At 40.4% G+C, this 510,911-nt stretch overlaps 249 non-coding genes across 249 annotated transcripts; all 249 read left to right on the top strand.

The window, feature by feature from the left end:
- Positions 1-1,771: 1,771 nt before the first annotated feature.
- TRNAL-UAA (transfer RNA leucine (anticodon UAA)) lies at positions 1,772-1,854 on the top strand. Its single transcript has one exon. It is a non-coding gene; the product is annotated as a tRNA-Leu (tRNA).
- A 574-nt stretch (positions 1,855-2,428) lies between these two features.
- Positions 2,429-2,511, top strand: TRNAL-UAA (transfer RNA leucine (anticodon UAA)). Its single transcript has one exon. It is a non-coding gene; the product is annotated as a tRNA-Leu (tRNA).
- A 299-nt stretch (positions 2,512-2,810) lies between these two features.
- TRNAL-UAA (transfer RNA leucine (anticodon UAA)) lies at positions 2,811-2,893 on the top strand. The gene has a single exon. It is a non-coding gene; the product is annotated as a tRNA-Leu (tRNA).
- Positions 2,894-5,020: 2,127 nt separating this feature from the next.
- TRNAL-UAA (transfer RNA leucine (anticodon UAA)) lies at positions 5,021-5,101 on the top strand. Its single transcript has one exon. It is a non-coding gene; the product is annotated as a tRNA-Leu (tRNA).
- Positions 5,102-6,845: 1,744 nt separating this feature from the next.
- On the top strand, positions 6,846-6,928 carry TRNAL-UAA (transfer RNA leucine (anticodon UAA)). The gene has a single exon. It is a non-coding gene; the product is annotated as a tRNA-Leu (tRNA).
- Positions 6,929-7,227: 299 nt separating this feature from the next.
- TRNAL-UAA (transfer RNA leucine (anticodon UAA)) lies at positions 7,228-7,310 on the top strand. Its single transcript has one exon. It is a non-coding gene; the product is annotated as a tRNA-Leu (tRNA).
- Positions 7,311-9,044: 1,734 nt separating this feature from the next.
- On the top strand, positions 9,045-9,127 carry TRNAL-UAA (transfer RNA leucine (anticodon UAA)). The gene has a single exon. It is a non-coding gene; the product is annotated as a tRNA-Leu (tRNA).
- A 299-nt stretch (positions 9,128-9,426) lies between these two features.
- TRNAL-UAA (transfer RNA leucine (anticodon UAA)) lies at positions 9,427-9,507 on the top strand. The gene has a single exon. It is a non-coding gene; the product is annotated as a tRNA-Leu (tRNA).
- A 1,733-nt stretch (positions 9,508-11,240) lies between these two features.
- On the top strand, positions 11,241-11,323 carry TRNAL-UAA (transfer RNA leucine (anticodon UAA)). Its single transcript has one exon. It is a non-coding gene; the product is annotated as a tRNA-Leu (tRNA).
- A 299-nt stretch (positions 11,324-11,622) lies between these two features.
- TRNAL-UAA (transfer RNA leucine (anticodon UAA)) lies at positions 11,623-11,705 on the top strand. Its single transcript has one exon. It is a non-coding gene; the product is annotated as a tRNA-Leu (tRNA).
- Positions 11,706-13,439: 1,734 nt separating this feature from the next.
- On the top strand, positions 13,440-13,522 carry TRNAL-UAA (transfer RNA leucine (anticodon UAA)). The gene has a single exon. It is a non-coding gene; the product is annotated as a tRNA-Leu (tRNA).
- A 299-nt stretch (positions 13,523-13,821) lies between these two features.
- On the top strand, positions 13,822-13,902 carry TRNAL-UAA (transfer RNA leucine (anticodon UAA)). Its single transcript has one exon. It is a non-coding gene; the product is annotated as a tRNA-Leu (tRNA).
- A 1,733-nt stretch (positions 13,903-15,635) lies between these two features.
- TRNAL-UAA (transfer RNA leucine (anticodon UAA)) lies at positions 15,636-15,718 on the top strand. Its single transcript has one exon. It is a non-coding gene; the product is annotated as a tRNA-Leu (tRNA).
- Positions 15,719-16,017: 299 nt separating this feature from the next.
- Positions 16,018-16,100, top strand: TRNAL-UAA (transfer RNA leucine (anticodon UAA)). The gene has a single exon. It is a non-coding gene; the product is annotated as a tRNA-Leu (tRNA).
- Positions 16,101-17,833: 1,733 nt separating this feature from the next.
- Positions 17,834-17,916, top strand: TRNAL-UAA (transfer RNA leucine (anticodon UAA)). Its single transcript has one exon. It is a non-coding gene; the product is annotated as a tRNA-Leu (tRNA).
- Positions 17,917-18,215: 299 nt separating this feature from the next.
- On the top strand, positions 18,216-18,298 carry TRNAL-UAA (transfer RNA leucine (anticodon UAA)). The gene has a single exon. It is a non-coding gene; the product is annotated as a tRNA-Leu (tRNA).
- A 1,732-nt stretch (positions 18,299-20,030) lies between these two features.
- TRNAL-UAA (transfer RNA leucine (anticodon UAA)) lies at positions 20,031-20,113 on the top strand. The gene has a single exon. It is a non-coding gene; the product is annotated as a tRNA-Leu (tRNA).
- A 299-nt stretch (positions 20,114-20,412) lies between these two features.
- On the top strand, positions 20,413-20,495 carry TRNAL-UAA (transfer RNA leucine (anticodon UAA)). Its single transcript has one exon. It is a non-coding gene; the product is annotated as a tRNA-Leu (tRNA).
- Positions 20,496-22,239: 1,744 nt separating this feature from the next.
- On the top strand, positions 22,240-22,322 carry TRNAL-CAA (transfer RNA leucine (anticodon CAA)). The gene has a single exon. It is a non-coding gene; the product is annotated as a tRNA-Leu (tRNA).
- A 299-nt stretch (positions 22,323-22,621) lies between these two features.
- On the top strand, positions 22,622-22,704 carry TRNAL-UAA (transfer RNA leucine (anticodon UAA)). The gene has a single exon. It is a non-coding gene; the product is annotated as a tRNA-Leu (tRNA).
- A 1,744-nt stretch (positions 22,705-24,448) lies between these two features.
- Positions 24,449-24,531, top strand: TRNAL-UAA (transfer RNA leucine (anticodon UAA)). The gene has a single exon. It is a non-coding gene; the product is annotated as a tRNA-Leu (tRNA).
- Positions 24,532-24,829: 298 nt separating this feature from the next.
- TRNAL-UAA (transfer RNA leucine (anticodon UAA)) lies at positions 24,830-24,912 on the top strand. The gene has a single exon. It is a non-coding gene; the product is annotated as a tRNA-Leu (tRNA).
- A 1,717-nt stretch (positions 24,913-26,629) lies between these two features.
- On the top strand, positions 26,630-26,712 carry TRNAL-UAA (transfer RNA leucine (anticodon UAA)). The gene has a single exon. It is a non-coding gene; the product is annotated as a tRNA-Leu (tRNA).
- A 299-nt stretch (positions 26,713-27,011) lies between these two features.
- TRNAL-UAA (transfer RNA leucine (anticodon UAA)) lies at positions 27,012-27,094 on the top strand. Its single transcript has one exon. It is a non-coding gene; the product is annotated as a tRNA-Leu (tRNA).
- A 20,063-nt stretch (positions 27,095-47,157) lies between these two features.
- TRNAL-UAA (transfer RNA leucine (anticodon UAA)) lies at positions 47,158-47,240 on the top strand. The gene has a single exon. It is a non-coding gene; the product is annotated as a tRNA-Leu (tRNA).
- A 297-nt stretch (positions 47,241-47,537) lies between these two features.
- TRNAL-UAA (transfer RNA leucine (anticodon UAA)) lies at positions 47,538-47,620 on the top strand. The gene has a single exon. It is a non-coding gene; the product is annotated as a tRNA-Leu (tRNA).
- A 3,893-nt stretch (positions 47,621-51,513) lies between these two features.
- Positions 51,514-51,596, top strand: TRNAL-UAA (transfer RNA leucine (anticodon UAA)). The gene has a single exon. It is a non-coding gene; the product is annotated as a tRNA-Leu (tRNA).
- A 299-nt stretch (positions 51,597-51,895) lies between these two features.
- Positions 51,896-51,980, top strand: TRNAL-UAA (transfer RNA leucine (anticodon UAA)). Its single transcript has one exon. It is a non-coding gene; the product is annotated as a tRNA-Leu (tRNA).
- A 1,709-nt stretch (positions 51,981-53,689) lies between these two features.
- TRNAL-UAA (transfer RNA leucine (anticodon UAA)) lies at positions 53,690-53,772 on the top strand. Its single transcript has one exon. It is a non-coding gene; the product is annotated as a tRNA-Leu (tRNA).
- Positions 53,773-55,883: 2,111 nt separating this feature from the next.
- Positions 55,884-55,966, top strand: TRNAL-UAA (transfer RNA leucine (anticodon UAA)). The gene has a single exon. It is a non-coding gene; the product is annotated as a tRNA-Leu (tRNA).
- An 11,833-nt stretch (positions 55,967-67,799) lies between these two features.
- TRNAL-UAA (transfer RNA leucine (anticodon UAA)) lies at positions 67,800-67,882 on the top strand. Its single transcript has one exon. It is a non-coding gene; the product is annotated as a tRNA-Leu (tRNA).
- A 283-nt stretch (positions 67,883-68,165) lies between these two features.
- On the top strand, positions 68,166-68,248 carry TRNAL-UAA (transfer RNA leucine (anticodon UAA)). Its single transcript has one exon. It is a non-coding gene; the product is annotated as a tRNA-Leu (tRNA).
- Positions 68,249-69,960: 1,712 nt separating this feature from the next.
- TRNAL-UAA (transfer RNA leucine (anticodon UAA)) lies at positions 69,961-70,043 on the top strand. Its single transcript has one exon. It is a non-coding gene; the product is annotated as a tRNA-Leu (tRNA).
- Positions 70,044-70,342: 299 nt separating this feature from the next.
- TRNAL-UAA (transfer RNA leucine (anticodon UAA)) lies at positions 70,343-70,425 on the top strand. The gene has a single exon. It is a non-coding gene; the product is annotated as a tRNA-Leu (tRNA).
- A 1,744-nt stretch (positions 70,426-72,169) lies between these two features.
- TRNAL-UAA (transfer RNA leucine (anticodon UAA)) lies at positions 72,170-72,252 on the top strand. The gene has a single exon. It is a non-coding gene; the product is annotated as a tRNA-Leu (tRNA).
- Positions 72,253-72,551: 299 nt separating this feature from the next.
- On the top strand, positions 72,552-72,634 carry TRNAL-UAA (transfer RNA leucine (anticodon UAA)). The gene has a single exon. It is a non-coding gene; the product is annotated as a tRNA-Leu (tRNA).
- Positions 72,635-74,364: 1,730 nt separating this feature from the next.
- On the top strand, positions 74,365-74,447 carry TRNAL-UAA (transfer RNA leucine (anticodon UAA)). The gene has a single exon. It is a non-coding gene; the product is annotated as a tRNA-Leu (tRNA).
- A 299-nt stretch (positions 74,448-74,746) lies between these two features.
- On the top strand, positions 74,747-74,829 carry TRNAL-UAA (transfer RNA leucine (anticodon UAA)). Its single transcript has one exon. It is a non-coding gene; the product is annotated as a tRNA-Leu (tRNA).
- A 1,182-nt stretch (positions 74,830-76,011) lies between these two features.
- On the top strand, positions 76,012-76,094 carry TRNAL-UAA (transfer RNA leucine (anticodon UAA)). The gene has a single exon. It is a non-coding gene; the product is annotated as a tRNA-Leu (tRNA).
- Positions 76,095-77,836: 1,742 nt separating this feature from the next.
- TRNAL-UAA (transfer RNA leucine (anticodon UAA)) lies at positions 77,837-77,919 on the top strand. The gene has a single exon. It is a non-coding gene; the product is annotated as a tRNA-Leu (tRNA).
- A 299-nt stretch (positions 77,920-78,218) lies between these two features.
- TRNAL-UAG (transfer RNA leucine (anticodon UAG)) lies at positions 78,219-78,301 on the top strand. The gene has a single exon. It is a non-coding gene; the product is annotated as a tRNA-Leu (tRNA).
- Positions 78,302-80,044: 1,743 nt separating this feature from the next.
- TRNAL-UAA (transfer RNA leucine (anticodon UAA)) lies at positions 80,045-80,127 on the top strand. The gene has a single exon. It is a non-coding gene; the product is annotated as a tRNA-Leu (tRNA).
- Positions 80,128-80,426: 299 nt separating this feature from the next.
- On the top strand, positions 80,427-80,509 carry TRNAL-UAA (transfer RNA leucine (anticodon UAA)). The gene has a single exon. It is a non-coding gene; the product is annotated as a tRNA-Leu (tRNA).
- A 1,183-nt stretch (positions 80,510-81,692) lies between these two features.
- Positions 81,693-81,775, top strand: TRNAL-UAA (transfer RNA leucine (anticodon UAA)). The gene has a single exon. It is a non-coding gene; the product is annotated as a tRNA-Leu (tRNA).
- A 1,744-nt stretch (positions 81,776-83,519) lies between these two features.
- On the top strand, positions 83,520-83,602 carry TRNAL-UAA (transfer RNA leucine (anticodon UAA)). Its single transcript has one exon. It is a non-coding gene; the product is annotated as a tRNA-Leu (tRNA).
- A 299-nt stretch (positions 83,603-83,901) lies between these two features.
- Positions 83,902-83,984, top strand: TRNAL-UAA (transfer RNA leucine (anticodon UAA)). The gene has a single exon. It is a non-coding gene; the product is annotated as a tRNA-Leu (tRNA).
- A 1,183-nt stretch (positions 83,985-85,167) lies between these two features.
- Positions 85,168-85,250, top strand: TRNAL-UAA (transfer RNA leucine (anticodon UAA)). The gene has a single exon. It is a non-coding gene; the product is annotated as a tRNA-Leu (tRNA).
- Positions 85,251-89,477: 4,227 nt separating this feature from the next.
- On the top strand, positions 89,478-89,560 carry TRNAL-UAA (transfer RNA leucine (anticodon UAA)). The gene has a single exon. It is a non-coding gene; the product is annotated as a tRNA-Leu (tRNA).
- Positions 89,561-89,859: 299 nt separating this feature from the next.
- TRNAL-UAA (transfer RNA leucine (anticodon UAA)) lies at positions 89,860-89,942 on the top strand. Its single transcript has one exon. It is a non-coding gene; the product is annotated as a tRNA-Leu (tRNA).
- A 3,005-nt stretch (positions 89,943-92,947) lies between these two features.
- On the top strand, positions 92,948-93,030 carry TRNAL-UAA (transfer RNA leucine (anticodon UAA)). Its single transcript has one exon. It is a non-coding gene; the product is annotated as a tRNA-Leu (tRNA).
- A 299-nt stretch (positions 93,031-93,329) lies between these two features.
- On the top strand, positions 93,330-93,412 carry TRNAL-UAA (transfer RNA leucine (anticodon UAA)). The gene has a single exon. It is a non-coding gene; the product is annotated as a tRNA-Leu (tRNA).
- Positions 93,413-95,125: 1,713 nt separating this feature from the next.
- Positions 95,126-95,208, top strand: TRNAL-UAA (transfer RNA leucine (anticodon UAA)). The gene has a single exon. It is a non-coding gene; the product is annotated as a tRNA-Leu (tRNA).
- A 299-nt stretch (positions 95,209-95,507) lies between these two features.
- Positions 95,508-95,590, top strand: TRNAL-UAA (transfer RNA leucine (anticodon UAA)). The gene has a single exon. It is a non-coding gene; the product is annotated as a tRNA-Leu (tRNA).
- A 3,264-nt stretch (positions 95,591-98,854) lies between these two features.
- TRNAL-UAA (transfer RNA leucine (anticodon UAA)) lies at positions 98,855-98,937 on the top strand. Its single transcript has one exon. It is a non-coding gene; the product is annotated as a tRNA-Leu (tRNA).
- A 299-nt stretch (positions 98,938-99,236) lies between these two features.
- On the top strand, positions 99,237-99,319 carry TRNAL-UAA (transfer RNA leucine (anticodon UAA)). The gene has a single exon. It is a non-coding gene; the product is annotated as a tRNA-Leu (tRNA).
- Positions 99,320-100,499: 1,180 nt separating this feature from the next.
- TRNAL-UAA (transfer RNA leucine (anticodon UAA)) lies at positions 100,500-100,582 on the top strand. Its single transcript has one exon. It is a non-coding gene; the product is annotated as a tRNA-Leu (tRNA).
- A 3,242-nt stretch (positions 100,583-103,824) lies between these two features.
- TRNAL-UAA (transfer RNA leucine (anticodon UAA)) lies at positions 103,825-103,907 on the top strand. Its single transcript has one exon. It is a non-coding gene; the product is annotated as a tRNA-Leu (tRNA).
- A 298-nt stretch (positions 103,908-104,205) lies between these two features.
- TRNAL-UAA (transfer RNA leucine (anticodon UAA)) lies at positions 104,206-104,288 on the top strand. The gene has a single exon. It is a non-coding gene; the product is annotated as a tRNA-Leu (tRNA).
- Positions 104,289-107,293: 3,005 nt separating this feature from the next.
- TRNAL-UAA (transfer RNA leucine (anticodon UAA)) lies at positions 107,294-107,376 on the top strand. The gene has a single exon. It is a non-coding gene; the product is annotated as a tRNA-Leu (tRNA).
- Positions 107,377-107,668: 292 nt separating this feature from the next.
- TRNAL-UAA (transfer RNA leucine (anticodon UAA)) lies at positions 107,669-107,751 on the top strand. The gene has a single exon. It is a non-coding gene; the product is annotated as a tRNA-Leu (tRNA).
- A 1,181-nt stretch (positions 107,752-108,932) lies between these two features.
- TRNAL-UAA (transfer RNA leucine (anticodon UAA)) lies at positions 108,933-109,015 on the top strand. Its single transcript has one exon. It is a non-coding gene; the product is annotated as a tRNA-Leu (tRNA).
- Positions 109,016-110,728: 1,713 nt separating this feature from the next.
- Positions 110,729-110,811, top strand: TRNAL-UAA (transfer RNA leucine (anticodon UAA)). Its single transcript has one exon. It is a non-coding gene; the product is annotated as a tRNA-Leu (tRNA).
- Positions 110,812-111,109: 298 nt separating this feature from the next.
- TRNAL-UAA (transfer RNA leucine (anticodon UAA)) lies at positions 111,110-111,192 on the top strand. Its single transcript has one exon. It is a non-coding gene; the product is annotated as a tRNA-Leu (tRNA).
- Positions 111,193-112,374: 1,182 nt separating this feature from the next.
- Positions 112,375-112,457, top strand: TRNAL-UAA (transfer RNA leucine (anticodon UAA)). Its single transcript has one exon. It is a non-coding gene; the product is annotated as a tRNA-Leu (tRNA).
- Positions 112,458-115,699: 3,242 nt separating this feature from the next.
- TRNAL-UAA (transfer RNA leucine (anticodon UAA)) lies at positions 115,700-115,782 on the top strand. Its single transcript has one exon. It is a non-coding gene; the product is annotated as a tRNA-Leu (tRNA).
- A 298-nt stretch (positions 115,783-116,080) lies between these two features.
- Positions 116,081-116,163, top strand: TRNAL-UAA (transfer RNA leucine (anticodon UAA)). Its single transcript has one exon. It is a non-coding gene; the product is annotated as a tRNA-Leu (tRNA).
- A 3,005-nt stretch (positions 116,164-119,168) lies between these two features.
- TRNAL-UAA (transfer RNA leucine (anticodon UAA)) lies at positions 119,169-119,251 on the top strand. Its single transcript has one exon. It is a non-coding gene; the product is annotated as a tRNA-Leu (tRNA).
- Positions 119,252-119,550: 299 nt separating this feature from the next.
- Positions 119,551-119,633, top strand: TRNAL-UAA (transfer RNA leucine (anticodon UAA)). The gene has a single exon. It is a non-coding gene; the product is annotated as a tRNA-Leu (tRNA).
- Positions 119,634-120,814: 1,181 nt separating this feature from the next.
- On the top strand, positions 120,815-120,897 carry TRNAL-UAA (transfer RNA leucine (anticodon UAA)). The gene has a single exon. It is a non-coding gene; the product is annotated as a tRNA-Leu (tRNA).
- Positions 120,898-122,610: 1,713 nt separating this feature from the next.
- TRNAL-UAA (transfer RNA leucine (anticodon UAA)) lies at positions 122,611-122,693 on the top strand. Its single transcript has one exon. It is a non-coding gene; the product is annotated as a tRNA-Leu (tRNA).
- A 298-nt stretch (positions 122,694-122,991) lies between these two features.
- Positions 122,992-123,074, top strand: TRNAL-UAA (transfer RNA leucine (anticodon UAA)). Its single transcript has one exon. It is a non-coding gene; the product is annotated as a tRNA-Leu (tRNA).
- A 2,980-nt stretch (positions 123,075-126,054) lies between these two features.
- Positions 126,055-126,137, top strand: TRNAL-UAA (transfer RNA leucine (anticodon UAA)). Its single transcript has one exon. It is a non-coding gene; the product is annotated as a tRNA-Leu (tRNA).
- Positions 126,138-126,436: 299 nt separating this feature from the next.
- TRNAL-UAA (transfer RNA leucine (anticodon UAA)) lies at positions 126,437-126,519 on the top strand. Its single transcript has one exon. It is a non-coding gene; the product is annotated as a tRNA-Leu (tRNA).
- A 1,181-nt stretch (positions 126,520-127,700) lies between these two features.
- Positions 127,701-127,783, top strand: TRNAL-UAA (transfer RNA leucine (anticodon UAA)). Its single transcript has one exon. It is a non-coding gene; the product is annotated as a tRNA-Leu (tRNA).
- A 2,963-nt stretch (positions 127,784-130,746) lies between these two features.
- Positions 130,747-130,829, top strand: TRNAL-UAA (transfer RNA leucine (anticodon UAA)). Its single transcript has one exon. It is a non-coding gene; the product is annotated as a tRNA-Leu (tRNA).
- A 299-nt stretch (positions 130,830-131,128) lies between these two features.
- On the top strand, positions 131,129-131,211 carry TRNAL-UAA (transfer RNA leucine (anticodon UAA)). The gene has a single exon. It is a non-coding gene; the product is annotated as a tRNA-Leu (tRNA).
- A 1,181-nt stretch (positions 131,212-132,392) lies between these two features.
- TRNAL-UAA (transfer RNA leucine (anticodon UAA)) lies at positions 132,393-132,475 on the top strand. Its single transcript has one exon. It is a non-coding gene; the product is annotated as a tRNA-Leu (tRNA).
- Positions 132,476-135,438: 2,963 nt separating this feature from the next.
- Positions 135,439-135,521, top strand: TRNAL-UAA (transfer RNA leucine (anticodon UAA)). Its single transcript has one exon. It is a non-coding gene; the product is annotated as a tRNA-Leu (tRNA).
- Positions 135,522-135,820: 299 nt separating this feature from the next.
- TRNAL-UAA (transfer RNA leucine (anticodon UAA)) lies at positions 135,821-135,903 on the top strand. The gene has a single exon. It is a non-coding gene; the product is annotated as a tRNA-Leu (tRNA).
- Positions 135,904-137,084: 1,181 nt separating this feature from the next.
- TRNAL-UAA (transfer RNA leucine (anticodon UAA)) lies at positions 137,085-137,167 on the top strand. The gene has a single exon. It is a non-coding gene; the product is annotated as a tRNA-Leu (tRNA).
- A 2,963-nt stretch (positions 137,168-140,130) lies between these two features.
- TRNAL-UAA (transfer RNA leucine (anticodon UAA)) lies at positions 140,131-140,213 on the top strand. The gene has a single exon. It is a non-coding gene; the product is annotated as a tRNA-Leu (tRNA).
- A 299-nt stretch (positions 140,214-140,512) lies between these two features.
- Positions 140,513-140,595, top strand: TRNAL-UAA (transfer RNA leucine (anticodon UAA)). Its single transcript has one exon. It is a non-coding gene; the product is annotated as a tRNA-Leu (tRNA).
- Positions 140,596-141,776: 1,181 nt separating this feature from the next.
- TRNAL-UAA (transfer RNA leucine (anticodon UAA)) lies at positions 141,777-141,859 on the top strand. The gene has a single exon. It is a non-coding gene; the product is annotated as a tRNA-Leu (tRNA).
- Positions 141,860-143,601: 1,742 nt separating this feature from the next.
- TRNAL-UAA (transfer RNA leucine (anticodon UAA)) lies at positions 143,602-143,684 on the top strand. The gene has a single exon. It is a non-coding gene; the product is annotated as a tRNA-Leu (tRNA).
- A 299-nt stretch (positions 143,685-143,983) lies between these two features.
- On the top strand, positions 143,984-144,066 carry TRNAL-UAA (transfer RNA leucine (anticodon UAA)). The gene has a single exon. It is a non-coding gene; the product is annotated as a tRNA-Leu (tRNA).
- A 1,714-nt stretch (positions 144,067-145,780) lies between these two features.
- On the top strand, positions 145,781-145,863 carry TRNAL-UAA (transfer RNA leucine (anticodon UAA)). The gene has a single exon. It is a non-coding gene; the product is annotated as a tRNA-Leu (tRNA).
- A 299-nt stretch (positions 145,864-146,162) lies between these two features.
- On the top strand, positions 146,163-146,245 carry TRNAL-UAA (transfer RNA leucine (anticodon UAA)). The gene has a single exon. It is a non-coding gene; the product is annotated as a tRNA-Leu (tRNA).
- Positions 146,246-147,427: 1,182 nt separating this feature from the next.
- On the top strand, positions 147,428-147,510 carry TRNAL-UAA (transfer RNA leucine (anticodon UAA)). The gene has a single exon. It is a non-coding gene; the product is annotated as a tRNA-Leu (tRNA).
- A 9,288-nt stretch (positions 147,511-156,798) lies between these two features.
- On the top strand, positions 156,799-156,881 carry TRNAL-UAA (transfer RNA leucine (anticodon UAA)). The gene has a single exon. It is a non-coding gene; the product is annotated as a tRNA-Leu (tRNA).
- Positions 156,882-157,180: 299 nt separating this feature from the next.
- Positions 157,181-157,263, top strand: TRNAL-UAA (transfer RNA leucine (anticodon UAA)). The gene has a single exon. It is a non-coding gene; the product is annotated as a tRNA-Leu (tRNA).
- Positions 157,264-158,445: 1,182 nt separating this feature from the next.
- Positions 158,446-158,528, top strand: TRNAL-UAA (transfer RNA leucine (anticodon UAA)). The gene has a single exon. It is a non-coding gene; the product is annotated as a tRNA-Leu (tRNA).
- Positions 158,529-161,820: 3,292 nt separating this feature from the next.
- On the top strand, positions 161,821-161,903 carry TRNAL-UAA (transfer RNA leucine (anticodon UAA)). Its single transcript has one exon. It is a non-coding gene; the product is annotated as a tRNA-Leu (tRNA).
- Positions 161,904-162,202: 299 nt separating this feature from the next.
- On the top strand, positions 162,203-162,285 carry TRNAL-UAA (transfer RNA leucine (anticodon UAA)). The gene has a single exon. It is a non-coding gene; the product is annotated as a tRNA-Leu (tRNA).
- A 1,182-nt stretch (positions 162,286-163,467) lies between these two features.
- TRNAL-UAA (transfer RNA leucine (anticodon UAA)) lies at positions 163,468-163,550 on the top strand. Its single transcript has one exon. It is a non-coding gene; the product is annotated as a tRNA-Leu (tRNA).
- Positions 163,551-165,292: 1,742 nt separating this feature from the next.
- On the top strand, positions 165,293-165,375 carry TRNAL-UAA (transfer RNA leucine (anticodon UAA)). Its single transcript has one exon. It is a non-coding gene; the product is annotated as a tRNA-Leu (tRNA).
- A 299-nt stretch (positions 165,376-165,674) lies between these two features.
- TRNAL-UAA (transfer RNA leucine (anticodon UAA)) lies at positions 165,675-165,757 on the top strand. The gene has a single exon. It is a non-coding gene; the product is annotated as a tRNA-Leu (tRNA).
- A 1,182-nt stretch (positions 165,758-166,939) lies between these two features.
- TRNAL-UAA (transfer RNA leucine (anticodon UAA)) lies at positions 166,940-167,022 on the top strand. The gene has a single exon. It is a non-coding gene; the product is annotated as a tRNA-Leu (tRNA).
- A 1,741-nt stretch (positions 167,023-168,763) lies between these two features.
- Positions 168,764-168,846, top strand: TRNAL-UAA (transfer RNA leucine (anticodon UAA)). Its single transcript has one exon. It is a non-coding gene; the product is annotated as a tRNA-Leu (tRNA).
- Positions 168,847-169,145: 299 nt separating this feature from the next.
- On the top strand, positions 169,146-169,228 carry TRNAL-UAA (transfer RNA leucine (anticodon UAA)). The gene has a single exon. It is a non-coding gene; the product is annotated as a tRNA-Leu (tRNA).
- A 1,182-nt stretch (positions 169,229-170,410) lies between these two features.
- TRNAL-UAA (transfer RNA leucine (anticodon UAA)) lies at positions 170,411-170,493 on the top strand. The gene has a single exon. It is a non-coding gene; the product is annotated as a tRNA-Leu (tRNA).
- A 1,726-nt stretch (positions 170,494-172,219) lies between these two features.
- Positions 172,220-172,302, top strand: TRNAL-UAA (transfer RNA leucine (anticodon UAA)). The gene has a single exon. It is a non-coding gene; the product is annotated as a tRNA-Leu (tRNA).
- A 299-nt stretch (positions 172,303-172,601) lies between these two features.
- Positions 172,602-172,684, top strand: TRNAL-UAA (transfer RNA leucine (anticodon UAA)). Its single transcript has one exon. It is a non-coding gene; the product is annotated as a tRNA-Leu (tRNA).
- A 1,182-nt stretch (positions 172,685-173,866) lies between these two features.
- On the top strand, positions 173,867-173,949 carry TRNAL-UAA (transfer RNA leucine (anticodon UAA)). The gene has a single exon. It is a non-coding gene; the product is annotated as a tRNA-Leu (tRNA).
- Positions 173,950-175,690: 1,741 nt separating this feature from the next.
- TRNAL-UAA (transfer RNA leucine (anticodon UAA)) lies at positions 175,691-175,773 on the top strand. The gene has a single exon. It is a non-coding gene; the product is annotated as a tRNA-Leu (tRNA).
- A 299-nt stretch (positions 175,774-176,072) lies between these two features.
- Positions 176,073-176,155, top strand: TRNAL-UAA (transfer RNA leucine (anticodon UAA)). Its single transcript has one exon. It is a non-coding gene; the product is annotated as a tRNA-Leu (tRNA).
- Positions 176,156-177,337: 1,182 nt separating this feature from the next.
- TRNAL-UAA (transfer RNA leucine (anticodon UAA)) lies at positions 177,338-177,420 on the top strand. Its single transcript has one exon. It is a non-coding gene; the product is annotated as a tRNA-Leu (tRNA).
- Positions 177,421-179,161: 1,741 nt separating this feature from the next.
- Positions 179,162-179,244, top strand: TRNAL-UAA (transfer RNA leucine (anticodon UAA)). The gene has a single exon. It is a non-coding gene; the product is annotated as a tRNA-Leu (tRNA).
- A 299-nt stretch (positions 179,245-179,543) lies between these two features.
- Positions 179,544-179,626, top strand: TRNAL-UAA (transfer RNA leucine (anticodon UAA)). Its single transcript has one exon. It is a non-coding gene; the product is annotated as a tRNA-Leu (tRNA).
- A 1,742-nt stretch (positions 179,627-181,368) lies between these two features.
- TRNAL-UAA (transfer RNA leucine (anticodon UAA)) lies at positions 181,369-181,451 on the top strand. Its single transcript has one exon. It is a non-coding gene; the product is annotated as a tRNA-Leu (tRNA).
- A 299-nt stretch (positions 181,452-181,750) lies between these two features.
- On the top strand, positions 181,751-181,833 carry TRNAL-UAA (transfer RNA leucine (anticodon UAA)). Its single transcript has one exon. It is a non-coding gene; the product is annotated as a tRNA-Leu (tRNA).
- Positions 181,834-183,015: 1,182 nt separating this feature from the next.
- On the top strand, positions 183,016-183,098 carry TRNAL-UAA (transfer RNA leucine (anticodon UAA)). The gene has a single exon. It is a non-coding gene; the product is annotated as a tRNA-Leu (tRNA).
- A 1,742-nt stretch (positions 183,099-184,840) lies between these two features.
- Positions 184,841-184,923, top strand: TRNAL-UAA (transfer RNA leucine (anticodon UAA)). The gene has a single exon. It is a non-coding gene; the product is annotated as a tRNA-Leu (tRNA).
- Positions 184,924-185,222: 299 nt separating this feature from the next.
- Positions 185,223-185,305, top strand: TRNAL-UAA (transfer RNA leucine (anticodon UAA)). Its single transcript has one exon. It is a non-coding gene; the product is annotated as a tRNA-Leu (tRNA).
- Positions 185,306-186,487: 1,182 nt separating this feature from the next.
- TRNAL-UAA (transfer RNA leucine (anticodon UAA)) lies at positions 186,488-186,570 on the top strand. Its single transcript has one exon. It is a non-coding gene; the product is annotated as a tRNA-Leu (tRNA).
- A 1,741-nt stretch (positions 186,571-188,311) lies between these two features.
- On the top strand, positions 188,312-188,394 carry TRNAL-UAA (transfer RNA leucine (anticodon UAA)). The gene has a single exon. It is a non-coding gene; the product is annotated as a tRNA-Leu (tRNA).
- A 297-nt stretch (positions 188,395-188,691) lies between these two features.
- On the top strand, positions 188,692-188,775 carry TRNAL-UAA (transfer RNA leucine (anticodon UAA)). Its single transcript has one exon. It is a non-coding gene; the product is annotated as a tRNA-Leu (tRNA).
- Positions 188,776-190,518: 1,743 nt separating this feature from the next.
- TRNAL-UAA (transfer RNA leucine (anticodon UAA)) lies at positions 190,519-190,601 on the top strand. Its single transcript has one exon. It is a non-coding gene; the product is annotated as a tRNA-Leu (tRNA).
- A 298-nt stretch (positions 190,602-190,899) lies between these two features.
- TRNAL-UAA (transfer RNA leucine (anticodon UAA)) lies at positions 190,900-190,982 on the top strand. The gene has a single exon. It is a non-coding gene; the product is annotated as a tRNA-Leu (tRNA).
- Positions 190,983-192,163: 1,181 nt separating this feature from the next.
- Positions 192,164-192,246, top strand: TRNAL-UAA (transfer RNA leucine (anticodon UAA)). Its single transcript has one exon. It is a non-coding gene; the product is annotated as a tRNA-Leu (tRNA).
- A 1,742-nt stretch (positions 192,247-193,988) lies between these two features.
- On the top strand, positions 193,989-194,071 carry TRNAL-UAA (transfer RNA leucine (anticodon UAA)). The gene has a single exon. It is a non-coding gene; the product is annotated as a tRNA-Leu (tRNA).
- Positions 194,072-194,370: 299 nt separating this feature from the next.
- On the top strand, positions 194,371-194,453 carry TRNAL-UAA (transfer RNA leucine (anticodon UAA)). The gene has a single exon. It is a non-coding gene; the product is annotated as a tRNA-Leu (tRNA).
- A 1,182-nt stretch (positions 194,454-195,635) lies between these two features.
- TRNAL-UAA (transfer RNA leucine (anticodon UAA)) lies at positions 195,636-195,718 on the top strand. The gene has a single exon. It is a non-coding gene; the product is annotated as a tRNA-Leu (tRNA).
- A 1,742-nt stretch (positions 195,719-197,460) lies between these two features.
- TRNAL-UAA (transfer RNA leucine (anticodon UAA)) lies at positions 197,461-197,543 on the top strand. The gene has a single exon. It is a non-coding gene; the product is annotated as a tRNA-Leu (tRNA).
- A 458-nt stretch (positions 197,544-198,001) lies between these two features.
- Positions 198,002-198,084, top strand: TRNAL-UAA (transfer RNA leucine (anticodon UAA)). The gene has a single exon. It is a non-coding gene; the product is annotated as a tRNA-Leu (tRNA).
- A 1,182-nt stretch (positions 198,085-199,266) lies between these two features.
- On the top strand, positions 199,267-199,349 carry TRNAL-UAA (transfer RNA leucine (anticodon UAA)). Its single transcript has one exon. It is a non-coding gene; the product is annotated as a tRNA-Leu (tRNA).
- Positions 199,350-201,091: 1,742 nt separating this feature from the next.
- On the top strand, positions 201,092-201,174 carry TRNAL-UAA (transfer RNA leucine (anticodon UAA)). Its single transcript has one exon. It is a non-coding gene; the product is annotated as a tRNA-Leu (tRNA).
- A 299-nt stretch (positions 201,175-201,473) lies between these two features.
- On the top strand, positions 201,474-201,561 carry TRNAL-UAA (transfer RNA leucine (anticodon UAA)). Its single transcript is given in 2 exon segments — positions 201,474-201,510; positions 201,516-201,561. It is a non-coding gene; the product is annotated as a tRNA-Leu (tRNA).
- Positions 201,562-202,743: 1,182 nt separating this feature from the next.
- Positions 202,744-202,826, top strand: TRNAL-UAA (transfer RNA leucine (anticodon UAA)). The gene has a single exon. It is a non-coding gene; the product is annotated as a tRNA-Leu (tRNA).
- Positions 202,827-204,568: 1,742 nt separating this feature from the next.
- Positions 204,569-204,651, top strand: TRNAL-UAA (transfer RNA leucine (anticodon UAA)). Its single transcript has one exon. It is a non-coding gene; the product is annotated as a tRNA-Leu (tRNA).
- A 458-nt stretch (positions 204,652-205,109) lies between these two features.
- Positions 205,110-205,197, top strand: TRNAL-UAA (transfer RNA leucine (anticodon UAA)). The gene is given in 2 exon segments: positions 205,110-205,146; positions 205,152-205,197. It is a non-coding gene; the product is annotated as a tRNA-Leu (tRNA).
- A 1,182-nt stretch (positions 205,198-206,379) lies between these two features.
- Positions 206,380-206,462, top strand: TRNAL-UAA (transfer RNA leucine (anticodon UAA)). The gene has a single exon. It is a non-coding gene; the product is annotated as a tRNA-Leu (tRNA).
- Positions 206,463-208,204: 1,742 nt separating this feature from the next.
- Positions 208,205-208,287, top strand: TRNAL-UAA (transfer RNA leucine (anticodon UAA)). The gene has a single exon. It is a non-coding gene; the product is annotated as a tRNA-Leu (tRNA).
- A 448-nt stretch (positions 208,288-208,735) lies between these two features.
- Positions 208,736-208,823, top strand: TRNAL-UAA (transfer RNA leucine (anticodon UAA)). Its single transcript is given in 2 exon segments — positions 208,736-208,772; positions 208,778-208,823. It is a non-coding gene; the product is annotated as a tRNA-Leu (tRNA).
- A 4,125-nt stretch (positions 208,824-212,948) lies between these two features.
- On the top strand, positions 212,949-213,031 carry TRNAL-UAA (transfer RNA leucine (anticodon UAA)). The gene has a single exon. It is a non-coding gene; the product is annotated as a tRNA-Leu (tRNA).
- A 458-nt stretch (positions 213,032-213,489) lies between these two features.
- TRNAL-UAA (transfer RNA leucine (anticodon UAA)) lies at positions 213,490-213,577 on the top strand. The gene is given in 2 exon segments: positions 213,490-213,526; positions 213,532-213,577. It is a non-coding gene; the product is annotated as a tRNA-Leu (tRNA).
- Positions 213,578-214,759: 1,182 nt separating this feature from the next.
- Positions 214,760-214,842, top strand: TRNAL-UAA (transfer RNA leucine (anticodon UAA)). Its single transcript has one exon. It is a non-coding gene; the product is annotated as a tRNA-Leu (tRNA).
- A 1,742-nt stretch (positions 214,843-216,584) lies between these two features.
- Positions 216,585-216,667, top strand: TRNAL-UAA (transfer RNA leucine (anticodon UAA)). The gene has a single exon. It is a non-coding gene; the product is annotated as a tRNA-Leu (tRNA).
- Positions 216,668-216,966: 299 nt separating this feature from the next.
- On the top strand, positions 216,967-217,054 carry TRNAL-UAA (transfer RNA leucine (anticodon UAA)). Its single transcript is given in 2 exon segments — positions 216,967-217,003; positions 217,009-217,054. It is a non-coding gene; the product is annotated as a tRNA-Leu (tRNA).
- Positions 217,055-218,236: 1,182 nt separating this feature from the next.
- On the top strand, positions 218,237-218,319 carry TRNAL-UAA (transfer RNA leucine (anticodon UAA)). The gene has a single exon. It is a non-coding gene; the product is annotated as a tRNA-Leu (tRNA).
- Positions 218,320-220,060: 1,741 nt separating this feature from the next.
- On the top strand, positions 220,061-220,143 carry TRNAL-UAA (transfer RNA leucine (anticodon UAA)). The gene has a single exon. It is a non-coding gene; the product is annotated as a tRNA-Leu (tRNA).
- Positions 220,144-220,442: 299 nt separating this feature from the next.
- On the top strand, positions 220,443-220,525 carry TRNAL-UAA (transfer RNA leucine (anticodon UAA)). The gene has a single exon. It is a non-coding gene; the product is annotated as a tRNA-Leu (tRNA).
- A 1,097-nt stretch (positions 220,526-221,622) lies between these two features.
- Positions 221,623-221,705, top strand: TRNAL-UAA (transfer RNA leucine (anticodon UAA)). The gene has a single exon. It is a non-coding gene; the product is annotated as a tRNA-Leu (tRNA).
- Positions 221,706-222,915: 1,210 nt separating this feature from the next.
- On the top strand, positions 222,916-222,998 carry TRNAL-UAA (transfer RNA leucine (anticodon UAA)). The gene has a single exon. It is a non-coding gene; the product is annotated as a tRNA-Leu (tRNA).
- A 1,744-nt stretch (positions 222,999-224,742) lies between these two features.
- TRNAL-UAA (transfer RNA leucine (anticodon UAA)) lies at positions 224,743-224,825 on the top strand. Its single transcript has one exon. It is a non-coding gene; the product is annotated as a tRNA-Leu (tRNA).
- Positions 224,826-225,123: 298 nt separating this feature from the next.
- On the top strand, positions 225,124-225,211 carry TRNAL-UAA (transfer RNA leucine (anticodon UAA)). The gene is given in 2 exon segments: positions 225,124-225,160; positions 225,166-225,211. It is a non-coding gene; the product is annotated as a tRNA-Leu (tRNA).
- Positions 225,212-226,393: 1,182 nt separating this feature from the next.
- TRNAL-UAA (transfer RNA leucine (anticodon UAA)) lies at positions 226,394-226,476 on the top strand. The gene has a single exon. It is a non-coding gene; the product is annotated as a tRNA-Leu (tRNA).
- Positions 226,477-228,218: 1,742 nt separating this feature from the next.
- On the top strand, positions 228,219-228,301 carry TRNAL-UAA (transfer RNA leucine (anticodon UAA)). Its single transcript has one exon. It is a non-coding gene; the product is annotated as a tRNA-Leu (tRNA).
- A 299-nt stretch (positions 228,302-228,600) lies between these two features.
- On the top strand, positions 228,601-228,683 carry TRNAL-UAA (transfer RNA leucine (anticodon UAA)). The gene has a single exon. It is a non-coding gene; the product is annotated as a tRNA-Leu (tRNA).
- A 1,097-nt stretch (positions 228,684-229,780) lies between these two features.
- On the top strand, positions 229,781-229,863 carry TRNAL-UAA (transfer RNA leucine (anticodon UAA)). Its single transcript has one exon. It is a non-coding gene; the product is annotated as a tRNA-Leu (tRNA).
- Positions 229,864-231,073: 1,210 nt separating this feature from the next.
- On the top strand, positions 231,074-231,156 carry TRNAL-UAA (transfer RNA leucine (anticodon UAA)). The gene has a single exon. It is a non-coding gene; the product is annotated as a tRNA-Leu (tRNA).
- Positions 231,157-232,253: 1,097 nt separating this feature from the next.
- On the top strand, positions 232,254-232,336 carry TRNAL-UAA (transfer RNA leucine (anticodon UAA)). Its single transcript has one exon. It is a non-coding gene; the product is annotated as a tRNA-Leu (tRNA).
- Positions 232,337-233,546: 1,210 nt separating this feature from the next.
- TRNAL-UAA (transfer RNA leucine (anticodon UAA)) lies at positions 233,547-233,629 on the top strand. Its single transcript has one exon. It is a non-coding gene; the product is annotated as a tRNA-Leu (tRNA).
- A 1,744-nt stretch (positions 233,630-235,373) lies between these two features.
- Positions 235,374-235,456, top strand: TRNAL-UAA (transfer RNA leucine (anticodon UAA)). Its single transcript has one exon. It is a non-coding gene; the product is annotated as a tRNA-Leu (tRNA).
- A 298-nt stretch (positions 235,457-235,754) lies between these two features.
- TRNAL-UAA (transfer RNA leucine (anticodon UAA)) lies at positions 235,755-235,842 on the top strand. Its single transcript is given in 2 exon segments — positions 235,755-235,791; positions 235,797-235,842. It is a non-coding gene; the product is annotated as a tRNA-Leu (tRNA).
- A 1,182-nt stretch (positions 235,843-237,024) lies between these two features.
- TRNAL-UAA (transfer RNA leucine (anticodon UAA)) lies at positions 237,025-237,107 on the top strand. The gene has a single exon. It is a non-coding gene; the product is annotated as a tRNA-Leu (tRNA).
- Positions 237,108-238,849: 1,742 nt separating this feature from the next.
- On the top strand, positions 238,850-238,932 carry TRNAL-UAA (transfer RNA leucine (anticodon UAA)). Its single transcript has one exon. It is a non-coding gene; the product is annotated as a tRNA-Leu (tRNA).
- A 299-nt stretch (positions 238,933-239,231) lies between these two features.
- On the top strand, positions 239,232-239,314 carry TRNAL-UAA (transfer RNA leucine (anticodon UAA)). The gene has a single exon. It is a non-coding gene; the product is annotated as a tRNA-Leu (tRNA).
- Positions 239,315-240,411: 1,097 nt separating this feature from the next.
- On the top strand, positions 240,412-240,494 carry TRNAL-UAA (transfer RNA leucine (anticodon UAA)). Its single transcript has one exon. It is a non-coding gene; the product is annotated as a tRNA-Leu (tRNA).
- A 1,210-nt stretch (positions 240,495-241,704) lies between these two features.
- On the top strand, positions 241,705-241,787 carry TRNAL-UAA (transfer RNA leucine (anticodon UAA)). The gene has a single exon. It is a non-coding gene; the product is annotated as a tRNA-Leu (tRNA).
- Positions 241,788-243,531: 1,744 nt separating this feature from the next.
- On the top strand, positions 243,532-243,614 carry TRNAL-UAA (transfer RNA leucine (anticodon UAA)). Its single transcript has one exon. It is a non-coding gene; the product is annotated as a tRNA-Leu (tRNA).
- Positions 243,615-243,913: 299 nt separating this feature from the next.
- TRNAL-UAA (transfer RNA leucine (anticodon UAA)) lies at positions 243,914-243,996 on the top strand. Its single transcript has one exon. It is a non-coding gene; the product is annotated as a tRNA-Leu (tRNA).
- Positions 243,997-245,093: 1,097 nt separating this feature from the next.
- Positions 245,094-245,176, top strand: TRNAL-UAA (transfer RNA leucine (anticodon UAA)). Its single transcript has one exon. It is a non-coding gene; the product is annotated as a tRNA-Leu (tRNA).
- A 1,210-nt stretch (positions 245,177-246,386) lies between these two features.
- TRNAL-UAA (transfer RNA leucine (anticodon UAA)) lies at positions 246,387-246,469 on the top strand. The gene has a single exon. It is a non-coding gene; the product is annotated as a tRNA-Leu (tRNA).
- Positions 246,470-248,213: 1,744 nt separating this feature from the next.
- Positions 248,214-248,296, top strand: TRNAL-UAA (transfer RNA leucine (anticodon UAA)). The gene has a single exon. It is a non-coding gene; the product is annotated as a tRNA-Leu (tRNA).
- A 299-nt stretch (positions 248,297-248,595) lies between these two features.
- TRNAL-UAA (transfer RNA leucine (anticodon UAA)) lies at positions 248,596-248,683 on the top strand. Its single transcript is given in 2 exon segments — positions 248,596-248,632; positions 248,638-248,683. It is a non-coding gene; the product is annotated as a tRNA-Leu (tRNA).
- An 8,058-nt stretch (positions 248,684-256,741) lies between these two features.
- TRNAL-UAA (transfer RNA leucine (anticodon UAA)) lies at positions 256,742-256,824 on the top strand. The gene has a single exon. It is a non-coding gene; the product is annotated as a tRNA-Leu (tRNA).
- A 1,742-nt stretch (positions 256,825-258,566) lies between these two features.
- TRNAL-UAA (transfer RNA leucine (anticodon UAA)) lies at positions 258,567-258,649 on the top strand. Its single transcript has one exon. It is a non-coding gene; the product is annotated as a tRNA-Leu (tRNA).
- A 297-nt stretch (positions 258,650-258,946) lies between these two features.
- TRNAL-UAA (transfer RNA leucine (anticodon UAA)) lies at positions 258,947-259,029 on the top strand. The gene has a single exon. It is a non-coding gene; the product is annotated as a tRNA-Leu (tRNA).
- Positions 259,030-260,155: 1,126 nt separating this feature from the next.
- On the top strand, positions 260,156-260,238 carry TRNAL-UAA (transfer RNA leucine (anticodon UAA)). The gene has a single exon. It is a non-coding gene; the product is annotated as a tRNA-Leu (tRNA).
- Positions 260,239-261,952: 1,714 nt separating this feature from the next.
- Positions 261,953-262,035, top strand: TRNAL-UAA (transfer RNA leucine (anticodon UAA)). Its single transcript has one exon. It is a non-coding gene; the product is annotated as a tRNA-Leu (tRNA).
- Positions 262,036-262,334: 299 nt separating this feature from the next.
- TRNAL-UAA (transfer RNA leucine (anticodon UAA)) lies at positions 262,335-262,417 on the top strand. Its single transcript has one exon. It is a non-coding gene; the product is annotated as a tRNA-Leu (tRNA).
- Positions 262,418-265,338: 2,921 nt separating this feature from the next.
- TRNAL-UAA (transfer RNA leucine (anticodon UAA)) lies at positions 265,339-265,421 on the top strand. Its single transcript has one exon. It is a non-coding gene; the product is annotated as a tRNA-Leu (tRNA).
- A 299-nt stretch (positions 265,422-265,720) lies between these two features.
- On the top strand, positions 265,721-265,803 carry TRNAL-UAA (transfer RNA leucine (anticodon UAA)). The gene has a single exon. It is a non-coding gene; the product is annotated as a tRNA-Leu (tRNA).
- A 1,741-nt stretch (positions 265,804-267,544) lies between these two features.
- TRNAL-UAA (transfer RNA leucine (anticodon UAA)) lies at positions 267,545-267,627 on the top strand. Its single transcript has one exon. It is a non-coding gene; the product is annotated as a tRNA-Leu (tRNA).
- A 299-nt stretch (positions 267,628-267,926) lies between these two features.
- Positions 267,927-268,009, top strand: TRNAL-UAA (transfer RNA leucine (anticodon UAA)). Its single transcript has one exon. It is a non-coding gene; the product is annotated as a tRNA-Leu (tRNA).
- Positions 268,010-269,188: 1,179 nt separating this feature from the next.
- TRNAL-UAA (transfer RNA leucine (anticodon UAA)) lies at positions 269,189-269,271 on the top strand. The gene has a single exon. It is a non-coding gene; the product is annotated as a tRNA-Leu (tRNA).
- Positions 269,272-272,280: 3,009 nt separating this feature from the next.
- Positions 272,281-272,363, top strand: TRNAL-UAA (transfer RNA leucine (anticodon UAA)). Its single transcript has one exon. It is a non-coding gene; the product is annotated as a tRNA-Leu (tRNA).
- Positions 272,364-272,662: 299 nt separating this feature from the next.
- TRNAL-UAA (transfer RNA leucine (anticodon UAA)) lies at positions 272,663-272,745 on the top strand. Its single transcript has one exon. It is a non-coding gene; the product is annotated as a tRNA-Leu (tRNA).
- Positions 272,746-274,485: 1,740 nt separating this feature from the next.
- Positions 274,486-274,568, top strand: TRNAL-UAA (transfer RNA leucine (anticodon UAA)). The gene has a single exon. It is a non-coding gene; the product is annotated as a tRNA-Leu (tRNA).
- A 299-nt stretch (positions 274,569-274,867) lies between these two features.
- On the top strand, positions 274,868-274,950 carry TRNAL-UAA (transfer RNA leucine (anticodon UAA)). Its single transcript has one exon. It is a non-coding gene; the product is annotated as a tRNA-Leu (tRNA).
- Positions 274,951-276,664: 1,714 nt separating this feature from the next.
- TRNAL-UAA (transfer RNA leucine (anticodon UAA)) lies at positions 276,665-276,747 on the top strand. Its single transcript has one exon. It is a non-coding gene; the product is annotated as a tRNA-Leu (tRNA).
- Positions 276,748-277,046: 299 nt separating this feature from the next.
- TRNAL-UAA (transfer RNA leucine (anticodon UAA)) lies at positions 277,047-277,129 on the top strand. Its single transcript has one exon. It is a non-coding gene; the product is annotated as a tRNA-Leu (tRNA).
- A 1,740-nt stretch (positions 277,130-278,869) lies between these two features.
- Positions 278,870-278,952, top strand: TRNAL-UAA (transfer RNA leucine (anticodon UAA)). The gene has a single exon. It is a non-coding gene; the product is annotated as a tRNA-Leu (tRNA).
- Positions 278,953-279,251: 299 nt separating this feature from the next.
- TRNAL-UAA (transfer RNA leucine (anticodon UAA)) lies at positions 279,252-279,334 on the top strand. The gene has a single exon. It is a non-coding gene; the product is annotated as a tRNA-Leu (tRNA).
- A 1,714-nt stretch (positions 279,335-281,048) lies between these two features.
- Positions 281,049-281,131, top strand: TRNAL-UAA (transfer RNA leucine (anticodon UAA)). The gene has a single exon. It is a non-coding gene; the product is annotated as a tRNA-Leu (tRNA).
- Positions 281,132-281,430: 299 nt separating this feature from the next.
- TRNAL-UAA (transfer RNA leucine (anticodon UAA)) lies at positions 281,431-281,513 on the top strand. The gene has a single exon. It is a non-coding gene; the product is annotated as a tRNA-Leu (tRNA).
- A 1,742-nt stretch (positions 281,514-283,255) lies between these two features.
- TRNAL-UAA (transfer RNA leucine (anticodon UAA)) lies at positions 283,256-283,338 on the top strand. The gene has a single exon. It is a non-coding gene; the product is annotated as a tRNA-Leu (tRNA).
- Positions 283,339-283,637: 299 nt separating this feature from the next.
- TRNAL-UAA (transfer RNA leucine (anticodon UAA)) lies at positions 283,638-283,720 on the top strand. Its single transcript has one exon. It is a non-coding gene; the product is annotated as a tRNA-Leu (tRNA).
- A 1,181-nt stretch (positions 283,721-284,901) lies between these two features.
- TRNAL-UAA (transfer RNA leucine (anticodon UAA)) lies at positions 284,902-284,984 on the top strand. Its single transcript has one exon. It is a non-coding gene; the product is annotated as a tRNA-Leu (tRNA).
- A 1,742-nt stretch (positions 284,985-286,726) lies between these two features.
- Positions 286,727-286,809, top strand: TRNAL-UAA (transfer RNA leucine (anticodon UAA)). Its single transcript has one exon. It is a non-coding gene; the product is annotated as a tRNA-Leu (tRNA).
- Positions 286,810-287,108: 299 nt separating this feature from the next.
- On the top strand, positions 287,109-287,191 carry TRNAL-UAA (transfer RNA leucine (anticodon UAA)). Its single transcript has one exon. It is a non-coding gene; the product is annotated as a tRNA-Leu (tRNA).
- A 3,009-nt stretch (positions 287,192-290,200) lies between these two features.
- On the top strand, positions 290,201-290,283 carry TRNAL-UAA (transfer RNA leucine (anticodon UAA)). Its single transcript has one exon. It is a non-coding gene; the product is annotated as a tRNA-Leu (tRNA).
- A 299-nt stretch (positions 290,284-290,582) lies between these two features.
- Positions 290,583-290,665, top strand: TRNAL-UAA (transfer RNA leucine (anticodon UAA)). Its single transcript has one exon. It is a non-coding gene; the product is annotated as a tRNA-Leu (tRNA).
- Positions 290,666-293,672: 3,007 nt separating this feature from the next.
- Positions 293,673-293,755, top strand: TRNAL-UAA (transfer RNA leucine (anticodon UAA)). The gene has a single exon. It is a non-coding gene; the product is annotated as a tRNA-Leu (tRNA).
- Positions 293,756-294,054: 299 nt separating this feature from the next.
- On the top strand, positions 294,055-294,137 carry TRNAL-UAA (transfer RNA leucine (anticodon UAA)). The gene has a single exon. It is a non-coding gene; the product is annotated as a tRNA-Leu (tRNA).
- A 3,007-nt stretch (positions 294,138-297,144) lies between these two features.
- Positions 297,145-297,227, top strand: TRNAL-UAA (transfer RNA leucine (anticodon UAA)). The gene has a single exon. It is a non-coding gene; the product is annotated as a tRNA-Leu (tRNA).
- Positions 297,228-297,526: 299 nt separating this feature from the next.
- TRNAL-UAA (transfer RNA leucine (anticodon UAA)) lies at positions 297,527-297,609 on the top strand. The gene has a single exon. It is a non-coding gene; the product is annotated as a tRNA-Leu (tRNA).
- Positions 297,610-300,616: 3,007 nt separating this feature from the next.
- TRNAL-UAA (transfer RNA leucine (anticodon UAA)) lies at positions 300,617-300,699 on the top strand. Its single transcript has one exon. It is a non-coding gene; the product is annotated as a tRNA-Leu (tRNA).
- A 299-nt stretch (positions 300,700-300,998) lies between these two features.
- Positions 300,999-301,081, top strand: TRNAL-UAA (transfer RNA leucine (anticodon UAA)). Its single transcript has one exon. It is a non-coding gene; the product is annotated as a tRNA-Leu (tRNA).
- A 3,007-nt stretch (positions 301,082-304,088) lies between these two features.
- TRNAL-UAA (transfer RNA leucine (anticodon UAA)) lies at positions 304,089-304,171 on the top strand. Its single transcript has one exon. It is a non-coding gene; the product is annotated as a tRNA-Leu (tRNA).
- Positions 304,172-306,294: 2,123 nt separating this feature from the next.
- TRNAL-UAA (transfer RNA leucine (anticodon UAA)) lies at positions 306,295-306,377 on the top strand. Its single transcript has one exon. It is a non-coding gene; the product is annotated as a tRNA-Leu (tRNA).
- A 299-nt stretch (positions 306,378-306,676) lies between these two features.
- Positions 306,677-306,759, top strand: TRNAL-UAA (transfer RNA leucine (anticodon UAA)). Its single transcript has one exon. It is a non-coding gene; the product is annotated as a tRNA-Leu (tRNA).
- Positions 306,760-307,941: 1,182 nt separating this feature from the next.
- Positions 307,942-308,024, top strand: TRNAL-UAA (transfer RNA leucine (anticodon UAA)). The gene has a single exon. It is a non-coding gene; the product is annotated as a tRNA-Leu (tRNA).
- Positions 308,025-309,765: 1,741 nt separating this feature from the next.
- Positions 309,766-309,848, top strand: TRNAL-UAA (transfer RNA leucine (anticodon UAA)). Its single transcript has one exon. It is a non-coding gene; the product is annotated as a tRNA-Leu (tRNA).
- A 299-nt stretch (positions 309,849-310,147) lies between these two features.
- TRNAL-UAA (transfer RNA leucine (anticodon UAA)) lies at positions 310,148-310,230 on the top strand. Its single transcript has one exon. It is a non-coding gene; the product is annotated as a tRNA-Leu (tRNA).
- A 3,008-nt stretch (positions 310,231-313,238) lies between these two features.
- Positions 313,239-313,321, top strand: TRNAL-UAA (transfer RNA leucine (anticodon UAA)). The gene has a single exon. It is a non-coding gene; the product is annotated as a tRNA-Leu (tRNA).
- Positions 313,322-313,620: 299 nt separating this feature from the next.
- On the top strand, positions 313,621-313,703 carry TRNAL-UAA (transfer RNA leucine (anticodon UAA)). The gene has a single exon. It is a non-coding gene; the product is annotated as a tRNA-Leu (tRNA).
- Positions 313,704-314,885: 1,182 nt separating this feature from the next.
- Positions 314,886-314,968, top strand: TRNAL-UAA (transfer RNA leucine (anticodon UAA)). Its single transcript has one exon. It is a non-coding gene; the product is annotated as a tRNA-Leu (tRNA).
- Positions 314,969-316,709: 1,741 nt separating this feature from the next.
- TRNAL-UAA (transfer RNA leucine (anticodon UAA)) lies at positions 316,710-316,792 on the top strand. The gene has a single exon. It is a non-coding gene; the product is annotated as a tRNA-Leu (tRNA).
- A 299-nt stretch (positions 316,793-317,091) lies between these two features.
- On the top strand, positions 317,092-317,174 carry TRNAL-UAA (transfer RNA leucine (anticodon UAA)). The gene has a single exon. It is a non-coding gene; the product is annotated as a tRNA-Leu (tRNA).
- A 3,008-nt stretch (positions 317,175-320,182) lies between these two features.
- On the top strand, positions 320,183-320,265 carry TRNAL-UAA (transfer RNA leucine (anticodon UAA)). The gene has a single exon. It is a non-coding gene; the product is annotated as a tRNA-Leu (tRNA).
- Positions 320,266-320,564: 299 nt separating this feature from the next.
- Positions 320,565-320,647, top strand: TRNAL-UAA (transfer RNA leucine (anticodon UAA)). The gene has a single exon. It is a non-coding gene; the product is annotated as a tRNA-Leu (tRNA).
- Positions 320,648-323,652: 3,005 nt separating this feature from the next.
- TRNAL-UAA (transfer RNA leucine (anticodon UAA)) lies at positions 323,653-323,735 on the top strand. Its single transcript has one exon. It is a non-coding gene; the product is annotated as a tRNA-Leu (tRNA).
- Positions 323,736-324,034: 299 nt separating this feature from the next.
- On the top strand, positions 324,035-324,117 carry TRNAL-UAA (transfer RNA leucine (anticodon UAA)). Its single transcript has one exon. It is a non-coding gene; the product is annotated as a tRNA-Leu (tRNA).
- Positions 324,118-325,831: 1,714 nt separating this feature from the next.
- Positions 325,832-325,914, top strand: TRNAL-UAA (transfer RNA leucine (anticodon UAA)). Its single transcript has one exon. It is a non-coding gene; the product is annotated as a tRNA-Leu (tRNA).
- A 299-nt stretch (positions 325,915-326,213) lies between these two features.
- Positions 326,214-326,296, top strand: TRNAL-UAA (transfer RNA leucine (anticodon UAA)). The gene has a single exon. It is a non-coding gene; the product is annotated as a tRNA-Leu (tRNA).
- An 8,619-nt stretch (positions 326,297-334,915) lies between these two features.
- TRNAL-UAA (transfer RNA leucine (anticodon UAA)) lies at positions 334,916-334,998 on the top strand. The gene has a single exon. It is a non-coding gene; the product is annotated as a tRNA-Leu (tRNA).
- Positions 334,999-335,291: 293 nt separating this feature from the next.
- On the top strand, positions 335,292-335,374 carry TRNAL-UAA (transfer RNA leucine (anticodon UAA)). The gene has a single exon. It is a non-coding gene; the product is annotated as a tRNA-Leu (tRNA).
- Positions 335,375-338,194: 2,820 nt separating this feature from the next.
- TRNAL-UAA (transfer RNA leucine (anticodon UAA)) lies at positions 338,195-338,277 on the top strand. The gene has a single exon. It is a non-coding gene; the product is annotated as a tRNA-Leu (tRNA).
- A 1,209-nt stretch (positions 338,278-339,486) lies between these two features.
- On the top strand, positions 339,487-339,569 carry TRNAL-UAA (transfer RNA leucine (anticodon UAA)). Its single transcript has one exon. It is a non-coding gene; the product is annotated as a tRNA-Leu (tRNA).
- Positions 339,570-341,311: 1,742 nt separating this feature from the next.
- TRNAL-UAA (transfer RNA leucine (anticodon UAA)) lies at positions 341,312-341,394 on the top strand. The gene has a single exon. It is a non-coding gene; the product is annotated as a tRNA-Leu (tRNA).
- Positions 341,395-341,693: 299 nt separating this feature from the next.
- Positions 341,694-341,776, top strand: TRNAL-UAA (transfer RNA leucine (anticodon UAA)). Its single transcript has one exon. It is a non-coding gene; the product is annotated as a tRNA-Leu (tRNA).
- Positions 341,777-342,951: 1,175 nt separating this feature from the next.
- On the top strand, positions 342,952-343,034 carry TRNAL-UAA (transfer RNA leucine (anticodon UAA)). The gene has a single exon. It is a non-coding gene; the product is annotated as a tRNA-Leu (tRNA).
- Positions 343,035-344,776: 1,742 nt separating this feature from the next.
- On the top strand, positions 344,777-344,859 carry TRNAL-UAA (transfer RNA leucine (anticodon UAA)). The gene has a single exon. It is a non-coding gene; the product is annotated as a tRNA-Leu (tRNA).
- Positions 344,860-345,158: 299 nt separating this feature from the next.
- TRNAL-UAA (transfer RNA leucine (anticodon UAA)) lies at positions 345,159-345,241 on the top strand. Its single transcript has one exon. It is a non-coding gene; the product is annotated as a tRNA-Leu (tRNA).
- Positions 345,242-347,313: 2,072 nt separating this feature from the next.
- TRNAL-UAA (transfer RNA leucine (anticodon UAA)) lies at positions 347,314-347,396 on the top strand. Its single transcript has one exon. It is a non-coding gene; the product is annotated as a tRNA-Leu (tRNA).
- Positions 347,397-348,605: 1,209 nt separating this feature from the next.
- TRNAL-UAA (transfer RNA leucine (anticodon UAA)) lies at positions 348,606-348,688 on the top strand. The gene has a single exon. It is a non-coding gene; the product is annotated as a tRNA-Leu (tRNA).
- A 1,745-nt stretch (positions 348,689-350,433) lies between these two features.
- On the top strand, positions 350,434-350,516 carry TRNAL-UAA (transfer RNA leucine (anticodon UAA)). Its single transcript has one exon. It is a non-coding gene; the product is annotated as a tRNA-Leu (tRNA).
- Positions 350,517-350,815: 299 nt separating this feature from the next.
- On the top strand, positions 350,816-350,898 carry TRNAL-UAA (transfer RNA leucine (anticodon UAA)). The gene has a single exon. It is a non-coding gene; the product is annotated as a tRNA-Leu (tRNA).
- A 1,177-nt stretch (positions 350,899-352,075) lies between these two features.
- On the top strand, positions 352,076-352,158 carry TRNAL-UAA (transfer RNA leucine (anticodon UAA)). Its single transcript has one exon. It is a non-coding gene; the product is annotated as a tRNA-Leu (tRNA).
- Positions 352,159-354,279: 2,121 nt separating this feature from the next.
- TRNAL-UAA (transfer RNA leucine (anticodon UAA)) lies at positions 354,280-354,362 on the top strand. The gene has a single exon. It is a non-coding gene; the product is annotated as a tRNA-Leu (tRNA).
- Positions 354,363-356,075: 1,713 nt separating this feature from the next.
- On the top strand, positions 356,076-356,158 carry TRNAL-UAA (transfer RNA leucine (anticodon UAA)). The gene has a single exon. It is a non-coding gene; the product is annotated as a tRNA-Leu (tRNA).
- Positions 356,159-356,457: 299 nt separating this feature from the next.
- On the top strand, positions 356,458-356,540 carry TRNAL-UAA (transfer RNA leucine (anticodon UAA)). Its single transcript has one exon. It is a non-coding gene; the product is annotated as a tRNA-Leu (tRNA).
- Positions 356,541-359,546: 3,006 nt separating this feature from the next.
- On the top strand, positions 359,547-359,629 carry TRNAL-UAA (transfer RNA leucine (anticodon UAA)). Its single transcript has one exon. It is a non-coding gene; the product is annotated as a tRNA-Leu (tRNA).
- A 299-nt stretch (positions 359,630-359,928) lies between these two features.
- TRNAL-UAA (transfer RNA leucine (anticodon UAA)) lies at positions 359,929-360,011 on the top strand. The gene has a single exon. It is a non-coding gene; the product is annotated as a tRNA-Leu (tRNA).
- A 2,995-nt stretch (positions 360,012-363,006) lies between these two features.
- On the top strand, positions 363,007-363,089 carry TRNAL-UAA (transfer RNA leucine (anticodon UAA)). The gene has a single exon. It is a non-coding gene; the product is annotated as a tRNA-Leu (tRNA).
- A 299-nt stretch (positions 363,090-363,388) lies between these two features.
- On the top strand, positions 363,389-363,471 carry TRNAL-UAA (transfer RNA leucine (anticodon UAA)). Its single transcript has one exon. It is a non-coding gene; the product is annotated as a tRNA-Leu (tRNA).
- Positions 363,472-364,653: 1,182 nt separating this feature from the next.
- TRNAL-UAA (transfer RNA leucine (anticodon UAA)) lies at positions 364,654-364,736 on the top strand. The gene has a single exon. It is a non-coding gene; the product is annotated as a tRNA-Leu (tRNA).
- A 5,168-nt stretch (positions 364,737-369,904) lies between these two features.
- On the top strand, positions 369,905-369,987 carry TRNAL-UAA (transfer RNA leucine (anticodon UAA)). The gene has a single exon. It is a non-coding gene; the product is annotated as a tRNA-Leu (tRNA).
- A 4,333-nt stretch (positions 369,988-374,320) lies between these two features.
- Positions 374,321-374,403, top strand: TRNAL-UAA (transfer RNA leucine (anticodon UAA)). The gene has a single exon. It is a non-coding gene; the product is annotated as a tRNA-Leu (tRNA).
- Positions 374,404-374,701: 298 nt separating this feature from the next.
- On the top strand, positions 374,702-374,784 carry TRNAL-UAA (transfer RNA leucine (anticodon UAA)). The gene has a single exon. It is a non-coding gene; the product is annotated as a tRNA-Leu (tRNA).
- Positions 374,785-376,522: 1,738 nt separating this feature from the next.
- Positions 376,523-376,605, top strand: TRNAL-UAA (transfer RNA leucine (anticodon UAA)). The gene has a single exon. It is a non-coding gene; the product is annotated as a tRNA-Leu (tRNA).
- Positions 376,606-376,903: 298 nt separating this feature from the next.
- TRNAL-UAA (transfer RNA leucine (anticodon UAA)) lies at positions 376,904-376,986 on the top strand. Its single transcript has one exon. It is a non-coding gene; the product is annotated as a tRNA-Leu (tRNA).
- Positions 376,987-378,196: 1,210 nt separating this feature from the next.
- Positions 378,197-378,279, top strand: TRNAL-UAA (transfer RNA leucine (anticodon UAA)). The gene has a single exon. It is a non-coding gene; the product is annotated as a tRNA-Leu (tRNA).
- Positions 378,280-380,020: 1,741 nt separating this feature from the next.
- Positions 380,021-380,103, top strand: TRNAL-UAA (transfer RNA leucine (anticodon UAA)). The gene has a single exon. It is a non-coding gene; the product is annotated as a tRNA-Leu (tRNA).
- A 2,473-nt stretch (positions 380,104-382,576) lies between these two features.
- TRNAL-UAA (transfer RNA leucine (anticodon UAA)) lies at positions 382,577-382,659 on the top strand. Its single transcript has one exon. It is a non-coding gene; the product is annotated as a tRNA-Leu (tRNA).
- Positions 382,660-384,784: 2,125 nt separating this feature from the next.
- On the top strand, positions 384,785-384,867 carry TRNAL-UAA (transfer RNA leucine (anticodon UAA)). The gene has a single exon. It is a non-coding gene; the product is annotated as a tRNA-Leu (tRNA).
- A 7,582-nt stretch (positions 384,868-392,449) lies between these two features.
- Positions 392,450-392,534, top strand: TRNAL-UAA (transfer RNA leucine (anticodon UAA)). The gene has a single exon. It is a non-coding gene; the product is annotated as a tRNA-Leu (tRNA).
- Positions 392,535-398,355: 5,821 nt separating this feature from the next.
- On the top strand, positions 398,356-398,440 carry TRNAL-UAA (transfer RNA leucine (anticodon UAA)). Its single transcript has one exon. It is a non-coding gene; the product is annotated as a tRNA-Leu (tRNA).
- The last annotated feature ends 112,471 nt before the right edge of the window (positions 398,441-510,911 follow it).

The raw sequence follows: 510,911 nt of genomic DNA, 5'->3' as shown, positions 1-510,911 counted from the left end.
GGATATATCCGTGTGGGTTCGAACCCGACTTCTGGTATGTGTTTTAATTTCGGATTCCTAAATATGTACAAGGAACAATATAATCGAATAGGGAAATGTACAAGAGTCATTTTGTTTACATTTGTAAACTACCATACATGTTCCACAAAAGCATTGAAATGTGACAGTGCAAATAAACTTATGTTATAATTTAGACTCCAAACAGTACAAAGTTTGCATAAAAGTTGACCATGCACATTAACATATACATATGCAATGGGGTTCAGAATGTAATCCTGATGGACTGGATGCCTATGGTCAGAATACCGACATCAGCAACCTGACCATTAAAATCCTGACAGCCCTGCAGTTAATACCATAACCCTTCCATGTTCCCTGCCCTAACCCTAATCCTCCCTTTTGGGTGTCTAACCCTTACACCCTCTCCTTGGGTGCCTAAACCTTACCCTCCCCGGGATGCCTAACACTAACCCTCCATTCCCCAATGCCTAAAGCTAATGCTCCCTGCTTGGTGTCTAACACTAACCTCCTCTTCTAAGTGACTAAACCAAACCCTCCCTCCCTGGTACCTAACTCTAACCTACCTGTCCCTACACCGTAACCCCCCTTCTAATGCCTAATCCTAACCTCCCCCCTCCCCGTGGCAGGACAAGATTACATCCTGCTGAGAGGACATTCAGAATTCTAGGTGTCAGTATTTTCATGCTATTAATCCTACCTCTGTTGGCATTTTGGTGCCGTTATTATGGCTCATGGGTACGATTGTGGTGTCAGTATTATGATAGTCAGGATCCCGCACGGAAGCCTTTTAACTGGGTCCCATGCTTTGCAAAAGTATTTGCCATGAAAATGTCAAACGCCTCACATCAGGATGGCCGAGTGGTTAAGGTGTTGGACTTAAGATTCAATGGATTTACATCTGCATGGGATAGATCCCCACTTCTGGTTTGTATTTCAATTTCAGCTAACCAAATGAGGAAGAATTTGTCAGTTAGGGAAAACTTTCAAACTATGGTGAAAGTCAATAACTTAAGCTACAGTACTTTGATCAAAAAATATTTTCTCCAAAGAAACTGATTTTTTTTATAAAGAAAGTAAACAATGATATCCTAATATCCATTAAAATACCCAGTTATGTAATATTTTAAACTCCAAACAGTACAAAGTTAACCATGCACATCATAATTAACATGAATAGTGCATTAGTATTTGCCATGAAAAGCTCTTGGGCACCACACCAGGATGGCTGCATGGTCAAGGCATTTGACTTAAGATCCAATGGATATATATATATGCATGGGATCGAACCCCAATTCTGGTAAGCATGTTAATTTCAGATTCCTAAATATGTACAAGGAATAACTTTATTAATTAAGGACATGTACAAAAGTTGATGTTGCTTGCATTTGTAAACCACCATACTTGTTCCACAAAATCCTTGACATGTGACAGGGCAAAAAAGAATGATAGCAACTATCTACAAATGTTGCTTGTAATCATTCAAAAGAAAGGACAGTCTTGATAGATGAGCAGTTCGAAATGTGGTGAAAATTAATGTCTTTAAACAAATATGGAATTATTATAAAACTTTTTATTCATAAGAGCCTTACTTGTGAAGAATAGAAATATAAGTATCATACTTTGAAAAAAACAACAATTACCAGACTTATGTAATAAGTAACAGTCAAAGCAGTATAAAGTTTGCTGAATAATTGCCCATGCACATTAAAAGATATATATGCTTTGCAATAGTATTTGTCATGACAATCACACCAGGATGGCCGAGTGGTTAAGGCGTTTGGCTTAAAATCCAATGGATACATATCCGCGTGGGTTTGATCCCCACTTCTGGTATGCATTTTAGTATTTGCCATGAAAGGCTCCTGGGCACCACACCAGGATGGCTGCATGGTTAAGGAATTTGACCTAAGATCCAATGGATATATATCTGCATGGGATCAAACCACAATTCTGGTATGCATGTTAATTTCAGATTCCTAAATATGTAGAAGGAATAACTTTATTAATTAAGGACATGTACAAAAGTTGATGTTGCTTGCATTTGTAAACCACCATACTTGTTCCACAAAATCCTTGAAATGTGACAGGGCAAAAAAGAATGATAGCAACTATCTACAAATGTTGCTTGTAATCATTCAAAAGAAAGGACAGTCTTGATAGATGAGCAGTTCGAAATGTGGTGAAAATTAATGTCTTTAAACAAATATGGAATTATTATAACACTTTTTATTCATAAGAGCCTTACTTGTGAAGAATAGAAATATAAGTATCATACTTTGAGAAAAAAAAACAATTACCAGACTTATGTAATAAGTAACAGTCAAAGCAGTATAAAGTTTGCTGAATAATTGCACATGCACATTAAAAGATACATATGCTTTGCAATAGTATTTGTCACGACAATCACACCAGGATGGCCGAGTAGTTAAGGCGTTGGACTTAATATCCAATGGATACATATCTGGGTGGGTTCGATCCCCACTTCTGGTATGCATTTTAATTTCAGCTAACTAAATATTTACGATGAAGATTTCGGCAATTAGGGAAAACTCTCAAAATTCTGTGAAAATCATTAACTTAAATTACATTGCTAAAAAAATATTTTCAATCCATTTTTTCAAAGAACCTGGCTTTCTATGAAGAAAAGAAACAATGATATCATAATATCCATTAAAATACCAAAAGTTATGTAATATTTTAAACTCCAAGCGGTTCAAAGTTAACAATGCACAGGAAAATAAACATGAATAGTGTAATAGTATTTGCCATGAAAATACCCAAGGCAACATACCAGGATGGCCGAGTGGTTAAGGCGTTGGACTTAAGATCCAATGGATATATATCCGCGTGGGTTCGGACCCCACTTCTGGTATGTATTTTAATTTCGAATTCCTAAATATGTACAAAGAACAATATAATCGAATAGGGAAATGTACAAGAGTCATTTTGTTTACATTTGTAAACTACCATGCATGTTCTACAAAAGCATTGAAATGTGACAGTGCAAATAAACTTATGTAATAATTTAGACTCCAAACAGTACAAAGTTTGCATAAAAGTTGACAATGCACATTAACATATACATATGCAATGGGGTTCAGAATGTAATCCTGATGGACTGGATGCCTATGGTCAGAATACCGACATCAGCATCCTGACCATTAAAATCCTGACAGCCCTGCAGTTAATACCATAACCCTACCATGTTCCCTGCCCTAACCCTAATCCTCCCTTTTGGGTGTCTAACCCTTACACCCTCTCCTTGGGTGCCTAAACCTTACCCTCCCCGGGATGCCTAACACTAACCCTCCATTCCCCAATGCCTAAAGCTAATGCTCCCTGCTTGGTGTCTAACACTAACCTCTTCTTCTAAGTGACTAAACCAAACCTTCCCTCCCTGGTACCTAACTCTAACCTACCTGTCCCTACACCGTAAACCCCCTTCTAATGCCTAATCCTAACCTCCCCCCTCCCCGTGGCAGGACAAGATTACATCCTGCTGAGAGGACATTCAGAATTCTAGGTGTCAGTATTTTCATGCTGTTAATCCAACCTCTGTTGGCATTTTGGTGATGTTATTATGGCTGGTGGGTACGATTATGGTGTCAGTATTATGATAGCCAGGATCCCGCACGGAAGCCTTTTAACTGGGTCCCATGCTTTGCAAAAGTATATGCCATGAAATTGTCAAAAGCCTCACATCAGGATGGCCGAGTGGTTAAGGTGTTGGACTTAAGATTCACTGGATTTACATCTGCATGGGATAGATCCCCACTTCTGGTTTGTATTTCAATTTCAGCTAACCAAATGAGGAAGAATTTGTCAATTAGGGAAAACTTTCAAACTATGGTGAAAGTCAATCACTTAAGCTACAGTACTTTGATCAAAAAATATTTTCAATCCATTTTCTCCAAAGAAACTGATTTTTTATAAAGAAAGTAAACCATGATATCCTAATATCCATTAAAATACCCAGTTATGTAATATTTTAAACTCCAAACAGTACAAAGTTAACCATGCACATCATAATTAAAATGAATAGTGCATTAGTATTTGCCATGAAAAGCTCTTGGGCACCACACCAGGATGGCTGCATGGTTAAGGCATTTGACTTAAGATCCAATGGATATATATCCGCATGGGATCGAACCCCAATTCTGGTATGCATGTTAATTTCAGATTCCTAAATATGTACAAGGAATAACATTATTAATTAATGACATGTACAAAAGTTGATGTTGCTTGCATTTGTAACCCACCATACTTGTTCCACAAAATCCTTGACATGTGACAGGGCAAAAAAAGAATGATAGCAACTATCTACAAATGTTGCTTGTAATCATTCAAAAGAAAGGACAGTCTTGATAGATGAGCAGTTCGAAATGTGGTGAAAATTAATGTCTTTAAACAAATATGGAATTATTATGAAACTTTTGATTCATAAGAGCCTTACTTGTTCTGAAGAATAGAAATATAAGTATCATACTTTTAAAAAAACAACAATTACCAGACTTATGTAATAAGTAACAGTCAAAGCAGTATAAAGTTTGCTGAATAATTGCCCATGCACATTAAAAGATACATATGCTTTCCAATAGTATTTGGCATGACAATCACACCAGGATGGCCGAGTGGTTAAGGAGTTAGACTTAAGATCCAATGGATACATATCTGAGTGTGTTGGATCCCCACTTCTGGTATGCATTTTAATTTCAGCTAACGAAATATTTACGATGAAGATTTCGGCAATTAGGGAAAACTCTCAAAATTCTGTGAAAATCATTAACTTAAATTACATTGCTAAAAATATATTTTCAATCCATTTTTTCAAAGAACCTGGCTTTCTATGAAGAAAAGAAACAATGATATCATAATATCCATTAAAATACCAAAAGTTATGTAATATTTTAAACTCCAAGCCGTTCAAAGTTAACAATGCACAGGAAAATAAACATGAATAGTGCATTAGTATTTGCCATGAAAATAACCAGGGAAACATACCAGGATGGCCGAGTGGTGAAGGTGTTGGACTTAAGATCCAATGGATATATCCGCGTGTGTTCGAACCCCACTTCTGGTAGGTGTTTTAATTTCGGATTCCTAAATATGTACAAGGAACAATATAATCGAATAGGGAAATGTACAAGAGTCATTTTGTTTACATTTGTAAACTACCATACATGTTCCACAAAAGCATTGAAATGTGACAGTGCAAATAAACTTATGTAATAATTTAGACTCCAAACAGTACAAAGTTTGCATAAAAGTTGACAATGCACATTAACATATACATATGCAATGGGGTTCAGAATGTAATCCTGATGGACTGGATGCCTATGGTCAGAATACCGACATCAGCAACCTGTCCATTAAAATCCTGACAGCCCTGCAGTTAATACCATAACCCTACCATGTTCCCTGCCCTAACCCTAATCCTCCTTTTTGGGTGTCTAACCCTTACACCCTCTCCTTGGGTGCCTAAACCTTACCCTCCCCGGGATGCCTAACACTAACCCTCCATTCCCCAATGCCTAAAGCTAATGCTCCCTGCTTGGTGTCTAACACTAACCTCTTCTTCTAAGTGACTAAACCAAACCTTCCCTCCCTGGTACCTAACTCTAACCTACCTGTCCCTACACCGTAAACCCCCTTCTAATGCCTAATCCTAACCTCCCCCCTCCCCGTGGCAGGACAAGATTACATCCTGCTGAGAGGACATTCAGAATTCTAGGTGTCAGTATTTTCATGCTGTTAATCCAACCTCTGTTGGCATTTTGGTGATGTTATTATGGCTGGTGGGTACGATTATGGTGTCAGTATTATGATAGCCAGGATCCCGCACGGAAGCCTTTTAACTGGGTCCCATGCTTTGCAAAAGTATATGCCATGAAATTGTCAAAAGCCTCACATCAGGATGGCCGAGTGGTTAAGGTGTTGGACTTAAGATTCACTGGATTTACATCTGCATGGGATAGATCCCCACTTCTGGTTTGTATTTCAATTTCAGCTAACCAAATGAGGAAGAATTTGTCAATTAGGGAAAACTTTCAAACTATGGTGAAAGTCAATCACTTAAGCTACAGTACTTTGATCAAAAAATATTTTCAATCCATTTTCTCCAAAGAAACTGATTTTTTATAAAGAAAGTAAACAATGATATCCTAATATCCATTAAAATACCCAGTTATGTAATATTTTAAACTCCAAACAGTACAAAGTTAACCATGCACATCATAATTAACATGAATAGTGCATTAGTATTTGCCATGAAAAGCTCTTGGGCACCACACCAGGATGGCTGCATGGTTAAGGCATTTGACTTAAGATCCAATGGATATATATCTGCATGGGATCGAACCCCAATTCTGGTATGCATGTTAATTTCAGATTCCTAAATATGTACAAGGAATAACTTTATTAATTAAGGACATGTACAAAAGTTGATGCTGCTTGCATTTGTAAACCACCATACTTGTTCCACAAAATCCTTGACATGTGACAGGGCAAAAAAGAATGATAGCAACTATCTACAAATGTTGCTTGTAATCATTCAAAAGAAAGGACAGTCTTGATAGCTGAGCAGTTCGAAATGTGGAGAAAATTAATGTCTTTAAACAAATATGGAATTATTATAAAACTTTTTATTCATAAGAGCCTTACTTGTTGTGAAGAATAGAAATATAAGTATCATACTTTGAAAAAAACAACAATTACCAGACTTATGTAATAAGTAACAGTCAAAGCAGTATAAAGTTTGCTGAATAATTGCCCATGCACATTAAAAGATATATATGCTTTGCAATAGTATTTGTCATGACAATCACACCAGGATGGCCGAGTGGTTAAGGCGTTTGGCTTAAAATCCAATGGATACATATCCGTGTGGGTTTGATCCCCACTTCTGGTATGCATTTTAATTTCAGCTAACTAAATATTTACGATGAAGATTTAGGCAATTAGGGAAAACTCTCAAAATTCTGTGAAAATCATAAACTTAAATTACATTGCTAAAAAAATATTTTCAATCCATTTTTTCAAAGAACCTGGCTTTCTATGAAGAAAAGAAACAATGATATCATAATATCCATTAAAATACCAAAAGTTATGTAATATTTTAAACACCAAGCGGTTCAAAGTTAACAATGCACAGGAAAATAAATATGAATAGTGCAATAGTATTTGCCATGAAAATACCCAGGGCAACATACCAGGATGGCCGAGTGGTTATGGCATTGAACTTAAGATCAAATGGATATATATCCGCGTGGGTTAGAACCCCACTTCTGGTAGGTATTTTAATTTCAGATTCCTAAATATGTACAAGGAACAATATAATCGAATAGGGAAATGTACAAGAGTCATTTTGTTTACATTTGTAAACTACCATACATGTTCCACAAAAGCATTGAAATGTGACAGTGCAAATAAACTTATGTAATAATTTAGACTCCAAACAGTACAAAGTTTGCATAAAAGTTGACCATGCACATTAACATATTTATATGCAATGGGGTTCAGAATGTAATCCTGATGGACTGGATGCCTATGGTCAGAATACCGACATCAGCAACCTGACCATTAAAATCCTGACAGCCCTGCAGTTAATACCATAACCCTTCCATGTTCCCTGCCCTAACCCTAATCCTCCCTTTTGGGTGTCTAACCCTTACACCCTCTCCTTGGGTGCCTAAACCTTACCCTCCACGGGATGCCTAACACTAACCCTCCATTCCCCAATGCCTAAAGCTAATGCTCCCTGCTTGGTGTCTAACACTAACCTCCTCTTCTAAGTGACTAAACCAAACCCTCCCTCCCTGGTACCTAACTCTAACCTACCTGTCCCTACACCGTAACCCCCCTTCTAATGCCTAATCCTAACCTCCCCCCTCCCCGTGGCAGGACAAGATTACATCCTGCTGAGAGGACATTCAGAATTCTAGGTGTCAGTATTTTCATGCTATTAATCCTACCTCTGTTGGCATTTTGGTGCCGTTATTATGGCTCGTGGGTACGATTGTGGTGTCAGTATTATGATAGCCAGGATCCCACACGGAAGCCTTTTAACTGGGTCCCATGCTTTGCAAAAGTATTTGCCATGAAAATGTCAAAAGCCTCACATCAGGATGGCCGAGTGGTTAAGGTGTTGACCTTAAGATTCAATGGATTTACATCTGCATGGGATAGATCCCCACTTCTGGTTTGTATTTCAATTTCAGCTAACCAAATGAGGAAGAATTTGTCAGTTAGGGAAAACTTTCAAACTATGGTGAAAGTCAATAACTTAAGCTACAGTACTTTGATCAAAAAATATTTTCTCCAAAGAAACTGATTTTTTATAAAGAAAGTAAACAATGATATCCTAATATCCATTAAAATACCCAGTTATGTAATATTTTAAACTCCAAACAGTACAAAGTTAACCATGCACATCATAATTAAAATGAATAGTGCATTAGTATTTGCCATGAAAAGCTCTTGGGCACCACACCAGGATGGTTGCATGGTTAAGGCATTTGACTTAAGATCCAATGGATATATATCCGCATGGGATCGAACCCCAATTCTGGTATGCATGTTAATTTCAGATTCCTAAATATGTACAAGGAATAACATTATTAATTAATGACATGTACAAAAGTTGATGTTGCTTGCATTTGTAACCCACCATACTTGTTCCACAAAATCCTTGACATGTGACAGGGCAAAAAAAGAATGATAGCAACTATCTACAAATGTTGCTTGTAATCATTCAAAAGAAAGGACAGTCTTGGTAGATGAGCAGTTCGAAATGTGGTGAAAATTAATGTCTTTAAACAAATATGGAATTATTATGAAACTTTTTATTCATAAGAGCCTTACTTGTTCTGAAGAATAGAAATATAAGTATCATACTTTTAAAAAAACAACAATTACCAGACTTATGTAATAAGTAACAGTCAAAGCAGTATAAAGTTTGCTGAATAATTGCCCATGCACATTAAAAGATACATATGCTTTCCAATAGTATTTGACATGACAATCACACCAGGATGGCCGAGTGGTTAAGGCGTTGGACTTAAGATCCAATGGATACATATCTGGGTGGGTTCGATCCCCACTTCTGGTATGCATTTTAATTTCAGCTAACTAAATATTTACGATGAAGATTTCAGCAATTAGGGAAAACTCTCAAAATTCTGTGAAAATCATTAACTTAAATTACATTGCTTAAAAAATATTTTCAATCCATTTTTTCAAAGAACCTGGCTTTCTATGAAGAAAAGAAACAATGATATCATAATATCCATTAAAATACCAAAAGTTATGTAATATTTTAAACTCCAAGCGGTTCAAAGTTAACAATGCACAGAAAAATAAACATGAAAAGTGCAATAGTATTTGCCATGAAAATAACCAGTGAAACATACCAGGATGGCCGAGTGGTTAAGGCGTTGGACTTAAGATCCAATGGATATATCCGCGTGGGTTCGAACCCCACTTCTGGTATGTGTTTTAATTTCGGATTCCTAAATATGTACAAGGAACAATATAATCGAATAGGGAAATGTACAAGAGTCATTTTGTTTACATTTGTAAACTACCATACATGTTCCACAAAAGCATTGAAATGTGACAGTGCAAATAAACTTATGTAATAATTTAGACTCCAAACAGTACAAAGTTTGCATAAAAGTTGACCATGCACATTAACATATACATATGCAATGGGGTTCAGAATGTAATCCTGATGGACTGGATGCCTATGGTCAGAATACCGACATCAGCAACCTGACCATTAAAATCCTGACAGCCCTGCAGTTAATACCATAACCCTTCCATGTTCCCTGCCCTAACCCTAATCCTCCCTTTTGGGTGTCTAACCCTTACACCCTCTCCTTGGGTGCCTAAACCTTACCCTCCACGGGATGCCTAACACTAACCCTCCATTCCCCAATGCCTAAAGCTAATGCTCCCTGCTTGGTGTCTAACACTAACCTCCTCTTCTAAGTGACTAAACCAAACCCTCCCTCCCTGGTACCTAACTCTAACCTACCTGTCCCTACACCGTAACCCCCCTTCTAATGCCTAATCCTAACCTTCCCCCTCCCCGTGGCAGGACAAGATTACATCCTGCTGAGAGGACATTCAGAATTCTAGGTGTCAGTATTTTCATGCTATTAATCCTACCTCTGTTGGCATTTTGGTGCCGTTATTATGGCTCGTGGGTACGATTGTGGTGTCAGTATTATGATAGCAGGATCCCACACGGAAGCCTTTTAACTGGGTCCCATGCTTTGCAAAAGTATTTGCCATGAAAATGTCAAAAGCCTCACATCAGGATGGCCGAGTGGTTAAGGTGTTGACCTTAAGATTCAATGGATTTACATCTGCATGGGATAGATCCCCACTTCTGGTTTGTATTTCAATTTCAGCTAACCAAATGAGGAAGAATTTGTCAGTTATGGAAAACTTTCAAACTATGGTGAAAGTCAATAACTTAAGCTACAGTACTTTGATCAAAAAATATTTTCTCCAAAGAAACTGATTTTTTATAAAGAAAGTAAACAATGATATCCTAATATCCATTAAAATACCCAGTTATGTAATATTTTAAACTCCAAACAGTACAAAGTTAACCATGTACATCATAATTAGCATGAATAGTGCATTAGTATTTGCCATGAAAAGCTCTTGGGCACCACCCCAGGATGGCTGCATGGTTAAGGCATTTGACTTAAGATCCAATGGATATATATCTGCCTGGGATCGAACCCCAATTCTGGTATGCATGTTAATTTCAGATTCCTAAATATGTACAAGGAATAACTTTATTAATTAAGGAAAATGTACAAAAGTTGATGCTGCTTGCATTTGTAAACCACCATACTTGTTCCACAAAATCCTTGACATGTGACACGGCAAAAAAGAATGATAGCAACTATCTACAAATGTTGCTTGTAATCATTCAAAAGAAAGGACAGTCTTGATAGCTGAGCAGTTCGAAATGTGGAGAAAATTAATGTCTTTAAACAAATATGGAATTATTATAAAACTTTTTATTCATAAGAGCCTTACTTGTTGTGAAGAATAGAAATATAAGTATCATACTTTGAAAAAAACAACAATTACCAGACTTATGTAATAAGTAACAGTCAAAGCAGTATAAAGTTTGCTGAATAATTGCCCATGCACATTAAAAGATATATATGCTTTGCAATAGTATTTGTCATGACAATCACACCAGGATGGCCGAGTGGTTAAGGCGTTTGGCTTAAAATCCAATGGATACATATCCGTGTGGGTTTGATCCCCACTTCTGGTATGCATTTTAATTTCAGCTAACTAAATATTTACGATGAAGATTTAGGCAATTAGGGAAAACTCTCAAAATTCTGTGAAAATCATAAACTTAAATTACATTGCTAAAAAAATATTTTCAATCCATTTTTTCAAAGAACCTGGCTTTCTATGAAGAAAAGAAACAATGATATCATAATATCCATTAAAATACCAAAAGTTATGTAATATTTTAAACACCAAGCGGTTCAAAGTTAACAATGCACAGGAAAATAAATATGAATAGTGCAATAGTATTTGCCATGAAAATACCCAGGGCAACATACCAGGATGGCCGAGTGGTTATGGCATTGAACTTAAGATCAAATGGATATATATCCGCGTGGGTTAGAACCCCACTTCTGGTAGGTATTTTAATTTCAGATTCCTAAATATGTACAAGGAACAATATAATCGAATAGGGAAATGTACAAGAGTCATTTTGTTTACATTTGTAAACTACCATACATGTTCCACAAAAGCATTGAAATGTGACAGTGCAAATAAACTTATGTAATAATTTAGACTCCAAACAGTACAAAGTTTGCATAAAAGTTGACCATGCACATTAACATATTTATATGCAATGGGGTTCAGAATGTAATCCTGATGGACTGGATGCCTATGGTCAGAATACCGACATCAGCAACCTGACCATTAAAATCCTGACAGCCCTGCAGTTAATACCATAACCCTTCCATGTTCCCTGCCCTAACCCTAATCCTCCCTTTTGGGTGTCTAACCCTTACACCCTCTCCTTGGGTGCCTAAACCTTACCCTCCACGGGATGCCTAACACTAACCCTCCATTCCCCAATGCCTAAAGCTAATGCTCCCTGCTTGGTGTCTAACACTAACCTCCTCTTCTAAGTGACTAAACCAAACCCTCCCTCCCTGGTACCTAACTCTAACCTACCTGTCCCTACACCGTAACCCCCCTTCTAATGCCTAATCCTAACCTCCCCCCTCCCCGTGGCAGGACAAGATTACATCCTGCTGAGAGGACATTCAGAATTCTAGGTGTCAGTATTTTCATGCTATTAATCCTACCTCTGTTGGCATTTTGGTGCCGTTATTATGGCTCGTGGGTACGATTGTGGTGTCAGTATTATGATAGCCAGGATCCCACACGGAAGCCTTTTAACTGGGTCCCATGCTTTGCAAAAGTATTTGCCATGAAAATGTCAAAAGCCTCACATCAGGATGGCCGAGTGGTTAAGGTGTTGACCTTAAGATTCAATGGATTTACATCTGCATGGGATAGATCCCCACTTCTGGTTTGTATTTCAATTTCAGCTAACCAAATGAGGAAGAATTTGTCAGTTAGGGAAAACTTTCAAACTATGGTGAAAGTCAATAACTTAAGCTACAGTACTTTGATCAAAAAATATTTTCTCCAAAGAAACTGATTTTTTATAAAGAAAGTAAACAATGATATCCTAATATCCATTAAAATACCCAGTTATGTAATATTTTAAACTCCAAACAGTACAAAGTTAACCATGCACATCATAATTAAAATGAATAGTGCATTAGTATTTGCCATGAAAAGCTCTTGGGCACCACACCAGGATGGTTGCATGGTTAAGGCATTTGACTTAAGATCCAATGGATATATATCCGCATGGGATCGAACCCCAATTCTGGTATGCATGTTAATTTCAGATTCCTAAATATGTACAAGGAATAACATTATTAATTAATGACATGTACAAAAGTTGATGTTGCTTGCATTTGTAACCCACCATACTTGTTCCACAAAATCCTTGACATGTGACAGGGCAAAAAAAGAATGATAGCAACTATCTACAAATGTTGCTTGTAATCATTCAAAAGAAAGGACAGTCTTGGTAGATGAGCAGTTCGAAATGTGGTGAAAATTAATGTCTTTAAACAAATATGGAATTATTATGAAACTTTTTATTCATAAGAGCCTTACTTGTTCTGAAGAATAGAAATATAAGTATCATACTTTTAAAAAAACAACAATTACCAGACTTATGTAATAAGTAACAGTCAAAGCAGTATAAAGTTTGCTGAATAATTGCCCATGCACATTAAAAGATACATATGCTTTCCAATAGTATTTGACATGACAATCACACCAGGATGGCCGAGTGGTTAAGGCGTTGGACTTAAGATCCAATGGATACATATCTGGGTGGGTTCGATCCCCACTTCTGGTATGCATTTTAATTTCAGCTAACTAAATATTTACGATGAAGATTTCAGCAATTAGGGAAAACTCTCAAAATTCTGTGAAAATCATTAACTTAAATTACATTGCTTAAAAAATATTTTCAATCCATTTTTTCAAAGAACCTGGCTTTCTATGAAGAAAAGAAACAATGATATCATAATATCCATTAAAATACCAAAAGTTATGTAATATTTTAAACTCCAAGCGGTTCAAAGTTAACAATGCACAGAAAAATAAACATGAAAAGTGCAATAGTATTTGCCATGAAAATAACCAGTGAAACATACCAGGATGGCCGAGTGGTTAAGGCGTTGGACTTAAGATCCAATGGATATATCCGCGTGGGTTCGAACCCCACTTCTGGTATGTGTTTTAATTTCGGATTCCTAAATATGTACAAGGAACAATATAATCGAATAGGGAAATGTACAAGAGTCATTTTGTTTACATTTGTAAACTACCATACATGTTCCACAAAAGCATTGAAATGTGACAGTGCAAATAAACTTATGTAATAATTTAGACTCCAAACAGTACAAAGTTTGCATAAAAGTTGACCATGCACATTAACATATACATATGCAATGGGGTTCAGAATGTAATCCTGATGGACTGGATGCCTATGGTCAGAATACCGACATCAGCAACCTGACCATTAAAATCCTGACAGCCCTGCAGTTAATACCATAACCCTTCCATGTTCCCTGCCCTAACCCTAATCCTCCCTTTTGGGTGTCTAACCCTTACACCCTCTCCTTGGGTGCCTAAACCTTACCCTCCACGGGATGCCTGACACTAACCCTCCATTCCCCAATGCCTAAAGCTAATGCTCCCTGCTTGGTGTCTAACACTAACCTCCTCTTCTAAGTGACTAAACCAAACCCTCCCTCCCTGGTACCTAACTCTAACCTACCTGTCCCTACACCGTAACCCCCCTTCTAATGCCTAATCCTAACCTTCCCCCTCCCCGTGGCAGGACAAGATTACATCCTGCTGAGAGGACATTCAGAATTCTAGGTGTCAGTATTTTCATGCTATTAATCCTACCTCTGTTGGCATTTTGGTGCCGTTATTATGGCTCGTGGGTACGATTGTGGTGTCAGTATTATGATAGCAGGATCCCACACGGAAGCCTTTTAACTGGGTCCCATGCTTTGCAAAAGTATTTGCCATGAAAATGTCAAAAGCCTCACATCAGGATGGCCGAGTGGTTAAGGTGTTGACCTTAAGATTCAATGGATTTACATCTGCATGGGATAGATCCCCACTTCTGGTTTGTATTTCAATTTCAGCTAACCAAATGAGGAAGAATTTGTCAGTTATGGAAAACTTTCAAACTATGGTGAAAGTCAATAACTTAAGCTACAGTACTTTGATCAAAAAATATTTTCTCCAAAGAAACTGATTTTTTATAAAGAAAGTAAACAATGATATCCTAATATCCATTAAAATACCCAGTTATGTAATATTTTAAACTCCAAACAGTACAAAGTTAACCATGTACATCATAATTAGCATGAATAGTGCATTAGTATTTGCCATGAAAAGCTCTTGGGCACCACCCCAGGATGGCTGCATGGTTAAGGCATTTGACTTAAGATCCAATGGATATATATCTGCCTGGGATCGAACCCCAATTCTGGTATGCATGTTAATTTCAGATTCCTAAATATGTACAAGGAATAACTTTATTAATTAAGGAAAATGTACAAAAGTTGATGCTGCTTGCATTTGTAAACCACCATACTTGTTCCACAAAATCCTTGACATGTGACACGGCAAAAAAGAATGATAGCAACTATCTACAAATGTTGCTTGTAATCATTCAAAAGAAAGGACAGTCTTGATAGATGAGCAGTACGAAATGTGGTGAAAATTAATGTCTTTAAACAAATATGGAATTATTATAAAACTTTTTATTCATAAGAGCCTTACTTGTTGTGAAGAATAGAAATATAAGTATCATACTTTGAAAAAAACAACAATTACCAGACTTATGTAATAAGTAACAGTCAAAGCAGTATAAAGTTTGCTGAATAATTGCCCATGCACATTAAAAGATATATATGCTTTGCAATAGTATTTGTCATGACAATCACACCAGGATGGCCGAGTGGTTAAGGCGTTTGGCTTAAAATCCAATGGATACATATCCGCATGGGTTTGATCCCCACTTCTGGTATGCATTTTAATTTCAGCTAACTAAATATTTACGATGAAGATTTCGTCAATTAGGGAAAACTCTCAAAATTCTGTGAAAATCATTAACTTAAATTACATTGCTAAAACAATATTTTCAATCCATTTTTTCAAAGAACCTGGCTTTCTATGAAGAAAAGAAACAATGATATCATAATATCCATTAAAATACCAAAAGTTATGTAATATTTCAAACTCCAAGCGGTTCAAAGTTAACAATGCACAGGAAAATAAATATGAATAGTGCAATAGTATTTGCCATGAAAATACCCAGGGCAACATACCAGGATGGCCGAGTGGTTAAAGCATTGGACTTAAGATCCAATGGATATATATCCGCGTGGGTTCGAACCCCACTTCTGGTATGTATTTTAATTTGGTATTCCTAAATATGTACAAGGAACAATATAATCGAATAGGGAAATGTACAAGAGTCATTTTGTTTACATTTGTAAACTACCATACATGTTCCACAAAAGCATTGAAATGTAACAGTGCAAATAAACTTATGTAATAATTTAGACTCCAAACAGTACAAAGTTTGCATAAAAGTTGACCATGCACATTAACATATACATATGCAATGGGGTTCAGAATGTAATCCTGATGGACTGGATGCCTATGGTCAGAATACCGACATCAGCAACCTGACCATTAAAATCCTGACAGCCCTGCAGTTAATACCATAACCCTTCCATGTTCCCTGCCCTAACCCTAATCCTCCCTTTTGGGTGTCTAACCCTTACACCCTCTCCTTGGGTGCCTAAACCTTACCCTCCCCGGGATGCCTAACACTAATCCTCCATTCCCCAATGCCTAAAGCTAATGCTCCCTGCTTGGTGTCTAACACTAACCTCCTCTTCTAAGTGACTAAACCAAACCCTCCCTCCCTGGTACCTAACGCTAACCTACCTGTCCCTACACCGTAACCCCCCTTCTAATGCCTAATCTTAACCTTCCCCCTCCCCGTGGCAGGACAAGATTACATCCTGCTGAGAGGACATTCAGAATTCTAGGTGTCAGTATTTTCATGCTATTAATCCTACCTCTGTTGGCATTTTGGTGCCGTTATTATGGCTCGTGGGTACGATTGTGGTGTCAGTATTATGATAGCAGGATCCCACACGGAAGCCTTTTAACTGGGTCCCATGCTTTGCAAAAGTATTTGCCATGAAAATGTCAAAAGCCTCACATCAGGATGGCCGAGTGGTTAAGGTGTTGACCTTAAGATTCAATGGATTTACATCTGCATGGGATAGATCCCCACTTCTGGTTTGTATTTCAATTTCAGCTAACCAAATGAGGAAGAATTTGTCAGTTATGGAAAACTTTCAAACTATGGTGAAAGTCAATAACTTAAACTACAGTACTTTGATCAAAAAATATTTTCTCCAAAGAAACTGATTTTTTATAAAGAAAGTAAACAATGATATCCTAATATCCATTAAAATACCCAGTTATGTAATATTTTAAACTCCAAACAGTACAAAGTTAACCATGTACATCATAATTAGCATGAATAGTGCATTAGTATTTGCCATGAAAAGCTCTTGGGCACCACCCCAGGATGGCTGCATGGTTAAGGCATTTGACTTAAGATCCAATGGATATATATCTGCATGGGATCGAACCCCAATTCTGGTATGCATGTTAATTTCAGATTCCTAAATATGTACAAGGAATAACTTTATTAATTAAGGAAAATGTACAAAAGTTGATGCTGCTTGCATTTGTAAACCACCATACTTGTTCCACAAAATCCTTGACATGTGACACGGCAAAAAAGAATGATAGCAACTATCTACAAATGTTGCTTGTAATCATTCAAAAGAAAGGACAGTCTTGATAGATGAGCAGTACGAAATGTGGTGAAAATTAATGTCTTTAAACAAATATGGAATTATTATAAAACTTTTTATTCATAAGAGCCTTACTTGTTGTGAAGAATAGAAATATAAGTATCATACTTTGAAAAAAACAACAATTACCAGACTTATGTAATAAGTAACAGTCAAAGCAGTATAAAGTTTGCTGAATAATTGCCCATGCACATTAAAAGATATATATGCTTTGCAATAGTATTTGTCATGACAATGACACCAGGATGGCCGAGTGGTTAAGGCGTTTGGCTTAAAATCCAATGGATACATATCCGCATGGGTTTGATCCCCACTTCTGGTATGCATTTTAATTTCAGCTAACTAAATATTTACGATGAAGATTTCGTCAATTAGGGAAAACTCTCAAAATTCTGTGAAAATCATTAACTTAAATTACATTGCTAAAACAATATTTTCAATCCATTTTTTCAAAGAACCTGGCTTTCTATGAAGAAAAGAAACAATGATATCATAATATCCATTAAAATACCAAAAGTTATGTAATATTTCAAACTCCAAGCGGTTCAAAGTTAACAATGCACAGGAAAATAAATATGAATAGTGCAATAGTATTTGCCATGAAAATACCCAGGGCAACATACCAGGATGGCCGAGTGGTTAAAGCATTGGATTTAAGATCCAATGGATATATATCCGCGTGGGTTCGAACCCCACTTCTGGTATGTATTTTAATTTGGTATTCCTAAATATGTACAAGGAACAATATAATCGAATAGGGAAATGTACAAGAGTCATTTTGTTTACATTTGTAAACTACCATACATGTTCCACAAAAGCATTGAAATGTAACAGTGCAAATAAACTTATGTAATAATTTAGACTCCAAACAGTACAAAGTTTGCATAAAAGTTGACCATGCACATTAACATATACATATGCAATGGGGTTCAGAATGTAATCCTGATGGACTGGATGCCTATGGTCAGAATACCGACATCAGCAACCTGACCATTAAAATCCTGACAGCCCTGCAGTTAATACCATAACCCTTCCATGTTCCCTGCCCTAACCCTAATCCTCCCTTTTGGGTGTCTAACCCTTACACCCTCTCCTTGGGTGCCTAAACCTTACCCTCCCCGGGATGCCTAACACTAATCCTCCATTCCCCAATGCCTAAAGCTAATGCTCCCTGCTTGGTGTCTAACACTAACCTCCTCTTCTAAGTGACTAAACCAAACCCTCCCGCCCTGGTACCTAACGCTAACCTACCTGTCCCTACACCGTAACCCCCCTTCTAATGCCTAATCTTAACCTTCCCCCTCCCCGTGGCAGGACAAGATTACATCCTGCTGAGAGGACATTCAGAATTCTAGGTGTCAGTATTTTCATGCTATTAATCCTACCTCTGTTGGCATTTTGGTGCCGTTATTATGGCTCGTGGGTACGATTGTGGTGTCAGTATTATGATAGCAGGATCCCACACGGAAGCCTTTTAACTGGGTCCCATGCTTTGCAAAAGTATTTGCCATGAAAATGTCAAAAGCCTCACATCAGGATGGCCGAGTGGTTAAGGTGTTGACCTTAAGATTCAATGGATTTACATCTGCATGGGATAGATCCCCACTTCTGGTTTGTATTTCAATTTCAGCTAACCAAATGAGGAAGAATTTGTCAGTTATGGAAAACTTTCAAACTATGGTGAAAGTCAATAACTTAAGCTACAGTACTTTGATCAAAAAATATTTTCTCCAAAGAAACTGATTTTTATAAAGAAAGTAAACAATGATATCCTAATATCCATTAAAATACCCAGTTATGTAATATTTTAAACTCCAAACAGTACAAAGTTAACCATGTACATCATAATTAACATGAATAGTGCATTAGTATTTGCCATGAAAAGCTCTTGGGCACCACCCCAGGATGGCTGCATGGTTAAGGCATTTGACTTAAGATCAAATGGATATATATCTGCATGGGATCGAACCCCAATTCTGGTATGCATGTTAATTTCAGATTCCTAAATATGTACAAGGAATAACTTTATTAATTAAGGAAAATGTACAAAAGTTGATGCTGCTTGCATTTGTAAACCACCATACTTGTTCCACAAAATCCTTGACATGTGACACGGCAAAAAAGAATGATAGCAACTATCTACAAATGTTGCTTGTAATCATTCAAAAGAAAGGACAGTCTTGATAGATGAGCAGTACGAAATGTGGTGAAAATTAATGTCTTTAAACAAATATGGAATTATTATAAAACTTTTTATTCATAAGAGCCTTACTTGTTGTGAAGAATAGAAATATAAGTATCATACTTTGAAAAAAACAACAATTACCAGACTTATGTAATAAGTAACAGTCAAAGCAGTATAAAGTTTGCTGAATAATTGCCCATGCACATTAAAAGATATATATGCTTTGCAATAGTATTTGTCATGACAATCACACCAGGATGGCCGAGTGGTTAAGGCGTTTGGCTTAAAATCCAATGGATACATATCCGCATGGGTTTGATCCCCACTTCTGGTATGCATTTTAATTTCAGCTAACTAAATATTTACGATGAAGATTTCGTCAATTAGGGAAAACTCTCAAAATTCTGTGAAAATCATTAACTTAAATTACATTGCTAAAAAAATATTTTCAATCCATTTTTTCAAAGAACCTGGCTTTCTATGAAGAAAAGAAACAATGATATCATAATATCCATTAAAATACCAAAAGTTATGTAATATTTTAAACTCCAAGCGGTTCAAAGTTAACAATGCACAGGAAAATACATATGAATAGTGCAATAGTATTTGCCATGAAAATACCCAGGGCAACATACCAGGATGGCCGAGTGGTTAAAGCATTGGACTTAAGATCCAATGGATATATATCCGCGTGGGTTCGAACCCCACTTCTGGTATGTATTTTAATTTGGTATTCCTAAATATGTACAAGGAACAATATAATCAAATAGGGAAATGTACAAGAGTCATTTTGTTTACATTTGTAAACTACCATACATGTTCCACAAAAGCATTGAAATGTAACAGTGCAAATAAACTTATGTAATAATTTAGACTCCAAACAGTACAAAGTTTGCATAAAAGTTGACCATGCACATTAACATATACATATGCAATGGGGTTCAGAATGTAATCCTGATGGACTGGATGCCTATGGTCAGAATACCGACATCAGCAACCTGACCATTAAAATCCTGACGGCCCTGCAGTTAATACCATAACCCTTCCATGTTCCCTGCCCTAACCCTAATCCTCCCTTTTGGGTGTCTAACCCTTACACCCTCTCCTTGGGTGCCTAAACCTTACCCTCCCCGGGATGCCTAACACTAATCCTCCATTCCCCAATGCCTAAAGCTAATGCTCCCTGCTTGGTGTCTAACACTAACCTCCTCTTCTAAGTGACTAAACCAAACCCTCCCTCCCTGGTACCTAACGCTAACCTACCTGTCCCTACACCGTAACCCCCCTTCTAATGCCTAAACCTAACCCCCCCCCTCCCCGTGGCAGGATAAGATTACATCCTGCTGAGAGGACATTCAGAATTCTAGGTGTCAGTATTTTCATGCTATTAATCCCACCTCTGTTAGCATTTTGGTGCCGTTATTATAGCTAGTGGGTACGATTATGGTGTCAGTATTATGATAGCCAGGATCCCGCACGGAAGCCTTTTAACTGGGTCCCATGCTTTGCAAAAGTATTTGCCATGAAAATGTCAAAAGCCTCACATCAGGATGGCCGAGTGGTTAAGGTGTTGACCTTAAGATTCAATGGATTTACATCTGCATGGGATAGATCCCCACTTCTGGTTTGTATTTCAATTTCAGCTAACCAAATGAGGAAGAATTTGTCAGTTAGGGAAAACTTTCAAACTATTGTGAAAGTCAATAACTTAAGCTACAGTACTTTGATCGAAAAATATTTTCAATCCATTTTCTCCAAAGAAACTGATTTTTGATAAAGAAAGTAAACAATGATATCCTAATATCCATTAAAATACCCAGTTATGTAATATTTTAAACTCCAAACAGTACAAAGTTAACCATGCACATCATAATTAACATGAATAGTGCATTAGTATTTGCCATGAAAAGCTCTTGGGCACCACACCAGGGTGGCTGCATGGTTAAGGCATTTGACTTAAGATCCAATGGATATATATCTGCATGGGATCGAACCCCAATTCTGGTATGCATGTTAATTTCAGATTCCTAAATATGTACAAGGAATAACTTTATTAATTAAGGACATGTACAAAAGTTGATGCTGCTTGCATTTGTAAACCACCATACTTGTTCCACAAAATCCTTGACATGTGACAGGGCAAAAAAGAATGATAGCAACTATCTACAAATGTTGCTTGTAATCATTCAAAAGAAAGGACAGTCTTGATAGATGAGCAGTTCGAAATGTGGTGAAAATTAATGTCTTTAAACAAATATGGAATTATTATAAAACTTTTTATTCATAAGAGCCTTACTTGTTGTGAAGAATAGAAATATAAGTATCATACTTTGAAAAAAACAACAATTACCAGACTTATGTAATAAGTAACAGACAAAGCAGTATAAAGTTTGCTGAATAATTGCCCATGCACATTAAAAGATATATATGCTTTGCAATAGTATTTGTCATGACAATCACACCAGGATGGCCGAGTGGTTAAGGCGTTGGACTCAAGATCCAATGGATACATATCCGTGTGGTTTCGATCCCCACTTCTGGTATACATTTTGATTTCAGCTAACTAAATATTTACGATGAAGATTTCGGCAATTAGGGAAAACTCTCAAAATTTTGTGAAAATCATTAACTTAAAATACATTGCTAAAAAAATATTTTCAATCCATTTTTTCAAAGAACCTGGCTTTCTATGAAGAAAAGAAACAATGATATCATAATATCCATTAAAATACCAAAAGTTATGTAATATTTTAAACTCCAAGCGGTTCAAAGTTAACAATGCACAGGAAAATAAACATGAATAGTGCAATAGTATTTGCCATGAAAACACCCAGAGCAACATACCAGGATGGCCGAGTGGTTAAGGGGTTGGACTTAAGATCCAATGGATATATATCCGCGTGGGTTCGAACCCCACTTCTGGTATGTATTTTAATTTCGGATTCCTAAATATGTACAAGGAACAATATAATCGAATAGGGAAATGTACAAGAGTCATTTTGTTTACATTTGTAAACTACCATACATGTTCCACAAAAGCATTGAAATGTGACAGTGCAAATAAACTTATGTAATAATTTAGACTCCAAACAGTACAAAGTTTGCATAAAAGTTGACCATGCACATTAACATATACATATGCAATGGGGTTCAGAAAGTAATCCTGATGGACTGGATGCCTATGGTCAGAATACCGACATCAGCAACCTGACCATTAAAATCCTGACAGCCCTGCAGTTAATACCATAACCCTTCCATGTTCCCTGCCCTAACCCTAATCCTCCCTTTTGGGTGTCTAACCCTTACACCCTCTCATTGGGTGCCTAAACCTTACCCTCCCCGTGATGCCTAACACTAACCCTCCATTCCCCAATGCCTAAAGCTAATGCTCCCTGCTTGGTGTCTAACACTAACCTCCTCTTCTTAGTGACTAAACCAAACCCTCCCTCACTGGTACCTAACTCTAACCTACCTGTCCCTACACCGTAACCCCCCTTCTAATGCCTAAACCTAACCTCCCCCCTCCCCGTGGCAGGACAAGATTACATCCTGCTGAGAGGACATTCAGAATTCTAGGTGTCAGTATTTTCATGCTGTTAATCCCACCTCTGTTGGCATTTTGGTGCCGTTATTATGGCTGGTGGGTACGATTATGGTGTCAGTATTATGATAGCCAGGATCCCACACGGAAGCCTTTTAACTGGGTCCCATGCTTTGCAAAAGTATTTGCCATGAAAATGTCAAAAGCTTCACATCAGGATGGCCGAGTGGTTAAGATGTTGGACTTAAGATTCAATGGATTTACATCTGCATGGGATAGATCCCCACTTCTGGTTTGTATTTCAATTTCAGCTAACCAAATGAGGAAGAATTTGTCAATTAGGGAAAACTTTCAAACTATGGTGAAAGTCAATAAATTAAGCTACAGTAGTATGATCAAAAATATTTTCTATCCATTTTCTCCAAAGAAAATGATTTTTTATAAAGAAAGTAAACAATGATATCCTAATATCCATTAAAATATCCAGTTATGTAATATTTTAAACTCCAAACAGTACAAAGTTAACCATGCACATCATAATTAACATGAATAGTGCATTAGTATTTGCCATGAAAAGCTCTTGGGCACCACACCAGGATTGCTGCATGGTTAAGGCATTTGACTTAAGATAAAAGGGATATATATCTTCATGGGATCGAACCACAATTCTGGTATGCATGTTAATTTCAGATTCCTAAATATGTACAAGGAATGACATTATTAATTAAGGACATGTACAAAAGTTGATGTTGCTTGCATTTGTAACCCACCATACTTGTTCCACAAAATCCTTGACATGTGACAGGGCAAAAAAAAGAATGATAGCAACTATCTACAAATGTTGCTTGTAATCATTCAAAAGAAAGGACAGTCTTGATAGATGAGCAGTTCAAAATGTGGTGAAAATTAATGTCTTTAAACAAATATGGAATTATTATGAAACTTTTTATTCATAAGAGCCTTACTTGTTGTGAAGAATAGAAATATAAGTATCATACTTTTAAAAAAAAACAATTACCAGACTTATGTAATAAGTAACAATCAAAGCAGTATAAAGTTTGCTGAATAATTGCCCAGGCACATTAAAAGATACATATGCTTTGCAATAGTGATTGACATGACAATCACACCAGGATGGCCGAGTGGTTAAGGCGTTGGACTTAAGATCCAATGGATAAATATCTGGGTGGGTTCGATCCCCACTTCTGGTATGCATTTTAATTTCAGCTAACTAAATATTTACGATGAATATTTCGGAATTAGGGAAAACTCTCAAAATTCTGTGAAAATCATTAACTTAAATTACATTGCTAAAAAAATATTTTTAATCCATTTTTTCAAAGAACCTGGCTTTCTATGAAGAAAAGAAACAATGATATCATAATATCCATTAAAATACCAAAAGTTATGTAATATTTTAAACTCCAAGCGGTTCAAAGTTAACAATGCACAGGAAAATCAACATGAATAGTGCAATAGTATTTGCCATGAAAACACCCAGGCCAACATACCAGGATGGCCGAGTGGTTAAGGCGTTGGACTTAAGATCCAATGGATATATATCCGCGTGGGTTTGAACCCCACTTCTGGTATGTATTTTAATTTCGGATTCCTAAATATGTACAAGGAACAATATAATCGAATAGGGAAATGTACAAGAGTCATTTTGTTTACATTTGTAAACTACCATACATGTTCCACAAAAGCATTGAAATGTGACAGTGAAAATAAACTTATGTAATAATTTAGACTCCAAACAGTACAAAGTTTGCATAAAAGATGACCATGCACATTAACATATACATATGCAATGGGGTTCAGAATGTAATCCTGATGGACTGGATGCCTATGGTCAGAATACCGACATCAGCAACCTGACCATTAAAATCCTGACAGCCCTGCAGTTAATACCATAACCTTTCCATGTTCCCTGCCCTAACCCTAATCCTCCCTTTTGGGTGCCTAAACCTTACCCTCCCCGGGATGCCTGACACTAACCCTCCATTCCCCAATGCCTAAAGCTAATGCTCCCTGCTTGGTGTTTAACACTAACCTCCTCTTCTAAGTGACTAAACCAAAGCCTCCCTCCCTGGTACCTAACTCTAACCTACCTGTCCCTACACCGTAACCCCCCTTCTAATGCCTAAACCTAACCTCCCCCCTCCCCGTGGCAGGACAAGATTACATCCTGCTGAGAGGACATTCAGAATTCTAGGTGTCAGTATTTTCATGCTGTTAATCCCACCTCTGTTGGCATTTTGGTGCCGTTATTATGGCTGGTGGGTACGATTATGGTTTCAGTATTATGATAGCCAAGATCCCGCACGGAAGCCTTTTAACTGGGTCCCATGCTTTGCAAATGTATTTGCCATGAAAATGTCAAAAGCCTCACATCAGGATGGCCGAGTGGTTAAGGTGTTGGACTTAAGATTCAATGGATTTACATCTGCATGGGATAGATCCCCACTTCTGGTTTGTATTTCAATTTCAGCTAACCAAATGAGGAAGAATTTGTCATTTAGGGAAAACTTTCAAACTATGGTGAAAGTCAATAACTTAAGCTACAGTACTTTGATCAAAAAATATTTTCAATCTATTTTCTCCAAAGAAACTGATTTTTTATAAAGAAAGTAAACAATAATATCCTAATATCCATTAAAATACCCAGTTATGTAATATTTTAAACTCCAAACAGTACAAAGTTAACCATGCACATCATAATTAACATGAATAGTGCATTAGTGTTTGCCATGAAAAGCTCTTGGGCACCACACCAGGATGGCTGCATGGTTAAGGCATTTGACTTAAGATCCAATGGATATATATCTGCATGGGATCGAACCCCAATTCTGGTATGCATGTTAATTTCAGATTCCTAAATATGTACAAGGAATAACATTATTAATTAAGGACATGTACAAAAGTTGATGTTGCTTGCATTTGTAGCCCACCATACTTGTTCCACAAAATCCTTGACATGTGACAGGGCAAAAAAAGAATGATAGCAACTATCTACAAATGTTGCTTGTAATCATTCAAAAGAAAGGACAGTCTTGAAAGATGAGCAGTTCGAAATGTGGTGAAAATTAATGTCTTTAAACAAATATGGAATTATTATGAAACTTTTTATTCATAAGAGCCTTACTTGTTGTGAAGAATAGAAATATAAGTATCATACTTTTAAAAAAACAACAATTACCAGACTTATGTAATAAGTAACAGTCAAAGCAGTATAAAGTTTGCTAAATAATTGCCCATGCACATTAAAAGATACATATGCTTTGCAATAGTATTTGACATGACAATCACACCAGGATGGCCGAGTGGTTAAGGCGTTGGACTTAAAATCCAATGGATACATATCCGCGTGGGTTGGATCCCCACTTCTGGTATACATTTTAATTTCAGCTAACTAAATATTTACGATGAAGATTTCGGCAATTAGGAAAAACTCTCAAAATTCTGTGAAAAACATTAACTTAAAATACATTGCTAAAAAAATATTTTCAATCCATTTTTTCAAAGAACCTGGCTTTTTATGAAGAAAAGAAACAATGATATCATAATATCCATTAAAATATCAAAAGTTATGTAATATTTTAAACTCCAAGCGGTTCAAAGTTAACAATGCACAGGAAAATTAACATGAATAGTGCAATAGTATTTGCCATGAAAATACCTAGGGCAACATACCAGGATGGCCGAGTGGTTAAGGCGTTGGAATTAAGATCTAATGGATATATATCCGCGTGGGTTCAAACCCGACTTCTGGTATGTATTTTAATTTCGGATTCCTAAATATTTACAAGGAACAATATAATCGAATAGGGAAATGTACAAGAGTCATTTTGTTTACATTTGTAAACTACCATACATGTTCCACAAAAGCATTGAAATGTGACAGTGCAAATAAACTTATGTAATAATTTAGACTCCAAACAGTACAAAGTTTGCATAAAAGTTGGCCATGCACATTAACACATACATATGCAATGGGGTTCAGAATGTAATCCTGATGGACTGGATGCCTATGGTCAGAATACCGACATCTGCAACCTGACCATTAAAATCCTGACAGCCCTGCAGTTAATACCATAACCCTTCCATGTTCCCTGCCCTAACCCTAATCCTCCCTTTTGTGTGCCTAAACCTTACCCTCCCCGGGATGCCTAACACTAACCCTCCATTCCCCAATGCCTAAAGCTAATGCTCCCTGCTTGGTGTCTAACACTAACCTCCTCTTCTAAGTGACTAAACCAAACCTTCCCTCCCTGGTACCTAACTCTAACCTACCTGTCCCTACACTGTAACCCCCCTTCTAATGCCTAAACCTAACCTCCCCCCTCCCCGTGGCAGGACAAGATTACATCCTGCTGAGAGGACATTCAGAATTCTAGGTGTCAGTATTTTCATGCTGTTAATCCCACCTCTGTTGGCATTTTGGTGCCGTTATTATGGCTGGTGGGTACGATTATGGTGTCAGTATTATGATAGCCAGGATCCCGCACTTAAGCCTTTTAACTGGGTCCCTTGCTTTGCAAAAGTATTTGCCATGAAAATGTCAAAAGCCTCCCATCAGGATGGCCGAGTGGTTAAGGTGTTGGACTTAAGATTCAATGGATTTACATCTGCATGGGATAGATCCCCACTTCTGGTTTGTATTTCAATTTCAGCTAACCAAATGAGGAAGAATTTGTCAATTAGGGAAAACTTTCAAACTATGGTGAAAGTCAATAACTTAAGCTACAGTACTTTGATCAAAAAATATTTTCTATCCATTTTCTCCAAAGAAACTGATTTTCTATAAAGTAAGTTAACAATGATATCCTAATATCCATTAAAATACCCAGTTATGTAATATTTTAAACTCCAAACAGTACAAAGTTAACCATGCACATCATAATTAACATGTCTAGTGCATTAGTATTTGCCATGAAAAGCTCCTGGGCACCACACCAGGATGGCTGCATGGTTAAGGCATTTGACTTAAGATCCAATGGATATATAGCTGCATGGGATCAAAGCCCAATTCTGGTATGCATGTTAATTTCAGATTCCTAAATATGTACAAGGAATAACTTTATTAATTAAGGATATGTACAAAAGTTGATGTTGCTTGCATTTGTAAACCACCATACTTGTTCCACAAAATCCTTGACATGTGACAGGGCAAAAAAGAATGATAGCAACTACAGATGTATCCTCATACACCGTTGCTCATAGCGCGCTATTTAGGGTCCTGAATCGCGAGTTTTAATAACGTTTTGGCGTGCGTTGTGTCCCATGCCATGTAATACACATTTTCACCGCTAGGTGGCGGATGCTCCATGTTAAGCACGGTGCCGCGCGTTCACTAAGAGTAGAACACATCATAACAAATCATATATTTACCTGGAGTGCCGAGTCATATTGTGGTAAGCAGTGGCATAGTGGTTACAGTGTCTGCTTGCAGTCCGTGTGTCTTGTGTTCAAATCCTGTTGACACCAGAGTTTTTTTTGGGGGGGTGAATTTATTTTTATATGTTTTTTTTTTAAAGAAATACACTTGTTTGGTCTGTTTATTATTTCCAGCTGGGCTCCATTATGTTTTGTACACAGACACCGGATAAAATCCGTTATGGGTACAACACAATGCAGGCGGTGGGGAAGCAAATTCAGTTTGCACGCATTGTGGGCTACAGATTCAATCCTTGGTTTGCAGACTGCATCCGGCATCAGGCAAAAATGGCAGGGAGACGCTACTTCAGGGGGGAGCTTCTGATCCTGCTTAGGTGGCGGGAATGGCCATTTGCTACGAACTTCTTTTCCGGTTCATTTGCTTCAAATAGCCCTAAATATGTAATGCACAATGCCACTGGATCACTATGTCATTAATGTGACATCTTGGTGACCATCCATTATGGTTTGTACACAGACACCGGACAAAATCCGTTAATAGTACAACACATCACATCACATCACATCATATATTTACCTGGAGTGCCAACACAGAACATGGTCAGCAGTGGCACCACAGAACATGGTAAGCAGTGGCATAGTGGTTACAGTGTCCGCTCGCAATCCGTGTGTCCTGTGTTCGAATCCTGTTGACACCAGAGGTTTTTTAGGGTGAATTTATTTTTATATGTTTTTTTTTAAAGAAATACACTTGTTTGGTCTGTTTATTATTTCCAGCTGGGCTCCATTATGTTTTGTACACAGACACCGGATAAAATCCGTTGTGGGTACAACACATTGCAGGCGGTGGGGAAGCAAATTCAGTTTGCACGCATTGTTGGCTACAGATTCAATCCTTGGTTTGCGGACTGCATCCGGCATCAGGCAAAAATGGCAGGGAGACGCTACTTCAGGGGGGAGCTTCTGATCCTGCTTAGGTGGCGGGACCGGCCATTTGCTACGAACTTCTTTTCCGCTTCATTTGCTTCAAATAGCCCTAAATATGTAATGCACAATGCCACTGGATCACTATGTCATTAATGTGACATCTTGGTGACCATCCATTATGGTTTGTACACAGACACCGGACAAAATCCGTTAATAGTACAACACATTACATCACATCATATATTTACCTGGAGTGCCAACACAGAACATGGTCAGCAGTGGCATAGTGGTTACAGTGTCCGCTCACAATCCGTGCATTCTGTGTTCGAATCCTGTTGACACCAGAGTTTTTTTTTTTTGGGTGAATTTATTTTTATATGTTTTTTTTTAAAGAAATACACTTGTTTGGTCTGTTTATTATTTCCAGCTGGGCTCCATTATGTTTTGTACACAGACACCGGATAAAATCCGTTATGGGTACAACACATTGCAGGCGGTGGGGAAGCAAATTCAGTTTGCACGCATTGTGGGCTACAGATTCAATCCTTGGTTTGCGGACTGCATCCGGCATCAGGCAAAAATGGCAGGGAGACGCTACTTCAGGGGGGAGCTTCTGATCCTGCTTAGGTGGCGGGACCGGCCATTTGCTACGAACTCGGAGAAGCGGCGGGCTTACAATAAAGCCCGTTGTGAGATCCGTGTAAAATATGGCCAGTCCCGCAGCCTCAGGTCACTCCAGAGGAAGTGGAGTGATCTGGTCACCAGGGAGCCCAGGAAACTGGAATTACTGCGGCTGTCCCTGAGGAGTAGTACAGTCCAGTACTGCACATTTTTACTCATGTACAGTATTTAAGTAATGTACATTTCTCTAATGTCCTAGAGGATGCTGGGGTCCATTTAGTACCATGGGGTATAGACAGGTCTGTAGGAGCAATCGGCACTAAATGACTTTAAACGTGTGGGCTGGCCCCTCCCTCTATGCCCCTCCTCCAGACGTCAGTTTAGAAATTGTGCCCAAAGGAATCTGTTTGGATGGGCGACCATGTTAAGGTCGACAGTCATTAGGTCTACCACTATTGGTCGACAGTGACATGGTCGACATGGACTCATAATTGACACATGAAAATGGTCAACCTTAACATGGTCGACCATTCATAACGGAACCATGCCCAGACGCCACACACCATACCGCAATGCTCGTTATACCCTATGCCACACACCGCAATGCCCCTTATACATTATGCCACACACTGCAATCCCCTGAAACATTATACCACATACTACAATGCCCATGATATACAGTAGGTGTGGATCATAGAATCGACAGTAACTAGGTCAACAATGTTTAGGTCGACCATTATTGGTCGACAGTACCTAGGTCGACAGGGTTGGAAGGTCGACATGAGTTTTGTTTTTTTGTTTTTGGTGTTGTTTTGTTCGGAAAGTGACGGGGAACCCCAATTAGTGCACCGTGTCCCCTCGCAGTAGAGGGCTCAGACTCTACTGCGCATGCACAGATCTCCGGGAAAATGGCGCGGCGGCCATTTTCACAGAGATTTCTCTACTGCGCATGCGCAGAACTCTGTGAAAATGAGTTTTAACAGCACCTGTGACGTTGCACCCATTATAGAAACACCAGTGCCTGTGACACATTATGACACACCGCAATGCTCATGATACATTATGCCACACACCACAATGCCCATTAAACATTAAGTCCTACAGTAAGGCTTCTAATTAGTGGTCGACCGTGTACCTAAGCACCTCCTCAGCCATTATTTACTGTTACAGCATTCAGTATGTGCAGTAATGTACTGTATCTAAGGGCACTGTACGTTCCCTTTTGTACCCAGGGCGTCAGCAGCGGATAAGATTGTGAAGGGCCCAGCAGCAGAGAAGGTGGCGAAGGGCCCGGCGCCACTCGTTCTCTGCCATAGCGGGGACCAGCGCCACAAGCAGTAAGTCTTGTACTCTCTTTATTGGGTACTCTTTATACCAGTGGTTCCCAAACGTTTTTGAGTCACGGCACCCCTAGGCCAAAAGTTTCTTATTGAGAAATTTAGAAACAAATAAATAAACAAAAGTAAAATGTGCTTGTACAGTACTGTACTGTATGTCATCCTTAGGTTCAATTACTGTATGTGGTGAGGGACAAGATTCACTTCTGATTGCCCAAATACTGTACTGTAATTTATGATTGGAAGAACCCAGCACTGATTTTGCCTATTACAGTGACAATAAATATTTGAATTGTTTCTTGATCACCCCTGCAAGCGTCTTTTTTTATTTTTGAGATTTACCAGTGTCTGTGAAACTGATCATACAGTAGATGTGCTACATTTAGCATTCCGAGTTGTTCGCTCGTTGCCGATTTTCGCAACGGAGCGATTAAGGCAAAAATGCGCATGCGCATGGTTCGCAGTGCGCATGCGCTAAGTATTTTAGCACAAAACTTAGCAGATTTACTCACGTCCGAACGAAGAATTTTCATCGTTTAAGTGATATGTAGTGTGATTGACAGGAAGTGGGTGTTTCTGGGCGGAAACTGACCGTTTTCTGGTAGTGCGTGGGAAAAATCCCTTTTGTATTTCTTAAAACGCAGGAGTGTCTGGAGAAATGGGGGAGTGGCTGGCCGAACGCAGGGCGTGTTTGTGACGTCAAACCAGGAACGAAACGGGCTGAGCTGATCACAGTGTAGGAGTAAGTCTCGAGCTACTCAGAAACTGCTAAGAATTATTTATTTGCACTTCTGCTAATCTTTCATTCGCAATTCTGCTAAGCGAAGATACACTCCCAGAGCCAGAGGGCGGCGGCCTAGCGTGTGCAATGCTGCTAAAATATGCTAGCGAGCGAACAACTCGGAATGACCCCCACTGTGTGAGGTAAAGTGCATGGCACACTGTGTGAAGTAAAGTGCATTGCAGATGGCATACTGTGAGGTAACGTACATACAGCACTCTGAATTTCAAAGGTTTTATGTAAAATGGATACTGTATAAGCAAATTCATTTGAGCTGTCTCCATCGTCTATAGAAGCTTCCATGTTATACATTCCTGAGTTGAAGTGCTGAAGCATATTGGTAGTTGGTTTAAAATCCTTGCAACAAATACCCAAGCGTCTTAAACCATATCTGACATAAAGAATACCACATACAGTAAAGTGGTCCTGAATTGCTTCACTGTTGTGTGTCTGGTCAGTGTCTTTGTTGTTGCCATTGTTAAAAACAAATTAGCCCTACTGAATACACACATCCGGCAGCCACAATAGATGTTACCTAAAGTAACCTTACTTAATCTGATTGTGTGGCCTGGAATCCATTGTGTAGGGAAGAATGAGGGGGTTGTATGGCCTGACATCTGATACTGGCTGTATCTACCCAACAGCTAATGCCCTCCTAATGCTGGCTCCATCTATGCCTCTCTGAACTGCAATAAATAGTGGAAAACTGCTCTAATCAAGCTGGTAACAATCCCCAGGTGCTGCGGGAGGGGGTTACTCTAGACAAGAAATACAAAAGGGATTTTTCCCACGCACTCTGCTGGCTGTTAGTAAGAAGAGCTATATACTATGTAATAATAGGAAATTTAGAGCTCTTCGTTACATATGTTTTGCAAAAGATATGATAAGCCTCCAGGCCACTTCACGGCTGCTCTATTACTGGAGGTCCCTATCTAAGCATAGGTCCAGGGCTTGGACCCCACAAAGTCGGCTCAGGCCCGACCACCCCAGGGCAGCACACCATTGAAATACTAAAGTGTTAATATGTGTTAAGAAAGAAGCAATTGTATGACCCATTGTGGATGTTATTATTATTATGCTGTGCATGGGTTTGGGGAGTGGTACCCCCCGGGTCTGGTGGGGCTGGGCCACCTTGGGGTAGCATGCCATATTATTTATTTAGCACTTATGTAACACTCCTATTTTTTCACTAACATTACTCTTTTGAGTATTTTATTAACACCCTTATTTTTGTAGCACTTTCTAACCCATAGCTTCTGCTTCTTTCTTAACACATATTAACACTTTAGTATTTCAATGGTGTGCTGCCCTGGGGTGGTCGGGCCTGAGCCGACTTTGTGGGGTCCAAGCCCTGGACCTATGCTTAGATAGGGACCTCCAGTAATAGAGCAGCCGTGAAGTGGCCTGGAGGCTTATCATATCTTTTGCAAAACATATGTAACGAAGAGCTCTAAATTTCCTATTATTACATAGTATATAGCTCTTCTTACTAACAGCCAGCAGAGTGCGTGGGAAAAATCCCTTTTGTATTTCTTGTCTAGAGTAACCCCCTCCCGCAGCACCTGGGGATTGTTACCAGCTTGATTAGAGCAGTTTTCCACTATTTATTGCAGTTCAGAGAGGCATAGATGGAGCCAGCATTAGGAGGGCATGCTGGGTCCTGTGGTGCCATTTGGAGGATACAGGGGTGCCTCCAGGTAAACTAGCTCTCAATCTGGATATGTTCTGTATGTGCCATTATCATGTGGCCATACATTAAGCAATTGTATGACCCATAGTGGATGTTATTATTATTATGCTGTGTATGGGTTTGGGGAGTGGTACCCCCCGGGTCTGGTGGGGCTGGGCCACCTTGGGGTAGCATGCCATATTATTTATTTAGCACTTATGTAACACTCCTATTTTTTCACTAACATTACTCTTTTGAGTATTTTATTAACACCCTTATTTTTGTAGCACTTTCTAACCCATAGCTTCTGCTTCTTTCTTAACACATATTAACACTTTAGTATTTCAATGGTGTGCTGCCCTGGGGTGGTCGGGCCTGAGCCGACTTTGTGGGGTCCAAGCCCTGGACCTATGCTTAGATAGGGACCTCCAGTAATAGAGCAGCCGTGAAGTGGCCTGGAGGCTTATCATATCTTTTGCAAAACATATGTAACGAAGAGCTCTAAATTTCCTATTATTACATAGTATATAGCTCTTCTTACTAACAGCCAGCAGAGTGCGTGGGAAAAATCCCTTTTGTATTTCTTGTCTAGAGTAACCCCCTCCCGCAGCACCTGGGGATTGTTACCAGCTTGATTAGAGCAGTTTTCCACTATTTATTGCAGTTCAGAGAGGCATAGATGGAGCCAGCATTAGGAGGGCATGCTGGGTCCTGTGGTGCCATTTGGAGGATACAGGGGTGCCTCCAGGTAAACTAGCTCTCAATCTGGATATGTTCTGTATGTGCCATTATCATGTGGCCATACATTAAGCAATTGTATGACCCATAGTGGATGTTATTATTATTATGCTGTGTATGGGTTTGGGGAGTGGTACCCCCCGGGTCTGGTGGGGCTGGGCCACCTTGGGGTAGCATGCCATATTATTTATTTAGCACTTATGTAACACTCCTATTTTTTCACTAACATTACTCTTTTGAGTATTTTATTAACACCCTTATTTTTGTAGCACTTTCTAACCCATAGCTTCTGCTTCTTTCTTAACACATATTAACACTTTAGTATTTCAATGGTGTGCTGCCCTGGGGTGGTCGGGCCTGAGCCGACTTTGTGGGGTCCAAGCCCTGGACCTATGCTTAGATAGGGACCTCCAGTAATAGAGCAGCCGTGAAGTGGCCTGGAGGCTTATCATATCTTTTGCAAAACATATGTAACGAAGAGCTCTAAATTTCCTATTATTACATAGTATATAGCTCTTCTTACTAACAGCCAGCAGAGTGCGTGGGAAAAATCCCTTTTGTATTTCTTGTCTAGAGTAACCCCCTCCCGCAGCACCTGGGGATTGTTACCAGCTTGATTAGAGCAGTTTTCCACTATTTATTGCAGTTCAGAGAGGCATAGATGGAGCCAGCATTAGGAGGGCATGCTGGGTCCTGTGGTGCCATTTGGAGGATACAGGGGTGCCTCCAGGTAAACTAGCTCTCAATCTGGATATGTTCTGTATGTGCCATTATCATGTGGCCATACATTAAGCAATTGTATGACCCATAGTGGATGTTATTATTATTATGCTGTGTATGGGTTTGGGGAGTGGTACCCCCCGGGTCTGGTGGGGCTGGGCCACCTTGGGGTAGCATGCCATATTATTTATTTAGCACTTATGTAACACTCCTATTTTTTCACTAACATTACTCTTTTGAGTATTTTATTAACACCCTTATTTTTGTAGCACTTTCTAACCCATAGCTTCTGCTTCTTTCTTAACACATATTAACACTTTAGTATTTCAATGGTGTGCTGCCCTGGGGTGGTCGGGCCTGAGCCGACTTTGTGGGGTCCAAGCCCTGGACCTATGCTTAGATAGGGACCTCCAGTAATAGAGCAGCCGTGAAGTGGCCTGGAGGCTTATCATATCTTTTGCAAAACATATGTAACGAAGAGCTCTAAATTTCCTATTATTACATAGTATATAGCTCTTCTTACTAACAGCCAGCAGAGTGCGTGGGAAAAATCCCTTTTGTATTTCTTGTCTAGAGTAACCCCCTCCCGCAGCACCTGGGGATTGTTACCAGCTTGATTAGAGCAGTTTTCCACTATTTATTGCAGTTCAGAGAGGCATAGATGGAGCCAGCATTAGGAGGGCATGCTGGGTCCTGTGGTGCCATTTGGAGGATACAGGGGTGCCTCCAGGTAAACTAGCTCTCAATCTGGATATGTTCTGTATGTGCCATTATCATGTGGCCATACATTAAGCAATTGTATGACCCATAGTGGATGTTATTATTATTATGCTGTGTATGGGTTTGGGGAGTGGTACCCCCCGGGTCTGGTGGGGCTGGGCCACCTTGGGGTAGCATGCCATATTATTTATTTAGCACTTATGTAACACTCCTATTTTTTCACTAACATTACTCTTTTGAGTATTTTATTAACACCCTTATTTTTGTAGCACTTTCTAACCCATAGCTTCTGCTTCTTTCTTAACACATATTAACACTTTAGTATTTCAATGGTGTGCTGCCCTGGGGTGGTCGGGCCTGAGCCGACTTTGTGGGGTCCAAGCCCTGGACCTATGCTTAGATAGGGACCTCCAGTAATAGAGCAGCCGTGAAGTGGCCTGGAGGCTTATCATATCTTTTGCAAAACATATGTAACGAAGAGCTCTAAATTTCCTATTATTACATAGTATATAGCTCTTCTTACTAACAGCCAGCAGAGTGCGTGGGAAAAATCCCTTTTGTATTTCTTGTCTAGAGTAACCCCCTCCCGCAGCACCTGGGGATTGTTACCAGCTTGATTAGAGCAGTTTTCCACTATTTATTGCAGTTCAGAGAGGCATAGATGGAGCCAGCATTAGGAGGGCATGCTGGGTCCTGTGGTGCCATTTGGAGGATACAGGGGTGCCTCCAGGTAAACTAGCTCTCAATCTGGATATGTTCTGTATGTGCCATTATCATGTGGCCATACATTAAGCAATTGTATGACCCATAGTGGATGTTATTATTATTATGCTGTGTATGGGTTTGGGGAGTGGTACCCCCCGGGTCTGGTGGGGCTGGGCCACCTTGGGGTAGCATGCCATATTATTTATTTAGCACTTATGTAACACTCCTATTTTTTCACTAACATTACTCTTTTGAGTATTTTATTAACACCCTTATTTTTGTAGCACTTTCTAACCCATAGCTTCTGCTTCTTTCTTAACACATATTAACACTTTAGTATTTCAATGGTGTGCTGCCCTGGGGTGGTCGGGCCTGAGCCGACTTTGTGGGGTCCAAGCCCTGGACCTATGCTTAGATAGGGACCTCCAGTAATAGAGCAGCCGTGAAGTGGCCTGGAGGCTTATCATATCTTTTGCAAAACATATGTAACGAAGAGCTCTAAATTTCCTATTATTACATAGTATATAGCTCTTCTTACTAACAGCCAGCAGAGTGCGTGGGAAAAATCCCTTTTGTATTTCTTGTCTAGAGTAACCCCCTCCCGCAGCACCTGGGGATTGTTACCAGCTTGATTAGAGCAGTTTTCCACTATTTATTGCAGTTCAGAGAGGCATAGATGGAGCCAGCATTAGGAGGGCATGCTGGGTCCTGTGGTGCCATTTGGAGGATACAGGGGTGCCTCCAGGTAAACTAGCTCTCAATCTGGATATGTTCTGTATGTGCCATTATCATGTGGCCATACATTAAGCAATTGTATGACCCATAGTGGATGTTATTATTATTATGCTGTGTATGGGTTTGGGGAGTGGTACCCCCCGGGTCTGGTGGGGCTGGGCCACCTTGGGGTAGCATGCCATATTATTTATTTAGCACTTATGTAACACTCCTATTTTTTCACTAACATTACTCTTTTGAGTATTTTATTAACACCCTTATTTTTGTAGCACTTTCTAACCCATAGCTTCTGCTTCTTTCTTAACACATATTAACACTTTAGTATTTCAATGGTGTGCTGCCCTGGGGTGGTCGGGCCTGAGCCGACTTTGTGGGGTCCAAGCCCTGGACCTATGCTTAGATAGGGACCTCCAGTAATAGAGCAGCCGTGAAGTGGCCTGGAGGCTTATCATATCTTTTGCAAAACATATGTAACGAAGAGCTCTAAATTTCCTATTATTACATAGTATATAGCTCTTCTTACTAACAGCCAGCAGAGTGCGTGGGAAAAATCCCTTTTGTATTTCTTGTCTAGAGTAACCCCCTCCCGCAGCACCTGGGGATTGTTACCAGCTTGATTAGAGCAGTTTTCCACTATTTATTGCAGTTCAGAGAGGCATAGATGGAGCCAGCATTAGGAGGGCATGCTGGGTCCTGTGGTGCCATTTGGAGGATACAGGGGTGCCTCCAGGTAAACTAGCTCTCAATCTGGATATGTTCTGTATGTGCCATTATCATGTGGCCATACATTAAGCAATTGTATGACCCATAGTGGATGTTATTATTATTATGCTGTGTATGGGTTTGGGGAGTGGTACCCCCCGGGTCTGGTGGGGCTGGGCCACCTTGGGGTAGCATGCCATATTATTTATTTAGCACTTATGTAACACTCCTATTTTTTCACTAACATTACTCTTTTGAGTATTTTATTAACACCCTTATTTTTGTAGCACTTTCTAACCCATAGCTTCTGCTTCTTTCTTAACACATATTAACACTTTAGTATTTCAATGGTGTGCTGCCCTGGGGTGGTCGGGCCTGAGCCGACTTTGTGGGGTCCAAGCCCTGGACCTATGCTTAGATAGGGACCTCCAGTAATAGAGCAGCCGTGAAGTGGCCTGGAGGCTTATCATATCTTTTGCAAAACATATGTAACGAAGAGCTCTAAATTTCCTATTATTACACAGTATATAGCTCTTCTTACTAACAGCCAGCAGAGTGCGTGGGAAAAATCCCTTTTGTATTTCTTGTCTAGAGTAACCCCCTCCCGCAGCACCTGGGGATTGTTACCAGCTTGATTAGAGCAGTTTTCCACTATTTATTGCAGTTCAGAGAGGCATAGATGGAGCCAGCATTAGGAGGGCATGCTGGGTCCTGTGGTGCCATTTGGAGGATACAGGGGTGCCTCCAGGTAAACTAGCTCTCAATCTGGATATGTTCTGTATGTGCCATTATCATGTGGCCATACATTAAGCAATTGTATGACCCATAGTGGATGTTATTATTATTATGCTGTGTATGGGTTTGGGGAGTGGTACCCCCCGGGTCTGGTGGGGCTGGGCCACCTTGGGGTAGCATGCCATATTATTTATTTAGCACTTATGTAACACTCCTATTTTTTCACTAACATTACTCTTTTGAGTATTTTATTAACACCCTTATTTTTGCAGCACTTTCTAACCCATAGCTTCTGCTTCTTTCTTAACACATATTAACACTTTAGTATTTCAATGGTGTGCTGCCCTGGGGTGGTCGGGCCTGAGCCGACTTTGTGGGGTCCAAGCCCTGGACCTATGCTTAGATAGGGACCTCCAGTAATAGAGCAGCCGTGAAGTGGCCTGGAGGCTTATCATATCTTTTGCAAAACATATGTAACGAAGAGCTCTAAATTTCCTATTATTACATAGTATATAGCTCTTCTTACTAACAGCCAGCAGAGTGCGTGGGAAAAATCCCTTTTGTATTTCTTGTCTAGAGTAACCCCCTCCCGCAGCACCTGGGGATTGTTACCAGCTTGATTAGAGCAGTTTTCCACTATTTATTGCAGTTCAGAGAGGCATAGATGGAGCCAGCATTAGGAGGGCATGCTGGGTCCTGTGGTGCCATTTGGAGGATACAGGGGTGCCTCCAGGTAAACTAGCTCTCAATCTGGATATGTTCTGTATGTGCCATTATCATGTGGCCATACATTAAGCAATTGTATGACCCATAGTGGATGTTATTATTATTATGCTGTGTATGGGTTTGGGGAGTGGTACCCCCCGGGTCTGGTGGGGCTGGGCCACCTTGGGGTAGCATGCCATATTATTTATTTAGCACTTATGTAACACTCCTATTTTTTCACTAACATTACTCTTTTGAGTATTTTATTAACACCCTTATTTTTGTAGCACTTTCTAACCCATAGCTTCTGCTTCTTTCTTAACACATATTAACACTTTAGTATTTCAATGGTGTGCTGCCCTGGGGTGGTCGGGCCTGAGCCGACTTTGTGGGGTCCAAGCCCTGGACCTATGCTTAGATAGGGACCTCCAGTAATAGAGCAGCCGTGAAGTGGCCTGGAGGCTTATCATATCTTTTGCAAAACATATGTAACGAAGAGCTCTAAATTTCCTATTATTACATAGTATATAGCTCTTCTTACTAACAGCCAGCAGAGTGCGTGGGAAAAATCCCTTTTGTATTTCTTGTCTAGAGTAACCCCCTCCCGCAGCACCTGGGGATTGTTACCAGCTTGATTAGAGCAGTTTTCCACTATTTATTGCAGTTCAGAGAGGCATAGATGGAGCCAGCATTAGGAGGGCATGCTGGGTCCTGTGGTGCCATTTGGAGGATACAGGGGTGCCTCCAGGTAAACTAGCTCTCAATCTGGATATGTTCTGTATGTGCCATTATCATGTGGCCATACATTAAGCAATTGTATGACCCATAGTGGATGTTATTATTATTATGCTGTGTATGGGTTTGGGGAGTGGTACCCCCCGGGTCTGGTGGGGCTGGGCCACCTTGGGGTAGCATGCCATATTATTTATTTAGCACTTATGTAACACTCCTATTTTTTCACTAACATTACTCTTTTGAGTATTTTATTAACACCCTTATTTTTGTAGCACTTTCTAACCCATAGCTTCTGCTTCTTTCTTAACACATATTAACACTTTAGTATTTCAATGGTGTGCTGCCCTGGGGTGGTCGGGCCTGAGCCGACTTTGTGGGGTCCAAGCCCTGGACCTATGCTTAGATAGGGACCTCCAGTAATAGAGCAGCCGTGAAGTGGCCTGGAGGCTTATCATATCTTTTGCAAAACATATGTAACGAAGAGCTCTAAATTTCCTATTATTACATAGTATATAGCTCTTCTTACTAACAGCCAGCAGAGTGCGTGGGAAAAATCCCTTTTGTATTTCTTGTCTAGAGTAACCCCCTCCCGCAGCACCTGGGGATTGTTACCAGCTTGATTAGAGCAGTTTTCCACTATTTATTGCAGTTCAGAGAGGCATAGATGGAGCCAGCATTAGGAGGGCATGCTGGGTCCTGTGGTGCCATTTGGAGGATACAGGGGTGCCTCCAGGTAAACTAGCTCTCAATCTGGATATGTTCTGTATGTGCCATTATCATGTGGCCATACATTAAGCAATTGTATGACCCATAGTGGATGTTATTATTATTATGCTGTGTATGGGTTTGGGGAGTGGCACCCCCCGGGTCTGGTGGGGCTGGGCCACCTTGGGGTAGCATGCCATATTATTTATTTAGCACTTATGTAACACTCCTATTTTTTCACTAACATTACTCTTTTGAGTATTTTATTAACACCCTTATTTTTGTAGCACTTTCTAACCCATAGCTTCTGCTTCTTTCTTAACACATATTAACACTTTAGTATTTCAATGGTGTGCTGCCCTGGGGTGGTCGGGCCTGAGCCGACTTTGTGGGGTCCAAGCCCTGGACCTATGCTTAGATAGGGACCTCCAGTAATAGAGCAGCCGTGAAGTGGCCTGGAGGCTTATCATATCTTTTGCAAAACATATGTAACGAAGAGCTCTAAATTTCCTATTATTACATAGTATATAGCTCTTCTTACTAACAGCCAGCAGAGTGCGTGGGAAAAATCCCTTTTGTATTTCTTGTCTAGAGTAACCCCCTCCCGCAGCACCTGGGGATTGTTACCAGCTTGATTAGAGCAGTTTTCCACTATTTATTGCAGTTCAGAGAGGCATAGATGGAGCCAGCATTAGGAGGGCATGCTGGGTCCTGTGGTGCCATTTGGAGGATACAGGGGTGCCTCCAGGTAAACTAGCTCTCAATCTGGATATGTTCTGTATGTGCCATTATCATGTGGCCATACATTAAGCAATTGTATGACCCATAGTGGATGTTATTATTATTATTATGCTGTGTATGGGTTTGGGGAGTGGTACCCCCCGGGTCTGGTGGGGCTGGGCCACCTTGGGGTAGCATGCCATATTATTTATTTAGCACTTATGTAACACTCCTATTTTTTCACTAACATTACTCTTTTGAGTATTTTATTAACACCCTTATTTTTGTAGCACTTTCTAACCCATAGCTTCTGCTTCTTTCTTAACACATATTAACACTTTAGTATTTCAATGGTGTGCTGCCCTGGGGTGGTCGGGCCTGAGCCGACTTTGTGGGGTCCAAGCCCTGGACCTATGCTTAGATAGGGACCTCCAGTAATAGAGCAGCCGTGAAGTGGCCTGGAGGCTTATCATATCTTTTGCAAAACATATGTAACGAAGAGCTCTAAATTTCCTATTATTACATAGTATATAGCTCTTCTTACTAACAGCCAGCAGAGTGCGTGGGAAAAATCCCTTTTGTATTTCTTGTCTAGAGTAACCCCCTCCCGCAGCACCTGGGGATTGTTACCAGCTTGATTAGAGCAGTTTTCCACTATTTATTGCAGTTCAGAGAGGCATAGATGGAGCCGGCATTAGGAGGGCATGCTGGGTCCTGTGGTGCCATTTGGAGGATACAGGGGTGCCTCCAGGTAAACTAGCTCTCAATCTGGATATGTTCTGTATGTGCCATTATCATGTGGCCATACATTAAGCAATTGTATGACCCATAGTGGATGTTATTATTATTATGCTGTGTATGGGTTTGGGGAGTGGTACCCCCCGGGTCTGGTGGGGCTGGGCCACCTTGGGGTAGCATGCCATATTATTTATTTAGCACTTATGTAACACTCCTATTTTTTCACTAACATTACTCTTTTGAGTATTTTATTAACACCCTTATTTTTGTAGCACTTTCTAACCCATAGCTTCTGCTTCTTTCTTAACACATATTAACACTTTAGTATTTCAATGGTGTGCTGCCCTGGGGTGGTCGGGCCTGAGCCGACTTTGTGGGGTCCAAGCCCTGGACCTATGCTTAGATAGGGACCTCCAGTAATAGAGCAGCCGTGAAGTGGCCTGGAGGCTTATCATATCTTTTGCAAAACATATGTAACGAAGAGCTCTAAATTTCCTATTATTACATAGTATATAGCTCTTCTTACTAACAGCCAGCAGAGTGCGTGGGAAAAATCCCTTTTGTATTTCTTGTCTAGAGTAACCCCCTCCCGCAGCACCTGGGGATTGTTACCAGCTTGATTAGAGCAGTTTTCCACTATTTATTGCACTCCTGCGTTTTATCCTGGCACGCCTGCGTTTTCCCGCACACTACCAGAAAACGGTCAGTTTCCGCCCAGAAACACCCACTTCCTGTCAATCACACTACATATCACTTAAACGATGAAAATTCTTTGTTCGGACGTGAGTAAATCTACTAAGTTTTGTGCTAAAATACTTAGCGCATGCGCACTGCGAACCATGCGCATGCGCATTTTTGCCTTAATCGCTCCGTTGCGAAAATCGGCAACGAGCGAACAACTCGGAATGCTAAATGTAGCACATCTACTGTATGATCAGTTTCACAGACACTGGTAAATCTCAAAAATAAAAAAAGACGCTTGCAGGGGTGATCAAGAAACAATTCAAATATTTATTGTCACTGTAATAGGCAAAATCAGTGCTGGGTTCTTCCAATCATAAATTACAGTACAGTATTTGGGCAATCAGAAGTGAATCTTGTCCCTCACCACATACAGTAATTGAACCTAAGGATGACATACAGTACAGTACTGTACAAGCACATTTTACTTTTGTTTATTTATTTGTTTCTAAATTTCTCAATAAGAAACTTTTGGCCTAGGGGTGCCGTGACTCAAAAACGTTTGGGAACCACTGGTATAAAGAGTACCCAATAAAGAGAGTACAAGACTTACTGCTTGTGGCGCTGGTCCCCGCTATGGCAGAGAACGAGTGGCGCCAGGCCCTTCGCCACCTTCTCTGCTGCTGGGCCCTTCGCAATCTTATCCGCTGCTGACGCCCTGGGTACAAAAAGGAACGTACAGTGCCCTTAGATACAGTACATTACTGCACATACTGAATGCTGTAACAGTAAATAATGGCTGAGGAGGTGCTTAGGTACACGTCGACCACTAATTAGAAGCCTTACTGTAGGACTTAATGTTTAATGGGCATTGTGGTGTGTGGCATAATGTATCACGAACATTGCGGTGTGTCATAATGTGTCACAGGCACTGGTGTTTCTATAATGGGTGCAACGTCACAGGTGCTGTTAAAACTCATTTTCACAGAGTTCTGCGCATGCGCAGTAGAGAAATCTCTGTGAAAATGGCCGCCGCGCCATTTTCCGGAGATCTGTGCATGCGCAGTAGAGTCTGAACCCTCTACTGCGAGGGGACACGGTGCACTAATTGGGGTTCCCCGTCACTTTCCGAACAAAACAACACCAAAAACAAAAAAACAAAACTCATGTCGACCTTCCAACCCTGTCGACCTAGGTACTGTCGACCAATAATGGTCGATCTAAACATTGTTGACCTAGTTACTGTCGATTCTATGATCCACACCTACTGTATATCATGGGCATTGTAGTATGTGGTATAATGTTTCAGGGGATTGCAGTGTGTGGCATAATGTATAAGGGGCATTGCGGTGTGTGGCATAGGGTATAACGAGCATTGCGGTATGGTGTGTGGCGTCCGGGCATGGTTCCGTTATGAATGGTCGACCATGTTAAGGTTGACCATTTTCATGTGTCAATTATGAGTCCATGTCGACCATGTCACTGTCGACCAATAGTGGTAGACCTAATGACTGTCGACCTTAACATGGTCGCCCATCCAAACAGATTCCTTCAGGCACAATTTCTAAACTGACGTCTGGAGGAGGGGCATAGAGGGAGGGGCCAGCCCACACGTTTAAAGTCATTTAGTGCCGATTGCTCCTACAGACCTGTCTATACCCCATGGTACTAAATGGACCCCAGCATCCTCTAGGACATTAGAGAAATGTACATTACTTAAATACTGTACATGAGTAATAATGTGCAGTACTGGACTGTACTTACTCCTCAGGGACAGCCGCAGTAATTCCAGTTTACTGGGCTCCCTGGTGACCAGATCACTCCACTTCCTCAGGAGTGACCTGAGGCTGCGGGACTGGCCATATTTTACACGGATCTCACGACGGGCTTTATTGTAAGCCCGCCGCTTCTCCGAGTTCGTAGTAAATGGCCGGTCCCGCCACCTAAGCAGGATCAGAAGCTCCCCCCTGAAGTAGCGTCTCCCTGCCATTTTTGCCTGATGCCGGATGCAGTCCGAAAACCAAGGATTGAATCTGTAGCCCACAATGCGTGCAAACTGAATTTGCTTCCCCACCGCCTGCAATGTGTTGTACCCATAACGGATTTTATCCGGTGTCTGTGTACAAAACATAATGGAGCCCAGCTGGAAATAATAAACAGACCAAACAAGTGTATTTCTTTAAAAAAAAACATATAAAAATAAATTCACCAAAAAAAAAAAAAAAACTCTGGTGTCAACAGTATTCAAACACAGGACGCACGGATTGCGAGCGGACACTGTAACTACTATGCCACTGTTGACCATGTTCTGTGTTGGCACTCCAGGTAAATATATGATGTGATGTGATGTGTTGTACTATTAACGGATTTTGTCCGGTGTCTGTGTACAAACCATAATGGATGGTCACCAAGATGTCACATTAATGACATAGTGATCCAGTGGCATTGTGCATTACATATTTAGGGCTATTTGAAGCAAATGAACCGGAAAAGAAGTTCGTAGCAAATGGCCGGTCCCGCCACCTAAGCAGGATCAGAAGCTCCCCCCTGAAGTAGCGTCTCCCTGCCATTTTTGCCTGATGCCGGATGCAGTCCGCAAACCAAGGATTGAATCTGTAGCCCACAATGCGTGCAAACTGAATTTGCTTCCCCACCGCCTGCAATGTGTTGTACCCATAACGGATTTTATCCGGTGTCTGTGTACAAAACATAATGGAGCCCAGCTGGAAATAATAAACAGACCAAACAAGTGTATTTCTATAAAAAAAAACATATAAAAATAAATTCACCCCCCAAAAAAAAACCTCTGATGTAAACAGGATTTGAACACAGGACGCACAGATTGCGAGCGGACACTGTAACCACTATGCCACTGCTGACCACGTTCTGTGTTGGCACTCCAGGTAAATATATGATGTGATGTGATGTGTTGTACTATTAACGGATTTTGTCCGGTGTCTGTGTACAAACCATAATGGATGGTCACCAAGATGTCACATTAATGACATAGTGATCCAGTGGCATTGTGCATTACATATTTAGGGCTATTTGAAGCAAATGAAACGGAAATGATGTCCGAAATGTTTTGGCTTCACAATAACAGATATTTTCCCCAATGTAACGACAATATTGATAGTGAACGGGTTAGTGCTTTGTTACAATGAGCTCAGCTGGAAATAATAAACAGAAAGAATCCACAAAAAAAATAATTCTGGTCCCGCTAGTATTCGAACCCATCAGCCAATCAGCAGGTAGCGCTATGAAGGGTCCATTGGCTATTTGAGGCAGTCGCCATAGAGTTTAGGAAAAACGACATCTGGTGGACAGAAAGTAGAATGCATGTTACAATTATAACGTGACGTCACATTTACAACGCAACTTATAATGGGAGTTATAGCGCAAGGAGCTGGCGCGAGTTGCATGGCGCCCGCTATGCGGTACGCAGCAACGTTATAGCAGGACATATCTGTATCTACAAATGTTGCTTGTAATCATTCAAAAGAAAGGACAGTCTTGATAGATGAGCAGTTCGAAATGTGGTGAAAATTAATGTCTTTAAACAAATATGGAATTATTATAAAACTTTTTATTCATAAGAGTCTTACTTGTGAAGAACAGAAATATAAGTATCATACTTTGAAAAAAACAACAATTACCAGACTTATGTAATAAGTAACAGTCAAAGCAGTATAAATTTTGCTGAATAATTGCCCATGCACATTAAAAGATACATATGCTTTGCAATAGTATTTGACATGACAATCACACCAGGATAGCTGAGTGGTTGAGGCGTTGGACTTAATATCCAATGGATACATATCTGCGTGGGTTTAATCCCCACTTCTGGTATGCATTTTAATTTCAGCTAACTAAATATTTACGATGAAGATTTCGGCAATTAGGGAAAACTCAAAATTCTGTGAAAATCATGAACTTAAAATACATTGCTAAAAAAATATTTTCAATCCATTTTTTCAAAGAACCTGGCTTTCTATGAAGAAAAGAAACAATGATATCATAATATCAATTAAAATACCAAAAGTTATGTAATATTTTAAACTCCAAGCGGTTCAAAGTTAACAATGCACAGGAAAATCAACATGAATAGTGCAATAGTATTTGCCATGATAATAGCCAGAGCAACATACCAGGATGGCCGAGTGGTTAAGGCGTTGGACTTAAGATCCAATGGATATATATCCACATGGGTTCGAACCCCACTTCTGGTATGTATTTTAATTTCGGATTCCTAAATATGTACAAGGAACAATATAATCGAATAGGGAAATGTACAAGAGTCATTTTTTTTACATTTGTAAACTACCATACATGTTCCACAAAAGCATTGAAATGTGACAGTGCAAATAAACTTATGTAATAATTTAGACTCCAAACAGTACAAAGTTTGCATAAAAGTTGACAACGCACATTAACATATACATATGCAATGGGGTTCAGAATGTAATCCTGATGGACTGGATGCCTATGGTCAAAATACCGACATCAGCAACCTGACCATTAAAATCCTGACAGCCCTGCAGTTAATACCATAACCCTTCCATGTTCCCTGCCCTAACCCTAATCCTCCCTTTTGGGTGTCTGACCCTTACACCCTCTCCTTGGGTGCCTAAACCTTACCCTCCCCGGGATGCCTAACACTAACCCTCCATTCCCCAATGCCTAAAGCTAATGCTCCCTGCTTGGTGTCTAACACTAACCTCCTCTTCTAAGTGACTAAACCAAACCCTCCCTCCTTGGTACCTAACTCTAACCTACCTGTCCCTACACCGTAACCCCCCTTCTAATGCCTAAACCTAACCTCCCCCCTCCCCGTTGCAGGACAAGATTACATCCTGCTGAGAGGACATTCAGAATTCTAGGTGTCAGTATTTTCATGCTGTTAATCCCACCTCTGTTGGCATTTTGGTGCCGTTATTATGGCTGGTGGGTACGATTATGGTGTCAGTATTATGATAGCCAGGATCCCGCACGGAAGCCTTTTAACTGGGTACCATGCTTTGCAAAAGTATTTGCCATGAAAATGTCAAAAGCCTCACATCAGGATGGCCGAGTGGTTAAGGTGTTGGACTTAAGATTCAATGGATTTACATCTGCATGGGATAGATCCCCACTTCTGGTTTGTATTTCAATTTCAGCTAACCAAATGAGGAAGAATTTGTCAATTAGGGAAAACTTTCAAACTATGGTGAAAGTCAATAACTTAAGCTACAGTACTTTGATAAAAAAAATATTTTCAATCCATTTTCTCCAAAGAAAACAATGATATCCTAATATCCATTAAAATACCCATATGTAATATTTTAAACTCCAAACAGTACAAAGTTAACCATGCACATCATAATTAACATGAATAGTGCATTAGTATTTGCCATGAAAAGCTCCTGGGCACCACACCAGGATGGCTGCATGATTAAGGCATTTGACTTAAGATCCAATGGATATATAGCTGCATGGGATCAAACCCCAATTCTGGTAAGCATGTTAATTTCAGATTCCTAAATATGTACAAGGAATAACTTTATTAATTAAGGACATGTACAAAAGTTGATGTTGCTTGCATTTGTAAACCACCATACTTGTTCCACAAAATCCTTGACATGTGACAGGGCAAAAAAGAATGATAGCAACTATCTACAAATGTTGCTTGTAATCATTCAAAAGAAAGGACAGTCTTGATAGATGAGCAGTTCGAAATGTGGTGAAAATTAATGTCTTTAAACAATTATGGAATTATTATGAAACTTTTTATTCATAAGAGCCTTACTTGTTGTGAAGAATAGAAATATAAGTATCATACTTTGAAAAAAATTACCAGACTTATGTAATAAGTAACAGTCAAAGCAGTATAAAGTTTGCTGAATAATTGCCCATGCACATTAAAAGATACATATGCTTTGCAATAGTATTGGACATGACAATCACACCAGGATGGCCGAGTGGTTGAGGGGTTGGACTTAAGATAAAATGGATACATATCTGCGTTGGGTTCGATCCCCGCTTCTGGTATACATTTTAATTTCAGCTAACTAAATATTTACAATGAAGAATTCGGCAATTAGGAAAAACTCTCAAAATTCTGTGAAAATCATTAACTTAAAATACATTGCTAAAAAAATATTTTCAATCCATTTTTTCAAAGAATCTGGCTTTCTATGAAGAAAAGTAACAATGATATCATAATATCCATTAAAATACCAAAAGTTATGTAATATTTTAAACTCCAAGCGGTTCAAAGTTAACAATGCACAGGAAAATAAACATGAATAGTGCAATAGTATTTGCCATGAAAATACCCAGGGCAACATACCAGGATGGCCGAGTGGTTAAGGCGTTGGACTTAAGATCCAAATGATAAATATCTGCATGGGTTAGAACTCTACTTCTGGTATGTATTTTAATTTTGGATTCCTAAATATGTACAAGGAACAATATAATCGAATAGGGAAATGTACAAGAGTCATTTTGTTTACATTTGTAAACTACCATACATGTTCCACAAAAGCATTGAAATGTGACAGTGCAAATAAACTTATGTAATAATTTAGACTCCAAACAGTACAAAGTTTGCATAAAAGTTGACCATGCACATTAACATATACATATGCAATGGGGTTCAGAATGTAATCCTGATGGACTGGATGCCTATGGTCAGAATACCGACATCAGCAACCTGACCATTAAAATCCTGACAGCCCTGCAGTTAATACCATAACCCTTCCATGTTCCCTGCCCTAACCCTAATCCTCCCTTTTGGGTGCCTAAACCTTACCCTCCCCGGGATGCCTAACACTAACCCTCCATTCCCCAATGCCTAAAGCTAATGCTCCCTGCTTTGTGTCTAACACTAACCTCCTCTTCTAAGTGACTAAACCAAACCCTCCCTCCCTGGTACCTAACTCTAAAATACATGTCCCTACACCGTAACCCCCCTTCTAATGCCTAAACCTAACCTCCCCCCTCCCCATGGCAGGACAAGATTACATCCTGCTGAGAGGACATTCAGAATTCTAGGTGTCAGTATTTTCATGCTGTTAATCCCACCTCTGTTGGCATTTTGGTGCCGTTATTATGGCTGGTGGGTATGATTATGGTGTCAGTATTATGATAGCCAGGATCCCGCATGGAAGCCTTTTAACTGGGTCCCATGCTTTGCAAAAGTATTTGCCATGAAAATGTCAAAAGCCTCACATCAGGATGGCCGAGTGGTTAAGGTGTTGGATTTAAGATTCAATGGATTTACATCTGCATGGGATAGATCCCCACTTCTGGGTTGTATTTCAATTTCAGCTAACCAAATGAGGAAGAATTTGTCAATTAGGGAAAACTTTCAAACTATGGTGAAAGTCAATAACTTAAGCTACAGTACTTTGATAAAAAAATATTTTCAATCCATTTTCTCCAAAGAAACTGATTTTCTATAAAGTAAGTTAACAATGATATCCTAATATCCATTAAAATACCCAGTTATGTAATATTTTAAACTCCAAACAGTACAAAGTTAAACATGCACATCATAATTAACATGAATAGTGCATTAGTATTTGCCATGAAAAGCTCCTGGGCACCACACCAGGATGGCTGCATGGTTAAGGCATTTGACTTAAGATCCATTGGATATATATCTGCATGGGATCAAACCCCAATTCTGGTATGCATGTTAATTTCAGATTCCTAAATATGTACAAGGAATAACTTTATTAATTCAGGACATGTACAAAAGTTGATGTTGCTTGCATTTGTAAACCACCATACTTGTTCCACAAAATCCTTGACATGTGACAGGGCAAAAAAAGAATGATAGCAACTATCTACAAATGTTGCTTGTAATTATTCAAAAGAAAGGACAGTCTTGATAGATGAGCAGTTCAAAATGTGGTGAAAATTAATGTCTTTAAACAAATATGGAATTATTATAAAACTTTTTATTCATAAGAGCCTTACTTGTGAAGAATAGAAATATAAGTATCATACTTTGAAAAAACAACAATTACCAGACTTATGTAATAAGTAACAGTCAAAGCAGTATAAAGTTTGCTGAATAATTGCCTATGCACATTAAAAGATATATATGCTTTGCAATAGTATTTGACATGACAATCACACCAGGATGGCCGAGTGATTAAGGCGTTGGACTTAAGATCCAATGGATACATATCTGCGTGGGTTCGATCCCCACTTCTGGTATGCATTTTAATTTCAGCTAACTAAATATTTACGATGAAGATTTCGGCAATTAGGGAAAACTCTCAAAATTCTGTGAAAATCATTAACTTAAATTACATTGCTAAAAAAATATTTTCAATCCATTTTTTCAAAGAACCTGGCTTTTTATGAAGAAAAGAAACAAAGATATCATAACATCCATTAAAATACCAAAAGTTATGTAATATTTTAAACTCCAAGCGGTTCAAAGTTAACAATGCACAGGAAAATAAACATGAATAGTGCAATAGTATTTGCCATGAAAATACCCAGAGCAACATACCAGAATGGCCGAGTGGTTAAGGCGTTGGACTTAAGATCCGATGGATATATATCCACGTGGGTTCGAACCCCACTTCTGCTGTGTATTTTAATTTCGGATTCCTAAATATGTACAAGGAACAATATAATCGAATAGGGAAATGTACAAAAGTCATTTTGTTTACATTTGTAAACTACCATACATGTTCCACAAAAGCATTGAAATGTGACAGTGCAAATAAACTTATGTAATAATTTAGACTCCAAACAGTACAAAGTTTGCATAAAAGTTGACCATGCAAATTAACATATACATATGCAATGGGGTTCAGAATGTAATCCTGATGGACTGGATGCCTATGGTCAGAATATTGACATCAGGAACCTGACCATTAAAATCCTGACAGCCCTGCAGTTAATACCATAACCCTTCCATGTTCCCTGCCCTAAACCTAATCCTCCCTTTTGGGTGTCTAACCCTTACACCCTCTCCTTGGGTGCCTAAACCTTACCCTCCCCGGGATGCCTAACACTAACCCTCCATTCCCCAATGCCTAAAGCTAATGCTCCCTGCTTGGTGTCTAACACTAACCTCCTCTTCTAAGTGACTAAACCAAACCCTCCCTCCCTGGTACCTAACTCTAACCTACCTGTCCCTACAACGTAACCCCCCTTCTAATGCCTAAACCTAACCTCCCCATGGCAGGATAAGATTACATCCTGCTGAGAGGACATTCAGAATATTAGGTGTCAGTATTTTCATGCTGTTAATCCCACCTCTGTTGGCATTTTGGTGCCGTTATTATGGCTGGTGGGTACGATTATGGTGTCAGTATTATGATAGCCAGGATCCCGCATGGAAGCCTTTTAACTGGGTCCCATGCTTTGCAAAAGTATTTGCCATGAAAATGTCAAAAGCCTCACATCAGGATGGCCGAGTGGTTAAGGTGTTGGACTTAAGATTTAATGGATTTACATCTGCATGGGATAGATCCCCACTTCTGGTTTGTATTTCAATTTCAGCTAACCAAATGAGGAAGAATTTGTCAATTAGGGAAAACTTTCAAACTATGGTGAAAGTCTATAACTTAAGCTACAGTACTTTGATAAAAAAATACTTTCAATCCATTTTCTCCAAAGAAAACAATGATATCCTAATATCCATTAAAATACCCAGTTATGTAATATTTTAAACTCCAAACAGTACAAAGTTAACCATGCACATCATAATTAACATGAATAGTGCATTAGTATTTGCCATGAAAAGCACCTGGGCACCACACCAGGATGGCTGCATGGTTAAGGCATTTGACTTAAGACCCAATGGATATATATCTGCATGGGATCAAACCCCAATTCTGGTATGCATGTTAATTTCAGATTCCTAAATATGTACAAGGAATAACTTTATTAAATAAGGACATGTACAAAAGTTGATGTTGCTTGCATTTGTAAACCACCATACTTGTTCCACAAAATCCTTGACATGTGACAGGGCAAAAAAGAATGATAGCAACTATCTACAAATGTTGCTTGTAATCATTCAAAAGAAAGGACAGTCTTGATAGATGAGCAGTTCGAAATGTGGTGAAAATTAATGTCTTTAAACAAATATGGAATTATTATGAAACTTTTTATTCATAAGAGCCTTACTTGTGAAGAATAGAAATATAAGTATCATACTTTGAAAAAAACAACAATTACCAGACTTATGTAATAAGTAACAGTCAAAGCAGTATAAAGTTTGCTGAATAATTGCCCATGCACATTAAAAGATACATATGCTTTGCAATAGTATTTGACATGACAATAACACCAGGATGGCCGAGTGGTTAAGGCGTTGGACTTAAGATCCAATGGATACATATCCGCGTGGGTTCAATCCCCACTTCTGGTATGCATTTTAATTTCAGCTAACTAAATATTTACGATGAAGATTTCGGCAATTAGGGAAAACTCTCAAAATTCTGTGAAAATCATTAACTTAAATTACATTGCTAAAAAAATATTTTCAATCAATTTTTTCAAAGAACCTGGCTTTCTATGAAGAAAAGAAACAATTATATCATAATATCCATTAAAATATCAAAAGTTATGTAATATTTTAAACTCCAAGCGGTTCAAAGTTAACAATGCACAGGAAAATAAACATGAATAGTGCAATAGTATTTGCCATGAAAAGACCCAGGGTAACATACCAGGATGGCCGAGTGGTTAAGGCGTTGGACTTAGGATCCAATGGATATATATCCTCGTTGGTTCGAACCACGCTACTGGTATGTATTTTAATTTCGGATTCCTAAATATGTACAAGGAACAATATAATTGAATAGGGAAATGTACAAGAGTCATTTTGTTTACATTTGTAAACTACCATACATGTTCCACAAAAGCATTGAAATGTGACAGTGCAAATAAACTTATGTAATAATTTAGACTCCAAACAGTACAAAGTTTGCATAAAAGTTGACCATGCACATTAACATATACATATGCAATGGGGTTCAGAATGTAATCCTGATGGACTGGATGCCTATGGTCAGAATACCGACATCAGCAACCTGACCATTAAAATCCTGACAGCCCTGCAGTTAATACCATAACCCTTCCATGTTCTCTGCCCTAACCCTAATCCTCCCTTTTGGGTGCCTAAACCTTACCCTCCCCGGGATGCCTAACACTAACCCTCCATTCCCCAATGCCTAAAGCTAATGCTCCCTGCTTGGTGTCTAACACTAACCTCCTCTTCTAAGTGACTAAACCAAACCCTCCCTCCCTGGTACCTAACTCTAACCTACCTGTCCCTACACCGTAACCCCCCTTCTAATGCCTAAACCTAACCTCTCTCCTCCCCGTGGCAGGACAAGATTACATCCTGCTGAGAGGACATTCAGAATTCTAGGTGTCAGTATTTTCATGCTGTTAATCCCACCTCTGTTGGCATTTTGGTGCCGTTATTATGGCTGGTGGGTACGATTATGGTGTCAGTATTATGATAGCCAAAATCCCGCACGGAAGCCTTTTAACTGGGTCCCATGCTTTGCAAAAGTATTTGCCATGAAAATGTCAAAAGCCTCACATCAGGATGGCCGAGTGGTTAAGGTGTTGGACTTAAGATTCAATGGATTTACATCTGCATGGGATAGATCCCCACTTCTGGTTTGTATTTCAATTTCAGCTAACCAAATGAGGAAGAATTTGTCAATTAGGGAAAACTTTCAAACTATGGTGAAAGTGAATAACTTAAGCTACAGTACTTTGATCAAAAAATATTTTCAATCCATTTTCTCCAAAGAAACTGATTTTTTATAAAGAAAGTAAACAATGATATCCTAATATCCATTAAAATACCCAGTTATGTAATATTTTAAACTCCAAACAGTACAAAGTTAACCATGCACATCATAATTAACATGAATAGTGCTATATATATATATATAGTATTTGCCATGAAAAGCTCTTGGGCACCACACCAGGATGGCTGCATGGTTAAGGCATTTGACTTAAGATCCAATGGATATATATCTGCATCGGATCGAGCCCCAATTCTGGTATGCATGTTAATTTCAGATTCCTAAATATGTACAAGGAATAACATTATTAATTAAGGACATGTACAAAAGTTGATGTTGCTTGCATTTGTAGCCCATCATACTTGTTCCACAAAATCCTTGACATGTGACAGGCCAAAAAAAGAATAATAGCAACTATCTACAAATGTTGCTTGTAATCATTCAAAAGAAAGGACAGTCTTGATAGATGAGCAGTTTGAAATGTGGTGAAAATTAATGTCTTTAAACAAATATGGAATTATTATGAAACTTTTTATTCATAAGAGCCTTACTTGTTGTGAAGAATAGAAATATAAGTATCATACTTTTAAAAAAACAACAATTACCAGACTTATGTAATAAGTAACAGTCAAAGCAGTATAAAGTTTGCTGAATAATTGCCCATGCACATTAAAAGATACATATGCTTTGCAATAGTATTTGACATGACAATCACACCAGGATGGCCGAGTGGTTAAGACGTGGGACTTAAGATCCAATGGATACATATCTGCGTGGGTTCGATCCCCACTTCTGGTATACATTTTAATTTCAGCTAACTAAATATTTACGATGAAGATTTCGGCAATTAGGAAAAACTCTCAAAATTCTGTGAAAATCATTAACTTAAAATACATTGCTAAAAAAATATTTTCAATACATTTTTTCAAAGAACCTGGCTTTCTATGAAGAAAAGAAACAATGATATCATAATATCCATTAAAATACCAAAAGTTATGTAATATTTTAAACTCCAAGCGGTTCAAAGTTAACAATGCACAGGAAAATAAACATGAATAGTGCAATAGTATTTGAAAATGACAAAAGCCTCACATCAGGATGGCCGAGTGGTTAAGGTGTTGGACTTAAGATTCAATGGATTTACAGCTGCATGGGATAGATCCCCACTTCTGGTTTGTATTTCAATTTCAGCTAACCAAATGAGGAAGAATTTGTCAATTAGGGAAAACTTTCAAACTATGGTGAAAGTCAATAACTTAAGCTACAGTACTTTGATCAAAAAATATTTTCAATACATTTTCTCCAAAGAAACTGATTTTCTATAAAGTAAGTTAACAATGATATCATAATATCCATTAAAATTAGTGATCTGCACCGGACATTTTTCGGGTTTTGTGTTTTGGTTTTGGGTTCGGTTCCGCGGCCGTGTTTTGGGTTCGAAGGCGTTTTGGCAAAACCTCACCGAATGTTTTTTGTCGGATTCGGGTGTGTTTTGGATTCGGGTGTTTTTTTAAAAAAACCCTAAAAAACAGCTTAAATCATAGAATTTGGGGGTCATTTTGATCCCATAGTATTATTAACCTCAATAACCATAATTTCTACTCATTTTCAGAATCAGAATCAGAATCAGCTTTATTGGCCAGGTATACTTACGTATACTAGGAATTTGTCTTCGGTTTGCTATACAACAGCCAAGTAGGTAACAGGTAAGCAGGTCTGTGTGTGTGTGTGGGGGGGGGGGGGGGCAAGTAAAGTTACACAGATAGGTATACCGTAGGGACACAAGTTAGGTACATGTACGTCTAGTCAGTCAATGTTCAGGAGTTCATCAGGCGGACAGCTTGGGGAAAGAAACTTTTGAGGCTTCTGGTGGATCTGGCGGGGACAGCCCTGTAACGCCTGCCTGAAGGAAGCAAGTTAAACATGCTGTGGCTGGGGTGTAGCTGGTCTTTTACTATCTTCATTGCCCGCTTTTTAGCTCTGGACAAGTATAGGTCCTGGACTGAGGGAAGGTCGGCCCCGATGATCTTCTCTGCGGTTCTGACCACCTTTTGGACCCTGCATCTGTCCCTCGCGCTGGCGGAGCTGTACCATACGAGTATCGAGGAGCACAGTACCGACTCCACAATCGCAGAGTAGAAGAGGAGCAGAAGCTTCTGTGGGATGTTGAACTTCCTTAGTTGCCTGAGGAAGAACAACCTCTGCTGCGCTTTCCCAACAGTGGCGTCAGCGTTGGACCCCCATTTAAGGTCCCTGGAGATTGTAATCCCTATAAACTTCAAGGAATCCACTAGCGATACCACACTGTCAGCAATCGTTAGCGGAGGTGCACTAGATGACTTCTTCCTGAAGTCCACTATCATCTCGACAGTTTTGAGGGGGTTGAGGTCAAGGTTGTTGTGGATGCACCACTGGGCTAGCCGGTCTACTTCCCGTCTATAGGCCGATTCGTCCCCATCCTTGATGAGGCCGATGACGGTGGTGTCATCGGCGAATTTGATGATCCTTACTGATTGCGCCTCTGAGGTACAGTCATTTGTGTACAGGGAGAAGAGCAGGGGTGAGAGGACACAGCCCTGAGGGGCCCCTGTACTAATGGACCGCGCTTGAGAGGTGAATTCCCCCGCTTTCACCACCTGTGTCCTATCTGTCAGGAAGTCTATTATCCAGGAACAGGTAGCTTCTGGGACCCCTAGGCGAAGTAATTTGGGGTGGAGGATGCTGGGGACGATTGTATTGAAGGCCGAGCTGAAATCGACAAACAGGACCCTCGCATAGGTACCGGGAATGTCTAGGTGCTGTAGAATGTAGTGCAGGCCCAGGTTGACTGCATCCTCGACACACCGATTCGAGCGATAGGCGAACTGCAGGGGGTCCAGTTGGGGGCCAGTTACAGTTTTCAGGTGATTCAAAACCAGACGCTCAAACGTTTTCATGACCACAGACGTCAGTGCTATCAGCCTGTAGTCGTTCAGGTTCGTGATAGTGGGTTTCTTGGGGACCGGGACTATAGTAGACCTTTTGAGGCAGGAAGGGACTTTCTGTAGCTCCAGCGATTTATTGAAGATCTTGGTGAATATGGGGGCGAGCTGACCCGCACATGCTCTTGGGGCAGATGGTGACACTCCGTCAGGACCCGGAGCTTTCCTGGTTTTGGTCCTTTTGAACAATGCCTCCACCTCTTCTTGGGTGACTTGCAGTGCCTGGGGTTGGCCGTCGGTGTTCGGGGCATCGTAGAGGTGATTGTTTGGGTTGCAGGGGACTTCTTTTGCGAACCTGCAATACAAGTGGTTCAGTTCATCTGCAAGGTCTTGGTGCATGGCGGTGGACTTTGATGTTTTCCTATATTTTGGTTATGGACTGCATTCCTTTCCATACAGATACGGGGTCATTGGTGGAGAGATCGTTTGTCAGCTATGTTTTGCTAGCCTGATTCCTTTAGTCAGAGAGTTCCTAGTACGGTTGTATAGTGCTCTGTCACCGCTGCTATAGGCCTCCTCTTTGGCTCGACGAAGTTGCCTGAGCTGGGCATTGAACCAGGGCTTGTTGTTGTTGTAAATGCGGTAAGTCTTGGTAGGTACACACATGTCCTCACAGTAGCTGATGTAGGATGTGACAGTGTCTGTCAAGTCATTCTGGTCGGTTGCCGAGGCTTCAAATACCCCCCATTCCGTGCAGTCAAAGCAGGCCTGGAGCTTCATCTTGCACGACCCTGTTCAGCGCCTAAAAACCTTTTTTCTGGAGCTTCATCTTGGCCTCATTGGTCCATTTCTTCACAGTCTTAACGACAGGCTTAACTGCTCTCAGCTTCTGTGTATAGGTAGGGAGTAGGTGGACGAGGCAGTGGTCAGATAGGCCGAGTGCAGCACGCGGGATAGACCGGAAGGCAGACTTGAGGGTAGTGTAGCAGTGATCAAGGGTGCGCCCTTCCCTAGTGGGACACGTGACTTGTTGTTTGTACTTAGGTAGCTCCTTGCTCAGGTTAGTTCTGTTGAAGTCACCCAGTACTATAAGCAGAGAGTCTGGGTGTTTTTGTTCTATGTCGGATATACATATGGCCAGGTGGTGCAGGGCTTCGTTCGCGCAGGCGATAGGGGGGATGTACACTCCCACAAGGACAATTGAGGCAAATTCCCGGGGGGAATAGAAGGGGTTGCAGTTGATACTCAGCATCTCCAGGGGAGGGCTGCATGATTTGCCTATGATCGTGACATTGGTGCACCATCCGTCGTTGATGTAGAAGCAGATGCCACCACCCTTCGTTTTTCCTGAGAGAACCTTGGAGCGATCGGCCCTGAAGAGACTGAAGACCGGCAGAGACATCGGGTTGTCCGCAATATGGTCGTCCAGCCACGTCTCCGTAAAGCAGAGGACGGATGACCCTGTAATGCCTGACCCTGCGCTGCCCAGAAGGAGGGACAATTCGTCGAACTTGTTTGCCAGTGAGCGCACATTCGAAAGCAGGATCGCGGGTAGTGCAGACAGGTGCCCTCGCCGCTGACACTTCACTAGGGCGCATGCGCGACAGCCTATCCTCTGAGTCCAGGTCCTTCTACTAGGGCCGACATGAGGGCCTCCGTCATTCTCTTTCAGTCTATTCTGAACACCTCACACCTCACAATATTATTTTTAGTCCTAAAATTTGCACCGAGGTCGCTGGATGGCTAAGCTAAGCGACACAAGTGGCCGACACAAACACCTGGCCCATCTAGGAGTGGCACTGCAGTGTCAGACAGGATGGCCCTTCAAAAAAATACTCCCCAAACAGCACATGACGCAAAGAAAAAAAGAGGCGCAAAGAGGTAGCTGTGTGACTAAGCTAAGCGACCCTAGTGGCCGACACAAACACCTGGCCCATCTAGGAGTGGCACTGCAGTGTCACGCAGGATGGCCCTTCAAAAAAATACTCCCCAAACAGCACATGACGCAAAGAAAAAAAGAGGTGCAATAAGGTAGCTGTGTGACTAAGCTCAGCAACCCTAGTGGCCGACACAAACACCTGGCCCATCTAGGAGTGGCACTGCAGTGTCAGACAGGATGGCCCTTCAAAAAAATACTCCCTAAACAGCACATGACGCAAAGAAAAAAAGAGGCGCAATGAGGTAGCTGTGTGACTAAGCTAAGCGACCCTAGTGGCCGACACAAACACCTGGCCCATCTAGGAGTGGCACTGCAGTGTCACGCAGGATGGCCCTTCAAAAAAATACTCCCCAAACAGCACATGACGCAAAGAAAAAAAGAGGCGCAATGAGGTAGCTGTGTGACTAAGCTCAGCGACCCTAGTGGCCGACACAAACACCTGGCCCATCTAGGAGTGGCACTGCAGTGTCACGCAGGATGGCCCTTCAAAAAAATACTCCCCAAACAGCACATGACCCTTCAAAAAAATACTCCCCAAACAGCACATGACGCAAAGAAAAATGAAAGAAAAAAGAGGTGCAAGATGGAATTGTCCTTGGGCCCTCCCACCCACCCTTATGTTGTATAAACAGGACATGCACACTTTAACAAACCCATCATTTCAGCGACAGGGTTTGCCACACGACTGTGACTGAAATGACTGGTTGGTTTGGGCCACCACCAAAAAAGAAGCAATCAATATCTCCTTGCACAAACTGGCTCTACAGAGGCAAGATGTCCACCTCATCATCATCGTCCGATTCATCACCCCTTTCACTGTGTACAGCCCCCTCCTCACAGATTATTAATTCGTCCCCACTGGAATCCACCATCTCAGGTCCCCGTGTACTTTCTGGAGGCAATTGCTGCTGGTGAATGTCTCCACGGAGGAATTGATTATAATTCATTTTAATGAACATCATCTTCTCCACATTTTCTGGAAGTAACCTCGTACGCCGATTGCTGACAAGGTGAGCGGCGGCACTAAACACTCTTTCGGAGTACACACTGGAGGGAGGGCAACTTAGGTAGAATAAAGCCAGTTTGTGCAAGGGCCTCCAAATTGCCTCTTTTTCCTTCCAGTACACGTACGGACTGTCTGACGTGCCTACTTGGATGCGGTCACTCATATAATCCTCCACCATTCTTTCAATGGTGAGAGAATCATATGCAGTGACAGTAGACGACATGTCAGTAATCGTTGGCAGGTCCTTCAGTCCGGACCAGATGTCAGCACTCGCTCCAGACTGCCCTGCATCACCGCCAGTGGGTGGGCTCGGAATTCGTAGCCTTTTCCTCGCACCCCCAGTTGCGGGAGAATGTGAAGGAGGAGCTGTTGACGGGTCACGTTCCGCTTGACTTGACAATTTTCTCACCAGCAGGTCTTTGAACCCCTGCAGACTTGTGTCTGCCGGAAAGAGAGATCCAACGTAGGTTTTAAATCTAGGATCGAGCACGGTGGCCAAAATGTAGTGCTCTGATTTCAACAGATTGACCACCCGTGAATACTGGTTAAGCGAATTAAGGGCTCCATCCACAAGTCCCACATGCCTAGCGGAATCGCTCTGTTTTAGCTCCTCCTTCAATGTCTCCAGCTTCTTCTGCAAAAGCCTGATGAGGGGAATGACCTGACTCAGGCTGGCAGTGTCTGAACTGACTTCACGTGTGGCAAGTTCAAAAGGTTGCAGAACCTTGCACAACGTTGAAATCATTCTCCACTGCGCTTGAGACAGGTGCATTCCACCTCCTTTGCCTATATCATGGGCAGATGTATAGGCTTGAATGGCCTTTTGCTGCTCCTCCATCCTCTGAAGCATATAGAGGGTTGAATTCCACCTCGTTACCACCTCTTGCTTCAGATGATGGTAGGGCAGGTTCAGGCGTTTTTGGTGGTGCTCCAGTCTTCTGTACGCGGTGCCTGTACGCCGAAAGTGGCCCGCAATTCTTCTGGCCACCGACAGCATCTCTTGCACGCCCCTGTCGTTTTTTAAATAATTCTACACCACCAAATTCAAGGCATGTGCAAAACATGGGACGTGCTGGAATTTGCCCAGATGTAATGCACGCACAATATTGCTGGCGTTGTCCGATGCCACAAATCCCCCGGAGAGTCCAATTGGGGTAAGATATTCTGCGATGATCTTCCTCAGTTGCCGTAAGAGGTTTTCAGCTGTGTGCGTATTCTGGAAAGCGGTGATACAAAGCGTAGCCTGCCTAGGAACGAGTTGGCGTTTGCGAGATGCTGCTACTGGTGCCGCCGCTGCTGTTCTTGCAGCGGGAGGCAATACATCTACCCAGTGGGCTGTCACAGTCATGTAGTCCTGAGTCTGCCCTGCTCCACTTGTCCACGTGTCCGTGGTTAAGTGGACATTGGGTACAACTACATTTTTTAGGACACTGGTGACTCTTTTTCTGAGGTCTGTGTACATTTTCGGTATCGCCTGCCTAGAGAAATGGAACCTAGATGGTATTTGGTACTGGGGACACAGTACCTCAATCAAGTCTATAGTTGGCTCTGAAGTAACGATGGATACCGGAACCACGTTTCTCACCGCCCAGGCTGCCAAGGCCTCAGTTATCCGCTTTGCAGCAGGATGACTGCTGTGATATTTCATCTTCCTCGCAAAGGACTGTTGGACAGTCAATTGCTTACTGGAAGTAGTACAAGTGGTCTTCCGACTTCCCCTCTGGGATGACGATCGACTCCCAGCAGCAACAACAGCAGTGCAAGCAGCAGTAGGCGTTACACTCAAGGATGCATCGGAGGAATCCCAGGCAGGAGAGGACTCGTCAGACTTGCCAGTGACATGGCCTGCAGGACTATTGGCATTCCTGGGTAAGGAGGAAATTGACACTGAGGAAGTTGGTGGTGTGGTTTGCGGGAACTTGGTTACAAGAGGAAGGGATTTACTGGTCAGTGGACTGCTTCCGCTGTCGCCCAAAGTTTTTGAACTTGTCACTGACTTATGATGAATGCGCTGCAGGTGACGTATAAGGGAGGATGTTCCGAGGTGGTTAACGTCCTTACCCCTACTTATTACAGCTTGACAAAGGCAACACACGGCTTGACACCTGTTATCCGCATTTGTGTTGAAATAATTCCACACCGAAGAGCTGATTTTTTTTGTATTTTGACCAGGCATGTCAATGGCCATATTCATCCCACGGACAACAGGTGTCTCCCCGGGTGCCTGACTTAAACAAACCACCTCACCATCAGAATCCTCCTTGTCAATTTCCTCCCCAGCGCCAGCAACACCCATATCCTCATCCTGGTGTACTTCAACACTGACATCTTCAATTTGACTATCAGGAACTGGACTGCGGGTGCTCCTTCCAGCACTTGTAGGGGTCGTGCAAATGGTGGAAGGCGCAAGCTCTTCCCGTCCAGTGTTGGGAAGGTCAGGCATCGCAACCGACACAATTGGACTCTTCTTGGGGATTTGTGATTTCGAAGAACGCGCAGTTCTTTGCTGTGCTTTTGCCACCTTAAGTCTTTTCTTTTTTCTAGCGAGAGGATGAGTGCTTCCATCCTCATGTGAAGCTGAACCACTAGCCATGAACATAGGCCAGGGCCTCTGCCGTTCCTTGCCACTCCGTGACGTAAATGGCATATTGGCAAGTTCACGCTTCTCCTCAGACGCTTTTAATTTAGATTTTTGGGTCATCTTTTTACTGATCTTTTGTGTTTTGGATTTTACATGCTCTGTACTATGACATTGAGCATCGGCCTTGGCAGACGACGTTGATGGCATTTCATCGTCTCAGCCATGACTAGTGGCAGCAGCTTCAGCACGAGGTGGAAGTGGATCTTGATCTTTCCCTATTTTTTTAACCTCCACATTTTTGTTCTCCATATTTTAATGCGCACAACTAAAAGCCACCACAGGTATACAATGTAGATGGATGGATAGTATAGTATTATATTACTTATGGAGGACGACTGACGACACAGAGGTAGGTACAGCCGTGGCCTACCGTACTGCTATATATATATATATATAATATACTGTATAATAATAACGGACCTGGTGGACACTGTCAGCAGACTGCTAAACTAGTATGAAGGAAAAAAAAGCCACCACAGGTATACAATGTAGATGGATGGATAGTATAGTATTATATTACTTATGGACGACGAGTGACTGACGACACAGAGGTAGGTACAGCCGTGGCCTACCGTACTGCTATATATATATATATTATACTGTATAATATAATAACGGACCTGGTGGACACTGTCAGCAGACTGCTAAAATAGTATGAAGAAAACAAAAGCCACCACAGGTATACAATGTAGATGGATGGATAGTATAGTATTATATTACTTATGGACGACGACTGACGACACAGAGGTAGGTACAGCCGTGGCCTACCGTACTGCTATATATATATATAATATACTGTATAATAATAACGGACCTGGTGGACACTGTCAGCAGACTGCTAAACTAGTATGAAGAAAAAAAAAGCCACCACAGGTATACAATGTAGATGGATGGATAGTATAGTATTATATTACTTATGGACGACGAGTGACTGACAACACAGAGGTAGGTACAGCCGTGGCCTACCTTACTGCTATATATATATTATACTGTATAATATAATAACGGACCTGGTGGACACTGTAAGCAGACTGCTAAACTAGTATGAAGAAAAAAAAAGCCACCACAGGTATACAATGTAGATGGATGGATAGTATAGTATTATATTACTTATGGACGACGACTGACGACACAGAGGTAGGTACAGCTGTGGCCTACCATACTGCTATATATATATATATAATATACTGTATAATAATAACGGACCTGGTGGACACTGTCAGCAGACTGCTAAACTAGTATGAAGAAGAAAAAAGCCACCACAGGTATACAATGTAGATGGATGGATAGTATAGTATTATATTACTTATGGACGACGACTGACGACACAGAGGTAGGTACAGCCGTGGCCTACCATACTGCTATATATATATATAATATACTGTATAATAATAACGGACCTGGTGGACACTGTCAGCAGACTGCTAAACTAGTATGGAAAAAAAAAAGCCACCACAGGTATACAATGTAGATGGATGGATAGTATAGTATTATATTACTTATGGACGACGAGTGACTGACGACACAGAGGTAGGTACAGCCGTGGCCTACCGTACTGCTATATATATATATATATTATACTGTATAATATAATAACGGACCTGGTGGACACTGTCAGCAGACTGCTAAACTAGTATGAAGAAAAAAAAGCCACCACAAGTATACAATGTAGATGGATGGATAGTATAGTATTATATTACATATGGACGACGACTGACGACACAGAGGTAGGTACAGCCGTGGCCTACCGTACTGCTATATATATATAATATACTGTATAATAATAACGGACCTGGTGGACACTGTCAGCAGACTGCTAAACTAGTATGAAGAAAAAAAAATCCACCACAGGTATACAGTGTAGATGGATGGATACTATAGTATTATATTACTTATGGACGACGACTGACGACACAGAGGTAGGTACAGCCGTGGCCTACCGTACTGCTATATATATATAATATACTGTATAATAATAACGGACCTGGTGGAAACTGTCAGCAGACTGCTAAACTAGTATGAAGAAGAAAAAAGCCACCACAGGTATACAATGTAGATGGATGGATAGTATAGTATTATATTACTTATGGACGACGACTGACGACACAGAGGTAGGTACAGCCGTGGCCTACCATACTGCTATATATATATATAATATACTGTATAATAATAACGGACCTGGTGGACACTGTCAGCAGACTGCTAAACTAGTATGAAGGAAAACAAAGCCACCACAGGTATACAGTGTAGATGGATGGATAGTATAGTATTATATTACTTATGGACGACGAGTGACTGACGACACAGAGGTAGGTACAGCCGTGGCCTACCGTACTGCTATATATATATATATTATACTGTATAATATAATAACGGACCTGGTGGACACTGTCAGCAGACTGCTAAACTAGTATGAAGAAAATAAAAAGCCACCACAGGTATACAATGTAGATGGATGGATAGTATAGTATTATATTACTTATGGACGACGACTGACGACACAGAGGTAGGTACAGCCGTGGCCTACCGTACTGCTATATATATATATAATATACTGTATAATAATAACGGACCTGGTGGACACTGTCAGCAGACTGCTAAACTAGTATGAAGAAAAAAAAATCCACCACAGGTATACAATGTAGATGGATGGATAGTATAGTATTATATTACTTATGGACGACGACTGACGACACAGAGGTAGGTACAGCCGTGGCCTACCGTACTGCTATATATATATAATATACTGTATAATAATAACGGACCTGGTGGACACTGTCTGCAGACTGCTAAACTAGTATGAAGAAAAAAAAAGCCACCACAGGTATACAATGTAGATGGATGGATAGTATAGTATTATATTACTTATGGACGACGACTGACGACACAGAGGTAGGTAAAAAGCCACCACAGGAGTGTTTTTCAGGCAGACAAACGTATTCTGGATGGTGGTCACTGTCAGCAAAACTGTGCACTGTACTCCTGCTATAACTGCTCCCCAGTCCCCACAATTAGGCAGTGTGAGCAGCAGTGCACTCAGCACAGATATATCATGCAGCAGTGCAGCACACTGAGCACAGATATGGTGGAGCATTTTTTTCAGGCAGAGAAACAACAGATTAAACTCACTGATGGTATTATAATCAAAACCCTGCACTGTACTCCCTAACAGCTGCTCCCCGTCCCCAATCCTCCCCACAATTATAACTAAGTCACTCTTTTCTACTATAACGGAGAGGACGCCAGCCACGTCCTCTCCCTATCAATCTCAATGCACGTGTGAAAATGGCGACGACGCGCGGCTGCTTATATAGAATCCGAGTCTCGCGAGAATCCGACAGCGGGATGATGACGTTCCGGCGCGCTCGGTTTACCCGAGCCACACGGGAGAATCCGAGCACGGCTCGGACCCGTGTAAAAAGGCTGAAGTTCGGGGGGGTTCGGTTTCCGAGAAACCGAACCCGCTCATCACTAATTAAAATACCCAGTTATGTAATATTTTGAACTCCAAACAGTACAAAGTTAACCATGCACATCATAATTAACATGAATAGTGCATAAGTATTTTCCATGAAAAGCTTCTGGGCACCACACCAGGATGGCTGCATGGTTAAGGCATTTGACTTAAGATCCAATGGATATATAGCTGCATGGGATCAAACCCCAATTCTGGTATGCATGTTAATTTCAGATTCCTAAATATGTACAAGGAATAACTTTATTAAATAAGGACATGTACAAAAGTTGATGTTGCTTGCATTTGTAAACCACCATACTTGTTCCACAAAATCCTTGACATGTGACAGGGCAAAAAAGAATGATAGCAACTATCTACAAATGTTGCTTGTAATCATTCAAAAGAAAGGACAGTCTTGATAGATGAGCAGTTCGAAATGTGGTGAAAATGAATGTCTTTAAACAAATATGGAATTATTATAAAACTTTTTATTCATAAGAGCCTTACTTGTGAAGAATAGAAATATAAGTATCATACTTTGAAAAAAAAACAATTACCAGACTTATGTAGTAAGTAACAGTCAAAGCAGTATAAAGTTTGCTGAATAATTGCCCATGCACATTAAAAGATACATATGCTTTGCAATAGTATTTGTCATGACAATCACACCAGGATTGCCGAGTGGTTAAGGCGTTGGATTTAAGATCCAATGGATACATATCTGCGTGGGTTCGATCCCCACTTCTGGTAGGCATTTTAATTTCAGCTATCTAAATATTTACGATGAAGATTTCGGCAATTAGGGAAAACTCTCAAAATTCTGTGAAAATCATTAACTTAAAATATTTTCAATCCATTTTTTCAAAGAACCTGGCTTTCTATGAAGAAAAGAAACAATGATATCATAATATCCATTAAAATACCAAAAGTTATGTAATATTTTAAACTCCAAGCGGATCAAAGTTAACAATGCACAGGAAAATAAACATGAATAGTGCAATAGTATTTGCCATGAAAACACTCAGGGCAACATACCAGGATGGCCGAGTGGTTAAGGCGTTGGACTTAAGATCCAATGGATATATATCCGCGTGGGTTCGAACCCCACTTCTGGTATGTATTTTAATTTCGGATTCCTAAATATGTACAAGGAACAATATAATCGAATAGGGAAATGTACAAGTCATTTTATTTACATTTGTAAACTACCATACATGTTCCACAAAAACATTGAAATGTGACAGTGCAAATAAACTTAAGTAATAATTTAGACTCCAAACAGTACAAAGTTTGCATAAAAGTTGACCATGCACATTAACATATACATATGCAATGGGGTTCAGAATGTAATCCTGATGGACTGGATGCCTATGGTCAGAATACCGACATCAGCAACCTGACCATTAAAATCCTGACAGCCCTGCAGTTAATACCATAACCCTTCCATGTTCCCTGCCCTAACCCTAATCCTCCCTTTTGGGTGCCTAACCCTTACCCTCCCCGGGATGCCTAACACTAACCCTCCATTCCCCAATGCCTAAAGCTAATGCTCCCTGCTTGGTGTCTAACACTAACCTCCTCTTCTAAGTGACTAAACCAAACCCTCCCTCCCTGGTACCTAACTCTAACCTACCTGTCCCTACACCGTAACCCCCCTTCTAATGCCTAAACCTAACCTCCCCCTCCCCATGGCAGGACAAGATTACATCCTGCTGAGAGGACATTCAGAATTCTAGGTGTCAGTATTTTCATGCTGTTAATCCCACCTCTGTTGGCATTTTGGTGCCGTTATTATGGCTGGTGGGTACGATTATGGTGTCAGTATTATGATAGCCAAAATCCCGCACGGAAGCCTTTTAACTGGGTCCCATGCTTTGCAAAAGTATTTGCCATGAAAATGTCAAAAGCCTCACATCAGGATGGCCGAGTGGTTAAGGTGTTGGACTTAAGATTCAATGGATTTACATCTGCATGGGATAGATCCCCACTTCTGGTTTGTATTTCAATTTCAGCTAACCAAATGAGGAAGAATTTGTCAATTAGGGAAAACTTTCAAACTATGGTGAAAGTGAATAACTTAAGCTACAGTACTCTGATCAAAAAATATTTTCAATCCATTTTCTCCAAAGAAACTGATTTTTTATAAAGAAAGTAAACAATGATATCCTAATATCCATTAAAATACCCAGTTATGTAATATTTTAAACTCCAAACAGTACAAAGTTAACCATGCACATCATAATTAACATGAATAGTGCATTAGTATTTGCCATGAAAAGCTCTTGGGCACCACACCAGGATGGCTGCATGGTTAAGGCATTTGACTTAAGATCCAATGGATATATATCTGCATCGGATCGAGCCCCAATTCTGGTATGCATGTTAATTTCAGATTCCTAAATATGTACAAGGAATAACATTATTAATTAAGGACATGTACAAAAGTTGATGTTGCTTGCATTTGTAGCCCATCATACTTGTTCCACAAAATCCTTGACATGTGACAGGCCAAAAAAAGAATAATAGCAACTATCTACAAATGTTGCTTGTAATCATTCAAAAGAAAGGACAGTCTTGATAGATGAGCAGTTTGAAATGTGGTGAAAATTAATGTCTTTAAACAAATATGGAATTATTATGAAACTTTTTATTCATAAGAGCCTTACTTGTTGTGAAGAATAGAAATATAAGTACATACTTTTAAAAAACAACAATTACCAGACTTATGTAATGAGTAACAGTCAAAGCAGTATAAAGTTTGCTGAATAATTGCCCATGCACATTAAAAGATACATATGCTTTGCAATAGTATTTGACATGACAATCACACCAGGATGGCAGAGTGGTTAAGGCATTGGACTTAAGATCCAAAGGATACATATCCGCGTGGGTTGGATCCCCACTTCTGGTATACATTTTAATTTCAGCTAACTAAATATTTACGATGAAGATTTCGGCAATTAGGAAAAACTCTAAAAATTCTGTGAAAAACATTAACTTAAATTACATTGCTAAAAAAATATTTTCAATCCATTTTTTCAAAGAACCTGGCTTTCTATGAAGAAAAGAAACAGTGATATCATAATATCCATTAAAATACCAAAAGTTATGTAATATTTTAAACTCCAAGCGGTTCAAAGTTAACAATGCACAGGAAAATAAACATGAATAGTGCAATAGTATTTGCCATGAAAATACCCAAGGCAACATACCAGGATGGCCGAGTGGTTAAGGCGTTGGACTTAAGATCCAATGGATACATATCCACGTTGGTTCGAACCACACTTCTGGTATGTATTTTAATTTCGGATTCCTACATATGTACAAGGAACAATATAATCAAATAGGGAAATGTACAAGAGTCATTTTGTTTACATTTGTAATCTACCATACATGTTCCACAAAAACATTGAAATGTGAAAGTGCAAATAAACTTATGTAATAATTTAGACTCCAAACAGTACAAAGTTTGCATAAAAGTTGACCACGCACATTAACATATACATATGCAATGGGGTTCAGAATGTAAGTCTGATGGACTGGATGCCTATGGTCAGAATACCGACATCAGCAACCTGACCATTAAAATCCTGACAGCCCTGCAGTTAATACCATAACCCTTCCATGTTCCCTGCCCTAACCCTAATCCTCCCTTTTGGGTGTCTAACCCTTACACCCTCTCCTTGGATGCCTAAACCTTACCCTCCCCGGGATGCCTAACACTAACCCTCCATTCCCCAATGCCTAAAGCTAATGCTCCCTGCTTGGTGTCTAACACTAACCTCCTCTTCTAAGTGACTAAACCAAACCCTCCCTCCCTGGTACCTAACTCTAACCTACCTGTCCCTACACCGTAACCCCCCTTCTAATGCCTAAACCTAACCTCCACCCTCCCCATGGCAGGACAAGATTACATCCTGCTGAGAGGACATTCAGAATTCTAGGTGTCAGTATTTTCATGCTGTTAATCCCACCTCTGTTGGCATTTTGGTGCCGTTATTATGGCTGGTGGGTACGATTATGGTGTCAGTATTATGATAGCCAAAATCCCGCACGGAAGCCTTTTAACTGGGTCCCATGCTTTGCAAAAGTATTTGCCATGAAAATGTCAAAAGCCTCACATCAGGATGGCCGAGTGGTTAAGGTGTTGGACTTAAGATTCAATGGATTTACATCTGCATGGGATAGATCCCCACTTCTGGTTTGTATTTCAATTTCAGCTAACCAAATGAGGAAGAATTTGTCAATTAGGGAAAACTTTCAAACTATGGTGAAAGTGAATAACTTAAGCTACAGTACTTTGATCAAAAAATATTTTCAATCCATTTTCTCCAAAGAAACTGATTTTTTATAAAGAAAGTAAACAATGATATCCTAATATCCATTAAAATACCCAGTTATGTAATATTTTAAACTCTAAACAGTACAAAGTTAACCATGCACATCATAATTAACATGAATAGTGCATTAGTATTTGCCATGAAAAGCTCTTGGGCACCACACCAGGATGGCTGCATGGTTAAGGCATTTGACTTAAGATCCAATAGATATATATCTGCATCGGATCGAGCCCCAATTCTGGTATGCATGTTAATTTCAGATTCCTAAATATGTACAAGGAATAACATTATTAATTAAGGACATGTACAAAAGTTGATGTTGCTTGCATTTGTAGCCCATCATACTTGTTCCACAAAATCCTTGACATGTGACAGGCCAAAAAAAGAATAATAGCAACTATCTACAAATGTTGCTTGTAATCATTCAAAAGAAAGGACAGTCTTGATAGATGAGCAGTTTGAAATGTGGTGAAAATTAATGTCTTTAAACAAATATGGAATTATTATGAAACTTTTTATTCATAAGAGCCTTACTTGTTGTGAAGAATAGAAATATAAGTATCATACTTTTAAAAAACAACAATTACCAGACTTATGTAATGAGTAACAGTCAAAGCAGTATAAAGTTTGCTGAATAATTGCCCATGCACATTAAAAGATACATATGCTTTGCAATAGTATTTGACATGACAATCACACCAGGATGGCAGAGTGGTTAAGGCGTTGGACTTAAGATCCAATGGATACATATCCGCGTGGGTTGGATCCTCACTTCTGGTATACATTTTAATTTCAGCTAACTAAATATTTACGATGAAGATTTCGGCAATTAGGAAAAACTCTCAAAATTCTGTGAAAAACATTAACTTAAAATACATTGCTAAAAAAATATTTTCAATCCATTTTTTCAAAGAACCTGGCTTTCTATGAAGAAAAGAAACAATGATATCATAATATCCATTAAAATATCAAAAGTTATGTAATATTTTAAACTCCAAGCGGTTCAAAGTTAACAATGCACAGGAAAATAAACATGAATAGTGCAATAGTATTTGCCATGAAAACACCCAGGTCAACATACCAGGATGGCCGAGTGGTTAAGGCGTTGGACTTAAGATCCAATGGATATATATCCGCTTGGGTTCAAACCCCACTTCTGGTATGTATTTTAATTTCGGATTCCTAAATATGTACAAGGAACAATATAATCGAATAGGGAAATGTACAAGTCATTTTGTTTACATTTGTAAACTACCATACATGTTCCACAAAAGCATTGAAATGTGACAGTGCAAATAAACTTATGTAATAATTTAGACTCCAAACAGTACAAAGTTTGCATAAAAGTTGACCATGCACATTAACACATACATATGCAATGGGGTTCAGAATGTAATCCTGATGGACTGGATGCCTATGGTCAGAATACCGACATCTGCAACCTGACCATTAAAATCCTGACAGCCCTGCAGTTAATACCATAACCCTTCCATGTTCCCTGCCCTAACCCTAATCCTCCCTTTTGGGTGCCTAAACCTTACCCCCCCAGGGATGCCTAACACTAACCCTCCATTCCCCAATACCTAAAGGTGTCTAACACTAACTAGGTGTCTAACTGCTAGGTGTCTAACACTAACCTCCTCTTCTAAGTGACTAAACCAAACCCTCCCTCCCTGGTACCTAACTCTAACCTACCTGTTCCTACACTGTAACCCCCCTTCTAATGCCTAAACCTAACCTCCCCCCTCCCCGTGGCAGGACAAGATTACATACTGCTGAGAGGACATTCAGAATTCTAGGTGTCAGTATTTTCATGCTGTTAATCCCACCTCTGTTGGCATTTTGGTGCCGTTATTATGGCTGGTGGGTACGATTATGGTGTCAGTATTATGATAACCAGGATCCCGCACTTAAGCCTTTTAACTGGGTCCCATGCTTTGCAAAAGTATTTGCCATGAAAATGTCAAAAGCCTCACATCAGGATGGCCGAGTGGTTAAGGTGTTGGACTTAAGATTCAATGGATTTACATCTGCATGGGATAGATCCCCACTTCTGGTTTGTATTTCAATTTCAGCTAACCAAATGAGGAAGAATTTGTCAGTTAGGGAAAACTTTCAAACTATGGTGAAAGTCAATAACTTAAGCTACAGTACTTTGATAAAAAAATATTTTCAATCCATTTTCTCCAAAGAAACTGATTTTCTATAAAGTAAGTTAACAATGATATCCTAATATCCATTAAAATACCCAGTTATGTAATATTTAAACTCCAAACAGTACAAAGTTAACCATGCACATCATAATTAACATGAATAGTGCATTAGTATTTGCCATGAAAAGCTCCTGGGCACCACACCAGGATGGCTGCATGGTTAAGGCATTTGACTTAAGATCCAATGAATATATATCCGCATGGGATCGAGCCCCAATTCTGGTATGCATGTTAATTTCAGATTCCTAAATATGTACAAGGAATAACATTATTAATTAAGGACATGTACAAAAGTTGATGTTGCTTGCATTTGTAACCCACCATACTTGTTCCACAAAATCCTTGACATGTGACAGGGCAAAAAAAGAATGATAGCAACTATCTACAAATGTTGCTTGTAATCATTTAAAAGAAAGGACAGTCTTGATAGATGAGCAGTTCAAAATGTGGTGAAAATTAATGTCTTTAAACAAATATGGAATTAATATGAATCTTTTTATTCATAAGAGCCTTACTTGTTGTGAAGAATAGAAATATAAGTATCATACTTTTAAAAACACAACAATTACCAGACTTATGTAATAAGTAACAGTCAAAGCAGTATAAAGTTTGCTGAATAATTGCCCATGCACATTAAAAGATACATATGCTTTGCAATAGTATTTGACGTGACAATCACACCAGGATGGCCGAGTGGTTAAGGCGTTGGACTTAAGATCCAATGGATACATATCCGCGTGGGTTCGATCTTCTCTTCTGGTATGCATTTTAATTTCAGCTAACTAAATATTTACGATGAAGATTTCGTCAATTAGGGAATACTCTCAAAATTCTGTGAAAATCATTAACTTAAATTACATTGCTAAAAAAATATTTTCAATCCATTTTTTCAAAGAACCTGGCTTTCTATGAAGAAAAGAAACATTGATATCATAATATCCATTAAAATACCAAAAGTTATGTAATATTTTAAACTCCAAGCGGTTCAAAGTTAACAATGCACAGGAAAATGAACATGAATAGTGCAATAGTATTTGCATTGAAAATACCCAGGGTAACATACCAGGATGGCCGAGTGGTTAAGGCGTTGGACTTAAGATCCAATGGATATATATCCGCGTGGGTTCGAACCCCACTTCTGGTATGTATTTTAATTTCGGATTCCTAAATATGTACAAGGAACAATATAATCGAATAGGTAAATGTACAAGAGTCATTTTGTTTACATTTGTAAACTACCATACATGTTCCACAAAAGCATTGAAATGTGACAGTGCAAATAAACTTATGTAAAAATTTAGACTCCAAACAGTACAAAGTTTGCATAAAAGTTGACCATGCACATTAACATATACATATGCAATGGGGTTCAGAATGTAATCCTGATGGACTGGATGCCTATGGTCAGAATACCGACATCAGCAACCTGACCATTAAAATCCTGACAGCCCTGCAGTTAATACCATAACCCTTCCATGTTCCCTGCCCTAACCCTAATCCTCCCTTTTGGGTGCCTAAACCTTACCCTCCCCGGGATGCCTGACACTAACCCTCCATTCCCCAATGCCTAAAGCTAATGCTCCCTGCTTGGTGTCTGACACTAACCTCCTCTTCTAAGTGACTAAACCAAACCCTCCCTCCCTGGTACCTAACTCTAAAATACATGTCCCTACACCGTAACCCCCCTTCTAATGCCTAAACCTAACCTCCCCCCTCCCCGTGGCAGGACAAGATTACATCCTGCTGAGAGGACATTCAGAATTCTAGGTGTCAGTATTTTCATGCTGTTAATCCCACCTCTGTTGGCATTTTGGTGCTGTTATTATGGCTGGTGGGTATGATTATGGTGTCAGTATTATGATAGCCAGGATCCCGCACGGAAGCCTTTTAACTGGGTACCATGCTTTGCAAAAGTATTTGCCATGAAAATGTCAAAAGCCTCACATCAGGATGGCCGAGTGGTTAAGGTGTTGGACTTAAGATTCAATGGATTTACATCTGCATGGGATAGATCCCCACTTCTGGTTTGTATTTCAATTTCAGCTAACCAAATGAGGAAGAATTTGTCAATTAGGGAAAACTTTCAAACTATGGTGAAAGTCAATAACTTAAGCTACAGTACTTTAATAAAAAAAATATTTTCAATCCATTTTTTCAAAGAACCTGGCTTTCTATGAAGAAAAGAAACAATGATACCATAATATCCATTAAAATACCAAAAGTTATGTAATATTTTAAAATCCAAGCGGTTCAAAGTTAACAATGCACAGGAAAATGAACATGAATAGTGCAATAGTATTTGCATTGAAAATACCCAGGGCAACATACCAGGATGGCCGAGTGGTTAAGGCGTTGGACTTAAGATCCAATCGATATATATCCGCGTTGGTTTGAACCACACTTCTGGTATGTATTTTAATTTCGGATTCCTAAATATGTACAAGGAACAATATAATCGAATAGGGAAATGTACAAGAGTCATTTTGTTTACATTTGTAAACTACCATACATGTTCCACAAAAGCATTGAAATGTGACAGTGCAAATAAACTTATGTAATAATTTAGACTCCAAACAGAACAAAGTTTGCATAAAAGTTGACCATGCACATTAACATATACATATGCAATGGGGTTCAGAATGTAATCCTGATGGACTGGATGCCTATGGTCAGAATACCGACATCAGCAACCTGACCATTAAAATCCTGACAGCCCTGCAGTTAATACCATAACCCTTCCATGTTCCCTGCCCTAACCCTAATCCTCCCTTTTGGGTGTCTAAACCTTACACCCTCTCCTTGGGTGCCTAAACCTTACCCTCCCCGGGCTGCCTAACAATAACCCTCCATTCCCCAATGCCTAAAGCTAATGCTCCCTGCTTGGTGTCTAACAATAACCTCCTCTTCTTAGTGACTAAACCAAACCCTCCCTCCCTGGTACCTAACTCTAACCTACCTGTCCCTACACCGTAACCCCCCTTCTAATGCCTAAACCTAACCTCTCCCCTCCCCGTGGCAGGACAAGATTACATCCTGCTGAGAGGACATTCAGAATTCTAGGTGTCAGTATTTTCATGCTGTTAATCCCACCTCTGTTGGCATTTTGGTGCCGTTATTATGGCTGGTGGGCATGATTATGGTGTCAGTATTATGATAGCCAGGATCCCGCATGGAAGCCTTTTAACTGGGTCCCATGCTTTGCAAAAGTATTTGCCATGAAAATGTCAAAAGCCTCACATCAGGATGGCTGAGTGGTTAAGGTGTTGGACTTAAGATTCAATGGATTTACATCTGCATGGGATAGATCCCCACTTCTGGTTTGTATTTCAATTTCAGCTAACCAAATGAGGAAGAATTTGTCAATTAGGGAAAACTTTCAAACTATGGTAAAAGTCAATAACTTAAGCTACAGTACTTTGATAAAAAAAATATTTTCAATCCATTTTCTCCTAAGAAACTGATTTTATATAACGTAAGTTAACAATGACATCCTAATATCCATTAAAATACCCAGTTATGTAATATTTTAAACTCCAAACAGTACAAAGTTAACCATGCACATCATAATTAACATGAATAGTGCATTAGTATTTGCCATGAAAAGCTCCTGGGCACCACACCAGGATGGCTGCATTGTTAAGGCATTTGACTTAAGATCCAATGGATATATATCTGCATGGGATCAAACCCCAATTCTGGTATGCATGTTAATTTCAGATTCCTAAATATGTACAAGGTATAACTTTATTTTTTAATGACATGTACAAAAGTTGATGTTGCTTGCATTTGTAAACCACCATACTTGTTCCACAAAATCCTTGACATGTGACAGGGCAAAAAAGAATGATAGCGACTATCTACAAATGTTGCTTGTAATCATTCAAAAGAAAGGACAGTCTTGATAGATGAGCAGTTCAAAATGTGGTGAAAATTAATGTCTTTAAACAAATATGGAATTAATATAAAACTTTTTATTCATAAGAGCCTTACTTGTGAAGAATAGAAATATAAGTATCATACTTTAAAAAAAAAAACAATTACCAGACTTATGTAATAAGTAACAGTCAAAGCAGTATAAAGTTTGCTGAATAATTGCCCATGCACATTAAAAGATACATATGCTTTGCAATAGTATTTGACATGTAAATCAAACCAGGATGGCTGAGTGGTTAAGGTGTTGGACTTAAGATCCAATGGATACATATCCGTGTGGGTTCGATCCCCACTTATGGTATGCATTTTAATTTCAGCTAACTAAATATTTATGATGAAGATTTCAGCAATTAGGGAAAACTCTCAAAATTCTGTGAAAATCATTAACTTAAATTACATTGCTAAAAAAATATTTTCAATCCATTTTTTCAAAGAACCTGGCTTTCTATGAAGAAAAGAAACAGTGATATCATAATATCCATTAAAATACCAAAAGTTATGTAATATTTTAAACTCCAAGCGGTTCAAAGTTAACAATGCACAGGAAAATAAACATGAATACTGCAATAGTATTTGCATTGAAAATACCCAGGGCAACATATCAGGATGGCCGAGTGGTTAAGGCGTTGGACTTAGGATCCAATGGATATATATCCGCGTGGGTTCGAACCCCACTTCTGGTATGTATTTTAATTTCGGATTCCTAAATATGTACAAGGAACAATATAATCGAATAGGGAAATGTACAAGAGTCATTTTGTTTACATTTGTAAACTACCATACATGTTCCACAAAAGCATTGAAATGTGACAGTGCAAATAAACTTATGTAATAATTTAGACTCCAAACAGTACAAAGTTTGCATAAAAGTTGACCATGCACATTAACATATACATATGCAATGGGGTTCAGAATGTAATTCTGATGGACTGGATGCCTATGGTCAGAATACCGACATCAGCAACCTAACCATTAAAATCCTGACAGCCCTGCAGTTAATACCATAACCCTTCCATGTTCCCTGCCCTAACTCTAATCCTCCCTTTTGGGTGTCTAAACCTTACACCCTCACCTTGGGTGCCTGAACCTTACCCTCCCCGGGATGCCTAACACTAACCCTCCATTCCCCAATGCCTAAAGCTAATGCTCCCTGCTTGGTGTCTAACAATAACCTCCTCTTCTTAGTGACTAAACCAAACCCTCCCTCCCTGGTACCTAACTCTAACCTACCTGTCCCTACACCGTAACCCCCCTTCTAATGCCTAAACCTAACCTCTCCCCTCCCCGTGGCAGGACAAGATTACATCCTGCTGAGAGGACATTCAGAATTCTAGGTGTCAGTATTTTCATGCTGTTAATCCCACCTCTGTTGGCATTTTGGTACCGTTATTATGGCTGGTGGGTACGATTATGGTGTCAGTATTATGATAGCCAGGATCCCGCATGGAAGCCTTTTAACTGGGTCCCATGCTTTGCAAAAGTATTTGCCATGAAAATGTCAAAAGCCTCACATCAGGATGGCTGAGTGGTTAAGGTGTTGGACTTAAGATTCAATGGATTTACATCTGCATGGGATAGATCCCCACTTCTGGTTTGTATTTCAATTTCAGCTAACCAAATGAGGAAGAATTTGTCAATTAGGGAAAACTTTCAAACTATGGTGAAAGTCAATAACTTAAGCTACAGTACTTTGATAAAAAAAATATTTTCAATCCATTTTCTCCTAAGAAACTGATTTTATATAACGTAAGTTAACAATGACATCCTAATATCCATTAAAATACCCAGTTATGTAATATTTTAAACTCCAAACAGTACAAAGTTAACCATGCACATCATAATTAACATGAATAGTGCATTAGTATTTGCCATGAAAAGCTCCTGGGCACCACACCAGGATGGCTGCATTGTTAAGGCATTTGACTTAAGATCCAATGGATATATATCTGCATGGGATCAAACCCCAATTCTGGTATGCATGTTAATTTCAGATTCCTAAATATGTACAAGGTATAACTTTATTTTTTAAGGACATGTACAAAAGTTGATGTTGCTTGCATTTGTAAACCACCATACTTGTTCCACAAAATCCTTGACATGTGACAGGGCAAAAAAGAATGATAGCGACTATCTACAAATGTTGCTTGTAATCATTCAAAAGAAAGGACAGTCTTGATAGATGAGCAGTTCAAAATGTGGTGAAAATTAATGTCTTTAAACAAATATGGAATTATTATAAAACTTTTTATTCATAAGAGCCTTACTTGTGAAGAATAGAAATATAAGTATCATACTTTAAAAAAAAAAAACAATTACCAGACTTATGTAATAAGTAACAGTCAAAGCAGTATAAAGTTTGCTGAATAATTGCCCATGCACATTAAAAGATACATATGCTTTGCAATAGTATTTGACATGTAAATCAAACCAGGATGGCCGAGTGGTTAAGGCGTTGGACTTAAGATCCAATGGATACATATCCGTGTGGGTTCGATCCCCACTTATGGTATGCAATTTAATTTCAGCTAACTAAATATTTATGATGAAGATTTCGGCAATTAGGGAAAACTCTCAAAATTCTGTGAAAATCATTAACTTAAATTACATTGCTAAAAAAGTATTTTCAATCCATTTTTTCAAAGAACCTGGCTTTCTATGAAGAAAAGAAACAATGATATCATAATATCCATTAAAATACCAAAAGTTATGTAATATTTTAAACTCCAAGCGGTTCAAAGTTAACAATGCACAGGAAAATAAACATGAATAGTGCAATAGTATTTGCATTGAAAATACCCAGGGCAACATACCAGGATGGCCGAGTGGTTAAGGCGTTGGACTTAAGATCCAATGGATATATATCCACGTGGGTTCGAATCCCACTTCTGGCATGTATTTTAATTTCGGATTCCAAAATATGTACAAGGAACAATATAATCGAATAGGGAAATGTACAAGAGTCATTTTGTTTACATTTGTAAACTACCATACATGTTCCACAAAAGCATTGAAATGTGACAGTGCAAATAAACTTATGTAATAATTTAGACTGCAAACAGTACAAAGTTTGCATAAAAGTTGACCATGCACATTAACATATACATATGCAATGGGGTTCAGAATGTAATTCTGATGGACTGGATGCCTATGGTCAGAATACCGACATTAGCAACCTGACCATTAAAATCCTGACAGCCCTGCAGTTAATACCATAACCCTTCCATGTTCCCTGCCCTAACCCTAATCCTCCCTTTTGGGTGCCTAAACCTTACCCTCCCCGGGATGCCTGACACTAACCCTCCATTCCCCAATGCCTAAAGCTAATGCTCCCTGCTTGGTGTCTAACACTAACCTCCTCTTCTAAGTGACTAAACCAAAGCCTCCCTCCCTGGTACCTAACTCTAACCTACCTGTCCCTACACCGCAACCCCCCTTTTAATGCCTAAACCTAACCTCCCCCCTCCCCGTGGCAGGACAAGATTACATCCTGCTGAGAGGACATTCAGAATTCTAGGTGTCAGTATTTTCATGCTGTTAATCCCACCTCTGTTAGCATTTTGGTGCTGTTATTATGGCTGGTGGGTACGATTATGGTGTCAGTATTATGATAGCCAGGATCCCGCACGGAAGCCTTTTAACTGGGTCCCATGCTTTGCAAAAGTATTTGCCATGAAAATGTCAAAAGCCTCACATCAGGATGGCCGAGTGGTTAAGGTGTTGGACTTAAGATTCAATGGATTTACATCTGCATGGGATAGATCCCCACTTCTGGTTTGTATTTCAATTTCAGCTAACCAAATGAGGAAGAATTTGTCAATTAGGGAAAACTTTCAAACTATGGTGAAAGTCAATAACTTAAGCTACAGTACTTTAATAATAAAAAATATTTTCAATCCATTTTTTCAAAGAACCTGGCTTTCTATGAAGAAAAGAAACAATGATATCATAATATCCATTAAAATACCAAAAGTTATGTAATATTTTAAAATCCAAGCGGTTCAAAGTTAACAATGCACAGGAAAATGAACATGAATAGTGCAATAGTATTTGCATTGAAAATACCCAAGGCAACATACCAGGATGGCCGAGTGGTTAAGGCGTTGGACTTAAGATCCAATGGATATATATCCGCGTTGGTTTGAACCACACTTCTGGTATGTATTTTAATTTCGGATTCCTAAATATGTACAAGGAACAATATAATCGAATAGGTAAATGTACAAGAGTCATTTTGTTTACATTTGTAAACTACCATACATGTTCCACAAAAGCATTGAAATGTGACAGTGCAAATAAACTTATGTAATAATTTAGACTCCAAACAGTACAAAGTTTGCATAAAAGTTGACCATGCACATTAACATATACATATGCAATGGGGTTCAGAATGTAATTCTGATGGACTGGATGCCTATGGTCAGAATACCGACATCAGCAACCTAACCATTAAAATCCTGACAGCCCTGCAGTTAATACCATAACCCTTCCATGTTCCCTGCCCTAACTCTAATCCTCCTTTTTGGGTGTCTAAACCTTACACCCTCTCCTTGGGTGCCTGAACCTTACCCTCCCCGGGATGCCTAACACTAACCCTCCATTCCCCAATGCCTAAAGCTAATGCTCCCTGCTTGGTGTCTAACAATAACCTCCTCTTCTTAGTGACTAAACCAAACCCTCCCTCCCTGGTACCTAACTCTAACCTACCTGTCCCTACACCGTAACCCCCCTTCTAATGCCTAAACCTAACCTCTCCCCTCCCCGTGGCAGGACAAGATTACATCCTGCTGAGAGGACATTCAGAATTCTAGGTGTCAGTATTTTCATGCTGTTAATCCCACCTCTGTTGGCATTTTGGTACCGTTATTATGGCTGGTGGGTACGATTATGGTGTCAGTATTATGATAGCCAGGATCCCGCATGGAAGCCTTTTAACTGGGTCCCATGCTTTGCAAAAGTATTTGCCATGAAAATGTCAAAAGCCTCACATCAGGATGGCTGAGTGGTTAAGGTGTTGGACTTAAGATTCAATGGATTTACATCTGCATGGGATAGATCCCCACTTCTTGTTTGTATTTCAATTTCAGCTAACCAAATGAGGAAGAATTTGTCAATTAGGGAAAACTTTCAAACTATGGTGAAAGTCAATAACTTAAGCTACAGTACTTTGATAAAAAAAATATTTTCAATCCATTTTCTCCTAAGAAACTGATTTTATATAACGTAAGTTAACAATGACATCCTAATATCCATTAAAATACCCAGTTATGTAATATTTTAAACTCCAAACAGTACAAAGTTAACCATGCACATCATAATTAACATGAATAGTGCATTAGTATTTGCCATGAAAAGCTCCTGGGCACCACACCAGGATGGCTGCATTGTTAAGGCATTTGACTTAAGATCCAATGGATATATATCTGCATGGGATCAAACCCCAATTCTGGTATGCACGTTAATTTCAGATTCCTAAATATGTACAAGGTATAACTTTATTTTTTAAGGACATGTACAAAAGTTGATGTTGCTTGCATTTGTAAACCACCATACTTGTTCCACAAAATCCTTGACATGTGACAGGACAAAAAAGAATGATAGCGACTATCTACAAATGTTGCTTGTAATCACTCAAAAGAAAGGACAGTCTTGATAGATGAGCAGTTCAAAATGTGGTGAAAATTAATGTCTTTAAACAAATATGGAATTATTATAAAACTTTTTATTCATAAGAGCCTTACTTGTGAAGAATAGAAATATAAGTATCATACTTTAAAAAAAAAAAAACAATTACCAGACTTATGTAATAAGTAACAGTCAAAGCAGTATAAAGTTTGCTGAATAATTGCCCATGCACATTAAAAGATACATATGCTTTGCAATAGTATTTGACATGTAAATCAAACCAGGATGGCCGAGTGGTTAAGGCGTTGGACTTAAGATCCAATGGATACATATCCGCGTGGGTTCGATCCCCACTTATGGTATGCAATTTAATTTCAGCTAACTAAATATTTATGATGAAGATTTCGGCAATTAGGGAAAACTCTCAAAATTCTGTGAAAATCATTAACTTAAATTACATTGCTAAAAAAGTATTTTCAATCCATTTTTTCAAAGAACCTGGCTTTCTATGAAGAAAAGAAACAATGATATCATAATATCCATTAAAATACCAAAAGTTATGTAATATTTTAAACTCCAAGCGGTTCAAAGTTAACAATGCACAGGAAAATAAACATGAATAGTGCAATAGTATTTGCATTGAAAATACCCAGGGCAACATACCAGGATGGCCGAGTGGTTAAGGCGTTGGACTTAAGATCCAATGGATATATATCCACGTGGGTTCGAATCCCACTTCTGGCATGTATTTTAATTTCGGATTCCAAAATATGTACAAGGAACAATATAATCGAATAGGGAAATGTACAAGAGTCATTTTGTTTACATTTGTAAACTACCATACATGTTCCACAAAAGCATTGAAATGTGACAGTGCAAATAAACTTATGTAATAATTTAGACTGCAAACAGTACAAAGTTTGCATAAAAGTTGACCATGCACATTAACATATACATATGCAATGGGGTTCAGAATGTAATTCTGATGGACTGGATGCCTATGGTCAGAATACCGACATTAGCAACCTGACCATTAAAATCCTGACAGCCCTGCAGTTAATACCATAACCCTTCCATGTTCCCTGCCCTAACCCTAATCCTCCCTTTTGGGTGCCTAAACCTTACCCTCCCCGGGATGCCTGACACTAACCCTCCATTCCCCAATGCCTAAAGCTAATGCTCCCTGCTTGGTGTCTAACACTAACCTCCTCTTCTAAGTGACTAAACCAAAGCCTCCCTCCCTGGTACCTAACTCTAACCTACCTGTCCCTACACCGCAACCCCCCTTCTAATGCCTAAACCTAACCTCCCCCCTCCCCGTGGCAGGACAAGATTACATCCTGCTGAGAGGACATTCAGAATTCTAGGTGTCAGTATTTTCATGCTGTTAATCCCACCTCTGTTGGCATTTTGGTGCTGTTATTATGGCTGGTGGGTACGATTATGGTGTCAGTATTATGATAGCCAGGATCCCGCACGGAAGCCTTTTAACTGGGTCCCATGCTTTGCAAAAGTATTTGCCATGAAAATGTCAAAAGCCTCACATCAGGATGGCCGAGTGGTTAAGGTGTTGGACTTAAGATTCAATGGATTTACATCTGCATGGGATAGATCCCCACTTCTGGTTTGTATTTCAATTTCAGCTAACCAAATGAGGAAGAATTTGTCAATTAGGGAAAACTTTCAAACTATGGTGAAAGTCAATAACTTAAGCTACAGTACTTTAATAATAAAAAATATTTTCAATCCATTTTTTCAAAGAACCTGGCTTTCTATGAAGAAAAGAAACAATGATATCATAATATCCATTAAAATACCAAAAGTTATGTAATATTTTAAAATCCAAGCGGTTCAAAGTTAACAATGCACAGGAAAATGAACATGAATAGTGCAATAGTATTTGCATTGAAAATACCCAAGGCAACATACCAGGATGGCCGAGTGGTTAAGGCGTTGGACTTAAGATCCAATGGATATATATCCGCGTTGGTTTGAACCACACTTCTGGTATGTATTTTAATTTCGGATTCCTAAATATGTACAAGGAACAATATAATCGAATAGGTAAATGTACAAGAGTCATTTTGTTTACATTTGTAAACTACCATACATGTTCCACAAAAGCATTGAAATGTGACAGTGCAAATAAACTTATGTAATAATTTAGACTCCAAACAGAACAAAGTTTGCATAAAAGTTGACCATGCACATTAACATATACATATGCAATGGGGTTCAGAATGTAATCCTGATGGACTGGATGCCTATGGTCAGAATACCGACATCAGCAACCTGACCAATAAAATCCTGTCAGCCCTGCAGTTAATACCATAACCCTTCCATGTTCCCTGCCCTAACCCTAATCCTCCCTTTTGGGTGTCTAAACCTTACACCCTCTCCTTGGGTGCCTAAACCTTACCCTCCCTGGGCTGCCTAACACTAACCCTCCATTCCCCAATGCCTAAAGCTAATGCTCCCTGCTTGGTGTCTAACAATAACCTCCTCTTCTTAGTGACTAAACCAAACCCTCCCTCCCTGGTACCTAACTCTAACCTACCTGTCCCTACACCGTAACCCCCCTTCTAATGCCTAAACCTAACCTCTCCCCTCCCCGTGGCAGGACAAGATTACATCCTGCTGAGAGGACATTCAGAATTCTAGGTGTCAGTATGTTCATGCTGTTAATCCCACCTCTGTTGGCATTTTGGTGCCGTTATTATGGCTGGTGGGTACGATTATGGTGTCAGTATTATGATAGCCAGGATCCCGCATGGAAGCCTTTTAACTGGGTCCCATGCTTTGCAAAAGTATTTGCCATGAAAATGTCAAAAGCCTCACATCAGGATGGCTGAGTGGTTAAGGTGTTGGACTTAAGATTCAATGGATTTACATCTGCATGGGATAGATCCCCACTTCTGGTTTGTATTTCAATTTCAGCTAACCAAATGAGGAAGAATTTGTCAATTAGGGAAAACTTTCAAACTATGGTGAAAGTCAATAACTTAAGCTACAGTACTTTGATAAAAAAAATATTTTCAATCCATTTTCTCCTAAGAAACTGATTTTATATAACGTAAGTTAACAATGACATCCTAATATCCATTAAAATACCCAATTATGTAATATTTTAAACTCCAAACAGTACAAGGTTAACCATGCACATCATAATTAACATGAATAGTTCATTTGTATTTGCCATGAAAAGCTCCTGGGCACCACACCAGGATGGCTGCATTGTTAAGGCATTTGACTTAAATATGTACAAGGAACAATATAATCGAATAGGGAAATGTACAAGAGTCATTTTGTTTACATTTGTAAACTACCATACATGTTCCACAAAAGCATTGAAATGTGACAGTGCAAATAAACTTATGTAATAATTTAGACTCCAAACAGTACAAAGTTTGCATAAAAGTTGACCATGCACATTAACATATACATATGCAATGGGTTTCAGAATGTAATCCTGATGGACTGGATGCCTATGGTCAGAATACCGACATCAGCAACCTGACCATTAAAATCCTGACAGCCCTGCAGTTAATACCGTAACCCTTCCATGTTCCCTACCCTAACCCTAATCCTCCCTTTTGGGTGCCTAAACCTTACCCTCCCCGGGATGCCTGACACTAACCCTCCATTCCCCAATGCCTAAAGCTAATGCTCCCTGCTTGGTGTCTAACACTAACCTCCTCTTCTAAGTGACTAAACCAAAGCCTCCCTCCCTGGTACCTAACTCTAACCTACCTGTCCCTACACCGCAACCCCCCTTCTAATGCCTAAACCTAACCTCCCCCCTCCCCGTGGCAGGACAAGATTACATCCTGCTGAGAGGACATTCAGAATTCTAGGTGTCAGTATTTTCATGCTGTTAATCCCACCTCTGTTAGCATTTTGGTGCTGTTATTATGGCTGGTGGGTACGATTATGGTGTCAGTATTATGATAGCCAGGATCCCGCATGGAAGCCTTTTAACTGGGTACCATGCTTTGCAAAAGTATTTGCCATGAAAATGTCAAAAGCCTCACATCAGGATGGCCGAGTGGTTAAGGTGTTGCACTTAAGATTCAATGGATTTACATCTGCATGGGATAGATCCCCACTTCTGGTTTGTATTTCAATTTCAGCTAACCAAATGAGGAAGAATTTGTCAATTAGGGAAAACTTTCAAACTATGGTGAAAGTCAATAACTTAAGCTACAGTACTTTAATAAAAAAAATATTTTCAATCCATTTTTTCAAAGAACCTGGCTTTCTATGAAGAAAAGAAACAATGATATCATAATATCCATTAAAATACCAAAAGTTATGTAATATTTTAAAATCCAAGCGGTTCAAAGTTAACAATGCACAGGAAAATGAACATGAATAGTGCAATAGTATTTGCATTGAAAATACCCAGGGCAACATACCAGGATGGCCGAATGGTTAAGGCGTTGGACTTAAGATCCAATCGATATATATCCGCGTTTGTTTGAACCACACTTCTGGTATGTATTTTAATTTCGGATTCCTAAATATGTACAAGGAACAATATAATCGAATAGGGAAATGTACAAGAGTCATTTTGTTTACATTTGTAAACTACCATACATGTTCCACAAAAGCATTGAAATGTGACAGTGCAAATAAACTTATGTAATAATTTAGACTCCAAACAGAACATAGTTTGCATAAAAGTTGACCATGCACATTAACATATACATATGCAATGGGGTTCAGAATGTAATCCTGATGGACTAGATGCCTATGGTCAGAATACCGACATCAGCAACCTGACCATTAAAATCCTGACAGCCCTGCAGTTAATACCATAACCCTTCCATGTTCCCTGCCCTAACCCTAATCCTCCCTTTTGGGTGTCTAAACCTTACACCCTCTCCTTGGGTGCCTAAACCTTACCCTTCCCGGGATGCCTAACACTAACCCTCCATTCCCCAATGCCTAAAGCTAATGCTCCCTGCTTGGTGTCTAACAATAACCTCCTCTTCTTAGTGACTAAACCAAACCCTCCCTCCCTGGTACCTAACTCTAACCTACCTGTCCCTACACCGTAACCCCCCTTCTAATGCCTAAACCTAACCTCTCCCCTCCCCGTGGCAGGACAAGATTACATCCTGCTGAGAGGACATTCAGAATTCTAGGTGTCAGTATTTTCATGCTGTTAATCCCACCTCTGTTGGCATTTTGGTGCCGTTATTATGGCTGGTGGGTACGATTATGGTGTCAGTATTATGATAGCCAGGATCCCGCATGGAAGCCTTTTAACTGGGTCCCATGCTTTGCAAAAGTATTTGCCATGAAAATGTCAAAAGCCTCACATCAGGATGGCTGAGTGGTTAAGGTGTTGGACTTAAGATTCAATGGATTTACATCTGCATGGGATAGATCCCCACTTTTGGTTTGTATTTCAATTTCAGCTAACCAAATGAGGAAGAATTTGTCAATTAGGGAAAACTTTCAAACTATGGTGAAAGTCAATAACTTAAGCTACAGTACTTTGATAAAAAAAATATTTTCAATCCATTTTCTTCTAAGAAACTGATTTTATATAACGTAAGTTAACAATGACATCCTAATATCCATTAAAATACCCAGTTATGTAATATTTTAAACTCCAAACAGTACAAAGTTAACCATGCACATCATAATTAACATGAATAGTGCATTAGTATTTGCCATGAAAAGCTCCTGGGCACCACACCAGGATGGCTGCATTCTTAAGGCATTTGACTTAAGATCCAATGGATATATATCTGCATGGGATCAAACCCCAATTCTGGTATGCATGTTAATTTCAGATTCCTAAATATGTACAAGGTATAACTTTATTTTTTAAGGACATGTACAAAAGTTGATGTTGCTTGCATTTGTAAACCACCATACTTGTTCCACAAAATCCTTGACATGTGACAGGGCAAAAAAGAATGATAGCGACTATCTACAAATGTTGCTTGTAATCATTCAAAAGAAAGGACAGTCTTGATAGATGAGCAGTTCGAAATGTGGTGAAAATTAATGTCTTTAAACAAATATGGAATTATTATAAAACTTTTTATTCATAAGAGCCTTACTTGTGAAGAATAGAAATATAAGTATCATACTTTAAAAAAAAAACAATTACCAGACTTATGTAATAAGTAACAGTCAAAGCAGTATAAAGTTTGCTGAATAATTGCCCATGCACATTAAAAGATACATATGCTTTGCAATAGTATTTGACATGTAAATCAAACCAGGATGGCCAAGTGGTTAAGGCGTTGGACTTAAGATCCAATGGATACATATCTGCGTGGGTTCGATCCCCACTTCTTGTATGCATTTTAATTTCAGCTAACTAAATATTTATGATGAAGATTTCGGCAATTAGGGAAAACTCTCAAAATTCTGTGAAAATCATTAACTTAAATTACATTGCTAAAAAAATATTTTCAATCCATTTTTTCAAAGAACCTGGCTTTCTATGAAGAAAAGAAACAATGATATCATAATATCCATTAAAATACCAAAAGTTATGTAATATTTTAAACTCCAAGCGGTTCAAAGTTAACAATGCACAGGAAAATAAACATGAATAGTGCATTAGTATTTGCATTGAAAATACCCAGGGCAAGATACCAGGATGGCCGAGTGGTTAAGGCGTTGGACTTAAGATCCAATGGATATATATCCGCGTGGATTCGAACCCCACTTCTGGTATGTGTTTTAATTTCGAATTCCTAAATATGTACAAGGAACAATATAATCGAATAGGGATGTACAAGAGTCATTTTGTTTACATTTGTAAACTACCATACATGTTCCACAAAAGCATTGAAATGTGACAGTGCAAATAAACTTATGTAATAATTTAGACTCCAAACAGTACAAAGTTTGCATAAAAGTTGACCATGCACATTAACATATACATATGCAATGGGGTTCAGAATGTAATCCTGATGGACTGGATGCCTATGGTCAGAATACCGACATCAGCAACCTGACCATTAAAATCCTGACAGCCCTGCAGTTAATACCATAACTCTTCCATGTTCCCTGCCCTAACCCTAATCCTCCCTTTTGGGTGCCTAAACCTTACCCTCCCCGGGATGCCTGACACTAACCCTCCATTCCCCAATGCCTAAAGCTAATGCTCCCTGCTTGGTGTCTAACACTAACCTCCTCTTCTAAGTGACTAAACCAAAGCCTCCCTCCCTGGTACCTAACTCTAACCTACCTGTCCCTACACCGCAACCCCCCTTCTAATGCCTAAACCTAACCTCCCCCCTCCCCGTGGCAGGACAAGATTACATCCTGCTGAGAGGACATTCAGAATTCTAGGTGTCAGTATGTTCATGCTGTTAATCCCACCTCTGTTGGCATTTTGGTGCCGTTATTATGGCTGGTGGGTACGATTATGGTGTCAGTATTATGATAGCCAGGATCCCGCACGGAAGCCTTTTAACTGGGTACCATGCTTTGCAAAAGTATTTGCCATGAAAATGTCAAAAGCCTCACATCAGGATGGCTGAGTGGTTAAGGTGTTGGACTTAAGATTCAATGGATTTACATCTGCATGGGATAGATCCCCACTTCTGGTTTGTATTTCAATTTCAGCTAACCAAATGAGGAAGAATTTGTCAATTAGGGAAAACTTTCAAACTTTAGTGAAAGTCAATAACTTAAGCTACAGTACTTTAATAAAAAAAATATTTTCAATCCATTTTTTCAAAAAACCTGGCTTTCTATGAAGAAAAGAAACAATGATATCATAATATCCATTAAAATACCAAAAGTTATGTAATATTTTAAAATCCAAGCGGTTCAAAGTTAACAATGCACAGGAAAATGAACATGAATAGTGCAATAGTATTTGCATTGAAAATACCCAGGGCAACATACCAGGATGGCCGAGTGGTTAAGGCGTTGGACTTAAGATACAATCGATATATATCCACGTTGGTTTGAACCACACTTCTGGTATGTATTTTAATTTCGGATTCCTAAATATGTACAAGGAACAATATAATCGAATAGGGAAATGTACAAGAGTCATTTTGTTTACATTTGTAAACTACCATACATGTTCCACAAAAGCATTGAAATGTGACAGTGCAAATAAACTTATGTAATAATTTAGACTCCAAACAGAACAAAGTTTGCATAAAAGTTGACCATGCACATTAACATATACATATGCAATGGGGTTCAGAATGTAATCCTGATGGACTGGATGCCTATGGTCAGAATACCGACATCAGCAACCTGACCATTAAAATCCTGACAGCCCTGCAGTTAATACCAAAACCCTTCCATGTTCCCTGCCCTAACCCTAATCCTCCCTTTTGGGTGTCTAAACCTTACACCCTCTCCTTGGGTGCCTAAACCTTACCCTCCCCGGGATGCCTAACACTAACCCTCCATTCCCCAATGCCTAAAGCTAATGCTCCCTGCTTGGTGTCTAACAATAACCTCCTCTTCTAAGTGACTAAACCAAACCCTCCCTCCCTGGTACCTAACTCTAACCTACCTGTCCCTACACCGTAACCCCCCTTCTAATGCCTAAACCTAACCTCTCCCCTCCCCGTGGCAGGACAAGATTACATCCTGCTGAGAGGACATTCAGAATTCTAGGTGTCAGTATTTTCATGCTGTTAATCCCACCTCTGTTGGCATTTTGGTGCCATTATTATGGCTGGTGGGTACGATTATGGTGTCAGTATTATGATAGCCAGAATCCCGCATGGAAGCCTTTTAACTGGGTCCCATGCTTTGCAGAAGTATTTGCCATGAAAATGTCAAAAGCCTCACATCAGGATGGCTGAGTGGTTAAGGTGTTGGACTTAAGATTCAATGGATTTACATCTGTATGGGATAGATCCCCACTTCTGGTTTGTATTTCAATTTCAGCTAACCAAATGAGGAAGAATTTGTCAATTAGGGAAAACTTTCAAACTATGGTGAAAGTCAATAACTTAAGCTACAGTACTTTGATAAAAAAAATATTTTCAATCCATTTTCTCCAAAGAAACTGATTTTATATAACGTAAGTTAACAATGACATCCTAATATCCATTAAAATACCCAGTTATGTAATATTTTAAACTCCAAACAGTACAAAGTTAACCATGCACATCATAATTAACATGAATAGTGCATTAGTATTTGCCATGAAAAGCTCCTGGGCACCACACCAGGATGGCTGCATTGTTAAGGCATTTGACTTAAGATCCAATGGATATATATCTGCATGGGATCAAACCCCAATTCTGGTATGCATGTTAATTTCAGATTCCTAAATATGTACAAGGTATAACTTTATTTTTTAAGGACATGTACAAAAGTTGATGTTGCTTGCATTTGTAAACCACCATACTTGTTCCACAAAATCCTTGACATGTGACAGGGCAAAAAAGAATGATAGCGACTATCTACAAATGTTGCTTGTAATCATTCAAAAGAAAGGACAGTCTTGATAGATGAGCAGTTCGAAATGTGGTGAAAATTAATGTCTTTAAACAAATATGGAATTATTATAAAACTTTTTATTCATAAGAGCCTTACTTGTGAGGAATAGAAATATAAGTATCATACTTTAAAAAAAAAAACAATTACCAGACTTATGTAATAAGTAACAGTCAAAGCAGTATAAAGTTTGCTGAATAATTGCCCATGCACATTAAAAGATACATATGCTTTGCAATAGTATTAGACATGTAAATCAAACCAGGATGGCCGAGTGGTTAAGGTGTTGGACTTAAGATCCAATGGATACATATCTGCGTGGGTTCGATCCCCACTTCTGGTATGCATTTTAATTTCAGCTAACTAAATGTTTATGATGAAGATTTCGGCAATTAGGGAAAACTCTCAAAATTCTGTGAAAATCATTAACTTAAATTACATTGCTAAAAAAATATTTTCAATCCATTTTTTCAAAGAACCTGGCTTTCTATGAAGAAAAGAAACAATGATATCATAATATCCATTAAAATACCAAAAGTTATGTAATATTTTAAACTCCAAGCGGTTCAAAGTTAACAATGCACAGGAAAATAAACATGAATAGTGCAATAGTATTTGCATTGAAAACACACAAGGCAACATACCAGGATGGCCGAGTTGTTAAGGCGTTGGACTTAAGATCCAATGGATATATATCCGCGTGGGTTCGAACCCCACTTCTGGCATGTATTTTAATTTCGGATTCCTAAATATGTACAAGGAACAATATAATCGAAAAGGGAAATGTACAAGAGTCATTTTGTTTACATTTGTAAACTACCATAAATGTTCTACAAAAGCATTGAAATGTGACAGTGCAAATAGACTTATGTAATAATTTAGACTCCAAACAGTACAAAGTTTGCATAAAAGTTGACCATGCACATTAACATATACATATGCAATGGGGTTCAGAATGTAATCCTGATGGACTGGATGCCTATAGTCAGAATACCGACATCAGCAACCTGACCATTAAAATCCTGACAGCCCTGCAGTTAATACCATAACCCTTCCATGTTCCCTGCCCTAACCCTAATCCTCCCTTTTGGGTGCCTAAACCTTACCCTCCCCGGGATGCCTGACACTAACCCTCCATTCCCCAATGCCTAAAGCTAATGCTCCCTGCTTGGTGTCTAACAATAACCTCCTCTTCTTAGTGACTAAACCAAACCCTCCCTCCCTGGTACCTAACTCTAACCTACCTGTCCCTACACCGTAACCCCCCTTCTAATGCCTAAACCTAACCTCTCCCCTCCCCGTGGCAGGACAAGATTACATCCTGCTGAGAGGACATTCAGAATTCTAGGTGTCAGTATTTTCATGCTGTTAATCCCACCTCTTTTGGCATTTTGGTGCCGTTATTATGGCTGGTGGGTACGATTATGGTGTCAGTATTATGATAGCCAGGATCCCGCATGGAAGCCTTTTAACTGGGTCCCATGCTTTGCAAAAGTATTTGCCATGAAAATGTCAAAAGCCTCACATCAGGATGGCTGAGTGGTTAAGGTGTTGGACTTAAGATTCAATGGATTTACATCTGCATGGGATAGATCCCCACTTCTGGTTTGTATTTCAATTTCAGCTAACCAAATGAGGAAGAATTTGTCAATTAGGGAAAACTTTCAAACTATGGTGAAAGTCAATAACTTAAGCTACAGTACTTTGATAAAAAAAATATTTTCAATCCATTTTCTCCAAAGAAACTGATTTTATATAACGTAAGTTAACAATGACATCCTAATATCCATTAAAATACCCAGTTATGTAATATTTTAAACTCCAAACAGTACAAAGTTAACCATGCACATCATAATTAACATGAATAGTGCATTAGTATTTGCCATGAAAAGCTCCTGGGCACCACACCAGGATGGCTGCATTGTTAAGGCATTTGACTTAAGATCCAATGGATATATATCTGCATGGGATCAAACCCCAATTCTGGTATGCATGTTAATTTCAGATTCCTAAATATGTACAAGGTATAACTTTATTTTTTAAGGACATGTACAAAAGTTGATGTTGCTTGCATTTGTAAACCACCATACTTGTTCCACAAAATCCTTGACATGTGACAGGGCAAAAAAGAATGATAGCGACTATCTACAAATGTTGCTTGTAATCATTCAAAAGAAAGGACAGTCTTGATAGATGAGCAGTTCGAAATGTGGTGAAAATTAATGTCTTTAAACAAATATGGAATTATTATAAAACTTTTTATTCATAAGAGCCTTACTTGTGAGGAATAGAAATATAAGTATCATACTTTAAAAAAAAAACAATTACCAGACTTATGTAATAAGTAACAGTCAAAGCAGTATAAAGTTTGCTGAATAATTGCCCATGCACATTAAAAGATACATATGCTTTGCAATAGTATCAGACATGTAAATCAAACCAGGATGGCCGAGTGGTTAAGGCGTTGGACTTAAGATCCAATGGATACATATCTGCGTGGGTTCGATCCCCACTTCTGGTATGCATTTTAATTTCAGCTAACTAAATGTTTATGATGAAGATTTCGGCAATTAGGGAAAACTCTCAAAATTCTGTGAAAATCATTAACTTAAATTACATTGCTAAAAAAATATTTTCAATCCATTTTTTCAAAGAACCTGGCTTTCTATGAAGAAAAGAAACAATGATATCATAATATCCATTAAAATACCAAAAGTTATGTAATATTTTAAACTCCAAGCGGTTCAAAGTTAACAATGCACAGGAAAATAAACATGAATAGTGCAATAGTATTTGCATTGAAAACACACAGGGCAACATACCAGGATGGCCGAGTTGTTAAGGCGTTGGACTTAAGATCCAATGGATATATATCCGCGTGGGTTCGAACCCCACTTCTGGCATGTATTTTAATTTCGGATTCCTAAATATGTACAAGGAACAATATAATCGAATAGGGAAATGTACAAGAGTCATTTTGTTTACATTTGTAAACTACCATAAATGTTCTACAAAAGCATTGAAATGTGACAGTGCAAATAGACTTATGTAATAATTTAGACTCCAAACAGTACAAAGTTTGCATAAAAGTTGACCATGCACATTAACATATACATATGCAATGGGGTTCAGAATGTAATCCTGATGGACTGGATGCCTATAGTCAGAATACCGACATCAGCAACCTGACCATTAAAATCCTGACAGCCCTGCAGTTAATACCATAACCCTTCCATGTTTCCTGCCCTAACCCTAATCCTCCCTTTTGGGTGCCTAAACCTTACCCTCCCCGGGATGCCTGACACTAACCCTCCATTCCCCAATGCCTAAAGCTAATGCTCCCTGCTTGGTGTCTAACAATAACCTCCTCTTCTTAGTGACTAAACCAAACCCTCCCTCCCTGGTACCTAACTCTAACCTACCTGTCCCTACACCGTAACCCCCCTTCTAATGCCTAAACCTAACCTCTCCCCTCCCCGTGGCAGGACAAGATTACATCCTGCTGAGAGGACATTCAGAATTCTAGGTGTCAGTATTTTCATGCTGTTAATCCCACCTCTGTTGGCATTTTGGTGCCGTTATTATGGCTGGTGGGTACGATTATGGTGTCAGTATTATGATAGCCAGGATCCCGCATGGAAGCCTTTTAACTGGGTCCCATGCTTTGCAAAAGTATTTGCCATGAAAATGTCAAAAGTCTCACATCAGGATGGCTGAGTGGTTAAGGTGTTGGACTTAAGATTCAATGGATTTACATCTGCATGGGATAGATCCCCACTTCTGGTTTGTATTTCAATTTCAGCTAACCAAATGAGGAAGAATTTGTCAATTAGGGAAAACTTTCAAACTATGGTGAAAGTCAATAACTTAAGCTACAGTACTTTGATAAAAAAAATATTTTCAATCCATTTTCTCCTAAGAAACTGATTTTATATAACGTAAGTTAACAATGACATCCTAATATCCAGTGCTTAAAGTGGTCCTAGAGAGGTGGTGGAACTCACCCATCTTCCCACGGTGGCAATTCAACAAAGGTATTGCGCGCGCCGTAGGCGTGTGCTGCAAAAAGGGGCGTGGTCTCAAAAAAGGGGCGTGTTACACAATAGTAATAACGCCCACAGTAGTAGCACCCCATAATACACATAATGCCTACAGCAGTAGCGCCTCTTGTACAATGCCCACAGTGGTAGCGCCCCTTATATAGAGCCCATAGTAGTGGTGCCCCTTATACAATGCTCGCAATAGCAGTGCCCCTTATGACCCCAGGAGTGATGCCCCTTATGAAGTGCCCCCTTTACAATGCCCTCATTAGTAGTGCCCCCAGTATTAATGCCCTTAATGGTAATGCCCCCAGTCGTTTAGCCCCTGTAGTTATGCCCCCTTGTAGTTTAGCCCCCAGTAGTAATGCCTCCAAGTAGTAATGCCCCCAGTAGTTTAACCCCTGTAGTTACGCCCCCAGTAGTAATGCCACTGTAGTTATGCCCCCAGTAGTAATGCCCTCCTGTAGTTTGCCCCCTGTAGTTTGCACCCAGTAGTAATGTCTCCCAGTAGTAATGCCCCCAGTAGTAATGCCCCCAGTAGATGCCCCTCTGTAGTTTGCCCCCCAGTAGTAATGCCCCCCCAGTAGTAATACCCTCCTGTAGTAATGTCTCCCAGTAGTAATGCCCCCCAGTAGTAATGTCCCCCAGTAAATGCCCCCCAGTAGATGCCCCTCAGTAGTAATGCCCTCCTGTAGTTTGCCCCCTTTTAGTAATGTCCCCCAGTAGTACTGCCCCTCAGTAGTCTGTCCCCCAGTAGTAATGCCCTTCTGTAGTAATGTCCCCCAGTAGTAATGCCCCCCAGTAAATGCCCCCCAGTAGATGCCCCTTAGTAGCTTGCCCCCCAGTAGTAATGCCCTCATGTAGTTTGCCCCCTTGTAGTATTGTCCCCCAGTAGTACTGCCCCTCAGTAGTCTGTCCCCCAGTAGTAATGCCCTTCTGTAGTTTGCCCCCTTGTAGTTTGCCCCCAGTAGTAATGTCCCCCAGTAAATGCCCCCCAGTAGTAATGACCCCAGTAGATGCCCCTCAGTAGTTTGCCCCCCCAGTAATAATGCCCCCGTAGTAATGACCTCTCAGTAGTTTGCCCCCCACCTGCTACACAAATAAAAAAAATAAAAAAACACAGCACACGCCATACTTACCAAGCCCCGCTCCTTGTCCGGCCGCTGCAGTCCTCTCGTCGCCCGCTCCTCTGCACTATGAGAGAGACGTCATGACGTCTCTCGCATAGCGCGCACTGACTGAGCCGGAAGGCTGAGCTCAGTACTGAGCTCCTGCCTCCGGCTGCCGCTGTGCGGGAAGACAGGCGCCCGCTGGTAACACACTCTCAGCGGGCGCCCGTCATCTCCCTGCAGCGACGGGGGACACATCACCGGGTTAGGTGAGCCAGAGGAGGCGGAACTGCGTTCCGTCTCCAAGTGGAACTGACGGAACGCAGTTCCGCCCCGTTCCGGCTCACTTTAACCCCTGCTAATATCCATTAAAATACCCAGTTATGTAATATTTTAAACTCCAAACAGTACAAAGTTAACCATGCACATCATAATTAACATGAATAGTGCATTAGTATTTGCCATGAAAAGCTCCTGGGCACCACACCAGGATGGCTGCATTGTTAAGGCATTTGACTTAAGATCCAATGGATATATATCTGCATGGGATCAAACCCCAATTCTGGTATGCATGTTAATTTCAGATTCCTAAATATGTACAAGGTATAACTTTATTTTTTAAGGACATGTACAAAAGTTGATGTTGCTTGCATTTGTAAACCACCATACTTGTTCCACAAAATCCTTGACATGTGATAGGGCAAAAAAGAATGATAGCGACTATCTACAAATGTTGCTTGTAATCATTCAAAAGAAAGGACAGTCTTGATAGATGAGCAGTTCGAAATGTGGTGAAAATTAATGTCTTTAAACAAATATGGAATTATTATAAAACTTTTTATTCATAAGAGCCTTACTTGTGAAGAATAGAAATATAAGTATCATACTTTAAAAAAAAAAACAATTACCAGACTTATGTAATAAGTAACAGTCAAAGCAGTATAAAGTTTGCTGAATAATTGCCCATGCACATTAAAAGATACATATGCTTTGCAATAGTATTTGCCATGTAAATCAAACCAGGATGGCCGAGTGGTTAAGGCGTTGGACTTAAGATCCAATGGATACATATCTGCGTGGGTTCGATCCCCACTTCTGGTATGCATTTTAATTTCAGCTAACTAAATATTTATGATGAAGATTTCGGCAATTAGGGAAAACTCTCAAAATTCTGTGAAAATCATTAACTTAAATTACATTGCTAAAAAAATATTTTCAATCCATTTTTTCAAAGAACCTGGCTTTCTATGAAGAAAAGAAACAATGATATCATAATATCCATTAAAATACCAAAAGTTATGTAATATTTTAAACTCCAAGCGGTTCAAAGTTAACAATGCACAGGAAAATAAACATGAATAGTGCAATAGTATTTGCATTGAAAACACACAGGGCAACATACCAGGATGGCCGAGTGGTTAAGGCGTTGGACTTAAGATCCAATGGATATATATCCGCGTGGGTTCGAACCCCACTTCAGGTATGTATTTTAATTTCGGATTCCTAAATATGTACAAGGAACAATATAATCGAATAGGGATGTACAAGAGTCATTTTGTTTACATTTGTAAACTACCATACATGTTCCACAAAAGCATTGAAATGTGACAGTGCAAATAAACTTATGTAATAATTTAGACTCCAAACAGTACAAAGTTTGCATAAAAGTTGACCATGCACATTAACATATACATATGCAATGGGGTTCAGAATGTAATCCTGATGGACTGGATGCCTATGGTCAGAATACCGACATCAGCAACCTGACCATTAAAATCCTGACAGCCCTGCAGTTAATACCATAACCCTTCCATGTTCTCTGCCCTAACCCTAATCCTCCCTTTTGGGTGCCTATACCTTACCCTCCCCGGAATGCCTGACACTAACCCTCCATTCCCCAATGCCTAAAGCTAATGCTCCCTGCTTGGTGTCTAACACTAACCTCCTCTTCTAAGTGACTAAACCAAAGCCTCCCTCCCTGGTACCTAACTCTAACCTACCTGTCCCTACACCGCAACCCCCCTTCTAATGCCTAAACCTAACCTCCCCCCTCCCCGTGGCAGGACAAGATTACATCCTGCTGAGAGGACATTCAGAATTCTAGGTGTCAGTATTTTCATGCTGTTAATCCCACTTCTGTTGGCATTTTGGTGCTGTTATTATGGCTGGTGGGTACGATTATGGTGTCAGTATTATGATAGCCAGGATCCCGCACGGAAGCCTTTTAACTGGGTACCATGCTTTGCAAAAGTATTTGCCATGAAAATGTCAAAAGCCTCACATCAGGATGGCTGAGTGGTTAAGGTGTTGGACTTAAGATTCAATGGATTTACATCTGCATGGGATAGATCCCCACTTCTGGTTTGTATTTCAATTTCAGCTAACCAAATGAGGAAGAATTTGTCAATTAGGGAAAACTTTCAAACTATGGTGAAAGTCAATAACTTAAGCTACAGTACTTTAATAAAAAAAATATTTTCAATCCATTTTTTCAAAGAACCTGGCTTTCTATGAAGAAAAGAAACAATGATATCATAATATCCATTAAAATACCAAAAGTTATGTAATATTTTAAAATCCAAGCGGTTCAAAGTTAACAATGCACAGGAAAATGAACATGAATAGTGCAATAGTATTTGCATTGAAAATACCCAGGGCAACATACCAGGATGGCCGAGTGGTTAAGGCGTTGGACTTAAGATCCAATGGATATATATCCGCGTTGGTTTGAACCACACTTCTGGTATGTATTTTAATTTCGGATTCCTAAATATGTACAAGGAACAATATAATCGAATAGGGAAATGTACAAGAGTCATTTTGTTTACATTTGTAAACTACCATACATGTTCCACAAAAGCATTGAAATGTGACAGTGCAAATAAACTTATGTAATAATTTAGACTCCAAACAGAACAAAGTTTGCATAAAAGTTGACCATGCACATTAACATATACATATGCAATGGGGTTCAGAATGTAATCCTGATGGACTGGATGCCTATGGTCAGAATACCGACATCAGCAACCTGACCCTTAAAATCCTGACAGCCCTGCAGTTAATACCATAACCCTTCCATGTTCCCTGCCCTAACCCTAATCCTCCCTTTTGGGTGTCTAAACCTTACACCCTCTCCTTGGGTGCCTAAACCTTACCCTCCCCGGGATGCCTAACACTAACCCTCCATTCCCCAATGCCTAAAGCTAATGCTCCCTGCTTTGTGTCTAACAATAACCTCCTCTTCTTAGTGACTAAACCAAACCCTCCCTCCCTGGTACCTAACTCTAACCTACCTGTCCCTACACCGTAACCCCCCTTCTAATGCCTAAACCTAACCTCTCCCCTCCCCGTGGCAGGACAAGATTACATCCTGCTGAGAGGACATTCAGAATTCTAGGTGTCAGTATTTTCATGCTGTTAATCCCACCTCTGTTGGCATTTTGGTGCTGTTATTATGGCTGGTGGGTACGATTATGGTGTCAGTATTATGATAGCCAAAATCCCGCACGGAAGCCTTTTAACTGGGTCCCATGCTTTGCAAAAGTATTTGCCATGAAAATGTCAAAAGCCTCACATCAGGATGGCTGAGTGGTTAAGGTGTTGGACTTAAGATTCAATGGATTTACATCTGCATGGGATAGATCCCCACTTCTGGTTTGTATTTCAATTTCAGCTAACCAAATGAGGAAGAATTTGTCAATTAGGGAAAACTTTCAAACTATGGTGAAAGTCAATAACTTAAGCTACAGTACTTTGATAAAAAAAATATTTTCAATCCATTTTCTCCTAAGAAACTGATTTTATATAACGTAAGTTAACAATGACATCCTAATATCCAGTGCTTAAAGTGGTCCTAGAGAGGTGGTGGAACTCACCCATCTTCCCACGGTGGCAATTCAACAAAGGTATTGCGCGCGCCGTAGGCGTGTGCTGCAAAAAGGGGCGTGGTCTCAAAAAAGGGGCGTGTTACACAATAGTAATAACGCCCACAGTAGTAGCACCCCATAATACACATAATGCCTACAGCAGTAGCGCCTCTTGTACAATGCCCACAGTGGTAGCGCCCCTTATATAGAGCCCATAGTAGTGGTGCCCCTTATACAATGCTCGCAATAGCAGTGCCCCTTATGACCCCAGGAGTGATGCCCCTTATGAAGTGCCCCCTTTACAATGCCCTCATTAGTAGTGCCCCCAGTATTAATGCCCTTAATGGTAATGCCCCCAGTCGTTTAGCCCCTGTAGTTATGCCCCCTTGTAGTTTAGCCCCCAGTAGTAATGCCTCCAAGTAGTAATGCCCCCAGTAGTTTAACCCCTGTAGTTATGCCCCCAGTAGTAATGCCACTGCAGTTATGCCCCCAGTAGTAATGCCCTCCTGTAGTTTGCCCCCTGTAGTCTGCACCCAGTAGTAATGTCTCCCAGTAGTAATGCCCCCAGTAGTAATGCAACCAGTAGATGCCCCTCTGTAGTTTGCCCCCCAGTAGTAATGCCCCTCAGTAGTAATGTCCCCCAGTAAATGCCCCCCAGTAGATGCCCCTCAGTAGTAATGCCCTCCTGTAGTTTGCCCCCTTTTAGTAATGTCCCCCAGTAGTACTGCCCCTCAGTAGTCTGTCCCACAGTAGTAATGCCATTCTGTAGTAATGTCCCCCAGTAGTAATGCCCCCCAGTAAATGCCCCCCAGTAGATGCCCCTTAGTAGCTTGCCCCCCAGTAGTAATGCCCTCCTGTAGTTTGCCCCCCTTGTAGTATTGTCCCCCAGTAGTACTGCCCCTCAGTAGTCTGTCCCCCAGTAGTAATGCCCTTCTGTAGTTTGCCCCCTTGTAGTTTGCCCCCAGTAGTAATGTCCCCCAGTAAATGCCCCCCAGTAGTAATGACCCCAGTAGATGCCCCTCAGTAGTTTGCCCCCCCAGTAATAATGCCCCCGTAGTAATGACCTCTCAGTAGTTTGCCCCCCAGCTGCTACACAAATAAAAAAAATTAAAAAACACAGCACACGCCATACTTACCAAGCCCCGCTCCTTGTCCGGCCGCTGCAGTCCTCTCGTCGCCCGCTCCTCTGCACTATGAGAGAGACGTCATGACGTCTCCCCCATAGCGCGCACTGACTGAGCCGGAAGGCGGAGCTCAGTACTGAGCTCCTGCCTCCGGCTGCCGCTGTGCGGGAAGACGGGCGCCCGCTGGTAACACACTCTCAGCGGGCGCCCGTCATCTCCCTGCAGCGACGGGGGACACATCGCCGGGTTAGGTGAGCCAGAGGAGGTGGAACTGCGTTCCGTCTCCAAGTGGAACTGACGGAACGCAGTTCCGCCCCGTTCCGGCTCACTTTAACCCCTGCTAATATCCATTAAAATACCCAGTTATGTAATATTTTAAACTCCAAACAGTACAAAGTTAACCATGCACATCATAATTAACATGAATAGTGCATTAGTATTTGCCATGAAAAGCTATTGGGCACCACACCAGGATGGCTGCATTGTTAAGGCATTTGACTTAAGATCCAATGGATATATATCTGCATGGGATCAAACCCCAATTCTGGTATGCATGTTAATTTCAGATTCCTAAATATGTACAAGGTATAACTTTATTTTTTAAGGACATGTACAAAAGTTGATGTTGCTTGCATTTGTAAACCACCATACTTGTTCCACAAAATCCTTGACATGTAACAGGGCAAAAAAGAATGATAGCGACTATCTACAAATGTTGCTTGTAATCATTCAAAAGAAAGGACAGTCTTGATAGATGAGCAGTTCGAAATGTGGTGAAAATTAATGTCTTTAAACAAATATGGAAATACTATAAAACTTTTTATTCATAAGAGCCTTACTTGTGAGGAATAGACATATAAGTATCATACTTTAAAAAAAAACAATTACCAGACTTATGTAATAAGTAACAGTCAAAGCAGTATAAAGTTTGCTGAATAAGTGCCCATGCACATTAAAAGATACATATGCTTTGCAATAGTATATGACATGTAAATCAAACCAGGATGGCCGAGTGGTTAAGGCGTTGGACTTAAGATCCAATGGATACATATCCGCGTGGGTTCGATCCCCACTTCTGGTATGCATTTTAATTTCAGCTAACTAAATATTTATGATGAAGATTTCGGCAATTAGGGAAAACTCTCAAAATTCTGTGAAAATCATTAACTTAAATTACATTGCTAAAAAATATTTTCAATCCATTTTTTCAAAGAACCTGGCTTTCTATGAAGAAAAGAAACAATGATATCATAATATCCATTAAAATACCAAAAGTTATGTAATATTTTAAACTCCAAGCGGTTCAAAGTTAACAATGCACAGGAAAATAAACATGAATAGTGCAATAGTATTTGCATTGAAAATACCCAGGGCAACATACCAGGATGGCCGAGTGGTTAAGGCATTGGACTTAAGATCCAATGGATATATATCCTCGTGGGTTCGAGCCCCAATTCTGGTATGTATTTTAATTTCGGATTCCTAAATATGTACAAGGAACAATATAATCGAATAGGGAAATGTACAAGAGTCATTTTGTTTACATTTGTAAACTACCATACATGTTCCACAAAAGCATTGAAATTTGACAATGCAAATAAACTTATGTAATAATTTAGACTCCAAACAGTACAAAGTTTGCATAAAAGTTGACCATGCACATTAACATATACATATGCAATGGGGTTCAGAATGTAATCCTGATGGACTGGATGCCTATGGTCAGAATACCGACATCAGCAACCTGACCATTAAAATCCTGACAGCCCTGCAGTTAATACCATAACCCTTCCATGTTCCCAACCCTAACCCTAATCCTCCCTTTTGGGTGCCTAAACCTTACCCTCCCCGGGATGCCTGACACTAACCCTCCATTCCCCAATGCCTAAAGCTAATGCTCCCTGCTTGGTGTCTAACACTAACCTCCTCTTCTAAGTGACTAAACCAAACCCTCCCTCCCTGGTACCTAACTCTAACCTACCTGTCCCTACACCGTAACCCCCCTTCTAATGCCTAAACCTAACCTCTCCCCTCCCCGTGGCAGGACAAGATTACATCCTGCTGAGAGGACATTCAGAATTCTAGGTGTCAGTATTTTCATGCTGTTAATCCCACCTCTGTTGGCATTTTGGTACCGTTATTATGGCTGGTGGGTACGATTATGGTGTCAGTATTATGATAGCCAGGATCCCGCACGGAAGCCTTTTAACTGGGTACCATGCTTTGCAAAAGTATTTGCCATGAAAATGTCAAAAGCCTCACATCAGGATGGCCGAGTGGTTAAGGTGCTGGACTTAAGATTCAATGGATTTACATCTGCATGGGATAGATCCCCACTTCTGGTTTGTATTTCAATTTCAGCTAACCAAATGAGGAAGAATTTGTCAATTAGGGAAAACTTTCAAACTATGGTGAAAGTCAATAACTTAAGCTACAGTACTTTAATAAAAAAATATTTTCAATCCATTTTTTCAAAGAACCTCGCTTTCTATGAAAAAAAGAAACAATGATATCATAATATCCATTAAAATACCAAAAGCTATGTAATATTTTAAAATCAAAGCAGTTCAAAGTTAACAATGCACAGGAAAATGAACATGAATAGTGCAATAGTATTTGCATTGAAAATACCCAGGGCAACATACCAGGATGGCAGAGTGGTTAAGGTGTTGGACTTAAGATCCAATGGATATATATCCGCGTTGGTTTGAACCACACTTCTGGTATGTATTTTAATTTCGGATTCCTAAATATGTACAAGGAACAATATAATCGAATAGGGAAATGTACAAGAGTCATTTTGTTTACATTTGTAAACTACCATACATGTTCCACAAAAGCATTGAAATGTGACAGTGCAAATAAACTTATGTAATAATTTAGACTCCAAACAGAACAAAGTTTGCATAAAAGTTGACCGTGCACATTAACATATACATATGCAATGGGGTTCAGAATGTAATCCTGATGGACTGGATGCCTATGGTCAGAATACCGACATCAGCAACCTGACCATTAAAATCCTGACAGCCCTGCAGTAAATACCATAACCCTTCCATGTTCCCTGCCCTAACCCTAATCCTCCCTTTTGGGTGTCTAAACCTTACACCCTCTCCTTGGGTGCCTAAACCTTACCCTCCCTGGGATGACTAACACTAACCCTCCATTCCCCAATGCCTAAAGCTAATGCTCCCTGCTTGGTGTCTAACAATAACCTCCTCTTCTAAGTGACTAAACCAAACCCTCCCTCCCTGGTACCTAACTCTAATCTACCTGTCCCTACACCGTAACCCCCCTTCTAATGCCTAAACCTAACCTCTCCCCTCCCCGTGGCAGGACAAGATTACATCCTGCTGAGAGTACATTCAGAATTCTAGGTGTCAGTATTTTCATGCTGTTAATCCCACCTCTGTTGGCATTTTGGTGCCATTATTATGGCTGGTGGGTACGATTATGGTGTCAGTATTATGATAGCCAGAATCCCGCATGGAAGCCTTTTAACTGGGTCCCATGCTTTGCATAAGTATTTGCCATGAAAATGTCAAAAGCCTCACATCAGGATGGCCGAGTGGTTAAGGTGTTGGACTTAAGATTCAATGGATTTACATCTGCATGGGATAGATCCCCACTTCTGGTTTGTATTTCAATTTCAGCTAACCAAATGAGGAAGAATTTGTCAATTAGGGAAAACTTTCAAACTATGGTGAAAGTCAATAACTTAAGCTACAGTACTTTGATAAAAAAAATATTTTCAATCCATTTTCTCCAAAGAAACTGATTTTATATAACGTAAGTTAACAATGACATCCTAATATCCATTAAAATACCCAGTTATGTAATATTTTAAACTCCAAACAGTACAAAGTTAACCATGCACATCATAATTAACATGAATAGTGCATTAGTATTTGCCATGAAAAGCTCCTGGGCACCACACCAGGATGGCTGCATTGTTAAGGCATTTGACTTAAGATCCAATGGATATATATCTGCATGGGATCAAACCCCAATTCTGGTATGCATGTTAATTTCAGATTCCTAAATATGTACAAGGTATAACTTTATTTTTTAAGGACATGTACAAAAGTTGATGTTGCTTGCATTTGTAAACCACCATACTTGTTCCACAAAATTCTTGACATGTGACAGGGCAAAAAAGAATGATAGCGACTATCTACAAATGTTGCTTGTAATCATTCAAAAGAAAGGACTTCTTGATAGATGAGCAGTTCGAAATGTGGTGAAAATTAATGTCTTTAAACAAATATGGAATTATTATAAAACTTTTTATTCATAAGAGCCTTACTTGTGAGGAATAGAAATATAAGTATCATACTTTAAAAAAAAAAACAATTACCAGACTTATGTAATAAGTAACAGTAAAAGCAGTATAAAGTTTGCTGAATAATTGCCCATGCACATTAAAAGATACATATGCTTTGCAATAGTATTTGACATGTAAATCAAACCAGGATGGCCGAGTGGTTAAGGCGTTGGACTTAAGATGCAATGGATACATATCCGCGTGGGTTCGATCCCCACTTCTGGTATGCATTTTAATTTTAGCTAACTAAATATTTATGATGAAGATTTCGGCATAAACTCTCAAAATTCTGTGAAAATCATTAACTTAAATTACATTGCTAAAAGAATATTTTCAATCCATTTTTTCAAAGAACCTGGCTTTCTATGAAGAAAAGAAACAATGATATCATAATATCCATTAAAATACCAAAAGTTATGTAATATTTTAAACTCCAAGCGGTTCAAAGTTAACAATGCACAGGAAAATAAATATGAATAGTGCAATAGTATTTGCATTGAAAATACCCAGAGCAACATACCAGGATGGCCGAGTGGTTAAGGTGTTGGACTTAAGATCCAATGGATATATATCCGCGTGGGTTCGAACCCCACTTCTGGTATGCATTTTAATTTCGGATTCCTAAATATGTACAAGGAACAATATAATCGAATAGGGAAATGTACAAGAGTCATTTTGTTTACATTTGTAAACTACCATAAATGTTCCACAAAAGCATTGAAATGTGACAGTGCAAATAAACTTATGTAATAATTTAGACTCCAAACAGTACAAAGTTTGCATAAAAGTTGACCATGCACATTAACATATACATATGCAATGGGGTTCAGAATGTAATCCTGATGGACTGGATGCCTATGGTCAGAATACCGACATCAGCAACCTGACCATTAAAATCCTGACAGCCCTGCAGTTAATACCATAACCCTTCCATGTTCCCTGCCCTAACCCTAATCCTCCCTTTGGGTGCCTAAACCTTACCCTCCCCGGAATGCCTGACACTAACCCTCCATTCCCCAATGCCTAAAGCTAATGCTCCCTGCTTGGTGTCTAACAATAACCTCCTCTTCTAAGTGACTAAACCAAAGCCTCCCTCCCTGGTACCTAACTCTAACCTACCTGTCCCTACACCGCAACCCCCCTTCTAATGCCTAAACCTTACCTCCCCCCTCCCCGTGGCAGGACAAGATTACATCCTGCTGAGAGGACATTCAGAATTCTAGGTGTCAGTATTTTCATGCTGTTAATCCCACCTCTGTTGGCATTTTGGTGCTGTTATTATGGCTGGTGGGTACGATTATGGTGTCAGTATTATGATAGCCAGGATCCCGCACGGAAGCCTTTTAACTGGGTACCATGCTTTGCAAAAGTATTTGCCATGAAAATGTCAAAAGCCTCACATCAGGATGGCCGAGTGGTTAAGGTGTTGGACTTAAGATTCAATGGATTTACATCTGCATGGGATAGATCCCCACTTCTGGTTTGTATTTCAATTTCAGCTAACCAAATGAGGAAGAATTTGTCAATTAGGGAAAACTTTCAAACTATGGTGAAAGTCAATAACTTAAGCTACAGTACTTTAATAAAAAAAATATTTTCAATCCATTTTTTCAAAGAACCTCGCTTTCTATGAAGAAAAGAAACAATGATATCATAATATCCATTAAAATACCAAAAGTTATGTAATATTTTAAAATCCAAGCGGTTCAAAGTTAACAATGCACAGGAAAATGAACATGAATAGTGCAATAGTACTTGCATTGAAAATACCCAGGGCAACATACCAGGATGGCCGAGTGGTTAAGGTGTTGGACTTAAGATCCAATGGATATATATCCGCGTTGGTTTGAACCACACTTCTGGTATGTATTTTAATTTCGGATTCCTAAATATGTACAAGGAACAATATAATCGAATAGGGAAATGTACAAGAGTCATTTTGTTTACATTTGTAAACTACCATACATGTTCCACAAAAGCATTGAAATGTGACAGTGCAAATAAACTTATGTAATAATTTAGACTCCAAACAGAACAAAGTTTGCATAAAAGTTGACCATGCACATTAACATATACATATGCAATGGGGTTCAGAATGTAATCCTGATGGACTGGATGCCTATGGTCAGAATACCGACATCAGCAACCTGACCATTAAAATCCTGACAGCCCTGCAGTTAATACCATAACCCTTCCATGTTCCCTGCCCTAACCCTAATCCTCCCTTTTGGGTGCCTAAACCTTACCCTCCCCGGGATGCCTGACACTAACCCTCCATTCCCCAATGCCTAAAGCTAATGCTCCCTGCTTGGTGTCTAACACTAACCTCCTCTTCTAAGTGACTAAACCAAAGCCTCCCTCCCTGGTACCTAACTCTAACCTACCTGTCCCTACACCGCAACCCCCCTTCTAATACCTAAACCTAACCTCCCCCCTCCCCGTGGCAGGACAAGATTACATCCTGCTGAGAGGACATTCAGAATTCTAGGTGTCAGTATTTTCATGCTGTTAATCCCACCTCTGTTGGCATTTTGGTGCTGTTATTATGGCTGGTGGGTACAATTATGGTGTCAGTATTATGATAGCCAGGATCCCGCACGGAAGCCTTTTAACTGGGTACCATGCTTTGCAAAAGTATTTGCCATGAAAATGTCAAAAGCCTCACATCAGGATGGCCGAGTGGTTAAGGTGTTGGACTTAAGATTCAATGGATTTTCATCTGCATGGGATAGATCCCCACTTCTGGTTTGTATTTCAATTTCAGCTAACCAAATGAGGAAGAATTTGTCAATTAGGGAAAACTTTCAAACTATGGTGAAAGTCAATAACTTAAGCTACAGTACTTTGATAAAAAAAAATATTTTCAATCCATTTTCTCCAAAGAAACTGATTTTATATAACGTAAGTTAACAATGACATCCTAATATCCATTAAAATACCCAGTTATGTAATATTTTAAACTCCAAACAGTACAAAGTTAACCATGCACATCATAATTAACATGAATAGTGCATTAGTATTTGCCATGAAAAGCTCCTGGGCACCACACCAGGATGGCTGCATTGTTAAGGCATTTGACTTAAGATCCAATGGATATATATCTGCATGGGATCAAACCCCAATTCTGGTATGCATGTTAATTTCAGATTCCTAAATATGTACAAGGTATAACTTTATTTTTTAAGGACATGTACAAAAGTTGATGTTGCTTGCATTTGTAAACCACCATACTTGTTCCACAAAATCCTTGACATGTAACAGGGCAAAAAAGAATGATAGCGACTATCTACAAATGTTGCTTGTAATCATTCAAAAGAAAGGACAGTCTTGATAGATGAGCAGTTCGAAATGTGGTGAAAATTAATGTCTTTAAACAAATATGGAAATACTATAAAACTTTTTATTCATAAGAGCCTTACTTGTGAGGAATAGACATATAAGTATCATACTTTTAAAAAAAACAATTACCAGACTTATGTAATAAGTAACAGTCAAAGCAGTATAAAGTTTGCTGAATAAGTGCCCATGCACATTAAAAGATACATATGCTTTGCAATAGTATATGACATGTAAATCAAACCAGGATGGCCGAGTGGTTAAGGCGTTGGACTTAAGATCCAATGGATACATATCCGCGTGGGTTCGATCCCCACTTCTGGTATGCATTTTAATTTCAGCTAACTAAATATTTATGATGAAGATTTCGGCAATTAGGGAAAACTCTCAAAATTCTGTGAAAATCATTAACTTAAATTACATTGCTAAAAAATATTTTCAATCCATTTTTTCAAAGAACCTGGCTTTCTATGAAGAAAAGAAACAATGATATCATAATATCCATTAAAATACCAAAAGTTATGTAATATTTTAAACTCCAAGCGGTTCAAAGTTAACAATGCACAGGAAAATAAACATGAATAGTGCAATAGTATTTGCATTGAAAATACCCAGGGCAACATACCAGGATGGCCGAGTGGTTAAGGCGTTGGACTTAAGATCCAATGGATATATATCCTCGTGGGTTCGAACCCCACTTCTGGTATGCATTTTAATTTCGGATTCCTAAATATGTACAAGGAACAATATAATCGAATAGGGAAATGTACAAGAGTCATTTTGTTTACATTTGTAAACTACCATACATGTTCCACAAAAGCATTGAAATGTGACAGTGCAAATAAACTTATGTAATAATTTAGACTCCAAACAGTACAAAGTTTGCATAAAAGTTGACCATGCACATTAACATATACATATGCAATGGGGTTCAGAATGTAATTCTGATGGACTGGATGCATATGGTCAGAATACCGACATCAGCAACCTGACCATTAAAATCCTGACAGCCCTGCAGTTAATACCATAACCCTTCCATGTTCCCTGCCCTAACCCTAATCCTCCCTTTTGGGTGCCTAAACCTTACCCTCCCCGGGATGCCTGACACTAACCCTCCATTCCCCAATGCCTAAAGCTAATGCTCCCTGCTTGGTGTCTGACACTAACCTCCTCTTCTAAGTGACTAAACCAAACCCTCCCTCCCTGGTACCTAACTCTAAAATACATGTCCCTACACCGTAACCCCCCTTCTAATGCCTAAACCTAACCTCCCCACTCCCCGTGGCAGGACAAGATTACATCCTGCTGAGAGGACATTCAGAATTCTAGGTGTCAGTATTTTCATGCTGTTAATCCCACCTCTGTTGGCATTTTGGTGCTGTTATTATGGCTGGTGGGTACGATTATGGTGTCAGTATTATGATAGCCAGGATCCCGCACGGAAGCCTTTTAACTGGGTACCATGCTTTGCAAAAGTATTTGCCATGGAAATGTCAAAAGCCTCACATCAGGATGGCTGAGTGGTTAAGGTGTTGGACTTAAGATTCAATGGATTTACATCTGCATGTGATAGATCCCCACTTCTGGTTTGTATTTCAATTTCAGCTAACCAAATGAGGAAGAATTTGTCAATTAGGGAAAACTTTCAAACTATGGTGAAAGTCAATAACTTAAGCTACAGTACTTTAATAAAAAAAATATTTTCAATCCATTTTTTCAAAGAACCTGGCTTTCTATGAAGAAAAGAAACAATGATATCATAATATCCATTAAAATACCAAAAGTTATGTAATATTTTAAAATCCAAGCGGTTCAAAGTTAACAATGCACAGGAAAATGAACATGAATAGTGCAATAGTATTTGCATTGAAAATACCCAGGGCAACATACCAGGATGGCCGAGTGGTTAAGGCGTTGGACTTAAGATCCAATGGATATATATCCGCGTTGGTTTGAACCACACTTCTGGTATGTATTTTAATTTCGGATTCCTAAATATGTACAAGGAACAATATAATCGAATAGGGAAATGTACAAGAGTCATTTTGTTTACATTTGTAAACTACCATACATGTTCCACAAAAGCATTGAAATGTGACAGTGCAAATAAACTTATGTAATAATTTAGACTCCAAACAGAACAAAGTTTGCATAAAAGTTGACCATGCACATTAACATATACATATGCAATGGGGTTCAGAATGTAATCCTGATGGACTGGATGCCTATGGTCAGAATACCGACATCAGCAACCTGACCCTTAAAATCCTGACAGCCCTGCAGTTAATACCATAACCCTTCCATGTTCCCTGCCCTAACCCTAATCCTCCCTTTTGGGTGTCTAAACCTTACACCCTCTCCTTGGGTGCCTAAACCTTACCCTCCCCGGGATGCCTAACACTAACCCTCCATTCCCCAATGCCTAAAGCTAATGCTCCCTGCTTTGTGTCTAACAATAACCTCCTCTTCTTAGTGACTAAACCAAACCCTCCCTCCCTGGTACCTAACTCTAACCTACCTGTCCCTACACCGTAACCCCCCTTCTAATGCCTAAACCTAACCTCTCCCCTCCCCGTGGCAGGACAAGATTACATCCTGCTGAGAGGACATTCAGAATTCTAGGTGTCAGTATTTTCATGCTGTTAATCCCACCTCTGTTGGCATTTTGGTGCTGTTATTATGGCAGGTGGGTACGATTATGGTGTCAGTATTATGATAGCCAAAATCCCGCACGGAAGCCTTTTAACTGGGTCCCATGCTTTGCAAAAGTATTTGCCATGAAAATGTCAAAAGCCTCACATCAGGATGGCTGAGTGGTTAAGGTGTTGGACTTAAGATTCAATGGATTTACATCTGCATGGGATAGATCCCCACTTCTGGTTTGTATTTCAATTTCAGCTAACCAAATGAGGAAGAATTTGTCAATTAGGGAAAACTTTCAAACTATGGTGAAAGTCAATAACTTAAGCTACAGTACTTTGATAAAAAAAATATTTTCAATCCATTTTCTCCTAAGAAACTGATTTTATATAACGTAAGTTAACAATGACATCCTAATATCCAGTGCTTAAAGTGGTCCTAGAGAGGTGGTGGAACTCACCCATCTTCCCACGGTGGCAATTCAACAAAGGTATTGCGCGCGCCGTAGGCGTGTGCTGCAAAAAGGGGCGTGGTCTCAAAAAAGGGGCGTGTTACACAATAGTAATAACGCCCACAGTAGTAGCACCCCATAATACACATAATGCCTACAGCAGTAGCGCCTCTTGTACAATGCCCACAGTGGTAGCGCCCCTTATATAGAGCCCATAGTAGTGGTGCCCCTTATACAATGCTCGCAATAGCAGTGCCCCTTATGACCCCAGGAGTGATGCCCCTTATGAAGTGCCCCCTTTACAATGCCCTCATTAGTAGTGCCCCCAGTATTAATGCCCTTAATGGTAATGCCCCCAGTCGTTTAGCCCCTGTAGTTATGCCCCCTTGTAGTTTAGCCCCCAGTAGTAATGCCTCCAAGTAGTAATGCCCCCAGTAGTTTAACCCCTGTAGTTATGCCCCCAGTAGTAATGCCACTGCAGTTATGCCCCCAGTAGTAATGCCCTCCTGTAGTTTGCCCCCTGTAGTCTGCACCCAGTAGTAATGTCTCCCAGTAGTAATGCCCCCAGTAGTAATGCAACCAGTAGATGCCCCTCTGTAGTTTGCCCCCCAGTAGTAATGCCCCTCAGTAGTAATGTCCCCCAGTAAATGCCCCCCAGTAGATGCCCCTCAGTAGTAATGCCCTCCTGTAGTTTGCCCCCTTTTAGTAATGTCCCCCAGTAGTACTGCCCCTCAGTAGTCTGTCCCACAGTAGTAATGCCATTCTGTAGTAATGTCCCCCAGTAGTAATGCCCCCCAGTAAATGCCCCCCAGTAGATGCCCCTTAGTAGCTTGCCCCCCAGTAGTAATGCCCTCCTGTAGTTTGCCCCCCTTGTAGTATTGTCCCCCAGTAGTACTGCCCCTCAGTAGTCTGTCCCCCAGTAGTAATGCCCTTCTGTAGTTTGCCCCCTTGTAGTTTGCCCCCAGTAGTAATGTCCCCCAGTAAATGCCCCCCAGTAGTAATGACCCCAGTAGATGCCCCTCAGTAGTTTGCCCCCCCAGTAATAATGCCCCCGTAGTAATGACCTCTCAGTAGTTTGCCCCCCAGCTGCTACACAAATAAAAAAAATTAAAAAACACAGCACACGCCATACTTACCAAGCCCCGCTCCTTGTCCGGCCGCTGCAGTCCTCTCGTCGCCCGCTCCTCTGCACTATGAGAGAGACGTCATGACGTCTCCCCCATAGCGCGCACTGACTGAGCCGGAAGGCGGAGCTCAGTACTGAGCTCCTGCCTCCGGCTGCCGCTGTGCGGGAAGACGGGCGCCCGCTGGTAACACACTCTCAGCGGGCGCCCGTCATCTCCCTGCAGCGACGGGGGACACATCGCCGGGTTAGGTGAGCCAGAGGAGGTGGAACTGCGTTCCGTCTCCAAGTGGAACTGACGGAACGCAGTTCCGCCCCGTTCCGGCTCACTTTAACCCCTGCTAATATCCATTAAAATACCCAGTTATGTAATATTTTAAACTCCAAACAGTACAAAGTTAACCATGCACATCATAATTAACATGAATAGTGCATTAGTATTTGCCATGAAAAGCTATTGGGCACCACACCAGGATGGCTGCATTGTTAAGGCATTTGACTTAAGATCCAATGGATATATATCTGCATGGGATCAAACCCCAATTCTGGTATGCATGTTAATTTCAGATTCCTAAATATGTACAAGGTATAACTTTATTTTTTAAGGACATGTACAAAAGTTGATGTTGCTTGCATTTGTAAACCACCATACTTGTTCCACAAAATCCTTGACATGTAACAGGGCAAAAAAGAATGATAGCGACTATCTACAAATGTTGCTTGTAATCATTCAAAAGAAAGGACAGTCTTGATAGATGAGCAGTTCGAAATGTGGTGAAAATTAATGTCTTTAAACAAATATGGAAATACTATAAAACTTTTTATTCATAAGAGCCTTACTTGTGAGGAATAGACATATAAGTATCATACTTTTAAAAAAAACAATTACCAGACTTATGTAATAAGTAACAGTCAAAGCAGTATAAAGTTTGCTGAATAAGTGCCCATGCACATTAAAAGATACATATGCTTTGCAATAGTATATGACATGTAAATCAAACCAGGATGGCCGAGTGGTTAAGGCGTTGGACTTAAGATCCAATGGATACATATCCGCGTGGGTTCGATCCCCACTTCTGGTATGCATTTTAATTTCAGCTAACTAAATATTTATGATGAAGATTTCGGCAATTAGGGAAAACTCTCAAAATTCTGTGAAAATCATTAACTTAAATTACATTGCTAAAAAATATTTTCAATCCATTTTTTCAAAGAACCTGGCTTTCTATGAAGAAAAGAAACAATGATATCATAATATCCATTAAAATACCAAAAGTTATGTAATATTTTAAACTCCAAGCGGTTCAAAGTTAACAATGCACAGGAAAATAAACATGAATAGTGCAATAGTATTTGCATTGAAAATACCCAGGGCAACATACCAGGATGGCCGAGTGGTTAAGGCATTGGACTTAAGATCCAATGGATATATATCCTCGTGGGTTCGAGCCCCAATTCTGGTATGTATTTTAATTTCGGATTCCTAAATATGTACAAGGAACAATATAATCGAATAGGGAAATGTACAAGAGTCATTTTGTTTACATTTGTAAACTACCATACATGTTCCACAAAAGCATTGAAATTTGACAATGCAAATAAACTTATGTAATAATTTAGACTCCAAACAGTACAAAGTTTGCATAAAAGTTGACCATGCACATTAACATATACATATGCAATGGGGTTCAGAATGTAATCCTGATGGACTGGATGCCTATGGTCAGAATACCGACATCAGCAACCTGACCATTAAAATCCTGACAGCCCTGCAGTTAATACCATAACCCTTCCATGTTCCCAACCCTAACCCTAATCCTCCCTTTTGGGTGCCTAAACCTTACCCTCCCCGGGATGCCTGACACTAACCCTCCATTCCCCAATGCCTAAAGCTAATGCTCCCTGCTTGGTGTCTAACACTAACCTCCTCTTCTAAGTGACTAAACCAAACCCTCCCTCCCTGGTACCTAACTCTAACCTACCTGTCCCTACACCGTAACCCCCCTTCTAATGCCTAAACCTAACCTCTCCCCTCCCCGTGGCAGGACAAGATTACATCCTGCTGAGAGGACATTCAGAATTCTAGGTGTCAGTATTTTCATGCTGTTAATCCCACCTCTGTTGGCATTTTGGTACCGTTATTATGGCTGGTGGGTACGATTATGGTGTCAGTATTATGATAGCCAGGATCCCGCACGGAAGCCTTTTAACTGGGTACCATGCTTTGCAAAAGTATTTGCCATGAAAATGTCAAAAGCCTCACATCAGGATGGCCGAGTGGTTAAGGTGCTGGACTTAAGATTCAATGGATTTACATCTGCATGGGATAGATCCCCACTTCTGGTTTGTATTTCAATTTCAGCTAACCAAATGAGGAAGAATTTGTCAATTAGGGAAAACTTTCAAACTATGGTGAAAGTCAATAACTTAAGCTACAGTACTTTAATAAAAAAATATTTTCAATCCATTTTTTCAAAGAACCTCGCTTTCTATGAAAAAAAGAAACAATGATATCATAATATCCATTAAAATACCAAAAGCTATGTAATATTTTAAAATCAAAGCAGTTCAAAGTTAACAATGCACAGGAAAATGAACATGAATAGTGCAATAGTATTTGCATTGAAAATACCCAGGGCAACATACCAGGATGGCAGAGTGGTTAAGGTGTTGGACTTAAGATCCAATGGATATATATCCGCGTTGGTTTGAACCACACTTCTGGTATGTATTTTAATTTCGGATTCCTAAATATGTACAAGGAACAATATAATCGAATAGGGAAATGTACAAGAGTCATTTTGTTTACATTTGTAAACTACCATACATGTTCCACAAAAGCATTGAAATGTGACAGTGCAAATAAACTTATGTAATAATTTAGACTCCAAACAGAACAAAGTTTGCATAAAAGTTGACCGTGCACATTAACATATACATATGCAATGGGGTTCAGAATGTAATCCTGATGGACTGGATGCCTATGGTCAGAATACCGACATCAGCAACCTGACCATTAAAATCCTGACAGCCCTGCAGTAAATACCATAACCCTTCCATGTTCCCTGCCCTAACCCTAATCCTCCCTTTTGGGTGTCTAAACCTTACACCCTCTCCTTGGGTGCCTAAACCTTACCCTCCCTGGGATGACTAACACTAACCCTCCATTCCCCAATGCCTAAAGCTAATGCTCCCTGCTTGGTGTCTAACAATAACCTCCTCTTCTAAGTGACTAAACCAAACCCTCCCTCCCTGGTACCTAACTCTAATCTACCTGTCCCTACACCGTAACCCCCCTTCTAATGCCTAAACCTAACCTCTCCCCTCCCCGTGGCAGGACAAGATTACATCCTGCTGAGAGTACATTCAGAATTCTAGGTGTCAGTATTTTCATGCTGTTAATCCCACCTCTGTTGGCATTTTGGTGCCATTATTATGGCTGGTGGGTACGATTATGGTGTCAGTATTATGATAGCCAGAATCCCGCATGGAAGCCTTTTAACTGGGTCCCATGCTTTGCAAAAGTATTTGCCATGAAAATGTAAAAAGCCTCACATCAGGATGGCCGAGTGGTTAAGGTGTTGGACTTAAGATTCAATGGATTTACATCTGCATGGGATAGATCCCCACTTCTGGTTTGTATTTCAATTTCAGCTAACCAAATGAGGAAGAATTTGTCAATTAGGGAAAACTTTCAAACTATGGTGAAAGTCAATAACTTAAGCTACAGTACTTTGATAAAAAAAATATTTTCAATCCATTTTCTCCAAAGAAACTGATTTTATATAACGTAAGTTAACAATGACATCCTAATATCCATTAAAATACCCAGTTATGTAATATTTTAAACTCCAAACAGTACAAAGTTAACCATGCACATCATAATTAACATGAATAGTGCATTAGTATTTGCCATGAAAAGCTCCTGGGCACCACACCAGGATGGCTGCATTGTTAAGGCATTTGACTTAAGATCCAATGGATATATATCTGCATGGGATCAAACCCCAATTCTGGTATGCATGTTAATTTCAGATTCCTAAATATGTACAAGGTATAACTTTATTTTTTAAGGACATGTACAAAAGTTGATGTTGCTTGCATTTGTAAACCACCATACTTGTTCCACAAAATTCTTGACATGTGACAGGGCAAAAAAGAATGATAGCGACTATCTACAAATGTTGCTTGTAATCATTCAAAAGAAAGGACTTCTTGATAGATGAGCAGTTCGAAATGTGGTGAAAATTAATGTCTTTAAACAAATATGGAATTATTATAAAACTTTTTATTCATAAGAGCCTTACTTGTGAGGAATAGAAATATAAGTATCATACTTTAAAAAAAAAAACAATTACCAGACTTATGTAATAAGTAACAGTAAAAGCAGTATAAAGTTTGCTGAATAATTGCCCATGCACATTTAAAGATACATATGCTTTGCAATAGTATTTGACATGTAAATCAAACAAGGATGGCCGAGTGGTTAAGGCGTTGGACTTAAGATGCAATGGATACATATCCGCGTGGGTTCGATCCCCACTTCTGGTATGCATTTTAATTTTAGCTAACTAAATATTTATGATGAAGATTTCGGCAATTAGGGAAAACTCTCAAAATTCTGTGAAAATCATTAACTTAAATTACATTGCTAAAAGAATATTTTCAATCCATTTTTTCAAAGAACCTGGCTTTCTATGAAGAAAAGAAACAATGATATCATAATATCCATTAAAATACCAAAAGTTATGTAATATTTTAAACTCCAAGCGGTTCAAAGTTAACAATGCACAGGAAAATAAATATGAATAGTGCAATAGTATTTGCATTGAAAATACCCAGAGCAACATACCAGGATGGCCGAGTGGTTAAGGTGTTGGACTTAAGATCCAATGGATATATATCCGCGTGGGTTCGAACCCCACTTCTGGTATGCATTTTAATTTCGGATTCCTAAATATGTACAAGGAACAATATAATCGAATAGGGAAATGTACAAGAGTCATTTTGTTTACATTTGTAAACTACCATAAATGTTCCACAAAAGCATTGAAATGTGACAGTGCAAATAAACTTATGTAATAATTTAGACTCCAAACAGTACAAAGTTTGCATAAAAGTTGACCATGCACATTAACATATACATATGCAATGGGGTTCAGAATGTAATCCTGATGGACTGGATGCCTATGGTCAGAATACCGACATCAGCAACCTGACCATTAAAATCCTGACAGCCCTGCAGTTAATACCATAACCCTTCCATGTTCCCTGCCCTAACCCTAATCCTCCCTTTGGGTGCCTAAACCTTACCCTCCCCGGAATGCCTGACACTAACCCTCCATTCCCCAATGCCTAAAGCTAATGCTCCCTGCTTGGTGTCTAACAATAACCTCCTCTTCTAAGTGACTAAACCAAAGCCTCCCTCCCTGGTACCTAACTCTAACCTACCTGTCCCTACACCGCAACCCCCCTTCTAATGCCTAAACCTTACCTCCCCCCTCCCCGTGGCAGGACAAGATTACATCCTGCTGAGAGGACATTCAGAATTCTAGGTGTCAGTATTTTCATGCTGTTAATCCCACCTCTGTTGGCATTTTGGTGCTGTTATTATGGCTGGTGGGTACGATTATGGTGTCAGTATTATGATAGCCAGGATCCCGCACGGAAGCCTTTTAACTGGGTACCATGCTTTGCAAAAGTATTTGCCATGAAAATGTCAAAAGCCTCACATCAGGATGGCCGAGTGGTTAAGGTGTTGGACTTAAGATTCAATGGATTTACATCTGCATGGGATAGATCCCCACTTCTGGTTTGTATTTCAATTTCAGCTAACCAAATGAGGAAGAATTTGTCAATTAGGGAAAACTTTCAAACTATGGTGAAAGTCAATAACTTAAGCTACAGTACTTTAATAAAAAAAATATTTTCAATCCATTTTTTCAAAGAACCTCGCTTTCTATGAAGAAAAGAAACAATGATATCATAATATCCATTAAAATACCAAAAGTTATGTAATATTTTAAAATCCAAGCGGTTCAAAGTTAACAATGCACAGGAAAATGAACATGAATAGTGCAATAGTACTTGCATTGAAAATACCCAGGGCAACATACCAGGATGGCCGAGTGGTTAAGGTGTTGGACTTAAGATCCAATGGATATATATCCGCGTTGGTTTGAACCACACTTCTGGTATGTATTTTAATTTCGGATTCCTAAATATGTACAAGGAACAATATAATCGAATAGGGAAATGTACAAGAGTCATTTTGTTTACATTTGTAAACTACCATACATGTTCCACAAAAGCATTGAAATGTGACAGTGCAAATAAACTTATGTAATAATTTAGACTCCAAACAGAACAAAGTTTGCATAAAAGTTGACCATGCACATTAACATATACATATGCAATGGGGTTCAGAATGTAATCCTGATGGACTGGATGCCTATGGTCAGAATACCGACATCAGCAACCTGACCATTAAAATCCTGACAGCCCTGCAGTTAATACCATAACCCTTCCATGTTCCCTGCCCTAACCCTAATCCTCCCTTTTGGGTGCCTAAACCTTACCCTCCCCGGGATGCCTGACACTAACCCTCCATTCCCCAATGCCTAAAGCTAATGCTCCCTGCTTGGTGTCTAACACTAACCTCCTCTTCTAAGTGACTAAACCAAAGCCTCCCTCCCTGGTACCTAACTCTAACCTACCTGTCCCTACACCGCAACCCCCCTTCTAATACCTAAACCTAACCTCCCCCCTCCCCGTGGCAGGACAAGATTACATCCTGCTGAGAGGACATTCAGAATTCTAGGTGTCAGTATTTTTATGCTGTTAATCCCACCTCTGTTGGCATTTTGGTGCTGTTATTATGGCTGGTGGGTACAATTATGGTGTCAGTATTATGATAGCCAGGATCCCGCACGGAAGCCTTTTAACTGGGTACCATGCTTTGCAAAAGTATTTGCCATGAAAATGTCAAAAGCCTCACATCAGGATGGCCGAGTGGTTAAGGTGTTGGACTTAAGATTCAATGGATTTTCATCTGCATGGGATAGATCCCCACTTCTGGTTTGTATTTCAATTTCAGCTAACCAAATGAGGAAGAATTTGTCAATTAGGGAAAACTTTCAAACTATGGTGAAAGTCAATAACTTAAGCTACAGTACTTTGATAAAAAAAAATATTTTCAATCCATTTTCTCCAAAGAAACTGATTTTATATAACGTAAGTTAACAATGACATCCTAATATCCATTAAAATACCCAGTTATGTAATATTTTAAACTCCAAACAGTACAAAGTTAACCATGCACATCATAATTAACATGAATAGTGCATTAGTATTTGCCATGAAAAGCTCCTGGGCACCACACCAGGATGGCTGCATTGTTAAGGCATTTGACTTAAGATCCAATGGATATATATCTGCATGGGATCAAACCCCAATTCTGGTATGCATGTTAATTTCAGATTCCTAAATATGTACAAGGTATAACTTTATTTTTTAAGGACATGTACAAAAGTTGATGTTGCTTGCATTTGTAAACCACCATACTTGTTCCACAAAATCCTTGACATGTAACAGGGCAAAAAAGAATGATAGCGACTATCTACAAATGTTGCTTGTAATCATTCAAAAGAAAGGACAGTCTTGATAGATGAGCAGTTCGAAATGTGGTGAAAATTAATGTCTTTAAACAAATATGGAAATACTATAAAACTTTTTATTCATAAGAGCCTTACTTGTGAGGAATAGACATATAAGTATCATACTTTTAAAAAAAACAATTACCAGACTTATGTAATAAGTAACAGTCAAAGCAGTATAAAGTTTGCTGAATAAGTGCCCATGCACATTAAAAGATACATATGCTTTGCAATAGTATATGACATGTAAATCAAACCAGGATGGCCGAGTGGTTAAGGCGTTGGACTTAAGATCCAATGGATACATATCCGCGTGGGTTCGATCCCCACTTCTGGTATGCATTTTAATTTCAGCTAACTAAATATTTATGATGAAGATTTCGGCAATTAGGGAAAACTCTCAAAATTCTGTGAAAATCATTAACTTAAATTACATTGCTAAAAAATATTTTCAATCCATTTTTTCAAAGAACCTGGCTTTCTATGAAGAAAAGAAACAATGATATCATAATATCCATTAAAATACCAAAAGTTATGTAATATTTTAAACTCCAAGCGGTTCAAAGTTAACAATGCACAGGAAAATAAACATGAATAGTGCAATAGTATTTGCATTGAAAATACCCAGGGCAACATACCAGGATGGCCGAGTGGTTAAGGCGTTGGACTTAAGATCCAATGGATATATATCCTCGTGGGTTCGAACCCCACTTCTGGTATGCATTTTAATTTCGGATTCCTAAATATGTACAAGGAACAATATAATCGAATAGGGAAATGTACAAGAGTCATTTTGTTTACATTTGTAAACTACCATACATGTTCCACAAAAGCATTGAAATGTGACAGTGCAAATAAACTTATGTAATAATTTAGACTCCAAACAGTACAAAGTTTGCATAAAAGTTGACCATGCACATTAACATATACATATGCAATGGGGTTCAGAATGTAATTCTGATGGACTGGATGCATATGGTCAGAATACCGACATCAGCAACCTGACCATTAAAATCCTGACAGCCCTGCAGTTAATACCATAACCCTTCCATGTTCCCTGCCCTAACCCTAATCCTCCCTTTTGGGTGCCTAAACCTTACCCTCCCCGGGATGCCTGACACTAACCCTCCATTCCCCAATGCCTAAAGCTAATGCTCCCTGCTTGGTGTCTGACACTAACCTCCTCTTCTAAGTGACTAAACCAAACCCTCCCTCCCTGGTACCTAACTCTAAAATACATGTCCCTACACCGTAACCCCCCTTCTAATGCCTAAACCTAACCTCCCCACTCCCCGTGGCAGGACAAGATTACATCCTGCTGAGAGGACATTCAGAATTCTAGGTGTCAGTATTTTCATGCTGTTAATCCCACCTCTGTTGGCATTTTGGTGCTGTTATTATGGCTGGTGGGTACGATTATGGTGTCAGTATTATGATAGCCAGGATCCCGCACGGAAGCCTTTTAACTGGGTACCATGCTTTGCAAAAGTATTTGCCATGGAAATGTCAAAAGCCTCACATCAGGATGGCTGAGTGGTTAAGGTGTTGGACTTAAGATTCAATGGATTTACATCTGCATGTGATAGATCCCCACTTCTGGTTTGTATTTCAATTTCAGCTAACCAAATGAGGAAGAATTTGTCAATTAGGGAAAACTTTCAAACTATGGTGAAAGTCAATAACTTAAGCTACAGTACTTTAATAAAAAAAAATATTTTCAATCCATTTTTTCAAAGAACCTGGCTTTCTATGAAGAAAAGAAACAATGATATCATAATATCCATTAAAATACCAAAAGTTATGTAATATTTTAAAATCCAAGTGGTTCAAAGTTAACAATGCACAGGAAAATGAACATGAATAGTGCAATAGTATTTGCATTGAAAATACCCAGGGCAACATACCATGATGGCCTAGTGGTTAAGGCGTTGGACTTAAGATCCAATGAATATATATCCGCGTTGGTTTGAACCACACTTCTGGTATGTATTTTAATTTTGGATTCCTAAATATGTACAAGGAACAATATAATCGAATAGGGAAATGTACAAGAGTCATTTTGTTTACATTTGTAAACTACCATACATGTTCCACAAAAGCATTGAAATGTGACAGTGCAAATAAACTTATGTAATAATTTAGACTCCAAACAGAACAAAGTTTGCATAAAAGTTGACCATGCACATTAACATATACATATGCAATGGGGTTCAGAATGTAATCCTGATGGACTGGATGCCTATGGTCAGAACACCGACATCAGCAACCTGACCATTAAAATCCTGACAGCCCTGCAGTTAATACCATAACCCTTCCATGTTCCCTGCCCTAACCCTAATCCTCCCTTTTGGGTGCCTAAACCTTACCCTCCCCGGGATGCCTGACACTAACCCTCCATTCCCCAATGCCTAAAGCTAATGCTCCCTGCTTGGTGTCTAACACTAACCTCCTCTTCTAAGTGACTAAACCAAAGCCTCCCTCTCTGGTACCTAACTCTAACCTACCTGTCCCTACACCGCAACCCCCCTTCTAATGCCTAAACCTAACCTCCCCCCTCCCCGTGGCAGGACAAGATTACATCCTGCTGAGAGGACATTCAGAATTCTAGGTGTCAGTATTTTCATGCTGTTAATCCCACCTCTGTTGGCATTTTGGTGCTGTTATTATGGCTGGTGGGTACAATTATGGTGTCAGTATTATGATAGCCAGGATCCCGCACGGAAGCCTTTTAACTGGGTACCATGCTTTGCAAAAGTATTTGCCATGAAAATGTCAAAAGCCTCACATCAGGATGGCTGAGTGGTTAAGGTGTTGGACTTAAGATTCAATGGATTTTCATCTGCATGGGATAGATCCCCACTTCTGGTTTGTATTTCAATTTCAGCTAACCAAATGAGGAAGAATTTGTCAATTAGGGAAAACTTTCAAACTATGGTGAAAGTAAGTAACTTAAGCTACAGTACTTTAATAAAAAAAATATTTTCAATCCATTTTCTCCAAAGAAACTGATTTTATATAACGTAAGTTAACAATGACATCCTAATATCCATTAAAATACCCAGTTATGTAATATTTTATACTCCAAACAGTACAAAGTTAACCATGCACATCATAATTAACATGAATAGTGCATTAGTATTTGCCATGAAAAGCTCTTGGGCACCACACCAGGATGGCTGCATTGTTAAGGCATTTGACTTAAGATCCAATGGATATATATCTGCATGGGATCAAACCCCAATTCTGGTATGCATGTTAATTTCAGATTCCTAAATATGTACAAGGTATAACTTTATTTTTTAAGGACATGTACAAAAGTTGATGTTACTTGCATTTGTAAACCACCATACTTGTTCCACAAAATCCTTGACATGTGACAGGGCAAAAAAGAATGATAGCGACTATCTACAAATGTTGCTTGTAATCATTCAAAAGAAAGGACAGTCTTGATAGATGAGCAGTTCAAAATGTGGTGAAAATGAATGTCTTTAAACAAATATGGAATTATTATAAAACTTTTTATTCATAAGAGCCTTACTTGTAAAGAATAGAAATATAAGTATCATACTTTAAAAAAAAAAACAATTACCAGACTTATGTAATAAGTAACAGTCAAAGCAGTATAAAGTTTGCTGAATAATTGCCCATGCACATTAAAAGATACATATGCTTTGCAATAGTATTTGACATGTAAATCAAACCAGGATGGCTGAGTGGTTAAGGCGTTGGACTTAAGATCCAATGGATACATATCCACGTGTGTTTGATCCCCACTTATGGTATGCATTTTAATTTCAGCTAACTAAATATTTATGATGAAGATTTCGGCAATTAGGGAAAACTCTCAAAATTCTGTGAAAATCATTAACTTAAATTACATTGCTAAAAAAGTATTTTCAATCCATTTTTTCAAAGAACCTGGCTTTCTATGAAGAAAAGAAACAATGATATCATAATATCCATTAAAATACCAAAAGTTATGTAATATTTTAAACTCCAAGCGGTTCAAAGTTAACAATGCACAGGAAAATAAACATGAATAGTGCAATAGTATTTGCATTGAAAATACCCAGGGCAACATACCAGGATGGCCGAGTGGTTAAGGCGTTGGACTTAAGATCCAATGGATATATATCCGCGTGGGTTCGAACCCCACTTCTGGTATGTATTTTAATTTCGGATTCCTAAATATGTACAAGGAACAATATAATCGAATAGGGAAATGTACAAGAGTCATTTTGTTTACATTTGTAAACTACCATACATGTTCCACAAAAGCATTGAAATGTGACAGTGCAAATAAACTTATGTAATAATTTAGACTCCAAACAGTACAAAGTTTGCATAAAAGTTGACCATGCACATTAACATATACATATGCAATGGGGTTCAGAATGTAATTCTGATGGACTGAATGCCTATGGTCAGAATACCGACATCAGCAACCTGACCATTAAAATCCTGACAGCCCTGCAGTTAATACCATAACCCTTCCATGTTCCCTGCCCTAACCCTAATCCTCCCTTTTAAGTGCCTAAACCTTACCCTCCCCAAGATGCCTGACACTAACCCTCCATTCCCCAATGCCTAAAGCTAATGCTCCCTGCTTGGTGTCTAACACTAACCTCCTCTTCTAAGTGACTAAACCAAAGCCTCCCTCCCTGGTACCTAACTCTAACCTACCTGTCCCTACACCGCAACCCCCCTTCTAATGCCTAAACCTAACCTCCCCCCTCCCGTGGCAGGACAAGATTACATCCTGCTGAGAGGACATTCAGAATTCTAGGTGTCAGTATTTTCATGCTGTTAATCCCACCTCTGTTGGAATTTTGGTGCTGTTATTATGGCTGGTGGGTACTATTATGGTGTCAGTATTATGATAGCCAGGATCCCGCACGGAAGCCTTTTAACTGGGTCCCATGCTTTGCAAAAGTATTTGCCATGAAAATGTCAAAAGCCTCACATCAGGATGGCCGAGTGGTTAAGGTGTTGGACTTAAGATTCAATGGATTTACATCTGCATGGGATAGATCCCCACTTCTGGTTTGTATTTCAATTTCAGCTAACCAAATGAGGAAGAATTTGTCAATTAGGGAAAACTTTCAAACTATGGTGAAAGTCAATAACTTAAGCTACAGTACTTTAATAAAAAAAATATTTTCAATCCATTTTTTCAAAGAACCTGGCTTTCTATGAAGAAAAGAAACAATGATATCATAATATCCATTAAAATACCAAAAGTTATGTAATATTTTAAAATCCAAGCGGTTCAAAGTTGACAATGCACAGGAAAATGAACATGAATAGTGCAATAGTATTTGCATTGAAAATACCCAGGGCAACATACCAGGATGGCCGAGTGGTTAAGGCGTTGGATTTAAGATCCAATGGATATAAATCCGCGTTGGTTTGAACCACACTTCTGGTATGTATTTTAATTTCGGATTCCTAAATATGTACAAGGAACAATATAATCGAATAGGGAAATGTACAAGAGTCATTTTGTTTACATTTGTAAACTACCATACATGTTCCACAAAAGCATTGAAATGTGACAGTGCAAATAAACTTATGTAATAATTTAGACTCCAAACAGAACAAAGTTTGCATAAAAGTTGACCATGCACATTAACATATACATATGCAATGGGGTTCAGAATGTAATCCTGATGGACTGGATGCCTATGGTCAGATTACCGACATCAGCAACCTGACCATTAAAATCCTGACAGCCCTGCAGTTAATACCATAACCCTTCCATGTTCCCTGCCCTAACCCTAATCCTCCCTTTTGGGTGTCTAAACCTTACACCCTCTCCTTGGGTGCCTAAACCTTACCCTCCCCGGGCTGCCTATCACTAACCCTCCATTCCCCAATGCCTAAAGCTAATGCTCCCTGCTTGGTGTCTAACAATAACCTCCTCTTCTTAGTGACTAAACCAAACCCTCCCTCCCTGGTACCTAACTCTAACCTACCTGTCCCTACACCGTAACCCCCCTTCTAATGCCTAAACCTAACCTCTCCCCTCCCCGTGGCAGGACAAGATTACATCCTGCTGAGAGGACATTCAGAATTCTAGGTGTCAGTATTTTCATGCTGTTAATCCCACCTCTGTTGGCATTTTGGTGCCGTTATTATGGCTGGTGGGTACGATTATGGTGTCAGTATTATGATAGCCAGGATCCCGCATGGAAGCCTTTTAACTGGGTCCCATGCTTTGCAAAAGTATTTGCCATGAAAATGTCAAAAGCCTCACATCAGGATGGCTGAGTGGTTAAGGTGTTGGACTTAAGATTAAATGGATTTACATCTGCATGGGATAGATCCCCACTTCTGGTTTGTATTTCAATTTCAGCTAACCAAATGAGGAAGAATTTGTCAATTAGGGAAAACTTTCAAACTATGGTGAAAGTCAATAACTTAAGCTACAGTACTTTAATAAAAAAAATATTTTCAATCCATTTTTTCAAAGAACCTGGCTTTCTATGAAGAAAAGAAACAATGATATCATAATATCCATTAAAATACCAAAAGTTATGTAATATTTTAAAATCCAAGCGGTTCAAAGTTAACAATGCACAGGAAAATGAACATGAATAGTGCAATAGTATTTGCATTGAAAATACCCAGGGCAACATACCAGGATGGCCGAGTGGTTAAGGCGTTGGACTTAAGATCCAATTGATATATATCCGCGTTGGTTTGAACCACACTTCTGGTATGTATTTTAATTTCGGATTCCTAAATATGTACAAGGAACAATATAATCGAAAAGGGAAATGTACAAGAGTCATTTTGTTTACATTTGTAAACTACCATACATGTTCCACAAAAGCATTGAAATGTGACAGTGCAAATAAACTTATGTAATAATTTAGACTCCAAACAGAACAAAGTTTGCATAAAAGTTGACCATGCACATTAACATATACATATGCAATGGGGTTCAGAATGTAATCCTGATGGACTGGATGCCTATGGTCAGAATACCGACATCAGCAACCTGACCATTAAAATCCTGACAGCCCTGCAGTTAATACCATAACCCTTCCATGTTCCCTGCCCTAACCCTAATCCTCCCTTTTGGGTGCCTAAAACTTACCCTCCCCGGGATGCCTGACACTAACCCTCCATTCCCCAATGCCTAAAGCTAATGCTCCCTGCTTGGTGTCTAACAATAACCTCCTCTTCTAAGTGACTAAACCAAACCCTCCCTCCCTGGTACCTAACTCTAACCTACCTGTCCCTACACCGTAACCCCCCTTCTAATGCCTAAACCTAACCTCTCCCCTCCCCGTGGCAGGACAAGATTACATCCTGCTGAGAGGACATTCAGAATTCTAGGTGTCAGTATTTTCATGCTGTTAATCCCACCTCTGTTGGCATTTTGGTGCCGTTATTATGGCTGGTGGGTACGATTATGGTGTCAGTATTATGATAGCCAGGATCCCGCATGGAAGCCTTTTAACTGGGTCCCATGCTTTGCAAAAGTATTTGCCATGAAAATGTCAAAAGCCTCACATCAGGATGGCTGAGTGGTTAAGGTGTTGGACTTAAGATTCAATGGATTTTCATCTGCATGGGATAGATCCCCACTTCTGGTTTGTATTTCAATTTCAGCTAACCAAATGAGGAAGAATTTGTCAATTAGGGAAAACTTTCAAACTATGGTGAAAGTATATAACTTAAGCTACAGTACTTTGATAAAAAAATATTTTCAATCCATGACATCCTAATATCCATTAAAATACCCAGTTATGTAATATTTTAAACTCCAAACAGTACAAAGTTAACCATGCACATCATAATTAACATGAATAGTGCATTAGTATTTGCCATGAAAAGCTCCTGGGCACCACACCAGGATGGCTGCATTGTTAAGGCATTTGACTTAAGATCCAATGGATATATATCTGCATGGGATCAAACCCCAATTCTGGTATGCATGTTAATTTCAGATTCCTAAATATGTACAAGGTATAACTTTATTTTTTAAGGACATGTACAAAAGTTGATGTTGCTTGCATTTGTAAACCACCATACTTGTTCCACAAAATCCTTGACATGTGACAGGGCAAAAAAGAATGATAGCGATTATCTACAAATGTTGCTTGTAATCATTCAAAAGAAAGGACAGTCTTGATAGATGAGCAGTTCAAAATGTGGTGAAAATGAATGTCTTTAAACAAATATGGAATTATTATAAAACTTTTTATTCATAAGAGCCTTACTTGTGAAGAATAGAAATATAAGTATCATACTTTAAAAAAAAAACAATTACCAGACTTATGTAATAAGTAACAGTCAAAGCAGTATAAAGTTTGCTGAATAATTGCCCATGCACATTAAAAGATACATATGCTTTGCAATAGTATTTGACATGTAAATCAAACCAGGATGGCCGAGTGGTTAAGGCGTTGGACTTAAGATCCAATGGATACATATCCGCGTGGGTTCGATCCCCACTTATGGTATGCATTTTAATTTCAGCTAACTAAATATTTATGATGAAGATTTCGGCAATTAGGGAAAACTCTCAAAATTCTGTGAAAATCATTAACTAAAATTACATTGCTAAAAAAGTATTTTCAATCCATTTTTTCAAAGAACCTGGCTTTCTATGAAGAAAAGAAACAATGATATCATAATATCCATTAAAATACCAAAAGTTATGTAATATTTTAAACTCCAAGCGGTTCAAAGTTAACAATGCACAGGAAAATAAACATGAATAGTGCAATAGTATTTGCATTGAAAATACCCAGGGCAACATACCAGGATGGCCGAGTGGTTAAGGCGTTGGACTTAAGATCCAATGGATATATATCTGCGTGGGTTCGAACCCCACTTCTGGTATGTATTTTAATTTCAGATTCCTAAATATGTACAAGGAACAATATAATCGAATAGGGAAATGTACAAGAGTCATTTTGTTTACATTTGTAAACTACCATACATGTTCCACAAAAGCATTGAAATGTGACAGTGCAAATAAACTTATGTAATAATTTAGACTCCAAACAGTACAAAGTTTGCATAAAAGTTGACCATGCACATTAACATATACATATGCAATGGGGTTCAGAATGTAATTCTGATGGACTGGATGCCTATGGTCAGAATACCGACATCAGCAACCTGACCATTAAAATCCTGACAGCCCTGCAGTTAATACCATAACCCTTCCATGTTCCCTGCCCTAACCCTAATCCTCCCTTTTGGGTGCCTAAACCTTACCCTCCCCGGGATGCCTGACACTAACCCTCCATTCCCCAATGCCTAAAGCTAATGCTCCCTGCTTGGTGTCTAACACTAACCTCCTCTTCTAAGTGACTAAACCAAAGCCTCCCTCCCTGGTATCTAACTCTAACCTACCTGTCCCTACACCGCAACCCCCCTTCTAATGCCTAAACCTAACCTCCCCCCTCCCGTGGCAGGACAAGATTACATCCTGCTGAGAGGACATTCAGAATTCTAGGTGTCAGTATTTTCATGCTGTTAATCCCACCTCTGTTGGAATTTTGGTGCTGTTATTATGGCTGGTGGGTACTATTATGGTGTCAGTATTATGATAGCCAGGATCCCGCACGGAAGCCTTTTAACTGGGTCCCATGCTTTGCAAAAGTATTTGCCATGAAAATGTCAAAAGCCTCACATCAGGATGGCCGAGTGGTTAAGGTGTTGGACTTAAGATTCAATGGATTTACATCTGCATGGGATAGATCCCCACTTCTGGTTTGTATTTCAATTTCAGCTAACCAAATGAGGAAGAATTTGTCAATTAGGGAAAACTTTCAAACTATGGTGAAAGTCAATAACTTAAGCTACAGTACTTTAATAAAAAAAATATTTTCAATCCATTTTTTCAAAGAACCTGGCTTTCTATGAAGAAAAGAAACAATGATATCATAATATCCATTAAAATACCAAAAGTTATGTAATATTTTAAAATCCAAGCGGTTCAAAGTTGACAATGCACAGGAAAATGAACATGAATAGTGCAATAGTATTTGCATTGAAAATACTCAGGGCAACATACCAGGATGGCCGAGTGGTTAAGGCGTTGGATTTAAGATCCAATGGATATAAATCCGCGTTGGTTTGAACCACACTTCTGGTATGTATTTTAATTTCGGATTCCTAAATATGTACAAGGAACAATATAATCGAATAGGGAAATGTACAAGAGTCATTTTGTTTACATTTGTAAACTACCATACATGTTCCACAAAAGCATTGAAATGTGACAGTGCAAATAAACTTATGTAATAATTTAGACTCCAAACAGAACAAAGTTTGCATAAAAGTTGACCATGCACATTAACATATACATATGCAATGGGGTTCAGAATGTAATCCTGATGGACTGGATGCCTATGGTCAGAATACCGACATCAGCAACCTGACCATTAAAATCCTGACAGCCCTGCAGTTAATACCATAACCCTTCCATGTTCCCTGCCCTAACCCTAATCCTCCCTTTTGGGTGTCTAAACCTTACACCCTCTCCTTGGGTGCCTAAACCTTACCCTCCCCGGGCTGCCTATCACTAACCCTCCATTCCCCAATGCCTAAAGCTAATGCTCCCTGCTTGGTGTCTAACAATAACCTCCTCTTCTTAGTGACTAAACCAAACCCTCCCTCCCTGGTACCTAACTCTAACCTACCTGTCCCTACACCTTAACCCCCCTTCTAATGCCTAAACCTAACCTCTCCCCTCCCCGTGGCAGGACAAGATTACATCCTGCTGAGAGGACATTCAGAATTCTAGGTGTCAGTATTTTCATGCTGTTAATCCCACCTCTGTTGGCATTTTGGTGCCGTTATTATGGCTGGTGGGTACGATTATGGTGTCAGTATTATGATAGCCAGGATCCCGCATGGAAGCCTTTTAACTGGGTCCCATGCTTTGCAAAAGTATTTGCCATGAAAATGTCAAAAGCCTCACATCAGGATGGCTGAGTGGTTAAGGTGTTGGACTTAAGATTAAATGGATTTACATCTGCATGGGATAGATCCCCACTTCTGGTTTGTATTTCAATTTCAGCTAACCAAATGAGGAAGAATTTGTCAATTAGGGAAAACTTTCAAACTATGGTGAAAGTCAATAACTTAAGCTACAGTACTTTAATAAAAAAAATATTTTCAATCCATTTTTTCAAAGAACCTGGCTTTCTATGAAGAAAAGAAACAATGATATCATAATATCCATTAAAATACCAAAAGTTATGTAATATTTTAAAATCCAAGCGGTTCAAAGTTAACAATGCACAGGAAAATGAACATGAATAGTGCAATAGTATTTGCATTGAAAATACCCAGGGCAACATACCAGGATGGCCGAGTGGTTAAGGCGTTGGACTTAAGATCCAATTGATATATATCCGCGTTGGTTTGAACCACACTTCTGGTATGTATTTTAATTTCGGATTCCTAAATATGTACAAGGAACAATATAATCGAATAGGGAAATGTACAAGAGTCATTTTGTTTACATTTGTAAACTACCATACATGTTCCACAAAAGCATTGAAATGTGACAGTGCAAATAAACTTATGTAATAATTTAGACTCCAAACAGAACAAAGTTTGCATAAAAGTTGACCATGCACATTAACATATACATATGCAATGGGGTTCAGAATGTAATCCTGATGGACTGGATGCCTATGGTCAGAATACCGACATCAGCAACCTGACCATTAAAATCCTGACAGCCCTGCAGTTAATACCATAACCCTTCCATGTTCCCTGCCCTAACCCTAATCCTCCCTTTTGGGTGCCTAAAACTTACCCTCCCCGGGATGCCTGACACTAACCCTCCATTCCCCAATGCCTAAAGCTAATGCTCCCTGCTTGGTGTCTAACAATAACCTCCTCTTCTAAGTGACTAAACCAAACCCTCCCTCCCTGGTACCTAACTCTAACCTACCTGTCCCTACACCGTAACCCCCCTTCTAATGCCTAAACCTAACCTCTCCCCTCCCCGTGGCAGGACAAGATTACATCCTGCTGAGAGGACATTCAGAATTCTAGGTGTCAGTATTTTCATGCTGTTAATCCCACCTCTGTTGGCATTTTGGTGCCGTTATTATGGCTGGTGGGTACGATTATGGTGTCAGTATTATGATAGCCAGGATCCCGCATGGAAGCCTTTTAACTGGGTCCCATGCTTTGCAAAAGTATTTGCCATGAAAATGTCAAAAGCCTCACATCAGGATGGCTGAGTGGTTAAGGTGTTGGACTTAAGATTCAATGGATTTTCATCTGCATGGGATAGATCCCCACTTCTGGTTTGTATTTCAATTTCAGCTAACCAAATGAGGAAGAATTTGTCAATTAGGGAAAACTTTCAAACTATGGTGAAAGTATATAACTTAAGCTACAGTACTTTGATAAAAAAATATTTTCAATCCATGACATCCTAATATCCATTAAAATACCCAGTTATGTAATATTTTAAACTCCAAACAGTACAAAGTTAACCATGCACATCATAATTAACATGAATAGTGCATTAGTATTTGCCATGAAAAGCTCCTGGGCACCACACCAGGATGGCTGCATTGTTAAGGCATTTGACTTAAGATCCAATGGATATATATCTGCATGGGATCAAACCCCAATTCTGGTATGCATGTTAATTTCAGATTCCTAAATATGTACAAGGTATAACTTTATTTTTTAAGGACATGTACAAAAGTTGATGTTGCTTGCATTTGTAAACCACCATACTTGTTCCACAAAATCCTTGACATGTGACAGGGCAAAAAAGAATGATAGCGATTATCTACAAATGTTGCTTGTAATCATTCAAAAGAAAGGACAGTCTTGATAGATGAGCAGTTCAAAATGTGGTGAAAATGAATGTCTTTAAACAAATATGGAATTATTATAAAACTTTTTATTCATAAGAGCCTTACTTGTGAAGAATAGAAATATAAGTATCATACTTTAAAAAAAAAACAATTACCAGACTTATGTAATAAGTAACAGTCAAAGCAGTATAAAGTTTGCTGAATAATTGCCCATGCACATTAAAAGATACATATGCTTTGCAATAGTATTTGACATGTAAATCAAACCAGGATGGCCGAGTGGTTAAGGCGTTGGACTTAAGATCCAATGGATACATATCCGCGTGGGTTCGATCCCCACTTATGGTATGCATTTTAATTTCAGCTAACTAAATATTTATGATGAAGATTTCGGCAATTAGGGAAAACTCTCAAAATTCTGTGAAAATCATTAACTAAAATTACATTGCTAAAAAAGTATTTTCAATCCATTTTTTCAAAGAACCTGGCTTTCTATGAAGAAAAGAAACAATGATATCATAATATCCATTAAAATACCAAAAGTTATGTAATATTTTAAACTCCAAGCGGTTCAAAGTTAACAATGCACAGGAAAATAAACATGAATAGTGCAATAGTATTTGCATTGAAAATACCCAGGGCAACATACCAGGATGGCCGAGTGGTTAAGGCGTTGGACTTAAGATCCAATGGATATATATCTGCGTGGGTTCGAACCCCACTTCTGGTATGTATTTTAATTTCAGATTCCTAAATATGTACAAGGAACAATATAATCGAATAGGGAAATGTACAAGAGTCATTTTGTTTACATTTGTAAACTACCATACATGTTCCACAAAAGCATTGAAATGTGACAGTGCAAATAAACTTATGTAATAATTTAGACTCCAAACAGTACAAAGTTTGCATAAAAGTTGACCATGCACATTAACATATACATATGTAATGGGGTTCAGAATGTAATTCTGATGGACTGGATGCCTATGGTCAGAATACCGACATCAGCAACCTGACCATTAAAATCCTGACAGCCCTGCAGTTAATACCATAACCCTTCCATGTTCCCTGCCCTAACCCTAATCCTCCCTTTTGGGTGCCTAAACCTTACCCTCCCCGGGATGCCTGACACTAACCCTCCATTCCCCAATGCCTAAAGCTAATGCTCCCTGCTTGGTGTCTAACACTAACCTCCTCTTCTAAGTGACTAAACCAAAGCCTCCCTCCCTGGTATCTAACTCTAACCTACCTGTCCCTACACCGCAACCCCCCTTCTAATGCCTAAACCTAACCTCCCCCCTCCCGTGGCAGGACAAGATTACATCCTGCTGAGAGGACATTCAGAATTCTAGGTGTCAGTATTTTCATGCTGTTAATCCCACCTCTGTTGGAATTTTGGTGCTGTTATTATGGCTGGTGGGTACTATTATGGTGTCAGTATTATGATAGCCAGGATCCCGCACGGAAGCCTTTTAACTGGGTCCCATGCTTTGCAAAAGTATTTGCCATGAAAATGTCAAAAGCCTCACATCAGGATGGCCGAGTGGTTAAGGTGTTGGACTTAAGATTCAATGGATTTACATCTGCATGGGATAGATCCCCACTTCTGGTTTGTATTTCAATTTCAGCTAACCAAATGAGGAAGAATTTGTCAATTAGGGAAAACTTTCAAACTATGGTGAAAGTCAATAACTTAAGCTACAGTACTTTAATAAAAAAAATATTTTCAATCCATTTTTTCAAAGAACCTGGCTTTCTATGAAGAAAAGAAACAATGATATCATAATATCCATTAAAATACCAAAAGTTATGTAATATTTTAAAATCCAAGCGGTTCAAAGTTGACAATGCACAGGAAAATGAACATGAATAGTGCAATAGTATTTGCATTGAAAATACCCAGGGCAACATACCAGGATGGCCGAGTGGTTAAGGCGTTGGATTTAAGATCCAATGGATATAAATCCGCGTTGGTTTGAACCACACTTCTGGTATGTATTTTAATTTCGGATTCCTAAATATGTACAAGGAACAATATAATCGAATAGGGAAATGTACAAGAGTCATTTTGTTTACATTTGTAAACTACCATACATGTTCCACAAAAGCATTGAAATGTGACAGTGCAAATAAACTTATGTAATAATTTAGACTCCAAACAGAACAAAGTTTGCATAAAAGTTGACCATGCACATTAACATATACATATGCAATGGGGTTCAGAATGTAATCCTGATGGACTGGATGCCTATGGTCAGAATACCGACATCAGCAACCTGACCATTAAAATCCTGACAGCCCTGCAGTTAATACCATAACCCTTCCATGTTCCCTGCCCTAACCCTAATCCTCCCTTTTGGGTGTCTAAACCTTACACCCTCTCCTTGGGTGCCTAAACCTTACCCTCCCCGGGCTGCCTATCACTAACCCTCCATTCCCCAATGCCTAAAGCTAATGCTCCCTGCTTGGTGTCTAACAATAACCTCCTCTTCTTAGTGACTAAACCAAACCCTCCCTCCCTGGTACCTAACTCTAACCTACCTGTCCCTACACCGTAACCCCCCTTCTAATGCCTAAACCTAACCTCTCCCCTCCCCGTGGCAGGACAAGATTACATCCTGCTGAGAGGACATTCAGAATTCTAGGTGTCAGTATTTTCATGCTGTTAATCCCACCTCTGTTGGCATTTTGGTGCCGTTATTATGGCTGGTGGGTACGATTATGGTGTCAGTATTATGATAGCCAGGATCCCGCATGGAAGCCTTTTAACTGGGTCCCATGCTTTGCAAAAGTATTTGCCATGAAAATGTCAAAAGCCTCACATCAGGATGGCTGAGTGGTTAAGGTGTTGGACTTAAGATTAAATGGATTTACATCTGCATGGGATAGATCCCCACTTCTGGTTTGTATTTCAATTTCAGCTAACCAAATGAGGAAGAATTTGTCAATTAGGGAAAACTTTCAAACTATGGTGAAAGTCAATAACTTAAGCTACAGTACTTTAATAAAAAAAATATTTTCAATCCATTTTTTCAAAGAACCTGGCTTTCTATGAAGAAAAGAAACAATGATATCATAATATCCATTAAAATACCAAAAGTTATGTAATATTTTAAAATCCAAGCGGTTCAAAGTTAACAATGCACAGGAAAATGAACATGAATAGTGCAATAGTATTTGCATTGAAAATACCCAGGGCAACATACCAGGATGGCCGAGTGGTTAAGGCGTTGGACTTAAGATCCAATTGATATATATCCGCGTTGGTTTGAACCACACTTCTGGTATGTATTTTAATTTCGGATTCCTAAATATGTACAAGGAACAATATAATCGAATAGGGAAATGTACAAGAGTCATTTTGTTTACATTTGTAAACTACCATACATGTTCCACAAAAGCATTGAAATGTGACAGTGCAAATAAACTTATGTAATAATTTAGACTCCAAACAGAACAAAGTTTGCATAAAAGTTGACCATGCACATTAACATATACATATGCAATGGGGTTCAGAATGTAATCCTGATGGACTGGATGCCTATGGTCAGAATACCGACATCAGCAACCTGACCATTAAAATCCTGACAGCCCTGCAGTTAATACCATAACCCTTCCATGTTCCCTGCCCTAACCCTAATCCTCCCTTTTGGGTGCCTAAAACTTACCCTCCCCGGGATGCCTGACACTAACCCTCCATTCCCCAATGCCTAAAGCTAATGCTCCCTGCTTGGTGTCTAACAATAACCTCCTCTTCTAAGTGACTAAACCAAACCCTCCCTCCCTGGTACCTAACTCTAACCTACCTGTCCCTACACCGTAACCCCCCTTCTAATGCCTAAACCTAACCTCTCCCCTCCCCGTGGCAGGACAAGATTACATCCTGCTGAGAGGACATTCAGAATTCTAGGTGTCAGTATTTTCATGCTGTTAATCCCACCTCTGTTGGCATTTTGGTGCCGTTATTATGGCTGGTGGGTACGATTATGGTGTCAGTATTATGATAGCCAGGATCCCGCATGGAAGCCTTTTAACTGGGTCCCATGCTTTGCAAAAGTATTTGCCATGAAAATGTCAAAAGCCTCACATCAGGATGGCTGAGTGGTTAAGGTGTTGGACTTAAGATTCAATGGATTTTCATCTGCATGGGATAGATCCCCACTTCTGGTTTGTATTTCAATTTCAGCTAACCAAATGAGGAAGAATTTGTCAATTAGGGAAAACTTTCAAACTATGGTGAAAGTATATAACTTAAGCTACAGTACTTTGATAAAAAAATATTTTCAATCCATGACATCCTAATATCCATTAAAATACCCAGTTATGTAATATTTTAAACTCCAAACAGTACAAAGTTAACCATGCACATCATAATTAACATGAATAGTGCATTAGTATTTGCCATGAAAAGCTCCTGGGCACCACACCAGGATGGCTGCATTGTTAAGGCATTTGACTTAAGATCCAATGGATATATATCTGCATGGGATCAAACCCCAATTCTGGTATGCATGTTAATTTCAGATTCCTAAATATGTACAAGGTATAACTTTATTTTTTAAGGACATGTACAAAAGTTGATGTTGCTTGCATTTGTAAACCACCATACTTGTTCCACAAAATCCTTGACATGTGACAGGGCAAAAAAGAATGATAGCGATTATCTACAAATGTTGCTTGTAATCATTCAAAAGAAAGGACAGTCTTGATAGATGAGCAGTTCAAAATGTGGTGAAAATGAATGTCTTTAAACAAATATGGAATTATTATAAAACTTTTTATTCATAAGAGCCTTACTTGTGAAGAATAGAAATATAAGTATCGTACTTTAAAAAAAAAACAATTACCAGACTTATGTAATAAGTAACAGTCAAAGCAGTATAAAGTTTGCTGAATAATTGCCCATGCACATTAAAAGATACATATGCTTTGCAATAGTATTTGACATGTAAATCAAACCAGGATGGCCGAGTGGTTAAGGCGTTGGACTTAAGATCCAATGGATACATATCCGCGTGGGTTCGATCCCCACTTATGGTATGCATTTTAATTTCAGCTAACTAAATATTTATGATGAAGATTTCGGCAATTAGGGAAAACTCTCAAAATTCTGTGAAAATCATTAACTAAAATTTCATTGCTAAAAAAGTATTTTCAATCCATTTTTTCAAAGAACCTGGCTTTCTATGAAGAAAAGAAACAATGATATCATAATATCCATTAAAATACCAAAAGTTATGTAATATTTTAAACTCCAAGCGGTTCAAAGTTAACAATGCACAGGAAAATAAACATGAATAGTGCAATAGTATTTGCATTGAAAATACCCAGAGCAACATACCAGGATGGCCGAGTGGTTAAGGCGTTGGACTTAAGATCCAATGGATATATATCTGCGTGGGTTCGAACCCCACTTCTGGTATGTATTTTAATTTCAGATTCCTAAATATGTACAAGGAACAATATAATCGAATAGGGAAATGTACAAGAGTCATTTTGTTTACATTTGTAAACTACCATACATGTTCCACAAAAGCATTGAAATGTGACAGTGCAAATAAACTTATGTAATAATTTAGACTCCAAACAGTACAAAGTTTGCATAAAAGTTGACCATGCACATTAACATATACATATGCAATGGGGTTCAGAATGTAATTCTGATGGACTGGATGCCTATGGTCAGAATACCGACATCAGCAACCTGACCATTAAAATCCTGACAGCCCTGCAGTTAATACCATAACCCTTCCATGTTCCCTGCCCTAACCCTAATCCTCCCTTTTGGGTGCCTAAACCTTACCCTCCCCGGGATGCCTGACACTAACCCTCCATTCCCCAATGCCTAAAGCTAATGCTCCCTGCTTGGTGTCTAACACTAACCTCCTCTTCTAAGTGACTAAACCAAAGCCTCCCTCCCTGGTATCTAACTCTAACCTACCTGTCCCTACACCGCAACCCCCCTTCTAATGCCTAAACCTAACCTCCCCCCTCCCCGTGGCAGGACAAGATTACATCCTGCTGAGAGGACATTCAAAATTCTAGGTGTCAGTATTTTCATGCTGTTAATCCCACCTCTGTTGGCATTTTGGTGCTGTTATTATGGATGGTGGGTACGATTATGGTGTCAGTATTATGATAGCCAGGATCCCGCACGGAAGCCTTTTAACTTGGTCCCATGCTTTGCAAAAGTATTTGCCATGAAAATGTCAAAAGCCTCACATCAGGATGGCCGAGTGGTTAAGGTGTTGGACTTAAGATTCAATGGATTTACATCTGCATGGGATAGATCCCCACTTCTGGTTTGTATTTCAATTTCAGCTAACCAAATGAGGAAGAATTTGTCAATTAGGGAAAACTTTCAAACTATGGTGAAAGTCAATAACTTAAGCTACAGTACTTTAATAAAAAAATATTTTCAATCCATTTTTTTCAAAGAACCTGGCTTTCTATGAAGAAAAGAAACAATGATATCATAATATCCATTAAAATACCAAAAGTTATGTAATATTAAAAATCCAAGCGGTTCAAAGTTAACAATGCACAGGAAAATGAACATGAATAGTGCAATAGTATTTGCATTGAAAATACCCAGGGCAACATACCAGGATGGCCGAGTGGTTAAGGCGTTGGACTTAAGATCCAATCGATATATATCCGCGTTGGTTTGAACCACACTTCTGGTATGTATTTTAATTTCGGATTCCTAAATATGTACAAGGAACAATATAATCGAATAGGGAAATGTACAAGAGTCATTTTGTTTACATTTGTAAACTACCATACATGTTCCACAAAAGCATTGAAATGTGACAGTGCAAATAAACTTATGTAATAATTTAGACTCCAAACAGAACAAAGTTTGCATAAAAGTTGACCATGCACATTAACATATACATATGCAATGGGGTTCAGAATGTAATCCTGATGGACTGGATGCCTATGGTCAGAATACCGACATCAGCAACCTGACCATTAAAATCCTGAGAGCCCTGCAGTTAATACCATAACCCTTCCATGTTCCCTGCCCTAACCCTAATCCTCCCTTTTGGGTGTCTAAACCTTACACCCTCTCCTTGGGTGCCTAAACCTTACCCTCCCCGGGCTGCCTAACACTAACCCTCCATTCCCCAATGCCTAAAGCTAATGCTCCCTGCTTGGTGTCTAACAATAACCTCCTCTTCTTAGTGACTAAACCAAACCCTCCCTCCCTGGTACCTAACTCTAACCTACCTGTCCCTACACCGTAACCCCCCTTCTAATGCCTAAACCTAACCTCTCCCCTCCCCGTGGCAGGACAAGATTACATCCTGCTGAGAGGACATTCAGAATTCTAGGTGTCAGTATTTTCATGCTGTTAATCCCACCTCTGTTGGCATTTTGGTGCCGTTATTATGGCTGGTGGGTACGATTATGGTGTCAGTATTATGATAGCCAGGATCCCGCATGGAAGCCTTTTAACTGGGTCCCATGCTTTGCAAAAGTATTTGCCATGAAAATGTCAAAAGCCTCACATCAGGATGGCTGAGTGGTTAAGGTGTTGGACTTAAGATTCAATGGATTTACATCTGCATGGGATAGATCCCCACTTCTGGTTTGTATTTCAATTTCAGCTAACCAAATGAGGAAGAATTTGTCAATTAGGGAAAACTTTCAAACTATGGTGAAAGTCAATAACTTAAGCTACAGTACTTTGATAAAAAAAATATTTTCAATCCATTTTCTCCTAAGAAACTGATTTTATATAACGTAAGTTAACAATGACATCCTAATATCCATTAAAATACCCAGTTATGTAATATTTTAAACTCCAAACAGTACAAGGTTAACCATGCACATCATAATTAACATGAATAGTGCATTAGTATTTGCCATGAAAAGATCCTGGGCACCACACCAGGATGGCTGCATTGTTAAGGCATTTGACTTAAGATCCAATGGATATATATCTGCATGGGATCAAACCCCAATTCTGGTATGCATGTTAATTTCAGATTCCTAAATATGTACAAGGTATAACTTTATTTTTTAAGGACATGTACAAAAGTAGATGTTGCTTGCATTTGTAAACCACCATACTTGTTCCACAAAATCCTTGACATGTGAGAGGGCAAAAAAGAATGATAGCGACTATCTACAAATGTTGCTTGTAATCATTCAAAAGAAAGGACAGTCTTGATAGATGAGCAGTTCGAAATGTGGTGAAAATTAATGTCTTTAAACAAATATGGAATTATTATAAAACTTTTTATTCATAAGAGCCTTACTTGTGAAGAATAGAAATATAAGTATCATACTTTTAAAAAAAAAACAATTACCAGACTTATATAATAAGTAACAGTCAAAGCAGTATAAAGTTTGCTGAATAATTGCCCATGCACATTAAAAGATACATATGCTTTGCAATAGTATTTGACATGTAAATCAAACCAGGATGGCCGAGTGGTTAAGGCGTTGGACTTAAGATCCATTGGATACATATCCGCGTGGGTTCGATCCCTACTTCTGGTATGCATTTTAATTTCAGCTAACTAAATATTTATGATGAAGATTTCAGCAATTATGGAAAACTCTCAAAATTCTGTGAAAATCATTAACTTAAATTACATTGCTAAAAAAATATTTTCAATCCATTTTTTCAAATAACCTGGCTTTCTATGAAGAAAAGAAACAATGATATCATAATATCCATTAAAATACCAAAAGTTATGTAATATTTTAAACTCCAAGCGGTTCAAAGTTAACAATGCACAGGAAAATAAACATGAATAGTGCAATAGTATTTGCATTGAAAATACCCAGGGCAACATACCAGGATGGCCGAGTGGTTAAGGCATTGGACTTAAGATCCAATGGATATATATCCTCGTGGGTTCGAGCCCCAATTCTGGTATGTATTTTAATTTCGGATTCCTAAATATGTACAAGGAACAATATAATCGAATAGGGAAATGTACAAGAGTCATTTTGTTTACATTTGTAAACTACCATACATGTTCCACAAAAGCATTGAAATTTGACAATGCAAATAAACTTATGTAATAATTTAGACTCCAAACAGTACAAAGTTTGCATAAAAGTTGACCATGCACATTAACATATACATATGCAATGGGGTTCAGAATGTAATCCTGATGGACTGTATGCCTATGGTCAGAATACCGACATCAGCAACCTGACCATTAAAATCCTGACAGCCCTGCAGTTAATACCATAACCCTTCCATGTTCCCAACCCTAACCCTAATCCTCCCTTTTGGGTGCCTAAACCTTACCCTCCCCGGGATGCCTGACACTAACCCTCCATTCCCCAATGCCTAAAGCTAATGCTCCCTGCTTGGTGTCTAACACTAACCTCCTCTTCTAAGTGACTAAACCAAACCCTCCCTCCCTGGTACCTAACTCTAACCTACCTGTCCCTACACCGTAACCCCCCTTCTAATGCCTAAACCTAACCTCTCCCCTCCCCGTGGCAGGACAAGATTACATCCTGCTGAGAGGACATTCAGAATTCTAGGTGTCAGTATTTTCATGCTGTTAATCCCACCTCTGTTGGCATTTTGGTACCGTTATTATGGCTGGTGGGTACGATTATGGTGTCAGTATTATGATAGCCAGGATCCCGCATGGAAGCCTTTTAACTGGGTCCCATGCTTTGCAAAAGTATTTGCCATGAAAATGTCAAAAGCCTCACATCAGGATGGCTGAGTGGTTAAGGTGTTGGACTTAAGATTCAATGGATTTACATCTGCATGGGATAGATCCCCACTTCTGGTTTGTATTTCAATTTCAGCTAACCAAATGAGGAAGAATTTGTCAATTAGGGAAAACTTTCAAACTATGGTGAAAGTCAATAACTTAAGCTACAGTACTTTGATAAAAAAAATATTTTCAATCCATTTTCTCCTAAGAAACTGATATTATATAACGTAAGTTAACAATGACATCCTGATATCCATTAAAATACCCAGTTATGTAATATTTTAAACTCCAAACAGTACAAAGTTAACCATGCACATCATAATTAACATGAATAGTGCATTAGTATTTGCCATGAAAAGCTCCTGGGCACCACACCAGGATGGCTGCATTGTTAAGGCATTTGACTTAAGATCCAATAGATATATATCTGCATGGGATCAAACCCCAATTCTGGTATGCATGTTAATTTCAGATTCCTAAATATGTACAAGGTATAACTTTATTTTTTAAGGACATGTACAAAAGTTGATGTTGCATGCATTTGTAAACCACCATACTTGTTCCACAAAATCCTTGACATGTGACAGGGCAAAAAAGAATGATAGCGACTATCTACAAATGTTGCTTGTAATCATTCAAAAGAAAGGACAGTCTTGATAGATGAGCAGTTCAAAATGTGGTGAAAATTAATGTCTTTAAACAAATATGGAATTATTATAAAACTTTTTATTCATAAGAGCCTTACTTGTGAAGAATAGAAATATAAGTATCATACTTTAAAAAAAAAAACAATTACCAGACTTATGTAATAAGTAACAGTCAAAGCAGTATAAAGTTTGCTGAATAATTGCCCATGCACATTAAAAGATACATATGCTTTGCAATAGTATTGGACATGTAAATCAAACCAGGATGGCCGAGTGGTTAAGGCGTTCGACTTAAGATCCAATGGATACATATCCGCGTGGGTTTGATCCCCACTTATGGTATGCATTTTAATTTCAGCTAACTAAATATTTATGATGAAGATTTCGGCAATTAGGGAAAACTCTCAAAATTCTGTGAAAATCATTAACTTAAATTACATTGCTAAAAAAGTATTTTCAATCCATTTTTTCAAAGAACCTGGCTTTCTATGAAGAAAAGAAACAATGATATCATAATATCCATTAAAATACCAAAAGTTATGTAATATTTTAAACTCCAAGCGGTTCAAAGTTAACAATGCACAGGAAAATAAACATGAATAGTGCAATAGTATTTGCATTGAAAATACCCAGGGCAACATACCAGGATGGCCGAGTGGTTAAGGCATTGGACTTAAGATCCAATGGATATATATCCGCGTGGGTTCGAACCCCACTTCTGGTATGTATTTTAATTTCGGATTCCTAAATATGTACAAGGAACAATATAATCGAATAGGGAAATGTACAAGAGTCATTTTGTTTACATTTGTAAACTACCATACATGTTCCACAAAAGCATTGAAATGTGACAGTGCAAATAAACTTATGGAATAATTTAGACTCCAAACAGTACAAAGTTTGCATAAAAGTTGACCATGCACATTAACATATACATATGCAATGGGGTTCAGAATGTAATTCTGATGGACTGGATACCTATGGTCAGAATACCGACATCAGCAACCTGACCATTAAAATCCTGACAGCCCTGCAGTTAATACCATAACCCTTCCATGTTCCCTGCCCTAACCCTAATCCTCCCTTTTGGGTGCCTAAACCTTACCCTCCCCGGGATGCCTGACACTAACCCTCCATTCCCCAATGCCTAAAGCTAATGCTCCCTGCTTGGTGTCTAACACTAACCTCCTCTTCTAAGTGACTAAACCAAAGCCTCCCTCCCTGGTACCTAACTCTAACCTACCTGTCCCTACACCGCAACCCCCCTTCTAATGCCTAAACCTAACCTCCCCCCTCCCCGTGGCAGGACAAGATTACATCCTGCTGAGAGGACATTCAGAATTCTAGGTGTCAGTATTTTCATGCTGTTAATCCCACCTCTGTTGGCATTTTGGTGCTGTTATTATGGCTGGTGGGTACGATTATGGTGTCAGTATTATGATAGCCAGGATCCCGCACGGAAGCCTTTTAACTGGGTCCCATGCTCTGCAAAAGTATTTGCCATGAAAATGTCAAAAGCCTCACATCAGGATGGCCGAGTGGTTAAGGTGTTGGACTTAAGATTCAATGGATTTACATCTGCATGGGATAGATCCCCACTTCTGGTTTGTATTTCAATTTCAGCTAACCAAATGAGGAAGAATTTGTCAATTAGGGAAAACTTTCAAACTATGGTGAAAGTCAATAACTTAAGCTACAGTACTTTAATAAAAAAAATATTTTCAATCCATTTTTTCAAAGAACCTGGCTTTCTATGAAGAAAAGAAACAATGATATCATAATATCCATTAAAATACCAAAAGTTATGTAATATTTTAAAATCCAAGCGGTTCAAAGTTAACAATGCACAGGAAAATGAACATGAATAGTGCAATAGTATTTGCATTGAAAATACCCAGAGCAACATACCAGGATGGCCGAGTGGTTAAGGCGTTGGACTTAAGATCCAATCGATATATATCCGCGTTGGTTTGAACCACACTTCTGGTATGTATTTTAATTTCGGATTCCTAAATATGTACAAGGAACAATATAATCGAATAGGGAAATGTACAAGAGTCATTTTGTTTACATTTGTAAACTACCATACATGTTCCACAAAAGCATTGAAATGTGACAGTGCAAATAAACTTATGTAATAATTTAGACTCCAAACAGAACAAAGTTTGCATAAAAGTTGACCATGCACATTAACATATACATATGCAATGGGGTTCAGAATGTAATCCTGATGGACTGGATGCCTATGGTCAGAATACCGACATCAGCAACCTGACCATTAAAATCCTGACAGCCCTGCAGTTAATACCATAACCCTTCCATGTTCCCTGCCCTAACCCTAATCCTCCCTTTTGGGTGTCTAAACCTTACACCCTCTTCTTGGGTGCCTAAACCTTACCCTCCCCGGGCTGCCTAACACTAACCCTCCATTCCCCAATGCCTAAAAGCTAATGCTCCCTGCTTGGTGTCTAACAGTAACCTCCTCTTCTTAGTGACTAAACCAAACCCTCCCTCCCTGGTACCTAACTCTAACCTACCTGTCCCTACACCGTAACCCCCCTTCTAATGCCTAAACCTAACCTCTCCCCTCCCCGTGGCAGGACAAGATTACATCCTGCTGAGAGGACATTCAGAATTCTAGGTGTCAGTATTTTCATGCTGTTAATCCCACCTCTGTTGGCATTTTGGTGCCGTTATTATGGCTGGTGGGTACGATTATGGTGTCAGTATTATGATAGCCAGGATCCCGCATGGAAGCCTTTTAACTGGGTCCCATGCTTTGCAAAAGTATTTGCCATGAAAATGTCAAAAGCCTCACATCAGGATGGCTGAGTGGTTAAGGTGTTGGACTTAAGATTTAATGGATTTACATCTGCATGGGATAGATCCCCACTTCTGGTTTGTATTTCAATTTCAGCTAACCAAATAAGGAAGAATTTGTCAATTAGGGAAAACTTTCAAACTATGGTGAAAGTCAATAACTTAAGCTACAGTACTTTGCTAAAAAAAATATTTTCAATCCATTTTCTCCTAAGAAACTGATTTTATATAACGTAAGTTAACAATGACATCCTAATATCCATTAAAATACCCAGTTATGTAATATTTTAAACTCCAAACAGTACAAGGTTAACCATGCACATCATAATTAACATGAATAGTGCATTAGTATTTGCCATGAAAAGCTCCTGGGCACCACACCAGGATGGCTGCATTGTTAAGGCATTTGACTTAAGATCCAATGGGATCAAACCCCAATTCTGGTATGCATGTTAATTTCAGATTCCTAAATATGTACAAGGTATAACTTTATTTTTTAAGGACATGTACAAAAGTAGATGTTGCTTGCATTTGTAAACCACCATAATTGTTCCACAAAATCCTTGACATGTGACAGGGCAAAAAAGAATGATAGCGACTATCTACAAATGTTGCTTGTAATCATTCAAAAGAAAGGACAGTCTTGATAGATGAGCAGTTCGAAATGTGGTGAAAATTAATGTCTTTAAACAAATATGGAATTATTATAAAACTTTTTATTCATAAGAGCCTTACTTGTGAAGAATAGAAATATAAGTATCATACTTTAAAAAAAAAACAATTACCAGACTTATGTAATAAGTAACAGTCAAAGCAGTATAAAGTTTGCTGAATAATTGCCCATGCACATTAAAAGATACATATGCTGGGGGTGTGGCCTGGCTGGTGAGCTGAGGAGAGGTGATACATGTGAGCTCCTGCAGCCCCACTCATATACATCAGTATTACAGAGCTTTACTGAACCCCACAGGCACACAGACAAAGACACCTGCTCCCTTTGTCACCTGGGACGAGGGGTTTCGGTCGCGGAGCCGGGGAGCCCTTTTAAGGGTTCCCGCAGGTTGTGGCCTTCCCCTCCATCAGAAGCCGGGAGCTGGAGTACGGTTCCTCCCCCCCCCCCCCCACCCTCTGTGCGGACCTGCTGGCGGCGAGACACGGAGACCGCGCTTACCACATCACGGGAGGACTGCAGGCAGGAAAGAGGCGTCATCCCCCGATCTGGAGCCCACCGGGACCTCCACGACAGTCGTCGGAACTGAGAGCGGCTGACGAGCGGCGGGTGAGTCACACGCTGGCGCTTCCCAGCGCCTCATCAAAGAACTCTTTCTCCCGGCTGCCCCGTCCCTCGCAGTCACACATACGAGAGCAGCTCCGGCGGCCTGTCAGCTGACTTCGGACCGGGGCCTCAGTCATTCCACCGGCCCGACGGGTCCCGCGATTACCGCGACCAAATCCTCCGGCCTCTCTCACCCCTGACAGCCGACGCAGAAGTGGTGCTCCCCCGTGGGGGCCTCCCCGCTGGCCCTGCTTACCTCCCCGGCTGGGGAATAAATCAATCACCGACCCGCTAGACGGGACGACGGGACGCACGGCGGCCATCTTGGCGTGGGCCCCGCTCGGCTCTAGATCCCCTGTGAAATCCCCAGCCCTCTAAAACCCCCTCCTGGATCCCGGAGCATACGCGTACAACATAGCCCTGCACTACAGCAAAGGGTAGAGCTCACAGCCCTGTGACTGGGAGAGTGCTTACTCCCTCATCTACTCCTCCCCAGATTTGATGTGCCACGCTTGAACTGTGCTCCCACAGAACTGGGCCAGCTGGTCCAAGCACACCTCATAGGCACTATTCCCCCGACTGGCTGCACGGCCTTGTGCAGCAAGCTGACGGGGCACCTCAATGTACAGTTGCTGGGGAAATTCACTACCCAGCACATGCTCTCCCCCCCCTAATTATCCACCGCTGTAAGTGACGCAGCTCCCCCCAAGTACATGCAAACAGGGTTCTGGTAAATAACCGTGGGCCTGTGAACACCGGTGCCACCCGGGGCACCCTCAAGGCGCCTCCTCTTACGCCCACACACCCAACGGCTGCGATCTATTAGGTGACCCTATCGGTAGCCTCAGAAGATCCTAAACTGGTTGGGGGTTTAAAGGTGTACCTTCCCACTTCAGCGCACTCGACCGGGCTCTCCGGGCCATCCCTCTGTGAACCGCCTACCATGTGATCTCTTCGTGAAATGCACCCGATCCCGTGTGTGATTCTAATGCTATAGGAGCTCCCCCATACCTACCCAGGTGTTGACTACCAATCTCCACCACCTCTCACCACCACGATGCCTAAAGGGGGGAAAAAGACGAATGCCCATAACCTGGTGGGCTACTTCAAGAATTCTACCCCATCCTCCACTCGGAAAACCTCCTCACCTCCTCCCACCTCAGACCGGGACTCAGACGATGACTCTTCCTCTACACCCGCCACAAAAGCAGACGTCGCCCTTCTCCTGTCCGAAATGCGCAACATTAAAAAATCAATTCGCGCGGAGGTGCAAGAGGCTATATCGGGTTTGAAAACTGATGTGGACGGCCTGGGCTCCAGAGTTGATGCCATCGAAAGAAAACAAGAGGAGCTCATAGCCTTCCAACAAGAATCAGAACAGGAGATAACTCAAATGCGCACCGATGTAATGCTGTTGGCCGAAAAACAAGAAGATTTGGACAACAGGGGCCGTCGGAACAATCTTCGAATCCGTAACGTGCCCGAGACGGTGGAACAAACCCAACTCATGGATTACCTGCTCCGCCTCTTCCGCACACTTGCCCCCTCCGTCCCGGATGACATGCTACTCCTAGATAGGGCTCACAGAGCTCTGCGCCCTAGATCTCAAGATGCTAAAACACCGAGAGATGTGATTCTACGTTTTCACTACTTTGCTGTCAAAGACCAAGTTTTTGCCAAAGCCCGGAGGTCTCCGATCACCTCTTTCGAGGGCTCCGATCTTTCGATCTTCCAGGACCTGTCACCGATTACGCTGAATAGAAGACGGGAACTAAAGGACATAACCAAAGCCCTGAGAGACAACAACATCAGATATAGATGGGGCTTTCCCTTTGCCCTCCAGGTCAGGGCAGACGGCAAATTTCTCTCTGCCAGATCTCCCGATGAGGCCCTACAACTGCTCCGTCAACTGAACATCTCCGGCCCCCCGGCCACCTCTCAGCGACCTCTCCCAGTCAACACCTCCCCTCCCCTCACGGCCCCTTCTCCAGTTTGGAACACAGTTGGACCGGCACCAAGCGCCTCTCCGGATACATGAGCCGACATAGGTTGATGGCCTCGTAGGGATTGGACGCCCACACGGACTCTTAGCGAACCTAAGGGGCTCTAGCTGCGCTCTGCGGGGGTTCCCGTGGGGTGCAGGGCCCTCTATATAACTAATGTTTACTGTTTATTGCCCTGTTGCATGTTAGGTGGGCAGGCCTTCCCGGGCCCCTGGGACAGGGGCTCCTCGCGGTTGGCCGCGGGGGCTCCTGCCCCGGGTGACGCGAATGGTCCGCGGCCTCTTTTTGTTTCTCCTTTTTTTTTTTCCTTTCTTTATATTAGTCCTAGTGTTACTATTGCGACCCTATGATCGCCATACCAGGTCTACCCTGGGTTCCTTTATGTCTGCCTTTCTCCCTCCCCCCCCCCCCCCTCCTTTCCCTGTTAGCTCCTTTTGCCTACTATTTGCAATATATACACTTAAATTGATTCTGATCACACACGGGACCCGGCCTCCTCTCCGATCGGCTGGGTTCATTCACCCCCCATTCGACCTCCGAGGTCGACGTCGGACGAACTGGACCTGCAGGTCTATTTCTTCCTTGGGTCCGACTAGTGAGAATGGATTTTTTCTGTCTACTAGATACTGATACTTATGTCAGCCTGTTCTACCTCTGTTCTCCTACTCTCTCTCCTCTTCTTTCTCTGGTCTCCTTCCCTGTCCCTTCCCCTCTCACTCCTGGGGTCCCGCTGGTGCGCTCCCACATGAATAGAGCTCCGCTTTCATACCATGGTACTTAGAATAGTCACTCTGAACACGAAAGGTCTGAATAGCCCACGTAAACGTTCTCTCTTATTCCAGACCCTTAAGCAACTCAGAGGTGACATCGTATTTTTACAGGAGACCCACTTCTCGGGTAAGTTACATCCAGAACTTAGATCAAAATCCTTCCCACACACTTTCCATGCTTGCGACCCCATACGCAAGAAAAAGGGGGTTTCTATACTATTTGCTAGCCACCTAGATTTCACCCCCTCTGAAACATGGAAGGACCCTGAAGGTAGATACCTGATGCTAGTAGGGTTATTAAACGGATCCCCCTACACATTCCTGAATATATACGCTCCAAACCAGCTCCAGGCCCCTTTCTTCCACTCCCTAAATAGTCTATTAGCCCTGCACAGACGCGGAAACGTGGTTTTAGGAGGAGACTTTAATGTGACTCTGGATAGTGCCCTGGACAGATCTAAACCTCTACCCAGATCTCTGCGTTCCTCACACTCGCGCAATGCAGCTGCTTTAAATCTCTTGCTATCACGACACCTTCTCTTCGATTCGTGGAGAGTGAAAGAGGCGAATGCTAAGGATTACACATACTACTCCCCCATATATGACGTTTACACAAGACTGGACATGATATTTCTAAGCTCGGAACCTGCTCAATGTATCCTTGACACCTCCATCCACCCTAGCACGTGGTCAGACCACGGTCCGGTTACTGTGGACGTCTCGGGTCCACGCCCTCCCGATCGCCACCCTGTGTGGAGGATGAATGACAGACTCCTTCTCAATCCCCAAACGAAAACTCACATAGCTGCGGAACTCTCCCACTACTTTGAGACAAACACATCCCCGTCTGTCTCGCCTATGTTATTATGGGACGCCCATAAGGCAGTAATCCGTGGTTGCTTGATCAGCGCCTCCACCTATAATAAGAAGACCAGATCCAAACGCATCCGGGAGCTCTCGGACTTAGTCGCCTCCCTCTCACGGAAACACAAAACAACTGGCTCCGAAGCAGATCTCTCATCCTTGTCCACGGCCAGGGGGGAGCTGACCATGCTCCTGACGGCAAAAGTAGAATCCAGCCTGAAATGGCTCAATCAGTCCTTTTATGAAAAAGGGGATAAAGCTGATCGCCTACTAGCCACTAGGCTTCGGGCTAAACTTGCAAGAAACAACGTTTTATCTATCCAGTATTCCCCTGGCAAGAAAACAGCTGATCCCAAACGTATAACTGAAACTTTTTCGCGCTTTTACGAAAAGTTGTACAATGCCCATAGGTCCACTCAATCGAACCCGGACTTTGTTGGGGCCATCCGTACCTTCCTATCCCATTGCCACCTTCCTTGCCTGAGCCCATCGGTCGCTGCAGAACTAAACTCAAAGATCTCCGACGAAGAAATTGCCGCCGTGGTCAAAGCCCTAAAACTCACCAAGGCGCCTGGCCCAGACGGCTTTACCGCCGCCTATTACAAGGCTTTTCTCCCCCAGCTTATGCCCCATCTTTCATCCCTCTTCAACGCTATCTTACAGGGAGCTTCTTTCTCCAAATCGGCCCTGGAGGCTAAGATAATAGTTATTCCTAAAGACGGTAAAGACGCATCCAATTGCGCTAACTATAGACCCATTTCGCTACTAAACTCGGATGTTAAGATATACGCAAAAATTCTAGCCCTCCGACTGAATAGCGTATTACCCCACCTGATCCATAATGACCAGGTGGGATTTATCCCCGGCCGCCAAGCCCGAGACAACACGAGGCGTGTTGTTAGTCTTGCTCACCACATCAACCTTACACGCACTCCTGCTCTTCTGCTTTCTCTAGACGCGGAGAAAGCGTTTGACAGGATAGGTTGGCCCTTTTTGTTTGAAACTCTTGCTCACTTTGGCTTCCAGGGAGAATTCCTCACGGGGATCCAGGCCTTGTACTCGAATCCTTCCGCCAGAGTATCTGTAAATGGGGTACAGTCGGACCCTCTGGACATATCCAACGGTACTAGACAGGGATGCCCACTCTCACCTCTGATTTTTGCCTTAGTAATTGAGCCGTTAGCAGCTCGCATACGAGCCTCGCCCGACATTGGTGGGTTGGAGGTGGGGGGCTTTGACTACAAGATCTCTCTGTTCGCAGATGATGTCCTCCTATCGCTTTCCTCACCGCACACCTCTCTGCCGAATCTTTTTGACCTCCTATCTGATTATGGCCATGTTTCGGGTTACAAAGTCAACTGGTCCAAAACGGAAGCTCTTCCCTTCCACATCCCCCCTCCTCGACTGTCCCACATGCAGAACGACTTCAGATTCTCCTGGTGCGCTTCTAAGATTCGTTACTTAGGGATCTTTATTACGCGCCAATACGGAGACTTATATAAAGAAAACTTCACGCCATTGCTTAGAAACCTTAAAGCCGACCTCCAGAAATGGAAATCACTGATTATCTCCTGGCTGGGTCGTATCATAGCTCTGAAAATGAACATTGTCCCCCGCCTACTTTATTTGTTCCAGACGCTGCCAGTAAAAGTCCCGGACTATGTATTGGCTCAGGTCCACTCCTGGTTGCTCCGCTTTGTGTGGAGAGGTAAGGTCCCTAGGATAGGCTTCTCTACTCTGCGCAAACCGGTGCAGGATGGAGGTAGAGGTTTTCCGGATATCCGTCTCTACTACTTGGCCACCCATCTCAGCCAGGCGGTGACCTGGTTTGCTCCTCCGCAGTCTGTACGCTGGCTCCAATTGGAGACAGCGCTTAGCCGCATTCCATCGTTGTCGTCCCTACTAATATCCCCTCCTAGAACTAGATCTCCTCATCTACTAATGCACCCTGTGTTGGATTTCACTTGCCAGATCTGGGACTATTGCGCGCGTCATTTTCACCTGTTATCATCTCCCTCGGCACTCACTCCCTTATGGGACAACCCTTCATTCACTCCGGGACAATCTCTGACCCGCTCGCGTCCATGGTTGGAACGGAATATCCGCTTTGTCATGGACGTGCTCACCGAGGGTTCATGTGCGCCTTTACCGGATATCATGACGAAATTTGACTTCCCGGAGGCGAACCCTTTCACCTATTTCCAGATTAGACATTTTGTCACATCTTTAACGAGCTCGTCCCCGTTCCAACCTCTCACCACTCTGGAGTCCTACTGCTATCAGAAACCGCTCGCACGCGGAATCATTTCCCTACTGTATTCCCTTCTCCAGACAGGGGACCAGACGACGACCCCGGCTTTCATACTCCAGTGGGAACGGGACCTCGGTCCGGTGCCAGATGACTATGTTTGGTCGGACATCTTCGCTGCAGCCGCGAAGTCCTCTATCTCAACCCTAGTAAAGGAGAACGCATACAAAATCCTATACAGGTGGTATTTTGTCCCCTCTAGACTCCACAAAATGTTTCCCTCCTCATCACCCATGTGCTGGAGAGGATGCAGCGGCCACGGCTCTTTCCTCCACATTTGGTGGACGTGCCCTAAAATTATACTATATTGGGACGCAGTTGCACGCCTGTTGAGCACAGTACTCCAGACCCAGGTTAAAAAAGATCCTTGGTCCTTCCTACTAGGTCTCCCCATTGCCAACGCACCTCCAAACTCCAGTAAACTACTGACGCAGATCCTAAATGCGGCCAGGTGCTCAATTGCCCGCCAATGGAAACAGAGGGAGGCCCCCCCTATCAAACAAGTCATCAACAAAGTATGGTACCTCGCAAGCATGGAAAAAATCACAGCATACCTTCATAACAGGTCCTTCCAGTTTCTCCTGAGTTGGGAATTATGGTTTGATTCTCAGACTCCCGCAGGGGGACTACGATTCCCCGAGGGCCCGACGGCTCTCCTACTATGATGTCAGTAACCTCCTCACCCGACAAGTGGATATAGGTTTATCTTTAATATATCCTCTTCGTGTTCCTCAAGTAGCACCTTCCCTTTTGGTTCTAACGCCCTGTACTAGCTCAGCGGTACACGGGGGCGCACTGGCGGTGCCTCCACCCATGTCCCTTCTCCCCCCCCACTCTATTCCCTCCCCGTCTTTGCCCGTCTCCCCTTCTTTCTCTTCACGCTCTCTCTCTCTTTAGTAATATCCTTTATGTTGCTATAGTTATGAATCTAATCCCCGGTTCTCACCCGTCTGAATAGCCCTCACTCACTCCGTGACATAAATCACCGCTGTTTATCGTTCTAACAAATGTTTGGTTAATGGCTCTTATTTTGATTATCTCTCCACATGTTGGGAACCGCTTGTTCTTTGTATTAAGATTACATTTCTGCCTTGGATAGTATATTGTAACAAGTAGCAGCTCACCCCACGTGTGGTGGGGAGCTGTTGTGACATTTATAACCTGAAAATTAAAATAAACAATTTAAAAAAAAAAAAGATACATATGCTTTGCAATAGTATTTGACATGTAAATCAAACCAGGATGGCCGAGTGGTTAAGGCGTTGGACTTAAGATCCAATGGATACATATCCGCATTGGTTCGATCCCCACTTCTGGTATGCATTTTAATTTCAGCTAACTAAATATTTATGATGAAGATTTCGGCAATTAGGGAAAACTCTCAAAATTCTGTGAAAATCATTAACTTAAATTACATTGCTAAAAAAGTATTTTCAATCCATTTTTTCAAATAACCTGGCTTTCTATGAAGAAAAGAAACAATGATATCATAATATCCATTAAAATACCAAAAGTTATGTAATATTTTAAACTCCAAGCGGTTCAAAGTTAACAATGCACAGGAAAATAAACATGAATAGTGCAATAGTATTTGCATTGAAAATACCCAGGGTAACATACCAGGATGGCCGAGTGGTTAAGGCATTGGACTTAAGATCCAATGGATATATATCCGCGTGGGTTCGAATCCCAATTCTGGTATGTATTTTAATTTCGGATTCCTAAATATGTACAAGGAACAATATAATCGAATAGGGAAATGTACAAGAGTCATTTTGTTTACATTTGTAAACTACCATACATGTTCCACAAAAGCATTGAAATGTGACAGTGCAAATAAACTTATGTAATAATTTAGACTCCAAACAGTACAAAGTTTGCATAAAAGTTGACCATGCACATTAACATATACATATGCAATGGGGTTCAGAATGTAATCCTGATGGACTGGATGCCTATGGTCAGAATACCGACATCAGCAACCTGACCATTAAAATCCTGACAGCCCTGCAGTTAATACCATAACCCTTCCATGTTCCCTGCCCTAACCCTAATCCTCCCTTTTGGGTGCCTAAACCTTACCCTCCCCGGGATGCCTAACACTAACCCTCCATTCCCCAATGCCTAAAGCTAATGCTCCCTGCTTGGTGTCTAACACTAACCTCCTCTTCTAAGTGACTAAACCAAAGCCTCCCTCCCTGGTACCTAACTCTAACCTACCTGTCCCTACACCGCAACCCCCCTTCTAATGCCTAAACCTAACCTCCCCCCTCCCCGTGGCAGGACAAGATTACATCCTACTGAGAGGACATTCAGAATTCTAGGTGTCAGTATTTTCATGCTGTTAATCCCACCTCTGTTAGCATTTTGGTGCTGTTATTATGGCTGGTGGGTACGATTATGGTGTCAGTATTATGATAGCCAGGATCCCGCATGGAAGCCTTTTAACTGGGTACCATGCTTTGCAAAAGTATTTGCCATGAAAATGTCAAAAGCCTCACATCAGGATGGCCGAGAGGTTAAGGTGTTGGACTTAAGATTCAATGGATTTACATCTGCATGGGATAGATCCCCACTTCTGGTTTGTATTTCAATTTCAGCTAACCAAATGAGGAAGAATTTGTCAATTAGGGAAAACTTTCAAACTATGGTGAAAGTCAATAACTTAAGCTACAGTACTTTAATAAAAAAAATATTTTCAATCCATTTTTTCAAAGAACCTGGCTTTCTATGAAGAAAAGAAACAAAGATATCATAATATCCATTAAAATACCAAAAGTTATGTAATATTTTAAAATCCAAGCGGTTCAAAGTTAACAATGCAAAGGAAAATGAACATGAATAGTGCAATAGTATTTGCATTGAAAATACCCAGGGCAACATACCAGGATGGCCGAGTGGTTAAGGCGTTGGACTTAAGATCCAATCGATATATATCCGCGTTGGTTTGAACCACACTTCTGGTATGTATTTTAATTTCGGATTCCTAAATATGTACAAGGAACAATATAATCGAATAGGGAAATGTACAAGAGTCATTTTGTTTACATTTGTAAACTACCATACATGTTCCACAAAAGCATTGAAATGTGACAGTGCAAATAAACTTATGTAATATTTTAGACTCCAAACAGAACAAAGTTTGCATAAAAGTTGACCATGCACATTAACATATACATATGCAATGGGGTTCAGAATGTAATCCTGATGGACTAGATGCCTATGGTCAGAATACCGACATCAGCAACCTGACCATTAAAATCCTGACAGCCCTGCAGTTAATACCATAACCCTTCCATGTTCCCTGCCCTAACCCTAATCCTCCCTTTTGGGTGTCTAAACCTTACACCCTCTCCTTGGGTGCCTAAACCTTACCCTCCCCGGGATGTTTAACACTAACCCTCCATTCCCCAATGCCTAAAGCTAATGCTCCCTGCTTGGTGTCTAACAATAACCTCCTCTTCTTAGTGACTAAACCAAACCCTCCCTCCCTGGTACCTAACTCTAACCTACCTGTCCCTACACCGTAACCCCCCTTCTAATGCCTAAACCTAACCTCTCCCCTCCCCGTGGCAGGACAAGATTACATCCTGCTGAGAGGACATTCAGAATTCTAGGTGTCAGTATTTTCATGCTGTTAATCCCACCTCTGCTGGCATTTTGGTGCCGTTATTATGGCTGGTGGGTACGATTATGGTGTCAGTATTATGATAGCCAGGATCCCGCATGGAAGCCTTTTAACTGGGTCCCATGCTTTGCAAAAGTATTTGCCATGAAAATGTCAAAAGCCTCACATCAGGATGGCTGAGTGGTTAAGGTGTTGGACTTAAGATTCAATGGATTTACATCTGCATGGGATAGATCCCCACTTCTGGTTTGTATTTCAATTTCAGCTAACCAAATGAGGAAGAATTTGTCAATTAGGGAAAACTTTCAAACTATGGTGAAAGTCAATAACTTAAGCTACAGTACTTTGATAAAAAAAATATTTTCAATCCATTTTCTCCTAAGAAACTGATTTTATATAACGTAAGTTAACAATGACATCCTAATATCCAGTGCTTAAAGTGGTCCTAGAGAGGTGGTGGAACTCACCCATCTTCCCACGGTGGCAATTCAACAAAGGTATTGCGCGCGCCGTAGGCGTGCGCTGCAAAAAGGGTCGTGGTCTCAAAAAAGGGGCGTGTTACACAATAGTAATAACGCCCACAGTAGTAGCACCCCATAATACACATAATGCCTACAGCAGTAGCGCCTCTTATACAATGCCCACAGTGGTAGCGCCCCTTATATAGAGCCCATAGTAGTGGTGCCCCTTATGCAATGCTCGCAATAGCAGTGCCCCTTATGACCCCAGGAGTGATGCCCCTTATGAAGTGCCCCCTTTACAATGCCCTCATTAGTAGTGCCCCCAGTAGTAATGCCCTTAATGGTAATGCCCCCAGTCGTTTAGCCCCTGTAGTTATGCCCCCTTGTAGTTTAGCCCCCAGTAGTAATGCCTCCAAGTAGTAATGCCCCCAGTAGTTTAACCCCTGTAGTTACGCCCCCAGTAGTAATGCCACTGTAGTTATGCCCCCAGTAGTAATGCCCTCCTGTAGTTTGCCCCCTGTAGTTTGCACCCAGTAGTAATGTCTCCCAGTAGTAATGCCCCCAGTAGTAATGCCCCAAGTAGATGCCCCTCTGTAGTTTGCCCCCCAGTAGTAATGCCCCCCCAGTAGTAATACCCTCCTGTAGTAATGTCCCCCAGTAGTAATGCCCCCCAGTAGTAATGTCCCCCAGTAAATGCCCCCCAGTAGATGCCCCTCAGTAGTAATGCCCTCCTGTAGTTTGCCCCCTTGTAGTAATGTCCCCCAGTAGTACTGCCCCTCAGTAGTCTGTCCCCCAGTAGTAATGCCCTTCTGTAGTAATGTCCCCCAGTAGTAATGCCCCCCAGTAAATGCCCCCCAGTAGATGCCCCTTAGTAGCTTGCCCCCCAGTAGTAATGCCCTCCTGTAGTTTGCCCCCTTGTAGTATTGTCCCCCAGTAGTACTGCCCCTCAGTAGTCTGTCCCCCAGTAGTAATGCCCTTCTGTAGTTTGCCCCCTTGTAGTTTGCCCCCAGTAGTAATGTCCCCCAGTAAATGCCCCCCAGTAGTAATGACCCCAGTAGATGCCCCTCAGTAGTTTGCCCCCCCAGTAATAATGCCCCCGTAGTAATGACCTCTCAGTAGTTTGCCCCCCAGCTGCTACACAAATAAAAAAAATAAAAAAACACAGCACATGCCATACTTACCAAGCCCCGCTCCTTGTCCGGCCGCTGCAGTCCTCTCGTCGCCCGCTCCTCTGCACTATGAGAGAGACGTCATGACGTCTCTCCCATAGCGCGCACTGACTGAGCCGGAAGGCGAAGCTCAGTACTGAGCTCCTGCCTCCGGCTGCCGCTGTGCGGGAAGACGGGCGCCCGCTGGTAACACACTCTCAGCGGGCGCCCGTCATCTCCCTGCAGCGACGGGGGACACATCGCCGGGTTAGGTGAGCCAGAGGAGGCGGAACTGCGTTCCGTCTCCAAGTGGAACTGACGGAACGCAGTTCCGCTCCATTCCGGCTCACTTTAACCCCTGCTAATATCCATTAAAATACCCAGTTATGTAATATTTTAAACTCCAAACAGTACAAAGTTAACCATGCACATCATAATTAACATGAATAGTGCATTAGTATTTGCCATGAAAAGCTCCTGGGCACTACACCAGGATGGCTGCATTGTTAAGGCATTTGACTTAAGATCCAATGGATATATATCTGCATGGGATCAAACCCCAATTCTGGTATGCATGTTAATTTCAGATTCCTAAATATGTACAAGGTATAACTTTATTTTTTAAGGACATGTACAAAAGTTGATGTTGCTTGCATTTGTAAACCACCATACTTGTTCCACAAAATCCTTGACATGTGACAGGGCAAAAAAGAATGATAGCGACTATCTACAAATGTTGCTTGTAATCATTCAAAAGAAAGGACAGTCTTGATAGATGAGCAGTTCGAAATGTGGTGAAAATTAATGTCTTTAAACAAATATGGAATTATTATAAAACTTTTTATTCATAAGAGCCTTACTTGTGAGGAATAGAAATATAAGTATCATACTTTAAAAAAAAAAAAAACTACCAGACTTATGTAATAAGTAACAGTCAAAGCAGTATAAAGTTTGCTGAATAATTGCCCATGCACATTAAAAGATACATATGCTTTGCAATAGTATGTGACATGTAAATCAAACCAGGATGGCCGAGTGGTTAAGGAGTTGGACTTAAGATCCAATGGATACATATCCGCGTGGGTTAGATCCCCACTTCTGGTATGCATTTTAATTTCAGCTAACTAAATATTTATGATGAAGATTTCGGCAATTAAGGAAAACTCTCAAAATTCTGTGAAAATCATTAACTTAAATTACATTGCTAAAAAAATATTTTCAATCCATTTTTTCAAAGAACCTGGCTTTCTATGAAGAAAAGAAACAATGATATCATAATATCCATTAAAATACCAAAAGTTATGTAATATTTTAAACTCCAAGCGGTTCAAAGTTAACAATGCACAGGAAAATAAACATGAATAGTGCAATAGTATTTGCATTGAAAACACACAGGGCAACATACCAGGATGGCCGAGTTGTTAAGGCGTTGGACTTAAGATCCAATGGATATATATCCGCGTGGGTTTGAACCCCACTTCTGGTATGTATTTTAATTTCGGATTCCTAAATATGTACAAGGAACAATATAATCGAATAGGGAAATGTACAAGAGTCATTTTGTTTACATTTGTAAACTACCATAAATGTTCCACAAAAGCATTGAAATGTGACAGTGCAAATAAACTTATGTAATAATTTAGACTCCAAACAGTACAAAGTTTGCATAAAAGTTGACCATGCACATTAACATATACATATGCAATGGGGTTCAGAATGTAATCCTGATGGACTGGATGCCTATGGTCAGAATACCGACATCAGCAACCTGACCATTAAAATCCTGACAGCCCTGCAGTTAATACCATAACCCTTCCATGTTCCCTGCCCTAACCCTAATCCTCCCTTTTGGGTGCCTAAACCTTACCCTCCCCGGAATGCCTGACACTAACCCTCCATTCCCCAATGCCTAAAGCTAATGCTCCCTGCTTGGTGTCTAACAATAACCTCCTCTTCTAAGTGACTAAACCAAAGCCTCCCTCCCTGGTACCTAACTCTAACCTACCTGTCCCTACACCGCAACCCCCCTTCTAATGTCTAAACCTAACCTCCCCCCTCCCCGTGGCAGGACAAGATTACATCCTGCTGAGAGGACATTCAGAATTCTAGGTGTCAGTATTTTCATGCTGTTAATCCCACCTCTGTTGGCATTTTGGTGCTGTTATTATGGCTGGTGGGTACGATTATGGTGTCAGTATTATGATAGCCAGGATCCCGCACGGAAGCCTTTTAACTGGGTACCATGCTTTGCAAAAGTATTTGCCATGAAAATGTCAATAGCCTCACATCAGGATGGCCGAGTGGTTAAGGTGTTGGACTTAAGATTCAATGGATTTACATCTGCATGGGATAGATCCCCACTTCTGGTTTGTATTTCAATTTCAGCTAACCAAATGAGGAAGAATTTGTCAATTAGGGAAAACTTTCAAACTATGGTGAAAGTCAATAACTTAAGCTACAGTACTTTAATAAAAAAAATATTTTCAATCCATTTTTTCAAAGAACCTGGCTTTCTATGAAGAAAAGAAACAATGATATCATAATATCCATTAAAATACCAAAAGTTATGTAATATTTTAAAATCCAAGCGGTTCAAAGTTAACAATGCACAGGAAAATGAACATGAATAGTGCAATAGTATTTGCATTGAAAATAGCCAGGGCAACATACCAGGATGGCCGAGTGGTTAAGGCGTTGGACTTAAGATCCAATGGATATATATCCGCGTTGGTTTGAACCACACTTCTGGTATGTATTTTAATTTCGGATTCCTAAATATGTACAAGGAACAATATAATCGAATAGGGAAATGTACAAGAGTCATTTTGTTTACATTTGTAAACTACCATACATGTTCCACAAAAGCATTGAAATGTGACAGTGCAAATAAACTTATGGAATAATTTAGACTCCAAACAGAACAAAGTTTGCATAAAAGTTGACCATGCACATTAACATATACATATGCAATGGGGTTCAGAATGTAATCCTGATGGACTGGATGCCTATGGTCAGATTACCGACATCAGCAACCTGACCATTAAAATCCTGACAGCCCTGCAGTTAATACCATAACCCTTCCATGTTCCCTGCCCTAACCCTAATCCTCCCTTTTGGGTGTCTAAACCTTACACCCTCTCCTTGGGTGCCTAAACCTTACCCTCCCCGGGATGCCTAACACTAACCCTCCATTCCCCAATGCCTAAAGCTAATGCTCCCTGCTTGGTGTCTAACAATAACCTCCTCTTCTAAGTGACTAAACCAAACCCTCCCTCCCTGGTATCTAACTCTAACCTACCTGTCCCTACACCGTAACCCCCCTTCTAATGCCTAAACCTAACCTCTCCCCTCCCCGTGGCAGGACAAGATTACATCCTGCTGAGAGGACATTCAGAATTCTAGGTGTCAGTATTTTCATGCTGTTAATCCCACCTCTGTTGGCATTTTGGTGCCCTTATTATGGCTGGTGGGTACGATTATGGTGTCAGTATTATGATAGCCAGAATCCCGCATGTAAGCCTTTTAACTGGGTCCCATGCTTTGCAAAAGTATTTGCCATGAAAATGTCAAAAGCCTCACATCAGGATGGCTGAGTGGCTAAGGTGTTGGACTTAAGATTCAATGGATTTTCACCTGCATGGGATAGATCCCCACTTCTGGTTTGTATTTCAATTTCAGCTAACCGAATGAGGAAGAATTTGTCAATTAGGGAAAACTTTCAAACTATGGTGAAAGTCAATAACTTAAGCTACAGTACTTTGATAAAAAAAATATTTTCAATCCATTTTCTCCAAAGAAACTGATTTTATATAACGTAAGTTAACAATGATATCCTAATATCCATTAAAATACCCAGTTATGTAATATTTTAAACTCCAAACAGTACAAAGTTAACCATGCACATCATAATTAACATGAATAGTGCATTAGTATTTGCCATGAAAAGCTCCTGGGCACTACACCAGGATGGCTGCATTGTTAAGGCATTTGACTTAAGATCCAATGGATATATATCTGCATGGGATCAAACCCCAATTCTGGTATGCATGTTAATTTCAGATTCCTAAATATGTACAAGGTATAACTTTATTTTTTAAGGACATGTACAAAAGTTGATGTTGCTTGCATTTGTAAACCACCATACTTGTTCCACAAAATCCTTGACATGTGACAGGGCAAAAAAGAATGATAGCGACTATCTACAAATGTTGCTTGTAATCATTCAAAAGAAAGGACAGTCTTGATAGATGAGCAGTTCGAAATGTGGTGAAAATTAATGTCTTTAAACAAATATGGAATTATTATAAAACTTTTTATTCATAAGAGCCTTACTTGTGAGGAATAGAAATATAAGTATCATACTTTAAAAAAAAAAACAATTACCAGACTTATGTAATAAGTAACAGTCAAAGCAGTATAAAGTTTGCTGAATAATTGCCCATGCACATTAAAAGATACATATGCTTTGCAATAGTATGTGACATGTAAATCAAACCAGGATGGCCGAGTGGTTAAGGCGTTGGACTTAAGATCCAATGGATATATATCCGCGTGGGTTAGATCCCCACTTCTGGTATGCATTTTAATTTCAGCTAACTAAATATTTATGATGAAGATTTCAGCAATTAGGGAAAACTCTCAATATTCTGTGAAAATCATTAACTTATATTGCATTGCTAAAAAAGTATTTTCAATCCATTTTTTCAAAGAACCTGGCTTTCTATGAAGAAAAGAAACAATGATATCATAATATCCATTAAAATACCAAAAGTTATGTAATATTTTAAACTCCAAGCGGTTCAAAGTTAACAATGCACAGGAAAATAAACATGAATAGTGCAATAGTATTTGCATTGAAAATACCCAGGGCAACACACCAGGATGGCCGAGTGGTTAAGGCGTTGGACTTAAGATCCAATGGATATATATCCGCGTGGGTTCGAACCCCACTTCTGGTATGTATTTTAATTTCGGATTCCTAAATATGTACAAGGAACAATATAATCGAATAGGGAAATGTACAAGAGTCATTATGTTTACATTTGTAAACTACCATACATGTTCCACAAAAGCATTGAAATGTGACAGTGCAAATAAACTTATGTAATAATTTAGACTCCAAACAGTACAAAGTTTGCATAAAAGTTGACCATGCACATTAACATATACATATGCAATGGGGTTCAGAATGTAATCCTGATGGACTGGATGCCTATGGTCAGAATACCGACATCAGCAACCTGACCATTAAAATCCTGACAGCCCTGCAGTTAATACCATAACCCTTCCATGTTCCCTGCCCTAACCCTAATCCTCCCTTTTGGGTGCCTAAACCTTACCCTCCCCGGGATGCCTGACACTAACCCTCCATTCCCCAATGCCTAAAGCTAATGCTCCCTGCTTGGTGTCTAACACTAACCTCCTCTTCTACGTGACTAAACCAAAGCCTCCCTCCCTGGTACCTAACTCTAACCTACCTGTCCCTACACCGCAACCCCCCTTCTAATGCCTAAACCTAACCTCCCCCCTCCCCGTGGCAGGACAAGATTACATCCTGCTGAGAGGACATTCAGAATTCTAGGTGTCAGTATTTTCATGCTGTTAATCACACCTCTGTTGGCATTTTGGTGCTGTTATTATGGCTGGTGGGTACGATTATGGTGTCAGTATTATGATAGCCAGGATCCCGCACGGAAGCCTTTTAACTGGGTACCATGCTTTGCAAAAGTATTTGCCATGAAAATGTCAAAAGCCTCACATCAGGATGGCCGAGTGGTTAAGGTGTTGGACTTAAGATTCAATGGATTTACATCTGCATGGGATAGATCCCCACTTCTGGTTTGTATTTCAATTTCAGCTAACCAAATGAGGAAGAATTTGTCAATTAGGGAAAACTTTCAAACTATGGTGAAAGTCAATAACTTAAGCTACAGTACTTTAATAAAAAAAATATTTTCAATCCATTTTTTCAAAGAACCTGGCTTTCTATGAAGAAAAGAAACAATGATATCATAATATCCATTAAAATACCAAAAGTTATGTAATATTTTAAAATCCAAGCGGTTCAAAGTTAACAATGCACAGGAAAATGAACATGAATAGTGCAATAGTATTTGCATTGAAAATACCCAGGGCAACATACCAGGATGGCCGAGTGGTTAAGGCGTTGGATTTAAGATCCAATGGATATATATCCGCGTTGGTTTGAACCACACTTCTGGTATGTATTTTAATTTCGGATTCCTAAATATGTACAAGGAACAATATAATCGAATAGGGAAATGTACAAGAGTCATTTTGTTTACATTTGTAAACTACCATACATGTTCCACAAAAGCATTGAAATGTGACAGTGCAAATTAACTTATGGAATAATTTAGACTCCAAACAGAACAAAGTTTGCATAAAAGTTGACCATGCACATTAACATATACATATGCAATGGGGTTCAGAATGTAATCCTGATGGACTGGATGCCTATGGTCAGATTACCGACATCAGCAACCTGACCATTAAAATCCTGACAGCCCTGCAGTTAATACCATAACCCTTCCATGTTCCCTGCCCTAACCCTAATCCTCCCTTTTGGGTGTCTAAACCTTACACCCTCTCCTTGGGTGCCTAAACCTTACCCTCCCCGGGATGCCTAACACTAACCCTCCATTCCCCAATGCCTAAAGCTAATGCTCCCTGCTTGGTGTCTAACAATAACCTCCTCTTCTAAGTGACTAAACCAAACCCTCCCTCCCTGGTACCTAACTCTAACCTACCTGTCCCTACACCGTAACCCCCCTTCTAATGCCTAAACCTAACCTCTCCCCTCCCCGTGGCAGGACAAGATTACATCCTGCTGAGAGGACATTCAGAATTCTAGGTGTCAGTATTTTCATGCTGTTAATCCCACCTCTGTTGGCATTTTGGTGCCCTTATTATGGCTGGTGGGTACGATTATGGTGTCAGTATTATGATAGCCAGAATCCCGCATGGAAGCCTTTTAACTGGGTCCCATGCTTTGCAAAAGTATTTGCCATGAAAATGTCAAAAGCCTCACATCAGGATGGCTGAGTGGTTAAGGTGTTGGACTTAAGATTCAATGGATTTTCACCTGCATGGGATAGATCCCCACTTCTGGTTTGTATTTCAATTTCAGCTAACCGAATGAGGAAGAATTTGTCAATTAGGGAAAACTTTCAAACTATGGTGAAAGTCAATAACTTAAGCTACAGTACTTTGATAAAAAAAATATTTTCAATCCATTTTCTCCAAAGAAACTGATTTTATATAACGTAAGTTAACAATGACATCCTAATATCCATTAAAATACCCAGTTATGTAATATTTTAAACTCCAAACAGTACAAAGTTAACCATGCACATCATAATTGACATGAATAGTGCATTAGTATTTGCCATGAAAAGCTCCTGGGCACTACACCAGGATGGCTGCATTGTTAAGGCATTTGACTTAAGATCCAATGGATATATATCTGCATGGGATCAAACCCCAATTCTGGTATGCATGTTAATTTCAGATTCCTAAATATGTACAAGGTATAACTTTATTTTTTAAGGACATGTACAAAAGTAGATGTTGCTTGCATTTGTAAACCACCATACTTGTTCCACAAAATCCTTGACATGTGACAGGGCAAAAAAGAATGATAGCGACTATCTACAAATGTTGCTTGTAATCATTCAAAAGAAAGGACAGTCTTGATAGATGAGCAGTTCGAAATGTGGTGAAAATTAATGTCTTTAAACAAATATGGAATTATTATAAAACTTTTTATTCATAAGAGCCTTACTTGTGAGGAATAGAAATATAAGTATCATACTTTAAAAAAAAAACAATTACCAGACTTATGTAATAAGTAACAGTCAAAGCAGTATAAAGTTTGCTGAATAATTGCCCATGCACATTAAAAGATACATATGCTTTGCAATAGTATGTGACATGTAAATCAAACCAGGATGGCCGAATGGTTAAGGCGTTGGACTTAAGATCCAATGGATACATATCCGCGTGGGTTCGATCCCCACTTCTGGTATGTATTTTAATTTCAGCTAACTAAATATTTATGATGAAGATTTCGGCAATTAGGGAAAACTCTCAAAATTCTGTGAAAATCATTAACTTAAATTACATTGCTAAAAAAGTATTTTCAATCCATTTTTTCAAAGAACCTGGCTTTCTATGAAGAAAAGAAACAATGATATCATAATATCCATTAAAATACCAAAAGTTATGTAATATTTTAAACTCCAAGCGGTTCAAAGTTAACAATGCACAGGAAAATAAACATGAATAGTGCAATAGTATTTGCATTGAAAATACCCAGGGCAACACACCAGGATGGCCGAGTGGTTAAGGCGTTGGACTTAAGATCCAATGGATATATATCCGCGTGGGTTCGAACCCCACTTCTGGTATGTATTTTAATTTCGGATTCCTAAATATGTACAAGGAACAATATAATCGAATAGGGAAATGTACAAGAGTCATTATGGTTACATTTGTAAACTACCATACATGTTCCACAAAAGCATTGAAATGTGACAGTGCAAATAAACTTATGTAATAATTTAGACTCCAAATAGTACAAAGTTTGCATAAAAGTTGACCATGCACATTAACATATACATATGCAATGGGGTTCAGAATGTAATTCTGATGGACTGGATGCCTATGGTCAGAATACCGACATCAGCAACCTGACCATTAAAATCCTGACAGCCCTGCAGTTAATACCATAACCCTTCCATGTTCCCTGCCCTAACCCTAATCCTCCCTTTTGGGTGCCTAAACCTTACCCTCCCCGGGATGCCTGACACTAACCCTCCATTCCCCAATGCCTAAAGCTAATGCTCCCTGCTTGGTGTCTAACACTAACCTCCTCTTCTAAGTGACTAAACCAAAGCCTCCCTCCCTGGTACCTAACTCTAACCTACCTGTCCCTACACCGCAACCCCCCTTCTAATGCCTAAACCTAACCTCCCCCCTCCCCGTGGCAGGACAAGATTACATCCTGCTGAGAGGACATTCAGAATTCTAGGTGTCAGTATTTTCATGCTGTTAATCCCACCTCTGTTGGCATTTTGGTGCTGTTACTATGGCTGGTGGGTACGATTATGGTGTCAGTATTATGATAGCCAGGATCCCGCACGGAAGCCTTTTAACTGGGTCCCATGCTTTGCAAAAGTATTTGCCATGAAAATGTCAAAAGCCTCACATCAGGATGGCCGAGTGGTTAAGGTGTTGGACTTAAGATTCAATGGATTTACATCTGCATGGGATAGATCCCCACTTCTGGTTTGTATTTCAATTTCAGCTAACCAAATGAGGAAGAATTTGTCAATTAGGGAAAACTTTCAAACTATGGTGAAAGTCAATAACTTAAGCTACAGTACTTTAATAAAAAAAATATTTTCAATCCATTTTTTCAAAGAACCTGGCTTTCTATGAAGAAAAGAAACAATGATATCATAATATCCATTAAAATACCAAAAGTTATGTAATATTTTAAAATCCAAGCGGTTCAAAGTTAACAATGCACAGGAAAATGAACATGAATAGTGCAATAGTATTTGCATTGAAAATACCCAGGGCAACATACCAGGATGGCCGAGTGGTTAAGGCGTTGGACTTAAGATCCAATGGATATATATCCGCGTTGGTTTGAACCACACTTCTGGTATGTATTTTAATTTCGGATTCCTAAATATGTACAAGGAACAATATAATCGAATAGGGAAATGTACAAGAGTCATTTTGTTTACATTTGTAAACTACCATACATGTTCCACAAAAGCATTGAAATGTGACAGTGCAAATAAACTTATGTAATAATTTAGACTCCAAACAGAACAAAGTTTGCATAAAAGTTGACCATGCACATTAACATATACATATGCAATGGGGTTCAGAATGTAATCCTGATGGACTGGATGCCTATGGTCAGAATACCGACATCAGCAACCTGACCATTAAAATCCTGACAGCCCTGCAGTTAATACCATAACCCTTCCATGTTCCCTGCCCTAACCCTAATCCTCCCTTTTGGGTGTCTAAACCTTACACCCTCTTCTTGGGTGCCTAAATCTTACCCTCCCCGGGCTGCCTAACACTATCCCTCCATTCCCCAATGCCTAAAGCTAATGCTCCCTGCTTGGTGTCTAACAATAACCTCCTCTTCTTAGTGACTAAACCAAACCCTCCCTCCCTGGTACCTAACTCTAACCTACCTGTCCCTACACCGTAACCCCCCTTCTAATGCCTAAACCTAACCTCTCCCCTCCCCGTGGCAGGACAAGATTACATCCTGCTGAGAGGACATTCAGAATTCTAGGTGTCAGTATTTTCATGCTGTTAATCCCACCTCTGTTGGCATTTTGGTGCCGTTATTATGGCTGGTGGGTACGATTATGGTGTCAGTATTATGATAGCCAGGATCCCGCATGGAAGCCTTTTAACTGGGTCCCATGCTTTGCAAAAGTATTTGCCATGAAAATGTCAAAAGCCTCACATCAGGATGGCTGAGTGGTTAAGGTGTTGGACTTAAGATTTAATGGATTTACATCTGCATGGGATAGATCCCCACTTCTGGTTTGTATTTCAATTTCAGCTAACCAAATAAGGAAGAATTTGTCAATTAGGGAAAACTTTCAAACTATGGTGAAAGTCAATAACTTAAGCTACAGTACTTTGATAAAAAAAATATTTTCAATCCATTTTCTCCTAAGAAACTGATTTTATATAACGTAAGTTAACAATGACATCCTAATATCCATTAAAATACCCAGTTATGTAATATTTTAAACTCCAAACAGTACAAGGTTAACCATGCACATCATAATTAACATGAATAGTGCATTAGTATTTGCCATGAAAAGCTCCTGGGCACCACACCAGGATGGCTGCATTGTTAAGGCATTTGACTTAAGATCCAATGGGATCAAACCCCAATTCTGGTATGCATGTTAATTTCAGATTCCTAAATATGTACAAGGTATAACTTTATTTTTTAAGGACATGTACAAAAGTAGATGTTGCTTGCATTTGTAAACCACCATAATTGTTCCACAAAATCCTTGACATGTGACAGGGCAAAAAAGAATGATAGCGACTATCTACAAATGTTGCTTGTAATCATTCAAAAGAAAGGACAGTCTTGATAGATGAGCAGTTCGAAATGTGGTGAAAATTAATGTCTTTAAACAAATATGGAATTATTATAAAACTTTTTATTCATAAGAGCCTTACTTGTGAAGAATAGAAATATAAGTATCATACTTTAAAAAAAAAAACAATTACCAGACTTATGTAATAAGTAACAATCAAAGCAGTATAAAGTTTGCTGAATAATTGCCCATGCACATTAAAAGATACATATGCTTTGCAATAGTATATGACATGTAAATCAAACCAGGATGGCCGAGTGGTTAAGGCGTTGGACTTAAGATCCAATGGATACATATCCGCGTGGGTTCGATCCCCACTTCTCGTATGCATTTTAATTTCAGCTAACTAAATATTTATGATGAAGATTTCGGCAATTAGGGAAAACTCTCAAAATTCTGTGAAAATCATTAACTTAAATTACATTGCTTAAAAAATATTTTCAATCCATTTTTTCAAATAAACTGGCTTTCTATGAAGAAAAGAAACAATGATATCATAATATCCATTAAAATACCAAAAGTTATGTAATATTTTAAACTCCAAGCGGTTCAAAGTTTACAATGCACAGGAAAATAAACATGAATAGTGCAATAGTATTTGCATTGAAAATACCCAGGGCAACATACCAGGATGGCCGAGTGGTTAAGGCATTGGACTTAAGATCCAATGGATATATATCCGCGTGGGTTCGAACCCCACTTCTGGTATGTATTTTAATTTCGGATTCCTAAATATGTACAAGGAACAATATAATCGAATAGGGAAATGTACAAGAGTCATTATGTTTACATTTGTAAACTACCATACATGTTCCACAAAAGCATTGAAATGTGACAGTGCAAATAAACTTATGTAATAATTTAGACTCCAAACAGTACAAAGTTTGCATAAAAGTTGACCATGCACATTAACATATACATATGCAATGGGGTTCAGAATGTAATTCTGATGGACTGGATGCCTATGGTCAGAATACCGACATCAGCAACCTGACCATTAAAATCCTGACAGCCCTGCAGTTAATACCATAACCCTTCCATGTTCCCTGCCCTAACCCTAATCCTCCCTTTTGGGTGCCTAAACCTTACCCTCCCCGGGATGCCTGACACTAACCCTCCATTCCCCAATGCCTAAAGCTAATGCTCCCTGCTTGGTGTCTAACACTAACCTCCTCTTCTAAGTGACTAAACCAAAGCCTCCCTCCCTGGTACCTAACTCTAACCTACCTGTCCCTACACCGCAACCCCCCTTCTAATGCCTAAACCTAACCTCCCCCCTCCCCGTGGCAGGACAAGATTACATCCTGCTGAGAGGACATTCAGAATTCTAGGTGTCAGTATTTTCATGCTGTTAATCCCACCTCTGTTGGCATTTTGGTGCTGTTATTATGGCTGGTGGGTACGATTATGGTGTCAGTATTATGATAGCCAGGATCCCGCACGGAAGCCTTTTAACTGGGTACCATGCTTTGCAAAAGTATTTGCCATGAAAATGTCAAAAGCCTCACATCAGGATGGCCGAGTGGTTAAGGTGTTGGACTTAAGATTCAATGGATTTACATCTGCATGGGATAGATCCCCACTTCTGGTTTGTATTTCAATTTCAGCTAACCAAATGAGGAAGAATTTGTCAATTAGGGAAAACTTTCAAACTATGGTGAAAGTCAATAACTTAAGCTACAGTACTTTAATATAAAAAATATTTTCAATCCATTTTTTCAAAGAACCTGGCTTTCTATGAAGAAAAGAAACAATGATATCATAATATCCATTAAAATACCAAAAGTTATGTAATATTTTAAAATCCAAGCGGTTCAAAGTTAACAATGCACAAGAAAATGAACATGAATAGTGCAATAGTATTTGCATTGAAAATACCCAGGGCAACATACCAGGATGGCCAAGTGGTTAAGGCGTTGGACTTAAGATCCAATGGATATATATCCGCGTTGGTTTGAACCACACTTCTGGTATGTATTTTAATTTCGGATTCCTAAATATGTACAAGGAACAATATAATCGAATAGGGAAATGTACAAGAGTCATTTTGTTTACATTTGTAAACTACCATACATGTTCCACAAAAGCATTGAAATGTGACAGTGCAAATAAATTTATGGAATAATTTAGACTCCAAACAGAACAAAGTTTGCATAAAAGTTGACCATGCACATTAACATATACATATGCAATGGGGTTCAGAATGTAATCCTGATGGACTGGATGCCTATGGTCAGATTACCGACATCAGCAACCTGACCATTAAAATCCTGACAGCCCTGCAGTTAATACCATAACCCTTCCATGTTCCCTGCCCTAACCCTAATCCTCCCTTTTGGGTGTCTAAACCTTACACCCTCTCCTTGGGTGCCTAAACCTTACCCTCCCCGGGATGCCTAACACTAACCCTCCATTCCCCAATGCCTAAAGCTAATGCTCCCTGCTTGGTGTCTAACAATAACCTCCTCTTCTTAGTGACTAAACCAAACCCTCCCTCCCTGGTACCTAACTCTAACCTACCTGTCCCTACACCGTAACCCCCCTTCTAATGCCTAAACCTAACCTCTCCCCTCCCCGTGGCAGGACAAGATTACATCCTGCTGAGAGGACATTCAGAATTCTAGGTGTCAGTATTTTCATGCTGTTAATCCCACCTCTGTTGGCATTTTGGTGCCCTTATTATGGCTGGTGGGTACGATTATGGTGTCAGTATTATGATAGCCAGAATCCCGCATGGAAGCCTTTTAACTGGGTCCCATGCTTTGCAAAAGTATTTGCCATGAAAATGTCAAAAGCCTCACATCAGGATGGCTGAGTGGTTAAGGTGTTGGACTTAAGATTCAATGGATTTTCACCTGCATGGGATAGATCCCCACTTCTGGTTTGTATTTCAATTTCAGCTAACCAAATGAGGAAGAATTTGTCAATTAGGGAAAACTTTCAAACTATGGTGAAAGTCAATAACTTAAGCTACAGTACTTTGATAAAAAAAATATTTTCAATCCATTTTCTCCAAAGAAACTGATTTTATATAACGTAAGTTAACAATGACATCCTAATATCCATTAAAATACCCAGTTATGTAATATTTTAAACTCCAAACAGAACAAAGTTAACCATGCACATCATAATTAACATGAATAGTGCATTAGTATTTGCCATGAAAAGCTCCTGGGCACTACACCAGGATGGCTGCATTGTTAAGGCATTTGACTTAAGATCCAATGGATATATATCTGCATGGGACCAAACCCCAATTCTGGTATGCTTGTTAATTTCAGATTCCTAAATATGTACAAGGTATAACTTTATTTTTTAAGGACATGTACAAAAGTTGATGTTGCTTGCATTTGTAAACCACCATACTTGTTCCACAAAATCCTTGACATGTGACAGGGCAAAAAAGAATGATAGCGACTATCTACAAATGTTGCTTGTAATCATTCAAAAGAAAGGACAGTCTTGATAGATGAGCAGTTCGAAATGTGGTGAAAATTAATGTCTTTAAACAAATATGGAATTATTATAAAACTTTTTATTCATAAGAGCCTTACTTGTGAGGAATAGAAATATAAGTATCATACTTTAAAAAAAAAACAATTACCAGACTTATGTAATAAGTAACAGTCAAAGCAGTATAAAGTTTGCTGAATAATTGCCCATGCACATTAAAAGATACATATGCTTTGCAATAGTATTTGACATGTAAATCAAACCAGGATGGCCGAGTGGTTAAGGCGTTGGACTTAAGATCCAATGGATACATATCCGCGTGGGTTCGATTCCCACTTCTGGTATGCATTTTAATTTCAGATAACTAAATATTTATGATGAAGATTTCGGCAATTAGGGAAAACTCTCAAAATTCTGTGAAAATCATTAACTTAAATTACATTGCTTAAAAAATATTTTCAATCCATTTTTTCAAATAAACTGGCTTTCTATGAAGAAAAGAAACAATGATATCATAATATCCATTAAAATACCAAAAGTTATGTAATATTTTAAACTCCAAGCGGTTCAAAGTTTACAATGCACAGGAAAATAAACATGAATAGTGCAATAGTATTTGCATTGAAAATACCCAGGGCAACATACCAGGATGGCCGAGTGGTTAAGGCATTGGACTTAAGATCCAATGGATATATATCCGCGTGGGTTCGAACCCCACTTCTGGTATGTATTTTAATTTCGGATTCCTAAATATGTACAAGGAACAATATAATCGAATAGGGAAATGTACAAGAGTCATTATGTTTACATTTGTAAACTACCATACATGTTCCACAAAAGCATTGAAATGTGACAGTGCAAATAAACTTATGTAATAATTTAGACTCCAAACAGTACAAAGTTTGCATAAAAGTTGACCATGCACATTAACATATACATATGCAATGGGGTTCAGAATGTAATTCTGATGGACTGGATGCCTATGGTCAGAATACCGACATCAGCAACCTGACCATTAAAATCCTGACAGCCCTGCAGTTAATACCATAACCCTTCCATGTTCCCTGCCCTAACCCTAATCCTCCCTTTTGGGTGCCTAAACCTTACCCTCCCCGGGATGCCTGACACTAACCCTCCATTCCCCAATGCCTAAAGCTAATGCTCCCTGCTTGGTGTCTAACACTAACCTCCTCTTCTAAGTGACTAAACCAAAGCCTCCCTCCCTGGTACCTAACTCTAACCTACCTGTCCCTACACCGCAACCCCCCTTCTAATGCCTAAACCTAACCTCCCCCCTCCCCGTGGCAGGACAAGATTACATCCTGCTGAGAGGACATTCAGAATTCTAGGTGTCAGTATTTTCATGCTGTTAATCCCACCTCTGTTGGCATTTTGGTGCTGTTATTATGGCTGGTGGGTACGATTATGGTGTCAGTATTATGATAGCCAGGATCCCGCACGGAAGCCTTTTAACTGGGTACCATGCTTTGCAAAAGTATTTGCCATGAAAATGTCAAAAGCCTCACATCAGGATGGCCGAGTGGTTAAGGTGTTGGACTTAAGATTCAATGGATTTACATCTGCATGGGATAGATCCCCACTTCTGGTTTGTATTTCAATTTCAGCTAACCAAATGAGGAAGAATTTGTCAATTAGGGAAAACTTTCAAACTATGGTGAAAGTCAATAACTTAAGCTACAGTACTTTAATATAAAAAATATTTTCAATCCATTTTTTCAAAGAACCTGGCTTTCTATGAAGAAAAGAAACAATGATATCATAATATCCATTAAAATACCAAAAGTTATGTAATATTTTAAAATCCAAGCGGTTCAAAGTTAACAATGCACAAGAAAATGAACATGAATAGTGCAATAGTATTTGCATTGAAAATACCCAGGGCAACATACCAGGATGGCCAAGTGGTTAAGGCGTTGGACTTAAGATCCAATGGATATATATCCGCGTTGGTTTGAACCACACTTCTGGTATGTATTTTAATTTCGGATTCCTAAATATGTACAAGGAACAATATAATCGAATAGGGAAATGTACAAGAGTCATTTTGTTTACATTTGTAAACTACCATACATGTTCCACAAAAGCATTGAAATGTGACAGTGCAAATAAATTTATGGAATAATTTAGACTCCAAACAGAACAAAGTTTGCATAAAAGTTGACCATGCACATTAACATATACATATGCAATGGGGTTCAGAATGTAATCCTGATGGACTGGATGCCTATGGTCAGATTACCGACATCAGCAACCTGACCATTAAAATCCTGACAGCCCTGCAGTTAATACCATAACCCTTCCATGTTCCCTGCCCTAACCCTAATCCTCCCTTTTGGGTGTCTAAACCTTACACCCTCTCCTTGGGTGCCTAAACCTTACCCTCCCCGGGATGCCTAACACTAACCCTCCATTCCCCAATGCCTAAAGCTAATGCTCCCTGCTTGGTGTCTAACAATAACCTCCTCTTCTTAGTGACTAAACCAAACCCTCCCTCCCTGGTACCTAACTCTAACCTACCTGTCCCTACACCGTAACCCCCCTTCTAATGCCTAAACCTAACCTCTCCCCTCCCCGTGGCAGGACAAGATTACATCCTGCTGAGAGGACATTCAGAATTCTAGGTGTCAGTATTTTCATGCTGTTAATCCCACCTCTGTTGGCATTTTGGTGCCCTTATTATGGCTGGTGGGTACGATTATGGTGTCAGTATTATGATAGCCAGAATCCCGCATGGAAGCCTTTTAACTGGGTCCCATGCTTTGCAAAAGTATTTGCCATGAAAATGTCAAAAGCCTCACATCAGGATGGCTGAGTGGTTAAGGTGTTGGACTTAAGATTCAATGGATTTTCACCTGCATGGGATAGATCCCCACTTCTGGTTTGTATTTCAATTTCAGCTAACCAAATGAGGAAGAATTTGTCAATTAGGGAAAACTTTCAAACTATGGTGAAAGTCAATAACTTAAGCTACAGTACTTTGATAAAAAAAATATTTTCAATCCATTTTCTCCAAAGAAACTGATTTTATATAACGTAAGTTAACAATGACATCCTAATATCCATTAAAATACCCAGTTATGTAATATTTTAAACTCCAAACAGAACAAAGTTAACCATGCACATCATAATTAACATGAATAGTGCATTAGTATTTGCCATGAAAAGCTCCTGGGCACTACACCAGGATGGCTGCATTGTTAAGGCATTTGACTTAAGATCCAATGGATATATATCTGCATGGGACCAAACCCCAATTCTGGTATGCTTGTTAATTTCAGATTCCTAAATATGTACAAGGTATAACTTTATTTTTTAAGGACATGTACAAAAGTTGATGTTGCTTGCATTTGTAAACCACCATACTTGTTCCACAAAATCCTTGACATGTGACAGGGCAAAAAAGAATGATAGCGACTATCTACAAATGTTGCTTGTAATCATTCAAAAGAAAGGACAGTCTTGATAGATGAGCAGTTCGAAATGTGGTGAAAATTAATGTCTTTAAACAAATATGGAATTATTATAAAACTTTTTATTCATAAGAGCCTTACTTGTGAGGAATAGAAATATAAGTATCATACTTTAAAAAAAAAACAATTACCAGACTTATGTAATAAGTAACAGTCAAAGCAGTATAAAGTTTGCTGAATAATTGCCCATGCACATTAAAAGATACATATGCTTTGCAATAGTATTTGACATGTAAATCAAACCAGGATGGCCGAGTGGTTAAGGCGTTGGACTTAAGATCCAATGGATACATATCCGCGTGGGTTCGATTCCCACTTCTGGTATGCATTTTAATTTCAGATAACTAAATATTTATGATGAAGATTTCGGCAATTAGGGAAAACTCTCAAAATTCTGTGAAAATCATTAACTTAAATTACATTGCTAAAAAAGTATTTTCAATCCATTTTTTCAAAGAACCTGGCTTTCTATGAAGAAAAGAAACAATGATATCATAATATCCATTAAAATACCAAAAGTTATGTAATATTTTAAAATCCAAGCAGTTCAAAGTTAACAATGCACAGGAAAATGAACATGAATAGTGCAATAGTATTTGCATTGAAAATACCCAGGGCAACATACCAGGATGGCCGAGTGGTTAAGGCGTTGGACTTAAGATCCAATGGATATATATCCGCGTTGGTTTGAACCACACTTCTGGTATGTATTTTAATTTCGGATTCCTAAATATGTACAAGGAACAATATAATCGAATAGGGAAATGTACAAGAGTCATTTTGTTTACATTTGTAAACTACCATACATGTTCCACAAAAGCATTGAAATGTGACAGTGCAAATAAATTTATGTAATAATTTAGACTCCAAACAGAACAAAGTTTGCATAAAAGTTGACCATGCACATTAACATATACATATGCAATGGGGTTCAGAATGTAATCCTGATGGACTGGATGCCTATGGTCAGAATACCGACATCAGCAACCTGACCATTAAAATCCTGACAACCCTGCAGTTAATACCATAACCCTTCCATGTTCCCTGCCCTAACCCTAATCCTCCCTTTTGGGTGTCTAAACCTTACACCCTCTCCTTGGGTGCCTAAACCTTACCCTCCCCGGGATGCCAAACACTAACCCTCCATTCCCCAATGCCTAAAGCTAATGCTCCCTGCTTGGTGTCTAACAATAACCTCCTCTTCTAAGTGACTAAACCAAACCCTCCCTCCCTGGTACCTAACTCTAACCTACCTGTCCCTACACCGTAACCCCCCTTCTAATGCCTAAACCTAACCTCTCCCCTCCCCGTGGCAGGACAAGATTACATCCTGCTGAGAGGACATTCAGAATTCTAGGTGTCAGTATTTTCATGCTGTTAATCCCACCTCTGTTGGCATTTTGGTGCCATTATTATGGCTGGTGGGTACGATTATGGTGTCAGTATTATGATAGCCAGAATCCCGCATGGAAGCCTTTTAACTGGGTCCCATGCTTTGCAAAAGTATTTGCCATGAAAATGTCAAAAGCCTCACATCAGGATGGCTGAGTGGTTAAGGTGTTGGACTTAAGATTCAATGGATTTTCATCTGCATGGGATAGATCCCCACTTCTGGTTTGTATTTCAATTTCAGCTAACCAAATGAGGAAGAATTTGTCAATTAGGGAAAACTTTCAAACTATGGTGAAAGTCAATAACTTAAGCTACAGTACTTTGATAAAAAAAATATTTTCAATCCATTTTCTCCAAAGAAACTGATTTTATATAACGTAAGTTAACAATGACATCCTAATATCCATTAAAATACCCAGTTATGTAATATTTTAAACTCCAAACAGTACAAAGTTAACCATGCACATCATAATAAACATGAATAGTGCATTAGTATTTGCCATGAAAAGCTACTGGGCACTACACCAGGATGGCTGCATTGTTAAGGCATTTGACTTAAGATCCAATGGATATATATCTGCATGGGATCAAACCCCAATTCTGGTATGCATGTTAATTTCAGATTCCTAAATATGTACAAGGTATAACTTTATTTTTTAAGGACATGTACAAAAGTTGATGTTGCTTGCATTTGTAAACCACCATACTTGTTCCACAAAATCCTTGACATGTGACAGGGCAAAAAAGAATGATAGCGACTATCTACAAATGTTGCTTGTAATCATTCAAAAGAAAGGACAGTCTTGATAGATGAGCAGTTCGAAATGTGGTGAAAATTAATGTCTTTAAACAAATATGGAATTATTATAAAACTTTTTATTCATAAGAGCCTTACTTGTGAGGAATAGAAATATAAGTATCATACTTTAAAAAAAAAAACAATTACCAGACTTATGTAATAAGTAACAGTAAAAGCAGTATAAAGTTTGCTGAATAATTGCCCATGCAAATTAAAAGATACATATGCTTTGCAATAGTATTTGACATGTAAATCAAACCAGGATGGCCGAGTGGTTAAGGCGTTGGACTTAAGATCCAATGGATACATATCCGCGTGGGTTCGATCCCCACTTCTGGTATGCATTTTAATTTCAGCTAACTAAATATTTATGATGAAGATTTCGGCAATTAGGGAAAACTCTCAAAATTCTGTGAAAATCATTAACTTAAATTACATTGCTAAAAAAATATTTTCAATCCATTTTTTCAAAGAACCTGGCTTTCTATGAAGAAAAGAAACAATGATATCATAATATCCATTAAAATACCAAAAGTTATGTAATATTTTAAACTCCAAGCGGTTCAAAGTTAACAATGCACAGGAAAATAAACATGAATAGTGCAATAGTATTTGCATTGAAAATACCCAGGACAACATACCAGGATGGCCGAGTGGTTAAGGCATTGGACTTAAGATCCAATGGATATATATCCGCGTGGGTTCGAACCCCAATTCTGGTATGTATTTTAATTTCGGATTCCTAAATATGTACAAGGAACAATATAATCGAATAGGGAAATGTACAAGAGTCATTTTGTTTACATTTGTAAACTACCATACATGTTCCACAAAAGCATTGAAATGTGACAGTGCAAATAAACTTATGTAATAATTTAGACTCCAAACAGTACAAAGTTTGCATAAAAGTTGACCATGCACATTAACATATACATATGCAATGGGGTTCAGAATGTAATCCTGATGGACTGGATGCCTATGGTCAGAATACCGACATCAGCAACCTGACCATTAAAATCCTGACAGCCCTGCAGTTAATACCATAACCCTTCCATGTTCCCTGCCCTAACCCTAATCCTCCCTTTTGGGTGCCTAAACCTTACCCTCCCCGGGATGCCTGACACTAACCCTCCATTCCCCAATGCCTAAAGCTAATGCTCCCTGCTTGGTGTCTAACACTAACCTCCTCTTCTAAGTGACTAAACCAAAGCCTCCCTCCCTGGTACCTAACTCTAACCTACCTGTCCCTACACCGCAACACCCCTTCTAATGCCTAAACCTAACTTCCCCCCTCCCCGTGGCAGGACAAGATTACATCCTGCTGAGAGGACATTCAGAATTCTAGGTGTCAGTATTTCCATGCTGTTAATTCCACCTCTGTTGGCATTTTGGTGCTGTTATTATGGCTGGTGGGTACGATTATGGTGTCAGTATTATGATAGCCAGGATCCCGCACGGAAGCCTTTTAACTGGGTACCATGCTTTGCAAAAGTATTTGCCATGAAAATGTCAAAAGCCTCAAATCAGGATGGCCGAGTGGTTAAGGTGTTGGACTTAAGATTCAATGGATTTACATCTGCATGGGATAGATCCCCACTTCTGGTTTGTATTTCAATTTCAGCTAACCAAATGAGGAAGAATTTGTCAATTAGGGAAAACTTTCAAACTATGGTGAAAGTCAATAACTTAAGCTACAGTACTTTAATAAAAAAAATATTTTCAATCCATTTTTTCAAAGAACCTGGCTTTCTATGAAGAAAAGAAACAATGATATCATAATATCCATTAAAATACCAAAAGTTATGTAATATTTTAAAATCCAAGCGGTTCAAAGTTAACAATGCACAGGAAAATGAACATGAATAGTGCAATAGTATTTGCATTGAAAATACCCAGGGCAACATACCAGGATGGCAGAGTGGTTAAGGCGTTGGACTTAAGATCCAATGGATATATATCCGCGTTGGTTTGAACCACACTTCTGGTATGTATTTTAATTTCGGATTCCTAAATATGTACAAGGAACAATATAATCGAATAGGGAAATGTACAAGAGTCATTTTGTTTACATTTGTAAACTACCATACATGTTCCACAAAAGCATTGAAATGTGACAGTGCAAATAAACTTATGTAATAATTTAGACTCCAAACAGAACAAAGTTTGCATAAAAGTTGACCATGCACATTAACATATACATATGCAATGGGGTTCAGAATGTAATCCTGATGGACTGGATGCCTATGGTCAGAATACCGACATCAGCAACCTGACCATTAAAATCCTGACAACCCTGCAGTTAATACCATAACCCTTCCATGTTCCCTGCCCTAACCCTAATCCTCCCTTTTGGGTGTCTAAACCTTACACCCTCTCCTTGGGTGCCTAAACCTTACCCTCCCCGGGATGCCAAACACTAACCCTCCATTCCCCAATGCCTAAAGCTAATGCTCCCTGCTTGGTGTCTAACAATAACCTCCTCTTCTAAGTGACTAAACCAAACCCTCCCTCCCTGGTACCTAACTCTAACCTACCTGTCCCTACACCGTAACCCCCCTTCTAATGCCTAAACCTAACCTCTCCCCTCCCCGTGGCAGGACAAGATTACATCCTGCTGAGAGGACATTCAGAATTCTAGGTGTCAGTATTTTCATGCTGTTAATCCCACCTCTGTTGGCATTTTGGTGCCATTATTATGGCTGGTGGGTACGATTATGGTGTCAGTATTATGATAGCCAGAATCCCGCATGGAAGCCTTTTAACTGGGTCCCATGCTTTGCAAAAGTATTTGCCATGAAAATGTCAAAAGCCTCACATCAGGATGGCTGAGTGGTTAAGGTGTTGGACTTAAGATTCAATGGATTTTCATCTGCATGGGATAGATCCCCACTTCTGGTTTGTATTTCAATTTCAGCTAACCAAATGAGGAAGAATTTGTCAATTAGGGAAAACTTTCAAACTATGGTGAAAGTCAATAACTTAAGCTACAGTACTTTGATAAAAAAAATATTTTCAATCCATTTTCTCCAAAGAAACTGATTTTATATAACGTAAGTTAACAATGACATCCTAATATCCATTAAAATACCCAGTTATGTAATATTTTAAACTCCAAACAGTACAAAGTTAACCATGCACATCATAATAAACATGAATAGTGCATTAGTATTTGCCATGAAAAGCTACTGGGCACTACACCAGGATGGCTGCATTGTTAAGGCATTTGACTTAAGATCCAATGGATATATATCTGCATGGGATCAAACCCCAATTCTGGTATGCATGTTAATTTCAGATTCCTAAATATGTACAAGGTATAACTTTATTTTTTAAGGACATGTACAAAAGTTGATGTTGCTTGCATTTGTAAACCACCATACTTGTTCCACAAAATCCTTGACATGTGACAGGGCAAAAAAGAATGATAGCGACTATCTACAAATGTTGCTTGTAATCATTCAAAAGAAAGGACAGTCTTGATAGATGAGCAGTTCGAAATGTGGTGAAAATTAATGTCTTTAAACAAATATGGAATTATTATAAAACTTTTTATTCATAAGAGCCTTACTTGTGAGGAATAGAAATATAAGTATCATACTTTAAAAAAAAAAACAATTACCAGACTTATGTAATAAGTAACAGTAAAAGCAGTATAAAGTTTGCTGAATAATTGCCCATGCAAATTAAAAGATACATATGCTTTGCAATAGTATTTGACATGTAAATCAAACCAGGATGGCCGAGTGGTTAAGGCGTTGGACTTAAGATCCAATGGATACATATCCGCGTGGGTTCGATCCCCACTTCTGGTATGCATTTTAATTTCAGCTAACTAAATATTTATGATGAAGATTTCGGCAATTAGGGAAAACTCTCAAAATTCTGTGAAAATCATTAACTTAAATTACATTGCTAAAAAAATATTTTCAATCCATTTTTTCAAAGAACCTGGCTTTCTATGAAGAAAAGAAACAATGATATCATAATATCCATTAAAATACCAAAAGTTATGTAATATTTTAAACTCCAAGCGGTTCAAAGTTAACAATGCACAGGAAAATAAACATGAATAGTGCAATAGTATTTGCATTGAAAATACCCAGGACAACATACCAGGATGGCCGAGTGGTTAAGGCATTGGACTTAAGATCCAATGGATATATATCCGCGTGGGTTCGAACCCCAATTCTGGTATGTATTTTAATTTCGGATTCCTAAATATGTACAAGGAACAATATAATCGAATAGGGAAATGTACAAGAGTCATTTTGTTTACATTTGTAAACTACCATACATGTTCCACAAAAGCATTGAAATGTGACAGTGCAAATAAACTTATGTAATAATTTAGACTCCAAACAGTACAAAGTTTGCATAAAAGTTGACCATGCACATTAACATATACATATGCAATGGGGTTCAGAATGTAATCCTGATGGACTGGATGCCTATGGTCAGAATACCGACATCAGCAACCTGACCATTAAAATCCTGACAGCCCTGCAGTTAATACCATAACCCTTCCATGTTCCCTGCCCTAACCCTAATCCTCCCTTTTGGGTGCCTAAACCTTACCCTCCCCGGGATGCCTGACACTAACCCTCCATTCCCCAATGCCTAAAGCTAATGCTCCCTGCTTGGTGTCTAACACTAACCTCCTCTTCTAAGTGACTAAACCAAAGCCTCCCTCCCTGGTACCTAACTCTAACCTACCTGTCCCTACACCGCAACACCCCTTCTAATGCCTAAACCTAACTTCCCCCCTCCCCGTGGCAGGACAAGATTACATCCTGCTGAGAGGACATTCAGAATTCTAGGTGTCAGTATTTCCATGCTGTTAATTCCACCTCTGTTGGCATTTTGGTGCTGTTATTATGGCTGGTGGGTACGATTATGGTGTCAGTATTATGATAGCCAGGATCCCGCACGGAAGCCTTTTAACTGGGTACCATGCTTTGCAAAAGTATTTGCCATGAAAATGTCAAAAGCCTCAAATCAGGATGGCCGAGTGGTTAAGGTGTTGGACTTAAGATTCAATGGATTTACATCTGCATGGGATAGATCCCCACTTCTGGTTTGTATTTCAATTTCAGCTAACCAAATGAGGAAGAATTTGTCAATTAGGGAAAACTTTCAAACTATGGTGAAAGTCAATAACTTAAGCTACAGTACTTTAATAAAAAAAATATTTTCAATCCATTTTTTCAAAGAACCTGGCTTTCTATGAAGAAAAGAAACAATGATATCATAATATCCATTAAAATACCAAAAGTTATGTAATATTTTAAAATCCAAGCGGTTCAAAGTTAACAATGCACAGGAAAATGAACATGAATAGTGCAATAGTATTTGCATTGAAAATACCCAGGGCAACATACCAGGATGGCAGAGTGGTTAAGGCGTTGGACTTAAGATCCAATGGATATATATCCGCGTTGGTTTGAACCACACTTCTGGTATGTATTTTAATTTCGGATTCCTAAATATGTACAAGGAACAATATAATCGAATAGGGAAATGTACAAGAGTCATTTTGTTTACATTTGTAAACTACCATACATGTTCCACAAAAGCATTGAAATGTGACAGTGCAAATAAACTTATGTAATAATTTAGACTCCAAACAGAACAAAGTTTGCATAAAAGTTGACCATGCACATTAACATATACATATGCAATGGGGTTCAGAATGTAATCCTGATGGACTGGATGCCTATGGTCAGAATACCGACATCAGCAACCTGACCATTAAAATCCTGACAGCCCTGCAGTTAATACCATAACCCTTCCATGTTCCCTGCCCTAACCCTAATCCTCCCTTTTGGGTGTCTAAACCTTACACCCTCTCCTTGGGTGCCTAAACCTTACCCTCCCCGGGATGCCTAACACTAACCCTCCATTCCCCAATGCCTAAAGCTAATGCTCCCTGCTTGGTGTCTAACAATAACCTCCTCTTCTAAGTGACTAAACCAAACCCTCCCTCCCTGGTACCTAACTCTAACCTACCTGTCCCTACACCGTAACCCCCCTTCTAATGCCTAAACCTAACCTCTCCCCTCCCCGTGGCAGGACAAGATTACATCCTGCTGAGAGGACATTCAGAATTCTAGGTGTCAGTATTTTCATGCTGTTAATCCCACCTCTGTTGGCATTTTGGTGCCATTATTATGGCTGGTGGGTACGATTATGGTGTCAGTATTATGATAGCCAGAATCCCGCATGGAAGCCTTTTAACTGGGTCCCATGCTTTGCAGAAGTATTTGCCATGAAAATGTCAAAAGCCTCACATCAGGAAGGCTGAGTGGTTAAGGTGTTGGACTTAAGATTCAATGGATTTTCATCTGCATGGGATAGATCCCCACTTCTGGTTTGTATTTCAATTTCAGCTAACCAAATGATGAAGAATTTGTCAATTAGGGAAAACTTTCAAACTATGGTGAAAGTCAATAACTTAAGCTACAGTACTTTGATAAAAAAAATATTTTCAATCCATTTTCTCCAAAGAAACTGATTTTATATAACGTAAGTTAACAATGACATCCTAATATCCATTAAAATACCCAGTTATGTAATATTTTAAACTCCAAACAGTACAAAGTTAACCATGCACATCATAATTAACATGAATAGTGCATTAGTATTTGCCATGAAAAGCTCCTGGGCACTACACCAGGATGGCTGCATTGTTAAGGCATTTGACTTAAGATCCAATGGATATATATCTGCATGGGATCAAACCCCAATTCTGGTATGCATGTTAATTTCAGATTCCTAAATATGTACAAGGTATAACTTTATTTTTTAAGGACATGTACAAAAGTTGATGTTGCTTGCATTTGTAAACCACCATACTTGTTCCACAAAATCCTTGACATGTGACAGGGCAAAAAAGAATGATAGCGACTATCTACAAATGTTGCTTGTAATCATTCAAAAGAAAGGACAGTCTTGATAGATGAGCAGTTCGAAATGTGGTGAAAATTAATGTCTTTAAACAAATATGGAATTATTATAAAACTTTTTATTCATAAGAGCCTTACTTGTGAGGAATAGAAATATAAGTATCATACTTTAAAAAAAAAACAATTACCAGACTTATGTAATAAGTAACAGTCAAAGCAGTATAAAGTTTGCTGAATAATTGCCCATGCACATTAAAAGATACATATGCTTTGCAATAGTATTTGACATGCAAATCAAACCAGGATGGCCGAGTGGTTAAGGCGTTGGACTTAAGATCCAATGGATACATATCCGCGTGGGTTCGATCCCCACTTCTGGTATGCATTTTAATTTCAGCTAACTAAATATTTATGATGAAGATTTCGGCAATTAGGGAAAACTCTCAAAATTCTGTGAAAATCATTAACTTAAATTACATTGCTAAAAAAGTATTTTCAATCTATTTTTTCAAAGAACCTGGCTTTCTATGAAGAAAAGAAACAATGATATCATAATATCCATTGAAATACCAAAAGTTATGTAATATTTTAAACTCCAAGCAGTTCAAAGTTAACAATGCACAGGAAAATAAACATGAATAGTGCAATAGTATTTGCATTGAAAATACCCAGGGCAACACACAGGATGGCCGAGTGGTTAAGGCGTTGGACTTAAGATCCAATGGATATATATCCGCGTGGGTTCGAACCCCACTTCTGGTATGTATTTTAATTTCGGATTCCTAAATATGTACAAGGAACAATATAATCGAATAGGGAAATGTATAAGAGTCATTTTGTTTACATTTGTAAACTACCATACATGTTCCACAAAAGCATTGAAATGTGACAGTGCAAATAAACTTATGTAATAATTTAGACTCCAAACAGAACAAAGTTTGCATAAAAGTTGACCATGCACATTAACATATACATATGCAATGGGGTTCAGAATGTAATCCTGATGGACTGGATGCCTATGGTCAGAATACCGACATCAGCAACCTGACCATTAAAATCCTGACAGCCCTGCAGTTAATACCAAAACCCTTCCATGTTCCCTGCCCTAACCCTAATCCTCCCTTTTGGGTGTCTAAACCTTACACCCTCTCCTTGGGTGCCTAAACCTTACCCTCCCCGGGATGCCTAACACTAACCCTCCATTCCCCAATGCCTAAAGCTAATGCTCCCTGCTTGGTGTCTAACAATAACCTCCTCTTCTAAGTGACTAAACCAAACCCTCCCTCCCTGGTACCTAACTCTAACCTACCTGTCCCTACACCGTAACCCCCCTTCTAATGCCTAAACCTAACCTCTCCCCTCCCCGTGGCAGGACAAGATTACATCCTGCTGAGAGGACATTCAGAATTCTAGGTGTCAGTATTTTCATGCTGTTAATCCCACCTCTGTTGGCATTTTGGTGCCATTATTATGGCTGGTAGGTACGATTATGGTGTCAGTATTATGATAGCCAGAATCCCGCATGGAAGCCTTTTAACTGGGTCCCATGCTTTGCAGAAGTATTTGCCATGAAAATGTCAAAAGCCTCACATCAGGATGGCTGAGTGGTTAAGGTGTTGGACTTAAGATTCAATGGATTTACATCTGCATGGGATAGATCCCCACTTCTGGTTTGGATTTCAATTTCAGCTAACCAAATGAGGAAGAATTTGTCAATTAGGGAAAACTTTCAAACTATGGTGAAAGTCAATAACTTAAGCTACAGTACTTTGATAAAAAAAATATTTTCAATCCATTTTCTCCAAAGAAACTGATTTTATATAACGTAAGTTAACAATGACATCCTAATATCCATTAAAATACCCAGTTATGTAATATTTTAAACTACAAACAGTACAAAGTTAACCATGCACATCATAATTAACATGAATAGTGCATTAGTATTTGCCATGAAAAGCTCCTGGGCACCACACCAGGATGGCTGCATTGTTAAGGCATTTGACTTAAGATCCAATGGATATATATCTGCATGGGATCAAACCCCAATTCTGGTATGCATGTTAATTTCAGATTCCTAAATATGTACAAGGTATAACTTTATTTTTTAAGGACATGTACAAAAGTTGATGTTGCTTGCATTTGTAAACCACCATACTTGTTCCACAAAATCCTTGACATGTGACAGGGCAAAAAAGAATGATAGCGACTATCTACAAATGTTGCTTGTAATAATTCAAAAGAAAGGACAGTCTTGATAGATGAGCAGTTCGAAATGTGGTGAAAATTAATGTCTTTAAACAAATATGGAATTATTATAAAACTTTTTATTCATAAGAGCCTTACTTGTGAGGAATAGAAATATAAGTATCATACTTTAAAAAAAAAAAACAACTACCAGACTTATGTAATAAGTAACAGTCAAAGCAGTATAAAGTTTGCTGAATAATTGCCCATGCACATTAAAAGATACATATGCTTTGCAATAGTATGTGACATGTAAATCAAACCAGGATGGCCGAGTGGTTAAGGCGTTGGACTTAAGATCCAATGGATACATATCCGCGTGGGTTCGATCCCCACTTCTGGTATGCATTTTAATTTCAGCTAACTAAATATTTATGATGAATATTTCGGCAATTAGGGAAAACTCTCAAAATTCTGTGAAAATCATTAATTAAATTACATTGCTAAAAAAATATTTTCAATTCATTTTTTCAAAGAACCTGGCTTTCTATGAAGAAAAGAAACAATGATATCATAATATCCATTAAAATACCAAAAGTTATGTAATATTTTAAACTCCAAGCGGTTCAAAGTTAACAATGCACAGGAAAATAAACATGAATAGTGCAATAGTATTTGCATTGAAAACACACAGGGCAACATACCAGGATGGCCGAGTTTTTAAGGCGTTGGACTTAAGATCCAATGGATATATATCCGCGTGGGTTTGAACCCCACTTCTGGTATGTATTTTAATTTCGGATTCCTAAATATGTACAAGGAACAATATAATCGAATAGGGAAATGTACAAGATCATTTTGTTTACATTTGTAAACTACCATAAATGTTCCACAAAAGCATTGAAATGTGACAGTGCAAATAAACTTATGTAATAATTTAGACTCCAAACAGTACAAAGTTTGCATAAAAGTTGACCATGCACATTAACATATACATATGCAATGGGGTTCAGAATGTAATCCTGATGGACTGGATGCCTATGGTCAGAATACCGACATCAGCAACCTGACCATTAAAATCCTGACAGCCCTGCACTTAATACCATAACCCTTCCATGTTCCCTGCCCTAACCCTAATCCTCCCTTTTGGGTGCCTAAACCTTACCCTCCCCGGAATGCCTGACACTAACCCTCCATTCCCCAATGCCTAAAGCTAATGCTCCCTGCTTGGTGTCTAACAATAACCTCCTCTTCTAAGTGACTAAACCAAAGCCTCCCTCCCTGGTACCTAACTCTAACCTACCTGTCCCTACACCGCAACCCCCCTTCTAATGCCTAAACCTAACCTCCCCCCTCCCCGTGGCAGGACAAGATTACATCCTGCTGAGAGGACATTCAGAATTCTAGGTGTCAGTATTTTCATGCTGTTAATCCCACCTCTGTTGGCATTTTGGTGCTGTTATTATGGCTGGTGGGTACGATTATGGTGTCAGAATTATGATAGCCAGGATCCCGCACGGAAGCCTTTTAACTGGGTACCATGCTTTGCAAAAGTATTTGCCATGAAAATGTCAAAAGCCTCACATCAGGATGGCCGAGTGGTTAAGGTGTTGGACTTAAGATTCAATGGATTTACATCTGCATGGGATAGATCCCCACTTCTGGTTTGTATTTCAATTTCAGCTAACCAAATGAGGAAGAATTTGTCAATTAGGGAAAACTTTCAAACTATGGTGAAAGTCAATAACTTAAGCTACAGTACTTTAATAAAAAAAATATTTTCAGTCCATTTTTTCAAAGAACCTGGCTTTCTATGAAGAAAAGAAACAATGATATCATAATATCCATTAAAATACCAAAAGTTATGTAATATTTTAAAATCCAAGCAGTTCAAAGTTAACAATGCACAGGAAAATGAACATGAATAGTGCAATAGTATTTGCATTGAAAATACCCAGGGCAACATACCAGGATGGCCGAGTGGTTAAGGCGTTGGACTTAAGATCCAATGGATATATATCCGCGTTGGTTTGAACCACACTTCTGGTATGTATTTTAATTTCGGATTCCTAAATATGTACAAGGAACAATATAATCGAATAGGGAAATGTACAAGAGTCATTTTGTTTACATTTGTAAACTACCATACATGTTCCACAAAAGCATTGAAATGTGACAGTGCAAATAAACTTATGTAATAATTTAGACTCCAAACAGAACAAAGTTTGCATAAAAGTTGACCATGCACATTAACATATACATATGCAATGGGGTTCAGAATGTAATCCTGATGGACTGGATGCCTATGGTCAGAATACCGACATCAGCAACCTGACCATTAAAATCCTGACAGCCCTGCAGTTAATACCATAACCCTTCCATGTTCCCTGCCCTAACCCTAATCCTCCCTTTTGGGTGTCTAAACCTTACACCCTCTCCTTGGGTGCCTAAACCTTACCCTCCCCGGGATGCCAAACACTAACCCTCCATTCCCCAATGCCTAAAGCTAATGCTCCCTGCTTGGTGTCTAACAATAACCTCCTCTTCTAAGTGACTAAACCAAACCCTCCCTCCCTGGTACCTAACTCTAACCTACCTGTCCCTACACCGTAACCCCCCTTCTAATGCCTAAACCTAACCTCTCCCCTCCCCGTGGCAGGACAAGATTACATCCTGCTGAGAGGACATTCAGAATTCTAGGTGTCAGTATTTTCATGCTGTTAATCCCACCTCTGTTGGTATTTTGGTGCCATTATTATGGCTGGTGGGTACGATTATGGTGTCAGTATTATGATAGCCAGAATCCCGCATGGAAGCCTTTTAACTGGGTCCCATGCTTTGCAGAAGTATTTGCCATGAAAATGTCAAAAGCCTCACATCAGGATGGCTGAGTGGTTAAGGTGTTGGACTTAAGATTCAATGGATTTACATCTGCATGGGATAGATCCCCACTTCTGGTTTGGATTTCAATTTCAGCTAACCAAATGAGGAAGAATTTGTCAATTAGGGAAAACTTTCAAACTATGGTGAAAGTCAATAACTTAAGCTACAGTACTTTGATAAAAAAAATATTTTCAATCCATTTTCTCCAAAGAAACTGATTTTATATAACGTAAGTTAACAATGACATCCTAATATCCATTAAAATACCCAGTTATGTAATATTTTAAACTACAAACAGTACAAAGTTAACCATGCACATCATAATTAACATGAATAGTGCATTAGTATTTGCCATGAAAAGCTCCTGGGCACCACACCAGGATGGCTGCATTGTTAAGGCATTTGACTTAAGATCCAATGGATATATATCTGCATGGGATCAAACCCCAATTCTGGTATGCATGTTAATTTCAGATTCCTAAATATGTACAAGGTATAACTTTATTTTTTAAGGACATGTACAAAAGTTGATGTTGCTTGCATTTGTAAACCACCATACTTGTTCCACAAAATCCTTGACATGTGACAGGGCAAAAAAGAATGATAGCGACTATCTACAAATGTTGCTTGTAATCATTCAAAAGAAAGGACAGTCTTGATAGATGAGCAGTTCGAAATGTGGTGAAAATTAATGTCTTTAAACAAATATGGAATTATTATAAAACTTTTTATTCATAAGAGCCTTACTTGTAAGGAATAGAAATATAAGTATCATACTTAAAAAAAAAAAACAACTACCAGACTTATGTAATAAGTAACAGTCAAAGCAGTATAAAGTTTGCTGAATAATTGCCCATGCACATTAAAAGATACATATGCTTTGCAATAGTATGTGACATGTAAATCAAACCAGGATGGCCGAGTGGTTAAGGCGTTGGACTTAAGATCCAATGGATACATATCCGCCTGGGTTCGATCCCCACTTCTGGTATGCATTTTAATTTCAGCTAACTAAATATTTATGATGAAGATTTCGGCAATTAGGGAAAACTCTCAAAATTCTGTGAAAATCATTAACTTAAATGACATTGCTAAAAAAATATTTTCAATCCATTTTTTCAAAGAACCTGGCTTTCTATGAAGAAAAGAAACAATGATATCATAATATCCATTAAAATACCAAAAGTTATGTAATATTTTAAACTCCAAGCGGTTCAAAGTTAACAATGCACAGGAAAATAAACATGAATAGTGCAATAGTATTTGCTTTGAAAATGCCTAGGACAACATACCAGGATGGCCGAGTGGTTAAGGCATTGGACTTAAGATCCAATGGATATATATCCGCGTGGGTTTGAACCCCAATTCTGGTATGTATTTTAATTTCGGATTCCTAAATATGTACAAGGAACAATATAATCGAATAGGGAAATGTACAAGAGTCATTTTGTTTACATTTGTAAACTACCATACATGTTCCACAAAAGCATTGAAATGTGACAGTGCAAATAAACTTATGTAATAATTTAGACTCCAAACAGTACAAAGTTTGCATAAAAGTTGACCATGCACATTAACATATACATATGCAATGGGGTTCAGAATGTAATCCTGATGGACTGGATGCCTATGGTCAGAATACCGACATCAGCAACCTGACCATTAAAATCCTGACAGCCCTGCAGTTAATACCATAACCCTTCCATGTTCCCTGCCCTAACCCTAATCCTCCCTTTTGGGTGCCTAAACCTTACCCTCCCCGGGATGCCTGACACTAACCCTCCATTCCCCAATGCCTAAAGCTAATGCTCCCTGCTTGGTGTCTAACACTAACCTCCTCTTCTAAGTGACTAAACCAAAGCCTCCCTCCCTGGTACCTAACTCTAACCTACCTGTCCCTACACCGCAACACCCCTTCTAATGCCTAAACCTAACCTCCCCCCTCCCCGTGGCAGGACAAGATTACATCCTGCTGAGAGGACATTCAGAATTCTAGGTGTCAGTATTTTCATGCTGTTAATTCCACCTCTGTTGGCATTTTGGTGCTGTTATTATGGCTGGTGGGTACGATTATGGTGTCAGTATTATGATAGCCAGGATCCCGCACGGAAGCCTTTTAACTGGGTACCATGCTTTGCAAAAGTATTTGCCATGAAAATGTCAAAAGCCTCAAATCAGGATGGCCGAGTGGTTAAGGTGTTGGACTTAAGATTCAATGGATTTACATCTGCATGGGATAGATCCCCACTTCTGGTTTGTATTTCAATTTCAGCTAACCAAATGAGGAAGAATTTGTCAATTAGGGAAAACTTTCAAACTATGGTGAAAGTCAATAACTTAAGCTACAGTACTTTAATAAAAAAAATATTTTCAATCCATTTTTTCAAAGAACCTGGCTTTCTATGAAGAAAAGAAACAATGATATCATAATAGCCATTAAAATACCAAAAGTTATGTAATATTTTAAAATCCAAGCGGTTCAAAGTTAACAATGCACAGGAAAATGAACATGAATAGTGCAATAGTATTTGCATTGAAAATACCCAGGGCAACATACCAGGATGGCCGAGTGGTTAAGGCGTTGGACTTAAGATCCAATGGATATATATCCACGTTGGTTTGAACCACACTTCTGGTATGTATTTTAATTTCGGATTCCTAAATATGTACAAGGAACAATATAATCGAATAGGGAAATGTACAAGAGTCATTTTGTTTACATTTGTAAACTACCATACATGTTCCACAAAAGCATTGAAATGTGACAGTGCAAATAAACTTATGTAATAATTTAGACTCCAAACAGAACAAAGTTTGCATAAAAGTTGACCATGCACATTAACATATACATATGCAATGGGGTTCAGAATGTAATCCTGATGGACTGGATGCCTATGGTCAGAATACCGACATCAGCAACCTGACCATTAAAATCCTGACAGCCCTGCAGTTAATACCATAACCCTTCCATGTTCCCTGCCCTAACCCTAATCCTCCCTTTTGGGTGTCTAAACCTTACACCCTCTCCTTGGGTGCCTAAACCTTACCCTCCCCGGGATGCCTAACACTAACCCTCCATTCCCCAATGCCTAAAGCTAATGCTCCCTGCTTGGTGTCTAACAATAACCTCCTCTTCTAAGTGACTAAACCAAACCCTCCCTCCCTGGTACCTAACTCTAACCTACCTGTCCCTACACCGTAACCCCCCTTCTAATGCCTAAACCTAACCTCTCCCCTCCCCGTGGCAGGACAAGATTACATCCTGCTGAGAGGACATTCAGAATTCTAGGTGTCAGTATTTTCATGCTGTTAATCCCACCTCTGTTGGCATTTTGGTGCCATTATTATGGCTGGTGGGTACGATTATGGTGTCAGTATTATGATAGCCAGAATCCCGCTTGGAAGCCTTTTAACTGGGTCCCATGCTTTGCAAAAGTATTTGCCATGAAAATGTCAAAAGCCTCACATCAGGATGGCTGAGTGGTTAAGGTGTTGGACTTAAGATTCAATGGATTTTCATCTGCATGGGATAGATCCCCACTTCTGGTTTGTATTTCAATTTCAGCTAACCAAATGATGAAGAATTTGTCAATTAGGGAAAACTTTCAAACTATGGTGAAAGTCAATAACTTAAGCTACAGTACTTTGATAAAAAAAATATTTTCAATCCATTTTCTCCAAAGAAACTGATTTTATATAACGTAAGTTAACAATGACATCCTAATATCCATTAAAATACCCAGTTATGTAATATTTTAAACTCCAAACAGTACAAAGTTAACCATGCACATCATAATTAACATGAATAGTGCATTAGTATTTGCCATGAAAAGCTCCTGGGCACTACACCAGGATGGCTGCATTGTTAAGGCATTTGACTTAAAATCCAATGGATATATATCTGCATGGGATCAAACCCCAATTCTGGTATGCATGTTAATTTCAGATTCCTAAATATGTACAAGGTATAACTTTATTTTTTAAGGACATGTACAAAAGTTGATGTTGCTTGCATTTGTAAACCACCATACTTGTTCCACAAAATCCTTGACATGTGACAGGGCAAAAAAGAATGATAGCGACTATCTACAAATGTTGCTTGTAATCATTCAAAAGAAAGGACAGTCTTGATAGATGAGCAGTTCGAAATGTGGTGAAAATTAATGTCTTTAAACAAATATGGAATTATTATAAAACTTTTTATTCATAAGAGCCTTACTTGTGAGGAATAGAAATATAAGTATCATACTTTAAAAAAAAAAACAATTACCAGACTTATGTAATAAGTAACAGTCAAAGCAGTATAAAGTTTGCTGAATAATTGCCCATGCAAATTAAAAGATACATATGCTTTGCAATAGTATTTGACATGTAAATCAAACCAGGATGGCCGAGTGGTTAAGGCGTTGGACTTAAGATCCAATGGATACATATCCGCGTGGGTTCGATCCCTACTTCTGGTATGCATTTTAATTTCAGCTAACTAAATATTAGAGATGAGCGGATTCGGTTTTACTCGGTTTTACTCGGTTCTCAAAACCGAATCTTATTGGCTATCCAAAACACGTGACATCCGTGAACCAATAAGATTCGGTTTTGAGAACCGAGTAAAACCGAGTAAAACCGAATCCGCTCATCTCTACTAAATATTTATGATGAAGATTTCGGCAATTAGGGAAAACTCTCAAAATTCTGTGAAAATCATTAACTTAAATTACATTGCTAAAAAAATATTTTCAATCCATTTTTTCAAAGAACCTGGCTTTCTATGAAGAAAAGAAACAATGATATCATAATATCCATTAAAATACCAAAAGTTATGTAATATTTTAAACTCCAAGCGGTTCAAAGTTAACAATGCACAGGAAAATAAACATGAATAGTGCAATAGTATTTGCATTGAAAATACCCAGGACAACATACCAGGATGGCCGAGTGGTTAAGGCATTGGACTTAAGATCCAATGGATATATATCCGTGTGGGTTCGAACCCCAATTCTGGTATGTATTTTAATTTCGGATTCCTAAATATGTACAAGGAACAATATAATCGAATAGGGAAATGTACAAGAGTCATTTTGTTTACATTTGTAAACTACCATACATGTTCCACAAAAGCATTGAAATGTGACAGTGCAAATAAACTTATGTAATAATTTAGACTCCAAACAGTACAAAGTTTGCATAAAAGTTGACCATGCACATTAACATATACATATGCAATGGGGTTCAGAATGTAATCCTGATGGACTGGATGCCTATGGTCAGAATACCGACATCAGCAACCTGACCATTAAAATCCTGACAGCCCTGCAGTTAATACCATAACCCTTCCATGTTCCCTGCCCTAACCCTAATCCTCCCTTTTGGGTGCCTAAACCTTACCCTCCCCGGGATGCCTGACACTAACCCTCCATTCCCCAATGCCTAAAGCTAATGCTCCCTGCTTGGTGTCTAACACTAACCTCCTCTTCTAAGTGACTAAACCAAAGCCTCCCTCCCTGGTACCTAACTCTAACCTACCTGTCCCTACACCGCAACACCCCTTCTAATGCCTAAATCTAACCTCCCCCCTCCCCGTGGCAGGACAAGATTACATCCTGCTGAGAGGACATTCAGAATTCTAGGTGTCAGTATTTTCATGCTGTTAATTCCACCTCTGTTGGCATTTTGGTGCTGTTATTATGGCTGGTGGGTACGATTATGGTGTCAGTATTATGATAGCCAGGATCCCGCACGGAAGCCTTTTAACTGGGTACCATGCTTTGCAAAAGTATTTGCCATGAAAATGTCAAAAGCCTCAAATCAGGATGGCCGAGTGGTTAAGGTGTTGGACTTAAGATTCAATGGATTTACATCTGCATGGGATAGATCCCCACTTCTGGTTTGTATTTCAATTTCAGCTAACCAAATGAGGAAGAATTTGTCAATTAGGGAAAACTTTCAAACTATGGTGAAAGTCAATAACTTAAGCTACAGTACTTTAATAAAAAAAATATTTTCAATCCATTTTTTCAAAGAACCTGGCTTTCTATGAAGAAAAGAAACAATGATATCATAATATCCATTAAAATACCAAAAGTTATGTAATATTTTAAAATCCAAGCGGTTCAAAGTTAACAATGCACAGGAAAATGAACATGAATAGTGCAATAGTATTTGCATTGAAAATACCCAGGGCAACATACCAGGATGGCCGAGTGGTTAAGGCGTTGGACTTAAGATCCAATGGATATATATCCGCGTTGGTTTGAACCACACTTCTGGTATGTATTTTAATTTCGGATTCCTAAATATGTACAAGAAACAATATAATCGAATAGGGAAATGTACAAGAGTCATTTTGTTTACATTTGTAAACTACCATACATGTTCCACAAAAGCATTGAAATGTGACAGTGCAAATAAACTTATGTAATAATTTAGACTCCAAACAGAACAAAGTTTGCATAAAAGTTGACCATGCACATTAACATATACATATGCAATGGGGTTCAGAATGTAATCCTGATGGACTGGATGCCTATGGTCAGAATACCGACATCAGCAACCTGACCATTAAAATCCTGACAGCCCTGCAGTTAATACCATAACCCTTCCATGTTCCCTGCCCTAACCCTAATCCTCCCTTTTGGGTGTCTAAACCTTACACCCTCTCCTTGGGTGCCTAAACCTTACCCTCCCCGGGATGCCTAACACTAACCCTCCATTCCCCAATGCCTAAAGCTAATGCTCCCTGCTTGGTGTCTAACAATAACCTCCTCTTCTAAGTGACTAAACCAAACCCTCCCTCCCTGGTACCTAACTCTAACCTACCTGTCCCTACACCGTAACCCCCCTTCTAATGCCTAAACCTAACCTCTCCCCTCCCCGTGGCAGGACAAGATTACATCCTGCTGAGAGGACATTCAGAATTCTAGGTGTCAGTATTTTCATGCTGTTAATCCCACCTCTGTTGGCATTTTGGTACCATTATTATGGCTGGTGGGTACGATTATGGTGTCAGTATTATGATAGCCAGAATCCCGCTTGGAAGCCTTTTAACTGGGTCCCATGCTTTGCAAAAGTATTTGCCATGAAAATGTCAAAAGCCTCACATCAGGATGGCTGAGTGGTTAAGGTGTTGGACTTAAGATTCAATGGATTTTCATCTGCATGGGATAGATCCCCACTTCTGGTTTGTATTTCAATTTCAGCTAACCAAATGATGAAGAATTTGTCAATTAGGGAAAACTTTCAAACTATGGTGAAAGTCAATAACTTAAGCTACAGTACTTTGATAAAAAAAATATTTTCAATCCATTTTCTCCAAAGAAACTGATTTTATATAACGTAAGTTAACAATGACATCCTAATATCCATTAAAATACCCAGTTATGTAATATTTTAAACTCCAAACAGTACAAAGTTAACCATGCACATCATAATTAACATGAATAGTGCATTAGTATTTGCCATGAAAAGCTCCTGGGCACTACACCAGGATGGCTGCATTGTTAAGGCATTTGACTTAAGATCCAATGGATATATATCTGCATGGGATCAAACCCCAATTCTGGTATGCATGTTAATTTCAGATTCCTAAATATGTACAAGGTATAACTTTATTTTTTAAGGACATGTACAAAAGTTGATGTTGCTTGCATTTGTAAACCACCATACTTGTTCCACAAAATCCTTGACATGTGACAGGGCAAAAAAGAATGATAGCGACTATCTACAAATGTTGCTTGTAATCATTCAAAAGAAAGGACAGTCTTGATAGATGAGCAGTTCGAAATGTGGTGAAAATTAATGTCTTTAAACAAATATGGAATTATTATAAAACTTTTTATTCATAAGAGCCTTACTTGTGAGGAATAGAAATATAAGTATCATACTTTAAAAAAAAAAACAATTACCAGACTTATGTAATAAGTAACAGTCAAAGCAGTATAAAGTTTGCTGAATAATTGCCCATGCAAATTAAAAGATACATATGCTTTGCAATAGTATTTGACATGTAAATCAAACCAGGATGGCCGAGTGGTTAAGGCGTTGGACTTAAGATCCAATGGATACATATCCGCGTGGGTTCGATCCCTACTTCTGGTATGCATTTTAATTTCAGCTAACTAAATATTTATGATGAAGATTTCGGCAATTAGGGAAAACTCTCAAAATTCTGTGAAAATCATTAACTTAAATTACATTGCTAAAAAAATATTTTCAATCCATTTTTTCAAAGAACCTGGCTTTCTATGAAGAAAAGAAACAATGATATCATAATATCCATTAAAATATTAAAAGTTATGTAATATTTTAAACTCCAAGCGGTTCAAAGTTAACAATGCACAGGAAAATAAACATGAATAGTGCAATAGTATTTGCATTGAAAATACCCAGGACAACATACCAGGATGGCCGAGTGGTTAAGGCATTGGACTTAAGATAAGATCCAATGGATATATATCCGCGTGGGTTCGAACCCCAATTCTGGTATGTATTTTAATTTCGGATTCCTAAATATGTACAAGGAACAATATAATCGAATAGGGAAATGTACAAGAGTCATTTTGTTTACATTTGTAAACTACCATACATGTTCCACAAAAGCATTGAAATGTGACAGTGCAAATAAACTTATGTAATAATTTAGACTCCAAACAGTACAAAGTTTGCATAAAAGTTGACCATGCACATTAACATATACATATGCAATGGGGTTCAGAATGTAATCCTGATGGACTGGATGCCTATGGTCAGAATACCGACATCAGCAACCTGACCATTAAAATCCTGACAGCCCTGCAGTTAATACCATAACCCTTCCATGTTCCCTGCCCTAACCCTAATCCTCCCTTTTGGGTGCCTAAACCTTACCCTCCCCGGGATGCCTGACACTAACCCTCCATTCCCCAATGCCTAAAGCTAATGCTCCCTGCTTGGTGTCTAACACTAACCTCCTCTTCTAAGTGACTAAACCAAAGCCTCCCTCCCTGGTACCTAACTCTAACCTACCTGTCCCTACACCGCAACACCCCTTCTAATGCCTAAACCTAACCTCCCCCCTCCCCGTGGCAGGACAAGATTACATCCTGCTGAGAGGACATTCAGAATTCTAGGTGTCAGTATTTTCATGCTGTTAATTCCACCTCTGTTGGCATTTTGGTGCTGTTATTATGGCTGGTGGGTACGATTATGGTGTCAGTATTATGATAGCCAGGATCCCGCACGGAAGCCTTTTAACTGGGTACCATGCTTTGCAAAAGTATTTGCCATGAAAATGTCAAAAGCCTCAAATCAGGATGGCCGAGTGGTTAAGGTGTTGGACTTAAGATTCAATGGATTTACATCTGCATGGGATAGATCCCCACTTCTGGTTTGTATTTCAATTTCAGCTAACCAAATGAGGAAGAATTTGTCAATTAGGGAAAACTTTCAAACTATGGTGAAAGTCAATAACTTAAGCTACAGTACTTTAATAAAAAAAATATTTTCAATCCATTTTTTCAAAGAACCTGGCTTTCTATGAAGAAAAGAAACAATGATATCATAATATCCATTAAAATACCAAAAGTTATGTAATATTTTAAAATCCAAGCGGTTCAAAGTTAACAATGCACAGGAAAATGAACATGAATAGTGCAATAGTATTTGCATTGAAAATACCCAGGGCAACATACCAGGATGGCCGAGTGGTTAAGGCGTTGGACTTAAGATCCAATGGATATATATCCGCGTTGGTTTGAACCACACTTCTGGTATGTATTTTAATTTCGGATTCCTAAATATGTACAAGGAACAATATAATCGAATAGGGAAATGTACAAGAGTCATTTTGTTTACATTTGTAAACTACCATACATGTTCCACAAAAGCATTGAAATGTGACAGTGCAAATAAACTTATGTAATAATTTAGACTCCAAACAGAACAAAGTTTGCATAAAAGTTGACCATGCACATTAACATATACATATGCAATGGGGTTCAGAATGTAATCCTGATGGACTGGATGCCTATGGTCAGAATACCGACATCAGCAACCTGACCATTAAAATCCTGACAGCCCTGCAGTTAATACCATAACCCTTCCATGTTCCCTGCCCTAACCCTAATCCTCCCTTTTGGGTGTCTAAACCTTACACCCTCTCCTTGGGTGCCTAAACCTTACCCTCCCCGGGATGCCTAACACTAACCCTCCATTCCCCAATGCCTAAAGCTAATGCTCCCTGCTTGGTGTCTAACAATAACCTCCTCTTCTAAGTGACTAAACCAAACCCTCCCTCCCTGGTACCTAACTCTAACCTACCTGTCCCTACACCGTAACCCCCCTTCTAATGCCTAAACCTAACCTCTCCCCTCCCCGTGGCAGGACAAGATTACATCCTGCTGAGAGGACATTCAGAATTCTAGGTGTCAGTATTTTCATGCTGTTAATCCCACCTCTGTTGGCATTTTGGTGCCATTATTATGGCTGGTGGGTACGATTATGGTGTCAGTATTATGATAGCCAGAATCCCGCTTGGAAGCCTTTTAACTGGGTCCCATGCTTTGCAAAAGTATTTGCCATGAAAATGTCAAAAGCCTCACATCAGGATGGCTGAGTGGTTAAGGTGTTGGACTTAAGATTCAATGGATTTTCATCTGCATGGGATAGATCCCCACTTCTGGTTTGTATTTCAATTTCAGCTAACCAAATGATGAAGAATTTGTCAATTAGGGAAAACTTTCAAACTATGGTGAAAGTCAATAACTTAAGCTACAGTACTTTGATAAAAAAAATATTTTCAATCCATTTTCTCCAAAGAAACTGATTTTATATAACGTAAGTTAACAATGACATCCTAATATCCATTAAAATACCCAGTTATGTAATATTTTAAACTCCAAACAGTACAAAGTTAACCATGCACATCATAATTAACATGAATAGTGCATTAGTATTTGCCATGAAAAGCTCCTGGGCACTACACCAGGATGGCTGCATTGTTAAGGCATTTGACTTAAGATCCAATGGATATATATCTGCATGGGATCAAACCCCAATTCTGGTATGCATGTTAATTTCAGATTCCTAAATATGTACAAGGTATAACTTTATTTTTTAAGGACATGTACAAAAGTTGATGTTGCTTGCATTTGTAAACCACCATACTTGTTCCACAAAATCCTTGACATGTGACAGGGCAAAAAAGAATGATAGCGACTATCTACAAATGTTGCTTGTAATCATTCAAAAGAAAGGACAGTCTTGATAGATGAGCAGTTCGAAATGTGGTGAAAATTAATGTCTTTAAACAAATATGGAATTATTATAAAACTTTTTATTCATAAGAGCCTTACTTGTGAGGAATAGAAATATAAGTATCATACTTTAAAAAAAAAAACAATTACCAGACTTATGTAATAAGTAACAGTCAAAGCAGTATAAAGTTTGCTGAATAATTGCCCATGCAAATTAAAAGATACATATGCTTTGCAATAGTGTTTGACATGTAAATCAAACCAGGATGGCCGAGTGGTTAAGGCGTTGGACTTAAGATCCAATGGATACATATCCGCGTGGGTTCGATCCCCACTTCTGGTATGCATTTTAATTTCAGCTAACTAAATATTAGAGATGAGCGGATTCGGTTTTACTCGGTTTTACTCGGTTCTCAAAACCGAATCTTATTGGCTATCCAAAACACGTGACATCCGTGAACCAATAAGATTCGGTTTTGAGAACCGAGTAAAACCGAGTAAAACCGAATCCGCTCATCTCTACTAAATATTTATGATGAAGATTTCGGCAATTAGGGAAAACTCTCAAAATTCTGTGAAAATCATTAACTTAAATTACATTGCTAAAAAAATATTTTCAATCCATTTTTTCAAAGAACCTGGCTTTCTATGAAGAAAAGAAACAATGATATCATAATATCCATTAAAATATTAAAAGTTATGTAATATTTTAAACTCCAAGCGGTTCAAAGTTAACAATGCACAGGAAAATAAACATGAATAGTGCAATAGTATTTGCATTGAAAATACCCAGGACAACATACCAGGATGGCCGAGTGGTTAAGGCATTGGACTTAAGATAAGATCCAATGGATATATATCCGCGTGGGTTCGAACCCCAATTCTGGTATGTATTTTAATTTCGGATTCCTAAATATGTACAAGGAACAATATAATCGAATAGGGAAATGTACAAGAGTCATTTTGTTTACATTTGTAAACTACCATACATGTTCCACAAAAGCATTGAAATGTGACAGTGCAAATAAACTTATGTAATAATTTAGACTCCAAACAGTACAAAGTTTGCATAAAAGTTGACCATGCACATTAACATATACATATGCAATGGGGTTCAGAATGTAATCCTGATGGACTGAATGCCTATGGTCAGAATACCGACATCAGCAACCTGACCATTAAAATCCTGACAGCCCTGCAGTTAATACCATAACCCTTCCATGTTCCCTGCCCTAACCCTAATCCTCCCTTTTGGGTGCCTAAACCTTACCCTCCCCGGGATGCCTGACACTAACCCTCCATTCCCCAATGCCTAAAGCTAATGCTCCCTGCTTGGTGTCTAACACTAACCTCCTCTTCTAAGTGACTAAACCAAAGCCTCCCTCCCTGGTACCTAACTCTAACCTACCTGTCCCTACACCGCAACACCCCTTCTAATGCCTAAACCTAACCTCCCCCCTCCCCGTGGCAGGACAAGATTACATCCTGCTGAGAGGACATTCAGAATTCTAGGTGTCAGTATTTTCATGCTGTTAATTCCACCTCTGTTGGCATTTTGGTGCTGTTATTATGGCTGGTGGGTACGATTATGGTGTCAGTATTATGATAGCCAGGATCCCGCACGGAAGCCTTTTAACTGCGTACCATGCTTTGCAAAAGTATTTGCCATGAAAATGTCAAAAGCCTCACATCAGGATGGCCGAGAGGTTAAGGTGTTGGACTTAAGATTCAATGGATTTACATCTGCATGGGATAGATCCCCACTTCTGGTTTGTATTTCAATTTCAGCTAACCAAATGAGGAAGAATTTGTCAATTAGGGAAAACTTTCAAACTATGGTGAAAGTCAATAACTTAAGCTACAGTACTTTAATAAAAAAAATATTTTCAATCCATTTTTTCAAAGAACCTGGCTTTCTATGAAGAAAAGAAACAATGATATCATAATATCCATTAAAATACCAAAAGTTATGTAATATTTTAAAATCCAAGCGGTTCAAAGTTAACAATGCACAGGAAAATGAACATGAATAGTGCAATAGTATTTGCATTGAAAATACCCAGGGCAACATACCAGGATGGCCGAGTGGTTAAGGCGTTGGACTTAAGATCCAATGGATATATATCCGCGTTGGTTTGAACCACACTTCTGGTATGTATTTTAATTTCGGATTCCTAAATATGTACAAGGAACAATATAATCGAATAGGGAAATGTACAAGAGTCATTTTGTTTACATTTGTAAACTACCATACATGTTCCACAAAAGCATTGAAATGTGACAGTGCAAATAAACTTATGTAATAATTTAGACTCCAAACAGAACAAAGTTTGCATAAAAGTTGACCATGCACATTAACATATACATATGCAATGGGGTTCAGAATGTAATCCTGATGGACTGGATGCCTATGGTCAGAATACCGACATCAGCAACCTGACCATTAAAATCCTGACAGCCCTGCAGTTAATACCATAACCCTTCCATGTTCCCTGCCCTAACCCTAATCCTCCCTTTTGGGTGTCTAAACCTTACACCCTCTCCTTGGGTGCCTAAACCTTACCCTCCCCGGGATGCCTAACACTAACCCTCCATTCCCCAATGCCTAAAGCTAATGCTCCCTGCTTGGTGTCTAACAATAACCTCCTCTTCTAAGTGACTAAACCAAACCCTCCCTCCCTGGTACCTAACTCTAACCTACCTGTCCCTACACCGTAACCCCCCTTCTAATGCCTAAACCTAACCTCTCCCCTCCCCGTGGCAGGACAAGATTACATCCTGCTGAGAGGACATTCAGAATTCTAGGTGTCAGTATTTTCATGCTGTTAATCCCACCTCTGTTGGCATTTTGGTGCCATTATTATGGCTGGTGGGTACGATTATGGTGTCAGTATTATGATAGCCAGAATCCCGCTTGGAAGCCTTTTAACTGGGTCCCATGCTTTGCAAAAGTATTTGCCATGAAAATGTCAAAAGCCTCACATCAGGATGGCTGAGTGGTTAAGGTGTTGGACTTAAGATTCAATGGATTTTCATCTGCATGGGATAGATCCCCACTTCTGGTTTGTATTTCAATTTCAGCTAACCAAATGATGAAGAATTTGTCAATTAGGGAAAACTTTCAAACTATGGTGAAAGTCAATAACTTAAGCTACAGTACTTTGATAAAAAAAATATTTTCAATCCATTTTCTCCAAAGAAACTGATTTTATATAACGTAAGTTAACAATGACATCCTAATATCCATTAAAATACCCAGTTATGTAATATTTTAAACTCCAAACAGTACAAAGTTAACCATGCACATCATAATTAACATGAATAGTGCATTAGTATTTGCCATGAAAAGCTCCTGGGCACTACACCAGGATGGCTGCATTGTTAAGGCATTTGACTTAAGATCCAATGGATATATATCTGCATGGGATCAAACCCCAATTCTGGTATGCATGTTAATTTCAGATTCCTAAATATGTACAAGGTATAACTTTATTTTTTAAGGACATGTACAAAAGTTGATGTTGCTTGCATTTGTAAACCACCATACTTGTTCCACAAAATCCTTGACATGTGACAGGGCAAAAAAGAATGATAGCGACTATCTACAAATGTTGCTTGTAATCATTCAAAAGAAAGGACAGTCTTGATAGATGAGCAGTTCGAAATGTGGTGAAAATTAATGTCTTTAAACAAATATGGAATTATTATAAAACTTTTTATTCATAAGAGCCTTACTTGTGAGGAATAGAAATATAAGTATCATACTTTAAAAAAAAAAACAATTACCAGACTTATGTAATAAGTAACAGTCAAAGCAGTATAAAGTTTGCTGAATAATTGCCCATGCAAATTAAAAGATACATATGCTTTGCAATAGTATTTGACATGTAAATCAAACCAGGATGGCCGAGTGGTTAAGGCGTTGGACTTAAGATCCAATGGATACATATCCGCGTGGGTTCGATCCCCACTTCTGGTATGCATTTTAATTTCAGCTAACTAAATATTAGAGATGAGCGGATTCGGTTTTACTCGGTTCTCAAAACCGAATCTTATTGGCTATCCAAAACACGTGACATCCGTGAACCAATAAGATTCGGTTTTGAGAACCGAGTAAAACCGAGTAAAACCGTATCCGCTCATCTCTACTAAATATTTATGATGAAGATTTCGGCAATTAGGGAAAACTCTCAAAATTCTGTGAAAATCATTAACTTAAATTACATTGCTAAAAAAATATTTTCAATCCATTTTTTCAAAGAACCTGGCTTTCTATGAAGAAAAGAAACAATGATATCATAATATCCATTAAAATATTAAAAGTTATGTAATATTTTAAACTCCAAGCGGTTCAAAGTTAACAATGCACAGGAAAATAAACATGAATAGTGCAATAGTATTTGCATTGAAAATACCCAGGACAACATACCAGGATGGCCGAGTGGTTAAGGCATTGGACTTAAGATAAGATCCAATGGATATATATCCGCGTGGGTTCGAACCCCAATTCTGGTATGTATTTTAATTTCGGATTCCTAAATATGTACAAGGAACAATATAATCGAATAGGGAAATGTACAAGAGTCATTTTGTTTACATTTGTAAACTACCATACATGTTCCACAAAAGCATTGAAATGTGACAGTGCAAATAAACTTATGTAATAATTTAGACTCCAAACAGTACAAAGTTTGCATAAAAGTTGACCATGCACATTAACATATACATATGCAATGGGGTTCAGAATGTAATCCTGATGGACTGAATGCCTATGGTCAGAATACCGACATCAGCAACCTGACCATTAAAATCCTGACAGCCCTGCAGTTAATACCATAACCCTTCCATGTTCCCTGCCCTAACCCTAATCCTCCCTTTTGGGTGCCTAAACCTTACCCTCCCCGGGATGCCTGACACTAACCCTCCATTCCCCAATGCCTAAAGCTAATGCTCCCTGCTTGGTGTCTAACACTAACCTCCTCTTCTAAGTGACTAAACCAAAGCCTCCCTCCCTGGTACCTAACTCTAACCTACCTGTCCCTACACCGCAACACCCCTTCTAATGCCTAAACCTAACCTCCCCCCTCCCCGTGGCAGGACAAGATTACATCCTGCTGAGAGGACATTCAGAATTCTAGGTGTCAGTATTTTCATGCTGTTAATTCCACCTCTGTTGGCATTTTGGTGCTGTTATTATGGCTGGTGGGTACGATTATGGTGTCAGTATTATGATAGCCAGGATCCCGCACGGAAGCCTTTTAACTGCGTACCATGCTTTGCAAAAGTATTTGCCATGAAAATGTCAAAAGCCTCACATCAGGATGGCCGAGAGGTTAAGGTGTTGGACTTAAGATTCAATGGATTTACATCTGCATGGGATAGATCCCCACTTCTGGTTTGTATTTCAATTTCAGCTAACCAAATGAGGAAGAATTTGTCAATTAGGGAAAACTTTCAAACTATGGTGAAAGTCAATAACTTAAGCTACAGTACTTTAATAAAAAAAATATTTTCAATCCATTTTTTCAAAGAACCTGGCTTTCTATGAAGAAAAGAAACAATGATATCATAATATCCATTAAAATACCAAAAGTTATGTAATATTTTAAAATCCAAGCGGTTCAAAGTTAACAATGCACAGGAAAATAAATATGCAATGGATGCCTATGGTCAGAATACCGACATCAGCAACCTGACCATTAAAATCCTGACAGCCCTGCAGTTAATACCATAACCCTTCCATGTTCCCTGCCCTAACCCTAATCCTCCCTTTTGGGTGTCTAAACCTTACACCCTCTCCTTGGGTGCCTAAACCTTACCCTCCCCGGGATGCCTAACACTAACCCTCCATTCCCCAATGCCTAAAGCTAATGCTCCCTGCTTGGTGTCTAACAATAACCTCCTCTTCTAAGTGACTAAACCAAACCCTCCCTCCCTGGTACCTAACTCTAACCTACCTGTCCCTACACCGTAACCCCCCTTCCAGTCATTAGCTATAGGAGAAATTCCAGGGGACTGGAAAAGAGCAAACGTAGTCCCACTGCACAAAAGTGGAAGCAAGGAAGAGGCAAACAACTACAGACCAGTGAGTCTTACATCAGTAGTAGGGAAATTGATGGAAACACTCTTAAAAGAAAGAGTTGTAGATCATCTCAAATCCGGCAATTTACTGGATCCCAAACAGCATGGATTCACTGGGGGAAGATCATGTCAAACAAATCTTATTGACTTTTTTGATTGTGTGACTAAAGTGATGGATAAAGGTGGAGCCATGGATATAGCTTATCTTGACTTTAGTAAGGCTTTTGACACAGTTCCACATCGCAGACTGCTAAATAAACTTGAAAGTTTGGGATTGGATATTAGGATTATTGAATGGATAAGATCTTGGTTGAAGGATAGAAAACAGAGAGTTGTGGTAAATGGAGTGCATTCACAGGAGGGAAATGTTACCAGTGGAGTACCCCAGGGATCTGTACTTGGACCAGTGCTTTTCAATATCTTTATTGGTGACATTGCAAATGGGATTAAAGGGAAAGTATGCCTTTTTGCAGATGACACAAAGGTATGCAACAGGGTAGACACACCAGGTGGGGTAAAACAAATGATTGAGGATCTAGGTAGACTAGAGGAATGGTCAAGAGTCTGGCAATTACAGTTTAATGCCAAAAAATGCAAAATCATGCACTTGGGTCTCAAAAATCCTAAAGCTAAATACAGTATTAATGGCACTATACTGGAAACTACTGAGGAGGAAAGGGATCTAGGAGTCACTATTTCAGATGACTTAAAGGCAGGTAAGCAATGTAACAAGGCAATGAGGAAGGCTAGTCAGATGCTTGGCTGCATTGGGAGAGGAATCAGCAGCAGAAAGAAAGAAGTAATAATGCCACTGTATAGGTCATTGGTACGGCCTCATCTAGAATACTGTATTCAGTTCTGGAGGCCATATCTTCAAAAGGATATTAATACATTAGAAACTGTACAAAGGAGGGCAACTAAAATGGTGCATGGCCTACATCACAAAACATACCCAGAAAGACTAAGAAATCTCAATATGTATAGTTTGGAGCAGAGAAGAGAAAGGGGGGACATGATAGAAACTTTCAAATATATGAAGGGTTTTAACAAAGTCCAGGAGGGAAACATTCTCCAAATGAAGAGAAGCAATAGGACACGAGGACATGCACTGAGACTGGAGGGGGGGAGGTTCAGGGGAAATTTGCGGAAAAATTATTTCACAGAAAGGGTAGTGGACAAGTGGAATAGCCTCCCATCAGAGGTGGTAGAGGCTAAGACAGTAGAGCAATTTAAACATGCATGGGATAGACATAAGGATATCCTTACAAAGAAATAAGGAACAAATAAGGTTAGTGATAAAAAAAAAAATAATATATAAAAAAAAAAAAGGGGCAGACTAGATGGGCCAAGTGGTTCTTATCTGCCGACAAATTCTATGTTTCTATGTTTCTAATGCCTAAACCTAACCTCTCCCCTCCCCGTGGCAGGACAAGATTACATCCTGCTGAGAGGACATTCAGAATTCTAGGTGTCAGTATTTTCATGCTGTTAATCCCACCTCTGTTGGCATTTTGGTGCCATTATTATGGCTGGTGGGTACGATTATGGTGTCAGTATTATGATAGCCAGGATCCCGCTTGGAAGCCTTTTAACTGGGTCCCATGCTTTGCAAAAGTATTTGCCATGAAAATGTCAAAAGCCTCACATCAGGATGGCTGAGTGGTTAAGGTGTTGGACTTAAGATTCAATGGATTTTCATCTGCATGGGATAGATCCCCACTTCTGGTTTGTATTTCAATTTCAGCTAACCAAATGATGAAGAATTTGTCAATTAGGGAAAACTTTCAAACTATGGTGAAAGTCAATAACTTAAGCTACAGTACTTTGATAAAAAAAATATTTTCAATCCATTTTCTCCAAAGAAACTGATTTTATATAACGTAAGTTAACAATGACATCCTAATATCCATTAAAATACCCAGTTATGTAATATTTTAAACTCCAAACAGTACAAAGTTAACCATGCACATCATAATTAACATGAATAGTGCATTAGTATTTGCCATGAAAAGCTCCTGGGCACTACACCAGGATGGCTGCATTGTTAAGGCATTTGACTTAAGATCCAATGGATATATATCTGCATGGGATCAAACCCCAATTCTGGTATGCATGTTAATTTCAGATTCCTAAATATGTACAAGGTATAACTTTATTTTTTAAGGACATGTACAAAAGTTGATGTTGCTTGCATTTGTAAACCACCATACTTGTTCCACAAAATCCTTGACATGTGACAGGGCAAAAAAGAATGATAGCGACTATCTACAAATGTTGCTTGTAATCATTCAAAAGAAAGGACAGTCTTGATAGATGAGCAGTTCGAAATGTGGTGAAAATTAATGTCTTTAAACAAATATGGAATTATTATAAAACTTTTTATTCATAAGAGCCTTACTTGTGAGGAATAGAAATATAAGTATCATACTTAAAAAAAAAAAACAATTACCAGACTTATGTAATAAGTAACAGTCAAAGCAGTATAAAGTTTGCTGAATAATTGCCCATGCAAATTAAAAGATACATATGCTTTGCAATAGTATTTGACATGTAAATCAAACCAGGATGGCCGAGTGGTTAAGGCGTTGGACTTAAGATCCAATGGATACATATCCGCGTGGGTTCGATCCCCACTTCTGGTATGCATTTTAATTTCAGCTAACTAAATATTAGAGATGAGCGGATTCGGTTTTACTCGGTTTTACTCGGTTCTCAAAACCGAATCTTATTGGCTATCCAAAACACGTGACATCCGTGAACCAATAAGATTCGGTTTTGAGAACCGAGTAAAACCGAGTAAAACCGAATCCGCTCATCTCTACTAAATATTTATGATGAAGATTTCGGCAATTAGGGAAAACTCTCAAAATTCTGTGAAAATCATTAACTTAAATTACATTGCTAAAAAAATATTTTCAATCCATTTTTTCAAAGAACCTGGCTTTCTATGAAGAAAAGAAACAATGATATCATAATATCCATTAAAATATTAAAAGTTATGTAATATTTTAAACTCCAAGCGGTTCAAAGTTAACAATGCACAGGAAAATAAACATGAATAGTGCAATAGTATTTGCATTGAAAATACCCAGGACAACATACCAGGATGGCCGAGTGGTTAAGGCATTGGACTTAAGATAAGATCCAATGGATATATATCCGCGTGGGTTCGAACCCCAATTCTGGTATGTATTTTAATTTCGGATTCCTAAATATGTACAAGGAACAATATAATCGAATAGGGAAATGTACAAGAGTCATTTTGTTTACATTTGTAAACTACCATACATGTTCCACAAAAGCATTGAAATGTGACAGTGCAAATAAACTTATGTAATAATTTAGACTCCAAACAGTACAAAGTTTGCATAAAAGTTGACCATGCACATTAACATATACATATGCAATGGGGTTCAGAATGTAATCCTGATGGACTGGATGCCTATGGTCAGAATACCGACATCAGCAACCTGACCATTAAAATCCTGACAGCCCTGCAGTTAATACCATAACCCTTCCATGTTCCCTGCCCTAACCCTAATCCTCCCTTTTGGGTGCCTAAACCTTACCCTCCCCGGGATGCCTGACACTAACCCTCCATTCCCCAATGCCTAAAGCTAATGCTCCCTGCTTGGTGTCTAACACTAACCTCCTCTTCTAAGTGACTAAACCAAAGCCTCCCTCCCTGGTACCTAACTCTAACCTACCTGTCCCTACACCGCAACACCCCTTCTAATGCCTAAACCTAACCTCCCCCCTCCCCGTGGCAGGACAAGATTACATCCTGCTGAGAGGACATTCAGAATTCTAGGTGTCAGTATTTTCATGCTGTTAATTCCACCTCTGTTGGCATTTTGGTGCTGTTATTATGGCTGGTGGGTACGATTATGGTGTCAGTATTATGATAGCCAGGATCCCGCACGGAAGCCTTTTAACTGCGTACCATGCTTTGCAAAAGTATTTGCCATGAAAATGTCAAAAGCCTCACATCAGGATGGCCGAGAGGTTAAGGTGTTGGACTTAAGATTCAATGGATTTACATCTGCATGGGATAGATCCCCACTTCTGGTTTGTATTTCAATTTCAGCTAACCAAATGAGGAAGAATTTGTCAATTAGGGAAAACTTTCAAACTATGGTGAAAGTCAATAACTTAAGCTACAGTACTTTAATAAAAAAAATATTTTCAATCCATTTTTTCAAAGAACCTGGCTTTCTATGAAGAAAAGAAACAATGATATCATAATATCCATTAAAATACCAAAAGTTATGTAATATTTTAAAATCCAAGCGGTTCAAAGTTAACAATGCACAGGAAAATGAACATGAATAGTGCAATAGTATTTGCATTGAAAATACCCAGGGCAACATACCAGGATGGCCGAGTGGTTAAGGCGTTGGACTTAAGATCCAATGGATATATATCCGCGTTGGTTTGAACCATACTTCTGGTATGTATTTTAATTTCGGATTCCTAAATATGTACAAGGAACAATATAATCGAATAGGGAAATGTACAAGAGTCATTTTGTTTACATTTGTAAACTACCATACATGTTCCACAAAAGCATTGAAATGTGACAGTGCAAATAAACTTATGTAATAATTTAGACTCCAAACAGAACAAAGTTTGCATAAAAGTTGACCATGCACATTAACATATACATATGCAATGGGGTTCAGAATGTAATCCTGATGGACTGGATGCCTATGGTCAGAATACCGACATCAGCAACCTGACCATTAAAATCCTGACAGCCCTGCAGTTAATACCATAACCCTTCCATGTTCCCTGCCCTAACCCTAATCCTCCCTTTTGGGTGTCTAAACCTTACACCCTCTCCTTCGGTGCCTAAACCTTACCCTCCCCGGGATGCCTAACACTAACCCTCCATTCCCCAATGCCTAAAGCTAATGCTCCCTGCTTGGTGTCTAACAATAACCTCCTCTTCTAAGTGACTAAACCAAACCCTCCCTCCCTGGTACCTAACTCTAACCTACCTGTCCCTACACCGTAACCCCCCTTCTAATGCCTAAACCTAACCTCTCCCCTCCCCGTGGCAGGACAAGATTACATCCTGCTGAGAGGACATTCAGAATTCTAGGTGTCAGTATTTTCATGCTGTTAATCCCACCTCTGTTGGCATTTTGGTGCCATTATTATGGCTGGTGGGTACGATTATGGTGTCAGTATTATGATAGCCAGAATCCCGCATGGAAGCCTTTTAACTGGGTCCCATGCTTTGCAAAAGTATTTGCCATGAAAATGTCAAAAGCCTCACATCAGGATGGCTGAGTGGTTAAGGTGTTGGACTTAAGATTCAATGGATTTACATCTGCATGGGATAGATCCCCACTTCTGGTTTGGATTTCAATTTCAGCTAACCAAATGAGGAAGAATTTGTCAATTAGGGAAAACTTTCAAACTATGGTGAAAGTCAATAACTTAAGCTACAGTACTTTGATAAAAAAAATATTTTCAATCCATTTTCTCCAAAGAAACTGATTTTATATAACGTAAGTTAACAATGACATCCTAATATCCATTAAAATATCCAGTTATGTAATATTTTAAACTCCAAACAGTACAAAGTTAACCATGCACATCATAATTAACATGAATAGTGCATTAGTATTTGCCATGAAAAGCTCCTGGGCACCACACCAGGATGGCTGCATTGTTAAGGCATTTGACTTAAAATCCAATGGATATATATCTGCATGGGATCAAACCCCAATTCTGGTATGCATGTTAATTTCAGATTCCTAAATATGTACAAGGTATAACTTTATTTTTTAAGGACATGTACAAAAGTTGATGTTGCTTGCATTTGTAAACCACCATACTTGTTCCACAAAATCCTTGACATGTGACAGGGCAAAAAAGAATGATAGCGACTATCTACAAATGTTGCTTGTAATCATTCAAAAGAAAGGACAGTCTTGATAGATGAGCAGTTAGAAATGTGGTGAAAATTAATGTCTTTAAACAAATATGGAATTATTATAAAACTTTTTATTCATAAGAGCCTTACTTGTGAGGAATAGAAATATAAGTATCATACTTTAAAAAAAAAAACAATTACCAGACTTATGTAATAAGTAACAGTCAAAGCAGTATAAAGTTTGCTGAATAATTACCCATGCACATTAAAAGATACATATGCTTTGCAATAGTATTTGACATGTAAATCAAACCAGGATGGCCGAGTGGTTAAGGCGTTGGCCTTAAGATCCAATGGATACATATCCGCGTGGGTTCGATCCCCACTTCTGGTATGCATTTTAATTTCAGCTAACTAAATATTTATGATGAAGATTTCGGCAATTAGGGAAAACTCTCAAAATTCTGTGAAAATCATTAACTTAAATTACATTGCTAAAAAAATATTTTCAATCCATTTTTTCAAAGAACCTGGCTTTCTATGAAGAAAAGAATCAATGATATCATAATATCCATTAAAATATTAAAAGTTATGTAATATTTCAAACTCCAAGCGGTTCAAAGTTAACAATGCACAGGAAAATAAACATGAATAGTGCAATAGTATTTGCATTGAAAATACCCAGGGCAACATACCAGGATGGCCGAGTGGTTAAGGCATTGGACTTAAGATAAGATCCAATGGATATATATCCGCGTGGGTTCGAACCCCAATTCTGGTATGTATTTTAATTTCGGATTCCTAAATATGTACAAGGAACAATATAATCGAATAGGGAAATGTACAAGAGTCATTTTGTTTAGATTTGTAAATTACCATACATGTTCCACAAAAGCATTGAAATGTGACAGTGCAAATAAACTTATGTAATAATTTAGACTCCAAACAGTACAAAGTTTGCATAAAAGTTGACCATGCACATTAACATATACATATGCAATGGGGTTCAGAATGTAATCCTGATGGACTGGATGCCTATGGTCAGAATACCGACATCAGCAACCTGACCATTAAAATCCTGACAGCCCTGCAGTTAATACCATAACCCTTCCATGTTCCCTGCCCTAACCCTAATCCTCCCTTTTGGGTGCCTAAACCTTACCCTCCCCGGGATGCCTGACACTAACCCTCCATTCCCCAATGCCTAAAGCTAATGCTCCCTGCTTGGTGTCTAACACTAACCTCCTCTTCTAAGTGACTAAACCAAAGCCTCCCTCCCTGGTACCTAACTCTAACCTACCTGTCCCTACACCGCAACACCCCTTCTAATGCCTAAACCTAACCTCCCCCCTCCCCGTGGCAGGACAAGATTACATCCTGCTGAGAGGACATTCAGAATTCTAGGTGTCAGTATTTTCATGCTGTTAATTCCACCTCTGTTGGCATTTTGGTGCTGTTATTATGGCTGGTGGGTACGATTATGGTGTCAGTATTATGATAGCCAGGATCCCGCACGGAAGCCTTTTAACTGGGTACCATGCTTTGCAAAAGTATTTGCCATGAAAATGTCAAAAGCCTCACATCAGGATGGCCGAGTGGTTAAGGTGTTGGACTTAAGATTCAATGGATTTACATCTGCATGGGATAGATCCCCACTTCTGGTTTGTATTTCAATTTCAGCTAACCAAATGAGGAAGAATTTGTCAATTAGGGAAAACTTTCAAACTATGGTGAAAGTCAATAACTTAAGCTACAGTACTTTAATAAAAAAAATATTTTCAATCCATTTTTTCAAAGAACCTGGCTTTCTATGAAGAAAAGAAACAATGATATCATAATATCCATTAAAATACCAAAAGTTATGTAATATTTTAAAATCCAAGCGGTTCAAAGTTAACAATGCACAGGAAAATGAACATGAATAGTGCAATAGTATTTGCATTGAAAATACCCAGGGCAACATACCAGGATGGCCGAGTGGTTAAGGCGTTGGACTTAAGATCCAATGGATATATATCCGCGTTGGTTTGAACCACACTTCTAGTATGTATTTTAATTTCGGATTCCTAAATATGTACAAGGAACAATATAATCGAATAGGGAAATGTACAAGAGTCATTTTGTTTACATTTGTAAACTACCATACATGTTCCACAAAAGCATTGAAATGTGACAGTGCAAATAAACTTATGTAATAATTTAGACTCCAAACAGAACAAAGTTTGCATAAAAGTTGACCATGCACATTAACATATACATATGCAATGGGGTTCAGAATGTAATCCTGATGGACTGGATGCCTATGGTCAGAATACCGACATCAGCAACCTGACCATTAAAATCCTGACAGCCCTGCAGTTAATACCATAACCCTTCCATGTTCCCTGCCCTAACCCTAATCCTTCCTTTTGGGTGTCTAAACCTTACACCCTCTCCTTGGGTGCCTAAACCTTACCCTCCCCGGGATGCCTAACACTAACCCTCCATTCCCCAATGCCTAAAGCTAATGCTCCCTGCTTGGTGTCTAACAATAACCTCCTCTTCTAAGTGACTAAACCAAACCCTCCCTCCCTGGTACCTAACTCTAACCTACCTGTCCCTACACCGTAACCCCCCTTCTAATGCCTAAACCTAACCTCTCCCCTCCCCGTGGCAGGACAAGATTACATCCTGCTGAGAGGACATTCAGAATTCTAGGTGTCAGTATTTTCATGCTGTTAATCCCACCTCTGTTGCCATTTTGGTGCCATTATTATGGCTGGTGGGTACGATTATGGTGTCAGTATTATGATAGCCAGAATCCCGCATGGAAGCCTTTTAACTGGGTCCCATGCTTTGCAAAAGTATTTGCCATGAAAATGTCAAAAGCCTCACATCAGGATGGCTGAGTGGTTAAGGTGTTGGACTTAAGATTCAATGGATTTACATCTGCATGGGATAGATCCCCACTTCTGGTTTGGATTTCAATTTCAGCTAACCAAATGAGGAAGAATTTGTCAATTAGGTAAAACTTTCAAACTATGGTGAAAGTCAATAACATAAGCTACAGTACTTTGATAAAAAAAATATTTTCAATCCATTTTCTCCAAAGAAACTGATTTTATATAACGTAAGTTAACAATGACATCCTAATATCCATTAAAATATCCAGTTATGTAATATTTTAAACTCCAAACAGTACAAAGTTAACCATGCACATCATAATTAACATGAATAGTGCATTAGTATATGCCATGAAAAGCTCCTGGGCACCACACCAGGATGGCTGCATTGTTAAGGCATTTGACTTAAAATCCAATGGATATATATCTGCATGGGATCAAACCCCAATTCTGGTATGCATGTTAATTTCAGATTCCTAAATATGTACAAGGTATAACTTTATTTTTTAAGGACATGTACAAAAGTTGATGTTGCTTGCATTTGTAAACCACCATACTTGTTCCACAAAATCCGTGACATGTGACAGGGCAAAAAAGAATGATAGCGACTATCTACAAATGTTGCTTGTAATCATTCAAAAGAAAGGACAGTCTTGATAGATGAGCAGTTAGAAATGTGGTGAAAATTAATGTCTTTAAACAAATATGGAATTATTATAAAACTTTTTATTCATAAGAGCCTTACTTGTGAGGAATAGAAATATAAGTATCATACTTTAAAAAAAAAACAATTACCAGACTTATGTAATAAGTAACAGTCAAAGCAGTATAAAGTTTGCTGAATAATTGCCCATGCACATTAAAAGATACATATGCTTTGCAATAGTATTTGACATGTAAATCAAACCAGGATGGCCGAGTGGTTAAGGCGTTGGACTTAAGATCCAATGGATACATATCCGCGTGGGTTCGATCCCCACTTCTGGTATGCATTTTAATTTCAGTTAACTAAATATTTATGATGAAGATTTCGACAATTAGGGAAAACTCTCAAAATTCTGTGAAAATCATTAACTTAAATTACATTGCTAAAAAAATATTTTCAATCCATTTTTTCAAAGAACCTGGCTTTCTATGAAGAAAAGAAACAATGATATCATAATATCCATTAAAATACCAAAAGTTATGTAATATTTTAAACTCCAAGCGGTTCAAAGTTAACAATGCACAGGAAAATAAACATGAATAGTGCAATAGTATTTGCATTGAAAACACACAGGGCAACATACCAGGATAGCCGAGTGGTTAAGGCGTTGGACTTAAGATCCAATGAATATATATCCACGTGGGTTTGAACCCCACTTCTGGTATGTATTTTAATTTCGGATTCCTAAATATGTACAAGGAACAATATAATCGAATAGGGAAATGTACAAGAGTCATTTTGTTTACATTTGTAAACTACCATACATGTTCCACAAAAGCATTGAAATGTGACAGTGCAAATAAACTTATGTAATAATTTAGACTCCAAACAGTACAAAGTTTGCATAAAAGTTGACCATGCACATTAACATATACATATGCAATGGGGTTCAGAATATAATCCTGATGGACTGGATGCCTATGGTCAGAATACCGACATCAGCAACCTGACCATTAAAATCCTGACAGCCCTGCAGTTAATACCATAACCCTTCCATGTTCCCTGCCCTAACCCTAATCCTCCCTTTTGGGTGCCTAAACCTTACCCTCCCCGGGATGCCTGACACTAACCCTCCATTCCCCAATGCCTAAAGCTAATGCTCCCTGCTTGGTGTCTAACACTAACCTCCTCTTCTAAGTGACTAAACCAAAGCCTCCCTCCCTGGTACCTAACTCTAACCTTCCTGTCCCTACACCACAACCCCCCTTCTAATGCCTAAACCTAACCTCCCCCCTCCCCGTGGCAGGACAAGATTACATCCTGCTGAGAGGACATTCAGAATTCTAGGTGTCAGTATTTTCATGCTGTTAATCCCACCTCTGTTGGCATTTTGGTGCTGTTATTATGGCTGGTGGGTACGATTGTGGTGTCAGTATTATGATAGCCAGGATCCCGCACGGAAGCCTTTTAACTGGGTACCATGCTTTGCAAAAGTATTTGCCATGAAAATGTCAAAAGCCTCACATCAGGATGGCCGAGTGGTTAAGGTGTTGGACTTAAGATTCAATGGATTTACATCTGCATGGGATAGATCCCCACTTCTGGTTTGTATTTCAGTTTCAGCTAACCAAATGAGGAAGAATTTGTCAATTAGAGAAACTTTCAAACTATGGTGAAAGTCAATAACTTAAGCTACAGTACTTTAATAAAAAAAATATTTTCAATCCATTTTTTCAAAGAACCTGGCTTTCTATGAAGAAAAGAAACAATGATATCATAATATCCATCAAGTATTTGCATTGAAAATACCCAGGGCAACATACCAGGATGGCCGAGTGGTTAAGGCGTTGGACTTAAGATCCAATGGATATATATCCGCGTTGGTTTGAACCACACTTCTGGTATGTATTTTAATTTCGGATTCCTAAATATGTACAAGGAACAATATAATCGAATAGGGAAATGTACAAGAGTCATTTTGTTTACATTTGTAAACTACCATACATGTTCCACAAAAGCATTGAAATGTGACAGTGCAAATAAACTTATGTAATAATTTAGACTCCAAACAGAACAAAGTTTGCATAAAAGTTGACCATGCACATTAACATATACATATGCAATGGGGTTCAGAATGTAATCCTGATGGACTGGATGCCTATGGTCAGAATACCGACATCAGCAACCTGACCATTAAAATCCTGACAGCCCTGCAGTTAATACCATAACCCTTCCATGTTCCCTGCCCTAACCCTAATAATCCCTTTTGGGTGTCTAAACCTTACACCCTCTCCTTGGGTGCCTAAACCTTACCCTCCCCGGGATGCCTAACACTAACCCTCCATTCCCCAATGCCTAAAGCTAATGCTCCCTGCTTGGTGTCTAACAATAACCTCCTCTTCTAAGTGACTAAACCAAACCCTCCCTCCCTGGTACCTAACTCTAACCTACCTGTCCCTACACCGTAACCCCCCTTCTAATGCCTAAACCTAACCTCTCCCCTCCCCGTGGCAGGACAAGATTACATCCTGCTGAGAGGACATTCAGAATTCTAGGTGTCAGTATTTTCATGCTGTTAATCCCACCTCTGTTGGCATTTTGGTGCCATTATTATGGCTGGTGGGTACGATTATGGTGTCAGTATTATGATAGCCAGGATCCCGCACGGAAGCCTTTTAACTGCGTACCATGCTTTGCAAAAGTATTTGCCATGAAAATGTCAAAAGCCTCACATCAGGATGGCCGAGTGGTTAAGGTGTTGGACTTAAGATTCAATGGATTTACATCTGCATGGGATAGATCCCCACTTCTTGTTTGTATTTCAATTTCAGCTAACCAAATGAGGAAGAATTTGTCAATTAGGGAAAACTTTCAAACTATGGTGAAAGTCAATAACTTAAGCTACAGTACTTTAATAAAAAAAATATTTTCAATCCATTTTTTCAAAGAACCTGGCTTTCTATGAAGAAAAGAAACAATGATATCATAATATCCATTAAAATACCAAAAGTTATGTAATATTTTAAAATCCAAGCGGTTCAAAGTTAACAATGCACAGGAAAATGAACATGAATAGTGCAATAGTATTTGCATTGAAAATACCCAGGGCAACATACCAGGATGGCCGAGTGGTTAAGGCGTTGGACTTAAGATCCAATGGATATATATCTGCGTTGGTTTGAACCACACTTCTGGTATGTATTTTAATTTCGGATTCCTAAATATGTACAAGGAACAATATAATCGAATAGGGAAATGTTCAAGAGTCATTTTGTTTACATTTGTAAACTACCATACATGTTCCACAAAAGCATTGAAATGTGACAGTGCAAATAAACTTATGTAATAATTTAGACTCCAAACAGAACAAAGTTTGCATAAAAGTTGACCATGCACATTAACATATACATATGCAATGGGGTTCAGAATGTAATCCTGATGGACTGGATGCCTATGGTCAGAATACCGACATCAGCAACCTGACCATTAAAATCCTGACAGCCCTGCAGTTAATACCATAACCCTTCCATGTTCCCTGCCCTAACCCTAATCCTCCCTTTTGGGTGTCTAAACCTTACACCCTCTCCTTCGGTGCCTAAACCTTACCCTCCCCGGGATGCCTAACACTAACCCTCCATTCCCCAATGCCTAAAGCTAATGCTCCCTGCTTGGTGTCTAACAATAACCTCCTCTTCTAAGTGACTAAACCAAACCCTCCCTCCCTGGTACCTAACTCTAACCTACCTGTCCCTACACCGTAACCCCCCTTCTAATGCCTAAACCTAACCTCTCCCCTCCCCGTGGCAGGACAAGATTACATCCTGCTGAGAGGACATTCAGAATTCTAGGTGTCAGTATTTTCATGCTGTTAATCCCACCTCTGTTGGCATTTTGGTGCCATTATTATGGCTGGTGGGTACGATTATGGTGTCAGTATTATGATAGCCAGAATCCCGCATGGAAGCCTTTTAACTGGGTCCCATGCTTTGCAAAAGTATTTGCCATGAAAATATCAAAAGCCTCACATCAGGATGGCTGAGTGGTTAAGGTGTTGGACTTAAGATTCAATGGATTTACATCTGCATGGGATAGATCCCCTCTTCTGGTTTCGATTTCAATTTCAGCTAACCAAATGAGGAAGAATTTGTCAATTAGGGAAAACTTTCAAACTATGGTGAAAGTCAATAACTTAAGCTACAGTACTTTGATAAAAAAAATATTTTCAATCCATTTTCTCCAAAGAAACTGATTTTATATAACGTAAGTTAACAATGACATCCTAATATCCATTAAAATATCCAGTTATGTAATATTTTAAACTCCAAACAGTACAAAGTTAACCATGCACATCATAATTAACATGAATAGTGCATTAGTATTTGCCATGAAAAGCTCCTGGGCACCACACCAGGATGGCTGCATTGTTAAGGCATTTGACTTAAAATCCAATGGATATATATCTGCATGGGATCAAACCCCAATTCTGGTATGCATGTTAATTTCAGATTCCTAAATATGTACAAGGTATAACTTTATTTTTTAAGGACATGTACAAAAGTTGATGTTGCTTGCATTTGTAAACCACCATACTTGTTCCACAAAATCCTTGACATGTGACAGGGCAAAAAAGAATGATAGCGACTATCTACAAATGTTGCTTGTAATCATTCAAAAGAAAGGACAGTCTTGATAGATGAGCAGTTCGAAATGTGGTGAAAATTAATGTCTTTAAACAAATATGGAATTATTATAAAACTTTTTATTCATAAGAGCCTTACTTGTGAGGAATAGAAATATAAGTATCATACTTTAAAAAAAAAAAAACAATTACCAGACTTATGTAATAAGTAACAGTCAAAGCAGTATAAAGTTTGCTGAATAATTGCCCATGCACATTAAAAGATACATATGCTTTGCAATAGTACTTGACATGTAAATCAAACCAGGATGGCCGAGTGGTTAAGGCGTTGGACTTAAGATCCAATGGATACATATCCGCGTGGGTTCGATCCCCACTTCTGGTATGCATTTTAATTTCAGCTAACTAAATATTTATGATGAAGATTTCGGCAATTAGGGAAAACTCTCAAAATTCTGTGAAAATCATTAACTTAATTACATTGCTAAAAAAATATTTTCAATCCATTTTTTCAAAGAACCTGGCTTTCTATGAAGAAAAGAATCAATGATATCATAATATCCATTAAAATACCAAAAGTTATGTAATATTTTAAACTCCAAGCGGTTCAAAGTTAACAATGCACAGGAAAATAAACATGAATAGTGCAATAGTATTTGCATTGAAAATACCCAGGGCAACATACCAGGATGGCCGAGTGGTTAAGGCATTGGACTTAAGATAAGATCCAATGGATATATATCCGCATGGGTTCGAACCCCAATTCTGGTATGTATTTTAATTTCGGATTCCTAAATATGTACAAGGAACAATATAATCGAATAGGGAAATGTACAAGAGTCATTTTGTTTACATTTGTAAACTACCATACATGTTCCACAAAAGCATTGAAATGTGACAGTGCAAATAAACTTATGTAATAATTTAGACTCCAAACAGTACAAAGTTTGCATAAAAGTTGACCATGCACATTAACATATACATATGCAATGGGGTTCAGAATGTAATCCTGATGGACTGGATGCCTATGGTCAGAATACCGACATCAGCAACCTGACCATTAAAATCCTGACAGCCCTGCAGTTAATACCATAACCCTTCCATGTTCCCTGCCCTAACCCTAATCCTCCCTTTTGGGTGCCTAAACCTTACCCTCCCCGGGATGCCTGACACTAACCCTCCATTCCCCAATGCCTAAAGCTAATGCTCCCTGCTTGGTGTCTAACACTAACCTCCTCTTCTAAGTGACTAAACCAAAGCCTCCCTCCCTGGTACCTAACTCTAACCTACCTGTCCCTACACCGCAACACCCCTTCTAATGCCTAAACCTAACCTCCCCCCTCCCCGTGGCAGGACAAGATTACATCCTGCTGAGAGGACATTCAGAATTCTAGGTGTCAGTATTTTCATGCTGTTAATTCCACCTCTGTTGGCATTTTGGTGCTGTTATTATGGCTGGTGGGTACGATTATGGTGTCAGTATTATGATAGCCAGGATCCCGCACGGAAGCCTTTTAACTGGGTACCATGCTTTGCAAAAGTATTTGCCATGAAAATGTCAAAAGCCTCACATCAGGATGGCCGAGTGGTTAAGGTGTTGGACTTAAGATTCAATGGATTTACATCTGCATGGGATAGATCCCCACTTCTGGTTTGTATTTCAATTTCAGCTAACCAAATGAGGAAGAATTTGTCAATTAGGGAAAACTTTCAAACTATGGTGAAAGTCAATAACTTAAGCTACAGTACTTTAATAAAAAAAATATTTTCAATCCATTTTTTCAAAGAACCTGGCTTTCTATGAAGAAAAGAAACAATGATATCATAATATCCATTAAAATACCAAAAGTTATGTAATATTTTAAAATCCAAGCGGTTCAAAGTTAACAATGCACAGGAAAATGAACATGAATAGTGCAATAGTATTTCCATTGAAAATACCCAGGGCAACATACCAGGATGGCCGAGTGGTTAAGGCGTTGGACTTAAGATCCAATGGATATATATCCGCGTTGGTTTGAACCACACTTCTAGTATGTATTTTAATTTCGGATTCCTAAATATGTACAAGGAACAATATAATCGAATAGGGAAATGTACAAGAGTCATTTTGTTTACATTTGTAAACTACCATACATGTTCCACAAAAGCATTGAAATGTGACAGTGCAAATAAACTTATGTAATAATTTAGACTCCAAACAGAACAAAGTTTGCATAAAAGTTGACCATGCACATTAACATATACATATGCAATGGGGTTCAGAATGTAATCCTGATGGCCTGGATGCCTATGGTCAGAATACCGACATCAGCAACCTGACCATTAAAATCCTGACAGTCCTGCAGTTAATACCATAACCCTTCCATGTTCCCTGCCCTAACCCTAATCCTTCCTTTTGGGTGTCTAAACCTTACACCCTCTCCTTGGGTGCCTAAACCTTACCCTCCCCGGGATGCCTAACACTAACCCTCCATTCCCCAATGCCTAAAGCTAATGCTCCCTGCTTGGTGTCTAACAATAACCTCCTCTTCTAAGTGACTAAACCAAACCCTCCCTCCCTGGTACCTAACTCTAACCTACCTGTCCCTACACCGTAACCCCCCTTCTAATGCCTAAACCTAACCTCTCCCCTCCCCGTGGCAGGACAAGATTACATCCTGCTGAGAGGACATTCAGAATTCTAGGTGTCAGTATTTTCATGCTGTTAATCCCACCTCTGTTGGCATTTTGGTGCCATTATTATGGCTGGTGGGTACGATTATGGTGTCAGTATTATGATAGCCAGAATCCCGCATGGAAGCCTTTTAACTGGGTCCCATGCTTTGCAAAAGTATTTGCCATGAAAATGTCAAAAGCCTCACATCAGGATGGCTGAGTGGTTAAGGTGTTGGACTTAAGATTCAATGGATTTACATCTGCATGGGATAGATCCCCACTTCTGGTTTGGATTTCAATTTCAGCTAACCAAATGAGGAAGAATTTGTCAATTAGGTAAATCTTTCAAACTATGGTGAAAGTCAATAACATAAGCTACAGTACTTTGATAAAAAAAAATATTTTCAATCCATTTTCTCCAAAGAAACTGATTTTATATAACGTAAGTTAACAATGACATCCTAATATCCATTAAAATATCCAGTTATGTAATATTTTAAACTCCAAACAGTACAAAGTTAACCATGCACATCATAATTAACATGAATAGTGCATTAGTATATGCCATGAAAAGCTCCTGGGCACCACACCAGGATGGCTGCATTGTTAAGGCATTTGACTTAAAATCCAATGGATATATATCTGCATGGGATCAAACCCCAATTCTGGTATGCATGTTAATTTCAGATTCCTAAATATGTACAAGGTATAACTTTATTTTTTAAGGACATGTACAAAAGTTGATGTTGCTTGCATTTGTAAACCACCATACTTGTTCCACAAAATCCGTGACATGTGACAGGGCAAAAAAGAATGATAGCGACTATCTACAAATGTTGCTTGTAATCATTCAAAAGAAAGGACAGTCTTGATAGATGAGCAGTTAGAAATGTGGTGAAAATTAATGTCTTTAAACAAATATGGAATTATTATAAAACTTTTTATTCATAAGAGCCTTACTTGTGAGGAATAGAAATATAAGTATCATACTTTAAAAAAAAAACAATTACCAGACTTATGTAATAAGTAACAGTCAAAGCAGTATAAAGTTTGCTGAATAATTGCCCATGCACATTAAAAGATACATATGCTTTGCAATAGTATTTAACATGTAAATCAAACCAGGATGGCCGAGTGATTAAGGCGTTGGACTTAAGATCCAATGGATACATATCCGCGTGGGTTCGATCCCCACTTCTAGTATGCATTTTAATTTCAGCTAACTAAATATTTATGATGAAGATTTCGACAATTAGGGAAAACTCTCAAAATTCTGTGAAAATCATTAACTTAAATTACATTGCTAAAAAAATATTTTCAATCCATTTTTTCAAAGAACCTGGCTTTCTATGAAGAAAAGAAACAATGATATCATAATATCCATTAAAATACCAAAAGTTATGTAATATTTTAAACTCCAAGCGGTTCAAAGTTAACAATGCACAGGAAAATAAACATGAATAGTGCAATAGTATTTGCATTGAAAACACACAGGGCAACATACCAGGATAGCCGAGTGGTTAAGGCGTTGGACTTAAGATCCAATGAATATAAATCCGCGTGGGTTTGAACCCCACTTCTGGTATGTATTTTAATTTCGGATTCCTAAATATGTACAAGGAACAATATAATCGAATAGGGAAATGTACAAGAGTCATTTTGTTTACATTTGTAAACTACCATACATGTTCCACAAAAGCATTGAAATGTGACAGTGCAAATAAACTTATGTAATAATTTAGACTCCAAACAGTACAAAGTTTGCATAAAAGTTGACCATGCACATTAACATATACATATGCAATGGGGTTCAGAATATAATCCTGATGGACTGGATGCCTATGGTCAGAATACCGACATCAGCAACCTGACCATTAAAATCCTGACAGCCCTGCAGTTAATACCATAACCCTTCCATGTTCCCTGCCCTAACCCTAATCCTCCCTTTTGGGTGCCTAAACCTTACCCTCCCCGGGATGCCTGACACTAACCCTCCATTCCCCAATGCCTAAAGCTAATGCTCCCTGCTTGGTGTCTAACACTAACCTCCTCTTCTAAGTGACTAAACCAAAGCCTCCCTCCCTGGTACCTAACTCTAACCTACCTGTCCCTACACCACAACCCCCCTTCTAATGCCTAAACCTAACCTCCCCCCTCCCCGTGGCAGGACAAGATTACATCCTGCTGAGAGGACATTCAGAATTCTAGGTGTCAGTATTTTCATGCTGTTAATCCCACCTCTGTTGGCATTTTGGTGCTGTTATTATGGCTGGTGGGTACGATTGTGGTGTCAGTATTATGATAGCCAGGATCCCGCACGGAAGCCTTTTAACTGGGTACCATGCTTTGCAAAAGTATTTGCCATGAAAATGTCAAAAGCCTCACATCAGGATGGCCGAGTGGTTAAGGTGTTGGACTTAAGATTCAATGGATTTACATCTGCATGGGATAGATCCCCACTTCTGGTTTGTATTTCAGTTTCAGCTAACCAAATGAGGAAGAATTTGTCAATTAGAGAAACTTTCAAACTATGGTGAAAGTCAATAACTTAAGCTACAGTACTTTAATAAAAAAAATATTTTCAATCCATTTTTTCAAAGAACCTGGCTTTCTATGAAGAAAAGAAACAATGATATCATAATATCCATCAAGTATTTGCATTGAAAATACCCAGGGCAACATACCAGGATGGCCGAGTGGTTAAGGCGTTGGACTTAAGATCCAATGGATATATATCCGCGTTGGTTTGAACCACACTTCTGGTATGTATTTTAATTTCGGATTCCTAAATATGTACAAGGAACAATATAATCGAATAGGGAAATGTACAAGAGTCATTTTGTTTACATTTGTAAACTACCATACATGTTCCACAAAAGCATTGAAATGTGACAGTGCAAATAAACTTATGTAATAATTTAGACTCCAAACAGAACAAAGTTTGCATAAAAGTTGACCATGCACATTAACATATACATATGCAATGGGGTTCAGAATGTAATCCTGATGGACTGGATGCCTATGGTCAGAATACCGACATCAGCAACCTGACCATTAAAATCCTGACAGCCCTGCAGTTAATACCATAACCCTTCCATGTTCCCTGCCCTAACCCTAATCCTCCCTTTTGGGTGTCTAAACCTTACACCCTCTCCTTGGGTGCCTAAACCTTACCCTCCCCGGGATGCCTAACACTAACCCTCCATTCCCCAATGCCTAAAGCTAATGCTCCCTGCTTGGTGTCTAACAATAACCTCCTCTTCTAAGTGACTAAACCAAACCCTCCCTCCCTGGTACCTAACTCTAACCTACCTGTCCCTACACCGTAACCCCCCTTCTAATGCCTAAACCTAACCTCTCCCCTCCCCGTGGCAGGACAAGATTACATCCTGCTGAGAGGACATTCAGAATTCTAGGTGTCAGTATTTTCATGCTGTTAATCCCACCTCTGTTGGCATTTTGGTGCCATTATTATGGCTGGTGGGTACGATTATGGTGTCAGTATTATGATAGCCAGGATCCCGCACGGAAGCCTTTTAACTGCGTACCATGCTTTGCAAAAGTATTTGCCATGAAAATGTCAAAAGCCTCACATCAGGATGGCCGAGTGGTTAAGGTGTTGGACTTAAGATTCAATGGATTTACATCTGCATGGGATAGATCCCCACTTCTGGTTTGTATTTCAATTTCAGCTAACCAAATGAGGAAGAATTTGTCAATTAGGGAAAACTTTCAAACTATGGTGAAAGTCAATAACTTAAGCTACAGTACTTTAATAAAAAAAATATTTTCAATCCATTTTTTCAAAGAACCTGGCTTTCTATGAAGAAAAGAAACAATGATATCATAATATCCATTAAAATACCAAAAGTTATGTAATATTTTAAACTCCAAGCGGTTCAAAGTTAACAATGCACAGGAAAATAAACATGAATAGTGCAATAGTATTTGCATTGAAAACACACAGGGCAACATACCAGGATAGCCGAGTGGTTAAGGCGTTGGACTTAAGATCCAATGAATATATATCCACGTGGGTTTGAACCCCACTTCTGGTATGTATTTTAATTTCGGATTCCTAAATATGTACAAGGAACAATATAATCGAATAGGGAAATGTACAAGAGTCATTTTGTTTACATTTGTAAACTACCATACATGTTCCACAAAAGCATTGAAATGTGACAGTGCAAATAAACTTATGTAATAATTTAGACTCCAAACAGTACAAAGTTTGCATAAAAGTTGACCATGCACATTAACATATACATATGCAATGGGGTTCAGAATATAATCCTGATGGACTGGATGCCTATGGTCAGAATACCGACATCAGCAACCTGACCATTAAAATCCTGACAGCCCTGCAGTTAATACCATAACCCTTCCATGTTCCCTGCCCTAACCCTAATCCTCCCTTTTGGGTGCCTAAACCTTACCCTCCCCGGGATGCCTGACACTAACCCTCCATTCCCCAATGCCTAAAGCTAATGCTCCCTGCTTGGTGTCTAACACTAACCTCCTCTTCTAAGTGACTAAACCAAAGCCTCCCTCCCTGGTACCTAACTCTAACCTTCCTGTCCCTACACCACAACCCCCCTTCTAATGCCTAAACCTAACCTCCCCCCTCCCCGTGGCAGGACAAGATTACATCCTGCTGAGAGGACATTCAGAATTCTAGGTGTCAGTATTTTCATGCTGTTAATCCCACCTCTGTTGGCATTTTGGTGCTGTTATTATGGCTGGTGGGTACGATTGTGGTGTCAGTATTATGATAGCCAGGATCCCGCACGGAAGCCTTTTAACTGGGTACCATGCTTTGCAAAAGTATTTGCCATGAAAATGTCAAAAGCCTCACATCAGGATGGCCGAGTGGTTAAGGTGTTGGACTTAAGATTCAATGGATTTACATCTGCATGGGATAGATCCCCACTTCTGGTTTGTATTTCAGTTTCAGCTAACCAAATGAGGAAGAATTTGTCAATTAGAGAAACTTTCAAACTATGGTGAAAGTCAATAACTTAAGCTACAGTACTTTAATAAAAAAAATATTTTCAATCCATTTTTTCAAAGAACCTGGCTTTCTATGAAGAAAAGAAACAATGATATCATAATATCCATCAAGTATTTGCATTGAAAATACCCAGGGCAACATACCAGGATGGCCGAGTGGTTAAGGCGTTGGACTTAAGATCCAATGGATATATATCCGCGTTGGTTTGAACCACACTTCTGGTATGTATTTTAATTTCGGATTCCTAAATATGTACAAGGAACAATATAATCGAATAGGGAAATGTACAAGAGTCATTTTGTTTACATTTGTAAACTACCATACATGTTCCACAAAAGCATTGAAATGTGACAGTGCAAATAAACTTATGTAATAATTTAGACTCCAAACAGAACAAAGTTTGCATAAAAGTTGACCATGCACATTAACATATACATATGCAATGGGGTTCAGAATGTAATCCTGATGGACTGGATGCCTATGGTCAGAATACCGACATCAGCAACCTGACCATTAAAATCCTGACAGCCCTGCAGTTAATACCATAACCCTTCCATGTTCCCTGCCCTAACCCTAATAATCCCTTTTGGGTGTCTAAACCTTACACCCTCTCCTTGGGTGCCTAAACCTTACCCTCCCCGGGATGCCTAACACTAACCCTCCATTCCCCAATGCCTAAAGCTAATGCTCCCTGCTTGGTGTCTAACAATAACCTCCTCTTCTAAGTGACTAAACCAAACCCTCCCTCCCTGGTACCTAACTCTAACCTACCTGTCCCTACACCGTAACCCCCCTTCTAATGCCTAAACCTAACCTCTCCCCTCCCCGTGGCAGGACAAGATTACATCCTGCTGAGAGGACATTCAGAATTCTAGGTGTCAGTATTTTCATGCTGTTAATCCCACCTCTGTTGGCATTTTGGTGCCATTATTATGGCTGGTGGGTACGATTATGGTGTCAGTATTATGATAGCCAGGATCCCGCACGGAAGCCTTTTAACTGCGTACCATGCTTTGCAAAAGTATTTGCCATGAAAATGTCAAAAGCCTCACATCAGGATGGCCGAGTGGTTAAGGTGTTGGACTTAAGATTCAATGGATTTACATCTGCATGGGATAGATCCCCACTTCTTGTTTGTATTTCAATTTCAGCTAACCAAATGAGGAAGAATTTGTCAATTAGGGAAAACTTTCAAACTATGGTGAAAGTCAATAACTTAAGCTACAGTACTTTAATAAAAAAAATATTTTCAATCCATTTTTTCAAAGAACCTGGCTTTCTATGAAGAAAAGAAACAATGATATCATAATATCCATTAAAATACCAAAAGTTATGTAATATTTTAAAATCCAAGCGGTTCAAAGTTAACAATGCACAGGAAAATGAACATGAATAGTGCAATAGTATTTGCATTGAAAATACCCAGGGCAACATACCAGGATGGCCGAGTGGTTAAGGCGTTGGACTTAAGATCCAATGGATATATATCTGCGTTGGTTTGAACCACACTTCTGGTATGTATTTTAATTTCGGATTCCTAAATATGTACAAGGAACAATATAATCGAATAGGGAAATGTTCAAGAGTCATTTTGTTTACATTTGTAAACTACCATACATGTTCCACAAAAGCATTGAAATGTGACAGTGCAAATAAACTTATGTAATAATTTAGACTCCAAACAGAACAAAGTTTGCATAAAAGTTGACCATGCACATTAACATATACATATGCAATGGGGTTCAGAATGTAATCCTGATGGACTGGATGCCTATGGTCAGAATACCGACATCAGCAACCTGACCATTAAAATCCTGACAGCCCTGCAGTTAATACCATAACCCTTCCATGTTCCCTGCCCTAACCCTAATCCTCCCTTTTGGGTGTCTAAACCTTACACCCTCTCCTTCGGTGCCTAAACCTTACCCTCCCCGGGATGCCTAACACTAACCCTCCATTCCCCAATGCCTAAAGCTAATGCTCCCTGCTTGGTGTCTAACAATAACCTCCTCTTCTAAGTGACTAAACCAAACCCTCCCTCCCTGGTACCTAACTCTAACCTACCTGTCCCTACACCGTAACCCCCCTTCTAATGCCTAAACCTAACCTCTCCCCTCCCCGTGGCAGGACAAGATTACATCCTGCTGAGAGGACATTCAGAATTCTAGGTGTCAGTATTTTCATGCTGTTAATCCCACCTCTGTTGGCATTTTGGTGCCATTATTATGGCTGGTGGGTACGATTATGGTGTCAGTATTATGATAGCCAGAATCCCGCATGGAAGCCTTTTAACTGGGTCCCATGCTTTGCAAAAGTATTTGCCATGAAAATATCAAAAGCCTCACATCAGGATGGCTGAGTGGTTAAGGTGTTGGACTTAAGATTCAATGGATTTACATCTGCATGGGATAGATCCCCTCTTCTGGTTTCGATTTCAATTTCAGCTAACCAAATGAGGAAGAATTTGTCAATTAGGGAAAACTTTCAAACTATGGTGAAAGTCAATAACTTAAGCTACAGTACTTTGATAAAAAAAATATTTTCAATCCATTTTCTCCAAAGAAACTGATTTTATATAACGTAAGTTAACAATGACATCCTAATATCCATTAAAATATCCAGTTATGTAATATTTTAAACTCCAAACAGTACAAAGTTAACCATGCACATCATAATTAACATGAATAGTGCATTAGTATTTGCCATGAAAAGCTCCTGGGCACCACACCAGGATGGCTGCATTGTTAAGGCATTTGACTTAAAATCCAATGGATATATATCTGCATGGGATCAAACCCCAATTCTGGTATGCATGTTAATTTCAGATTCCTAAATATGTACAAGGTATAACTTTATTTTTTAAGGACATGTACAAAAGTTGATGTTGCTTGCATTTGTAAACCACCATACTTGTTCCACAAAATCCTTGACATGTGACAGGGCAAAAAAGAATGATAGCGACTATCTACAAATGTTGCTTGTAATCATTCAAAAGAAAGGACAGTCTTGATAGATGAGCAGTTCGAAATGTGGTGAAAATTAATGTCTTTAAACAAATATGGAATTATTATAAAACTTTTTATTCATAAGAGCCTTACTTGTGAGGAATAGAAATATAAGTATCATACTTTAAAAAAAAAAAAACAATTACCAGACTTATGTAATAAGTAACAGTCAAAGCAGTATAAAGTTTGCTGAATAATTGCCCATGCACATTAAAAGATACATATGCTTTGCAATAGTACTTGACATGTAAATCAAACCAGGATGGCCGAGTGGTTAAGGCGTTGGACTTAAGATCCAATGGATACATATCCGCGTGGGTTCGATCCCCACTTCTGGTATGCATTTTAATTTCAGCTAACTAAATATTTATGATGAAGATTTCGGCAATTAGGGAAAACTCTCAAAATTCTGTGAAAATCATTAACTTAATTACATTGCTAAAAAAATATTTTCAATCCATTTTTTCAAAGAACCTGGCTTTCTATGAAGAAAAGAATCAATGATATCATAATATCCATTAAAATACCAAAAGTTATGTAATATTTTAAACTCCAAGCGGTTCAAAGTTAACAATGCACAGGAAAATAAACATGAATAGTGCAATAGTATTTGCATTGAAAATACCCAGGGCAACATACCAGGATGGCCGAGTGGTTAAGGCATTGGACTTAAGATAAGATCCAATGGATATATATCCGCATGGGTTCGAACCCCAATTCTGGTATGTATTTTAATTTCGGATTCCTAAATATGTACAAGGAACAATATAATCGAATAGGGAAATGTACAAGAGTCATTTTGTTTACATTTGTAAACTACCATACATGTTCCACAAAAGCATTGAAATGTGACAGTGCAAATAAACTTATGTAATAATTTAGACTCCAAACAGTACAAAGTTTGCATAAAAGTTGACCATGCACATTAACATATACATATGCAATGGGGTTCAGAATGTAATCCTGATGGACTGGATGCCTATGGTCAGAATACCGACATCAGCAACCTGACCATTAAAATCCTGACAGCCCTGCAGTTAATACCATAACCCTTCCATGTTCCCTGCCCTAACCCTAATCCTCCCTTTTGGGTGCCTAAACCTTACCCTCCCCGGGATGCCTGACACTAACCCTCCATTCCCCAATGCCTAAAGCTAATGCTCCCTGCTTGGTGTCTAACACTAACCTCCTCTTCTAAGTGACTAAACCAAAGCCTCCCTCCCTGGTACCTAACTCTAACCTACCTGTCCCTACACCGCAACACCCCTTCTAATGCCTAAACCTAACCTCCCCCCTCCCCGTGGCAGGACAAGATTACATCCTGCTGAGAGGACATTCAGAATTCTAGGTGTCAGTATTTTCATGCTGTTAATTCCACCTCTGTTGGCATTTTGGTGCTGTTATTATGGCTGGTGGGTACGATTATGGTGTCAGTATTATGATAGCCAGGATCCCGCACGGAAGCCTTTTAACTGGGTACCATGCTTTGCAAAAGTATTTGCCATGAAAATGTCAAAAGCCTCACATCAGGATGGCCGAGTGGTTAAGGTGTTGGACTTAAGATTCAATGGATTTACATCTGCATGGGATAGATCCCCACTTCTGGTTTGTATTTCAATTTCAGCTAACCAAATGAGGAAGAATTTGTCAATTAGGGAAAACTTTCAAACTATGGTGAAAGTCAATAACTTAAGCTACAGTACTTTAATAAAAAAAATATTTTCAATCCATTTTTTCAAAGAACCTGGCTTTCTATGAAGAAAAGAAACAATGATATCATAATATCCATTAAAATACCAAAAGTTATGTAATATTTTAAAATCCAAGCGGTTCAAAGTTAACAATGCACAGGAAAATGAACATGAATAGTGCAATAGTATTTCCATTGAAAATACCCAGGGCAACATACCAGGATGGCCGAGTGGTTAAGGCGTTGGACTTAAGATCCAATGGATATATATCCGCGTTGGTTTGAACCACACTTCTAGTATGTATTTTAATTTCGGATTCCTAAATATGTACAAGGAACAATATAATCGAATAGGGAAATGTACAAGAGTCATTTTGTTTACATTTGTAAACTACCATACATGTTCCACAAAAGCATTGAAATGTGACAGTGCAAATAAACTTATGTAATAATTTAGACTCCAAACAGAACAAAGTTTGCATAAAAGTTGACCATGCACATTAACATATACATATGCAATGGGGTTCAGAATGTAATCCTGATGGCCTGGATGCCTATGGTCAGAATACCGACATCAGCAACCTGACCATTAAAATCCTGACAGTCCTGCAGTTAATACCATAACCCTTCCATGTTCCCTGCCCTAACCCTAATCCTTCCTTTTGGGTGTCTAAACCTTACACCCTCTCCTTGGGTGCCTAAACCTTACCCTCCCCGGGATGCCTAACACTAACCCTCCATTCCCCAATGCCTAAAGCTAATGCTCCCTGCTTGGTGTCTAACAATAACCTCCTCTTCTAAGTGACTAAACCAAACCCTCCCTCCCTGGTACCTAACTCTAACCTACCTGTCCCTACACCGTAACCCCCCTTCTAATGCCTAAACCTAACCTCTCCCCTCCCCGTGGCAGGACAAGATTACATCCTGCTGAGAGGACATTCAGAATTCTAGGTGTCAGTATTTTCATGCTGTTAATCCCACCTCTGTTGGCATTTTGGTGCCATTATTATGGCTGGTGGGTACGATTATGGTGTCAGTATTATGATAGCCAGAATCCCGCATGGAAGCCTTTTAACTGGGTCCCATGCTTTGCAAAAGTATTTGCCATGAAAATGTCAAAAGCCTCACATCAGGATGGCTGAGTGGTTAAGGTGTTGGACTTAAGATTCAATGGATTTACATCTGCATGGGATAGATCCCCACTTCTGGTTTGGATTTCAATTTCAGCTAACCAAATGAGGAAGAATTTGTCAATTAGGTAAATCTTTCAAACTATGGTGAAAGTCAATAACATAAGCTACAGTACTTTGATAAAAAAAAATATTTTCAATCCATTTTCTCCAAAGAAACTGATTTTATATAACGTAAGTTAACAATGACATCCTAATATCCATTAAAATATCCAGTTATGTAATATTTTAAACTCCAAACAGTACAAAGTTAACCATGCACATCATAATTAACATGAATAGTGCATTAGTATATGCCATGAAAAGCTCCTGGGCACCACACCAGGATGGCTGCATTGTTAAGGCATTTGACTTAAAATCCAATGGATATATATCTGCATGGGATCAAACCCCAATTCTGGTATGCATGTTAATTTCAGATTCCTAAATATGTACAAGGTATAACTTTATTTTTTAAGGACATGTACAAAAGTTGATGTTGCTTGCATTTGTAAACCACCATACTTGTTCCACAAAATCCGTGACATGTGACAGGGCAAAAAAGAATGATAGCGACTATCTACAAATGTTGCTTGTAATCATTCAAAAGAAAGGACAGTCTTGATAGATGAGCAGTTAGAAATGTGGTGAAAATTAATGTCTTTAAACAAATATGGAATTATTATAAAACTTTTTATTCATAAGAGCCTTACTTGTGAGGAATAGAAATATAAGTATCATACTTTAAAAAAAAAACAATTACCAGACTTATGTAATAAGTAACAGTCAAAGCAGTATAAAGTTTGCTGAATAATTGCCCATGCACATTAAAAGATACATATGCTTTGCAATAGTATTTAACATGTAAATCAAACCAGGATGGCCGAGTGATTAAGGCGTTGGACTTAAGATCCAATGGATACATATCCGCGTGGGTTCGATCCCCACTTCTAGTATGCATTTTAATTTCAGCTAACTAAATATTTATGATGAAGATTTCGACAATTAGGGAAAACTCTCAAAATTCTGTGAAAATCATTAACTTAAATTACATTGCTAAAAAAATATTTTCAATCCATTTTTTCAAAGAACCTGGCTTTCTATGAAGAAAAGAAACAATGATATCATAATATCCATTAAAATACCAAAAGTTATGTAATATTTTAAACTCCAAGCGGTTCAAAGTTAACAATGCACAGGAAAATAAACATGAATAGTGCAATAGTATTTGCATTGAAAACACACAGGGCAACATACCAGGATAGCCGAGTGGTTAAGGCGTTGGACTTAAGATCCAATGAATATAAATCCGCGTGGGTTTGAACCCCACTTCTGGTATGTATTTTAATTTCGGATTCCTAAATATGTACAAGGAACAATATAATCGAATAGGGAAATGTACAAGAGTCATTTTGTTTACATTTGTAAACTACCATACATGTTCCACAAAAGCATTGAAATGTGACAGTGCAAATAAACTTATGTAATAATTTAGACTCCAAACAGTACAAAGTTTGCATAAAAGTTGACCATGCACATTAACATATACATATGCAATGGGGTTCAGAATATAATCCTGATGGACTGGATGCCTATGGTCAGAATACCGACATCAGCAACCTGACCATTAAAATCCTGACAGCCCTGCAGTTAATACCATAACCCTTCCATGTTCCCTGCCCTAACCCTAATCCTCCCTTTTGGGTGCCTAAACCTTACCCTCCCCGGGATGCCTGACACTAACCCTCCATTCCCCAATGCCTAAAGCTAATGCTCCCTGCTTGGTGTCTAACACTAACCTCCTCTTCTAAGTGACTAAACCAAAGCCTCCCTCCCTGGTACCTAACTCTAACCTACCTGTCCCTACACCACAACCCCCCTTCTAATGCCTAAACCTAACCTCCCCCCTCCCCGTGGCAGGACAAGATTACATCCTGCTGAGAGGACATTCAGAATTCTAGGTGTCAGTATTTTCATGCTGTTAATCCCACCTCTGTTGGCATTTTGGTGCTGTTATTATGGCTGGTGGGTACGATTGTGGTGTCAGTATTATGATAGCCAGGATCCCGCACGGAAGCCTTTTAACTGGGTACCATGCTTTGCAAAAGTATTTGCCATGAAAATGTCAAAAGCCTCACATCAGGATGGCCGAGTGGTTAAGGTGTTGGACTTAAGATTCAATGGATTTACATCTGCATGGGATAGATCCCCACTTCTGGTTTGTATTTCAGTTTCAGCTAACCAAATGAGGAAGAATTTGTCAATTAGAGAAACTTTCAAACTATGGTGAAAGTCAATAACTTAAGCTACAGTACTTTAATAAAAAAAATATTTTCAATCCATTTTTTCAAAGAACCTGGCTTTCTATGAAGAAAAGAAACAATGATATCATAATATCCATCAAGTATTTGCATTGAAAATACCCAGGGCAACATACCAGGATGGCCGAGTGGTTAAGGCGTTGGACTTAAGATCCAATGGATATATATCCGCGTTGGTTTGAACCACACTTCTGGTATGTATTTTAATTTCGGATTCCTAAATATGTACAAGGAACAATATAATCGAATAGGGAAATGTACAAGAGTCATTTTGTTTACATTTGTAAACTACCATACATGTTCCACAAAAGCATTGAAATGTGACAGTGCAAATAAACTTATGTAATAATTTAGACTCCAAACAGAACAAAGTTTGCATAAAAGTTGACCATGCACATTAACATATACATATGCAATGGGGTTCAGAATGTAATCCTGATGGACTGGATGCCTATGGTCAGAATACCGACATCAGCAACCTGACCATTAAAATCCTGACAGCCCTGCAGTTAATACCATAACCCTTCCATGTTCCCTGCCCTAACCCTAATCCTCCCTTTTGGGTGTCTAAACCTTACACCCTCTCCTTGGGTGCCTAAACCTTACCCTCCCCGGGATGCCTAACACTAACCCTCCATTCCCCAATGCCTAAAGCTAATGCTCCCTGCTTGGTGTCTAACAATAACCTCCTCTTCTAAGTGACTAAACCAAACCCTCCCTCCCTGGTACCTAACTCTAACCTACCTGTCCCTACACCGTAACCCCCCTTCTAATGCCTAAACCTAACCTCTCCCCTCCCCGTGGCAGGACAAGATTACATCCTGCTGAGAGGACATTCAGAATTCTAGGTGTCAGTATTTTCATGCTGTTAATCCCACCTCTGTTGGCATTTTGGTGCCATTATTATGGCTGGTGGGTACGATTATGGTGTCAGTATTATGATAGCCAGGATCCCGCACGGAAGCCTTTTAACTGCGTACCATGCTTTGCAAAAGTATTTGCCATGAAAATGTCAAAAGCCTCACATCAGGATGGCCGAGTGGTTAAGGTGTTGGACTTAAGATTCAATGGATTTACATCTGCATGGGATAGATCCCCACTTCTGGTTTGTATTTCAATTTCAGCTAACCAAATGAGGAAGAATTTGTCAATTAGGGAAAACTTTCAAACTATGGTGAAAGTCAATAACTTAAGCTACAGTACTTTAATAAAAAAAATATTTTCAATCCATTTTTTCAAAGAACCTGGCTTTCTATGAAGAAAAGAAACAATGATATCATAATATCCATTAAAATACCAAAAGTTATGTAATATTTTAAAATCCAAGCGGTTCAAAGTTAACAATGCACAGGAAAATGAACATGAATAGTGCAATAGTATTTGCATTGAAAATACCCAGGGCAACATACCAGGATGGCCGAGTGGTTAAGGCGTTGGACTTAAGATCCAATGGATATATATCTGCGTTGGTTTGAACCACACTTCTGGTATGTATTTTAATTTCGGATTCCTAAATATGTACAAGGAACAATATAATCGAATAGGGAAATGTACAAGAGTCATTTTGTTTACATTTGTAAACTACCATACATGTTCCACAAAAGCATTGAAATGTGACAGTGCAAATAAACTTATGTAATAATTTAGACTCCAAACAGAACAAAGTTTGCATAAAAGTTGACCATGCACATTAACATATACATATGCAATGGGGTTCAGAATGTAATCCTGATGGACTGGATGCCTATGGTCAGAATACCGACATCAGCAACCTGACCATTAAAATCCTGACAGCCCTGCAGTTAATACCATAACCCTTCCATGTTCCCTGCCCTAACCCTAATCCTCCCTTTTGGGTGTCTAAACCTTACACCCTCTCCTTCGGTGCCTAAACCTTACCCTCCCCGGGATGCCTAACACTAACCCTCCATTCCCCAATGCCTAAAGCTAATGCTCCCTGCTTGGTGTCTAACAATAACCTCCTCTTCTAAGTGACTAAACCAAACCCTCCCTCCCTGGTACCTAACTCTAACCTACCTGTCCCTACACCGTAACCCCCCTTCTAATGCCTAAACCTAACCTCTCCCCTCCCCGTGGCAGGACAAGATTACATCCTGCTGAGAGGACATTCAGAATTCTAGGTGTCAGTATTTTCATGCTGTTAATCCCACCTCTGTTGGCATTTTGGTGCCATTATTATGGCTGGTGGGTACGATTATGGTGTCAGTATTATGATAGCCAGAATCCCGCATGGAAGCCTTTTAACTGGGTCCCATGCTTTGCAAAAGTATTTGCCATGAAAATGTCAAAAGCCTCACATCAGGATGGCTGAGTGGTTAAGGTGTTGGACTTAAGATTCAATGGATTTACATCTGCATGGGATAGATCCCCTCTTCTGGTTTGGATTTCAATTTCAGCTAACCAAATGAGGAAGAATTTGTCAATTAGGGAAAACTTTCAAACTATGGTGAAAGTCAATAACTTAAGCTACAGTACTTTGATAAAAAAAATATTTTCAATCCATTTTCTCCAAAGAAACTGATTTTATATAACGTAAGTTAACAATGACATCCTAATATCCATTAAAATATCCAGTTATGTAATATTTTAAACTCCAAACAGTACAAAGTTAACCATGCACATCATAATTAACATGAATAGTGCATTAGTATTTGCCATGAAAAGCTCCTGGGCACCACACCAGGATGGCTGCATTGTTAAGGCATTTGACTTAAAATCCAATGGATATATATCTGCATGGGATCAAACCCCAATTCTGGTATGCATGTTAATTTCAGATTCCTAAATATGTACAAGGTATAACTTTATTTTTTAAGGACATGTACAAAAGTTGATGTTGCTTGCATTTGTAAACCACCATACTTGTTCCACAAAATCCTTGACATGTGACAGGGCAAAAAAGAATGATAGCGACTATCTACAAATGTTGCTTGTAATCATTCAAAAGAAAGGACAGTCTTGATAGATGAGCAGTTCGAAATGTGGTGAAAATTAATGTCTTTAAACAAATATGGAATTATTATAAAACTTTTTATTCATAAGAGCCTTACTTGTGAGGAATAGAAATATAAGTATCATACTTTAAAAAAAAAAAAACAATTACCAGACTTATGTAATAAGTAACAGTCAAAGCAGTATAAAGTTTGCTGAATAATTGCCCATGCACATTAAAAGATACATATGCTTTGCAATAGTATTTGACATGTAAATCAAACCAGGATGGCCGAGTGGTTAAGGCGTTGGACTTAAGATCCAATGGATACATATCCGCGTGGGTTCGATCCCCACTTCTGGTATGCATTTTAATTTCAGCTAACTAAATATTTATGATGAAGATTTCGGCAATTAGGGAAAACTCTCAAAATTCTGTGAAAATCATTAACTTAAATTACATTGCTAAAAAAATATTTTCAATCCATTTTTTCAAAGAACCTGGCTTTCTATGAAGAAAAGAATCAATGATATCATAATATCCATTAAAATATTAAAAGTTATGTAATATTTTAAACTCCAAGCGGTTCAAAGTTAACAATGCACAGGAAAATGAACATGAATAGTGCAATAGTATTTGCATTGAAAACACACAGGGCAACATACCAGGATAGCCGAGTGGTTAAGGCGTTGGACTTAAGATCCAATGAATATAAATCCGCGTGGGTTTGAACCCCACTTCTGGTATGTATTTTAATTTCGGATTCCTAAATATGTACAAGGAACAATATAATCGAATAGGGAAATGTACAAGAGTCATTTTGTTTACATTTGTAAACTACCATACATGTTCCACAAAAGCATTGAAATGTGACAGTGCAAATAAACTTATGTAATAATTTAGACTCCAAACAGTACAAAGTTTGCATAAAAGTTGACCATGCACATTAACATATACATATGCAATGGGGTTCAGAATATAATCCTGATGGACTGGATGCCTATGGTCAGAATACCGACATCAGCAACCTGACCATTAAAATCCTGACAGCCCTGCAGTTAATACCATAACCCTTCCATGTTCCCTGCCCTAACCCTAATCCTCCCTTTTGGGTGCCTAAACCTTACCCTCCCCGGGATGCCTGACACTAACCCTCCATTCCCCAATGCCTAAAGCTAATGCTCCCTGCTTGGTGTCTAACACTAACCTCCTCTTCTAAGTGACTAAACCAAAGCCTCCCTCCCTGGTACCTAACTCTAACCTACCTGTCCCTACACCACAACCCCCCTTCTAATGCCTAAACCTAACCTCCCCCCTCCCCGTGGCAGGACAAGATTACATCCTGCTGAGAGGACATTCAGAATTCTAGGTGTCAGTATTTTCATGCTGTTAATCCCACCTCTGTTGGCATTTTGGTGCTGTTATTATGGCTGGTGGGTACGATTGTGGTGTCAGTATTATGATAGCCAGGATCCCGCACGGAAGCCTTTTAACTGGGTACCATGCTTTGCAAAAGTATTTGCCATGAAAATGTCAAAAGCCTCACATCAGGATGGCCGAGTGGTTAAGGTGTTGGACTTAAGATTCAATGGATTTACATCTGCATGGGATAGATCCCCACTTCTGGTTTGTATTTCAGTTTCAGCTAACCAAATGAGGAAGAATTTGTCAATTAGAGAAACTTTCAAACTATGGTGAAAGTCAATAACTTAAGCTACAGTACTTTAATAAAAAAAATATTTTCAATCCATTTTTTCAAAGAACCTGGCTTTCTATGAAGAAAAGAAACAATGATATCATAATATCCATCAAGTATTTGCATTGAAAATACCCAGGGCAACATACCAGGATGGCCGAGTGGTTAAGGCGTTGGACTTAAGATCCAATGGATATATATCCGCGTTGGTTTGAACCACACTTCTGGTATGTATTTTAATTTCGGATTCCTAAATATGTACAAGGAACAATATAATCGAATAGGGAAATGTACAAGAGTCATTTTGTTTACATTTGTAAACTACCATACATGTTCCACAAAAGCATTGAAATGTGACAGTGCAAATAAACTTATGTAATAATTTAGACTCCAAACAGAACAAAGTTTGCATAAAAGTTGACCATGCACATTAACATATACATATGCAATGGGGTTCAGAATGTAATCCTGATGGACTGGATGCCTATGGTCAGAATACCGACATCAGCAACCTGACCATTAAAATCCTGACAGCCCTGCAGTTAATACCATAACCCTTCCATGTTCCCTGCCCTAACCCTAATCCTCCCTTTTGGGTGTCTAAACCTTACACCCTCTCCTTGGGTGCCTAAACCTTACCCTCCCCGGGATGCCTAACACTAACCCTCCATTCCCCAATGCCTAAAGCTAATGCTCCCTGCTTGGTGTCTAACAATAACCTCCTCTTCTAAGTGACTAAACCAAACCCTCCCTCCCTGGTACCTAACTCTAACCTACCTGTCCCTACACCGTAACCCCCCTTCTAATGCCTAAACCTAACCTCTCCCCTCCCCGTGGCAGGACAAGATTACATCCTGCTGAGAGGACATTCAGAATTCTAGGTGTCAGTATTTTCATGCTGTTAATCCCACCTCTGTTGGCATTTTGGTGCCATTATTATGGCTGGTGGGTACGATTATGGTGTCAGTATTATGATAGCCAGGATCCCGCACGGAAGCCTTTTAACTGCGTACCATGCTTTGCAAAAGTATTTGCCATGAAAATGTCAAAAGCCTCACATCAGGATGGCCGAGTGGTTAAGGTGTTGGACTTAAGATTCAATGGATTTACATCTGCATGGGATAGATCCCCACTTCTGGTTTGTATTTCAATTTCAGCTAACCAAATGAGGAAGAATTTGTCAATTAGGGAAAACTTTCAAACTATGGTGAAAGTCAATAACTTAAGCTACAGTACTTTAATAAAAAAAATATTTTCAATCCATTTTTTCAAAGAACCTGGCTTTCTATGAAGAAAAGAAACAATGATATCATAATATCCATTAAAATACCAAAAGTTATGTAATATTTTAAAATCCAAGCGGTTCAAAGTTAACAATGCACAGGAAAATGAACATGAATAGTGCAATAGTATTTGCATTGAAAATACCCAGGGCAACATACCAGGATGGCCGAGTGGTTAAGGCGTTGGACTTAAGATCCAATGGATATATATCTGCGTTGGTTTGAACCACACTTCTGGTATGTATTTTAATTTCGGATTCCTAAATATGTACAAGGAACAATATAATCGAATAGGGAAATGTACAAGAGTCATTTTGTTTACATTTGTAAACTACCATACATGTTCCACAAAAGCATTGAAATGTGACAGTGCAAATAAACTTATGTAATAATTTAGACTCCAAACAGAACAAAGTTTGCATAAAAGTTGACCATGCACATTAACATATACATATGCAATGGGGTTCAGAATGTAATCCTGATGGACTGGATGCCTATGGTCAGAATACCGACATCAGCAACCTGACCATTAAAATCCTGACAGCCCTGCAGTTAATACCATAACCCTTCCATGTTCCCTGCCCTAACCCTAATCCTCCCTTTTGGGTGTCTAAACCTTACACCCTCTCCTTCGGTGCCTAAACCTTACCCTCCCCGGGATGCCTAACACTAACCCTCCATTCCCCAATGCCTAAAGCTAATGCTCCCTGCTTGGTGTCTAACAATAACCTCCTCTTCTAAGTGACTAAACCAAACCCTCCCTCCCTGGTACCTAACTCTAACCTACCTGTCCCTACACCGTAACCCCCCTTCTAATGCCTAAACCTAACCTCTCCCCTCCCCGTGGCAGGACAAGATTACATCCTGCTGAGAGGACATTCAGAATTCTAGGTGTCAGTATTTTCATGCTGTTAATCCCACCTCTGTTGGCATTTTGGTGCCATTATTATGGCTGGTGGGTACGATTATGGTGTCAGTATTATGATAGCCAGAATCCCGCATGGAAGCCTTTTAACTGGGTCCCATGCTTTGCAAAAGTATTTGCCATGAAAATGTCAAAAGCCTCACATCAGGATGGCTGAGTGGTTAAGGTGTTGGACTTAAGATTCAATGGATTTACATCTGCATGGGATAGATCCCCTCTTCTGGTTTGGATTTCAATTTCAGCTAACCAAATGAGGAAGAATTTGTCAATTAGGGAAAACTTTCAAACTATGGTGAAAGTCAATAACTTAAGCTACAGTACTTTGATAAAAAAAATATTTTCAATCCATTTTCTCCAAAGAAACTGATTTTATATAACGTAAGTTAACAATGACATCCTAATATCCATTAAAATATCCAGTTATGTAATATTTTAAACTCCAAACAGTACAAAGTTAACCATGCACATCATAATTAACATGAATAGTGCATTAGTATTTGCCATGAAAAGCTCCTGGGCACCACACCAGGATGGCTGCATTGTTAAGGCATTTGACTTAAAATCCAATGGATATATATCTGCATGGGATCAAACCCCAATTCTGGTATGCATGTTAATTTCAGATTCCTAAATATGTACAAGGTATAACTTTATTTTTTAAGGACATGTACAAAAGTTGATGTTGCTTGCATTTGTAAACCACCATACTTGTTCCACAAAATCCTTGACATGTGACAGGGCAAAAAAGAATGATAGCGACTATCTACAAATGTTGCTTGTAATCATTCAAAAGAAAGGACAGTCTTGATAGATGAGCAGTTCGAAATGTGGTGAAAATTAATGTCTTTAAACAAATATGGAATTATTATAAAACTTTTTATTCATAAGAGCCTTACTTGTGAGGAATAGAAATATAAGTATCATACTTTAAAAAAAAAAAAACAATTACCAGACTTATGTAATAAGTAACAGTCAAAGCAGTATAAAGTTTGCTGAATAATTGCCCATGCACATTAAAAGATACATATGCTTTGCAATAGTATTTGACATGTAAATCAAACCAGGATGGCCGAGTGGTTAAGGCGTTGGACTTAAGATCCAATGGATACATATCCGCGTGGGTTCGATCCCCACTTCTGGTATGCATTTTAATTTCAGCTAACTAAATATTTATGATGAAGATTTCGGCAATTAGGGAAAACTCTCAAAATTCTGTGAAAATCATTAACTTAAATTACATTGCTAAAAAAATATTTTCAATCCATTTTTTCAAAGAACCTGGCTTTCTATGAAGAAAAGAATCAATGATATCATAATATCCATTAAAATATTAAAAGTTATGTAATATTTTAAACTCCAAGCGGTTCAAAGTTAACAATGCACAGGAAAATAAACATGAATAGTGCAATAGTATTTGCATTGAAAATACCCAGGGCAACATACCAGGATAGCCGAGTGGTTAAGGCATTGGACTTAAGATAAGATCCAATGGATATATATCCGCGTGGGTTCGAACCCCAATTCTGGTATGTATTTTAATTTCGGATTCCTAAATATGTACAAGGAACAATATAATCGAATAGGGAAATGTACAAGAGTCATTTTGTTTACATTTGTAAACTACCATACATGTTCCACAAAAGCATTGAAATGTGACAGTGCAAATAAACTTATGTAATAATTTAGACTCCAAACAGTACAAAGTTTGCATAAAAGTTGACCATGCACATTAACATATACATATGCAATGGGGTTCAGAATGTAATCCTGATGGACTGGATGCCTATGGTCAGAATACCGACATCAGCAACCTGACCATTAAAATCCTGACAGCCCTGCAGTTAATACCATAACCCTTCCATGTTCCCTGCCCTAACCCTAATCCTCCTGTCACGATCCGGGTATCTGGACGCCATTTCTTACCCATCAGATGCCTCCTAAGGCTGGCTCAGCGCTCCAGGACCGGATTCCATCTGTTATCCTGATGTGTACATTCCTGTATCCTCTCCTGTCACTCTGGGACGCTGTCACAGTAAACGCCATATTACACCTGGCATGGCGTCTCCCGCGGCCTCCGCCGCCGTCCCTGAACTTCTGCATGCAGAGTGTCTGAGTGGCGATTACGTCAGCCGCGGCCTCCGCTGTGTCCGCGTGGTTGGATGTGCATCTGTCAGCCTGGCGCCTCCTGTCTCCGGTGGCCGGCGCCGCCATTACTGTTTTCATTACCACATGGATTACAAACCAAACTTCCCTCCAAGTGTCTGCATGGGCACAGCCATCTTGGATTCTGTCAGCTGATCATTTCCACCAATCTGTTCTCAGTATTGATAATCTGCATAATTGCCTAGCCAATCCCTTCCTTGCGGCAGGTATAAATACACTGTGCCTGAGCAAGGAAGGCGTCAGTGCTTTGGTTGTCAAACCTAGTTCCTGTTTGTCTCTCTCCTGTGATTGTCTTCCAGGTTCCAGCTCCTGTCTCAAGACTTCCACCATAGAGACCCGCACCAGCATTCCACCTGCGGTGTAGCCTGACTCTCCAATCCATTGTGGATTCATCTGTTTCCAGCTACAACATTACCTGCTTCCAGCTCAGCTTCCAGCAGAGTACAGCTTCCCTTAAAGGGCCGGTGTCCTTTCTACACTTTACCACTCTCCACCGGTATTATTATTTCTCCGCTCTCAAGTTCTACATTTCAGTTCATATTTCATCGCTCCCAAGTTCATTTATTATTTAACTGGTTCCAGCCAGTATCCACTCCGTGCTAACAACAGTCTGGTTCCAGCCAGTATCCACAGCAGCTGTTTTATCTTCAGCAACCCAGCTTTTCCTGGAACACCAGCTGGCACAATCCTGGGTTATCTCCATTGCTACAGTCGGGCCTGGTAAGGACTTTCCATCTAGAAGATCATAAGAACTATCTCACACTACCAGTGCCCTGTGGCTCCTGCCATCCTGTAGTACCCAGGAACTGTATTTATTCTTTGCTGACTTTTACGTTTTCTTTTACTGCTGCTGTGTTGCGGAGTTGTCATAATAAACATCATTGACTTTTATCCAAGTTGTCGTGGTCACGCCTTCGGGCAGTTATTATTCATGTTACTTACATGTCCAGGGGTCTGATACAACCTCCCAGGTTCCGGTACATCTCAGCCCCTACAACTGAGGCTGCCTCCCGTCAGCTCAGGCCCTCAGTTGTGACAGTAAGCACTGACCTAATGAATCCAGCCGGAGACCAGGATCAAGCGGCCAGGCCGATGCAAGAACTGGCAGCCCGACTAGAACATCAGGAGGCTGCACAGGGCCACATCATCCGCTGTCTCCAGGATCTCTCTACTCGGCTGGATGGGATTCAGACAACTTTCCGTGGATCAGGCGCGTCTGGTGCGTCAACCACAGTGACTCCAGCTATAACCCCACCCACCTTACCCATTTCTGTTCCACGTCTTCATCTTCCAACGCCAGCAAAATTTGATGGATCTCCAAGATTCTGCAGGGGATTTCTCAACCAGTGTGAGATTCAGTTTGAGCTACAACCTGGCAATTTTCCCAGTGACCGTACAAAAATTGCCTACATTATTTCTCTTCTCAGTGGCTCAGCCCTTGATTGGGCATCACCGTTATGGGAGAGGTCCGACACCCTGCTATCTTCCTACACTGCCTTCGTGTCAACATTCAGGCGCATCTTCGACGAGCCAGGCCGGGTAACCTCAGCTTCATCCGAGATTCTCCGTTTACGCCAGGGGTCACGTACTGTAGGACAATATCTGATACAGTTCCAGATCCTGGCATCCGAACTGGCATGGAACGACGAGGCCCTGTATGCTGCATTCTGGCATGGCTTATCTGAGCGTATTAAAGATGAGTTAGCTACCAGAGACTTACCTTCTAAGTTAGATGAGCTAATCTCACTCTGCACGAAAGTTGATTTACGTTTCAGAGAGAGAGCAACTGAGCGTGGAAGATCATCTGCTCCAAAATCTTCTGCTCCTCCTCCTCGTCAACTGTCACCATCTAAAGATGAGCCCATGCAACTTGGCCGTTCCCGTTTAACTCCTGCTGAGCGCCGAAGACGTCTCTCCGAGTTTCTCTGTCTCTATTGTGCAGCTCCGTCTCACACCATTAATGCCTGTCCCAAACGTCCGGGAAACTCCAAATCCTAGCTCGCCAAGGAGAGGGCCGGCTAGGAGTAATGATCTCCTCTCCATCTCCTCAAGATTGTAATCTCCCAGTCTCGCTTCAAGTTGCTCAACGTTATCGGAACGTCATTGCCCTCCTTGATTCCGGAGCAGCTGGGAACTTTATTACCGAAGCCTATGTTAAACGGTGGTCCCTACCCACCGAGAGACTTCCTTCGTCCATTTCTTTAACTGCCGTGGATGGCAGCAAAATTTTTGATGCAGTTATTTCTTTAAGGACTCTACCAGTTCGTCTGAGAGTGGGAGTTCTTCATTCCGAACTTATTTCTTTTTTAGTGATTCCAAGAGCCACACATCCTGTGGTCCTGGGCCTTCCATGGCTCCGTCTTCACAATCCTACAATTGATTGGACGACTACGCAAATCCTGGCATGGGGTTCCTCCTGTGCTGAGACATGTTTGTTTAAAGTATTGCCTGTCTGTTCTTCCTCCCCAGGTCGTCTGATGTTCCACCTCCTCCATATCAAGATTTCACGGATGTGTTCAGTAAAGCTTCTGCTGATATCCTTCCTCCTCATAGAGAATGGGACTGTCCGATTGATCTCGTTCCAGGGAAGGTTCCACCTCGAGGCCGAACTTATCCGTTGTCTCTGCCTGAGACGCATTCTATGGAGGAATATATTAAAGAGAACCTAGCAAAGGGGTTCATTCGACCTTCTTCTTCTCCAGCCGGCGCAGGCTTCTTTTTTGTAAAAAAGAAAGATGGTGGTCTGCGGCCGTGCATCGACTACAGAGGTTTGAACGACATTACCATCAAGAACCGTTATCCTTTACCCCTGATTACTGAGCTCTTTGACAGAGTTAGCGGAGCTACCATCTTTACAAAGCTGGACTTGCGAGGTGCATACAATCTCATCCGGATCCGTGAGGGTGACGAGTGGAAGACCGCCTTTAACACCCGTGACGGACATTATGAGTACCTCGTCATGCCCTTCGGATTGAGCAATGCTCCAGCTGTCTTCCAGCATTTTGTCAATGAGATCTTCAGAGACATTCTATACCGTCATGTCGTGGTCTATCTAGACGATATCCTCATTTTTGCCAACGATTTAGAGGAACATCGTTTTTGGGTTAAAGAGGTTCTGTCCCGTCTCCGTGTCAATCATCTCTATTGCAAATTAGAAAAATGCGTCTTTGAAGTCAAGTCCATTCCGTTTCTAGGGTACATTGTGTCCGGTTCCGGACTAGAGATGGATCCTGAGAAACTACAAGCAATCCAAAATTGGCCGGTACCCTTAACCCTCAAAGGGGTCCAGAGGTTCTTAGGGTTCGCCAACTATTACCGAAAGTTTATACGAGACTTTTCCACCATTGTGGCGCCTATTACTGCTTTCACTAAGAAGGGTGCTAACCCGTCCAAGTGGTCTGAAGAAGCCATGCAAGCATTTCATCTTTTAAAACAAAGGTTCATCTCTGCGCCTGTCCTGAAACAGCCTGACATCGACTCTCCTTTCATCTTAGAGGTGGATGCCTCCTCCGTTGGAGTAGGAGCGGTGTTATCTCAGAGGGCTAAAGATGGCCATATACACCCTTGCAGTTTCTTCTCCCGGAAGTTCTCCCCAGCTGAGCGCAACTATGCCATTGGCGACCAGGAGTTGCTAGCCATCAAGCTCGCTCTAGAAGAGTGGAGGTATCTGTTGGAGGGAGCTTCTCATTCAATCACCATACTTACAGACCACAAGAACCTTTTATACCTGAAGGGCGCACAATGTCTCAACCCTCGTCAGGCCAGATGGGCACTTTTCTTTTCCAGGTTCGACTTTAAACTCCAGTTCTGTCCGGGCTCTCAGAATCGCAAGGCCGATGCCCTTTCCCGCTCATGGGAGCAAGAAAATGAGTCAGAGTCTTCAGACAAGCATCCTATTATAAATCCGTTGGCATTCTCCACGGTAGGGATGGACTCTACGCCCCCATCAGGGAAAAGTTTTGTGAAGCCGATGCTAAGGAAGAAGCTCATGCATTGGGCCCATGCTTCCCGTTTTGCCGGACATACAGGTATCCAAAAAACCCTGGAGTTTATCTCTAGGTCCTATTGGTGGCCAACTCTGAAAAAGGACGTCTTGGAGTTTATTGCATCTTGCCCAAAGTGTGCCCAACATAAAGTATCCCGCCAGTCGCCTGCGGGGCAACTGGTTCCACTATCCGTTCCCCGTCGACCATGGACCCACTTGTCGATGGATTTCATTACAGACTTACCCATGTGCAACAAGTTCAATACCATCTGGGTGGTAGTTGACCGGTTCACCAAGATGGCACACTTCATTCCTCTCACCGGTCTTCCGTCAGCTTCCAAGTTGGCTCAAGTATTCATACAAGAGATCTTCCGACTCCACGGTCTTCCTGAAGAAATTATCTCAGATCGAGGAGTTCAATTCACAGCCAAATTCTGGCGAAGTTTATGTCAAGTCCTCCAAGTCAAGCTAAAGTTTTCCACGGCTTACCATCCTCAGACCAATGGTCAAACCGAGAGGGTGAATCAGGACTTGGAGGCCTTCCTCCGCATCTATGTGTCCTCCTCTCAAGATGACTGGGTTCAATTACTTCCCTGGGCCGAGTTCTGTCATAACAACCAGTATCATTCTTCATCTGCTTCAACACCATTCTTCACTAACTTTGGATTCCACCCTAAAGTCCCTGAGTTCCAACCGCTTCCAGCAACTTCTGTCCCCGCAGTGGATATCACCTTGCATCAGTTTGCCAATATCTGGAAGAGCGTACGATCAGCTCTGCTCAAGGCATCGTTCAGGTACAAGAAGTTTGCGGATAAGAAGCGTCGAGCAGTTCCTGCTCTCAAGGTGGGTGATCGGGTATGGTTATCCACGAAGAATTTGAGGTTAAGAGTTCCCAGTATGAAGTTTGCACCTCGCTATATCGGTCCTTTCAAGATTGAACAAGTCATCAATCCTGTTGCTTACAGACTCCAGTTGCCTCCCTTCTTAAAAATACCCAGGACATTCCATGTTTCCCTGTTGAAACCGCTGATCTTGAATCGGTTTCATTCCTCACTTCCTCCAACTCCGAAAGTCCAAACTCAACGAGGCGTTGAGTATGAAGTGGCCAAGATCCTGGACTCACGTCACCGTTACGGTCAACTACAATATCTTATTGACTGGAAAGGTTATGGTCCTGAGGAACGTTCATGGACCAATGCTTCTGATGTCCATGCTCCTGCCTTGGTCCGGAGATTCCATTCCAAGTTTCCTCAAAAGCCAAAGAAGTGTCCTGGGGCCACTCCTAAAGGGGGGGGTGCTGTCACGATCCGGGTATCTGGACGCCATTTCTTACCCATCAGATGCCTCCTAAGGCTGGCTCAGCGCTCCAGGACCGGATTCCATCTGTTATCCTGATGTGTACATTCCTGTATCCTCTCCTGTCACTCTGGGACGCTGTCACAGTAAACGCCATATTACACCTGGCATGGCGTCTCCCGCGGCCTCCGCCGCCGTCCCTGAACTTCTGCATGCAGAGTGTCTGAGTGGCGATTACGTCAGCCGCGGCCTCCGCTGTGTCCGCGTGGTTGGATGTGCATCTGTCAGCCTGGCGCCTCCTGTCTCCGGTGGCCGGCGCCGCCATTACTGTTTTCATTACCACATGGATTACAAACCAAACTTCCCTCCAAGTGTCTGCATGGGCGCAGCCATCTTGGATTCTGTCAGCTGATCATTTCCACCAATCTGTTCTCAGTATTGATAATCTGCATAATTGCCTAGCCAATCCCTTCCTTGCGGCAGGTATAAATACACTGTGCCTGAGCAAGGAAGGCGTCAGTGCTTTGGTTGTCAAACCTAGTTCCTGTTTGTCTCTCTCCTGTGATTGTCTTCCAGGTTCCAGCTCCTGTCTCAAGACTTCCACCATAGAGACCCGCACCAGCATTCCACCTGCGGTGTAGCCTGACTCTCCAATCCATTGTGGATTCATCTGTTTCCAGCTACAACATTACCTGCTTCCAGCTCAGCTTCCAGCAGAGTACAGCTTCCCTTAAAGGGCCGGTGTCCTTTCTACACTTTACCACTCTCCACCGGTGTTATTATTTCTCCGCTCTCAAGTTCTACATTTCAGTTCATATTTCATCGCTCCCAAGTTCATTTATTATTTAACTGGTTCCAGCCAGTATCCATTCCGTGCTAACAACAGTCTGGTTCCAGCCAGTATCCACAGCAGCTGTTTTATCTTCAGCAACCCAGCTTTTCCTGGAACACCAGCTGGCACAATCCTGGGTTATCTCCATTGCTACAGTCGGGCCTGGTAAGGACTTTCCATCTAGAAGATCATAAGAACTATCTCACACTACCAGTGCCCTGTGGCTCCTGCCATCCTGTAGTACCCAGGAACTGTATTTATTCTTTGCTGACTTTTACGTTTTCTTTTACTGCTGCTGTGTTGCGGAGTTGTCATAATAAACATCATTGACTTTTATCCAAGTTGTCGTGGTCACGCCTTCGGGCAGTTATTATTCATGTTACTTACATGTCCAGGGGTCTGATACAACCTCCCAGGTTCCGGTACATCTCAGCCCCTACAACTGAGGCTGCCTCCCGTCAGCTCAGGCCCTCAGTTGTGACACCTCCCTTTTGGGTGCCTAAACCTTACCCTCCCCGGGATGCCTGACACTAACCCTCCATTCCCCAATGCCTAAAGCTAATGCTCCCTGCTTGGTGTCTAACACTAACCTCCTCTTCTAAGTGACTAAACCAAAGCCTCCCTCCCTGGTACCTAACTCTAACCTACCTGTCCCTACACCACAACCCCCCTTCTAATGCCTAAACCTAACCTCCCCCCTCCCCGTGGCAGGACAAGATTACATCCTGCTGAGAGGACATTCCGAATTCTAGGTGTCAGTATTTTCATGCTGTTAATCCCACCTCTGTTGGCATTTTGGTGCTGTTATTATGGCTGGTGGGTACGATTATGGTGTCAGTATTATGATAGCCAGGATCCCGCACGGAAGCCTTTTAACTGGGTACCATGCTTTGCAAAAGTATTTGCCATGAAAATGTCAAAAGCCTCACATCAGGATGGCCGAGTGGTTAAGGTGTTGGACTTAAGATTCAATGGATTTACATCTGCATGGGATAGATCCCCACTTCTGGTTTGTATTTCAATTTCAGCTAACCAAATGAGGAAGAATTTGTCAATTAGGGAAAACTTTCAAACTATGGTGAAAGTCAATAACTTAAGCTACAGTACTTTAATAAAAAAAATATTTTCAATCCATTTTTTCAAAGAACCTGGCTTTCTATGAAGAAAAGAAACAATGATATCATAATATCCATTAAAATACCAAAAGTTATGTAATATTTTAAAATCCAAGCGGTTCAAAGTTAACAATGCACAGGAAAATGAACATGAATAGTGCAATAGTATTTGCATTGAAAATACCCAGGGCAACATACCAGGATGGCCGAGTGGTTAAGGCGTTGGACTTAAGATCCAATGGATATATATCCGCGTTGGTTTGAACCACACTTCTGGTATGTATTTTAATTTCGGATTCCTAAATATGTACAAGGAACAATATAATCGAATAGGGAAATGTACAAGAGTCATTTTGTTTACATTTGTAAACTACCATACATGTTCCACAAAAGCATTGAAATGTGACAGTGCAAATAAACTTATGTAATAATTTCGACTCCAAACAGAACAAAGTTTGCATAAAAGTTGACCATGCACATTAACATATACATATGCAATGGGGTTCAGAATGTAATCCTGATGGACTGGATGCCTATGGTCAGAATACCGACATCAGCAACCTGACCATTAAAATCCTGACAGCCCTGCAGTTAATACCATAACCCTTCCATGTTCCCTGCCCTAACCCTAATCCTCCCTTTTGGGTGTCTAAACCTTACACCCTCTCCTTGGGTGCCTAAACCTTACCCTCCCCGGGATGCCTAACACTAACCCTCCATTCCCCAATGCCTAAAGCTAATGCTCCCTGCTTGGTGTCTAACAATAACCTCCTCTTCTAAGTGACTAAACCAAACCCTCCCTCCCTGGTACCTAACTCTAACCTACCTGTCCCTACACCGTAACCCCCCTTCTAATGCCTAAACCTAACCTCTCCCCTCCCCGTGGCAGGACAAGATTACATCCTGCTGAGAGGACATTCAGAATTCTAGGTGTCAGTATTTTCATGCTGTTAATCCAACCTCTGTTGACATTTTGGTGCCATTATTATGGCTGGTGGGTACGATTATGGTGTCAGTATTATGATAGCCAGAATCCCGCATGGAAGCCTTTTAACTGGGTCCCATGCTTTGCAAAAGTATTTGCCATGAAAATGTCAAAAGCCTCACATCAGGATGGCTGAGTGGTTAAGGTGTTGGACTTAAGATTCAATGGATTTACATCTGCATGGGATAGATCCCCACTTCTGGTTTGGATTTCAATTTCAGCTAACCAAATGAGGAAGAATTTGTCAATTAGGGAAAACTTTCAAACTATGGTGAAAGTCAATAACTTAAGCTACAGTACTTTGATAAAAAAAATATTTTCAATCCATTTTCTCCAAAGAAACTGATTTTATATAACGTAAGTTAACAATGACATCCTAATATCCATTAAAATATCCAGTTATGTAATATTTTAAACTCCAAACAGTACAAAGTTAACCATGCACATCATAATTAACATGAATAGTGCATTAATATTTGCCATGAAAAGCTCCTGGGCACCACACCAGGATGGCTGCATTGTTAAGGCATTTGACTTAAAATCCAATAGATATATATCTGCATGGGATCAAACCCCAATTCTGGTATGCATGTTAATTTCAGATTCCTAAATATGTACAAGGTATAACTTTATTTTTTTAAGGACATGTACAAAAGTTGATGTTGCTTGCATTTGTAAACCACCATACTTGTTCCACAAAATCCTTGACATGTGACAGGGCAAAAAAGAATGATAGCGACTATCTACAAATGTTGCTTGTAATCATTCAAAAGAAAGGACAGTCTTGATAGATGAGCAGTTCGAAATGTGGTGAAAATTAATGTCTTTAAACAAATATGGAATTATTATAAAACTTTTTATTCATAAGAGCCTTACTTGTGAGGAATAGAAATATAAGTATCATACTTTAAAAAAAAAACAATTACCAGACTTATGTAATAAGTAACAGTCAAAGCAGTATAAAGTTTGCTGAATAATTGCCCATGCACATTAAAAGATACATATGCTTTGCAATAGTATTTAACATGTAAATCAAACCAGGATGGCCGAGTGGTTAAGGCGTTGGACTTAAGATCCAATGGATACATATCCGCGTGGGTTCGATCCTCACTTCTGGTATGCATTTTAATTTCAGCTAACAAAATATTTATGATGAAGATTTCGGCAATTAGGGAAAACTCAAAATTCTGTGAAAATCATTAACTTAAATTACATTGCTAAAAAAATATTTTCAATCCATTTTTTCAAAGAACCTGGCTTTCTATGAAGAAAAGAAACAATGATATCATAATATCCATTAAAATACCAAAAGTTATCTAATATTTTAAACTCCAAGCGGTTCAAAGTTAACAATGCACAGGAAAATAAACATGAATAGTGCAATAGTATTTGCATTGAAAACACACAGGGCAACATACCAGGATGGCCGAGTGGTTAAGGCGTTGGACTTAAGATCCAATGGATATATATCCGCGTTGGTTTGAACCACACTTCTGGTATGTATTTTAATTTCGGATTCCTAAATATGTACAAGGAACAATATAATCGAATAGGGAAATGTACAAGAGTCATTTTGTTTACATTTGTAAACTACCATACATGTTCCACAAAAGCATTGAAATGTGACAGTGCAAATAAACTTATGTAATAATTTAGACTCCAAACAGAACAAAGTTTGCATAAAAGTTGACCATGCACATTAACATATACATATGCAATGGGGTTCAGAATGTAATCCTGATGGACTGGATGCCTATGGTCAGAATACCGACATCAGCAACCTGACCATTAAAATCCTGACGGCCCTGCAGTTAATACCATAACCCTTCCATGTTCCCTGCCCTAACCCTAATCCTTCCTTTTGGGTGTCTAAACCTTACACCCTCTCCTTGGGTGCCTAAACCTTACCCTCCCCGGGATGCCTAACACTAACCCTCCATTCCCCAATGCCTAAAGCTAATGCTCCCTGCTTAGTGTCTAACAATAACCTCCTCTTCTAAGTGACTAAACCAAACCCTCCCTCCCTGGTACCTAACTCTAACCTACCTGTCCCTACACCGTAACCCCCCTTCTAATGCCTAAACCTAACCTCTCCCCTCCCCGTGGCAGGACAAGATTACATCCTGCTGAGAGGACATTCAGAATTCTAGGTGTCAGTATTTTCATGCTGTTAATCCCACCTCTGTTGGCATTTTGGTGCCATTATTATGGCTGGTGGGTACGATTATGGTGTCAGTATTATGATAGCCAGAATCCCGCATGGAAGCCTTTTAACTGGGTCCCATGCTTTGCAAAAGTATTTGCCATGAAAATGTCAAAAGCCTCACATCAGGATGGCTGAGTGGTTAAGGTGTTGGATTTAAGATTCAATGGATTTACATCTGCATGGGATAGATCCCCACTTCTGGTTTGGATTTCAATTTCAGCTAACCAAATGAGGAAGAATTTGTCAATTAGGGAAAACTTTCAAACTATGGTGAAAGTCAATAACTTAAGCTACAGTACTTTGATAAAAAAAATATTTTCAATCCATTTCTTCAAAGAAACTGGCTTTCTATGAAGAAAAGAAACAATGATATCATAATATCCATCAAGTATTTGCATTGAAAATACCAAGGGCAACAAACCAGGATGGCCGAGTGGTTAAGGCGTTGGACTTAAGATCCAATCGATATATATCCGCGTTGGTTTGAACCACACTTCTGGTATGTATTTTAATTTCGGATTCCAAAATATGTACAAGGAACAATATAATCGAATAGGGAAATGTACAAGAGTCATTTTGTTTACATTTGTAAACTACCATACATGTTCCACAAAAGCACTGAAATGTGACAGTGCAAATAAACTTATGTAATAATTTAGACTCCAAACAGAACAAAGTTTGCATAAAAGTTGACCACGCACATTAACATATACATATGCAATGGGGTTCAGAATGTAATCCTGATGGACTGGATGCCTATGGTCAGAATACCGACATCAGCAACCTGACCATTAAAATCCTGACAGCCCTGCAGTTAATACCATAACCCTTCCATGTACCCTGCCCTAACCCTAATCCTCCCTTTTGGGTGCCTAAACCTTACCCTCCCCGGGATGCCTGACACTAACCCTCCATTCCCCAATGCCTAAAGCTAATGCTCCCTGCTTGGTGTCTAACACTAACCTCCTCTTCTAAGTGACTAAACCAAAGCCTCCCTCCCTGGTACCTATCTCTAACCTACCTGTCCCTACACCGCAACCCCCCTTCTAATGCCTAAACCTAACCTCCCCCCTCCCCGTGGCAGGACAAGATTACATCCTGCTGAGAGGACATTCAGAATTCTAGGTGTCAGTATTTTCATGCTGTTAATCCCACCTCTGTTGGCATTTTGGTGCTGTTATTATGGCTGGTGGGTACATTTATGGTGTCAGTATTATGATAGCCAGGATCCCGCACGGAAGCCTTTTAACTGGGTACCATGCTTTGCAAAAGTATTTGCCATGAAAATGTCAAAAGCCTCACATCAGGATGGCCGAGTGGTTAAGGTGTTGGACTTAAGATTCAATGGATTTTCATCTGCATGGGATAGATCCCCACTTCTGGTTTGTATTTCAATTTCAGCTAACCAAATGAGGAAGAATTTGTCAATTAGGGAAAACTTTCAAACTATGGTGAAAGTCAATAACTTAAGCTACAGTACTTTGATAAAAAAAAAATATTTTCAATCCATTTTCTCCAAAGAAACTGATTTTATATAACGTAAGTTAACAATGACATCCAAATATCCATTAAAATATCCAGTTATGTAATATTTTAAACTCCAAACAGTACAAAGTTAACCATGCACATCATAATTAACATGAATAGTGCATTAGTATTTGCCATGAAAAGCTCCTGGGCACCACACCAGGATGGCTGCATTGTTAAGGCATTTGACTTAAGATCCAATGGATATATATCTGCATGGGATCAAACCCCAATTCTGGTATGCATGTTAATTTCAGATTCCTAAATATGTACAAGGTATAACTTTATTTTTTAAGGACATGTACAAAAGTTGATGTTGCTTGCATTTGTAAACCACCATACTTGTTCCACAAAATCCTTGACATGTAACAGGGCAAAAAAGAATGATAGCGACTATCTGCAAATGTTGCTTGTAATCATTCAAAAGAAAGGACAGTCTTGATAGATGAGCAGTTCGAAATGTGGTGAAAATTAATGTCTTTAAACAAATATGGAATTATTATAAAACTTTTTATTCATAAGAGCCTTACTTGTGAGGAATAGAAATATAAGTATCATACTTTAAAAAAAAACAATTACCAGACTTATGTAATAAGTAACAGTCAAAGCAGTATAAAGTTTGCTGAATAATTGCCCATGCACATTAAAAGATACATATGCTTTGCAATAGTATTTGACATGTAAATCAAACCAGGATGGCCGAGTGGTAAAGGCGTTGGACTTAAGATCCAATGGATACATATACGCGTGGGTTCGATCCCCACTTCTGGTTTGCATTTTAATTTCAGCTAACTAAATATTTATGATGAAGATTTCGGCAATTAGGGAAAACTCTCAAAATTCTGTGAAAATCATTAACTTAAATTACATTGCTAAAAAAATATTTTCAATCCATTTTTTCAAAGAACCTGGCTTTCTATGAAGAAAAGAAACAATGATATCATAATATCCATTAAAATACCAAAAGTTATGTAATATTTTAAACTCCAAGCGGTTCAAAGTTAACAATGCACAGGAAAATAAACATGAATAGTGCAATAGTATTTGCATTGAAAACACACAGGGCAACATACCAGGATGGCCGAGTGGTTAAGGCGTTGGACTTAAGATCCAATGGATATATATCCGCGTTGGTTTGAACCACACTTCTGGTATGTATTTTAATTTCGGATTCCTAAATATGTACAAGGAACAATATAATCGAATAGGGAAATGTACAAGAGTCATTTTGTTTACATTTGTAAACTACCATACATGTTCCACAAAAGCATTGAAATGTGACAGTGCAAATAAACTTATGTAATAATTTAGACTCCAAACAGAACAAAGTTTGCATAAAAGTTGACCATGCACATTAACATATACATATGCAATGGGGTTCAGAATGTAATCCTGATGGACTGGATGCCTATGGTCAGAATACCGACATCAGCAACCTGACCATTAAAATCCTGACGGCCCTGCAGTTAATACCATAACCCTTCCATGTTCCCTGCCCTAACCCTAATCCTTCCTTTTGGGTGTCTAAACCTTACACCCTCTCCTTGGGTGCCTAAACCTTACCCTCCCCGGGATGCCTAACACTAACCCTCCATTCCCCAATGCCTAAAGCTAATGCTCCCTGCTTAGTGTCTAACAATAACCTCCTCTTCTAAGTGACTAAACCAAACCCTCCCTCCCTGGTACCTAACTCTAACCTACCTGTCCCTACACCGTAACCCCCCTTCTAATGCCTAAACCTAACCTCTCCCCTCCCCGTGGCAGGACAAGATTACATCCTGCTGAGAGGACATTCAGAATTCTAGGTGTCAGTATTTTCATGCTGTTAATCCCACCTCTGTTGGCATTTTGGTGCCATTATTATGGCTGGTGGGTACGATTATGGTGTCAGTATTATGATAGCCAGAATCCCGCATGGAAGCCTTTTAACTGGGTCCCATGCTTTGCAAAAGTATTTGCCATGAAAATGTCAAAAGCCTCACATCAGGATGGCTGAGTGGTTAAGGTGTTGGATTTAAGATTCAATGGATTTACATCTGCATGGGATAGATCCCCACTTCTGGTTTGGATTTCAATTTCAGCTAACCAAATGAGGAAGAATTTGTCAATTAGGGAAAACTTTCAAACTATGGTGAAAGTCAATAACTTAAGCTACAGTACTTTGATAAAAAAAATATTTTCAATCCATTTCTTCAAAGAAACTGGCTTTCTATGAAGAAAAGAAACAATGATATCATAATATCCATCAAGTATTTGCATTGAAAATACCCAGGGCAACAAACCAGGTGGCCGAGTGGTTAAGGCGTTGGACTTAAGATCCAATCGATATATATCCGCGTTGGTTTGAACCACACTTCTGGTATGTATTTTAATTTCGGATTCCTAAATATGTACAAGGAACAATATAATCGAATAGGGAAATGTACAAGAGTCATTTTGTTTACATTTGTAAACTACCATACATGTTCCACAAAAGCACTGAAATGTGACAGTGCAAATAAACTTATGTAATAATTTAGACTCCAAACAGAACAAAGTTTGCATAAAAGTTGACCACGCACATTAACATATACATATGCAATGGGGTTCAGAATGTAATCCTGATGGACTGGATGCCTATGGTCAGAATACCGACATCAGCAACCTGACCATTAAAATCCTGACAGCCCTGCAGTTAATACCATAACCCTTCCATGTACCCTGCCCTAACCCTAATCCTCCCTTTTGGGTGCCTAAACCTTACCCTCCCCGGGATGCCTGACACTAACCCTCCATTCCCCAATGCCTAAAGCTAATGCTCCCTGCTTGGTGTCTAACACTAACCTCCTCTTCTAAGTGACTAAACCAAAGCCTCCCTCCCTGGTACCTATCTCTAACCTACCTGTCCCTACACCGCAACCCCCCTTCTAATGCCTAAACCTAACCTCCCCCCTCCCCGTGGCAGGACAAGATTACATCCTGCTGAGAGGACATTCAGAATTCTAGGTGTCAGTATTTTCATGCTGTTAATCCCACCTCTGTTGGCATTTTGGTGCTGTTATTATGGCTGGTGGGTACATTTATGGTGTCAGTATTATGATAGCCAGGATCCCGCACGGAAGCCTTTTAACTGGGTACCATGCTTTGCAAAAGTATTTGCCATGAAAATGTCAAAAGACTCACATCAGGATGGCCGAGTGGTTAAGGTGTTGGACTTAAGATTCAATGGATTTTCATCTGCATGGGATAGATCCCCACTTCTGGTTTGTATTTCAATTTCAGCTAACCAAATGAGGAAGAATTTGTCAATTAGGGAAAACTTTCAAACTATGGTGAAAGTCAATAACTTAAGCTACAGTACTTTGATAAAAAAAAATATTTTCAATCCATTTTCTCCAAAGAAACTGATTTTATATAACGTAAGTTAACAATGACATCCAAATATCCATTAAAATACCCAGTTATGTAATATTTTAAACTCCAAACAGTACAAAGTTAACCATGCACATCATAATTAACATGAATAGTGCATTAGTATTTGCCATGAAAAGCTCCTGGGCACCACACCAGGATGGCTGCATTGTTAAGGCATTTGACTTAAGATCCAATGGATATATATCTGCATGGGATCAAACCCCAATTCTGGTATGCATGTTAATTTCAGATTCCTAAATATGTACAAGGTATAACTTTATTTTTTAAGGACATGTACAAAAGTTGATGTTGCTTGCATTTGTAAACCACCATACTTGTTCCACAAAATCCTTGACATGTAACAGGGCAAAAAAGAATGATAGCGACTATCTGCAAATGTTGCTTGTAATCATTCAAAAGAAAGGACAGTCTTGATAGATGAGCAGTTCGAAATGTGGTGAAAATTAATGTCTTTAAACAAATATGGAATTATTATAAAACTTTTTATTCATAAGAGCCTTACTTGTGAGGAATAGAAATATAAGTATCATACTTTAAAAAAAAACAATTACCAGACTTATGTAATAAGTAACAGTCAAAGCAGTATAAAGTTTGCTGAATAATTGCCCATGCACATTAAAAGATACATATGCTTTGCAATAGTATTTGACATGTAAATCAAACCAGGATGGCCGAGTGGTTAAGGCGTTGGACTTAAGATCCAATGGATACATATACGCGTGGGTTCGATCCCCACTTCTGGTATGCATTTTAATTTCAGCTAACTAAATATTTATGATGAAGATTTCGGCAATTAGGGAAAACTCTCAAAATTCTGTGAAAATCATTAACTTAAATTACATTGCTAAAAAAATATTTTCAATCCATTTTTTCAAAGAACCTGGCTTTCTATGAAGAAAAGAAACAATGATATCATAATATCCATTAAAATACCAAACGTTATGTAATATTTTAAAATCCAAGCGGTTCAAAGTTAACAATGCACAGGAAAATGAACATGAATAGTGCAATAGTATTTGCATTGAAAATACCCAGGGCAACATACCAGGATGGCCGAGTGGTTAAGGCGTTGGACTTAAGATCCAATGGATATATATCCGCGTTGGTTTGAACCACACTTCTGGTATGTATTTTAATTTCGGATTCCTAAATATGTACAAGGAACAATATAATCGAATAGGGAAATGTACAAGAGTCATTTTGTTTACATTTGTAAACTACCATACATGTTCCACAAAAGCATTGAAATGTGACAGTGCAAATAAACTTATGTAATAATTTAGACTCCAAACAGAACAAAGTTTGCATAAAAGTTGACCATGCACATTAACATATACATATGCAATGGGGTTCAGAATGTAATCCTGATGGACTGGATGCCTATGGTCAGAATACCGACATCAGCAACCTGACCATTAAAATCCTGACAGCCCTGCAGTTAATACCATAACCCTTCCATGTTCCCTGCCCTAACCCTAATCCTCCCTTTTGGGTGTCTAAACCTTACACCCTCACCTTGGGTGCCTAAACCTTACCCTCCCCGGGATGCCTAACACTAACCCTCCATTCCCCAATGCCTAAAGCTAATGCTCCCTGCTTGGTGTCTAACAATAACCTCCTCTTCTAAGTGACTAAACCAAACCCTCCCTCCCTGGTACCTAACTCTAACCTACCTGTCCCTACACCGTAACCCCCCTTCTAATGCCTAAACCTAACCTCTCCCCTCCCCGTGGCAGGACAAGATTACATCCTGCTGAGAGGACATTCAGAATTCTAGGTGTCAGTATTTTCATGCTGTTAATCCCAAGACTGTTGGCATTTTGGTGCCGTTATTATGGCTGGTGGGTACGATTATGGTGTCAGTATTATGATAGCCAGGATCCCGCATGGAAGCCTTTTAACTGGGTCCCCATGCTTTGCAAAAGTATTTGCCATGAAAATATCAAAAGCCTCACATCAGGATCGCTGAGTGGTTAAGGTGTTGGACTTAAAATTCAATGGATTTTCATCTGCATGGGATAGATCCCCACTTCTGGTTTGGATTTCAATTTCAGCTAACCAAATGAGGAAGAATTTGTCAATTAGGGAAAACTTTCAAACTATGGTGAAAGTCAATAACTTAAGCTACAGTACTTTGATAAAAAAAATATTTTCAATCCATTTTCTCCTAAGAAACTGATTTTATATAACGTAAGTTAACAATGACATCCTAATATCCATTAAAATATCCAGTTATGTAATATTTTAAACTTCAAACAGTACAAAGTTAACCATGCACATCATAATTAACATGAATAGTGCATTAGTATTTGCCATGAAAAGCTCCTGGGCACCACACCAGGATGGCTGCATTGTTAAGGCATTTGACTTAAAATCCAATGGATATATATCTGCATGGGATCAAACCCCAATTCTGGTATGCATGTTAATTTCAGATTCCTAAATATGTACAAGGTATAACTTTATTTTTTAAGGACATGTACAAAAGTTGATGTTGCTTGCATTTGTAAACCACCATACTTGTTCCACAAAATCCTTGACATGTGACAGGGCAAAAAAGAATGATAGCGACTATCTACAAATGTTGCTTGTAATCATTCAAAAGAAAGGACAGTCTTGATAGATGAGCAGTTCGAAATGTGGTGAAAATTAATGTCTTTAAACAAATATGGAATTATTATAAAACTTTTTATTCATAAGAGCCTTACTTGTGAGGAATAGAAATATAAGTATCATACTTTAAAAAAAAACAATTACCAGACTTATGTAATAAGTAACAGTCAAATCAGTATAAAGTTTGCTGAATAATTGCCCATGCACATTAAAAGATACATATGCTTTGCAATAGGACTTGACATGTAAATCAAACCAGGTTGGCCGAGTGGTTAAGGCGTTGGACTTAAGATCCAATGGATACATATCCGCGTGGGTTCGATACCCACTTCTGGTATGCATTTTAATTTCAGCTAACTAAATATTTATGATGAAGATTTCGGCAATTAGGGAAAACTCTCAAAATTCTGTGAAAATCATTAACTTAAATTACATTGCTAAAAAAATATTTTCAATCCATTTTTTCAAAGAACCTGGCTTTCTATGAAGAAAAGAAACAATGATATCATAATATCCATTAAAATACCAAAAGTTATGTAATATTTTAAACTCCAAGCGGTTCAAAGTTAACAATGCACAGGAAAATAAACATGAATAGTGCAATAGTATTTGCATTGAAAACACACAGGGCAACATACCAGGATGGCCGAGTGGTTAAGGCGTTGGGCTTAAGATCCAATGGATATATATCCGCGTGGGTTTGAACCCCACTTCTGGTATGTATTTTAATTTCGGATTCCTAAATATGTACAAGGAACAATATAATCGAATAGGGAAATGTACAAGAGTCATTTTGTTTACATTTGTAAACTACCATACATGTTCCACAAAAGCATTGAAATGTGACAGTGCAAATAAACTTATATAATAATTTAGACTCCAAACAGTACAAAGTTTGCATAAAAGTTGACCATGCACATTAACATATACATATGCAATGGGGTTCAGAATGTAATCCTGATGGACTGGATGCCTATGGTCAGAATACCGACATCAGCAACCTGACCATTAAAATCCTGACAGCCCTGCAGTTAATACCATAACCCTTCCATGTTCCCTGCCCTAACCCTAATCCACCCTTTTGGGTGCCTAAACCTTACCCTCCCCGGGATGCCTGACACTAACCCTCCATTCCCCAATGCCTAAAGCTAATGCTCCCTGCTTGGTGTCTAACACTAACCTCCTCTTCTAAGAGACTAAACCAAAGCCTCCCTCCCTGGTACCTAACTCTAACCTACCTGTCCCTACACCACAACCCCCTTCAAATGCCTAAACCTAACCTCCCCCCTCCCCGTGGCAGGACAAGATTACATCCTGCTGAGAGGACATTCAGAATTCTAGGTGTCAGTATTTTCATGCTGTTAATCCCACCTCTGTTGCCATTTTGGTGCTGTTATTATGGCTGGTGGGTACGATTATGGTGTCAGTATTATGATAGCCAGGATCCCGCACGGAAGCCTTTTAACTGGGTACCATGCTTTGCAAAAGTATTTGCCATGAAAATGTCAAAAGCCTCACATCAGGATGGCCGAGTGGTTAAGGTGTTGGACTTAAGATTCAATGGATTTACATCTGCATGGGATAGATCCCCACTTCTGGTTTGTATTTCAATTTCAGCTAACCAAATGAGGAAGAATTTGTCAATTAGAGAAACTTTCAAACTATGGTGAAAGTCAATAACTTAAGCTACAGTACTTTAATTAAAAAAAAATTTCAATCCATTTTTTCAAAGAACCTGGCTTTCTATGAAGAAAAGAAACAATGATATCATAATATCCATTAAAATACCAAAAGTTATGTAATATTTTAAAATCCAAGCGGTTCAAAGTTAATAATGCACAGGAAAATGAACATGAATAGTGCAATAGTATTTGCATTGAAAATACCCAGGGCAACATACCAGGATGGCCGAGTGGTTAAGGCGTTGGACTTAAGATCCAATGGATATATATCCTCGTTGGTTTGAACCACACTTCTGGTATGTATTTTAATTTTGGATTCCTAAATATGTACAAGGAACAATATAATCGAATAGGGAAATGTACAAGAGTCATTTTGTTTACATTTGTAAACTACCATACATGTTCCACAAAAGCATTGAAATGTGACAGTGCAAATAAACTTATGTAATAACTTAGACTCCAAACAGAACAAAGTTTGCATAAAAGTTGACCATGCACATTAACATATACATATGCAATGGGGTTCAGAATGTAATCCTGATGGACTGGATGCCTATGGTCAGAATACCGACATAAGCAACCTGACCATTAAAATCCTGACAGCCCTGCAGTTAATACCATAACCCTTCCATGTTCCCTGCCCTAACCCTAATCCTCCCTTTTGGGTGCCTAAACCTTACCCTCCCCGGGATGCCTGACACTAACCCTCCATTCCCCAATGCCTAAAGCTAATGCTCCCTGCTTGGTGTCTAACACTAACCTCCTCTTCTAAGTGACTAAACCAAAGCCTCCCTCCCTGGTACCTAACTCTAACCTACCTGTCCCTACACCGCAACCCCCCTTCTAATGCCTAAACCTAACCTCCCCCCTCCCCGTGGCAGGACAAGATTACATCCTGCTGAGAGGACATTCAGAATTCTAGGTGTCAGTATTTTCATGCTGTTAATCCCACCTCTGTTGGCATTTTGGTGCCGTTATTATGGCTGGTGGGTACAATTATGGTGTCAGTATTATGATAGCCGGGATCCCGCACGGAAGCCTTTTAACTGGGTACCATGCTTTGAAAAAGTATTTGCCATGAAAATGTCAAAAGCCTCACATCAGGATGGCCGAGTGGTTAAGGTGTTGGACTTAAGATTCAATGGATTTACATCTGCATGGGATAGATACCCACTTCTGGTTTGTATTTCAATTTCAGCTAACCAAATGAGGAAGAATTTGTCAATTAGGGAAAACTTTCAAACTATGGTGAAAGTCAATAACTTAAGCTACAGTACTTTAATAAAAAAAATATTTTCAATCCATTTTTTCAAAGAACCTGGCTTTCTATGAAGAAAAGAAACAATGATATCATAATATCCATTAAAATACCAAAAGTTATGTAATATTTTAAAATCCAAGCGGTTCAAAGTTAACAATGCACAGGAAAATGAACATGAATAGTGCAATAGTATTTGCATTGAAAATACCCAGGGCAACATACCAGGATGTCCGAGTGGTTAAGGCGTTGGACTTAAGATCCAATCGATATATATACGCGTTGGTTTGAACCACACTTCTGGTATGTATTATAATTTCGGATTCCTAAATATGTACAAGGAACAATATAATCGAATAGGGAAATGTACAAGAGTCATTTTGTTTACATTTGTAAACTACCATACATGTTCCACAAAAGCATTGAAATGTGACAGTGCAAATAAACTTATGTAATAATTTAGACTCCAAACAGAACAAAGTTTGCATAAAAGTTGACCATGCACATTAACATATACATATGCAATGGGGTTCAGAATGTAATCCTGATGGACTGGATGCCTATGGTCAGAATACCGACATCAGCAACCTGACCATTAAAATCCTGACAGCCCTGCAGTTAATACCATAACCCTTCCATGTTCCCTGCCCTAACCCTAATCCTCCCTTTTGGGTGTCTAAACCTTACACCCTCACCTTGGGTGCCTAAACCTTACCCTCCCCGGGATGCCTAACACTAACCCTCCATTCCCCAATGCCTAAAGCTAATGCTCCCTGCTTGGTGTCTAACAATAACCTCCTCTTCTAAGTGACTAAACCAAACCCTCCCTCCCTGGTACCTAACTCTAACCTACCTGTCCCTACACCGTAACCCCCCTTCTAATGCCTAAACCTAACCTCTCCCCTCACCGTGGCAGGACAAGATTACATCCTGCTGAGAGGACATTCAGAATTCTAGGTGTCAGTATTTTCATGCTGTTAATCCCAAAACTGTTGGCATTTTGGTGCCGTTATTATGGCTGGTGTGTACGATTATGGTGTCAGTATTATGATAGCCAGGATCCCGCATGGAAGCCTTTTAACTGGGTCCCATGCTTTGCAAAAGTATTTGCCATGAAAATGTCTAAAGCCTCACATCAGGATGGCTGAGTGGTTAAGGTGTTGGACTTAAGATTCAATGGATTTTCATCTGCATGGGATAGATCCCCACTTCTGGTTTGTATTTCAATTTCAGCTAACCAAATGAGGAAGAATTTGTCAATTAGGGAAAACTTTCAAACTATAGTGAAAGTCAATAACTTAAGCTACAGTACTTTGATAAAAAAAAAATATTTTCAATCCATTTTCTCCAAAGAAACTGATTTTATATAACGTAAGTTAACAATGACATCCTAATATCCATTAAAATACCAAGTTATGTAATATTTTAAACTCCAAACAGTACAAAGTTAACCATGCACATCATAATTAACATGAATAGTGCATTAGTATTTGCCATGAAAAGCTCCTGGGCACCACACTAGGATGGCTGCATTGTTAAGGCATTTGACTTAAGATCCAATGGATATATATCTGCATGGGATCAAACCCCAATTCTGGTATGCATGTTAATTTCAGATTCCTAAATATGTACAAGGTATAACTTTATTTTTTAAGGACATGTACAAAAGTTGATGTTGCTTGCATTTGTAAACCACCATACTTGTTCCACAAAATCCTTGACATGTAACAGGGCAAAAAAGAATGATAGCGACTATCTACAAACGTTGCTTGTAATCATTCAAAAGAAAGGACAGTCTTGATAGATGAGCAGTTCGAAATGTGGTGAAAATTAATGTCTTTAAACAAATATGGAATTATTATAAAACTTTTTATTCATAAGAGCCTTACTTGTGAGGAATAGAAATATAAGTATCATACTTTAAAAAAAAAAACAATTACTAGACTTATGTAATAAGTAACTGTCAAAGCAGTATTAAGTTTGCTGAATAATTGCCCATGCACAATAAAAGATACATATGCTTTGCAATAGTACTTGTCATATAAATCTAACCAGGATGGCCGAGTGGTTAAGGCGATGGATTTAAGATCCAATAGATACATATCCGTGTGGGTTCGATCCCCACTTCTGGTATGTATTTTAATTTCAGCTAACTAAATATTTATGATGAAGATTTCGGCAATTAGGGAAAACTCTCAAAATTCTGTGAAAATCATTAACTTAAATTACATTGCTAAAAAAATATTTTCAATCCATTTTTTCAAAGAACCTGGCTTTCTATGAAGAAAAGAAACAATGATATCATAATATCCATTAAAATACCAAAAGTTATGTAATATTTTAAACTCCAAGCGGTTCAAAGTTAACAATGCACAGGAAAATAAACATGAATAGTGCAATAGTATTTGCATTGAAAATACCCAGGGCAACATACCAGGATGGCCGAGTGGTTAAGGCGTTGGACTTAAGATCCAATGGATATATATCCGCGTGGGTTCGAACCCCACTTCTGGTATGTATTTTAATTTCGGATTCCTAAATATGTACAAGGAACAATATAATCGAATAGGGAAATGTACAAGAGTCATTTTGTTTACATTTGTAAACTACCATACATGTTCCACAAAAGCATTGAAATGTGACAGTGCAAATAAACTTATGTAATAATTTAGACTCCAAACAGTACAAAGTTTGCATAAAAGTTGACCATGCACATTAACATATACATATGCAATGGGGTTCAGAATGTAATCCTGATGGAATGGATGCCTATGGTCAGAATACCGACATCAGCAACCTGACCATGAAAATCCTGACAGCCCTGCAGTTAATACCATAACCCTTCCATGTTCCCTGCCCTAACCCTAATCCTCCCTTTTGTGTGTCTAAACCTTACACCCTCACCTTGGGTGCCTAAACCTTACCCTCCCCAGTGTGCCTAACACTAACCCTCCATTCCCCAATGCCTAAAGCTAATGCTCCCTGCTTGGTGTCTAACAATAACCTCCTCTTCTAAGTGACTAAACCAAACCCTCCCTCCCTGGTACCTAACTCTAACCTACCTGTCCCTACACCGTAACCCCCCTTCTAATGCCTAAACCTAACCTCTCCCCTCCCCGTGGCAGGACAAGATTACATCCTGCTGAGAGTACATTCAGAATTCTAGCTGTCAGTATTTTCATGCTGTTAATCCCAAGACTGTTGGCATTTTGGTGCTGTTATTATGGCTGGTGGGTACGATTATGGTGTCAGTATTATGATAGCCAGGATCCCGCATGGAAGCCTTTTAAGTGGGTCCCATGCTTTGCAAAAGTATTTGCCATGAAAATGTCAAAAGCCTCACATCAGGATGGCTGAGTGGTTAAGGTGTTGGACTTAAGATTCAATGGCTTTACATCTGCATGGGATAGATTCCCACTTCTGGTTTGTATTTCAATTTCAGCTAACCAAATGAGGAAGAATTTGTCAATTAGGGAAAACTTTCAAACTATGGTGAAAGTCAATAACTTAAGCTACAGTACTTTGATAAAAAAAAGATTTTCAATCCATTTTTTCCTAAGAAACTGATTTTATATAACGTAAGTTAACAATGACATCCTAATATCCATTAAAATACCCAGTTATGTAATATTTTAAACTCCAAACAGTACAAAGTTAACCATGCACATCATAATTAACATGAATAGTGCATTAGTATTTGCCATGAAAAGCTCCTGGGCACCACACCAGGATGGCTGCATTGTTAAGGCATTTGACTTAAGATCCAATGGATATATATCTGCATGGGATCAAACCCCAATTCTGGTATGCATGTTAATTTCAGATTCCTAAATATGTACAAGGTATAACTTTATTTTTTAAGGACATGTACAAAAGTTGATGTTGCTTGCATTTGTAAACCACCATACTTGTTCCACAAAATCCTTGACATGTAACAGGGCAAAAAAGAATGATAGCGACTATCTATAAATGTTGCTTGTAATCATTCAAAAGAAAGGACAGTCTTGATAGATGAACAGTTCGAAATGTGGTGAAAATTAATGTCTTTAAACAAATATGGAATTATTATAAAACTTTTTATTCATAAGAGCCTTACTTGTGAGGAATAGAAATATAAGTATCATACTTTAAAAAAAAACAATTACCAGACTTATGTAATAAGTAACAGTCAAAGCAGTATAAAGTTTGCTGAATAATTGCCCATGCACATTAAAAGATACATATGCTTTGCAATAGTATTTGACATGTAAATCAAACCAGGATGGCCGAGTGGTTAAGGCGTTGGACTTAAGATCCAATGGATACATATCCGCGTGGGTTCGATCCCCACTTCTGGTATGCATTTTAATTTCAGCTAACTATTTATTTATGATGAAAATTTTGGCAATTAGGGAAAACTCTCAAAATTCTGTGAAAATCATTAACTTAAATTACATTGCTAAAAAAATATTTTCAATCCTTTTTTTCAAAGAACCTGGCTTTCTATGAAGAAAAGAAACAATGATATCATAATATCCATTAAAATACCAAAAGTTATGTAATATTTTAAACTCCAAGCGGTTCAAAGTTAACAATGCACAGGAAAATAAACATGAATAGTGCAATAGTATTTGCCATGAAAGTCCCCAGCGCAACATACCAGGATGGCCGACTGGTTAAGGCGTTGGACTTAAGATCCAATGGATATATATCCGCGTGGGTTCGAACCCCACTTCTGGTATGTATTTTAATTTCGGATTCCTAAATATGTACAAGGAACAATATAATCGAATAGGGAAATGTAGAAGAGTCATTTTGTTTACATTTGTAAACTACCATACATGTTCCACAAAAGCATTGAAATGTGACAGTGCAAATAAATTTATGTAATAATTTAGACTCCAAACAGTACAAAGTTTGCATAAAAGTTGACCATGCACATTAACATATACATATGCAATGGGGTTCAGAATGTAATCCTGATGGAATGGATGCCTATGGTCAGAATACCGACATCAGCAACCTGACCATGAAAATCCTGACAGCCCTGCAGTTAATACCATAACCCTTCCATGTTCCCTGCCCTAACCCTAATCCTCCCTTTTGGGTGCCTAAACCTTACCCTCCCCGGGATGCCTGACACTAACCCTCCATTCTCCAATGCCTAAAGCTAATGCTCCCTGCTTGGTGTCTGACACTAACCTCCTCTTCTAAGTGACTAAACCAAACCCTCCCTCCCTGGTACCTAACTCTAAAATACATGTCCCTACACACCGTAACCCCCCTTCTAATGCCTAAACCTAACCTCCCCCCTCCCCGTGGCAGGACAAGATTACATCCTGCTGAGAGGACATTCAGAATTCTAGGTGTCAGTATTTTCATGCTGTTAATCCCACCTCTGTTGGCATTTTGGTGCTGTTATTATGGCTGGTGGGTACGATTATGGTGTCAGTATTATGATAGCCAGGATCCCGCACGGAAGCCTTTTAACTGGGTACCATGCTTTGCAAAAGTATTTGCCATGAAAATGTCAAAAGCCTCACATCAGGATGGCTGAGTGGTTAAGGTGTTGGACTTAAGATTCAATGGATTTACATCTGCATGGGATAGATCCCCACTTTTGGTTTGGATTTCAATTTCAGCTAACCAAATGAGGAAGAATTTGTCAATTAGGGAAAACTTTCAAACTATGGTGAAAGTCAATAACTTAAGCTACAGTACTTTGATAAAAAATATTTTCAATCCATTTTCTCCAAAGAAACTGATTTTATATAACGTAAGTTAACAATGACATCCTAATATCCATTAAAATACCCAGTTATGTAATATTTTAAACTCCAAACAGTACAAAGTTAACCATGCACATCATAATTAACACGAATAGTGCATTAGTATTTGCCATGAAAAGCTCCTAGGCACCACACCAGGATGGCTGCATTGTTAAGGCATTTGACTTAAGATCCAATGGATATATATCTGCATGGGATCAAACCCCAATTCTGGTATGCATGTTAATTTCAGATTCCTAAATATGTACAAGGTATAACTTTATTTTTTAAGGACATGTACAAAAGTTGATGTTGCTTGCATTTGTAAACCACCATACTTGTTCCACAAAATCCTTGACATGTGACAGGGCAAAAAAGAATAATAGCGACTATCTACAAATGTTGCTTGTAATCATTCAAAAGAAAGGACTGTCTTGATAGATGAGCAGTTCAAAATGTGGTGAAAATTAATGTCTTTAAACAAATATGGAATTATTATAAAACTTTTTATTCATAAGAGCCTTACTTGTGAGGAATAGAAATATAAGTATCATACTTTAAAAAAAAAAACAATTACCAGACTTATGTAATAAGTAACAGTCAAAGCAGTATAAAGTTTGCTGAATAATTGCCCATGCACATTAAAAGATACATATGCTTTGCAATAGTATTTGACATGTAAATCAAACCAGGATGGCCGAGTGGTTAAGGCGTTGGACTTAAGATCCAATGGATACATATCCGCGTGGGTTCGATCCCTACTTCTGGTATGCATTTTAATTTCAGCTAACTAAATATTTATGATGAAGATTTCGGCAATTAGGGAAAACTCTCAAAATTCTGTGAAAATCATTAACTTAAATTACATTGCTAAAAAAATATTTTCAATCCATTTTTTCAAAGAACCTGGCTTTCTATGAAGAAAAGAAACAATGATATCATAATATCCATTAAAATACCAAAAGTTATGTAATATTTTAAAATCCAAGCGGTTCAAAGTTAACAATGCACAGGAAAATGAACATGAATAGTGCAATAGTATTTGCATTGAAAATACCCAGGGCAACATACCAGGATGGCCGAGTGGTTAAGGCGTTGGACTTAAGATCCAATCGATATATATCCGCGTTGGTTTGAACCACACTTCTGGTATGTATTTTAATTTCGGAATCCTAAATATGTACAAGGAACAATATAATCGAATAGGGAAATGTACAAGAGTCATTTTGTTTACATTTGTAAACTACCATACATGTTCCACAAAAGCATTGAAATGTGACAGTGCAAATAAACTTATGTAATAATTTAGACTCCAAACAGTACAAAGTTTGCATAAAAGTTGACCATGCACATTAACATATACATATGCAATGGGGTTCAGAATGTAATCCTGATGGAATGGATGCCTATGGTCAGAATACCGACATCAGCAACCTGACCATGAAAATCCTGACAGCCCTGCAGTTAATACCATAACCCTTCCATGTTCCCTGCCCTAACCCTAATCCTCCCTTTTGTGTGTCTAAACCTTACACCCTCACCTTGGGTGCCTAAACCTTACCCTCCCCAGTGTGCCTAACACTAACCCTCCATTCCCCAATGCCTAAAGCTAATGCTCCCTGCTTGGTGTCTAACAATAACCTCCTCTTCTAAGTGACTAAACCAAACCCTCCCTCCCTGGTACCTAACTCTAACCTACCTGTCCCTACACCGTAACCCCCCTTCTAATGCCTAAACCTAACCTCTCCCCTCCCCGTGGCAGGACAAGATTACATCCTGCTGAGAGTACATTCAGAATTCTAGCTGTCAGTATTTTCATGCTGTTAATCCCAAGACTGTTGGCATTTTGGTGCTGTTATTATGGCTGGTGGGTACGATTATGGTGTCAGTATTATGATAGCCAGGATCCCGCATGGAAGCCTTTTAAGTGGGTCCCATGCTTTGCAAAAGTATTTGCCATGAAAATGTCAAAAGCCTCACATCAGGATGGCTGAGTGGTTAAGGTGTTGGACTTAAGATTCAATGGCTTTACATCTGCATGGGATAGATTCCCACTTCTGGTTTGTATTTCAATTTCAGCTAACCAAATGAGGAAGAATTTGTCAATTAGGGAAAACTTTCAAACTATGGTGAAAGTCAATAACTTAAGCTACAGTACTTTGATAAAAAAAAGATTTTCAATCCATTTTTTCCTAAGAAACTGATTTTATATAACGTAAGTTAACAATGACATCCTAATATCCATTAAAATACCCAGTTATGTAATATTTTAAACTCCAAACAGTACAAAGTTAACCATGCACATCATAATTAACATGAATAGTGCATTAGTATTTGCCATGAAAAGCTCCTGGGCACCACACCAGGATGGCTGCATTGTTAAGGCATTTGACTTAAGATCCAATGGATATATATCTGCATGGGATCAAACCCCAATTCTGGTATGCATGTTAATTTCAGATTCCTAAATATGTACAAGGTATAACTTTATTTTTTAAGGACATGTACAAAAGTTGATGTTGCTTGCATTTGTAAACCACCATACTTGTTCCACAAAATCCTTGACATGTAACAGGGCAAAAAAGAATGATAGCGACTATCTATAAATGTTGCTTGTAATCATTCAAAAGAAAGGACAGTCTTGATAGATGAACAGTTCGAAATGTGGTGAAAATTAATGTCTTTAAACAAATATGGAATTATTATAAAACTTTTTATTCATAAGAGCCTTACTTGTGAGGAATAGAAATATAAGTATCATACTTTAAAAAAAAACAATTACCAGACTTATGTAATAAGTAACAGTCAAAGCAGTATAAAGTTTGCTGAATAATTGCCCATGCACATTAAAAGATACATATGCTTTGCAATAGTATTTGACATGTAAATCAAACCAGGATGGCCGAGTGGTTAAGGCGTTGGACTTAAGATCCAATGGATACATATCCGCGTGGGTTCGATCCCCACTTCTGGTATGCATTTTAATTTCAGCTAACTATTTATTTATGATGAAAATTTTGGCAATTAGGGAAAACTCTCAAAATTCTGTGAAAATCATTAACTTAAATTACATTGCTAAAAAAATATTTTCAATCCTTTTTTTCAAAGAACCTGGCTTTCTATGAAGAAAAGAAACAATGATATCATAATATCCATTAAAATACCAAAAGTTATGTAATATTTTAAACTCCAAGCGGTTCAAAGTTAACAATGCACAGGAAAATAAACATGAATAGTGCAATAGTATTTGCCATGAAAGTCCCCAGCGCAACATACCAGGATGGCCGACTGGTTAAGGCGTTGGACTTAAGATCCAATGGATATATATCCGCGTGGGTTCGAACCCCACTTCTGGTATGTATTTTAATTTCGGATTCCTAAATATGTACAAGGAACAATATAATCGAATAGGGAAATGTAGAAGAGTCATTTTGTTTACATTTGTAAACTACCATACATGTTCCACAAAAGCATTGAAATGTGACAGTGCAAATAAATTTATGTAATAATTTAGACTCCAAACAGTACAAAGTTTGCATAAAAGTTGACCATGCACATTAACATATACATATGCAATGGGGTTCAGAATGTAATCCTGATGGAATGGATGCCTATGGTCAGAATACCGACATCAGCAACCTGACCATGAAAATCCTGACAGCCCTGCAGTTAATACCATAACCCTTCCATGTTCCCTGCCCTAACCCTAATCCTCCCTTTTGGGTGCCTAAACCTTACCCTCCCCGGGATGCCTGACACTAACCCTCCATTCTCCAATGCCTAAAGCTAATGCTCCCTGCTTGGTGTCTGACACTAACCTCCTCTTCTAAGTGACTAAACCAAACCCTCCCTCCCTGGTACCTAACTCTAAAATACATGTCCCTACACACCGTAACCCCCCTTCTAATGCCTAAACCTAACCTCCCCCCTCCCCGTGGCAGGACAAGATTACATCCTGCTGAGAGGACATTCAGAATTCTAGGTGTCAGTATTTTCATGCTGTTAATCCCACCTCTGTTGGCATTTTGGTGCTGTTATTATGGCTGGTGGGTACGATTATGGTGTCAGTATTATGATAGCCAGGATCCCGCACGGAAGCCTTTTAACTGGGTACCATGCTTTGCAAAAGTATTTGCCATGAAAATGTCAAAAGCCTCACATCAGGATGGCTGAGTGGTTAAGGTGTTGGACTTAAGATTCAATGGATTTACATCTGCATGGGATAGATCCCCACTTTTGGTTTGGATTTCAATTTCAGCTAACCAAATGAGGAAGAATTTGTCAATTAGGGAAAACTTTCAAACTATGGTGAAAGTCAATAACTTAAGCTACAGTACTTTGATAAAAAATATTTTCAATCCATTTTCTCCAAAGAAACTGATTTTATATAACGTAAGTTAACAATGACATCCTAATATCCATTAAAATACCCAGTTATGTAATATTTTAAACTCCAAACAGTACAAAGTTAACCATGCACATCATAATTAACACGAATAGTGCATTAGTATTTGCCATGAAAAGCTCCTAGGCACCACACCAGGATGGCTGCATTGTTAAGGCATTTGACTTAAGATCCAATGGATATATATCTGCATGGGATCAAACCCCAATTCTGGTATGCATGTTAATTTCAGATTCCTAAATATGTACAAGGTATAACTTTATTTTTTAAGGACATGTACAAAAGTTGATGTTGCTTGCATTTGTAAACCACCATACTTGTTCCACAAAATCCTTGACATGTGACAGGGCAAAAAAGAATAATAGCGACTATCTACAAATGTTGCTTGTAATCATTCAAAAGAAAGGACTGTCTTGATAGATGAGCAGTTCAAAATGTGGTGAAAATTAATGTCTTTAAACAAATATGGAATTATTATAAAACTTTTTATTCATAAGAGCCTTACTTGTGAGGAATAGAAATATAAGTATCATACTTTAAAAAAAAAAACAATTACCAGACTTATGTAATAAGTAACAGTCAAAGCAGTATAAAGTTTGCTGAATAATTGCCCATGCACATTAAAAGATACATATGCTTTGCAATAGTATTTGACATGTAAATCAAACCAGGATGGCCGAGTGGTTAAGGCGTTGGACTTAAGATCCAATGGATACATATCCGCGTGGGTTCGATCCCTACTTCTGGTATGCATTTTAATTTCAGCTAACTAAATATTTATGATGAAGATTTCGGCAATTAGGGAAAACTCTCAAAATTCTGTGAAAATCATTAACTTAAATTACATTGCTAAAAAAATATTTTCAATCCATTTTTTCAAAGAACCTGGCTTTCTATGAAGAAAAGAAACAATGATATCATAATATCCATTAAAATACCAAAAGTTATGTAATATTTTAAAATCCAAGCGGTTCAAAGTTAACAATGCACAGGAAAATGAACATGAATAGTGCAATAGTATTTGCATTGAAAATACCCAGGGCAACATACCAGGATGGCCGAGTGGTTAAGGCGTTGGACTTAAGATCCAATCGATATATATCCGCGTTGGTTTGAACCACACTTCTGGTATGTATTTTAATTTCGGAATCCTAAATATGTACAAGGAACAATATAATCGAATAGGGAAATGTACAAGAGTCATTTTGTTTACATTTGTAAACTACCATACATGTTCCACAAAAGCATTGAAATGTGACAGTGCAAATAAACTTATGTAATAATTTAGACTCCAAACAGAACAAAGTTTGCATAAAAGTTGACCATGCACATTAACATATACATATGCAATGGGGTTCAGAATGTAATCCTGATGGACTGGATGCCTATGGTCAGAATACCGACATCAGCAACCTGACCATTAAAATCCTGACACCCCTGCAGTTAATACCATAACCCTTCCATGTTCCCTGCCCTAACCCTAATCCTCCCTTTTGGGTGTCTAAACCTTACACCCTCTCCTTGGGTGCCTAAACCTTACCCTCCCCGGGATGCCTAACACTAACCCTCCATTCCCCAATGCCTAAAGCTAATGCTCCCTGCTTGGTGTCTAACAATAACCTCCTCTTCTTAGTGACTAAACCAAACCCTCCCTCCCTGGTACCTAACTCTAACCTACCTGTCCCTACACCATAACCCCCCTTCTAATGCCTAAACCTAACCTCTCCCCTCCCCGTGGCAGGACAAGATTACATCCTGCTGAGAGGACATTCGGAATTCTAGGTGTCAGTATTTTCATGCTGTTAATCCCACCTCTGTTGGCATTTTGGTGCCGTTATTATGGCTGGTGGGTACGATTATGGTGTCAGTATTATGATAGCCAGGATCCCGCATGGAAGCCTTTTAACTGGGTCCCATGCTTTGCAAAAGTATTTGCCATGAAAATGTCAAAAGCCTCACATCAGGATGGCTGAGTGGTTAAGGTGTTGGACTTAAGATTCAATGGATTTACATCTGCATGGGATAGATCCCCACTTCTGGTTTGTATTTCAATTTCAGCTAACCAAATGAGGAAGAATTTGTCAATTAGGGAAAACTTTCAAACTATGGTGAAAGTCAATAACTTAAGCTACAGTACTTTGATAAAAAAAAGATTTTCAATCCATTTTCTCCTAAGAAACTGATTTTATATAACGTAAGTTAACAATGACATCCTAATATCCATTAAAATACCCAGTTATGTAATATTTTAAACTCCAAACAGTACAAAGTTAACCATGCACATCATAATTAACATGAATAGTGCATTAGTATTTGCCATGAAAAGCTCCTGGGCACCACACCAGGATGGCTGCATTGTTAAGGCATTTGACTTAAGATCCAATGGATATATATCTGCATGGGATCAAACCCCAATTCTGGTATGCATGTTAATTTCAGATTCCTAAATATGTACAAGGTATAACTTTATTTTTTAAGGACATGTACAAAAGTTGATGTTGCTTGCATTTGTAAACCACCATACTTGTTCCACAAAATCCTTGACATGTGACAGGGCAAAAAAGAATGATAGCGACTGTCTGCAAATGTTGCTTGTAATCATTCAAAAGAAAGGACAGTCTTGATAGATGAGCAGTTCAAAATGTGGTGAAAATTAATGTCTTTAAACAAATATGGAATTATTATAAAACTTTTTATTCATAAGAGCCTTACTTGTGAAGAATAGAAATATAAGTATCATACTTTTAAAAAAAAAACAATTACCAGACTTATGTAATAAGTAACAGTCAAAGCAGTATAAAGTTTGCTGAATAATTGCCCATGCACATTAAAAGATACATAAGCTTTGCAATAGTATTTGACATGTAAATCAAACCAGGATGGCCGAGTGGTTAAGGCGTTGGACTTAAGATCCAATGGATACATATCCGCGTGGGTTCGATCCCCACTTCTGGTATGCATTTTAATTTCAGCTAACTAAATATTTATGATGAAGATTTCGGCAATTAGGGAAAACTCTCAAAATTCTGTGAAAATCATTAACTTAAATTACATTGCTAAAAAAATATTTTCAATCCATTTTTTCAAAGAACCTGGCTTTCTATGAAGAAAAGAAACAATGATATCATAATATCCATTAAAATACCAAAAGTTATGTAATATTTTAAACTCCAAGCGGTTCAAAGTTAACAATGCACAGGAAAATAAACATGAATAGTGCAATAGTATTTGCATTGAAAATACCCAGGGCAACATACCAGGATGGCCGAGTGGTTAAGGCGTTGGACTTAAGATCCAATGGATACATATCCGCGTGGGTTCGAACCCCACTTCTGGTATGTATTTTAATTTCGGATTCCTAAATATGTACAAGGAACAATATAATCGAATAGGGAAATGTACATGAGTCATTTTGTTTACATTTGTAAACTACCATACATGTTCCACAAAAGCATTGAAATGTGACAGTGCAAATAAACTTATGTAATAATTTAGACTCCAAACAGTACAAAGTTTGCATAAAAGTTGACCATGCACATTAATATATACATATGCAATGGGGTTCAGAATGTAATTCTGATGGACTGGATGCCTATGGTCAGAATACCGACATCAGCAACCTGACCATTAAAATCCTGACAGCCCTGCAGTTAATACCATAACCCTTCCATGTTCCCTGCCCTAACCCTAATCCTCCCTTTTGGGTGCCTAAACCTTACCCTCCCCGGGATGCCTGACACTAACCCTCCATTCCCCAATGCCTAAAGCTAATGCTCCCTGCTTGGTGTCTAACACTAACCTCCTCTTCTAAGTGACTAAACCAAAGCCTCCCTCCCTGGTACCTAACTCTAACCTACCTGTCCCTACACCGCAACCCCCCTTCTAATGCCTAAACCTAACCTCCCCCCTCCCCGTGGCAGGACAAGATTACATCCTGCTGAGAGAACATTCAGAATTCTAGGTGTCAGTATTTTCATGCTGTTAATCCCACCTCTGTTGGCATTTTGGTGCTGTTATTATGGCTGGTGGGTACGATTATGGTGTCAGTATTATGATAGCCAGGATCCCGCACGGAAGCCTTTTAACTGGGTACCATGCTTTGCAAAAGTATTTGCCATGAAAATGTCAAAAGCCTCACATCAGGATGGCCGAGTGGTTATGGTGTTGGACTTAAGATTCAATGGATTTACATCTGCATGGGATAGATCCCCACTTCTGGTTTGTATTTCAATTTCAGCTAACCAAATGAGGAAGAATTTGTCAATTAGGGAAAACTTTCAAACTATGGTGAAAGTCAATAACTTAAGCTACAGTACTTTAATAAAAAAATATTTTCAATCCATTTTTTCAAAGAACCTGGCTTTCTATGAAGAAAAGAAACAATGATATCATAATATCCATTAAAATACCAAAAGTTATGTAATATTTTAAAATCCAAGCGGTTCAAAGTTAACAATGCACAGGAAAATGAACATGAATAGTGCAATAGTATTTGCATTGAAAATACCCAGGGCAACATACCAGGATGGCCGAGTGGTTAAGGCGTTGGACTTAAGATCCAATCGATATATATCCGCGTTGGTTTGAACCACACTTCTGGTATGTATTTTAATTTCGGAATCCTAAATATGTACAAGGAACAATATAATCGAATAGGGAAATGTACAAGAGTCATTTTGTTTACATTTGTAAACTACCATACATGTTCCACAAAAGCATTGAAATGTGACAGTGCAAATAAACTTATGTAATAATTTAGACTCCAAACAGAACAAAGTTTGCATAAAAGTTGACCATGCACATTAACATATACATATGCAATGGGGTTCAGAATGTAATCCTGATGGACTGGATGCCTATGGTCAGAATACCGACATCAGCAACCTGACCATTAAAATCCTGACAGCCCTGCAGTTAATACCATAACCCTTCCATGTTCCCTGCCCTAACCCTAATCCTCCCTTTTGGGTGTCTAAACCTTACACCCTCTCCTTGGGTGCCTAAACCTTACCCTCCCCGGGATGCCTAACACTAACCCTCCATTCCCCAATGCCTAAAGCTAATGCTCCCTGCTTGGTGTCTAACAATAACCTCCTCTTCTTAGTGACTAAACCAAACCCTCCCTCCCTGGTACCTAACTCTAACCTACCTGTCCCTACACCATAACCCCCCTTCTAATGCCTAAACCTAACCTCTCCCCTCCCCGTGGCAGGACAAGATTACATCCTGCTGAGAGGACATTCGGAATTCTAGGTGTCAGTATTTTCATGCTGTTAATCCCACCTCTGTTGGCATTTTGGTGCCGTTATTATGGCTGGTGGGTACGATTATGGTGTCAGTATTATGATAGCCAGGATCCCGCATGGAAGCCTTTTAACTGGGTCCCATGCTTTGCAAAAGTATTTGCCATGAAAATGTCAAAAGCCTCACATCAGGATGGCTGAGTGGTTAAGGTGTTGGACTTAAGATTCAATGGATTTACATCTGCATGGGATAGATCCCCACTTCTGGTTTGTATTTCAATTTCAGCTAACCAAATGAGGAAGAATTTGTCAATTAGGGAAAACTTTCAAACTATGGTGAAAGTCAATAACTTAAGCTACAGTACTTTGATAAAAAAAAGATTTTCAATCCATTTTCTCCTAAGAAACTGATTTTATATAACGTAAGTTAACAATGACATCCTAATATCCATTAAAATACCCAGTTATGTAATATTTTAAACTCCAAACAGTACAAAGTTAACCATGCACATCATAATTAACATGAATAGTGCATTAGTATTTGCCATGAAAAGCTCCTGGGCACCACACCAGGATGGCTGCATTGTTAAGGCATTTGACTTAAGATCCAATGGATATATATCTGCATGGGATCAAACCCCAATTCTGGTATGCATGTTAATTTCAGATTCCTAAATATGTACAAGGTATAACTTTATTTTTTAAGGACATGTACAAAAGTTGATGTTGCTTGCATTTGTAAACCACCATACTTGTTCCACAAAATCCTTGACATGTGACAGGGCAAAAAAGAATGATAGCGACTATCTGCAAATGTTGCTTGTAATCATTCAAAAGAAAGGACAGTCTTGATAGATGAGCAGTTCAAAATGTGGTGAAAATTAATGTCTTTAAACAAATATGGAATTATTATAAAACTTTTTATTCATAAGAGCCTTACTTGTGAAGAATAGAAATATAAGTATCATACTTTTAAAAAAAAAACAATTACCAGACTTATGTAATAAGTAACAGTCAAAGCAGTATAAAGTTTGCTGAATAATTGCCCATGCACATTAAAAGATACATAAGCTTTGCAATAGTATTTGACATGTAAATCAAACCAGGATGGCCGAGTGGTTAAGGCGTTGGACTTAAGATCCAATGGATACATATCCGCGTGGGTTCGATCCCCACTTCTGGTATGCATTTTAATTTCAGCTAACTAAATATTTATGATGAAGATTTCGGCAATTAGGGAAAACTCTCAAAATTCTGTGAAAATCATTAACTTAAATTACATTGCTAAAAAAATATTTTCAATCCATTTTTTCAAAGAACCTGGCTTTCTATGAAGAAAAGAAACAATGATATCATAATATCCATTAAAATACCAAAAGTTATGTAATATTTTAAACTCCAAGCGGTTCAAAGTTAACAATGCACAGGAAAATAAACATGAATAGTGCAATAGTATTTGCATTGAAAATACCCAGGGCAACATACCAGGATGGCCGAGTGGTTAAGGCGTTGGACTTAAGATCCAATGGATACATATCCGCGTGGGTTCGAACCCCACTTCTGGTATGTATTTTAATTTCGGATTCCTAAATATGTACAAGGAACAATATAATCGAATAGGGAAATGTACATGAGTCATTTTGTTTACATTTGTAAACTACCATACATGTTCCACAAAAGCATTGAAAAAATTGACAGTGCAAATAAACTTATGTAATAATTTAGACTCCAAACAGTACAAAGTTTGCATAAAAGTTGACCATGCACATTAACATATACATATGCAATGGGGGTCAGAATGTAATTCTGATGGACTGGATGCCTATGGTCAGAATACCAACATCAGCAACCTGACCATTAAAATCCTGACAGCCCTGCAGTTAATACCATAACCATTCCATGTTCCCTGCCCTAACCCTAATCCTCCCTTTTGGGTGCCTAAACCTTACCCTCCCCGGGATGCCTGACACTAACCCTCCATTCCCCAATGCCTAAAGCTAATGCTCCCTGCTTGGTGTCTAACACTAACCTCCTCTTCTAAGTGACTAAACCAAAGCCTCCCTCCCTGGTACCTAACTCTAACCTACCTGTCCCTACACCGCAACCCCCCTTCTAATGCCTAAACCTAACCTCCCACCTCCCCGTGGCAGGACAAGATTACATCCTGCTGAGAGGACATTCAGAATTCTAGGTGTCAGTATTTTCATGCTGTTAATCCCACCTCTGTTGGCATTTTGGTGCTGTTATTATGGCTGGTGGGTACGATTATGGTGTCAGTATTATGATAGCCAGGATCCCGCACGGAAGCCTTTTAACTGGGTACCATGCTTTGCAAAAGTATTTGCCATGAAAATGTCAAAAGCCTCACATCAGGATGGCTGAGTGGTTAAGGTGTTGGACTTAAGATTCAATGGATTTACATCTGCATGGGATAGATCCCCACTTCTGGTTTGTATTTCAATTTCAGCTAACCAAATGAGGAAGAATTTGTCAATTAGGGAAAACTTTCAAACTATGGTGAAAGTCAATAACTTAAGCTACAGTACTTTAATAAAAAAAATATTTTCAATCCATTTTTTCAAAGAACCTGGCTTTCTATGAAGAAAAGAAACAATGATATCATAATATCCATTAAAATACCAAAAGTTATGTAATATTTTAAAATCCAAGCGGTTCAAAGTTAACAATGCACAGGAAAATGAACATGAATAGTGCAATAGTATTTGCATTGAAAATACCCAGGGCAACATACCAGGATGACCGAGTGGTTAAGGCGTTGGACTTAAGATGCAATCGATATATATCCGCGTTGGTTTGAACCAAACTTCTGGTATGTATTTTAATTTCGGATTCCTAAATATGTACAAGGAACAATATAATCGAATAGGGAAATGTACAAGAGTCATTTTGTTTACATTTGTAAACTACCATACATGTTCCACAAAAGCATTGAAATGTGACAGTGCAAATAAACTTATGTAATAATTTAGACTCCAAACAGAACAAAGTTTGCATAAAAGTTGACCATGCACATTAACATATACATATGCAATGGGGTTCAGAATGTAATCCTGATGGACTGGATGCCTATGGTCAGAATACCGACATCAGCAACCTGACCATTAAAATCCTGACAGCCCTGCAGTTAATACCATAACCCTTCCATGTTCCCTGCCCTAACCCTAATCCTCCCTTTTGGGTGTCTAAACCTTACACCCTCTCCTTGGGTGCCTAAACCTTACCCTCCCCGGGATGCCTAACACTAACCCTCCATTCCCCAATGCCTAAAGCTAATGCTCCCTGCTTGGTGTCTAACAATAACCTCCTCTTCTTAGTGACTAAACCAAACCCTCCCTCCCTGGTACCTAACTCTAACCTACCTGTCCCTACACCGTAACCCCCCTTCTAATGCCTAAACCTAACCTCTCCCATCCCCGTGGCAGGACAAGATTACATCCTGCTGAGAGGACATTCAGAATTCTAGGTGTCAGTATTTTCATGCTGTTAATCCCACCTCTGTTGGCATTTTGGTGCCGTTATTATGGCTGGTGGGTACGATTATGGTCTCAGTATTATGATAGCCAGGATCCCGCATGGAAGCATTTTAACTGGGTCCCATGCTTTGCAAAAGTATTTGCCATGAAAATGTCAAAAGCCTCACATCAGGATGGCTGAGTGGTTAAGGTGTTGGACTTAAGATTCAATGGATTTACATCTGCATGGGATAGATCCCCACTTCTGGTTTGTATTTCAATTTCAGCTAACCAAATGAGGAAGAATTTGTCAATTAGGGAACACTTTCAAACTATGGTGAAAGTCAATAACTTAAGCTACAGTACTTTGATAAAAAAAAGATTTTCAATCCATTTTCTCCTAAGAAACTGATTTTATATAACGTAAGTTAACAATGACATCCTAATATCCATTAAAATACCCAGTTATGTAATATTTTAAACTCCAAACAGTACAAAGTTAACCATGCACATCATAATTAACATGAATAGTGCATTAGTATTTGCCATGAAAAGCTCCTGGGCACCACACCAGGATGGCTGCATTGTTAAGGCATTTGACTTAAGATCCAATGGATATATATCTGCATGGGATCAAACCCCAATTCTGGTATGCATGTTAATTTCAGATTCCTAAATATGTACAAGGTATAACTTTATTTTTTAAGGACATGTACAAAAGTTGATGTTGCTTGCATTTGTAAACCACCATACTTGTTCCACAAAATCCTTGACATGTGACAGGGCAAAAAAGAATGATAGCGACTATCTACAAATGTTGCTTGTAATCATTCAAAAGAAAGGACAGTCTTGATAGATGAGCAGTTCAAAATGTGGTGAAAATTAATGTCTTTAAACAAATATGGAATTATTATAAAACTTTTTATTCATAAGAGCCTTACTTGTGAAGAATAGAAATATAAGTATCATACTTAAAAAAAAAAAACAATTACCAGACTTATGTAATAAGTAACAGTCAAAGCAGTATAAAGTTTGCTGAATAATTGCCCATGCACATTAAAAGATACATATGCTTTGCAATAGTATTTGACATGTAAATCAAACCAGGATGGCCGAGTGGTTAAGGCGTTGGACTTAAGATCCAATGGATACATATCTGCGTGGGTTTGATCCCCACTTCTGGTATGCATTTTAATTTCAGCTAACTAAATATTTATGATGAAGATTTCGGCAATTAGGGAAAACTCTCAAAATTCTGTGAAAATCATTAACTTAAATTACATTGCTAAAAAAATATTTTCAATCCATTTTTTCAAAGAACCTGGCTTTCTATGAAGAAAAGAAACAATGATATCATAATATCCATTAAAATACCAAAAGTTATGTAATATTTTAAACTCCAAGCGGTTCAAAGTTAACAATGCACAGGAAAATGAACATGAATAGTGCAATGGTATTTGCATTGAAAATACCCAGGGCAACATACCAGGATGGCCGAGTGGTTAAGGCGTTGGACTTAAGATCCAATGGATATATATCCGCGTGGGTTCGAACCTCACTTCTGGTATGTATTTTAATTTCGGATTCCTAAATATGTACAAGGAACAATATAATCGAATAGGGAAATGTACAAGAGTCATTTTGTTTACATTTGTAAACTACCATACATGTTCCACAAAAGCATTGAAATGTGACAGTGCAAATAAACTTATGTAATAATTTAGACTCCAAACAGTACAAAGTTTGCATAAAAGTTGACCATGCACATTAACATATACATATGCAATGGGGTTCAGAATGTAATCCTGATGGACTGGATGCCTATGGTCAGAATACCGACATCAGCAACCTGACCATTAAAATCCTGACAGCCCTGCAGTTAATACCATAACCCTTTCATGTTCCCTGCCCTAACCCTAATCCTCCCTTTTGGGTGCCTAAACCTTACCCTCCCCGGGATGCCTGACACTAACCCTCCATTCCCCAATGCCTAAAGCTAATGGTCCCTGCTTGGTGTCTAACACTAACCTCCTCTTCTAAGTGACTAAACCAAAGCCTCCCTCCCTGGTACCTAACTCTAACCTACCTGTCCCTACACCGCAACCCCCCTTCTAATGCCTAAACCTAACCTCCCCCCTCCCCGTGGCAGGACAAGATTACATCCTGCTGAGAGGACATTCAGAATTCTAGGTGTCAGTATTTTCATGCTGTTAATTCCACCTCTGTTGGCATTTTGGTGCTGTTATTATGGCTGGTGGGTATGATTATGGTGTCAGTATTATGATAGCCAGGATCCCGCACGGAAGCCTTTTAACTGGGTACCATGCTTTGCAAAAGTATTTGCCTTGAAAATGTCAAAAGCCTCACATCAGGATGGCCGAGTGGTTAAGGTGTTGGACTTAAGATTCAATGGATTTACATCTGCATGGGATAGATCCCCACTTCTGGTTTGTATTTCAATTTCAGCTAACCAAATGAGGAAGAATTTGTCAATTAGGGAAAACTTTCAAACTATGGTGAAAGTCAATAACTTAAGCTACAGTACTTTAATAAAAAAAATATTTTCAATCCATTTTTTCAAAGAACCTGGCTTTCTATGAAGAAAAGAAACAATGATATCATAATATCCATTAAAATACCAAAAGTTATGTAATATTTTAAAATCCAAGCGGTTCAAAGTTAACAATGCACAGGAAAATGAACATGAATAGTGCAATAGTATTTGCATTGAAAATACCCAGGGCAACATACCAGGATGACCGAGTGGTTAAGGCGTTGGACTTAAGATCCAATCGATATATATCCGTGTTGGTTTGAACCACACTTCTGGTATGTATTTTAATTTCGGATTCCTAAATATGTACAAGGAACAATATAATCGAATAGGGAAATGTACAAGAGTCATTTTGTTTACATTTGTAAACTACCATACATGTTCCACAAAAGCATTGAAATGTGACAGTGCAAATAAACTTATGTAATAATTTAGACTCCAAACAGAACAAAGTTTGCATAAAAGTTGACCATGCACATTAACATATACATATGCAATGGGGTTCAGAATGTAATCCTGATGGACTGGATGCCTATGGTCAGAATACCGACATCAGCAACCTGACCATTAAAATCCTGACAGCCCTGCAGTTAATACCATAACCCTTCCATGTTCCCTGCCCTAACCCTAATCCTCCCTTTTGGGTGTCTAAACCTTACACCCTCTCCTTGGGTGCCTAAACCTTACCCTCCCCGGGATGCCTAACACTAACCCTCCATTCCCCAATGCCTAAAGCTAATGCTCCCTGCTTGGTGTCTAACAATAACCTCCTCTTCTTAGTGACTAAACCAAACCCTCCCTCCCTGGTACCTAACTCTAACCTACCTGTCCCTACACCGTAACCCCCCTTCTAATGCCTAAACCTAACCTCTCCCCTCCCCGTGGCAGGACAAGATTACATCCTGCTGAGAGGACATTCAGAATTCTAGGTGTCAGTATTTTCATGCTGTTAATCCCACCTCTGTTGGCATTTTGGTGCCGTTATTATGGCTGGTGGGTACGATTATGGTGTCAGTATTATGATAGCCAGGATCCCGCATGGAAGCCTTTTAACTGGGTCCCATGCTTTGCAAAAGTATTTGCCATGAAAATGTCAAAAGCCTCACATCAGGATGGCTGAGTGGTTAAGGTGTTGGACTTAAGATTCAATGGATTTACATCTGCATGGGATAGATCCCCACTTCTGGTTTGTATTTCAATTTCAGCTAACCAAATGAGGAAGAATTTGTCAATTAGGGAACACTTTCAAACTATGGTGAAAGTCAATAACTTAAGCTACAGTACTTTGATAAAAAAAAGATTTTCAATCCATTTTCTCCTAAGAAACTGATTTTATATAACGTAAGTTAACAATGACATCCTAATATCCATTAAAATACCCAGTTATGTAATATTTTAAACTCCAAACAGTACAAAGTTAACCATGCACATCATAATTAACATGAATAGTGCATTAGTATTTGCCATGAAAAGCTCCTGGGCACCACACCAGGATGGCTGCATTGTTAAGGCATTTGACTTAAGATCCAATGGATATATATCTGCATGGGATCAAACCCCAATTCTGGTATGCATGTTAATTTCAGATTCCTAAATATGTACAAGGTATAACTTTATTTTTTAAGGACATGTACAAAAGTTGATGTTGCTTGCATTTGTAAACCACCATACTTGTTCCACAAAATCCTTGACATGTGACAGGGCAAAAAAGAATGATAGCGACTATCTACAAATGTTGCTTGTAATCATTCAAAAGAAAGGACAGTCTTGACAGATGAGCAGTTCAAAATGTGGTGAAAATTAATGTCTTTAAACAAATATGGAATTATTATAAAACTTTTTATTCATAAGAGCCTTACTTGTGAAGAATAGAAATATAAGTATCATACTTAAAAAAAAAAAACAATTACCAGACTTATGTAATAAGTAACAGTCAAAGCAGTATAAAGTTTGCTGAATAATTGCCCATGCACATTAAAAGATACATATGCTTTGCAATAGTATTTGACATGTAAATCAAACCAGGATGGCCGAGTGGTTAAGGCGTTGGACTTAAGATCCAATGGATACATATCCGCGTGGATTCGATCCCCACTTCTGGTATGCATTTTAATTTCAGCTAACTAAATATTTATGATGAAGATTTCGGCAATTAGGGAAAACTCTCAAAATTCTGTGAAAATCATTAACTTAAATTACATTGCTAAAAAAATATTTTCAATCCATTTTTTCAAAGAACCTGGCTTTCTATGAAGAAAAGAAACAATGATATCATAATATCCATTAAAATACCAAAAGTTATGTAATATTTTAAACTCCAAGCGGTTCAAAGTTAACAATGCACAGGAAAATAAACATGAATAGTGCAATAGTATTTGCATTGAAAATACCCAGGGCAACATACCAGGATGGCCGAGTGGTTAAGGCGTTGGACTTAAGATCCAATGGATACATATCCGCGTGGGTTCGAACCCCACTTCTGGTATGTATTTTAATTTCGGATTCCTAAATATGTACAAGGAACAATATAATCGAATAGGGAAATGTACATGAGTCATTTTGTTTACATTTGTAAACTACCATACATGTTCCACAAAAGCATTGAAATGTGACAGTGCAAATAAACTTATGTAATAATTTAGACTCCAAACAGTACAAAGTTTGCATAAAAGTTGACCATGCACATTAACATATACATATGCAATGGGGTTCAGAATGTAATTCTGATGGACTGGATGCCTATGGTCAGAATACCGACATCAGCAACCTGACCATTAAAATCCTGACATCCCTGCAGTTAATACCATAACCATTCCATGTTCCCTGCCCTAACCCTAATCCTCCCTTTTGGGTGCCTAAACCTTACCCTCCCCGGGATGCCTGACACTAACCCTCCATTCCCCAATGCCTAAAGCTAATGCTCCCTGCTTGGTGTCTAACACTAACCTCCTCTTCTAAGTGACTAAACCAAAGCCTCCCTCCCTGGTACCTAACTCTAACCTACCTGTCCCTACACCGCAACCCCCCTTCTAATGCCTAAACCTAACCTCCCCCCTCCCCGTGGCAGGACAAGATTACATCCTGCTGAGAGGACATTCAGAATTCTAGGTGTCAGTATTTTCATGCTGTTAATCCCACCTCTGTTGGCATTTTGGTGCTGTTATTATGGCTGGTGGGTATGATTATGGTGTCAGTATTATGATAGCCAGGATCCCGCACGGAAGCCTTTTAACTGGGTACCATGCTTTGCAAAAGTATTTGCCTTGAAAATGTCAAAAGCCTCACATCAGGATGGCCGAGTGGTTAAGGTGTTGGACTTAAGATTCAATGGATTTACATCTGCATGGGATAGATCCCCACTTCTGGTTTGTATTTCAATTTCAGCTAACCAAATGAGGAAGAATTTGTCAATTAGGGAAAACTTTCAAACTATGGTGAAAGTCAATAACTTAAGCTACAGTACTTTAATAAAAAAAATATTTTCAATCCATTTTTTCAAAGAACCTGGCTTTCTATGAAGAAAAGAAACAATGATATCATAATATCCATTAAAATACCAAAAGTTATGTAATATTTTAAAATCCAAGCGGTTCAAAGTTAACAATGCACAGGAAAATGAACATGAATAGTGCAATAGTATTTGCATTGAAAATACCCAGGGCAACATACCAGGATGACCGAGTGGTTAAGGCGTTGGACTTAAGATCCAATCGATATATATCCGTGTTGGTTTGAACCACACTTCTGGTATGTATTTTAATTTCGGATTCCTAAATATGTACAAGGAACAATATAATCGAATAGGGAAATGTACAAGAGTCATTTTGTTTACATTTGTAAACTACCATACATGTTCCACAAAAGCATTGAAATGTGACAGTGCAAATAAACTTATGTAATAATTTAGACTCCAAACAGAACAAAGTTTGCATAAAAGTTGACCATGCACATTAACATATACATATGCAATGGGGTTCAGAATGTAATCCTGATGGACTGGATGCCTATGGTCAGAATACCGACATCAGCAACCTGACCATTAAAATCCTGACAGCCCTGCAGTTAATACCATAACCCTTCCATGTTCCCTGCCCTAACCCTAATCCTCCCTTTTGGGTGTCTAAACCTTACACCCTCTCCTTGGGTGCCTAAACCTTACCCTCCCCGGGATGCCTAACACTAACCCTCCATTCCCCAATGCCTAAAGCTAATGCTCCCTGCTTGGTGTCTAACAATAACCTCCTCTTCTTAGTGACTAAACCAAACCCTCCCTCCCTGGTACCTAACTCTAACCTACCTGTCCCTACACCGTAACCCCCCTTCTAATGCCTAAACCTAACCTCTCCCCTCCCCGTGGCAGGACAAGATTACATCCTGCTGAGAGGACATTCAGAATTCTAGGTGTCAGTATTTTCATGCTGTTAATCCCACCTCTGTTGGCATTTTGGTGCCGTTATTATGGCTGGTGGGTACGATTATGGTGTCAGTATTATGATAGCCAGGATCCCGCATGGAAGCCTTTTAACTGGGTCCCATGCTTTGCAAAAGTATTTGCCATGAAAATGTCAAAAGCCTCACATCAGGATGGCTGAGTGGTTAAGGTGTTGGACTTAAGATTCAATGGATTTACATCTGCATGGGATAGATCCCCACTTCTGGTTTGTATTTCAATTTCAGCTAACCAAATGAGGAAGAATTTGTCAATTAGGGAACACTTTCAAACTATGGTGAAAGTCAATAACTTAAGCTACAGTACTTTGATAAAAAAAAGATTTTCAATCCATTTTCTCCTAAGAAACTGATTTTATATAACGTAAGTTAACAATGACATCCTAATATCCATTAAAATACCCAGTTATGTAATATTTTAAACTCCAAACAGTACAAAGTTAACCATGCACATCATAATTAACATGAATAGTGCATTAGTATTTGCCATGAAAAGCTCCTGGGCACCACACCAGGATGGCTGCATTGTTAAGGCATTTGACTTAAGATCCAATGGATATATATCTGCATGGGATCAAACCCCAATTCTGGTATGCATGTTAATTTCAGATTCCTAAATATGTACAAGGTATAACTTTATTTTTTAAGGACATGTACAAAAGTTGATGTTGCTTGCATTTGTAAACCACCATACTTGTTCCACAAAATCCTTGACATGTGACAGGGCAAAAAAGAATGATAGCGACTATCTACAAATGTTGCTTGTAATCATTCAAAAGAAAGGACAGTCTTGACAGATGAGCAGTTCAAAATGTGGTGAAAATTAATGTCTTTAAACAAATATGGAATTATTATAAAACTTTTTATTCATAAGAGCCTTACTTGTGAAGAATAGAAATATAAGTATCATACTTAAAAAAAAAAAACAATTACCAGACTTATGTAATAAGTAACAGTCAAAGCAGTATAAAGTTTGCTGAATAATTGCCCATGCACATTAAAAGATACATATGCTTTGCAATAGTATTTGACATGTAAATCAAACCAGGATGGCCGAGTGGTTAAGGCGTTGGACTTAAGATCCAATGGATACATATCCGCGTGGATTCGATCCCCACTTCTGGTATGCATTTTAATTTCAGCTAACTAAATATTTATGATGAAGATTTCGGCAATTAGGGAAAACTCTCAAAATTCTGTGAAAATCATTAACTTAAATTACATTGCTAAAAAAATATTTTCAATCCATTTTTTCAAAGAACCTGGCTTTCTATGAAGAAAAGAAACAATGATATCATAATATCCATTAAAATACCAAAAGTTATGTAATATTTTAAACTCCAAGCGGTTCAAAGTTAACAATGCACAGGAAAATAAACATGAATAGTGCAATAGTATTTGCATTGAAAATACCCAGGGCAACATACCAGGATGGCCGAGTGGTTAAGGCGTTGGACTTAAGATCCAATGGATACATATCCGCGTGGGTTCGAACCCCACTTCTGGTATGTATTTTAATTTCGGATTCCTAAATATGTACAAGGAACAATATAATCGAATAGGGAAATGTACATGAGTCATTTTGTTTACATTTGTAAACTACCATACATGTTCCACAAAAGCATTGAAATGTGACAGTGCAAATAAACTTATGTAATAATTTAGACTCCAAACAGTACAAAGTTTGCATAAAAGTTGACCATGCACATTAACATATACATATGCAATGGGGTTCAGAATGTAATTCTGATGGACTGGATGCCTATGGTCAGAATACCGACATCAGCAACCTGACCATTAAAATCCTGACATCCCTGCAGTTAATACCATAACCATTCCATGTTCCCTGCCCTAACCCTAATCCTCCCTTTTGGGTGCCTAAACCTTACCCTCCCCGGGATGCCTGACACTAACCCTCCATTCCCCAATGCCTAAAGCTAATGCTCCCTGCTTGGTGTCTAACACTAACCTCCTCTTCTAAGTGACTAAACCAAAGCCTCCCTCCCTGGTACCTAACTCTAACCTACCTGTCCCTACACCGCAACCCCCCTTCTAATGCCTAAACCTAACCTCCCCCCTCCCCGTGGCAGGACAAGATTACATCCTGCTGAGAGGACATTCAGAATTCTAGGTGTCAGTATTTTCATGCTGTTAATCCCACCTCTGTTGGCATTTTGGTGCTGTTATTATGGCTGGTGGGTATGATTATGGTGTCAGTATTATGATAGCCAGGATCCCGCACGGAAGCCTTTTAACTGGGTACCATGCTTTGCAAAAGTATTTGCCTTGAAAATGTCAAAAGCCTCACATCAGGATGGCCGAGTGGTTAAGGTGTTGGACTTAAGATTCAATGGATTTACATCTGCATGGGATAGATCCCCACTTCTGGTTTGTATTTCAATTTCAGCTAACCAAATGAGGAAGAATTTGTCAATTAGGGAAAACTTTCAAACTATGGTGAAAGTCAATAACTTAAGCTACAGTACTTTAATAAAAAAAATATTTTCAATCCATTTTTTCAAAGAACCTGGCTTTCTATGAAGAAAAGAAACAATGATATCATAATATCCATTAAAATACCAAAAGTTATGTAATATTTTAAAATCCAAGCGGTTCAAAGTTAACAATGCACAGGAAAATGAACATGAATAGTGCAATAGTATTTGCATTGAAAATACCCAGGGCAACATACCAGGATGACCGAGTGGTTAAGGCGTTGGACTTAAGATCCAATCGATATATATCCGTGTTGGTTTGAACCACACTTCTGGTATGTATTTTAATTTCGGATTCCTAAATATGTACAAGGAACAATATAATCGAATAGGGAAATGTACAAGAGTCATTTTGTTTACATTTGTAAACTACCATACATGTTCCACAAAAGCATTGAAATGTGACAGTGCAAATAAACTTATGTAATAATTTAGACTCCAAACAGAACAAAGTTTGCATAAAAGTTGACCATGCACATTAACATATACATATGCAATGGGGTTCAGAATGTAATCCTGATGGACTGGATGCCTATGGTCAGAATACCGACATCAGCAACCTGACCATTAAAATCCTGACAGCCCTGCAGTTAATACCATAACCCTTCCATGTTCCCTGCCCTAACCCTAATCCTCCCTTTTGGGTGTCTAAACCTTACACCCTCTCCTTGGGTGCCTAAACCTTACCCTCCCCGGGATGCCTAACACTAACCCTCCATTCCCCAATGCCTAAAGCTAATGCTCCCTGCTTGGTGTCTAACAATAACCTCCTCTTCTTAGTGACTAAACCAAACCCTCCCTCCCTGGTACCTAACTCTAACCTACCTGTCCCTACACCGTAACCCCCCTTCTAATGCCTAAACCTAACCTCTCCCCTCCCCGTGGCAGGACAAGATTACATCCTGCTGAGAGGACATTCAGAATTCTAGGTGTCAGTATTTTCATGCTGTTAATCCCACCTCTGTTGGCATTTTGGTGCCGTTATTATGGCTGGTGGGTACGATTATGGTGTCAGTATTATGATAGCCAGGATCCCGCATGGAAGCCTTTTAACTGGGTCCCATGCTTTGCAAAAGTATTTGCCATGAAAATGTCAAAAGCCTCACATCAGGATGGCTGAGTGGTTAAGGTGTTGGACTTAAGATTCAATGGATTTACATCTGCATGGGATAGATCCCCACTTCTGGTTTGTATTTCAATTTCAGCTAACCAAATGAGGAAGAATTTGTCAATTAGGGAACACTTTCAAACTATGGTGAAAGTCAATAACTTAAGCTACAGTACTTTGATAAAAAAAAGATTTTCAATCCATTTTCTCCTAAGAAACTGATTTTATATAACGTAAGTTAACAATGACATCCTAATATCCATTAAAATACCCAGTTATGTAATATTTTAAACTCCAAACAGTACAAAGTTAACCATGCACATCATAATTAACATGAATAGTGCATTAGTATTTGCCATGAAAAGCTCCTGGGCACCACACCAGGATGGCTGCATTGTTAAGGCATTTGACTTAAGATCCAATGGATATATATCTGCATGGGATCAAACCCCAATTCTGGTATGCATGTTAATTTCAGATTCCTAAATATGTACAAGGTATAACTTTATTTTTTAAGGACATGTACAAAAGTTGATGTTGCTTGCATTTGTAAACCACCATACTTGTTCCACAAAATCCTTGACATGTGACAGGGCAAAAAAGAATGATAGCGACTATCTACAAATGTTGCTTGTAATCATTCAAAAGAAAGGACAGTCTTGACAGATGAGCAGTTCAAAATGTGGTGAAAATTAATGTCTTTAAACAAATATGGAATTATTATAAAACTTTTTATTCATAAGAGCCTTACTTGTGAAGAATAGAAATATAAGTATCATACTTAAAAAAAAAAAACAATTACCAGACTTATGTAATAAGTAACAGTCAAAGCAGTATAAAGTTTGCTGAATAATTGCCCATGCACATTAAAAGATACATATGCTTTGCAATAGTATTTGACATGTAAATCAAACCAGGATGGCCGAGTGGTTAAGGCGTTGGACTTAAGATCCAATGGATACATATCCGCGTGGATTCGATCCCCACTTCTGGTATGCATTTTAATTTCAGCTAACTAAATATTTATGATGAAGATTTCGGCAATTAGGGAAAACTCTCAAAATTCTGTGAAAATCATTAACTTAAATTACATTGCTAAAAAAATATTTTCAATCCATTTTTTCAAAGAACCTGGCTTTCTATGAAGAAAAGAAACAATGATATCATAATATCCATTAAAATACCAAAAGTTATGTAATATTTTAAACTCCAAGCGGTTCAAAGTTAACAATGCACAGGAAAATAAACATGAATACTGCAATAGTATTTGCATTGAAAATACCCAGGGCAACATACCAGGATGGCCGAGTGGTTAAGGCGTTGGACTTAAGATCCAATGGATACATATCCGCGTGGGTTCGAACCCCACTTCTGGTATGTATTTTAATTTCGGATTCCTAAATATGTACAAGGAACAATATAATCGAATAGGGAAATGTACATGAGTCATTTTGTTTACATTTGTAAACTACCATACATGTTCCACAAAAGCATTGAAATGTGACAGTGCAAATAAACTTATGTAATAATTTAGACTCCAAACAGTACAAAGTTTGCATAAAAGTTGACCATGCACATTAACATATACATATGCAATGGGGTTCAGAATGTAATTCTGATGGACTGGATGCCTATGGTCAGAATACCGACATCAGCAACCTGACCATTAAAATCCTGACATCCCTGCAGTTAATACCATAACCATTCCATGTTCCCTGCCCTAACCCTAATCCTCCCTTTTGGGTGCCTAAACCTTACCCTCCCCGGGATGCCTGACACTAACCCTCCATTCCCCAATGCCTAAAGCTAATGCTCCCTGCTTGGTGTCTAACACTAACCTCCTCTTCTAAGTGACTAAACCAAAGCCTCCCTCCCTGGTACCTAACTCTAACCTACCTGTCCCTACACCGCAACCCCCCTTCTAATGCCTAAACCTAACCTCCCCCCTCCCCGTGGCAGGACAAGATTACATCCTGCTGAGAGGACATTCAGAATTCTAGGTGTCAGTATTTTCATGCTGTTAATCCCACCTCTGTTGGCATTTTGGTGCTGTTATTATGGCTGGTGGGTACGATTATGGTGTCAGTATTATGATAGCCAGGATCCCCCACGGAAGCCTTTTAACTGGGTACCATGCTTTGCAAAAGTATTTGCCATGAAAATGTCAAAAGCCTCACATCAGGATGGCTGAGTGGTTAAGGTGTTGGACTTAAGATTCAATGGATTTACATCTGCATGGGATAGATCCCCACTTCTGGTTTGTATTTCAATTTCAGCTAACCAAATGAGGAAGAATTTGTCAATTAGGGAAAACTTTCAAACTATGGTGAAAGTCAATAACTTAAGCTACAGTACTTTAATAAAAAAAATATTTTCAATCCATTTTTTCAAAGAACCTGGCTTTCTATGAAGAAAAGAAACAATGATATCATAATATCCATTAAAATACCAAAAGTTATGTAATATTTTAAAATCCAAGCGGTTCAAAGTTAACAATGCACAGGAAAATGAACATGAATAGTGCAATAGTATTTGCATTGAAAATACCCAGGGCAATATACCAGGATGACCGAGTGGTTAAGGCGTTGGACTTAAGATCCAATCGATATATATCCGCGTTGGTTTGAACCACACTTCTGGTATGTATTTTAATTTCGGATTCCTAAATATGTACAAGGAACAATATAATCGAATAGGGAAATGTACAAGAGTCATTTTGTTTACATTTGTAAACTACCATACATGTTCCACAAAAGCATTGAAATGTGACAGTGCAAATAAACTTATGTAATAATTTAGACTCCAAACAGAACAAAGTTTGCATAAAAGTTGACCATGCACATTAACATATACATATGCAATGGGGTTCAGAATGTAATCCTGATGGACTGGATGCCTATGGTCAGAATACCGACATCAGCAACCTGACCATTAAAATCCTGACAGCCCTGCAGTTAATACCATAACCCTTCCATGTTCCCTGCCCTAACCCTAATCCTCCCTTTTGGGTGTCTAAACCTTACACCCTCTCCTTGGGTGCCTAAACCTTACCCTCCCCGGGATGCCTAACACTAACCCTCCATTCCCCAATGCCTAAAGCTAATGCTCCCTGCTTGGTGTCTAACAATAACCTCCTCTTCTTAGTGACTAAACCAAACCCTCCCTCCCTGGTACCTAACTCTAACCTACCTGTCCCTACACCGTAACCCCCCTTCTAATGCCTAAACCTAACCTCTCCCCTCCCCGTGGCAGGACAAGATTACATCCTGCTGAGAGGACATTCAGAATTCTAGGTGTCAGTCTTTTCATGCTGTTAATCCCACCTCTGTTGGCATTTTGGTGCCGTTATTATGGCTGGTGGGTACGATTATGGTGTCAGTATTATGATAGCCAGGATCCCGCATGGAAGCCTTTTAACTGGGTCCCATGCTTTGCAAAAGTATTTGCCATGAAAATGTCAAAAGCCTCACATCAGTATGGCTGAGTGGTTAAGGTGTTGGACTTAAGATTCAATGGATTTACATCTGCATGGGATAGATCCCCACTTCTGGTTTGTATTTCAATTTCAGCTAACCAAATGAGGAAGAATTTGTCAATTAGGGAACACTTTCAAACTATGGTGAAAGTCAATAACTTAAGCTACAGTACTTTGATAAAAAAAAGATTTTCAATCCATTTTCTCCTAAGAAACTGATTTTATATAACGTAAGTTAACAATGACATCCTAATATCCATTAAAATACCCAGTTATGTAATATTTTAAACTCCAAACAGTACAAAGTTAACCATGCACATCATAATTAACATGAATAGTGCATTAGTATTTGCCATGAAAAGCTCCTGGGCACCACACCAGGATGGCTGCATTGTTAAGGCATTTGACTTAAGATCCAATGGATATATATCTGCATGGGATCAAACCCCAATTCTGGTATGCATGTTAATTTCAGATTCCTAAATATGTACAAGGTATAACTTTATTTTTTAAGGACATGTACAAAAGTTGATGTTGCTTGCATTTGTAAACCACCATACTTGTTCCACAAAATCCTTGACATGTGACAGGGCAAAAAAGAATGATAGCGACTATCTACAAATGTTGCTTGTAATCATTCAAAAGAAAGGACAGTCTTGATAGATGAGCAGTTCAAAATGTGGTGAAAATTAATGTCTTTAAACAAATATGGAATTATTATAAAACTTTTTATTCATAAGAGCCTTACTTGTGAAGAATAGAAATATAAGTATCATACTTAAAAAAAAAAAACAATTACCAGACTTATGTAATAAGTAACAGTCAAAGCAGTATAAAGTTTGCTGAATAATTGCCCATGCACATTAAAAGATACATATGCTTTGCAATAGTATTTGACATGTAAATTAAAGCAGGATGGCCGAGTGGTTAAGGCATTGGACTTAAGATCCAATGGATCCATATCCGCGTGGGTTCGATGCCCGCTTCCGGTATGCATTTTAATTTCAGGTAACTAAATATTTATGATGAAGATTTCGGCAATTAGGGAAAACTCTCAAAATTCTGTGAAAATCATTAACTTAAATTACATTGCTAAAAAAATATTTTCAATCCATTTTTTCAAAGAACCTGGCTTTCTATGAAGAAAAGAAACAATGATATCATAATATCCATTAAAATACCAAAAGTTATGTAATATTTTAAAATCCAAGCGGTTCAAAGTTAACAATGCACAGGAAAATGAACATGAATAGTGCAATAGTATTTGCATTGAAAATACCCAGGGCAATATACCAGGATGACCGAGTGGTTAAGGCGTTGGACTTAAGATCCAATCGATATATATCCGCGTTGGTTTGAACCACACTTCTGGTATGTATTTTAATTTCGGATTCCTAAATATGTACAAGGAACAATATAATCGAATAGGGAAATGTACAAGAGTCATTTTGTTTACATTTGTAAACTACCATACATGTTCCACAAAAGCATTGAAATGTGACAGTGCAAATAAACTTATGTAATAATTTAGACTCCAAACAGAACAAAGTTTGCATAAAAGTTGACCATGCACATTAACATATACATATGCAATGGGGTTCAGAATGTAATCCTGATGGACTGGATGCCTATGGTCAGAATACCGACATCAGCAACCTGACCATTAAAATCCTGACAGCCCTGCAGTTAATACCATAACCCTTCCATGTTCCCTGCCCTAACCCTAATCCTCCCTTTTGGGTGTCTAAACCTTACACCCTCTCCTTGGGTGCCTAAACCTTACCCTCCCCGGGATGCCTAACACTAACCCTCCATTCCCCAATGCCTAAAGCTAATGCTCCCTGCTTGGTGTCTAACAATAACCTCCTCTTCTTAGTGACTAAACCAAACCCTCCCTCCCTGGTACCTAACTCTAACCTACCTGTCCCTACACCGTAACCCCCCTTCTAATGCCTAAACCTAACCTCTCCCCTCCCCGTGGCAGGACAAGATTACATCCTGCTGAGAGGACATTCAGAATTCTAGGTGTCAGTCTTTTCATGCTGTTAATCCCACCTCTGTTGGCATTTTGGTGCCGTTATTATGGCTGGTGGGTACGATTATGGTGTCAGTATTATGATAGCCAGGATCCCGCATGGAAGCCTTTTAACTGGGTCCCATGCTTTGCAAAAGTATTTGCCATGAAAATGTCAAAAGCCTCACATCAGTATGGCTGAGTGGTTAAGGTGTTGGACTTAAGATTCAATGGATTTACATCTGCATGGGATAGATCCCCACTTCTGGTTTGTATTTCAATTTCAGCTAACCAAATGAGGAAGAATTTGTCAATTAGGGAACACTTTCAAACTATGGTGAAAGTCAATAACTTAAGCTACAGTACTTTGATAAAAAAAAGATTTTCAATCCATTTTCTCCTAAGAAACTGATTTTATATAACGTAAGTTAACAATGACATCCTAATATCCATTAAAATACCCAGTTATGTAATATTTTAAACTCCAAACAGTACAAAGTTAACCATGCACATCATAATTAACATGAATAGTGCATTAGTATTTGCCATGAAAAGCTCCTGGGCACCACACCAGGATGGCTGCATTGTTAAGGCATTTGACTTAAGATCCAATGGATATATATCTGCATGGGATCAAACCCCAATTCTGGTATGCATGTTAATTTCAGATTCCTAAATATGTACAAGGTATAACTTTATTTTTTAAGGACATGGTCAAAAGTTGATGTTGCTTGCATTTGTAAACCACCATACTTGTTCCACAAAATCCTTGACATGTGACAGGGCAAAAAAGAATGATAGCGACTATCTACAAATGTTGCTTGTAATCATTCAAAAGAAAGGACAGTCTTGATAGATGAGCAGTTCAAAATGTGGTGAAAATTAATGTCTTTAAACAAATATGGAATTATTATAAAACTTTTTATTCATAAGAGCCTTACTTGTGAAGAATAGAAATATAAGTATCATACTTAAAAAAAAAAACAATTACCAGACTTATGTAATAAGTAACAGTCAAAGCAGTATAAAGTTTGCTGAATAATTGCCCATGCACATTAAAAGATACATATGCTTTGCAATAGTATTTGACATGTAAATTAAAGCAGGATGGCCGAGTGGTTAAGGCATTGGACTTAAGATCCAATGGATCCATATCCGCGTGGGTTCGATGCCCGCTTCCGGTATGCATTTTAATTTCAGGTAACTAAATATTTATGATGAAGATTTCGGCAATTAGGGAAAACTCTCAAAATTCTGTGAAAATCATTAACTTAAATTACATTGCTAAAAAAATATTTTCAATCCATTTTTTCAAAGAACCTGGCTTTCTATGAAGAAAAGAAACAATGATATCATAATATCCATTAAAATACCAAAAGTTATGTAATATTTTAAACTCCAAGCGGTTCAAAGTTAACAATGCACAGGAAAATAAACATGAATAGTGCAATAGTATTTGCATTGAAAATACCCAGGGCAACATACCAGGATGGCCGAGTGGTTAAGGCGTTGGACTTAAGATCCAATGGATATATATCCGCGTGGGTTCGAACCTCACTTCTGGTATGTATTTTAATTTCGGATTCCTAAATATGTACAAGGAACAATATAATCGAATAGGGAAATGTACAAGAGTCATTTTGTTTACATTTGTAAACTACCATACATGTTCCACAAAAGCATTGAAATGTGACAGTGCAAATAAACTTATGTAATAATTTAGACTCCAAACAGTACAAAGTTTGCATAAAAGTTGACCATGCACATTAACATATACATATGCAATGGGGTTCAGAATGTAATCCTGATGGACTGGATGCCTATGGTCAGAATACCGACATCAGCAACCTGACCATTAAAATCCTGACAGCCCTGCAGTTAATTCCATAACCCTTTCATGTTCCCTGCCCTAACCCTAATTCTCCCTTTTGGGTGCCTAAACCTTACCCTCCCCGGGATGCCTGACACTAACCCTCCATTCCCCAATGCCTAAAGCTAATGGTCCCTGCTTGGTGTCTAACACTAACCTCCTCTTCTAAGTGACTAAAGCAAAGCCTCCCTCCCTGGTACCTAACTCTAACCTACCTGTCCCTACACCGCAACCCCCCTTCTAATGCCTAAACCTAACCTCCCCCCTCCCCGTGGCAGGACAAGATTACATCCTGCTGAGAGGACATTCAGAATTCTAGGTGTCAGTATTTTCATGCTGTTAATTCCACCTCTGTTGGCATTTTGGTGCTGTTATTATGGCTGGTGGGTACGATTATGGTGTCAGTATTATGATAGCCAGGATCCCGCACGGAAGCCTTTTAACTGGGTACCATGCTTTGCAAAAGTATTTGCCATGAAAATGTCAAAAGCCTCACATCAGGATGGCCGAGTGGTTAAGGTGTTGGACTTAAGATTCAATGGATTTACATCTGCATGGGATAGATCCCCACTTCTGGTTTGTATTTCAATTTCAGCTAACCAAATGAGGAAGAATTTGTCAATAAGGGAAAACTTTCAAACTATGGTGAAAGTCAATAACTTAAGCTACAGTACTTTAATAAAAAAAATATTTTCAATCCATTTTTTCAAAGAACCTGGCTTTCTATGAAGAAAAGAAACAATGATATCATAATATCCATTAAAATACCAAAAGTTATGTAATATTTTAAAATCCAAGCGGTTCAAAGTTAACAATGCACAGGAAAATGAACATGAATAGTGCAATAGTATTTGCATTGAAAATACCCAGGGCAACATACCAGGATGGCCGAGTGGTTAAGGCGTTGGACTTAAGATCCAATCGATATATATCCGCGTTGGTTTGAACCACACTTCTGGTATGTATTTTAATTTCGGATTCCTAAATATGTACAAGGAACAATATAATCGAATAGGGAAATGTACAAGAGTCATTTTGTTTACATTTGTAAACTACCATACATGTTCCACAAAAGCATTGAAATGTGACAGTGCAAATAAACTTATGTAATAATTTAGACTCCAAACAGAACAAAGTTTGCATAAAAGTTGACCATGCACATTAACATATACATATGCAATGGGGTTCAGAATGTAATCCTGATGGACTGGATGCCTATGGTCAGAATACCGACATCAGCAACCTGACCATTAAAATCCTGACAGCCCTGCAGTTAATACCATAACCCTTCCATGTTCCCTGCCCTAACCCTAATCCTCCCTTTTGGGTGTCTAAACCTTACACCCTCTCCTTGGGTGCCTAAACCTTACCCTCCCCGGGATGCCTAACACTAACCCTCCATTCCCCAATGCCTAAAGCAAATGCTCCCTGCTTGGTGTCTAACAATAACCTCCTCTTCTTAGTGACTAAACCAAACCCTCACTCCCTGGTACCTAACTCTAACCTACCTGTCCCTACACCGTAACCCCCCTTCTAATGCCTAAACCTAACCTCTCCCCTCCCCGTGGCAGGACAAGATTACATCCTGCTGAGAGGACATTCAGAATTCTAGGTGTCAGTATTTTCATGCTGTTAATCCCACCTCTGTTGGCATTTTGGTGCCGTTATTATGGCTGGTGGGTTCGATTATGGTGTCAGTATTATGATAGCCAGGATCCCGCATGGAAGCCTTTTAACTGGGTCCCATGCTTTGCAAAAGTATTTGCCATGAAAATGTCAAAAGCCTCACATCAGGATGGCTGAGTGGTTAAGGTGTTGGACTTAAGATTCAATGGATTTACATCTGCATGGGATAGATCCCCACTTCTGGTTTGTATTTCAATTTTAGCTAACCAAATGAGGAAGAATTTGTCAATTAGGGAAAACTTTCAAACTATGGTGAAAGTCAATAACTTAAGCTACAGTACTTTGATAAAAAAAATATTTTCAATCCATTTTCTCCTAAGAAACTGATTTTATATAACGTAAGTTAACAATGACATCCTAATATCCATTAAAATACCCAGTTATGTAATATTTTAAACTCCAAACAGTACAAAGTTAACCATGCACATCATAATTAACATGAATAGTGCATTAGTATTTGCCATGAAAAGCTCCTGGGCACCACACCAGGATGGCTGCATTGTTAAGGCATTTGACTTAAGATCCAATGGATATATATCTGCATGGGATCAAACCCCAATTCTGGTATGCATGTTAATTTCAGATTCCTAAATATGTACAAGGTATAACTTTATTTTTTAAGGACATGTACAAAAGTTGATGTTGCTTGCATTTGTAAACCACCGTACTTGTTCCACAAAATCCTTGACATGTGACAGGGCAAAAAAGAATGATAGCGACTATCTACAAATGTTGCTTGTAATCATTCAAAAGAAAGGACAGTCTTGATAGATGAGCAGTTCAAAATGTGGTGAAAATTAATGTCTTTAAACAAATATGGAATTATTATAAAACTTTTTATTCATAAGAGCCTTACTTGTGAAGAATAGAAATATAAGTATCATACTTTAAAAAAAAAACAATTACCAGACTTATGTAATAAGTAACAGTCAAAGCAGTATAAAGTTTGCTGAATAATTGCCCATGCACATTAAAAGACACATATGCTTTGCAATAGTATTTGACATGTAAATCAAACCAGGATGGCCGAGTGGTTAAGGCGTTGGACTTAAGATCCAATGGATACATATCCGCGTGGGTTCGATCCCCACTTCTGGTATGCATTTTAATTTCAGCTAACTAAATATTTATGATGAAGATTTCGGCAATTAGGGAAAACTCTCAAAATTCTGTGAAAATCATTAACTTAAATTACATTGCTAAAAAAATATTTTCAATCCATCTTTTCAAAGAACCTGGCTTTCCATGAAGAAAAGAAACAATGATATCATAATATCCATTAAAATACCAAAAGTTATGTAATATTTTAAACTCCAAGCGGTTCAAAGTTAACAATGCACAGGAAAATAAACATGAATAGTGCAATAGTATTTGCATTGAAAATACCCAGGGCGACATACCAGCATGGCCGAGTGGTTAAGGCATTGGACTTAAGATCCAATGGATACATATCCGCGTGGGTTCGAACCCCACTTCTGGTATGTATTTTAAATTCGGATTCCTAAATATGTACAAGGAACAATATAATCGAATAGGGAAATGTACATGAGTCATTTTGTTTACATTTGTAAACTACCATACATGTTCCACAAAAGCATTGAAATGTGACAGTGCAAATAAACTTATGTAATAATTTAGACTCCAAACAGTACAAAGTTTGCATAAAAGTTGACCATGCACATTAACATATACATATGCAATGGGGTTCAGAATGTAATTCTGATGGACTGGATGCCTATGGTCAGAATACCGACATCAGCAACCTGACCATTAAAATCCTGACAGCCCTGCAGTTAATACCATAACCATTCCATGTTCCCTGCCCTAACCCTAATCCTCCTTTTTGGGTGCCTAAACCTTACCCTCCCCGGGATGCCTGACACTAACCCTCCATTCCCCAATGCCTAAAGCTAATGCTCCCTGCTTGGTGTCTAACACTAACCTCCTCTTCTAAGTGACTAAACCAAAGCCTCCCTCCCTGGTACCTAACTCTAACCTACCTGTCCCTACACCGCAACCCCCCTTCTAATGCCTAAACCTAACCTCCCCCCTCCCCGTGGCAGGACAAGATTACATCCTGCTGAGAGGACATTCAGAATTCTAGGTGTCAGTATTTTCATGCTGTTAATCCCACCTCTGTTGGCATTTTGGTGCTGTTATTATGGCTGGTGGGTACGATTATGGTGTCAGTATTATGATAGCCAGGATCCCGCACGGAAGCCTTTTAACTGGGTACCATGCTTTGCAAAAGTATTTGCCATGAAAATGTCAAAAGCCTCACATCAGGATGGCTGAGTGGTTAAGGTGTTGGACTTAAGATTCAATGGATTTACATCTGCATGGGATAGATCCCCACTTCTGGTTTGTATTTTAATTTCAGCTAACCAAATGAGGAAGAATTTGTCAATTAGGGAAAACTTTCAAACTATGGTGAAAGTCAATAACTTAAGCTACAGTACTTTAATAAAAAAAATATTTTCAATCCATTTTTTCAAAGAACCTGGCTTTCTATGAAGAAAAGAAACAATGATATCATAATATCCATTAAAATACCAAAAGTTATGTAATATTTTAAAATCCAAGCGGTTCAAAGTTAACAATGCACAGGAAAATGAACATGAATAGTGCAATAGTATTTGCATTGAAAATACCCAGGGCAACATACCAGGATGGTCGAGTGGTTAAGGCGTTGGACTTAAGATCCAATCGATATATATCCGCGTTGGTTTGAACCACACTTCTGGTATGTATTTTAATTTCGGATTCCTAAATATGTACAAGGAACAATATAATCGAATAGGGAAATGTACAAGAGTCATTTTGTTTACATTTGTAAACTACCATACATGTTCCACAAAAGCATTGAAATGTGACAGTGCAAATAAACTTATGTAATAATTTAGACTCCAAACAGAACAAAGTTTGCATAAAAGTTGACCATGCACATTAACATATACATATGCAATGGGGTTCAGAATGTAATCCTGATGGACTGGATGCCTATGGTCAGAATACCGACATCAGCAACCTGACCATTAAAATCCTGACAGCCCTGCAGTTAATACCATAACCCTTCCATGTTCCCTGCCCTAACCCTAATCCTCCCTTTTGGGTGTCTAAACCTTACACCCTCTCCTTGGGTGCCTAAACCTTACCCTCCCCGGGATGCCTAACACTAACCCTCCATTCCCCAATGCCTAAAGCTAATGCTCCCTGCTTGGTGTCTAACAATAACCTCCTCTTCTTAGTGACTAAACCAAACCCTCCCTCCCTGGTACCTAACTCTAACCTACCTGTCCCTACACCGTAACCCCCCTTCTAATGCCTAAACCTAACCTCTCCCCTCCCCGTGGCAGGACAAGATTACATCCTGCTGAGAGGACATTCAGAATTCTAGGTGTCAGTCTTTTCATGCTGTTAATCCCACCTCTGTTGGCATTTTGGTGCCGTTATTATGGCTGGTGGGTACGATTATGGTGTCAGTATTATGATAGCCAGGATCCCGCATGGAAGCCTTTTAACTGGGTCCCATGCTTTGCAAAAGTATTTGCCATGAAAATGTCAAAAGCCTCACATCAGTATGGCTGAGTGGTTAAGGTGTTGGACTTAAGATTCAATGGATTTACATCTGCATGGGATAGATCCCCACTTCTGGTTTGTATTTCAATTTCAGCTAACCAAATGAGGAAGAATTTGTCAATTAGGGAACACTTTCAAACTATGGTGAAAGTCAATAACTTAAGCTACAGTACTTTGATAAAAAAAAGATTTTCAATCCATTTTCTCCTAAGAAACTGATTTTATATAACGTAAGTTAACAATGACATCCTAATATCCATTAAAATACCCAGTTATGTAATATTTTAAACTCCAAACAGTACAAAGTTAACCATGCACATCATAATTAACATGAATAGTGCATTAGTATTTGCCATGAAAAGCTCCTGGGCACCACACCAGGATGGCTGCATTGTTAAGGCATTTGACTTAAGATCCAATGGATATATATCTGCATGGGATCAAACCCCAATTCTGGTATGCATGTTAATTTCAGATTCCTAAATATGTACAAGGTATAACTTTATTTTTTAAGGACATGTACAAAAGTTGATGTTGCTTGCATTTGTAAACCACCATACTTGTTCCACAAAATCCTTGACATGTGACAGGGCAAAAAAGAATGATAGCGACTATCTACAAATGTTGCTTGTAATCATTCAAAAGAAAGGACAGTCTTGATAGATGAGCAGTTCAAAATGTGGTGAAAATTAATGTCTTTAAACAAATATGGAATTATTATAAAACTTTTTATTCATAAGAGCCTTACTTGTGAAGAATAGAAATATAAGTATCATACTTAATAAAAAAAAAACAATTACCAGACTTATGTAATAAGTAACAGTCAAAGCAGTATAAAGTTTGCTGAATAATTGCCCATGCACATTAAAAGATACATATGCTTTGCAATAGTATTTGACATGTAAATTAAAGCAGGATGGCCGAGTGGTTAAGGCGTTGGACTTAAGATCCAATGGATACATATCCGCGTGGGTTCGATGCCCACTTCTGGTATGCATTTTAATTTCAGCTAACTTAATATTTATGATGAAGATTTCGGCAATTAGGGAAAACTCTCAAAATTCTGTGAAAATCATTAACTTAAATTACATTGCTAAAAAAATATTTTCAATCCATTTTTTCAAAGAACCTGGCTTTCTATGAAGAAAAGAAACAATGATATCATAATATCCATTAAAATACCAAAAGTTATGTAATATTTTAAACTCCAAGCGGTTCAAAGTTAACAATGCACAGGAAAATAAACATGAATAGTGCAATAGTATTTGCATTGAAAATACCCAGGGCAACATATCAGGATAGCCGAGTGGTTAAGGCGTTGGACTTAAGATCCAATGGATATATATCCGCGTAGGTTCGAACCTCACTTCTGGTATGTATTTTAATTTCGGATTCCTAAATATGTACAAGGAACAATATAATCGAATAGGGAAATGTACAAGAGTCATTTTGTTTACATTTGTAAACTACCATACATGTTCCACAAAAGCATTGAAATGTGACAGTGCAAATAAACTTATGTAATAATTTAGACTCCAAACAGTACAAAGTTTGCATAAAAGTTGACCATGCACATTAACATATACATATGCAATGGGGTTCAGAATGTAATCCTGATGGACTGGATGCCTATGGTCAGAATACCGACATCAGCAACCTGACCATTAAAATCCTGACAGCCCTGCAGTTAATACCATAACCCTTTCATGTTCCCTGCCCTAACCCTAATCCTCCCTTTTGGGTGCCTAAACCTTACCCTCCCCGGGATGCCTGACACTAACCCTCCATTCCCCAATGCCTAAAGCTAATGGTCCCTGCTTGGAGTATAACACTAACCTCCTCTTCTAAGTGCCTAAAGCAAAGCCTCCCTCCCTGGTACCTAACTCTAACCTACCTGTCCCTACACCGCAACCCCCCTTCTAATGCCTAAACCTAACCTCCCCCCTCCCCATGGCAGGACAAGATTACATCCTGCTGAGAGGACATTCAGAATTCTAGGTGTCAGTATTTTCATGCTGTTAATTCCACCTCTGTTGGCATTTTGGTGCTGTTATTATGGCTGGTGGGTACGATTATGGTGTCAGTATTATGATAGCCAGGATCCCGCACGGAAGCCTTTTAACTGGGTACCATGCTTTGCAAAAGTATTTGCCATGAAAATGTCGAAAGCCTCACATCAGGATGGCCGAGTGGTTAAGGTGTTGGACTTAAGATTCAATGGATTTACATCTGCATGGGATAGATCCCCACTTCTGGTTTGTATTTCAATTTCAGCTAACCAAATGAGGAAGAATTTGTCAATTAGGGAAAACTTTCAAACTATGGTGAAAGTCAATAACTTAAGCTACAGTACTTTAATAAAAAAAATATTTTCAATCCATTTTTTCAAAGAACCTGGCTTTCTATGAAGAAAAGAAACAATGATATCATAATATCCATTAAAATACCAAAAGTTATGTAATATTTTAAAATCCAAGCGGTTCAAAGTTAACAATGCACAGGAAAATGAACATGAATAGTGCAATAGTATTTGCATTGAAAATACCCAGGGCAACATACCAGGATGGCCGAGTGGTTAAGGCGTTGGACTTAAGATCCAATCGATATATATCCGCGTTGGTTTGAACCACACTTCTGGTATGTATTTTAATTTCGGATTCCTAAATATGTACAAGGAACAATATAATCGAATAGGGAAATGTACAAGAGTCATTTTGTTTACATTTGTAAACTACCATACATGTTCCACAAAAGCATTGAAATGTGACAGTGCAAATAAACTTATGTAATAATTTAGACTCCAAACAGAACAAAGTTTGCATAAAAGTTGACCATGCACATTAACATATACATATGCAATGGGGTTCAGAATGTAATCCTGATGGACTGGATGCCTATGGTCAGAATACCGACATCAGCAACCTGACCATTAAAATCCTGACAGCCCTGCAGTTAATACCATAACCCTTCCATGTTCCCTGCCCTAACCCTAATCCTCCCTTTTGGGTGTCTAAACCTTACACCCTCTCCTTGGGTGCCTAAACCTTACCCTCCCCGGGATGCCTAACACTAACCCTCCATTCCCCAATGCCTAAAGCAAATGCTCCCTGCTTGGTGTCTAACAATAACCTCCTCTTCTTAGTGACTAAACCAAACCCTCCCTCCCTGGTACCTAACTCTAACCTACCTGTCCCTACACCGTAACCCCCCTTCTAATGCCTAAACCTAACCTCTCCCCTCCCCGTGGCAGGACAAGATTACATCCTGCTGAGAGGACATTCAGAATTCTAGGTGTCAGTATTTTCATGCTGTTAATCCCACCTCTGTGGGCATTTTGGTGCCGTTATTATGGCTGGTGGGTTCGATTATGGTGTCAGTATTATGATAGCCAGGATCCCGCATGGAAGCCTTTTAACTGGGTCCCATGCTTTGCAAAAGTATTTGCCATGAAAATGTCAAAAGCCTCACATCAGGATGGCTGAGTGGTTAAGGTGTTGGATTTAAGATTCAATGGATTTACATCTGCATGGGATAGATCCCCACTTCTGGTTTGTATTTCAATTTTAGCTAACCAAATGAGGAAGAATTTGTCAATTAGGGAAAACTTTCAAACTATGGTGAAAGTCAATAACTTAAGCTACAGTACTTTGATAAAAAAAATATTTTCAATCCATTTTCTCCTAAGAAACTGATTTTATATAACGTAAGTTAACAATGACATCCTAATATCCATTAAAATACCCAGTTATGTAATATTTTAAACTCCAAACAGTACAAAGTTAACCATGCACATCATAATTAACATGAATAGTGCATTAGTATTTGCCATGAAAAGCTCCTGGGCACCACACCAGGATGGCTGCATTGTTAAGGCATTTGACTTAAGATCCAATGGATATATATCTGCATGGGATCAAACCCCAATTCTGGTATGCATGTTAATTTCAGATTCCTAAATATGTACAAGGTATAACTTTATTTTTTAAGGACATGTACAAAAGTTGATGTTGCTTGCATTTGTAAACCACCGTACTTGTTCCACAAAATCCTTGACATGTGACAGGGCAAAAAAGAATGATAGCGACTATCTACAAATGTTGCTTGTAATCATTCAAAAGAAAGGACAGTCTTGATAGATGAGCAGTTCAAAATGTGGTGAAAATTAATGTCTTTAAACAAATATGGAATTATTATAAAACTTTTTATTCATAAGAGCCTTACTTGTGAAGAATAGAAATATAAGTATCATACTTTAAAAAAAAAACAATTACCAGACTTATGTAATAAGTAACAGTCAAAGCAGTATAAAGTTTGCTGAATAATTGCCCATGCACATTAAAAGACACATATGCTTTGCAATAGTATTTGACATGTAAATCAAACCAGGATGGCCGAGTGGTTAAGGCGTTGGACTTAAGATCCAATGGATACATATCTGCGTGGGTTCGATCCCCACTTCTGGTATGCATTTTAATTTCAGGTAACTAAATATTTATGATGAAGATTTCGGCAATTAGGGAAAACTCTCAAAATTCTGTGAAAATCATTAACTTAAATTACATTGCTAAAAAAATATTTTCAATCCATCTTTTCAAAGAACCTGGCTTTCCATGAAGAAAAGAAACAATGATATCATAATATCCATTAAAATACCAAAAGTTATGCAATATTTTAAACTCCAAGCGGTTCAAAGTTAACAATGCACAGGAAAATAAACATGACTAGTGCAATAGTATTTGCATTGAAAATACCCAGGGCAACATACCAGGATGGCCGAGTGGTTAAGGCGTTGGACTTAAGATCCAATGGATACATATCCGCGTGGGTTCGAACCCCACTTCTGGTATGTATTTTAATTTCGGATTCCTAAATATGTACAAGGAACAATATAATCGAATAGGGAAATGTACATGAGTCATTTTGTTTACATTTGTAAACTACCATACATGTTCCACAAAAGCATTGAAATGTGACAGTGCAAATAAACTTATGTAATAATTTAGACTCCAAACAGTACAAAGTTTGCATAAAAGTTGACCATGCACATTAACATATACATATGCAATGGGGTTCAGAATGTAATTCTGATGGACTGGATGCCTATGGTCAGAATACCGACATCAGCAACCTGACCATTAAAATCCTGACAGCCCTGCAGTTAATACCATAACCATTCCATGTTCCCTGCCCTAACCCTAATCCTCCCTTTTGGGTGCCTAAACCTTACCCTCCCCGGGATGCCTGACACTAACCCTCCATTCCCCAATGCCTAAAGCTAATGCTCCCTGCTTGGTGTCTAACACTAACCTCCTCTTCTAAGTGACTAAACCAAAGCCTCCCTCCCTGGTACCTAACTCTAACCTACCTGTCCCTACACCGCAACCCCCCTTCTAATGCCTAAACCTAACCTCCCCCCTCCCCGTGGCAGGACAAGATTACATCCTGCTGAGAGGACATTCAGAATTCTAGGTGTCAGTATTTTCATGCTGTTAATCCCACCTCTGTTGGCATTTTGGTGCTGTTATTATGGCTGGTGGGTACGATTATGGTGTCAGTATTATGATAGCCAGGATCCCGCACGGAAGCCTTTTAACTGGGTACCATGCTTTGCAAAAGTATTTGCCATGAAAATGTCAAAAGCCTCACATCAGGATGGCTGAGTGGTTAAGGTGTTGGACTTAAGATTCAATGGATTTACATCTGCATGGGATAGATCCCCACTTCTGGTTTGTATTTCAATTTCAGCTAACCAAATGAGGAAGAATTTGTCAATTAGGGAAAACTTTCAAACTATGGTGAAAGTCAATAACTTAAGCTACAGTACTTTAATAAAAAAAATATTTTCAATCCATTTTTTCAAAGAACCTGGCTTTCTATGAAGAAAAGAAACAATGATATCATAATATCCATTAAAATACCAAAAGTTATGTAATATTTTAAAATCCAAGCGGTTCAAAGTTAACAATGCACAGGAAAATGAACATGAATAGTGCAATAGTATTTGCATTGAAAATACCCAGGGCAACATACCAGGATGGTCGAGTGGTTAAGGCGTTGGACTTAAGATCCAATCGATATTTATCCGCGTTGGTTTGAACCACACTTCTGGTATGTATTTTAATTTCGGATTCCTAAATATGTACAAGGAACAATATAATCGAATAGGGAAATGTACAAGAGTCATTTTGTTTACATTTGTAAACTACCATACATGTTCCACAAAAGCATTGAAATGTGACAGTGCAAATAAACTTATGTAATAATTTAGACTCCAAACAGAACAAAGTTTGCATAAAAGTTGACCATGCACATTAACATATACATATGCAATGGGGTTCAGAATGTAATCCTGATGGACTGGATGCCTATGGTCAGAATACCGACATCAGCAACCTGACCATTAAAATCCTGACAGCCCTGCAGTTAATACCATAACCCTTCCATGTTCCCTGCCCTAACCCTAATCCTCCCTTTTGGGTGTCTAAACCTTACACCCTCTCCTTGGGTGCCTAAACCTTACCCTCCCCGGGATGCCTAACACTAACCCTCCATTCCCCAATGCCTAAAGCTAATGCTCCCTGCTTGGTGTCTAACAATAACCTCCTCTTCTTAGTGACTAAACCAAACCCTCCCTCCCTGGTACCTAACTCTAACCTACCTGTCCCTACACCGTAACCCCCCTTCTAATGCCTAAACCTAACCTCTCCCCTCCCCGTGGCAGGACAAGATTACATCCTGCTGAGAGGACATTCAGAATTCTAGGTGTCAGTATTTTCATGCTGTTAATCCCACCTCTGTTGGCATTTTGGTGCCGTTATTATGGCTGGTGGGTACGATTATGGTGTCAGTATTATGATAGCCAGGATCCCGCATGGAAGCCTTTTAACTGGGTCCCATGCTTTGCAAAAGTATTTGCCATGAAAATGTCAAAAGCCTCACATCAGGATGGCTGAGTGGTTAAGGTGTTGGACTTAAGATTCAATGGATTTACATCTGCATGGGATAGATCCCCACTTCTGGTTTGTATTTCAATTTCAGCTAACCAAATGAGGAAGAATTTGTCAATTAGGGAACACTTTCAAACTATGGTGAAAGTCAATAACTTAAGCTACAGTACTTTGATAAAAAAAAGATTTTCAATCCATTTTCTCCTAAGAAACTGATTTTATATAACGTAAGTTAACAATGACATCCTAATATCCATTAAAATACCCAGTTATGTAATATTTTAAACTCCAAACAGTACAAAGTTAACCATGCACATCATAATTAACATGAATAGTGCATTAGTATTTGCCATGAAAAGCTCCTGGGCACCACACCAGGATGGCTGCATTGTTAAGGCATTTGACTTAAGATCCAATGGATATATATCTGCATGGGATCAAACCCCAATTCTGGTATGCATGTTAATTTCAGATTCCTAAATATGTACAAGGTATAACTTTATTTTTTAAGGACATGTACAAAAGTTGATGTTGCTTGCATTTGTAAACCACCATACTTGTTCCACAAAATCCTTGACATGTGACAGGGCAAAAAAGAATGATAGCGACTATCTACAAATGTTGCTTGTAATCATTCAAAAGAAAGGACAGTCTTGATAGATGAGCAGTTCAAAATGTGGTGAAAATTAATGTCTTTAAACAAATATGGAATTATTATAAAACTTTTTATTCATAAGAGCCTTACTTGTGAAGAATAGAAATATAAGTATCATACTTAAAAAAAAAAAAACAATTACCAGACTTATGTAATAAGTAACAGTCAAAGCAGTATAAAGTTTGCTGAATAATTGCCCATGCACATTAAAAGATACATATGCTTTGCAATAGTATTTGACATGTAAATTAAACCAGGATGGACGAGTGGTTAAGGCGTTGGACTTAAGATCCAATGGATACATATCCGCGTCGGTTCGATCCCCACTTCTGGTATGCATTTTAATTTCAGCTAACTAAATATTTATGATGAAGATTTCGGCAATTAGGGAAAACTCTCAAAATTCTGTGAAAATCATTAACTTAAATTACATTGCTAAAAAAATATTTTCAATCCATTTTTTCAAAGAACCTGGCTTTCTATGAAGAAAATAAACAATGATATCATAATATCCATTAAAATACCAAAAGTTATGTAATATTTTAAACTCCAAGCGGTTCAAAGTTAACAATGCACAGGAAAATAAACATGAATAGTGCAATAGTATTTGCATTGAAAATACCCAGGGCAACATACCAAGATGGCCGAGTGGTTAAGGCGTTGGACTTAAGATCCAATGGATATATATCCGCATAGGTTCGAACCCCACTTCTGGTATGTATTTTAATTTTGGATTCCTAAATATGTACAAGGAACAATATAATCGAATAGGGAAATGTACAAGAGTCATTTTGTTTACATTTGTAAACTACCATACATGTTCCACAAAAGCATTGAAATGTGACAGTGCAAATAAACTTATGTAATAATTTAGACTCCAAACAGTACAAAGTTTGCATAAAAGTTGACCATGCACATTAACATATACATATGCAATGGTGTTCAGAATGTAATTCTGATGGACTGGATGCCTATGGTCAGAATACCGACATCAGCAACCTGACCATTAAAATCCTGACAGCCCTGCAGTTAATACCATAACCCTTCCATGTTCCCTGCCCTAACCCTAATCCTCCCTTTTGGGTGCCTAAACCTTACCCTCCCCGGGATGCCTGACACTAACCCTCCATTCCCCAATGCCTAAAGCTAATGCTCCCTGCTTGGTGTCTAACACTAACCTCCTCTTCTAAGTGACTAAACCAAAGCCTCCCTCCCTGGTACCTAACTCTAACCTACCTGTCCCTACACCGCAACCCCCCTTCTAATGCCTAAACCTAACCTCCCCCCTCCCCGTGGCAGGACAAGATTACATCCTGCTGAGAGGACATTCAGAATTCTAGGTGTCAGTATTTTCATGCTGTTAATCCCACCTCTGTTGGCATTTTGGTGCTGTTATTATGGCTGGTGGGTACGATTATGGTGTCAGTATTATGATAGCCAGGATCCCGCACGGAAGCCTTTTAACTGGGTACCATGCTTTGCAAAAGTATTTGCCATGAAAATGTCAAAAGCCTCACATCAGGATGGCCGAGTGGTTAAGGTGTTGGACTTAAGATTCAATGGATTTACATCTGCATGGGATAGATCCCCACTTCTGGTTTGTATTTCAATTTCAGCTAACCAAATGAGGAAGAATTTGTCAATTAGGGAAAACTTTCAAACTATGGTGAAAGTCAATAACTTAAGCTACAGTACTTTAATAAAAAAAATATTTTCAATCCATTTTTTCAAAGAACCTGGCTTTCTATGAAGAAAAGAAACAATGATATCATAATATCCATTAAAATACCAAAAGTTATGTAATATTTTAAAATCCAAGCGGTTCAAAGTTAACAATGCACAGGAAAATGAACATGAATAGTGCAATAGTATTTGCATTGAAAATACCCAGGGCAACATACCAGGATGACCGAGTGGTTAAGGCGTTGGACTTAAGATCCAATCGATATATATCCGCGTTGGTTTGAACCACACTTCGGGTATGTATTTTAATTTCGGATTCCTAAATATGTACAAGGAACAATATAATCGAATAGGGAAATGTACAAGAGTCATTTTGTTTACATTTGTAAACTACCATACATGTTCCACAAAAGCATTGAAATGTGACAGTGCAAATAAACTTATGTAATAATTTAGACTCCAAACAGAACAAAGTTTGCATAAAAGTTGACCATGCACATTAACATATACATATGCAATGGGGTTCAGAATGTAATCCTGATGGACTGGATGCCTATGGTCAGAATACCGACATCAGCAACCTGACCATTAAAATCCTGACAGCCCTGCAGTTAATACCATAACCCTTCCATGTTCCCTGCCCTAACCCTAATCCTCCCTTTTGGGTGTCTAAACCTTACACCCTCTCCTTGGGTGCCTAAACCTTACCCTCCCCGGGATGCCTAACACTAACCCTCCATTCCCCAATGCCTAAAGCAAATGCTCCCTGCTTGGTGTCTAACAATAACCTCCTCTTCTTAGTGACTAAACCAAACCCTCCCTCCCTGGTACCTAACTCTAACCTACCTGTCCCTACACCGTAACCCCCCTTCTAATGCCTAAACCTAACCTCTCCCCTCCCCGTGGCAGGACAAGATTACATCCTGTTGAGAGGACATTCAGAATTCTAGGTGTCAGTATTTTCATGCTGTTAATCCCACCTCTGTTGGTATTTTGGTGCCGTTATTATGGCTGGTGGGTACGATTATGGTGTCAGTATTATGATAGCCAGGATCCCGCATGGAAGCCTTTTAACTGGGTCCCATGCTTTGCAAAAGTATTTGCCATGAAAATGTCAAAAGCCTCACATCAGGATGGATGAGTGGTTAAGGTGTTGGACTTAAGATTCAATGGATTTACATCTGCATGGGATAGATCCCCACTTATGGTTTGTATTTCAATTTTAGCTAACCAAATGAGGAAGAATTTGTCAATTAGGGAAAACTTTCAAACTATGGTGAAAGTCAATAACTTAAGCTACAGTACTTTGATAAAAAAATATTTTCAATCCATTTTCTCCTAAGAAACTGATTTTATATAACGTAAGTTAACAATGACATCCTAATATCCATTAAAATACCCAGTTATGTAATATTTTAAACTCCAAACAGTACAAAGTTAACCATGCACATCATAATTAACATGAATAGTGCATTAGTATTTGCCATGAAAAGCTCCTGGGCACCACACCAGGATGGCTGCATTGTTAAGGCATTTGACTTAAGATCCAATGGATATATATCTGCATGGGATCAAACCCCAATTCTGGTATGCATGTTAATTTCAGATTCCTAAATATGTACAAGGTATAACTTTATTTTTTAAGGACATGTACAAAAGTTGATGTTGCTTGCATTTGTAAACCACCATACTTGTTCCACAAAATCCGTGACATGTGACAGGGCAAAAAAGAATGATAGCGACTATCTACAAATGTTGCTTGTAATCATTCAAAAGAAAGGACAGTCTTGATAGATGAGCAGTTAGAAATGTGGTGAAAATTAATGTCTTTAAACAAATATGGAATTATTATAAAACTTTTTATTTATAAGAGCCTTACTTGTGAAGAATAGAAATATAAGTATCATACTTTAAAAAAAAAACAATTACCAGACTTATGTAATAAGTAACAGTCAAAGCAGTATAAAGTTTGCTGAATAATTGCCCATGCACATTAAAAGATACATATGCTTTGCAATAGTATTTGACATGTAAATCAAACCAGGATGGCCGAGTGGTTAAGGCGTTGGACTTAAGATCCAATGGATACATATCCGCGTGGGTTCGATCCCCACTTCTGGTATGCATTTTAATTTCAGCTAACTAAATATTTATGATGAAGATTTCGGCAATTAGGGAAAACTCTCAAAATTCTGTGAAAATCATTAACTTAAATTACATTGCTAAAAAAATATTTTCAATCCATCTTTTCAAAGAACCTGGCTTTCCATGGAGAAAAGAAACAATGATATCATAATATCCATTAAAATACCAAAAGTTATGTAATATTTTAAACTCCAAGCGGTTCAAAGTTAACAATGCACAGGAAAATAAACATGAATAGTGCAATAGTATTTGCATTGAAAATACCCAGGGCAACATACCAGGATGGCCGAGTGGTTAAGTCGTTGGACTTAAGATCCAATGGATACATATCCGCGTGGGTTCGAACCCCACTTCTGGTAAGTATTTTAATTTCGGATTCCTAAATATGTACAAGGAACAATATAATCGAATAGGGAAATGTACATGAGTCATTTTGTTTACATTTGTAAACTACCATACATGTTCCACAAAAGCATTGAAATGTGACAGTGCAAATAAACTTATGTAATAATTTAGACTCCAAACAGTACAAAGTTTGCATAAAAGTTGACCATGCACATTAACATATACATATGCAATGGGGTTCAGAATGTAATTCTGATGGACTGGATGCCTATGGTCAGAATACCGACATCAGCAACCTGACCATTAAAATCCTGACAGCCCTGCAGTTAATACCATAACCATTCCATGTTCCCTGCCCTAACCCTAATCCTCCCTTTTGGGTGCCTAAACCTTACCCTCCCCGGGATGCTTGACACTAACCCTCCATTCCCCAATGCCTAAAGCTAATGCTCCCTGCTTGGTGTCTAACACTAACCTCCTCTTCTAAGTGACTAAACCAAACCATCCCTCCCTGGTACCTAACTCTAACCTACCTGTCCCTACACCGTAACCCCCCTTCTAATGCCTAAACCTAGCCTCTCCCCTCCCCGTGGCAGGACAAGATTACATCCTGCTGAGAGGACATTCAGAATTCTAGGTGTCAGTATTTTCATGCTGTTAATCCCACCTCTGTTGGCATTTTGGTGCCGTTATTATGGCTGGTGGGTACGATTATGGTGTCAGTATTATGATAGCCAGGATCCCGCATGGAAGCCTTTTAACTGGGTCCCATGCTTTGCAAAAGTATTTGCCATGAAAATGTCAAAAGCCTCACATCAGGATGGCTGAGTGGTTAAGGTGTTGGACTTAAGATTCAATGGATTTTCATCTGCATGGGATAGATCCCCACTTCTGGTTTGTATTTCAATTTCAGCTAACCAAATGAGGAAGAATTTGTCAATTAGGGAAAACTTTCAAACTATGGTGAAAGTCAATAACTTAAGCTACAGTACTTTGATAAAAAAAATATTTTCAATCCATTTTCTCCAAAGAAACTGATTTTATATAACGTAAGTTAACAATGACATCCTAATATCCATTAAAATACCCAGTTATGTAATATTTTAAACTCCAAACAGTACAAAGTTAACCATGCACATCATAATTAACATGAATAGTGCATTAGTATTTGCCATGAAAAGCTCCTGGGCACCACACCAGGATGGCTGCATTGTTAAGGCATTTGACTTAAGATCCAATGGATATATATCTGCATGGGATAAAACCCCAATTCTGGTATGCATGTTAATTTCAGATTCCTAAATATGTACAAGGTATAACTTTATTTTTTAAGGACATGTACAAAAGTTGATGTTGCTTGCATTTGTAAACCACCATACTTGTTCCACAAAATCCTTGACATGTGACAGGGCAAAAAAGAATGATAGCGACTATCTACAAATGTTGCTTGTAATCATTCAAAAGAAAGGACAGTCTTGATAGATGAGCAGTTAGAAATGTGGTGAAAATTAATGTCTTTAAACAAATATGGAATTATTATAAAACTTTTTATTCATAAGAGCCTTACTTGTGAGGAATAGAAATATAAGTATCATACTTTAAAAAAAAAAACAATTACCAGACTTATGTAATAAGTAACAGTAAAAGCAGTATAAAGTTTGCTGAATAATTGCCCATGCACATTAAAAGATACATATGCTTTGCAATAGTATCTGACATGTAAGTCAAACCAGGATGGCGGAGTGGTTAAGGCGTTGGACTTAAGATCCAATGGATACATATCCGCGTGGGTTCGATCCCCACTTCTGGTATGCATTTTAATTTCAGCTAACTAAATATTTATGATGAAGATTTCGGCAATTAGGGAAAACTCTCAAAATTCTGTGAAAATCATTAACTTAAATTACATTGCTAAAAAAATATTTTCAATCCATTTTTTCAAAGAACCTGGCTTTCTATGAAGAAAAGAAACAATGATATCATAATATCCATTAAAATACCAAAAGTTATGTAATATTTTAAACTCCAAGCGGTTCAAAGTTAACAATGCACAGGAAAATAAACATGAATAGTGCAATAGTATTTGCATTGAAAATACTCAAGGCAATATACCAGGATGGCCGAGTGGTTAAGGCGTTGGACTTAAGATCTAATGGATATATATCCGCGTGGGTTCGAACGCCACTTCTGGTATGTATTTTAATTTCGGATTCCTAAATATGTACAAGGAACAATATAATCGAATAGGGAAATGTACAAGAGTCATTTTGTTTACATTTGTAAACTACCATACATGTTCCACAAAAGCATTGAAATGTGACAGTGCAAATAAACTTATGTAATAATTTCGACTCCAAACAGTACAAAGTTTGCATAAAAGTTGACCATGCACATTAACATATACATATGCAATGGGGTTCAGAATGTAATCCTGATGGACTGGATGCCTATGGTCAGAATACCGACATCAGCAACCTGACCATTAAAATCCTGACAGCCCTGCAGTTAATACCATAACCCTTCCATGTTTCCTGCCCTAACCCTAATCCTCCCTTTTGGGTGTCTAAACCTTACACCCTCTCCTTGGGTGCCTAAACCTTACCCTCCCCGGGATGCCTAACACTAACCCTCCATTCCCCAATGCCTAAAGCTAATGCTCCCTGCTTGGTGTCTAACAATTGTCACGATCCGGGTATCTGGACGCCATTTCTTACCCATCAGATGCCTCCTAAGGCTGGCTCAGCGCTCCAGGACCGGATCCCATCTGTTATCCTGATGTGTACATTCCTGTATCCTCTCCTGTCACTCTGGGACGCTGTCACAGTAAACGCCATATTACACCTGGCATGGCGTCTCCCGCGGCCTCCGCCGCCGTCCCTGAACTTCTGCATGCAGAGTGTCTGAGTGGCGATTACGTCAGCCGCGGCCTCCGCTGTGTCCGCGTGGTTGGATGTGCATCTGTCAGCCTGGCGCCTCCTGTCTCCGGTGGCCGGCGCCGCCATTACTGTTTTCATTACCACATGGATTACAAACCAAACTTCCCTCCAAGTGTCTGCATGGGCGCAGCCATCTTGGATTCTGTCAGCTGATCATTTCCACCAATCTGTTCTCAGTATTGATAATCTGCATAATTGCCTAGCCAATCCCTTCCTTGCTGCAGGTATAAATACACTGTGCCTGAGCAAGGAAGGCGTCAGTGCTTTGGTTGTCAAACCTAGTTCCTGTTTGTCTCTCTCCTGTGATTGTCTTCCAGGTTCCAGCTCCTGTCTCAAGACTTCCACCATAGAGACCCGCACCAGCATTCCACCTGCGGTGTAGCCTGACTCTCCAATCCATTGTGGATTCATCTGTTTCCAGCTACAACATTACCTGCTTCCAGCTCAGCTTCCAGCAGAGTACAGCTTCCCTTAAAGGGCCGGTGTCCTTTCTACACTTTACCACTCTCCACCGGTATTATTATTTCTCCGCTCTCAAGTTCTACATTTCAGTTCATATTTCATCGCTCCCAAGTTCATTTATTATTTAACTGGTTCCAGCCAGTATCCACTCCGTGCTAACAACAGTCTGGTTCCAGCCAGTATCCACAGCAGCTGTTTTATCTTCAGCAACCCAGCTTTTCCTGGAACACCAGCTGGCACAATCCTGGGTTATCTCCATTGCTACAGTCGGGCCTGGTAAGGACTTTCCATCTAGAAGATCATAAGAACTATCTCACACTACCAGTGCCCTGTGGCTCCTGCCATCCTGTAGTACCCAGGAACTGTATTTATTCTTTGCTGACTTTTACGTTTTCTTTTACTGCTGCTGTGTTGCGGAGTTGTCATAATAAACATCATTGACTTTTATCCAAGTTGTCGTGGTCACGCCTTCGGGCAGTTATTATTTATGTTACTTACATGTCCAGGGGTCTGATACAACCTCCCAGGTTCCGGTACATCTCAGCCCCTACAACTGAGGCTGCCTCCCGTCAGCTCAGGCCCTCAGTTGTGACAGTAAGCACTGACCTAATGAATCCAGCCGGAGACCAGGATCAAGCGGCCAGGCCGATGCAAGAACTGGCAGCCCGACTAGAACATCAGGAGGCTGCACAGGGCCACATCATCCGCTGTCTCCAGGATCTCTCTACTCGGCTGGATGGGATTCAGACAACTCTCCGTGGATCAGGCGCGTCTGGTGCGTCAACCACAGTGACTCCAGCTATAACCCCACCCACCTTACCCATTTCTGCTCCACGTCTTCATCTTCCAACGCCAGCAAAATTTGACGGATCTCCAAGATTCTGCAGGGGATTTCTCAACCAGTGTGAGATTCAGTTTGAGCTACAACCTGGCAATTTTCCCAGTGACCGTACAAAAATTGCCTACATTATTTCTCTTCTCAGTGGCTCAGCCCTTGATTGGGCATCACCGTTATGGGAGAGGTCCGACACCCTGCTATCTTCCTACACTGCCTTCGTGTCAACATTCAGGCGCATCTTCGACGAGCCAGGCCGGGTAACCTCAGCTTCATCCGAGATTCTCCGTTTACGCCAGGGGTCACGTACTGTAGGACAATATCTGATACAGTTCCAGATCCTGGCGTCCGAACTGGCATGGAACGACGAGGCCCTGTATGCTGCATTCTGGCATGGCTTATCTGAGCGTATTAAAGATGAGTTAGCTACCAGAGACTTACCTTCTAAGTTAGATGAGCTAATCTCACTCTGCACGAAAGTTGATTTACGTTTCAGAGAGAGAGCAACTGAGCGTGGAAGATCATCTGCTCCAAAATCTTCTGCTCCTCCTCCTCGTCAACTGTCACCATCTAAAGATGAGCCCATGCAACTTGGCCGTTCCCGTTTAACTCCTGCTGAGCGCCGAAGACGTCTCTCCGAGTTTCTCTGTCTCTATTGTGCAGCTCCGTCTCACACCATTAATGCCTGTCCCAAACGTCCGGGAAACTCCAAATCCTAGCTCGCCAAGGAGAGGGCCGGCTAGGAGTAATGATCTCCTCTCCATCTTCTCAAGATTGTAATCTCCCAGTCTCGCTTCAAGTTACTCAACGTTATCGGAACGTCATTGCCCTCCTTGATTCCGGAGCAGCTGGGAACTTTATTACCGAAGCCTATGTTAAACGGTGGTCCCTACCCACCGAGAGACTTCCTTCGTCCATTTCTTTAACTGCCGTGGATGGCAGCAAAATTTTTGATGCAGTTATTTCTTTAAGGACTCTACCAGTTCGTCTGAGAGTGGGAGTTCTTCATTCCGAACTTATTTCTTTTTTAGTGATTCCAAGAGCCACACATCCTGTGGTCCTGGGCCTTCCATGGCTCCGTCTTCACAATCCTACAATTGATTGGACGACTACGCAAATCCTGGCATGGGGTTCCTCCTGTGCTGAGACATGTTTGTTTAAAGTACTGCCTGTCTGTTCTTCCTCCCCCAGGTCGTCTGATGTTCCACCTCCTCCATATCAAGATTTCACGGATGTGTTCAGTAAAGCTTCTGCTGATATCCTTCCTCCTCATAGAGAATGGGACTGTCCGATTGATCTCGTTCCAGGGAAGGTTCCACCTCGAGGCCGAACTTATCCGTTGTCTCTGCCTGTGACGCATTCTATGGAGGAATATATTAAAGAGAACCTAGCAAAGGGGTTCATTCGACCTTCTTCTTCTCCAGCCGGCGCAGGCTTCTTTTTTGTAAAAAAGAAAGATGGTGGTCTGCGGCCGTGCATCGACTACAGAGGTTTGAACGACATTACCATCAAGAACCGCTATCCTTTACCCCTGATTACTGAGCTCTTTGACAGAGTTAGTGGAGCTACCATCTTTACAAAGCTGGACTTGCGAGGTGCATACAATCTCATCCGGATCCGTGAGGGTGACGAGTGGAAGACCGCATTTAACACCCGTGACGGACATTATGAGTACCTCGTCATGCCCTTCGGATTGAGCAATGCTCCAGCTGTCTTCCAGCATTTCGTCAATGAGATCTTCAGAGACATTCTATACCGTCATGTCGTGGTCTATCTAGATGATATCCTCATTTTTGCCAACAATTTAGAGGAACATCGTTTTTGGGTAAAGGAGGTTCTGTCCCGTCTCCGTGTCAATCATCTCTATTGCAAATTAGAGAAATGCGTCTTTGAAGTCAAGTCCATTCCGTTTCTAGGGTACATTGTGTCCGGTTCCGGACTAGAGATGGATCCTGAGAAACTACAAGCAATTCAGAATTGGCCGGTACCCTTAACCCTCAAAGGGGTCCAGAGGTTCTTAGGGTTCGCCAATTATTACCGAAAGTTTATACGAGACTTTTCCACCATTGTGGCGCCTATTACTGCTTTCACCAAGAAGGGTGCTAACCCGTCCAAGTGGTCTGAAGAAGCCATGCAAGCTTTTCATCTTTTAAAACAGAGGTTCATCTCTGCGCCTGTCCTGAAACAGCCTGACATCGACTCTCCTTTCATCCTAGAGGTGGATGCCTCCTCCGTTGGAGTAGGAGCGGTGTTATCTCAGAGGGCTAAAGATGGCCATTTACATCCTTGCAGTTTCTTCTCACGGAAGTTCTCCCCAGCGGAGCGCAACTATGCCATTGGCGACCAGGAGTTGCTAGCCATCAAGCTCGCTCTAGAGGAGTGGAGATATCTGTTGGAGGGAGCTTCTCATTCAATCACCATCCTTACAGACCACAAGAACCTTCTATATTTGAAAGGCGCACAATGTCTCAACCCTCGTCAGGCCAGATGGGCACTTTTCTTTTCCAGGTTCGACTTTAAACTCCAGTTCTGTCCGGGCTCTCAGAATCGCAAGGCCGATGCCCTTTCCCGCTCATGGGAGCAAGAAAATTAGTCAGAGTCTTCAGACAAGCATCCTATTATAAGTCCGTTGGCATTCTCCATGGTAGGGATGGACTCTACGCCCCCATCAGGGAAAAGTTTTGTGAAGCCGATGCTAAGGAAGAAGCTCATGCATTGGGCCCATGCTTCCCGTTTTGCCGGACATACAGGTATCCAAAAAACCCTGGAGTTTATCTCTAGGTCCTATTGGTGGCCAACTCTGAAAAAGGACGTCTTGGAGTTTATTGCATCTTGCCCAAAGTGTGCCCAACATAAAGTATCCCGCCAGTCGCCTGCGGGGCAACTGGTTCCACTATCCGTTCCCCGTCGACCATGGACCCACTTGTCGATGGATTTCATTACAGACTTACCCATGTGCAACAAGTTCAATACCATCTGGGTGGTAGTTGACCGGTTCACCAAGATGGCACACTTCATTCCTCTCACCGGTCTTCCGTCAGCTTCCAAGTTGGCTCAAGTATTCATACAAGAGATCTTCCGACTCCACGGTCTTCCTGAAGAAATTATCTCTGATCGAGGAGTTCAATTTACAGCCAAATTCTGGCGAAGTTTATGTCAAGTCCTCCAAGTCAAGCTAAAGTTTTCCACGGCTTACCATCCTCAGACCAATGGTCAAACCAAGAGGGTGAATCAGGACTTGGAGGCCTTCCTCTGCATCTATGTGTCCTCCTCTCAAGATGACTGGGTTCAATTACTTCCCTGGGCCGAGTTCTGTCATAACAACCAGTATCATTCTTCATCTGCTTCAACACCATTCTTCACTAACTTTGGATTCCACCCTAAAGTCCCTGAGTTCCAACCGCTTCCAGCAACTTCTGTTCCCGCAGTGAATATCACCTTGCATCAGTTTGCCAATATCTGGAAGAGCGTACGATCAGCTCTGCTCAAGGCATCGTTCAGGTACAAGAAGTTTGCGGATAAGAAGCGTCGAGCAGTTCCTGCTCTCAAGGTGGGTGATCGGGTATGGTTATCCACGAAGAATTTGAGGTTAAGAGTTCCCAGTATGAAGTTTGCACCTCGCTATATCGGTCCTTTCAAGATTGAACAAGTCATCAATCCTGTTGCTTACAGACTCCAGTTGCCTCCCTTCTTAAAAATACCCAGGACATTCCATGTTTCCCTGTTGAAACCGCTGATCTTGAATCGGTTTCATTCCTCACTTCCTCCAACTCCGAAAGTCCAAACTCAACGAGGCGTTGAGTATGAAGTGGCCAAGATCCTGGACTCACGTCACCGTTACGGTCAACTACAATATCTTATTGACTGGAAGGGTTATGGTCCTGAGGAACGTTCATGGACCAATGCTTCTGATGTCCATGCTCCTGCCTTGGTCCGGAGATTCCATTCCAAGTTTCCTCAAAAGCCGAAGAAGTGTCCTGGGGCCACTCCTAAAGGGGGGGGTGCTGTCACGATCCGGGTATCTGGACGCCATTTCTTACCCATCAGATGCCTCCTAAGGCTGGCTCAGCGCTCCAGGACCGGATCCCATCTGTTATCCTGATGTGTACATTCCTGTATCCTCTCCTGTCACTCTGGGACGCTGTCACAGTAAACGCCATATTACACCTGGCATGGCGTCTCCCGCGGCCTCCGCCGCCGTCCCTGAACTTCTGCATGCAGAGTGTCTGAGTGGCGATTACGTCAGCCGCGGCCTCCGCTGTGTCCGCGTGGTTGGATGTGCATCTGTCAGCCTGGCGCCTCCTGTCTCCGGTGGCCGGCGCCGCCATTACTGTTTTCATTACCACATGGATTACAAACCAAACTTCCCTCCAAGTGTCTGCATGGGCGCAGCCATCTTGGATTCTGTCAGCTGATCATTTCCACCAATCTGTTCTCAGTATTGATAATCTGCATAATTGCCTAGCCAATCCCTTCCTTGCTGCAGGTATAAATACACTGTGCCTGAGCAAGGAAGGCGTCAGTGCTTTGGTTGTCAAACCTAGTTCCTGTTTGTCTCTCTCCTGTGATTGTCTTCCAGGTTCCAGCTCCTGTCTCAAGACTTCCACCATAGAGACCCGCACCAGCATTCCACCTGCGGTGTAGCCTGACTCTCCAATCCATTGTGGATTCATCTGTTTCCAGCTACAACATTACCTGCTTCCAGCTCAGCTTCCAGCAGAGTACAGCTTCCCTTAAAGGGCCGGTGTCCTTTCTACACTTTACCACTCTCCACCGGTATTATTATTTCTCCGCTCTCAAGTTCTACATTTCAGTTCATATTTCATCGCTCCCAAGTTCATTTATTATTTAACTGGTTCCAGCCAGTATCCACTCCGTGCTAACAACAGTCTGGTTCCAGCCAGTATCCACAGCAGCTGTTTTATCTTCAGCAACCCAGCTTTTCCTGGAACACCAGCTGGCACAATCCTGGGTTATCTCCATTGCTACAGTTGGGCCTGGTAAGGACTTTCCATCTAGAAGATCATAAGAACTATCTCACACTACCAGTGCCCTGTTGCTCCTGCCATCCTGTAGTACCCAGGAACTGTATTTATTCTTTGCTGACTTTTACGTTTTCTTTTACTGCTGCTGTGTTGCGGAGTTGTCATAATAAACATCATTGACTTTTATCCAAGTTGTCGTGGTCACGCCTTCGGGCAGTTATTATTTATGTTACTTACATGTCCAGGGGTCTGATACAACCTCCCAGGTTCCGGTACATCTCAGCCCCTACAACTGAGGCTGCCTCCCGTCAGCTCAGGCCCTCAGTTGTGACAACAATAACCTCCTCTTCTAAGTGACTAAACCAAACCCTCCCTCCCTGGTACCTAACTCTAACCTACCTGTCCCTACACCGTAACCCCCCTTCTAATGCCTAAACCTAACCTCTCCCCTCCCCGTGGCAGGACAAGATTACATCCTGCTGAGAGGACATTCAGAATTCTAGGTGTCAATATTTTCATGCTGTTAATCCCACCTCTGTTGGCATTTTGGTGCCGTTATTATGGCTGGTGGGTACGATTATGGTGTCAGTATTATGATAGCCAGGATCCCGCATGGAAGCCTTTTAACTGGGTCCCATGCTTTGCAAAAGTATTTGCCATGAAAATGTCAAAAGCCTCACATCAGGATGGCTGAGTGGTTAAGGTGTTGGACTTAAGATTCAATGGATTTTTATCTGCATGGGATAGATCCCCACTTCTGGTTTGTATTTCAATTTCAGCTAACCAAATGAGGAAGAATTTGTCAATTAGGGAAAACTTTCAAACTATGGTGAAAGTCAATAACTTAAGCTACAGTACTTTGATAAAAAAAATATTTTCTATCCATTTTCTCCAAAGAAACTGATTTTATATAACGTAAGTTAACTATGACATCCTAATATCCATTAAAATACCCAGTTATGTAATATTTTAAACTCCAAACAGTACAAAGTTAACCATGCACATCATAATTAACATGAATAGTGCATTAGTATTTGCCATGAAAAGCTCCTGGGTACCACAACAGGATGGCTGCATTGTTAAGGCATTTGACTTAAGATCCAATGGATATATATCTGCATGGGATCAAACCCCAATTCTGGCATGCATGTTAATTTCAGATTCCTAAATATGTACAAGGAATAACTTTATTTTTTAAGGACATGTACAAAAGTTGATGTTGCTTGCATTTGTAAACCACCATACTTGTTCCACAAAATCCTTGACATGTGACAGGGCAAAAAAGAATGATAGCGACTATCTACAAATGTTGCTTGTAATCATTCAAAAGAAAGGACAGTCTTGATAGATGAGCAGTAAGAAATGTGGTGAAAATTAATGTCTTTAAACAAATATGGAATTATTATAAAACTTTTTATTCATAAGAGCCTTACTTGTGAGGAATAGAAATATAAGTATCATACTTTTAAAAAAAAAACAATTACCAGACTTATGTAATAAGTAACAGTCAAAGCAGTATAAAGTTTGCTGAATAATTGCCCATGCACATTAAAAGATACATATGCTTTGCAATAGTATTTGACATGTAGATCAAACCAGGATGGCCGAGTGGTTAAGGCGTTGGACTTAAGATCCAATGGATACATATCCGCGTGGGTTCGATCCCCACTTCTGGTATGCATTTTAATTTCAGCTAACTAAATATTTATGATGAAGATTTCGGCAATTAGGGAAAACTCTCAAAATTCTGTGAAAATCATTAACTTAAATTACATTGCTAAAAAAATATTTTCAATCCATTTTTTCAAAGAACCTGGCTTTCTATGAAGAAAAGAAACAATGATATCATAATTAAAATACCAAAAGTTATGTAATATTTTAAACTCCAAGCGGTTCAAAGTTAACAATGCACAGGAAAATAAACATGAATAGTTCAATAGTATTTGCATTGAAAATACCCAGGGCAACATACCAGGATGGCTGAGTGGTTAAGGCGTTGGACTTAAGATCCAATGGATATATATCCGCGTGGGTTCGAACCCCACTTCTGGTATGTATTTTAATTTCGGATTCCTAAATATGTACAAGGAACAATATAATCGAATAGGGAAATGTACAAGAGTCATTTTGTTTACATTTGTAAACTACCATACATGTTCCACAAAAGCATTGAAATTAGGGTTAGGGCAGGGAACATGGAAGGGTTATGGTATGTAATAATTTAGACTCCAAACAGTACAAAGTTTGCATAAAAGTTGACCATGCACATTAACATATACATATGCAATGGGGTTCAGAATGTAATCCTGATGGACTGGATGCCTATGGTCAGAATACCGACATCAGCAACCTGACCATTAAAATCCTGACAGCCCTGCAGTTAATACCATAACCCTTCCATGTTCCCTGCCCTAACCCTAATCCTCCCTTTTGGGTGCCTAAACCTTACCCTCCCCGGGATGCCTGACACTAACCCTCCATTCCTCAATGCCTAAAGCTAATGCTCCCTGCTTGGTGTCTAAAAAAAATATTTTCAATCCATTTTTTCAAAGAACCTGGCTTTTTATGAAGAAAAGAAACAATGATATCATAATATCCATTAAAATACCAAAAGTTATGTAATATTTTAAATCCAAGCGGTTCAAAGTTAACAATGCACAGGAAAATGAACATGAATAGTGCAATAGTATTTGCATTGAAAACACCCAGGGCAACATACCAGGATGGCCGAGTGGTTGAGGCGTTGGACTTAAGATCCAATCGATATATATCCGCGTTGGTTTGAACCACACTTCTGGTATGTATTTTAATTTCGGATTCCTAAATATGTGCAAGGAACAATATAATCGAATAGGGAAATGTACAAGAGTCATTTTGTTTACATTTGTAAACTACCATACATGTTCCACAAAAGCATTGAAATGTGACAGTGCAAATAAACTTATGTAATAATTTAGACTCCAAACAGAACAAAGTTTGCATAAAAGTTGACCATGCACATTAACATATACATATGCAATGGGGTTCAGAATGTAATCCTGATGGACTGGATGCCTATGGTCAGAATACCGACATAAGCAACCTGACCATTAAAATCCTGACAGCCCTGCAGTTAATACCATAACCCTTCCATGTTCCCTGCCCTAACCCTAATCCTCCCTTTTGGGTGTCTAAACCTTACACCCTCTCCTTGGGTGCCTAAACCTTACCCTCCCCGGGATGCCTAACACTAACCCTCCATTCCCCAATGCCTAAAGCTAATGCTCCCTGCTTGGTGTCTAACAATAACCTCCTCTTCTAAGTGACTAAACCAAACCCTCCCTCCCTGGTACCTAACTCTAACCTACCTGTCCCTACACCGTAACCCCCCTTCTAATGCCTAAACCTAACCTCTCCCCTCCCCGTGGCAGGACAAGATTACATCCTGCTGAGAGGACATTCAGAATTCTAGGTGTCAGTATTTTCATGCTGTTAATCCCACCTCTGTTGGCATTTTGGTGCCGTTATTATGGCTGGTGGGTACGATTATGGTGTCAGTATTATGATAGCCAGGATCCCGCATGGAAGCCTTTTAACTGGGTCCCATGCTTTGCAAAAGTATTTGCCATGAAAATGTCAAAAGCCTCACATCAGGATGGCTGAGTGGTTAAGGTGTTGGACTTAAGATTCAATGGATTTTCATCTGCATGGGATAGATCCCCACTTCTGGTTTGTATTTCAATTTCAGCTAACCAAATGAGGAAGAATTTGTCAATTAGGGAAAACTTTCAAACTATGGTGAAAGTCAATAACTTAAGCTACAGTACTTTGATAAAAAAAATATTTTCAATCCATTTTCTCCAAAGAAACTGATTTTATATAACGTAAGTTAACAATGACATCCTAATATCCATTAAAATACCCAGTTATGTAATATTTTAAACTCCAAACAGTACAAAGTTAACCATGCACATCATAATTAACATGAATAGTGCATTAGTATTTGCCATGAAAAGCTCCTGGGCACCACACCAGGATGGCTGCATTGTTAAGGCATTTGACTTAAGATCCAATGGATACATATCTGCATGGGATCAAACCCCAATTCTGGTATGCATGTTAATTTCAGATTCCTAAATATGTACAAGGTATAACTTTATTTTTTAAGGACATGTACAAATGTTGATGTTGCTTGCATTTGTAAACCACCATACTTGTTCCACAAAATCCTTGACATGTGACAGGGCAAAAAAGAATGATAGCGACTATCTACAAATGTTGCTTGTAATCATTCAAAAGAAAGGACAGTCTTGATAGATGAGCAGTTAGAAATGTGGTGAAAATTAATGTCTTTAAACAAATATGGAATTATTATAAAACTTTTTATTCATAAGAGCCTTACTTGTGAGGAATAGAAATATAAGTATCATACTTTAAAAAAAAAAACAATTACCAGACTTATGTAATAAGTAACAGTCAAAGCAGTATAAAGTTTGCTGAATAATTGCCCATGCACATTAAAAGATACATATGCTTTGCAATAGTATTTGACATGTAAATCAAACCAAGATGGCCGAGTGGTTAAGGTGTTGGACTTAATTTCAGCTAACTAAATATTTATGATGAAGATTTCGGCAATTAGGGAAAACTCTCAAAATTCTGTGAAAATCATTAACTTAAATTTAAATTACATTGCTAAAAAAATATTTTCAATCCATTTTTTCAAAGAACCTGGCTTTCTATGAAGAAAAGAAACAATGATATCATAATATCCATTAAAATACCAAAAGTTATGTAATATTTTAAACTCCAAGCGGTTCAAAGTTAACAATGCACAGGAAAATAAACATGAATAGTGCAATAGTATCTGCATTGAAAACACCCAGGGCAACATACCAGGATGGCCGAGTGGTTAAGGCGTTGGACTTAAGATCCAATGGATATATATCCGCGTGGGTTCGAACCCCACTTCTGGTATGTATTTTAATTTCGGATTCCTAAATATGTACAAGGAACAATATAATCGAATAGGGAAATGTACAAGAGTCATTTTGTTTACATTTGTAAACTACCATACATGTTCCACAAAAGCATTGAAATGTGACAGTGCAAATAAACTTATGTAATAATTTAGACTCCAAACAGTACAAAGTTTGCATAAAAGTTGACCATGCACATTAACATATACATATGCAATGGGGTTCAGAATGTAATCCTGATGGACTGGATGCCTATGGTCAGAATACCGACATCAGCAACCTGACCATTAAAATCCTGACAGCCCTGCAGTTAATACCATAACCCTTCCATGTTCCCTGCCCTAACCCTAATCCTCCCTTTTGGGTGTCTAAACCTTACACCCTCTCCTTGGGTGCCTAAAATTTACCCTCCCCGGGATGCCTAACACTAACCCTCCATTCCCCAATGCCTAAAGCTAATGCTCCCTGCTTGGTGTCTAACACTAACCTCCTCTTCTAAGTGACTAAACCAAACCCTCCCTCCCTGGTACCTAACTCTAACCTACCTGTCCCTATACCGTAACCCCCCTTCTAATGCCTAAACCTAACCTCCCCCCTCCCCGTGGCAGGACAAGATTACATCCTGCTGAGAGGACATTCAGAATTCTAGGTGTCAGTATTTTCATGCTGTTAATCCCACCTCTGTTGGCATTTTGGTGCCGTTATTATGGCTGGTGGGTACGATTATGGTGTCAGTATTATGAAAGCCAGGATCCCGCACGGAAGCCTTTTAACTGGGTACCATGCTTTGCAAAAGTATTTGCCATGAAAATGTCAAAAGCCTCACATCAGGATGGCCGAGTGGTTAAGGTGTTGGACTTAAGATTCAATGGATTTACATCTGCATGGGATAGATCCCCACTTCTGGTTTGTATTTCAATTTCAGCTAACCAAATGAGGAAGAATTTGTCAATTAGGGAAAACTTTCAAACTATGGTGAAAGTCAATAACTTAAGCTACAGTACTTTAATAAAAAAAATATTTTCAATCCATTTTTTCAAAGAACCTGGCTTTTTATGAAGAAAAGAAACAATGATATCATGATATCCATTAAAATACCAAAAGTTATGTAATATTTTAAATCCAAGCGGTTCAAAGTTAACAATGCACAGGAAAATGAACATGAATAGTGCAATAGTATTTGCATTGAAAACACCCAGAGCAACATACCAGGATGGCCGAGTGGTTAAGGCGTTGGACTTAAGATCCAATCGATATATATCCGCGTTGGTTTGAACCACACTTCTGGTATGTATTTTAATTTCGGATTCCTAAATATGTGCAAGGAACAATATAATCGAATAGGGAAATGTACAAGAGTCATTTTGTTTACATTTGTAAACTACCATACATGTTCCACAAAAGCATTGAAATGTGACAGTGCAAATAAACTTATGTAATAATTTAGACTCCAAACAGAACAAAGTTTGCATAAAAGTTGACCATGCACATTAACATATACATATGCAATGGGGTTCAGAATGTAATCCTGATGGACTGGATGCCTATGGTCAGAATACCGACATAAGCAACCTGACCATTAAAATCCTGACAGCCCTGCAGTTAATACCATAACCCTTCCATGTTCCCTGCCCTAACCCTAATCCTCCCTTTTGGGTGTCTAAACCTTACACCCTCTCCTTGGGTGCCTAAACCTTACCCTCCCCGGGATGCCTAACACTAACCCTCCATTCCCCAATGCCTAAAGCTAATGCTCCCTGCTTGGTGTCTAACAATAACCTTCTCTTCTAAGTGACTAAACCAAACCCTCCCTCCCTGGTACCTAACTCTAACCTACCTGTCCCTACACCGTAACCCCCCTTCTAATGCCTAAACCTAACCTCTCCCCTCCCCGTGGCAGGACAAGATTACATCCTGCTGAGAGGACATTCAGAATTCTAGGTGTCAGTATTTTCATGCTGTTAATCCCACCTCTGTTGGCATTTTGGTGCCGTTATTATGGCTGGTGGGTACGATTATGGTGTCAGTATTATGATAGCCAGGATCCCGCATGGAAGCCTTTTAACTGGGTCCCATGCTTTGCAAAAGTATTTGCCATGAAAATGTCAAAAGCCTCACATCAGGATGGCTGAGTGGTTAAGGTGTTGGACTTAAGATTCAATGGATTTTCATCTGCATGGGATAGATCCCCACTTCTGGTTTGTATTTCAATTTCAGCTAACCAAATGAGGAAGAATTTGTCAATTAGGGAAAACTTTCAAACTATGGTGAAAGTCAATAACTTAAGCTACAGTACTTTGATAAAAAAAATATTTTCAATCCATTTTCTCCAAAGAAACTGATTTTATATAACGTAAGTTAACAATGACATCCTAATATCCATTAAAATACCCAGTTATGTAATATTTTAAACTCCAAACAGTACAAAGTTAACCATGCACATCATAATTAACATGAATAGTGCATTAGTATTTGCCATGAAAAGCTCCTGGGCACCACACCAGGATGGCTGCATTGTTAAGGCATTTGACTTAAGATCCAATGGATACATATCTGCATGGGATCAAACCCCAATTCTGGTATGCATGTTAATTTCAGATTCCTAAATATGTACAAGGTATAACTTTATTTTTTAAGGACATGTACAAATGTTGATGTTGCTTGCATTTGTAAACCACCATACTTGTTCCACAAAATCCTTGACATGTGACAGGGCAAAAAAGAATGATAGTGACTATCTACAAATGTTGCTTGTAATCATTCAAAAGAAAGGACAGTCTTGATAGATGAGCAGTTCGAAATGTGGTGAAAATTAATGTCTTTAAACAAATATGGAATTATTATAAAACTTTTTATTCATAAGAGCCTTACTTGTGAGGAATAGAAATATAAGTATCATACTTTAAAAAAAAAAACAATTACCAGACTTATGTAATAAGTAACAGTCAAAGCAGTATAAAGTTTGCTGAATAATTGCCCATGCACATTAAAAGATACATATGCTTTGCAATAGTATTTGACATGTAAATCAAACCAGGATGGCTGAGTGGTTAAGGCGTTGGACTTAAGATCCAATGGATACATATCCGCGTGGGTTCGATCCCCACTTCTGGTATGCATTTTAATTTCAGCTAACTAAATATTTATGATGAAGATTTCGGCAATTAGGGAAAACTCTCAAAATTCTGTGAAAATCATTAACTTAAATTACATTGCTAAAAAAATATTTTCAATCTATTTTTTCAAAGAACCTGGCTTTCTATGAAGAAAAGAAACAATGATATCATAATATCCATTAAAATACCAAAAGTTATGTAATATTTTAAACTCCAAGCGGTTCAAAGTTAACAATGCACAGGAAAATAAACATGAATAGTGCAATAGTATTTGCATTGAAAATACCAAAGACAACATACCAGGATGGCCGAGTGGTTAAGGCGTTGGACTTAAGATCCAATGGATATATATCCGCGTGGGTTCGAACCCCACTTCTGGTATGTATTTTAATTTCGGATTCCTAAATATGTACAAGGAACAATATAATCGAATAGGGAAATGTACAAGAGTCATTTTGTTTACATTTGTAAACTACCATACATGTTCCACAAAAGCATTGAAATGTGACAGTGCAAATAAACTTATGTAATAATTAAGACTCCAAACAGTACAAAGTTTGCATAAAAGTTGACCATGCACATTAACATATACATATGCAATGGGGTTCTGAATGTAATCCTGATGGACTGGATGCCTATGGTCAGAATACCGACATCAGCAACCTGACCATTAAAATCCTGACAGCCCTACAGTTAATACCATAACCCTTCCATGTTCCCTGCCCTAACCCTAATCCTCCCTTTTGGGTGCCTAAACCTTACCCTCCCCGGGATGCCTGACACTAACCCTCCATTCCCCAATGCCTAAAGCTAATGCTCCCTGCTTGGTGTCTAACACTAACCTCCTCTTCTAAGTGACTAAACCAAACCCTCCCTCTCTGGTACCTAACTCTAACCTACCTGTCCCTACACCCCCCTTCTAATGCCTAAACCTAACCTCCCCCCTCCCAGTGGCAGGACAAGATTACATCCTGCTGAGAGGACATTCAGAATTCTAGGTGTCAGTATTTTCATGCTGTTAATCCCACCTCTGTTGGCATTTTGGTGCCGTTATTATGGCTGGTGGGTACGATTATGGTGTCAGTATTATGATAGCCAGGATCCCGCACGGAAGCCTTTTAACTGGGTACCATGCTTTGCAAAGTATTTGCCATGAAAATGTCAAAAGCCTCACATCAGGATGGCCGAGTGGTTAAGGTGTTGGACTTAAGATGCAATGGATTTACATCTGCATGGGATAGATCCCCACTTCTGGTTTGTATTTCAATTTCAGCTAACCAAATGAGGAAGAATTTGTCAATTAGGGAAAACTTTCAAACTATGGTGAAAGTCAATAACTTAAGCTACAGTACTTTAATAAAAAAAATATTTTCAATCCATTTTTTCAAAGAACCTGGCTTTCTATGAAGAAAAGAAACAATGATATCACAATATCCATTAAAATACCAAAAGTTATGTAATATTTTAAAATCCAAGCGGTTCAAAGTTAACAATGCACAGGAAAATGAACATGAATTGTGCAATAGTATTTACATTGAAAATACCCAGTGCAATATACCAGGATGGCCGAGTGGTTAAGGCGTTGGACTTAAGATCCAATCGATATATATCCGCGTTGGTTTGAACCACACTTCTGGTATGTATTTTAATTTCGGATTCCTAAATATGTACAAGGAACAATATAATCGAATAGGGAAATGTACAAGAGTCATTTTGTTTACATTTGTAAACTACCATACATGTTCCACAAAAGCATTGAAATGTGACAGTGCAAATAAACTTATGTAATAATTTAGACTCCAAACAGAACAAAGTTTGCATAAAAGTTGACCATGCACATTAACATATACATATGCAATGGGGTTCAGAATGTAATCCTGATGGACTGGATGCCTATGGTCAGAATACCGACATCAGCAACCTGACCATTAAAATCCTGACAGCCCTGCAGTTAATACCATAACCCTTCCATGTTCCCTGCCCTAACCCTAATCCTCCCTTTTGGGTGTCTAAACCTTACACCCTCTCCTTGGGTGCCTAAACCTTACCCTCCCCGGGATGCCTAACACTAACCCTCCATTCCCCAATGCCTAAAGCTAATGCTCCCTGCTTGGTGTCTAACAATAACCTCCTCTTCTAAGTGACTAAACCAAACCCTCCCTCCCTGGTACCTAACTCTAACCTACCTGTCCCTACACCGTAACCCCCCTTCTAATGCCTAAACCTAACCTCTCCCCTCCCCGTGGCAGGACAAGATTACATCCTGCTGAGAGGACATTCAGAATTCTAGGTGTCAATATTTTCATGCTGTTAATCCCACCTCTGTTGGCATTTTGGTGCCGTTATTATGGCTGGTGGGTACGATTATGGTGTCAGTATTATGATAGCCAGGATCCCGCATGGAAGCCTTTTAACTGGGTCCCATGCTTTGCAAAAGTATTTGCCATGAAAATGTCAAAAGCCTCACATCGGGATGGCTGAGTGGTTAAGGTGTTGGACTTAAGATTCAATGGATTTTTATCTGCATGGGATAGATCCCCACTTCTGGTTTGTATTTCAATTTCAGCTAACCAAATGAGGAAGAATTTGTCAGTTAGGGAAAACTTTCAAACTATGGTGAAAGTCAATAACTTAAGCTACTGTACTTTGATAAAAAAAATGTTTTCAATCCATTTTCTCCAAAGAAACTGATTTTATATAACGTAAGTTAACAATGACATCCTAATATCCATTAAAATACCCAGTTATGTAATATTTTAAACTCCAAACAGTACAAAGTTAACCATGCACATCATAATTAACATGAATAGTGCATTAGTATTTGCCATGAAAAGCTCCTGGGCACCACACCAGGATGGCTGCATTGTTAAGGAATTTGACTTAAGATCCAATGGATATATATCTGCATGGGATCAAACCCCAATTCTGGTATGCATGTTAATTTCAGATTCCTAAATATGTACAAGGTATAACTTTATTTTTTAAGGACATGTACAAAAGTTGATGTTGCTTGCATTTGTAAACCACCATACTTGTTCCACAAAATCCTTGACATGTGACAGGGCAAAAAAGAATGATAGCGACTATCTACAAATGTTGCTTGTAATCATTCAAAAGAAAGGACAGTCTTGATAGATGAGCAGTTAGAAATGTGGTGAAAATTAATGTCTTTAAACAAATATGGAATTATTATAAAACTTTTTATTCATAAGAGCCTTACTTGTGAGGAATAGAAATATAAGTATCATACTTTAAAAAAAAAAACAATTACCAGACTTATGTAATAAGTAACAGTCAAAGCAGTATAAAGTTTGCTGAATAATTGCCCATGCACATTAAAAGATACATATGCTTTGCAATAGTATTTGACATGTAAATCAAACCAGGATGGCCGAGTGGTTAAGGCGTTGGACTTAAGTTCCAATGGATACATATCCGCGTGGGTTTGATCCCCACTTCTGGTATGCATTTTAATTTCAGCTAACTAAATATTTATGATGAAGATTTCGGCGATTAGGGAAAACTCTCAAAATTCTGTGAAAATCATTAACTTAAATTACATTGCTAAAAAAATATTTTCAATCCATTTTTTCAAAGAACCTGGCTTTCTATGAAGAAAAGAAACAATGATATCATAATATCCATTAAAATACCAAAAGTTATGTAATATTTTAAACTCCAAGCGGTTCAAAATTAACAATGCACAGGAAAATAAACATGAATAGTGCAATAGTATTTGCATTGAAAATACCCAGGACAACATACCAGGATGGCCGAGTGGTTAAGGCGTTGGACATAAGATCCAATGGATATATATCTGTGTGGGTTCGAACCCCACTTCTGGTATGTACTTTAATTTCGGATTCCTAAATATGTACAAGGAACAATATAATCGAATAGGGAAATGTACAAGAGTCATTTTGTTTACATCTGTAAACTACCATACATGTTCACAAAAGCATTGAAATGTGACAGTGCAAATAAACTTATGTAATAATTTAGACTCCAAACAGTACAAAGTTTGCATAAAAGTTGACCATGCACATTAACATATACATATGCAATGGGGTTCAGAATGTAATCCTGATGGACTGGATGCCTATGGTCAGAATACCGACATCAGCAACCTGACCATTAAAATCCTGACAGCCCTGCAGTTAATACCATAACCCTTCCATGTTCCCTGCCCTAACCCTAATCCTCCCTTTTGGGTGTCTAAACCTTACACCCTCTCCTTGGGTGCCTAAACCTTACCCTCCCCGGGATGCCTAACACTAACCCTCCATTCCCCAATGCCTAAAGCTAATGCTCCCTGCTTGGTGTCTAACAATAACCTCCTCTTCTAAGTGACTAAACCAAACCCTCCCTCCCTGGTACCTAACTCTAACCTACCTGTCCCTACACCGTAACCCCCCTTCTAATGCCTAAACCTAACCTCTCCCCTCCCCGTGGCAGGACAAGATTACATCCTGCTGAGAGGACACTCAGAATTCTAGGTGTCAGTATTTTCATGCTGTTAATCCCACCTCTGTTGGCATTTTGGTGCCATTATTATGGCTGGTGGGTACGATTATGGTGTCAGTATTATGATAGCCAGAATCCCGCATGGAAGCCTTTTAACTGGGTCCCATGCTTTGCAAAAGTATTTGCCATGAAAATGTCAAAAGCCTCACATAAGGATGGCTGAGTGGTTAAGGTGTTGGACTTAAGATTCAATGGATTTACATCTGCATGGGATAGATCCCCACTTCTGGTTTGTATTTCAATTTCAGCTAACCAAATGAGGAAGAATTTGTCAATTAGGGAAAACTTTCAAACTATGGTGAAAGTCAATAACTTAAGCTACAGTACTTTGATAAAAAAAAATGTTTTCAATCCATTTTCTCCAAAGAAACTGATTTTATATAACGTAAGTTAACAATGACATCCTAATATCCATTAAAATACCCAGTTATGTAATATTTTAAACTCCAAACAGTACAAAGTTAACCATGCACATCATAATTAACATGAATAGTGCATTAGTATTTGCCATGAAAAGCTCCTGGGCACCACACCAGGATGGCTGCATTGTTAAGGCATTTGACTTAAGATCCAATGGATATATATCTGCATGGGATCAAACCCCAATTCTGGTATGCATGTTAATTTCAGATTCCTAAATATGTACAAGGTATAACTTTATTTTTTAAGGACATGTACAAAAGTTGATGTTGCTTGCATTTGTAAACCACCATACTTGTTCCACAAAATCCTTGACATGTGACAGGGCAAAAAAGAATGATAGCGACTATCTACAAATGTTGCTTGTAATCATTCAAAAGAAAGGACAGTCTTGATAGATGAGCAGTTCGAAATGTGGTGAAAATTAATATCTTTAAACAAATATGGAATTATTATAAAACTTTTTATTCATAAGAGCCTTACTTGTGAGGAATAGAAATATAAGTATCATACTTTAAAAAAAAAACAATTACCAGACTTATGTAATAAGTAACAGTCAAAGCAGTATAAAGTTTGCTGAATAATTGCCCATGCACATTAAAAGATACATATGCTTTGCAATAGTATTTGACATGTAAATCAAACCAGGATGGCCGAGTGGTTAAGGTGTTGGACTTAATTTCAGCTAACTAAATATTTATGATGAAGATTTCGGCAATTAGGGAAAACTCTCAAAATTCTGTGAAAATCATTAACTTAAATTTAAATTACATTGCTAAAAAAATATTTTCAATCCATTTTTTCAAAGAACCTGGCTTTCTATGAAGAAAAGAAACAATGATATCATAATATCCATTAAAATACCAAAAGTTATGTAATATTTTAAACTCCAAGCGGTTCAAAGTTAACAATGCACAGGAAAATAAACATGAATAGTGCAATAGTATTTGCATTGAAAATACCCAGGCCAACATACCAGGATGGTCGAGTGGTTAAGGCGTTGGACTTAAGATCCAATGGATATATATCCGCGTGGGTTCGAACCCCACTTCTGGTATGTATTTTAATTTCGGATTCCTAAATATGTACAAGGAACAATATAATCGAATAGGGAAATGTACAAGAGTCATTTTGTTTACATTTGTAAACTACCATACATGTTCCACAAAAGCATTGAAATGTGACAGTGCAAATAAACTTATGTAATAATTTAGACTCCAAACAGTACAAAGTTTGCATAAAAGTTGACCATGCACATTAACATATACATATGCAATGGGGTTCAGAATGTAATCCTGATGGACTGGATGCCTATGGTCAGAATACCGACATCAGCAACCTGACCATTAAAATCCTGACAGCCCTGCAGTTAATACCATAACCCTTCCATGTTCCCTGCCCTAACCCTAATCCTCCCTTTTGGGTGTCTAAACCTTACACCCTCTCCTTGGGTGCCTAAACCTTACCCTCCCCGGGATGCCTAACACTAACCCTCCATTCCCCAATGCCTAAAGCTAATGCTCCCTGCTTGGTGTCTAACACTAACCTCCTCTTCTAAGTGACTAAACCAAACCCTCCCTCCCTGGTACCTAACTCTAACCTACCTGTCCCTATACCGTAACCCCCCTTCTAATGCCTAAACCTAACCTCCCCCCTCCCCGTGGCAGGACAAGATTACATCCTGCTGAGAGGACATTCAGAATTCTAGGTGTCAGTATTTTCATGCTGTTAATCCCACCTCTGTTGGCATTTTGGTGCCGTTATTATGGCTGGTGGGTACGATTATGGTGTCAGTATTATGAAAGCCAGGATCCCGCACGGAAGCCTTTTAACTGGGTACCATGCTTTGCAAAAGTATTTGCCATGAAAATGTCAAAAGCCTCACATCAGGATGGCCGAGTGGTTAAGGTGTTGGACTTAAGATTCAATGGATTTACATCTGCATGGGATAGATCCCCACTTCTGGTTTGTATTTCAATTTCAGCTAACCAAATGAGGAAGAATTTGTCAATTAGGGAAAACTTTCAAACTATGGTGAAAGTCAATAACTTAAGCTACAGTACTTTAATAAAAAAAATATTTTCAATCCATTTTTTCAAAGAACCTGGCTTTTTATGAAGAAAAGAAACAATGATATCATGATATCCATTAAAATACCAAAAGTTATGTAACATTTTAAATCCAAGCGGTTCAAAGTTAACAATGCACAGGAAAATGAACATGAATAGTGCAATAGTATTTGCATTGAAAACACCCAGGGCAACATACCAGGATGGCCGAGTGGTTAAGGCGTTGGACTTAAGATCCAATCGATATATATCCGCGTTGGTTTGAACCACACTTCTGGTATGTATTTTCATTTCGGATTCCTAAATATGTGCAAGGAACAATATAATCGAATAGGGAAATGTACAAGAGTCATTTTGTTTCCATTTGTAAACTACCATACATGTTCCACAAAAGCATTGAAATGTGACAGTGCAAATAAACTTATGTAATAATTTAGACTCCAAACAGAACAAAGTTTGCATAAAAGTTGACCATGCACATTAACATATACATATGCAATGGGGTTCAGAATGTAATCCTGATGGACTGGATGCCTATGGTCAGAATACCGACATAAGCAACCTGACCATTAAAATCCTGACAGCCCTGCAGTTAATACCATAACCCTTCCATGTTCCCTGCCCTAACCCTAATCCTCCCTTTTGGGTGTCTAAACCTTACACCATCTCCTTGGGTGCCTAAACCTTACCCTCCCCGGGATGCCTAACACTAACCCTCCATTCCCCAATGCCTAAAGCTAATGCTCCCTGCTTGGTGTCTAACAATAACCTCCTCTTCTAAGTGACTAAACCAAACCCTCCCTCCCTGGTACCTAACTCTAACCTACCTGTCCCTACACCGTAACCCCCCTTCTAATGCCTAAACCTAACCTCTCCCCTCCCCGTGGCAGGACAAGATTACATCCTGCTGAGAGGACATTCAGAATTCTAGGTGTCAGTATTTTCATGCTGTTAATCCCACCTCTGTTGGCATTTTGGTGCCGTTATTATGGCTGGTGGGTACGATTATGGTGTCAGTATTATGATAGCCAGGATCCCGCATGGAAGCCTTTTAACTGGGTTCCATGCTTTGCAAAAGTATAAGCCATGAAAATGTCAAAAGCCTCACATCAGGATGGCCGCGTGGTTAAGGTGTTGGATTTAAGATTCAATCGATTTACATCTGCATGGGATAGATCCCCACTTCTGGTTTGTATTTCTATTTCAGCTAACCAAATGAGGAAGAATTTGTCAATTAGGGAAAACTTTCAAACTATGGTGAAAGTCAATAACTTAAGCTACAGTACTTTGATCAAAAAATATTTTCAATCCATTTTCTCCAAAGAAACTGATTTTTTATAAAGAAAGTAAACAATGATATCCTAATATCCATTAAAATACCCAGTTATGTAATATGTTAAACTCCAAACAGTACAAAGTTAACCATGCACATCATAATTAACATGAATAGTGCATTAGTATTTGCCATGAAAAGCTCTTGGGCACCACACCAGGATGGCTGCATGGTTAAGGCATTTGACTTAAGATCCAATGGATATATATTCACATGGGATCGAATCCCAATTCTGGTATGCATGTTAATTTCAGATTCCTAAATATGTACAAGGAATAACATTATTAATTAAGGACATGTACAAAAGATGATGTTGCTTGCATTTGTAACCCACCATACTTGTTCCACAAAATCCTTGACATGTGACAGGGCAAAAAAAGAATGATAGCAACTATCTACAAATGTTGCTTGTAATCATTCAAAAGAAAGGACAGTCTTGATAGATGAGCAGTTCGAAATGTGGTGAAAATTAATGTCTTTAAACAAATATGGAATTGTTATGAAACTTTTTATTCATAAGAGCCTTACTTGTTGTGAAGAATAGAAATATAAATATCATACTTTTAAAAAAACAACAATTACCAGACTTATGTAATAAGTAACAGTCAAAGCAGTATAAAGTTTGCTGAATAATTGCCCATGCACATTAAAAGATACATATGCTTTGCAATAGTATTTTACATGACAATCACACCAAAATGGCCAAGTGGTTAAGGCGTTGGACTTAAGATCCAATGGATACATAACCGCGTGGGTTCGATCCCCACTTCTGGTATGCATTTTAATTTCAGCTAACTAAATATTTATGATGAAGATTTCGGCAATTAGGGAAAACTCTCAAAATTCTGTGAAAATCATTAACTTAAATTACATTGCTAAAAAAATATTTTCAATCCATTTTTTCAAAGAACCTGGCTTTCTATGAAGAAAAGAAACAATGATATCATAATATCCATTAAAATACCAAAAGTTATGTAATATTTTAAACTCCAAGCGGTTCAAAGTTAACAATGCACAGGAAAATAAACATGAATAGTGCAATAGTATTTGCATTGAAAGTACCAAAGACAACATACCAGGATGGCCGAGTGGTTAAGGCGTTGGACTTAAGATCCAATGGATATATATCCGCGTGGGTTCGAACCCCACTTCTGGTATGTATTTTAATTTCGGATTCCTAAATATGTACAAGGAACAATATAATCGAATAGGGAAATGTACAAGAGTCATTTTGTTTACATTTGTAAACTACCATACATGTTCCACAAAAGCATTAAAATGTGACAGTGCAAATAAACTTATGTAATAATTTAGACTCCAAACAGTACAAAGTTTGCATAAAAGTTGACCATGAACATTAACATATACATATGCAATGGGGTTCAGAATGTAATCCTGATGGACTGGATGCCTATGGTCAGAATACCGACATCAGCAACCTGACCATTAAAATCCTGACAGCCCTGCAGTTAATACCATAACCCTTCCATGTTCCCTGCCCTAACCCTAATACTCCCTTTTGGGTGCCTAAATCTTACCCTCCCCGGGATGCCTGACACTAACCCTCTATTCCCCAATGCCTAAAGCTAATGCTCCCTGCTTGGTGTCTAACACTAACCTCCTCTTCTAAGTGACTAAACCAAACCCTCCCTGGTACCTAACTCTAACCTACCTGTCCCTACACCGTAACCCCCCTTCTAATGCCTAAACCTAACCTCCCCCCTCCCCGTGGCAGGACAAGATTACATCCTGCTGAGAGGACATTCAGAATTCTAGGTGTCAGTATTTTCATGGTGTTAATCCCACCTCTGTTGGCATTTTGGTGCTGTTATTATGGCTGGTGGGTACGATTATGGTGTCAGTATTATGATAGCCAGTATCCCGCATGGAAGCCTTTTAACTGGGTACCATGCTTTGCAAAAGTATTTGCCATGAAAATGTCAAAAGCCTCACATCAGGATGGCCGAGTGGTTAAGGTGTTGGACTTAAGATTCAATGGATTTACATCTGCATGGGATAGATCCCCACTTCTGGTTTGTATTTCAATTTCAGCTAACCAAATGAGGAAGAATTTGTCAATTAGGGAAAACTTTCAAACTATGGTGAAAGTCAATAACTTAAGCTACAGTACTTTAATAAAAAAAATATTTTCAATCCATTTTTTCAAAGAACCTGGCTTTCTATGAAGAAAAGAAACAATGATATCATAATATCCATTAAAATAACAAAAGTTATGTAATATTTTAAATCCAAGCGGTTCAAAGTTAACAATGCACAGGAAAATGAACATGAATAGTGCAATAGTATTTGCATTGAAAATACCCAGGGCAACATACCAGGATGGCCGAGTGGTTAAGGCGTTGGACTTAAGATCCAATCGATATATATCCGCGTTGGTTTGAACCACACTTCTGGTATGTATTTTAATTTCGGATTCCTAAATATGTACAAGGAACAATATAATCGAATAGGGAAATGTACAAGAGTCATTTTGTTTACATTTGTAAACTACCATACATGTTCCACAAAAGCATTGAAATGTGACAGTGCAAATAAACTTATGTAATAATTTAGACTCCAAACAGAACAAAGTTTGCATAAAAGTTGACCATGCACATTAACATATACATATGCAATGGGGTTCAGAATGTAATCCTGATGGACTGGATGCCTATGGTCAGAATACCGACATCAGCAACCTGACCATTAAAATCCTGACAGCCCTGCAGTTAATACCATAACCCTTCCATGTTCCCTGCCCTAACCCTAATCCTCCCTTTTGGGTGTCTAAACCTTACACCCTCTCCTTGGGTGCCTAAACCTTACCCTCCCCGGGATGCCTAACACTAACCCTCCATTCCCCAATGCCTAAAGCTAATGCTCCCTGCTTGGTGTCTAACAATAACCTCCTCTTCTAAGTGACTAAACCAAACCCTCCCTCCCTGGTACCTAACTCTAACCTACCTGTCCCTACACAGTAACCCCCCTTCTAATGCCTAAACCTAGCCTCCCCCCTCCCCGTGGCAGGATAAGATTACATCCTGCTGAGAGGACATTCAGAATTCTAGGTGTCAGTATTTTCATGCTGTTAATCCCACCTCTGTTGGCATTTTGGTGCCATTATTATGGCTGGTGGGTACGATTATGGTGTCAGTATTATGATAGCCAGAATCCCGCATGGAAGCCTTTTAACTGGGTCCCATGCTTTGCAAAAGTATTTGCCATGAAAATGTCAAAAGCCTCACATCAGGATGGCTGAGTGGTTAAGGTGTTGGACTTAAGATTCAATGGATTTTTATCTGCATGGGATAGATCCCCACTTCTGGTTTGTATTTCAATTTCAGCTAACCAAATGAGGAAGAATTTGTCAATTAGGGAAAACTTTCAAACTATGGTGAAAGTCAATAACTTAAGCTACAGTACTTTGATAAAAAAAAATTTCAATCCATTTTCTCCTAAGAAACTGATTTTATATAACGTAAGTTAACAATGACATCCTAATATCCATTAAAATACCCAGTTATGTAATATTTTAAACTCCAAACAGTACAAAGTTAACCATGCACATCATAATTAACATGAATAGTGCATTAGTATTTGCCATGAAAAGCTCCTGGGCACCACACCAGGATGGCTGCATTGTTAAGGCATTTGACTTAAGATCCAATGGATATATATCTGCATGGGATCAAACCCCAATTCTGTTATGCATGTTAATTTCAGATTTCTAAATATGTACAAGGTATAACTTTATTTTTTAAGGACATGTACAAAAGTTGATGTTGCTTGCATTTGTAAACCACCATACTTGTTCCACAAAATCCTTGACATGTGACAGGGCAAAAAAGAATGATAGCGACTATCTACAAATGTTGCTTGTAATCATTCAAAAGAAAGGACAGTCTTGATAGATGAGCAGTTAGAAATGTGGTGAAAATTAATGTCTTTAAACAAATATGGAATTATTATAAAACTTTTTATTCATAAGAGCCTTACTTGTGAGGAATAGAAATATAAGTATCATACTTTAAAAAAAAAACAATTACCAGACTTATGTAATAAGTAACAGTCAAAGCAGTATAAAGTTTGCTGAATAATTGCCCATGCACATTAAAAGATACATATGCTTTGCAATAGTATTTGACATGTAAATCAAACCAGGATGGCCGAGTGGTTAAGGCGTGGACTTAAGATCCAATGGATACATAACCGCGTGGGTTAGATCCCCACTTCTGGTATGCATTTTAATTTCAGCTAACTAAATATTTATGATGAAGATTTCGGCATTTAGGGAAAACTCTCAAAATTCTGTGAAAATCATTAACTTAAATTACATTGCTAAAAAAATATTTTCAATCCATTTTTTTCAAAGAACCTGGCTTTCTATGAAGAAAAGAAACAATGATATCATAATATCCATTAAAATACCAAAAGTTATGTAATATTTTAAACTCCAAGCGGTTCAAAGTTAACAATGCACAGGAAAATAAACATGAATAGTGCAATAGTATTTGCATTGAAAATACCCAGGGCAACATACCAGGATGGCCGAGTGGTTAAGGCGTTGGACTTAAGATCCAATGGATATATATCCGCGTGGGTTCGAACCCCACTTCTGGTATGTATTTTAATTTCGGATTCCTAAATATGTACAAGGAACAATATAATCGAATAGGGAAATGTACAAGAGTCATTTTGTTTACATTTGTAAACTACCATACATGTTCCACAAAAGCATTGAAATGTGACAGTGCAAATAAACTTATGTAATAATTTAGACTCCAAACAGTACAAAGTTTGCATAAAAGTTGACCATGCACATTAACATATACATATGCAATGGGGTTCAGAATGTAATCCTGATGGACTGGATGCCTATGGTCAGAATACCGACATCAGCAACCTGACCATTAAAATCCTGACAGCCCTGCAGTTAATACCATAACCCTTCCATGTTCCCTGCCCTAACCCTAATACTCCCTTTTGGGTGCCTAAACCTTACCCTCCCCGGGATGCCTGACACTAACCCTCCATTCCCCAATGCCTAAAGATAATGCTCCCTGCTTGGTGTCTAACACTAACCTCCTCTTCTAAGTGACTAAACCAAACCCTCCCTCCCTGGTACCTAACTCTAACCTACCTGTCCCTACACCGTAACCCCCCTTCTAATGCCTAAACCTAACCTCCCCCCTCCCAGTGGCAGGACAAGATTACATCCTGCTGAGAGGACATTCAGAATTCTAGGTGTCAGTATTTTCATGGTGTTAATCCCACCTCTGTTGGCATTTTGGTGCTGTTATTATGGCTGGTGGGTACGATTATGGTGTCAGTATTATGATAGCCAGTATCCCGCACGGAAGCCTTTTAACTGGGTACCATGCTTTGCAAAAGTATTTGCCATGAAAATGTCAAAAGCCTCACATCAGGATGGCTGAGTGGTTAAGGTGTTGGACTTAAGATTCAATGGATTTACATCTGCATGGGATAGATCCCCACTTCTGGTTTGTATTTCAATTTCAGCTAACCAAATGAGGAAGAATTTGTCAATTAGGGAAAACTTTCAAACTATGGTGAAAGTCAATAACTTAAGCTACAGTACTTTGATAAAAAAAAAATTTCAATCCATTTTCTCCTAAGAAACTGATTTTATATAACGTAAGTTAACAATGACATCCTAATATCCATTAAAATACCCAGTTATGTAATATTTTAAACTCCAAACAGTACAAAGTTAACCATGCACATCATAATTAACATGAAAAGTGCATTAGTATTTGCCATGAAAAGCTCCTGGGCACCACACCAGGATGGCTGCATTGTTAAGGCATTTGACTTAAGATCCAATGGATATATATCTGCATGGGCTCAAACCCCAATTCTGGTATGCATGTTAATTTCAGATTCCTAAATATGTACAAGGTATAACTTTATTTTTTAAGGACATGTACAAAAGTTGATGTTGCTTGCATTTGTAAACCACCATACTTGTTCCACAAAATCCTTGACATGTGACAGGGCAAAAAAGAATGATAGCGACTATCTACAAATGTTGCTTGTAATCATTCAAAAGAAAGGACAGTCTTGATAGATGAGCAGTTAGAAATGTGGTGAAAATTAATGTCTTTAAACAAATATGGAATTATTATAAAACTTTTTATTCATAAGAGCCTTACTTGTGAGGAATAGAAATATAAGTATCATACTTTTAAAAAAAAAACAATTACCAGACTTATGTAATAAGTAACAGTCAAAGCAGTATAAAGTTTGCTGAATAATTGCCCATGCACATTAAAAGATACATATGCTTTGCAATAGTATTTGACATGTAAATCAAACCAGGATGGCCGAGTGGTTAAGGCGTTGAACTTAAGATCCAATGGATACATAACCGCGTGGGTTCGATCCCCACTTCTGGTATGCATTTTAATTTCAGCTAACTAAATATTTATGATGAAGATTTCGGCAATTAGGGAAAACTCTCAAAATTCTGTGAAAATCATTAACTTAAATTACATTGCTAAAGAAATATTTTCAATCCATTTTTTCAAAGAACCTGGCTTTCTATGAAGAAAAGAAACAATGATATCATAATATTCATTAAAATACCAAAAGTTATGTAATATTTTAAACTCCAAGCGGTTCAAAGTTAACAATGCACAGGAAAATAAACATGAATAGTGCAATAGTATTTGCATTGAAAATACCCAGGGCAACATACCAGGATGGCTGAGTGGTTAAGGCGTTGGACTTAAGATCCATTGGATATATATCTGCGTGGGTTCGAACCCCACTTCTGGTATGTATTTTAATTTCGGATTACTAAATATGTACAAGGAACAATATAATCGAATAGGGAAATGTACAAGAGTCATTTTGTTTACATTTGTAAACTACCATACATGTTCCACAAAAGCATTGAAATGTGACAGTGCAAATAAACTTATGTAATAATTTAGACTCCAAACAGTACAAAGTTTGCATAAAAGTTGACCATGCACATTAACATATACATATGCAATGGGGTTCAGAATGTAATCCTGATGGACTGGATGCCTATGGTCAGAATACCGACATCAGCAACCTGACCATTAAAATCCTGACAGCCCTGCAGTTAATACCATAACCCTTCCATGTTCCCTGCCCTAACCCTAATACTCCCTTTTGGGTGCCTAAACCTTACCCTCCCCGGGATGCCTGACACTAACCCTCCATTCCCCAATGCCTAAAGATAATGCTCCCTGCTTGGTGTCTAACACTAACCTCCTCTTCTAAGTGACTAAACCAAACCCTTCCTCCCTGGTACCTAACTCTAACCTACCTGTCCCTACACCGTAACCCCCCTTCTAATGCCTAAACCTAACCTCCCCCCTCCCAGTGGCAGGACAAGATTACATCCTGCTGAGAGGACATTCAGAATTCTAGGTGTCAGTATTTTCATGGTGTTAATCCCACCTCTGTTGGCATTTTGGTGCTGTTATTATGGCTGGTGGGTACGATTATGGTGTCAGTATTATGATAGCCAGTATCCCGCACGGAAGCCTTTTAACTGGGTACCATGCTTTGCAAAAGTATTTGCCATGAAAATGTCAAAAGCCTCACATCAGGATGGCTGAGTGGTTAAGGTGTTGGACTTAAGATTCAATGGATTTACATCTGCATGGGATAGATCCCCACTTCTGGTTTGTAATTCAATTTCAGCTAACCAAATGAGGAAGAATTTGTCAATTAGGGAAAACTTTCAAACTATGGTGATAGTCAATAACTTAAGCTACAGTACTTTAATAAAAAAAATATTTTCAATCCATTTTTTCAAAGAACCTGGCTTTCTATGAAGAAAAGAAACAATGATATCATAATATCCATTAAAATACCAAAAGTTATGTAATATTTTAAAATCCAAGCGGTTCAAAGTTAACAATGCACAGGAAAATGAACATGAATTGTGCAATAGTATTTGCATTGAAAATACCCAGGGCAACATACCAGGATGGCCGAGTGGTTAAGGCGTTGGACTTAAGTTCCAATCGATATATATCCGCGTTGGTTTGAACCACACTTCTGGTATGTATTTTAATTTCGGATTCCTAAATATGTACAAGGAACAATATAATCGAATAGGGAAATGTACAAGAGTCATTTTGTTTACATTTGTAAACTACCATACATGTTCCACAAAAGCATTGAAATGTGACAGTGCAAATAAACTTATGTAATAATTTAGACTCCAAACAGAACAAAGTTTGCATAAAAGTTGACCATGCACATTAACATATACATATGCAATGGGGTTCAGAATGTAATCCTGATGGACTGGATGCCTATGGTCAGAATACCGACATCAGCAACCTGACCATTAAAATCCTGACAGCCCTGCAGTTAATACCATAACCCTTCCATGTTCCCTGCCCTAACCCTAATCCTCCCTTTTGGGTGTCTAACCCTTACACCCTCTCCTTGGGTGCCTAAACCTTACTGTCCCCGGGATGCCTAACACTAACCCTCCATTCCCCAATGCCTAAAGCTAATGCTCCCTGCTTGGTGTCTAACAATAACCTCCTCTTCTAAGTGACTAAACCAAACCCTCCCTCCCTGGTACCTAACTCTAACCTACCTGTCCCTACACCGTAACCCCCCTTCTAATGCCTAAACCTAACCTCTCCCCTCCCCGTGGCAGGACAAGATTACATCCTGCTGAGAGGACATTCAGAATTCTAGGTGTCAGTATTTTCATGCTGTTAATCCCACCTCTGTTGGCATTTTGGTGCCGTTATTATGGCTGGTGGGTACGATTATGGTGTCAGTATTATGATAGCCAGGATCAGGCATGGAAGCCTTTTAACTGGGTCCCTTGCTTTGCAAAAGTATTTGCCATGAAAATGTCAAAAGACTCACATCAGGATGGTTGAGTGGTTAAGGTGTTGGACTTAAGATTCAATGGATTTACATCTGCATGGGATAGATCCCCACTTCTGTTTTGTATTTCAATTTCAGCTAACCAAATGAGGAAGAATTTGTCAATTAGGGAAAACTTTCAAACTATGGTGAAAGTCAATAACTTAAGCTACAGTACTTTGATAAAAAAAATATTTTCAATCCATTTTCTCCTAAGAAACTGATTTTATATAACGTAAGTTAACAATGACATCCTAATATCCATTAAAATACCCAGTTATGTAATATTTTAAACTCCAAACAGTACAAAGTTAACCATGCACATCATAATTAACATGAATAGTGCATTAGTATTTGCCATGAAAAGCTCCTGGGCACCACACCAGGATGGCTGCATTGTTAAGGCATTTGACTTAAGATCCAATGGATATATATCTGCATGGGATCAAACCCCAAATCTGGTATGCATGTTAATTTCAGATTCCTAAATATGTACAAGGTATAACTTTATTTTTTAAGGACATGTACAAAAGTTGATGTTGCTTGCATTTGTAAACCACCATACTTGTTCCACAAAATCCTTGACATGTGACAGGGCAAAAAAGAATGATAGCGACTATCTACAAATGTTGCTTGTAATCATTCAAAAGAAAGGACAGTCTTGATAGATGAGCAGTTAGAAATGTGGTGAAAATTAATGTCTTTAAACAAATATGGAATTATTATAAAACTTTTTATTCATAAGAGCCTTACTTGTGAAGAATAGAAATATAAGTATCATACTTTTAAAAAAAAACAATTACCAGACTTATGTAATAAGTAACAGTCAAAGCAGTATAAAGTTTGCTGAATAATTGCCCATGCACATTAAAAGATACATATGCTTTGCAATAGTATTTGACATGTAAATCAAACCAGGATGGCCGAGTGGTTAAGGTGTTGGACTTAAGATCCAATAGATACATATCCGCGTGGGTTCGATCCCCACTTCTGGTATGCATTTTAATTTCAGCTAACTAAATATTTATGATGAAGATTTCGGCAATTAGGGAAAACTCTCAAAATTCTGTGAAAATCATTAACTTAAATTACATTGCTAAAAAAATATTTTCAATCCATTTTTTCAAAGAACCTGGCTTTCTATGAAGAAAAGAAACAATGATATCATAATATCCATTAAAATACCAAAAGTTATGTAATATTTTAAACTCCAAGCGGTTCAAAGTTAACAATGCACAGGAAAATAAACATGAATAGTGCAATAGTATCTGCATTGAAAATACCCAGGGCAACATACCAGGATGGCCGAGTGGTTAAGGCGTTGGACTTAAGATCCAATGGATATATATCTGCGTGGGTTCGAACCCCACTTCTTGTATGTATTTTAATTTCGGATTACTAAATATGTACAAGGAACAATATAATCGAATAGGGAAATGTACAAGAGTCATTTTGTTTACATTTGTATGTTCCACAAAAGCATTAAAATGTGACAGTGCAAATAAACTTATGTAATAATTTAGACTCCAAACAGTACAAAGTTTGCATAAAAGTTGACCATGCACATTTACATATACATATGCAATGGGGTTCAGAATGTAATCCTGATGGACTGGATGCCTATGGTCAGAATACCGACATCAGCAACCTGACCATTAAAATCCTGACAGCCCTGCAGTTAATACCATAACCCTTCCATGTTCCCTGCCCTAACCCTAATACTCCCTTTTGGGTGCCTAAACCTTACCCTCCCCGGGATGCCTAACACTAACCCTCCATTCCCCAATGCCTAAAGATAATGCTCCCTGCTTGGTGTCTAACACTAACCTCCTCTTCTAAGTGACTAAACCAAACCCTCCCTCCCTGGTACCTAACTCTAACCTACCTGTCCCTACACCGTAACCCCCCTTCTAATGCCTAAACCTAACCTCCCCCCTCCCAGTGGCAGGACAAGATTACATCCTGCTGAGAGGACATTCAGAATTCTAGGTGTCAGTATTTTCATGGTGTTAATACCACCACTGTTGGCATTTTGGTGCTGTTATTATGGCTGGTGGGTACGATTATATTGTCAGTATTATGATAGCCAGTATCCCGCACGGAAGCCTTTTAACTGGGTACCATGCTTTGCAAAAGTATTTGCCATGAAAATGTCAAAAGCCTCACATCAGGATGGCTGAGTGGTTAAGGTGTTGGACTTAAGATTCAATGGATTTACATCTGCATGGGATAGATCCCCACTTCTGGTTTGTAATTCAATTTCAGCTAACCAAATGAGGAAGAATTTGTCAATTAGGGAAAACTTTCAAACTATGGTGAAAGTCAATAACTTAAGCTACAGTACTTTAATAAAAAAAATATTTTCAATCCATTTTTTCAAAGAACCTGGCTTTCTATGAAGAAAAGAAACAATGATATCATAATATCCATTAAAATACCAAAAGTTATGTAATATTTTAAAATCCAAGCGGTTCAAAGTTAACAATGCACAGGAAAATGAACATGAATTGTGCAATAGTATTTGCATTGAAAATACCCAGGGCAACATACCAGGATGGCCGAGTGGTTAAGGCGTTGGACTTAAGTTCCAATCGATATATATCCGCATTGGTTTGAACCACACTTCTGGTATGTATTTTAATTTCGGATTCCTAAATATGTACAAGGAACAATATAATCGAATAGGGAAATGTACAAGAGTCATTTTGTTTACATTTGTAAACTACCATACATGTTCCACAAAAGCATTGAAATGTGACAGTGCAAATAAACTTATGTAATAATTTAGACTCCAAACAGAACAAAGTTTGCATAAAAGTTGACCATGCACATTAACATATACATATGCAATGGGGTTCAGAATGTAATCCTGATGGACTGGATGCCTATGGTCAGAATACCGACATCAGCAACCTGACCATTAAAATCCTGACAGCCCTGCAGTTAATACCATAACCCTTCCATGTTCCCTGCCCTAACCCTAATCCTCCCTTTTGGGTGTCTAAACCTCACACCCTCTCCTTGGGTGCCTAAACCTTACCCTCCCCGGGATGCCTAACACTAACCCTCCATTCCCCAATGCCTAAAGCTAATGCTCCCTGCTTGGTGTCTAACAATAACCTCCTCTTCTAAGTGACTAAACCAAACCCTCCCTCCCTGGTACCTAACTCTAACCTACCTGTCCCTACACCGTAACCCCCCTTCTAATGCCTAAACCTAACCTCTCCCCTCCCCGTGGCAGGACAAGATTACATCCTGCTGAGAGGACATTCAGAATTCTAGGTGTCAGTATTTTCATGCTGTTAATCCCACCTCTGTTGGCATTTTGGTGCCGTTATTATGGCTGGTGGGTACGATTATGGTGTCAGTATTATGATAGCCAGGATCAGGCATGGAAGCCTTTTAACTGGGTCCCATGCTTTGCAAAAGTATTTGCCATGAAAATGTCAAAAGCCTCACATCAGGATGGCTGAGTGGTTAAGGTGTTGGACTTAAGATTCAATGGATTTACATCTGCATGGGATAGATCCCCACTTCTGTTTTGTATTTCAATTTCAGCTAACCAAATGAGGAAGAATTTGTCAATTAGGGAAAACTTTCAAACTATGGTGAAAGTCAATAACTTAAGCTACAGTACTTTGATAAAAAAAAATATTTTCAATCCATTTTCTCCTAAGAAACTGATTTTATATAACGTAAGTTAACAATGACATCCTAATATCCATTAAAATACCCAGTTATGTAATATTTTAAACTCCAAACAGTACAAAGTTATCCATGCACTTCATAATTAACATGAATAGTGCATTAGTATTTGCCATGAAAAGCTCCTGGGCACCACACCAGGATGGCTGCATTGTTAAGGCATTTGACTTAAGATCCAATGGATATATATCTGCATGGGATCAAACCCCAATTCTGGTATGCATGTTAATTTCAGATTCCTAAATATGTACAAGGTATAACTTTATTTTTTAAGGACATGTACAAAAGTTGATGTTGCTTGCATTTGTAAACCACCATACTTGTTCCACAAAATCCTTGACATGTGACAGGGCAAAAAAGAATGATAGCGACTATCTACAAATGTTGCTTGTAATCATTCAAAAGAAAGGACAGTCTTGATAGATGAGCAGTTAGAAATGTGGTGAAAATTAATGTCTTTAAACAAATATGGAATTATTATAAAACTTTTTATTCATAAGAGCCTTACTTGTGAAGAATAGAAATATAAGTATCATACTTTTAAAAAAAAACAATTACCAGACTTATGTAATAAGTAACAGTCAAAGCAGTATAAAGTTTGCTGAATAATTGCCCATGCACATTAAAAGATACATATGCTTTGCAATAGTATTTGACATGTAAATCAAACCAGGATGGCCGAGTGGTTAAGGCGTTGGACTTAAGATCCAATGGATACATATCCGCGTGGGTTCGATCCCCACTTCTGGTATGCATTTTAATTTCAGCTAACTAAATATTTATGATGAAGATTTCGGCAATTAGGGAAAACTCTCAAAATTCTGTGAAAATCATTAACTTAAATTACATTGCTAAAATAATATTTTCAATCCATTTTTTCAAAGAACCTGGCTTTCTATGAAGAAAAGAAACAATGATATCATAATATCCATTAAAATACCAAAAGTTATGTAATATTTTAAACTCCAAGCGGTTCAAAGTTAACAATGCACAGGAAAATAAACATGAATAGTGCAATAGTATTTGCATTGAAAATACCCAGGGCAACATACCAGGATGGCCGAGTGGTTTAGGCGTTGGACTTAAGATCCAATGGATATATATTCGCGTGGGTTCGAACCCCACTTCTGGTATGTATTTTAATTTCGGATTCCTAAATATGTACAAGGAACAATATAATCGAATAGGGAAATGTACAAGAGTCATTTTGTTTACATTTGTAAACTACCATACATGTTCCACAAAAGCATTGAAATGTGACAGTGCAAATAAACTTATGTAATAATTTAGACTCCAAACAGTACAAAGTTTGCATAAAAGTTGACCATGCACATTAACATATACATATGCAATGGGGTTCAGAATGTAATCCTGATGGACTGGATGCCTATGGTCAGAATACCGACATCAGCAACCTGACCATTAAAATCCTGACAGCCCTGCAGTTAATACCATAACCCTTCCATATTCCCTGCCCTTACCCTAATCCTCCCTTTTGGGTGCCTAAACCTTACCCTCCCCGGGATGCCTGACACTAACCCTCCATTCCCCAATGCCTAAAGCTAATGCTCCCTGCTTGGTGTCTAACACTAACCTCCTCTTCTAAGTGACTAAACCAAACCCTCCCTCCCTGGTACCTAACTCTAACCTACCTGTCCCTACACCGTAACCCCCCTTCTAATGCCTAAACCTAACCTCCCCCCTCCCCGTGGCAGGACAAGATTACATCCTGCTGAGAGGACATTCAGAATTCTAGGTGTCAGTATTTTCATGCTGTTAATCCCACCTCTGTTGGCATTTTGGTGCCGTTATTATGGCTGGTGGGTATGATTATGGTGTCAGTATTATGATAGCCAGGATCCCGCACGGAAGCCTTTTAACTGGGTACCATGCTTTGCAAAAGTATTTGCCATGAAAATGTCAAAAGCCTCACATCAGGATGGCCGAGTGGTTAAGGTGTTGGACTTAAGATTCAATGGATTTACATCTGCATGGGATAGATCCCCACTTGTGGTTTGTAATTCAATTTCAGCTAACCAAATGTGAAAGAATTTGTCAATTAGGGAAAACTTTCAAACTATGGTGAAAGTCAATAACTTAAGCTACAGTACTTTAATAAAAAAAATATTTTCAATCCATTTTTTCAAAGAACCTGGCTTTCTATGAAGAAAAGAAACAATGATATCATAATATCCATTAAAATACCAAAAGTTATGTAATATTTTAAAATCCAAGCGGTTCAAAGTTAACAATGCACAGGAAAATGAACATGAATAGTGCAATAGTATTTGCATTGAAAATACCTAGGGCAACATACCAGGATGGCCGAGTGGTTAAGGCGTTGGACTTAAGATCCAATGGATATATATCCGCGTTGGTTTGAACCACACTTCTGGTATGTATTTTAATTTCGGATTCCTAAATATGTGCAAGGAACAATATAATCGAATAGGGAAATGTACAAGAGTCATTTTGTTTACATTTGTAAACTACCATACATGTTCCACAAAAGCATTGAAATGTGACAGTGCAAATAAACTTATGTAATAATTTAGACTCCAAACAGAACAAAGTTTGCATAAAAGTTGACCATGCACATTAACATATACATATGCAATGGGGTTCAGAATGTAATCCTGATGGACTGGATGCCTATGGTCAGAATACCGACATCAGCAACCTGACCATTAAAATCCTGACAGCCCTGCAGTTAATACCATAACCCTTCCATGTTCCCTGCCCTAACCCTAATCCTCCCTTTTGGGTGTCTAAACCTTACACCCTCTCCTTGGGTGCCTAAACCTTACCCTCCCCGGGATGCCTAACACTAACCCTCCATTCCCCAATGCCTAAAGCTAATGCTCCCTGCTTGGTGTCTAACAATAACCTCCTCTTCTAAGTGACTAAACCAAACCCTCCCTCCCTGGTACCTAACTCTAACCTACCTGTCCCTACACCGTAACCCCCCTTCTAATGCCTAAACCTAACCTCCCCCCTCCCCGTGGCAGGACAAGATTACATCCTGCTGAGAGGACATTCAGAATTCTAGGTGTCAGTATTTTCATGCTGTTAATCCCACCTCTGTTGGCATTTTGGTGCCGTTAGTATGGCTGGTGGGTACGATTATGGTGTCAGTATTATGATAGCCAGGATCCCGCATGGAAGCCTTTTAACTGGGTCCCATGCTTTGCAAAAGTATTTGCCATGAAAATGTCAAAAGCCTCACATCAGGATGGCTGAGTGGTTAAGGTGTTGGACTTAAGATTCAATGGATTTACATCTGCATGGGATAGATCCCCACTTCTGGTTTGTATTTCAATTTCAGCTAACCAAATGAGGAAGAATTTGTCAATTAGGGAAAACTTTCGAACTATGGTGAAAGTCAATAACTTAAGCTACAGTACTTTGATAAAAAAAATATTTTCAATCCATTTTCTCCTAAGAAACTGATTTTATATAACGTAAGTTAACAATGACATCCTAATATCCATTAAAATACCCAGTTATGTAATATTTTAAACTCCAAACAGTACAAAGTTAACCATGCACATCATAATTAACATGAATAGTGCATTAGTATTTGCCATGAAAAGCTCCTGGGCACCACACCAGGATGGCTGCATTGTTAAGGCATTTGACTTAAGATCCAATGGATATATATCTGCATGGGATCAAACCCCAATTCTGGTATGCATGTTAATTTCAGATTCCTAAATATGTACAAGGTATAACTTTATTTTTTAAGGACATGTACAAAAGTTGATGTTGCTTGCATTTGTAAACCACCATACTTGTTCCACAAAATCCTTGACATGTGACAGGGCAAAAAAGAATGATAGCGACTATCTACAAATGTTGCTTGTAATCATTCAAAAGAAAGGACAGTCTTGACAGATGAGCAGTTAGAAATGTGGTGAAAATTAATGTCTTTAAACAAATATGGAAATATCATAAAACTTTTTATTCATAAGAGCCTTACTTGTGAAGAATAGAAATATAAGTATCATACTTTAAAAAAAAAAACAATTACCAGACTTATGTAATAAGTAACAGTCAAAGCAGTATAAAGTTTGCTGAATAATTGCCCATGCACATTAAAAGATACTGTTATGTACACCAGTGCCTGCAGGAAAGTACTGGTGTCAGAACTGTTATGCACAACAAATGGACTCACAGACAGACTGGGGAATATGACATAACGTACACAGAAGGTGATAGGGTAACAAAATACACACAAAGTGAACAGAGAAGCCCAGAGGCTAAGGAACTGGGTATCTCCCTTGTATTAGAAATGCTCAGATGGGAAAAGCAAGATGTTGTGTTTTAATACATAGAGAACCCGAAATGCTGTTGCTAAGGGCAACAGCAAAACCCTAAAGGGTTACCAACGGGTGTGGCAGTAAACTCCTTGGTCAGAGATGGAATGATAGACACAAGGAGAGTCTCCACAATCCTAATTCTCACTTGCAGTGCACAGGTTCAGTTTACTGCCACTAAACTGACCCCTGACACCTAGCACAGTGAGACAGGATTAGACAGGCAAGTCTTAGAATACAGCCGCAAACTTGCTAAGTTCACAGAGTAGTAACAGAACCCCAGCAAGCTAAACGACTGACTCCAGTCTTACTGCTAGGTCTGGATTGGCAGAGTGTAATACCAAATTCCCAGGCCTATTTGCAGTAAGCAACAAACAAATACAAAGCTACACAGTACTGGCTAACTTTCAGGAACTGACTAACCAACAAAGATTCAGCAGCATCTGCTTAACCTGGAAAGAGGCCTTATAAAGCAGGTGCTGTCCACGCCCCACTCAGACCTCACAGACTGTGAGCACAAAAACCAGCACCGGATCCCCTGCCGTGCACAGAGCCTATAACCACTGCACAGCAAAAGACCCGAACCGGAGTATCAGCTGCGCTCAGGTTACTCCGCTAGTACTTGTCTCCCGGTTGCCATGACGACGTGGCAGCACAGGGCAGGAGACCCTAACAGTACCCCCCCTCTGACGAGGGGTCAAAGAACCCCTACCACCGGGTTTATCGGGGAACTGCGAGAAGAAAGAGCGTATCAGTCTGGGGGCATGAAGATCACAACTGCGCACCCACGACCGCTCCTCCGGGCCATACCACTTCCAGTGCACCAAAAATGACAGCCGACCCCGAACCACCTTGGAGTCAAGAATCCTTTCAACAACAAACTCCCTCTGGCCACGTATCAGAAGAGGGGAAGGTCTTCCACTGGAAGAAGGATTACTAATCGCCCGTTTTAAAAGGGAACAATGAAATGTTTTATTGATACCCAAAGAACGGGGCAGATCTAACTGAAATGCCACCGGATTGATAACCCTGGTGATCTTATAAGGGCCGATGAACCGGGGGCCTAACTTATGAGATGGCTGTCTCAACTTCAAATTCTTGGTAGACAACCAGACGAAGTCTCCTAATTTGAAGCTGCAGGGTCTTTTCCGCTTATCAAAAACCCTTTTGGTCACTAATGACACAGACACAAGGGCTTTCTTCACTTTCCGCCAAATACCTCTAAGGACCGAAACCACAGAGGAACCACCAGGCGTGGAGTCCAGGGGGTCAAAAGAATTGGCCTTAGGATGATGCCCATACACACAAAGGAAGGGAGAGATCCCTGTAGCAGAGTGAGCCGCGTTGTTATAGGCAAACTCCGCCATGGACAGATGAGCAACCCAGTCAGTCTGACACTTGGAGACATAACACCTGAGGAACTGCTCCAAGGACTGGTTCACCCTTTCAGTCTGCCCATTAGACTGCGGATGGTAGCCTGACGACAAGCTGACAGAAATCTGGAGATCGGAACAAAATGCCCTCCAGAATTTGGCCACAAACTGGGATCCGCGGTCAGAGACCACATCAAGTGGCAACCCGTGGAGACGCACAACATGCAGCATAAATAATTCAGACAGGCGTCTGGCCGATGGCAGCCCAACCAGTGGAACGAAGTGCGCCATCTTCGAAAACCTGTCAACGACAACCCAGATGGCTGTCATCCCCGAGGATTTGGGCAAGTCCACCACAAAATCCATTGAAATGTGGGTCCATGGCTTAGATGGGATAGAGAGTGGATGTAATGGACCAACAGGAACCCCTCTAGGAGTCTTATTTCGGGCACAGATGTCACATGCCCGAACCCACTGATCCACATCCTTAGCCACCGAGGGCCACCACACCGCCCTAGATAGCAACTCCCGAGTTCTGGCAATACCCGGGTGACCTGCCGACTTCTTGGCATGGAATTCCAGGAACACTCGCTGTCTTAACCTAGGAGGCACAAACAAAAGACCTACCGGAAGGTCTGGAGGAGCCTGCTCCTGTGCTCTAAGGACTAATGATAAGAGGTCCTGGGTAATGCCCACTTTAATACATGATGGGGAAACAATGGGCAACGGCTCCTCGGTGGTCTCCTGGATTGGAGCAAAACTCCGCGAGAGCGCATCAGCCTTGATGTTTTTTGACCCAGGGCGATATGTTATCAAAAAATTAAAGCGAGCAAAAAACAAAGCCCATCGTGCCTGCCTGGCATTGAGACGCTTCGCTGACTCTAAATATGCCAGATTCTTATGGTCAGTGAGAATTGAGACAACAAACTTAGCCCCCTCAAGCCAGTGTCTCCACTCCTCGAGTGCATCCTTAATAGCCAACAATTCCCGGTTACCCACGTCATAATTCATCTCGGCAGGCGAAAATTTACGGGAAAAGTAAGCACAGGGATGAAGGCGATTATCAGACACTCCCATCTGAGAAAGCACTGCCCCAATACCCATCTCAGAGGCATCCACCTCCACCACAAAAGGACGCTCTGGATCTGGGTGTTGCAGCACCTTGGCCGAAACAAATGCCCTTTTGAGACGGGCAAAAGCCGCTTTAGCCTCACAAGACCAGTGAGCAACATCCGCCCCTTTCTTAGTGAGTGCCACCAAGGGCGCCACTATAGACGAAAATCCAGCGATAAGTCGTCTATAAAAATTCGCAAAGCCCAGGAAACGCTGAAGCGCCTTCAAACTAGTGGGTTGCACCCAATCCAGGACTGCCTGTACCTTGGAACCCTCCATTTGGAAACCTTCTGGGGAGATAATATATCCTAGAAATGCGATTTGCTGAACTTCAAATTCGCACTTCTCCAGCTTCGCCCCAAGCCGGTGGTCTCTGAGTTTCTGGAGGACTAAGCGTACATGCTTCCGATGTTCCTCCAGGGAATGGGAGAAGATTAGGATGTCATCTAAGTATACAACTAAGAATCTATCCAAATGTTCCCTGAGCACATCATTCATGAAATCCTGGAAGAGGCCTTATAAAGCAGGTGCTGTCCACGCCCCACTCAGACCTCACAGACTGAGCACAAAAACCAGCACCGGATCCCCTGCCGTGCACAGAGCCTATAACCACTGCACAGCAAAAGACCCGAACCGGAGTATCAGCTGCGCTCAGGTTACTCCGCTAGTACTTGTCTCCCGGTTGCCATGACGACGTGGCAGCACAGGGCAGGAGACCCTAACAGATACATATGCTTTGCAATAGTATTTGACATGTAAATCAAACCAGGATGGCCGAGTGGTTAAGGCATTGGACTTAAAATCCAATGGATACATATCCGCGTGGGTTTGATCCCCACTTCTGGTATGCATTTTAATTTCAGCTAACTAAATATTTATGATGAAGATTTCGGCAATTAGGGAAAACTCTCAAAATTCTGTGAAAATAATTAACTTAAATTACATTGCTAAAAAAATATTTTCAATCCATTTTTTCAAAGAACCTGGCTTTCTATGAAGAAAAGAAACAATGATATCATAATATCCATTAAAATACCAAAAGTTATGTAATATTTTAAAATCCAAGCGGTTCAAAGTTAACAATGCACAGGAAAATGAACATGAATTGTGCAATAGTATTTGCATTGAAAATACCCAGGGCAACATACTAGGATGGCCGAGTGGTTAAGGCGTTGGACTTAAGAGCCAAACGATATATATCCGTGTTGGTTTGAACCACACTTCTGGTATGTATTTTAATTTCGGATTCCTAAATATGTACAAGGAACAATATAATCGAATAGGGAAATGTACAAGAGTCATTTTGTTTACATTTGTAAACTACCATACATGTTCCACAAAAGCATTGAAATGTGACAGTGCAAATAAACTTATGTAATAATTTAGACTCCAAACAGAACAAAGTTTGCATAAAAGTTGACCATGCACATTAACATATACATATGCAATGGGGTTCAGAATGTAATCCTGATGGACTGGATGCCTATGGTCAGAATACCAATATCAGCAACCTGACCATTAAAATCCTGACAGCCCTGCAGTTAATACCATAACCCTTCCATGTTCCCTGCCCTAACCCTAATCCTCCCTTTTGGGTGTCTAAACCTTACACCCTCTCCTTGGGTGCCTAAACCTTACCCTCCCCGGGATGCCTAACACTAACCCTCCATTCCTCAATGCCTAAAGCTAATGCTCCCTGCTTGGTGTCTAACAATAACCTCCTCTTCTAAGTGACTAAACCAAACCCTCCCTCCCTGGTACCTAACTCTAACCTACCTGTCCCTACACCGTAACCCCCCTTCTAATGCCTAAACCTAACCTCTCCCCTCCCCGTGGCAGGACAAGATTACATCCTGCTGAGAGGACATTCAGAATTCTAGGTGTCAGTATTTTCATGCTGTTAATCCCACCTCTGTTGGCATTTTGGTGCCGTTATTATGGCTGGTGGGTACGATTATGGTGTCAGTATTATGATAGCCAGGATCCCGCATGGAAGCCTTTTAACTGGGTCCCATGCTTTGCAAAAGTATAAGCCATGAAAATGTCAAAAGCCTCACATCAGGATGGCCGCGTGGTTAAGGTGTTGGATTTAAGATTCAATCGATTTACATCTGCATGGGATAGATCCCCACTTCTGGTTTGTATTTCTATTTCAGCTAACCAAATGAGGAAGAATTTGTCAATTAGGGAAAACTTTCAAACTATGGTGAAAGTCAATAACTTAAGCTACAGTACTTTGATCAAAAAATATTTTCAATCCATTTTCTCCAAAGAAACTGATTTTTTATAAAGAAAGTAAACAATGATATCCTAATATCCATTAAAATACCCAGTTATGTAATATGTTAAACTCCAAACAGTACAAAGTTAACCATGCACATCATAATTAACATGAATAGTGCATTAGTATTTGCCATGAAAAGCTCTTGGGCACCACACCAGGATGGCTGCATGGTTAAGGCATTTGACTTAAGATCCAATGGATATATATTCACATGGGATCGAATCCCAATTCTGGTATGCATGTTAATTTCAGATTCCTAAATATGTACAAGGAATAACATTATTAATTAAGGACATGTACAAAAGATGATGTTGCTTGCATTTGTAACCCACCATACTTGTTCCACAAAATCCTTGACATGTGACAGGGCAAAAAAAGAATGATAGCAACTATCTACAAATGTTGCTTGTAATCATTCAAAAGAAAGGACAGTCTTGATAGATGAGCAGTTCGAAATGTGGTGAAAATTAATGTCTTTAAACAAATATGGAATTATTATGAAACTTTTTATTCATAAGAGCCTTACTTGTTGTGAAGAATAGAAATATAAATATCATACTTTTAAAAAAAAAACAATTACCAGACTTATGTAATAAGTAACAGTCAAAGCAGTATAAAGTTTGCTGAATAATTGCCCATGCACATTAAAAGATACATATGCTTTGCAATAGTATTTTACATGACAATCACACCAAAATGGCCAAGTGGTTAAGGCGTTGGACTTCAGATGCAATGGATATATATCCGCGTGGGTTCGATCCCCACTTCTGGTATACATTTTAATTTCAGCTAACTAAATATTTACGATGAAGATTTCGGCAATTAGGAAATACTCTCAAAATTCTGTGAAAATCATTAACTTAAAATACATTGCTAAAAAAATATTTTCAATTCATTTTTTCAAAAAACCTGGCTTTCTATGAAGAAAAGAAACAATGATATCATAATATCCATTAAAATACCAAAAGTTATGTAATATTTTAAACTCCAAGCGGTTCAAAGTTAACAATGCACTGGAAAATAAACATGAATAGTGCAATAGTATTTGCCATGAAAATACCCAGGGTAACATACCAGGATGGCCGAGTAGTTAAGGCGTTGGACTTAAGATCCAATGGATAAATATCCGCATGGGTACGAACCCAACTTCTGGTATGTATTTTAATTTTGGATTCCTAAATATGTACAAGGAACAATATAATCGAATAGGGAAATGTACAAGAGTCATTTTGTTTACATTTGTAAACTACCATACATGTTCCACAAAAGCATTGACATGTGACAGTGCAAATAAACTTATGAAATAATTTAGACTCCAAACAGTACAAAGTTTGCATAAAAGTTGACCATGCACATTAACATATACATATGCAATGGGGTTCAGAATGTAATCCTGATGGACTGGATGCCTATGGTCAGAATACCGACATCAGCAACCTGACCATTAAAATCCTGACAGCCCTGCAGTTAATACCATAATCCTTCCATGTTCCCTGCTCTAACCCTAATCCTCCCTTTTGGGTGTCTAACCCTTACACCCTCTCCTTGGGTGCCTAAACCTTACCCTCCCCGGGATGCCTAACACTAACCCTCCATTCCCCAATGCCTAAAGCTAATGCTCCCTGCTTGGTGTCTAACACTAACCTCCTCTTCTAAGTGACTAAACCAAACCCTCCCTCCCTGGTACCTAACTCTAACCTACCTGTCCCTACACCGTAACCCCCTTCTAATGCCTAAACCTAACCTCCCCCCTCCCCATGGCAGGACAAGATTACATCCTGCTGAGAGGACATTCAGAATTCTAGGTGTCAGTATTTTCATGCTGTTAATCCCACCTCTGTTGGCATTTTGGTGCCATTATTATGGCTGGTGGGTACGATTATGGTGTCAGTATTATGATAGCCAGGATCCCGCACAGAAGCCTTTTAACTGGGTCCCATGCTTTGCAAAAGTATTTGCCATGAAAATGTCAAAAGCCTCACATCAGGATAGCCGAGTGGTTAAGGTGTTGGACTTAAGATTCAAAGGATTTACATCTGCATGGGATAGATCCCCACTTCTGGTTTGTATTTCAATTTCAGCTAACCAAATGAGGAAGAATTTGTCAATTAGGGAAAACTTTCAAACTATAGTGAAAGTCAATAACTTAAGCTACAGTAATTTGATAAAAAAATATTTTCAATCCATTTTCTCCAAAGAAACTGATTTTCTATAAAGTAAGTTAACAATGATATCCTAATATCCATTAAAATACCCAGTTATGTAATATTTTAAACTCCAAACAGTACAAAGTTAACCATGCACATCATAATTAACATGAATAGTGCATAAGTATTTGCCATGAAAAGCTCCTGGGCACCACACCAGGATGGCTGCATGGTTAAGGCTTTTGACTTAAGATCCAATGGATATATATCTGCATGGGATTAAACCCCAATTCTGGTATGCATGTTAATTTCAGATTCCTAAATATGTACAAGGAATAACTTTATTAATTAAGGACATGTACAAAAGTTGATGTTGCTTGCATTTGTAAACCACCATACTTGTTCCACAAAATCCTTGACATGTGACAGGGCAAAAAAAGAATGATAGCAACTATCTACAAATGTTGCTTGTAATCATTCAAAAGAAAGGACAGTCTTAATAGATGAGCAGTTTGAAATGTGGTGAAAATTAATGTCTTTAAACAAATATGGAATTATTATAAAACTTTTTATTCATAAGAGCCTTACTTGTGAAGAATAGAAATATAAGTATCATACTTTGAAAAAAACAACAATTACCAGACTTATGTAATAAGTAGCAGTCAAAGCAGTATAAAGTTTGCTGAATAATTGCCCATGCACATTAAAAGGTACATATGCTTTGCAATAGTATTTGACATGATGATCACACCAGGATGGCCGAGTGGTTAAGGCGTTGGACTTAAGATCCCATGGATACATATCCGCATGGGTTCGATCCCTACTTCTGGTATGCATTTTAATTTCAGCTAACTAAATATTTACGATGAAGATTTCGGCAATTAGGGAAAACTCTCAAAATTCTGTGAAAATCATTAACTTAAATTACATTGCTAAAAAAATATTTTCAATCCATTTTTTCAAAGAACTTGGCTTTCTATGAAGAAAAGAAACAATGATATCATAATATCCATTAAAATACCAAAAGTTATGTAATATTTTAAACTCCAAGCGGTTCAAAGTTAACAATGCACAGGAAAATAAACATGAATAGTGCAATAGTATTTGCCATGAAAATTCCCAAGTAACATACCAGGATGGCAGTGTGGTTAAGGCGTTGGACTTAAGATCCAATGGATATATATCTGCGTTGGTTCGAACCCCACTTCTGGTATGTATTTTAATTTCGGATTCCTAAATATGTACAAGGAACAATATAATCGAATAGGGAAATGTACAAGAGTCGTTTTGTTTACATTTGTAAACTACCATACATGTTCAACAAAAGCATTGAAATGTGACAGTGCAAATAAACTTATGTAATAATTTAGACTCCAAACAGTACAAAGTTTGCATAAAAGTTGACCATGCACATTAACATATACATATGCAATGGGGTTTAGAATGTAATCCTGATGGACTGGATGCCTATGGTCAGAATACCGACATCAGCAACCTGACCATTAAAATCCTGACAGCCCTGCAGTTAATACCATAACCCTTCCATGTTCCCTGCCCTAAACCTAATCCTCCCTTTTGGGTGTCTAACCCTTACACCCTCTCCTTGGGTGCCTAAACCTTACCCTCCCCGGGATGCCTAACACTAACCCTCCATTCCCCAATGCCTAAAGCTAATGCTCCCTGCTTGGTGTCTAACACTAACCTCCTCTTCTAATGACTAAACCAAACCCTCCCTCCCTGGTACCTAACTCTAACCTACCTGTCCCTACACCGTAACCCTCCTTCTAATGCCTAAACCTAACCTCCCCCCTCCCCGTGGCAGGACAAGATTACATCCTGCTGAGAGGATATTGAGAACTCTAAGTGTCAGTATTTTCATGCTGTTAATCCCACCTCTGTTGGCATTTTGGTGCCGTTATTATGGCTGGTGGGTACGATTATGGTGTCAGTATTATGATAGCCAGGATCCCGCACGGAAGCCTTTTAACTGGGTACCATGCTTTGCAAAAGTATTTGCCAAGAAAATGTCAAAAGCATCGCATCAGGATGGCCGAGTGGTTAAGGTGTTGGACTTAAGATTCAATGGATTTACATCTGCATGGGATAGATCCCCACTTCTGGTTTGTATTTCAATTTCAGCTAACCAAATGAGGAAGAATTTGTCAATTAGGGAAAACTTTCAAACTATGGTGAAAGTCATTAACTTAAGCTACAGTACTTTGATCAAAAAATGTTTTCAATCCATTTTCTCCAAAGAACTGGTTTTTTATAAAGAAAGTAAACAATGATATCCTAATATCCATTAAAATACCCAGTTATGTAATATTTTAAACTCCAAACAGTACCAAGTTAACCAAGCACATCATAATTAACATGAATAGTGCATTAGTATTTGCCATGAAAAGCTCCTGGGCACCACACCAGGATGGCTGCATGGTTAAGGTATTTGACTTAAGATTTAATGGATATATATCTGCATGGGATCAAACCCCAATTCTGGTATGCATGTTAATTTCAGATTCCTAAATATGTACAAGGATTAACTTTATTAATTAAGGACATGTACAAAAGTTGATGTTGCTTGCATTTGTAAACCACCATACTTGTTCCACAAAATCCTTGACATGTGACAGGGCAAAAAAGAATGATAGCAACTATCTACAAATGTTGCTTGTAATCATTCAAAAGAAATGACAGTCTTGATAGATGAGCAGTTCGAAATGTGGTGAAAATTAATGTCTTTAAACAAATATGGAATTATTATAAAACTTTTTATTCATAAGAGCCTTACTTGTGAAGAATAGAAATATAAGTATCATACTTTGAAAAAACAACAATTACCAGACTTATGTAATAAGTAACAGTCAAAGCAGTATAACGTTTGCTGAATAATTGCCCATGCACATTAAAAGATACATATGCTTTGCAATAGTATTTGACATGACAATCACACCAGGATGGCCGAGTGGTTAAGGCGTTGGACTTAAGATCCAATGGAAACATATCCGCTTGGGATCGATCCCCACTTCTGGTATGCATTTTATTTTCAGCTAACTAAATATTTACTATGAAGTTTCGGCAATTAGGGAAAACTCTCAAAATTCTGTGAAAATCATTAACTTAAATTACATTGCTAAAAAAATATGTTCAATCCATTTTTTCAAAGAACCTGGCTTTCTATGAAAAAAAGAAACAATGATATCATAATATACATTAAAATACCAAAAGTTATGTAATATTTTAAACTCCAAGCGGCTCAAAGTTAACAATGCACAGGAAAATAAACATGAATAGTGCAAGAGTATTTGCCATGAAAATACCCAGGCCAACATACCAGGATGGCTGAGTGGTTAAGGCATTGGACTTAAGATCCAATGGATATATATCCGCGTGGGTTTGAACCCCACTTCTGGTATGTATTTTAATTTCGGATTCCTAAATATGTACAAGGAACAATATAATCGAATAGGGAAATGTACAAGAGTCATTTTGTTTACATTTGTAAACTACCATAAATGTTCCACAAAAGCATTGAAATGTGACAGTGCAAATAAACTTATGTAATAATTTAGACTCCAAACAGTACAAAGTTTGCATAAAAGTTGGTCATGCACATTAACATATACATATGCAATGGGGTTCAGAATGTAATCCTGATGGACTGGATGCCTATGGTCAGAATACCGACATCAGCAACCTGACCATTAAAATCCTGACAGCCCTGCAGTTAATACCATAACCCTTCCATGTTCCCTGCCCTAACCCTAATCCTCCCTTTTGGGTGTCTAACCCTTACACCCTCTCCTTGGGTGCCTAAACCTTACCCTCCCCGGGATGCCTAACACTAACCCTCCATTCCCCAATGCCTAAAGCTAATGCTCCCTGCTTGGTGTCTAACACTAACCTCCTCTTCTAAGTGACTAAACCAAACCCTTCCTCCCTGGTACCTAACTCTAACCTACCTGTCCCTACACCGTAACCCCCCTTCTAATGCCTAAACCTAACCTCCCCCCTCCCTGTGGCAGGACAAGATTACATACTGCTGAGAGGACATTCAGAATTCTAGGTGTCAGTATTTTCATGCTGTTAATCCCACCTCTGTTGGCATTTTGGTGCTGTTATTATGGCTGGTGGGTACGATTATGGTGTCAGTATTATGATAGCCAGGATCCCGCACGGAAGCCTTTTAACTGGGTCCCATGCTTTGCAAAAGTATTTGCCATGAAAATGTCAAAAGCCTCACATCAGGATGGCCGAGTGGTTAAGGTGTTGGACTTAAGATTCAATGGATTTACCTCTGCATGGGATAGATCCCCACTTCTGGTTTGTATTTCAATTTCAGCTAACCAAATGAGGAAGAATTTGTCAATTAGGGAAAACTTTCAAACTATGGTGAAAGTCAATAACTTAAGCTACAGTACTTTGATAAAAAAAATATTTTCAATCCATTTTTTCAAAGAACCTGGCTTTCTATGAAGAAAAGAAACAATGATATCATAATATCCATTAAAATACCAAAAGTTATGTAATATTTTAAAATTCAAGCGGTTCAAAGTTAACAATGCACAGGAAAATAAACATGAATAGTGCAATAGTATTTACCATGAAAATACCCAGAGCAACATACCAGGATGGCCGAGTGGTTAAGGAGTTGGACTTAAGATCCAGTGGATATATATCCGCGTTGGTTCGAAACGAACTTCTGGTATGTATTTTAATTTCGGATTCCTAAATATGTACAAGGAACAATATAATCGAATAGGGAAATGTACAAAAGTCATTTTTTTACATTTGTAAACTACCATACATGTTCCACAAAAGCATTGAAATGTGACAGTGCAAATAAACTTATGTAATAATTTAGACTCCAAACAGTACAAAGTTTGCATAAAAGTTGACCATGCACATTAACATATACATATGCAATGGGGTTCAGAATGTAATCCTGATGGACTGGATGCCTATGGTCAGAATACCGACATCAGCAACCTGACCATTAAAATCCTGACAGCCCTGCAGTTAATACCATAACCCGTCCATGTTCCCTGCCCTAACCCTAATCCTCCCTTTTGGGTGTCTAACCCTTACACCCTCTCCTTGGGTGCCTAAACCTTAGCCTCCCCGGAATGCCTAACACTAACCCTCCATTCCCCAATGCCTAAAGCTAATGCTCCCTGCTTGGTGTCTAACACTAACCTCCTCTTCTAAGTGACTAAACCAAACCCTCCCTCCCTGGTACCTAACTCTAACCTACCTGTCCCTACACCGTAACCCCCCTTCTAATGCCTAAACCTAACCCCCCCCCCCCTCCCCGTGGCAGGACAAGATTACATCCTGCTGAGATGACATTCAGAATTCTAGGTGTCAGTATTTTCATGCTGTTAATCCCACCTCTGTTGGCATTTTGGTGCCGTTATTATGGCTGGTGGGTACGATTATGGTGTCAGTATTATGATAGCCAGGATCCCGCACGGTAGCCTTTTAACTGGGTCCCATGCTTTGCAAAAGTATTTGCCATGAAAATGTCAAAAGCCTCACATCAGGATAGCCGAGTGGTTAAGGTGTTGGACTTAAGATTCAATGGATTTACATCTGCATGGGATAGATCCCCACTTCTGGTTTGTATTTCAATTTCAGCTAACCAAATGAGGAAGGATTTGTCAATTAAGGAAAACTTTCAAACTATCGTGAAAGTCAATCACTTAAGCTACAGTACTTTGATCAAAAAATATTTTCAATCCATTTTCTCCAAAGAACTGATTTTTTATAAAGAAAGTAAACAATGATATCCTAATATCCATTAAAATACCCAGTTATATAATATTTTAAACTCCAAACAGTACAAAGTTAACCATGCACATCATAATTAACATGAATAGTGCATTAGTATTTGCCATGAAAAGCTCCTAGGCACCACACCAGGATGGCTGCATGGTTAAGGCATTTGACTTAAGATCCAATGGATATATATCTGCATGGGATCAAACCCCAATTCTGGTATGCATGTTAATTTCAGATTCCTAAATATGTACAAGGAATAACTTTATTAATTAAGGACATGTACAAAAGTTGATGTTGCTTGCATTTGTAAACCACCATACTTGTTCTACAAAATCCTTGACATGTGACAGGGCAAAAAAGAATGATAGCAACTATCTACAAATGTTGCTTGTAATCATTCAAAAGAAAGGACAGTCTTGATAGACGAGCAGTTCGAAATGTGGTGAAAACTAATGTCTTTAAACAAATATGGAATTATTATAAAACTTTTTATTCATAAGAGCCTTACTTGTGAAGAATAGAAATATAAGTATCATACTTTGAAAAAACAACAATTACCAGACTTATGTAATAAGTAACAGTCAAAGCAGTATAAAGTTTGCTGAATAATTGCCCATGCCCATTAAAAGATACATATGCTTTGCAATAGTATTTAACATGACAATCGCACCAGGATGGCCGAGTGGTTGAGGCATTGGACTTAAAATCCAATGGATACATATCCGCGTGGGTTCGATCCCCACTTCTGCTATGCATTTTAATTTCAGCTAACTAAATATTTCCGATTTAGATTTCAGCAATTAGGGAAAACTCTCAAAATTCTGTGAAAATCATTAACTTAAAATACATTGCTAAAAAAATATTTTCAATCCATTTTTTCAAAGAACCTGGCTTTCTATGAAGAAAAGAAACAATGATATCATAATATCCATTAAAATACCAAAAGTTATGTAATATTTTAAACTCCAAGCGGTTCAAAGTTAACAATGCACAGGAAAATAAACATGAATAGTGCAATAGTATTTGCATTGAAAATACCCAGGGCAACATACCAGGATGGCCGAGTGGTTAAGGCGTTGGACTTAAGATCCAATGGATATATATCCGCGTGGGTTCTGGTATGTATTTTAATTTCGGATTCCTAAATATGTACAAGGAACAATATAATCGAATAGGGAAATGTACAAGATTAATTTTGTTTACATTTGTAAACTACCATACATGTTCCACAAAAGCATTGAAATGTGACAGTGCAAATAAACTTATGTAATAATTTAGACTCCAAACAGTACAAAGTTTGCATAAAAGTTGACCATGCACATTAACATATACATATGCAATGGGGTTCAGAATGTAATCCTGATGGACTGGATGCCTATGGTCAGAATACCGACATCAGCAACCTGACCATTAAAGTCTTACAGCCCTGCAGTTAATACCATAACCCTTCCATGTTCCCTACCCTAACCCTAATCCTCCCTCTTGGGTGTCTAACTCTTACACCCTCTCCTTGGGTGCCTAAACCTTACCCTCCCCGGGATGCATTCCCCAATGCCTAAAACTAATGCTCCCTGCTTGGTGTCTAACACTATCCTCCTCTTCTAAGTGACTAAACCAAACCCTCCCTCCCTGGTACCTAACTCTAACCTACCTGTCCCTACACCGTAACCCCCCTTCTAATGCCTAAACCTAACCTTCCCCCTCCCTGTGGCAGGACAAGATTACATCCTGCTGAGAGGACATTCAGAATTCTAGGTGTCAGTATTTTCATGCTGTTAATCCCACCTCTGTTGGCATTTTGGTGCCGTTATTATGGCTGGTGGGTACGATTATGGTGTCAGTATTATGATAGCCAGGATCCCACACGGAAGCCTTTTAACTGGGTCCCATGCTTTGCAAAAGTATTTGCCATGAAAATGTCAAAAGCATCACATCAGGATGGCCGAGTGGTTAAGATGTTGGATTTAAGATTCAATGGATTTACATCTGCATGGGATAGATCCCCACTTCTGGTTTGTATTTCAATATCAGCTAACCAAATGAGGAAGAATTTGTCAATTAGGGAAAACTTTCAAACTATGGTGAAAGTCAGTAACTGAAGCTACAGTACTTTGATCAAAAAATATTTTCAATCCATTTTCTCCAAAGAAACTGATTTTCTATAAAGTAAGTTAACAATGATATCCTAATATCCATTAAAATACCCAGTTATGTAATATTTTAAACTCCAAACAGTACAATGTTAACCATGCACATCATAATTAGCATGAATAGTGCATTAGTATTTGCCATGAAAAGCTCCTGGGCACCACACCAGGATGGCTGCAAGGTTAAGGCATTTGACTTAAGATCCAATGGATATATATCTGCATGGGATCAAACCCCAATTCTGGTATGCATGTTAATTTCAGATTCCTAAATATGTACAAGGAATAACTTTATTAATTAAGGACATGTACAAAAGTTGATGTTGCTTGCATTTGTAAACCACCATACTTGTTCCACAAAATTCTTGACATGTGACAGGGCAAAAAAGAATGATAGCAACTATCTACAAATGTTGCTTGTAATCATTCAAAAGAAAGGACAGTCTTGATAGATGAGCAGTTCGAAATGTGGTGAAAATTAGTGTCTTTAAACAAATATGGTATTATTATAAAACTTTTTATTCATAAGAGCCTTACTTGTGAAGAATAGAAATATAAGTATCATACTTTAAAAAAAAAACAATTACCAGACATATGTAATAAGTAACAGTCAAAGCAGTATAAAGTTTGCTGAATAATTGCCCATGCACATTAAAAGGTACATATGCTTTGCAATAGTATTTGACATGACAATCACACCAGGATGGCCGAGTGGTTAAGGCGTTGGACTTAAGATACAATGGATACATATCCGCTTGGGTTCAATCTGGTTCTGGTATGCATTTTAATTTCAGCTAACTAAATATTTACGATGAAGATTTCGGCAATTAGGGAAAACTCTCAAAATTCTGTGAAAATCATTAACTTAAATTACATTGCTAAAAAAATATTTTCAATCCATTTTTTCAAAGAACCTGGCTTTCTATGAAGAAAAGAAACAATGATATCATAATATCCATTAAAATACCAAAAGTAATGTAATATTTTAAACCCCAAGCGGTTCAAAGTTAACAATGCACAGGAAAATAAACATGAATAGTGCAATAGTATTTGCCATGAAAATACCCAGGGCAACATACCAGGATGGCAGAGTGGTTAAGGTGTTTGACTTAAGATCCAATGGATATATATCCGCGTGGGTTCGAACCCCACTTCTGGTATGTATTTTAATTTCAGATTCCTAAATATGTACAAGGAACAATATAATCGAATAGGGAAATGTACAAGAGTCATTTTGTTTACATTTGTAAACTACCATACATGTTCCACAAAAGCATTGAAATGTGACAGTGCAAATAAACTTATGTAATAATTTAGACTCCAAACAGTACAAAGTTTGCATAAAAGTTGGCCATGCACATTAACATATACATATGCAATGGGGTTCAGAATGTAATCCTGATGGACTGGATGCCTATGGTCAGAATACCGACATCAGCAACCTGACCATTAAAATCCTGACAGCCCTGCAGTTAATACCATAACCCTTCCATGTTCCCTGCCCTAACCCTAATCCTCCCTTTTGGGTGTCTAACCCTTACACCCTCTCCTTTGGTGCCTAAACCTTACCCTCCCCGGGATGCCTAACACTAACCCTCCATTCCCCAATGCCTAAAGCTAATGCTCCCTGCTTGGTGTCTAACACTAACCTCCTCTTCTAAGTGACTAAACCAAACCCTCCCTCCCTGGTACCTAACTCTAACCGACCTGTCCCTACACCGTAACCCCCCTTCTAATGCCTAAACCTATCCTCCCCCCTCCCCGTGGCAGGACAAGATTACATCCTGCTGAGAGGACATTGAGAATTCTAGGTGTCAGTATTTTCATGCTGTTAATCCCACCTCTGTTGGCATTTTGGTGCAGTTATTTTGGCTGGTGGGTACGATTATGGTGTCAGTATTATGATAGCCAGGATCCCGCACGGAAGCCTTTTAACTGGGTACCATGCTTTGCAAAAGTATTTGCCATGAAAATGTCAAAAGCCTCACATCAGGATGGCCGAGTGGTTAAGGTGTTGGACTTAAAATTCAATGGATTTACATCTGCATGGGATAGATCCCCACTTCTGGTTTGTATTTCAATTTCAGCTAACCAAATGAGGAAGAATTTGTCAATTAGGGAAAACTTTCAAACTATGGTGAAAGTCAATAACTTAAGCTACAGTACTTTGATCAAAAATATTTTCAATCCATTTTCTCCAAAGAAACTGATTTTTTATAAAGAAAGTAAACAATGATATCCTAATATCCATTAAAATACCCAGTTATGTAATATTTTAAACTCCAAACAGTACAAAGTTAACCATGCACATCATAATTAACATGAATAGTGCATTAGTATTTGCCATGAAAAGCTCCTGGGCACCACACCAGTATGGCTGCATGGTTAAGGCATTTGACTTAAGATCCAATGGATATATATCTGCATGGGATCAAACCCAAATTCTGGTATGCATGTTAATTTCAGATTCCTAAATATGTACTAGGAATAACTTTATTAATTAAGGACATGTACAAAAGTTGATGTTGCTTGCATTTGTAAACCACCATACTTGTTCCACAAAATTCTTGACATGTGACAGGGCAAAAAAGAATGATAGCAACTATCTACAAATGTTGCTTGTAATCATTCAAAAGAAAGGACAGTCTTGATAGATGAGCAGTTCGAAATGTGGTGAAAATTAATGTCTTTAAACAAATATGGAATTATTATAAAGCTTTTTATTCATAAGAGCCTTACTTGTGAAGAATAGAAATATAAGTATCATACTTAAAAAAAAAAAAAACAATTACCAGACATATGTAATAAGTAACAGTCAAAGCAGTATAAAGTTTGCTGAATAATTGCCCATGCACATTAAAAGGTACATATGCTTTGCAATAGTATTTGACATGACAATCACACCAGGATGGCGGAGTGGTTAAGGCATTAGACTTAAGATCCAATGGATACATATCCGCTTGGGTTCGATCCTTACTTCTGGTATGCATTTTAATTTCAGCTAACTAAATATTTACGATGAAGATTTCGGCAATTAGGGAAAACTCAAAAAATTCTGTGAAAATCATTAACTTAAATTACATTGCTAAAAAAAATATTTTCAATCCATTTTTTCAAAGAACCTGGCTTTCTATGAAGAAAAGAAACAATGATATCATAATATCCATTAAAATACCAAAAGTTATGTAATATTTTAAACTCCAAGCGATTCAAAGTTAACAATGCACAGGAAAATAAACATGAATAGTGCAATAGTATTTGCCATGAAAATACCTAGGGCAACATACCAGGATGGCAGAGTGGTTAAGGTGTTAAACTTAAGATCCAATGGATATATATCCGCGTGGGTTCGAAACCCACTTCTGGTATGTATTTTCATTTCGGATTCCAAACTATGTACAAGGAACAATATAATCGAATAGGGAAATGTACAAGAGTCATTTTGTTTACATTTGTAAACTACCATACATGTTCCACAAAAGCATTGAAATGTGACAGTGCAAATAAACTTATGTAATAATTTAGACTCCAAACAGTACAAAGTTTGCATAAAAGTTGACCATGCAAATTAACATATACATATGCAATGGGGTTCAGAATGTAATCCTGATGGACTGGATGCCTATGGTCAGAATACCGACATCAGCAACCTGACCATTAAAATCCTGACAGCCCTGCAGTTAATACCATAACCCTTCCATGTTCCCTGCCCTAAACCTAATCCTCCCTTTTGGGTGTCTAACCCTTACACCCTCTCCTTGGGTGCCTAAACCTTACCCTCCCCGGGATGCCTAACACTAACCCTCCATTCCCCAATGCCTAAAGCTAATGCTCCCTGCTTGGTGTCTAACACTAACCTCCTCTTCTAAGTGACTAAACCAAACCCTCCCTCCCTGGTACCTAAATCTAACCTACCTGTCCCTACACCGTAACCCCCCTTCTAATGCCTAAACCTAACCTTCCCCCTCCCTGTGGCAGGACAAGATTACATCCTGCTGAGAGGACATTCAGAATTTCTAGGTGTCAGTATTTTCATGCTGTTAATCCCACCTCTGTTGGCATTTTGGTGCCGTTATTATGGCTGGTGGGTACGATTATGGTGTCAGTATTATGATAGCCAGGATCCCGCACGGAAGCCTTTTAACTGGGTCCTATGCTTTGCAAAAGTATTTGCCATGAAAATGTCAAAAGCCTCACATCAGGATGGCTGAGTGGTTAAGGTGTTGGACTTAAGATTCAATGGATTTACATCTGCATGGGATAGATCCCCACTTCTGGTTTGTATTTCAATTTCAGCTAACCAAATGAGGAAGAATTTGTTAAATAGGGAAAACTTTCAAACTATGGTGAAAGTCAATAACTTAAGCTACAGTACTTTCATAAAAAAATATTTTCAATCCATTTTCTCCAAAGAAACTGATTTTCTATAAAGTAAGTTAACAATGATATCCTAATATCCATTAAAATACCCAGTTATGTAATATTTTAAACTCCAAACAGTACAAAGTTAACCATGCACATCATTGTTAACATGAATAGTGCATTAGTATTTGCCATGAAAAGCTACTGGGCACCACACCAGGATGGCTGCATGGTTAAGGCATTTGACTTAAGATCCAATGGATATATATCTGCATGGGATCAAACCCCAATTCTGGTATGCATGTTAATTTCAGATTCCTAAATATGTACTAGGAATAACTTTATTAATTAAGGACATGTACAAAAGTTGATGTTGCTTGCATTTGTAAACCACCATACTTGTTCCACAAAATCCTTGACATGTGACAGGGCAAAAAAAGAATGATAGCAACTATCTACAAATGTTGCTTGTAATCATTCAAAAGAAAGGACAGTCTTGATAGATGAGCAGTTCGAAATGTGGTGAAAATTAATGTCTTTAAACAAATATGGAATTATTATAAAACTTTTTATTCATAAGAGCCTTACTTGTGAAGAATAGAAATATAAGTATCATACTTTTAAAAAAACAACAATTACCAGACTTATGTAACAAGTAACAGTCAAACCCTAATCCTCCAATGTGGGTGTCTAACCCCAACCCTCTTCTTTGGTGCCTAAACATAACCCTCCCCAGGATGCCTAACACTAACCTTCCACTCCTCGATGCCTAAAGCTAATGCTCCCTGCTTGGTGTCTAACACTAACCTCCTAATCTAATTGACTAAACCAAATCCTCCCTCCCTGGCACCTATCCGTAACCTACCTGTCCCTACAATCTAACTCCCCTTCTAATGCACACCAGACGTATTGTTAACTTAATTCACCATATAAACTCAACTAAAACACTCTGGCGCTTGATGCCGAAAAAGCGTTTGATCGCATCGCCTGGCCTTTTTTTGTTTTCTACGTTGTCCACATTTGGCCTTCATGGTAATTTTATCACTGCAGTAGCAGCCCTCTATTCTAACCCCTCATCTACAGTCCTGACTAATGTATTAAGCTCACCCCAGTTTAGTTTAAGGAACGGCCGTCATCAGGGTTGCCCTCTCTCACCCCTACTTTTTGCCTTATGTATTGAACCTCTTGCAGCCCGTATTAGACTCAATAATGACATCGGGGGTATTAGTATGGGACAGGACTCATATAAAATATCTTTGTTTGCAGATGACGTGCTCATGACTCTCTCTAACCCCTTGATTTCACTTCCTAACCTACAGAAGGAACTACTTTTGTACGGTTCCCTATCTGGTTATAAAATAAATCATACCAAATCAGAGGCCCTCGCGTTTAATGTTTCATCTCATACTAATTTGACTTTGACCTCTACTTTTCCTTTTCTTTGGAGGCCCTCAGCTATCAAATACCTTGGCATATATATTACTAAATCCTATACTAACCTCTATCAGGCTAATTATGTTCCTATAATTAAAATGCTCACGCAAGACTTAGATAAATGTGATCGGTTATCTATCTCATGGATTGGATGGATTAACGCCCTAAAAATGAACTTCCTACCCTGTATCCTTTATCTGTTCCAAACTGTCCCGACACTGGTGTCCCGAGTGACTTTGACTTCCCTGCAAACAATGTGTCACAAATGTATTTGGGCTCATCGTAAACCTCGTTTAAAATGTACCATATTGGCCAATAATACAACCTCAGACGTTTTGGGTTATCCTAATCTTCAGGCTTATTTCAACGCCTGTCAACTTAACCACATAGTGTCCTGGCATTCTCCCCGATGGATCAGAAAAAGGGTTGATATTGAGAACTCTATATTTCAGGGTATTCCCCTGGACTCCCTTCTGTGGCTCCCCAAGTCCTGCAGACCAGCCTCGGCTTATTCAGTCCCCACGATTAAATTCACCCTCGGATTGTGGGACAAACTCGGCACCACTTATAATCTTTCTTCATACCCCTCACCTCTGTCACCTATCTGGGGTCACCCCGCCTTCCCCCCAGGTTGCGAACAACATATGGCAGATCCATGGCGATCTCGAGGTGTTACGAGATTTATCCATGTTAAAGGCCACTCTGCACCGATCTCTCTTGGAGATCTTCAAGAACGCCTTGTTATTTATTTATTTATTATTATCCTTTATTTATATGGCGCCACAAGGGTTCGCAGTGCCCAATTGCAGAGTACATAAACAAATAATCAAACAGGAAAACAGCAACTTACAGTTGACGACAATATAGGACAAATACAGGGTAAATAAACATAGCTACATCAGCAGATGACACTTGAATAAGTATCAGGTGGCAAAAGACTGCTGGATTTGGTGCAGCTGAAGACGATTAAAGTAAGAAAAGGGTAAGCACATGAGGGAAGAGGGCCCTGCTCGTGAGAGCTTACATTCTAAAGGGGAGGGGTAGACAGACAGGGGTGAGACAGATGGGGTACATAGAGAGCGTGGAACAGAGGTTTAGGATGAGATTTGGGTTTGGTGAAGAAGTGGGTCTTGAGAGCCCGTTTGAAGTTTTGTAGAGAGGTGGAGAGTCTGAGGGGGAGAGGTAGGGTATTCCATCATCGTGTCATTACCATTATATTCAAATTCTTAACTTTCTTAAATCACAACTTAAAACTACTCTTTTGAGATCGCCCACCCCCTTTAAACATACGTGTCTACTTTCAATTGGAAAAAAGGGGAATATCTCAACAATTTATAACTCTATTTTGGCTCTAGATCCTCCTCCTCGTGAACCCCATGAATTAGCCTGGGAATCAGACCTTTCTCATCTGTTAGAAGACGATCAATGGGAAGAAATTAAATTGTGCATTGCTAGAGCTTCCATTAGTGTGGCACTTAGGGAGACATGTTACAAAGTTTATACCAGATGGTATCTAGTCCCCTCCAGACTTCATTCCATTTTCCCCACGACCTCAAATCAATGCTGGAGACTTTGTGGAGAGGAGGGCACCTTTTTCAACATATGGTGGACCTGTCCCTCTATTCGCCCCTTCTGGAATACAGTTGGAGCGCTCATCGCTCAAACTTGCGGGCATAACATTGATCTCTCTCCTAAAATTGCTTTACTTCATGCCCCCATACCGTCACTACCCAAAATTCAAGATAAGGTTGTTATGCAATTCTGCATGGCGGCTAATCTCTGATTGCTAAATGCTGGAAAGATCACAGACCACTCTCCAAGGCATTACTGGTGACTAAGATTAATTATATTGCTAATATTGAATATATTACTAGTCTACGGAATAACACAGTGGCCCAATTCCACAACATCTGGTCCCCGTGGTACCTCGTGCATTCTTTATTCTTTCCCAGACTCTGCTAATACCTCTGCTAATACCCTTGCTTAAACTCACAACCAACCTTCCGTTTCCTAATCTGTAACTCTCTCAACTCTCCCCTTTTATCTTTGCACTTTTTCTTTTTCTTCCCTTATCCTTTTTATTTTTACCAAGTTTTATCTTGGTTTTGGTATAGTTTATATACTATAATTGAAAAACAAACAGAGATTGATCACACACACATTTGAATTTTCGCAGGTTGTATGCTGCTATCCTCTAATAGTTTACATTTTCATGGAACTATATATTTCATTCTATTAATATTTGAAAATGTTTTTATGTTACAACTCTATAACGCTATATGAGCGAGTTTTTTTTCTACAAGTTCATTATCTTGACCTGTACCTGAATATGTATGACATTGCAATGGTTGCTGATCATTCTCAATAAAAACTTTAAAAAAAAATACATTTAAAAAATATATATAACTACCATACATGTTCCACAAAAGCATTGACATGTGACAGTACAAAAAACTTATTTAATAATTTAGACTCCAAACAGTATAAGGTTTGCATAAAAGTTGACCATGCACATTAAAATATACATATGCAATGGGGTTCAGAATGTAAACCTAATGGACTATATGCCTATGGTCAGAATACTGACATCAGCATCCTGACCATTAAAATACCTACAACTCGGCAGTTAATACCATAACCCTCCCCTGTTCCCTGCCATAAACTCTAACCCTTCTTGTGGGTGTCTAACACTAACCCGCTCCTTGAGTGCCTAACCTTTACTTTCCACAGGGTGTCTAACACTAACCCTCCATTCCCCGATGCCTAAAGCTAATGCTCCCCGCTTGGTGTCTAAAACTAACCTCCTCTTCTAAGTGACTAAACCAAACCCTCCCTCTCTGGTACCTAACCCTAAGCTACCTGTTCCTACACCCTAACCCCCTTCTAATGCCTAAACCTAACCGCCCTCCTCCCTGTGGCAGGACAAGATCGCATCCCGCTGAGAGGACAATCAGAATTCTAGGAGTCTGTATTTTCATGCCATTAATCCCACCTCTGTTGGCATTTTGGTGCCGTTATTATGGCTGCTGGGTACGATTATGGTGTCAGTATTATGACAGCCAGGATCCTGCATGGAAGCCTTTTAACTGCGTCCCATGCTTTGCAAAAGTATTTGCCATGAAAATGTCAAAAGCCTCACATCAGGATGGCCGAGAGGTTAAGGTGTTGGACTTAAGATTCAATGGATTTACATCTGCATGGGATCGATCCCCACTTCTGGATTGTATTTCAATTTCAGCTAACCAAATTAGGAAGAATTTGTCAATTAGGGAAAACTCTCAAACTATGGTGAAAATCAATAACAAGCTACTTTGACAAAAATATATTCAATCCATTTTTCCAAAGAACATGACTTTCTATAAAGAAAGTAAACAATGATATCATAATATCCATTAAAATACCCAGAGTTATGTAATATTTTAAACTCCAAACAGTACAAAGTTAACCATGCACATCAAAATTAACATGAATAGTGCAATAGTATTTGCCATGAAAAGTTCCTGGGCATCACACCAGGATGGCCAAGTAGTTAAGGCATTGGACTTAAGATCCAATGGATATGTATCTGCGTGGGTTTGAACCCCGATTCTGGAATGTATATTAATTTCAGATTTCTAAATATGTATGATGAACAATGTTATCAATTAGGGACTTGTACAAAACTTGATTTTGTAAACCACCATACATGTTCTAAAAAATCTTTAACATGTGACAGGACAAAAAAAGAATGATAGCAATTATCTATAAATGTTGCTTGTAATCATACAAAAGAAAGGACAGTCTTGATAGCTGAGCCGTTCAAAATATGGTGAAAATAAATATCTTAAAAAAAATATGGAAACATTATTAAACTTTTATTCAAGAGAACCTTACTTGTTTTGAAGTATAAAAATAAAAAAATTATAATAAAAAAAAAAAATAGCCAGACTTATGTAATAATTCTTCTGGTATGCATTTTAATTTCACCTAACTAAATATGTACGATGAAGAATTTGGCAATTAGGGAAAACTCTCAAAATTTGGTGAAAATCATTAACTTAAAAAACATTGCTAAAAAATATTATATATCCATTTTTTTCCAAAGAACCTTGCTTTCTATGAAGAAAGGAAACGATGATATCATAATATCCATTAAAATACCCAGAGTTATGCAATATTTTAAACTCCAAACAGTACAAAGTGCACATTAAATTTAACATGAATAGTGCCATGAAAAACTCATGGGCACCACACCAGGATGGCCGAATGGTTAAGGCAATGTACTTAACATGCAATGGATATATATCTGCGTGGGTTTAAACCCCAATTCTAGTATGAATGTTAATTTCAGATTCCTAAATATGTATGAGGGACAATGTTATCAATTAGGGACTTGTACAAAAGTTGATGTTGCTTACATTTGTAACGACAATACGTTTTCCCCAAAATCCTGGACATGTGATAGGACAAAGAAAGAATGATAGCAACTATCTACAAATGTTGTTTGTAATCATGCAAAAGAAAGGATAGTCTTGATAGCTGAGCAGTTCAAAATATGGTGAAAATAAATAACTAAACAAATATGGAAATATTATGAAACTTTTTATTCAAAAGAACCTTACTTGTTGTGTAGTATGAAAATATAAGTATCATACTTTCAAAAAAACAACAATAGCCAGACTTATGTAATAATTAAGAGACAAAGCTGTATAACATTTGCTGAAAAGTTGACCATGCATATTAAAAGATACATATGCTTTGCAATAGTTTTTGACATGAAAATGTTCCACAACATCACACCAGGATGGCCGATTGGTTAAGGCGTTGGACTTAAGATCCAATATATATATCCGCGTGGGTTCGTCCTTACTTCTGGTATGCATTTTAATTTCAGCTAACTAAATATGTACTATGAAGATTTCGGCAAGTAGGGAAAACTCTCAAAAGTTGGTCAAAATCATAAACTTAAAATATATTGCTATAAAAAATATTTTCAATCCATTTTTTCCAAAGAACCTGGTGTTCAATGAAGAAATTAAATAATGATATAATATTCATTAAAATACCCAAAGTTATGTAATATTTAAACTCCAAGCAGTGCAAAGTTAAACATGCACATCAAAATAAACATGAATAGTGCAATAGTATTTGCCATGAAAAGACCCTGGGCGGCACACCAGTATGGCCGAGTGGATAAGGCATTGGACTTAAGGTCCAGTGGATATATATATCCGTGTGGGTTCGAACCCCACTTCTGGTATATATTTTAATTTCAGATTCCTAAATATGGACAAGGCACATTATAATCAATTAGGGACATGTACAAGAGTCATTTTGCTTACATTTGTAAACTATCATACATGTTCCACAAAAGCATTGAAATGTGAAAGTACAAAAAAACTTATGTAATAATTTAGAATACAAACAGTACAGAGTTTGCATAAAAGTTGACAATGCACATTAAAATATACATATGCAATGGGGTTCAGAATGTAATCCTGATGGACTGGATGCCTATGGTCAGAATACCGACATCGGCATCCTGACTATTAAAATCCTGACAGCCCTGCAGTTAATTCCAAAACCCTCCCATGTTCCCTGCCCAAACCCTAATCCTCCAATGTGGGTGTCTAACCCCAACCCTCTTCTTTGGTGCCTAAACATAACCCTCCCCAGGATGCCTAACACTAACCCTCCACTCCCCGATGCCTAAAGCTAATGCTCCCTGCTTGGTGTCTAACACTAACCTCCTAATCTAATTGACTAAACCAAATCCTCCCTCCCTGGCACCTAACCGTAACCTACCTGTCCCTTCAATCTAACTCCCCTTCTAATGCACACCAGACATATTGTTAACTTAATTCACCATATAAACTCAACTAAAACACCAGCAATTGCTCTGGCGCTTGATGCCGAAAAGGCGTTTGATCGCATCGCCTGGCCCTTTTTGTTTTCTACGTTATCCACATTTGGCCTTCATGGTAATTTTATCACTGCAGTAGCAGCCCTCTATTCTAACCCCTCATCTACAGTCCTGACTAATGGATTAAGCTCACCCCGGTTTAGTTTAAGGAACGGCCATCATCAGGGTTGCCCTCTCTCACCCCTACTTTTTGCCTTATATATTGAACCTCTTGCAGCCCGTATTAGACTCAATAATGACATCGGGGGTATTACTATGGGACAGGACTCATATAAAATATCTTTGTTTGTAGATGACGTGCTCATGACTCTCTCTAACCCCTTGATTTCACTTCCTAACCTACAGAAAGAACTACTTTTGTACGGTTCCCTATCTGGTTATAAAAGAAATCATACCAAATCAGAGGCCCTCGCGTTTAATGTTTCATCTCATACTAATTTGACTTTGACCTCTACTTTTCCTTTTCTTTGGAGGCCCTCAGCTATCAAATACCTTGGCATATATATTACTAAATCCTATACTAACCTCTATCAGGCTAATTATGTTCCTATAATTAAAATGCTCACGCAAGACTTAGATAAATGGAATCAGTTATCTATCTCATGGATTGGATGGATTAACACCCTAAAAATGAACATCCTACCCTGTATCCTATACCTGTTCCAAACTGTCCCGACACTGGTGTCCCAAGTGACTTTGACTTCCCTGCAAACAATGTGTCACAAATTTATTTGGACTCATCGTAAACCTCGTTTAAGATGTACCATATTGGCCAAGAATACAACCTCAGGCAGTTTGGGTTATCCTAATCTTCAGGCTTATTTCAACGCCTGTCAACTTAACCACATAGTGTCCTGGCATTCTCCCCGATGGATCAGAAAAAGGGTTGATATTGAGAACTCTATATTTCAGGGTATTCCCCTGGACTCCCTTCTGTGGCTCCCCAAGTCCTGCAGACCAGCCTCGGCTTATTCAGTCCCCATGATTAAATTCACCCTCGGATTGTGGTACAAACTCGGTACCACTTATAATCTTTCTTCATACCCCTCACCTCTGTCACCTATCTGGGGTCACCCCGCCTTCCCCCCAGGTTGCGAACAACATATGGCAGATCCATGGTGATCTCGAGGTGTTACGAGATTTATCCATGTTAAAGGCCACTCTGCACCGACCTCTCTTGGAGATCTTCAAGAACGCCTTGGTATTCCATCATCGTGTCATTACCATTATATTCAAATTCTTAGCTTTCTTAAATCACAACTTAAAACTACTCATTTGAGATCACCCACCCCCTTTGAACATATGTGTCTACTTTCAATTGGCAAAAAGGGGAATATCTCAACAGTTTATAACTCTATTTTGGCTCTTGATCCTCCTCCTCCTGAACCCCATGGATTAGCCTGGGAATCAGACCTTTCTCATTCGTTAGTAGACGATCAATGGGAAGAAATTAGATTGCGCATTGCTAGAGCTTCCCTTAGTGTGGCACTTAGGGAGACATGTTACAAAGTTTATACCTGATGGTATCTAGTCCCCTCCAGACTTCATTCCATTTTCCCCACGACCTCAAATCAATGCTGGAGACTTTGTGGAGAGGAGGGCACCTTTTTCAACATATGGTGGACCTGTCCCTCTATTCGCCCCTTCTGGAATACAGTTGGAGCGCTCATCGCTCAATCTTGCGGGCATAACATTGATCTCTCTCCTAAAATTGCTTTACTTCATGCCCCCATACCGTCACTACCCAAAATTCAAGATAAGGTTGTTATGCATTTCAGCATGGCGGCTAAATCTCTGATTGCTAAATGCTGGAAAGATCACAGACCACTCTCCAAGGCATTACTGGTGACTAAGGTTAATTATATTGCTAATATTGAATATATTACTAGTCTACGGAATAACACAGTGGCCCAATTCCACAACATCTGGTCCCCGTGGTACCTCGTGCATTCTTTATTCTTTCCCAGACTCTGCTAATACCTCTGCTAATACCCTTGCTTAAACTCACAACCAACCTCCCGTTTCCTTATCTGTAACTCTCTCAACTCTCCCCTTTTACCTTTACAATTTTTCTTTTTCTTCCCTTATCCTTTTTATTTTTACCAAGTTTTTTCTCGGTTTTGGTATAGTTTATATACTATAATTGAAAAACAAACAGAGATTGATCACACACACATTTGAATTTTCGTAGGTTGTATGCTGCTATCCTCTAATAGTTTACATTTTCATGGAACTATATATTTCATTCTATTAATATTTGAAAATGTTTTTATGTTACAACTCTATAACGCTATATGAGCGAGTTTTTTTTTCAACAAGTTCATTATCTTGACCTGTACCTGAATATGTATGACATTGCAATGGTTGCTGATCATTTTCAATAAAAACTTTTTAAAAAAATACATTGAAAAAATATATATAACTACCATACATGTTCCACAAAAGCATTGACATGTGACAGTACAAAAAACTTATTTAATAATTTAGACTCCAAACAGTATAAGGTTTGCATAAAAGTTGACCATGCACATTAAAATATACATATGCAATGGGGTTCAGAATGTAAACCTAATGGACTATATGCCTATGGTCAGAATACTGACATCAGCATCCTGACCATTAAAATACCTACAACTCGGCAGTTAATACCATAACCCTCCCCTGTTCCCTGCCATAAACTCTAACCCTTCCTTGTGGGTGTCTAACACTAACCCGCTCCTTGAGTGCCTAACCTTTACTTTCCACAGGGTGTCTAACACTAACCCTCCATTCCCCGATGCCTAAAGCTAATGTTCCCCGCTTGGTGTCTAAAACTAACCTCCTCTTCTAAGTGACTAAACCAAATCCTCCCTCTCTGGTACCTAACCCTAAGCTACCTGTTCCTACACCCTAACCCCCTTCTAATGCCTAAACCTAACCGCCCTCCTCCCTGTGGCAGGACAAGATCGCATCCCGCTGAGAGGACAATCAGAATTCTAGGAGTCTGTATTTTCATGCCATTAATCCCACCTCTGTTGGCATTTTGGTGCTGTTATTATGGCTGCTGGGTACGATTATGGTGTCAGTATTATGACAGCAAGGATCCTGCATGGAAGCCTTTTAACTGCGTCCCATGCTTTGCAAAAGTATTTGCCATGAAAAAGTCAAAAGCCTCATATCAGGATGGCCGAGTGGATAAGTTGTTGGACTTAAGTTTCAATGGGTTTACATCTGCATGGGATCGATCCCCACTTCTGGTTTGTATTTCAATTTCAGCTAACCAAATTAGGAAGAATTTGTCAATTAGGGAAAACTCTCAAACTATGGTGAAAATCAATAACTTAAGCTACTTTGACAAAAATATATTCAATCCATTTTTCCAAAGAACATGACTTTCTATAAAGAAAGTAGACAATGATATTATAATATCCATTAAAATACCCAGAGTTATGTTATATTTTAAACTCCAAACAGGTCAAAGTTAACCATGCACATCAAAATTAACATGAATAGTGCAATAGTATTTGCCATGAAAAGTTCCTGGGCATCACACCAGGATGGCCAAGTAGTTAAGGCATTGGACTTAAGATCCAATGGATATGTATCTGCGTGGGTTCGAACCCCGATTCTGGAATGTATGTTAATTTCAGATTTCTAAATATGTATGATGAACAATATTATCAATTAGGGACTTGTACAAAACTTGATGTTGCAAACATTTGTAAACCACCATACATGTTCTAAAAAATCTTTAACATGTGACATTACAAAAAAAGAATGATAGCAATTATCTATAAATGTTGCTTGTAATCATACAAAAGAAAGGACAGTCTTGATAGCTGAGCAGTTCAAAATATGGTGAAAATAAATATCTTAAAAAAAATATGGAAACATTATTAAACTTTTATTCAAGAGAACCTTACTTGTTTTGAAGTATAGAAATATAAGTATTATAATGTAAAAAAAACAAATAGCCAGACTTATGTAATAATTCTTCTGGTATGCATTTTAATTTTAGCTAACTAAATATGTACGATGGAGAATTTGGCAATTAGAGAAAACTCTCAAAATTTGGAGAAAATCATTAACTTAAAAAAATTGCTAAAAAAATATTATATATCCATTTTTTCCAAAGAACCTGGCTTTCTATGAAGAAAGGAAACAATGATATCATAATATCCATTAAAATACCCAGAGTTATGCAATATTTAAAACTCCAAACAGTACAAAGTGCACATCAAAATTAACATGAATAGTGCCATGAAAAACTCATGGGCACCACACCAGGATGGCCGAATGGTTAAGGCAATGGACTTAACATGCAATGGATATATATCTGCGTGGGTTCGAACCCCAATTCTAGTATGAATGTTAATTTCAGATTCCTAAATATGTATGAGGGACAATGTTATCAATTAAGGACTTGTACAAAAGTTGATGTTGCTTACATTTGTAAATGACAATACGTTTTCCCCAAAATCCTGGACATGTCATAGGACAAAGAAAGAATGATAGCAACTATCTACAAATGTTGCTTGTAATAATCATGCAAAAGAAAGGATAGTCTTGATAGCTGAGCAGTTAAAAATATGGTGAAAATAAACAAATATGGAAATATTATGAAACTTTTTATTCAAAAGAACCTTACTTGTTGTGTAGTATGAAAATATAAGTATCATACTTTCAAAAAAACAACAAAAGCCAGACTTTTGTAATAATTAAGAGACAAAGCTGTATAACATTTGCTGAAAAGTTGACCATGCATATTAAAAGATGCATATGCTTTGCAATAATTTTTGACATAAAAAAATGTTCCACAACATCACACCAGGATGGCCGATTGGTTAAGGCGTTGGACTTAAGATCCAATAGATACATATCCACGTGGGTTTGTCCTTACTTCTGGTATGCATTTTAATTTCAGCTAACTAAATATGTACGATGAAGATTTTGGCAAGTAGGGAAAACTTAAAATATATTGCTATAAAAAATATTTTCAATCCATTTTTTCCAAAGAACCTGGCTTTCTATGAAGAAATTAAATAATGATATAATATTCATTAAAATACCCAAAGTTATGTAATATTTAAACTCCAAGCAGTGCAAAGTTAAACATGCACATCAAAATAAACATGAATAGTGCAATAGTATTTGCCATGAAAAGACCCTGGGTGGAAATACCAGTATGGCCGAGTGGATAAGGCATTGGACTTAAGATCCAGTGGATATATATATCCGCGTGGGTTCGAACCCCACTTCTGGTATGTATTTTAATTTCAGATTCCTAAATATGGACAAGGCACATTATAATCAATTAGGGCCATGTACAAGAGTCATTTTACTAACATTTGTAAACTATCATACATGTTCCACAAAAGCATTGAAATGTGAAAGTACAAAAAAACTTATGTAATAATTTAGAATACAAACAGTACAGAGTTTGCATAAAAGTTGACCATGCACATTAAAATATACATATGCAATGGTGTTCAGAATGTAATTCTGATGGACTGGATGCCTATGGTCAGAATAGTGACATCGGCATCCTGACTATTAAAATTCTGACAGCCCTGCAGTTAATACCATAACCCTCCCATGTTCCCTGCCCAAACCCTAAATCTCCAATGTGGGTGTCTAACCCCAACCCTCTTCTTTGGTGCCTAAACATAACCCTCCCCAGGATGCCTAACACTAACCTTCCACTCCTCGATGCCTAAAGCTAATGCTCCCTGCTTGGTGTCTAACACTAACCTCCTAATCTAATTGACTAAACCAAATCCTCCCTCCCTGGCACCTAACCGTAACCTACCTGTCCCTTCAATCTAACTCCCCTTCTAATGCACACCAGACGTATTGTTAACTTAATTCACCATATAAACTCAACTAAAACACTCTGGCGCTTGATGCCGAAAAGGCATTTGATTGCATCGTCTGGCCCTTTTTGTTTTCTACATTATCCACATTTGGCCTTCATGGTAATTTTATCACTGCAGTAGCAGCCCTCTATTCTAACCCCTCATCTACAGTCCTGACTAATGGATTAAGCTCACTCCGGTTTAGTTTAAGGAACGGCCGTCATCAGGGTTGCCCTCTCTCACCCCTACTTTTTGCCTTATGTATTGAACCTCTTGCAGCCCGTATTAGACTCAATAATGACATCGGGGATATTACTATGGGACAGGACTCATATAAAATATCTTTGTTTGCAGATGACGTGCTCATGACTCTCTCTAACCCCTTGATTTCACTTCCTAACCTACAGAAAGAACTACTTTTGTACGGTTCCCTATCTGGTTATAAAATAAATCATACCAAATCAGAGGCCCTCGCGTTTAATGTTTCATCTCATACTAATTTGACTTTGACCTCTACTTTTCCTTTTCTTTGGAGGCCCTCAGCTATCAAATACCTTGGCCTATATACTACTAAATCCTATACTAACTTCTATCAGGCTAATTATGTTCCTATAATTAAAATGCTCACGCAAGACTTAGATAAATGGGATCGGTTATCTATCTCATGGATTGGACGGATTAGCGCCCTAAAAATTAACTTCCTACCCCGTATCCTATATCTGTTCCAAACTGTCCTGACACTGGTGTCCCGAGTGACTTCGACTTCCCTGCAAACAATGTGTCACAAATTTATTTGGGCTCATCGTAAACCTCGTTTAAGATGTACCATATTGACCAAGAATACAACCTCAGGCGGTTTGGGTTATCCTAATCTTCAGGCTTATTTCAACGCCTGTCAACTTAACCACATATCATCATCGTGTCATTACCATTATATTCAAATTCTTAGCTTTCTTAAATCACAACTTTAAACTACTCATTTGAGATCACCCACCCTCTTTGAACATATGTGTCTACTTTCAATTGGCAAAAAGGGGAATATCTCAACAGTTTATAACTCTATTTTGGCTCCAGATCCTCCTCCTCGTGAACCCCATGAATTAGCCTGGGAATCAGACCGTTCTCATCCGTTAGAAGATGATCAATGGGAAGAAATTAGATTGTGCATTGCTAGATCTTCCCTTAGTGTGGCACTTAGGGAGACATGTTACAAAGTTTATACCTGATGGTATCTAGTCCCCTCCAGACTTCATTCCATTTTCCCCATGACCTCAAATCAATGCTGGAGACTTTGTGGAGAGGAGGGCACCTTTTTCAACATATGGTGGACCTGTCCCTCTATTCGCCCCTTCTGGAATACAGCTGGAGCGCTCATCGCTCAATCTTGCGGGCATAACATTGATCTCTCTCCTAAAATTGCTTTACTTCATGCCCCCATACCGTCACTACCCAAAATTCAAGATAAGGTTGTTATGCAATTCTACATGGCGGCTAAATCTCTGATTACTAAATGCTGGAAAGATCACAGACCACTTTCCAAGGCATTACTGGTGACTAAGATTAATTATATTGCTAATATTGAATATATTACTAGTCTACGGAATAACACAGTGGCCCAATTCCACAACATCTGGTCCCCGTGGTACCTCGTGCATTCTTTATTCTTTCCCAGACTTTGCTAATACCTCTGCTAATACCCTTGCTTAGACTCACAACCAACCTCCCTTTTCCTTATCTGTAACTCTCTCAACTCTCCCCTTTTATCTTTACACTTTTTCTTTTTCTTCCCTTATCCTTTTTATTTTTACCAAGTTTTTTCTCGGTTTTGGTATAGTTTATATACTATAATTGAAAAACAAACAGAGATTGATCACACACACATTTGAATTTTCACAGGTTGTATGCTGCTATCCTCTAATAGTTTACATTTTCATGGAACTATATATTTCATTCTATTAATATTTGAAAATGTATTTATGTTACAACTCTATAACGCTATATGAGTCAGTTTTTATCTACAAGTTCATTATCTTGACCTGTACCTGAATATGTATGACATTGCAATGGTTGCTGATCAGTCTCAATAAAAACTTTAAAAAAAAATACAATGAAAAAAAAATATATAACTACCATACATGTTCCACAAAAGCATTGACATGTGACAGTACAAAAAACTTATTTAATAATTTAGACTCCAAACAGTATAAGGTTTGCATAAAAGTTGACCATGCACATTAAAATATACATATGCAATGGGGTTCAGAATGTAAACCTAATGGACTATATGCCTATGGTCAGAATACTGACATCAGCATCCTGACCATTAAAATACCTACAACTCTGCAGTTAATACCATAACCCTCCCCTGTTCCCTGCCATAAACCCTAACCCTTCCTTGTGGGTGTCTAATACAAACCCGCTCCTTGAGTGCCTAACCTTTACTTTCCACAGGGTGTCTAACACTAACCCTCCATTCCCCGATGCCTAAAGCTAATGTTCCCCGCTTGGTGTCTAAAACTAACCTCCTCTTCTAAGTGACTAAACCAAATCCTCCCTCTCTGGTACCTAACCCTAAGCTGCCTATTCCTACACCCTAACCCCCTTCTAATGCCTAAACCTAACCGCCCTCCTCCCCGTGGCAGGACAAGATCGCATCCCATTGAGAGGACAATCAGAATTCTAGGAGTCTGTATTTTCATGCCATTAATCCAACCTCTGTTGGCATTTTGGTGCCGTTATTATGGCTGCTGGGTACGATTATGGTGTCAGTATTATGACAGCCAGGATCCTGCATAGAAGCCTTTTAACTGCGTCCCATGCTTTGCAAAAGTATTTGCCATGAAAAAGTCAAAAGCCTCATATCAGGATGGCCGAGTAGATAAGTTGTTGGACTTAAGTTTCAATGGAATTAAATCTGCATGGGATCGATCCCCACTTCTGGTTTGTATTTCAATTTCAGCTAACCAAATTAGGAAGAATTTGTCAATTAGGGAAAACTCTCAAACTATAGTGAAAATCAATAACTTAAGCTACTTTGACAAAAATATATTCTATCCATTTTTCCAAAGAACATGACTTTCTATAAAGAAAGTAAACAATGATATCATAATATCCATTAAAATACCCAGTTATGTAATATTTTAAACTCCAAACAGTACAAAGTTAACCATGCACATCAAAATTAACATGAATAGTGCAATAGTATTTGCCATGAAAAGTTCCTGGGCATCACACCAGGATGGCCAAGTAGTTAAGGCATTGGACTTAAGATCCAATGGATATGTATCTGCGTGGGTTCGAACCCTGATTCTGGAATGTATGTTAATTTCAGATTCCTAAATATGTATGATGAACAATGTTATCAATTAGGGACTTGTACAAAAGTTGATGTTGCAAACATTTGTAAACCACCATACGTGTTCTAAAAAATCTTTAACATGTGACAGGACAAATAAAGATAGCAATTATCCATAAATGTTGCTTGTAATCATACAAAAGAAAGGACAGTCTTGATGGCTGAGCAGTTCATAATATGGTGAAAATAAATATCTAAAAAAAATATGGAAACATTATTAAACTTTTATTCAAGAGAACCTTACTTGTTTTGAAGTATAGAAATATAAGTATTATAATTTCAAAAAAACAAAAATAGCCAGACTTATGTAATAATTCTTCTGGTATGCATTTTAATTTCAGCTAACTAAATATGTACGATGAAGAATTTGGCAATTAGGGAAAACTCTCAAAATTTGGTGAAAATCATTAACTTAAAAAACATTGCTAAAAAAATATTATATATCCATTTTTTCCAAAGAACCTGGCTTTCTATGAAGAAAGGAAACAATGATATCATAATATCCATTAAAATACCAAGAGTTATGCAATATTTTAAACTCCAAACAGTACAAATTGCACATCAAAATTAACATGAATAGTGCCATGAAAAACTCATGGGCACCACACTAGGAAGGCCAAATGGTTAAGGCAATGGACTTAACATGCAATGGATATATATCTGCGTGGGTTCGAACCCCAATTCTAGTATGAATGTTAATTTCAGATTCCTAAATATGTATGAGGGACAATGTTATCAATTAGGGACTTGTACAAAAGTTGATGTTGCTTACATTTGTAAACGACAATACGTTTTCCCCAAAATCCTTGACATGTGATAGGACAAAGAAAGAATGATAGCAACTATCTACAAATGTTGCTTGTAATCATGCAAAAGAAAGGATAGTCTTGATAGCTGAGCAGTTCAAAATATGATGAAAATAAATAACTAAACAAATATGGAAATATTATGAAACTTTTTATTTAAAAGAACCTTACTTGTTGTGTAGTATGAAAATATAAGTATCATACTTTCAAAAAAACAACAATAGCCAGACTTATGTAATAATTAAGAGACAAAGCTGTATAACATTTGCTGAAAAGTTGACCATGCATATTAAAAGATACATATGCTTTGCAATAGTTTTTGACACGAAAATGTTCCACAACATCACACCAGGATGGCCGATTGGTTAAGGCTTTGGACTTAAGATCCAATAGATACATATCCGCGTGGGTTCGTCCTTACTTCTGGTATGCATTTTAATTTCAGATAACTTAATATGTACAATGAAGATTTCGGCAAGTAGGGAAAACTCTCAAAATTTGGTCAAAATCATAAACTTAAAATATATTGCTATAAAAAATATTTTCAATCCATTTTTTCCAAAGAACCTGTCTTTCTATGAAGAAATTAAATAATGATATAATATTCATTAAAATACCCAAAGTTATGTAATATTTAAACTCCAAGCAGTGCAAAGTTAAACATGCACATCAAAATAAACATGAATAGTGCAATAGTATTTGCCATGAAATGACCCTGGGCGGCATACCAGTATGGCCGAGTGGTTAAGGCATTGGACTTTAGGTTCAGTGGATATATATATCCGCGTGGGTTCGAACCCCACTTCTGGTATGTATTTTAATTTCAGATTCCTAAATATGGAAAAGGCACATTATAATCAATTAGGAACATGTACAAGAGTCATTTTGCTTACATTTGTAAACTATCATACATGTTCCACAAAAGCATTGAAATGTGAAAGTACAAAAAAACTTATGTAATAATTTAGAATACAAACAGTACAGAGTTTGCATAAAATTTGACCATGCACATTAAAATATACATATGCAATGGGGTTCAGAATGTAATCCTGATGGACTGGATGGCTATGGTCAGAATACCGACATCGGCATCCTGACCATTAAAATCCTGACCGCCCTGCAGTTAATACCATAACCCTCCCATGTTCCCAGCCCAAACCCTAATCCTCCAATGTGGGTGTCTAACCCCAACCCTCTTCTTTGGTGCTTAAAAATAACCCTCCCCAGGATGCCTAACACTAACCCTCCACTCCGCAATGCCTAAAGCTAACGCTCCCTGATTGGTGTCTAACACTAACTTCCTAATCTAATTGACTAAACCAAACCCTCCCTCCCTGGCACCTAACCCTAACCTACCTGTCCCTTCACCCTAACACCCCTTCTAATGCCTAAACCAAACCTTCCCCCTCCACATGGCAGGACGAGATTACATCCTGCTGAGAGGACATTCATAATTCTAGGTGTTGGTATTTTCAAGACGTTAATCCCACCTCTGTTGGCATTTTGGGGCCATTAGTATGGCTGCTTGGTACAATTATGGTGTTATTTCACATTATGCAAATCTATTTTTCTTAACAATAATTCTTTATCACTGTCATTACAATTATTATATAAAAATATGAATTTCTAAGATTTCTTTTTTTTTATTTGTGTACACTTTTCACTTCAATTATGTTTATATCCTATTTATGATTTTTAGTCACTTATAAATATATATATATATATATATATATATATACTTACAAACATCAGGCTATATGCAGGATTACATGGTAATCCATAATATCATATAATGTAATATAATCCAATACTATTTATACAAAACATACCCTGGCAGTCTCAAATCTTATTTCTACAATATTTCTACAATACTATTTATATAGAATACACCCTGGCAGTTTTAAATTTCTGCCATTGGAGTATACACAAATTAGAAACCAATGGACATCACGAAGCAGACTATATCCCATTACTTTCATGTTGTATATAACACTTGATAAAAGTATGAGAGTAATCATACCAATAGGCTATTGATTAATGTGGCCTGGCTGTGGAATCCCTGAAAGGGAGATTATCCTATAAGAGCCAATGTGATGGAATACTACGTGAATAGAGGAGAGAGGTGGGACGAAAGAAGAAAATGACAATGTGATGACGTCACGCCCCTGGATTGGTTGCAGTGGCAAAGCGGGACATATGCCGCTATATAAATGGGAACCGGGAGGCAATCGGGTTTGGCCTGCGATGAAGTGATAGCGAAACATGCGTTAGGCTAGCTGTGCACTGTTGTAATTGCAATGGTCAATGTACACTATATACTAATGGTTACTATTTATTCCAATCCCGAAGGGGAAAGATAGTTGTTGTATGTATCCACGTGTCACCAATATTATCCCTATCATTGCACTGTGTCTGTATATTGAACTATACTCCTGGAGGGGATAAAGCAACGGTGCAGTGGTGAACGCATCCATAAATTCATTATCACTATAGGCATCAATACCTGCAGCTTATGACTATTTAATGGCACTACCCATATAAGATATACCCCAAACCCAAAAGGGCAGGATTATGTCATGCACATCTGAAAACATGCTGTTACAGGGATACCTCTAGTGAAGATGCATATTTCATAGATCTATTATAATAAAGTCAGCTGCACGCATATTCATACATTATAAGTACTATCCAAACTACTGCACTGTGCAGATACATCGGATCACACTCCCGGAGGGAACAAAACAATGTTGCAGTAGTGAATTTACTTGCAAACCTACTGTCACTACAGACACCCATACCGGCAGCTTGTGGCTGCTTGTTAGCGGCACTGCCAAATTAGGATATAATCCAAACCCGAAGGGGTGGGACAGTGCTCTCTATATATTAGAAGGCAGTACCTTAACATGGCATACAGGTATGCCTTTAGTGAAGATACATATTTCACTGATATGTTATAATCAAATCATGCGTATACACATTCAAGTGTCAGAATTACTGTATTGTATGTACATACATTGGGCTATATTCCCTGAGGGGATGAGCAGCGGTACACGTATCCATAAATCCACTGTTACCACAGGCGCTTATATCTGCAGCTCATGATTGTCTATTAGTGACTCAGTCAATATAGGAGACTGTCCCAAACCCAAAAAGACTGAAAAGTGTCACCCACAATTTGGAACGGGATATTATAGCATGGTATGTAGAGATACCTCTAGTAAAAACCTACAATTTATAGGTGTCAGTCAGTGTAATCCAATTGTAACATCTGCAGTTATATTGGCAGAAGCAAGTGATAGTTACAATTTAGATATATTTTGAATGGTTACAAATGTATAAGGGCGGAAACCAGCATCTCCTTAGAAGAGATACAACTTAACTGTATGGATACACAGTTACAACATATATGAGAACATAGACATAGATATTACCATTATGACACTGGCCTGTTAAGAAATAAGACACAAACACATTTTACAGGAATAAATATAAAAGTGACACATGGACACAACTTTTTGGAATAATACATTTGATTTATTAAAGAAATAATACAGTGATACTCAGTGCGCAGCACATACTGTATTTATTCACAATTTCCAACTTTTCTAAATATTTCTGTTTTTAATAATTCACTAAAGTTTTTAATAAGATAAATTAATAAAAGTTATATTTTAAGGATACTGACTAGCAGTGCACCACATTAGGGCAATTTCATTCTTCCTCTTTTCTTTAGATTAGTCAATATTATGACAGCCAGGATCCCGCATTGAAGCCTTTTAACTGCATCCCATGCTTTGCAAAAGTATTTGCCGTGAAAATGTCAAAATCCTTACATCAGGATAGCCGAGTGGTTAAGGTGTTGGATTTAAGATTCTATGTATTTACATCTGCATGAGATAGATCCCCACTTGTGGTTTGTATTTCAATTTCAGCTAACCAAATGAGGAAGAATTTGTCAATTAGGGAAACTCTCAAACTATGGGGAAAGTCAATAACTTAAGCTACTTTAATAAAAAAAAATATCAATCCATTTTTTCCAAAGAACCTGACTTTCTACAAAGAAAGTAAACAATGATATCATAATATCCATTAAAATACCCAGAGTTAAGTAATATTTTAAACTAAAAACAGTACAAAATTAACCATGCACATCAAAATTAACATGAATAGTGCAATAGTATTTGCCATGAAAACTTCCTGGGCACCACACCAGGATGGCTGAGTGTTTAAGGCATTGGACTTAAGATCTAATGGATATATAGCTGCATGGTATCGAACCCCAGTTCTGGTATGCATGTTAATTTCAGATTCCTAAATATGTACAAGGCACATTACAATCAATTAGGGAAATGTACGAGAGTCATTTTGCTTACATTTGTAAACTACCATATGTGTACACAAAAGCATTGACATGTGACAGTAAAAACAAACTTATGTAATAATTTAGTCTCCAAACAGTATAAAGTTTGCATAAATGTTGACCATGAACATTAAAATATACATATGCAATGGGATTCAGAATGTAATCCAGAAGGACTGGATGTATATTGTCAGAATACCAAAATCAGCATCCTGGCCATTAAAATCCTGACAACCCTACAGTTACATAGTTAATGAGGTTGAAAAGAGGCAAAATGCCCATTGGGTTCAACCTGTAATCAGGTTCAACCAGTTAATATCATATCCCTTCCATGTTCCTGCTGTAACACTTCCTTCTGGATGTCTAACCCTAACCCTCCCCTTGGATGTCTAACCCTTACTATGCCAAGGGTGCCTAACACTTACCCTCCATTCCCCAATGCCTAAAGCTAATGCTCCCCGCTTGGTGTCTAACACTAACCTCCTCTTCTAAGTGACTAAACCAAACCCTCTCTCCCTGGTACCTAACCCTAACCTACCTGTCCCTATACCCTAACACCCCTTTTAATGAGTAAACCTAACCCCCCCATACCCGAGGCAGGATGACATCACATCCCGCTGAGAATATATTCAGAATTCTAGGTGTCTGTATTTTCATGCTGTTAATCCTACCTCTGTTGGCATTTTGGTGCCGTTATTATGGCTGCCAGGTACGATTATGGTGTCGGTATTATTACAGCCAGGATCTTGCATGGAAGCCTTTTAACTGCATCCCATGCTTTGCAAAAGTATTTGCCATATGCAATTGGGTTCAGAAGGTAATGCCTATGGTCAGAATACCGACATCAGCAACCTGACCATTAAAATCCTGACAGCCCTGCAGTTAATATCATAACCCTCCCATGTTCCCTGCCATAAACCCTAACCCTTCCTTGTGGATGTCTAACACTAACCTGCCCCTTCGGTGCTAAACCTTACTTTCCCTGGGGTGTCTAACACTAACCCTCCATCTCCTGATGCCTAAAGCTAATGCTCCCTGCTTGGTGTCTAACACTAACCTCCTCTTCTAAGTGACTAAACCAAACCCTCCCTCCCTGGTACCTAAACCTAACCTTCCTGTACCTACACCCTAACCCCCCTTATAATGCATAAACCTAACCTCTACCATCCCAGAGGCAGGATGAGATTGCATTCAGAATTCTAGGTGTCTGTATTTTCACGCCATTAATATTACCTCTGTTGGCATTTTGGTGCCATTATAATGGCTGCCAGGTATGATTATGGTGTCAGTATTATGACAGCCAGGATCCCACATGGCAGCATTGTAACGGCATCCCATGCTTTGCAAAAGTATTTGCCAAGAAAATGTCTAAATCTTCACACCAGGATAGCCGAGTGGTTAAGGTTTGGACTTAAGATTCAATGGATTTACATCTACGTGGAATCGATCCCCACTTCTGGTTAGAATTTCAATGTAAGCTAACCAAATGAGGAAGAATTTGTCAATTAGGGAAAACTCTCAAACTATGGTGAAAATCATTAACTTAAAATACATTGCCAAAAAATATTTTCAATCCATTTTTTCCAAAGAATCTGGCATTCTATGAAGAAAGGAAACAATGATTTCATAATATCTATTAAAATACCCAAAGTTATGTAATATTTTAAACTCCAAGCAGTGCAAAGTTAACAATGCACAGGAAAATAAACATGAATAGTGCAATAGTATTTGCCATGAAAAGATCCTTAGCAACACACCAGGATGGCCAAGTGGTTAAGGCATTGGACGTAAAATCCAATGGAAATATATCCGCATGGGTTTGAATCTTACTTCTGGTAAGTATTTTAATTTCAGATTCCTAAATACGTACAAGGAACTATATTATCAATTAGGGGAATGTACAAGATTAATGTTGCTTACATTTGTAAACTATCCCTCCCTGGTACCTAACCCTAACCTACCTGTCCCTACACCCTAACCAACTTCTAATGCCTAAACCTAACCTCCCCCTCCCCGTGTCAGGATGAGATTGCATTACGCTGAGAGGACATTCAGAATTCTAGGTGTCGGTATTTTCTTGCCATTATTCCCAGCTCTGTTGGCATTTTGGTTCCATTATTATGGCTGCTGGGTACGAATATGGTGTCAGAATTATGAGAGCCAGGATCCAACCTTTTAACTGTGTCACATGCTTTGCAAAAGTATTTGCCATGAAAATGTTAAAATCCTCACATCAGGATGGCTGAGTGGTTAAGATGTTGCACTTAAGATTCAATGGATTTACATCTGCATGGGATAGATCCCCACTTCTGGTTTGTATTTCAATTTCAGGTAACCAAATGAGGAAGAATTTGTCAATTATGGAAAACTCTCAAACTATGGTAAAAGGCAATTGAAGCTACTTTGATAAAAAAAAAACATTTTCAATCCATTTTTTCCAAAGAACCTGACTTTCTATAAAGAAAGTAAACAATAATAGCATAATATCAATTAAAATACCCAGTTATGTAATATTTTAAACTCTATACAGTACAAAATTTAACATGAACATCAAATTTAACATGAATAGTGCAATAATATTTGCCATGAAAAGCTACTGGGCACCACACCAGGATGGCCAAGTGGTTAAGGTATTGGACTTATTATCCAATGTTTATTTATCTGCATGGGTCCGAACCCCAATTCTGTTATGCATGTTTGTTTCAGATTCCTAAATATGTACGAGGAACAATGTTATCAATTAGGGACATGTACAAAAGTTGATGTTGCTTACATTTGTAAACCACCATACGTGTTCCACAAAATCCTTGACATGTGACAGGACAAAAAAGAATGATAGCAACTATCTACAAATGATGCTTGTAATCATACAAAAGAAAGGATAGTCTTGATAGCTGAGCAGTTCAAAATATGGTGAAAATAAGTATCTTTAAACAAATATGGAAATATTATGAAACTTTTTATTCAAAAGAACCTTACTTGTTGTGAAGAATAGAAATATAAGTATCATACTTTAAAAAAAACAATAGCCAGACTTATGTAATAATTAAGAGTCAAAGCAGTATAAAGATTGCTGAAAAGTTGACCATGCACATTAAAAATACATATGCTTTGCAACAGTATTTGGCACAAAAATATTTTACAATATCACACCAGGATGGCCGAGTGGTTAAGGCGTTGGACTTAAGATGCAGTGGATATATAGCCGCATGGGTTTGAACACCACTTCTGGTATGAATTTTAATTTCAGATTCCTAAAAATGTACAAGGATTAATATTATCAATTCGGGAAATGTACAAGATTCGATGTTGCTTACATGTGTAAACTACCATACGTGTTCCACAAAAGCATTGACATGTGACAGTAAAAACAAACTTATGTAATAATTTAGACTCCAAACAGTATGAACTTTGCATAAAAGTTGATCATGCATATTAAAATATACATATGCAATGGGGTTCAGAATGTAATCCTGATGGACCTGATGCCTATGGTCAGAATACCGACATCGGCATCCGGACCATTAAAATCCCGACAGCCCTGCAGTTAATATCATAACCCTCCCATGTTCCCTGCCATAAACTCTAACCCTTCCTTGTGGGTGTCCAACACTAACCCACCCCTTGGGTGCCTAAACCTTACTCTACCTGGGGTGTCTAACACTAACCCTCCATTCACTGATGCCTAAAGGTAATGCTCCCTGCTTGGTGTCTAACACTAACCTCCTCTTCTAAGTGACTAAACCAAACCCTCCCTCCCAGGTACCTAAACCTAACCTTCCTGTCCCTACACCCTAACCCCCCTTATAATGCATAAACCTAACCTCCCCCATCCCCGAGGTGGGACGAGATTGCATCCCTCTGAGAGGACATTCAGAATTCTAGGTGTCTGTATTTTCACGCCATTAATCCTACCTCTGTTTGCATTTTGGTGCCGTTATTATGGCTGCCGGGTATGATTATGGTGTTGGTATTATGACAGCCAGGATCCCACATGGCAGCTTTTTAACTGCATTCCATGCTTTGCAAAAGTATTTGCCAAGAAAATGTCTAAATCTTCGCACCAGGATAGCCGAGTGGTTAAGGCTTGGACTTAAGATTCAATGGATTTACATCTACGTGGAATCGATCCCCACTTCTGGTTAGAATTTCAATTTCAGCTAACCAAATGAGGAATAATTTGTCAATTAGGGAAATCACTCAAACTATGGTGAAAGTTAATAACTTAAGCTACATTGATAAAAAAAAATCACTCCATTTTTTCCAAAGAACCTAACATTCTATAAAGAAAGTAAACAATGATATCATAATATCCATTAATATACCCGAGTTGTGTAATATTTTGAACTCCAAGCAGTACAAAGTTAACCATGCACATCAAAATTAATATGAATAGTGCAATAGTATTTGCCATGAAAAGTTCTTGGGCTCCACAGCACGATGGCCGAGTGGTTAAGACATTGGACTTAAGATCCCATGGATATTTATGTGCATGTGTTTGAACCCTAATTCTGCTATGCATGTTAATTTCAGATTCCTAAATATGTAAAAGGAACAATGTTATCAATTAGGAACATGTACAAAAGTTGATGTTGCTTACATTTGTAAACCACCATACGTGTTCCACAAAATCCTTGACATGTGACAGGACAAAAAAAAGAATGATGGCAACTATCTTCAAATGTTGCTTGTAATCATACAAAAGAAAGGATAGTCTTGATAGCTGAGCAGTTCAAAATATGGTGAAAATAAGTATCTTTAAACAAATATGAAAATATTATGAAACTTTTTATTCAAAAGAACCTTACTTGTTGTGAAGAATAGAAATATAAGTATCATACTTTCAAAAAACAATAGCCAGACTTATGTAATAATTAAGTGTCAAAGCAGTATAAAGTTTGCTGAAAAGTTGACCATGCATATTAAAAGATACATATGCTTTGAAATAGTATTTGACACGAAAATGACCAACAACATCACAACAGAATGGGCGAGTGGTTGTGGCGTTTGACTTGAGATCCAATGGATACATATCTGCCTGGGTTCGATCTCCACTTCTGGTATGCATTTTAATTTCAGCTAACTAAATATGTATGATGAAGAATTCGGCAATTAGGGAAAACTCTCAAAATTTGGTTAAAATCATTAACTTAAAATACATTGCAAAAAAATATTTTCAATCCATTTTTTCCAAAGAATCTGGCTTTCTATGAAGAAAGGAAACAATGATTTCATAATATCTATTAAAATACCCAAAGTAATGTAATATTTTAAACTCCAAGCAGTGCAAAGTTGAATATGCACATCAAAATAAACATGAATAGTGCAATAGTATTTGCCATGAAAAGGTCTTGAGCAACACACCAGGATTTCAAAGCGGTTAAGGCATTGGACTTAAATTCCAAAGGAAATATATCCGCATGGGTTTGAATCTCACTTCTGGTAAGTATTTTAATTTCAGATTCCTAAATACGTACAAGGAACTATATTATCAATTAGGGAAATATGCAAGAGTAATTTTGCTTACATTTGAAAACTATCCCTCCCTGGTACCTAACCCTAACCTACCTGTCCCTACACCCTAACCAACTTCTAATGCCTAAACCTAACCTCCCCCTCCCCGTGGCAGGATGAGATCGCATCACGCTGAGAGGACATTCAGAATTCTAGGTGTCGGTATTTTCTTGCCATTAATCCCAGCTCTGTTGGCATTTTGGTGCCATTATTATGGCTGCTGGGTATGAATATGGTGTCAGTATTATGAGAGCCAGGATCCCGCATGGAAACCGTTTAACTGCATCACATATGCTTTGCAAAAGTATTTGCCATGAAAATGTTAAAATCCTCACATCAGGATGGCTGAGTGGTTAAGATGTTGCACCTAAGATTCATTGGATTTACACCTGCATGGGTCAATCCCCACTTCTGGTTTGTATTTCAATTTCAGGTAACCAAATGAGGAAGAATTTGTCAATTATGGAAAACTCTCAAACTATGGTAAAAGGCAATAATTGAAGCTACTTTGATTTAAAAAAAACATTTTCAATCCATTTTTTCCAAAGAACCTGACTTTCTATTAAGAAAGTAAACAATGATATCATGATATCAATTAAAATACCCAGTTATGTAATATTTTAAACTCTAAACAGTACAAAGTTAAACATGAACATCAAAATTAACATGAATAGTGCAATAATATTTGCCATGAAAAGCTACTGGGCACCACACCAGGATGGCCAAGTGGTTAAGGTATTGGACTTAATATCCAATGTTTATTTATCTGCATGGGTTCGAACCCCAATTCTGGTATGCATGTTAGTTTCAGATTCCTAAATATGTAAAAGGAACAATGTTATCAATTAGGGACATGTACAAAAGTTGATGTTGCTTACATTTGTAAACCACCATACGTGTTCCACAAAATCCTTGACATGTAACAGGACAAAAAAGAATTATAGCAACTATCTACAAATGTTGCGTGTAATCATACAAAAGAAAGGACAATCTTGATAGCTGAGCAGTTCAAAATATGGTGAAAATAAGTATATTTAAACAAATATGGTAATATTATGAAACTTTTTATTCAAAAGAACCTTACTTGTTGTAAAGAATAGAAATATAAGTGTCATACTTTAAAAAAAAACAATAGCCAGACTTATGTAATAATTAAGAGTTAAAGCAGTATAAAGATTGCTGAAAAGTTGACCATGCATATTAAAAATACATATGCTTTGCAATAGTATTTGACACAAAAATATTTTACAATATCACACCAGGATGGCTGAGTGGTTAAGGCGTTGGACTTAAGATGCAGTGGATATATAGCCGCATGGGTTTGAACACCACTTCTGGTATGCATTTTAATTTCGGATTCCTAAAAATGTACAAGGAACAATATTATCAATTCGGGAAATGTACAAGAGTCGATGTTGCTTACATTTGAAAACTACCATACGTGTTCCACAAAAGCATTGACATGTGACAGTAAAAACAAACTTATGTAATAATTTAGACTACAAACAATATAAAGTTTGCAAAAAAGTTGACCATGAATATTAAAATATACATATGCAATGGGGTTCAGAATGTAATCATGATGAACTGGAAGCCTATGGTCAGAATACCGACATCGGCATCCTGACCATTAAAATCCCGACAGCCCTGCAGTTAATATCATAACCCTCCCATGTTCCCTGCCATAAACCCTAACCCTTCCTTGTGGGTGTCTAACACTAACCCGCCCCTTGGGTGCCTAAACCTTACTCTACCTGGGGTGTGTAACACTAACCCTCCATTCACCGATGCCTAAAGCTAATGCTCCCTGTTTGGTGTCTAACACTAACCTCCTCTTCTAAGTGACTAAACCAAACCCTCCCTCCCTGGTACCTAAACCTAACCTTCCTGTCCCTACACCCTAACCCCCCTTCTAATGCATAAACCTAACCTCCCACATCCCTGAGGCAGGACGAGATTGCATCCCTCTGAATGGACATTCAGAATTCTAGGTGTCTGTATTTTCACGCCATTAATCCTACCTCTGTTGGCATTTTGGTGCCGTTATTATGGCTCCCGGGTATGATTATGGTGTTGGTATTATGACAGCCAGGATCCCACATGGCAGCCTTTTAACTGCCTCCCATGCTTTGCAAAAGTATTTTCCAAGAAAATGTCTAAATCTTCACACCAGGATAGCCGAGTGGTTAAGGCTTGGACTTAAGATTCAATGGATTTACATCTACGTGGAATCGATCCCCACTTCTGGTTAGAATTTCAATTTCAGCTAACCAAATTAGGGAAAACTCTCAAACTATGGTGAAAGTTAATAACTTAAGCTACTTTGATAAAAAAAATATTTTCACTCCATTTTTTCCAAAGAACCTAACTTTCTATAAAGAAAGTAAACAATGATATCATAATATCCATTAATATACCGAGAGGTATGTAATATTTTGAACTCCAAGCAGTACAAAGTTAACCATGCACATCAAAATTAATATGTATAGTGCAATAGTATTTGCCATGAAAAGATCCTGGGCACCACACCAGGATGGCCGAGTGGTTAAGACATTGGACTTAAGATCCCATGGATATTTAGATGCGTGGGTTTGAACCCTAATTCTGGTATGCATGTTAACTTCAGATTCCTAAATATGTAAAATGAACAATGTTATCAATTAGGAACATGTACAAAAGGTGATGTTGCTCACATTTGTAAACCACCATACGTGTTCCACAAAATCCTTGACATGTGACAGCACAAAAAAAGAATGATGGCAACTATCTACAAATGTTGCTTGTAATTATACAAAAGAAAGGATAGTCTTGATAGCTGAGCAGTTCAAAATATGGTGAAAATAATTATCTTTAAACAAATATGGAAGTATTATGAAACTTTTTATTCAAAAAATCCTTACTTGTTGTGAAGAATATCCTATATATTAGCCCAGATCTGTGACTTTGTGCCTCATTTGCTAACACTGGGTGGAGTCACTGTGCTGGGCGGAGTTAGTCAAATAAGTCACAGATCTGGGCAAATCTATAGGAGACTAGGAGCAGAAGCAGATGGTATGGGCATGGCACAGGCAGGGGTGCATACCTCCGAAATTTCTTCAGGCAGAAGGAGGGACACACGTGCAGCAAAAAGGGGGCATGGCCAACTAAAAGGGGGCGTGGCTTCATGTGAGGACCCACAATATTGAGCCACACCCCGTTTTCATCAGTGAGGGGGCATGCCTAGTGCTCTGTGACCTGCTGTTATGCCCCCTCTCTTCCTGTCTCCACTAAATAGATGCTGTGTGCACTGCTCCGCTGCTCTGCTAAGCAGAAAAGCGAGTACAGGAGCCTCCCAACTGTCCCCCCCAACCACGGGACACTGCGGCCCGTGGGTGGGACAGCGGGACAGTCCCCAAAAACGGGACTGTCCCACAAAAATCGTGACAGTTGGGAGTTCTGGGGGTGTGTTCGGGGGTATGCCGTACAGACAGATGGGCACCGACTCACTGTGTGCTTGACCCCCCACATCAGCATACTCAGCAGGGGCTCTCTGGCGCAGAGGAGCGTCACTTTCTGGCACACTCCATGCTTCTTAGCTGCAGTTTTGTGGGGCACCTGCCGCTGTGCAGGTTCCGTACTGCCTCTGTTATCTCCAGCCCCGGCAACCCCACCGCTAGCTGCAGCGTTGCCGCCCACAGTGAGGTGCGCCCAGCTACTTCTAACACTTTAGCTGGCGGGCACCACTGCAGAAGTCCGTGCTGCTTGCAGGCTTCGACCACCTCCTCCCTCCAGCCGCAGCATCTCCTGGGGGCTAACCAGTCACTCCCAGTCTCCCCTTACCATAGTGCCCGACAGCCGCAAGGTCCGCGCTGCGTGCATGCTATGACTCCCTCCTCCCTCCAGCCGCAGTGTCTCCTGGGAGCTAACCAGTCACTCCCAGTCTCCCGTTACCACAGTGCCCGGCAGCCGCGCAAGGTCTACGCTGTGTGACTGAAGAGTGGGGGGAGGGATGCGGGTGGGCAGAGGAAACAGGACTCCAGCCTGAGAGAGTCAGCCCTGCCAAGTCTCCAACAGCAGCAGATCCCAACAGGTTGGAGTGGAACAGCAGCAGCCAGCAGCAGTGACTCCGGTAATACACATCTGTCTGTCACTGTCACCACTGTTCTGTCCCTAATACCAATCTCTCCCGTGCCCTGTGTTCTGTCCTGGCCCTGTCACCCCTGTCCTGGCCCTGTCACCCCTGTCCCTGTCACCCCTATCCTGGTCCTATCATTTCTGTCCTGGCCCCATCGCCCCTGTCCTGGCCCCGTCACCCCTGTCCTTGCCCCGTCACCCCTGTCCTGGCACCGTCACCCCTGTCCTGGCCTCGTCACCCCTGTCCTGCCCCCATCACCCATGTTCTGACCCTGTCATCCCCTGTCCTGGCGCTGTTTCTGCATATGCTCCAACTACCTTTTTGGCAGGTACAGTACCCGCAGCACCTCCAGACCCCTCCCAAATGCACCACACCTCCGCACCTTCCCCTTCCCCACATTCTGTGCCTCCAGACCTTCTACACCACCAGCGGCTCCCACTCCCCTGCCCCTCCACCACCCACAGCACCTCCAGACCCCTGCCACCATCCACCCCCCATATATGTCTCCCCACACACCTGCCCCCCTCCACCCAGAGCATCTGCAGACACCCTCCCCCATCCGCAGTCCCCCCCACACCTGCCCCTCCCTCACCCATGGCACCCCCGCACCCGCCCTTCCACCACCTGCAGTGCCTCCGGGCCGCCTTCCCCATCTGCCTCACCACCCGCACTTGCCCCTTTCCCACCCACGGCACCTTCAGACCCCCTACTTCACCCCCGGCACCCCTGACCCTTGCCATCCCACAGCACCTCCGGAACCCTTCACCCATCCGCAACATCCCTGCCCCTCCCCCACCCGTGGCACCCCTGGCCCTCCCCCACCTGCAGTGCCTCCAGACCCCTCCCCCACATGCAGCCCCCACACCTCTGCCCCTCCCCCACCCACAGTGCCTCCCGACCCTTTACCATCCGGGCCCCCCCCAGAATCCGCCCGCCCTCCACCGGCAGCATCTACAGACACCCTCCCCCATCTGCAGTCCCCCCCGTACCTGCTACATTCTGTACATCATGCCCTGCAGGCGCTGTTCATGTCATCGCAAGGGGCTGCGCCTCCTTCACCATCGCACGCCCTTTTGTTATGCAATATTTAACCACTAAAAAAGGAATGCAGGTAATACTCTATATAATACATATATTGAACCCCAGAAAGGCGTGCAAGTGTTAAGGGGGTGTAGCCCCTTGCGATAGTGTGAAGAGCGCCCGTAGTGTGCGATGAAGCACCTAGTAGAAATATAAGTATCATACTTTCAAAAAACAATAGCCAGACTTATGTAATAATTAAGTGTCAAAGCAGTATAAAGTTTGCTGAAAAGTTGACCATGCATATTAAAAGATACATATGCTTTGAAATAGTATTTGATACAAAAATGACCGACAACATCACACCAGGATAGGCGAGTGGTTGAGACGTTTGAATTAAGATCCAATGTATACATATCTGCATGGGTTCAATCTCCACTTCTGGTATACATTTTAATTTCAGCTAACTAAATATGTATGATGAAGAATTCGGCAATTAGGGAAAACTCTCAAAATTTGGTTAAAATCATTAACTTAAAATACATTGCTAAAAAAATATTTTCAATCAATATTTTCCAAAGAATGTGGCTTTCTATGAAGAAAGGAAACAATGATTTCATAATATCTATTAAAATACCCAAAGTTATGTAATATTTTAAACTCCAAGCAGTACAAAGTTAACAATGCACATCAAAATAAACATGAATAGTGCAATAGTATTTGCCATGAAAAGATACTAAGCAACACACCAGAATGGCCAAGCGGTTAAGGCATTGGACTTAAAATCCACTGGAAATATATCCGTATGGGTTTGAATCTCACTTCTGGTAAGTATTTTAATGTCAGATTCCTAAATACGTACAAGGAACTATATTATCAAATAGAGAAATATACAAGAGTCATTTTGCTTACATTCATAAAATATCCCTCCCTGGTACTTAACCCTAACCTACCTGTCCCTACACCCTAATCCCCTTCTAATGCCTAAACCTAACCTCCCCCTCCCCGTGGCAGGATGAGATCACATCCTGCTGAGAGGACATTCAGAATTCTAGGTGTCGGTATTTTCACGCCGTTAATCTTACCTCTGTTGGCATTTTGGTACCATCATTATGGCTGCCGGGTATGATTATGGTGTTGGTATTATGACAACCAGGATCCCACACGTAAGCCTTTTAACTGCATCACATGCTTTGCAAAAGTATTTGCCATGAAAAAATCAAAAGCCTCACACCAGAATGGTCAAGTGGTTAAGGTGTTGGGCTCAAGATGCAATAGATTGTCAATTAGGGAAAACTCTCATACTACAGTATGGTGAAAGTCGGTAACTTAAGCTACTTTGATAAAAAAAATATTTTCAGTAACTTTTTTCCAAAGAATCTGACTTTCTATAAAGAAAATAAACAATAATATCATAATATCCATTAAAATACCCAGAGTTATGTAATATTTTAAACTCCAAGCAATACAAATTTAACCATCCACATCAAAATTAACATGAATAATGCAATAGTATTTGCCATGAAAGTTTCTGGGCACCACACCAAGATGACCGAGTGGTTAAGGCGATGGACTTCAGATCCGATGGATGTATATTTGTTTGGGTTCACACCTCACTTCTGGTATGCATGTTTTCATCATTTTGCATCATTTCAGATTCCTAAATATCTACAAGGAACAATGTTATCAATTAGGGACATGTACAAATGTTGATGTTGCTTACATATGTAAACAACCATACGTGTCCCACAAAATCCTTGACATGTGACAGGACAAAAAAAGAATGATAGCAACTATCTACAAATGTTGCTTGTAATCATACAAAAGAAATGACAGTCTTGATGGCTGAGCAGTTCACAATATGGTGAAAATAAATATCTTTAAACAAATATGGAAATATTATGAAACTTTTTATTCAAAAGAACCTTACTTGTTGTGAAGAATAGAGATATAGTTATCATACTTTCCAAAAAAACAATAGCAAGACTTATCTAATAATTTAGACTCAAAGCAGTATAAAGTTTGATGAAAAATTAACCATGCACATTTAAATATACATATGCTTTGCAACAGTATTTGACACGAAAATGCTCCACAGCATCACACCAGGCTGGCAGAGTGTTTAAGGAGTTGGTTTTAAGATCAAATGGATACATATCCATGTGGGTTCAATCCCCACTTCTAGTATGCATTTTAATTTCCTCTAACTAAATATGTACAATAAATAATTCGTCAATTAGGGAAAACTTTAAAAATTTGGTGAAAATCATTAACTTAAAATACTTTGATTGAAAAAAAATATTTTCAATCCATTTTTTCCAAAGAAACTGACTTTCTATGAAGAAAGGAAACAATGTTATCTTAATATCCATTAAAATACCCAAATTCAGGGGCATCGGAATGAGGGGGGCTAGAGGGCAGCTTGCCCCCCCCCAAATATGACAGAGGCGCAGGGGAGCATTTAGCTCCGGCGCTACCCGCTCAGCAGTCTGCAAAGGCGCTCTCCCCACTCTGCTACTTTTGCTGCCGGCTACCACAAGCAGCGGCGCCGGCAGCACAGGGATGGGAGCCCCCCTGTTAGATCGTATGACTCACTGGGTGAGAGCACAGAGCAGCAGCAGGGGAAGTACCTGCAATGCACAGTCTCACAGTGTCTCCTCCCTGATCTTAACAATAGGGTCAGAAGAGCATGTGCCGAGCTGTGATTGGAGGAGCTCGGCACATGCTGATTAGAAGAGCTCCTGATTGGCAGAGCAGTCACATGCTCCTCTGACCCCTGCAGGAACACGGAGTGAGGATCTCACAGAGAAAGCACCTGGGTATGTTATGTGAGAACAGGGAAGTCCCTCTCTATGGGTTGCTTCTTATACAGGTTTGCAGGCAGTCTGTGTCTTGTTGGCTGAATCTAGAGGGGACTCTGGGGGCATGAGAAGAGACTGGGAATGCAGAGGGAAGTGTGAGATAGAGGGGCTGGGGGAATCGGGAACTTTGAGGGTGCAAATAAAGGAAACTGAGGAAAGAGAAAAGGGGGTCAAGGTCAGTGCATCTGGAAAAGGCGAGGAGTAGGGAACCCTTAACTAGGTCAGAGGCTACACATCAGAGTATGCACTGCAGAAGACGCACAGCTGTGCATTACAGTGTCAGCTCCCAGAGAGACTTGTGCATTACAGAAGTATACAGTATTAGAGGAGGGTCAGCCAAGAAAGGGAGAATGGACTGAGAAGAGAGCTGAGATACAGATCATATAATAAAGTGACATACCGGATGCTCAAAAACTGAAAGACATTGCTATGTGCACTGCAGTAAGAGTTCTAACTAATATTGCTTGCCCCAAACAAATATTAAAAGGGGAGGGTAGAAAAGAGACATAAGACAGGAACATAGGCATGCGCAGCATATTTTATGACGGGGTGCACCATTGGAGAGGCATGTCTAGCACTGCCTGTTGGGCATATTGGGCACCACCTATTGATATTCCTTTCATTCAATATGCACCTTACCTATATGGTGGTGTCTCACAACGGAGAACCCCTGAAGAAATGTATACTTCCTGGGTAGACAGCGTCTTCAGTCGGTATTCACTATTCATGTAGAATATCACATGGTATGGAAGATCCTTGTTTGTGTAGGAATATAACCAATGTCATCATCATAACAACAGAGGTTCAACCAGACTTGTGTCACCTCCTGCCCTCTGCGTCTCTCGGCCACACCATCATCTCTTCCCTGTGTCTCTCAGCCAAACCATTCCCTCCCTGCATCTCTCAGCCAAACCACCAACCCCTCCCTGCGTCTCTCAGTCATACCATCATCCCCTCCCTGTGTCTCTCAGCCACAGCATCATCCCCTCCCTGCGTCTCTCAGCCACAGCATCATCTCCTCCCTGCATCTCTCAGCCACAGCATCATCCCCTTCCTGCGTCTCTCAGCCACACCATCATCTCCTCCCTGCTTCACAGTAGTGTCCATTGTTCACATTACACTGCACAACAGCGTCCCTTATACATGTTAAACCTAACCATACCCCTTCTTACTAGCCGCACTTGTAGTAGGTATGGATAATGAACTGTTATAAAACATATTTCGGAAGGTGTAGGGTGCAGAGGTGAGCAGTTTCAGGGTGCAGGGAGGGAAGGTGTAGGGTGCAGAGTTGGGCATTAACAGGGTGCAGGAAGGAAAGGGGCAGGGCCGTAACTATGTGTGGGCCAGCGGTGCGTGGGACACAGTGCATATGCACTGTGGGCTCAGAACTGCATGCACCACCCGCAGGGCTGTGAGCACTAGTGTTGTAGCCCGCCACCATCTAGCTGCATCTATAGTGGTGGCCAAGGTTACAGCAAATGTCAGTGCCGGCAGCGCCCTCCCATGCTGTCTAGCATAGCGGTGAAAACAGTGTGATGAGGGAAATGCTGGGGACATAAGTAGTGCTGTGCGGGTGCAGGACAGGTGAGACTACTCGCGGCAACATGGTATGGCCTCTCCCCCCATGCTGCCCAGCACATCGGTGAGAGCCAAGCAGTGGATGTATGGGGGCATCAGTACTGCAGTGAGTGGCCGCGGTTACAGCAAATGTCAGAGCCGGCATCAGGGCAGCACCTTCCCACTTCACACGCTGTCTAGCACAGTGGTTATGCCGGTGAGAGGAGGGGAATGATGGGGACATCAGCACTGCTGTGCGGGACTTAAGGTGAGACTCAGCGAGCACTGGCAACATGGTAGGCCCCCCTCCCTGATTCCCCCACTCACAGCGGTGAGAGGAGGGAGTGATAGAAATAACAGGGTAGGAGATGAGAGCAGGAGAAGGTGGGAGGCAGTAATCTGAATAGGAGTTTACTGTACAGCGTAATATGGATTGGTATGATTTTGTGGCCACGCCCCTTCCCCATGAAGTCACACCCCTGTATTTTTGTTGCGCACTTACTCCTTGCACTGGCCCTTTTTAAATATGAGGGGCGCCGATACTATTTCTTGCACACAGCGCTAAAATGTCTACTTACGGCACTGGTCCTGGGTCTAGGGAGGGAAGGTTTAGAGTCAGAGGTGGGCAGGTACAGGGTGCAGGGAGGGAAGGTGTAGGGTGCAGAGGTGGGCAGTTACAGGGTGCACGGAGGGAAGGTGTAGGGTGCAGAGGTGGGCAGTTACAGGGTGCACGGAGGGAAGGTGTAGGGTGCAGAGGTGGGCAGTTACAGGGTGCACGGAGGGAAGGTGTAGGGTGCAGAGGTGGGCAGTTACAGGGTGCAGGGAGGGAAGGTGTAGGGTGCAGAGGTGGGCAGTTACAGGGTGCAGGAAGGGAAGGTGTAGGGTGCAGAGGTGGGCAGTTACAGGGTGCAGGGAGGGAAGGTGTAGGGTGCAGAGGTGGGCAGTTACAGGGTGCAGGGAGGGAAGGTGTAGGGTGCAGAGGTGGGCAGTTACAGGGTGCAGGGAGGGAAGGTGTAGGGTGCAGAGGTGGGCAGTTACAGGGTGCAGGGAGGGAAGGTGTAGGGTGCAGAGGTGGGCAGTTACAGGGTGCAGGAAGGGAAGGTGTAGGGTGCAGAGGTGGGCAGTTACAGGGTGCAGGGAGGGAAGGTGTAGGGTGCAGAGGTGGGCAGTTACAGGGTGCAGGGAGGGAAGGTGTAGGGTGCAGAGGTGTGCAGTTACAGGGTGCAGGGAGGGAAGGTGTAGGGTGCAGAGGTGGGCAGTTACAGGGTGCAGGGAGGGAAGGTGTAGGGTGCAGAGGTGGGCAGTTACAGGGTGCAGGAAGGGAAGGTGTAGGGTGCAGAGGTGGGCAGTTACAGGGTGCAGGGAGGGAAGGTGTAGGGTGCAGGGGTGGGCAGTTACAGGGTGCAGGGAGGGAAGGTGTAGGGTGCAGAGGTGGGCAGTTACAGGGTGCAGGGAGGGAAGGTGTAGGGTGCAGGGGTGGGCAGTTACAGGGTGCAGGGAGGGAAGGTGTATGGTGCAGAGGTGGTCAGTTACAGGGTGCAGGTAGGGAAGGTGAAGGGTTCTGGTTGAAGGTGCATATTGATGGTGGGCAGATACAGGGTACAGGGATGTTAGATGCAGGGAAGGCAGTTTCAGGGTGCAGGGGTCAGTTTCAGGGTACAGGGGGTGGGGCAGTTGCAGAGTGCAAGGGGACTGGTGCACAATAGGAGAGTAAGGAAAAAATGGTTAGTAATGGGGTGAAACAATACCTTACAGGTGGTATAGCATGAATCAACAGAGAGCCAAAGTGCCGGAGCCCGCCGCCTGCTAGATGGGGATCAGGACAGGCAATTAACTGCCCGACCCTGCACCCCCCCTTCCTGATCCCACCGTGAGTGCCGACGATCACTACAACATTTGTGTGTGAGAGGGGTGCTTGACATTAGGGGGTGCCTGTGCGCACCAGGCACCCCATGTATGCATGCCTATGGACAGGGAGGAGAGAAATAGAGAGGAGAGTGTCACACCATAGTGTCATTTTACAGATGAATATTCAGAGTGAACCAGGAAATGCTATAGTCATCTTTATATGGCAGTGTCACTGCCAGCATACTACCAAGGCAAGTATCCTCAGGTAAGGTGAGGGGAGCAAATGTATATTATCATAAGTCGGCTATAGCAAGTTTATAGCAAACATCATACAATAAATATATGAAGTTAGAGAAGCAGAAATGTACAAAAGATTGTGTTATAATAACTAGTAATAGATGCTATGTAATAAGCATCATGTAATGTGCACAATTCATTTTAAATCTAATCATTTTGTCTAACTGATCAAATATGTAATTAGTGACAGATATGTTAAGTAATGTACACTCTGGATTTTGCAATAGGTTGTACAGAAATATGTTTGATATTTGTTTTAGTGTATTTACGTATTCATTGAATTAGCAGTACCTGACTATGCGTCTACTCTATGACATACTGTAGCAGGGAGTTGACCATATCCAAGCCAAATGCATGTGGAAATGCTTAGCATGGCGCATGTCTGTGAGTATTAAGCCTGCCTCTGTCTCCACAGCTCATGCTCCTGCCTGTCTCTATAGCTCCTGCCTAACCCTATCACCTCTCTGTGAAGCTTCTGTCTCTCACTGCTACATGGTTCATTCTTTCTATGTAAAGTCTGTGCCCCATCCCCCATCTCTCTCCCCAGCATCTAACCCCCCTCTCTCTGCCCATCATCTGTCCCCTCTTACTGCTCATCATCTGCCCCCTCTCTCCCCAACATCTGCCCCCTTCCTCTTTCCCCTGAATCTGATCCCCCTCCTCTCTCTGCCCAGCATCTATCCCCCTCCTTTCTCTCTCTCTCTCTCCCCAGCATTTGTCCCCCCTCTCGCTATCAAGCATATGTCTCCCCCTCTTTGCCCATCATCTGTTCTCCCCTCTCTTCCCGTCATCTGCCACCTCTCTCTCCCCAGCATCTGCACACCATCTGTCCAGCATCTGTCCCCCATCTCTCTGCCCAGCATCTGTCTCCCCCTCTCTGCCCATTATCTGTTCTCCCCGCTCTCTTCCCAGCATCTGCACCCCCTGTCTCTCTGTCCAGCATCTGCCCCACTTCCTCTCGGTCCAGCATCTGTCTCCCCTCTCTCCCCAGCATCTGCCTCCCTTCTCTCTGCCCAGAATATGCTCCCCTCTTCTATCTCCACAACATCTGCCCCCTTCCTCTCTGTCCAGCATCTGCCCCCTCCTCTCTCTGCCCAGCATCTGCCACCTCTCTCTCCCCAGCATCTGTCCCACCCTCCTCTCTCTCCCCAGCATCTGCCTCCCTCTCTCTCTCTCTCTCTCTCTCTCTCTCTCTCCAGCATCTGCCCCCTTCTCTCCCCAGGATCTGTCCACACCTCTCCCTCTGCCCATCATCTGTCCCCCTATCTCTCCACAGAATCTGTCTCCCCCCTCTCCCCAGCATCTGTCCCCCTATCTCTCCCCAGCATCTGTCTCCCCCTCTCTCTCCCCAGCATGTCTCCCCCTCTCTCTGCCCAGCATCTGCCTCCCCTCATCTCTCCTCCCAGCATCTGCCCCATCTCTCTTTGCCCAGCATCTGCCTCCCCTCCTCTCTCTGACCAGCATCCTCACACCCCCTCTCTGCCCAGCATCTATCTCCCCTCTTTCCAGCCAGCATCTGAATAAGGGACACTAATATTGGTGTGATGTGACTATGGGGCTTTATGTGCGGTGTAATATGATTAATATTGTGCTACAATGTGATGTAATTGAATTGGGGGTTCTATTCTGTGGCCACGCCCCTTCATTGTGAGATGACACCCCTTTGGCGTGTACTGTCCCTTTATTAAATATAGGAGGGTGCAAATTTATAGTTTGCAGGGGGACGCTGAATACCCTTGCACCGGCCCTGTCTTCGGCATCTCCTTTAAAAACAGTCTGCTACAGCAAAGTGCTGTGTCCTCCTATCTTCAGTTGTGTGCTAGCCGCCGCTAGCTGTCTCTCCTTCACAGTTGCATTACTGGGAGGAGGCATGGCTATGGTCCCAGGATGTCCCAGCCTGGCCACGCTTCCTCCCAGTAATGCATCTGTGAAGGAGAGACAGCCGGCGGCGGCTGTAGCAGACTGTCTTTAAAGGAGATGCCGCCCGCGTGGATCCAGAGGTAAGCGCTCATCCGCACAGCGGTGGGCGGCTAAAAAGGGAGAGAAGGCCGGCACCATGGGGGCGCCAAAATAAAAAAAAAATCTATGCCACCCCAACCTAAAAACATTCCAGCGACCCTGCCCAAAGTTATGTAATATTTTATACTCCAAGCAGTGCAAGTTAATATCCAATGGATATATATCTGCGTGGATTCTAACCCCACTTCTAGCATGTATTTTAATTTCAGATTCCTAAATATGTACAAGGAACAATATTATCAATTCGGGAAATGTACAAGAGTCAATGATGCTTAGATTTGTAAACTACCATACGTGTTTCACAAAAGCATTGATATGTGACAGTACAAAAAAACTTGCAGTATGTAATAATTTAGACTTTAAATAGTACAAAGTTTGCATAAAAGTTGACCATGCACATTAAAAAATATATATTCAATATGATTCAGAATGTAATCCTGATGGACTGGATGCCTATTGTCAGAATACCGACATCGGCATCCTGACCATTAAAATTCAAACAGCCCTGCAGTTAATACCATAACCCTCCCATGTCCCCTACCCTAACCCTCCCCTTGGGTGCCCAACACTTACCCTCCCCAGGGTGCCTAACACTAACCCTCCATTTCCCGATGACTAAAGCTAACGCCCCCCCACTTGGTGTCTAACTCTAAGTTCCTCTTCTAAGTGACTAAACCAAACCCTCCCTCCCTGGTACCTAACCCTAACCTACCTGTCCCTACATCCTAACCCCCTTCTAATCGCTAAACCTAACCTCTGCCCTCCCCGTGGCAGTACAAGATCGCATCCCGCTAAGAGGACATTCAGAATTCTAGGCGTCTGTATTTTTGCGCCATTAATCCCACCTTTTTTGGCATTTTGGTGCCGGAATTATGGCCAGTGGGTACGATTATGGTGGCGGTATTATGACCACCAGGATCCCGAATGGCAGCATTTTAACTGTGTCCCATGTTTTGCAATAGTATTTGCGATGACAATGCTAAAAGCCTCACACCAGGATGGCCAAGTGGTTAAGGTGTTGGACTTAAAATACGATGGGTTTCGGTATGTCTGGGATTAATTCCCACTTCTGGTTAGAATTTTAGTTTCAGCTAACTAAATATGTATAAGGAAGAATTTGTCAATTAGGGAAAACTGTCAAAATATGGTGAAAATCAATATCTTAAGCAACTTTGATTAAAAAAAATATTTTCAATCCATTTTTTCCAAACAACTTGAATTTCTATAAAGAAAGGAAACAATGATATCATAATATCCATTAAAATACCAGAGTTGTGTAATATTTTAAACTCCAAGCAGTGAAAATTTAACCATGCACATCAAAATTCACATGAATAGATCTGTAGTATTTGCCATGAAAAGTTCACGGGTGCCACAGTAGGATCACCGAGCGGTTAAGGCATTGGACTTAAGATCCAATGGATGTATAGCCACGTGGGTTCAAACCCTATTTCTGGTATGCATTTTAATTTCAGATTCCTACATATGTACAAGGAACAATATTAACAGTGTACAATAGTCGATGTTGCTTACATTTGTGTTCCACTAAAGCATTGACATGTGACAGGACAAAGAAAATGAATGATAGCAACTATATCCAAATGTTGATTGTCATTATACAAAAGAAAATACAGTCTTGATAGCTGAGCAGTCTTAAAATATGGTGAAAGCCAATAACTTTAAACAAATATGGAAATATTGTAAAACTTTTTTATTCAAAAGAACCTTACTTGTTGTGAAGAATAGAAATATAAGTATCATACTTTCAAAAAATCAACAATAGCCAGAATTATCTAATAATTTACACTCAAAGCAGTATAAAGTTTGCTAAAAAGTTGACCATGCACATTAAAATATACATATGATTTGCAAAAGTATTTGCCACAAAAATGTTTTAGTGTGTCACACCGGGATGGCCAAATGGTTAAGGTGTTAGCTTTAAGATCCGATGGATACATCACCGCATGGGTTCAAATCACTCTTTTCTGTTATGCATTTTAATTTTTGCTAGCTAAATATGTACAAGGAAGAATTTATAAATTACGGAAAACTCTCAAAATATGGTGAAAATCAACAACCCCTCACCTGCTTCTTTTGCCGCCCCGGGCCCCGCTGCACCCCCTTGGGGAAATGGACACCGGCTGCAGAGTCGGGGTGCGCCCTTCCGAGCTCCCGCGGACTGAGGCCTGTCTGGATCCCTGAAGCCGGGACCTCGATTTCGCGCCCTGGCTGGCGCGCACCACGAGCGGCCTACACGCGGCTGGATGCTGCTTCTCCTGTACCCCAGCGCCTCGGCAGCCGCCGGACCACCCGCTGCTCTCTCCATGGCTGGCTCAGCTCTCTTGCCAGGCGGGAGCCAGCCGGAGAAGCCCGCAGCCCGGAGGGTTTGGGAGGTGCCTGGCAGCCATCTTGGAGAGCCCCAGTGGCTTATTGGATACTACAGCCTGTGTGCCTCACATAACAGGTACACTCTCTTTGGTGCATACTCTCTCTCCTGCTGCCTCTGACTATACCTATGTTTGCTACACTTTGTAGCAGCTCACAGAGGGTTCCCCACCATTTAACCCTTTGAGGACAACATAATAAGACTCTATTGCTGTCCCCCTCTGATAAAACCTGAGCAGTTGGTTAGCTGTGTATTTGAAGTGAGCCCGTCTCCCCTTTCTTTTTCTTTTTTTTCTCTTTCATAAGTTTTGGCTGGGTCTCCTCTACATGCCTGTGCAAGATAACCATGTGATTTCCATACCGCATTCCTGCCTCACCCGCTGTTTCTATGACATGATATGATACGTTGCCCTCCACGTGGAACTCTCTCTGATTGATATATTTTGTAACTCTTCTCGCATTTATAATCTCTACGAATTTCAAAATACTCTTCGCTATGCCTCCCAAACGTAATAAAGGTGAGAAGGCGGTATCCCAGGTGATGTTTTTTAGACCATCCCCTCTCGCTACTAAGTCTAAGGAAGAGAAAAATAAGGTCTCTAAGAAACCCAGCCATATACCCTCACCATCCCCAAAAACGCCCCCCCCCCCTACTGTAGCTGGCAGACCAGCTAGCTCCCTTGAGGACACTGATTCACTTACAGTGGGCGTGATGAAAAGTTTACTGGCGCAGTTTAAAGACGAAGTGGCTGCAGAATTAGAGCTACCATGAGAGACTGCCAGAAGTCTATAGATGAACTTAGAGGCTGCACTGACAATCTGGAAACAAAAATGGGTGAGGTGGTAGCCTCCCATAACGACCTTATTTCCTCGCACGAGTTGTTACAGACCGAAGTCTCGGCCCTTAAGGTGGGTACACACTAATAGATATATCTGCAGATCAATTGATCTGCAGATATATCTATGAACGGATCGGGCAGTGTGTTGAGCATACACACTGCCCGATCCGTCGGGGACTGACGTCATGAACTGGGTGGGCGTGTATGCACGCCCGCCCAGTTCATCTGTCAATCACCGCCGGCCACCGCAGCATGTGTACGGGCGGTCGGCCGACCGCCCCGTACACACACAGCGACGCGCCAATATATCGGTAGATATATTGGCCGTCGGCTGTGCTGTGGGGCCGACGCGATACGTCTGTGAACGACGGAGTTCACAGACGTATCGGCCGTACACACTGGCCGATGGTCCCGCGATATACCGGCCGTTCAGGAGAACGGCCGATATATCGACCAGTGTGTACGGGCCTTTAGGGATAAAATCTCAGATTTGGAAGACAGATCGAGACGTAATAATTTGAAACTGCGTGGCGTTCTGGAAAATGTCTCTTACAGCGATTTGAATGATTTTGCGGTGGCACTCTTCAGCAAGCTTCTTCCTTCCTACAAACAGGCGGATTTCCATATCGATCACATTCATAGGCTCCCCAAAGCCAGGAATGCTCCGGATGGAGCTCCCCATGATGTTCTCATGAGGATGCACTACTTTCACGTGAAGGAAGCCCTCTTAAAGACTGCCTGACCCTTGGAAGAGTCTTCAGAGACCCTCGGTTCACTTCAGTTGTTTGGTAACCTGTCCCGTGACACATTTGCTAAGAGACGTTCTCTACACCCCATCACCTCCATTTTGCGTAAGAAGAACATTCTATATAGATGGGGCTTCCCTACAAAATTGCTGATTGCTCGAGAGGGTTCCACTGTGGCAATTATGAATGTCGAGGACGGTAAAAAGGTCCTCGTGAAATGGTACATTGCAAGCTTTTCCCCACAAGCATCTCCTGACCGTGGTCTTCAGCGGGACTGGGCCTAGTCGGTGGCGATTATCTGAGTATATTCTACATCTCATGTTTGCACTGTTCTCATAAATGTTTGATTCAGTCGTGTCTCATTAGTAGCTCTATGGAGTTGGGTATGTTTATCGTGGGATCTCCTTTTGTTTTATGATTATGTTTTACCTTCATTCAGGAAGCTTCAAGGTTTTCATAGTGAATTCTGGGTGGCTTTCCCGCCCGCTCCGGTTGCCTTCAATCCTATTCTTATGTATTAACCTGTTTGTCAGATCTGTGGTTTTGTCTGTCCCCGGAGGGAGTGGGACAGTGGTGGTGCGATGGAGAAACCTGGGAGGCTGTAAATGATTCCTGCGCATGTGCACAATGATGTTTATTAAATGCTCACGGATTATAACAGATAATTTGAAATGATGGGTACAGTAATGCTGACAACAATAATATAAACAGTCACTGATAATCAGCTGGTCTAGGAAAAAGTGCAGAAACACATGCAATGAATCAGTCTGAAAACTGAATTAGCAATCTGATGGTGATTACTCCCACAGTCGGATTAAAACCCAGCAATAATTCTCCACACAGTCAATAGTAATGCAAGTCCATAACCAAGCAAGGTTTAAGCAGGAGACGGCATGAAATGCATATGAAAATATGGTATTTGAGTGCCAGATATCAAAGCACAATGCAAGTCAATCATACATAGGTGAAAACAATGGATAGCACCTGGAGAGAAGTATCTACTGCAAACGGTGGAAGCTGTCTTTAGCAGAAGCTGGAGTTGATGTAATGCTGGGACCTGTAGTTCTACAGGAATGCTGGAACCGGGAGATCACTTGGAGATGACTGGAAACAGAAGATAGCTGGAAACAGGAGTTTGAAGACTGGAAACTGGAAACAGGAGTTGAAGACTGGAAACTGGAATTGAAGACTGGAAACTGGAAACAGGAACGGAGACCAGGAGACGCTATGCAGCAATGTGACGCATTGTCCAAGGTGATGAGACTGAGCCAGTGCTCTGGACTTATACCCCCTGGTCGGCTGTCATTGGATACTTGGATCATGTGAGCAATCACAGCACAGGATTGGGTGCTCTCCGGTCAGCTGACTGCAAGTGTCATGGCGGCGTCCATGCTGAACAGATGGCCGGTACACAGGAGGACACCCGCAGAATGGACTTCAGAGGTGCAACACAATAGTGGGTACTGCGCACCACAGACAGGATGCTCATACGGCCGCAGACTGGGGCCGTGACCTCCGGAGGCCTGCACACCAGCGCGCCGGTAAGTAAGACCTCACTGAATGCTGGTTCCTGACACTGTTACTTCCACTGAGCGTTTCTTAGCTTGGAGTGAGGGCAATCCGGAGGGGTGGGAATGGAGTACTGTCGAGCTACATTCTAGATTACTTTTCTCAGGGTGTTGGCAGTTAGGCCACTACCCTCCTTAGTCTAGTTTAAAGTCGCCATGGTTAGGCGTCCAACTGTGCCCCCAAGCGGGGCGAATCCTTTCTTTCTTATGTTTTGTCTTCTCTTTCCTCTTCACTTCTGCCCTCCCCCTCTGATAGATAGTCCCTCTTGGTACCCGAATCAGAATGTTATATATGCAATGTTTAGCCTGGTTACATGCATCTTTACTTCATTCTATGTCACACTACAATGGTTAACATAGTATCTATGAATGTGAAGGGGCTTAAGTCCCCACATAAAAGGAGGTTGGCACTCAATTACTTCCAAAACTTAAAGCACATATAGTTGCTCTTCAGGAGACACACTTTATTAAGTCTGCGCCCCCGCAGTTCTTCAACACGAGATACCCACATTGTTACCTTGCGAATGGACCAGCCAAGAAGGCTGGTGTTGCAATATTAATCTCTCAACACTGTTCGTTCTCTTTTACCTCACAATATAGAAACCCCGAGGGGAGGTTTTTAATTATACTAGGTAAACTAGAAAATAAAGAGGTGACTTTAGTGTCCTGTTATGCCCCCAATACCAAACAGCTGGCGTTTTGTAGGAAACTCTGCGCTAAGGTACAACAACTAACCAAAGGCGCATTGCTTCTGCTAGGCAATTTTAATCTCACTGCGGACCCTGAGGTTGATAACTCGCGTAGACATACCCCGCTCTCCGGTCAGCTCCGTAAGAACGCTCAGGGATTCCGCCAATTACTGGCAGAATATGATTTATTGGACGTCTTGCGTGTTAAACACCCAACGGTTAGAGATTACACTTATTATTCACATGTACACTCCACCTACTAAAGAATAGATTTTGCTTTAGCGGACAAATGGACCTCATAACCCATCAGTACAATCTCTATCCTTCCCATGTCGTGGTCCGACCATTCCCCATTACTTATTAAATGGGATATAGCAAATAGATTAGTCTCTCCGGGCCCATGGCATTTGGGTAAACAGAGTCTTTTAAATCCAGAAACTAAACAAGCTATCCAATCCACTATTGCCCACTACCTCTCTGAGAATTCTCCCCAGGACACGTCAGTGTTTAATTTTTGGTGAGCCCTCAAAGCAGTACTTCGTGGTACTGCAATACAAATAGCAGCGAGACTCAAAAGGGAGTATCGAAAAAAAAACTTGTCCCCGCTGAACTTAAGGTTTCCTCTTTGGAGGTCTCTCATAAGAGTGACCCACATAATAAAACTCTTCTGAAAGCGTTACATAACGCTAGAGATGAGGTAAATTCTTTTTATTTAGCAGAGGTCCACAGTAATATACATAGATTAAACCAAAAGTTCTATGTATATGGAAATCGAGCCAGTAGGATACTGGCGAGCAAACTACGGGGTAGGAAAGCAAGGAGTAAGATACATACTATCTACTCGGATAGTGGAACGAGAGTCCATGATCCTGATGGGATTGCGAAAGTTTTTGCGATTTATTATTCTAAACTTTATAACTGATAGTTGATGATAGTTCTACCTTTCAACCTATGAAAGGTGATATTTGGGATTTTCTTGATAGTCTCGAGCTCCCTTGTATGGTTATTAGTTCCCCCTGGCCCTTGAATGAGATAGAGGAAGCTATAGATTCTCTACCTGTGGATAAGACACCGGGCCCGGATGGATACCCTTCAGCTTTTTATAAGTCCTTTAAGGACAGTCTGGCCCCGGTGCTGCTCTCAGTATTCAAAGAAGCTTCAGAGATTGGTAGCTTTCCCAAAGAAATGTTGGAAGCACAAATTGTAGATATTCCCAAGCCAGGGAAACCCCCTACCTCAGTACAAAATTTCAGACCAATTGCTCTCTTGAACTCAGATCTTAAAATATATGCTAAGATGGTCACCAATCGTATTAACCCTTTTCTCCCTTCCCTTATTAGCCCTGATCAGGTTGGCTTTGTGCCAAACCGACAAGCTCCGGACAACACGCGGAGGGTGATCGATATAATTGAGTACCGTTCAGCAAAAAAATAACCTCTTCTAGTTCTTTCATTGGATGCTGAGAAGGCGTTCGATAGATTGCATTGGGACTTTATGAGGTTGACGCTAAAAAAGTTTGGCTTTGCCGGACTGATCATGGACTCTATCCTAGCACTATATTCAATGCCCTCGGCAAGGGTTTATGTAAATGGATGCACCTCTCCGAGTTTTGGTATCACTAATGGCACGCGACAGGGGTGCCCTCTATCTCCTCTTATCTTTGTTCTGGCAGTGGAACCCCTGACTGCTATGATTAGATCTCTAGATTTGATTAAGGGGCCTGTCATCGGAGGTGTAGCACACAAAGTAAGTTTGTTTGCAGATGATGTATTATTATGCTTAACGAACCCCGAGGAATCTCTCTTAGCCCTGCACAAGGTTCTCCAACACTACTCAGAAGTCTCTTATTATAGGCTTAACACTTCTAAAATGGAAGCCCTTCCGTTTAATATTCCCTTAGGCGTGATCTCCAGAATGAAAGATTTATACAGATACGCCTGGCAGAACCATTCCATGAAGTACCTAGTAATTAATTTGTCTGGGGAGGATAAGTTGATTGATCATAATTTTAACCCTTTATTAAAAGCTTTTGCGGAGCTGACTGGGGAGTGGATGATGCACAAAGTTTCTTGGCTAGGTAGGATTGCCGCTGCTAAAATAGTCCTCCACCCAAAACTAATGTACTTGATCCATGCCATACCGAGGCCCCTCCCCAAACTGCTATATATTAAATTCAATCAAATTATGACCAGGTATGATTAGAGGGGCTCACGACCAAAGGTTGCTAAAAGGACCCTGGTTTTGCCCAAGCATGCTGGTGGTGTTGCTTTCCCTGACATAGAGATGTATCACATGGCTTGTATCTTAAGTCAATCTATGGATTGGTTTGAAGCTGGGAACCCAAAATCATGGGTAATGGTAAAAACCAATTGTATGCAACCAGTCGCGCTCCCTGATTTATTATGGATGCCTTTATCTGTTGCACGAATTAGGGGGAGGTCTTGTAAATCTATTGAAACCACTTTAGGAGCATGACACAAATTGGTAACATCTTCAGATGAGATAACTTTACCGTGTTCCTCTCTATCACTCGAATCCCTCTCTTCAATGATCTTTAATATTGATTTGAGCGATTGGAGGAGGAAGGGCCTCTCCTCTCTAAGTGATTTATATGCAGCGGGTTCCCTGATGTCCTTTTCTCGACTCCAGGAGTTATTTGGAATAAGGTCTCAAGATTTTTTCAAATACCTGCAGGTGAGAAGTTGGATACACTCATTCCCTACGTTTTACGGCACTAGGCCCTCCCTTCCAGCTTATATTAAGCTCCATCTGATGTCACAGATGTATAAGGGCGGGATCTCATGGTGGTACAAACTCCAGCTGGCAAATATCACACGGAATAAATTAAAGGCCCAGATCCTATGGGAAAAGGACCTAAATAGAACCTTCTTAGATAAAGAATGGGATGACATATTTAGATCTTGTTTTACGATTGCATTAACCATTCTGAAATGTTTTTTAAGCTTCTTCAGAGGTCTTATTTCATCCCAGAAAAACAACATAGAATCTGGCCCTCACAATCCAAATTTTTCTGGAGAAAGTGCGGATTTACGGGAGACATCTTTCATGTTTTTATTTACTCTGCCATTTATGGAATGACGTTTTTCAATTGATTAACACGGTCCTGTGTTCAAATATTCCTCCTGACCCTGCTTTAGCGCTGTTCCATCTGCACACAGAACATCTCCCCCCAGGCGACAGGTATGTTTTGGGACATATCTTGGTAGCTACTAAAGCCGCTATTGCCCAATTATGGAAAACAGATACTGTTCCTTCACTGATGGTTATTCAACAAAAAGTTCATAGGCATTTTGCTTACGAAACAGCTGAAGCTAGATATTCACCTTCTTCATCTTCCATTCTCACGAAATGGTCCAGATGGTCTACATATAATGCCGGTCTAGCTCATCCATTTGTGGCCGCCCCGTTAATTGATTTGTCAGTGCTGTATGTCTTATAACCTCCTGTATCTCCTTATGCTTTGTATATTACTCCACTTTTATTCTTGTGAACTTCCTAGAATACTGTAAGCTATTGTATACCAGACCAAAACTATATTATCGTGTTTCTGGTATCTGATTCTGAACCCCCCCCCTTCCCCCAAACACACACACATTGTTTTCCATGTTTCTTCTTTCTGTTTCCCCGATTTATATGTGTAAAAAATTTCAATAAAAACGAATGTTTAAAAAAAATTACAATAAACACCCAAAGTTATGTAATATATTTTAACTCCAAGCAGTGCAAAGTTAACCGTGTGTCACAACTGAGGGCTGAGGCTGACCTGGGGAGGCCTCAGTTGTAGGGACTGGAGTGTAAGTGAATCGGGATGGTTGAATAGGGTTCTTAGACATGCAGAGGATTAAGCACTGAAGCCCGAAGGCGTGACGAAGACAACGTGGTAAAATAAAGTCTGTTTATTAAACACACAGTTCTGATACACCTAGGCCGTTTAGGTAATTCAACGGTAGATTGTGCAATGAAAACAACAATACAGTTCCTTTAGCACAGTGGTAGAAGGATATTGTGGCAATATAGAATGAGTTGGTAATAAAGTGACTGCAAGACCCAAAGATGTAATGTCCATTGGCCACAACTAACCACTGTAGAGGGAAACAAGCAGGTACTGACCAGCAGGTTATACTCTGAGAGCTGGAGTCGAGATAGATGCACAGAGGTTGAGAAGAACACAGAAGAACTGCCGGGGATGCCGGATGGAACCGGACCAGATGGAAAGGTGTAGCACAACTCACCGATGCTGTTAGAGTCCGAATGTGAGTACCGATGGTGATGAATATCGATGAAGCTGGAGATCGATGGCGGAACACCGATGGAGCTGGAGATCGATGGCGGAACACCAATGGAGCTAGAGATCGATGGCGGAACACAGATGTAGCTGGAGATCGATGGTGGAACACCGATGTAGCTGGAGATCGATGGTGGAACACCGATATAGCTGGAGATCGATGTCGGAACACCGATGTAGCTGGAGAGCTGCAAACAATGGGAGTGGAGAGATACCAAACACTGCTAGAAGCTAGAAGTGAAACAGAGTCCAACGCTGGAAGCTGAAAGCCGATGTAGGTGTCACAGCAGATAACCAAGGAGCAGAGCTGGAACAACGGAAGTCAGGCTGCACTGCAAGCTGGTAACCGGTGCGGGTCTCTAAGTGGAGCTGAATCACGGGAGTCGAACACAGGAGCTGGAATACCTGGAGACTCAAACTGTAGATTCCACAGACAGGAGAGACATGTGTACAAGGTTTGACAACCAAAGCACTGACAATTATCCAGCCCCGGAGCAGGATATTTATCCCAGCTGGTGAGCAGGGATTGGCTGGATAATTAGGCAGAGTCCAGAGTGCAGCTGCTGGGTAATCAGGCAGAGTCCAGAGTGCAGCTGATAAAGCAACATGTGATGAATCCATGGCTGCGCCCATGTTTTAATCTGGAGGGAAAGTCTGTTTGAACTTTAGCATGTGAGAGACTGAGGCCATGTTACACAGCGTGCTGCACGCAGACAGCGCAGGGGAATCCAGGCTTGGAGCGCTGGGCCAGTGGGCCAGTCTCAGGAGACACTTGGAAGGTAGGTATGAAATGGTGATGAATTACCCGGATTGTGAAAGCACCCCCCCATTTAGGGGTGGCCCCGGACACCTCTTAGGCTTGTGAGAAAATCTGGCGTGGAGAGCCTGGACCAACTTGGAAGCATGGACATCTGATGCATCTGTCCAGGAGCATTCCTCAGGGCCAAAGACCTTCCAATCAATCAAGTATTGGAGGTGACCATATGTTATGCACACCAGTGCCTGCAGGAATGTACTGGTGTCTGAACGGATAGGTATGCAAAACAAATGGACTCACAGACAGACTGGGGAATATGACATAACGTACACAGAAGGTGATAGGGTAACAAAATACACACAAAGTGAACAGAGAAGCCCAGAGGCTAAGGAACTGGGTATCTCCCTTGTATTAGAAATGCTCAGATGGGAAAAGCAAGATGTTGTGTTTTAATACGTAGAGAACCCGAAATGCTGTTGCTAAGGGCAACAGCAAAACCCTAAAGGGTTACCAACGGGTGTGGCAGTAAACTCCTTGGTCAGAGATGGAATGATAGACACAAGGAGAGTCTCCACAATCCTAATTCTCACTTGCAGTGCACAGGTTCAGCTTACTGCCACTAAACTGACCCCTGACACCTAGCACAGTGAGACAGGATTAGACAGGCAAGTCTTAGAATACAGCCGCAAACTTGCTAAGTTCACAGAGTAGTAACAGAACCCCAGCAAGCTAAACGACTGACTCCAGTCTTACTGCTAGGTCTGGATTGGCAGAGTGTAATACCAAATCCCCAGGCCTATTTGCAGTAAGCAACAAACAAATACAAAGCTACACAGTACTGGCTAACTTTCAGGAACTAACTAACCAACAAAGATTCAGCAGCATCTGCTTAAACTGAGAAGAGGCCTTATAAAGCAGGTGCTGTCCACGCCCCACTCAGACCTCACAGACTGTGAGCACAAAAACCAGCACCGGATCCCCTGCCGTGCACAGAGCCTATAACCACTGCACAGCAAAAGACCCGAACCGGAGTATCAGCTGCGCTCAGGTTACTCCGCTAGCACTTGTCTCCCGGTTGCCATGACGACGTGGCAGCACAGGGCAGGAGACCCTAACAGTACCCCCCCTCTGACGAGGGGTCAAAGAACCCCTACCACCGGGTTTATCGGGGAACTGCGAGAAGAAAGAGCGTATCAGTCTGGGGGCATGAAGATCACAACTGCGCACCCACGACCGCTCCTCCGGGCCATACCCCTTCCAGTGCACCAAAAATGACAGCCGACCCCGAACCACCTTGGAGTCAAGAATCCCTTCAACAACAAACTCCCTCTGGCCACGTATCAGAAGAGGGGAAGGTCTTCCACTGGAAGAAGGATTGCTAATCGCCTGTTTTAAAAGGGAACAATGAAATGTTTTATTGATACCCAAAGAACGGGGCAGATCTAACTGAAATGCCACCGGATTGATAACCCTGGTGATCTTATAAGGGCCGATGAACCGGGGGCCTAACTTATGAGATGGCTGTCTCAACTTCAAATTCTTGGTAGACAACCAGACGAAGTCTCCTAATTTGAAGCTGCAGGGTCTTTTCCGCTTATCAAAAACCCTTTTGGTCACTAATGACACAGACACAAGGGCTTTCTTCACTTTCCGCCAAATACCTCTAAGGACCGAAACCACAGAGGAACCACCAGGCGTGGAGTCCAGGGGGTCAAAAGAATTGGCCTTAGGATGATGCCCATACACACAAAGGAAGGGAGAGATCCCTGTAGCAGAGTGAGCCGCGTTGTTATAGGCAAACTCCGCCATGGACAGATGAGCAACCCAGTCAGTCTGACACTTGGAGACATAACACCTGAGGAACTGCTCCAAGGACTGGTTCACCCTTTCAGTCTGCCCATTAGACTGCGGATGGTAGCCTGACGACAAGCTGACAGAAATCAGGAGATCGGAACAAAATGCCCTCCAGAATTTGGCCACAAACTGAGATCCGCGGTCAGAGACCACATCAAGTGGCAACCTGTGGAGACGCACAACATGCAGCATAAATAATTCAGACAGGCGTCTGGCCGATGGCAGCCCAACCAGTGGAACGAAGTGCGCCATCTTCGAAAACCTGTCAACGACAACCCAGATGGCTGTCATCCCCGAGGATTTGGGCAAGTCCACCACAAAATCCATTGAAATGTGGGTCCATGGCTTAGATGGGATAGAGAGTGGATGTAATGGGCCAACAGGAACCCCTCTGGGAGTCTTATTTCGGGCACAGATGTCACATGCCCGAACCCACTGATCCACATCCTTAGCCACCGAGGGCCACCACACCACCCTAGATAGCAACTCCCGAGTTCTGGCAATTACCCGGGTGACCTGCCGACTTCTTGGCATGGAATTCCAGGAACACTCGCTGTCTTAACCTAGGAGGCACAAACAAAAGACCTACCGGAAGGTCTGGAGGAGCCTGCTCCTGTGCTCTAAGGACTAATGATAAGAGGTCCTGGGTAATGCCCACTTTAATACATGATGGGGAAACAATGGGCAACGGCTCCTCGGTGGTCTCCTGGATTGGAGCAAAACTCAGCGAGAGCGCATCAGCCTTGATGTTTTTTGACCCAGGGCGATATGTTATCAAAAAATTAAAGCTAGCAAAAAACAAAGCCCATCGTGCCTGCCTGGCATTGAGACGCTTTGCTGACTCTAAATATGCCAGATTCTTATGGTCAGTGAGAATTGAGACCACAAACTTAGCCCCCTCAAGCCAGTGTCTCCACTCCTCGAGTGCATCCTTAATAGCCAACAATTCCCGGTTACCCACGTCATAATTCATCTCGGCAGGCGAAAATTTACGGGAAAAGTAAGCACAGGGATGAAGGCGATTATCAGACACTCCCATCTGAGAAAGCACTGCCCCAATACCCATCTCAGAGGCATCCACCTCCACCACAAAAGGACGCTCTGGATCTGGGTGTCGCAGCACCTTGGCCGAAACAAATGCCCTTTTGAGACGGGCAAAAGCCGCTTTAGCCTCACAAGACCAGTGAGCAACATCCGCCCCTTTCTTAGTGAGTGCCACCAAGGGCGCCACTATAGACGAAAATCCAGCGATAAATCATCTATAAAAATTTGCAAAGCCCAGGAAACGCTGAAGCGCCTTCAAACTAGTGGGCTGCACCCAATCCAGGACTGCCTGTACCTTGGAACCCTCCATTTGGAAACCTTCTGGGGAGATAATATATCCTAGAAATGCGATTTGCTGAACTTCAAATTCGCACTTCTCCAGCTTCGCCCCAAGCCGGTGGTCTCTGAGTTTCTGGAGGACTAAGCGTACATGCTTCCGATGTTCCTCCAGGGAATGGGAGAAGATTAGGATGTCATCTAAGTATACAACTAAGAATCTATCCAAATATTCCCTGAGCACATCATTCATGAAATCCTGGAAGACTGCCGGGGCATTACAGAGCCCAAAAGGCATCACCAAATATTCATAATGCCCTGAGTGGGTATTAAAGGCAGTCTTCCATTCATCCCCCTCTCTTATTCGGATTAGATTGTACGCACCGCGTAGGTCAATCTTAGAAAAAATGGTGGCAGTACGAAGCTGGTCAAACAAGACCGAAATGAGAGGCAGTGGGTATGAGTTTTTAATCGTGATACGGTTCAATTCCCTGAAGTCGATGCAGGGTCGCAACGAACCGTCCTTTTTACCCACGAAGAAGAACCCCGACCCAACTGGAGACTGTGAAGGTCTGATAAATCCCTTAGCCAAGTTCTCCTGAATGTACTCTGCCATAGCCTGAGTCTCAGGACGTGACAGGGAGTACAACCTGCTCTTGGGAAGCTTAGCATTTGGCAACAAATCAATGGCACAGTCATAGGGGCGATGGGGAGGTAGTACTTCTGCAACTTTTTTGGAGAACACGTCCGCAAAATCTGCATAACACCCTGGCAATCCTGGCAAACTTAGCTGCGAGAGCCTGACTGGAAGGCTCAAGCAACTCCTGAAACAATCAGTACCCCAACTAAGAATCTCCCCAGAGACCCAGTCAAATTGAGGATTATGAGCCCTTAACCAGGGTAACCCCAACACCAATGGGGCAAAAGTACAGACAGTCACATAAAAGGACAATTTTTCAGAGTGTGTGGCTCCAATAAACAAAGAAATCTGGCTAGTGCAAGAGGTAATTTTACCTTGGGATAATGGTTCCCCGTTTAACCCACAAATCTCAATTTCCGATGCCAAGGGTACTAAGGGAACAGAGTGTTTCAGGGCGAATTGGCGGTCCATAAAAACCCTGTCGGCCCCACTGTCCACAAAGGCCTCAGTCTTGACAGTTTGACCGAGGATCTTCAAGGTCACCGGAATGATAAAAGTCTTCTTGGGAAATTCTGACTTCTGGCCTGACAGGATATTTCCCATCACCCTCAGGCCCTGAAGTTTTCCGGCTTTTCTGGGCATGATACTACCACATGACCTTTATTCCCACAGTACAAACACAACCCCTGCTGTCTCCTCCGCGTCTTCTCACGCGAGGAGAGGCGGGTAGCCCCAATCTGCATAGGCTCCTCGGAAAATTCCTCAGAGTCTGAGGTTCCCTTGGGAAGGAAGGAAATCTCAGTCTCCCTTTCAAGCCTACGCTCTCTCAGCCGTCTATCCACCCGGATGGATAACTGCATGAGCTGATCCAAGCTATCAGGCAAGGGATATTGTACCAGTTGGTCCTTTATCTGGTTAGAAAGACCTCTTCGGTACTGGTGTCTCAGGGCTGGGTCATTCCACTGGTTATCATGGGCCAACCTCCGAAACTCCGTACAGTAAACCTCAACTGGCCTTCGCCCTTGCTTAAGGATCGAAATCTGAGCCTCGGCTGAGGCCGTCTTGTCAGGGTCATCATATAACATGCCCAGTGCCGTAAAAAAAGCATCAACACTTTTAAGCGACGGACAGTCAGGCTGCAACCCATATGCCCAGACCTGTGGGTCTCCTTGTAGCAAGGAAATCACTATGCCCACCCGCTGAATCTCCGACCCAGAAGACTGAGGCCTAAGCCGGAAGTATAGCTTGCAGCTCTCCTTGAAACAAAAGAACTGCGAGCGATCTCCAGAAAACCGATCCGGGAGATTTACTTTCGGCTCCTTAACCCCTGCAGGTGCTGCTGCTGCGGGAGCTCCGCCAGCAGCCTGGGAGGTGTGCATTTTAATGGACAAATCATTAAATTGTCGAGTCAGGACCTGCACCTGATCGACCACCTGTTGCAACGTATTTTGAGGGGTATGCTCCATATTCCCACAAAATTTCAACAGGAGTATTGGGCTGCTGAATATGTTATGCACACCAGTGCCTGCAGGAATGTACTGGTGTCTGAACGGATAGGTATGCAAAACAAATGGACTCACAGACAGACTGGGGAATATGACATAACGTACACAGAAGGTGATAGGGTAACAAAATACACACAAAGTGAACAGAGAAGCCCAGAGGCTAAGGAACTGGGTATCTCCCTTGTATTAGAAATGCTCAGATGGGAAAAGCAAGATGTTGTGTTTTAATACGTAGAGAACCCGAAATGCTGTTGCTAAGGGCAACAGCAAAACCCTAAAGGGTTACCAACGGGTGTGGCAGTAAACTCCTTGGTCAGAGATGGAATGATAGACACAAGGAGAGTCTCCACAATCCTAATTCTCACTTGCAGTGCACAGGTTCAGCTTACTGCCACTAAACTGACCCCTGACACCTAGCACAGTGAGACAGGATTAGACAGGCAAGTCTTAGAATACAGCCGCAAACTTGCTAAGTTCACAGAGTAGTAACAGAACCCCAGCAAGCTAAACGACTGACTCCAGTCTTACTGCTAGGTCTGGATTGGCAGAGTGTAATACCAAATCCCCAGGCCTATTTGCAGTAAGCAACAAACAAATACAAAGCTACACAGTACTGGCTAACTTTCAGGAACTAACTAACCAACAAAGATTCAGCAGCATCTGCTTAAACTGAGAAGAGGCCTTATAAAGCAGGTGCTGTCCACGCCCCACTCAGACCTCACAGACTGTGAGCACAAAAACCAGCACCGGATCCCCTGCCGTGCACAGAGCCTATAACCACTGCACAGCAAAAGACCCGAACCGGAGTATCAGCTGCGCTCAGGTTACTCCGCTAGCACTTGTCTCCCGGTTGCCATGACGACGTGGCAGCACAGGGCAGGAGACCCTAACACCATACAGGAAATGTGAGTCCAGAATCTTAGTGACCTCATACTCAACGCCTCGTTGAGTCTGGATCTTGGGTGCAGTAGGGAGCACTGAGTGGAAACGATTCAGAATCACTGGCTTGAGGAGAGAAATATGAAAAGTTCTCGGGATTTTCAGAAACTGAGGCAATTTGAGTTTATAAGCGACAGAATTAACAACTTGTTCAATCTGGAAGGGCCCGATATACCGAAGAGCAAACTTCATACTAGGAACTTTCAATCTCAGATATTTGGTGGACGGCCAAACACGATCTCCTGGTTTGAGGGCAGGGATAGCCCTACGCTTCTTGTCCGCGAACCTCTTGTACCTTAATGAAGCTTTTAGCAGATCTGCTCGAACATTCTTCCAGTTTTGGGAAAACTGATGAAGGGTGATATCAGCTGCAGGTACTGCAGGGACCTTGAGATGGAACCCGTAGTTGGTAAAGAATGGCCTGGAAGAAGATAAAGAATGGTATTGATTGTTATAGCAAAATTCAGCCCATGGAAGTAGATGAACCCAGTTGTCTTGAGAAGAAGATATGTAAATGCGGAGGAAGTCCTGATTCACCCTCTTGGTTTGTCCATTGGTTTGGGGGTGATAAGCTGTGGAGAACTTTAGCTTGACTTGGAGTGCTGAACAGAGGCTTCGCCAGATTTTGGCTACGAACTGGACACCTCTATCATAGACTATTTCCTCTGGAAGACCTTGTAATCTGAAGATTTCTTGAATAAAAACTTGAGCCAGCTTGGAAGCTGACGGAAGACCGGTGAGAAGGACAAAGTGAGCCATCTTGGTGAACCGGTCAACTACCACCCAGATGGTATTATATTTGTTACACTCAGGAAGATCTGTAATAAAGTCCATTAATAAATGGGTCCATGGACGATAAGGAATAGACAAGGGTACCAGTTGTCCAGCGGGCGACTGGCGTGGAACCTTGTGCTGGGCACACTTGGGGTAGGATGCAATAAATTCTGTAATGTCCTTCTTTAGGGTCGGCCACCAGTATGATCTGGAAACAAATTTGAAGGTCTTCTGAATATCTTCGTGTCCGGCGAAGTGAGAGGAATGTGCCGATTGCAGGAGCTTCCTTCTGAGAGCCGGTTTAATGAGGCTTTTCCTTAGTGGAGGCATAGAGTCCACTCCCACAACAGAGAATGCCACTGGATCGATAATGGAATGATTACCAATGGTTTCAGACTCATGTTCTTGCTCCCAGGAGTGGGAAAGAGCATCAGCCTTGCGTTTCTGTGACCCTGGACAAAACGAGAGTTTAAAGTCAAACCTGGAAAAGAAGAGTGCCCATCTGACTTGAAGAGGATTGAGGGATTGAGCAGCTTTCAAATACAGTGATGGTATGAGAAGCTCCCTCCAATAAATATTTCCATTCTTCGGGCGCGAGCTTGATGGCTAAAAGTTCTTGGTCACCAATGGCGTAGTTGCGCTCAGCCAGAGAAAACTTCCATGAGAAGAAGCCACAGGGATGTACGTGGCCATCATCGGCTCTTTGAGACAGAACTGCACCGACTCCAACTGAAGAGGCATCCACCTCCAGGATGAAGGGTGAGCTGGTATCCGGCTGTTTCAGAATTGGAGCAGAGACAAACTTCTGTTTAAGAAGATAAAAGGCTTGGGTAGCTTCTTTGGGCCACTTGGAGGGATTGGCACCTTTCCTTGTGAGAGCGGTGATTGGTGCCACTACAGTAGAAAAGCCCCGAATTAACCTTCTGCAATAACTGGCGAAACCCAGGAACCGTTAACACCTTTAAGTGACATGGGTATCGTCCAATCACGAATAGCTTGGAGTTTCTCAGGATCCATCTCTAATCCGGAACTGGACACAATGTAACCTAGAAACGGAATCGATTTGACCTCGAAGACACACTTTTCTAACTTACAATAGAGATGGTTGGCACGGAGACGGGACAGGACTTCCTTGACCCAGTAATGATGTTCCTTCAGATCATTGGCGAAGATGAGAATATCATCGAGGTAGACCACGACATGACGATAAAGGATATCTCGGAAAATTTTGTTCACAAAATGCTGAAATACCGCTGGAGCATTGCTGAGTCCGAAAGGCATGACGAGGTACTCATAATGTCTGTCACGGGTGTTAAACGCGGTCTTCCACTCGTCACCCTTCCGGATACGGATGAGGTTGTATGCACCCCTCAGGTCTAATTTTGAGAAGATGGTGGCTCCACTGACACAGTCAAATAGCTCGGTGATGAGAGGCAAAGGATACCGATTTTTCACTGTGATGTCGTTAAGCCCACGGTAGTCAATACATGGTCGCAGACCGCCATCTTTCTTTTTCACAAAGAAGAATCCTGTGCCAGCTGGAGAAGACGAAGGTCGGATGAACCCTTTGGCAAGGTTCTCCTTAATATACTCCTCCATGGAGTGGGTCTATGGAAGCGACAGCGGATAAGTGCGTCCCCGAGTTGGAGTCTTCCCTGGAATGAGATCAATAGGACAACCCCACTCCCTATGAGTAGGAAGAATATCAGCGGAGGACTTGCTGAAGACATCAGTGAAATCTTGGTACGATGGAGGCGGAACATCTGAAGACTTGGAAGAAGAAGTGTGGGCTGGAAGTACCCTTTGAAGGGGTGGTCTTCTGTATGCCGACTGACGGGATCCCGGCGCACAGTATACCGGCGCCGGGATCCCGACAGCCGGCATACCAACAGCCGGCATACCGACACTTATTCTCCCTCGTGGGGGTCCACGACCCCCCTGGAGGGAGAATAAAATAGTGTGGCGCGCGTAGCGCACAACCATGCCCGTAGCGTGGCGAGCGTAGCGAGCCCGCAAGGGGCTCATTTGCGCTCGCCACACTGTCGGTAAGCCGGCGGTTTGGGCTCCTGGCGCCGGTATGCTGGTCGCCGGGAGCCCGACCGCCGGCATATCGTAGTAAACCCCTTTGAAGACAGGTCCCAGAACAAGAAGGACTCCATGCCAGAATGTGTATAGCCGTCCAATCAATCTGTGGATTATGGAGACGAAGCCATGGGAGGCCTAAAACCACAGGATGCATAGCCTTTGGAATGACTAGGAATGATATCAGTTCAGAATGAAGATTTCCTACCTACAGACGGATAGGCAGAGTCTTGAAGTTAATGACTGCATCAAAGACCCTGCTGCCATCCACAGCAGTCAGAAACACAGAAGATGAAAGTCTCTTGGTGGGTAGGGACCACCGTTTAACAAATTCTGCAGTCACGAAATTCCCAGCCGCTCCAGAATCCAGAAGAACGATGAGATTCCTGAAGCACTGAGATACTTGAAGAGATACAGGGAGATTGCAATCACAGGAAGATGGAGAGGAATTCATTACTCCTAGCCGACCCTCTCCTTTATGGGCTAGGATTTGGAGTTACCCTGATGCTTTGCACAAGCACTGATGACATGAGATGGAGCAGCACAACAGAGACACAGGTGCTCGGACAGACGTCTTCTACACTCTGCAGGCGACAGACGAGAGTGGTTGATCTGCATGGGCTCATCTTTTGGCAGAGATGGTTGACCAGGAGGATTAACGGCAGACGTCTTAGGAAATGTAGACCTTCCTCGCTCAACCGCCCTTTCGCGGAATCGGAGATCAACTTTGGTGCAGAGGGATATAAGTTCATCTAACTTTGGAGCTAAGTCTCTGGTGGCTAGCTCATCCTTAATCTGTTCGGATAACCTGTACCAGAAGGCTGCATAGAGAGCGTCATCATTCCAAGAAAGTTCAGACGCTAGGATCTGGAATTGAACCAGATATTGACCAACTGTCCGTGTCCCCTGACAAAGCCGGAGAAGATCAGTGGAGGCAGATGTCACACGTCCTGGTTCATCGAAGATGCACATGAAGGTTGCCACGAAGTCTGCATAAGAAGAGAGCAGGGCATCAGACTTTTCCCATAGAGGTGATGCCCAATCTAGGGCGGAGCCACTGAGGAGGGAGATGATGTAAGCAACCTTGGTGCAATCAGTTGGGAAATTGCCAGGCTGTAACTCAAAGTGTATTTCACACTGATTTAGGAAACCCTGACAGGCTTTTGGGGAACCATCGAACTTGGCAGGTGTCGGCAAATGGAGAAGAGGAGCAGAAATGGGAATGGTGGGTGGGGTTACCACCTGAGGTACTGTAGTCAGAACACTGGACGCCCCTGAACCACGGAGGGTTGCTTGAATTCCATCCAACCAGGAGGAGAGGTCCTGGAGACAGCGAATCACTTGTCCCTGTGCAGCCTCTTGGTGTTCTAGGTGGGCTGCCAGCTGTTGCACTGGACTGGTCACTTGGGCCTGGTCTCTGGCCGGATTCATCAGGTCAGTGCTTACCGTCACAACTGAGGGCTGAGGCTGACCTGGGGAGGCCTCAGTTGTAGGGGCTGGAGTGTAAGTGAACCGGGATGGTTGGATAGGGTTCTTAGACATGCAGAGGATTAGGCACTGAAGCCCGAAGGCATGACGCAGACAATGTGGTAAAATAAAGTCTGTTTATTAAACACACAGTTCTGATACACCTAGGCAGTTCAGGTAAATCACTGGTAGATTGTGCAATGAAAACAACAGTACAGTTCCTTTAGCACAGTGGTAGAAGGATATTGTGGCAATATAGAATGAGTTGGTAATAAAGTCACTGCAAGACCCGGAGATGTAATGTCCATTGGCCACAACTAACCACTGTAGAGGGAAACAAGCAGGCACTGACCAGCAGGTTATACTCTGAGATCTGGAGTCGAGATAGATGCACAGAGGTTGAGAAGAATACAGAAGAACTGCCGGGGATGCCGGATGGAACCGGACCAGACGGAAAGGTGTAGCAGAACTCACCAATGATGTTAGAGTCCGATGGTGAGTACCGATGGTGATGAATATCGATGAAGCTGGAGATCGATGGCGGAACACCGATGGAGCTGGAGATTGATGGCAGAACATCGATGGAGCTTTAGATCGATGGCGGAACACCGATGTAGCTGGAGATCAATGGCGGAAAACCGATGTAGATGGAGATCGATGGTGGAACACCGATGTAGCTGGAGTTCGATGGCGGAACACCGATGTAGCTGGAGATCGATGGCGGAACACCGATGTAGCTGGAGAGCTGCAAACAACAGTAGTGAGAGATAGCAAACACTGCTAGAAGCTATCAGCGTAACTGAGTCCAACGCTGGAAGCTGAAAGCCGATGTAGGTATTAGAGATGAGCGCCGGAAATTTTTCGGGTTTTGTGTTTTGGTTTTGGGTTCGGTTCCGCGGCCGTGTTTTGGGTTCGACCGCGTTTTGGCAAAACCTCACCGAATTTTTTTTGTCGGATTCGGGTGTGTTTTGGATTCGGGTGTTTTTTTCAAAAAACCCTAAAAAACAGCTTAAATCATAGAATTTGGGGGTAATTTTGATCCCAAAGTATTATTAACCTCAAAAAACATAATTTACACTCATTTTCAGCCTATTCTGAACACATCACACCTCACAATATTATTTTTAGTCCTAAAATTTGCACCGAGGTCGCTGTGTGAGTAAGATAAGCGACCCTAGTGGCCGACACAAACACCGGGCCCATCTAGGAGTGGCACTGCAGTGTCACGCAGGATGTCCCTTCCAAAAAACCCTCCCCAAACAGCACATGACGCAAAGAAAAAAAGAGGCGCAATGAGGTAGCTGTGTGAGTAAGATTAGCGACCCTAGTGGCCGACACAAACACCGGGCCCATCTAGGAGTGGCACTGCAGTGTCACGCAGGATGGCCCTTCCAAAAAACCCTCCCCAAACAGCACATGACGCAAAGAAAAAAAGAGGCGCAATGAGGTAGCTGACTGTGTGAGTAAGATTAGCGACCCTAGTGGCCGACACAAACACCGGGCCCATCTAGGAGTGGCACTGCAGTGTCACGCAGGATGGCCCTTCCAAAAAACCCTCCCCAAACAGCACATGACGCAAAGAAAAAAAGAGGCGCAATGAGGTAGCTGACTGTGTGAGTAAGATTAGCGACCCTAGTGGCCGACACAAACACCGGGCCCATCTAGGAGTGGCACTGCAGTGTCACGCAGGATGTCCCTTCCAAAAAACCCTCCCCAAACAGCACATGACGCAAAGAAAAAAAGAGGCTTTTTACTGATATTTGGTGTTTTGGATTTGACATGCTCTGTACTATGACATTGGGCATCGGCCTTGGCAGACGACGTTGCTGGCATTTCATCGTCTCGGCCATGACTAGTGGCAGCAGCTTCAGCACGAGGTGGAAGTGGATCTTGATCTTTCCCTAATTTTGGAACCTCAACATTTTTGTTCTCCATATTTTAATAGGCACAACTAAAAGGCACCTCAGGTAAACAATGCAGATGGATGGATTGGATACTAGTATACAATTATGGACGGGCTGCCGAGTGCCGACACAGAGGTAGCCACAGCCGTGAACTACCGCACTGTACTGTGTCTGCTGCTAATATATAGACTGGTTGATAAAGAGATAGTATACTCGTAACTAGTATGTATGTATAAAGAAAGAAAAAAAAACCACGGTTAGGTCACTGGTATATACAATTATGGACGGGCTGCCGAGTGCCGACACAGAGGTAGCCACAGCCGTGAACTACCGCACTGTACTGTGTCTGCTGCTAATATATAGACTGGTTGATAAAGAGATAGTATACTCGTAACTAGTATGTATGTATAAAGAAAGAAAAAAAAACCACGGTTAGGTGGTATATACAATTATGGACGGGCTGCCGAGTGCCGACACAGAGGTAGCCACAGCCGTGAACTACCGCACTGTACTGTGTCTGCTGCTAATATATAGACTGGTTGATAAAGAGATAGTATACTCGTAACTAGTATGTATGTATAAAGAAAGAAAAAAAAAACACGGTTAGGTCACTGGTATATACAATTATGGACGGGCTGCCGAGTGCCGACACAGAGGTAGCCACAGCCGTGAACTACCGCACTGTACACTGGTTGATAAAGAGATAGTAGTATACTCGTAACAACTAGTATGACGACGGTATAAAGAATGAAAAAAAAACCACGGTTAGGTGGTATATAATACAATTATGGTTGGACGGACTGCCTGCCGAGTGCCGACACAGAGGTAGCCACAGCCATGAACTACCGCACTGTACACTGGTTGATAAAGAGATAGTAGTATACTCGTAACAACTAGTATGACGACGGTATAAAGAATGAAAAAAAAACCACGGTTAGGTGGTATATAATACAATTATGGTTGGACGGACTGCCTGCCGAGTGCCGACACAGAGGTAGCCACAGCCGTGAACTACCGCACTGTACACTGGTTGATAAAGAGATAGTAGTATACTCGTAACAACTAGTATGACGACGGTATAAAGAATGGAAAAAAAACCACGGTTAGGTGGTATATAATACAATTATGGTTGGACGGACTGCCTGCCGAGTGCCGACACAGAGGTAGCCACAGCCGTGAACTACCGCACTGTACACTGGTTGATAAAGAGATAGTAGTATACTCGTAACAACTAGTATGACGACGGTATAAAGAACGAAAAAAAAACCACGGTTAGGTGGTATATATTATAATACAATTATGGATGGACGGACTGCCTGCCGAGTTCCGACACAGAGGTAGCCACAGCCGTGAACTACCGCACTGTACACTGGTTGATAAAGAGATAGTAGTATACTCGTAACAACTAGTATGACGACGGTATAAAGAACGAAAAAAAAAACCACGGTTAGGTGGTATATATTATAATACAATTATGGATGGACGGACTGCCTGCCGAGTTCCGACACAGAGGTAGCCACAGCCGTGAACTACCGCACTGTACACTGGTTGATAAAGAGATAGTAGTATACTCGTAACAACTAGTATGACGACGGTATAAAGAACGAAAAAAAAACCACGGTTAGGTGGTATATATTATAATACAATTATGGATGGACGGACTGCCTGCCGAGTTCCGACACAGAGGTAGCCACAGCCGTGAACTACCGCACTGTACACTGGTTGATAAAGAGATAGTAGTATACTCGTAACAACTAGTATGACTATGACGACGGTATAAAGAAAGAAAAAAAAAACCACGGTTAGGTGGTATATAATACAATTATGGATGGACGGACTGCCTGCCGAGTGCCGACACAGAGGTAGCCACAGCCGTGAACTACCGCACTGTACTGTGTCTGCTGCTAATATAGACTGGTTGATAAAGAGATAGTATACAATACTACTAATATACTGGTGGTCAGGCACTGGTCACCACTAGTCACACTGGCAGTGGCACTCCTGCAGCAAAAGTGTGCACTGTTTAATTTTAAATTAATATAATATTATGTACTCCTGGGGGCTCCTGCTATAACAACCTGCAGTGCTCCCCAGTCTCCCCCACAATTATTATAAGCTTTGCCTTTTATACATTGATGTGCAGCACACTGGGCTGAGCTGAGTGCACACAGACTGAGTCACACTGTGTGACTGGCTGCTGCTGTGTATCGTTTTTTTTCAGGCAGAGAACGGATATAGCAGAGAACGGATATATTATATTAAAATAAATAAAAGTTAACTAACAACAACTGCACTGGTCACTGTGGTAAACTCTGTCTGACTCTGCACAATCTCTCTCTCTCTTCTAATCTAATTTCTAATGGAGAGGACGCCAGCCACGTCCTCTCCCTATCAATCTCAATGCACGTGTGAAAATGGCGGCGACGCGCGGCTCCTTATATAGAATCCGAGTCTCGCGAGAATCCGACAGCGTCATGATGACGTTCGGGCGCGCTCGGGTTAACCGAGCAAGGCGGGAGGATCCGAGTCTGCTCGGACCCGTGAAAAAAACATGAAGTTCGTGCGGGTTCGGTTTCAGAGAAACCGAACCCGCTCATCTCTAGTAGGTATCACAGCAGATAACTAAGGAGCAGAGCTGGAACAACGGAAGTCAGGCTGCACCGCAAGTTGGTAACCAGCGCGGGTCTCTAAGTGGAGCTAAATCACAGGAGTTGAACACAGGAGCTGGAATACCTGGAGACTCGAACTGTAGATTCCACAGACAGGAGAGACATGTGTACAAGGTTTGACAACCAAAGCACTGACAATTATCCAGCCCTGGAGCAGGATATTTATACCAGCTGGTGAGCAGGGATTGGCTGGATAATTAGGCAGAGTCCAGAGTGCAACTGCTGGGTAATTCGGCAGAGTCCAGAGTGCAGCTGATAGGCTGTAAAGCAACATGTGATGAATCCAAACATGGCCCATGTTTGAATCTGGAGGGAAAGTCTGTTTAAACTTTAGCATGTGAGAGACTGAGGCCATGTTACACAGCGTGCTGCATGCAGACAGCGCAGGTTGAATCCAGGTTTGGAGCGCTGAGCCAGTCTCAGGAGACACTTGGAAGGTAAGAAATGGTAATGAATTACCCGGATCGTGACACCGTGCACATTAAAATAAACATGAATAGTGCAATAGTATTTGCCATGAAAAGTTGCTGGTCACAACACCAGGATGGCTGAGTGGTTGAGGCATTTGACTTAAGATCCAATGGATATATATCCACTTGGTTTTCAAACCCCACTTCTGGTAAGCATTTTAATTACAGATTCCTAAATACATACAAGGAACAAGATTATCAATTACGTAATTGTACAAGACTCTATGTTATTTACATTTGTAAACCACATATGTGTTCCAAAAAAGCATTGACATGTGACCCATATTTGCAACTATTTCCAAATATTAGTAGTCATCATACAAAAGAAAGTACAGTCTTGATAGTTGAACACTCTCAAAATAAGGTGAAAATCAATAACTTTAAACAAATAAGGAAATATTATTAAACTTTTTATTCAAAAGAACCTTACTTGTTTTGAAGAATTGAAATATAGGTATCATACTTTCACAAAAAAACAATAGCCAGACTTATGTAATAGTTTAGACTCCAAGCAGTATAAAGTTTACATAAAAGTTGACCATGCAAATAAAATATACATATGCAATAGGGTTCAGAATGTAATCCTGATGGATGGGAAGCCAATAGTCAGAATACCAACTTCAGCATCCCGACCATTAAAATCCTGACAACCATGCATTAAATAACCCTCTCCTGCCCCCTACCCTAACCCTCCCTTGTGGGTGCCTAACCCTTACCCTCCCGTTTGGTGCTTAACCCTAATCTCTCCTTCTAAGTACCAAAAACTAACCTTCCCTTCCCGGTGCCTAATCCTAAACTTCCTATTCCTACACCCTAACCCCCTTCTAACACCTAAATCTAACTTCCCCCCGTGGCAGAACACAAGTGCATCCCGCTGACAGCACATTCAGGTTTCTAGGCATCAGAATTATGACACCGGAAATCCCATCTATGTCAGCATTTTGGTGCCGTTATTATGGCTGCCGGGGAGGATTCTTGTGTCGGTATTATTACCGCTGGGATCCCACCTGGCAGCATTTTAACTGCGTCCCATGCTTTGCATTAGTATTTGCCACGAAAATGTTCGAAAACATCACAACAGGATGGCTGGGTGGTTAAGGCATTGGATTTAAGGGGTGTAGTATGGTATGCCGGTGGCCGGGCTCCCGGCGACCAGCATACCAGCACCGGGAGCCTGGCCACCGGCATACCGACAGTGTGGCAAGTACAAATGAGCCCCTTGCGGGCTCGCTGCGGGCACGGTGGTGCGCTATGCGTGCCACGCTAATTTATTCTCCCTCCAGGGGGGTCGTGGACCCCCATGAGGGAGAAAAAGTGTCGGTATGTCGGCTGCCGGTATACCGGCGCCGGTATACTGTGCGCCGGGATCCCGACAGTCAGCATACTGAAGACCACCCGACTTAAGACCCAATGGATTTACATGTGCATGGGTTTGAACCCTACTTATGGTATGATCTTTAATTTCAGATATAAAGAACAATATTATCAACTAGGGAAATGTACAAGAGTTGATGTTGCTTACATTTGTAAACCACCATACGTGTTCCACAAAAGCATTGACATATGACGGACAAAAATCATTCTGATAGCAACTGTTTCCAAATATTAGTTGTCATCATACAAAAGAACATATAGTCTTGATTGCTGAAAACGCTCAAAATATGGTGAAAATCAATAACTTTAAACTAGGAAGTATTTTGAAACTTTTTAATCAAAAGAACCCTACTTGTTATTAAGAATAGAAATATAGGTATCATATTTAAAAAAAAAAAAAAAAAACAACAACAATAGCCAGATTTATGTAATAATTTAGACTCAAAGCAGTATAAAGTTTGCTGAAAAGTTGACCATATGCTGTGCAATAGTATTTGACACGAAAATTTACAGCATCAAACCAGGATGGCCGAGTGGTTAAGGAGCTGGACTTAAAATCCAATGCATACATATCTGTGTGGGTTCGATCTCCACTTCTGGTATGCATTTTAATTTCATCTAACTAAATATGTATGATGAAGAATTTGTCAATTAGGGAATCATTAACTTAAAATATATTGAGAAAAGAACCTGACTTTTTATGCAGACAGGAAACAATGATATCTTAATATCCAATAAAATACCCAAGTTATGTAATATTTTATACTCCAAGTAGTGCAAAGTTAATATCCAATGGATATATATCTGTGTCGATTTGAACCCCACTTCTAGTATGTATTTTAATTTTAGATTCCTAAATATGTACAAGGAACATTATTACCAATTAGGGAAATGTACAAGAGTCGATGATGCTTACATTTGTAAACTACCATACGTGTACCACAAAAGCATTGATATGTGACAGTACAAAAAAACGTATGTAATATTTTAGACTTCAAACAGTACAAAGTTCGTATAAAAGTTGACTAAGCACATTAAAATATACATATGCAATATGGTTCAGAATGTAATCCTGATGGACTGGATGCCTATGGACAGAATACTGACATTGACATCCTGACCATTAAAATCCCGACAGCCCTGCAGTTAATACCTTAACCCTCCCCTGTCCCCTACCCTAACCTTCCCCTTGGGTGCCCTTACCCTCCCCGGGGTGCCTAACACTAACCCTCCATTCCCCGATGCCTAAAGCTAATGCTCCCCACTTGGTGTCTAACACTAACCTCCTCTTCTAAGTGACTAAACCAAACCCTCCCTCCCTGGTACCTAACCCTAAGCTACCTATCCCTACACCGTAACCCTCCTCTAATGCCTAAACCTAACCTCTGCCCTCTCCGTCTGGCAAGCCCCACCTGCTGTTCCACTCAGTCTGCATCTCCCTGACTCCCTGGTGCAGGTGTGCTGACGGATCGGCTTCGTCAGCCGGCGCCGTGTATGGTCCCAGGTCCAGGTGCAGTGGCTTGCAGTCTTGCCTTGTGGATTGTATCTATTATGCGGTACACAGCACACAGAGTGGGCTACTAGGGTACAAGTCCTGTGTTACCATCTGACTTATCCTGATTTTATATGTTTTTATGAATTAAATTGATTTGCACCAGGAGCGCACTCTCCTTCCTTTGTTATTTCTAGAAATAGCATTATGGGGAGAAGTGCTGCGGTGTCACCATACATCTGTGCCACAGCCCAGAGTTGTGAGTTACCTGTGGACTGAGAACTCCAATTAATTAATCACCAGCGCACCTGTACATCCCTCTGGACACACACACACACATATATATATATATATATATATATATATATATACTTATACTTTACAATTGTATTTGCCACGAAAGCGGTCCACAGTATCACAGCAGGATTGCTGAGAGGTTAAGGCATTGGACTTAAGATTCAATGGATATATGTCTGCCTCAGTTTGACCCCATCTTCTAGTATGTCTATTCATTTTAGCTAACTATATACGAGGAAGAATTACTCAATTAGGGAAAACTGAAAATATGGTGAAAATCAATAAATTCAAATACATTGATAAAAATATATATTTTGAATTCATTTTTTCCAAAGAACCTGACTTTCTTTGAAGAAAAGAAATATTGATATCATAATGTCCATTAAAATAATTTAGACTCTAAGCAGTGCAAAGTTGACCATGCGCATCAAGATAAACATGAACATTGCAGATTCCCAGAGGCATTGCCTAGCGGGCAAGGACAGATGTGCCTAAACTGAGCTCCCAGTCCTGAATCCTTATTACCACCTCATGAGGGGACTGTGTGGAGTGAAGGTACCTTGACCATATCATCAGGTCCCAGGAGGTAGGTGTGTGGCCCCGGGGAACATAAGATCTGGTTAGCGCAGGTTGCAGCCTGTCTTCCTGTGGAAAGCCATGGTCTGGAGTACCAGAGGTCACCCTGGGGAGCTGACCTCTCTGCATGCTGGCACATCATCATCAGCTGCTGCTGCCTACCTGGACCTTTCTGGAGACCTGTCCTGCAGCATTGAACTGGTGGATGAGTGCATCTCAGCTGCTGCTTTACATAGCGCCATCCCAGCTGCTATGGCACACTCTACAGGGATGCCATGAAGGCTCCATTATGGGTAACACTGCTACCCTCCCTCCTGGCTGTGGTTATCTCCGCTGGTGACTGTATGCATTCTGGTTACCAGCAGGCCCCCTGTTCATTCCCTTTTCACACCATGGAGGTGTTTTTTGGGGGGAATGATGTGTAGGGAAAGCCTCAGCTTCTATATTGGCGCGGCTTGCTGCTTGTCGATCGGGCTCTCTGCCACTAACCTGTATTTGGGAGCATAATTCCTGCTGAAGGTGCTTGCACTAGTCCCTCCATCACAGAAGATGTCATTATCTTATTTTGCACCCATCTTTGCTCACCTAGTTCTGTTAACTATTGCTGCGGCTATGGATACAAATGTAATGAGGCCACAGAGGGGCTTAAAATGTAGACAGATGGGTAAGGGTCATGGCAAGGATACCCTGCCTGTGGCATGCCTGTTCTCCCAAACCATGAGGCCTGGAGATTTCCTTAGGGACTGGGAATCCACTTTTACTCCTTTGGCTACTGCTGGTTCTCAAACTACACAGGAGCTTATGAATCTTCTAGACTCTTTATTGGATCAGAAACTTGCACCCCTAAAGGATACATAACGATCAGTGTATATTGGAAGCGGTACAGTGGATTTCCGATTTGGAAGATGAGCTTTCAGCGGCCAAGGCTACTCTGTCTACGCAGGAGAAGATGGTGTCCTCCATGCATAATAGACTGGAGGATTTGGAGAACAGAAATATCAGAAATAATGTATCATTGGTCTCCCTGAATCAGTTAAAAATGTCGATCTCATGTGTCTGGTCTCAGAATGGTTGCCGTGTGAATTAGGGTGTGTTCCTATTGATGGCTCTATCATGGTAGAAAGAGTCCCCTGTGTTGGTCCGGACAGGCAGGTGTCTACAGTAGAGATCGTCCTCCACCAGTAATTCTTCAATACCAATGAGCTAAATTAGTGATATTTCAGGACTTTTCCTACATGGTTGCCATGAAGAGAAGGGAGTTTGCCCTGATTTGTAAGACATTTTTTGAGATGAGCCATCGCTTTTTTTATGTATCCAGTGAAACTGCTAGTTTTTCATGATGGCAAGCCCTATTTCTAGTATTCCCATAAGAAGCAAAATATTTTGTGGACTCACATGCATCATGATCTTTATCACACAGAACCAATGAAGAATGATCCTCCATTACATCACCTGCAATCTAGCCATTTGATTATTCTCATTCAATTTCTACATTACCTATAGGATTTTTTTCAGAATTATTGAATGCATATCTTATTCTTGTTCAGCATCTGTATTGGGTGTATGTGATCGACGTTCCTATTGAAAGTGCTTCTTTCCACACAGTATTGCTCCTATTCTCCTGTTCATGTAATTGAATTATGCTTTCTCTGGTTTCCTTTTCCGGATTAGTGCTTTCCATATTTCTATTTTCTATTCTCTCCTTTTGCTCTCCCCCCCCCCCCCCCCCTTCATCCCCCCCACATTGGCCCTTCTCTGTCATCTTCAGGTTAAGGCAATCCTGTAGATTGCCCTATTGGGTTCAGAAAAATTCTCAAATATTTTGTATTTGATTACGTGTTTTTGGTCTATATGCTCTTTTGTGTGTTCTCATGTATAGCATGCATCTTAAGACTCTTGTGTTCTTTCCTACGCCCGCTCACTGGGATGGGTTGGAAATTGCTTTATTTACATTTACCTGCTGTTTTATTTTAGCATATTTAAAATGCCTTAAACCAGACATAGCATTTTTTGCAGGAGACTCTTAGGGACTTGAAAGACCCCAATGTGCTAAGAGATTCCAGGTTTGGGGAAATTAAAACAGCCTCCTTCATAGCCAAAAAAGGTGTCCTAATCCTTTTTAGAAAACACTTGCCATGCATTAAGGATAAGTGATCTAATTCTGAGGGCCATTTTCTTTTCTTAAAAAAAAAACCTTTTTGGTTCCCTCTACAATTTGGCTGCTGTATATGCCCCTAGGGGCCCAACTAAGGCATTTTTTACTGACTTATACGTCAAGTTGTAATCTTGGGCCGAAGGTGACATTTTGCTGGGGATGGGGGGCGATTTTAACTGTGTTTTATCTAGGGGCTTTGACAGGTCCTCTGGTTTGAGTGGGGATGGAGGAGGATCTTTATTGATTGATTCGTTGAGGCTTTGTGATTCATGGTTATGCCAACATCCAGTTTCACGTGAATACACCTTTTATTCTCATCCTCATCGCACATCTTCATGGATTGATTTTTGGTTACTTTCAGATTCATTATATAGCAGAGTCAACCATGCCCCGGTTTGGATTTCTTTGACTTTAAAGGACCCCTTATATACCTCTTATAATTGGAGGTTTCCCTCTACCTAGCCAAGTCTACTCATTTCTGTAGCCATTTGGAAACAGCTTTTCTTAATTATGAGAAAGATAATTAGGCCATTTAGAGTATATCCATCTTTTTTGGGCTGCAGCTAAACCAGTAATATGGGGTCAAATTATGGAATATGTAGCCAGGAAACGTAAATGGTTGTCTACGGTAATAGAGGAACATAGTAAACAATTAGCGGCAGCTCATGACATTTAGCTTTTGATGGATTCTTCTGAAGCTCGGCAAGCCTATTTAGATGCTAAGCAGGCGTATGGTGCCCTATGTACAGAACAGGCCCATTTTACTCATGATGTTAAACGTAGCAGGTATTTTCGTGTTTGCAATAGGTCAGGGAAAGTACTTGCTAACCTAGTGCGCTCCCATACTGCCCCCTCACATATACTTCAAATAAACCCTCTATCTGGTGCTCCAATTACTGATTCACTAAGTATTTCTAATCTGTTTTGAAATGATCTATCATTGTATGAGTCCCCACCTGATTCCCCAATTGAGGGCATTCAATTCCTCTCAAGAGAAGAGTAGCCTGTTCTTACTGATGATGAACAGGATCTTTTGACTACACCGGTGACTGACATGGAATTGCCCTTCCTAATTAAGGATCTCATTCCGAGTTCCAACTTTTTGCTGCTGGTGCGATCAACTAATCTCTGCCTATGGGGGAGTGTATTTTAGCAAAGCAGGGCTGCGAACGTTTGTGCAGCCCTGCTATGCTAAAAAAAAGTTTCCTACAAGACCAGGGTAAGAGTTACTTGCCCTGTGCGACGGAACCAGCAATGAAGGTACAAGTCCTGATGTCAGACATCCACCCTCCAAACGCCTCGCCACGCCTGCGTTGGACTCACCACACCTGGAAAACAGTGAGTATCCACCCTGGAATGCCTCCCACCTGTCCATCTTTTTGCGATCGCCGCTGCAATCACATTTGTCGCTGGCAGCATCGTTGCCCAGTGACGATCGTCACCAGGCAACGAGGTGCGTGCGCAATGCAACCGCCATGCATGCGCATTTCCGACCCGTTTGCACGGCAGCGAGGAACCGCTTCATGCGAATGGGTCGGAATGAACTCCTAAATCCCTCGCTAAAGGCAATTTGCCTTGCTTCAATGGTTTCGAGGTGGAATACTATAAATTGCTTCAGGAGCGTTTGTTACCCTACCTTCTCACACTATTTAATTATTTGCTTTCTGGAAGCAACCTCCCTCTAATTTTACAGAGGCTAGGATCATAGAATTTCCAAAACCAGGAAAAGATCCCACCCAGGTTCATTCCTATAGTCCTAATTCTTTGTTAAATCAGGACCTGAAATTGGTTACCAAATTAATGGCTCAATGCATTCATAACATTCTTCCTCGGATCTTACATCCAGCACAGAATGGTTTTGTAAAAGGCCGAACTTCAGTACACAATGTGCGCATGCTGGTAGCAGCTATGCACCACCTTCAGCAATTGGGTAATCAAGATGCCAAATAGTCAGCTGTGATGCTGACAAGGCTTTTGACCATGGTTTCTGATCACATATTTTGAGAATACTACATGCTCAGTAGTTTGGTCCTGGTTTTATAGGTATATGTAGAATATTATATTCTCACCCGAGCACATTTAATGATTAACGGTTTGAATTCACTCCCTTTCACCTTGTCCAGAGAGATCCAGTGGTGCTGCCATATAAGTCCAGGGGTACTGCTGTATAAGTCCAGTGGTACTGCCGTATAAGTCCAGTTGTGCTGCTGTATAAGTCCAGTCCAGTGGTACTGCCATATAAGTCCAGGCGTACTGCCGTATAAGTCTAGGGGTACTGCCGTATAAGTCCAGTCCAGTGGTGCAGCCATATAAGTCCAGAGGGACTGCCGTATAAGTCCAGGGGTACTGCCGTATAAGACCAGTCCAGTGGTGCAGCCATATAAGTCCAGAGGGACTGCCATATAAGTCCAGGGGTACTTCCATATAAGTCCAGTCCAGTGGTGCAGCCATATAAGTCCAGGAGTACTGCCGTATAAGTCCAGTCTAGTGGTGTTGCCGTATAAGTCCAGTAGTGCTGCCATATAAGTCCAGTCCAGTGGTACTGCCGTAGAAGTACAGTCCAGTGGTGCAGCCATATAAGTTCAGGGGTACTGCCGTAGAAGTCCAGTCCAGTGGTACTGCCCTATAAGTCCAGTCCAGTGGTGTTGCCATATAAGTCCATGGGGAATGCCGTATAAGTCCACCAATATTGTGCGTGCATTACATTTGGGCAAATTCCAGCATGTCCCATGTTTTGCACATACAATTAATTTGGTGGTGCAGGATATTTTAAAAAATGACAGGGGTGTGCAGGAGATGCTGTCGGTGGCCCGAAAAATTGTGGGCCACTTTCAACATTCAGCCACTGCATGCCACTCCTAGATGGGCCAGATGTTTGTGCCGCACACTTGCATCGCTTAGCTTACTCATCCAGCTACCTCATTGCACCTCTTTTCTTTTTTGCATGATGAGCTGTTTGGGGCCTAGTTTTTAAAAGTGCCATCCTGTCTGACACTGCAGGTCATCCAGCGACCTTGGTGCAACCTTTTGGCCTAAAAACAATATTGTGAGTGGTGAGGTGTTCAGAATAGACTGGAAATGAGTGGAAATTAATGTTATTGAGGTTAATAATACCGTAGGGTTCAAATTACCCCCAAATTCTGTGATTTTAGCTGTTTTTGTGTTGTTGTTTTTTTCAAAAATCATCCAGATCAAAAACCAAAACCAATACCCAAAAGGGTGGTTTTGGCAAAACCAATCCAGATCCAAAAACAGGAGCGGGGATCCAGATCCAAAACCAAAACACAAAACATGAAAAGTGCCCGCCGCATAGCTCTAATTTATAGCCGCATGGGTTTGACCCCAAAGTCTGGTATGTATTTTCGCTTCAGCTAACTAAAGATAATTGAGGAAGAATTAAAAATATGGAGAAAATCAATAACTTAAAATACATCAATTAAAAATATATTCTGAGTTATTTTTTTCCAAAGAACCTGACGTTCTATGAAGAAAAGAAATAATGATCGCATAGTATCCATTAAAATACCCAGAGATATGTAATAATTTAGCCTCCAAGTAGTGTAAAATGGATCATGCACATTAAAATACATATGAACATTGTAAAAGTATTTGCCATGAAATAAAGCCACTCTGTACCACACCAGGGTGGCTGAGTGGTTAAAGCGTTTTACTTAAGATCCAATGAATTTAGTTCCAGGAGGATTCAATCCCCACTACTGGTATGCACTTTAATTTCATCTTTCAAAATATATACAAGGCAGATATTATCAATAAGGGAAATGGACAAGAGTCTTTGGGGGTCATTCCGAGTTGATCGTAGCGAATCTTTGCATCACAAGCCGCGGGGATTAGCCCAATGCACACACGCAAAAGAACCAATGCACATGTGCCAAGGCATCCGTACGACGAATGTGCAGTAATACAAACTCTTATTGTGTTCGCAGTGGACCAACGACAAAGAGGCGTGTTAATGGTAGTGCTAGCTAATGGCTTTGCTAGCTAGTGAAAAGGGGCGTGAAGGTGGGTGCCTTATGTAGGAGTGTGCTAAGGGTAGCAGGTGTGGTTTTCGCACCGCTGCAAAGCTGATCTTTGCTGGTACACACCAGGCGTTCGCAGCAGGGGAGTAGGTCTAGGGCTTCGCACAGCTAGCGAACTCTTGCTACAAGTGGCTGACAGGGCATAGCTAGCTAATCATTGCCAATAAAATGCAGCTGTTGAGCAGCAAATGCATCAACACTGCAATTGTAGCACTCTCACAGATGGTATGTACATTTACACTCCCAGGAAATGTTAAAATGTTAACCTATATCAAATTAGATTACACTGACAAGCAGCACACATGTGTATTATTAGCAAATGCATGTGTATTTGCAATGTCCCACATGTCTGCTTTGGGTGTGGTTCATCAAATCGACAGTGTCTAGGTCGACAATGTTTAGGTCGACCACTATAGGTCGACAGTCACTAGGTCGACATGGATGGAAGGTCGACAGGGTTTCTATGTCGACATGTGCTAGGTCGACAGGTCTAAAGGTCGACATGAGGATTTTTTTTTGTGTCGTTTTCTTCGTAGAGTGACCGGGATCCCAAATTAGTGCACCGCGTCCCCTCGCATGGCGAGCGAATGGTGCCTTCGCTCCGCTACCGCTTCGCTCGGCACACTTTACCGTTCCAATCGTAGTCCACGTGGATCGTTAAGTATGAAAAAATTCAAAAAAAGAAAAAAATGTGAAAAACTCATGTCGACCTTTAGACCTAGCACATGTCGACCTAGAAACCCTGTCGACCTTCCATCCATGTCGACCTAGTGACTGTCGACCTATAGTGGTCGACCTAAACATTGTCGACCTAGACACTGTCGATCTTCAGACCGGATCCCGTCTGCTTTGTGTAGAAATTATGGGTATTTTCTAAGTGTTAAAACACAATTAATTTCCTTTAAAGCCCATATACATGCCATGTTTTCCAGAATCCTACATTTGTTTTGTGTTTCATATAACAGCATTACCAACATAATGCAGCCTAACCTATACTGTTATTACCTGCTGCTTTATCTAATACATTGCTATGGATGATTTTGGTCACTTCTAAGTTATATTTAATATGGCATGTTGCCCATAGTAACCAAACAACGTTGTGCCATTATATTGTGTAAGGAGCCACAGACATGTTTTTTGTATGAACAGCATTTTGAGAAAAGCAACATGCTATGATTTTATGGATTTTAACCAAGCATAATAAATAATTTGTTAAAGATAAAGCAAAAAATAACTCTTTACCCACACCCACAATAATAAACACACAACATCCACACAAAGTTTATTTGATAAAAGTACTTTTACTTTTTCAAAATTTAAATAATCAACAAACAAACATGGCATAGCAACAAACACCTGCCAGTGCAGAAATTAGGAAGACAGAACCCAGTAGTCAGGAACCCCCCATCTACTGGGCATCAAACACAAAAAGAGACTGGTGTCATGACCCTGCCTGAGGATCATGTGGGTCAAATTGAGGAAGGTTCTGGCCACAATACCCAAACCCAACTATCCACACCACAACATGAAGAGGAAAGTGGGACAAGTTCACAGGCTAATACCAAAAAGAGAACCCAGCAAACCCCATTCAGCATGATTAAGTTTCGCATTCTGGTCCCACAAGCCATAGATAATCCATTTTGGTAGTGAAGAAACATGGGTGCTGGGAAATGTGTCCGCATCTGGAGATGAATTACGTCTTCTTCTTTTTACGCTTCGCTTGAAGTGGATGTTCACTTGTTGGTCTGCAAACTGACCTTCGAGGGTCCTGCCCAGTGGGATTTTGTTCCTGGGCAGGGGTAGGGGATGGTCCAGGTGTTGGAGCCTCCCTGACACTGTGGGCCAGAAGGCCAGCGATGGCCTGTAGTCCTTGTTCAACTGTGGTGTTTAATTGTTGGACCGAGGAGGTGAGTTCGGCCACACCTTGCCTGAGGTCGCCCACACCTTGCCAAACACAGGTGTTCAGATCAGTGATCCGTAAGAACATCTCACGTACCTCCCGGGTCATCACGTCATGGAATTCTGTGTTAATAACTCCATGCCTGGCAAATTCGGCCAGAATCCCTGCCAGTGTGTGGCAGGGCTGGTGGTATATCCTGCCCCACACTGGTGGTGTCACTACCTCACCATGCCTCAGCGAGATGCCCCTCCTGTGACTCACTGAGATGCTCCTCCTGTGTTGTGTTTTGTTAAAAAAAAAAAACAGTCTCAATTATCTAAATTAGAAAACACTTGACAATATATGTTAGGAAACTTACCTGGCAATTCATGTGGCCATAACATGTCAGGTGTGTCGGTGTCCATTTGTGACACACCTGCTACCTCCTCATAGGACACACAGACCATCGCTTGCTCCTCTAGATCTCTATACTCCATAGTCTCCGGGGCTGGCCCTCCCCGGTTGACCTCAAAGCATTCCAGTTCGCAGCCCTTTTCTGCTTCAGGCGGGACTTGAAGTCGGCCCAACTACATATGTTAATTGGTTTTGGGGAAAGGAGAAGAAATGCAATGTAAGTAAATGTGAAGCATACTTTTGGACCACATGTCATGGTTTTGGTTGCTATAGGCAATCTCACTTGTTTTTTTTGGCTTAAATCTTAGTTAATGTATACTATAGTGTTTGTCATTGCGTCTCAGTATGTACTTACCGTCTTCGGACTTCCTGTGGTGTGCGGACAATTGGGCCAACTTCATTAATCCGGTCAGTTATTTCTCTCCAGATGCGGTCTTTTGCCACAGCACACGTTTTTGTTCCCAAAATGGATTTTATCCATGGCTTGTGGAACCAAAATGCCCAACTCCCTCCTTGTAAATGGGGGCTGCCGCTTTCTCTTTTTGGCTGCTGCCTATGATGCATCAGTCTGCAAATTGTCCCCACCTTCCTCTTCAGTTTGTGGTTGGCTTTGCTGGGTTTGGGTATTGACACCAGAATCACTCTCAGTTTGGCCCACATCTTGCTCAGGCAGGGCCCTCACACCAGCCTCTTCTTCTGTTTGTGGCCCAGTAGATGGGGGTGGTTGACTACTGGGTCATGCTCCTTCATCCTCTGCACTGGTAGGTCTTTGTTGGCTATGCTGTGTCACGATCCTGACTGTATTTCTCATGTTCTGTGGCTTACTCTTATTCTGCAAACAGGCATCTGATTCTCATACAAACTGCAGTCTTGATTACTTGCTGGGTAGCACCTGAACAGGAATTCCACTGTGTAATTGCCAAGATCCAGTGTTCAGCAACCAGGCTCTCTGTTCATCACACCCAGCTTGCAGTAAAGTCTTTACATGCTGTTCCTGCATAGCTCTCTCAGCATAATGTCTGCTTCCAAGTGTTTGGGCCTACTAGGCCCCAATCCACATTGGAGCCTAAGTCTGGAGTACTGCTGTGGTGAGTCCTGATATCCTGACTGCAGCACAGCCAATTATGTACCTGTTTGAGTCTCCCTGCATCACCGGATCATCCCAGCCAATCCCTGCACACTGGCTCCTATAAGAATGCTGGGTAAGGACTGCCTGGTCACCAGTGCTATGATTGTAATACCCTGTATGGATGTTTGCTCTCAGCCGCTTCCAGGTTACCTTGCTCCAGGAGATTCCATTCTGCCCTGAGACCTAAGTTCCATCCTGCTTGCAGCTCTGCCTGGCTCCATCTGTGTTCTGCCATCGATCTCCAGCTCCATCGGTGTTCCACCATCGATACTCATCACCATCGGTGTTCCACCATCGATCACTAGCTCCATCAGTGTTCCGTCATCGATCTCCAGCTCCATCGGTGTTCTACCATCGATCTCCGGCTCCATTGGTGTTCCGCCATCGATCTCCAGCTCCATCAGTGTTCCGCCATCGATCTCCAGCTCCATCGGTGTTCCGCCATCTATCTCCAGCTCCATCGGTGTTCCACCATTGATCTTTAGCTCCATCGGTGTTCCGCCATCGATCTCTAGCTCCATCTGTGTTCCGCCATCGATCACCAGCTCCATTGGTGATCTGCCGTCAATCTCTAGCTGCATTGGTGCCCTGCCATCAATATCCAGTACCATCTGTATCCTTTCTCCAGTGGTCAGTAACATTGTGTTTTCCTTTATATTGACTCCATCAGTGGTTTACACTGCAACTGTGTCTGCTATCGTGTGCTCAATATATTGGGACTTCATCAGTGGTTCACACTGCATCTCATATTAAATCTTGCCATCGATGTTACATATGCTTCTGCATTACCTTGTTCCTGTGCCAATGTTACTGCATTATCTGTGATACTGATCATTGAGTCTAATACCATCTGCCGCTATCTGTACCATCTTACGTGCTGAATAAAATACTTTTTTTATTGTATATTCTCCTCCATTCTGGTCACGCCTTCGAGCCTACGCTCAAGTTTACCATATCCTGGTTATGTATCAAAGCTCCCAGATTCTCATTCCAGTCAGTCCCTATGCCTGAGATCTCCACTGGTCAGAGTCGGACCTCAGGTGTGACACGCTGATGTTGCAGCCTTCTTCTCCTGGCTGCAATCTGTCTCATCTGCTGTTGGAGTTCCTCCATTTCAGCATCGATTCTGTTTGTCTCAGGATCTGAATCCCTGATGGTGATAGCATGTACGTCTGAATGTGTGTTGTGTGTTTTATACCTAAGTATGAAATATTTTTGCGGGAAACTGCACAGGTGATGCATACACACTTGGTAGACGTACTTTAATTGCATACACTATTTAAACTGGCTCCATGCGGTCTGTGTTTGTGGGTGTATGCAGAAGTTGGAGGAGAGGAGAGAGAGAGATAGTTGTTACTAGAGATGAGCGGGTTCGGATCTCCTACCGAACCTCCCCAGTGGCGGATTTGCCGCTAGGCAACCTAAGTGGTTGCCTAGGGCCCGCCGGGTCAAGGGGCCTGAAGCGGGCCCCCCGCTTGTGTCACTGAGACACGCTGTCGCTCAGTCCGGCGGCAGCGTGTCTCAGCTGTCAGGAGAGGAGAGCGGCCGCCAGCGCGGCTGTGTCTGGCACGGCGGCGTATAGCGGACTTCAAACCAGCCGCCGGTTCGTGAGCCAATCAGAGCTCGCGGACCGGCAGCCAATCAGAAGCCGCCGGTCCGCGAGCTCTGATTGGCTCACGAACCGGCAGCTGGTTTGAACGAAGTCCGTTATACGCCGCCACGCCAGACACAGCCGCGCTGGCGGGCGCTCTCCTCTCCTGACCCACCCATCCCTCACAGCCGGAGCCCGGAGGAGGAGCAGCAGCAGCAGTGCAGCAGCGGTAGGCAGCTGCAGCACTGGCTGTTGTGGGGGCAATTGTATACCTGGCACTGTGGGGGCAATTGGCTGGCACTGTGGAGCATTTGTATACCTGGCACTGTGGGGGCAATTGTTTACCTGGCACTGTGGGGGCATTTGTATACCTGGCACTGTGTGGGCATTTGTATACCTGTCAGGTATACAATTGCCCCCACAGTGTCAGATCCACAATTGCACCCACAGTGTCAGGTATTACCTGACACTGTGGGGGCAATTGTGGATCTGGCACTGTGGGGGCATTTGTATACCTGGCACTCTGGGGGCATTTGTGGATCTGGCAGTGTGGGGGCATTAGTGGATCTGGCACTGTGGGGGCATTTGTATACCTGGCACTGTGGGGGCATTTGTGGATCTGGCACTGTGGTGGCATTTGTATACCTGGCACTCTGGGGGCATTTGTGGATCTGGCAGTGTGGGGGCATTAGTGGATCTGGCACTGTGGGGGCATTTGTATACCTGGCACTGTGGGGGCATTTGTGGATCTGGCACTGTGGGGGCATTTGTACACCTGGCACTGTGGGGGCATTTGTATACCTGGCACTGTGGGGTCAATTGTGGATCTGGCCCTGTGGGGGCAATTGTGGATCTGGCACTGCACTATTGGGGGCATATGTCTGTGTTTCACGTCCCATTTTAATTGGCCACACCCATTTTTTTGGCGCGCGCGCCGTGGGGCACTCTCTGTCTGATTGGTCACCGCTTAGCCCCGCCGGGAGTGCACACAGACGCTCTCATTCCAGTGAATGGGGCGCGTGCGTGTCACGGACACGTGCGCGCCCCAGACGCGGTGATAGGCCCAGGCACAGACGGAACTCCATCTGTAATGTAAGGGGACATAAGTCAGAACAAAAATATAGTGCTATGGATTGTTTGAGGTAGGGAGGCCCCAAATCGGTATTTCGCTAAGGGCCCCATGAGGTCTAAATCCGCCTCTGAACCTCCCTACCCAAGTCCGGATCTGAGTGAGGCTCAGGTTTTCCCGCCTGCCTCGGAAAACAGAGCGAGTCAAAACATCATCATCCCGCGTTCGGATTCTCACGGGATTTGGATTCCATATAAGGAGCCGCGCATCCATGCCATTTTCACTCCGGCATTGGAGAGTGTAGAGAGAGGACGTGTCTCCGTTCTCTCAGTGTCCGTGTCTTGTGCTGCATCTGTCCAGTCACAGTGGCTGTGTCTTGCTGCCATATGTCCAGTGCTGCTATATAGGGTACTGTGTTGTGCTGCATCAGTTCAGTGGTGGTGTATTGTGCTGAATCAGTCCAGTCACAGTGATATCCTCTGCTGCCATATGTCCAGTACATCTGTATAGGGTGCTGTGTTGTGCTGCATCAGTTCAGTGGTGGTGTATTCTGCTGCATCAGTCCAGTGGTAGTGTCCTGCATCAACTATCAGTCATTCCAGTGACCAGTCACAGTGGTATCCTCTGCTGCCATATGTCCAGTGCTGCTTTATAATAATAAGTCCCTTACAGTGTTGCTGTTTTGTCTTGCATCAGACCAGTAGTAGTGTCCTGTGCATCAGCCATCAGTCATTCCAGTGACCAGTCACAGTGGTATCTTCTGCTGCGATATGTCCAGTGCTCCTGTGCCGCATATTGTGTTATATAACTCCAGAAAAATAATGGAGAACAAAAATTTGGAGAATAATATAGGTAAAGATCAAGAACCACTTCCTCCTGGTGCTGAAGCTGCTGTCACTAGTCATGACATAGACGATGAAATGCCATCAACGTCATCTGCCAAGGCCGATGCCCAATGTGATAGTAGAGGGCATGTAAAATCCAAAAATCCAAAGTATCAGTAAAAAGACCCCAAAAAAGAAATGTAAATGGTCTGAGGAGAAACGTAAACTAGCCAATATGCCATTTACGACATGGAGTGGCAAGGAACGGCTAAGGCCCTGGCCTATGTTCATGACTAGTGGTTCAGCTTCACATGATGATGGAAGCCCTCATCCTCCCGCTAGAAGAGTTAAGCTGGAAAAAGCACAGAAAAGAACTGTGCATTCTTAGACGGTATCACAAATCTCCAAGGAGAGTCCAAGTGTATTGGCGGTTGCAATGCCTGACCTTCCCAACACTGGACGGGAAGAGGTGGCTCTTTCCACCATTTGCACGCCCCCTGCAAGTGCTGGAAGGAGCACCCACAGTCCAGTTTCTTATATTCAAATTGAAGATTCAACTGTTGAAGTACACCAGGATGAGGATATGGGCGTCGCTGGCGCTGAGGAGGAAGTTGACAATGAGGATTCTGATGGTGATGTGGTTTGTTTAAATGAGGCACTGGGGGAGACACCTGTTGTCTGTGGGATGAAGAAGCCCATTGTGATGCCTGGGCAAAATACCAAAAAAGCCATCTCTTCGGTGTGGAATTATTTCTCCACAAATCCGGACAACAGGTGTCAAGCCATATATTGCCTCTGTCAATCTGTAATAAGTAGGGGTAAGGATGTTAACCCCCTAGGAACATCCTCCCTTATACGTCACCTGCAGCGCATTCATCAGAAGTCAGTGTCAAGTTGTGAAACTTTGGGTTAGAGCGTAAGCAGTCCACGGACACCAAAATCCCTTCTTCCTCTTGTACCCAAGCTCCTGCAAGCCACACCACCAACTCCCTCAACGTTAACTTCCTCCTCAGCCATGAACGTCAGTAGTCCTGCAGGCCATGTCCCTGGCAAGACTGACAAGTCCTCTCCTAACCGGGATTCCTCGGGAGGATCCTTGAGTGGAACGCCTACTGCTGCTGTTGCTGCCGCCGCTGCTGTTGTCACTGCTGGGAGTCGATCATCATCCCAGAGGGGAAGTCGGAAGACCACTTGTACTACTTCAACTAAGCAATAGACTGTCCAGCAGTCCTTTGTGAGCAAAATGAAATATGACAGCAGTCATCCTGTTGCAAAGCGGATAACTGAGGCCTTGACACTTTTGTTGGTGTTAGACGTGTGTCCGGTATCTGCCATTAGTGCAGTGGGATTTAGACAATTGATGGAGGTATTGTGTCCCCGGTACCAAATCCCATCTAGGTTCCACTTCACTAGGCAGACAATACCGAGAATGTACAGAGACATCAGAAAAAGTGTTGCCAGTGTCCTAAAAAATGCGGTTGTATCCAGTGTCCACTTAACCACGGACATGTGGACAAGTGGAGCAGGGCATACTAAGGGCTATATGACTGTGACAGCCCACTGGGTAGATGTATGGCCTCCCGCAGCAACAACAGCAGCAGCAGTGGCACCAGTAGCAGCATCTCGGAAATCCAAACTCGTTTCTAGGCAGGCTACGCTGTGTATCACTGCTTTCCATAAGAGGCACACCTCTGACACCCTCTTATGGAAACTGAGGGACGTCATCGGGCATTGGCTTACCCCACTTAGACTCTCCTGGGGATTTGTGATATCGGACAATGCCACCAATATTATGCGTGCATTACAACTAGGCAAATTTCAGCACGTCCCATGTTTTGCAAATACAATTAATTTGGTGGTGCAGAATTTTTAAAAAAATTACAGGGGTGTATAGAAGATGCTGTCGGTGGCCCGAAAAATTGCGGCTCACTTTCGACATTCTGCAACCGCGTGCCGAAGACTGGAGCACCAGCAAACACTCCTGAACCTGCGCTGTCATCAACTGAAGCAAGAGCTGGTAATGAGGTGGAATTCAACAGTCTATATGCTTCGGAGGATGGAGGAGCAGCAAAAGGCCATTAAAACCTATGCATCCACCTATGATATAGGCAAAGGAGGGGGAATGCACCTGACTCAAGTGTAGTGGAGAATGATTTCTGTCTTGTGCAAAGTTCTCCAACCCTTTGAACTTGCCACACCTGAAGTAAGGTTCAGACACTGCCAGCTTGAGTCAGGTCATTCCCCTCATCAGGCTTTTGCAGAAGCAGCTGGAGAAATTGAAGGAGGAGCTAAGATGGTGCGATTCCGCTAAGTATGTGGGACTTGTGCATGGAGCCCTTAATGCGCTTTGCCAGGATTCAAGAGTGGTCAATCTGTTGAAATCAGAGCACTACATTTTGGCCACCGTGCTCAATTCTAGGTTTAAAGCCTACATTGTATCTCCCTTTCCAGCAGACACAAGTGTGCAGAGGTGCAAAGACCTGCTGGTGAATAAATTGGCAACTCAAGCGGAACGTGACCCGTCAACAGCTCCTCCTTCAATTTCTCCCACCACTGGGGCTGCAAGGAAAAGGATAAGAATTCCTAGCCCACCCGCTGGCAGTGATGCAGGGCAATCAAGAGCAAAAGCTGACATCTGGTCTGGCCTGAAGGACCTGCCAATGGTTACTGACATGTCTACTATCACTGCATATGATTCTGTCACCCTTGAAAGAATGGTGGAGGGTTATATGAGTGACAGCATCCAAGTAGGCATGTCAGAGAGTCCGTATGTATACTGGCAGGAAAAAGAGGCAATTTGGATGCCCTTGCACAAACTGGCTTTATTTTACCTAAGTTGCCCCCCCCCCCTCCCCCCCTCCAGTGTGTACTCCGAAAGAATGTTTAGTGCAGCCGGTAACCTTGTCAGCGATTGGCATAGGAGGCTATTTGTTGTTCATCAAAATGAATTATAAATTCCTCCAGGAAGACCTTGACCAGCAATTGTCTCCAGAAAGTACACAGGGACCTGTGATGGTGGATTCCAGTGGGGACGAATTAATACTCTGTGAGGAGGGGGATGTACACAGTGAAAGGGGTGAGGAATTGGAGGATGAGGTCAACATCTTGCTTCTGTAGAGCCAGTTTGTGCAAGGAGAGAGTGATTGCTTCTTTTTTGGTGGGAGTCCATACAAACCAGTCCTTTCAGCCACAGTCGTGTGGCAGACCCTGTCGCTGAAATGATTGGTTTGTTAAAGTGTGCATGTCCTGTTTATACAACATAAGGGTGGGTGGGAGGGCCCAAGGACAATTCAATCTTGCACTTCTTTTTCTTCTTTGCATCATATGCTGTTTGGGGACTATTTTTTTAAAGTGCCATCCTGTCTGACACTTCCGTATATGTCCAGTGGTACTGCCATATAATTCCAGTGATACTGCCGTATAATTCCAGTGATATTGCTGTATCATTCCAGTGGGAATTGTTTGTGTCGCTTGGCTTAGTCATACCTCATTGCAATTCTTTTTCTTCTTTGCATGATGTGCTGTTTTGGGGCCTTTTTTTATACATGCCCAGTGGCGCACCCAGGGGGGGTTTCCGAGCACCCAGAAACCCCCCTCCACTAAAAAAAAAAAAAAAAATTTTTTTTTTTTTTTTTTAGCTGCATGAGTATTATTAATGGCTGTCTAGCGTCCTCTGCAGCCTGCTGTCTTCCTGGTGGCACTTGTAAGTGCAATAAAAGTTTACTTTATTGTAATTATAGTACATATATATATCCATGTGCATACATATATACACATGTATATACATACATACATATAAACACACACACATATGATATATATACACGTGTATATATACGTGTACTGTATGTGTATATATATATATAAGCATGTTTAATATGCTATGTATATGTGTGTGTGTGTGTGTGTGTGTGTGTGTATGTATATATATATATATATACATACACACATACGGTATATATATGGGGTGGTCTTCAGTATGCCGACTGACGGGATTCCGGCGCACAGTATACCGGCGCCGGGATCCTGACAGCCAGCATACCGACAATTGTTCTCCCTCGTGGGGTTCCACAACCCCCCTGGAGGGAGAATAAAATAGCTACCATGCCCGTAGCGTGGCGAGCGCAGCGAGGCCGCAATGGGCTCATTTGCGCTCGCCACACTGTTGGTAAGCCGGCGGTCGGGCTCCCGGCGCCGGTATGCTGGTCGCCGGGAGCCTGTCCGCCGGCATACCATAGTGAAGCCTATATATGTGTAGATATGTATATATATATATATACACATATGTATATATATATATTACATATATATATATATATATACACATACACACACAGACACACTAGTTTTACGGACCCAGCATATACTGGGTCACCTCAGTCCCCACCCCCGTGATTGGCTCCACCCAGTTCTGGAAACCCCCCCATGCAAATCCTGCGTTTGCCACTGATGCCCTCCTGTCTGCCACTGCAGTGCCACTCCTAGATGGGCCAATTGTTTGTGTCACTTGGCTTAGTTATACAGCTACCTCATTGCACCTCTTCTACATCTTTGCATGAGGTGCCATTTGGGGCCTAGTTTTTGAAAAGTGCCATCCTGTCTGCCACTGCAGTGCCACTCCTAGATGGGCCAATTGTTTGTGTCGCTTGGCTTAGTCATACAGCTACGTCATTGCACCTCTTCTACATCTTTGCATGAGGTGCTGTTTGGGGCCTTTTTTTTTATATCTGCCCTCCTGTCTGCCACTGCAGTGCCACTCCTAGATGGGCCAGGTGTTTGTGTTGTCCACTTGTGTCGCTTAGCTTAGTCATCCAATAACCTTGGTGCAACCGGGTGGTCTTCTGTTTGCCGGCGGTCGGGCTCCCGGCGCTCAGTATACCGGCGCCGGGAGCCCGACAGCCGGCATACCGACACTTATTTTCCCTCGTGGGGGTCCACGACCCCCATAGAGGGAGAATAAAATAGTGTGGCGCGCGTAGCGCGCCACCGTGCCCGTAGCGTGGCGAGCGTAGCGTGGCGAGCGCAGCGAGCCCGCAAGGGGCTCATTTGCGCTCGCCAAGCTGTTGGTAAGCCGGCGGTCGGGCTCCCGGCGCCGGGATGCTGGTCGCCGGGAGCCCGACCGCCGGCCAGCCGTAGTGAACCCGGTGCAACCTTGTGGCCTAAAAACAATATTGTGAGGTGTGAGGTGTTCAGAATAGACTGGAAATTAGTGGAAATTAATGTTATTGAGGTTAATAATACCGTAGGATCAAAATTACCCCCAAATTCTGTGATTTTAGCTGTTTTTTTTTTTTTTAAATCATCCAGATCCAAAACCAAAACCAAAATACGAAAGGGTGGTTTTGGCAAAAACAACCCAAAAACAAAACACGAAAGTGGAATTAGAACCAAAACCAAAACACAAAAATTAAAAGTGCCAGCCGCACATCTCTAGTTGTTACGAAGAGGAAGAATAAGAGGAGGTGTAGGAGTAGGAGAGTTGTGAGAGGTAGATATGTTTGTGTATGTTTGCAGCAAACTCATGCTTCCACGGTTTTGATGCTGTTAATTATTGTATTGCGGACGCTCAGCGTTTTTATATATTTACATTTTTCGCATTTAAATGTAATATAGTTAGCAAATTATTGTATTGTAAAACATTTGTGGTGGTGTTGTCCTTCATTATAATTGAAATCTGTTTCCTTTTTTCTAATTGGAACAACAGTATATATATATTTATCTCGTATTTTTTGGACAAAGTGAGGCCTTTTTGTTTCATCTTTTTTTTTCTATTCTATCTGCTGGTAAGTATGTGCATGTTGTTTGGTGTGTTTTGGGTGGTGGGGTATCCTATTCTGTGAGTATGCTTCTTATTTTGTCTTATCCTTATTGTTCCTTGTAGGGTGCATATTTATTTTGTATTTTTTGGCTCAAGTGAGGCCTTTTTGTTTCATCTTTTTTTTCCTATTCTATCTGCTGGTAAGTATGTGCATGTTGTTTGGTGTGTTTTGGGTGGGGGGGTGTTTGGTAAAAAAAAAAATTTAGTTATCCATGTAAGTATATTTGTGTGTTAATTGTATGTTTAAGGTAAGTATATGTATGCTAAGTGTGTGTTTGTTGTTTAAGCATCCAATTTTTTTTATTTTTTTTTGCCTAATTATTTCTATTTCTTGCCTCCTGGTGTCCTACATTTAGATATGGTTTATGAGAAGGAAGTGTTTTTTAGATAAAGTACTTATTTACATGTTGTAATTGTTGAAACACATTGGATGTTGTTTCAATTCATTTTTTTAACCTTTTAACCAAGATGCTGGTGGCCACATATCTAGCCTTTGAACCTGTCCAACCCCAACCTGCCCCTCATCCTCAAAGGCAATGGAGGCGTGCAAGGCCTAGTATTTTCCGTACCCGTGTCACCCTTTTTGGTATGCCAGATGATGAGGTTGTGCGCCGCTACAGGCTGCCCCCTCATGTCATCCTAGAAACTCTCTTGATAATAGAGAGTGATCTAGATACATCAATCCGGTATCCTACATAAATACCAGCATTGACACAATTCCTTGCTGTGTTACATTTCTGTGCCACGGGTTCCTATCAGCAGGGGGCATTTTCCAAAGTGCTTAGGCGCATCATTGATACTTTTTTCAAGAGAGTGAAGCAGTTCATATCAATGCCATTGGATGTTGGGTACCTAGCTGTGTTGAAGCGGCAATTCCAGGAAGGGGGTAGTCACTTCTCATGTTATTGGTGTTGTGGATGGGACACATGTTTTACTAGTGGCACCAAAACATAATGAAAAATCTATAGGAACAGGAAATTGTTCCACTCTCTGAATGTGATGGTTGTTTGTGGCCTATCCCTCCAGATCCTGTCCCTGAATGCCAAGTACCCCGGCAGCGCACATGATGCCCACGTCATTAGGCAATCAGGGATATGGCAAAGATTAAGAATGATGGAAGGCCAAGACACATGGCTATTGGGGGAATCATGTATTAAAGATGTTTTTGTTCTATGTGATGTTGGGTTAATTTTCTACTTATGCTTGTCTTGTATTTTAACAGGAGATCGTGGATATCCTTGCACCCCCTTGCTCATGACTCCTTACAGTACACCCAGGCCAGGGCCACAAACAGAATTTAATTCCGCGCTTACAGCCACAAGGCAGCTGGTGGAGCGCACAATCGGTGTCCTGATAGGATGCTTCTGTGTGCTCCACCGCACTGGTGGCAACCTCATGTATTCGCCGGAAATGGTAAGGAAAATTGTGGTCCTGTGTGCAATCCTGCACAATATTGCTGTGAGGAGTCGTGTTGAGCTTCCTGAAAGTGAGGAATTGCCCAGGTAGGATTAGGAGCCAGGGATTGGGCGAACATTGATGCGGGGCACGGAGGCTCAGCGTGGCCATGCCGTTATGGCAAGAATAGTGCGGCAGTTTTTCAGGTATGATTATGTCCTGAACACATTATACAATTGTTTATTGATATTTTAAATGGTGTGAGGTTTAACATATGTGACTAGCTTTGAGGACTGAAATAAAGTAATTTTTCTGGCAGACATTTTCAATACATGGTTTATATTAATGGGTGATGTGTATGTGTTTTGAGTAGTAAAATTACTTACTGTGAACTTTAGAGGTCTGTAAATGCCCATTGAACAACAGTATTTTTGTGTGCTTTTCAGATATATTTATAAGTCCTTGTTTTTTATGTTTTTTCACAAATAAAACTTTTCGGATGTTAACATAGAAATGCTAACATTGCTTTTTTGCTGGTCACATTTCACATGCAAGCCTATTATTTAATTTGTGCTTTTATTTTTCATAACAACATATCCATCTGGTCACACTAATACTACAATCTTGGATTGATTAGCTGAATTTTATATATATGTATAGCAGTGAGATTTTTAGCAGTGTGAGAGCTGCTAACAGTCGCTAATGCATACGCAAGGGAGAACAGAACACTGTTAATGTACAGTTATATTAATAAAGTTTATCAATACAGATGACACCATCACAATTTGGCCAATCAACAGTTAGCACACAGTAAAAATATTAGCCCCTCTTGATAAAACGCCATTGGCACCATGCGAGCTGCAGCTTTTTCTATGAGGGAATTGCGGCTCCTAACCGCAATTATGGACCACCGAGTAGGCCGTGCGGGACCCTACATCCCAAATTCAAGGAAGTGTGCGGCTTATGCGGAGGTACGCAGAGTCCTGCAGGTGAGGGTCCGCACCAAGTCAGCCTGCCGCCGCCATCAGCCTGAGTTGTGCCGGCAAATCCACGCACGTGAGTAATCCGCAATAACACCTTTGTTTGCATGAGTGTGTATTTCAGCATTTAAATGCTTAACAATATTAGCAAACATCATTACAACACATAAGACCTATACTGTATGCTTAGAGTCTATGTGGGGGTAGGCCTTGCAGGACACACTGGGGAATGCAGTGGGAGGGGCCCATGTGCAGGGGTGTAGGCAGTCTCCACTGAAGCTGTAGACAGACACCACTTTGGATTGACATAGAAGTTTACAGTGCAGAGTGTGGACCTTCATAAATATATACAGGAATTACAGCAAGCAGGATAATCACAATGCATCCCATTAAAATGGCCATAGTCCTGCGTAGTGTAACTTACCATGTGTGTTATGTATAATGAAAGTGCGCAAGCTGGAGGCGGAACCCTAGAGGAGCAGGTGGTAGGCCAATGCACAGGGGTCCAGTGAAGAACTCCCGTGTACTCCTGTGGCACAGTACATTCCTGTGTGTATGTGTAATTTAGATTAGGAAATAAATGTAAAACCAAAAAAAATGAAAACATTTTAACCAACATACAAAGGTCTTAAAAAAAAATAAAGGTACATGACAAATAACTCAATGGGACCATATGACACAAACACTTACAATACAAATATTAGAAAAAAAAAAAAACATTTGTGTGTTTCTATCTTTTTAGGCACAGCACAAAGGCAGAAATCAACAACCCGACCCCCATCAAACCTCCTCATTCTCCTCTCAACCGCCCTCCCCCCATCAACAACCCACCACTATCAAATCTCCTGCTCCTCTTCCTCCTCCCCCTCTCAACCCCCCTCCCCCCTCAACAACCCACCCCATCAATTCTCCTCCTCCTCTTCGTCCTCCTCCCCATCTCAATCCCCCTCCCCCCTCAACAACCCGCCCCCCATCAAACCACCTCCTCCTCTTCCTACTCCTCCTCCCCATCAACCCCCCTCCCCCCCTCAACAACCCACCCCCATCAATCTGCCTCCTCCTCTTCCTCCTCATCCTCCCCCTCTCAACCCCCACCCCCATCAACAACCCACCCCCCATTAATCCGCCTCCTCCTCTTCCTTCTGCTCCTCCCCCTCTCAACCCCCCTGCCCCTCTCAATCTGACCACCCCTCTCAAACACCCTCCCCCATCCAACCTCCAACCCCCTTTCAAGCCTCTTCCCCCATCCAACCACCTTCCCCCATCCAACCTCCCTCCCCCTTTCAACCTCCTTCCCCCATCCCAAGCTACCCCAGAGAGAGTGGGCAGCTGAGGCCCCTGAGGAGGTGGAGGGTGCTCTTCCGACGTCTGGGGGAGAGTAAGTAATTTCGACAACAGAAATGTATTTGTAAGCTGATTGAAATGTAGATACAACTACATGTGTTTTCAAACTGTGTCTGTGCAAATGCTGTGCTGAAACACATTTCAACATTCCCTGTCTCAGCTTAGGGATTAAGGCATGCTATTATTGAGTAGAGATGAGCGCCTGAAATTTTTCGGGTTTTGTGTTTTGGTTTTGGGTTCGGTTCCGCGGCCGTGTTTTGGGTTCGACCGCGTTTTGGCAAAACCTCACCGAATTTTTTTTGTCGGATTCGGGTGTGTTTTGGATTCGGGTGTTTTTTTAAAAAAACTCTAAAAAACAAATTAAATCATAGAATTTGGGGGTCATTTTGATCCCATATTATTATTAACCTCAAAAACCATAATTTCCACTCATTTTCAGTCTATTCTGAATACCTCACACCTCACAATATTATTTTTAGTCCTAAAATTTGCACCGAGGTCGCTGGATGACTAAGCTAAGCGACCCTAGTGGCCGACACAAACACCTGGCCCATCTAGGAGTGGCACTGCAGTGTCACGCAGGATGGCCCTTCCAAAAAACACTCCCCAAACAGCACATGACGCAAAGAAAAAAAGAGGTGCAATGAGGTAGCTGTTTGACTAAGCTCAGCGACCCAAGTGCCCGACACAAACACCTGGCCCATCTAGGAGTGGCACTGCAGTGTCACGCAGGATGTCCCTTCCAAAAAACCCTCCCCAAACAGCACATGACGCAAAGAAAAAAAGAGGCGCAATGAGGTAGCTGTGTGAGTAAGATTAGCGACCCTAGTGGCCGACACAAACACCGGGCCCATCTAGGAGTGGCACTGCAGTGTCACGCAGGATGTCCCTTCCAAAAAACCCTCCCCAAACAGCACATGACGCAAAGAAAAATAAAAGAAAAAAGAGGTGCAAGATGGAATTGTCCTTGGGCCCTCCCACCCACCCTTATGTTGTATAAACAGGACATGCACACTTTAACCAACCCATCATTTCAGTGACAGGGTCTGCCACACGACTGTGACTGATATGACGGGTTGGTTTGGACCCCCACCAAAAAAGAAGCAATTAATCTCTCCTTGCACAAACTGGCTCTACAGAGGCAAGATGTCCACCTCATCATCATCCTCCGATATATCACCGTGTACATCCCCCTCCTCACAGATTATCAATTCGTCCCCACTGGAATCCACCATCTCAGCTCCCTGTGTACTTTGTGGAGGCAATTGCTGCTGGTCAATGTCTCCGCGGAGGAATTGATTATAATTCATTTTAATGAACATCATCTTCTCCACATTTTCTGGATGTAACCTCGTACGCCGATTGCTGACAAGGTGAGCGGCGGCACTAAACACTCTTTCGGAGTACACACTTGTGGGAGGGCAACTTAGGTAGAATAAAGCCAGTTTGTGCAAGGGCCTCCAAATTGCCTCTTTTTCCTGCCAGTATAAGTACGGACTGTCTGACGTGCCTACTTGGATGCGGTCACTCATATAATCCTCCACCATTCTTTCAATGTTGAGAGAATCATATGCAGTGACAGTAGACGACATGTCCGTAATCGTTGTCAGGTCCTTCAGTCCGGACCAGATGTCAGCATCAGCAGTCGCTCCAGACTGCCCTGCATCACCGCCAGCGGGTGGGCTCGGAATTCTGAGCCTTTTCCTCGCACCCCCAGTTGCGGGAGAATGTGAAGGAGGAGATGTTGACAGGTCGCGTTCCGCTTGACTTGACAATTTTGTCACCAGCAGGTCTTTGCACCCCAGCAGACTTGTGTCTGCCGGAAAGAGAGATCCAAGGTAGGTTTTAAATCTAGGATCGAGCACGGTGGCCAAAATGTAGTGCTCTGATTTCAACAGATTGACCACCCGTGAATCCTTGTTAAGCGAATTAAGGGCTGCATCCACAAGTCCCACATGCCTAGCGGAATCGCTCCCTTTTAGCTCCTTCTTCAATGCCTCCAGCTTCTTCTGCAAAAGCCTGATGAGGGGAATGACCTGACTCAGGCTGGCAGTGTCTGAACTGACTTCACGTGTGGCAAGTTCAAAGGGCATCAGAACCTTGCACAACGTTGAAATCATTCTCCACTGCACTTGAGACAGGTGCATTCCACCTCCTATATCGTGCTCAATTGTATAGGCTTGAATGGCCTTTTGCTGCTCCTCCAACCTCTGAAGCATATAGAGGGTTGAATTCCACCTCGTTACCACTTCTTGCTTCAGATGATGGCAGGGCAGGTTCAGTAGTTTTTGGTGGTGCTCCAGTCTTCTGTACGTGGTGCCTGTACGCCGAAAGTGTCCCGCAATTCTTCTGGCCACCGACAGCATCTCTTGCACGCCCCTGTCGTTTTTTAAAAAATTCTGCACCACCAAATTCAAGGTATGTGCAAAACATGGGACGTGCTGGAATTTGCCCATATTTAATGCACACACAATATTGCTGGCGTTGTCCGATGCCACAAATCCACAGGAGAGTCCAATTGGGGTAAGCCATTCTGCGATGATCTTCCTCAGTTGCCGTAAGAGGTTTTTAGCTGTGTGCGTATTCTGGAAAGCGGTGATACAAAGCGTAGCCTGCCTAGGAAAGAGTTGGCGTTTGCGAGATGCTGCTACTGGTGCCGCCGCTGCTGTTCTTGCGGCGGGAGTCCATACATCTACCCAGTGGGCTGTCACAGTCATATAGTCCTGACCCTGCCCTGCTCCACTTGTCCACATGTCCGTGGTTAAGTGGACATTGGGTACAACTGCATTTTTTAGGACACTGGTGAGTCTTTTTCTGACGTCCGTGTACATTCTCGGTATCGCCTGCCTACAGAAGTGGAACCTAGATGGTATTTGGTAACGGGGGCACACTGCCTCAATAAATTGTCTAGTTCCCTGTGAACTAACGGCGGATACCGGACGCACGTCTAACACCAACATAGTTGTCAAGGACTCAGTTATCCGCTTTGCAACAGGATGACTGCTGTGATATTTCATCTTCCTCGCAAAGGACTGTTGGACAGTCAATTGCTTACTGGAAGTAGTACAAGTGGGCTTACGACTTCCCCTCTGGGATGACCATCGACTCCCAGCAGCAACAACAGCAGCGCCAGCAGCAGTAGGCGTTACACGCAAGGATGCATCGGAGGAATCCCAGGCAGGAGAGGACTCGTCAGAATTGCCAGTGACATGGCCTGCAGGACTATTGGCATTCCTGGGGAAGGAGGAAATTGACACTGAGGGAGTTGGTGGGGTGGTTTGCGTGAGCTTGGTTACAAGAGGAAGGGATTTACTGGTCAGTGGACTGCTTCCGCTGTCGGCCCAAGTTTTTGAACTTGTCACTGACTTATTATGAATGCGCTGCAGGTGACGTATAAGGGAGGATGTTCCGAGGTGGTTAACGTCCTTACCCCTACTTATTACAGCTTGACAAAGGGAACACACGGCTTGACACCTGTTGTCCGCATTTCTGGTGAAATACTTCCACACCGAAGAGCTGATTTTTTTGGTATTTTCACCAGGCATGTCAACGGCCCTATTCCTCCCACGGACAACAGGTGTCTCCCCGGGTACCTGACTTAAACAAACCACCTCACCATCAGAATCCTCCTGGTCAATTTCCTCCCCAGCGCCAGCAACACCCATATCCTCCTCATCCTGGTGTACTTCAACACTGACATCTTCAATCTGACTATCAGGAACTGGACTGCGGGTGCTCCTTCCAGCACTTGCAGGGGGCGTGCAAATGGTGGAAGGCGCATGCTCTTCACGTCCAGTGTTGGGAAGGTCAGGCATCGCAACCGACACAATTGGACTCTCCTTGTGGATTTGGGATTTCGAAGAACGCACAGTTCTTTGCGGTGCTACTGCTTTTGCCAGCTTGAGTCTTTTCATTTTTCTAGCGAGAGGCTGAGTGCCTCCATCCTCATGTGAAGCTGAACCACTAGCCATGAACATAGGCCAGGGCCTCAGCCGTTCCTTGCCACTCCGTGTGGTAAATGGCATATTGGCAAGTTTACGCTTCTCCTCCGACAATTTTATTTTAGGTTTTGGAGTCCTTTTTTTACTGATATTTGGTGTTTTGGATTTGACATGCTCTGTACTATGACATTGGGCATCGGCCTTGGCAGACGACGTTGCTGGCATTTCATCGTCTCTGCCATGACTAGTGGCAGCAGCTTCAGCACGAGGTGGAAGTGGATCTTGATCTTTCCCTAATTTTGGAACCTCAACATTTTTGTTCTCCATATTTTAATAGGCACAACTAAAAGGCACCTCTGGTAAACAATGGAGATGGATGGATACTAGTATACAATTATGGACGGACTGCCGAGTGCCGACACAGAGGTAGCTACAGCCGTGGACTACCGTACTGTACTGTGTCTGCTGCTAATATAGACTGGTTGATAAAGAGATGTAGTAGTAGTATGTATGTATAAAGAAGAATGAAAAAAAAACCACGGGTAGGTGGTATACAATTATGGACGGACTGCCGAGTGCCGACACAGAGGTAGCTACAGCCGTGGACTACCGTACTGTACTGTGTCTGCTGCTAATATAGACTGGTTGATAAAGAGATGTAGTAGTAGTATGTATGTATAAAGAAGAAAGAAAAAAAAACCACGGGTAGGTGGTATACAATTATGGACGGACTGCCCAGTGCCGACACAGAGGTAGCTACAGCCGTGGACTACCGTACTGTACTGTGTCTGCTGCTAATATAGACTGGTTGATAAAGAGATGTAGTAGTAGTATGTATGTATAAAGAAGAAAGAAAAAAAAACCACGGGTAGGTGGTATACAATTATGGACGGACTGCCGAGTGCCGACACAGAGGTAGCTACAGCCGTGGACTACCGTACTGTACTGTGTCTGCTGCTAATATAGACTGGTTGATAAAGAGATGTAGTAGTAGTATGTATGTATAAAGAAGAAAGAAAAAAAAACCATGGGTAGGTGGTATACAATTATGGACGGACTGCCCAGTGCCGACACAGAGGTAGCTACAGCCGTGGACTACCGTACTGTACTGTGTCTGCTGCTAATATAGACTGGTTGATAAAGAGATGTAGTAGTAGTATGTATGTATAAAGAAGAAAGAAAAAAAAACCACGGGTAGGTGGTATACAATTATGGACGGACTGCCCAGTGCCGACACAGAGGTAGCTACAGCTGTGGACTACCGTACTGTACTGTGTCTGCTGCTAATATAGACTGGTTGATAAAGAGATGTAGTAGTAGTAGTATGTATGTATAAAGAAGAAAGAAAAAAAAACCACGGGTAGGTGGTATACAATTATGGACGGACTGCCCAGTGCCGACACAGAGGTAGCTACAGCCGTGGACTACCGTACTGTACTGTGTCTGCTGCTAATATAGACTGGTTGATAAAGAGATGTAGTAGTAGTATGTATGTATAAAGAAGAAAGAAAAAAAAACCACGGGTAGGTGGTATACAATTATGGACGGACTGCCCAGTGCCGACACAGAGGTAGCTACAGCCGTGGACTACCGTACTGTACTGTGTCTGCTGCTAATATAGACTGGTTGATAAAGAGATGTAGTAGTAGTATGTATGTATAAAGAAGAAAGAAAAAAAAACCACGGGTAGGTGGTATACAATTATGGACGGACTGCCCAGTGCCGACACAGAGGTAGCTACAGCCGTGGACTACCGTACTGTACTGTGTCTGCTGCTAATATAGACTGGTTGATAAAGAGATGTAGTAGTAGTATGTATGTATAAAGAAGAAAGAAAAAAAAACCACGGGTAGGTGGTATACAATTATGGACGGACTGCCCAGTGCCGACACAGAGGTAGCTACAGCCGTGGACTACCGTACTGTACTGTGTCTGCTGCTAATATAGACTGGTTGATAAAGAGATGTAGTAGTAGTAGTATGTATGTATAAAGAAGAAAGAAAAAAAAACCACGGGTAGGTGGTATACAATTATGGACGGACTGCCGAGTGCCGACACAGAGGTAGCTACAGCCGTGGACTACCGTACTGTACTGTGTCTGCTGCTAATATAGACTGGTTGATAAAGAGATGTAGTAGTAGTATGTATGTATAAAGAAGAAAGAAAAAAAAACCACGGGTAGGTGGTATACAATTATGGACGGACTGCCGAGTGCCGACACAGAGGTAGCTACAGCCGTGAACTACCGTACTGTGTCTGCTGCGACTGGATGATAAATAATGATATAAAAAAAATATATATATCACTACTGCAGCCGGACAGGTATATATTATATAATGACGGACCTGCTGGACACTGTCTGTCAGCAGAATGAGTTTTTTATAGAATAAAAAAAAAACACCACACAAGTGAAGTCACACGACGAGTGTTTAACTTTTTCAGGCAATCACAATATAGTATACTATACTACTAACTATACTGGTGGTCAGTGTGGTCAGGTCACTGGTCAGTCACACTGGCAGTGGCACTCCTGCAGCAAAAGTGTGCACTGTTTAATTTTAATAATAATATGTACTCCTGGCTCCTGCTATAACCTATAACTGGCACTGCAGTGCTCCCCAGTCTCCCCCACAATTATAAGATGTGTGAGCTGAGCACAGTCAGATACGAGTGTTTAACTTTTTCAGGCAATCACAATATAGTATACTATACTACTAACTATACTGGTGGTCAGTGTGGTCAGGTCACTGGTCAGTCACACTGGCAGTGGCACTCCTGCAGCAAAAGTGTGCACTGTTTAATTTTAATAATAATATGTACTCCTGGCTCCTGCTATAACCTATAACTGGCACTGCAGTGCTCCCCAGTCTCCCCCACAATTATAAGATGTGTGAGCTGAGCACAGTCAGATATATACATAGATGATGCAGCACACTGGGCTGAGCAGTGCACACAGATATGGTATGTGACTGAGTCACTGTGTATCGTTTTTTTCAGGCAGAGAACGGATATATTAAATAAAACTGCACTGTCTGGTGGTCACTGTGGTCAGTCACTAGTAAACTCTGCACTCTCTACAGTTCTACAGTACTCCTAAGCTCCAGTAAATCAGGTCAATCTCTCTCTCTCTCTCTCTTCTAATCTAAATGGAGAGGACGCCAGCCACGTCCTCTCCCTATCAATCACAATGCACGTGTGAAAATGGCGGCGACGCGCGGCTCCTTATATAGAATCCGAGTCTCGCGAGAATCCGACAGCGTCATGATGACGTTCGGGCGCGCTCGGGTTAACCGAGCAAGGCGGGAAGATCCGAGTCGCTCGGACCCGTGAAAAAAAACATGAAGTTCGTGCGGGTTCGGATTCAGAGAAACCGAACCCGCTCATCTCTATTATTGAGTCAGGACATGCTTGGATATGTAGTTCCACAGCAGATGTAGAGAAGCAGTTTGCTGAGCCTGGACCAAGAACAGAAATGGTGAACCAAGGCCACTACAGATGTGGGTGAAGTACACAGCCCAGCATGGCCTGCGCCAGTTTTAGCATGGCTATTTATTTAAGATTGCAGGCCATGCTGGTATGTATAGTTCATCAACAGCTGAAGGGCCAAACGTTCAACATCCCTGACCTAGCTAGTGACCGGTTAAAGTGTGCTTTGTGCCTTGCTTGTATATTGCATAATGTGATTAAGTAATTGTGTATTGTTTACATTCATTGTAGATGCTGCAGTTGGAGATCCCAATGTGGGAATACCACAAATATTGGAGCGGGTGGAGCAACACTGCCGTGGCCTCCTGCAGGAAATTGTTGCTTTAAAAAAAATATATAAATAATTTGTTGGGGGGTTTTTTATTTATTTTTTTAAATTGGTTAAAAAACATGTTTAACAAATACATTGTTTGAACCCAAAATTGGTGTGTTGTGTAAAAAGGAAATTACATTCTGTATGTAGAGATGTTTCATGACTTTTAAAGACTTAAAATGAAGAGTGAGAAATTACTAGTTAATCAACTACTGACACTTAAAAAAAAAAAAAGGCTGTGACATGACAGGAGCTGATTTGTACTTTATCACTCCCCATTTCAAGCATATATGTTAAACTGTGTTATGTACATTATGTCAGTCAAGGATTTTTCAATAATAAAATATGTGGTATTGAGCAAATAGGGTTACAAATATTGCCAAAATATATATTGGAATCCTTAATTTAGGATTGTCATTGTGCAATTAGGTGTTCAAACTCTTCTTTTTGAAAACTTAATTGGACAATCACATTACAAATCCTTAGCCTAATTGGTATCTTAATATAAAAATGGATTGGATGAAATATTTAGGGGAAAAAACCAAGCACTGTGCGAATATTTGCAAGCTAACAAAAACATGTGCAAGCCTGCGAAGGGATAGCACATGTACGACAGTGTATGTGTTGCTAGCAATGTGCTTGGCACATCGCTACCATGCGATGCTAAATAATACACACCTACTTTGTGCAATGTTGCATGCTTGTTTGCAGTAGTACGTTGTGGGCGTGTTTGCTTTCGTGTGATGTGTTCGCTGTTGTGCGAACGTTGCTTGCGTGCAAATCAAATAGCGAACAACTCGGAATGAGGGCCTAAAGGGGTCATTCTGAACCGTTCACACGCAGGTTGTTCGCTGCAGTGCGAACGGGTCAACTGCGCATGCCGTTGCCCGGCGACAGATGTTGCCAGGCAACGGAGCGCCTAGCGAGAAGAAAAGACGCAGCGCTGGACAGAAGAAGATTGACAGTGGAGAGGCGTTCTGGGGCGGATACTCACCGTTCTAGGCCGTTTTCAGGGAGTGGTAAGAAGAACGCAGGCGTGTCCAGGCGAATGGAGGGTGGATGTCTGACGTCAGGACCGGGACCTTCATCGCTGGATCCATCACACTGGGTAAGTAGCTGTAGAGCTGGTCTTGTTTTGCAGGACATTTTTTAAGCATAACAGGGCTGTATAAGCGATCGCAGCCCTGCTATGCTAAAATACACTCCCCCATAGGCGGGGATTAGTTGATCGCAGCAGCAGCAAAAAGTTGCTGGCTGCGATCAACTCGGAATGACCCCCTATGTGCCTAATTCAGGGTTGACCGCAGAAGCAAAATTTTTCTCTAATGGGCAAAACCATGTGCACTGCAGGTGGGGCAGATATAACATGTGCAGAGAGATTTAGTTTTGGGTGGGGTGTGTTCAAACTAAAATTTAAATTGCAGTGTAAAAATAAAGCAGCCAGTATTTACCCTGCACAGAAACAAAATAACACACCCAAATCTAACTCTCTCTGTATATGTTATATCTGCCCCCCATGCAGTACACATGGTTGTCCATTCAAAAAAGATTTTGATTTTGGGATCAACCCTGAATTATGCCCTATGTTGCTTACATTTTTAGACCATCATACATGTTCCACAAAAGAACTGACATGTGACAGGACAAAAAAAGAAAGGTGTCCCCATTTTGGCGTTGCTTTGTTTTTTGTATGGTTAAAGTCTTTTCTCTTAATGTTAAAGAGGTTAATTCCCCACAAAAGCGGAGGTTAGCCCTCTTTACCTTCCACTAACATAGAGCTGATATTGTGGCCCTGGAAGAGACACACTTTTCCTGTTTAGCACCCCTATTTTCAAAGACCATAGGTACCCCTCATGCTATACAGCCAATGGCCCATCCAAACGTTATGGTGTCGCCATTTTATTTCATCTGAATATATCTTTTACCCTGCACAGTAAAATTTAAGACAAAAATGGTAGATTCCTTATACTTACAGGTAGTATTGATGAAATTCTGGTTACATTAGTTTTTCTATATGCCCCCAACTCTAGTCATGTCCTTTTCCTTCGAGTCACATTTGAGGAAATACATAAAGCTTGAAATGATGCACTTATCCTACTAAGTGACTTTAATTTGGTTCTTGATCCTAAACTGGATAGATTATATTCATGTGGTCGCTTACCCCCTCCCCATGATCCAGGACTTTACCCTGCTTTCAAGAAATTGCTAGTGCCTTGCTTTCAAGAAATTGCTAGTGAAGTTTGATTTATATGATGCCTGGCACGCCCACCTTCCTGATGAGAGGAATTACACTTTTTTTCTTAAGTACGTGATAGTTACTCTAGACTTGATATTATTTTTCTTAATAAGAAATTATTACAGTTTACCAAGAAGATTGAAATTCTTCCTATTATGTGGTCTGACCATTCCCCTTGTCACAACTGAGGGCCTGAGCTGACGGAAGGCAGCCTCAGTTGTAGGGGCTGAGATGTACTGGAACCTGGGAGGTTGTATCAGACCCCTGGACATGTAAGTAACATGAAGAGAAACCGCCCGAAGGCGTGACCACGACAACTTGAGTAAAAGTCAATGATATTTATTTATGACAAACTCCATGCATCACAGTAGCAGTAAAAAGTAACATAAAAATCAGCAGAGAAATAATAATACAGTTCCTGGGTACTACAGGGTGGCAGGGGCCACAGAGCTCTGGTGGTATGAGACAGTTCTTATTATCTGCAAGTTGGAAAGTCCTTACCAGGCTCAACTGTAGCAATGAGGAAAGCCCAGGGTCGTACCAGCTGGTGTTCCAGGGAAAGCTGGACTGCTGTAGATAAAATGCTGCTGTGGGTACTGGTTAGAACCAGACAGGTGTTGGCACGGAGTGGATACTGGCTGGAACCAGTTAAATAATAAATAAAGCTTGAGAGCGATGCAATGTAGATGAAATGTAGAATTTGAGAGCGGAGAAATAATAATACCAGTGGAGAGTGGTAAACTGCAGAAAGGACACCGGCCCTTTAAGAGAAGCTGTACACTGCTGGAAGCTGAGCTGGAAGCAGGGGATGTTGTAGCTGGAAACAGGTGAGTCCAGAATGGATCGGAGAGTCAGGCTACACCGCAGATGGAATGCTGGTGCGGGTCTCTATAGCAGAAGTCTGGAGACAGGAGCTGGAACCTGGAAGACATTCACAGAAGAGAGACAAACTGGAACTAGGTTTGACAACCAAAGCACTGACGCCTTCCTTGCTCAGGCACAACCTATTTATACCTGCAGCAAGGAAGGCATTGGCTAGACAATTATGCAAATTAATAAAACTGACAACGGATTGGTAGGAATGATCAGCTGACAGAATCCAAGATGGCTGCGCCCATGCAGACACTTGGAGGGAAGTTTGGATTGTAATCCATGTGGTCTGGAAAACAGTAATGGCGGCGCCGGCCACCGGAGACAGGAGACGCCAGGCTGACAGATGCACATCCGACCACGCGGACACAGCGGAGGCCGCGGCTGACGTAATCGCCACTCTGAATGCAGAAGCTCAGGGACGGCGGCGGAGGCCGCGGGAGACGCCATGCCAGATGTAAGGCGTTACTGTGACTGCGTCCAGAGAGACAGGAGAGGATGCGGGAATGTGCACATCAGGGTAACAGATGGGATCCGATCCTGGAGCGCTGAGCCAGCCTTAGGAGGCATCTGATAGGTAAGAAATGGCGTCCAGATACCCGGATCGTGACAGCACCCCCCCCCCCCCCCCTTTAGGAGTGGCCCCAGGACACTTCTTTGGCTTTTGAGGAAACTTGGAATGGAATCTCCGGACCAAGGCAGGAGCATGGACATCAGAAGCATTGGTCCATGAACGTTCCTCAGGGCCATAACCCTTCCAGTCAATAAGATACTGAAGTTGACCGTAACGGTGACGTGAGTCCAGGATCTTGGCTACTTCATACTCAACGCCTCGTTGAGTTTGGACTTTCGGAGTTGGAGGAAGTGAGGAATGAAACCGATTCAAGATTAGCGGTTTCAACAGGGAAACATGGAATGTCCTGGGTATCTTTAAGAAGGGAGGCAACTGGAGTCTGTAAGCAACAGGATTGATGACTTGATCAATTTTAAAAGGACCGATGTAGCGAGGTGCAAACTTCATACTGGGAACTCTTAACCTCAAATTCTTCGTGGATAACCATACCCGATCACCCACCTTGAGAGCAGGAACTGCTCGACGCTTCTTATCCGCAAACTTCTTGTACCTGAACGATGCCTTGAGCAGAGCTGATCGTACGCTCTTCCAGATATTGGCAAACTGATGCAAGGTGATATCCACTGCGGGAACAGAAGTTGCTGGAAGCGGTTGGAACTCAGGGACTTTAGGGTGGAATCCAAAGTTGGTGAAGAATGGTGTTGAGGAAGATGAAGAATGATACTGGTTGTTATGACAGAACTCGGCCCAGGGAAGTAATTGAACCCAGTCATCTTGAGAGGAGGACACATAGATGCGGAGGAAGGACTCCAAGTCCTGATTCACCCTCTCAGTTTGACCATTGGTCTGAGGATGGTAAGCCGTGGAAAACTTTAGCTTGACTTGGAGGGCTTGACATAAACTTCGCCAGAATTTGGCTGTGAATTGAACTCCTCGATCTGAGATAATTTCTTCTGGAAGACCGTGGAGTCGAAAGATCTCTTGTATGAATACTTGAGCCAACTTGGAAGCTGACGGAAGACCGGTGAGAGGAATGAAGTGTGCCATCTTGGTGAACCGGTCAACTACCACCCAGATGGTATTAAACTTGTTGCACATGGGCAAATCTGTAATAAAATTTATTGACAAATGGGTCCATGGTCGACGGGGAACAGATAGTGGAACCAGTTGCCCCGCAGGCGACTGGCGGGATACTTTATGTTGAGCACACTTTGGGCAAGATGCAATAAACTCCAAAACGTCCTTTTTCAGCGTTGGCCACCAATAGGACCTAGAGATAAACTCCAGGGTTTTTTGGATACCTGTATGTCCGGCAAAGCGGGAAGCATGGGCCCAATGCATGAGCTTCTTCCTTAGTGTCGGCTTCACAAAACTTTTCCCTGATGGGGGCATAGAGTCCATCCCTACCGTGGAGAATGCCAACGGATTTATAATAGGATGCTTGTATGAAGACTCTGACTCATTTTCTTGCTCCCATGAGCGGGAAAGGGCATCGGCCTTGCGATTCTGAGAGCCCGGACAGAACTGGAGTTTAAAGTCGAACCTGGAAAAGAAAAGTGCCCATCTGGCCTGACGAGGGTTGAGACATTGTGCGCCTTTCAGATATAGAAGGTTCTTATGGTCTGTAAGGATGGTGATTGAATGAGAAGCTCCCTCCAACAGATATCTCCACTCCTCTAGAGCGAGCTTGATGGATAGCAACTCCTGGTCGCCAATGGCATAGTTGCGTTCCGCTGGGGAGAACTTCCGTGAGAAGAAACTGCAAGGATGTAAATGGCCATCTTTAGCCCTCTGAGATAACACCGCTCCTACTCCAACGGAGGAGGCATCCACCTCTAGGATGAAAGGAGAGTCGATGTCAGGCTGTTTCAGGACAGGCGCAGAGATGAACCTCTGTTTTAAAAGATGAAAAGCTTGCATGGCTTCTTCAGACCACTTGGACGGGTTAGCACCCTTCTTGGTGAAAGCAGTAATAGGCGCCACAATGGTGGAAAAGTCTCGTATAAACTTTCGGTAATAATTGGCGAACCCTAAGAACCTCTGGACCCCTTTGAGGGTTAAGGGTACCGGCCAATTCTGGATTGCTTGTAGTTTCTCAGGATCCATCTCTAGTCCGGAACCGGACACAATGTACCCTAGAAACGGAATGGACTTGACTTCAAAGATGCATTTCTCTAATTTGCAATAGAGATGATTGACACGGAGACGGGACAGAACCTCCTTTACCCAAAAACGATGTTCCTCTAAATTGTTGGCAAAAATGAGGATATCATCTAGATAGACCACGACATGACGGTATAGAATGTCTCTGAAGATCTCATTGACGAAATGCTGGAAGACAGCTGGAGCATTGCTCAATCCGAAGGGCATGACGAGGTACTCATAATGTCCGTTACGGGTGTTAAATGCGGTCTTCCACTCGTCACCCTCACGGATCCGGATGAGATTGTATGCACCTCTCAAGTCCAGCTTTGTAAAGATGGTAGCTCCGCTAACTCTGTCAAAGAGCTCAGTAATCAGGGGTAAAGGATAGCGGTTCTTGATGGTAATGTCGTTCAAACCTCTGTAGTCGATGCACGGCCGCAGACCACCATCTTTCTTTTTTACAAAAAAGAAGCCTGCGCCGGCTGGAGAAGAAGAAGGTCGAATGAACCCCTTTGCTAGGTTCTCGTTAATGTATTCCTCCATAGAATGCGTCTCGGGCAGAGACAATGGATAAGTTCGGCCTCGAGGTGGAACCTTCCCTGGAATGAGATCAATCGGGCAGTCCCATTCTCTATGAGGAGGAAGGATATCAGCAGAAGCTTTACTGAACACATCCGTAAAATCTTGATATGGAGGAGGTGGAACATCAGACGACCTGGGGGAGGAAGAACAGACAGGCAACACTTTAAACAAACATGTCTCAGCACAGGAGGAACCCCATGCCAGGATTTGCGTAGTCGTCCAATCAATTGTAGGATTGTGAAGACGGAGCCATGGAAGGCCCAGGACCACAGGATGTGTGGCTCTTGGAATCACTAAAAGTGAAATAAGTTCGGAATGAAGAACTCCCACTCTCAGACGAACTGGTAGAGTCCTTAGAGCAATAACTGTATCAAAAATTTTACTGCCATCCACGGCAGTTAAGGAAAAAGAGGAAGGAAGTCTCTCGGTGGGTAGGGACCACCGTTTAACATAGGCTTCGGTAATAAAGTTCCCAGCTGCTCCGGAATCCAGGAGGGCAATGACGTTCTGATAACGTTGAGCAACATGAAGCGAGACTGGGAGATTACAATCTTGAGGAGATGGAGAGGAGATCATTACTCCTAGCCGGCCCTCTCCTTGGCGAGCTAGGATTTGGAGTTTCCCGGACGTTTGGGACAGGCATTAATAGTGTGAGACGGAGCTGCACAATACAGACAGAGAGACTCAGAGAGACGTCTTCGGCGCTCAGCAGGAGTTAAACGGGAACGGCCAATTTGCATGGGTTCATCTTGAGTTGGTGACAGTTGGAGAGGAGGAGGAGCAGAAGATTTTGGAGCAGATGATCTTCCACGCTCAGTTGCTCTCTCTCTGAAACGTAAGTCAACTTTTGTACAAAGTGAGATTAGCTCATCTAACTTGGAGGGTAAGTCTCTGGTAGCTAACTCATCTTTAATACGCTCGGATAAACCATGCCAGAATGCAGCATACAGGGCCTCGTCGTTCCATGCCAGTTCAGATGCCAGGATCTGGAACTGTATCAGATATTGTCCTACAGTATGTGATCCCTGGCGTAAACGGAGAATCTCAGACGAAGCTGAAGTTACCCGGCCTGGCTCGTCGAAGATGCGCCTGAATGTTGACACGAATGCAGTGTAAGAAGATAGCAGGGTGTCAGACCTCTCCCATAACGGTGATGCCCAGTCAAGGGCTGAGCCACTGAGAAGTGAGATGATGTAGGCAATTTTTGTACGGTCACTGGGAAAATTGCCAGGTTGTAGCTCAAACTGAATCTCACACTGGTTGAGAAATCCCCTGCAGAATCTTGGAGATCCGTCAAATTTTGCTGGCGTTGGAAGATGAAGACGTGGAGCAGAAACGGGTAAGGTGGGTGGGGTTATAGTTGGAGTCACTGTGGTTGACGCCCCAGATGCGCCTGATCCACGGAGAGTTGTCTGAATCCCATCCAGCCGAGTAGAGAGATCCTGGAGACAGCGGATGATGTGGCCCTGTGCAGCCTCCTGATGTTCAAGTCGGGCTGCCAGTTCTTGCATCGGCCTGGCCGCTTGATCCTGGTCTCCGGCTGGATTCATTTGGTCAGTGCTTACTGTCACAACTGAGGGCCTGAGCTTACGGAAGGCAGCCTCAGTTGTAGGGGCTGAGATGTACCGGAACCTGGGAGGTTGTATCAGACCCCTGGACATGTAAGTAACATGAAGAGAAACCGCCCGAAGGCGTGACCACGACAACTTGAGTAAAAGTCAATGATATTTATTTATGACAAACTCCATGCATCACAGTAGCAGTAAAAAGTAACAAAAATCAGCAGAGAAATAATAATACAGTTCCTGGGTACTACAGGGTGGCAGGGGCCACAGAGCTCTGGTGGTATGAGACAGTTCTTATTATCTGCAAGTTGGAAAGTCCTTACCAGGCTCAACTGTAGCAATGAGGAAAGCCCAGGGTCGTACCAGCTGGTGTTCCAGGGAAAGCTGGACTGCTGTAGATAAAATGCTGCTGTGGGTACTGGTTAGAACCAGACAGGTGTTGGCACGGAGTGGATACTGGCTGGAACCAGTTAAATAATAAATAAAGCTTGAGAGCGATGCAATGTAGATGAAATGTAGAATTTGAGAGCGGAGAAATAATAATACCGGTGGAGAGTGGTAAACTGCAGAAAGGACACCGACCCTTTAAGAGAAGCTGTACACTGCTGGAAGCTGAGCTGGAAGCAGGTGATGTTGTAGCTGGAAACAGGTGAGTCCAGAATGGATCGGAGAGTCAGGCTACACCGCAGATGGAATGCTGGTGCGGGTCTCTATAGCAGAAGTCTGGAGACAGGAGCTGGAACCTGGAAGACATTCACAGAAGAGAGACAAACTGGAACATGTATGACAACCAAAGCACTGACGCCTTCCTTGCTCAGGCACAACCTATTTATACCTGCAGCAAGGAAGGCATTGGCTAGACAATTATGCAAATTAATAAAACTGACAACGGATTGGTAGGAATGATCAGCTGACAGAATCCAAGATGGCTGCGCCCATGCAGACACTTGGAGGGAAGTTTGGATTGTAATCCATGTGGTCTGGAAAACAGTAATGGCGGCGCCGGCCACCGGAGACAGGAGACGCCAGGCTGACAGATGCACATCCGACCACGCGGACACAGCGGAGGCCGCGGCTGACGTAATCGCCACTCTGAATGCAGAAGCTCAGGGACGGCGGCGGAGGCCGCGGGAGACGCCATGCCAGATGTAAGGCGTTACTGTGACTGCGTCCAGAGAGACAGGAGAGGATGCGGGAATGTGCACATCAGGGTAACAGATGGGATCCGATCCTGGAGCGCTGAGCCAGCCTTAGGAGGCATCTGATAGGTAAGAAATGGCGTCCAGATACCCGGATCGTGACACCCCTATTCTGTGGACATGGGATATGAGTCGTTGCTTTCCTCCTACCCTTCCTTGGCAATTTGCTGAGTACCAACTAACTGATCCTGAGGCTCTAAAGGCTCTTACTGACTCTCTCGTGTTGTATTTACAGACTGATTATCCTGACGACACCTCTGTCTTTACTGATTGGTGCGCTCTGAAAGCAGTACTTCGCAGTAATGCTATTCAGAAGGGAGCTCAGCTTAAAGCTTGCTATGGGAAGACACAGAGTGATTTAGAGTTCACCCTTTGGTCTTTGGACCCTCAGAACCAGGTCTGCCCAACCAAAGTTTTGAGAAAACAATTTCAAATAGTTAGATACCAGCTACAAGAACTTTTCATGCATCGAATGCAGTTTGTCACAAAAAGCTGTGCTCTGTCTTACCTCCCCCGCAAGCCCAGGCACGATCCATCATCTGTGTGCTCTCCTGATGTCCTGCGCAGCCAGCTGCTGCAGTTGGGTCTCCATATCAGCGTCTCTGGGACCGGTTGCCATAGCTGATCTCCACGGCCGCACCACGCCAAGGTTCCCGCTTTTTAACGACAGTTCCTGGTCAGCTGATCTCCCTGGATCCTATCCAAAACCACTTTCTCGTCATGTGAGCCGTTCATCCAGTCAGCAGCGAGCACAGGGTATAAGTTCCAAGTCCCAGCACTGGCAAGCTGTCAGTGCTTTGCTGTCTCTCAGTCTGGAGTGAGCTCCGGTATCTCCTTCTGGTAAAGACATAGGGGGTCATTCAGATCTGATCGCTGGGCTGCGATTTTTGCTGTCCTGCATTCAGGTAGTCGCTGCCTACAGTGGGAGTGTATTTTTGCCATGCAAGTGTGTGATACTATGTGTACAGTACGTTGAGCTGCTAAAATCCAGTGTGTGCAGTCTCTGCACAGCCCAGGACTTACTCCTCCAGTGCAATAGAATCAGGCTGATCGGGGCCGGAACGGATGTCAGACACCCTCCCTGAAAATGCTTGGGCATGCCTGCGTTTTCCCGAACACTCCCAGTAAACGGTCAGTTACCACCCACAAACGCTTCCTCCTGTCAATCACCTTGCAAACGCCCATGCGAATGGATTTTTCGCACCATCCCGTCGCAGATCAGCGATGCTCGTTGTTGTTGTCCGATGCGCGTGCGCATTGCGGTGCACCTCTAGCACTACTTGGCATACTGGATTATTTAAAGGGCCACTACTGCTATTACATCGCAGCATCTCCAGATTCACTGGTATGCCATTCCAGTGATCCAGAGGGACTGTCCCGCGTATCCTAGCGGCATTAGGGACTTTGCTGGTTCCATCAACATCCGTAAAACCTGCTGTGCTGATACAGCACCCTTCAGCATCCAGAAAACCTGCTGTGCTGATACGGCACCATTCAGCATCTGGAAAACCTACTGTGCTGAACTACACCATTCAACATCCGGAAAACCTGCTGCGCTGATACAGCACCGTTCAGCGTCTGGAAATCCTGCTGTGCTGGTTCCACCCAGCCTTCTGCAAATCTACTCCACTGGTTCTGTCCAGCATCTGGAAAACCTGCTGTGCTGGTTTCACCCAGTTTTCTGCAAATCTACTCCACTGGTTCCGTCCAGAATCTGGGAAACCTGCTGTGCTGGTTCCGCCCAGCCTTACGCAAATCTACTCCGCTGGTTCCATCCAGCATCTGGAAAACCTGCTGTGCTGGTTCCGCCCAGTCTTCTACAAGTCTACTCCGCTGGTTCCATCTAGCATCCGGAAAACCTGTTGTGCTCGTTCTGCTCAGCATTCTACATTTCTGCCTTGCTGGCTCCACCCAGCATTCTGACGATCATCACCAGAACATTCCAGTCTTCACAAAGATTAACCGTATTGGTGACAATCCAGCTATCTATTGCACTGGTAGGTCATTCCACCAGTGTTCCAGTACTCCCATAGCTGGTTATCTTCAATCCTAATCCCCTCAGCCAACCTGCCACGTCTACATGAGAAGATCATTCATAAAGCCTGCCCAGTTCTGTTCACAACCCTCAAGACCAGACCCAGTATCCAGTCCTAGTCTGGGTTCACAAATAACTACAGCCGTGACACAGTTCGCTCGTGCTCACCTCCGCCATAGGTTTTACACAGCCGGGAATAAGGCGTCCCGATTATTGCCATATAAATTTAGGTCAGGCCCGCAGTAGGATTAAATGTCTTCTTACCCCCTCTGATAAGTGTCTAAACCCTTTTAATTGCAGATTATTATGCTGAACTATATCATTTACAAGATGACTCCTCCATTCCCCAACCTTTAGCTCATGTCATCTCATCTTTTTTATATGGTCTACCTTTTCCCTTTCTACATGAGAATAGCCTGACTTCCTGAGCACCCCCTGATTTTTGTAAGAATTACAATGAGTCTTACAACAGCTTCCTAAAGGTAAAGTCCCTGGCCCTGACGGCTTTGTTAATTATTTTTATTCCATGTTTAGTGAGGTTCTTTCTCCACTTCTCTTATAACTCTATACCAAGGCTTCCAAAACGATCTTTTTTACAGGCATATATACTGATTATAAGATTAAAGACGAGTGATGCTAATTCAAGAAATCAATTTAGTAAAATTTTTGATCATTCTAAGGGGTACACAGAATCAGAGATGAGCGGGTTCGGTTCGTTGAGATCCGAACCCCCCCCCCCCCCCGAACTTTACCTATTTTACACGGGTCCGAGGCAGCCTCGGATCTTCCCGACTTGCTCGGTTAACCCGAACGCGCCCGAACGTCATCATCTTGCTGTCGCATTCTCGCGAGATTCGTATTCTATATAAAGAGCCGCGTGTCGCCGCCATTTTCACTTGTGCATTGGAGATTGAACGGAGAGGACGTAGCTGCGTTCTCTCCCTGAAAAGCTCCGTATCTGTGCTCAGTGTGCTGCAAATATCTGTGCTCAGTGTGCTGCAAATATCTGTGCTCAGTGTGCTGCAAATATCTATGTTCTCTGCCTGAAAATGCTCCATATCTGTGCTCAGTGTGCTGCAAATATCTGTGCTCAGTGTGCTGCATTGTGGGGAGCACCAGTATATAATTATAGTAGTACAGTACAGTACAGTAGGCCATTGCTGTATCTTGCAGCTCTGTGTCAAGTATACTATCCATATCTGTGCTGCATTATTGTGAGCAGTACATAGTAGGACAGTGCAGCATTTTGGTGACCAGCAGTATACATATAGTACAGTACAGTAGGCCATTGCTGTATCTTGCAGCTCTGTGTCACTTCTAGTATCCTGATCAGTGCTCAATATCTGCTGCATTGTTGTGACCAGTATGTATACTGTACTGTGCGACGTGTGTTATACACCTGGTGATTTTATACATCCTGTAATCTGTATTGAGCGATGTGTGAGATACACCTGGGAATTATACACCCTGTATACTGTACTGTGCAACGTTTGTGATACACCTGGTGATTATACACCCTGTATACTGTACTGAGCGATGTGTGAGATACACTTGGGGATTATACACCCTATATACTGTACTGTGTGATGTGTGAGATACACCTGGGGATTATACACCCTATATACTGTACTGTGCGATGTGTGTGATACACCTGGTAATTAATTATACACCCTGTATACCGTACTGTGCAACGTGTGTTATACACCTGGTGATTATACATCCTGTAATCTGTACTGAGCGATGTGTGAGATACACCTGGGGATTATACACCCTATATACTGTACTGATTGATGTGTGAGATACACCTGGGGATTATACACCCTGCATACTGTACTGTGCGACGTGTGTTATACACCTGGTGATTATACATCCTGTAATCTGTACTGAGGGATGTGTGAGATACACCTGGGGATTATACACCCTATATACTGTACTGTGTGATGTGTGAGATACACCTGGGGATTATACACCCTATATACTGTACTGTGCAATGTGTGTGATACACCTGGTAATTAATTATACACCCTGTATACTGTACTGTGTGACGTGTGTTATACACCAGATGATTATACATCCTGTAATCTGTACTGAGCAATGTGTGAGATACACCTGGGGATTATACACCCTATATTATTATTATTATTATTATTATTATTATTATTATTATCCTTTATTTATATGGTGCCACAAGGGTTCCGCAGCGCCCAATTACAGAGTACATAAATAATCAAACAGGAAAACAGCAACTTACAGTTGATGACAGTATAGGACAAGTACAGGGTAAATAAACATAGTTACATCAGCAGATGATACTGGAATAAGTATCAGGTGGCAGAAGACTGCTGGATGTGGTACAGTTAAAGATTATTAGAGTTTACAATCTAAAGGGGAGGGGTAGACAGACAGGGGTGACACAGATGGGGTACATAGAGAATGTGGAACAGAGGGTTAGGATGAGATTTGGCTGGGTTTGGTGAAGAAGTGGACCCCCAGAAGGCACAAGTCAATACTTAACATTGCAACATTTTACTGGGCTATGCAGGAGAAAATTAAAAATAGGGGAAAATAAAAATTTAAAAAAAGAATCGATAACTTCTACCGCTTTCAAAAAGGTCAATGGAAGCTGAAATAATGGACAACTACCTCATGGAAGCCAGATACAGTATACCAAACAGTACTTAGCAGAGTTAGGAATGAGTGCTTATGAAATACAGTAACATTTTGGCATAATATTTCAGAAACTGCATGGCTGGTCTCTTGCACTCTTTTGCTCTAATACACAACCTGCTTTAGGATTTATATTAAAAAACATCATGTCTCCATAATCCCAAAAACGTCACTCTTCTTGGAAAGTGGTTTGTTCCTTTGTAAGGGAAAGAGAACAAACGTTCTCAAACAACGGTTTCTCAATTTCTTTTTCCTCTGGGAAGGGATTGTGGATTCGCAGGAATATCTGAGCATTTCTGTAATCAGAAAGCAGCTACTTTCTACAAATGTTTACATTAGATTACGTTTGGCAAAAAAAAAAAAAAGTACAGAATCCCATTTAGGATGTCTTCACCAAATCGTAGACATAAACATGTAAATCATCATCAAACTTAATGAAGTACACAGATGGTTTAGCTTCCACTTGATGAATAACCATGCCAGTCCTTTTTGAGCCATCTTCTTTGGCATATCCCACTTGCTTGCCCACCAGGTTGTCCACAACCTCCCCTGGTTCTCTTTCAGCTGGAGGGAAATCATTTGAGTCTGGCATGATCTGAAGATCTCCTTCTTTATAGTCATCTAAAAGTTGATACATATATAAGACTGGGTCCTTTTCATAGGTTATATAATAATAAAACTATGTGTTCATAATAGGTGCACGTGCTAATACCATCCCTCGCCACTCATCCTTGGAACCATCCTCTGTTTCAAACATATGCTCCACTGCTTTACCAATCATTGGGTTAAATTTACTAAGATGGGAGTTCTATTTAAGATGGAATGTTGCCCATAGCAACCAATCAGATTCTACTTCTCATTTATCTAGCACCTTCTTGAAGATAATACCTGGAATCTGATTGGTTGCTATGGGCAACATCCCATATTAAATAGAACTCCCATCTTAGTAAATTTACCCCATTGTGTCAGCGAAATGGGCATAGCTGATTTGGGATGAGGCAACTCTGTATGGTAGAATTTCAAGAGCGGACACCCTTTCAGCCTTGTGAAGCTCAAGTCCATAGACACAATCAAATCCATCATACTTTATAAGATAGAGGGAGGGATTCACTGGTACTTGATCCAGAACTGTTCCTTTCCACTGGGTTATTGGCCCACTACCCTCTTTCCACCCATGCTGTATTCTACAGCCTACAATATTTCGCCTTGGCTGGGAGATTGGTTTACTTGGTCCCATATTGTTTCGATGTTTCTTATGAGATGTTCTTTTCTTCATCATATTTGCAGAAACACCTGCTTGTGCTGCATCAGCTCTTGATCGCTGAGCAGCCGTCTTTCCAAATGGAGTCTTCATTCATCTGTGTATTAAAGGGCAGCAGGTCCGCCGAACTAGGGTGAAAAGTGTAGTCACTCCAAGTTTGTTGTAGTCCTTCCAGTCTACATGAAAAAGAACCCCTTCCTTTCCACCTTTCAGAAAAACTCCGACCCTCAATTGCTCTGATCAGAAGTCACTTATCTGGGGCAGACGGATGTGTTTCCCTCCACTACCGCTCCAGGTGATGGCTGCGGCACAGTGCTCCCCTGCGGCCAGTTGCCCCAATCCTCCTCCTCCCTCCTTTGTCAGACTCCGTCACCACCACTGTGCGCTGCTATGGAAGAACAGCTCCCGCCTCACTCCCCCTGAACTTCCAAGCCCCTTGCACAGACACTCCAGCGCTCGTTCCCTTCCCTCACCCCCTCCCTCTCCACACATTGCTAGATTTGGAGCTGGCTGCTACTATACGGCCGCCTGTCACTCTGCTGCCAGGACCAGGCCTCGCCTTCCTGTCAAATACTGATCCCTCCAGAGCTGCATATTGTATACTGTACTGTGCGACGTGTGTTATACACCTGGTGATTATACATCCTGTAAACTGTACTGAGCGATGTGTGAGATACACCTGGTAATATCTGTGCTCAGTGTGCTGCATTGTGGGGACCACCAGTATATAATTATAGTAGTACAGTACAGTAGGCCATTGCCGTATCTTGCAGCTCTGTGTCACTGCAAGTATCCATTCCATATCTGTGCTGCATTGTTGTGAGCAGTATATAGTAGGATAGTGCAGCATTTTGGTGACCAGCAGTATACATATAGTACAGTACAGTAGGCCATTGCTGTATCTTGCAGCTCCGTGTCAAACTCAGTTCTAGTATCCTGATCAGTGCTCAATATCTGCTGCATTGTTGTGACCAGTATATAGTAGTACAGTGCAGCATTGTGGTGACCACCAGTATATAGTAGTACAGTAGGCCATTGCTATATCTTGCAGCTCTGTGTCACTTCTAGTATCCTTATCAGTGCTTAATATCTGTGCTCAGTGTCAGTGCTGCATTGTGGTGACCAGTATACTACAGTACAATAGTCCAGTGCTGTTCTCGCTGCTCAGTGTCAGTTCTCCGTAGTATCATCAGTGCTCAGTATAATCAGTTCTCAGTATAATCAGTGCGCTGTTAGACGTGTGCCCGTTTTCCGCCATTAGTGCAGTGGGATTTAGACAATTGATTAAGTTATTGTGTCCCAGGTACAAAATCCCATCTAGATTCCACTTCACTAGGCAGGCGATAGCGAGATTTTACCAATTAATATCAGTGATTCATAATTATTTAATTACAGTGATCTTGCCAAATAATTCCAGTGATTTTGTCATTTTCTTCCAGTGATTTGGACAAATAATACCATTGATTAGAACAAATAATTCCATGTGATTTTGTCATTTTCTTCCAGTGATTTGGACCAATAATACCATTGATTAGAACGAATAATTCCAGTGATTTTGTCCTTTTCTTCCAGTGATTTGGACCAATAATACCATTGATTAGAACTAATAATTCTTGTGATATTGAGGTGTTTGCGTTACTTAGCTTAGCCGTCCAGCGACCACAGTGCACCTCTTTTTCTCTTTTCTTTGCATCATGTGCAGTTTGGGGCCAATTTTTTTAAGTGCCATCCTGTCTGACACTGCAGTGCCACTCCTAGATGGGCCAGGTGTTTGTGCCGGCCACTTGGGTCGCTTAGCTTAGTCATCCAGCGACCTTGGTGCAAATTTTAGGACTAAAAATAATATTGAGGTGTGAGGTGTTCAGAATAGACTGGTAATGAGTGGAAATTGTGGTTATTGAGGTTAATAATACTATAGGATCAAAATTACCCCCAAATTCTATAATTTAAGCTGTTTTTGAGGGGTTTTTGAAAAAAAACACCCGAATCCGACAAAAAAATTTCAGGGAGGTTTTGCCAAAACGCGTCCGAATCCAAAATTAAAACACAAAACCCGAAAAATTTCCGGTGCACATCTCACAGAATCAAGATATTTTAGAATATCTTTGGAGAATAAGTAAAATCCACTCCAGCTGGCTGTAAAGACTTATATATTTAGCCATAAGTAGGCAGCAGCAGAGGCGCCACAACATTATATGGTTGGGGGGGCGGGGGGCGTGGAAAAATATTTGGTGATCCCCCAGCAATTACACCAACCCCTAATCCCCCGCCCCCAAATGCAGGGAGCACTTACCGCCGAATCACTGCGGAGAGCCGGAGACTCCAGTCCTACTTTGGAAAGTCTACAGCCGCTGCCCCATGTCCTTGTGTCCTGGAAAGGGGGCGCGATCCCCCTATGAATACACACTCAAATGATCTGAGCAAATCTCTCCCCCCCAGCTTCATTGTGCATTTGCTTCCGACAGGACTGCCCCTCCCTTCCCCTTCAGTGACTTAGCCACAGACACCTACCGTATGCCCAGGACTGGCCCTGCATATGTATGCAGCATTCGGCTGCAGGCAGCTGGTGGCCTCTCAAAGTTTAAATCGTACGGCCCCAGCCTATTCGTGGTTGCTAGCTCCTGTCTCACGCTGCTTCCTGCCCCTGGTCAGGTGGTGCTTGATGGCAGTGGGTGGGAGGAGCAGTGGGGTTAGGGGTTGCAGCTGGTGTCAGTGCAGGCCCCACTGTAATCAACATTCATATGAGGCAGGGGAAGGTTTTTAGTTAAAAGGCGGGCTAGTGGGAGACTCCACAGTAAACAAGGACTCTCTCACACAGTGGTGCACGCAGTGGGGTTTCTGAGTACCTGGAAACCCCCCTTGATGAGCCAACATTTTTATATTTGAGACGGAGACAGGAGTGTCTCTGTCTCAGTAAAAGCCGTGATCGCGTACGCGACCACGACAGCGGAGCTGTAGCAGCAGAGTGCTATGTAGCTCTCTGCATGGAGAATATCCTGTGGGAGTTGCTGGCTGCACATGCTCAGCCATAGCAGCTCCCTCAGTCCACACAGTGCCGCCGTCTGCTCCCGCCTCCCGGCCCCTGATGGTACAGTACTGTATATGCAATATGTACTGCATATGTAATAGCATCCCTGTGTGGGCGTGGAGTTGTAGTGTCGTACCTGCGCTTCCAGATGATGTTGGTGGATTCGGGACTTGTCACGACTTCTTCCTCAGGAGCCTGTGGCAGGGGAATGATCACCCCAAGGAGGACCCCACGGATAAAGGAAATGCGAGTGGATGGTGACAACATGTTTATTTAAATTCCACTAAGACAGTCACCATCTAACGTACTCAATGGGAGGTTAGTAAGTCAACTCTATTTCAGAAGGCACGTTGCCGGACATCACATATCATTCGCACCATAGGCATTAGTATGATCACATATAATTTGCATAATAGGCATTAGTATGATCACATATAATTTGCATAATAGGCATTAGTATGACCACATATCATTTGCATAATAGGCATTAGTATGACCACATATCATTTGCATAATAGGCATTAGTATTAACCTAAATAAAAAGACAAAAAAACTTTAACATTGCACACAATCCGGAGAAGTCCATAAGCAAGTATATGCAAAACATACAATAAATGTAACCAATTCTTTGGATCGCGTTCCCCAATGTCCGGTGGGGCGGTCAATGAACTCGCTCAGGGTACAAATAGTTCCCGCAGCTTAATGGGTATCTCAGTTCCCTTGTATAGCTGCGTCACGTGACTGGGATAGATGCAACCTGTTAATATTGGGTCTCTGGTATAACTTCCCAACACTGCCACGGGGAAGTTCTGGTGGCAAACAAAGGGGTGCAAAGGTGTAGCAATACTCTGTGGAGCCCAGTATGTGCACCTATTCTAGTAGGGGTATACACAGCGTCAGTGGTGAGTTGGTACAGTCTGAGGTAGTAGGGGTGATGCAGGATACTACCTTCCCCAAAGTCTCTAGTACTGCGAGAGGTATGGCGTTAGAGGATATTCAGCGTCACTTATGTGGCAGGAAGTGGCAGCCAGGACATCAGGGGTAGGTTTCAAGCAAGTTAATATAGAGCTCTTGCGCCCCTACAGCCTGCCTTTGGTCAATTCAAGGGGAACACCTGAGTTGGGGAACTAGTTGTGGAATAAGTACCTGTGGCCTTCTGCGCCATGCTTTCTCCTCCACTCCGGTCACTGTACCCCCTCTCAGCGCGGTTCTCCCTCTCTGCCGCACACCACTCCCCCTCTCTCCCTCCTCAGTTCATCTCAGCCGCGGCTATCTTAGCGGTGACAGGGGCTGGCAGCGGTTGGATCCCGGCTCTCCCTGCACGTCTTGCAGGCGGACTGTGGCTAGCGGGTCCCGGGTTTCTCCTTCTGCAGGCTGACAGATGGCTGGCGGGTGACGGCTCTCCCTGCAGCAGCTGGCGGGTGGGTTACTGCGGCAGGGTCCCGGCTCTCTCCAGCGCGGCTCTTTTTCTTTCCGATGCGGCTGAACTGGTTCCCCGTCTCCGGTCACTGCAGCAGGCAGCGGGCGGCGTGCGGGTCCACGCTGGGGGTCACCTCACTCGCAGTGCCTTCTTACCGCTCTCCACAGCAGCTTCTCCTCACGCAGGTCCGTCCCACCTCTCCTGGCAGCGCGGCAACTCCTCCTTTTAAACGGGTAGGCAACTATGTGCTTTACAGATCTTCTAAGTAGCACGGTTGAAATAATTAGTACTACCTGCAGATCTTTTAAAATTGTCAGCCAGTAATGAATACACCTGTGCCCAGCAAGGAGATCTGCAAAATATGCACTGTTATAGGCCCTACACACTGGCCGATATCCCTCAAAGATATGAACGATCTCGTTCATTATTGAACAAGATAACGTTCATATCTTTAAGTGTGGAGTCACCAGCGATGAACGATGCACAGCCCCGCGCTCGTTCATCGCTGGTGCCCCGTCGGCTGTACATGCAGGCCAATATGGACGATATCGTCCATATTTGCCTGCACTTCAATGGAGCCGGGTGACGGGGGGAGTGAAGAAACTTCACTCCCCCCGTCACTGCCCCCCCACCACCAGATCGCCCGTCGGCCGAATCCGCCGTTGGGCAGCTCGGCGGCGGATCTTTATATGTGTAGGGCCCATTAGGGATCCCTGAGCAGTGGAGTTGGGAAACGCTGGTCTAGAAAATTTTACTGAAACCTCTACCTGTCAGAGCAAAGCCTTCAGAGCAGCAAGGTAGCGGCGGTGCAATTCCAACAAAGAGAATGGGAAGAGTAAAATATATTTGAATAGTATTTAGTGGCCAGGGTGGGTGTATGAGGTCTTAAAATTAGTTTTCTATTTCTTGGAGAAATATTAGAGTGAATCCATTTAGCAGCTGTAAATTACAGTGGCTAATTGATGCCCGATGGCTTATTCCATTAACACTGGCAGTATTGAGAATTTTTATCACCTGCCAGGAAGCAGGAGAAAAAGATCCCAGATAAATGACCCCATTTTGCAGCCGCAACTGCGAAAACACATGGATCTGGAACCGTATGACGAATCCTGTGTTTTTCGCATGAAAAGTGGTCAGTTTTTGCACCAAAAAAAAGGGCCATTAATTCAATGGCCAGAAAACAACATCGGGCAATAAATCACAGTAAAGTCCCATTTTTTTTTTATGCAATAACTTTTTGTGATCAATTGAAATCCCCTGTGTCTCCATCTAATTTGAGAAGAGTTTGAAATAATGGAGTGTGTATTTTGGGGGAATTAAGTACCATTAGAGAAGAAGGTGGGAAGTCAGCGTGGACAGGTCTTATCAGAAGAGCTGTCCTTTGCTTAAATCTATATGCATACAGCATTAATAAACGCCACTATGCATGCAATCAGTGGTGGTATGCTTTGCATTTAAAATGTGATTCATGATACATCCTGACCTTAATGTGATCACAAATTAGGTTAAGGGGGAGTGAAATCGGGGAAAGTACGTAGACTAGGGCATGGCTGTGTCAATATGCATGTGTAGCTCAATGAACACATGTAATGCATGATGTGGGGACTTTATTGTGGAGGAAAATTGGTCTTGTTCCTGGGTCAACAAGTGTGAATTCGGTGCTGAGCTAGATACACGCAGATCTGGGAATATTAGTACTATTGTTCAAGTAATGAGCAGCAATGGGGAATTGGAAATAGGGTAAGAGTCAGGGGTTGGATTGAGATGATCCTGGTTTAGAACTTTCATAACTTGAGATTCCATGTGGCTTTGCAATGGTGATATAATTGGTGAGTGTTGTATGTAGGCGCTAACTCTATGAATAAAAAAATGGTAGATACGTTCCTTAACGTCTATATATTGAGGCGATGTACAATCTTCCCCAAGATCGTCATGGAGGGTTCTTCTACCGGATGGATCTCCAATATTTCACGGATTATGAAAAAAATGAATGGAGAGACCATATAGTGTAATACGTCTTATAAAAATTGCATGTATGGAAAGGTGGGATGGATAACCAATTCCCTTGTGAAATCCTGAGTGGAAGATTGTATGTAATTACCAGAGAAAAAGAAATATGCAGTTTAGTACCTCACACCTCCTTCGGATAATAACACCCATAAATGGTGCAGGAAACAGTAGAAATGGCTCAATTACCAGAGTGCGGAATCAGTAAGCATATAACCACTCTTCTCCCGGATATCACAGGTGGTCACCCAGAAAAATCTACAGCTGGTTGATTCAGTGCCTCGTACCTCCTCCAAAAGATACCATCCATACAATAGTGCAGAAACGGTAAAAATGGCTCAATTACTAGAATAAGGTATCAAATCAGCATATGTATATCCTCCTTCCAATAATCATAGGTAGTCCCCCTTCAGGCAGATGCAACCAGATGTACCATGGATTTATGCAAAGAAATGTGAAAACCGCACAGCATAATACATTTTAATGGTCTAAAAAAAGAAAAAAACATTAACACTGATCCCTTGCTGGAATCCTGAATATAAAATCAGAACAATTACCAGATGACAGTCGGTAACAGACAATATTAAAAGCAGATCCATAATTCCTTAAAGGACACTCATGGGATAGTGTGGGTAACTGCAGAAATAAATCAATTACCAGAGAACCAGAGTATACGTGCATAAATACTCTGGAGGTGTGGGATAAGATATCATACCAGTCGGCGCTCCGGAATCGCTCCCTGGACCTCTCACCTCTCCTGATAGCTGAAAAGAACTCTGTCACCATTGCTGCCCCTCTACCAACGCGTTTCAACCTGCACCCGGGTCTTTTTCAAGGTGATGAGTGTGTCTTACCATATCCCTGCTATTTAAATCTCCTTTACCCAATCAGAAGCGTCCCTTATTCCTAGTGAGTCTGTTCAGCTGTGCAAGACAAATTGCATTGGCCGTGCTGTATCCCATGACAGTCTCAGCTTAATCCCTCCCCACGTTGTCGTGCTCACAGCCTCAAACTTCCTTCATCTGTTGCCGCTGTGTGGACGCGGCTCCCGTCCTCGCCGCTTCCTGTTAGCGGTTCCCATGGCTACTGGCCCGTACGTCATGATCCCCTCCTTCCACACTGTTTATCGGTCTCCAAGGTGACCAGGCGCTCTGCGGCTCGCGTCCTGACCACTTCCTAATGCCGGTTCCCATGGTTACCGTTTTTACAATCCTGGACGTCAGCATTAAATCTTCCAGCGTGGACGCATTCCCATTGGTCTCCATAGTGACCAGACGCTTTCTAGTCTCTGCAGTTCTTTGTACCTTCGTCTACCCACTTAACCATTCACTCTAGTAACGGAGGACGGTCTCATAGTGACATCTTGAATATTGTGCAACCAGTGTCCAATGGATCTTTCTCTTCTTCATTTGTACACGTTTGGCCTCAAAATACGAAAAGAAAAAAAATATATATATATTCGTTGTATATATATATATATATATATATATATATATAAACAGAAAGTTCAGC

This window comes from Pseudophryne corroboree, chromosome 4 (genome assembly GCF_028390025.1).
Source record: "Pseudophryne corroboree isolate aPseCor3 chromosome 4, aPseCor3.hap2, whole genome shotgun sequence".
Taxonomy (NCBI): domain Eukaryota; kingdom Metazoa; phylum Chordata; class Amphibia; order Anura; family Myobatrachidae; genus Pseudophryne; species Pseudophryne corroboree.
This window is presented reverse-complemented; position numbering and strand designations above follow the sequence as displayed.